Source organism: Cydia pomonella, chromosome 16 (assembly GCF_033807575.1).
Source record: "Cydia pomonella isolate Wapato2018A chromosome 16, ilCydPomo1, whole genome shotgun sequence".
Taxonomy (NCBI): domain Eukaryota; kingdom Metazoa; phylum Arthropoda; class Insecta; order Lepidoptera; family Tortricidae; genus Cydia; species Cydia pomonella.
In genome coordinates this window covers 12,067,280-12,542,783 of record NC_084718.1, presented here as the reverse complement: position 1 = coordinate 12,542,783, position 475,504 = coordinate 12,067,280, and the positions used below count along the sequence as shown (strand labels likewise).

Here is a 475,504-nt window from a genome sequence, read left to right as displayed (position 1 = left end):
TACTATACGATACGGATATAGATACTAAAAACATTTATGAATTATGACACAGTAAGAAATATTAGAGCTAATCAGACAAATGCTCCTACCTGGTACCACCATTTTCATATGTTGACACAACTACCATGAGCGGTCGTCACATACAGGGGAATTCGGCAATGCCAGTATGAATATGGATTCATAGTAAAATTGCCGAATACCTACAACAGTGCCCTAACACCAACATTCCACTAAACAACCGAACAAATCCTTTCACTCCGCGACATTTTGTATTAACTGCCGAACTGATTCTCGGAACTGGCCCAAGGTACTAGTGTAGGTACTTAGATATTGTTTGTGTAGGATTACAGGAAATATCAATAGGTAATTTTATGCACTATCGATTTACTTAGCTTGCTTGCTGTTCTAAGATAAATACGAGTAGGTATTGCTAGTTAATTGCTCCTTTACACAGCTTTCACGCATTACGTACAATCAACAAATCTATAAATTCTTTAGGTTAATATAGGAAATTAAAGGACTAAAAGACCATATCACGATAAATCCAAGTAACACGCCAAAATGATATCTCACCTAATACTATGATAATTTCAAAATTAGACAAAGAAGAGAATTAGTTATGTCTTCAGTTGGCGTTTAAAAGGACCTATATGTAACACTTTCATATATTATATTATGTGGAGGCATATCTCTTCTAATTAGTTACTTTTGATGCTACATCACAAAACGTGTACCCTGAATAAACAGGTGGTCTAACTTTGTATGAGGAAAATAGAATAATTACTTACATTTTACTGCCACAATGCTCCTTTTTATTATATTAACTATGATGAAATAGTAATATAAGTATGTGTTTAATTAACTAATTTACTAATGATTTAGTGGTCTTATTTTATCTTTTTTTTAATGAAATTTCTACTTTATCTTATGATTTTCGGGGGCCCTTGCTATGGGTCGAAGTGTGGATACACATAGGGATCTTTTGTGTAGTTGCCCCCTTAGGAAAGATCCGCCAGCTACTCAAGAGCTTTTTTTACCATCTCCATGTGCCGGATGACGGAGCTCATGAGATAGCCTTTTGAATTCCTTTGGTTCCAGATAGCCTGCTCTAAAGTCCTCCAGTCTTTGTCTGGCGAAGGCTGATTTAGTGGTCGCTATGTTTTTGCCATTTGCAGTAATCCCATACAAATCCAAAAATTAAAATACAAACCAAAAAAGAAAAATTGACTATGATATTTTTCACTTATACTAGTTATACCTATGTATTTTGGACTACTTCAGTGTATAGGTAAGGATAATTTGAAGTTAAAATCATGGCTTTGTTTCGAAAGTGATTATTTCTTATTCAATAAAGAACGGCTTACAATTAAATAAAACACCTATATTAATGGTAGTATACTTTAAAAATCACCAGAAAATACACAGTGATAAATCGAAACACTTTAAAAGCGAATACAAATGTAATGTCAACACAAAGTAATATTTATTGTGTACTTTGCTTCTTAAGGGCAAATACCTCTCATACTGAATCACTTCACACTCACCATTGTGGATACCTATTCAATAAAATGAATCAGTATTTTAAGAAAATATAATAAAAATACAGAAGAGCTAATATTTTTTGCAAACTTTGGTTTCTAAGAATTTGTAACTGTTAGAGTTGTATTGCAGTTAAAACATTTTTTAAGTACCAGCTTAACTATTTCTATAGTAACTAGTTCATCAAATACTTTTATAATAGTGACAGCTAAAATATGATATATATTGCTATATGTCCCCACGAAATATTACTCGCCATTCACTGTTAAATAAGTTTTTGCTTCGTAATACGTGAATAAAAAACGTTGGAAAAGTATTTCTTTTTAATGGATACCTATTGCGATATAAATACATATATTTGTTGCACCACAGAAATATGCGATCTCTTCTGCTAAAATGAGTAACTTGAAAACTGATCGGCATACTCTCTGTGATGAACTCGCGTTATTTATTGAAACACTTGGATAAACTGAACACAAAAATATATATAAAGAATTACAATTAATAGGTCATCGCTGTTACGACGATATTTTCAGACTGCCATGGTTACATACATTTCAAATTATTCTATTTTACTGTGACATGGTTCTAAAACCAAATAGAAAATAATACATGAAAAGTAAACCATAAATAAAACCTTTTTGTAATGCGGAGCAGAATACGTCACACTCCCAAACGGGAAGAACCGGAAGGTTAAGCTACTCTAGTCCAGAATATAGTCAAACAGATGTTGTGGCAACCTTCTGGCTCGTGTCGATCGTACCTCACTACTATCATTTGTCTCTGTTTGTGTTTGTCTAGTACAGTCAGTATCAACTAGCCTAAAAGACGAGTCAAGTCGGTCATGAGAGTTTAACTCAAGAGGAAAAATGCGTTGTACAGGTCTCACCTTTGTTCCGGCTGCAGTTCTAACTCGAACCACTCTACTCATGCCATCAGCACCAGGGTAAACCTCTTCAACTATGGCCAGTGGCCATGTCACACGCTTATCTTCAGTCTCCACCAAGACGACGTCTCCAGGCTGAAGTTGTACAGGTCCATTCCGCTCACGCTTTTGTACGAGTGAACTTATGTACTCGTCCCTGAAACGTTTACGCAAATGTTCACGCAAATCTTGGCAATATCGTTGCCTGACGTTAAGGGCTACTCTGTCAACTTCATCAAAGTCGGTTGAACGATTTGACATCAACGGCTGAATAAACATTGAGGGGGTCAACGGTTGCAGATCCCTCTGACCACCTACGTATGTGAGTGGCCTGCTGTTTATTACCGCTTCACAGTCACAGAGCACCGTTTGCAGTTCCATAAGCGAGATAGATGCCTTTCCTAAGACTCGACGAAGGATTTGTTTTAGAAATCCTATCAATCTTTCGTAGAACCCTCCCCACCAAGGAGCAGCCGGAGGCAAAAAATTCCACTTGATCCGCGTTATTGAGGAAAATCGTTGAATTTCGTCCCAATCTAGGGAACCAAACGCATTGTCCAGGCCGCGAAAATTTGTAGCGTTATCGCTAAATAACGTTTCTACCCGTCCACGTCGTGCTACAAATCTTCTTAGTGCCATTAAAAACTCACCTGTTGACAGCGACTCCACCACTTCTAGGTGCACAGCACGGTAGGTAGCACAGGTAAATAGAACGATCCACGCCTTTGCACCAGAGCGTAAAGTCAAAGGTCCAGCTAGATCGGCGCCCGAATGTTGAAATGCCGTGCTCGCTTCCATTCGTTCCTTTGGTAAAACTCCAGTGGGTGCTTGGCATCGTTTTGCTTTAAATCTTTTGCATCTTATACAGCGATGTATAACGTTACGGACTAATTTCCTGACACCGATAATCCAAAAGTTTTGACGTAGATTATTGAGTAACGTTTGTGCTCCAGTGTGCTTAAGCTCGATGTGCCTATACTCAACTAGACGCCGAACTATCGGATCAGAACCAGGAAGGATCACGGGGAACTTGAAATTGTAATTTTCATTACCAAGTGACAGTTTCGTGTTTAGACGTAAAATGCCATTTTTATCCGCAAAGGTTTGTATGTTTTGATTATTTATTAAAGAGTTTACGCACTTATTTTGTATTAACCTTATTAGTGTATTCTCAGCGTATTCGAACTCTTCGTAAGTTAGTTCCTTCGATGTCGATTTTTTCTTGAATCGTAACATCCAGCACAACATTCTAACCAACTTGATGTAGCTTGAGAAGTAGGTTAATCTGTCTAGGAAAGATTCTTCTTCAACGTGCATGGCAACAGTACCAGTTTTCTTACGTTCGAGATCAGCAACTTCTGACGAGTCGAGTACGAAATTTGCAACCGACCAATGCTCCTCATCCAGCCGTAACCACTCTGGGCCCTCCCACCATCGACTTTCGATGAGTCCTTTTGGGTTTATGCCTCTTGAAGGAAGATCGGCAGGGTTCAGATGGCCAGGGACGTGTCTCCAAGTGGAAGTGGGGCTCAGGTTCCTTATCTCCTTCACTCGGTTGGAAACAAATACGCTCCAAGGTCCTTCACACTTTATCCATGTTATGACAACACTTGAATCTGACCAGTAGTACACAGCACAATTGGGCAAAGCCAAAGATTCAACAGCTGTCACGGATAGTCTACACGCTAATGTTGCAGCAATCAGCTCTTGTCTCGGAGTAGTAATTTTATGAACTGGTGTCACTCTTGAGCGTGCTAGGACAAGGCTTAAATTAACGTTGTCACCCTGTTTTGACCGCAGAAATATACAAGCTGAATAAGCATCCTTACTTGCGTCGGAAAATACATGCAAGGACGTTTCGCACTCCTGTATAGACACGCTTGTAAGTCGTCTAGGAATAACGCAGTCATTGATGGCGTAAGCTTGTTCTAGCCATTTTCTAAATTCCTTGGCCAAATCTTCAGGTAGTTCTTGATCCCAGGTCAGTTTTTTACACCACGTTGCCTGCAAGATCTTCTTAGGGATTATGGTCGTGGGGCAGGTAAAACCAATAGGATCGAAAACCCTTTGCGCTACTGAAAGTAACGTTCGTTTCGTTAATTTCTGTTCAATATTATTAAAGTTGACATTACATTGTAGGGTGTCATTTTTTACGTTCCAGATTACACCTAGTATTGACGTGTTTCCGACGTTCTTATCTACCAAAATGGGACTTGAGATCCAACCTCTAAGGTCAAATTTGCCTTCTAGCATTACCTTTTTTGATTCGCTTATGAATTTGTTGAGCTCTTCCTCTGATTCCAAACTTGTGACGCAGTTATCCACATAAAACGATTTCTTCAATTTTGCCGCTGTTTCTTTTAGTGGTTCCGAACAATTATCAAGGTGATGATTAATGGTGGCTACGAGATGAAACGGACTCGATGTCACTCCAAATACGACGCGTCTATGACGGTATGTGATCATCGTTCTATCGTCTTCGTCAATCTTGGACCACCATAGGAAACGAAGATAATCCCGATCCTCCGGTGCAACTGAAATTTGAAGGAAAGCCTTAGTTATATCAGCTGTCACTCCAATCTTGTTTTTCCTGAAATCGACTAATAAGTTAGGAATTTTTTCGAGCAGGTTTACGCCTTTTTCTAAACAGGAGTTTAAGGAAATCCCATGCCTGTCCTTGGCTGAGCAATCAAAAACTGGACGTAGCTTGGTTGTCAAACTGGAGGTCTTGATCACACCATGATGTCCCATGTAATGGCCTTGGACAGATTGGTCAGGTGCTTCCTCAATGATGTTTAACTGTAACCACTCGCGAAATACCTTGTCGTAATCTTCGAGCTTACCGAGCTGCTTAAGGCGAGCCATGGTGCTATCTAACCTCTTTTTGGCAAGATCGTAATTAGTTTTTGGTCGCGGAACGTCACGCCAGGGTAAACTTACCTCATAACGACCTTCTTCATTGACCTTGATGTTTTCTTCGAAGGATCTGAGGACTTCTTCATCGCGCGCTGTCTTAGTTGCTTGTACCGCGGGATCGTTGATACCTATCGCCTCCAAAGACCACAAATCTGTAAGATCAATCTTTGTTAAACAATGGAAAGTCGTCGTCGAGTTTGTCATGGAACTGTAAAGCCCCGTTATAGGACCTTGAACGGTCCACCCAAATTTCGTCTTTATCGCAGTCAAGTTATTATCTAATTGTATTACGTCGCCTGTAAGTAGTAACCCAGAATAGTCAGCACCTATCAATAAACTTACTTCGTCAGGAGAGTCGGTCATGGAGTCGTTCAAAATAATATTTTTTCGACGCAGTTGCTCTAGTATTACAGAAGATCTTATTTTAGGTAAAAAATTACAAATATTTGTTTGTTCTACAACAGATAAATTCATAGAAAAGTCGTTTTCGACGTTCTTGACGCATATGTCAAACACTCCGTAGTCTTCCTTTTTCGTCTCGAACCCGCCGAACAAACAATGACTTATTACCTCTTTTCTGATAGATTTTAGGCCGAGCTTCTGTACTAGGTCTTTCTTTATGTGGGACCGTTGTGCACCATTGTCAATAAATGCTCTAATACTGACCTCTTTCTTGTCGTGTACAAGTTTCACCATCACGGTTTGCAATAAAGTTGTACTTGCAGACTTTTGTACACACGACATGTTATTGAATGTCTCCGACTGTTTATTGCTGCTGCCTTGATCCGCTGGAATGTCGACGCACATGATTGTAAAATGACGCTTTTTGCAATATAGACATTTTGGGAAAGACTTGCATTTTTTTGCAATGTGGTTGCCTTTCAAGCAAATTAAACAGGCTTTTTTGCCTTTGATAAATTCGATACGATCACTCACTGTCATTTTGGCCGCTTTGTAGCACTCGACGGCTGAGTGGTTGTCCTTGCTACACCATATGCATGCTGATGTAAATGTCTCACCTTGTCTGCGGGAAGCTTCTTTATTACTCTTGGCTTCTGTCAACTGTACAAAACAAGCGGTGGGTGGCTTTTGCTCTGCTAGGGTAATATCTTCCATTTTACTTCTGGCTAGCTTAATCCGTTCTTCAGATTCCACCTCTTGTCTCAGGAACTGCATCAGGTTGGCTAGGTCCCTGGTTTCAGATTGACTGCGGTGCCAAGCACGAAGTATGCTTTCTGGCAGTGCCGACTCTATCATAGGAAACAGCATTGAAGCGTACTTGTCTTTTGTCACGCCGAGTGTTTCCAATGCTTGCAGGTGTGTTTGCAGGTTATCGTACAAATTCGACAAGTTTTTAGGCTCTCCTCTTTGTTGCATCAATGTTAACAAACCTCTTACGTAAGTTTCAATGAGTAAGTCGTCTCCAGCAAATCTAGCCTTTAGAGCTTCCACTGCCTTACTGTAGTTCTCTGCGCAAGGTGGGTAACTCTCGACAAGCTGTCGTGCGCTGCTATTTGGGGTCATTGATTGTAAAAGATATTGGTACTTATCAGTTGCGTCCATTACTTTATCTTCGTGAATTTTCTTAAATTGACCCCAAAATGAGAGCCAGGATTTGATATTCCCGTCGAACTTAACCAACTCCAACTTGGGCAGCTTAAGGCTTCGCTGGATGCTGGATTGTGCTGAATGTAGCGACGACGCACTACTGATGCAAGGAAGTGGTTTTGAAAATGCGGCTTTTACTTGATGCCAACGTATTTTATATTGCATCGCCTTTTCTTGGTCTGAATGAAATTGTTCCTCGTCAAATTCTTCACTTTCGACCCATAAGTCTCGCAATGTGGCTTCAGCTTCAAACAAACTCGAAGCCGCTTCGGACAGGAGGTCGAAAATCTGCGGTGCTGCCGAATCTTTATTCTCCACCGCCTTCGCCGTCTTGTCCGCGAGAGTTGTAAATTCTCTTCTGAACTGTGTTCGTTTGCGTTTCCACGATTCCATCTTTATTTTTTATTTATGCACGGTCGCCAGATGTGTTGAACTCGCGTTATTTATTGAAACACTTGGATAAACTGAACACAAATATATATATAAAGAATAACAATTAATAGGTCATCGCTGTTACGACGATATTTTCAGACTGCCATGGTTACATACATTTCAAATTATTCTATTTTACTGTGACATGGTTCTAAAACCAAATAGAAAATAATACATGAAAAGTAAACCATAAATAAAACCTTTTTGTAATGCGGAGCAGAATACGTCACACTCTCTCTCTTAGTCACTCTTGATAGTTTAGAAGTAAATTGATCGTGGGACGACCACAATGGTTGTCGCAATGAGTCTAACTACTTTAACCATTGTTCTTATACCACTAAGCGACAACGCGAGGAGTTGCTTAAATGCCACCCATACACATCTTGACACATACGATAGTAGAGTTCGTCTAAATGTGATATCAGACGATTCAGACGGTTCATTCGAATGAATGTTCACTCGAGTGAATGTTTAATTTTTCTTTCATTCCATATTCACATGGGATAGCTGGAAATGAACATTCACTTTTTCATATGGTGGCGAATGAAGTCGTATGTCTGGAATTAAGTTCCTTTAGTTTATAATAATATAACAGCTAAAAGATACAGTGAATGTAACGACATCGGTAGGTATAACCCTGCAACGCCTAAGATAATTCGGATATATTGTTTAACCAACGAAAATATGAGAATAAAAAAATAATAACTACTTACTTTTTCGCTTGTGAAATCAAAGTATACGACCTCTCTGAGTTCAGGCTAATCAATAATCGGGGTACGCCAGGGTGGACTTACTTCTCCGGGCCTCTTTTAACCTTTACGTCAATGACTTGATGGGTAGGCTGAGAGGCACTGGAGTCGGTTGTCACGTGGGTGACGCCTGTTTTAACAGTCTCAGCTATACGCTGACGATATGGTGCTTCTCAGCCCCTCCATCAAGGGTCTGAGAAAGCTGGTTTCAGTCTGTGAAAAAAAGTCAATTCTATTTAGTGTGATATGGGTGTACTAACTAATAATGTGCGTGATGCCTGAAAATAAAACTGTTTTTTTAATAATCATGTTTTGTTATTTCGGAGTGCAAGTGAATGATGAAGAATGAAAATAACCAACAATGTTGGATAGGTATACCAATGAATTCATTGTTCATTAGGGTTCCGTACCCAAAGGGTATAACGGGACCCTATTACTATGACTCCGCTGTCCCTCCGTCTGTATGTCTGTCAGTCTGTCACCAGGCTGTATCTCAAAATTGAAATTTTCATAGATGATTTGTGTTGCTGCTATAAGAACAAATACTAAAAAGTACGGAACCCTCGGTGGGCGAGTCCGACTCGCACTTGTCCGGTTTTTTGCTACTTTGTGTTCAAGCGTGTCACTTTGAGTGAAAGATGTAAAACGAACCACGAAAATGAACCGTCTCGTCTGATCTCACCTTAGCTAACTGTGTATGTACACTCTTAGAAGTGTAAAAAAGTGTGAAAGTTCTATAGACGTTACGTTTTCGTAGGAATTTGAGTGGTACCTTAGCAATAAAATCTACGTATGTAATCGCATAAGTTAGACGCGTTGATCTGGTTTGTATTTCATCTATAATTCACCAACATGACAATTTTTACTTGCTTAGTACACTCGTACTTCATAGTACGAGTGTACTAAGTAAGTAAAAATTAGGGTATTGGACCACATAATAAGTACCTAATAGGTAGTATTTCATACATAACAGCTATTACGCTCCACCCCGCCCCGAATTGAGTTTCTCCGCCGGCCGCCCTGCGGCAGCAGATTCACTATAGAACTTTAGATTGACAGAATCCCAGTTCGAGTCACTTCGAGATGACGGACTTCAAAATGTCCCTATAGGTATTGTACTATTTATGAAATTTATAGAGCCATGTGCTTGTTAATTTCATGTATAACACGTTGCTGTGTGTCTATAAACACTAAATTGTGTCCACATTGTGACTCGACTATAAGTAAAAAGTTACCGTTGCGTACCCACATTCCGTATACCTAATAAATGTCACGTGATGTTATACCACATAATGTTATTCAGTTCCAAACAAATTAATTACCATCGTAAATCCCAAACCTGCCAATGAACTTGTTCATTTATTCGCAAAGGAAACAAAACTGCCTACTTTTTTGGTCAAAGGTTACCAAAATGATTCCACCTGTTGGTGATACGATGTACCTCAATTCTCTTATCCCAAGAGTTTATGCACAGCTGACGATCAAACAGCTGCTTCATACAAATGTACTTCATGATTTTGAACTGATCATCTCATCGTTTTTTTATTTTGAATAATGTTATGATGTTAAATGAATAATCTATCTAGTCTAGTGCTAGTGTTATCAATTATTAATAAACTACATACGGCTATTTTGACCTGAAATAAATTAATTGAATTGAAAATGCTACCTTTTTGGGTCGACTTTTCCATTATCTAATCTGAGTGTCCCAAATAATAATATAGTACAAACTTGTAGATCAGGTTCTTACTCTCTTATGTTACTATTAGATATTAATTAATTTATTTGTTACAATCTTAATTTTGTTCCTTTTTTTTTCAAATATATTCTGTTTATTATATAAATATCTGTTACTGGTCATCATAAGCACAATTTTATATTTCGTCCGAAAATGCAGAGGTGATTTCGTGTTTAATGTCATCGTAATTACCTCATTTGCACCTGCTGTTCTGGTTCAGGAAGAATTAACTCTACTTTGCACTTATTAGATCTATACCTATCTAGCAGTATCTACTAACTGAGCATATGGTTACTTCATCGGCTCTCGACTATACTTAAAGGTAGCGGTATCCCCTTCGAGGGTTTTGGAAGGGGTATTTCGTAAGGCTCTGCTTACCAAAGCCGTTGATAACTAAAACCCTTCCATTTGGCCTTTTAAGCTCTTCATAATAAAAATAGTACACGTACACGTTACAATTGATTTGCAAAAATAGTACACGTAGTCGCACAAATTTTCGGAACCCATAAGTTGTAGTGCAAAAATCATAAAAAAAATCTGGTGTAACGAATGGTGCCTATTTAACATGATGTAGCTGCCCACTGCCCGTGTGTCTGCGCATGCGCCAGCTAACTGCGATTTCGTAAGCCGTCTCGTAGAAAGGTCGCGAGCTGATGGCAGCCGTGAACTTTTACGATCCACCACATTATGTATGCACTTGTAACGTCGGTGGCGCCTTAAGAGGAATTCCTAGTTGTGATTTTTCCATACAAACGCTCTCGACTATTTCCTCCCTGGATTTTTAACCTAGAGCAATGATTTTTTCAAATAAGATCAATATCATCAATATCTGTGCCGCTATGTTTTGCTTTTTTGGATTATTTTATTTTGAAGAAAATTACAGCGCCTCGAAAATCGCAAAAACGGCTCAATTGAATTGGCTGTAAAAAAAGGCACAGTATACAAATATGACAACAAATATCCAAAAAATCAAAACATAGCAGCATAGATTATTTCTTCCTCTTGCAATTTCCAAAATTTCATAATGATTGGATGCGTTTTGGAGGAGGAAACAGTCGAGAGCGAAACCTCGATTATTGAGTTTTTTGCGTGTGAATTTCGGTCCGAGCTGCAGTTGTCCTTATCGCACGAATTGGAGGCGGAGACAGTTTCTAAATATACGTACACAGAAGGAATAGTGATGGGCATAACATTCTTATTAGGGATTGCAGAACCGGTACTGTTTTAAAGAACGGGGATTTCCCGGTACTTTCGGAACTGGTCTAATTATTTTAAATAAAACGACAGCATTTTGCGATTTGACCACCTTTCGTATTATAAGTTAATAATCACATTTTCTTTTACTACGTATAATCACAATAAACAAGTCATTTTTTTTAGAAATATAGTATTTTACATTGCTCACACTTGTGCGTCACAAGTAAAAGATAACTACATTGATGTTTGCCACTAGATATAGTAGTAGTAGTGGTTAGTAGTATTTGCTATCGCAAATAAAATGAAATTACATTGACAAGGGGATTTATATACATATAAGTATCGCAGTCGTATTACATTACGGCTAGCCGATATCAAAATAAGAGCCATTTTGAAATGCGGCGGTTCAACGATTAAGGTATGTTGGGTAAATACCGGATGCGGGTGAAGAACGTAGGACATTTATTTCTCCCTAATTTGGCTTTATTTTTTAATGTTGGCAACATTGTGTAAGACGCCATTTCATTGCGCCTCGACTGCCAGTGTTCCCGCGTCGCTCAGGGAGTCGGGCTTGTGCTATGCGCAATCACAGAGAGCAAGGTAAATTTCGCGAATTCTTTCTTCTATCCGATCTTCGACCTGTAATTTATTTTGCGTATTGTGATGAAACTGTGTTTGTTTTTGTAATTGTGTTAATAGACCTAGCACTGCTGTAGACCGCTATCCGATCTTGACCCTTCCAGGTAAAGATCGGAAGAAACAATCCGATCTTTACCTATTTTAAAAACAGCAGTGATTGTCAAACTTTAAATTTTCTTCAATTTACCTACTGACCTACTTAATTATCACATTTATTGTTTTCTTGATCACACTTTCGTACCATTATTTTTATCCAGTACCACTACCAGCGCGACGGTAAATCAAAAGGAAGAAATTTTGGCAGTCTATTTTGTATGTTTGTATATTGTATGTGTATGTACACCTACTTACTGACAATGTAATTTTTTTAATTTCCGCAACCCAAAGGTTGCCTGGAAGAGATCGCTTTTTAGCGATAAGACCGTATGTTGTTTACCTGTGCTTATGTTTCTGTTTTCTTTTATTGAGGTGTGCAATAAAGAGTATTTATATTGTATAGGGATGATGAATTGTATAGCAAAATCGAGTAAAATAGATAGCAAATGAGCAATTTTTCGCAATAAAGTACCTACACATACGGATGCAGATGTAGATGTGCACGCATACATACATAGCTAGTTTTGGATACAAAATAGAGATAGGGCTTCGAAATTAGTTTCCTTAAAATGCTTCAAGAGGGCTCTCTTTTCCTATATATTTACTTTACTCTTTACATACGATCCTTACATTTTATAAAAAAAAGATTGTATATCAACTATATATATAAATTGCAAAATTATACCAACAAAATCGCAATTTTACTTATTTACCATACTTCAAGATGGGCTCTCAGTGAGCTCAACGAGGGGGGGGAGGGGGTTAGGGTCGGCACCGCGCATGTAACTCCTCTGGAGTTGCAGGCGTACATAGGCTACGGATACTGCTTACCATCAGGCGGGCCGTATGCTTGTTTGCCACCGACGTAGTATTAAAAAAAAACCTTGACCTTTTTAAAGAACTACTTAATCTTTTTGATTTCTAAGTTTGATTCTCTATTTTTTGGCGATTAAAAATGACTGGGCACGATTATTTTTTATTTTGATTTTTGTCCCTCCTACTTAAGTACTTAATATCTTCCAGTACATTCCTTTCAATAAACAATACATTTACACTTTCACTAAACCTGTACAGTTCACGAGATCTTAAATTGTCAAAACTTCGAAACCTATCTATTATTTTAGTGGTTTTTCTTACTTTATTACTTCGGGTAAACCTTACAATAAGAGGTTTCTTAGCACATTGTTTACTTATCAAATTGCCTTATGACATAGGTATCAAAGTTTGAGAGCCACAATTTTACCAATTTTTGTATCAGGGTTAACCTTTAAGATCGGATACAAATATACGAAAAAAAAAACTTTCGTTGATAACTTTTAAGATTGTAATTATTGGTGGCTGTAATGTAATTTATATACCTTGCACCATACATTGGAGAAGGGTAGACACCGGACCTATTTCTTCGTGATACCTTATTCACTTTCCATTAGAAGCAACTTTTTTTCACCCTTAGATGTTCTCCCTTGATGGTAAAACACTCGTTACTCTAAAAAAAGTATGTCTTATCTTTACACAGGTACAAAACTGAAACCGTTCTATATTGAAGATAACCAAATTCAGGCCGAATCTACGGTTATTATTTAACGATTCGCTCCGTACTTCAAGAATCTGTCACGTGCTGAGATCTCGAAAAAACATTTCTCACGAGTTCTCTCAATTGGTCCCAAAATTGTCCGGCATTACCCCAACATACTTTACCCAGATTGTCATTGCGATACGTTCTTCAATAAGGCGGCCCAAGTTTAGCCCCATCGTACTACAAGTTAAATAGATTGTAGTTTAACCATATATTTATACCTACTTACAAAAACGGACAGGTACAGTCAAGTGTAAAAATATGGGTGTACACATCTTATTCAAAAATATGTTCCATAGCATCTTATTCCAGTGTAATAAGAGCGTAGTACCATATTTATGAGACGATTCTTTCGATACATATTTTTGCACTTGACTGTACGACGACGACCGAAGCAGGGACATCATTCTTTTTTGCAGTTTTTACCTATATGGTAATTAATAGATACAGTAATATAAAAATGAAAAACAATGTTATGTGATAACAACAAAAACAACTTGCGTTGGGCAGCGCAGGATAAATTCCGTCCGGCTCGCGGGCGATGTCGACGGAACGGCGCGCAATGAGCGAGCACTCGAGTCTCGCGTCTGTGTGCGCGCACTGACACTTAGATAGCTCCGGCTCCCGCCCACCGCAGCGCGACAGAAACATAGCTTCAAAAATTCGAGATTTGAAAAGTTGCTCAGCTAGGAATTGCTCTTAATTAACCACACAGGACAATATAACTGGTGTTAAGTTGTATGCATGGTTAGTTGTTTTATGCGTATAGTTGTGTTAAGGTGCCGTTCCCGTTTTGTTAAATCACAATACGTTTGCCAAAAATTTAATTAGCAATCTTGTGGTCTTTGTCTAGGGACTTCAGTGATTCGAATTCTGAGTTTCTGACGTTAGCTCGATAAAAAAAATGATCATAGGTTTAAAATTTACTTTAAAAAATTATAATAAATAAATTAAAAAAATAGCAATAATTATGCTTGAGGGAACTCGGCGATTACCATTTTATTATTAAATAGTGTAGTTTTTAATTTTTTTTATGTTGCGCAAGTATTTCCTTGACAAACTTTCTTCCTCATCAACTTAATGATTCACACTTGGTATAATTATGTATGTATCAATATATGTATGTTTATTTGTATTAGTATATGTGTAAGTTTATCAATATATATTTTATATTCATATATAGTCTTGGTTACAAATTTATTTACTTTAAAAGACACTGCACCTACTTAATCTTTCTGGTTTAACCCATTGGTTGACTGGTAGAGAATGCCTTAAAGCATTAAGTCCGCCATTTGTACCTTCATGTATTGTGCAATAAAAATAAAATAAATAAATAAAACACATAAAATTAAAATTACATAACATGATCTCCGCGATCCCGAGCACCCATCGATCTCGCTCAAGCTTACTCTCAGTGGCAGTGAGAGAAGAAGACGAACTGGGCCATAAGCGTTTACCGTAGCCTATGGACGCTTGCGGCTCAGGTGTATCTCTGTATAAGCTTGTACTTAAAGAAAACCATAGTGAAGTATCTTGTCTTAATAAATCTGAAAATAAATAATAAATATTTAATTATGTAAACAAAGGAGCCTGTAGACCTAGTCAGCGACGGTGGGATAATTTGGACTCTATTTGACAGGCTGGCCTGGTATAGCACTAAATAGAGAACGGAAAAAGAGCAGTGGGACACAGTAGGCTCTGAATATTAATAATAAAATAAAATTAACAAAGGTCCGCCATTTGTACTTTCATGTATTGTGCAATAATGTTTAAATAAATAAATTTGTATTCAGCCGTTTTTTTAGAAACCAATGACTGTTTATAAATCTACAATTGAGCAATTATAACTACAAGACCATGAATTTAAATTACATCGTTATAATTATATCACACTACGGTTGACAATGGTTATAAAAAACGCAACGATACAATACTATAAGTTACCAGTCATACTTACCACAGCCTATGTAACAGCTCGGTCACTGTGCCATCAAAATATTGAAAACAACTTCTGGGCTATCGGGTGACATGACATAAAAAAGTTTCTCAGATTTTCGAAATTTAAGTAGTCGTCTTTTCCGTCACCACCATACAAATATCATGGTTTAAACCCCGGCTCGTACCAATTGGGTATTCTGAACTTATGTACGAAAACATAAGACTTCTAGAGACTTAAAACTATATGTGAAATTTTTAAGACTATTTAGCTTAGGACAGAGGTTCTCAAACGGTGCGCCGCGGCGTCCTGGGGTACCGTAGACAGCAGAAAGGGGCGCTGTGAGGCAATCCTCCTCACAATTTTACCTATCTATTTCGAATAGCCTACCTAAGGTAGCTAGGCTAGGGTGCCGCAGCCGAAATTTTAAACTTGCAAGTGCACTGTGGACTGAAAAATATTGGAAACCCCTGGCCGACTTGTTTAAGGAGGCATATGGTACTATCAGGTCGTATAAACTTATGATGGGGATGATATGAAATCGATCAAACACCTTCTTAACTGAAGTGACGCCTCTGTGACGTATCACTATGATACGCCTTACTAAACTTAACAAAACGTCATATAACTTACGTTCCAAGAACATTTTAAAGGGCGTTTTGGTTCTTAAGATATAATAGACGCCACAAACACAAAGCAAGTAACCTACTTCTAAACGAGAACTGATCGGCCACGCCCGGCAGCTGTTGCTTATCGATAACAATTTGACAACACTAGAGACAAGGCAGTGATAAAGACTGGTATTTTTAACCCTCTTTAACCTTATAACTGCCGTAGTCTGATATATAAAACATACAATATCCAGCTAATTTCGCCGGGGTTATCAAACTTATTTTGTCTTATTTATCAAACCAAGACAAAACTTCGTGAAAATTTGTACTGGCGGCGACACGAGCACGCTCGATAATTTTTTTTAAGCGGTTAAAAGGTAAATACTATTTTAGTTATAAGTTGTTTATACTTTATATTTATTCCTGAGTCATGGGTGTTTTCTATGTATTTAAGTATTTATATACATATACACTATATATATATATATATATATATATATATATATATATATATATATATCGTTGTCTTGAGTACCCACAACACAAGCCTTTCTGAGCTTATTGTGGGGCTTAGTCAATTTGTGTACAAGTGCCCTGTTTATTATATTTATTTATTTTATTTTATTTTATTTTATTTTGATAGGTACAATAACACAATGCAGGCAACAACATTTTAAAATATTCCATATATAAGTATCTTATACACTACCCACACCACGATTACAATTGTACACAACACAACCACGGAACAATTATTAAGCTAAATACAATTTTTCACTATAAAATCTTGTTATTAAAGGCAGTAAAGAATATAGTAAAATATAACAAACTATTAGTACGATAAGATATTTACTTACAATTTTGGGACAGCAAAACATTTTTGAACTTAGGTAAAGACACGTTCAAAATATCTAAATCAATATCTAAATTATTATATACACGACACATTCTAAAGACAGGCGCATTATTGGATACATTGTTATTAGAAACCATAGGCAAGGCAAACAATTCTAGATTCCGTGTTCTCTTATTGTTGGCTCTAAGTGAAACATAATCCATGAGGTTACTGTCGAGACCACCATGCACAATTTTATGAAGTGTAACCATATCAACGACATCGCGTCGGGACGATAGTGATTGTAAATTATATGCTAAAAGTCTATCTGAATACTCAGGAAGCGTTCGGCGTGTTTTAGTTTTAGTGGAAAGATATCGTAAAAACTTTGCCTGTATTGATTCCAATCTATCAGAGTGTGTCTTATAAATTGGTTGCCAAACCGACGAGCAGTATTCGAGCGTAGTTCGAACTAATGAGGAGTATAGAACAATTAGGCTATTTGGCCCTTTGAAAGGTTTAGCAGTTCGCTTGATAAAACCAAGCATGCGATTACATTTTGACACCATATGCTCATAGTGACAACGGAACGACAGTTCACTATCCAATAATACTCCTAGATCTCTAATGGAAGAAACCCTAACTAATCGTTTGCCATTAATATTATACTCGTGATTAATCCAGTTGGTTTTTTTTGTGAACGTAATTGACTGACATTTATCGATATTGAAAGACATGAGGTTAGTGCTGCACCAATCAGATATCAACTCAATATCTTCCTGGAGCATAAGGCAATCATTTTCCGTATTAATGACTTTATAGATTTTTATATCATCTGCATATGCGAGGCATTGTGATTTAATCCTATTTAAAAGATCATTCACGAAAAAAACAAACAAATAATTAAATTAATGTATCGTTTTTATAATAAATAATTATTAAAATAATGTCTCCTTTGTTTGTGTTCTTATCTGTAATTTTGTGTTTACGAGAAATAGACTATACCAATACATTTTAACTATCAGAGGCGTTATAAGTTTTGGCAGCCCAACAATAAGGTGTGCTTCCAAGCGGTTATGGGTTTGAGACATAACATCACTCAAACCAATGAGTTTCTTACAATACAACTTATCAACGAAACATACTTAACCTGTTACGGAAAGTGTCCTGTTAATGTGTCCCAGTCCTTGAAACTTACAATAGTTGTCACATTTCCAATTCAATTCAATTCTAATTCCTGGTAACAGTGGTGCCAAACTGGTACTGTGGAATTAGGCTGTCAAACTCTTTGAAGTTTACTTTTACAGCTGCTCTTCAGTAAAAAGAAAATATCGTGTGGAATCCGGATTAATCCTAACAAGGCCTAATTTCCCTTGCTTTTTTAAGATATAATTCGAGAAAGCGTTAAGACGGAAAACAGGAAGCTCCAATGGTTATGGTAGTTACGTTCCACGTCATTGATGTTGTTGTCGTTGTTGATGACTTTCATATTATCAGGGTACCCCCTTCCGGGGCTTACCCTTATTTTCAACTCGCCGCCTCTCAGTGCTGCATGGATGTTTACAGTATACGGGTCTGGGATCTCGTAAAGTGGTGCCATTTACCTACTACTATGATGTTTCATGCGACTTTATGCAGGTTGTCAGTCTTTATTATTTAGATATCCGTATCCTAACTGGTCTATCTACAGTTTAAAGTCAAGTCAATAAACGCTGCAAGTGTTTTCCAGTTTGGACGACTTTACTTGAAATCGTTTAAGCCAAGCTTGACGCCGGTTTATGTTATGCTAAATCAGTCTTAGCAAAAAGAGAAAAGGAAGAACAAGAATCTCTTATAATATGTTTTTCTAAATATCTGTACTGTTAATTAAAATTTCGGCGAAAAGGAACATCATGAGGAAAATATAAGAATAAGGATCTACGTCTTGGCAGACATTTAAAATGCATGGGAAAGAAATTTCCTGTTCTGCCAATTTTGGTGCAACACACAAAAAAAGAGTCGGTCACTAATAAGCCTACCTGTCATCGGACAGGACTTCAATTATAACTCAATTTCGTCCCGAGCAAGCCTCTAATTAGTTAAAGAGCTTTCGGCTTTCCACAATGGCCGTCGGCCTCGGCGGAGCAGGAAGCTGGGAAATGATCAATCAGCCCCGCGGCCTTGCTCGGCTTCGTACGTCCGCACTTCCGGTTGCAGAACACGTGATAATTTAGATGTGATATGTGACTGTTCTCATTTTTAGAGTTCCGTAGAAAAAATGGCAAAAACGGATTGTGCTTAATCATTTCCGTCTGCCCGTCCGTCAGTCTGTCCGTATGTCCCATTTAAGCTAAAAAAACTTTAAGCTATATTTTAAAAATATTTTCTTTTCCTATAAATGTAACTAAAAGTGAAAAAAATATCGGTAATAATCAACATGTGATATACGTCAAAAAGGATATGATTAAGAAATAGTACATTACGATACAAGTGCGAAATATAGGAAATTCGAAACTAGTGGCGATAAATTTGACATGACAGATGACACGAGTTGCGAATTACCTATTCGCACATGTATCGTACAACGTTTTACAGTACATATGGCCCTTTAAATGTTCGACACAGTAACGTAATATGCTACTTCGTAATATGTTACTTAGGTACCTTATCATGGAGTGGAAAATCGTTCTGACATAAAGTAGGAAAATATTCCGTTACAGACGACTTGGTATAGACGCGGCATCGGCATGCGACATTTTTTGATTGGCATGTTGTACCTCAACAGGGACTTTTTCGGTTGGTCGTCAAATCTGAAAGATATAAAATTTTAGTATGTATGTTATTAGGTTATGTTAGGAGAAGCCATATGTGAAGTGATTCCGATTTTTGGTTGCGAGTGTACATTTCAACTTATGTATTATGTTACAATATGTATTATATTATTAGTCTATATGGTGTCCTACTGCTTGGAAAAGCCGTTGAGATATACGACCAGATACTCCAGATCGTCCCGCCATCCCCGCCTAGGCCTGCCTCGCCCGTCTTGCGGCGCCCACACCGTAGCTAACAGTAACATTGAATAAACAAGTAAGTGACGAAGTACCAACTCACGAATCTATCCGCGCTCAACATCTACGCTTCGGACATTTGTGATGAAATGTCGCACGTGTCTGTCGTCCATTAGTCAAAGGTGTCGAGGTTCGGCGCTGCCAGAACCACTTCGCTGATAGTAGGTAGATGTAGGTATACATACGTTACTGGTTTTGTATGCTTATGTGGCACGCCCTTTAATGAGATCAAGATAATTTTATCAATGGGCAAGGCAAACTGTCATTCTTATTTTAATTGCTATCGAAATTTCGTTGGCGTTGTTTTTTATGGAATTCTCAAATGGGGCTTTTTCGGCTTTCCCTATAGGTATCAATAAATTCCTGGACATTTAAATGTAGCTCAATTTTCAGTACTTTTTACATGTTCACAAAATGGTAAATACTTATCAAAATGCCAAATGCATAGGTAACCTAATCCTAATACTACTTTTCCACACAAAATCGTTTTATTTAAAATAAAGGTAAAGATGCTAAAAGTTTACTTAACTACCTAGGTAAAAAAATTGTTAAGATTTAGTAGATTGTGCAAATTTATCAGCTTCGTAATTCACTTCGCAGCATGTGGATAAACTATATAGATGAAGTTCCATCGCGCCTTTTTATTCGTAGTGCCATCTTTGGGGGTTCATGTGAACTAGCAAGGTACTAAAAGCAAATGCGGGCTGGCTCGGTCGGTAGCTTACTTATACATCAGGCTGTCGCAAACATTAGCGGATAGAGGGCGGTAGTTGTACCAAATAAGGTCTAAATACACGGAACAGCTGTCAAAATAGAGTTATTTGAAAAAACTCAAAAACGGCTTAACCGAACAGCGGCGGTATCATGGTTGCATTTTTATCACTTGTCATGTCATGCGCATGCGTCACTTTATACACTTACATACTTATTAGAACGTGAAAGGCATGATGACAGATGATAAATAACCTACCATCTCAGCCCAACAGGTTCGCTATAATTCAAATTCTTGACGAAGCTTTACTTTCACGATTTTTTTCGAAAATATTATGTTTATCAAAAAATGGTTATTCAAGACTTATTCGTTATGAAATAATTAGTGAATGCAATCCCGACTCGGGATTGCAAATTCGAGATCCCGCGGGATTAGAAATATCAATCCCGCGGGATCCCGGAATTTTCGGGATCCCGAGTAGATTTAAAAAAAAGTAAAATTCGAATGAATTAAAACGATAATAACGGCATGTTTGTGATGGTGACGTTAATTAAAATAACGTATTAATAGACAGAAAACAAAAACCTTTATTCTTTAATATTATTAACCAAATCATCATCAGTTTTCCTTGGAAATTAACAAAGGTAATCAAATCATGTAACTGTAATAAGAATCAAAACAACAAGGAATTAGAGAGTATTACAAGTGATTTTGAAAGTGACTTCTTAAAAAGCAAAGCGTATTAAGAGTGTTATCTGCTAAACGGCATCTTACATCCGTTGCAATGTACTCAGCTGCTGAGAATGCCCTCTCCGACTCAACACTGGTTGGCAACAGCGTGTCGAAGCAATTATATGAAAAAAGCAAAAATCTCCCCCTTGTTCCTCCACACTCAAATAAATCCATTTCCTTTTTTATGACAGACTCTAATCTGTCTAAGCTCGTGGATACACGTGTAAAGGGACTTTTAGATGCTCGCAAATTTTGTTCTAATTCCTCTTTAAGTGACATATTACTTTGTACAGCAGTAGCACGTAAATTCAAATCTTCTGCAATCATTGAAAGAGGCAAGTCATCTTCGTTTAATACTGCCGTATTAATCTCTGCTTAGTTCGGTTCTTTACGATATAATACGTGTGTTACATCGCTGACGACTGCCGCCCAATCCCGTCAATCCCAAACGGGATCCCGTCATATTATGCGTCGGGATTGATCCCGAAAAATTACACGGGATCTCGCGAGATCGGGATCCCGCGGGATCGGGATTGCATTCCCTAGAAATAATCCAACGACACGCCACATTATAGGGTTGAAACGAAAAAAAAAATCAGGTGCACTTTTCGTAGCTTTAGGCACTTTAGGCTGAGAGCTATATGGGGGAGCCACCTTAAAAACACTTTTTCCAGTATTATTGTGCGACTTTGTCGGTGTAACTAATTTATATAAGCATGTCAAATTTCAGCTTTCTAGCACAAATATCACGGAGCAAAGTCGAGGACGGACGGACAGACAGACAGACAGACAGACAGACGGACATGGCGGTAACTATAAGGGTTACTAGTTGACTACGGAGCCTTAAAAAACTGTTGGATGCAGGGACTATTCATGAAAACTTCGGTCATTTCATGTTTTCTGTAAATTTTGATGTGAATTTTGTATGTAGGTATGCAATTTAATAAGCTTTCATATAATATTTAGTATAAAAATCTAATTTCTCCAGGATAAAATACATTCGACGACCGGTCTGGCCTAGTGGGTACTGACCCTGCCTATGAAGCCGATGGTCCGGGTTCAAATCCTGGTAAGGGCATTTCGGTAAGGGTTATTCGTGTGATGAGCATGGATATTCCTGAGTCATGGGTGTTTTCTATGTATTTATAAATATTTATATATTATATATATCGTTGTCTAAGTACCCTCAACATAAGCCTTATTGAGCTTACTGTGGGATTTAGTCAATTTGTGTAATAATGTCCTATAATATTTATATTTATTATATTTATATATATATATATCTTATACCTTTAAACGAGCAATTCTTGTATATATATTTATTTCCGGGATCTCGGAAACGGCTCTAACGATTTTGCTGAAATTTGGTATATGGGGGTTTTTGGGGGTAAACAATCGATCTAGATTAGTCTTATGTTTGGGAAAACGCGTGTTTTCGAGTTTTCATGCGTTTTTCTTTCGACGCAGAATATGGTCGCTAATTTCGTGTTGCCGGCCACTGTCCGTGTGGTCCAGCGGGTTAAGACGCGGACTGCTAAACGAGTGTTACGGGTTCGAATCTCGCCCGGTGACTAACTTTTGTTTTTTTTTTATATGTTGAAGTTTATATAAAAAAAATTAATTTTTATTGTTTTAGACAAGTTTAATTTAGTAAAAAAATGTAGTTAAGATTATCACCTATACACCACCATATTACAATAAATAGTTATAACCGAGCAAAGCTCGGTCGCCCAGGTACTATATATACACCGTGTTTTTTTTGATTTGCGTTAATTTCGAGGGTGCATTCCTGAGCTTAAATTAAGTAACTTTCTCAAAGATACCGATATTCTAACTAACTCCATTTCGGAGATAATCAATCATAAATTTTTATATTATAAGGCCCTTACGAGCGTGTACACTTGCTTTAGGACCTGTTTACTTATTAGTTAGTGTTTAGTGCGAGTTCATACATTTGCTACTAAACGTACGTACTATCTCGGACGATCGATGTTAGAAATGACATTGATATGTCACAGTTTTCAATTGTTTGGTTGAGTTAAATGTATTGCCCGTGTTACAACAACGCTATATGCAACATTTAGTTACTTTTTATAAAAATAAAAAAAGTAAAAAAAAAACAAAAAAAAAAATTTTTTTTGAAAATTAACTATGCCATTTAGTTTCCTTAAACGTACTTACCCAAACCCCGGAGTTAACGCAATTCAATAAAAACACGGTGTATATGTATATATATATATAAAATTGGTCTGGACATGTAAAACGGGATCTCTGATTAATATTCATATTCAGGATTGTCCTTGGCAGATTTTTTAAAATACAATAAATAAACATAAGGACATTATTACACAAATTGACTAAGTCCCGTAGTAAGCTCAACTAAGGCTTGTGCTGTAGATACTTAGACAACGATATGTATAATATCGTTACTTAAACAAATATAGAAAACAGCCATGGCTCAGGAACAAATATTATGAATTTTTAAATTAAACTTTTCCATCTAATGATTTAAAACATGTTGGCATGTTATCTACATAGTTTTCATTGTTTGTTTTCCGTTAATTCGATCGAATAACAATGAGAGGAGGCTAAAATGGAAATACATGTAAAACAAAGCAATCCACTTTGCTAACGAAAATGCGCAAATCAGAGACAAGTAAAAAATAAAGACACATACAGCATGAGCATGTGATACTAAAGCTGGTATCTTAGAGTGACATTGGTCTTAGTTACATACATTTAAGGTTATTTGGAATTAGCATCCGCTTAACACAGGTGAACACAGGGGGAATCAAATGTACTTATAGTTTACTTAATACCCCCAAGAAAATCATAGGTGAATTGAATTAAGTGTAGGTTTGTAAGTATATTTTTCTTATTTTAAGTATGCATCTTTCCATTGCTTGCTGGCATGCTGCTAATTTGGTGTTTATTTTTGTGTTATACGTCCCGGTTTGACATCCATAGGTGAGAAAAGGTAGAACACAGGTATCTAAGACAACTTTTTTTTAGGGACCAAAACTCTTTCCAACTCATATTTATACAGCGGGCGACCTCTTGTTCCTCATTTTTGTCATCGAACGATATGTGTTTTCCGAGATATAAATAGAATTTCACATATTCAAATATTGCGTGACTGTTTGTTATTACTTTCGTTTTGTTCTCGTTCATTTTGAGACCTACTTTTTCACTTTCTGTGTTCAAATCATTTATCATTTTTTCTAACGCGTTCCTTGTTTCGATAAATAGAACAATGTCGCGCGATCTGAGGTGAGTAAGACGATCTCTGTTGACTCTAATCCCTTCTGATTGCCAATTGAGATTATCAAAAATGAGTTGTAACACAATTATGAATAGCTTGGGTGGGGGTCTCCTTGCCTCACTCCTCTGCAGGTATATCAGGACCTCATTTCTCTAATTTGACTTGGCTTATGCTACCCTTGTAGATATTTTTTTTTTGTTTTCAATGAATAGGAATAGGTTAACGTTCTTCAGCTGGCAAGCTGGCAGCTGGTGAGTTAAGGTCCCATGTTCTTCTCTCACTCTCCCTGAGTGTAAGCGTGAGCGCTGAGACAGCGGATATCATGTTTTTGAATTATTTTTTTTTGAAAATTTTAAATAAGAAAAAAGTAATTGCTTTCCTCAAAAATAAAAATGCGTGTTTTTAGAAGCAATTTTCATATTTTTAGCTTTTGTGCATAAATTGTTAAAAAGTGCGAATCAAATCCATGTCCCTAGAGAAAATCCTCAAGATTGCTATTAACATTTTTGGCAACCGTATTGTTATCTCAAAAAGTTGTACGCTTTTTCTCAAAATCTCTCCGTCTCCGTAAATTGGTGAGTTGCCGAATAATGGTAAATAAATACATATTACTAATTAGGTACCTGTGTCGTAGCTGTCTCATGTTTGTGACTAAAGAAGTAGGAGCGTGCAATCGCTCTATGAATAATATGTCGCCTTCTTCTTAACAATGACGTAGAACGCAGCATTATTATGGGGGTTGAAAGTCTTTATATTTACTTGTCAATGGTGATCATTAATGTTATTTACCTGAATAATATTTAAGCGGCTGTCTATGTAGGGATAATCAACTTCATTTCCATTCTCCATATCATGTTATTAGTTTCTTCTGTCAATGTCACGTTCAACCAATGTCTCCAGAGGCAATGAATTTTCATGAGGTATTTTATTGTACTGTTATTTGGCTCATTCGTATCCCTGTAATAGGTAGTCTTCTTACCGATGCGTCTGTGTCAATAAAATATTACAATATTTATGCAATTTATGGCTTGACCAAGAAGTATTTTCAAATACATTTAGGTTCAATTTACGTATAATACCTACTGTTGTTTGTTGTTGACTTACCAAATACAAAGCAGGTACGAAAAGCATAATATATAATCTTGAAATACACGAAATCAGCGAAATTATTCCCATAAATGCATCACAATCGACAAGTTTCGAGACAGTCGCCAAATAGGTATCTACTTAATAACTCAAAAAACGTCCCGACTCCACTGTAAATAACCGAAACTACTCCGTCTCATAAATCGACGAATTTGGTCCGAAATATTAGACAACTTACTTACGGATCAATGGCGATGAGAAAACCTATCGTATTGTGCGATGCTAGCATGGTGAAGGAAAGTAAAATTGTGCTGTTGTTCGTACACCTAATTTAAGTTCGCCATGGGCCTAATCTAATTAGAGATTCTGAAATATGCTCAAAAAAATCGTAACCGGGGAAACATCGGTTTCAGGTGCTTAGCGAACAACGCAGGACATGGATTTTGATGCTCAAAATTAATCAGAAAAACAGTACTGTAAACTCAGGTGACTTCAGCCCACATCACTCAACCTTGGTCCAAATCCAAACTGAAGTTCGAATGTCAAGTATGTACTATAGGCACATATTTCTTTTAAACTTAAGCTTAGAAATTTTTTGCGGGATAAACAAAAGTGTAGTACTTAGGCAACCGTGCCCATACACTCACACACATACGCACACACAAAGACACAACAAGTATATATATTAATTAAGATATGGGTTTATATAATTATATAAATTAAGAACCTTAAGTTAAGACTTATAATTCCACTCTTCTGATTTTTTATTTTTATTTTTCTTTTGTGTTTGTTCTTTATGTTCATCAAAAGATTAGTAAGTATTCGAATTCTATGTTTTTGTTACAAATGCTGTGTATATTTATTGTGTTATATTTTCCTAGATATTGGTAGCATCTAGTTTTTTTAGTTCTAGTTTTAGTTTTACCAGGCTTCACTGAAAACCAGCGTCCCCTAGTGTGCCGTAAGACTAACATCAAGCTTAGTGAAGACCTTTTAGCGCAATTTTCTATGTACAATTAAATATTAATCTAAATCTCTAATCACTAAATCTTTTGTAACTTTTTGTGCTAATAAATATTTCTTATTCTTATGATATGGATCATATAGACAAAAAATTAAATAGTTCTTTATTTATACGAGTCAAGCTTTAGTTTGACCGTTCCCTTTGCTCTTTAGGTAGTTATATAGATGATTTAGGTACCTAAGTATGAAGATTAGTAAGTAGATTACAAATAAATGCTGAGCAATGTCATAGTCAATTATATTTATTACGTCTTTAGTGTTCTTTTCTTATTAAGTAGAATCAAGTCCGGTTATTTGGTAATCACCTACTTTCGAACACGAAAATACAGGACATTGTATGTTTATGCCCGTGTTTACGCCAAGCTCGGTGCTGTTAAGCTTCTTTATCTGTTTGCTACAATGTCGGAATAACATCAAAAACGAATATAATACGGGTAACGGGACATTTTGAGAAAGTTGTATTAAGTAAAGCTGTTAGACGTTGTGTAAGTTTAAATTTCTAGCTACATTATGCTGAAACTTCAAATTGATTTGTAAATTTTATTCAAGTGGACAGAAATAGTTATACAACAAATGTATAAAGTAACCCATTTTATCCGAGGCAATTAATCAGTCCAAGAGCGTAAGCGAGGATATTAGCTTCCAATTTTTTTATGAAATTATTTTGTCCGCCTAACTCTTATTCTTATAAAAAAATAAAACAAATGAAGCGGCATAGCTATGGTACAGTCAAGTGTAAAAATATGGGTGTACACATCTTACTCAAAAATATGTCCCATAGCATCTTATTCCAGTGTAATAAGAGCGTAGTAGGTACCATGTCAATGAGACGATTCTCTCTATACATATTTTTGCAGCTGACTGTACGGTCATCCAATTTGATTCCTAGGCCACTATAGAACTAATGTCATTATGACTTCTACGACAGTGCTTATTGAGTGATGCATGTCATGTATAGAGTAGTTAAAGTGACAAGGTTCTATAGTGGCCTAGGATTCAAATTGGTTGACTGTACATCACAGCACACATTAAATTGTGTTAAAAATACTTTGTACTACTATATACTTAATTAACAATATCCAGAGCGGAAAATGAGGACTAAGTTTGTATGGAGAATCGGTAGATCACATAGCTCTTAACGCGAATCAAGTAAATCTTATAAATAAAATATCCATATTGAGCTTCAAGGCTCAAGGTGTCAACGCGCACTCGAAAGCTACGTAGGTACATTATTATATTATACATATTGAATAAATTTATGTAATTTTATTAATAATATAGATCATTATACCGATTGTCAATTAATTTTAAGTAACAGTGATACGGTAGCAATTGGACATTCTTAAATATTTCGATTGGAACCATTACGAGAACATCCCTAGACTTATGAAAACATTGATAAAACTACTAACCTACACCGTTTAAATACGCAAATAGGCCCTATTTAGCAAAACCATACCAATAAAATCCGGAAAGGTGACATCAAATCTTTACGACACAGTAAATGCCTTAAAGGGTGTCCGACGCCGTGTTAAAAAACAAGGTCAAACAGGGGTGGTTTTAATAAACAACACTATCGACCTAGTTAGATAGACGCGGCGCCAGCTCCTCTATTTCTGCGATCGTTTTGATAGCCCTAGCCTTGGGGCTCCTGTGTTGGCAGGACGCTTTGTTTTAGTTGGATATTCTAAACCGCTGTACCAATGTCAAAATGAGATTGCAGGAAAGAATGTGAAAGCTAAAAGTTGCGCACGAGCTAGGCGTGGTTCACGTTTGTATGGGAAAATTTCAAACTCTAGCTAGAAGAAATGGCGCCCCTTATTGTTTTTACACTTGTACGTTGATTAAATACGCCGAATTTTGTAACGTTATCTCAACTACAAGGGGGTGCTTAAGCACTTTGAAAAATTTCAAAGTTGTATGAAATCCAAAATAAGAGAATTTTTATTAAGTAAAAAAAAGAATGTAACTTGTAAAAATTATACAAAATAGAAATAAAAATGTTTTTCTACTTTAAAACTGTACTGCATGTATGTATATCGTTGACTAGTACCCATAGTACAAGCTTTGCTTGAAAGATCGATCTGTGTCAGATTGTCCCCAAATATTTATTTATTTAGTTTTAATATGATTACGTCCGTTTGTGGTTATGACAGATAATATTACCTACTTAATTAAAAGTCACATTCAGTTGTTAATTAATGATTACGACGTATTAAACTTGTAATGTGTTTTCATGAATAGTAAAATGTTGGTTCATTTCAAGGTCAATCATTACTGACTGAACTATGTTTTTCGTTAGTAAATACTGGATATCATAACCACATATTTATATATAGAACTAGTACTATGATAATAGTTTATTGAGCCAGTTTCGTTAATTGAGAGAGCTTTCAGCTGAACTGCCTGTGTCTTGTATGTTTTACTTTTTCATTTTCGGATTAGTTCTACAAGACATAGTCAGATAGTCACAAATGATAAAAAGAATGAGATAAACTTATGTATATAAAATAGCTACCTACTTATTGTTAAGCTGAACATACACACTAGTGCCTTCCTTAGTGTATGCCTTCGCAGTTTTATGTACTGCATAAGTAAAACGGAGCGCGTATGCCATTCGACTATGCAGTTTCCAGTTGAACTGTACAGGCAAAACTTCGCAAGCATACCCTAATGTGTATGCCCAGCTTTAGTTTTAAACCTGTCTGCAATAAAAAACATGCAATGACATATCGCTGGCCCAATATTACAGGGTTCTATGGTTCACTTTCATCGAACTGAAATTTGAACATTGTCAAGGTGATATTGAGTCGAATTTTATTTTAACTATCTTGAAAATATAACATAGAACCGTGTAATATTGGGCCAGCGATATATGCAATTGAACTAAACGTGTCCACCTATTTACCTGTCATAGTTACACGTTGACTCACAAAATATAAGGAAACTAGAGCTAGGACATTGTTTTTCAACAATATTATCTAAGCAACTCTATCCTTAACCTTACCTCGAAATTTCACGAGGTTTTTTCCTTGTTTGTAGAGTATACTAATTCAATTACCACTGTCCTTAAGTTTTTCCTACAATAGATCGTGTCATTTACGAAGAGGCGTGCCTTAACACTTAATATCATGTTATTAAAGGTTAGATTTGTCAAATCGGCGCGTCATCGTGGATGATTCGAACTATAAGAAAGATCCAACAAAGTTTACTCAGTAAAATAGAAACCGTCTCATATCATGGATGACTCCTACACCTATTGTTTTAAATTTACTAGTGATGTACGTAGGTACCTAAACCTACAAGACAAATAATTTTATTTACATAATTAGTTTTAAAAAAGTGGTTTGTCTTACTTACATACCTTTTTAGTTTGTTCTTGTAAAGTATGGCAGCAGATATAGTTAAACGGATGAAGAGTCAAATTGATCTGGAGACCGTCCTACTCTATATTGCATAAACCATAAAATTGTGCAACTTTGGGTTAATCTAATTAATTATTATAACTAAGTACCTACTAAATATTTTGCTTTGTGTTTTTTAAGGAGTCACAATTCAGGCTGGTTGATTGGCATCTTGTCTACGCACCCAGGGTGTTAGTCACGTAAGGTGAAGATGGCAGTTCGAATCAGGCCTCTACCTCTTGAGAGCTTGCTGACTTTTTCGTTAATATGACATCTATTTCGGTTTATAATTGTGCACTTTTCAACTTCTGCTGCTGACTACACATCAGGGTATGGCTGTACCTACTACCTACCTACTTAATTCGTAGTAGTAGTACTGAACTCTTTATTGTACAAAAATACATATTAAAAGTAACACACAATTAGTAAGAAGTACAAAGGCGAATTTATCCCTTTGAGGGATCTCTTCCAGTTAACCTTTGAGTAGATGAAAGGAGAGAGTGAAAAGAGGGTGACAAATGCAGTAAAATCTACAAGGTGCCAGAAAGACAAAGGATATAAATACATACATAATTTATAGGATAAACATGTATTATACAAAAAGGAATGGGGAAAATAATAAAAAATGGAAAGAACTAGAAAAATATAAAGCAACTACTTATACAATTAATGGATTAGGGGGTGGTTAATATATAAAATAAACATGATATACATAGTTAAATGTTATTCACCTTACAAGTTAAATACAATGAAGCGGTTGAGGAAAACTTAGTAAACCTTAACAAGTATTCGTATTTAGCTTATTTAATTAATCAACCAGTATTTTTCATCATTAGGTACACTTGTACGGTGACGGGTCAAACCGCAGGATCTCGAACGTAACTTGTAATACAAACCAATGATTCAACGGTAAGTGACACATTCATTGTTCTCGTTAATGGTTGACTATTGTTCACCTAAGTATTTCACCTACCTCGGGCATTATGGACACGGGTACATCATGCCCTAATGGAGTATAATCGGAAATGAATGAAATTTATGAAACGAGATTCTTATTTTAATTATGTTTTCGAATGTCAATAAAATATTCATATGTAGATTAACATTGTTTTTAGCATTAAAACTAGCCTCATCAACTCATCATTAATTGCTTTCAATTTAATTAACAATTAATTAGTTAAGTAAGCCATAATATTTTCTGTTTTCTATATAAGTAGTTTTTACAGTTTGGGAGAGGACACTGACTTCTGTAACCTGTAACACAGTTTGATCCCTAGCTCAGGTCAGGGACTTCAACACCTATCTGTAGTACTACGTAATTGGTTTTTGCCACAAAAAATATTATATTTCTATTTATTCCCCATCGTTGTGATGTTTTTTTATACCACGTCAGTGGAAATCAAGCATATGTCCCGCCCAACGGTAAGCAGTCACCGTAGCCTATGGACGCCTGCAACTCAAGAGGTGTTATATGCGCGTTGGCGACCCTTTAACAACCTGCATAAAGTCCAGGCCGAGTAGCCAACGTGCAAATCGCTTACGCTCCGTAGCGAACGAAACGCAACTGTCACTGTCGCACTAATATGAAAGGTTGACAGAGAGACAAAGCGATTCGTTGTCGAAGCGATAGCGATTTTCATCTTGGCTACGCCGACTGACTTGTGGATTCAATGCATGTCAAGCTAAGATCGCACTTGTTAATGTTAATTTCGTGGAACAAGAGAAATTGATATGTCTAATTAAATTGAATAACTTCGCTTAAGTTTCACAGGGACCGATAAGGACAAATGATTATTAAAGCCTTGTTAGACTTGACAAGCGTCTTTGAGTAACGAATAACGCCATTTTTAACTGTTTTTTTTTTGCGTGCCATTTGTGGCTAAACATGCTTTGCTACTTAACAATAATGTACCTACCATCTTATGTATACACTGTTTATCGCAATAAAGTATTTCATTAATTAATTAATTCATTAAACTTTAACAGTTATATAGGCAGTCTTGCGCCGTCTGGGCTATCAAAATCGCTGCCAACTTAGCTTGGTCTGACTTTAATAAAAACAACGTGATTGACGGAAACTAATATGCAAACAGCGCACAAACGACAAAGACTGAGACCACACTTGGTGCGTTGAGTTGAGTCGCTTTGTTTCGTCGCAAGCGTCGTCATAGCGTCAACGCTGCGTCGTTTAACATATAATTGCGACGACGACGACGCGAAGTAAACGCAACGCAATGCACCAGTGCAGTGTGGCCTCACTCAAACAGAATGAAGCTATTGCTATATAAAGTATTACTGCAATGTGCTGCCGCCAGAGTACAGCACTGACACATATTGTAAACCATACTTAACTTATTCATATTATGCTCTAAAAAGTTTTTTGAGTAGTGCTATTATATTGATGCATCCAGGCGGTTTGTGTACGGAGAGCCTATCGCGAAATTTCTATTTTTGTGCTTCGCGGTAGACCCTTAGTATGTGTTAGTGGCGCTCTCTACGCAGAGTTTTCCGTAATAATCCCTATTGTAGGTCTATTAAGATTTCACTATCGATATGGTAACATAATTACTAGTCTCTATACTCAATACAATTACAAAAATAAATAGACACAACATGAAACTGCGTAAAAGTCTTCGTGATTCAAGAAAATTAACGGCACAACAACATTGCAGTTTAAATGTGGTTTAAATCATTCAATCAACTAGATTTAAGGAAAAGAAACGTGAACTTAATGCGTTTCGTGCTTCGGAATTCTAATTATTAACTATCACGAAACACGCAGCAGGAGCGGCAAATGTCCTTTAAGCAGTGACAAGTAGATGATAAAGAATTTCTATGAGGTTAAAACCTAAAAACACCCAGATTTTAAATGGTTCCAACTGTCAGTAACCCAAAAAGTCTATAGTTTGTCGTTTAGGTGGATTTGTCATATCTAATGACATGTTTTTTTAAACGATTGCAGCGCCATTTGCAAACCTCCTGAGACCTAGAAGCAGTTGTTTTGTGTTTGAATTTGTAACCCTTTTAGTTACTTTACAGAAGCTCAGAATAGATTGTGGAATATGTGCAAAAATTGGTACGCGGGGTGTTATAGTGGCGTTGCTTTGTAATTATTGCAGAATAGTACTCCACGTATGACTCCAGTTCGGCCACGGGAACATATTCTAAGGCGCTATGACCTTTGCTTTATACTGTAAAGCTTTTTTTAGGTTGTATTAAAGGGATACAATAGATAACATTTAAGACAATGTCTTTACTTCATGAAGAAACTTGTTACCTACCTACATCGTACCTACTTATAGGGACGTCCAGTCTTTATTATTCACTGTTAATGATTGAACTTGTTCCTAATGACAGTTTGATGTTAAGTCACATCAAAATTAAATTGATTACGTGGGTACTTAATTAGACACACTACTTCAAAATAAACATAATTTCTATTTTTTTATGACACATGATGGATTACAGGTAGGTATAATGAACGCAAGGTAACTTATTTTGATAATGAACATGGGACGAAACGCTCATAAATATCTGACATGAAGGTTGACAATAAAATGACAAAGCTAATTACCGTCACTACCGGTGTACCGTTACCATATACAAATACAATTAACTGCATATCTATAGGTACACCTTTTGAACACTATCACCGAGGCATAAGGTACAAATATGTATACATATATATGTTGTCACTGCACGTTACACAACAAAGAAATGCAACGCACGGTTACACATGCAACAATCCCATACAACGCATGACACGTATTTTTTATGTGAAATCATATAGAATATTAAGTACAAGTTCTTCCATCATTATATATCATCGCCAAATGTGCATGACATTGTAAGCATTCACAATTAGAGAAACGAGGATCGTTCCTTCGTCTGTCTAGTATCTAAATGAAATAGCTGATATGTCAATGAACTTTTTACAGACAGACTTTGTAGACTATACCTAGATGGGACTGCGAGATAGTATCTTTAAGGGTAAAGCTCGTGTCATTCACGAAGACGCGTGCCTTAACTAGTATTGTCATGTTATTGGAGGTTTTTTTTTTTATCTTTATTGTAAAAGGGTTTTTTCACAATTGAAAATGTCACCCTTATTGTGACATAGCAAAACAAATCAACTCTTATTAATAATTATCTACGCTTAATACCTAGGTTAACAATCTCATATATCTTCTTCGCCTGTTTTGATTGCGGGTAGGCTAAAATTAAATTAACTTCACCTATGTTATATAAATTACAATTGTATTTTTGCATGAAGTTTATCCTCTCAGCCTCGTTTCGAACACATTCCACCAAGATATGGAACACATCTTCTTTCACTTCACATTCGGTACAGTTTGGTGACTGGTATTGGAGGTTAGATTTGACAATTCTTCGCGTGGACTACACGAAGGTTGTATAAAACGTCTTTCATCATAATTAGGTACTTATTTTAAAATCATATTGTGTATAAGTAGATGTATAAAGTTGGACAGTTCTCCGGAACTACATACTCTGTAAGTACGTGTATCGCTTTCTCACCTTGATTCTCGATAGATCCAATCTATATATCCAAAATGGATCTAGTGAGACATGTTTTTCTTCTTAGATCTAAATTTTTATGTTGACAGTTTTAACTGGATCTATAGGGAAAATACTTAATATCATTAGATCCACGTTCTAAATTAAGTTTGTATTAAGCAGAAAAGTCTGCAAACGATGTCATAATGCTTAGAAATAAGTAAGTTAGTAGTAGTATAGTTAGTTAGGGCGAGGCTACCCAACACAATGAACTTTTCCACTTTTAATTTATTTTTAAGGTTCTCACGTTCTGTTTTGTATCCCTGCAAGAGCAACTATGTGCTAAACTGACGACTTGATTATATTTCTTCTATAAACTTTTTTCGGGAGACCGAGAAAAACATAAGTCCACGGTTTCTATTTCGTAATTATTATTTTATTTTCGTTACAGTGCCTACGAGTACTAACGCAAGTTGACATAAATGGTACTGTATATGTTTATTTATCTAAATAATTACTTATATAAATAACTTTACAATTTCAGAATTAAGCATTTTTGATGCGAACTTCGGGAATTAAGCTGTTTTGTTTTGACCTTGTGATAGATAGAATAGGTACTCTTAAAAAAAATATTACGGCCAAAAATCCAGAGCATTTTAGGCCGACAGGGTTCTATAGAACCTGTGTGTGTATAGTCATATAGTACACAAATCAAACTGGCTGGCTGTGCATGACCGCAATTCGACGACTTCACGGGTCGACGAACACCGTAATTGTATGAAGCTTGGCTGCAGGACCATCTAGATCTACTAGAGCATAACATTCGAAACCTCTTATCTCCATCATTTTATACTTTCAAAATCGGACTTTGATGTTAAGAAATAAGGTTCATATCCTCTGAAAACGTGCAAATCCAATATGGGTTGGGGGAAGTTGTGGTTGAGTCCATAAAGTGCCTATATTAGCGATTGATGAAATTGGAATGCCTATCATGGATAGAGATTTAATTAGTCTAGGCACCCAGTGTCAGAGTTATAATTTAATCCTTCAATCTTTGATTAAAGTCTATTTGCTGTAGAGCCACTAAAAAGAGTGCCAGGACTAAACATTTCAGGTATATGTAACTAGGTACCTACTTTCTTTGTACAAGATACAGGCGTAAATTGTAATAAGTATGCGTTGGGCTATGTGCAAACTGCGTGGTTGGGAAATTAAAAGCGGAACGCGGGAAAGTGGGCAAACAATTTGTCAAATAACTCACAGATCCTATAACCGCCAAACAAACGCCACTATCACGCACACAATAAAGTATTTCATTGGGCTTATTATGTGCGCAATAGTACTTTGAAAAAATACAATAAATCCTTTTAAAATAAATATTCAAGGACGTAACCTACACGGGATTTTTTCTAAATCAACGAGAAGCTCTACATAAAAGGGTCCTTTAAGTTTCCCAATTGTACCGTTGGAATTGGAAATATACGAGGTCATGTTTATATTTTCTTAAAGAAATCCGTTGTACTATTGTAAAACTTTATGCCATATTGAATGGCTTCTTACAACTCGTTCATTTAGGTCAGGTCAGCCACTGTAAGCTGCGAGTAACAAATAAGTTCCTCAAACGGGTACGTTCTTAAGGACAGCGATTTATACAGGGTGGTGTGTAATATGTATAGACCAAATTTTAGAGAAAAAATAAACAATTAAAAATACTAGAGCGGCTGAGACTAAACAAAGAGAAAACACATTAAAAAACTGCTTATATAAAATACTAATATCGTCGTTGAGAATGCCAAATCCGTTATGTGATCGATTTTTGAACAACACATAGTTACCTAGGAACAAAATACATAGGGTATTAATTAATTTGATTGAAATCGCACACATATCGGATTGGTATTCTCAACGACGATATATTTATAGTATGTATGTCTATTTTAATTTTCTTACTTGTGTATGTTTATTTACTATAATTGTGTGTATGAAAGTAGGCTTCATAGCGCTTTATGCAACACCTACTCTTTTTGATTAAATGATTTGTTTCCGCCACCCAAAGGTTGTCTAGATGACATCGCTCTTCAGCGATAGAATCGCTTGTGGTCTACCTCTATCTTTAATCAATTGTTTTCTGTAAGCTGTATCTTTTACTGAGGTGTGCTAATAAAGAGTACTCTATCAATCTAAGGAACAATGGAGTTGTTTTAACTTATTTTTTATATCTTAATAAAATACACTAGCTTATTTGTCTATTACTATAGGATGGTATATATAATAATAATTCAGCCTATATACGTCCCACTGCTGGGCACAGGCCTCCTCTCATGTGCGAGAGGGCTCGGGCTATAGGATGGTATGTACTACTTTTAATACACGTCCCTACATCTGGAATTTTCCGAAGCGCTATAATTGACGAGTAGGTCTGTAGCGTTCGAGCAATTAACTGACGGAGCGACGACCCAGTTCACTTCCGACGACGTGTTTCCACACTATTTTGATGAACACCCATACCACTTACTACGTATCTTTTTGATCGTTTTCAGGCGTAATGTTGCCATCTTTATTGTTAATCTAACTGTCGACAAAAGGGAGGATATTGTTTTATTTTGTGTAAATTTGTATAAATTGTTTTTTCTGAAATAGGTATGCTGTATGTATTGTATCCGAGCTCTACACATTGTATTTAAGTAACAAAAATAGTGTTAAATAGGGATCCGCTTAAGGGTATATATTAGGTATCCAGTTCTGATTCAGAAAAATTAAAATAAAAAATATTTTTGACGCGAAAAAATTTTGGCCTTAGTATGGAGGGCTGGCTGACTTAGACGACCTATACCATAGAAAAAAAAAAGTATTTTCGTGGCAAAAATATTTTTCTTTTACTTTTTTCTAATCAGGAAATGATACCAAATATGCCCGTTTAAGGGCCTACTATTTTTCTTACACCTTGTATACGTCGACTGCACATAAATACGTACTCGTAGATCAGCAGACCAAAGATGGGCACTTTCTAACTAGGATGGTGCAAGAGTGACACATGAATCGATACGATATACGTAACTGACACTAATCTAATGTCATCTTACACGTCAAAACGGGGATCCGTTTGCACTGAAGGGCATATACAAGTAATGATTTTCAAATGCATTTACACTACAAAGTAATGATTGTTAAATGTATGAGTACAATATGTACATTGTACTCATACAGATAAAATATTTCCCTACCTTTTCAGTTAGTCGGTTAATAGAGTGTATCGGAAACGTGCACTCTATTGTCAACTATAGGTACAAGTATACACAGAACTGGCTTTTCAGTCAGATTGATGGTAAATGCATTATGGCCCTTAATTAGAGAAGTGCTAACATGCTATGCTATTTTTACCCTACTATCTATCGTGGCACGTGTAGGTACTTTGGTAAATGTATATTCATGCATGTTGTGGGTAAGCATATAATAAATGAGGATTAGTCTTGATCTGAAACTGGTGTTTGATTGTCGCTTCCCAAGTACTTTAACATGGCGCAGCCGAATTGAACCTTTTGTAGAAATATAAATGTGTACATTAGTTAACGCGGGTGTTGAAAACTCGGGAATTGTAGTGATTACTGTGATTTTGTAGACATTTAAATTACAAGATCGAAAAGTGCTGGTGCCGTAATGGAAGCTGTGTTGCCGCCGCCATTGCCATTTAGTTTTACAAATAATTTAGAGAATGTCACATCGGGGAACCTCTCCAAGGAATGGGAAAAATGGAGAAAATCATTCCAAGTTTATTATGAGGCGTGTGAATTATCTAAAAAAAGTTCTCAGGTGCAGATGAGTATATTGTTGCATGTGATTGGTGAGCAGTGTCGCGAGGTACATGCCCAATTTGAAGGTACATTTGCTAGTGTTAAGGATTTATTGGACAAGTTCGAATCTTTTTTCTCACCGAAAAAAAATATTACGATCGAAAGGCACAAATTCTTTACTCGGTGCCAAAAACAAAGCGAATCAATTGAGCAGTACGCATTCGAGCTGAAAAAACTAGCAAGCGCTTGCGAGTTTAAAGAGCTAATAGATGATTTGATAAGGGATCGCCTCATATGTGGAATACAGGAGAACGCGCTGAGGGAGCGTTTATTGCGAGAACCGGACTTAACTCTAAAAAAGTCCTTGGAAATATGTAATATTGCACAAATATCGAAGTTGCAGGCGGGGGCAATCAAGAAAGAGTCCTGTGAACATGAAGCTTATACTTATAATATTACTGCGAGTAATAGTCAAGCCCGGGTTATGCTAGAGAATGAGGGTAGCCCGTACGGTCAGGTGAATTGGATATCAAGACGTGGAGGGTATCGAGCGCGAGGCGCGCCGAGGGGCAGAGGCCGCGGCTGGTCGCAACCGGCCCCGCGCCCCGCGCCGCCGCGCCGCAGCGCCACTCCTGCGCAAACAACTGCTTCATCGCGAGAAATAAGACACCAACATCAACAAATGGGACCCTATGGTGGAATTAGATCTGAAGTGCAGTGTCTAAAGTGCGGGCTAGCTCACGGTGTGTACATGAAGTGTCCGGCTTTAGGGAAAATGTGTTTGAGTTGCAATAACTATGATCATTTCTCACGCATGTGCACGGTGTATAACGTAGAAGCTGTGGAGCCCTCAGTGGAGCCTATCGATCAGGTAATCTATTGTCTTAGTAATTCGCGTAGTCATTGGTCTATAGATTTAACTTTTGGAGCAGAGGTTACTATTAAATTTAAACTGGATACCGGGGCCGATGCCAATGTTTTGCCGGTAAGATATTTAAGCCAGGTTGGTTTAGCAGAACAAGATTTAACTAAGACGAGTACAAAGTATAAGAGTTACTCAGATAACGACATCATCGTACTAGGCGCGTGTCATTTGAAAGTACAGTACAAAAATAATTATTACATACTGGAGTTCGTGATAGCGGATGTACCGTCAGCACCGGTGTTAGGCCGCGACTCGTGTTGTGAACTTAAGGTAGTTAAGTTAATAAAGAACATTAGCGTCACACGGGAATCACAGGATTATGATTATATATTTCGCGAGTACAACGACGTTTTTGAGGGATTAGGATGTATGCCGGGTGAGTACAAGATAGAAATTGATAGTAGTGTTAGACCCGTAGTTCACGCTCCGAGAAAGATGCCGGTAGCCTTAAAGGATAATATCAAGGAAAAATTAGATAACATGGTAGATGAAGGCATAATTGCAAAAGTGGAAGGCCCTACCGACTGGGTCAACAGTATGACCGTAGCGCGAAAATCTAACGGTGACTTACGTCTTTGTCTAGACCCACGTGACTTAAATCAGGCCATTAAAAGGGAACATTTCAAGCTGCCGACCTTGGATGAAATTACTGTAAATTTATTGGGATCAAAATATTATAGTACGTTGGACGCAAAACAGGGATTTTGGCAGTTACGTTTGCACAAAGAAAGTACGGATCTTTGCACGTTCAACACATGTTTCGGTAGGTATAAGTTTTTAAGGTTACCGTTCGGAATTACGTCCGCTTCAGAGGTTTTTCATAAGCGAATGTTTGAAAACTTTGATGACATTCCCGGAGTATGCCTATTTATAGATGATTTACTTATCCACGGCCGTACTAAAGAAGAGCACGACGACCGGCTGAAAAAGGTGTTCAACAGGTGCCGGGAAATCAATTTAAAGTTAAATAAAAATAAATGCAAATTCGGTTTAACAGAAATCAAATATTTAGGTCATAGAATTAGTGCGAAAGGTATATATCCAGATAGCTCACATACCTCTGCCATAAAAAATATGCCACGACCAGAAAACATAAAAGATTTAGAGAGATTTTTGGGTATGATTAATTACGTAGGCAATTTCATACCAAACTTATCGGATAGGAATTTTGTATTGAGGGAGTTGTTACGTAAGGATACCGAATGGCATTGGACAGAACACCACCAAAAAGCGTTCGAAGACTTAAAAGATTGTTTGACAAAAGCTCCCGTTTTACAGTTTTATGATCTCAATAAACCCGTAGTGATTTCAGTAGATTCGTCTAAGAATGGATTAGGATCTTGTCTTATGCAAAATGACTTACCGGTTTGTTACGCTTCGCGATCGCTTACCAAAGCTGAGCAAGCTTACGCTCAGATTGAGAAGGAGCTTTTGGCCGTGGTTTACGCGTGTGAGAAATTTTATACCTATATATACGGTAGGGGTGACATAGTAATAGAAACCGATCACAAGCCCTTGGTTAGCATAATTTGCAAGCCCATAGCAACCGCTCCAGCTAGATTACAGCGAATGTTGCTTCGTTTACAGCCGTACACGTTCAAGTTAGTTTATAAACCGGGGAAATATTTGTATATGGCAGATACATTGTCACGCGCTGTAGAACCGACGTGCGGTCCAGTTGATGTGCCGCGAGATCAGCTGGATTTGCAAGCACAAGTTTGTACCATCGCGGTGAGTAACCCGTTACTGGACACGCATTTTGTAAAAATACAAGTTGCTACGCAAAATGACGTGGAAATACAAACAGTACTGAAGTATGTCAAGGATGGGTGGCCAACACACAAACATGAGGTTGACACTCAAGCTAGGTCTTATTGGGGTTATCGCGACGAACTTTCGTTAGCATATGGCATGTTATGGAGAGGCGATAGAATTGTTATTCCAGTTGCAATGCGTAACGAAATGTTAAAGCGCGTGCACACAGGGCACTTAGGCATAGATAAATGTAAATTGCGTATTAGGGAGAGTATGTTCTGGCCAAATATAAATGCACATGTAGAGGACCATATTAGTAACTGTCAGGCATGTTTGACATTTAAAAATCAAAATAGAAAGGAAACCTTAATCCCACATCCAGTGCCTGAAAGAGCGTGGTCCAAACTAGGTGTTGATATATTCCATTTTCAGCAAAACCAATACTTGATAGTAGTAGATTATTTTAGTAAATACGTTGAAGTTGCAAAATTAAATTCTCTAACCTCTGATCACGTTATTAAGGAATTAAAAATAATTTTCAGTCGACATGGTATTCCTAACACGGTGATCTCTGATAACGGACCTGAATTTAGATCCAATAGTTTTGAGATATTCTCGGCAGAGTGGAGTTTCCAACATATAACCTCATCGCCACACTTTGCACAGTCTAATGGTCAAGTTGAAAGGACGGTTCAAACGATCAAAAACTTGCTAAAGAAAACTCACTATGAAAAAACTGAATTTAGACTAGCTTTACTAGAGTATTTGAATACCCCTATTAGTAACAAGCTAGCTTCTCCTTCTGAGCTTCTCAACAGCCGTAAACTAAGAGGTATTGTACCATGTCCTCCAAAACTGCTTTTGCCTAAAATTCAGAGAAATGTAAAAAAAGAGTTGGAAATACGTCAAGAAACACAAAAACATCAATATGATAAGAATGCTCGCGACATGTCTGAATTACACCCAGGCCAAAATGTAAAAGTAAGAATAGACAAACGTTGGGTGAGTGGTACCGTAATATCATTGCGCGGTATACGCTCGTATTTGATAAAAATATGTGGTGGTGGCACTTTGATTCGGAATAGACGACATCTCATTAAAGATTCTGATCAGCGCCCGGCAGCGCAAAACACTTCTGTGTGCTCCCTGCCTTACGATGATATCGGTACCTGCAGTGATAACGCGGTGACGTCACCGAGCGGCGCGGCCAGCGCGCCGCGCGCCACCGACATCGACACCGGGTTCGATTCTCGTGACACGGTCGCTCGCCCCGGTCCATCCAGTTTACTATCTGCTCCCACCAATAATAATAGTAATAACTATGTTACTCGCTCCGGCAGGGAGGTGATCGCTCCTGATCGGTGGGGTTCCTGGGGCTGGTAAACTGTTTGGAATGGTAATGTATTTTAAGATGTATGTTGTGTACCTATAATAAGTTCTACAATGATCAATGTTATCTAATATCTATAATAATGTACCTATTGCCTGTACATGCACTTCAAGGCCTAAGTTGTTGTTTATTATTACTAAATTAAAATGAGTTTCGTTGTAAGTTCTTACACTAATTTCAATCAATTATATCATTATAATGTAATTAAATTAATATTGTTATAAACGTTACATAATTATTACTTTTAGTATCTGAATTAAGTACATTGTCTCACGAATCAATGTTTTATCTGGAATAAAATATGGTTTGTCATTTGAACACTGCTACGTAACTATGCATAGATATAAGAAAATCATTTAGCATGTTGATGTGTTGTGTCATGTGTTATAGCAATTTCATGTTTTAAAATTGTACACCAAACAAGTTTTGTTGTAGTCTTTTTAAATTTACCTATAACAGTCAGCATTTATTTCTTAAACCTTTCACCTAGTTTTTTTTTCTCTCGTTTGAGAATACAAATAACCAAAAGTAAAGTAAACATTACTAGGTATTATGTACCTCTTGTTTATGTCAGTTTTACCTCATACACTTTTTTTTGTATTTTTTTTTAAAGAGGAGATTGTAGGTACTTTGGTAAATGTATATTCATGCATGTTGTGGGTAAGCATATAATAAATGAGGATTAGTCTTGATCTGAAACTGGTGTTTGATTGTCGCTTCCCAAGTACTTTAACAGCACGTTGTACTAGGTACTTATTTTCATAAAACACACTACATGTTTAATGGGTCCCTGTGAGTGCTACACATTTCTACACATTTTATCAAAAGTGAAAAGCATTGATATATATTACTTCGTAAAGATGGGCTATCGAAAGCGTGCTGTCCAATGAAACTAGTTGCGATTGCGACCAATCGCGCACATGATGCGAACTCATCAACCAATTGCATTGTAGCATTCCACCGAGGCACACCAAACGAAAATGTTCGGTCGGAATTATATGACCGGCCTACCTTTACTTTTGAAATATTTGGTGAAAACTAATTTATTACTTAAATTATAAGCCCCAATGTCAAAGTTACCCTGCATCAAGTAAGGAAATATTCTGTATTTATTTCGCAAGCAAGTTTTATTCACAGTGCATGCAAGTAACTTAAAACTAATTAGAAGATCATTAAATACGGGTGGTGGGCGTTGATATTGACTCAGGAGTCTAATAGGTGGAAAAAAAAGAGTGAAGTTAAGGAATATTCGTTTGGTAAGGCTGAAGCGCCCACCCGCGCCTTGGATTACAAATGGGGTTCGTATGGCTATGACTAGGCGAGATAGGGCATTCCGAAAATCGGGATCGCTCTGAAGAGAACTGGCGCTTGTTCAAGATTGCAAGAAATCGGTGTAATCAGATGGTGAGAGCAGCGAAGCGCAAACATATTTTCAATAACATTGTTCCATCATCGCCTAAGGAAACTTGGAAATTTTTAAACTTAATCGGTCATGGCTAACAACATAGTCATGGCATGTACTTTTCATCTTTTTCTTTAAATGACCTGAACTCTCACTTTTCTAAATCGACCACATTAGATCCTGTCACTAAATCTCACAGTCTCTCTCTCATATCCATCCTGCCCTGCCCCTCTAATACAAGTTTCTCTTTTACATTGGTAACAGATGATGAGCATTTTGGAATATATTCTCCCAATTATAACCCATGTTATAAACTTCTCACTGTCAACTAGGGTTTTTCCGTCCTTGTGGCGTAAAGCACATATTATTCCTTTGCCAAAAGTTTCTAACCCCAGTACACTAAAAGATTTTCGCCCCATCTCTATTCTCCCTTTTTTGTCTAAAGTCTTGGAAGCTATTGTACACAAACAACTATCTGCTCATATCTACTCCAACCATGTCCTCACTCCATTTCAATCAGGTTTTCGTCCAGGCCACAGCACTACCACGGCATTGCTTAAGATCGTTGAAGATGTGAGGTTAGCTATGGAGTCAACGCAGCTGACGGTTTTGGTCTTGATTGAATTTTCAAACGCATTTAATGCAGTTAATCACGACCTCTTGTTGGCTGTATTGAATCACTTAAATATCCCGTCATCAACGGCTGAATGGTTTGCCTCATATCTTCAAGATCGACGTCAGATGGTTCGCGTTGACAGTTATGCATTTTTCGACTGGTGTGACCTCACGTCTGGTGTTCCGCAGGGAGGCATACTATCTCCACTTCTTTTTTCCATTTTTATTAATTTGATTGCGTCTCACATTGCATGCTCTTACCATCTTTACGCCGATGACTTGCAATTGTACACCCATAGTAGTATTAACGATCTGGGTTTTGCTATAGCGAAAATCAACGAGGACTTGAATCGCATCTCTGCTTGGTCCCGTTGTTTCGGCATTTCAGTGAATCCGTCCAAATGCCAGGCTATTGTTCTAGGAAGTCCCCGCTTACTCTCCATGGCCGACCTTGCTCACTTGCCTCCTGTTGTGTACGAGGATACTCCTGTACCACTGGCATCGCAGGTGAGGAACCTGGGGTTGATTCTTGACAGCGGCCTGACGTGGGACCCGCAGGTGTCGGACGTATGTCGCCGGGTCAATAACACACTTAGAGCCTTATACCGGCTTAAGCACTTCCTTCCGATTGGTACTAAGGTTCTCCTTGTTCAGGCTCTTGTATTACCTATGTTACACGAATATCACACAAGTTTCTCTGAACAAACTAGATCGGCTTCTTAATAATAGCATCAGATTTATTTTCGGACTCAGTAAATATGACCACATATCTGCATATCGCCGTCGGCTTGACTGGCTCCCTGTTCGTGAACGTAGATCGTTGCGAATTTTGTGCACACTATACTCTGTTTTATTCGATCCAACAGCACCCGACTATCTCAGATCCAAATTTCATTTTATAACTGCCCGAACAGGTTGCACCCTTCGCGAGTCCCGTAGTCTCAAGCTTACTGTTCCTTGCCATCGTTCTGGTTTTGTCTCTAACTCCTTCACCGTTCAGGCGATCCGGCTTTGGAATGATCTCCCACTCAACATCAGACAGGCTCAAACCAAGCTCTCGTTTAAGCGCATGTTACGCAAGCACTTTTTCGACAAGCTCTCTGGTTAATTGTCCATCGTAGTCATAGTATTTTTTGCACTGGGTACATAATTAATATAAAATAAATAAATAAATATTATAGGACATTATTACACAAATTAACTATGTCCCACAGTAAGCTCAATAAGGCTTGTGTTGAGGGTACTTAGACAACGATATATATAATATATAAATATTTATAAATACTTAAATACATAGAAAACACCCATGACTCAGGAACAAATATCCATGCTCATCACACGAATAAATGCCCTTACCAGGATTAGAACCCGGGACCATCGGCTTCGTAGGCAGGGTCACTACCCACTAGGCCAAACTGGTCGTCAGATATGTATGTATGTATATTTAATTATAGTATATTTATGTAAGTTTATTACCGTTAGTATATATTATTTATTTTTTTACTATGGTTAAATGCAACAGACTTTGCACCAATAAGTAAAATGTAATAACATGGAAATGAAACAAAAAAAACAACGGGCTGCACTCCGGGAGTGCCGGCAGAAGTGAAAACTTGAATATTAACGTTGTGCAATTTTGATATTTTGTTATGGTTAGGGAATAATTTTGCACGAATTGCTTTAATTATCAGTATAAAAGTACTATCATTTATGTGGTAAAATACAATACTCCCTCTCTTACGCCGCGCCGGCGGTCTACTGGCTTCAATGACATTTTAACAGTTTTTCGATCAGGTCACGTGTCCGTCTTACGAATTTTCAATCTGACGAATCTGTCGGTCACGTCGTCACGTGACCTGTCGCGAGCTTAACATTTTTTCCCCATCACAAAAAGTGCACAGCGCCGCTAAAGAAGTTTTTCATTTAAGTGGTAAAACACAATATTCATTTTTTGCGCTATCGTACACAAACATGACTATTTATACCTATTACTTACATTAAAAATGTAACACATCAGAACTATTACAATTATTTAATTGTAACAGTTTTTTGATCAGATATCCGTCTTACGAATTTTCAATCTGACGAATCTGTCGGTCACGTAACGTGTCGTCGCGAGTTCAACATTTTTTCCCCATCACAAAAAGTGCACAGCGCCGCTAAAGAGGTTTTCATTTCAAAAACTATAATTAGATAACAACTAGACCATTGTTCCAGATAACTACTGGTTTCATAGTAAACAAGAAATACTTATAGTTTTGCCATGACCGTCTGTTTACTTAATCATCACCTAATTATTTTGTCAACTGTTGATCACGTACCTACATAAAAAGAATCAATAAACTCGTTGACAGTTTGAACGTAAAATTGTAAACATGTAAGTACGGTCGAGGAAATTAATTCTTTAGCAGTTTACGGTTCACTTTACATTGGACAGCTCTAAGCATAAGTAAGTACAACAAATTTACTTGAACCGCAAATTGCTAAAGAATCAATTTCCTCGACCGTACACACGTACACGATACCTATCGTCAGAAACATAAGTAACTAACTACTCCTCACCAGGCGGGGTGTTAAAAATGACTTAAACATCCATTCTGTAACCAAGTTGAAAATCGTTGATAGATAACGCCAAGGGAATCTAAAATAATTTATATATATAATCACTTTGTTGTCCGTCTGTCCGTCCGGCTGTCTGTCTGTCAAGCTCAAGACCCTTTATCTCGGGAACGCGTGGAGGTATCGAGTTGAAATTAAAACCATATACTCAGGTCTACAGTTCTTTGAAGTTGTACCAAACAACTGTCTATGTTAATGTACAGTCAACTGCAAAAATATGTATCGAGAGAATCGTCTCATAAATATGGTACTACGCTCTTATTACACTGGAATAAGATGCTATGGACATATTTTTGTGTAACATGTGTACACCTATATATTTACACTTGACTGTACAAAAAAGATACGTCCATTTATGCCGCAAAAAACGTATATTTCGATATTCTCAAGGGAATCAAAATTTATAGGGTACTTCCCTTTGATCTAGAAGTATGATATTTTGCAAGTAATATCGTCTTATACTACAAATACAAGGAAAAGTCTGAAAACTATAAATGTATAAGAAATAATAATAAAATATTGTTAATTTTGTAACCCTCGGTGGGCGAGGCCGACTCGCGCTTGTTCGGTTTTTACTTAATGTTTGGCGTTTGTCGATGTCTGATTGTCATCTTGGCTAGACCCCCTGACACTTCTTGTCTTTTTGTAAAGCCTCTTTTCGCCGCGATAGCAAATGGCTTATTCCTATTGTATTCAATAGATAGTTTTCTCAGTCGCTGTATCTCTCATACTCTGTTGCTCTGCTTTCCTTTAATGGAAAATGTAAGATGTGTTCTAGGTCAAACGTGAACAATTTAAATTAAATGAATTATTATAAACTGAAATAGATGTCATATATTAAAGAAAAAGTGACGAAGCCCTCCAGTGGCGAAACCGGATTCGAATCGGCATCTTTTGCTAACCGTGTAACGCCATGAACCCCTAGGCCACCCTGTCACGGCGAAACTGGTCCCAATGTCTCGACTAAGTATGTATATGCCATCTTAGTAGATGTAGTAGATGTAGTGTAGGGACGCCCGGCCGGAAGCAGGCGGGCTGTCGATCGCGTTTTGCGTTCATTCAGCCCAATTCCCTGAAGTTGGAGCTGCAGGCGTCTCTATTTATTTTCATTACCTTGAGATGTCTGTTGAGAGTATTGTGACCAGTAATGATACCTGTCAATATTCTCAGACTGCTCTTATCTAGTTTCAGAAGATACCTGGTTCTTTTGTGATCAATGCCCTTGACCATCATCTTAGACTGTCTGCAGCTAGTCTCTTCTTCCCATTCTCTCTGTGCTTCCATTTCTTTTACCTTTTCTATGACTCCCTTCGTGACATCCGCTGACATAGGCAGAGCCGGTTCCGGACCCATGTACTCCGTCTCCGCCCCTATCCTCGCCAGCTCGTCTGCTCTCTCGTTTCCTGTTACTCCCTGGTGCCCCGGCACCCATGCTACCGTGACACTTCTTTGCTTGCCTATCGAGTTTAGCTCCTCTCTACATTCTCTCACGAGAGCGGAGGTGACTGATATTTTCTTCAGTGCCTTCAGTGCTGCCTGGCTGTCGGTATATATTACAACAGCACCCTCTTGCTTCACACTCTCTTTGATTATACGTGCACAGTGCGCTATTGCACATACCTCAGCTTAGAACACGCTAGCATATCTACCCAGTGATATTGATACTGTTTCTCCCAGTTTAGGGATCACAATGCCCGCTCCTGCTAGTTTCGTTGAGCTTCTTCTCGAGCCATCCGTGAAGCAGATTGTGTATATGCCATCTTAGTAAGACTACGTATCGTAAAATGGGGTGACTAGGGACAAAACTGACATTCAAACCGCGATAAAACTTTATTTTTACCTGTGGCAAACTGATTTTTATACATAATAAATGTTTCGCTCGTTTGAATTTTAGTTTTTTTGATGATTCTGTGTAGTTCCATTTCATAGCTTTAAAGATAAATACGAAAGAAAATGCCAGCTCATCCCGTAGTAAGGGATGAAATAGCTTGATTTGTTATTACAATATAAAATACGTAGTAGTAGCCTGTAAAAATCAACTCACCCGTCTGTCATCCCTCCTCACCCAATCAATAACAATCATAATCCAACTGCCTTCGTAATCCCTACTCATCCAATTTTACGATTGGCGTCTTTGATCAACTCTATTTTTTAATATTTGTTAAAAACATGATTAAATTATATGTATTATATTGATTGGTTTCCAAAATTGCGTTTAAATGAATTATTCCTTGCGTTATTTACTGCAGTACTCATCCCATATCTTATTCTTGGTCTCCTTCCAAAGCTGGCCATGAAAAGGATTGTGCGCTGTAAGATTTTATAGGCTAATAAAATAAAGGTCACGAGCAGACAAATCCATTGTAAAAGGATAAATATATGTTCTGTACCTACCTAATCTTATACTAAGACATGAAATTACAGCGTATTTAAATATGTCGATAGGTATCTGAACGTCATTAGACTTTACATATTAGATTCTATTGTAATTAATACAACTTTGGCATTTTACATATGTGTATCTTTATCACGCACTAGCTAGTGTAGCTACCCGCGTTTTCGTCTCCGTGGAATAATGATAAAAACTATCCTATGTCCTTACCCCGGCCTCAGAACTATCGCTATACCTATAAAATTTCATCACAACGGTTCAGCTGTTTAAGCAGACAACAGAGCTACTTTTGCATTTGTAATATTTATAATATAAGGAATTAAGGGTCTTTATTTCGCAACAATAATTGGATTCGAATTTAATTTATAGGTTTTCTACATATTTGGTAGGGCGAACAGTGCGTATTCTCTTTCTTCCTATTCTCTCAATACATTTGAAAATAGCACCACAGATGTTATTATTGAAGATCTATTATATGGAGCTCGAAGCTAAAGCCGGCTTGCCGCGAGACCGGTTTGTATTACGCAACGACGTTTCAAAACATGGAAAACGCCGAGCCCACGGCATTTTTAACCGCTACCAAACGGTTAACACATAGAAACCAGTATTGAGAGTAAAGTTATCGACGTACGCGCACACTTTAACTCTGCTTCCTGGGCGAAGATAGTAATTTTGCCACAACTTTTTTGGTTACCACATGACTCCAAAATACTACATTTACTATTTATAAACAAGCACAAGTTCTTTCATATTTGCTGTTTTCGTACTAGTGAATAAATATGGGCGAAATAAAAATATATTTACTGGGCATCTGAGGTGGCCTTTTTGCCTACAGCTTATATAAGCTGCTGTAATTAACTTAGGAGTATGTAAAACACGTGGCTTTTTCTTTAAAAATTACGTTATAGTTACCAATTCCTTATACGTAGATGTTGATTGCCGGTAGGATATATGGGATGGACCTCCATTATAGGATTCAGCTCCAGGAACAGAAGCAGAACCACCGCTACGCATCTGATATCAAATGAAGCGTCGCGTCGTAGTTACGGGTACTTTCCTAACTATTAAGGTTTTCCTTTGGACTCTGAATATTAGTTTGAAATGAAGATACGAACTGAATATCATGCCGGTTTATTGACTTGAACGGTGAATATGGATATCAACTGGAAAATTGTAGGAAAATGATTACGAATATTGCGAAATTGTTTTGCTCTCAAAACTAACATCATTGCAAAATAATATCATAGAGAACAAAATGACTACCAGATACAGATAAATCAAAATCCCGCCCGAAACCTTTCATCAAAGTACTTTCCTTTTCACGTCTAAGTATCACAAAAATGAAACTACATTTGCCTGGCTGCCAACAAATCGGCGGCCAGTTAGTTCTGTTTCCAATAGGGGCAAGCAGTCTACAAGTTCATGAATGTCCTGAGATTCCCGAAGTTGGGGCATCCTACACGTAAATGTGTCAGCCGGCGACACGCAGGCGGAGAACGGCGGACGGTCTCAGTCTTGCCGAACGTTCGCGAGAGTTCAAACGTACACAGTAAAACCCGTGCTCACAGTCTCGAAAATGGCAAGAAGTGGTGTCACCGCGTTGAGTCTGGTCTGCATGTTGGCCCTTCTGGAATTCGGTATGTTGTATTTAATTCTCTTTTCGAATTCTTGTTTTACTCGTTTTGAATCGGAGCGCCAGTTTTTAAAGCTAACGGATTTTGTGTTGGTATGAAAGATAGGTACGAGAACTATAGTACCGCCTATTTTTTTTTTCAATATTTTTTTTTAAATACCTGTAGAATTTTGACTAGATATTAGATAGAGAGATAGAATACTCTTTATTGGCAAACCTCAGTTAAAGATTCAGCTTAAAGAAAAACAATTTATTAAAGATAAAGGCAGACAACAGGCAGTGTCATCGCTAAAGAGCGATCTCTTCCGGACAACCTTTGGGAAACAAAGCATTTAATAAAAAAGATTCTCATTTCATTGTTATAAGTAATCTTTTGAATAAAGAAATAGAAAAGTAAATATACTGATATATGTTTTAATATGAAAACAATATAATATATGTAAGATGTTTTACACCTTGACTGTTCAGTGTACACCCATTGCCATATTCATTATATTCAAGTGACTTAAGATTTTTCGTCTCTGTATTCGCCGCGCGTACATTTGCTTACATTTTACGCTGGTCGCGAAAGTGACAAAATTAGTGGCACTAGAGATAAGCCAGGCCACTAAACACACTTAACTTTTGCTAACTTTGGGAGCAGCAAAATTATTTAAGCTCCATTGATGTTCACGAATAAATCCAAGAGGAAGTGGAAACTTTATACATAATTTTTGGTATAAACTTGATTTATAAATTACTTGCATAAATTAATTTCTTGGTTTTATTCTACTATAAGAGAAAGGTACCTAGTTAAAACGAACAAATATCAGTTTTTAAGAATTCTGAGCCAAGGTCAATCAATTTAGGGCTGACAACGCTTATTAAGTTAAACACCGCCCCGGCGGAGTTGCAGGTTTCTAATTGTCTATAGGCTATGGTGACCATTTACCATCAGGCGGGTCGTATGCTTGTTTGCCACCGGCGTGGTATTAGAAATAAAAGTCATATACAATTTACACAATTATTAGACAATGTATGTAGAAAAACTAAAATAAAAATGTAATGTAGGCAAAAAATACTACACATATAAATTACATTAAAATTCAAGGAAGTAATTGTGTCCTAATAATTATTACTCGTATAACCTTTGTACGCTTTGTATTTGTAAATCAATGTTAATGAAAATTTAATTGTTGTTGTATTACTAAGTATATATTCATTGAAAACTTTAGAAGCTGCATATTAAACATATATACAGTATTTATATTTGGGCGTCTTTTAAATACTTAGTGATCTTTTATAGCCATAGCCCTTCTATTAACATATTTAGCCTTTGGTAGGTATATACCAACTGTGGTGCATGGCAGAAAACAATCCCTAATCAGAATTCGTGCGTCGTATAATTTTAAAAGTATAACTCCTTCCGGTGGCAGCACTATTGCATTTTTATCGCCTGTCGCTGTAGCCTGTCACTTTCGCACTTATATACTTGTTAGAACGTGACAGGCATGGTGACAGCCGATAAAAATGCCGCCGCTGATATACTTCTCGGCCTCCACGATAACGCGCAGATTTGTCAAATCTAACCTTTAATAACATAACAATTGGAGTCAAGCCGCGCGTCGCTGTGAATGCCACAATCTATATACAGTAAAACCCGTTGAACAACGACGATTTCTCACATAGTGCGCCATTTCATACCGGTCCCTGCAACTGGTTTTCATATACATTTTTAACCCATTACAAAGCATTTCATCTACATACCGGCAAACCTATGTTATCGGCTACAACGTAGCGCTATGACCGTAGCTCAGCGGTGATGTGTTAGCGGTTTTTTTTTTGGATTTGTATAAACTACATACATGCCAAATCTAATGTGTTTTCTTTAATATGGGACCATACATTTAAAATTGGTGCTAGGAGCTAAAACTACACGAGTATATATAAAAAAATCTGTACCACTTCCACACAATTTGCGTCGTTATACAATAGAACATAAATAACACTATCACCTTTCTATTATTATCCGAGAACTACTTTGTTATCTGGGCCAATCCCATCTGCATCAGAATGGACGGAATAATGGAGGAAACTTTACCGCGTCCGAGATGGGATGCCATCTTATTTGTACAAGTGCTTTGAGAAAATATGAAGATTACTCCATAAACTTATTATTTCATCATCATACCGGGTAGTTTTATTATTTTAAGCGCAGTCTTAAAGTTTTTATTTGTTTTGTACACGTAGCTACCTACAAACCTACCCGAAAAACATCCATCTCCCATTTCAGGTTTTTCCAAGCAAAAAAGGCGCGAAGCATACACAACGATATAAAAAAAAACTACGAACTGTATCGCGGAGATATTTTGCAGGCAATAGATTTACTTCGAAAGACGCATCCATATTTCAAAATAATATTGATTTAATAGTGACCACAGTACGTAATGAATATTGACAAACTAGACAACTTTGTCTGCTTTATTTGAAAAAAAAACACAACCTTCTCAAAAACACAATATGCAAACCTGTCTTTTTTCTTGCCTACTACGTTCACTGTGTTCATTCGTATGATTTTATAAGCTGAAATAATGGTTATATCATTTAACTCGCAGTTTGGCAATTTTGATGTTGAGATAACTTTACATCTCAAGTTTATGACAACATTGCCAACGCCGATTTCTTATGGAAATACAACTCGTAAGACGACGAAACAAGGATCACTTCAGTAAAAAGGGTAATCTAGCTATTCCATTGAAAATTATAGGGTTAGCTACTAGCTAGGCGTTTTTGTGTTTTTTTTTTCGTATAAATCGCATCAGCATTTACAAAAGTGTTAGGGTAGTCACTTTTGAGAAAATGTGTTACAATAGTTTTAAAGTCAAAATTTAAGTCGTACGTTTCATACGTAAAGGCCTAAAACACCTTAACAAAGAATAACATACTGTATTTATTTATAAAAAGCTTCTTTGGTTTACCAACATTACCTTCTTTTACTTACGCAGTTGAGTAAATATCCGAAAGTGACAACCCTGTTTTCGTCGGTTGATATTAGCCGGTTTTGGTGGTCAGCAACGTTGTCATTGTCATATGTCTGGATGTACATTGCTAGGTAACATTGCCCACCGTCCCAATTTTAAACATGTAGAACCTTTTCGAAATCTGCGCTTCATGTTTTGTTACAGAAACCTGGAAATATTCATGAAAGTGTTCTCCATATTTTTTAAAGTTGCTTAATTTTTTCAATAATTTTGTTTAAATATGTATTTTCGGGCAAAGATATCGGGGAGAGGCAAAGTTGGCTAGTTTGATGGTATCGAAACAATATAATATTTTTATAATCTCCAAGGCGTTCAGTCATGCGTTATAGCATAAAGTAACCATGTTTACTACTTACTTGTATAGACGGTACAAGTAGGTAGTAAACATGATAATTACCTCAAAAAGCCATATATCACCATAACGCGTATAGAGATACGACTTTCAGTTTAGCTTGCAGTGTAAAGTCCAGGACATAACTATTTAAGAGCACTATGTATTTTTCTCATAAATGTTGAATTTCATAAGTAACTAGGTACACTTTAATATTGTCTTCGGTTACCGCGATAGTTTCGGAGTTAGAAACGGATTATATCGCGTATAATGAATTTAAGAAATAAGCACACATAATAAAAATAATGAATCAAAAAATTTTTGTTTGTGGGTAGTTCTGCACATTGTAGTTTTGATAGAGGTAAAATTTTTTTTCAGTCACCCCTTGACCACGAACGCTGTAAAGGGTGCGTTCGAAACGTCGGAATGTATTTAAATTCATTGTACGCGATATAATCCGCTGCGAATGAAGCGCTGTGGTGGCTTCACGGTAAGAGCGTGCGACTTTCAATCCGGAGGTCGCGGGTTTCTAACCCCGGTTCGTACCAATGAGTTTTTAGGAACTAATGTACGAAATATCATTTGATATTTACCAGTCGCTTTTCGGTGAAGGGAAACATCCTGAGGAAACCGGACTAATCTGAATAACTTCTAGTTTACCCTCTGGGTTGGAAGATCAGATGGCAGTCGCTTTCGTAAAAACTAGTGCCTACGCCAATTCTGGGGATTAGTTGTCAAGCGGACCCCAGGCTCCCATGAGCCGTGGCAAAAATGCCGGGATAACGCGAGGAACAAGAAGATACGCGATATAATCACATAGTTTTATTTCACTTTTCCACACAATAATAACACAAACAAGGCCAATAAATAGTTCACACACATTAAATTCTGCATTAGTTTATTCATGGACATGACAACGGCGCCATCTTGTTAAACAGGCCATTTCGAACGTATGAACTATGTAAACGAATGCTGTAGAGGTTCAAAACGTCGATATGTATTTTAAATTCAATTCACGTAATAAAATCAGTTTACATATCTTTGTTAAGTGTAAAGTTAAACTTAATACGTTAACGGAGAGTTAACTAGGTATTCAATATTCCTTATATTTATAGACTTTGTTAAATCGTCTTTAAGCACTGACATGAATGTTTAGGACATTACTTACATATCAGACTTGGTCTGACTCAAGAATAATACCACTTTAGCGTAAACTGACGGGTCTAGTTAAAAAAAAAAATGTTTCCCGGTAATTCAAAATTCAAAATTTAAAATTCAAAATTCAAAAATTTATTCTTCAAGTAGGCCTCAAGGGCTCTTTTACAAGTCAATACAACATTTATAGTAACATCATATAGTGACATGAAAAATACATAACAACATTTATAAATACAACAGCCAATACCTGGGTAAACATTACATTATAATAATCTTAAAATAAATAATTAATACAATACAATAGAGATGTATAGTCTCTATGGTTAAAAACACATTAAATCTGGAGATGTAAAAGGTCCCCAATGTCAGAGTACTAATACTAATAAAATTTGGAGGTGTAAAATCTCTCCAAGTGTCAAAATAAAATTTATACTAAATAAATAAACCGCGTCTGGACTGTTAAACTAGCAGTCTCATAAACTAATGCTACATTCTGTACATAACTAGTATGTACCAAGTCAAGTATATTATACAATATGACAGAGACGTATAGTCTCCACGGTTAATACATTAAGTTTGGAGATGTATAAGGTCCCCACGGTCTGAGAAAAATAATAATACACAATAATAAGATTTGGAGGTGTAAAGGTTCTCCAAATGTCAAAGAATAAAAAAAATAAAAAATTGTATTACTTAGAATCATGTTCGTACAAATTGCTAGAATCTGGAAGACATCCAGACTTTTTACGACTCTGCGCAATAGACCGCGATGTGGACGCTCTAATATCCGAACGCGGTTATTCCCATCATCGAGTAGCGTGTCGCCTCACAAAAACCATTCTTAAGTTAAGGCTTCTACATATTATAAAACTTAGGTTCCGATTTTCTTTAGATTATCGTTGGTACACAATATTTCTAGAATAAGATTTGCAAATAAAAATAATAATTTATTTCTAAACATTCAACAAAATATTGTAATTGGTTGAAAACCACGGAGAACGAAAAGTCCAATTCATGTCGGTCACGTTTGCTCAACAACAACTCTTCCAAAATGTCGGCTCGTGTCGATCCTTTGTCTCATTCTATCTATGGCTCTATCTCACTCTGTTGGGCCGCGGCCGTTTGCAGAGGCAGAGGCCTTTAAATCTCGATAGTATGCGTAAACTGATATCACAATTATTATTGGCACGCTTGAGACTCTTGCTTGATAGGCGATGGTAGTAACATAGTAGCTTCTCGAAGTAAAGTAGAACTAACTATGTATGAGCTTCAATAGTTATTTGTACAACAAGAGAGCAAAGTTTGATATTTCTTCGAGTGCTTGTTTTGAGTCCCGTGCAAGCGAAAGATTAAGAGTAGGGGACTCAAAAGCGCACGAGATGTAAATAACTTTGATCTCGTGTAGTACACAAAATTTTTCACGTCAGTCAGCCATCAAAAAATACAACCTGAAAAAATATAATGCACACGGACGGATCACTATTTCACTCATGTTTTCTGAAGGTATTCTAACAATTAACTTGAATTACCGCAATAAAACAAAACGAAAGAAATTTCAATAAAATAATACGAAAATAATGAATTAACGAACATCAATTGACAGTTCAATCGACAATTTTTTTTTTGTAAAAAAAAACTTTGTAGGATCCGGTCCGAATTGCGGATACTACTATTTGTCAACTATAGTAGAGATCGTTAAAAGTAGTTAAGTAGAATTATTTACTACGTAACAATTGCGTAAATTTGTATAAGTTCATTGTTTTGATTGTATAATAAATTACGTAAAATATGGTGTTTTTATTAAATTTTAAACTTTTATTTCATTAATTAATTATTACGAATGAAGACTCGTAGGGTGTTTTGGAACGATGCGGTCTGACTTATTTCGGGGGTCTATTATAAACCGTCAATATACCGTTGAATTACGTATGCACTTTTTTTGTCTCTTTCTTTTTGCTAATGACGTGAAAGGGATAAAGACAATAGAATCCAAATATTTCGAACTTGTATTAGGCCCCGCACGTTGAAATTACATTCGAATCTAAAGGTCACTTGAATGTTATTTTGTCTCACTCGGTGAGCAAAATGCGATTTTGCTCACTGTTTTTAAGCAGCAAATTACCCTTTTTCGAGCTGCTGACGTGAAAACATTATTGTTGTCTTTTGTTATGATTTTTAATGAAACTGTGTTTCGCCATTATTATTTTGCGTGAAGAAATTAACTGTCATGATACCTATAATGTAGGTACAGTCACGTCTGAAAATATCGATACGAAGAAAGTGCCAAAAATATGTATACACTACCTTAAAATATGGGCAATAAAGTCGTGAATACATATTTTTGGCACTTTTTCGTATCGATATTTTCAGACGTGACCGTACAGGTTTTTGCAAACGAATAAACAAACATATTCTTGAATACACAATGAAATATATGCGCAATTGCGCATGCATGACTTTACTTTGGGAATCGCATAACTATTACATATCATTATCACTGGAAAATGACGTTTGTTCCATGGTAGGTATTTTGTGGAAAATTGTACAGTTTTTCTACTCTTAACTAACTACTTAGATCATTAGATCAAAACGATTGAAATGATTCGTATATTTATTCGATTACGATTCAAAACAATTTTAATTATAGGAGTAAATGCTTTTTTCCGAAATAGACTAGAATTTATCCGTGGATTTGTTACTGCAGAAAGTAAAAACCAATTATTGACAACGAATAAATAATGAGCATTTCTCCTTCCTGCGTTTTTTGTTCCAGCGCTCGTAGGCGCTGCTGTTTGCCGTAAAGCCTTTCAAATAACGCTTGCAATATAATTAAAGCTTTAATTTTTTGTGATCAACATATAATACGGTACTTACAATCGCTATCGGCCTATAAACGTAAGATTAAATTAATGTAGCATATCATAGGAACGTCAAATAAAGCTACGCCGGCTCTAACCATACACCTCTGCCCCGAGAAGATTTAAATCCCCCCTCAATTGGAGGAGGGTATCTCTATAGGGGACCGGTAAGAAACTCGGCGGGACACATACAAACACTTTTTAACTTACACGGCGCGGCGGGACACTTACAAATACTTTTAACTCCTTCGTAGAAAACATATCAAATTCTGACAAAAGGAAAAGAAAATAAAATTAATTAAAGAAATGAGAAAATTGATTGTTTTTAAGATTTTTGCTAATATTTATGAAGTAGGTAAATGACGATGTTATTATTCAATTTATAAATTAATTTAAACAGATACCTAACAGAGATATCAAGGCCTGCAAAAACTCTGATTGTTAAGGTCAGTTTCTATCTCATTCACATTCCATCCGAGTAAACAATCCAGCGATAATGACTGGAGCATATAATAACATATAGTCAGCAACAATTAGTAGCAGATAATCAACGCGCCAAAAGTTTCCGCCGCTCTGGAATACTTTTCCAAATGGATATATCTCTACAGTTGACATTCAAAAATATCTATAATAGTCTAAAGGGGCCCACTGATTACCAGTTCGCCGGACAATATCGGCCTGTCAGTTATTCGCGATTGTCAGCTTTTGCGAATAATTGACAGGCCAATATCGTCCGGCGAACTGGTTATCAGTGTTTTACATATAGAGATATATTTCTTTTTGTTAAGTTACTAGAATACTTAGTATTTACTTTTGAAGCCTAGTCGGACCCGTACTTTTAATACAAATACAAATTATTTATTGTTTGAATGTGAGTGGTTATAAATGGTGGTAGGGTTAGTATTTTGTTACATCACAATCAGCCAGAATTTGGCATACAATACTTGGACTCTCAATGTGCTTGCAATACTGACTGTGCATATTATTTGTTTACTTTTTATATTCACACAATGATGTAAATATGATCGCAAATACGAAGTTATCGATGACATCACTTACTGACTAAGAATGGGCAGGTATCGTAATAAAACGAAGATTAGAACTATGTCACCTTACTTAGTGCACTGTTCAACGGTTTTACACCTACATGCATTGCAAATTGGTGCAACTAACTTTAAATGGATATTTAGATAGATAATTTGATAAAGCAGGAGTCCAATTGCTAAAACTTATAACGGAAAGCGTGCTATTAACATTAGGTGTATACTTGCAGGTGTACATAGGCTACGGAGACTGCTTACCATCCGGCAGGCCGTATGCTTGTTTGCCACCGACGTAGTATAAAAAAAAACTTAGGTTAAATATTATCGATTTAAAGATTTAGTAATTATCGATTATCTTTAGTAAGCAAATATTCATTACATCATATTTCAAAATTTTAGTTACCAATAGAAGCAGCCGACACAGTCAAAAGTTATTTTCTGATTTTATTGTTCGACTCATTAACAGTTATTTTACTGCCATGAAAATAACCAACGGAAGTTATTTTACGACATATAACAATCTACCTATAAAAATTTATTTATTTTTTCATTAGATTGACGAATATATTATGATAACTAAGAACATGTTATATATGTTCTTAGTTATCATAATTCAATTTCAACTTCTTCAACTTCAATATTTATTCAGAAAATAGGCCACAAGGGTACTTTTACACTTCAACATGGAATTTAAATACAAGCGAAAACAAGCACATCAACAATTATTAAATAACAATACTACATAACATACATAACAAACCTACTCGTATCTACTCTATCCACGAGGTTTAATAAGGACCTATGCAAACTATGAACCATAAAACAGATCAAACCCAGAAAGTGTTTTATGGCTCCTCTATACGATGGACCATCATACTGATGATGATGATGTCGGATGTCTTTTTGGCGTGGCTCGGTTTTGCGTCCGCATTTCAAAGGTAGTGGGCCAGCGATGGTGCATACGCATCTACACGTGGCCCATTTCATAGTGCATGCTCTCAACCATCGCATGGCCATCTCGCTGGTCCGGCACTGGGCCATCGTGTAGTGGAGCCGTAACCATCGAATGGCCATCTCGCTGGTCCAGCGCTGGGCCATCGTGTAGAGGAGCCATTAGTGAGTTGGTAATTTTACTATCGAGTATCGTCATCACTATTGGCGAGCGACGTAGCATAAACTGGATTATATCCTATATGTTTACGTCTCAATAGCAATGAAATATTTTTAGTGTGTATGTCATATATAAGATTCGCACGTAAATAAAAATATGACGTCATTTTTTTTCTTACCATTTTCCATACATTTTATGCTCATATATTATACAGTAACTTACTAAATGTCGTAGGTAAAACGTTTTCTGCCTTTGCCCTAAGCCCTGATATGATGCTAAAGTACTAGGTACCTACATAATGTCACGGGACCTACAGTACCTATCAAACGTCGTCATGCACATGATGCACATGATCATGATGACCTTGTTTTGTTGTTATCCTTGGAAAAACATGTTTATTGTTTAGCATTATTTCACTAAACCTAATGTTATCTAGATAAGGTTAGGTATGTGATATAAATACTTATATACGTAGCGTAGCGTACCTGCACGTAGTGGCGAATGAATTTGATGCTTTAATTAATAGTTTTCCGTTGATTATAGGAAATTTCCTTCAACTATTATTATTGCCTTCTGTTACCTATTAGTCATTCATGTTGTAAGATGATTTGATGTCAGTCAAGGTTCTCACGAGGAATGATATCATCATGGAGAAAAAAATCTTAGAGGTGGGAAATAAACATGTATATTACTTACTAGCTTCTAGTAGGCAATGAAATGGGGTTTACAACTGTCAAAGGTGTGTATAGATGGCGTCAGCATATTAGGTTTTACCTGAACATAGTTTGGTTCTATGAATATAGTTTGGCTTAATCCAGGCATCCAGGACATAAAATTCCCGAATATAAAACAAAATTTGAAAATTTTCTTATGATTGACAGGTGAAACCTATGTTGGAACTTCTTCGACCGGCCAATACCATTCAATGAAAATAACAAAAACAGCGCTATCAGACCAGCAAATTTTAGCAGTGAATCCATGGATTCATAAAATATCCAAAAAAATGACATCTAATGTTTTAAAGTTTACAGCTGTAGTCAGTCAAACAAGTTTGTCAGTAGAAAAATACGCGAAATTAAAATTTTCTATGGGACGATAACCCTACCCGCATTTTTTTTTAATTTGTCGCTTTTTTTTACTGACGGAAATGGCTTGACAGACTATATTCTACATTTTATAGACCACATCCGTTCATCAGGTAACAAAAAATCTCCGGCCGCTACGCGCCTATGTACGCTTATTCTTTGGCTTAGTGACAGACGTCAAACGCCAAAAATGGCGGATACAATTTGTAGTCGTTAGCCTGTCTAGTACGTAGTACATTTATGTCAGTGTATGGAATTTAGTATTCAAGTCGAGATCAGGTCAAGACTGGACATGTACACTGACAGGAAAGCTGCTTAATTCCTGACGCTGTTGAGAACTGCGTTGAGTTACAACAATTATATGGTATCTGTTATGAGATGAAGATTCGACGCCCTTCGATATTTTTCAAGCTTTTATTCACACGTTCGTATAGGTACTGTAACTATTTATTTTTTTTCAAATTTTGCAAACCACTTTTCAACCACTTCCTGATATCCAATTGACCTGAAAGTTTGCATATATATGTACGGCGCGTGATAATGCAATATTATGGTACCATTGAGCTGATCTGACGATGGAAACACGAGGTGGCCACCAACTCTGTTTTGAAACAACTCAACCTAATTGGTTTTGGGGTTTTTAGAATTGTTTCGATGAGTATTGGTTGCCCGTGGTAAGAAAAGTATAGTCAGCAACAAAAGTGAAATTTTACCAAAGACTTATTCTAACCAGAGTTACGATGAAGTCATTTTGATGATTGAGTCGTTCATTTATTTTCTTTTCTTTTCTTTTATGTGCCAAGCGGAAAAGTTGAGATCTCTCTAGAAAAGAGAAAACATTAATATTTGTTGCAGACTTGAGCTCTTTATTAGACGCGGAATACGATCAATCGATTGAGTGTACATCTATTGTTTTTATACATTTTACTAAACAGTAATGGCGACCATTAAGTAAGGTTATGACGCATTCGTTAGGTGTGTTAACCGGTTGAGATTTTTTTAATACGTCATGATTGTGATGACGTGATGATGTCATGTGAGATGTGTGATGGTAGTAAATAAGTAATATTAAAATTGATACTATAATGATGTCTCTTAGTGACAGAAGAGGTAGATTGAGTAAAGACGAACGTGGAGGACCTGTGCGAAATTGCCTTTTCATACAAGTATTATTGAAATTATTAAGATATTAATATTATTGAAAATGCACAGCTATGCCCCTAACTATGTTTTTTTCGATTTTTTCAATAGTATAATAGAATTAAGAACAATCTAGGGGCCTTGCAGACATTTTTCTCTTTTACTCTCACAAAGACGTAATTAGAGTGACAGATAAAAATGCCCGCAATTGACGAACTTCGATTTTCGCGGTTATAGCCCTGTTTAACGGTCCTAATTTTTACTATAAAAAAAAAGCAGACGTAGGTGCATAGCTATATGTTTAATATACATCAAATTATGTAAAAATATTTTCCATAATGTCAATATCCACAGAGGAAAATGGAGACTACATTTGTATGCAGAAGCGGCCGTGTGGCCTTTCCTCTTAACTTGAGGAGGACCTTCTGTTCTATCCACAGAAGTATACTTGAGGCAATCATATAATTGCAGCCAAACAAAAGACTTATTGTGTGATACAATATTTACGTAAGGCTTTTGGAAGAAGGCCAAAAAATGATGTAAAAAACAAAAGATTGTAATGGCTGTCATTATGAGTTAAGCCAAATGCAGTGAGAGGGTATTAAGCAGGACATTACCAGAAGATTTTACTCAAAAGCAAAACATTAAGGTTAGGAATACAAATTACTTGTAACTATATTTCTTCTAGTTCCACGAGTATTCCTTGTGTTTATCATTAATTGAGAGATTTACTAGACTATGAACAATAAAATTTGTACGCGATATTGTAAAAACAAACATTTAAAATGTTCGTTTTGTTACACAATTTACATAGATAAGTATCATTACTTTGTAAGTTGATGTTAGGTATTGACATAGACGAAATGATCAATGACAGACGTTTTTTTTCTTATTGGAAATACATATTTTTGAAATACCTATATACCAGTGAGTAACCTCTAAGAACATCGGTGAATTCTGTGTATTAAAAGATATTAGTGGCATAATTGCAAAATAATTATTGATAATCATTTATTCCAAGTGTCAAGAGACGTCAAGTTAGTATTTCGCACTAACCCTAAATGTTACATGTCTCTTTTGCATACTCTGGAACCAGATTTAAAAACCAAAAGTATTCGTGTTCGATAAAGCAAGTGAATGAGACAGGTTAAAGGAGTAAACGATGAGAATCTATTAAATTTTTTTTTTTATGGACAGGCTTGCGAAGTTTCTTATCGAGGTAACGACCTCCGAAGTTGATCCAAAGTTGGTCCCATTTGATTTAATGTTGTTTTTATGTTTCAAGTGGAAATCAGTACCGAGATGAATGTAACAAACAAGTATAAGCATTATTATGCGTATGTAAAATTCTTCGACTTAGTATTAAAAATTTCATCGCTTTTATCGCTGGCTGTACTTTTCTTTCAATACGAGTAAGCAACTAGTACTTGTGGAGATATTTCTAACAAATCCAAACACAATTAGGTTACGTTGTTTTATCACAGAGTTCCCATGGCCACTTCTGTCTCTATCATCAGATCAGCTCGATGGTACCATAATATTGGATTGTCACCCAACTTACATATTATGTGTGTAAAGTTTCAGCTCAATTGAATAATGGGAAGTCGAGTCGGTCTAATTTAGATTTCACCTGTACAAACATATTTACATACTCGTACATACGTATGTACCCAAGTAGCTACTTACATTGCAAGTTAAATAAAAAAAACTTGTAAAAATCGACTGATCATTTAAAGGGTAATTAATACATTACCTTTTCATTCATCATTCATCAATTTGTATATTTATATATAACTTAACTACGCTTAAGTATTTCTGCAAAATACTTTAAAAATATTTTCATTTAATGTACCGAATATAAGATTATATTAGTAAGAAGATTAAAGCAATGTCCGCAGCTAGTGTTGCAATGTCAAGTTGAGCAATATAGAGGCAAGGTCTACCTTGCGTTTATCAGGACCGCCAAGGTACCTTTAAGGTAAACTAAGGCTTATGTCATCCACAGTCGCGGCCGAGATCTGCGAGAGGCCTGCAAAGGGAACCAAGTTAAAGTACTACGTGCCACACAAACACGAGGCGTGGATACTGTTAGCTTTTGTTCGTGTCCGTAACTGACGTACACAATAGTAAGCCGTGTTGATGTTGTGTTCAAGTTTGTTCTATGATAACGGTTAAAGCTACATACAATTGGTGCAACTGCAACTTTTCGTTTCAAGCGTAACAATTTTGAGGGGTTATTCAGACTGCTTACCTATTTATGCATGTAGACTGGTAAATAAAATTTAGTTAATTTACTTAAAAATAGTTAATAAATATTCAACTTATAGTCTGATTATGTTAGTAAAATATTATAGTTAAGTCGCTCTTGAAATAGAATAGAAACTTTCGAAGTGCATAGGTATAAAGTAGGTGGATGACTATTCAAGTGTTCTATTCATTCGCCTTTGAATACAGATATCGATACATTAACAAATTATTATAATTCATCACGTATCGAACGCACCTCTGTAAACGAAAGAGTTAGGTCGCAATCAATTGTGGCCTGGCTACCATATCCAGTAGGTGCCCTCTAATGAAACTAAACCATATCTGAACAACCATAAGAACGATGCTCATGTTAGGCGATAGAGTACAGCGCAAAGGTCAGATACATACGACAACATTAGTAACCATCATATTACTAATGTTGTCGTAAGCAGACCATAAATAGGTAAGTATGACATCATTATACCATCACCATGAACCATGAGGCCGAGCGGGCCATGGCATACAGTTGTAGGTTAGTAAATAAAGTTAAGTTACATTAATCAGTAATCACTTGACACCAATCACGATATCAATTGTTTATAAATACTATAGTACAATTTAATACAGATCGACCTACTCCCACACTGAGCTCAATCAATAAGGCCTAATATGTTGTGGCTAGTAGATGGCGAAATAAATAGAATAAATATAAATAGAAAACACCCATAACTGACGAGCATAGGATATGAATGCCCTTACCAGGATTCGAATTCGGTACTACCAGTTTGAGATGCAGGGTCAACTGACTAAGCTAGGAGGACGTAATTTTTATAAAGTATTTATAAAAGCAAACGTGGCATTGTAGGACAAAGATGCAGTTATTTTGCAATTGTATGCTAAACCCACGCAGATGCGTCCAATATAGCATCGAGCTAAATTTTACCATCATGTTCCCGAAATTGAATTTACCGCGCGTACGCATTGACTGTAACATTGTAAAGAGTATCTACTCGTACGAGTCTATTGTCTCAAGTCTTGCTAATTAGATATACCTATTATGATTTTTGAATATTAATAATGTAACTTACACACATAAAAACACAAATAAGGTAAGTACTGGAAAAATGTAATCATTTTATACATATCAATTTTGTAGGCATAAGTAATTCATTTATAGAATTCCAGACAATGCAAATATTTTCATTTGGTATCATTTTTCTAACAATTGAAAAATTCCTGATTATTATTCTAATAGCTTTATTTTTATACCATTCTTAGTAGGTACACATTACATACTATGGATGTTTTTAAATGAACCGGTTACTTCGACGCTAGAATAAATAACAGGTCACGTTTGAGGAGGTTATAAATCTGTGCTCACTATTAGCCGTTTGTACCAATGAGACTCTGTAGGTATGACTTCATGTGACTAGAGTAGGTAATCTCTAGCAGTTAGTGTTCTCAGACTACTCAGTGCACCAACGCACACTTGATCGCAGTTAGTTCACAGAATAGTCATGGATGAGCCGATTTTATTTTGATGTCGATTTTTTTTTATCTGATTGCTATAAAATATGTTGCATATATAGTTCTATTAGTTCCCTATTAAATACAATACAAGCGTATTTTACCGTATATCCTAAAAAACCTTCCACTGAGTTATGAAAAAGTGTGGTTATTTCGTAAATCATTTCGTATTTATCCCGCCCAAAATGGGGAGCTCATTAAACCAAATTTAATACAAATCTACAGAAAAAAACCGGCCAAGAGCATGTCGGGCCATGCTCAGAGTAGGGTTCCGTAGTTACTCTTTCGTCACAATAAGCTAAACTGGAGCTTAAAGTATGGTAGATTGTTAACCAAGGGATGAACTGTGGGTGTACGTCTTTTTACTATTAAGGGGAAACTTTTTGCGATAACTCAAAAACAGCTAAACTGATAATATCCGCTATAGTTTTCATTTAATGTCTTTCTTAAGCTCTACTTCCAAGATTTTTTTCATATTTTTTGGACTATGGTTCAAAAGTTAGAGGGAGGGACACATTTTTTTTTCTTTCGGAGCAATTATCTCCGAATATATGCACTTTATCAAGAAATGTTTGTTGAAGACCCCTATTAGTTTTGAAAGACTTTTCCAACGTTATCCGACACTGTAGGGTTGAAGCAAAAAAAAATTCACCCCCACTTTACGTGTAGGGGTATTAAATTTTTAGATTTTATTGTACGACTTTGTCGGCTTTATTGATTTATATATGCATGCCAAATTTCAACTTTCTAGCACTAACGACCACGGAGCAAAGAGTCGGACAGACAGACAGACAGACGGACATGGCGAAACTATAAGGGTTCCTAGTTGACTACGGAAAATTGACAAAATAAAAATCGATCCAGATAACAATCACAAATGCCAATTAGGCTAGCGATGATGAATACGAAAATATACGATAAAATTCTTAAGTAATTAATAGGCTTAGTCATTGGCGCTCTATTGATGTGAAACCCTTTAATCAGCCTTCCATGTTTTCGAAACTTCTCGGATAAGCCACCATTTTTCTTATAAACTTAGATAGCTTTAACTCAAGTTCGTGTCGATGTTTGCCCAGGAGCCCGGAACCACAAAAACATTGCTATAAATTTGACTTGTGACTGCCAATAACATTGTTTGCTTGACTCGGCTGTTCTGAGCGCCGAGTGTGAGGAATAAGTGGCTATTTTATTGTCAGCCTTAAGCAAAATTACGAGTAGTAACTAAATGAAAGAAAAAAAAGTTTTTTCGGTTTGAATGGTATGTTACGTCGGTGTTAAACTGTGTTTCTGGTATCTTAATGGTTTTAGTAATAAACATGTCCAATTTAAATGCCTATCCATAAAACAGGTTAGAATTGGATTTTATTACCTACTATTCGAAGATTAAAATTCAAGAGTCTAATTTGATGGGGATCAAAAGCCTGCGTTTATTATATTTTTTGACTAATATTGAATGTTTACTCCTAGCGGCCTAAATATGTTATATTTTTCATCTCCGCATTTAGTTTCACTTGATGATCAATTGGTTTTGTTTGATTTTGGATAAATATTGAAATTTACTGTTCAAATTTCTAGATACTTGTTTTTGTGGCTCTGGGAGGCAGCAAAACTACTAGAGAAAGTTGAAAAGTGTATTGTCATCGCCTCGCAAAGATCTACATTGTGATACAAGTAGAAGGTACAGTTTGTGGAGGTAATCAACTGACCCACATTTGCGGAGTTCATATTTCTTTATAAGCAGCGTTTGCGCAGGCACTAGGTAGCATTGGGGCTTATCGCCATTTTCTTGATACTAGGGTAATAGCTTTAACTGTAACATAAGGTTGCAAGGTAATAAATGATTTCCGTTTTAGATAGAGGTACGTATAATGCTATACGATGCGATGCTGTTATTAAGGTAAAACGTTAAGTGTTTTTTAGATGATATGATATTTATTGGTAAAAAGTACATGTAATGTCTTAACTAAGTAGTATATCTATTTTTAATACATCATGTTTTAGAGTTAGTTGCTTGTTTGTCTAACTAACCAGTAGATAGTAAAAATAGGTCATAGATTTTGCTTAATCAGGCACTTCTAAAAGCTTTTTAAGGAGTATGTAGAACGCAGCGACTAGTTTCTATGCTAAATTACTACTTTGACAGGTGAAGAAGAAGCTAGGGAACCTAGAGCTGAACATATACCGACTAATGTAATTACAGATGTGAAACCTACTTTCAACGACATAACAAACACGTATTCAAGCAGCACTATTTTTCGTAACATCAGTTATTTTTAACACATTTACGCTACATAATGGTCAAGTTCAAAAATTATCAAACAACTGTAATTCTTATTCACCAGCCATAAGTGTCATGATGAATACAGTCATTAGATGACACGCTGTGCTTATACAGGACATTGCGTAAGTCGACCTGGCGGGACCGAGCAATGACCACTAATCAGGCAATCAGTGGGATAAGTTTGACCCCCCGAACTAGTGACGCATTGCGAGGTAGCGATTATCCCTATTACTGTTGGTCAACTATGTTTGTAGACAGTTACATACAGATCACTTATACAGCAATGCATACTTATAATTGTTACAGCACAAAGTTTTGTATCTACGAACTGATTATGATGTCCTCCCAGACGTATCCGTCGACGGCGACATCCTGTTTATTTATTTATTGATATAGTTTTTAAAGATTCTTTATTAACTATTACGCGCATGGGCGCGAGCGTGACTTGCAAATCCAGATTTGGTTTTGAAAGTTCGGTTGCACGGAGCACAGTTGAGCTCTCCAGATGAGTTGTATGTATAGTTGTAGGAGGGCTTGGGCCGAGTTTTTCGAAGGTCAACAGCCGAAGTTGCCAAGCGGTTATGGTGTTGAAAATAATTTGACCGCAATTTTATTATTAAATGAATAACTGCGTAAGGACTCGTAGCCCATCTAACTAAATATTTTATAATTTAAAAAAAAAACCTCGAGAAAACAAATAACAGTCATATAATTATGACTGTTATTAGTTTTTTTGACAACTCTAGCCAGGATAAAAAATTCAAAACGATAATGGGCCAGAATAGCCTCATCAATCCATCCTACAGACAATTCTGTCACCTGTAATGGATTAAAGAATGAATTATTTGTGAACCTACTATAAACTCGTAACCCATATTTCTTTTAGTAAGCAGGCAGCACAAAAACATATTCGAACACATTACGCAACGTATTCATGAAAAAGTGAAAAAACATTACAATTAGTTCGTCCCTTTAATCCCTTTGATATCAGAAAAGACGCTCTAGCGCTTATGGAATAGTGGGCACAAGAGACAGAGCTAAAATAGCGAGGAGTCATCCAGTTAAATGGAGCAGTTATTTATACACTGAAATTTTGACGACCGGTCTGGCCTAGTGGGTAGTGACCCTGCCTACGAAGCCGATGGTCCCGGGTTCAAATCCTGGTAAGGGCATTTATTCGTGTGATGAGCATGGATATTTGTTCCTGAGTCATGGGTGTTTTCTATGTATTTAAGTATTTATAAATATCTATATATTATATATATCGTTGTCTAAGTACCCTCAACACAGGCCTTATTGAGCTTACTGTGGGACTTAGTCAATTTGTGTAATAATGTCCTATAATATTTATTTATTTATTTATTATTTAAATGCAGTTGACGTGTGGAGCAGGCTGGGTTGCGGGTGTATGAATCGATTATTGAAATTCACTGTTCCTAAAAACATTTGGGGTTGGCTTTCCTAGAAGGAATGCTATTTTTAACTGAGGTATGTGATTGTTCGTGCAAAATTTGAGCGTACATGTACATTGTACGTGTACAATTTAGAACAGTGGTTCTTAACTGGTGGTCCTCTTACTCTGGTGGTCCATGGAAGCATCGCGCCGCGAATTTATAAACAACTCTATACGTCAGAATTAACTTCCAAACAGTTGGTGGTTCTTGGCAAGAGATACATTTTGTAGAGATGGTGCCATTTAACTGAAAGTTCAAGAACCACACTGACAGTTAATAAAATCAGGCGTTACTTTGCGGAAATTCATATTAGTCAAAACTAAAAATATTACTTTGCTTATCCGCGAAAAGATAACGTGCTAGTCAATCAGTGCACACTGCACTTTGTTCGCACTGATTGATTAGCACGTTATCTTTTCGCGGATAAGCAAAGTAATATTTTTTGTTTCAAATTTTAATTATCACACTGATCTAAAACACATTTGTCACTGTTATGGCTCCCAAAGCTTATCGATTACACGAGGAGAAGTGATCTTTTATTTGATAACCTGATCTTTTAACTTGAACCTGACGAGTTATGTTTATAGTTTTATTTATGTTACTTCGTCACGATGCACGGTGTTATCGTGAAGAAAACCTATACATATAATGAACTATGTAAGTAACAATTGTGGCAAGAGTGGAGGGGACAATAATATGACCCGGTTAACCACTTTAATTGGTGGAGCCTGGAATTTCATTTCACACAGGTCCAGGGCTCAGTATTAGTTGACTTACGAGTCTCCGGAAAGCTCGGCCGAATTTCAGCTTTCCATACAAACGGAGATTCGTTCTCATTTTAAAACTACGTGTTGGATTGTAATGAAACTTTGATAGCCTGTCAATTGTATTTAGTTTATATACTGCTTTTTTAAACAAACGAAATAGAGCAAAAAAAGTTTTGTATAAAAAACTTAAATTAGCTGTATTTTTTTAACTGTGGTATCTGAAGCTACACAAACTAATTACAGGACTATATACCTTATTCGTTTTAAAATGAGAGCGTAACTACGTTTGTATGGAGAACCGAGCTTGATGGGGACCCTTAAGTATGATGACAATGCAATATTATTATGTCATAGTCTTATTCCCGTTAAACGGAACTCATTTCGGCTTCTGAAAGGTGGAGCGGGCACCATATACCGTCGAACAAAAAACTGCATTAGCATATTTTAAATCCTGATTTCGTTGTTGAGTGTGCAAGGAAAAGTAATTACCGTTTATGTTATTGCGCTAAACATCTAACAGGATTTTTTATATATTTTCAGGGTCCTGCTTGAAGTGTTACCAATGTGTCTCGGAGAACACCAGGGACTGTGCGGCAGCTACGCCCCCGAAAAATTTGATTGTGGTAAGTTAATAATACTATTATACAAAATTGTTTTTTTCTTTTATTAAAAAATATTTACATTACAAGCGGCCCACCGATTACCATTTCGCCGGACGATATCGGCCTGTCAATTATTCGCGATAGTCAGCTTTTGCGCTTTTGTCCCATTTTCAAAGACAGATTTTACCATGTCATGCGTTTTCGGCAAACGGAGCAACAACTTTTCTGAGCATTCAGTCTTACTGAAATAAAAGTGTGGTTTTTAGTTCAGTCAAGGTTATAAAAATGAGGAGTGTCTTTTCAAAGGGCTTGTTTCTATATGCAAGCCATACAAAAATAAGCCCTTTTGAAAAGATACTCCTCAAATGTGGAACATAATATACATTTAATAACCCTAATCTATTGAGATATAGCTAGTGTAAAATTCCATACAATGTATATCTTTATCTATTACCAAGACAATTGTGGAATTTTCATATCCAATCACGGCATATACTGCGTGTATAAATAGAGTGTGGCTGCTCCACTCTCTGGTACGCTTTTAGATGGCCTGCATACCCGTTTAATTAATGCTTTTTACATAATAATAATAATAATCTCTAAGGACTCTCAGCTCTGGCTTGCCTTCATTGGCCGTCCAGAGAGGAGTCGTTAGAGCTAAATGCTCCAGGGGTGGAAGTGAAAACTTGCATAAGACGCGAGTTGGCACAGTGGCTGTTATCAGCCACTGGGTAGAAAGCGGCGTACACCTCTCGACACCTCTGAGCCGCTCACACCGGTGTTGCTCCTGGTCGTCTTCACGACGGCATTTTCAGGGGCCCATCTAGTGGGCGGCGAGTCACCGCCTGCCTCGATAACTAGTGAAAACATTGTTATGGCAGGTGTCCGGACGTCTTTGCAATAACCCAGTCTCATTGTCCTCCCAAACTTCAATCCATAGACCGTTATACTGTTCACTTTACTACAATAGTCCCAATGCCTGCTGCGACCGGTTCATGGGTGTCTATTGTTGCGCCCGTGAACGGGTTCCAGCAGGCGTTCTACATGACATTAAATGAAATGAAATGGAAATGAAAATGAAATGAAATGAAATGAAATGAATGAAATGAAAATGAAATGAAATGAAATGAAAATCATTTATTTCGAGCTAAAAACTCATATAGTGTTAGTACATACAACAATTATTATTTATCTACCTATATATCTAAGTTAGTACAATATAAACAAAACAATAAATACCTAAAACTACTTAACATAATCTATGTCGATGATGCGTTGGTCCGTTGGGTTCATGCAGTTGGTTCCAACGCCTCATCAGTGGGCAGTCCACTCTGACGACAAATACGTTTAGGAGACTGTTAGTGCTACCCTGCAACCTATGCAATAGGGATGCCGCTCTTTTACGCATAATAGCGTAAAAGTCATCCGTACGGGCATCGGCGAACATCCCTGATGCACTGCAGTACCGAGGCAGACCCATCAGTATCCTAAACGCATTATTATATTGCACACGCAGCGCATTGTACGATCGCTGCGAGAAGCTGGTCCACAGGCTGCAAGCATAAAAAGACTGACAATAAGCTTTAAAAAGTGTAACCTTTACGTCATTGCTACACTTTGCAAACCTGCGCACCAGCATATTGCATCTGACCGTCAACGCCCTGCGCTCTCGTTCCAAATCAGGATCGTCATTAAGGCTTTCGGTGAGCCATTGACCCAGGTACTTAAACCGCTCTACTCTCCTCAGGGCGGTACCATTTAACTCAACCCTAGGAACTTCCTCTAGTTTCTTGTTGCCGGCCCTGAAGATGAGTAGTTCACTTTTTGTAGTGTTATACCTGAGCCCATGTCTCTCCGCATAATGCTCACATATTTTTAGGAGCTTCCTGAGCGCTCTGATTGAGGGAGCCAGCAGCACCATATCATCATCATTAAAGCTCTCCAAGAGGCCTCTACGTGTTAGATCTATATCCCCGCGCAAGCCTATCAAAAGACCGGGCTTTATAGGCTCGTGAAATCCAAGGAGATACAATAATAATAATAAAATTCTTTATTGCACACTACATAAAAAACAGATACAGACATATACTAGCATGTACATACATATATTACTATCAACTGAAACATAATCGTAAAACGTGATTGTAAAGTAGGTATTCTTTATTTGTGTAATTGGAATCACTTCAGTCTTGTAAATTGGTTAACTGCGTTTTTCTGCGGGCCACTTAATTTACAATGTGTAATTTTTACCTAAACCCGATTAAAGGCATTTTTTTGTTTCTTTAAGCACAATGTGCTAAATAAATTATTTTAGATGCCTAAATAGGATACAATTATTCTATGCTTAGTTAGGTCATAGATAAGTTCTGTCACAAAGGTTTTGACTAATGAAATGTAATACAAAACTTTAAATAAAAAAAGTTTGCCATGATTTGAAGGCTTGTCTAAGACTAATAGGTGTAATTAGTTATAAATTTAGATCGCGTCTTTATTTACTAGATACTTGTTTAATTCGGGATTGTTATTAGACGCTGGATTGTGAAAATTTTTACTTTACAAAAGGGAATAAAAATCAGTCAAATCAAAATTCAATCAAAATTGTACCTATTGTATTAATGTGAAAAAGTAGGTATAGTTTCTATTTTTCTCCGTGAGCTTCTACGGATTATCGTCTTATCTATTGTTTAAAAACCGTAAAGGCGCGTGCCACTATGAAAAAATGGTCAAGCCGCATAGGTAGCGTTTATTGAATTACTACTCTATTGAGCACGGAATAAGATTCATTATGAACTAATACAGAATTCTAACAGAATAGCTGTCTGATCTCTATTGGTGCGTCTAAGGTAGGCGACTAAACGCCCTCAAACCAGCTTAACTTGTGACACTGCGATCCGAAACAAAGATACGTATTCGAAGACCTCGCTTGCACTGGTAATGCGAGCACACGGCTAGCTAGCGCCAAGGAAGCAATGTTATGTTTCTCGAGGAGCAGGTAAAAAACAGGGCCGGATTTTCACACAAATATATTTGGGTGGTTTTACGAAATAACGCTAACTCTTCAGACTTCTAACAAACTGACACTGTTTGTATGGTTTGCTTGAAAGAGTTAGCGTGATTTGACTCTAAACGATATGCATATTTTGTTTTATATTTATTTATTTTATGCATACACTATTATGTATATGTTACTTATTTTTTTGTTGACTCATAATATAAATTTGTATAAATGTTTTACTAAATGTGTACTCTATTGTAAATAATATCTTTATTTTAGTGTACATAATTATAACATATAGGTCTATTTTAACATTAGTAGTACGGGATTCTTAAATGGATATACATATTTATTACTATTTTACCATTGTTTTATTGTTTATTTAAAATTAGCCAGTTTAAAGTTTAAAATTAGCAAACAACTGTTAGTGTGTGTGTGTGTGTGTGTGTGTGTGTGTGTGTGTTTGTGTGTTAGTTGATTATAAAAATGAGTATATCTCGTTATTATTGTAATTACACAACTCATTCTGTTAGATGTGTACCTACTATTTAAATAGTGTTATGTTTTATCTCTTTAAATTAAAGAACGTAAAACCACCCAAATATATTTGTGTGAAAATCCGGCCCTGTTTTTTACCTGCTCTTCGAGAAACATAACATTGCTTCCTTGGCGCTAGCTAGCCGTGCGCTCGCATTACCAGTGCAAGCGAGGTCTTCGAATACGTATCTTTGTTTCGGATCGCAGTGTCACAAGTTAAGCTGGCTTGAGAGCGTTTAGTCGCCTACCTTAGACGCACCAATAGAGATCAGACAGCTATTCTGTTAGAATTCTGTATTAGTTCATAATGAATCTTATTCCGTGCTCAATAGAGTAGTAATTCAATAAACGCTACCTATGCGGCTTGACCATTTTTTCATAGTGGCACGCGCCTTTGCGGTTTTTAAACAATAGATAAGACGATAATCCGTAGAAGCTCACGGAGAAAAATAGAAACTATACACTTGTTTATTTGTATGAATCAACTTTATTATTTTATCACCAGCATTTAGTACTCCAACAAAACTGTTCTTCGACTAACACCCTTCAAACTTAGGGTACTTTTCAGTGACACGCTAATTTTTAACTGCCATCCAACGAGTAAGTTTGGTAAACCACGTACAGTTGCAATTTTGGCAGTACCAGTATACATGAATTATAAATGTATTTTAAGAAAGATAAAAGATCCAGCTGTTGGTTTATGTAAGATTCAACTATGTAAAAAGTAAAAATAAATAAATAAGGATCAAAATCACCTTGAATAGGTCGCGTATTTTTTAAATGTTTTTTCTTTACAAAAATCCGGATATTACAAAGAATTATGCAAAACTGAGACAGAAACTTATGTTACATTATGTTGAAGGTATTTCAGCATTAAATAAGCTTTCAACCTATATAAATGGATAATGGCTGTTTTATCAGTCAAAACCTTTTTGACAGAACTTATGACCTGACTAAGTATAGGTAGGATGGTGAAATTAGTGAGGTCTTAATGTTATCTACAATTTTACATAGTTGTCTGTAAGAAGTTGTCATTAAAGTTGTGGATGTGTCTCGAGTCAACCATTATTTTCATTACAGGACTGCGCCACGCAAGACTCTGTGAACTTCAACAGGCTGTACTTGGGCGGTATCCTGCCCCGTGACATTGACGATGGCGTACTTGGAGCATCGCGCTTCTGCCACAAGATCGTCATGAGTAAGTATTTGAGGCATACGTGTGTATATATTGTCGAAGTTGTTTAAGATACGTATACTATCCTAATACTCAATACCAATATCCACTTTACAGACATGTAGATCATATAAAAATGGCGTTCTTCTAAAACGCCGCATATTCAAAGGCAGCTTCACTGACTAAGTTGTTTTTTTGGAAATTTGCCTCTCTTCTATCGAAGAAATTATAACCATCATGTTCAATAGCAAAGAGGCAGAATCACAGACCAGTCTTTTCCCTATTACAGAGAACGGCGCCGTCGCCAGGACGTGCCTCGTCGGAGATGCTCACAACCTCAACCTCAGCTGCACCCTCATAGAGGGCGCCGCCCGCATCTTCACCGACCCCGCCAAGCAGATCCAGCACTGCAGCGCGTGCGACAAGGACGAGTGCAACTCCGCCGGCGCCATCGCCGTCTCACTCCCACTCGCCTTCCTTGGCCTTGTGCTCTCGTACTTTGTTTCCCAGCAATAATAAACAAAATAGCAAACAATGATAGCTTCAGGTCCTAGCTAGCACCCTACGCTCACGCGCTCTTGCTATTGTATTTGAGGGTGTACAATTTCTGTGTGTCAGACTTAAAAAAAATATTTAACACATTCACTGCCAACGTTTTCGTAGCGCTACGCTCGTATCCGATCCCAGCGTTTTTCCGCTTTGTAAACGAAAGCGACTACGAACAGAGCGCCCACCCAGCGAGTTCCCGGCACTCAATGTGTTAAAGGATTCCATTTTTATCTAGATACCTATTATAAGAAAATGTTACAGTGAGATGAAAATTTTAAAAGTCGAATGAACAATTTATACGTAGAGAGATTTATAAAGTTATGTTAATCTCATCATTGAAACCTAAACCAGTGTCTTATAAAAAGGTAAGTAATAATATTTATGTGTTGTTCGCTTCACATTTATTTTATATTTAATTAGTTATTTACACAACACAGTAAGAGCTTAAGATATGAAGTCTGATACTACAGTAAAACAACGTTTACGAGACAAGACTTAAAGTGAAAACATACGGCCTTTAGTAAAGGACTGTTCAATATCATTGTTGTTTATTTTGCAATGTTATACGTAGTTGTAACATCATTTGTAGTGATAGGATATAAATAAGCATTCATAAGAAACACTTATGTAAAGCATAGGTAAGCTATAGGGAAAATATATAAATATATTACTTATGTAAAATCGTTACCGAAAGATATCGATTGTTTGCTTAGTGTCTATGTACCTGGTACCTGTAAAAACCTCCTGAATCTCATACACATTACCACACCCACAATAAACACGTGTATTATATAAATATTTTAAAATTTAATGTAAAGTTTTATCTATTCAATTTTAAAATAATATTGATTAGAATCCAAACCCAATTTTGTATCAGTATTTATTTCAAGTTCGAACATGTAATTACACATTTTTGAAGCATTTCTTATGTTTTAGGCATGGCCGTCCTTGTAAGTTTATTTTAATAAAAGTTAAGAATTAATTGTGCTTTTTATTTATTAATGAGGTACATTAAGTATAGCACTTATGGTTTTGCAACTTTTCGATAATAGTTACGAAAAATTCAGTTATATCACAGTCATTCTGGCCCGATTCGAACTTTTAGATACGTCAAATATTATATATATACGATATGATATGGATCGGATACGTTAGTGTCAAAAGTGATGTTTCTTCCAACAAAAACGTCACTTTTGACACTGACATATCCGATCCATAACGTATATAGACCTAATATTTGACGTATTTTAAAGTTCGAATCAAGCCGTGTATCTTGTATTACGGAAGAGCCATCTATACTTATCCTACAAATCCTGCAATAGAAGTGGACTTAACGTATCATTCTGTTAGTTTATTTTATAGGAATTACTTAAGATACCATGAAGTGTTCCGTGTAAAGTGTTCAATGTAAAGTTATCATGAAACTGCTTGTAAATGTCCAAGACTGTTTTGGGTCGTAATTTAACTTACGAATTTGTAAAATGTTGTGCACTTGGAAGTTGTGGTCAAGACTGCTACTGGTGACCGCTTCACCGCTAGATAGCGCAGCGCACACGGACGCTCGTTGTGGCAGCCCTTAGTCCCTTCTGCCAGTAGCCGTCTTTCAGGTGTACGAAAGCTTAATAATAAAGTAAAGGAGCCTGACGCCTGGATCCATTAATAAAGAGAGTATAGCAAACTAACAGCTGTTTCGTTGCTCTTGCATTCATGGACCATTTTCCGGGGCTAGAGTCTGTCTAATCTATCTTTGCACCGACTTTAACAGGATAAAGTGAAAGAGTGTCATTGCCAACGTCATATTTTCATAGAAACTTGACATTGCCACACTTTGACATTGTGAATGATATACAGTTAGCTTGATCCGACTCTAGCTCCCCTATTTTAAGAGCGCTGAAAAGTCATGAGCAATTCACTAGTCGAGTAATTTCGTTATACCTTAAAATTAAATAATAACCCATTCCAAGGTTTTATCAACTGGGTATAAAATTAAAATTAAACTAGCCATAAAATAAAACTACTTAAAAATGAAACTAATATTAAATAAAACTAAAAGATATACTAATTAACTAATTAGTTATAAAAAGAATACCCCTTCTAAAGCCTCCGCCTGCGGCAAAGATCCCATAACGCTGGCCGCGTTACCTCTCTGTATTGCCAGGGATATACGCTGTATGTATATTGCTAGTTTAGTTTTAATTTTATACCTAGTTGGTAAAACCCTGTAATTAAAATTTGAAATATTTCTATATTCAAAGACAAAATTAAAGGATTGTTTACCTAAAAATTCCAAGGTTTAAGTAATAACTTCTTAATTTTGCCGAAATATCTGAGAAATCACGACAGTTAATTCCCTGAATGTAATGAGTAATCAAGAGTGAAAATACGCCATTGCATCATTGTTTAGTAGGGAAAGTGGAACCACTTGACATCGGTTGTCGATAATCTTTCAAGAGGTTTCATACAATGAAGAGATAATTCACCTATATTTATAAATGAATATACATGGTGAATAGTTTAACAGATTTTTTGATTGAGGGTAAAAAACAAAAAAAAAAAAAAACATTGTCTCGAGCAAGACTCTGATTCGCGAACATTTTGAACACCGGTCCAGACGCGCTAACCAATTAACTTACCAAAACTGGCTAGATAATCAAATTATATTGAAAAAAAAAACAGTAGGTAACGAGATGCTACCCAATAAAAAAATGTTGCACTGTGTAGAGCCATCTGCCATCTGTTAATCGTTAGCGCCTGCAAAAGAAAAATACCGCATTAAAGAACTGTCACTTTGCTATACACTTATGTAAAATAGAGCATGACATGCCGTCCTCTGTTTTGTCTAAGATAATCAAAAAGACGAACTCGTTCATATGTCCCAACATAAATCACTCACGACACTCACGACCTCGTTGCTGCTTTCGAAATGAAGGTACATTCGAGAAAAATGCTCCCGATACCTAGGAAACACTTTCTGCCAAACTGGAAGAACTGGGGAATTTAAAGGGTCATATCATTTGTTGGTGAACTTCGTCCAGTAGATATCTAAGGCTGTCTAAAATCAGTTCTTAAAAAGGTCACCATACTTTTTCATGTAACAATTCATAAATGAACGTAGGTTTCGTATTCTCCCCACCATTCTTAATATGTATTACGAGAATCTGCTTTGGAAAGGGATTGATGAAAAACCCCGCTTGTTCAAGTGTTTTCTGCGTGAAGGGTTATTTTTCCGTAGGTCTTTTTGTTTAGAATTTAATAAGCTTTATTGTTGCCTTAGAGCATATTTTCATAGAAAGCGAAGATCCCGAGTAAAAGACGATTTTTTATACACCGCACTTTATAAGACGGCGACGGTTCTTCGAGGTCCCCAAACGGCAGCTGGTCTAAAAATATAAATCTGTTTTAGAAGGTCCTGACTTAGATCAACACCTAACTGGCCTATAACATAATTATATAGGTATCAAATTTCAGGACTGTTCTAGAGATTTCGATCTTTGTACTATTTCGATTGTGCTATTAGCTATACGACGATGTAAAAGAAATAAAAAGCGGCCAAGTGCGAGTCGGACTCGCGCATGAAGGGTTCCGTACCATTTATGACGTATTAAAAAAAATCTTTTTACTAGATCTCGTTCAACATTTTACCACTTTGGAGACACATTTTACCACTTTGGAAGTGTCTCTCGCGCAAACTATTCAGTTTAGAAAAAAATTATATTAGAAACCTCAATATCATTTTTGAAGACCTATCCGTAGATACCCCACGCGTATGGGTTTGATGAAAAGAAATATATTTTTATTTTATGACTTATTAAAAAAACTACTTACTAGATCTCGTTCAAACCAAATTTCTGTGGAAGTTTGCATGGTAATGTATATCATATATTTTTTTTTGATTTTTCATTCTGTTATTTTGGAAGTTACAGGGGGGCGGGGGGGACACACATTTTTTCACTTTGGAAGTGTCTCTCGCGCAAACTGTTCAGTTTAGAAAAAAATGATATTAGGAACCTAAATATCATTTTTGAAGACCTATCTATAGATAACCCACACGTATGGGTTTGATGAAAAATTTTTTTTTTTTAAATTTTATGACGTATTAAAAAAACTGCTTACTAGATCTCGTTCAAACCAATTTTTGGTGGAAGTTTGCATGCTAATGTATATCATATATTTTTTTTAGATTTTTCATTCTGTTATTTTAGAAGTTACAGGCGGGGGGACACAATTTTATTTCACTTTGAAAGTGTCTCTCGCGCAAACTATTCAGTTTAGAAAAAAATGATATTAGAAACCTAAATATAATTTTTGAAGACCTATCCATAGATACCCCACACGTATGGGTTTGATGAAAAAAAATTTTTTTTTAATTTTATGACGTATTAAAAAAAAACTACTTCTAAGTATGGGGAACCCCCAAAATTTATTGTTTTTTTTTATTTTTGTGTAAAAATCCTAATGCGGTTCATAGAATACATCTACTTACTAAGTTTGAACAGTATAGCCCTTATAGTTTCGAAAAAAAGTGGCGGTGACATAATCGGACAGACAGACGGACATGACGAATCTATAAGGGTTCCGTTTTTTGCCATTTGGCTACGGAACCCTAAAAAAGCGTTATTATATTCTTTTACAAACAAGAAACAACAACCTCGGACTATAATAATAAGGATAAGAAAGTGGGAAATCCACGCAATCTTCGGGGACTACAATATTATGAAACATCATTAAAAACCTTCATTTATTGAAATCGATTATCATTTTTCAGATTTTTTAATGCTTGAAGGATTATGTTCTGCAACGTTAACAGATTTTACAAGATAAATAAAATTAAATCATTCTGTATCTATTATTTTCCGTATATAATTATACAGCTGTGCAGTTAACAAACATTCTGATTCGATCCTGATAAAGGAAACAAGCACACCGCAAGCCACCATGTTTAAGACAGCAGTATTTCTTTCGGTTATATTCGCCATTATATTTAAAGGTAAATAGAATTTAAGTTAATAATTTTATAAACATGAGTATTCATTATGAACTAATATTATGTAGTATATTGTGAAATAATAAAACTCTTTATGTTTTCTTTTACATATTCTTGCAATAACGAGCAAGTTTATTTTATTTAAAAAAAAAGTGTATTAGAAATTAATTCACTTTTTTACTTTTAAGATTAATTTGTTCATATTTTAACCTAGGGTTAATTATTGTATCCGTTATGTTATGTTTAGTATTTCTCATATTTGCATTGATTATTTTAAGTATTACTTTGCATTTTGCAGCAGAAATACATTGCAAGGGAAAATAAAAATCGTAATTAGTATTCTTACTACGTAATAAAAAAAATCTTCTTTTTATATTAGTTACTATGGTGCGAGTGTGAATTCGTTACTTTTTCAGGAAATAGTTTACAATGTTACGTTTGCTACGATTGTGAAAAGTTGAGTGATGATTACCTAACATCCTGCGAATCGATGATTTCTACTACTACCACTACTGCGCAACCTACATCTACTAGAACCTCTACTAGTACCTCAACGAATACCACGCCTTCCTCTACCACTACTAGGTAATCTACAACTATACATATATATAAGTTAAGTGTATTGCCGCATTTCAAAATGATATGTAGGTATACCTAGAATTTTGAACAAAAGATATTGTGACTAGTTTCAAACAATTAAATGGTACATAAATAAAATCTTCATCAAATCAAACTTCACAATATCCCGCAATTCAAAACTATATTTTTTTTCTCCTCTTACGTTCTATTGGCATCTGTTTCGTCATTCGTTATTAAATGCTGCTGAAAACGAAGATCTCAACTTATATTAACAGCATGCTAACTGGCGGTTCCTTAGGACCGTATTTTAGACTGTATCTATTATAAATTATTATGACCGATAATAAGTAATTGTATTTTTCGTAGTACCGAATCAACTAGTTCAAGTTCTGCTACTACTAATACTACGGAACCAACTACTTCAACTACTTCTAATTCTACTACTTCTACTACTACTACTACTACCGAATCTATAAATTCTACTACTACGACGACTACCAGAACACCTAGTACGACTACAACGACAACGACGAATACAACTGAAGCTCCTCAATCGCAAGTCTTCGATTTTGGACAGAAACTAGAAAGAGCAAATACTACGTGGGAGTGTGTCAAGGGAACTATTCCAGGTGGGTCATTTTAAAATCTAATTAACGAGAACTTTTATAGCGAACCTTTAATATGAAGAGACATAGGAAATAGTTAAAATACCTCTTCCTTACGTTGTCCCAGCATTTTTGCCACGGCTCATGGGAGGCTGGGGTCCGATTCGCAAGTGATTTCTAGAATTGGCGTAGGAACTAGTTTTTACGAACGCGACTACCATCTGACCTTCCAACCCAGAGGGTAAACAAGGCCTTATTTAGATTAGCCCTAAACTAAGCAAAGCTTGTATTATAGGTACTAGGCGACGACATACGAACTTACATAAATAAACACATAATTACATAGATACATAGGTAACATCCATAACTCGAGAACTAGTTCGTGATAAACACACAAATAAATGCCCTGACCGGGACCTCCTACTTCATAGGCAGGGTCAGAGCAGGTTCATGTGTAACAAATTATCATTACCTAATCATGACGATGATTTTCCACAGTGAACGGCTCCGACGTAATAGTCCGCGGCTGCGCAGCGGGCCGCACCAACGAAACATGCGACATGTTCGGGCTGAGCTCCTGCTCCTTCTGCTCATCGGACAAATGCAACTCGGCTGGTTCTATACAAGCCTCAGCTGCTGTTTTAGCTGTAGTGTTCTTCGCATATATAGTTAAGGACTTTTAAGGTCGCATACGAAACGTGATGACACGCTGACTCTCGAAGCTGAATGGGACATTCGGATTGCGACTGCAGCAACATTGCAGCTGCAGGAAATGGACCATGGTACTGTCCATATCTTTGATAAATTGAGTGACGGATTGAACGTATACATATACGTACATCGAGTTGTAAAATTGTATGGACACATAATGAATGGAATAAAATGGCCATGCACTTGGCCATTACCGCTAGGTGTACAAAGCGACAGCAATGAGGAGAAACGACAGCAACACAATTTATCAAGAAATGGACGGCGACATCGTGTGCGTCAACACTGCAGTAGTAAAGATGTAAGAGTAATAGTAACGTTGCTGCGGCCGCAATCAGAATATCACCTTGACACAAACTTACAAATAATAATTCTAATTTTTATATTAACTTTTGAAAGTATTCGCTGGTTATCTCGATCGCATTCGTATATTGATGAGAGAGATCCGTATCGAGTTATTAACATATCAACAGCAGATTTTGAATTCGAATTTTGTATGCCGCTCTTATCGACTTTATTTATTTTATTTATACTTTATTGCACATAGAATATTAGGTACATTAGTACTTAATATTACCGACCACCATTAGGTGGACTTAATGCCTTAAGGCACTTCGACCGACTGAGGGCGCGCGGCACCTAGATATTGATATTATGGGATGTTTTAAATGTGTTCTAAACGCGAAAGTTTTAAATGTTATACTGTTATAGATACTATCGCTAAGAAATTAAAAACTTACCACATATATTGCGTTTTTTCCACCATTTTCTTCTTTAGGCCATATCAACAAAATAATAAATAAGCTCTAATAGGCTATTGTTAATTGTGATGTATTATGTGATTCATCCGTTCAAAAACCCTTTGACGCTGGTCATCTCGTAATAAAATTGTCCATTATATATACAATATAATCTGAGCAGTTAACATATATATCTACTGGACGATAATTACTCTCCATTAGTCGGACCAAATAGTCCAACGGATAACGTCAACATGGAGAAATCCTTGTGTTTGATTATTTTTTTGTGTAGTGCTTTATTGGAAGGTCAGTAAGTATTAAAATTACATAAAAATGTGTTATAGTCTTTTTTAATCCATGTTCAAGTACGAAATACGTATACCTACACGGGGACCCACATAACTCGACCTACATGAATATATAGTGATATTATACAGGAGTAAATAATGTTAAAAAATTTTGCTCAGTCCCTTCTTTGTAACTGGTTTGTTAAGTAGATTATGTGACTACATTTTTGCTAAGTAAATAATATATCCTAATATAAAAAAATTGGTCACCTACCTGATTATATACATTTTTAAATTCCAACTTGGAATCGGCATCATCGGTTAAAGTTGGTCTGGTTATTCGGACCCTTTCTGTATTTCAAATGAGTGGCAATATTTTATCAATAATCAGGAAGAAGATCTGTTCTCGCATGCGGTTATAACGTTTTGTGATATAATGGTATCCACACTAGTGAAAACTCGTTTACTTACGCTAATATGTACATACGTACCAGGTAAGTAAGAAGAGTGCGACACTGACAAAAAATAGGCTGTCGCTGAATGCAGTCTTTACTCTTTAATATATCTAAGCCAGGGGTCACGAAATGGTGTTATACTCAAGTAGAAACGGACAGCGATGGTCAATTTATTTTAAAAACTGGACCCTTGAAGAAAGTAATCGGTTCCCCTGATCTAAATTATCACTCCGGAAATACATTTCGTGTATACTGTATCAAAAACTTATTTTTTCAGTGCTATGTTTAGAATGCTACATCTGTGATAACTGCCCGAAAGCCAAACTAAATGAGATACAAACCTGTGGGCCTACTACAATATCTGAGCCATCGACTACGACAACGGAATCTCCAGCCACCATAACAGTGACGACAAAACTTTCAACCACTTCTACATCAACCACACTTAAACTTACAACGGAAGCTATATCGGAATTTACGACTGTCCCCTCAACAATTTCTACAGAAGCTTTAACTACATCAACGACAGAAGTTGCTACTACGACAGAAGCAAGACCAACTTCCACAGAATCCACAACTCCAACAGTCGCATCCTCAACAGCTGCGTTGGAAACTACAAAAACTCCAATGATAAGCCCCGCAGATGATATAACCTCTTCTACAGATACAACAATAACTATTCCTGGTTTTCCAAGCACCGCCTCACAATTTCAACAAATCACAACACCCACAGAGGCTGCAATGACGTCGGCATTACTGACTACAGCAACCATAGCAGACGCTACTACAAGTTCTATAACGACATCTATGGCACATACAGCACTTAATGGAACGGTATCCGAACCCGTAATCAGTACCATAACAACAAAGGAGGATCCTAGTCCAACAGACAGCACAGTTTCATTTATATCTACGTTACCTACAACAACAGCAGTGCCTCTTGCAACTTTTCCTGGAACCGAATCTATATTACAGACGTTTTCGTCATTACCTCCGTTAACCGAACAGAACATGGAATCTACAATACAAAATATTCCAACGTTGTCATTGGCACAACCCATCGCGACATTCACGTCAGAATCTGCATCAAAGATTCCTAATATATCCATCGGAATTTATCCTGAGTCTACAGTTAATAATATAAGACCTGACAAAGAAACAAACGCGACATACAGTATTAGGAGAATGAGGTCCTCATCTGAAGCTTGTGCGTGCAAAAACGTAAGTAATATTTTTTGTTATTCCGGTACTACACACATTTCATATTGGAATTTATTTCTATTGATTACATTTATTACGTAGGTTTATGTTAAATATTAACTTCGCATCAAAGGGTAAAAAAGTTTATGATATGATTAATACCATTCAGTAAAATAACCGACTTCGCTTAGTAATTTATAATGGCATCATTCAACAGTCTTCATCAGCAGCCACAAAAGGCAAATTTGGCTTCACCAAATGGCGCTTTCCGAGAACAATAGTAACGAATTACTATAAAAATATCCAAATTACATATGCCTTTACATATTTTCAGAAGTTCCCTCCATTTTTCTAGGATCCTATCATATTTTGACCTGGCCATGGGAACGATGAACGCATTTAAAAAATTATTAAGTCGTTTCAAGCCGTTTTAAACAAATCATAACTACATAGAACATTCAAAACAGTTCAATCGATTAATTGTAACTATTCTTAAATGATACTGCAATAATTTGTCTAGCCAACCGTCTAGTTCCAGCACAAAAAATATGTTATTAACATATAAATGTTGTCTACGTGAATCAGATAAGTAATCGATAATATTAGAATTTGTGACGATAGAGTTCGCCGTACTTGATATCTGAAGAACGTCATCGCTATACTCATCAATAACGACTAAACTCATTTATTTTGTATTAAAACCAACTCCATAAACGAACAGAAACTTACCTAACTTAACCTCAAACATTCCCATTCCATTTAGTAACAGACGATAAGAAAAACCTAATATGTAGTGTAAACATTTTATTACGAATGTCAAGGGCACTACCGAGCACTTACTTCCATTAAAGAAAGTTCTAGTTACATCAAGTGACAAAAAATAAGCTTTATGTTATATCATACACATTCTATAAATAAAATTTAATCATATTCTCACACAATTATGCTTGAAACAAACCTTATCCTTCATCAATCTACATCTAAAGAATTCTAATCACCACCACCACCTACTTATTTGCAGGGAGAAAAATGTGACTGTTTGGGCCATCAAAGATCCAAAAGATACACTTTGAGAGGACTGGGGCTGTCGAAGGAAGCCGTCAAGTACGTTTGCTACGTGGATAAATATAAAAGTAAGTACATTGTTTAGGAATTTATTAGGAAACATATATTAGGTACATGTACAGTATCAATAAACTGTAAGACAGTTTTTTGGCGGACGAACGGCGTACTTCTGTATTGTATCTATGATAAGCCCTACCCTCAGATCATAGAATTAAGTATGTGAATAAAACACACAGTTGTTTGGAAAATTCTATTGAATTTTTAACTACTCTTGAGCGCATTCGAAACATCAGAGACCAATATTCGGCTTTCAAAAAATTATCACTGTTATTTTGCCATTTCAGTAAATGAAACGGAAATCGTGAAAAGAGGTTGTGCCGTCAAGGAAGCAGACGAAAAAACTTTGTGCACGAATTTGGGTTTCGGAGGTGACTGTAAGATATGCGATACCCATCAGTGCAACGGTGTTGCCATCATGCGAGTTTCTATATTGTTAATATTTAGTCTATGCTTCATTTGATACGTTTTTCTTTTCATCATGTGCTGCTGTTACAATAAATGCTATTTATTTATTTCATTTGAACAAAATGGAAGCATCCGTTCGTTTATTTTAAAGAAAAGTATTTTTGATAGGCTCATATTATGTAATAGATAAAATTTACTAAAGGGGCATTTTCCAAACGAGATACTTTAAACTTCGTAAAAAGGCATAAGTATTTCAATACCTACAAGAAAAATAATTTCAGCGATTTGGAAAATTCTTCTACCCTTAGGTTGAGAAGGATTATTCAATTCAATACGTTACCTATTTCAGACACATAAAATAAATAAAAACGAACTATAATTATATCGAGAACATTTTTTTACAGTTAGGGATTTTCAAACTTCTTAGGTTGCAACTGACAAATTTCATGTGTTATAAAATAAGTATTAACAAATTATGAACCGCTATCCACGCGTACCAAGTCGCGCGAGCAACTGCTAGTAGTATCTAATTATATTCTCCTCTAGTCCGTACTCCGTAGCATACTTGATGATTAAGAACAAAAGTCGGTTAAGTACCTAGAGCACAGATTATATAATTAGAGTGTCGCCGTCTTATAGTAAGAAAAACCCTAGAACAGTAACTCCTAAATCTTTTGCTGGAATATTTATTACTTAAGTATAACGATACACAGGAAAATGTGGCAATGTACTTAGTGTATTATTTAAATAGCCTTTGCATACCTTTACGAAATTACGGAAATAAGAATTGCAATCGTAAGGACGTTTTTTAATCTGTCTATTGATCCGTGTCAGTAAAAAACTTGGAAATACACCGACGGCTAAAATAACCCGACACATTTTGAATGTGTATTCTTGGCCGCATTTAGAGACAAATATGTCATACAAAGTTTTCTGAAATCGGTCTTGTTTTATAGAGATAATGTAAATTTTTGCCAAAATTTGTTGCTGTATTTATAACTCAGTGAAAAACGCGATTTTGGATGCGACGCTGCCACTATTTGACTTGGTTTAGAAATACCTAAAATAACTTTGCACATGAATAGAACAAAGCGAGGGAGTGCCATTATAAATAAACGTCATATTTTCATAGAGATTTCCCATTAATGGTGACATTACCACACTTTGTTGCACATACAGAATTAGCTTGGGCCGACTCTACTCGTATACTATGCCATATGTATTCTGATAACTGAATTATTAACAGTCAACTTTTGACAACCATATTTACTACATAATATATATAGACATCTACTTCAGCGGTCTATTTCGAGGCATGAATATCTATTATTTTACATTTGACACCTCTTCTACTATTATTACTCTTTCGTGTCAGATAACCGTTTATGTTAGCGCCGGAATTTGATTCCGACATTTGACTTGCTTATATGAGTAGAAAGTAGAAATATTCATTTTGTTCCTGGCCACGTAGCCGACGTGCAAATCAGGCTGACGCAACTAGGAACAAAAAAGTTTTGTATGGAGTTTGTTTCCCAAATCATTGCCAACGAAGAAAAACAAAACGTCAGTGCTATTTATTCCGTCAAGTTTACATCGAGTCAACTGTCAGCCTAATTGTTTTGTTTGTTATGCTTCAATGTTTTGTTTGGGTATTTCGTGTAATTTATTTTTTATTTAGTAAAAAAATCGAAAATAGTGAACCGTGATCAGAGTAAAGAGCGAGTTTGTTACAATGCCAGCGAGAAAACGGTTTAATAAGTGTGATTTATGTGGCAAGCGAGCGAGCGAAAATCACGAAAAAAGAGATTTTATGGCGAAATTTCCCTTGGATGAAGACCGGTAAGTATGTATTGCTTTAGATACTTTCTACCTTATTTTGGGTCAGCAGGCTATAAACACATCGAAAATTAGATATTTTATATTCTTTTTCATTGTGAACAAGGGATGTACTATAACTATCGATAACTGTAGTTTTATTTGTATATCAGTGTAAATAATTAAATTAAATATGTGAAATTTCCTGAGGACTTGCATGCAATATGACCATAATTAATTCGTAGAAGATTAATAATGCATAAATTATCTATAATTTATGCATTAATGGTCATTAGTTAACATATTTTTTTATCTAGTCATTATTTAATATATTAACCTAAAATGTAAGAAAATTAATCTCTGTTTTTATGATAAATAAAGAAATATTATAGGACATTATTACACAAATTGACTTAGTACTAAAGTATGCATGGCATGTGTTGTGGGTACTTAGACAACGATATATATATATATATATATATACCTAATATATAAGTATTTATAAATACATAGAAAACACCCATGTCTCAGGAACAAATATTCATGCTCATCACACAAATAAATGCCCGTTCCAGGATTTGAACCTGGGACCATCGGCTTCATAGGCAGGGTCACTGCCAACTAGGCCGGACCGGTTCTCATGATTAACAGACATATAAATACATAAAAAGTTAGAGCATTGATAAAGGGTTGTTGATAACTGGATGCCGAAAAACATGATTTATAGATGCATTTTAGCGCTAAATAATCAGTTGATCATCTCATTAGAAAACACTTGGAATATAAACTGTAGATAAAGTCATGTTTGTCCAAGGCTTTATGTTTTCAGATGCAGGCAGTGGGTCAAATTTCTTGGGAACGAAGACCTGATACATCTTCCCATAGAAAAGTTACATTTATTGAAACATGTATGTGCAGATCATTTTGAAAATAGAGCTTTTAATAAATAAAAAATCGAATTAAAAACTGTATTAAAATAATTCGGGTCCACATTAAGCCCGACCAGATATTAGTCCACTCAAAGAAGTATCCACTATATAACATACAACATGTGGACTCGATGCTAACCTGATGTCGAGTACAAAATTGGTAGACAGGAGCCTATGTTTCAACCCTCCCCATTTTATCGATATCGATAAGAATCGCAAGCGTGTAGCGTACTACACTATTTAAGTCGGTTACGTTGGTACTATGGTTCCTTGACAGTTCTTTGTCGTACATTTCGGTAATGATTTGCGAAACAAACTGATTCCACTCGCTAGTATGGAAGTCCTGTCTCTTAAAACGTAGTGATTATATGCTCTTTGGTGCAAATTGCTTACGCTCCGTAGCGATCGAAACGCAACTGTCACTGTCGCACTAACATGGAAGAGTGATAGGGAGACACAAAGCGTTTCATTGTCAAAGCGATAGCGATTGTCACCTTGGCTAGACCCGAGACCGGCTGGTCTTAAATTATTTTACAATATTCACATAAATATGTATTATCGTGTAGTGCTCATTTTATTTTATTTTATTTAAAAGGCACACAAAACAGACAACCATTTTTTTACAATATATAGAATGGTAGGTCTTATGTAAGAATGCCATCCAAAATAAGCATGCAATTTTATTACAACGAGCAATAACTATCCTAAAATTATAAAAAAATATCCAAACTACACTAATATACAGAATAACAGATCATTTTAACATGTCAAATTGCTTTATAGTATTGTAAAGTATTATTGTGAAGTATTATTGTAAAGTATGATGGTCAATACAAGCCGCTTACATGTGACACTTAATTGATGTGTGTAGGTATACAAAATATTAATCACGTATATTTTTAATGTTGCGAGGTAGCGACAGATATTCAAACATAAATCACTTACTTATTGAAATATTGGCAAAAAATTTAGTTTAGTATTTGTGTAACAGATCATTATATAAATAAATTACATAGTCACGCTAATCGTCCCGCTTTAATGATTTTCAATACTGAAAAACTTACATCACGGTTAACAAATATTGTATCATTGATTAAGAGGAAACTACTTCTTTTTTAACATCATAGTCGAAGAAACAACAAAGTCAAGGGCAAAAAACCCCGAAACAGAGGGGCAGTCAGGCGAAACAGTGCATCTTTTGCTATCGCAGAAATTGTTCGGCTTCGTAAGTAGTGACACGTCTAGACTTAAGTAATCTTTGCACTCTCGATATCAAAAATTGTCAGAGATAACACAAGTATGAGTTTATAATAGGTGTTTCCCGTCCATTTTTAATAGCCTCATCCGTACCTTCTTGCGCATTGCACTGAAGTGACGCCTGAAAATGGAAGGCGCGAATATTTTAATTTGTGGTTTTCTTCTAGTGTTTTTGGCAAATGGAAATTGTAAGTACCACTATTAAATACTCCAGTAGGTATATTTTTTCCCAATAATTGAGTACAATTAATAAATAAACTATATATTTTATATCTACTTAATTATTGATTTTGACATTGATCATAATTTATGACAAGTTTGTGAAAATTTATAATTTATATAATATCATGATAGTCAGGGCCCGTACATTTCATGCCTTTAATGCAATACAGGGAGTTTTTAATAACACTACAAATTTAGATATCTAACCTATTGATGTATAGGAACATAAATACTTGTTACGTAAAATACACGGTAAAAAAAACTTAATGTACAGATGTGTCAGACCATGACAAGTCTGCAACGATTTTAATAGCACACGCAGTGCAAGAGTTGTTTTAAACGTTAAACTTCACAAATAACACTTGCCTGCGTGTGCTATCAAAATCGTTGCAGACTTGTCTTGGTTTGACTCTAACAATCTATCACTTAGTTGCGTGACAAAAAGATGAAAGTCGGTTAGACGTTTCTATACTGACTGTCAAGTATCTAGTATATCGGTTAGCTAAAGAGTTTGAAAAATGATTAATTAATACGAAAAGACTAATTGTAATCATAATCTTTGTAGGGTGGCGTCATATTTCGATAAACGGCATGACTAACCGGGCCCTGATGATGGTCAAACGAATGACTGTGTAATTGAAATCAATATACTTAGATATATTTTTAAAATAATTACGATCAAGTATCCAATTTTTTTACGTGAAAAATGTTTATTTTTAACATTATACAATATTTTCCAGCCGGCGCCCTACAATGCTTCGTCTGCCAAAATTGTAAAGAGGTAACACCGGACCATATCCAAACATGTGAACCACCAAATCCAACCACCGTGATGCCTACAACAATTACGGAACCTCAGACTACAACTGAAGCTAAAACCACAACTACATCTACAGAACCCACTAATACAACGACGACAACCGAACAAACAACTACAACTACAGAACTGACTACTACAACTACGACAACCGAAGCAACAACTACAACCACTGTGGCTACGAATACTACTACGGAACCAACGACAACTACTACGGAACCAACGACAACTACTACTGAAGCTACAACTAATACCACAACCACCGAAGCAACAATTACGACGACTGAACCTACGACTACAACCACAACTACAGAGACCACGACTACAAATACTACTACTGAAGCTACAACCATAACCACTGAAGCCACAACTACAACTACAGACCCAACTACTACGACAACGACAACAGAAGCAACCACCACAACTACAGAACCTACAAATACAACTACCGAAGCTACTACTACAACAGCCGAACCTACGACTACAACTACAACCACAGAGGCCACGACTACAAATACTACTACTGAAGCTACAACCACGACCACTGAAGCCACAACTACAACTACAGAACCAACTACAACGACTACGACCACAGAAGCAACCACCACAACTACAGAACCTACAAATACAACTACCGAAGCTACTACTACAACAGCCGAAGCTACGACTACGACAACAGAAGCTACTACTACAACTACAACCACAGAAGCCACGACTACAAATACAACTACTGAAGCTACAACCACGACCACAGAAGCCACAACTACAACTACAGAACCAACTACTACGACTACGACCACAGAAGCAACCACCACAACTACAGAACCTACAAATACAACTACCGAAGCTACTACTACAACAGCCGAAGCTACAACTACGACAACAGAAGCTACGACTGTAACAACTGAACCTACAACTGTGACAACCGAAGCTACTAATACAACAACTGAGGCCACAAGCACAACAATAGAGCTTACTACTAGCACAAGCACAGAAGCAACTACGACTACGACAACTGAACCTACAACTACTACAACTGAGGCTACAGCTACTACAACTGAACTCACCACTGAAGCTACCACGACTACCACACAGGTAATATTAAAACGTAATAACATTTTTTATATATATACTAACTAAAGTACCTATAACCATTGGTAGTCCTTGGTCGCCGTATATTAAAAGGCGTTTAAATAAATATTTCACGAAATGCCATTTTAGAATTGATCACTTCATGGTATAGTTAGGTTTCCGATCATTTCATGAAAATATTTCCATATCATGAAATGATTAATTCTCAAATAGATAGCTAACTATGTAGTGAAATAGATAGCACCCACCAGAAAGTATGGTTCCTAGCGGTGACAGATTGACCCTTGATATCTCGTAAGAACGTGTAGTACTTTTTATTTTTATTAGCGTACAATTACGTACATTTTTTTGACGTGAGTTTGAATTCCATACGATATCATTCACCGCTGGAAAGTATGACACAAACGATTATCTTAAAGTTATTTTAGTTATTTATTAGTAGATTATCATTATCTTTTTATCGATTATCAATATATTCCATCGATTTTTTTATATCTTTATAACTTCCAGGTAAAAATACTTCGTTGTCTACTATCTGGTAATTATCGTAAACGTGTAGGTAATGTTATATTTTTGACATAGCCTGTGGTGGATTATCACGGATATAGATTGCACGAAGTTTATTCCCAAATAGTGTTATTCATATTTATGATTATCGTAAATATTTAGTATTGATAGTGCCAAACACATGAGTTGTACTATTTGGTAGGTAATATGACGTCAGCTTTAATTAGTTATACCTATTACGAGTAGATGATGTGTATTATATGTAAATAGGTAAATGTCTTTTCACGTCAGCGGCTCGAACAAGAGTAATATGCTGCGTAAAAACAGTGAACAAAATCGCATGTTGCTCACCGAGTGAGACAAAATAATATTCGAATGTCATTTCAACGTGTGGAGCCTAGTACAAATTCGAAATATTTGAATTCTATTGTCTTTGTCCCTTTCACGTCATTAGCAAAAGAAAGAGACAAAAATTTTAAAAAGATTAATAATAGACCCCCGAAATAAGTCAGACCGCAATGTTCCAAAACGCCCTTCGAGTTTTCATTCGTAATAAATTAATAATTAATTAATGAAATAAAAGTTTAAAATTAAATAAAAACACCATATTTTACGTATTTTATTATACAATCAAAACAATTAACTTATAAAAATTTACGCAATTGTTACGCCAAGTAAATAATTTTACTTTGAACGATCACTTCTATTGTTGACATAAGTGGTATCCGCAATTAGAACCGTATCTTACAAAGTTTTTTTTTACAAAAAAGTGTTGTCGATTGAACTGTCAATTGATGTTCGTTATAATTTTCGTATTATTTTATTGAAATTTCTTTCGTTTTTTTTTTTATTGCGGTAAATAAACTTAATTGTTAGAATACCTTCAGAAAACATGAGTGAAATAGTGATGAAGACGTATTACATTTTTTCAGGTTGTATTTTTACCTTCAGATCAAAGTTATTTACATCTCGTGCACCTTTGAGTCCCTTACTACGCTCAAGATTGTAAATTAGACTCGCTACGCTCGTGAATCTATTATAGAATCTTTCGCTTGCACAAGACTCAAAAAAGCACTCGATGAAATATCAAACTCAGCTCTCTTGTTGTACAAATAACTATTCTTCACCGTAGGTCAAACTTACTTATACCTCTATATTATAAACTAGTGGCTCTGTGAGCTGTATACCTCGCTTCATAAGCTTAAAAACCTTAAAAATAAACAAAATTTATTTCTTTGAGTCTTTATCACAGCGATCTCACAATGGTTTTAAGTCCGCGCTTAAGTCCTTAATGCCAATTTAAAATAGTAGCTATTTTAAATCTGCTCACAAAATTTCACGAGAATCTGTTGAGAAATGCGAACTATAGAGGAAAACATTCGGACATACGAAAGCATTTTTGCCCAAGCTGCAACGGAGACCTTCGCTGACGCTCGGTCAATAATAATAATTTGAAAAAATTACATTATAGCAACTAATTTTTAAGCTATGATTGAATTTATGTCTTTATTTTAAATTTCATATTAAGTGTTAAAATGTATTTTTATATAATGCATGTTAGTTATAAGATGTAATATTTTGAAAAGATTTATGCCGCCGAGATTCCTGCCGGTCCCATATTGGGATACCCTCCTATTATTTTGGACCCGGGTATATCCTTAAACTACGTCCACAAGAGAGATATGGGCATTGTGAATGTCATCTCGCATTGTGTGGTAGGGCACAGCACAGCGGATGTCATTCCAGATCTAGAGCAGAGCCCAACTGGGGAAGTACCTCCACCTTACAGAAAATCGCAGCCAAAGAACACTAGACCCTACTCATAGTGTTGCGTTCCTGCCGGTGAGTAAGGTTGCCAGAGCTCAACGAGGGTGGGAGGGGGTTAGGGTCGGCAACGCGCATGTAACTCCTCTGGAGTTGCAGGCGTACATAGGCTACGGATACTGCTTATTACCATCAGGCAGGCCGTATGCTTGTTTGCCACCGACGTAGTATAAAAAAAAAAAATATTTAGGAGGGATTTAAATCTTCTCGGGTCAGAGATATAGGGTTAGAGCCCGCGCGCGGTGTAGCTTTATTTGACGTTCATAAGCGCATTGTAATATGCCTACTTGAAATATAAACTATTCACCACTGATAATTAAAATGACAATAATTATTACGTAGGTAGATATATATAATAATATGTTCAATGTTTCAGCAGGCTTCTGACCTCGCTGGCAGCTTAAGTGCAAAGAACCGATTCTACAGGAGTATCAAGCAAAATAGAGACGGCGACTTGCAAGTTCGATGCGTTGTCACCAGTTACAGGGAAGGTAAGAGAAAAAACTCAACTTGTAACACTAAGATAGAAAGCCTGACAAGGCTATCCGTCTCTGTCGTCATATTTTTCTGTTATTGGCCCTATGGTTGACTGGTAGAGAATGCCATGAGGCATAAAGTCCGGTATATTTTTGGAAAAAGTCTGTTGTCAGTTTACTCTATTTAATTATGAATGCCTACCACTTTTACTTGTAGACGTTTAAATCCATTATTTTTCTTTTTATTTGTTACTTCTTCAAAATATTATCATAGTACTTTAATGTACTTAATTACCTAAGATATCGTTTCACTTATTTACAGAAAATGGTGAAGAAAACGTAGTCCGGGGCTGTTCGTACGAGTCCGAAAACGCAACAGCCCGTTGCCACGAAGCCATCGGGCGAGATGATGTGGACCTCGTCCGCTGTTCCGTTTGCGACGGCGATCTATGCAACTCCGCAGCTGGAGCGGCCCTCGCTTTTGTACCTTTTATCTTAGGTTTATTGATTAATTTATAAATACAGTATGTAAAATAGTCATACTACTATACTTCTATAGTTACTGGTGCGAATGTGATAAAGTGTGTATGTATTTATTGGTACAAATGATACCTCTAACAATCATATATTTATTAAGCTACACGACGTTAAGGACGAAATCATATAGATACTTCAGTTTCATTTACTTTGTCCATAGTTATGCAATGAGAGTAATTTCATTCGTTCTGACCAAGCTGCAGACAAGATTTTCACAATGTACCGCGATCTGTAAAATTGCATGGACACAATATTATGAATTAATATTTATTTAGTCGTATAACATGTTTATTTACAATAATAGTATACATAATGGATATATACAGAGGATTACTATAACTAGCTTAAATCTAAAATAGGCCCTTGAGGCATTGTAATATGGTAATTAATACATTAAGTATACATACATTATACATCTCTAAGTAATAATAATAATTCACTTACTTTTACTTTAAACAATAATACTTTAAGTAGTTTGCATTAATATTTTCAATGAATTGTATTTTATACTTAATTGTTGATGTGCTTCTTTTTGCTTGTATGTAAATTCCATGTTGACGTGTAAAAGTGCCCTTGTGGCCTATTTGCTGAATAAATGTTGAAGTACCATTTAAGTAATAAATAATACAGTAGGTAAATGTCATGATGGTATAAAATATAGGTAGTTAATTTGATAAGCTAAGTTATTAAGCATACTTATCGTTATATCGTGGTGATTCCATGAAATCGGTGATATATTATAACTGTATTTATTGTATACGTATAAGTCACGCGATTTTTATGAGTTTAAATGCTTGATAAGCTACAGCTAGCTACATAAATTACATCAAGCACTTTTGCAACTCACTGTATCTACATATGTTAATAGTTTCGTTTTTGAATGTGTTTTAGATTACATATAAAATAATATAGGTACTAGGTACATGTGAGTTGTAAATACGAAAACATTATTTGCAGTCTATTAAATAAGTGTAATTCATAAAATATCTAAATAATAAATCTTTTTTTAACAAAAAGATAACGTTTGCCTCTTTTTCACGACATCATATTGCTTTCAAATAACAATGTTCAAGTATTTATCTTTTACAATGTGTTAAGTTGTGCAAAAAGATCACCGCCCTTTCAGGGCAGGCAGATACACTTGCACAGCACTCAAATGATATCGTAAATACTCGAAGGAAATGTATTTTTGTATGAGTGACAACACAATTATCAGATAATGGTGCACTAATTGAGTAACCAGATCGTAGTAAGTACCTACTTCAGTCCATTAAAGATACGTGCAATAGAAGTAGGTACCTACATACATGTTTCTAGTCATGTAGCTCAATGAAAAGAAACAAAAAAGTAGGGGAGGGTCGGCTATATGGTACCGCAGGTTAAATCGTAACATATTTACCATTAAAGTTTATTTACACGTGAAGCATCACAGAATGCTTATTGAAAACGAATGGAAGAGAGAAAAAATGTGATTTTCGTCGGTTTTATGTACCTACTCTTTTTGTGTGGGTGTGTAACTGTGTAATAATATAACTTATGATCTATCGCAGGAAGGTACTATGGGTTATTGGCATAGGTACGATTTAACAAACTCGTCGGCTACATCGTACCGATGACGCTCCCTTCATATACCCATTTCACCTCATTGCATTGGATTAAGGTAAAGAATACATATTTATGCCCCCGACTCGTCGACTGTACAGCAAGTATTATTCAAATTAACTGCCTTCATAAATAAAATCACGACGTTTAAGTAAAAACTGGTATGATGTATCTTACTCTCCGTTTTTTTCATAAAAAAACATACAGTTAGGCACATTAAATACGCACAGTTAAGTAAAATGCAATAAAAAGAAGCCTACATTGTAGGAATAATTAACCTATTTACTTTGACCTTTATTGATATTGATATAGGTACTAGGTATATAGTAAGGTAGGTACTTATTTACTTATGAATTCCACCTAATACCCATCCACAATCCGAAATTTACTCAATGGCATTATTTTATAAACTATATCCTTCTAAAATATTCGATTAGCTTTGTATCTCCTGCAAGTATTAAACCGCTGGCCGCGACCCAGTTTTCAATGGGAGTAGAAAGAAAACTAAATGCATCAAAAACCAACGAAGGAATGACTCCCGAGATTACAATATCTAAATAAATAAATAATCTCTCAAGAAGAGAAAATGTAGGCCATTCCTTCTTGTAATATTACATTTTATACGCAGCCATTCCAAAGTATTTGCAGGCCGTTATTTATTATCAGATTTATGAAATACTTACCTGTAAAATGGATAAGGCCGAGCTAGGTAAACAAAGCCTATAAAGGCTATAAATTACTCTAATAGAATGATATTGCACTCACGGATTTTATTCCGAAAATAAATCATTTAACTACTTACAACTAGACTTGGTACCTTACAGTTCGTATATTGCAAAATTTGCAAATAAATTCAAGAAAATGCCCGTGTATACTCGGCCATTCTGACTAACAGCCGTACCACGGTTGATTTGTCCAAATTATTGTTTACAAGCAAAGCGTGCCGTTGCACCCCAGTGCCGGCTTTAGGGGCTCTCAAGCACGGAGAATCTGATAACCAGGCCTATATAGCTCTGTATGGAATCACCATAGCCCCACATCGGGGAGAAACGGAGCAACATGGCCAGACTAGCATTGTTCAGCGTCCTTGCCGTCACATTGGCTGTATTACTGTGTGGCGTTACGGGTAAGAATATATAAATATGAAAATAAGCGGAACGAATATGTTCTTGATTCAATTTTATATTGCATTTATAAACATATAAAAATCTCAACTTCCCAGTCGAATAGCGAAGAAGCTAGTGTCCGAGACTAAAAAAGACATCGTAAAATATTTAAGTTTATATGGTTTATTGCAGTTATTTTTCCGGATACGACAATTTTGCACCGTTATATTGTAAATATGTCAAAAAAGTACAAGATTCATACATCATACATGTTAATTTGCCAGGTAGTCGGGATTCTACTCGATTCTGCTGATATTTCGCACGCCTCCGGACTAGATTTATATCCCAATAATAAGTCTTCGAAGGGTGAGCAAAATCCTAGAAACCTACAACTTCTACATTTTGAGAATTTATCCAGATATCGGCGACCTTGGAACCAATTAAATGGACCGATCAATTAAAAGTTCCAATCTTCTATGTTTTGCTCGGCAGCTGTAAGAAACGCTATGGACAAGGTAGCGAAATCATACACTCCAAAGGTGGACTACTTCAGTGATGTTCAATTATGTGGGAACAACCAGATAAAGAGATACATATATCACGTACATACTTCTTGCAACGAGGTACCTAACACAAATCACTTTTTTGCAGCGGATTCTTCCGACGTGGACGAAGACCGCTATGCTTCCGAAGATGATCCTTCCGAACGCGCCGCCTCCGCCTCCGCTCACGCTTCAGCCCAAGGAATAGGACAAAGTCTAGGGGGAGGGAACATATACCATCGCTATCCACCAAGGCCCGTAGTAAACCCGCTCCCTCAGAAGATGGTGCGATGCGTCACGTGCTCGGGCTGCCCACAGGCTAAGAATGTGACCACTTCGAAATTGTGTCCGTATTCGCAAGACCCGTTGAAGAATGGGAAATGCGTTGTGTTTTCTGAGAAGTACTACCGTAAGTCTCTCCATTCATTTAAAGTAGCTTACTCCATATGCATGCGTTGAACAAAAGGCTCGAGGGATTCGTATTTTCTTTGAAATTGGTCGGACACACTGCTGTATGTCTGAATCTTGATCGGTAAAATCTTAAACTATCGACTAGATCTTAAAGTATTTTAAATGAGACTATCTAGTTGCAAAGGTATTAATAAAAAAATACTAACAAATAGCTAAGCATGTTCAAATTCACACCGAGTTCATAATACCTTTGTTCTGTACTTGATGAAGAAGATACCTAAATTACATACTTATCGCGTTTGATTCACTTTGTGGGAAATTCCACTGTCATTTTTATTTCTTTGTGGAGGATTAAATGATGGGTATTCACCTATTGAAGTGGTAACACGATGAGTCACAGAATGTCCACTCATTTACGTCTAGGTATAATTAGTACTTAAGTTTGACTTAAAAACACAATGAATATTACGGCAATCAGAATGAAATGTACCGCCCAACAAGTAGATAAGCGACTCATTATGAAAAGAAGATTACATATTAATCTCTAGTACTACTATTATAAAATTGATACAGGACTGCATCATAATACTCGTAAACTCCATAGACTTCAAAAGTGTGCTCTTGTTCCTTCACATATAGTCGCCATCAGATATACGAGTATATACTTATATCAAAAGAGAAGTAAATCCCTAAAAAGTGTTAAAGTCCATACATATCGCCGCTTGCCTCATCCTGTTGTATATGGCGCTAATTTTTCTGTATGTATTGTATACGACATTTTATGCATGTAACTATCACTACCTACTCCCCGTTGCTATGTATAACTTCAAAATAAGAAATTGTACAGTACAATGCAAAACTAAAGTAAAACAAAAAACGTCATAGAAACTCAAATACAGTACAGCGCCATATTTGTTACCCTCTCGAAGTGCTACTAAAATAATTTATTTGTAGATATGAAGGAGCCATTCGTCGTGCGTGGCTGCATGGCTGAGCGGGGCTCCTGCTCCGAAATAAGAGCCGCCGTGGAGCCCCAGAAGGAGCTGGTTAACCTGCTAAGTTGTCGCGAGTGTGACGGCGACCTATGCAACGGAGCAGGACACTTCACCCCGAACCTGGTGACGGCGCTCGTGGCTATGTTTGTAACACCTCTGCTCATGAAATATACCCTCTCTTAGGACAATAAAGATATGAGACTAATGCACTGACATGCTTGATTTTACGACCGGCTAATAAAAAAAAAAAACAAAAGAAACTTCTATTGAAAATAACTTGGTGACATTAAAAATGTTAAGGAAGGATGTCAGTTCGTACGCGGCATAAAATGATGAATAGGGAAAAGTTGTTGTTTCTAAATATCAAGGCTCCCGTGGCTGCCTTATCCTTCCCTCGAAGAACAAATATCATCGTCTTAGTGACTACACGATTTATTTTTTATTTTCAGTCATACCGAAATTAGTTTCCTGAAATTACGTTACAAAAACCGCAATTTACTTAGATTGTAAAACTACCATGTTCTTACCGTATAAATATGACAATTCGTAACAATAAATACCTACTATGCCAAATGACATTAATTATTTACTGCATGACTGGAAGATGAATTAGAGAACTATAAAATTAAGGATAAAATAAAGCTAATTAACACGTGTGTGTTTTCTTTAAAGTAATTTCCCCATCCGAGGTACAGTACACACACAATTTTCAATATATTAGACATATGACGAAACCAAGCCGAATAGTGCTTTCAAGCTTAAGGCGACATCTACATTTTTTAACCCGAACTACAAGGTAACGTGTTTGTGATATAACCTCCGATGTACGTTAAACCGATAAAGAGGATCGACTTCATTCATAAAGCTTGAAACAAATAGATGTCACTCTTGTCAGAATTTTCGAAGCATTACTTGTACAAGTAATAAATAATGTTTTATTTTTACGATTCGTAATAAGCACCTAACGGACCTAACATAGTTTGTATTGGTGTCCTTTGTCCCAGCAGTTAAATTTTTAGTTTTTTTAATGTTTTTTAACAACACTGGGAATAAAATCGATTACCTACTTACATACCTATTTATAGTCTGATGTGAGTTCTGCATAATAAATGCTCTGTAGGGGATTCCGAAATCCACAGCGATAGCCAGGAATGTCCGCGGGTAACACATTTACGTGAGCACCATAAATTGACAGTTGATTTGATGTTAAATATAGAACTCGAGTCACAAGAATCAAAGCGGACTTACTTATAAAACGTCACAAATAACAAAGTTATATATCCTAATTTTAGTATAAATTTCGTTCAAAAATTTATGTATAATTAAGGTGAGTTAAAGTGGGTTGGGGGATGCAGGATTTCCCCAGACATGTCAGGATTTTTGGTCCTTTATCAGGATTGCAGGGAGACTTGGCGGGTATCAGGGTTAATTTTTAGAAATGAGGTTTCAAAAGAACCTTGGCACTCGCAAACGTGTTAAAGGACCTAATGAGTAAATCCTGACATGTCAGGGGAAATGCTGACGTTGCGTCAACCCTAATAATTATACACCAATTTTAGAACGATATACTTAGGTAAGTAAATAGGTATGGAGTGGGCAGAGGAACAAATTACGGTCTAGGAAATGTCAGGATTTTTATTGTGTTATCCAGACTTCCAGATATTCCAAAAATTTTTATACGGTAAGCCAATGTATATTTGGACATTTATTTATAAAATCAACCAATGTTCTTGTATTATCTCAGTTAACTTTTTTTACCATATTCAATTGGTTATGGAAAAAAAAGGATTTTAAGGAATGATTGTTCGGGGGCAAAAATTAAGATGTTTCTTAAATTGATGATGTTGCAAATAGGTACCTATCATAAGGTTTAATAGCCTCCTAGCCTAGTCGGTAGAGGTCCCGGGCATTTATTTGTATGTTGATCACATATATTTTTTCCTCAGTTATGGATGTTTTCTTTGTATTTTAGTATTTATCTATATCTATACCTATATCTATATCTATATCTATATCTACACGGTGTAACAAGAGGAACCCGAAAGATTTTGACCACGCACTTCTGGTGTCAAAAAAACTAAACTGTTAAATAAATTTCGTGAATTTTTTTTTCTCCTAATTTTTGTATCTGCTTGAAAAGTTATTGTTATGGTAAAACTCGCACTGAAAATGAATGTTTACGATTCTTTTGGTATAACCTAGTTTTTATAAAGGTCGCTTGTTAGATTTTGACATGTCTCAATAAGGACATTTAGACTACCCCCCTAAATGGCATCATCTTCATCAAAAAGGCGTTTTCCACTAAGTTACAATAAGAAGATGTTTTTTTTGAATTGGCATTAACTCTAATACTAGGCGAAATCCATAAAAGTTTATATGACATTTTAGTATATCAGGAATACAATGTTAAAATCTTTCAGTTTCCTCATGTTACACCGTGTATATATATCGTCATCTAGTATCCACAACACAAGCCTTATCTAATGAGCTTACTGTGGGGCTAGGTCGATTTGTGTAAGATTTATTTATTATTATTTATTTAATCTTTATTGCACAAAAGAAAACCTTATAGTACAAAAGGCGGACTTAATGCCATGAGGCATTCTCTACCAGTCAACCTTTATCCCGTCCCGTCCAGATTGTCCCGTAACATTTATTTATTATTTATTTGACGGCTTAGAGCCATAGCGAGGGTCCTCAGTTGCTAAAGATATGACATGTGGGCGTGTAAGACGACTTCAGCAGTATTAAGTAAACAATGGAACACTTTTAATATGCGGTATATTTATCAAAACAAATAACACCTTAATCACTTTAAATAATTAACAATGACAATAATTAACTACAAATATTCAAAGTAAATCACTAGAGGCACAACGATCCATCGGAGGTTCGCAACAGAATGCCGGCGCGGGCGCAGTGGGCTGGTTTTTATGCCTTCCCACTGCTTGTCGCCGCACCGCTCCGAAGTTCCGTTAGGTGGCGCCATCTGGTCTGAAGCGCACCTTGGCCTCAATCTAGTCAACAGATCAACTTATTTTATTTTGCCGACACGGCCTTCCTGACTTTCGCACGTCCTCGGGCGCTTAACCTGTGAACATTTACCATAAAATACACTTTAATCTTAATCATAATTAAATTTAACATCGTTCGTAACATGACTTCGACTACAAGTCATCTCATCACACTTCAGTGTTTGTCCATTTGTCCTGCACTTGTTACAGCTCTGCGCCTCTATCTGGGGGCCGACACTCATATAGAGTGAGGCAAGCCAGAAGATTGCAGCCAGTCAACAAATATGCAGCTCACCTTCACACAAAACTCTTTAGCCTCACATTCGGCTAGTCCCAGGGACTACCGGAATGTCTTTCATCTCATTATGCACTTCAGCAACCACTACCATCTCTCTATTCTCATTAGTGTCGCTTTCACTTGCCGACACGGTCTCATCCTTCGCATAATAGATCTCATCACACATAGCCTCTGCCACTTCAGTCAGCTCAGCTCGCCCTTTACGTACCTCTCGCAAGTTTTCATGGGGTGTTTTTAGGTACCATTTCAGCAACAGTTCAATAACAAACAAAAAAATCTGCCCCTGTACCAACCTTTTTTTTTTTTTATCTGAATCAGTTAACGAAAGAATATTATTAGCCGCAATGTGCCTGTCTTCCTCCAAATTATTCCTATTATTATCGTTACCATCTAGATCATGTATATTTTTAGGAATAAAACGTAACAAATAAAAATAAATGTAGGTTCGTCTACCTCTAAAAAAAACTGGTTAGCTCATAATACCAAACACGAGTTCGATTGGCGTAAAACCAGCATATTATTCAGCATCATGATCATCATCATCATCATTTTTAACACTGAATTTTATCAAGTTCATCCCTCCAGACACCATCAGTATTATTTTTCACTATTATTTTTAAAAGATTTAAGAGTTTACAATTTTCTTTTTACGTGTCCATTTTCTCGATTAGCTTCTGTGCAAATTTATGTGATTCTCGAGGTAAAGAGTTTTGGGGGCCAAACAAAATTACATCGTATTCCAGTGTGAACGGTATTGACAGAGTCTAAATGTAATGTGTAATGTAACAAAACGTATTTGGTAAATACATGTGGAATTATTATGAAAACGAACTTTTCTTTGATTTTTACCGCTAAGTTTACCAACCACTAATATCGATATGCACGGTGTGCCAGGGAATATACACTTTTGTGCGCCAGAATTTCCTTTATAAGCTTTACATATTAGACAAGAGTCCATTTTTACAGTAGCAATCATAAAGCTTATATCCAATATCTTACTGTAACCAAAATGTTTGAGTTTTACGTGAATATGACTAATGAGTGACCAAACCAAGAAGCGGGGCCACACAGGAAACTAGGTACGCTATGCGTTTATTGTAGTGGATTTTCAGATACCTAACATGACAAGACTTATGGTTTGAGGAATATCACCGTTATTCCATTTCTTAGAAATAATGTCAACCATTGCACGTTAACAACACAACGCAGTTGCTCGTTACATATTACACCCTCACCAACGCCCTTTAAAAGAACTGTATAGTGAAATGTTGCTCCATTGATTTGCTACGCAACGCTTAATTTAACCATTGAACATTCAGAACTACCTATAATAAAAAATAAAATGACAACTTTTACCTGCTATATTTATCTCACCAGTTACCGCTTGCTTGAAACGCAGATAAACTTCCCTAATCGTCAAATCCTTTCCCTTTGCGACTTGGCAGGTTGATGACAGGTGTCCGGGTTTGCCGCTGGTAAAACAGGTAACAGGGCGGGTTTTTTTTATCAGGCGAGAGGAGGGCTGCTTTAGAATCTGTAAACTAGTAGTTTGATACAGATGACAGAATGACATGTGCCGCTAAAAGTGCGGGAATCAAAATACCGTAGACGTTTATTATCGGCGTGTTGTCCAAAACCATCATGATTCCCTTTTAGAAGGGATACACCAATCAAAACTCGACAGAAAAGAGATTTTACAGTTATAACGTGAGAATTTAGTTCGCGTCGTATATACGGGCCAGTATTTGATAGAACAGAAATGGCAAAGCCAGTAATACATTCGCAGGTAAACCAAGATTAGGTATCTTTTCAATTAATTGCCATAGTAATACAGCAGCAACAGTTGCAGTTTTTTTTTTGTTATTTATTTGCAATTTAATGATCCTATAACTGTAAAATACTATAACTATAAAATGATACTATCAAAGTAGTCCTGCATTTAAGAATTGGCTTAGAAAATTTGGATAATAGCAATTCCTTTATACTGTCCCACGTGATGCAGTCACTTTTAATTTTTGTTAAGCAAGAAGCTGCACGACCACGCGATGCATGTTTTAAAGCTAATAATAAATCGGTACCTTCAAGCTTCCTTTGTTTTACTATAACCCCATTTGTACCGTACTTCCGTGTCAGCGTCAGCATCTTACGGGTCAAAAGGCCCAGGCGCCAAAATAGGTGTCACTTGAGATTGTAAAACCACTCGCCATATTACGCAATACTCGCATAAAAATATCAGCATCGTTATTGCATTTGCGGATGGTTTGTCTTCAATACTACCACATTTGCCTTTGTCGTCATTGGGTCCGTTTGTCACTTCTGATGACGGCTTAGAGCCATAGCGAGGGTCCTCAGTTGCTAAAGATATGACATGTGGGCGTGTAAGACGACTTCAGCAGTATTAAGTAAACAATGGAACACTTTTAATATGCGGTATATTTATCAAAACAAATAACACCTTAATCACTTTAAATAATTAACAATGACAATAATTAACTACAAATATTCAAAGTAAATCACTAGAGGCACAACGATCCATCGGAGGTTCGCAACAGAATGCCGGCGCGGGCGCAGTGGGCTGGTTTTTATGCCTTCCCACTGCTTGTCGCCGCACCGCTCCGAAGTTCCGTTAGGTGGCGCCATCTGGTCTGAAGCGCACCTTGGCCTCAATCTAGTCAACAGATCAACTTATTTTATTTTGCCGACATATTTATTTATTATACATAAAGCGGGTCAAAAGGCACCAATGAGGGTAAGGGAAAGGATATATGCAATAACTATCTAAAAATAATTTCAAAAGCGTACCCCGGACTTGAATGATTAAATATAGGTAGAATAACTAAATATTTATATACAAAATAAAGTGTAATGCACAATCAACCGTACATACATATGTACATCAATAAAACTTGCCTTATAAGATACATTAAATTTTGATTGTTAAGTAAAATATTCTGCTGGATCCATTCGCGGTCTTTCGTAACCGAGAAGCCGCGATAGAGTTCACAGAGTAGATGCCGTACAGTATTTGCCATAACTAAGACACTCTTTTCGTTAATACCCGTTATGTTCAATCCTCTGAGAGAAAAAACAATCATTTGCATTACAATGCTAAATAATAAATTTGCGATAACCCTGTCTCATTGTCCAACCAAACTTCACTTTTTCTACAATAGTCCCAATGCCTGCTGCGAACCGGTTCATCCGGTCTATTGTTGCGCCTGTGAACGGGTTCCAGCAGGCGTTCTACGTGATATTAAATATCTCCAAGGGGCCTCTATGTGTTGGATATATAGCCCCCACGCAAGCCTATCAAAAGCCTATCAAAAATGCCCATGAAATCCAAGAAGATAATAATAAAATATTCATAGTAAAAGGTATAATATTAAAATGTTTCAACGACTACACTTACAGCAAAGCATATATGCTAATTGTAAGTATACGTACATGTCGTTCCACCGCATAACTGCGTCCTTGTTTGCCATTGTATATTGTCACATAGGTATCTAACTGAAAAATTGTGGCGTTCACTGACATTATATCATTTAGGTGACTTTATGACAGATTTATCTATCAAGATCTACAAGAACAGGTTTCGACATTTAGGTTAGGCTATTCAATCCTTATACAGGGCATTGTCTCACGCGGACTCATAGTAAAGCATTGTGTATTATTTATTTATTTAAATTGTATTATATCCATACATATATATATAATAATAATTTATGTACCTAATTTGGGATATCACGTAGATATTTAATGGCGAATGTTTTCAGTGATAACGCAACTTGCTTTTGATTGTATGTTTGCTTTTAGCTTGTCTGATTGGTAAAGACATTCCACAGACAAATTGCTGGCTGGGCTAAAATTACATCGCTTCATGTGAAACAGTAGTATGACCGGTCTGTAAGCATTTTTTATTCTTACGGCCCTGCGACGCGGTCGCAGACCCAATACGCATGTACTGTATTCGCGCCAAACGCTGTTCTGCCGTTCACTCTTCATTCACTCGCTCGCGACCGAATAAGCTCGTCGCTCGTTCAGTGTTTCGAATTTTGAAATCGTGATTGTGTTTTGTTTATTTTAATAAAATAACTCGTGGAAATGGCGAATCTGGCGCTTTTGGTTCCCGTGCTGCTGGTAGCTTTATTCATTAAAGAAGGTATGTTTACTATAACTGTACTATGAGTAATTCAAAAGTTACGATTGCGTAAACTTTGTTTACGTTGAGGTCACTGTTTACATTTTTGTTTTACCATTTTTTGTTAACGCGCATAAAATTAAAAGTCCATAATTATGCCCCGTTCTTAATTTAAATAAAATAAAACAGCATTTAGGAGAACGGTAAGTTTTCCCGCGTTCTAGTTTTGCTATTACGTATTACTCACGTATACACGGGTCTACTCGATAAACGAAGCAAACTTAAAAATGTGTTCGTTATCTTTAGATAACAATTGCACTGAGTTATAGGTAGGTATAGTTAAAGCCTAAGGGGCAGGGCAGGAACAAGTTAAACCTGTTTGAGGTTGCAACACTGCTAAGTTCGCTAACGTCGTAATGAAAGTGAATCCAATGGCATTTGCTCAAATGCTCACGTGTACGTTGCGTAGGTTGTTAAGGTTGTGTTTACTACATAAGCATATTTAAGAATGGAAGGCATGTTAATTGCAAACAAATTAATTTGAATATTACGGTAAGAATCTTAAGACTACAAACTGTCTTTGCAAAAAACTTTGTGTTGAATAACTTAATAAAATATCAAATCTGTAAATTCTAAATATACTTAGATTAAAAATAATAATATGTATAAACGATAAATATATTCCGAACCGCAGTAATTGTGCTTACCATTTTGATAATAGTAACAATGATTTCAATTTAATTTTGAATTACACATGTGGAGACGAAAATTTAGGTAGAGACAAGTAAGTAAGTGCAATAATATCTCATTATCATTAAATGGATGTAGATTTATTTCCTTTAAAGTAGCAGACTACTTAAGTAGAGGCCGGGGGGGAGAGAATGAAAATTTGCAAAAAATGTATGCCCCTCCCTCTCCTCTTGACCGTATAAAGTGCCCCCCTTAACCCATCAGCTGGCGACACCTTTGCAGACTTCTTAGGATCAAATGTAGATCATTAAGATACAGAATATACTAAATGGTAATAAAAACGACTAATTATGTCTTACGGCCCGATTCGAAGAATGAGATACGATAACTTCTGGTTTAGATAAGTTCTCATTTAGATATCCTTTGTATGTCGTATAATTGACAGAAGCAGCTCGATTCGGGCAACCAATGTCAGTTTGACATTAGAAATATCATAGATAGATCTTATTGGGATCACAGCGGAATCGAAATAAACGTCAATGTTGATATGACGTTTAGTTATCGATCTTTTAAAGATCTTAAACGTGTCTTAATCATTATTCGAATCGGGCCGTTACTACAAATAAAGTCTATACTTACACAAATCCCACAGTAAGCTCAATGAGGTTTTGTTGTGGGTACTAGTCGACTATATAGTATATAATAGATATAGAACATTTTTTACATTACATCGGTGGCAAACAAGCATACTGCCCGCCTGATGGTAAGCAGTATCCGTAGCCTATGACAATTCCAGAGGTGTTACATGCGCGTTGCCGAGCCTAACACTCTGCACCCTCGTTGAGCACTGGCAACCTTACTCACCGGCAGGAACACAACACTAAGAGTATGGTCTAGTGTTATTTGGCTGCGGTTTTCTGTAAAGTGTAGGTACTGCCCCAGTTGGGCTCTGCTCTGGATCTGGAATATACATCCTCTGTGCCCTACCACATAAAGCGAGATGACGTTCACAGTGCCTATACCTCTCATTTGGACGTAGTTTAAAGATATACCCGGGTCCAACAAAACGTCCCGGAAAACATCTATAACTCCGTTAAAGAAAACAAGTGAAGTGTTTATACCGATAAACAAAACAAATGTAGGTAGTTTATACACTTAATATCGACACGCAAATTAATTAATGAACCATAATTAATTTGCGTGTTGCGTGCATGATTTAGATAACTTTTTCCTCTACTGTTCAGATACTCATCTTTTCTTGAAAAAATTATCCGTTAGTTTTCAATTACACCTTAACTGGAAAAAATATAGCCCGGGTATCTTCTATTAGAGACTAAGTGGTTACTTTAGACTCAGAATTAAATTTTTATTTACATATTGATAATATATGTAATATAACATTATGTACAGTCAGCATCAAAAGTAGCGGATCGATTAACGCTTCATAAGTATCTACCATTCTGTAACAGCTTAACAAAAAGTGATGTCTTTAATATAGAACAACAAAGACTGTAAAAGGTATACTTTTGAACGCGAATTATAGAAATTTATCTATATTTGGAAAAGTTATCCGGAATATCAGATACTTTTCACGCGTTGTTTCATCCGCTACTTTTGATGCTGACTGTACTTAATAATGAACCTCCAGGTCTATGATTCTTAAGTAGGTTAAGAACACATTACACTTCAAATCCATTTGTATATGTGACTGTTTGTGTTCTTAATAAAAAAAAATACATATGTTAAAAGATCAAATATAAAAATAAACCTATAGGTAGATAATTAACGAATATATATGTAAACCTGTTAAATAAACTGCCTAATTACGGATAATACGCAGCCATATTAATTTAACCGTTTTAAACACGTAATTTATATAATTACATAATACGCATATCTCTGAAGAACAACACGTCGAATCAGATTGGTTTATTTTAAATGACTTAATTGAACTAAGGATTGTACAAACCAATTAATTGGACAATTTACGTTGAAATTGTCTACGGCTATTATCCGCGGCATCGTGAATAAGGTAAACCTTGGCTACGACTATTGTGTCGTAGGTACAGTCAGCATCAAAAGTAGCGGATCAAACAAGGTTTCAAAAGTATCTGCCACTCTGTAACAGCTTAACAAAATGTGGTGGTTATATATGTAGAACAATTAAGACGGTAAAAAATATACTTCTCTATGTAAATTTTAAAGATTTATCTATATTTGGAAAAGTTATCCGGAATATCAGATACTTTTAGCGCGTTGTTTCATCCGCTGCTATTGATGCTGACTGTACAATAAGTACCCAGATTCAGTAGATTGTGTACCTATAACAATGTCCACGTCTCGCGTAGCTCTCTTGATCAGTCAGTCAGTTTATATGTATATTATAATAGCGTCACTTCGCGTTTATGCATTTAATAATGCACATATGTACTATTGTATCATATAGAATACAAGAATGCTTTTAAATGTATAGTTTAGTATTTATACTTAGTACATGTATGTAGCTAACTCTCGGGAGATATAACTCTAAAAGATACGGACTGACGGTTTCAGTTTTGACACAAGTAAAGTTATATGGGATGAATGTAGTTTCAAAGAAACGGACGCCTAGATATAATTTTTATTATTTTATTTTATGTTTCAACTGAATTCATTTTACCTTATTAGCTAGATCTTGTACTACTTTATCGTACAGTTCATCATTATTGTCGGTAAACATCGACATATCTTGTTTCCATAAAGCAGAGAAATTGTTTATTATTACTTGGGAGGTAGTTTAGATAATAATGCCACTTAGGTACTTAGCGTGTTGTTACTATTCTTATTTTGAGAATTCATGGATGGATTCTTATTTTGATGACCAGGCTGGCCTAGTGGGTTGTCCTGGGTTCGAATCCCGGTAAGGGCAGTTATTCGTGTGATGAGCACGGATATTTGTTCCCGAGTCATGGGTGTTTCCTGTGTATTATAAGTATTTTTATATTATATTTATTGTTGTTTGAGTGCCCACAACACAAGCCTTCTTGAGCTTATTGTGGGGCTTAGTCAATTTGTGTAAAAATGTCCATTATTTATTTATGGGTAAGTTGAAAAAAAGTAAACGATCCAATTAAAATAAAATATTCTCACGTTTTTCTAGACCTATATAGGTAGGTAATATATATAACCTTCTTTGATAGAAAAAAATGTAATTACATATATGAACTCAAAAACTCTGAGAAGTAAAATAAAGAATGAATACCTGTCCATAACTATACCTACATGTAGTCCATATGCGTACTCGTTTAAAATATCAATACGAAAAGGAAATAGCGTACGTACAACAATATAAAGTACCTATTTCTTTACCTACAATAATTGACAACCGAGTAGGAAGGGTCGAAAGACAAATGAGCAAAAGGAGTCTGGGTGGGACAGTCTCCATCATCATTACGAGTAAGGAGCGAGCTCTATCAAATAAAAATATCCGGCCAAGTGCGCGATGCGCGACCCCTCGTTAAAATGGCCTTGCCAATGTGCGAACAATTTATAATAAAAGCATAATAAAGTAACACTCCAGACAATCAGTTCAAGCAGCGTTTCCAGTGGGTTCCCTTAAGCTTCTAATCGAACGAACACAGACTGCAGAATTGCAGATTTAACATTTATATGCAATACTTACACAAAAAGTAGTGCAGCGACATACACTGTTTATCTCGCTTTCAAACGTTTAAGGCTTCTACAAACGTAGCAACAAATGGCATGCGATTTTAGATAATCCTGCAATGTATCGCAAATCGCATGTAATTATCGCTGACGATGACGTTTGCAGAGGCCATTATCAAAATACTGTAATTTGAATAATTGCTTACACTACTCTAACTTTTTGCGAGGTGTTTTTATCGTAATCATTTTGACCGTAGTGTATTTTGATTTAATGCCTCTTTATTTACAATTACAACTTATGAGACAAAAACTTAATAGTATTTTTTGTTACAAATACTGAACAAACTTCCAATTAAAGTAACGAGAAAATTACCCACGATAGTGATGATTCATTCATACCACATGAAGTAAAAGCTTAGTAGTTTAGTAGCGTATTACTTACTCATAGTGCTAGTACAGTGGTACTGGGTACTGGTACTATATGACCAGTTAACAAAATGAATGCAAAATACATAATTATATTGAAAGAATAGTCACGGCGATGACTGGTATCAAAGCAAACGTCATTTGAAATCAAATGGCGCTTGGACGTTCTTTAATGCATAGATAGTTTTGGTTGTTATTGGACCGCGTCGAAGATTTCACCATAACCAGTTAGCTAATTATATAACAGCCCGTGATTCCAGCAGCACACAGAGAATGACAACCGGCGTAGCGCTACCGGTAGAATATTAATAGGACTATATCGGATTTAAACTGAGGTGATGTGAGATAAGTAGGGAAATGTGTTTGTCATGTTAAGACATATTGACGACTGCCAAATTTGTAGCGAGTTGGCAAATAGTCTTATGATATGATACTCTTTCAGCAAGGTGTTAAATATTAGACCTCTATATACATTAGTCGTGAATGAACCTTTTAGCTTTTACTTTGGCTTTTGCGTCCACAACCTAACAAGTTGCATAAAGTATATAATCCTCGCGAATGATATACTTTATACATATTATATGGGTGTTCGCAGGTCAGCTTGTACAGAACCAGTTTGAACAACTCTTTGCATCCATACTCAACCAAACTAAATAATTAAATAACAGCTAGACGAATATGGACCGAACTCTTCAAATATTTAATGAAAATTTAAAAAATATTACTTGCAAATTCAACTCAAAGTAACTTTAACTGAAAATAGGTAGGTATGCAAGTTTCAGTAAACTAGGTTAATGACCCTTCTGAAACCTAAATTATATTTCAATATAAATAATTAAGTTACCATCTGCTGATTAATCGTTCGGACCATATCCACGTTAGTGTTTAAGTTTTTTTTCTAATTATAAAACCTTTCTTAAAAAATCTGACTAACCAATTATTTATTTTGTTTAGTCAGATGCGTAGAAATGCATCAGTGACCTTCACGTATATAAAACCGCACCCTTTAGCTAGCATTCCATATTCGCCAACTATACATATTTACTTACATCATGACACATCTTTAATGTGGTATCGCTACAAATGTACAAATATAGTTGGGCAACTTTCACCACGCTATCGTGACGCTATTCGGCACACTTTAGCCCTTTCCCATTGTAGCGACGTTGCCCGAAGGGCTTTCTACCGTGTCCGCCTATTACCATTAAACAGTGACAATGACGAACAGTTTTATTGTACTCTCCGAACGCATTAATTCGTGGGTGCACCCAGATTTTAAGATTATGGTTACACAATTTTCTACCTAATGAATCCCGGTTTCCATAATTTCAATTGATTCAAATAGGTAATACACAGATAAAAAAGATATCTTAATTCAAAACACAAAACTCTCTTGCGCACGGTTGCTTAAATAAAATAATAAATTGCTTAGTCCAATAAATATGTCTTGAGTTAAAAACAACATAATTTTTAAAAGGAGAATAAAAATTATTTAGTTTTATCTTTACACATTTTTAAAGCGAATGGTAGTGATTTGAGTTAAGATATTAATTATTCGCCGCAAGAAAAAAAAGTCTTAGAAAGAGATATAGCACGCTCTTAAAAAACGGTTTTATCTTGAGTAACTCTACCTCAAACCAAAAATATTACCAAATTCCAAAGAAGAACCACGAAATTTTTCCTTTGAGACTTTTAAGTTTTTAGGCAAGAGCGATTAATTCTTGGTTTGATGTTTTCAATTTACAGTCAAGTACTAAAGCTTTTTTAAAAAAAGAAGCACCAAAACTTTGGTTTGAGACTTTTAAGTTTTTATACAAGAGCCATTAATTCTTGGTTTGATGTTTTCAACCTACAGTCAAGAGCCAAAGCTATTTCAAAGAAGAAGCACCAAAATTTTCCTTTGAGACTTTAAGTTTTTAGACAAGAGCGATAAATTCTTGGTTTGATGTTTTCAACCTACAGTCAAGAGCCAAAGCTATTTCAAAGAAGAAGCACCAAAATGTTGCTTTGAGACTTAAGTTTTTACGCAAGAGCGATTAATTCTTGGTTTGATGTTGTCAATATACAGTCAAGAGCCAAAGCTATTTAAAAGAAAAAGCACCAATACTTTGGTTTGAGACTTTTACATAAAATAGTATCAATAAATTTGATGAAGGGGACAAGAGCGCTGGTGGCCTAGCGGTAAGAGCGTATGACTTGCAATCCGGAGGTCGCGGGTTCAAACCCCGGCTCGTACATTATGAGTTTTTCGGAACTTCTGTACGAACATTTGATATTCACCAGTCGCTTTTCGGTGAAGAAGAAAAACATCGTGAGGTAACCGGGCTAATCCCAATAAGGCCTCTAGTTTAACTAGTGCCTACGCCAATTCTCGGGATTAGTTTCCAAGCGGACCCGAGGCTCCCATGAGCCGTGGCAAAATGCCGGGACAACGCGAGGAAGAAGAAGAAGATAAAGAGGATTATTGAAAACTACAAAGATTTCAACGAATGACGAAAACCATGCTGGTTTAAGAAAACTCATTCTTTATTCAAGACATACTAAACTTGGCGCTAAGAGATTTCAGCTCTAATAAATAATAAATAATATCATATTTCACATTGAGTAACGCACTCTTGAACCAATACTTTTTCTTGTTTTTATGGAGAAATATAATTCTCAATTCAATTATGAGTATCTAACCCCAAGAAACAAAGTTTCTTGGCACAAGTTCTTTAAGTATTGCACTAAGACAGTTAGGTTCAATTTAAAAAATACAATACTTAAAACAAAACGTAAACGCTCTTGGTGAGAATAATGAGCTTTTAAAAAAAAAACTTTTTATAGCTCGGATAGAGAATTAAATTTTTTAGCTTAAATAATAAACTTTGAAATATTTTATATCTTGACGCAAGAATTTTATTGTTTCCTTATATAGGAAACACAAAATGTCTTGACACAAGAGTATTTACTTGGCTGGAGAACTATTTTTTTTCTGTGTAGATACTCTAGCTTGTCAGTATATTCCCAGGCCTCTTTTCGTTATTGGTCTTTGCCCATATTAATAAAACGAAGATCGTATTACGTTTTACGACGCACGTTGTGCACTTATTAGAATCATTGCATTATTACCAACTCGCAAGTATTTGTAGAGCATCATCCGTAAGTTAATCAGAAATGTGTCCTTACGATTTTCAGCCGCCTTGTTTATATTACCACGTTATCGTATACGTAATCCGGTGGTTAAAAAGTGTAATAAATCATGCGTGTATATCATAAACCCACCCACGGGCCGTAAAATCATAGCTAAACCTACAGGACCGATGTGAATTTTGACTAGGAAATCATGGTTATTTGTAGGTATATCAATAAACTTTGTGTCGCCTGACCCGATTAGAGCTATGTTGCTATTCTGGCGCAGTTCATCTTAGCGGCAAGACACGTGTCGTTGATCTAATTTGACTGCAGCCCTACAAACATTCTTATGAGGTAACAGTTTGTATTCAGAAACATTCCTACACCGCTGTGGCAGCTTTAGGTAATTTCTCTTAGATACTTCTTTAGGTTTTCGGGATCGGCTTACAAGAAACACCTGATTTCGCAAATGCTAATATCCCATCTTCTTTGCTCTACCAAATAAGACTCAGCTGAAAGATTAAATTAGCATGTATATAAATTTTAATTTGGAACAGGATTAAATTTGAAAAAAAATAGGTACCGTAAAACAAAAACATTATGGCGAAGTTCAACATGAAACACCATTAAAGTATAAGCATGATAAGAAAAATATTTTTATTATAAGCCGTAACTTTTTGAAAGATTTAAAGTTGTGATAAATTAGAGATGTCGTCGTTCTATACAGTGGTAATAAGAGTAAAATGTGTTGTCCAGTAAAAATACTGAGTTAATAAACTCATTGATCCTTCGAGCTAGATACTGCGCACTAACGTTTTGTTATTGTGCGTGACTGCAATGTCACCTTTGCGGCGCTCCCTATTAGTGCAGACAAATACCATGGTTAAAAATCATATTAAATATCAAAAGCAATTTTCGTGTAAGAAGTAAAAAAATATCTAAAAACAACAAACAAGAAACGCCTATGTACAGTAAATTAAATACATAATCCGCCCTGAATGTCCTGACTACCAATTATCAGAAACAAAACAAGATACACCAGCGAATACAATTTCATTTAACACTTCATTTAGCGCGTTTCGGAATAAAGCTAGATCTTTAAATAGAAGCCGCAGATCTATTTAGCTGCTGCTCTTGCTAATGACCTTATTATGTTGTGTCTTCAACTATCCATTATCACTACAAGTACTACAACAATGAGTATGTTTATGTATTGGTATATAAACCACTCATCAGAATAGTGTAGCCGTTCGTTCTATTTGTTCCGTTCGTTCGTTGTAAACTTTAATTTACGGACCATTAACAGAGACAAACATAAATAAAGATTACCGCTTGCTCGGTTGTACCTTGACGATTTTTAACGGTGTTAATATTAATTAATGACAAGGATCATGTAGTCTGTGAGCATTAACGTTAACGCCCACAGTTGAGGTAGTAGAAATGTATCGAAACTTAAATGTTCTTGTACAAATGCCACTTGTACATACATTGCTTACCTACTAGTCTTATGACCTAATATTTGAACAGTAAAACGTTTTGCACATATGTAAACAGAAGTCGCGTTTAAGATAAGATAAGAATATTCTAGGTTAAGTACATTTACCTAAGTAACTTAAGTAAGGCTCATTTGTTTCCGGTGATGACTGATATGTCAGTCGATAGTTGAATTCGAATGGGTGAAGCAACTTCTTCGCAACAACACTGGCATAAGAATAGGGGGATGCCCCATAACTTTAACCTAATTAGGTGTTAATTCAGAACGAATATATAAGCCAAAACTGTATTATATAAATTAGCGAGCTAGAAGGGAAAATAACCTACTTGTAGAGCTAAGTATTAGAACAAATAAAAATTCTCCACCTTCAGGTCTAGGTCGTTTATCAACCTACATTTCTTTCTAGAAGTATTTAATTGCGCCGAGTCTATAAAGGAGATTATTTATCACTGATCGACTGATACGACCGACATCGAGCGACCCGCATAATTTGAATGAAATTCAATAAAACGCACGACCCATGGAGAGGCGTTAAAAGCTATTGTGACCTGAATGAACGAATGAATGGTGGCAAATCACATCATTCATTTATATTAATAAACGATAGCCAAGATTATTCCCTTTTTATGGGGAAAAAGTGAATGTATACAAGGGCGTTAATTTATGTGAAAGATACGATAGGACCGCTGCTACGCTTTCGAATGTACCGACATTCGTACCGACATACTGTTAAGATCATCAGTAAATTACAAACGAGGCTTTTTAAAATAGGTACTTGTAATTAGATTTTTTCTGAAATATTGTTATATGAGAGTTTGGAAACCGTTGACTTTCGCGCAGATACAAAGGTATAAATAGAGACATTCAAATACATGTATAAGAAATGATATATATAGATATTAGACACCCAAATAACCATTTCTGGTCTGTTCTAATAAGTGCAAGTGAATCATAGACGGGCTGTGACCTCTTGACATATAATTATGATCCCACAGGATCATGCCTCATCCATTACTGGTACTTAAATAAACCAGATGGCTTACTTGTACCCTTATGGTTTCATTATAGTCATGAACCTTGGCACGAATCGATGGCGGATTAAGACACTTGGTAAAAAATACATAGTACCTACGAAAGTACTGTCAGTAGAAATTCAAAATTTGTAAGGGAATTTTGCATATTAGCAACCTGTTCTGCTGACAAAGCTGGCATGCCAGAGTATATGGAAGTGTAGTCTGTCAAGCCAATTTCGTCAGTAGAAAAACGCGGCAAATTTAAAAAATGTAGGCGCGAAGGGTTATCCTCCCATAGAAAGTGTGAAATTCGCACTTACTAACTACAAATGCATACGTATAACACAACACTGCCTTTATTATTTTGGTAGGTATAGTATAGATTTTATACATAATTTCCAGAGTTTTGAACAAAGTCTGCTGCTATTGAATTCATGCATGCTGCATGAAATTTGTTACATTCTATCTTTAAACTTACCATCGTTGAAGATAAACTAAACGAGATAGTGATTTGAATCGAAGAGACGTTGTATCGAGGGTCGTCACCGGAAAGGGACAAATTGCTCCTTTGAACAGTAATTTCATTAATGTTAAAAAGGCCCCCGGTCCCCCGTCGTTTTGAAATTATCATTATTTTAGGGCTGTCAATGATTCTATTTTTATTATGTTTGGGGGCGATGAGAAATTAATTCTGCCTGTCTACCGTCAAATATGGGTATTTTCAAAACAGGTATAAGGGTCGCTTTGTGATATTTATGATATGTCGACTTTGAAATACAATTTCCAAAAACTTTATTTCATTATTTGCCTAGGTAAAGGAATAATCGCACATTAATTAACATTCAAGAAGACTGTAATTGTGTTCTAGGTTTAGTTTATCCTTATCACACATCTCATACTTAGTACAAAAAATATAAATGATAGGTATCTAAAGTGAAGTAGTTAGGTACGTAACTACGTAAATACTGTTCTGCCCTATGGCAATAGTATTCGCACTCGTACTACAAAGCAGGTAGTACCAATTGTTCTCATTGTAGTAAATAATGAGTGCGCGTGATTAATGGTGCGATACAGCACAAGTCTATATTTATTTTATAGACGTGACTAGAAAAGAAAATATTGTGGCGAATTGGCACCCCTATTTTGAATTAGGTCAGAAAATGTTAATTAATATGTGGTAATAAAAATGTAGGTCATCTTCACATTATACACGGACTGTAATGACAGTAGTAAATAATGAATAGAATCAGGCGTTACTTTGCGGAAACACATACTAATTAAAACAAAAAATTACGTGCTACTAGCACTGATTGACTAGCACGTTATTTTTTCGCGGATTAGCAAAATAATATTTTTTTGTTATAATTAATACAGTAGCGGCAAAAAATCTATCATATTGGTATTTTTGCAGGCATTCATTCGAAAATTCGTGAAATTAGACTTTTTATGATATAAACAATGATTATATCATCATCACGACCATATATGTATATATATGTACATACTTACGTCCCACTGCACGTGGCAATAGGCAGCCACGTTAGCACTATGCGGATTTGGGACATCACACAAACCAATTAATGTATGTTATAAATATTGAATTTCTTATTTGAAAACACTCAAAACTCAAAAGCGAATTTTACCAATAATAAAACCTAGATGGATCGATGTTTCGCCCTCGTTAGCCTCAGGTTTAAAAATTAAATCGAATTATTACTTTAATACCCACCGGGCTATCGCGAAAACTCAGGCAAACTAATTATTTTAAAAATGTACCCTAGGTTGATCGAATTGTTGAATTCATACTTCACTATCTTGTAACTTTCATCGAAATCGCTAAAGCCGTTTTTGAGGAATTATAAAAAAATCTGATAAAACATGATAAATTATTTGCTACTACTGTAATTACTTGGATAAGTATCTTGTCTGTTGGAAGTTTGTATTTTGTCTAAATATTGACAACCACAATAAATAAGCATGACTAAACCCTTTGGCTCAATCTCACAATAGAGCAGGCGTTACCCAGAAGAAATGGCTATTTTCCAACTACATTCAGAATAACAGTCTACCAAGCCTTGAAACAGATACAATTAAATTAATACACGGGCGAATGGTTCGTTACGTAGTTCTGGATTTCTACAACAAACTTTCGTTCTCATAATGTAAATGCTATTTTTATTCTTACGGCATACCATGTAAGTAACACTAACGTTCGGAAAACGTACCTAAAACTATTCAACTATAGTCCACAAGCTCCCAACCATGATACAAAATAACTCAAATATCTTCGTTTCGATAGAAGGTGATGCTTTCAAATTTTTTTTTTTTGGAATCGGTTCACATGATAAAGAATTATCCCTGATAAACCATTAGATCGCACAAATTAGTTAGGGGAGTTGCCCATGTAGGTACTTCTGGGTGCGCAGCCAACATGCCAATCGTTTACGCTCCGTAGCGAACAAAACGCAATTGTCACTGACATTGGAGAGACACAAAGCGTTTCGTTATCGTAGCGCAAAAGGTTGTCAAACTAGAAACTGTAAAAACAAGTAGCAATTAAAATCATTGTAGTATGTGTATATGTAAAATCATTGTATAGGTGACATAGCTCAGGTAAGAAAGAACATCATACTTTTCTTATTTAAGGCATGTTAATTATAAGATGTAATGTTTTGAAAAGATGTGTCCCGCCGAGTTTCTTGCCGGTCCATATTGGGATACCCTCCTCCAATTGAGGGGGGATTTAAATCTTCTCGGGTCAGAGGTGTTGGGTTAGAGCCGGTGTAGCTTTATTTGATGTTCATAAGCGCATTGTAATATGCCTACTCGAATAATAAACTATCTTTATCTTTATCACCTTGGCTAGGCACCCTGGTCAAAAGTCATTCGTGTTTAACATGCCATGAGATAATTGAAAGTTTGTACGGCACCCACAGTGCGCGAGTTAAATGAACTCGCACATGGCTGGGTTCTTTTTGGAATGATCTAATTTCCCCTTCAATACATATATATGTTATTAATCCACGGCTTATTTTTTAATACAATAATAAATAAATAATGTAAGCAATAAAATACATATCAACGCTCTAAAAATTCATCCGTGTCGGCCATGGACACTTCATATGCAGTTTCACCTTAAAAGTTAAAAAAGCCTTACGACGTTAAGTCAGTCATTTTATAGTACCTTGTAGGTATTTAGCTACCTTCCTACCTAGGTAAATAAACAAAACAAATCAAAGGTCAAAAGGTACCTTTATATACTACAGTATTGTATGTCTATGACTACGGTTTTCAAATTCAACGGTAACCTTGGACGAGCATTACGCTAATAGTGATGAAATCCCTTTGCACTGGGATGCTTCTGTTTACGTTGACATGTCAATGTCGACCTATATTTACGAAGTTCGTTACGGCATCAATAAGAGGCATTGGTGGGATTATGCGATGAACATCTGAATTCGATATTTCAAATTTGGCCGTTAAAATTATGAAACATCCAGCTGGTAGGTATTGTGAAATGTGTCTCTATTTAGAATGTGACGCTGTTTTAGTCCTTGCTAAACTAAACGATGATGAGCTCATGATAAATGAATTTGCCTAGAAAACTTTAGGTTACGGGCTCTTAGCAGTTAACCTCCTCGGCATTTTGGGCGTTGGATCTTCTTTTATATCAAATTTAACTTAATACTTAATTGAGTTAAAAATACCTACCTAAAATTATTATGTAATAGTTGCGATTCACTGGAATATCGAGGCAAACCACATTGTTTTAACGATACCAATTCTACATAACGTAATCAGTTTATTTTTTACATTACATTAGTCCACCTAATTACCGTAATAAAAATAATGATTAAATCAATAATGCAATTCATAATATTATCTAAAATGGTACTACTTAGTTAAGAGAAAATATGGACACTCGATTATAAGAGGCGCACAAACTCGGTACGTTCGTAAAAGATAAACGATTATTCGATCATAGATTGCACCTGTGTTGCATCTGCAACGCACAAAAAAAACCGCGGTGGCGATTCTGCGGTTATTTCTCATACCTGTAACATCTGGAGGGGGCGATTTTGAATTTAGGACGCTCGATTTCGTATATGCTATTTTTGAAATATAATATTGACCACTCGTTTTCAATTCTATTAATAGAATTTAAATGCCTAGTAAAGAAGACAGTATTAAAGGGAGAACAAGAAACTGAGCGATCGATTTAAAAAATCGCCCTCCCTTGAGGTGATGGAGGTTTATCAAAATCCTACAACGTTACCAAATAATTAGAATAATACTGCAGGAGCGAACCACTTAGACTGCAATCATTTGTTAAATAAAAGCTTGGTTTAGGAAACAATTCACACTCGTATTAGTTCATGTTATCTGCTTTGATGGAACTATGTAAAAGTAGGTAATTTTTTTCTACAATTACTTTTTTGAACAAGAAAAAGAACAAGAAACCGAGCAATCGATTTAAAAAATTGCCCTCCCTTGAGGAGATCGAGGTTTATCAAAATCCTACAACGTTACCAAATAATTAGAATAATACTGCAGGAGCGAACCACTTAGACTGCAATCATTTGTTAAATAAAAGCTTGGTTTAGGAAACAATTCATACTCGTATGAACATGAACTATCATGTTATCTGCTTTGATTCAACTATGTAAAAGTAGGTAATTTTTTTCTACAATTTAGTCCTCCATTCATTTTTCAATATATATTTTTTATACTCTTTGTAGTGCTTTCTTATTTTCATGAAGTGCTTTGGATACACGCACTCCAATTTTATTGCGGATGATTTAGCTCCTTATCCCTCGGATTATTTACCCTCTGGGTTGGAAGGTCAGATGGCAGTCGCTTTCGTAAAAACTAGTGCTTACGCCAAATCTCGGGATTAGTTGTCAAGCTGACCCCAGGCTCCCATGAGCCGTGGCAAAATGCCGGGACAATGCGAGGAAGAAGCAGGAGATTTAGCCCCTTATGAAGCCATTTATAGACTCACAATTATTTTTTCCCTGCATAATATATAGGTCATTGTCCTTCATATCAAGACGCACTTTGCAGGAGTGGTGATCCGGTGACCTCATTTCAGCAGGTCGACGGGGCAACCGAATAAATGCGCTAGAACCTTCCAACTATTTACTGCGTGTGTCCAAATATTGGGTAACGTTAAATTTAATGATGTTGGTTTAGGGCCATAGGAAAATATTACGGGTACAAGTTTGTGCAGCTTAGCATCTTAACAACGCTTAACATGTCGACATTTATCATAAACCTACCGAAAGTTAAATAGGGTTTATAAAATACTAGCAAACTGACCCGGCTTCGGGTTACCAAATTACCTACACTCCTAAACCTACCTCAAGAACTCTATTGATAGGTGAAAGACCGCATGGAATTTCGTTCAGTAGTTTTTACATTTATCGCGAACATACAGGTATACAGACACGACGGAGACTTTGTTTTATAAGGTGTAGTGATCACTCGCATAACTGCGATGCCATTAGCTAATATGTATGTATCTATGTTAAAAGCTATTAACCAGGGTGCTTAGGCAACGTACCAATCGTTTACGCAGCGAACGAAACCCAACTGTCACTGTCGCAGTCGCACTAATCTATATAGAGGAGTGATAGAGAGAAATGACTACGCTACGCTACGGAGCGTTAACGATTATCACGTTGGCTAAGCACCCAGGTCGGTGCATGGGTCAGATGATACATTGTAGGATGTATGTATGTGTGTATGTATGTATGTATGCTTATATATGCTTCTTATGTGCATACAAACTTCATAACGTAGGTACATTCGGAAAACATTTCCCTTCCTTAATTTTTAGTCGACTATAAGTAAGTCTTTTTATCTATTTAGCTTTCGTTTGTTTTTTCTATTTTTATTATTAAGTAAGCAATGAAGATGAAATCTTATGACCTGAATAACAGTATATTAGCAGTGATTGCATTGGAAATAAGAGATGCATTTGTCCATGTTGGTTAGACACGAGACACGAAAGGTCTTGTCAAATCGGTCAATGCTACCAACTCTACTTGCGTGCAACCTTTTATTGCATTCTATTAGTATTTCTAGTCAATGGCGTACCTATTATTTTGTATTATTTAAAAGAGTAATTTTAGCTAATAATTATCAGTAATAATCTTTTAAGTCTGGTATTTGTAATTATATATTTTTTAATTAAAAGTAAAAGTCCTCTTTTCATTACCTTCTTCTTCTTGTAGGGGCTATGTAAGGCTATTCACTGCGACCATCCCTGATCTATTGTGATCGCCACCTACTACAACTCTCGATCCAAGCCTGGAACTTTAAACAGCCGCAGGATCTTTTTGATCTCGAGAGACCTTAACTCTTCCGGACGTAATATGTGTCTGCCCAGTGACCCAGGGTTGAGTCACGGGTGTGCATTAGACAAGGGCACTCTGCCAGGATGTGTAAAGGCGTCTCCTCTGCCTCTATACAGAATCTGCACCGCCCCATGTCACGTTTTCCCATAGTGTGCATGTGCTTATTTAGGCCGCAATGGCCGCAATGACAAGGCTAAGGCGTTCGAGATCATTACCTTACATTTATACGAAACGGTATTGAGACAATAATACTTTTATTTGCAAGACAGTTTGAAAAGCTAGGTACAACTTACATACCTATACTTGTTTTCATCAAAAAAAAAATGTATGAAGTATAGTGTAATCACCACGGGTACATTTTTGCTTGTGAACACATGCCTACATATAATATGTAGTTTAACTAGTTAAAGAAACGAGGTTACCAATGTTGCACCTGTTTTCAGCGACCAATGAACGTTCTAACTAAACGATCCCTTTGAGATAACGGTAGGTATGACGCATGTATGCTATTAAGCGCACCACAGTAAGTCATGCATATCTTATACGTCGCAATTAAATAACAGTTAATGACATACCTTATGGTAATTAATTAAGGGCTATTTTCCCTTGGCTAATCATATTACAGTTTAAATATGCCTTGCGTAATAGCACAAGACGAGCACTGGTTCCTTCTCACTTAAGATTTAATGAGCTATGAAGAATACAAGAGACATTAAAAGGGTGGATACGGTATTGTTCAATTGTGCTTATGGAGTAATAGTTTCTAACCAAGCCACGGCGAACTTATAGGACTCTTCACTATGTTATAGGAAGCCGCCATTAAAGATAAGCGTGCTGTAGTGCTGAAAATACGCCAAGGCAACGTTTAGAAAGAGTAGGCTGCAACACAACATATGCTGCGTATACGCAACGTCATCTTTTGGTTTAGTCGGCTCTTTACCTACTTTTCTAATTTAGGTTCGACCGAACTAATTTGAGGCAAATTACAAAATCACGGTTAATTAATTTAATAACCATGCAGACGGAGCATATTTAGAATCAATAAGTTAGGTTTCAAATCGGTACCAAGTACTATTAGGTACCTATTTCTTGCAAAATACATAACATGATAGATATAGCTGACATGTTACTACCTAATGTGGCTTCATGCAAAATAGAGCTTCGATTTGTGAATTTAAAACGGATTTATGCTGGCGAATCACGAAAACAAAGTTTTGAGTTCGTGATACCATTGGAAGATAAAATGTTTCATGTTTGTACTTTAAATTCATAAAAAAACTTCATCACTTCTGTGTAGTTTTTGTAGACAATTCATTGATATGATAAATTTGCATGCTTGAGCGGTTTCACGTCGGATTCAATGTCGTTTCATTGTCGTTTCCGAGTTGCCGTGACGGATGGCAAAAACCTTAGCACGGATGCAAGGGCCTTGCGGTACTTTAATACTATAAGTTTTTCATTGTGGTATCGAAGGTCGACACCATTCCTGTCTTGCAATGAAGAGTGATTTGTAACACTCATTCGAACGGTTACGATAGATGTAAATATTAAATACGTCATACAACTTTGCATGCATGGATATGTTAGAGTATTAAAACTAAGAAGGTCTAACTAGACTGATTATAATTGGGCTAAGGCTTCGCTGCAAAGTGTCCCTTCTAGGACGGAAGGTAGGATCCTGTTCCTGACGCTCTCATGATGCGACTGGGAAAACAGATGAGAAATATAGCAGTAGGGAAAGTAATTATATATTTAGATGCTAAATATTTCTTGTTTCAACAGCTCACAAACCAAAGATAGCGTCTCGGAATCAAGTTCCATAAAACATAAATTCATTATTCTTTATTCAAACCGAGCATTGATAAAAACAGTCTGAATGGAATATTTTCCCATTGTTACGGTAATGGGGGGCTGACAATTATTACCGTTTCAACTACAAGCGTTTGTTGACTGCTTGTTCATCTTGAAATTGCTCCATTATGTTTTGTTATGGCAAGATTATAGATCAGTGATAATTTTATTGTAAAAATGTAACTAACGATTTATTTAGATGGCTATCGGGGAAATAACATATGTATCGAACTCATCGTCATTTACTGACTATGCAAAAATCTACTTACATTATACACTAACTTCTTACGGAAACTGCAGAGACGTAAAATTGCTTTAAAGAAACCATCAGATTTTTTTTCGAGAGCCAAATTAGGTATATGTAGCGAGTTAACGACATAGATATGTAGTGATATAATATATACATTTAAACTTATTACTAATAATAAACTTAAGACTAAAGAATTTTGTTATATTTATTTCAAAGGATATTAAGTTAGTGCGAGATTTACTGAAAACCCAATCTTAAACCAACCTTTTCCGACTTCTAGGAGAATCCGTGCGCTGCTGGACATGCTCGTCGGACCTCCACAACAACTACTGCTCAGACCCCTTCATGGCCGGCCGGATCGACAATCCTTACGGCGTGCAGCTGTCCAATTGTGACGCCAACACCGGCGCCACCTACCCTTACCTCACCTCGTCCAAGTCAGCGTGCAAGAAACAGAGGAAATATGGTGAGTTTCATAAATAGTTGCTTAGATCTGTTCATAACCAGCCGGATCGACAATTCATACGGCGTGCAGCTGTCTCACTGTGACGCTAACACTAGGGCTACTTATTCATACCTCTTCCAATGAAATGACATGACATCCAGTTGACCAGGAAGTGTGTCCTTTTATGGTGTATTCGCCTAACCTCCAAACTTAGCTCTACTTGCCAATACCCCGACTTTCCCACGTGCTGACTTTTTTTTCCGGAACAAACGGTGGGGCGATTACATACCCTCGCCACGGCGAAAGTTTCTATGACTTACCTGTTTCACACTTAGTATATATCTACCTGCAACAAGCAAAATTATTTAAAACAGTATCAGTATCTAACACAACTACTTGCCGTTTTATTCAGTAACCTAATTTTATATAGAAGTCAGATCAGGAACACCGAATTATACATATTGGGTATATGTAATATAGTACGAGTATATATGTCACCGTAAAATTTTAAACTCTCGTCAGTTTACTGTTTCACTAATTAAATTATAAACTAACGTTAGAAAGATTACAAACGAACCTGACGTACCTGCGTTGATTGTAAACTAACGGGCGCACAATCGTACCGTACGGCGTCATAAGTATATACTCACAGCTTTTCAAACGCTTCTTTCACATTCCCGTCCATATTGTCCAACAATATTTTGTTTAAGTACATCCCTTTGATTATTCATTACGAGTATATTATACTTAACTAAGTACTTACAATAAGAACTCACTGCCACTGAGATTTGTAATTACTCGTCGTAATCATCCATAATTATAAATCACAATAGCTACGAAGGTTTAAATACCCAAGCAAATAGAAAAGTTACCTAGACTACAAACTGATTAACCACACTATTTATCATACTAAGAGGGAAAAACTTGTATTTTTTTAGGGTTCCGTACCAAAAAGATACAAAAGGTGCCTTATGGTGCGACTCTGTCCGTCCTTCGCGTCCGTAACGTCTGTCACATTGCTAAATATCTTGAGAACTATTAAAGCTATGGATTTTAAATGTGGAATAGGTAGTCATAAACAACGCTAACCCACATTGAAAGTGTTTTATTTTTACTATTGAAAATTACCATTATAAAGAGGAGGCATAATTTCAAAGTCTTAGAGACCAGGTCAAGTGGGGTATCATTTGAAATGAAAGAGCTTAAATTGTACATTCCAAATTCCAACCCCGTTTCTTTACAGTGAAGAAAAAATATGAAGGAAAAAGAAAAAAAAAACCTTTACATTTAATTTTCCTTTTCGGGTGGTTATTATTCTTGAAATTTCTATGAGATAACACCACAGATTAAAAATAGTTACTAATTACACTAAATACACCTTTCAAATAAAACAAAAAATTTGTTGAAATCGGTTCACATAATGATAAAGAATTATCCCTGAAAAGCCAACACCTACATACAGGTCGCGCAAATTAGTTCGCTGATTTGGCGATATATAGTGAGAGTCAGAATGGCGGGTGTACCTAAATAAAATTAAATGAAAACCATACCATATTTTTGTACCTAATTTGTACTATTTAGTACCTCCTTTAAAAAAAATTGTACCTCACGGTACGTAAAGTTATGATCAAAAAACAGGTCACCCGCCATCCTGAGTCAGAATGGCGGGTGTACTTTATTACGCTATGTTCCCGTGGTTATTGATAAATTCTATAAAAGCCAAATTTTTGTACCTTTTTTGTACCTTCATATTCAATTATAATATGAGTCATTTTATTTGTGCTTTCCAAGTTTTACTCATTTTATATTTTGCTTGCTATTACATTTTTGCAGGCGTTATAATTTTTCAAGTTATCGATTTAATTTTTAAGAAAAAACGCTAAGGTACAATTATTTTAAACTTAACAAAAATTTACAAAAATTTTTAAACGAGGTACTAAATAGTACAAATTAGGTACAAAAATATGGTATGCTTTTCATTTGATTTTATTTAGGTACACCCGCCATTCTGACTCTCACGATATATAAATTAATATTTGTACGGAACCCTCGGTGCGCGAGTTAAACGAACTCGCACATGAGCGGTTTTTTTAACTAGCGATTTCCTGTTGTGCAACTACCATGCTCTTACAAATAACTTTAAAAATGTCTGTATTAAAATTCATTCTAACACCCGTAACAATTAGAACCTTCAGCGGCGGAACTTTCATAAGAGCTCGATTCCCACCGGCTTACCTACATAGAGATTATACTGAGCAGTGAGCATATTATATGTACTACAAGTCTCGAAGACAAAGCAAGTCAATTAGCCGGTTTGGCCTATAATGATATGTTTGACACGCCGCCGGCCATTGATAACCTGTCTGTCACCTAAACCCTGAATAAAAGCACTCTTGATAATGTCAAAGTGCGTGACTTACCTTTCATGCTAAAATTATACACCATTTGAAATTTGAGAAATAACTTATACGTGGATAGTTTCTCACAGCTTTCAACAGTCCCTTTGACCTATTTACGTTTTTTAATTGGTTTGACCTCGACCTACAAGAGGTTACGTTTACCTAATACGTAACTGATAAAGTTTAGTGCCTTATCAAGGCCTCACTCTGACTCACCTTTTAACACTGCTTCTTGATAATAATACTTATCTAACGTTCTCAATGAATCTCATGGTACCAACAGTACGTGCAAACTAATGAATCAATTCTGGTTAAGCGGTAAATAAACAAATGACTCTAAGGGCACTATAAGTTGATTGATGGTCTGTTGACGGTTTAATTAAGTGATGGCTCATCATAGCAATATTTACGCGACTAGGTTGATATTTCACAAGCTTTTATTTAACTTTTTATACTCTTTGTACGGATCAAATCGTGTAAGTTAAATTTGACCCACTTCCCGGTTTCGGATGAAGCTGATTTGCATACATAAGTATGTACTTAAGTCGGGCGACAATGCAATAATATGGTACTATTCATCTGATCTGATGATGGAGACATGGGGTCGCCATAGGAATGTCTGTGACAAAACAACGCAACCTAATTGGGTTTTTACAATTGTCTCGATGAGTATTAGTTGCCTATGGAAAGAATTCTTTTAAAAGTACCTAGTCACCGATAAAAGCTTGTACCAACATTGAAGTTTTTGCCAAATACTTATTATTTATGCGTACATTTTTACCATTTCTTGATTCATTGGATTAGGTTTATAATATATTAGGTACATTACTACCTATAAAAAACTAACGAATGTAGAGATTAGAAACCACTAAGTCAGTAAAAAGTTTCGCAACACCGTCTATTGCAACGCCACTCAAATTAAATATGCTATTTCAATTGCAGTGCCAATACGCCACGCCAAGACATTTCTATACCTACGTTATTGGTTGATTTACGAAGTTTATATCAAATTATTGACGTACAATTCAAATGTCGAGTCAGCTGTTATGAATCAACCTATATATGTGTGTGTGTGCAGGTGTCCATGGGCGGCGGTAATCGCTTACCATCAGGTGATCCATCTGCTCGTTTGCCTCCTCTATCATAAAATATATATATAATATCGTCAATACTTTTGTAGTTTACTATCAAATCATATTTATTTCCTAGAATACAGTCAAGTGGATGTTGTCAAAACCTACATTTCTAAGAACATGCAGCGTAGGTCCATTCATCCAGCTAAATAAAAATAGTTTGAACAATATTTCCCTATAACTAACTATAACAAGATTTTATGATTAAGTAGATTTATCATTAGGTAATATTAATTTATGAAGATCTACCATAAGCCTTCATTACAAATTCCCCTCGTCTTACGTCCGCCTTATAGGGCTACTTAATTTACATTGTGCTTACCACAGTTTCTCAATGTCAACCTCACCTACCATTACACAACGTGGCCAGGAGTACTTATACATCATTCTATTGTGTTCTCTAATCGACGCTAATTATGTGATATACATACGTATGTATAAAGAAACCGTGCAAGTGCTATATTTCGCGCTTCCTACTCTTTGGGAAAACTTAGATGTGACAAGGTGAACATCTTGTCACGGTGTGTGGTATAATGATTCATAAGCACTCAAGTACCTCTGTTGCGTGTTTAATGTGTTTGTGTGTTTTACGTGTGTCCTTACATACTTGCCCTTCAAAGGAGCTTATGGTAGTGTTGTGGTATGCGTCTTTTAATGTTGATATAATTTGTTTATACCTTACAACAAAACACAGCCTATGTTGTGTCATACATGATACTTGACATGTTTTTAGGGTTCCGTAGCCAAAGGGTAAAAACGGTACCCTATTACTAAGCCTCAACTGTCCGTCTGTCTGTCTGTCACCAGGCTGTATCTCATGAACCGTGATAGCTAAACAGTTGAAATTTCCACAGCTGATGTATTTCTGTTGCCGCTACACCAAAAAATAAGTAGGTACTAATACCAGAATAAAAAAATAATAAATGGGGCTCCACACAACAAACATTTTTTTTTCCGTTTTTTGCGTAATGAGTAACCCTTCGTGCGCGATACGGACTCGCAGTTGGTCGGTTTTTTAGGGTTCCGTACCCAAAGGATAAAACGGGACCCTATTACTGAGACTCCGCTGTCCGTCCGTCTGTCACCAGGCTGTATCTCATAAACCGTGATAGCTAGACAGTTGAAATTTTCACAGATGATGTATTTCTGTTGCCGCTATAACAATAAATACTAAAATGTACGGAACCCTCCGTGGGCGAGTCCAACTCGCACTTGTCCGGTTTTATTTTATTTTATCTATATCCCAAATTACTGTTGCGTGGTAGGAGGCATAAATATTGTCGGCAACGATTTAAACAAATAAGTTGATGGTAGTTTCGTTCAATCACTCACAAACTACCTAAGTAAGTATAGTGTTTTTCATTAACTCATGTCATGTAGTCTGTTCCTGTTCATATTCTCATAAACAAGAGTAATAGCAAGTCACGTCCGCAATAAAAAAGTCCTTCTTTTTTCAACGGTGAACCTACCACTACATAGCTATTTACATAATAGGTCTACCAACAAACAATGCACCCACGTGCATTGTTGCGATATTATATTTGCGCAAGGTCAAAAGTAAGTAGGTAAGTGCCGTTATTTCTGGTTGTGATAAAATACAATGACTTGACTACATCTTTAAATTTAGATCTAGGTGTATAAGCTAGTTTTGCTTCGAATTTATTATGACATACCTTAGACACCTACATAGAAAAGCAATAAAGAGTGCGTAGGTAGAAGAACTTCTACAAAAAACTATCATATTTTCTCACTGAACCTGCGGTAGATAGGTACAGTCAAGTGTAAAAATATGGGTGTACACATCTTACTCAAAAATATGTTCCATAGCATCTTATTCCAGTGTAATAAGAGCGTAGTACCATATTTATGAGACGATTCTCTCGATACATATTTTTGCAGCTGACTGTACATAATATAAACTTTCATTTGTTGACATAAACCGAAGGTAGCAATGGGGATTTTTTTAAAGATAGCTTTTCCTCGCACACCGCTTTTCTCCGAGATTATTCATCTTGGTTCAATGTTCAATGTAGCAACCATATCCGTAGTTTCTAGTGAGCCTAGCTAGTTGCTCGACTAGATTATCTCTGGTAGTTTGTGTGTTGTATATCTGGTGCTTATCTAAGAGGGAAAGTAAAGAGAAATAAATAAGTTTTCTACACGTAGGATGGTGCATGAAATGAATATTTCAAAGTTCTTACCTGTTTCGGGTAGAAGGTACCTATGCCTCTGTATCCACTATTTTAATTAATACCTACCTAAATATGTATACTTAAAGGATTAAAATTTAGGTATTTTCAGCAAAATCTAGAACCTATTTGTTTTGCTTCACGATGTTCTACCTATCAGTTGCCCTATACGAGAATAAGTTCATATTATCTTAGGTTGACCGCACATTGGTTATTAAGTAGGTAGGTATTGTAATCGCAAAATTTAAATAGCTTGTTTCTCGATAATTTGTTAACTTGTTGACATATACCACGAAGATACAGAATGATATCTGTTTCTTAATTAGTTAACTCAAAACATCTCAACATAAGTACCTACCTTCACCAATAACCTATGTATATATTTATTACGTATATAGGACGTACAAGATAAAAATTGGTATTGACTAGATAGGTCTCTTGACAATCGAAAGACAGGGGTGATAATGCAACTTAAGTACAGAGCGGTGAGCGGCCATGGTAGAGCTCCCTGAGGCCGAATAAATGCTTTGACAAGCAGCTATCGGACGTCAGTAGGCCGGTACTTATAAAATTGACTTACTCTCTTGGCTCAGCGATTCAAATAGAGATCAGCCTCCACCTCTATCACGTCGCTCCAGCGATATCTAGGGCATCTACCTATTTCACAAATCTCTAACATAAACTATCTCTTTTCCAGTAAACGGCGAGCTGGTGATCTCTCGTGGCTGCACATGGAAGCGGGCCGACGACTACTCCACGACCTGCCCGAGCACGTCCAACGGGCCCAACGAAGTCACCTCCTTCTGCGAGACGTGCGACTACGACGGTTGCAACGGCGCCGGCGCCCTTGCGAAGACTGCTGCGCTATTGTTGGCGCCGCTTGCGCTTCTTTTGTTTAAGTAAACGAATTGTAGCTTTTAAGGTGCCTTTTGAACGCCAGTGATATCAAGATTTTAAGCCTAATATATGAAACATAAAATGATCACAAAACTTAGGCCAGTAAGAATTATTTCTTTAAGCCGCATGAGCTACTGCAACTATAAAGAATGTATGTCTCTATGAATATTAAAAAACTATTATCTACCGATGTTGGAACAGACGGGAAGAACCGTCGTTAAACACCCTAGTGGCCTAGTTGTTGTACCACGGCTGTTAAGTTTACAAACACCTTTTGGTGTATAACATAGTTAATATAATGTGGCGTTCAAAAGGTTAATCATAGCCTGAACAGACTGGTGTGCGCGATCAGCAAAAACGAAATAATGCACACAAAAAAGTGGATAGGAAACGAAACACTTAATAAATGCAGTCTTCGCTTGTCAGTCTTTTCGGGACCTGATTCTCGCGGTTTTGTTTTAGCATTTGTGATATGGTATTCCGGTGATTTGATACATAGGTGCATATGAATATACATGTATACTAAGGCAGCTATGGTGGACTTGCCTTATGAAAAAAGATTACATAGGTATGATTGTGAAATTCGTCATGTGTTGCATGCTTTAACGTAGTCAACGTCGACTATCAAAACATCGGAAAACTTCGCTAACTATGACAAAATAATTATTTATTACATAGCAGTACCGCCAGTAAATAAAGGGTCACAGATTACCTTATTACTGTAAGTAAAAATAATGACATCCTCTTTCTTAGCTCGCTACACTTCCATTAAAAGTACCAAATTAGTTACCCACCGTAATATAAGTTACTTCATTATTACATAATAACACAAAGCTGTTTTTATTCGCTGACTTATTGTTCGACAAAGATTTGTTATTCGAAATGTTTATAAACTTTTATTCGAACAAGCCTTTGCTGTGCCTTACTTGACTGTTTTTTTGTAGCTAATTCCAGCATTTTAATGTATTTTTACATACCTACCAGTGTACCTAAGTACGTGGGTTAGGCCTTATTCGTACTTGAACTTTTACGTTATATTTGTAGATAGCTTGAGTAGTGAATAAAGGTATATTGTAAGAAGCACGATTAAATATATCTAAGAATAAATCAGTTCATTACATTTTACAACAGCAAAATTAATATGAAAAACTTTAATAAGTAATAAATAAATGTTAGTTAAATGTATGAGTTGTAAATATTGTGTTGAGTTTAATAATAATAACAAAGGGTGTTTTCCATTTAAATAACGTAACGGTATAATGATGATTACCTACGTCTTTTGCGGGCGTACTTTTTGATTATGACAGTTTTAAAATTATTTTTTGTAAATCTATGTTTATTTGTTTAAATTAACTACCTGGACAATTTTTACTGATTTAAGAAAGGTGCTAACTTAAATAAAGTTTAACCTAGCCTAATACGATGTTTTATTTAAAATAATATAGGCTTCATTATTTTTGTTGGTGGTGTTCCGAGGAGCAGGTTCTGGTACAGTCAGCTACATAGAAAAGGTAACCCCCCCCCCCCCCCACCCCACCCCTCTAAGGTGCTAAGCTAATAGTATTTCTGACTGTGCCAATACAAAAAAGATACAAGACTAAATTTCGTAAAAAAGTTTATTTCTATACTAAAATATAACTCTAGTCTATTATATAAAAAAAAGCAATGGACGGAGTGCAGTCTTATTGCCACAGATTTTCTGCTTATACATTTTTTCACAAAACACTAATATTATAATCAATATTAAATTACAAATATATATAAAAGGTAAAATAAATCATAATTAGAAGTTCATATTCTGAACACATACATATTATTATATAGTAAAACATATTTAGCTTATTCTAAAGTTTGTACAGAAATATGAGATTCACAACAAGTCTAGTCTAGAAGGCACCACACATACATTTATATGCTTAGGCATAAATTGTAGATGGATTATAAATATTCTTAATATTTTGCTTTTTTTCTTAAGTCTTTTTTTTTACATGGTGCTAATCACAAGCAATCAGAGGTTTGTTAAGCTATAGTTTCTGTATATTTTATTTTAGTCTATCAAAATGTCAGTACATAAAAATGTTGTTTATCATGATCATATCAATAATAGTCTTAGTTGTACTGATAATAGAAGACTGTGATGAGGAATCAGTTTAGAAAAATAACAAGATTTCACTTATTGGATAATTCTAGTCTTTTTCTTGGAATATTTATGTTCTCTACTTTGCTAATTCTAACCGTAAAAAATTGGCAAAATCAAGTATCAATATTTCTAATTGTCTGAATGTTAAGTCATAATTTGATATGGTCACTAGGGGGTCAAGTGAAATATCAATAGAATTTCTGATAAATCCAAATCCAAGTTTAGGACATTACTCAGGAAGTGATGTTTTTGTAGATTGTGTGTCAAGATTAATGTCAAACTGGTATTTTCTAAGAAAATAACTTGAATAAGCAGCTGATACCAACCAGCAACAGCAGCGTTAGAGGAGTTGGTGTGATCATGTATGAGGCATTACAACCATCTTTACTATTACATGTGCAGTACTCTAAGAATATGTTGTAAGTGCCAGTTCTCATCAGGCAGAATCTCTCATCCCCTTGGATGCCGACTTCACCAAGATAAGCACAGTCTCTGAAGTAACGCCATTCTCCATTCACTGAAATAACACAATAGTATATTTAATTTAAACATGTTTATTGTAGGCTGTCGCGCTAGAGAAGAGGCCTGTGCCCAGCAGTGGGGCATATGTAGGCTGAATTATTATTAATAATTATTATTATAAATAATTGACAGATAAGTGTAACTACCGGCCCATTTCTCTTGCGACGATTATTGCAAAAGTGTTTGACGCTATGCTTAATACACAGTTAGGCAAATACTTAAAGCTGCACAATAACCAGTTTAGGTTTCGGCCTCACCTGTCCACGGAAAGTGCCATACTGTGTCTTAAGCATACCGTCAGATATTATACCGATCACGCGACCCCGGTATTCGCATGCTTTCTTGACCTCTCTAAGGCTTTTGATCTGGTGTCCTACGAAGTGCTATGGAAAAAGCTCGAGTCAATTAACCTACCGCTAGAACTAATAAATATCCTTAAGTACTGGTATGGACATCAGGTCAACGCGGTCAGGTGGGCGGGAGCAATGTCTGATCAGTATGGGTTGGAATGCGGGGTGAGACAGGGTGGTCTGACTTCTCCCGCACTCTTCAACCTTTACATGAACGACCTGATTGAGGCGCTCAGCAGGCGGCATGTCGGATGTCAGGTTGAAGGAGTTTGCGTTAATAATTTAAGTTACGCAGACGACATGGTGCTGTTGAGCGCATCAGTCTGTGGTCTTAGAAGATTATTAAAAATATGTGAGGGGTACGCGGTGAGTCACGGCTTGAGGTACAATGTGACGAAGAGCCAATACATGGTCTTTGAGGCCCGCAATAGCAAGCTATCGAACGTACCACCTGTTAGCCTTAACGGAGCACTCTTAGACAGAGTACAGAGTTTTAAGTACTTAGGGCATATTGTTACTGCGGACCTCAAGGATGATGCCGACATGGAGCGGGAGCGGAGGGCGTTATGCGTGAGAGCGAATATGTTGGCTCGCAGGTTTGCTCGTTGTAGTAGGGACGTGAAGATAACGCTTTTCAAGGCGTACTGCACGTCGCTGTACACGTGCGGACTGTGGGCAAACTACACGCAGAGATCGTACAACGCGCTCCGCGTTCAGTACAATAGCGCGTTCAGGGCAGTGGTGGGGCTGCCCCGCTACTGCAGTGCCTCGGGCATGTTTGCGGGGGCCCGCACGGCCTGTTTTCACGCCTCCATGCGCATGCGCGCCGCCGCGCTGGTGCGGCGCGTGCGTGCCAGCTCTAACACTGTCCTGGCGATGATTGCAGACCGTCTCGACTGTCCCTACATCACCCACTGTTGTAATAGGCATGTGAGGACAGGCGTCGGCTATCTAGCATAATTATTATAATTTGTAAATTTATTGTATACTTTAGTGTAGTTATTCTTTAGTGTCTATTTCTATTATAATGTGTGTGTTTGTTTGAATATTGTACAAATATGAGCCAAATAGCTTGAAATAAATAAATTTTAATTTAATTTTTTTAATTACTATTTTTTACTGCGGGCCACATTATAGAGGTCTCTAGCAAACTAACTCTGGGTTGTCTAATGGATGTGTTTGACACCTTGTCTCTGTAAGCTATAGTTTTTCTCACTTGATGGTCTCATCGGAAGATCAGCACTGGAAGCCATGGAAGAGATGAGGCCATTTTGTGGCACTTTATACTTTCTTTGTTTTTGTTATATTATGTAATATAATGTGTCTTGTTTGTATTTACAAATAAAAATTATTCTATTCTATTTTATCCTATACAGGTTTCACTCCGGCCTTGCTGTATTCCTGTTTCACCTAATTTACTTCTTTATGTCACAGTCCAACTAAACGAGAATCCAGTGAAACCAGAATCCAGATAATCAGGAAATAGTAAATTCGCACCTTATTTTTCAAAATTTGTAGATGTTTTTGGTGGAGTACAGAACACAAACATAGCCACATTCATAAGCTGGTAAAATTATAATAATACCCGTAGTAAAACGAATCTAAATAATAAAGTGAATAAGTGCCTAGTCAAACTTTGTTCTGCCGATTCAACTCACCTTTTTGTCTAATTTTGCGGCACATTGTCGGCCTTACACCCGGCAAATGAGGCAGTCCTTTTTCTTGCACGCAATCCGTTATGGGTACCGTACTGTTGTCGAAGGGGTCAGCACACTTGGGATCATTGTTAGATCTACAATTCCAACATTTAATTGCAGACGCTGAAACCAAAATTAAACCATAACAACCTAAAGATAATAATGGGTGTGGTGCAGCTAACTAAATGTCAATTAATCTCTTCAAATATTACCGTATGGCGCCAAGGCGAAGATGAGTGTCAGACAGAACATAATCTTACAAAACTCAGTCATTTTCTCCTATATCTATAATGAATTCATACAAGAATTTACAAAATATAAATTTTAGGCGAACGTTTGAAGTTCACTTTTTGTCTTCAGTTTGACAGGTGTTAACATTACCACAGATAAGGAAAACACGCTCTGTTCAATTTTAGTGTTGTACTGTGCACTGTGCATTGTGATGTACACCAACTCTTTGATACACACTCATTATCATTAAACATATCATGTCAATCTAGACGGGACTATTTTCCTCACAATCTGATTAAATTGACAATTTAATCAGAACGTGTGGACGTAACATTAAATTGATTCGCCGATCCCTCTTGATTCGATTTCTATTTGATTGTAACATTATGATCGAACAAAAGGAGGTGCCGACGCAAGAACATGGTAGTCGCCAAGGGGGGTGGGGGGGGGGGGTGCTAGTACTAGTGTAAGACAAAGACAGTATGATCTCTCTGTATATGCTTGAAATGAGACAGCCCTGGGCCAAACTCTTGGTGCGAATGATCAGACTCCCTAAAATTATGGATTTAATAAAATTTTGGATTTTGCGCCTTTAATAATAAATAACTTTATTTCTTTGGATGGCAACATTTAGAATGGGATTTTAGAGAAATTAAATCTTAGCTTGTATTTCTTGTGGCATATAATCACTACGCTCTACACTGGCTACCCTGGCTGCAAACCAACTGTAAACGGTAAACTACAAATTCTTGTCACAACACTACGTATTGGGTGTGTTCATTCATTTCATTCATTCATTTCTGTTTCAAAACTGTTGAAGTGTCCTGTGTTCAGTTTGTGACTTTATTTTGTGAAATACTTTAATTATTTACATGCTTTGTTAAAGATTATATTTTAAATATGACAACTTTATACAGTGTATTGATTTTCATTTGTACTCTGCCAGCAGGTAAACACAGTTTTCATTCATAAATTTCCTGTCAGCTGTAAAGACATTTTAATTGAACAACTATTTTAGTTTTCAGCGTACGATGTTATCAATGTGCATCGTCCCAGAACTTGCAAGAAGATACTTGCGGCGCTTATAAGTCGTTCGACAAAGATAGTCACATAGCAGTTGACTGCTACAGCGAAGAAACGAATATACAGGGAGCATTTTGCATGAAACTGACTCAGCAGGGACCTAAAGGGTTTATTTGTAAGTAGTTTGTGTAAGCTATAGGTTTTATACTCTTATACCAGTCTTAATACATATAGTCCATGAGTTCTAAACATGTGTACAAGTTAACAAATAGCTAAGTTATGTAGTTAATGGGTCATATACATTTTATAGTATGGTTAACTCGTTCACGTATTTCCTGTAGACATCGCAAAGTTAAGACAATTAAAAGCTAATATATACACTGCACCCTTACAAACGGGATACATTTGTTCCGTACTTGAAACTCAAATGAGAAAAATGTGATATAAATTTGTGATACGTAAAATGTGGGTTGGGACTTTTTTCTATAATTTGTTTTGCCTAATCTCTTTTGTATGTACTTTCTAGGGGATGGAAGATGGCGTCAAGTAATTCGCCGCTGTGCCTCTATAGCAGATACTGGAGTGACCACAGTGTGCAACTGGGGAGTGTACGAGAATGGTGTCTACTGGGAAGAGTGCTACTGTGCTTCGGATGAATGTAATAGTTCCTCATTTGTTACCTCCTCTGTTGCACTGACTTTGGGTACTGTAGTTTTAGCATACCTGCACAAACTTGTTTTGTGATGTAGTTAAGTTATAGTTTCAAAGTTAACAGACTGGCTGAAAGGGCATTCATGCAGAATGCTTATTGATGGTTGGATACATTCTTATGCATACAAATATCTATAAACTGTTTTCAAATGCTGAAATTGTCATGCTATTGGCCATTTTGTGTACCTTACTATTTTGGTGAATGTTAAGTTCAAAAATGTTATATAATGGCCTAATTTAATTTTCTTAAGCAATAGAATGTTGCCACAATTGAATTCCATTTAGTGTTTAGCCCAAAGGTGTATTAAAAATGTTTTCAAGTTAACAGAGAAAGAAAAACACAGAAAACATAAATAATAACATGTCTTAAGAGTTGGATCAAGATAAGTTGGCAAAAATTTTGATAGCCCAGTCAGAGTAAGTGTTATTTTAAACTCAAACATCAATGAATTTATGATGTTATTTAAAGGGCTCCCGGCGGTTTTTATTGATTTTTGACTATTTTTGAGTTGTTACTCCTACATTTGCACTAAATATATAATTATAAGATAAATGGCTATTGGTTCTTCAATCTTTTGTCTCCTGTCTGGTCTGGCAGATTTTGAAAGAAATTAACACTTTTTATATATTTTTTAAACATTGTCTAAAAAAGCACTTTTTTCATTACTAGATTGCTGTGAAGGATTTTACATGTACGAAATCTACACATTTGGGTTCATCTTTGATGTCTCTAAAAACTGGTCAGAGATTTTAATTTTAAACTAATTAACACAAAAGTTTTTTGCCCTAAAATTTGAAGTAAATATGGTATACTATATTGCTTACAGCCGTTGCTTCTAATATGATAAGCTACAAAAAACATTAGAAAATTAAGGGATTTAGATCAAAGGTCATGGGAACACCAATGACCCCCTTAACACTTGCACTGGCTGGGCTATCAAAGTCGCTGCCAACTTATCTTGATCTGACTCTAATGTTGTACAATAATGCCTGATATCTACAAGCCTTTTAGTGTATGTAAATTTTTGCATTACCAATATGAAAATTATACATATTTAACTTTGAAACTATTATTTTATGCACGTTTACTGGTCATGTAAAACAAGTGTAATCACAAAAGCAATACCATTTTTATATATGGTGTAGAACTTGTACCTATACATATTTCAATAGAGTTAGTAAACACCAAGAGCCTTACCCCCTTATTCATAAACGTCTACTAAAGTTGACAAGCCGCCAATAATCATTTGTCCCAGTCCATCATACCAATACGTCGGAAAGGGACAAACGATTATTAGCGGCTTGTCAACTTTAGTAGACGTTTATGATTAAGGGGGTTGTATTGTAATTTTGTTCCGTCCATTTATATTTTTAGTTTTTAAGCAGTCACTTATACATATATGTTTGCTATTACATTTTTATAGCTTTGATTAATATCTTATTATGGTATTAATTATTCTTTTTCAAAGAGTAAATTTTGCACACTTTCATTTAATGCAAGTTTAAATGTAAGGGACTTCTGTTGCTACAATTTTAATATCTTGGGTAGAACCTGTCCCAATGTATTTTTTAAAAATAGAGTAAGAAATGACAAAAGCTTTGTAAATTTGTGTGATGTAATTTTGTTCCGTCCATTTTATATTACTTTTTATGACTGTCTTCGATAATATTCTTGTTAAGTTATAAATATTTTCTCATTTCAAACTGTAAATTTTGCACAGACTTGATAAAAGACAGTGTAGAATAAAATTAGTAAAAATATGTAATAACAAAATGCCTTAATAGATTAAGTATAATGTAGTATGTTGTGCCTTAGCTTACTTATACATTTTAACTATAGAGTAAGTTTTATTATCTGTTCTGTGACTTGTGAATCTCATTAATATTGTTTGCTTATGAAATTATTTTATACTTTTCAAGATTATAAGATTTCAAAAACATTCCCAAACCTGTGATTAAGAAGCAACTTATTTTTATCAAATGTATTGTCAATTAAATTAATAATTATGAATTATTATCGAACTATCCATTTTCAAGTATGAATAAAGATGACTTTAAACAGTATCCTGTTATAAATTCCAACAATAAACCCCTTATTCTGACTTGAACATTCCGTATAACTATAAGCATGCTAATTTATCGAACAAGCATTTGCGTTGTTAACGCTCACGCCAAATAGTACGCATAATCACGCTAAATGCTGGTCAATGTAATTGATTTGGTTCCCAAACGATGGTAAAACAGTATATAGCTTTGTTATCTATTACCAATTGATTAATAATGACTGGTTGGTAATGGCTCGTTTGCCTCCTATAGGAATCATAAAAATGTAGATAGTCAGACCAAGGTAGTGGTATTTTAAACGTCAAGCATCTATGAAATTATGACGCTTACTTAACCCTTGCACAGTCTGTGCTATCAAAATCGGCGCCAACTTAGCTTGGTCTGACTAGCAGTAGGTAGTTAGGTACCATCTCTCGCGATATCAGAGGGCCTACCGAGACATCGAAATTTCCTTATCTGCCTCTCTATCACTCTTGCATATTCATATATTCTTGTAGGTACAGTCTGCAGACGGCCAATCGTTACACGCCTTTGTTATCATACAAATAAAGATAAAGATGTGTTAAGTACTATTTATAGATCGTGTCATTCACGAAGACGCGTGCCTTGACTCTTAATGTCATGTTATTTAAGGTTACATTTGACAAATCTGCGCGTCATCGTGGATGTCACGAACTATATTTGGATTAAGTAAGTATTTGTCCACTGGCCCTAACTGATACTGATGATTATACGTATTCGCTCTTGCATGACTGGATGGCGCCGCTCTAGTAGATGTGGGTCATATTGCTTATTTGGCAGTCGGTAGCTGCCAAATAGTAGGTACGAAGACATCTTCGCGACTCCGTACGAAAGTTCATATTTTCACGTTGTTTGTATTTCCCCCACCATCAACTTTGCGCATGTCCAATAGGACCATTGTTGTTGTATTTCCAATTCAGAACCCCATTTAAAGTAGGTATAATAGGTAAAGTTATTTACTTACCACTAACATTTTTCTACTGGTAGATACACCTATACCCGATGGCCTAAAAGTGTAAGTATAAACATGTTTGCTCACAGCAAAGCTGATAAATATCCAGATAACGCTTCCTAATCTATAGGATCGTCTTCAAAACACAGGCTACTGTCTAATCCTATGAGGGTCGGTAACCTGCATAATAGGTATTGACCTAACCTAATTAAGTTGAATTGAAATTAGGTAGGTAGGTAGGTAAACATTATCAAACGTGTAGATTTTCCATAAATATCTTCATATATTGTACATAGATAGTATAGATACCTACATCTATCTCAAAACTTTTCAAATATCGTTGAAAATATTTATACTCATTATGCTTATTTTATTGATTGATTTTATATTTCAAAATGGGCGGTCAAAAATCCTCAAAAACATCCCACGCAATAAATTGCCGCACCGTATTTTTATAAGTAGCTGGAGAGCTGGTAGAATTAGACCAAGCTAAGTTGGCAGCGATTTTGATAGCACAGCACAGGCTGCAAATGACAACACTGCAAGTAGTAACACTTGAGATGATAAAGATGTCCGATGCCCAAGGTTATGTTGAAAATTTTGAACGAAAGTCCGCAGCTTTCGCGGCTGGACCACTTCATCACAGAAACAATTAATCGCCAACGCCAACAGAAAAATTTCAACCTAAAAAGAAATAAAAAAATAAATTACCTACTTATAGTGTATATTTTTCAGTTTTCCAGAATTTGTGCACTTATTAAAGCCGTAAAGTTGAGTAACTCCGATTTACGACTACGACGCGTAACTTTGTACGTGGGGGCTACTTGCCTTTATTGCAGCTCGGGTTCATAAAGTTTATGTTCTCTAAATGCATTATTGGACAGTTACACCTTCATTCTCGATAGATCCAGTCCATAGATCCAAAATGGATCTAGTGAGAAATATAACTTAAGTTAGTAATTGAAACTTCTTCGTCAAAACATTTAGGTACCTAATACGTACATACAGGCCATATAGCTGAAAAATCCTATCTTGGTACTTGTACACGTTACGAGTTAGAGGTAACCTAACTAACTAACTAACCTAACCTAACCTAACTTAGAGGTAGGTAACTTGCCTAGCTTAATTCGTGAATAACATGGTTATCGGTGTTGAGGTGTCAATGAAACGTTGAGGACATTAAATGTACTTGTAACTACAGTATAATCTCCAATTTTATGATTATTGGCTACCACGACTAAACAATGTCTTTTTTGTTTACACAAAACTTATCATATACACCGTGTTTTTTTTTACTTCCGTTAATTTCAAGGGTGCATTGATGAGCTCAAATCAAGTAAGTTTCTCAAAGACACCGATATTGTAATGAACTCCATTTCGGAGATAATCAATAATCTATTTTTATCTTATAAGGCCATTAAAAGCGTAGGTATATACTTGCCTTAGGATCTGTTTACATATTGATTAGTGTTTAGTACGAGTGCTACCTAGTTAGGTACTAAACGTACCTAAGTACCTACTATCTCGGACGATTAATGTTCGAAATGACATTGATATTTCACAGTTTTCAATTGTTTTGTTACTTATATTAAATGTAATGCTCGTTGTACAACAAAGTTACAACAACATGCAACATTTGGGTCTCTATTGTTTCCCATAAAGTTTAACTCATAATGTATTGTTTGTCCGCATTTTCGTTAACCATAATTTGGTTTTTCTCAGAAACGCGTAACATTTCTGGATTGTCATAAAACAAACCAAACCTAACCTAACCTATCTATAGGATAACCTGAGGAAATTCCTGAGAAGTTTCAGAGTTATGACTAATGATAATATGACTATCATTACATTATGACTTTCGATAATTATGCGAAAGAAAGGGATCCGGCAACATTTAATTACTTTTTAGAAAATAAAAAATATACAATATATTTATATTTTTAAAAATAACTATGCCATTTAGTTTCCTTACTTACTTAGTAAACGTACTTACCCATACGCCGGAGTTAACGGAATTCAATAAAAACACGGTGTAGATAAAAGATATTTCCAATATTTGTTATCCAAAATGCCAACATGCCTTAATTGCCCGTACCCTATATAAAAGTACCTAATAATAAAGTTAAAAAATACGTCTCTGCAATAAAGGCGAGCTAATAAGTTTAGTGTAGCGCATAGTTGCGCATTCAAAGAAGGAACATTCCCACCGCGAGAAAAGAGCTTGAATATGATAAACGAAGTCGTGCACTTCAAGCTAAACCGCCTCAACGGAAGGGCACTAAAAGCATCTCAGAATTGTCATTTTCATATACCTACTGATGTAATGAATTGTCGTTGTTCATTGAGCTTTCGCTAGCGAGCGCCCGTTACCGACTAACTTCGGAGCGCACCGCCGCTCGGCGAGTGAACCTAGGAATCCGTTAATCCTACTCTGACTCACGACTGAGTCACCACGAGTGAGCAAGCCGGCAGTATGTCCCGGGTCCTCTCAGACGCTCAACGTTTTTCGTTCCCAGGCTCCAGTTTCCCGTAGGCTTCAGGCTTTTCTCTTTCAGTTTTCAGGGAACAGCGGAGGAGACCGCGCGTCGCCTGCCGCGCTACCGGCAGAACCGTTTCATGCAAAATGATTAAATAACCGAGCGGCACAGAGAGCCAATCAAACAGTCGAGTGATGCAATTAAATATCGGGACCTTTTAAGTGATAAAGTGTTATGTTGACAAATCGAATACATAAGCGAACGATTAGTGGTGCTAAGAGAGGACAGTAAATCACATCGCGACAGGAGCTGCGACGGATTTCGGCGTAAGTATATTTTTATTATTTTCTTGTCATTATCGATTGGTGTTTTTGTTTTGAAGAGGGCCGCTGGTTAAAGGTTACGACCTTTGGCCTGGGAGCCTGGAGCGTGGCGTTATCTAACCGACTCGCCAGGGACGCACCAATAGCAGGTAAGTACGTCGAGGAATTTAAATGAAATGCCACATTCTATTTTAATATCTCAATCATTTCAGAACCTAATAAAATTTTAAATGACTGTCCAACTTTAAATTAAGTTAAACATATTTTATGAAATTGTATTGTTAACGTCTGGTTAGACGACGAAATGAAAATCAGGGTTGTCAAACACAAAAAACTGTTCCAAAGCTTATTTTGGATTTACACTGAAAAATAGGTATAATCTGAGATTTTAACTATAAAATTCCCGAGAGACTCGGACACTAATATTAAATATATATTTACACCAAGCGAGTCACTCACGCTCACGGGTCAAACGTCGGGAAAATATATTGAAAACGACGTGAGTGACCCGTTATCAGGATACATATTAGCCGCATGAGCCGAGGCAAAAAGCCGGGACAAGGCGACTTCTTCGCTATGATGATGATGACAATTTATCGTTTTTAGGGTTCCATAGTCAACTAAGAACCCTTATAATTACGCCATGCCCGTCTGTCTGTCTGGCTGTCTGTCCGTCTGTCCGTCCGCAGCTTTGCTGCGTGATGGTTAGCTGAGCTAGAAAGCTAAAATTTGATACGAATATATAATAAGTTACGCCGGCAAAGTCGTAAAATAAAAACTAGATAACTGTTTTATTTTAGAGTGGGTCCCCCTACTCGAAAAGTGGGGATGTTTTTTTTTTCGGTTCAACCCTATAGTGTAGGGTATTGTTGGATATGTCATTCCAAACGAATATGGGTTTTCACGAACCGTTTTTTTGATAAACGTAAGATTTTTGGAAATAATCGCTACGAAAGAAGAATAATTATCCCCGCCCTCCAACTTTTGAACCATGGGTCCAAAAAATATGACAAAATCGCGAAAGTAAAGCTTAGTACGAGTAAAGACTTTCAAGGAAAACTATAGCGAACCTTTTCGGTTCAGCCGTTTTTGAGTTGGCCCACACTGAGTGGCCCGTCATGCTCTTGGCCGTTTTTTTAAATAAGTGACAACTTACTGAACCGTTGACAGGTAGATAGACTTTATTCAATGGAATTTTTGTATAGTAACAGTAACTTAAGTAAAATAAGAACTTACTATTAAGAAACGAATTATTCCTTGCAGTTGTCTGTTGTTAGTAATAATATATTATTCACAAAAATCTCAAATCTTGTATGTATTCACAAGATACCTAAACATGTTAATGGGAATAGTTATTGGTTTAACAAGGGGACAAAGTTATTGTCTAGTGCTAATATTGATATCCAAACAAGCGAAATATTCCAAAATTGTTCTCTACGCTCGCCTGTAGTTCGAAAAGTGGAATCTTGAGCGTTGCGTTGTTTTAAACAAACTTTACTCCCGAGTGAAACACAATTTCTCACCACGCTTACGCGAGGAAAATACTAACTGTGAAATCTTACAAATATAATTCAAATATACGTTTTTAAAGATTTATCATTCAAAATCATCACTTAAAAGTCAATTTTATCAGCCCATATGAGCACAAAACTCAAAATTTGCATCAGATTACTTTCCCACATGTGGATAAAATACTAATAAAGTCAGCTAGTAGCGCGGTCTTCCTAGGGTTGGAAAGGGGGCCAATCAAAACTTAACTGAATTATTGATCAACCTTCGTTCGATTTTATTACATTATTGGGTTTACAGTTGTGTTCAAGGCACGGAGTTTTATGAAAACGACATATCTTATTAAGCATCTTACCTATAATTACTTTGTGTGCAATGAACAAAATCGTGAATTAATTACAACAAAAACTCACTGAGAAATAATAGCTGTAGTAAAATGAACAAATTAATTGATTCAAATGACTTTTTTAAGTTTTTTATAAATATGACGTTATTATAGCTAAATCGATGTTTCATTTCTGAAAACCTATATATAGTATATTTTATCGAAATGGTTAGAGTCGTTTTTTAGTACTGGTTTACAAATCTACAGGACTATGGAATATATTAAAACGGGTCACTCACGTAGGTATGTTAAGTCGATGTATTTAATAAGCCTGTGTTTCACGGAAGTTTTGTTATTAAAACTACAGGATTTCTAAGAACTGGTGCGAAATTTGTATTGTGCTCGCCTCGTACTCTTGTGAATTAATCTTTAACTAATAAAAAGTATATAATAGCGGTTTAACTGCATTTCTTGTGCTAAATGCCACGAGAATCCTAACCCTAATTATATACCTAAGTTTACTCGTTTTTAGCAATTTTGTTAATTAATTTTCTTTCTGTAGGTAAGTATTGTAAATAATTACTTACTTATACCACTATAGATACCGTGAATTACGGTATCTGTAGGTAGCCACAGAAAAACAATATTTGTTTATGTTTTTGATCATTAACAAGGACCTCAATTTAAACTTTGATTAATCTGATTTAATTTAAGGTACAATCAAATTACAAAATATTTTAGGTCGGTAGTTGTTAAGTATCTAAATATGTAAAGCAGATAAAGTTGGCCTAGTAATAAGTAGTTATCCACAACTATTATATGAATACAATTTATGATATCAGAAGGGTCGAGTCGACGATATATAAATATAAACGCGTCTACCCTACGCCCGTGACGTCGTTGGCGTTGTAAACTTTTAACACATTATCACCTCCTTATGTGTATAAGCCCATTAACAGGTCTCGAACTGTTTATTACAAATTGAACCGTAAACCGCAACGGACGGTTACAGTTTACGCTTCAATTTGTAATGGTCAATTCCATTAACGTTTCGGCCAACACTGAATCTAGCATGTGCACTTACGACGCATTCTAGGCGAACTTTAAAATTGCAGGACGAGACTGAGAACTATAGGTAACAGACGGCGATCGGAGATCAGTAATAATCACAGTGATACAAGGATTAGAAGCCGGTATTGGTAACTAAATACCTAATCCTAATACTTAGATCTGCGAAAGGTAGGTACAAAACTCGTTCAAATCAATATATATTCGACGTGATTCTAAAGATATGACCACAATAATGTACACCGGTTAGAAATCTAGAAAAGTGGACGGTACGAGTAATATACTAAAATAAAATTCGATACACTCCTGAGCTTGCTGCAAGTAGATTAAACCACAGAGTTCGTAGATAGGCAGAGTCAGGGTCGCTAGATAATGCTGTGATTTCTTAACACGCCGTTTTCCTCATGTTTACACACACATTCTAGACAAACAATAGGGCTGAGTGGTGAATGGGTAAATAAGTACGAGTATGTGTGCGTGCGATATGGGCTTGTCATAAAGTCATAGTTTTGTCTTAGCAACCCTACTGCTATCCCAGGGTGCGTAGACAAGATGACAATCGTTGCTAACTGCCTCCTTTAGTGTCCACGGAGTCTGCCCTGTGTGTCTGCGCCGGTTGGTGTCTGTAAATAAATGTAAGTATAAGGTATATGATGAATGAGGAAAAGACAATCATCATTAAGCATCATTAGTCACAACTAATGATCTTTCTGACAGTAATATTACATTTTACCTTCCTTTATTTTCGTTTTTCAATATTTTCTTACTCGTTGCTCCCGAGGCGCAGAATACAAAGACGTAATTTTGTTCTTCCTGAAAAAGAGACGCTGAAGTGTAATTGGGTTATTTAGAAATGTTTTAATGTTAGCCATCAAGGCGCGTCGTTGGCAGGCGTATCCTCGAGTAGAACATTAAGAAATATGCGTACTTATTATTGGACACAGACAATAAACCATAAATCACTTTTAAACAGTTTCTTATTTGGATGGTGTATTCCCATTTGTGATCTCCCCCTCGTGATCACCGCCATACAAGAGGCGGGCAGAGATGGAAATGATTTGTATGTAGCGCCTATTCCCATCTGTGCCCGGCGGGGAAATGTACTTACATACCAACCAACCAAGGTGTTTGTAAATTTTGCGGTAAAGCGAGGACGGATTACATCGTTTGGATGATCAAAATCTTTTCACCACACCAGCTCGTAAAAGCTCTCTTGATGGTTTAAAACTGATTAGAAAGTTGCATTTTATCCACAAGAGACAAAGATATTTGATGCAAATTTTGAGTTGTTTCCTTTGGTTAGCTGGTAGAATTGACTTTTAAATGATGATATTTTTTTAATAACGTTCATTTGGATTGATTATGTTTGTCGTTTTACAGTTAGTATTTTCTACGCGTTGGTAACATTTTGTCATTATTGCAGACGGTGGCAATATTTGTTTAACCCTCGTACTTTGAAGCCCGCAACGCTCAAGGTTCAACTTTTCGAACCACGAGCGTAGCGACTTAGCGAGTTAAATTTATCGTAGCCATATTGTGATCCAAAAAACGCTTCGCCATTTTAAAAACTGTTTTCTGAAACTACTGCGCTTTAAAAAAACACCGTTTATTGTAAATGTGCAAGGGCCATTGTGTGTCTCGTGTCTTTTATAACAAGACATCTCGGGACTCGTATATAAAGACACTTGCAATAAAATGTACCATTTCCTATCCTTAATCTAAATTTGAGCTGAGTTTCTTGAACTTCTAACATTTGCTCATGAAATGTCGTCGAACACTTTCTTCGTAAACAGAGGACCTGTGTTCGAGACTTCGCCCGTCATTGTTTCCTCTCTAGAGTTGTTTTCAAAATATCATTACTGGCTTAAACTTTTGATTGGGTTCAGCGGAGCATGTTTTTGTCTTCTGTATCTCATTGTCGTCCATCAACTCTTCATTCATATCCTCTCTGTTCTTATCGTCGCTCGAATAGTCTCCAACTTTTCTTTGGTCTACCTCACTTCTTCCAATCCATTCATTTTATTCCGTCTAACAGTTTTCTTGTAGAAATCAAGTCCCTCGTCTATGCTCTTTCTCTATTTAGTTTAGCCGTAAAAAGGTAAAAGACCGACCCAATTACGTATCCCTACATTACAATGTATTCCGTCCTATATTGTTAGTATATCACTGGCACTACACATATTTACGTAGTTTATCAATCTAGGATGCAATAGTGCGCACAAAAGCAATTACGGGCAGTGCATCGAGTGCATGCTGACAAATAACACAAGTTCAAATCAATTTGCAAGATTGAACGAATGAATCACCTAGCTGTAGGTACAATACATAATACATACATAGTTAGAAAGGTCATGCGCTTGGCTCTTATATCAATATCTTAGACAAGTATTAAATAATCCAGCCTCAGATCTACCTATTCTAAACATCAAGTTCTAGATTAATAATTTAAAGAAGGCTAACATCTTTCGAGTTTTAAGCAGTAACACCTATACAGGTGTTTGGCACATGATCCATCAAAAATTTTTGGGGTGTAGGTGGTGTAATTTCCTTCCTTTCCGTCTTTGTTATCTTGGTCCTAGGAGCCTCTGTTCTGGAGATACGATTTTTTTAATGTTTTTTTCCGAAATTACCAAAAATCTGATACTTATTCGAAGCCCTTAACTTCTTTTTGTGTATGGTTTTAAATGCATAATTTGGTTTCATTGTCTGACGTTATGTCTGTCGACTTCCAAGTACTAGGTTTTTGTCAATTTTTGGTGATTTACCTTCTATTGTGTAGTGTCGTAAGGTTGCTTAGCTACGTGGCCTTTATGCAGTATTTATATTTTACAAGTTAATAAGAAAGTTATGTTTAGTGGTCACGATGAAAATAAAACTTATATGTTAAACGCTAAAAACTGGACCAATAAAAGTGCTTATTTTTCTATAACTATGTATAAGCCTAAACGTGACCGACTCTCCGCAATCAATCCGCAATTCGATGTGCAGCCGCTCGTTCATTTTAATTTCGATTCACATAGACGATTTCATTTCCTGTAGAGGTTATAAGGTGGATGTTGCTGTTGTTATGCTTTGGGGTGCTACTACGTTTTAATTAATATTTCGCAGTGAGCTATTTTGATAGAGCTTGTTCACATAGATCTTATACTCGTATCAAGCATTTTTAATAAATGTGTTATTAAATTTTACCTGCCTTTATTTGCTTTTGATAATTTTCTTTTCATCATTAGGTTCTATGAGGACGAACTCGTGACCAGTACCCCTAGTGTAAATTTATTCGATAACGAAACGTGACAAACGCGTTTGCGTTAAATCTCATTTTGTATGGGATTTTGAGTCTCCAAAACGCCCCGCTTGGCGCGCTGATATTTCCTAAAGATACGATATGGATTGGATATGTTTGACGTATCTTAAAGTGCGAATCGGGCCGTTTGTCAGTACTTGTTTTTGTTTTCAGTGCTCGGAATAAAGTTTGAATTCATATTACAAGTTTAGTTCTTCGTAGAACTTGATGTCATAAAGCAATTCTGAGACAATACAATATTGTAGTTTTGACGAGACAAATTTTCTTTGCATCAACTAACTGTTCCGTTACGTTTTACACTTCAATTAGCTTAATTGGGAGTTGTCTTCTGGCAGTGCAGAAGGATGATTGGTAAGAGGTGGGGACTCAACCCGAAAATTACCCTCTGGCTCTATAAGACGATAATCCGCCCCTTACTCTGTTACGGTGCTCTGGTTTGGTGGCCAAGAACAAACCTAGGCAACGTACGAGACAAACTACAAAGACTTCAAAGGCTCGCATGCGCGGCCACCACTGGCTGCACGAGGTCTACCCCGACTGCAGCCATGGAGGTCATGCTAAACCTTCCACCGCTGCACCTACACATACAGCAAGAGGCCAGTCTCTCAGCGGTAAGGTTGCGAACCCTCAAGATATGGTCTAACATCACAGGAGCTCTTCACACAAAATGCCTGGAAAAGGTGTATGACGAATTTCCAGTGCTTAGGTCAGGCACGGACCGGATTCATAAACAAGCTATCTTCGATAAAAGGTACAAAATACAGTTATATGAGGACGACAATCATGAAGGACTCAATCCCCGGGAGCTGAGAATCTTCACTGATGGGTCCAAAACAGACAGCGGATCGGGCTCTGGAACCTTCTCAGAAGACCTGAACATGTCAATCACCACTCCGCTAGGAGCCCATAACTCGGTATTCCAAGCTGAGTGCATGGGCATCATAAACGCGGCGGCTGCCATCACTGCAAGGAAGGTAGTAGGATCCTCCATCCGCATACTCTCCGACAGTAGAGCAGTCTTAATGGCTCTAAATAGCCATATAGTTACATCCAAACTTATACACGAATGCCACGAACGACTAATGGAGGTAAGTCATAATAACAAGATCACCCTACAATGGATCAAGGGACACAGTGGATCCCGAGGTAACGATGCTGCGGACGAGCTCGCCAGGCAAGGATCGTATGCGGGGGCGATTGGTCCGGAACCGATTCTTCCGATACCATTTAGCAAGGTACGCTCAATGCTGCTGGCACGTACAGGGAAACTACACACAGAACACTGGCTGAACCAGACTGGATGCAGACAGGCAAAAGAAGCCATGCCTGGCATCAACGGAAAACTCACAAGGGCGCTCCTGCAAGTAGGGAAGGTCCGACTGAGTATGGTAACCAGTGTCATAACAGGTCATGGACTATTTAACAAACATCTTTTCACAACAGGTGTCACAGACAGTCCCCTGTGCCGAGGTCGCATGGAGACAGAAGAAACAGCCTCTCACGTGGTGCTGGAATGCAGCGGAGTGACTCCATACAGGGCTAAACATCTCGGATCTCCGAGAGACCTCCCCGAGGTCCTACTCAACATCAAAGGTTTGATAGGATTCCTCGAGGAGCTGGGCTGGCAGGACTAGCCCACCCCCAACATATCACGCAAAATAGGCGCAAGTCGTCGAGTTGCGGAAAAATCGCCCGAATACAATACAATACAATACAATAGCTTAATTGGCAATATTGAGTTGAAAATTGTATTGTTAATCGTTACTTAAGAATATATAATGAAAGATTTAATACATTACTACATTTGAAAATTATGCTACAGCGCTGCTCAATTCGATAGAAATTATTTTTCTCAAACTTGTAATGAAATTTTGACATGACTTACTTCAAATTAGTTCCGGAAATACCACATATCAGGTGCGATGAGTGAAGATGATATGTAAAGGAATTTCATACAGCCTTACACACCTAGGCCTGTAAGGCAACCTTCTTTTGTTTTTAAACGTCAAATTATGGCACGTCTTGGCATTCAACCTTAAAAAAACCTATAAGCAAAATTCTACCATTATGCTTTACTTCCTTTTTTTTGTCTTTTTTCTTTTTTGTGTTTGTTAAATATTATTTCCCATCCCGCTCATCCCATCAAAATGAGATTAACGCAAACGCGTACGTCACGTCACGCTATCGAATAAATTTACACTGGGGGTACAGGTACCTAGTCGTCATAGTTCATATTTCGACTTCATGATATCCAGAAGCAATTTTACCTATGACCGATCGCTAATACTTTATATGCAAATGATCGGGTCACGGGTACCTACCGTAAAAAATCACACGTGTTTACTTGGGAGTTTTATAAATATTCAAAACGAATGTCACTGGGGGTGATAAATATTTACTTTGTACAACATAACGCGGTAAATTGGGAATGCGCAACCTTTGATTACCTACATGAAAACGGAGATTTTTGGATGCTCTATTCATGGGGTTTGATTGGCTTCCCGGTGTGCAGATTGGTCACTTATTATTAGTAAGGGCCACCCCACACTAGGTTTTTTTTATCGTCGGCGTCTAGTCAGCGCTATGGAAAATGGCGTCGCTGCGCAGTTGCGCCAACGTTGCGTCAAGCAGCAGCCATAGAGTTGTCGAGACGCCGACGCTCGGGAGACACTAGTAAACTGACTTATAGTTATAACTCTAAGCATAGTGATCATTATAAAACGATGATGACAATCTCTCTGTATAACAGTAAAATCAAGTAACATATAATTACTAAAATTATCTACTTTTCTACATTTTAACTACAACATAAGAGATTTTGGATAAGAATGGATCGAAATAGCTCATTAACTTATTTTTCTAAATTTGCAAAAAAAGTTGACGGTTATTGGAGGTTTAAGTAGAAGCACATTACTTAGCTAGTATATAAGGTACTAAAGAAAATAATATATCTCAGGTGTCCAAATTCAGTTTGAACAGAGTCAGCATAAAAAATTTCGAATTCGATGTTATTAAACCTACATCGAATCAATTAGATTCATTAGAGTTCGGTCTGTTTTGCTAATTTGAAATACCTGAAAAACACAAACAGAACATAAATAAACAGAGCTACCTTTCGTAATTCCAGCCTTTCCTACAACTGAGGTAATACACGCTCTTCTGCACATTGTTTCAAAGGCAGGTAGGTAGACTTAACCAACCTACTAATTAAATGATAGACGCTCCACCGATCATCCGAGCTTCATGCAAAATTTAGACCGCGACACGTCAAAAGAAAATAAATGTATTATAATCTAATAACATTTGTTAAATTACATTAAGCAGCCTGGGACGACCAAAATGGATTAAACACGTAATTAAAAAACATGAAAAATAAAATAGGCAAATAGCAGGCTGTTTTTGAAAACATCGAAATGCCACATTATTGAAAAATGTCTTTCTATAAATCGACTGATTGAAGGTAACGTTTGGATGTCAACTGTAGCTGTATCTGACAATTTCCTTGATAAGATGAGTGACGTTCGCCGCCGCATTACTGCCGTGATTATGATGTTCATTCCGTGAAAATTACTCAGGTTACTCATTTACCAACGTAATCGACAGATACATCAGTAATGCAGCTGCAACTGTAATGACAAGAAATATCTAATAAAAATATAGGATTGATTAAGTACAAATATAATTATAATGGACAGAGATCATAGATAATTATAATAGAGCATAATAACTCTTAGGTTTGGGTTGGCCTTCTAGATTAGTTTATAATGTACCTTCCTAGGTATTTCCTACTTGGAATGGCGTTAAAAATGTTCGTACGTTCTTGCATATATTATAATTATGGGTAGTCAATATTTTGTAAGCGTGAGGAATAGTCACCTACCTACCACTGAAATGGTCTAGGTTCTGTAAAGTACGTAAACCTTTACAAATTTGTAACAGGTCTTTCTTGCACAAATATTCATATATTTATTGCGTCATCATAGAAAAATCACACGCAAATTCTTTACTTTTTTTCTGCGCTCCAGGAAAACTTACATCGTGCTTACTTTTAATAGCATTGCACCGAAGTCTTGCATAATCGCGCCTTTCAACGTAACGCGATTCAGGTCGCCGGTGCATTTGCCCGAGGGCCCGGGCGCCATAGCTCCTTTGCTGAACGGGCTTTTCCCCCGCTGTTTATAGTCAGGTACTTTGCTTCAAAAAACACCTTCTTTAAAAGATTACTTTGGGAAGTTTGACATATTTTCGTTAAATAACAGAACGGACTACTAGTATATATGTTACGGGTACCTAATGTAAATTTAAACAACATTATAATCTGTATTCGGCGATTACCCGTACACATCTAGGTCTACCCAACACTGGCTGGGTAATGTTAGGTGTTGCATCATCAATTCTGACATTACTCTCCCAATGTTTGGTAAACATAGATCTGTACGGGTAACGCCGATTACAGATTTAAGTTTATTTAATTTTCGGGCTTTTCCCATAAGGCTTGATGGGTAATACTAGGTATACTCAGGTAAACTTGAGTTTAATTAACCTTCTAACATTACCCGTAACATTTATCTTATACCTTTAAACGAGCAATTCTTGTATACAGGGTGTATAAACAGCTTACTCAATTTCCCGGTAGATGGCACTTTTTGTTTTTACAACTAACGAACGCTTGTCTACCGTGGATTTAATAAGGTAATTATTTTGTTTTGTATTTTGTGTGATTTGTGTGGAGTTTAAGTACAGCCAAATAAACAAACTACTGTTTATAATTAAACGAGTTGTTTAATTTTGAGCTTTCCCTTTCGAGACCAGAGTACCGAATATACATGGTCCCTCGAATCGGATAAGTCCGTGGCTTTTTGCAAGTTCAGTGCACTTCGTCCCGTGCTTAGCAGAGGTTCGCTTCTGAAAAGGCGGGGTAGAGTTCCAGCTAGTTGGGATTACTAGCGCCATCTAGCGACGAGTAGCCGAAGCTAAAAACGGAAGCGGATACGAGTTGCAGCAGTTTAGAGAGGTCAAGTGGCGCCATCTAGTACCAGCAACTGGAAAAGGAGATCAGCGGAGTGTGACGTCAGTGTCAAATGTTGAGTGAGTGTGTCAAGTGTGAACCGTGAGTACTTTTAAAGTTATTTTCAACCTTGTGGACAATAATTTACTTTGTGATATCGATTTATTTTGCTATGGAATTTTGAACCTTGTTTTCAAGAAGCTATTTACTTTGAAGAAATTGAATACTTAAATGGACATAGAATTTCTTTAGACATAATTTGTATAGAATATTAACTTAGAATAATTTAGTAGATTAGTAACTTAGAATAATTCGCAAAATCCTGTTGGAACGGGAAATCCATGCCCAATTTTACTCGGTGTATCAAAATTCAAAGACTTGTAAAATTTTCAAAAATATTATTACTTATTTTTATTTTATTAGTATTTTTAATATACATACTTTAGGTTGTCATTCAATTCAACTCTGTTTTGTCAAAAGATTCACATCAATTTGCTAACAACATGGATACATTGCTCAATTATCAAAATGACTTATCCAGTCGTATTTTCAAGGCGCGTGTTAATTTTAAAAAATCTCCTAAGTCTCGTATAACTGAGCATTATATAGAGAGTAGGCTAGAAACACTAGAACAGTTTTGGTCGGAATTCAGACAAGGTCACAAAGAGTTAATGCGTACCTACGATTTAGCACTTTTAAAAACAAAAACTTATATTGTTGAGGACATTTACGACCAAACAGAAGATGAATATACGGATTATCGATGTGAACTTAAAGATGGTTTAGCTGAATTTGTAAGCTTTCATTCATGTCAATCAAAGGCCAACAACGAGGATAGTGTACCTGCTAGGATAAATCCAATAAAGCTTCCAAAATTAAGCATTTCTAAATTTTCGGGCAAGTACGAAGAGTGGATGACATTTAAAGATTTATTTGTGTCTATGATTCATAACAATACTGCATTAGATAGCGTACAAAAATTACAATACCTAAAGAGTTATCTCACGGGAGAGGCAGAACAGTTGCTACGCAATATTCCGGTTTCTGATTCAAATTATGCTCGGTGTTGGAGTCAATTAGAGCAGCGGTATGATAATAAAAAATATCTCTCGCACTGCATTTTGAAACGTCTACTAAGTCAAAGAAACGCAACTTCTGAATCTCCTGCCTTTTTAAAGGATCTTTTAGACACGTCAACAGACTGTTTAAGTGCACTGTCTAACTTAGGCATTGATGTGTCCACATGGGACATCATAGTGATACATTTGTTGACGCTAAAATTAGATCAAGAATCACGCAAGCAATGGGAGCTTAATGTAGCAACCAACTCAGCTTCGGATGCTCTGCCTACCTTTGAGCAATTCAAAGATTTTTTGACGAGCCGATACAGGGCCTTAGAATTCATCGAGCCGAGAAACGTTAATAAGACTCCCAATGCTTACGTAAAACCTGGCAATAGTAATTCAAACAAGCCAAATGCACTTCACGTTGCCAACGCATCGGCTTTAGCTTGTGAATTTTGTTCTGAAACACACAAACTATGTTTTTGTAAAAAATTTGCAAACGAAGATTTTGACAAAAGGCATGAATTTGTAACCAACAATCGACTGTGCTATAACTGTTTAGGTAGTAACCATGCTGTGAGGTTTTGTCAAAAGGCCACTAGTTGTAGAGTTTGTGGAAGGAAGCATCATTCTCTACTTCACCAAAAGGATTTCTCATCTTCAACTGTCAATCCAAAGAAAGTAGTTCAGGCAGTGGAAGATGTCTCGAAAGAAGCCACACATATCGCGACAGAGAACACACAAAATGAGACCACACCGATAGTCAACTGTTTTGCGACAGAGATAGTGAAAGATGAAGTATTATTAGCCACAGCCCTTGTAAAGGCTGAGTCCAGAACAGGCGAGTATCAGGTGATTCGTGCATTCATAGACCAAGGTGCACAGTCTTCATTTGTCACTGAAGCTGTGGTGCAAGCCTTAGGGTTAAAGAAAGTTCCCATCAAAAGTTCGATTACGGGGTTAGGTGGCGAACCGACTTCTGCTGTGCCTAAATACACAGTAGACTTAAAAATTCAATCGCTAGCTGACCCAACATTTAATATTGTAGTAAAGACATATGTTTTAAACAAAATCACCAATTACCTTCCCGGTAAACAAGTAACATTTCCAGAATGGTTGAAACGGAAACAGCTTACGTTGGCCGATCCGACTTATAATATACCCAGTAAAATCGATGTACTGTTGGGAGGCGAAGTCTACTGCAAGATAATTGCAGATGGAATACTCAAAGGTCCAAAAGGGTCTCCTCTATTACAGTGCACTACTCTCGGGTGGATTTTATCTGGCACAGACGGTTCAACGAGTGGAACTGAAAATGTGACAGTTTTACATACACAGGTGAATGAAGATGATATGTTGAAAAAATTCTGGGAAATGGAGGCAGAACCGAAAGTTCACTCGAAACTGTTTACACCAGAAGAACAAAGGTGCGAAGATTTCTTTGCATCTACTACAGTGAGAGACGAAGACGGCAGGTATGTCGTGAAATTGCCGTTTCGCGACGATCATACCTGCAAGGGCAATTCAAGGGAGATTGCAGTTAAAAGACTACACAGTTTGGAGAGGAAATTTGAAAAAGATAAAACACTTAAAACAAGATATACGGAAGTAATCAAGGAGTATGAGCAACTAGGCCACATGATACCTGTGACTGAACCTGACCACAAACTGAAAGATGCTATATACTTGCCTCATCATGCTGTCATTCGTGAAAATCGAACCACAACTAAGGTTAGAGTTGTATTTGACGCATCCTGCAAAGACTATAAAGGGATTTCGCTGAACGACTTACTTATGATAGGGCCTACCTTGCAGCCAGATTTGCGTCACCTAGTTATGTGTTGGAGACAGTATCCCGTGTGTTTAGTTGCGGACATTGTCAAAATGTACCGCATGGTGCGGGTGGATGAAGATGATGCCGACTTCCAACGCATAGTATGGCGAGATGACTCTAGAAACAAGATCAAAGATTACAAGTTACTGACAGTAACATTTGGCACCGCCTCAGCTCCATATTTAGCGGTGAAAGCATTGAATCAAGTAGCTTATGATCATATGGACAAATATCCCATGGCTGCACCTAGAGTTCACAAAGAGTTTTACATGGATGATTTGATGACTGGTAGTGAAACAATAGAAGAAGGGTTACATCTATATAAGGAAATGAAAGGACTATTGAACGAAGGAGGATTTTTGTTACAGAAGTGGGCTAGTAATAAACTGGAATTGTTAGATCTGATAAATAAAAGAGAAAACGAACATATTGCAAACGAAGAAGAAAAGAACAACCTGGAATTAAAAACAGACAATGTAACAAAAATTTTAGGACTTACCTGAAATAGAAATGAAGATGTATTTCAGTATTCAGTTAATCTGCCCCCGCTTTCACCACCTGCAACAAAAAGAAAAATCATATCCGATGTTTCTCGTCTATTTGACCCGTTAGGGTGGTTAGCTCCATGTGTCATAGTAGCAAAGATTTTTATACAGCGATTGTGGATAGCAGGAATCGGATGGGACGAGGAACCACCAACTGATATATTAAAAGATTGGATAACCTACCGTGAACAATTAACTTACCTTGAAGACTTCCGGATCCCAAGATGGCTTAACATGAATGTTAATGACACATTAGTGGAGTTACATGGCTTTAGTGATGCCGCTACTGCTGCATACGCAGCTGTTGTATATCTTCGGGTAGTAAAAGCTTCAGGTGAAATTCAGGTTGCTTTGATAGCGGCTAAAACCAGAGTATCTCCTGTCAAACAGGTCAGTATACCAAGACTGGAACTCTGCGGCGCAGTACTCGTAGCTAAACTGCTGAAGGAAGTTGCTATGGTTATGAACATACCCAAACATAATGTAAGAGCGTGGACAGATTCTACGGTAGTTCTTGCTTGGCTGAACAAACATCCAAGTAATTGGAAAACTTTTGTAGCCAATAGAGTATCGGAAATACTTACTACTATGGACTCATCTCAATGGTCACATGTTTCAACAAAAAACAATCCCGCAGATTGCGCGTCTCGTGGGATCCGACCAGCAGAGCTAAATGAGCATAACTTGTGGAAATTCGGTCCTAAGTTTTTATGCAATGAGGTCATCAATTATTCGAAACCCAAAAACAACGAAACGAATCTGGAAAAATCTGCGAAGGTTCATTTAGGAGTTGTAGAAGAACCTATTTGGGCTAAATATTCATCGTTGAATAAGCTTATTCGTATTGTCGCATATTGTAGACGTTTTATTATTAAGCGCAATTTATGCGGAAACCGAGAACACACTAAACATCTCCAGAAATGGGAATTAGACGAAGCTTTCACAAACTGTGTGAAATTGTGTCAAAACGAAGAATTTAAAAATGATATAGCAGAGATCAATAAAAATGGTTATATATCTTCGAAGACTTCCAAAATTCGTTCTTTGTCACCCTTTCTCGAAAACGGTGTTTTACGAGTTGGTAGTCGATTAGAGAATACGTTAGATTCCGAAGAAACAAAGCATCCGATGATCTTACCATACGATTCACATCTGACAAAATTGATTGTTGCGGACGCACATGTACGCACCCTTCATGGAGAGCAAAGAATCATGTTGAACTATTTGAGGTCAGCTTATTGGATAATAAGGGTAAAAGATTTGGTGAAACAACACATTCGTAAATGTGTTCGTTGCATTCGTTATAAAGCCAAAATGCAAACACAGATGATGGGAAACTTACCTACAGCAAGAGTCACTCCAGACAGGGCATTTATTCGCAGTGGTGTTGATTACGCAGGACCCATCAATCTGAGGACATCAAAAGGCCGAGGGCATCGTTCGTATAAAGGATACATCTGTTTATTTATATGTATGGTCACGAAGGCTATACATCTAGAAGTCGTAAGTGAGTTGACATCGCGTGGATTTCTGGAAGCTTTCAAGCGTTTTATATCCAGACGCGGTAGGTGTTTAGAAATTCATAGTGACAACGGGACAAATTTTGTCGGAGCCGCGAAAGAATTAAAAGAATTATTTAATGCTGAGAAATCGACTATGATTCAGGAAATAGCAGAAAGTTTAGCTTCAGACGGTACTACGTGGCATTTTATACCGCCTAAAAGTCCAAACTTTGGCGGATTATGGGAAGCTGGAATTAAGTCCACTAAATACCATATTAAAAGAGTTATTGGTGATTCGACACTCACATACGAAGAAATGTCAACGCTGCTTAGCCAAATTGAAGCCTGCTTAAATTCACGTCCTATTTCAGTTATGAATAGTGACCCAAATGAGCCTATTCCTTTGACACCTGGTCACTTTTTAATAGGAGAGCCTTTAGTTACAGTACCGGAAAGGAATTTTGAAGGTTCAAACACTGTCAGTTTAAAGCGATGGCAATTGACGCAGCATATGTTGCAAAACTTTTGGCGCCGGTGGTCCAACGAATATTTGACCCATTATTTACATCGTTATAAGTGGTCACATCAGGTTCCCGAACCTGCAATTGGAAATATCCTTTTGGTGAAAGAAGACGATCTTCCCCCTTCTAAGTGGCTTTTTGGTAGAATTATACAAAAACACCCCGGCACAGATTCATTAACAAGAGTTGTAACTATAAAATGTAAAAATACATTAATGAAACGGCCGACTTCAAAGGTCATTATATTGCCAGTGACTGAATAAACAATTGTTTTATTACTAAGTATGTGCTTGATTATATTTAAAGAGTTTTATGTTGTATTGAGAAGATTAAGATTTTATGTTATGTTTTAATTTAATTGTATTTAGGAAAACCGCACCCACGTAATTTGTTTTGTATTCAGTTCAAATTTGTTCTCATTGTTACTCAAAGGTGGGCGGTCATGATGAAGGACATGTTGTCCTTGGTAGGCGGTATGTATAAACAGCTTACTCAATTTCCCGGTAGATGGCACTTTTTGTTTTTACAACTAACGAACGCTTGTCTACCGTGGATTTAATAAGGTAATTATTTTGTTTTGTATTTTGTGTGATTTGTGTGGAGTTTAAGTACAGCCAAATAAACAAACTACTGTTTATAATTAAACGAGTTGTTTAATTTTGAGCTTTCCCTTTCGAGACCAGAGTACCGAATATACAAGATTATGGGACATCAAGGGAAAGTACCTTAAATATAAGACATAGGATATTTTGCTAAAAGGAGACTTTATTTTATTTTCAAAACTGAGTAATACTGCATTCAAAGATTTAAAAAAAAAAGTTACTTTGTCTGGAAATCGAACCGACTCAAATGTGAAAAAAAAACATCCTGGATTTTTATGATGCCAATCGAAAGAATGCATAAAAAATAAGTCATCTCAGAAATATGATATCGCAAAACAAACGAATACAGTAAAATTTTTGATTAAAATTTCGAGTTTCGGTTTAATTCCCAGAAAAAGTAAGCAATTTTCATTTTTTTTTAGAAATTCTTTGAATGCATTATAAAATAAAATAAAGTCTTCTTTCAGCAAAATATCCTATCTACGATATTTAAGGTACTTTCCCTTGATGTCCCATAGTCTTGGGACACCCTGTATATATATATATTTCCGGGATCTCGGAAACGGCTCTAACGATTTCGCTGAAATTTGGTATATGGGGGTTTTTGGGGGTATACAATCGATCTAGATTAGTCTTATGTTTGGGAAAACGCGGGTTTTCGAGTTTTCATGCGTTTTTCTTTCGACGCAGAATATGGTCGCTAATTTCGTGTTGCCAGCCACGGTCCGTTTGGTCCAGCGGGTTAAGACGCAGACTGCTAAAAGAGTGTTACGGGTTCGAATCTCGCCCGGTGACTAACTTTTGTTTTTTTTTTTATATGTTCAATTTTATATATAATTTTTTAATTTTTATTGTTTTAGACAAGTTTAATTTAGTAAAAAAATTACCTATGTAATAAGAGAAATTAACAATAGATGGCGTTACTCTGTGACAAGTGCTGTAAGGTTAAAATCTATTGTAAATAATAATAATTGTCAGTTCACATTTTACTTTTTAAGTTTATGTAGATTATCACCTATACACCACCAAATTACAATAAATAGTTATAACCGAGCAAAGCTCGGTCGCCCAGGTACTGATATACCTATACTCGTAGTGCATTGCATTGCTAAAATGAAACAAGGCAACTGAAACTAAAATAATACGATCGAATCATAGATTCGTATAACTGTTTTAAGTGGGGATATAATGAATATCAAAATATTCTATACCTTAGTACAGGGGTTCCCAAAGTGTGCGCCGCGGCGCCCTGGTGAGGCGTAAAGAGGGGCGCCGTGAGTTCTATCATTATCCGAAACCACAAATATTCGCGGGTACCTATTTGAGCGCTCGCATCGGTAAATACGAGTAATATAGCGTCGTGTCACTCTTTTTCGACCGTGATTTTAAATTTACAAGGGCGCCGTTGCAAAATACTACACTTGTAACTGCGCCGCAGGTTGAAAAAGATTGGGAACCCCTGCCTTAGTACTTAACATGCTCAATGTGGCATTGCCGCGGGGTAGGCTCGATGAATCTTCTAAGTGCGCTTTTAGATTTAATTTTATTTTTTTATTAGCGTGTCCTTAAAGATGCGTTTATATGGGCACCTAGTACCTATTTACTAGGATTGGTCACTAAATTATCTCTCCCTAGGTACCGCATCTGCAGCCCAGCCCACGCGTCTAGGCTCTGATCGCTTACATTCTAGCGGCGTCTACTAACCAGTGAAACCTTGATCTCAAATAACACATAGTTGTTACACATATCGAAATCAAGTTATACTGGAGGCTTACATTATTTTGTGAATCAGGTAGGACGAGCTAGCAATATGATATTAGATACACATATCCAAGCAGCCCCTCAAACACAACGAAGTCCGCAAACTTATTGCCCATGAATCTAGGCATATTGATTTAGGACGAGATCAATAGGGATTGAAGGGTTTTATACACGTTAATAATGTGCGTGATACAAGTTTTTATTATACGCTTTGTTTAGGTTATATTTTATTCCTCTTAAATTTTTTACGAACGAGAGTAAAGTGTAAGGTATACTTTTAAACAAAAAAAATCGAATGCATTAGAAATCATACAAAATTGTCACCATTTGGAAATCAATCTGCATAAGTAACTTACGAACATTAGCCACAGGCTTCCAAGTAGAGGGCACTGATCAATTTCCCTTTGCTGGCCCTTTTTAGGGTTTCGTAGTCACCTAGAAACCCTTATAGTTTCTCCATGTCAGGCGGTCCATCCGCCCGCGGTTTTGCTCCGTGATTGGTAGCGCTAGAAAGCTGCAATTTGGCATGGATATATAAATTATGCAAGGCAACAAATTTATTAGAGTACCACGCAAACAAAAAAAAAAAAAAATTGTTTTGCTTTGACCCAATAGTGTGGGGTATCGTTGGATATGCCTTTCAAAACGAATACGCGTATTTAAAAAACATTTTTGATAAATTTTTAATAAAGCCAATTCCATACTTTCGTACACAAAACGATTATTAATATAATTGGCATCATAACAATAAATTATTATTTCACAATTTCTTTCTTCCAAATTTTACAGAGGATTAAGATACCAAGTCAATACAAAGGCCTTTGTTAAGCAAAGCGTTTTTAAAGTAGACGTTAAAAGCCAGGGGAGGATACGGGGCAAGAAATAATAATTAATAAAATATTGAACGGAAGCCTAATTTGGCTCTCAGATTCCGATGGGTGGTCTCGAATATACGCCGTAATATGAGCAGCCGGCAATTTCACATCTCTCTGAGATTTTATGTAATACTTTGGTTTTTCACCGACATATAATCTGTGTAAATCCTAGGTTGAACAAATCATTTATAGAATTAAAAACAAGCCAAAGATCATCAGGTAAAAATTTCACGTGGGCTCAAAAAAAAATATACGTAAGTACCTACTTACCTATCTATTTAAGTTCCTCTTTGTGACACGACTCTAGAAGTTCCGTATCTTCCTCCTCATCCTTAAATACCATAAAAGTATGTTCAGTGTGATTTCATGCTTCTATATCCACCCGATGCTCCCAAGAAGTCGGAAATTTCAGACGATAGTCCTGATTGCTTTTGCCGTTAAACTGTAGCTAAAGCAATTACGAGCGGAATTGGAATTACATTTGGATTAAGAAATATTGGTTTGCTTAGCGACAGAGATTGTTTATCCAACGCGATAAGTTTTGTAGACTCACGTGGAGTTTCCCGTGACTCAAGTAGAAATGTTTCGTAGGAAACATTTAAGCGGAAAGTTGTTCCCCTCGGATCTGATTTGCCTGTGGCAACTGAAGACGTACAAGTTATATTCTAAATTCAAAGTAACATTTCTCTCTTTTATACGTTCCATATTGTTTTTAAATCTTGTCGTAGTGTAGTACTACATCATCTTGTTTTTCGCATTTCAGTGGCAGATTTTTAGGGTTCCGTACCCAAAGCGTCAAACGGGACCCTATTACTGAGACTCCGCTGCCGTCCGTCAGTCCGTCCGTCCGTCCGTCTGTCACCAGGCTGTATCTCATGAACTGTGACAGTTAGACAGTTGAAATTTCTACAGATTATGTGCCGCTATAACAACAAATACTAAAAACAGAATAAAATAAATATTTCTTTCCAATCTCGAGGTGCTCATGTAATCACCGAAGTTAAGCAACGTCGGGCGGGGTCAGTACTTGGATGGGTGACCGTTTTTATAGATAATGGTACGGAACTAACGGAACCCTTCCTGTGCAAGTGCGACTCGCACTTGGCCGATTTTTTATGTTAATTTCTTAATTATATCATAAAATAACATTGTGTAATCTAAGTATTCTTCTTACGAAAGTTGAAGATATTTTATGACGTACTCATTTTAACCATGATGTAAGGTAACCTACTCTCAGTAATGAGACTTAGCAAAATCTGATTTACCTCTACCATCAGAACCCCTAGTATACATTTATTCGATAGCGTGACGTGACGTACCCGTTTGCGTTAAGACTTATTTTGTATGGGATTTAGCAACAGCGCGCCAAGCGAGACGTTTTGGAAATTCAAAATCCCATACAAAATTAGACTTAACGCAAACGCGTAACTACGGCACGTCACAATATCGAATAAATTTACACTAGGCGTACAGTTGTCAAGGAGTAAGGGTTCTAAATTAAAACTATTTTCCTATTACTTTTACTTACATATTTTCCCCATATCGTATTTGAAATCACCTTTTGTCTTAAGCTACATCATCTTGCGGATCCATGAATATTTAAGCACCTACGTGCTTAGATCTTTTATGCTCGGTTGCAAGACGAATTCGCCCATAAACTGCGGTATGCAATTTCAGGAGCTCCGTTTACTAACAAACAAAATAGAGTGTCATCTAGCGTATTCTTGTTTACGGTAACAAAAGCTGTGTATTCTGGAGCGCAATACTACTTACATCGTTCATTTTCACAGACGCGCCAGTGGTAAACGAGAAAAGCAATTACGAGTGAAGCACATCCGAAGACAAATATTACAGAAGTAAATGCTCCCTAAGTCGAGCACGGTTTGATTTCGGCACTCGTAAATTTCAGAAGCTATTTCAATATTAGAATAGTTTTAATTGTAGCTCGTTGAATTATTTACGAAAGAAGAAGAGCGAAATCGCACAAAAAACTAGTGTTTTTTGTGCGATTCACACTTCTTTGGTTATAAACTACTTTTTTCGTTTAAAATTAAATACTGCCAGTTTTATTCGATAATTTTCGCCGTGAATACCTGAATAAACTTGAAAAATGTTTCTCATCTACTCTCATATGCGGCATCGTTTATTACTTTCCTAGCTCTCCCTGCTTTGAGGTAACTTTGGAGTGAAATTCCCACTAAATTAGGTACGTGATTCACTTAAACGTGTTCACAGGATTAATAAGGCCTGAGGTTTGCATGAATAAGCTCTCAGGTTTGAATTCGGGTAATATTGAGGTCTAGAATTAGAATGAAGTATACGTTTTAATCACATAGGTGTTAGATTTAATAACTTTCAAGCTTCTTTAGTAGAAGTATTTTATCGTTTCTGTAAGTACATATATTATTTTAAAAACATTACGCATTGCGAAAACCTACGAACCTTTAATTCCTGAAATTAGAGTCAAATTAGAATTACATTTGCACGTATCAATAGTGAGATAGGTATAAATATAACAGCATAATAAAGTGTTCATACGTACAATCCATAAAACTAGCAAACTATATAAATAGGTAAGCAAGCAAATAAATCTCCCAGTTACTTAGCCACTCCAATAGCTATTCTTCCAATCGCCGTCCGAAGTTGTTGCTGAAGTGACCGATATTCAATTATTCGGGAAGTGCCAAACTATTCTCTTACAGGCATCAGTGTCACTTAGGTAATAAGATAGAAAACTAAGTAGGTACAGTACAAAGACCGCCATCACCGTGTCACTTGACAAAGAGCCTCCCAAGAGATTCAATAGCCCATTCTGTAGACACGAAAGTTATTATGTTGATAAGTCTTTTGTGAAGTATATTTCATGTGCATATGATGTATGCTGGGACCATTGTGGTGTTCGGGGACTGTTTCATATACAAATACTGACGCGTGGCCTAGACTTACTCTGTTTTAAACAAGGAAACATAGTATTGGCGAAATTAGGTGAGAATGGATTGTACCTACTCGATGTAAGTTTCTGTGATATTTGTAAAATGGTACATACCTATTAATTATAAGCAGGCCTACAGAATGAAATCAATTATAAGTTGATCAAATGGAGGAATTTCCAATGGGGAGAAGAGAAGCGGGTCGGTAAATTTAAGGAGCGAGTACCTAAACAGAATTTTAAAAGCAATAACGCGAAATGGCCGCTAATTTTGGCAAGGAGGTTCGCATGATTACTGAAAAATTATTTACTAAGGAAAGAAGGGATCGCCTCTTCAAATCCCTTAGAGGCAGACACAGCCTTAGCTTTAGATTAGAGCGAAGTTATTAATATTTTATTGTTTGAAACAAAATAATTTGTTGGGTTTCATGTTTTACTTGCCTCCTTGGGTTATTTTAACGCTTGCCAAGGTATCTTAGTTACTGTTATATTGCTACAGTAGAAAGTGCTTCTAGTTTAGAATACATTTGCAATTTTTTTTAATTAACCCGCTTTCGAAGTTACCCCTATACACCTGACATGCAAAATCCTGAAAAATGTTCGCGCTAGGTAATATCGCAAAGCCTTTTTGCGGTAACCTTTGTAGATGTGTGCTCGTGCACAAAGAAAAATGTAAGCTTCTTACGTTTTACGCTTTCGCGTTAGGCATTTGGACTACTCTTAGGTCCTCATAGACCTTTAAACTAGGTACGATATAATAGTATAGATTTATTTGACATATTTTATTTCTCTATTTCCAACATAGTAAACGGTCTAGGGACACTGCGATATTGAAGTGAGTGAGTACAGTGCGATATGCAGCACCCTGTACAAAAAATAAGAAAAGGTTATAATTTTTAGGTACCGTACATAATAAGTTATATTTTTTGTTTCTGTTAAAACAAACTGTTGTAATAAAACAAAGTTCGAGCAATCCATACCGTACCATTCAGTCAGATCACATACAGTTAAGCAATGGGAGTTACTCGTATCTTACTGTCGATCAAAGGTAGGTCAGTTATTCCACCAAGCGAGCGTATTGTATCCACATATTGGTATGGACACAGGGCTGATTGGCCGGTTCAATGCCGACAGAAATCATGTACCGATGGAACGTGAATTTACCTACCTTTTGGTGAATTGACGTTTCTGAATTGACAGCTGGTGCATTCGAATGCTGTGTTTGACAACCGAAAGGCTTTAGCTGTTCACTGCTCTGTTAACGTGCTCCATAACGAAATATTTTCGGAATATTGGTTGCCCAAACTCAAAATGTAACTTACAATGATTAATGCGACAGATGGAGTCATAAATAATCTTTTCTCCAATATACTCTGCAATATTCATCTTATTGTAGCAAAAATAGTACGGGAAGTTCTTCATTATGGTCAAACCAAAGACTGAAGTAAGTATATATTTTTTACATTTTAAGGAAACTAATTTCGATGCGCTATCTCTATTTTGTATCCGAAACTAGCTATGTATGTGTGCGTGCACATCTACATATGCATCTGTATGTGTAGGTACATTTGTACTACTTACATAATATTATGTCTACTTGGGCGGTTTACAAGTAAATTTTTTGTTTGGTTTCTTGTAACCTTCGTAATTTTCTTGTTTCGAGATATCAAACGAAATACTGACTTGTAAGCCGCCCAAGTAGAACTAATATTGTGTAGAAAAATTTGAAAAGAATGGAATCCAAAAAAAATACTCACTTTATAGTAAAGAAAGTATATGTTTATTGCTTTCAATTCGATATATAAGATAGTAATAGACTAGGTGTTGTAAGTGCTTGCAGCTTCTGATTCTGTTTGGAATTGTTCTTCTTTTTACCTCTGTTCATCTTTGTGTACATTGCTGTATTAGCTTCGTCTTCTGTGACTTGTGTCTCAGTATGGCTTAGAACTCTTTCATGTGCACATAACTGACTAGCCTAGTTCTCAACTGAGCGTTTCTTCTTTGATCTTTACATCCAGTAGTGACAAGGGACTTGAATTCAAGATAATCCGGAGGTGAAGTAAGAACTGGTAAAGTGCACATTAGGAGCATTCCTGGAAATTTCGTCTCGCTCTCTAGCTCCGTAAACAATTCGCTCCAGATATTCTTTAAAATAAACACATGAGTAATGATGTCGTGGTTCGAGTCCTTCTTGTACTAATGAATTTCAGGCATAGGACGCATGTCTTGTCTACGCACGTACCTCCATAGATGCACTCTATCTCGTCTAACTTAGCGGAATCAAATTGCACAAATCTTGGAGATGTCATCGGTTATGTTTTCATCGCTGTATGAGCGCTAATGAGGATGGTTTTTTTTCTTACCTTCGAAAATATCGAAACCTCCCAGCATAGCCTTGAACACTGTTCAAATTTTAAACCTCCAGGTTTTTTAACATTGGAACTATTGGGATTCTAATTTCCCTATTTGAATTTGACTCGTGTTTAATGCTTGCTCCGATTTTACTCTGCTCTGCACTTTAAATAAAAGTGAATATATTCGGAGATAATCGCTCCGAAAGAAAAATAAATGTGTCCCCCCCCCTCTAACTTTTGAACCATAGGTCCAAAAAATATGAAAAAAATCGTGGAAGTAGAGCTTAAGAAATACATTAAATGAAAACTATAGCGGACATGATCAGTTTAGCTGTTTTTGAGTTATCGTAAAAAGTTTCCCCTTCATAGTAAAAAGACTTACTTTAATTAGGTACTGATTATGCAAATTTGCCTATTGGTTTAACTCGAGTGAAAGGTACCGTTTCATCCCTTGGTTAACAATTTACTATACTTTAAGCTCCAGTTTAGCTTATTGTGACGGAAGAGTAACTACGGAACCCTACACTGAGCGTGGCCCGACATGCTCTTGGCCGGTTTTTATAATATATAATATAATAATAAACAAGCCGACAAATTGCCTGATTGTAAGCGATTACCGTCGCCCATAGACACCCGTAACACCAGTGGAGTTGTAGGTGTGTTTCCGGCCTTTGAGATGGGAGTACGCTCTTTTCTTGAAGTTTTGAAGGTCGTAGTGGTCCGGAAATACCGCAAGCGATAGTTCAATCTACAGTTTCATCCCGATTCAAACTTTAATAGAACGGCCCGATTCGAAGAATGAGATACGATAACAATAAGTTCTCATTTAGATATCGTTTGCATGTCGTATAATTGACAGAAGCAGCTCGATTCGAGCAACCAATGTCACTTTGACGTTAGAAATATCATTGATAGATCCTATTGCGATCACAGTGGAATCGAAATAAACGTCAATTTTGACATGTCGTTTAGTTGTCGATCTTTTAAAGATCTTTCCAAGATCTTAAGCGTGTCTTAATTATTCTTCGAATCGGGCCGTAAGTAAATAATTTCGTAAAGATGCGATATGGTTTTTTTTGTCACTGCAATATCTAATCCTGAATGAGGACTACGTTTGTATGGAGAAGCGGCCGTCCCCTTTCCTCTTAATGTTGCTGTCCTACTAATTCCACAATTTTATGATATATGTAGTTTTATATTACTTACTTTTGACTTCACTCTTGATCTAATGATCACTTAAACGGAAAAAAGTCACCACCATTTGCCGTTTAGTTGATGAAGCAAAATAAAACTATGTGACAACGACTTAAAGTTGGGGAATCAGTAGGACTAGGTACAATAGTAATATAGAATCAGACCAACCTAAATTGGCAGTGATTTTGATAGCCCAGCCTGTGCAAGTGTTAAGTAAACGTCATAATTTCATAGATGTTTCACGTTTAGAATAACACTTGCACTGTCTGAGCTATCAAAGTCGCTGCCAACTTATCTTGGTTTGACTGTACTGGATTGTACAGAAATGGATTGGTTTATTAGAAAACACAATTCCATGGTTTGACTCTACTGGATTGTACAGAAATAGATTGGTTTATAACAAAAATCAATTCCACAAATATTTAATGATGGCACCACTGCACCGACGATGCCGTCTTAAGGAAAATGCATTAGTATTGTAAATCGTAAATAAATATAAGTGGCACAAATAGAAACATAGCGTGTGACCGTCGCATTGAATGGATGAGTAATTGTTTCGATTAACTAATTAATGTATCCTTGTCGTACGTGGCCAGCCTTGTATTTAATTAAATTGTTTTACAAAGACAACTACCCAATCTACTCTATCGGTAAATATCAACCACATTTCCAATGAATAATCGTTAAATTTTATAAAAAAAAATTATACATATAATCAAACAATTGTGTACGACTTGGCACTTGGCAAAACAAGAGGTACATGCATAACTTTTTTTTGATGTTGGGCCACAATGATAAATAACCCGACAAGCGCGAGTCGGACTCGCCCGCCGAAGGTTACGTACAAAATGATTTTATTTTATTTTTTTTACGTTTTACAAATTTTGAGATGTTTCTCTGTACTTGTAGTGTAAGACGATATTACGTGTCAAATTTTATAACTTCTAGGTCAACGGGAAGTACCCTATAAATTTCGATTCCCTTTAGAGTGCCAAAATATACGTGTTTCTACTCGTGGACTGTAATGGTTGAATTAAGATTTCGTATACCTATTTATTTATTATTATTTATATTTATTTAATTACTTTTCATGTATGGTCTCCCAACTCAACTATAATATTCATTTTGATACATTATAGTCAACTATAAATTGACCAATCACATGCCACCGGGTAACGGGTTTGTACCTATGTAATTGGCAGAGGACGAAACAAAACGGTAGCTCAATAGTACAATACTACAGAGGATGGGAAGTAACGGGTTGCCGGTCGAGTGTAGCGAGGCCGTATAGTTATGAGGCCGGCAATTTTTCACGCCGAGGTATGTATAGTGCTTTTCTCAAAATGATGATCATGATAATGATTGTTTTATATCTAGTGATAGGTTATTCAGTGCATGGGGTATTTAAGGGGATCGAAAATTTGATTATGTTTGCACGGCTTAGGATAATATACAGTCCTTAAAAATTTTTTTTTTTTACTTACCAGGTAAAATTATTTAGTTATGCAGAAGTCTTTTATTATAAAATAAAAAAACACAAAAAATTGTTGACTCGTAAAAAAATATTGTATAAAATAGTGATATGTGTCGTTTTCAAGTAAAACTCCCGCTTAGTCACTTGCTATAAGAATGCTTTGAGGGGTTATTCGTATTAAGATACAAGCTAATCTCGTCCTTATGGAAAGCGCCAAAGTAATACCTTTAACTAGACTTCGGCACATATCAACAAGCTTTTCAATCTCGTACCTACTAAGGCCACTCAGCAAACTTCGTGGCCGTAACATCGCGATCGTACTTATAAAATACTATTTTTTACGTTAACCTAGAAGTTTGAGTTTTTTACAGCTTCAAGGGTCTGTAGACTTGAGACTATGGTTTTAATTTCAACTCGATACCTCCACGCGTTCCCTAGATAAAGGGTCTTTAACAGAAAGACAGACGGACAACAAAGTGATCCTATAAGGATTCCGTTTTTTTCCTTTTGAGGTACGGAACTCTAAAATATTTGGTAGCTCCTCGAATTTATGTGCTGTGAAACACAAAATATATAAAGCTCTACGCGTCTTCTCTATTGTCTCCCTTCGCTTCGCCTCCATAGAGGAGGAGGGAAAACACAATTTAGGAACTCCTCATTAAAAACCTTCATTTAATTAAACTTTTCAACATACTTTACTGGCTGAAATGAAATTACGTCGTACGTGATAATTTCCAGATATTTGTTATATTTTATTTTGTCAGTAAGTACATTCAAGTATTCATTCAGCAAATCAGCATCAAAAGTAGAGCATCAGACAACGCACCAAAAGTATCTACAATTTTCTGACAGCAAAAAGAACAATTACTATTATTAATTATTATTATTTAGAACAATTTTATTTTATTGTAATACATACTTTTGAATGCGAACTGTAAAGATTTATCTCTATTTGGAAAAGAATTCCAGGGTGACAATAATTTTGACGTGTTGTGTCATCCGCTACTTTCGATTGTGACTGTACCTCTCTCTAAAATTACTACGAAACCGTAGCGCGATCTACTCCTCAGAAAACTAAATCGTCACTTCGGGCCACCCGCCACCCCACACCAGCGTCTCTCGAGGGTCGGCGTCTAGTCAACTCTTGGCTGCTGCTCGACGCATCGTTGGCGCAAATGTGCAGTGACGTAATTTTCCATACCGCTGACTAGACTCCGACGCTCAAAAGACGCTAGTGTGGGATGGCACTTACACTTTAGAAGACATTGCTTCTACAAATAAATGCTATTACACTGGGTGCAGTGGGTGGGAGACGGTGGTCTCCCAGCAAACACTCAGTGTACCCGAGGAAAAAAGGAGACCACGATCAATATTTGTTTGTTACATCAACACAGACCGTGTAAATAAACTACTTTTACCACGGAAATTGAATGTCTTCCGTAAGAAAATGGAAAATTCTCCGTCAAATCTGCAGAGAGGAAGAGAAAATTAAATTACTACGAGTAGTTGGAATATAAACTAAACAAAAAAGAGGATAAACTTTTTGCTTCGTAGTTAATAAAATTCTCATATTAAATATAATTAAATTTGTTTTGCGATAAGATAAATACCTTTGTTCTTTATTACTTTCTATGAAACGAGAAGTTGTTTAAAAGTTAATCTACTTGCAATATTAAAACTTGTACCAGGACATCGTTTAATAGTATCCAGCTATGTACTCGTTTTATAAAAGAGTAGTAAAAGTTTAATAAAATAATTTATGCGTATCAACTTTTACATATTGTGTAACGTGTGATATAAGTGCTAAGACCCACTGTATGTATAGGTATGTTCTGGTTGCCTCCATTGAATTCCTGCCTATAAAATATGTGTATTGTATTACATATGAATGTATACATATGCCACGCATAAACTAGATAAACGGAGTGTTCAACAAAACTCTTGTTGTGTTATCCTTGTTATGTATCTGAACACTATTACATATGCATTAGTACCCAAGCACTTAAGCTATTACCAACTTGATACCTAATGAAGTAAAGCCCTGCATCAAGTGTAGTTTTTATTGAGCTTTTTCTATTACCTAGTAGACATGGCGCCAGCAGCGGCGGCAAGGATCGTTTGATCATCAATGCTGACATCCCTAGTTAAAAAAATGACGTTTTTTTATGATTTTTATGGTTAAAGTTAATTTTTGCAAAGAACGAAGTTCAATTTGCGAGATTTCATGGCAATAATGGAAATTTGTGTGGGTGGGATTTAAATACCTATCGACTTCATGCTGATAAATTTCATGAAAAACAATCCAAAGTATGCCGTCTGACATTCATTACAAACTAAAGCTAAATTTATTTGTATTGTATAAGTAGTGAATTTGCCTTAGAGTACTCAAGAATGAAATTATGTCGTTTTCTTGCTGATGAATTGTACCAAAGTTGATAAATTTTCTGTAGGTATTCTAAGTTAAATGAGAGTTTAATTAAATTATTAGAAAACAACGTGAAATATTAATTTGTTCCCGTAAGACCTTTTTGTGGCTTCACACGCCTGATATTAATTAACTTAATTGTAAGGCATCTATCTAAATGATGATATTAATACTGTTAATATGCAACCCGCCTCACTGGCCTGTACCCCGCCTCACTGACTTCAGTACCTTTTTTTTTTTTTTTTTTTTTTCTAGGGGGGAAAATGCATTCCGCATACCACCTGGGTGCGGGGGGTGACCCGAGTGGTTATGTGGGACTCCCGTCTAGGCTAATGAGGCCCACGGTATACCCACTAAAAACCCCCCATATGCCACCTCGCCGCCTTATTGGTGGGGTTACAGGAACGCTTGCGTACTCATCCGCGACCCCACCGGCGGCAGCCGCCCGCGAGCGGCTCCTTCGTGAATGCCCGAAGGCCCTTCACGCTAGGCGCGCCAGATGGTTCGACGCGCCTTCCTCCTCGGCCTCCGTCCTGCAGTGTAGCGGACCCCCCCGAGCCCGCCACAAGGAGGCCACGGGCGCCAGAAAACTCCCCAGCGCCCGGCGGCAGATGAGGTCCATGGTTCTGCCGCAAACCACAACTCGGCTGCAGAGGACAGGGAGAACGGCACACCGTAACACCGACACTCCTCTTCCTCTGCAGCCCCACCAACGCCGCTACAGCGGAACGGCCTCGCCAAGGTCGCAGGGAGAGTGGCGCATCGTGATACCATCACGCCTCTTCCCCTGCGATCCCACCTCGGCCGTCGAGGATAGGGAGAACGGCTCACCGCAATACCGACACTCCTCTTCCTCGACGGTCCACCTCCAACGCGTCACAAGCGGGCATACCAAGCCCACTTGGAGCGTCCTCCTCGGGCCAGCCCGCACCTCAAACAGGCCGGCCCTGGTTGCCTCTTCGCTTCACCGTGGGTGACCAAGCCACGGCTACTAAGCCCCTCCACCACGACAAGGTGGGCAACCCGCGGGGGGTGACTTCAGTACCTGACCTAACCTATGGATGCTTGCAACTAAAGAGACACGACTGACATGACGCACGGTACTGACCTTCTTGGAAATATTAGTAGGTATAACATTAAATAGAAATAAATGTTTATGAGTTTCTAGTTGACTACGGCTACGGAACGCTAAAAACCACAACGTGTCGTACATTTCAGACATTGATATTTATTTTTAGGCTGGTGATCTTACCCACCAGATATTTTCATAAGTCGGAAATAAGTATATTATGAAATGATAAAACTTAAAATATTGGAGCGAGCGGGAGTATTGATCTATAAAATTGATGTGGTTTTTTGTAATACAGAAGATTTAATTTATTAAATACATGACGTCATTCGAATCCAATTATTGTTCGTGTGTTCTAAATTATTGTCGTATAAGGCGGAAGTTCATTGTACTGGAGGAAAAAACTGAACAACAGACGTTAGTCAAATTCGAACAAAATAAATCTCATACATTTGATGAGTACGAGTACAAAGTTGAATTTGGCTGGCTTCTACTGATATAGGATTTCTTTCTTCCCATAAATTTTGCACAGGCAAGACCGCAATATAAATAGAATTATCAAACACTCCGAACGTATTGCTTAGCCTATTTCATAGTTACGAGAATGTTCAATTAAAAACCAGCCAAGAGCATGTTAAAAGACCTACCCAATGACACCACACACTATAGAGTTGAAGCGAAAAACGAAAAACATCCCAGCTTTTCGTGTAGGGGAGCCACCCTAAAAAAACTTTTATCTAGTTTTTATTTTACGACTTGTCGGCGTAACTGATTGATATATCCATGCCAAATTTCAACTTTCTAGCACTAACGATCACGGAGCACAACCGCGGACGGACAGACGGCCAGACAGACGGACATGGCGAAACTATAGGGGTTCCTAGTTGACTACGGAACTATAGGGATTGCAACCGGACTGATTTTCAATCCGGCCGGATCCGACTGGATTTTGGCCATAATATCATACTATTTCCAATCAAAGCTTAGGTACTCGTACATCTAAACCCAGGAAAAGGCGACTTACGTGATGAGGTAAGATGTAGATGCAAAACCCATAACGCGTTCTGTATTTAGGAGCACATTTGTTTTCCCGGATCCGGTAGCTCATAAAGAGTGCCGGATCAGGCCAGATTACCGGATCCGCCGGACTGGATTGAAAACCCTATACGGAACCCTAAAAATTGCCGCTCCTACAAAACATGTAAGATACGCACCTATACGATACGATACGGCTAGTTTTTGTCCAAATAGCTCAACCCAACTATTCCAAAGCGGTGAATGTATGTAAGTCGTATTTCTGCAAGGCGGGACAGTCTTTATTATCAAAGTTTGTGCCTTGTTTATGGGTGACGGCGAACGGGAAAATAGGTGCCTAAGTTCCATTTTTCTCTAGTTCGCTTTCTGGTTTATGGTTACATATCTAATTTGTTTTGAGATTGGGTTGTTTTTTATGCTGCTTTTTTAATGTTCGGAATGTTAAAATTAGTTAACTGATTAATAATCAATTAACCACTTTTTAAATATCCATTTTTATAAAATATACTATCGGAATTTAAATTAAAGTGATGTGAGTTAAAAATAACAATTTATTTAGCTTGGGGGCAAGATACACAGTAAGAGACACACTTACAAATTAATGCGTTTTCTATATTCACTTACCTGTGTTTTAATTTATTACATACTATATTTAACTAAACTTTATATAGATACCTCTAGTGTATGTCTTAGGTAGAATAATATAGGAAAAATATTTATTGACAATAACAATATACATAATAAATAAATAAATAAATAAATAAATATTATAGGACATTATTACACAAATTGACTAAGTTCCCCACAGTAAGCTCAATAAGGCTTGTGTTGAGGGTACTTAGACAACGATATATATAATATATAAATATTTATAAATACTTAAATACATAGAAAACATCTATGACTCAGGAACAAATATCCATTGCTCATCACACGAATAAATGCCCTTACCAGGATTTACAAAATCAAAAATAAACAGATATAAGAAATGGATATATACAGATGATTACTATAACTAGCATATAACTAAAATAGGCCCTAATAATAATATTAGTAAGAAACTGGGTTTCATACGATATTGAAAGTATTGCTATAAAATATTGGAAGAGCCATCAGAATTGCGTCATAAAATAAATCAAAATACTACCGTTCGAACCGCTTGAGGCGTATTCTGATTGTAATAAACGGTTATACATATGATCTGTCACTTTTGACACTGACAGATCATTCCAACTATAAAACTCCCGTGAGACTCAAACATATTTAAATTATTTTTAGACGTACTCACGTATTACTATACTAAGGGCCTATTTCACAATGTCCAAGTAAATCCTACAAATCTTAGCACTGTATCTACCAGTTAAACTTATCTGAAGATTGTGAAACCCCAACGATGACTTTATTGTGAAACAGACCCTTTAGTCAAATAAAAACATTCGAGTCGAGTAATACGTGAGTAACCCGTGTAAAAATAATTTAAATATGTACTGACAGATCATATCTATGTCGTGACCAGGTTTGATTTTTCTCAAGGGTTAGCTGGAAGAGATACCTTTTAGGGATAAATTCGCCTTTGTACAGGTACTTACATATTTTACTTTGTGTTATCTATTTCGTGTAAGTAAACTTGTTTATTGTGAAATAAAGTGACATAAATACATACATTATACTTCGTGAAACGCCATTTTTAACCGACTTCAAAAAAGGAGGAGGTTCTCAATTCGTCGGAATATTTTTTTTTTTTTTTTTTTTATGTATGTTCACCGATTACTCAAAGACGCCTGGACCGATTTGCAAAATTCTTTTTTTGTTTGATAGGGTATACTTCCCAGGTGGTCCCATAGTCATCAGGTCAGGATCTGATGATGGTATCCTTGAGAAACTAGTGGTATTCTTAAAATTTTATAGGCAATTTTAACGTTTTTCATATACTTCGTAAAGCTATTTAGGTATTTGCGCCTGGTAGTCATCATCTCGTTGCAGAGCTGATGATGGAAGATACAATTCCTTAACGGTAAAGAGATAGGGGGTAGATAGCTTCCGTTGTTGCAACAGTACGTTTACTTTAATGATGATGAATACACGGGAAACCTTGTCAATACTAGCAAACCGCTTTCTTGGCCTAATGAATAGGTACCTGTCTACCTTTAGTCAGTAATGAGATTTCTCAACCGTTGCATTTCTGCTAATGCCCGTTCATCGTGGGGTTTAGTTAACAGTTTAGTGGGTTCTAAATCAGATAGAGCTATTCCTTCCAGTTTTTACTCTGCTACATATACTTGTCCCATAGCAAAATTCTGTTTTCCTAAATCTATAACAGCTTTATCGAGGGTTATACCCTGTAGTTTATGTACTGTTACAGCCCAGCATAAAATAATAGGTAACATTCAACTTCTTCAACTTCAACATTTATTCAGCAATTAGGCCACAAGGGCACTTTTACACGTCAACATGGAATTTACATACAAGCAAAAACAAGCACATTAACAATAAGGGTTACCCTCATGTGGCAGAACAATATTGGTCGGAAACACACTTGGCATAACATGTTTCGCAGAAACACTTTCGGTCGAATGGTAATTTTGCATAAAGGTATAGTTGGAATTATTAATACCACGCATACGACACATTTTGCAGAACATTGTTTCGTAGAACATTACTTTGGTCGACTTTGGTTTAGCATCAAAATTCAAAATTCAAAAATTTATTCTGCAAGTAGGCCTCAAGGGCTCTTTTACAAGTCAATACAACATTTATAGTAACATCATAAATAGTGACATGAAAAATACATAACAACATTTATAAATACAACAGCCAATACCTGGGTAAACATTACATTATAATAATCTTAAAATAAATAATTAATACAATACAATAGAGATGTATAGTCTCTATGGTTAAAAACACATTAAATCTGGAGATGTAAAAGGTCCCCAATGTCAGAGTACTAATACTAATAAAATTTGGAGGAGTAAAGTCTCTACAAGTGTCAAAATAAATAAATAATCATTTTAGATACCATAATAATCCTATAGCGTACTATTACATTGCATAATTATTTTCTGCTAAGTAGGCATAATAGGATTGTTAGGTATCTTGCGTCCCCAACACAACCGACTGGCTATCAAAAAGGAAATACAGTCCCAGTGTCACCGTTAGGTACGACGACGAGCGTAGCGAGGAGGAGTGTTAGGTATATTGCGTCCCCAACACACCCGACTCGCTATCAAAAAAGAAATGCAGCCCCAGAGTCACCGTTAGGTGCGCGTCGACGAGCGAAGCGAGGAGGAGTGTTAGGTATCTTGCGCCCTCAACACACCCGACTCGCTATCAAAAAATAAATACAGTCCCAGAGTCACCGTTAGGTACGACAACGAGCGAAGCGAGGAGGAGTGTTAGGTATCTTGCGTTCCCAACACACCCGACTCGCTATCAAAAAGAAATAGGAAGAAATAGTAATAACATGTAGCTGTGAGACACAACATTTTGTGCTTGTATGTCAGATAAAAGACGCAATAGCTACACAAAATTACTAGCTTAAATTAACTTAAATGTACTATGAGATGTAAAGGTCTCTAAGTGTCAGAATTATTAAAAATATAGGTATACACAATCAAATTAAACACAAAATAAAAGTAAAAATTTAGAGATGTATAAGGTCTCCAAGTGTCTAAAATTAAAACTAAGTTAAACAATATAAGTCAGGAATATCTGAAACGGTCATTTTGTTCCAGTTTGCCTGAGCAGGAATTTTTCGTTTTTTAATATGATTTGAACAACGAGTACAGGTCACGATATTACCTAAAGCGATTAAAACAGCAGGAAGTAAATTGTCTAGATTTGTAGTTACTAGTCTCGTACGCTGCTGAGGATATATCATTTTATTGCAAATGGTGCACACCACATCATGATGGCTATATATATATATATATATATATATATATATATATATATATATATATATTTACATCACTAAAAAGCAAAAAATAAATAATTTTTAATTAAAAAAAAACCGCCTTCAAAAAATATCCAATAAAGAAAATAGTAACTATATACACAGTAAGATAAAACACTAAAAAGTTAGAAATAATAAAGTTTTTTCTGTATTATAAATCCAAAGTTCGTTAAAGAACCCCTTTACAAAATATATTATTTACTTACAAATCAATAATAATAAACAATATTTGGAGTAGGTGCCAGCAACGATATAATGGGATTAAGATTTTGTAAACATATCTACATTATCTACTAATTTCTAAGTTATTGAATTGAAAACGACATTTAAGTTGTATCACTAGTTATTTTTATATCGTTGCTGGCACCGACTCCAAATATTGTTTATTATTATTGATTTGTAAGTAAATAATATATTTTGTAAAGGGGTTCTTTAACGAACTTTGGATTTATAATACAGAAAAAACTTTATTATTTCTAACTTTTTAGTGTTTTATCTTACTGTGTATATAGTTACTATTTTCTTTATTGGATATTTTTTGAAGGCGGTTTTTTTTAATTAAAAATTATTTATAAAATTGATCACTTCATGATAGGTTAAACAGTTTCATGATGTGGCCAACTGATAATTTCATGAAATGATTGTTATATCATGAAATAATCAATTTTAAGATCTGGGCAAGACATCCGGTACAAATCCAGATCAAATTCATAACCTGTTATCACAATCAGAATACGCCTCCTGAACGTGGTTTGATGGCTACCGAGATGTGCCGTACCGTGCCTAATCGTGAAATCCTTTCTCATATCTAAAGAAGACCTTTTTTTCTTCAAAGAAGTTTTTGTGAGTTGATTATTATCTTACCTATTAAGTGACTTCGGCATCAATATACACCGTGTTTTTATTGAATTGCGTTAACTCCGGGGTTTCGGTAAGTACGTTTAAGGAAACTAAATGGCATAGTTAATTTTCAAAAAAAAATATTTTTTTTGTTTTTTTTTTACTATTTTTATTTTTATAAAAAGTAACTAAATGTTGCATATAGCGTTGTTGTAACACGGGCATTACATTTAACTCAACCAAACAATTGAAAACTGTGACATATCAATGTCATTTCTAACATCGATCGTCCGAGATAGTACGTACGTTTAGTAGCAAATGAATGAACTCGCACTAAACACTAACTAATAAGTAAACAGGTCCTAAAGCAAGTGTACACGCTCGTAAGGGCCTTATAATATAAAAATTTATGATTGATTATCTCCGAAATGGAGTTAGAATATCGGTATCTTTGAGAAAGTTACTTAATTTAAGCTCAGGAATGCACCCTCGAAATTAACGCAAATCAAAAAAAACACGGTGTATATCAATGTCTAGGTTTACGCAACGCAAAGAGAAGTTTACCGTTAATGCGATACGAAAAATAAATTTTGAAAACCGGTTAGTGGTACATAAAATTGTAGAAATTTATTGAGGGCACCACTGAGCTTCAACAGGAAACACATGATGCAAACATTCATACATCCATCTCCTTCTGCCATATAAGTGGGTCCTTTATGTTTGTTATTTGACGTTTGGCGTTGACATATACACGGTTTTCTTTTTAAAATCCGCATTTTGTTTTTGAAGGGTGCATTCCTGAGGTCAAATAAGTAAAATTCTCAAAGAAACCGGAATTCTAATTAACTCCATTTTGGAGATAAGGCCCCTAATAGCTTGTTGTGTTGCCTTAGGGCCTGTACCCCTAGTGTAACTAAATTCGATTTCCAAACGTGACGTACGCGTTTGCGTTTAGTCTCATTTTGTATTGGATTTCGAAAGAGCGCGCCAAGCGGGACGTTTTGGAAACTCAAAATCCTATACAAAATGAGACTTAACTCAAACGCGTTCGTCACGTTATGATGTCGATCAAAGTTACACTAGGGGTACTGTTTACATATTGATTAGTAGGTACGAGTATTTAGTATGAGTGTATACATTTGCTACTGAACGCAAGTACTATCTCGGACGATATTCGAAAGGTCATAGTGTTCGATTGTTTGGTGGATTTAAATATAATGTCCAACAAGCTATGTATTAATTACTTTTTTCTACTCGTGGACTGTAATGGTTGAATTAAGATTTCGTATACCAAACTGTAATTGGGTACTTTTCATGTATGGGCTCCCAACTCAACTATAATATTCATTTTGAAACGGTTTAGTCAACGATAATGAAATGGACCAATCACAGCTCGCCGCAGTCAAGAGGACGAAAGAAAACGATAGCTCAAATTATTATTTTTATTTTAGGGTGTATAGTAGAAACAATTGATTCATAAGTCATAAACGCACATGTGACACCCTTAATATAGCAACATCCATAGACTACGAAAAGTGCTTACCATTGCTTGTTAGTCTCCATCGGCTACGGTGGCCAAAATCGAATAAACTGTCTAAAAAATGAGTTTAGCAAGGAGCAAGTACCAGGGCTTCATGAGTTACGGGAAGGTGTCGTTGACCAGCCCGCCGGGTCCCGGCGGCCGGGGCGCGTACGAGTATGAAGGTATCGCGGCTGCTCGCGTATCTTAAATAGCTGTATACTTTTGGTCCGTTGATGGTAGTGTTGGAGCGTACGCGGAGATGACTGTAATGTAGCCGCTGGTTGTGTTAACTCGCAACACCATTATACGCTCGGAGACGCCATGAGGCTTTTCGATTGTTTTAAGCAAATCATTACGAACGGCGAAGCCAACGCCATGCTCACGAACAGCATCAGCCCCCTTACCCCTCCAGAAGAACGTGTATTGCGCCTCTCGCAGTGAGCCTTCATCAGGTAGCCTGGTTTCTTGTAGGGCTACTATTGATATGTTAAGCCTCTCTAATTCCAAGCTCATTACAGCCGTCTTACGCAGGTCACATGCGTTGCTGTTACTTGAGCCTCCCATGGTGTTCGGGAGGCCTGTCCTCATAGTACGGACATTCCATGTCGCAATACGCATGGATAAGCGGATTGTGTTATTATTTCTTTTTGACTGATTTTCAGCAGGTGAAGTACGTTACGACTCCGGTCGTCCAGCTGAAGGCTAGTGCTCCCTACACCCAAAAGGAACAGACCAGTACCGAGGCGGATCAGTACCTAACTGACCGGGGGCTGCCCGGCTTTAGCGGGCGCTAACTGATCAGTGGGCCTACGAAGGACCCTCCCACTGTCAGGAGTGACCCCTAGCGTCCTAACTTACGCCTATCTGTTTGGACTTATCACTGGTGACTGCCACTCCCCGTGTTGTTTTCCACGCGGCAAAGCCAACGTGGGTGAAGTGACCTCTCCACAGACACTGCATCGCCTGGGACACAAACGAAGCTACATAACATGTGTATATTTAGGTACATACACAATAGCGTTCGCGGTACTGACTAGATCCGTATTTTTAATAAAGAGTATACCTATATATTTTAGGAAGTGTATGAGAGTTTTAATAAAATTAACTTCCTTGGGTAAAAGGACTCAACGCATATTTCCTCTACAAACATAAAATATGTATATCTTTCCGGGCCTTGCCCTTATAGGAAGTAATATTGCTAAGTGCCGTATTTTATTATGCTATGGAGTGTTACATTAAGTCGTAAGCTCTTAATGTATACAAATTGTACTAAATTGTATCGTAAAAGACAAAAAGCTTGTTACAGGTTTAATGAAACCTACATTTCGTTTTATTTCTTATTTTACTCTTTTAAATTTAATTTTAAAAAGCATTTAGCTAAGGTAGCGTGGTCTAAAATGCCCTTTGGTGCCACATGTGAGGTCAAGAGAACTTAAATACTTACATAAATACCACTTCTAAATAAAGATGTATACATACGTATTCTGATTTTAATTACGGGTTGTGAATTAGATCTGGATTATTTATGAATCGGATCTGTCAGTTTCAGAAGTGACATTACTTCAACCAAAAAGTCACTTTTGACACTGACAGATCAGATCCATAGCTAATCCAGAACTAATTCATAACCTATTATAAAAATCAGAATACGCAGGCGTAGACTTACAAACTAAAATAAACTTGTTGCAAAACGTGTCAAAATCTTCAAATTGCTGCGACAGTTATGATATTCCTACGTACAAATGTAATTCAGATAAAAAGTGAGGCGCAAGTACAAAACTTATTCTTACAAACATGACTGTATACATTGTACTACATAACACTTATCCTATGTATTTTTGTGCCCATAAACAGCAACATAAGCGACACTGCAATGCGAATGCACGTCACATCTTGTAAGTACTTACTATCTGTACTACCTATGATTATCATAACTGTATGTAACTTATGCACTCCTGGTAGCAGAGTCACCTTAAATCTATATTATAAGCTACAATTTCCACAAAATGTAAATGTTATAATAGTATTGTTCTTCTATAACTTATGTATCCCTGGTACCCGATATGTAGCCCATCGTAACCTCTACGTACCGACTCAAAATGTAATAATTATACTATCTCATATCGCATGTACTCCTGGTAACAACGCCACTTACAAATATCCACTATTTTCGTTACTTGTAATCATCAAAACTGTGTACAACCTATGTACTCCTGGTAGCAGAATGACTTTAAATCTATATTATAAGCCACAGTTTCCCCTAACTTTAAATATTTTGACCTTGTATAACTTATGTCTTCCTGGTATCCGAAACGCATCTTTTTATACGCTAAACTATGTACTGAGTCAATATGTAATAGTGACACTATCTCATATCGCATGTAGTCCTGGTCACAGCGCCACTTACAAATATGTTACACAATCTTATAATACACATCAACACACCATACAACCTATATGTTTTTCTACGTTACGATGGATAAGCATTGTCCCAACACTCGAGCCCACTCTAAACCATAAGCAATCTATATCAACTAATAAACATAATCCTAATAATATAACGTATAAAACTAGTAAACTCACACTTACCCACCACACTAAACATACAACACAATCGAAAAACATACAACTGCGATATAAGTACCCTACTATCACTTTCGCCTTACCTTTGGCCTTACACTCATTTTTTGCTATACACAGTCCTAGAGACCTATACCTAAAATATGTATCACTCTTACAAATTAAACGATTTAGGATACCCAATTCAGTTTCTACTAATACTACATAATGGACAGCACTTTATCGGCAATTCACGAAATAGATGATCTCTCGGTGGCACAAACTATGACATGTAAGTGTGAAGACTTAACTAAATATATTAAGTTCTCACTGACGGATCTCACTATCATTTCCCAAAACATTAGGAGTATTTATTGTAATTTAGATAACCTCATTACGACTCTGGCGCAGTTAGACTTCAATATTGACCTTATTATTCTTAGTGAATGCAGACTACACCCTGACAAACCTGTACCATCAATAGAAAACTATTTACAATTCTCCACTACTAATCATCTTAATCAAAATGACGGGGTGGTCATTTATGTGAGAAATACACATAACATTCAAGTCAGAGAAATAAAACTAACACACGCGTCTTGCCTTGAAGTAACAATTTCGGATATGAAAATTTTGGGTATCTATCGGTCACCTTCAATATATAATGCTGATGAATTCATAAATAGTTTAAATTCGCATCTTGAAACTATAATGACCTGCAAAAACCTAATAATAACTGGGGACATAAACATTAACCTCATTCATAAATCTACCGAGCAATGCTACGAGCGCACAAATCGACTCAATTATTTAAACATGTTAGCGATGCATGGTGCTTTACCAGGACATCTTCTGCCAACCAGAGACAAAACATGTCTCGACCATATAATCATAAAAAGTGGTAAAAATAATTTAAATTTAAATGCCCTTGTCGTTGTATTACAAACAACCATCACAGACCATGCGATGGTTCTGCTAAAATTGAATAGGGCTAATCCCTTTAAAACAAATCTCAAGACTATAACTACAACCAATTTTGATAAAGCACTAAGTTCCCTTTCTGAATGCAACTTGGCTGAGCTATATAATATTTATGACCCTAATAAACTCGCTAATTTTATAATACATAATATTCAGTCATGTCTCACATCTAACACTATAACTACCCTTGTGCCCAGAAGCAGCCGCATTATTAAGCCCTGGATTACCCTCGGTATCCTCCGCTGTATTAGAAATAGAAACGACATGCAGAGGAAGCTTCGCTCAGACCCCGATAATATTACACTCAAAATAACCTATAAAAGATACCGCAATTTTCTTAATAACCTAATTAAAAAGCTAAAACGTAAATTTGATAAAGACAAGTTAATGAAAGCAAGTAAAAATTCAAAAACACTTTGGAGAGCTGTAAATGAAATAACACATAGAAAACCTGCCAGGAGTAGCAATAATGATCTATTAGAGAGTGAAGCAACTCCTCTGCTTGCCGTTAATGCTGTAAATCATTATTTCTCAGAAATTGGAAAATCTCTTGCCGAAAAAATTATAAATAGTTCTCAATTATCTCCTCATTCCTCTCCAATCTCATCTACTTACACAACCTCTTCTTTTGTACTCTATGACACAGACCCAAACGAAGTCTTTATTATCTGTTGGAACGAAACGCAAGGCTTCAGCGGGGACTGCGGGAGACGGGGGCGACCTCTGTCTATGATATTCACTTTTAGTTAACGCTGTGTCACTGCAATTTTGAACTTGAAACAAGCAATTGATCTTTCCTATTTTTATATGTACTCGTGTGGCAGAATACAGTACATTTCTATTTTTAAACATTTTTTTTTATTCTGCCTGGTCCTTCTACAATCCTCAACATGGTCTTCGATGCCAGATAATTATTTGAATCAGCGAGCTACGAGATATTAAGGACAAAGGACCTCCACAACGGCTGAGACAAAGGAGAAACGCATCGTGTGAAATATTTCCTGCGCATCCAACATACCGGATTTCCAGTGAGGAGTGCAGCTTGAAACATCCCGAGGCGGCTATATCTTCACCCATCAGCTACAAAGTGGTCAACTGTTCTACCGTTATCCCGGAAAACTATATTCCGACGTCGTCTATAAGGAGTGAACAGGTTAAGAGAGCTAAAAGTGAGTCCGTTCCTTAATATCTTTCTATCATTTACATAAGAGTCATTAATAGCTATTTTTCAATAATATTCCTCTATTTGACACAACTTAAATATAAACTTAGCCTAAAAAACCCTATATTACGTCTTAAAACAATAACCAAAACCTATTTAATAATCTACAATACAAATAAATCAGACTTTAAAACACAAATTCTTCAATTACATAATTGCACAATAAGTGCATCGGCCGAGCGCGGACAAACGTTTTTTTGCCATATCTATCGGGACGCGCGGCCGCCATACGTAGGTACTTATCGCCATAACTTGCCCGGATTGCTTATAGTAAACAACATCGGAGTAATTAACATTAAATTCATAAGAAAGTGGTTTAGTTTACGTTCTTGGTTCATTGTGCTGGTGTTTTGGTGGAACAGAGCGTTGATAGTGCTAAGAAGGTAAATACTAAGTGCAATCTAAGATGAATGAAGCATTAATTAAAGAGTTAGTTAAAAAGAGGGGTCATATTAAGTCGCGTTTAACTAAATTTTCAGGTTATATACGCGAGTTAGCCGAAAAAGTATTGTGTGCGGCTCAGGTGACGGAACTTCAACTTCGGATTGCTAAATTGGAATGTGTTTACAACACGTATGATGAGATTCAAACCAAGTTGGAGTGTATGGCGGAGGATGACGAGGCCCAATTGAACGAGAGGTCGGATTTCGAGGATTTGTACTACTCGTCAGTCGCGGCGGCTAGGGAATTGGTAACCATGCATACTAAGGTCGCGCCTAGCGATGGGGGTTCCGAGTACAATACACGGCGTCATCCACATATAAAATGTAAGTTACCCACCATTTCTTTACCGAAATTTGGAGGCTCGTATGATACATGGCTTGAGTTTCGCGACACATTTGATAGTTTGATTAATAATGACGACTCAATCGATGATGTAAACAAGTTTCATTATTTGCGGGCTTCACTAGAAGGCAGTGCCGCGGTAATTGTACAATCCTTGGCATTATCTAGTAGTAACTATAAAATAGCTTGGCAATTATTATGCGATAGGTATAACAATAAGCGGTTATTGGTGAATAATCATATTAAGGCCATATTCAATGTAAGCCCAATTACCAAGGAGTCACCGACAGCTATTCGGGATCTTATAGACACGATATGTAAAAATATACGTGCGTTAGCGACCCTTGATGAACCAACCACCCATTGGGATACATTATTAGTGTATATAATTTGTCAAAAACTTGACAATGTTACAAGACGAGAGTGGGAGGAGTTTGTGCCTAGTTGCGACACAATTACTTTCGATGCTATCATACATTTCCTCAGCGATCGTGCGGATCTATTGGAAACCATGGCAATGGATGGCCCCGGACGTCGCGCGTCCTGGCCGCTCGCCGCCGGCGCCGGCGCTGATTCCGCGGCGCACGCGCGCTCCGCCGTGCGACGGGTAAAGGAAAAATGTTTCGTAGGACTAGATGAACGTGAAACCAATATTGTGAGTAGCCCACTATTTTCATATGAATGTCCATTATGTAAGCGAGGTCATTGGTTATTTGAGTGCCCCGACTTTCTCGCGTTATCTAATAACGAACGTGCAGATAAGATTCAAGGGATGAAAGTATGTTTGAATTGCTTAAAACCCGGGCACATAGCGAAGTATTGTAGGCGTGGTCCGTGCAAGTCGTGTTCATTACGTCATAACTCGCTTATACACGTGGATAGGATGCCGTCAAAGGCTCCAGTAGCAATGCCTGTTATAGAAGTGACTCCTAGCAGTCCGAGCGAGCATGACGAGCCCGCACCTGGCCCCAGCTGTAGTGCTAACAGCGGCTTCTTGTTGCCGGCCCATCCTGCTTTACAAGGTCAAGTCATACTGTCTACTGCCCTAGTAGAAGTATACGATCGTGACGGTAAACCGCATATGGCACGCGCATTTTTGGACAATGGGGCTTCACCTAATTTTATTAGAGCCGATTTTTGTAAAAAGCTAAACTTACCTATTAGGGAGGTGAATGCGTCTTTGACCGGTATTAAAAATATGAAGTCGACTGTACATAAATTATGCGACGCAAAGTTCTCATCTTTGTTTGACAAAAGTTTTAGTATGAAAAGGTCATTTTACGTACTTCCACAAGTTACATGCGACTTACCTATGCAAGAGGTAAATGTATCAATGCTAGACATACCTGAACATTTAGTTTTGGCTGATCCTAAGTTCCACTCGCCGGCAGCTATCGATCTTCTTCTTGGCGCCGAGGTCTTTTGGGAATTATTAGGTAATGATAGAATTAAATTGGGACGAAACAAGCCCACAGTTTATGAAACCAAGCTAGGTTGGGTAGTATCTGGTCGTAATGCGCATAATCCTAACTCTAAAAACATTTGTTGTAATTTTGTTCAAATGAATAATCAAGATGACGAATTGACGCGTTTTTGGAAGTTAGACGAAGCGACAATAAAACCCGCGACTGCTTATTATACCAACGATGAACGGGCTTGCGAGGAACACTTTATTAAAAATACCTCTCGGTTACCAGACGGTAGGTTCATGGTTAGGTATCCTTTAAAGCAGCCTGCATCTTCATTGGGCGATTCTTATGAGCGGGCAAAACAATGTTTCCTGTCGTTAGAGCGCAGACTAGAGCGACAGGCACAATTGAAGTCTATGTATAAAGACTTTATGAAAGAATACGAGACTTTGGGAGACATGTCCAAGGTTACTTCCAATGAGATAGTAGGAAACTTTTTGCCCTTTCACGGCGTGTTGCGGCTATCTAGTCTCACGACAAAATTGCGGGTTGTGTTCAACGCTAGCGCACGCACGTCAACCGGAGTGACGCTGAACGACATTCAGTATGTAGGACCTACTATTCAGGACGATCTCACAGCTATCTTGTTACGGTTTAGACAATACCGCTTTGTGTACACGGCTGACGTAGAAAAAATGTATAGGAGGATAGTCGTGCACCCTGATGATAGGCATTTGCAACAAATCATTTGGCGCAAGGATCCATCTGAACCTCTGTGCACATACCAATTAAATACGGTAACTTATGGTACGGCCAGCGCTCCTTTCTTAGCTGTTAGATGTCTTAAACAGCTATCACTGGACTGCTCGGACCCTCGACTCACTGAAATCATTGCCCATGACTTTTACATGGATGACTTTTTGTCCGGGTCTGATACTGAGCAAGAGGCTGCAAGCATTATCGCTCGGGTCAGTGCAGTACTTAAAAGTGCCGGTATGCATTTACGCAAGTGGCGCTCAAATGAGCCGAGGCTCATAAATGAACATAACGACGAATCTAGGAACCTTAATCTTGGCAACTTGGACGAAAGTAAGACGCTAGGGCTAGGTTGGAAAAGTGGAGCCGATGTCTTGTACTTTACTATCGACTTAGGACCTAACCCTGAAAAACTAACCAAGCGGTTTATCCTCTCCACAGTAGCAAAAATATTTGACCCTCTAGGTCTTCTGTCACCAGTTGTCATACAGGGTAAAATTCTGCTTCAGCTTTTATGGCTTTCAAGAGTTTCTTGGGATGATGAAGTTCCTCAAGAAATTTCTGAAAAGTGGAATAATATAACAATGTCTTTACCTGAATTAAACCACTTAAGCATTCCTCGCAGTGTCGTAGGAATCCACGTGTCGCGAGTGGAATTCCATATTTTTACGGATGCGTCTCAATCTGCGTACGGAGCTTGCTTGTACGTACGTACGATCACTAGCACAGGAGTAGTTACGCGGTTACTCATGGCAAAAAGTAGAGTAGCTCCAATTCGGCCGGTGACTATTCCCCGTATGGAATTATGTGGAGCTTTGATTGGAGCGCAGCTTTACCAAAAAGCTCTCATATCACTTCGCATGAAAGCAGACAGTTGTACATTTTGGACCGATTCAATGATCGTTTTAGGTTGGCTTAGAATGCTACCAAACCAACTCAAAGTATTTGTACGAAATCGCGTAGCTGATATACTCGAAATCACTGGCGGTTGGCCTTGGCGACACGTACCTACTAAGGACAACCCAGCTGATCTGGTCTCACGCGGACTTGATGCGGGTTCAATTGCTACTGCTGATATTTGGTGGAATGGACCAAAGTTCCTCCGTAATGACGAAGAGGACTGGCCCAAAAATCATCACGCGAGCAAGGATAGTGACGACATTAAAGCTGAGGTAATCACTGCTAATGTAGCGAGCGAAGCTACACTATCCCTGCTATCAGATTTGAAACTTACGAAGTTTTCCAATTTTACTAAACTCAAACGAGTCACGGCTTACGTTTTACGGTTTATTAATAACGCAAGACCGGGTAGTGTTAGATATTCAGGATTTCTTAGCACAAATGAACTTCATGCGGCTATGAATACTTTAGTAAAATTAGCGCAGATAGAATCATTTTACTCATATGAGGATGTAAAAAATAAAGCCTTACTCAAAGCTAAAGACCCGCTTACAAAACTGAATCCTTTTGTGGATTCTGAAGGACTTATGCGTGTAGGCGGAAGACTTAGAAACGGGCCTTTTAACTTTGATAAAAAGCACCCAGCTATCTTGCCGAAAGGGCATTTTATAACGGTGACATATTTTAATTCCGTTCACATCATTTTGTTACACGCGGGACCTCAAGCCATGCTAGCGTATGTAAAGACTACCTATTGGCCAATCGGTGGTCGTACCCAAGCTAGGTCAACGTATCACAAATGCGTCCTGTGCACTCGTATGCGCGGTGCAACTATAGCGCCACTTATGGGCAACTTACCCTCACCGCGAGTAACGCCAGGCTTTCCTTTCGAGGTTGTTGGGGTAGATTATGCCGGTCCTATACTGGCTGCGTCTCGAAAGGGTCGTGGTAGTCAAACCATAAAAGTATACATCGTGATCTTTGTGTGTTTTAAAACGAAATGTGTACACCTTGAGCTATGTAGTGACTTGTCTGCAGAAGGTTACATGGCGTCATTGAAGCGATTCGTTAGTCGCCGCGGCTTACCTTCTGACATATACTCCGACAATGGAACACAGTTCGTCGGGGCATATAATGATTTAAAGAGATTCCTTACCAGTCATGCGAAGACGTTATCTGAGTCTGCAGCCAATGACGGCATTCGATTTCACTTTATTCCACCATATTCACCACACTTTGGCGGTTTGTGGGAAGCCGGGGTGAAATCCACTAAACACCATTTAGTTAGAGTCTTAGGTAACTGTCACTTAACTTTTGAAGAGATTTATTGTGCATTGTGTCAAATAGAGGCCATTTTAAATTCAAGGCCTCTTACTCCTTTAACTAGCGATCCTTCTGATCTGCTACCACTTACTCCAGGCCATTTTTTGATCGGACGACCACTCACAGCTCTTCCGACTCCCTGTCTAACAGAGATTCCTCCTTTGAGACTAACACGGTACCAGAGGATAGAACAATTGAGGCAACACTACTGGGTTCGCTGGTATAAAGAATGTCTCTGAACTTCAGGAGCGAACCAAATGGAGGCAAGCCAAGGGTCAACTTGCAGCCGGTACTATGGTCGTCATCAAAGAAGACAATCTGCCTCCAATGAAATGGAAGCTCGGCAGAATCGTTAGCGTCATCGCTGGATCTGATGGCATCAATCGCGTAGCCGACATCCGGACGTCGTCTGGGATCATCCGTCGTGCGTTCAGCAAAATATGTCCACTACCAGTCGAAAAGTAAATCTACAGTTGAAAGACCAACCTTTCAACGCGGGCGGGCATGTTGGAACGAAACGCAAGGCTTCAGCGGGGACTGCGGGAGACGGGGGCGACCTCTGTCTATGATATTCACTTTTAGTTAACGCTGTGTCACTGCAATTTTGAACTTGAAACAAGCAATTGATCTTTCCTATTTTTATATGTACTCGTGTGGCAGAATACAGTACATTTCTATTTTTAAACATTTTTTTTTATTCTGCCTGGTCCTTCTACAATCCTCAACTCAACTCAACTTGCTAATCTAAAATCATCTAGTGCTCCTGGCTGGGATAGCATCCCCACTATGTTCTTAAAACAAGCTAGTGCTATTGTGGTTCCTTTACTTACCCACTTGGCCAATTCCTGCTTCAAGTCTGGAATCTTTCCAGACTCTTTGAAGCAGGCCATAGTCACACCGGTTTATAAAAGTGGAGACAGAAGCGGTGTCTCGAATTATCGTCCTATTTCCGTCCTACCGGCCATATCAAAAGTAATAGAAAAACTAATAAACGACCGTCTGATAAATTACCTAAACAAATTTAATATATTATCTAAAAATCAGTATGGCTTTCGACGTGGCCTCTCGCCTGAGGATGCTGTTGCCGCACTGTCATCTGAAATAGTTAAAGTTGTAGACAAAAACAAAAAATGCGTAACTGTTTTTCTGGATCTTATGAAAGCCTTTGACACCGTTTCTGTCCCTGTTCTTATAAAATCTCTAGAAAAGATTGGCGTAAGAGGAATTCCGCTTCAGCTGCTAGGTAGTTATCTTCAGAACCGTATTCAAAAAGTTAAAATTGGAGACTACATTAGTGATGAATCGGTACTTGGATATGGTGTTCCACAGGGAAGCGTCTTGGGTCCCACCCTGTTCCTAGTGTATATCAACCAGCTCTGTAATCTACACATTGATAATGCATCTATCTTCTCTTATGCTGATGATACAGCAGTTGTGTTCTCGGGAAATACCTGGGAAGAGGCTCGACAAACAGCAGAATTAGGACTTTCCAAGATCGCCCATTGGCTGCAAAACAACCTGCTTACCCTAAACACTAGTAAAACGAACTTCATGTGTTTTACAAAATACAATAGGACCCAACCCGACACAACATTTATGATAAAAATACATACCTGTAACAGTGCAATCAGCCCTAACTGTGCCTGCCCCTTTATACAAAAAGTAGAGTACACAAAATACCTTGGTATTATGATTGACCAAAGGCTAACATGGCATGTTCACACAGATGTCATCATGACCAGAACACGTAAACTAATATGGTTGTTTAAAAACCTAAGACACGCTGCCACAAAAACTGTCTTAAATCAAATTTATGTTGCTCTGGCTCAATCAGTTCTCACATATTGTATACCGATCTGGGGTGGGGCCACAAAAACTAAATTCCTTGAACTCGAAAGGGCCCAGAGGGCACTGTTAAAGGTCATGTACTCAAAGCCGTTCACTTTTCCTACAACTGACCTTTATAAAATGTGTGACTTACTGACAGTAAGAAAACTTTACGTGTTAAATGTCATACTAAAGAAACATAAAAATACCATGTACAAAAATGACCCTATCACTTCACGTAGAAAACCTAATGTAATTCCCGTAGTTATCACCAACACAGCATATGCAAAAAGACAGTTTACTGCTCAATCTACAAGATTATATAATATGGTAAATAAAAATATTGACATCTACCCTGTGAGGCTCAAAGAGTGTAAGACAATGCTAATCAATTGGCTTAAAGATAAAAGCTATCTCGAAATTGAAGATCTCTTAACATAAGTGAGATACCATACATTAATCATAAAATCAAACTCTGTGTAATATGATAAATCCTGTTGCTTTTTATTATATACACTATTTGCTATCATAGATAATATTATTTACAGACATTTCAGATACTCTCCCATACACACGGACACGCGCGCGTACTCACAGACACACACACACACATACACCCCCCCTACTCCCCTCTTAAGTGAACTGGAAACCTGGCATCTTTACCCTGTAAATTTATTAATTTTCTTTTCTATTTTCTACTCAACTCATCATGTAGTAATATAGCATTTTCTGTTTTTTAAGTTAATCTGTATCGCCTTTGTTAGTTAAGATACTTTACTGCGGAAGAGCGGTGTCTCTTATCACAAGTATCTCTGAATACTTAAAAAGAGACATCTACCCTGCTATTGTAAAAATCATGTATGCTAACGAATAAATAAAATTTTATTTATTTATTTATTTAAATAAACAGGAGGCGTATTTTGATTGTAATAAAAGGTTATGTGACGTGGATCTGATCTGTCAGTGTCAAAAGTGATATTTCTTCAACCAGGAGCATCATTTTTGTCATTGACATATAATATCCATAACAAATACAGATCAAATTTATAACCGGTTATTACAATCAGAATACGAGGCGTATTATATATAAAAGATCCGACCCCGTGGACATTGAATCCCGAGACAACAAACAGACAAGTTGACGTTATCAACTTATCACGTCTGCGAAATAATTGCCGGGATGATTTAAACGTTTCCAAGTTTACCCGCGGAGTGTACGCGAATTTTGATACCATAACGAAGCTCAGAGAGTAGTCACAAGAAATATACAGGTACATTAAACAATAATTATAACTTACGCTTAGCTGTAGATAAGGTATCCGACCATACGTTGTTGTCTGTTAAATAATCGTGTACTCTATAATATGGTTTGTGTATTCTTTATAAAAGTATCTTTTATAATAGTTTTGAACTTATTTTCTGCCATATTCACAATATGGTCAGGTATCTTACTGTAGTAACGTGTAGGTACAGAGCCCCAAAAATGATTTTCGTACTTTTCATAGCCGAGTCCTTATATTTAATAAATTATTCTTATTCCTAGCGGCCTCCATACGTTCAAAGTTACATTTGCTCTCATTTTGAAACTTTGAAATACCTAACGTGAAACTTGGCATGAACCTTTAAAAGGTATTAGTTTTCTTCGCTAAAGATATTGTATAGTCGCACGCAGCTAAGATCTTGTGAGGCTTAGGTAAGTAGAGATTTACGGGATTATACCTAGTTCAGCTCTAAAAATCTTTACTAAACGCCAAGTACGGCCAACGCTGCATGCGATAAACATCGGAAATAAAATGAGTGTTTCATATATTTAGGCTCATTAGATATCGATGCTTTCTACAAAAAGATTTTTTTTTGCAATTATTATTATTATGAGCCCATACTGTCCCACTGCTGGGCAAAGGCCTCCCTCTTATTCTTCCACGTGTTCCTATCCTCAGCAGTCTCCCACCAGTCTTTTGCAATTAAGAAAGAAAAAGTTATCTTCTTTAAGACAGATGGGCTCGCATGACTTGCGTTCTCGCACGTGACTTTAAGTAGCTTCAAGTAGTCGCGCTCGAGAAGACAAGTCATGGTAGCCGGTCAGAAATGATTTTTCGTAATAGGTACATACCAGCTTTAATTGTACAAATGTGGCTCTCATCTTAAATTTTCTATTTACTTTCAGCAGTAAAGCTAGAGCTACCCTAAGTGAACGAGCTAATGCCCGCATTTTTAGTGGAATTTGCCAAGCAAAACCAACGTCGAGAATGATAAGTTAAAGTTAGATTCAATTAAGTTTTCCAGCATTTAATCAACTTGATAAAATCAGCATTAAAATCGTCTCTATGCGGGTTGGCATGGCGGCTACCAAGATAACAAACCTTTAAATTTGGATCCACTTTAGTGTCGTATTTCGTGTATTGTGGGACAGTTTTTAAGGTCCAATGAATCTAATTGCGGTCTAAAAGGATTTTGCAGAAAATGTATGGAGGTCCGGGGAAGAAAAGGTTATTTTTAAGGGCTGTGATGTCCAGTTTGTCCATGTAAATTGACGATTCTGTATAATAGGGTTATTCTACTTCGTGGTTTATACGTGGTTTAAAAATTTCTATCAAGGTAGGGTTTTCAGAACAAAATGATATTACTAACCTAATTTAAATGTTTCGCGTGCGGCTGTTAAAATGAACAAAAATATTCTGAGTATAATCTTATTTTCAATAAAATACTAGCGAGTGCATTATAACTATCTCACATTTGTACTATTTGTAGCTACATATTTCTACTGCTAAGTGCGCCTGTTCAATTCATATAATGCCCGAAAATAATGAACTCCATTTCAGGTCAGGTGATTTGTTGTTTAAACGAGTACATAAGTACATAAATTATGTTATAAACCTGCTATTTTATGAAACTTTATTGAATAGTTTTATAATTTGTAACTACACTAGTCTAATATTGAATGCAAATTTATAGTAGATTGTTAACCAAGGGTGGAAAGTGAACCATATCACCCTAGATATTTTGGCGCTCGAACGAAGTGAGAGCAGAGAGAATTACTTATACCCAAGTAAAACACTTTCAACATTAAAAGTCATGTGCATTACAGAAGATGTTAGTTGAATGTAGTCAGTACATGACACCCGGGTAGAGCGCATAATATTAGTACTTATGAGGTACATAATTACTTACTTATATACTATGGTACTTATAAATTCATGCATATCTAATTTAAAACCCTTACAATATGATAAGAAGCTAATAATTTAATGTCATATTCGCTTACCAACGCTATTTCTAATATTATACAAACACATATCTAGGTTAATTCATCAATGTCAAAGTTAATACTAATGGGTATGCTTTATGTCGATCCGAAACTTAAACAACGATTTAAAGCCACATTTTTCTAAAATTATTTACATTATTAAATAACATCTTTTCACTTCGACTATGAGGAAAGTTAAACACAAGAAATGTAGGTTTTGTGTTATTTTTTTCCGATCAAAATGTAAATGGCGCCGTTACATAAAAAATATCTAAAACCATAAACAATCTGATCTTAAATTGGGATGTCTGAAACGGCCTTAATTTATACGCGCCTTAAAAAAAGTGAAACTAAATGAATTAATGTATATTGATTTATATAAACAGGACATAAAATTCACGGAATGATCTGACTATATTTTTTCATCATCGCCCGTATTTCGGGCATGCAAATAAGCCAATTTTATACGATGTAAATGGAGTTGACTGTTCATTTCGGCTTATACTTACTGAGGCTATACTGAAGTCAGCGCGTCCGATTTCCCAGCAGGCTCGTGTGAAAACCAGATTAATTTCGCTTCGCTAGCAGTTACAGGTTTAATACAAAATGACATCGGGGCGTAGAGCATTGACCTATACTGTCACAAGAACTATATTTATTGGGGGGTGGGGGTTGGGGGGGTCAGTGATTCTGGCCGCACGCTGTAAAGCTGGTTGTTTTAGGGAATTACCTTGCTAGCTGTAGATCTCTCTTTTCTACGAGAGTGAGTGAACCAATACCTCGGACGAACCAGTGTAACGTGAACTCGGGATCCATAACTACCACACGTAATTGAAGGGCCCTTTTGCATGATTGGTATTTAACCCTGGATTCGCTCGTGCTACGTAAGCTATTCAAATGATTTCCCTGGATCGGATTGGCAGTCGATTAGCCACGCTTGGCCAACGCATGCCGATTGGGGATTTACTTCGAATTCACCGTTGTAGCTACGTACAACTAACGCAACTTTATCAAATGCCAATCATGCGCAAGTCTGCTACGAGCGTACTCTCTGCAATGTAGGTACATAAAAAATCAGAATCCTAAAATTTATTCTGTAAGGCTCTTTCAAAAGTCAATACATGTAACATGTATAAATACAGGGTAAAGATATTAGACATGATAATCTTAAAGCCTGTTTTACTATACTATGTCTAAGTATAATCCTGAAGCTACTTGCCACTTATCTGACGAATAAAGTCATCGTTGGCGTTTCACAATCTTCAAATAAACTTAACTGGTAGATAAAGTGCTATGTTTATTTGTTACTTAGCTTGCAGTAATTTATTTGTTAATTCTATGGACAGCTATCCAATTACTATCGGTCATGGACGTTGTTATACAGGCCCTTAAATAAATAATTACTACGTACTCTACGTAGTCAAGATACAAGGTTCAATTTGAAGTGTGCATTGGAAATGTCGCCATGTCTTGTAATTTCAATTTACAGTATATATTGTGCTCCTTTACCGCTCTGGTGCGGTAACTACGTAGCACTATACGTGCGTATGGCGAAAATTTAAAGGACGTAAAACGTTGTACAATACACGTGCGAAAACGATCCTACTTTTCCCATTTTACCATTACGGTTAAATTCGGAGCGCGGCTAAACGTGCGACTGCCTGCCTGCAGTCGGAAATTAAATGAAACCGTAAGTGTGGCGCGAAATGGAAATTAGCTCTGAAGTGTTGAGTGTCAGGGGACCAGCCAAGAGAGCACATTTCTCTTCCCTCTTCCACTGAATCAGAGAAATGCTTATGGTTAGTATTTAATCTATGACCTCTTATTTTTCTCCCAAAAGTTAAATTTATGATAAGGATGTCCATATCCAGGGTTAAGCTTTTTTTATTAATAAAAAGGTAACAGATACATAGACTGATTTACTTTCGTTTTTTAATAGGTACGAGTAAAATTATGAAAATGGTTTAATATGAGAACTTAAAATATTAGCGCGCATAGCACGTGACTACCGTGATGTGCTACATAAAGTTACATTGCCACGGGCTACGTTAATGCGCTACGCCGTAGCGCAGTTACGCGGCAAACGTTTTAAATTACTTATTATAAATAAGCTTTTAATCATCTCACTAGATTTTGCTAGACTTAAACAAAACTGTCACTGGATTTTGTGTCACTAATGAAAAACAATTATTTATATAATAGTAACATAATAGATGGTTGCTAGTTCACGATCCGCGTAGGTTTGATTTTAATTAGCGCACTGATTCTACACAGCGAACAAATGTGGAGCAAATATCGCAACTCGGGACGCGATGAATGGGCATCGTTATCAATCTAGTCGACGGCTGACGTTAGGGATCCGCAGCTAAAATTAAACCATTTGTATTTGTGCTGTGATTGATATAAAGCGCCTATAGTGTCCATTATTACGTGGCAATGTTAGTAGTTATTTGTCTTTCCGATTCAAATATTTTATTTGTTGAGGATGTATTCGAATTGCTTCAAAATGTGTTACCTACATCATCAATTGTTTTTTCATCACATTTCGCTTAATATTTAGTTTTTTCCTCACAAGTGTGATGTAAACCATTGTGTGTGCCACAGGCGATACAAAAATTACGTACTTATGTCCATTTAGATTAACACTTGTTCGTAAATTCTTGTTTACCGCCCTTAATACACAATGTACTATTGTGTGTCGTTTGGCTTACTCAAAGAGATAATTTCATAAATAGTACTAATATTTGCAGTACTGTGTTACGCTGTTACATATGTATACACTGATATTAAAGTTGGTATGGTTGGTAATAAGGTAGATAGCCATTGGCGACATCTCAACTTTTTAGGATTCCGTAGCCAAATGGCAAAAAACGGAACCCTTATAGATTCGTCATGTTCGTCTGTCTGTCCGATTATGTCACAGCCACTTTTTTCCGAAACTATAAGAGCTATACTGTTCAAACTTGGTAAGTAGATGTATTCTATGAACCGCATTAAGATGTTTACAGAAAAATAGAAAAAAAACAATAAATTTTGGGGGTTCCCCATACTTATTTTCTAAACTGAATAGTTTGCTCGAGAGACACTTCCAAAGTGCAAAAATGTGTGTCCCCCCCCCCCGTAATTTCTAAAATAACAGAATGAAAAATCTAAAAAAAATATATGATATACATTACCATGCAAACTTCCACCGAAAATTGGTTTGAACGAGATCTAGTAAGTAGTTTTTTTTTAATACGTCATAAAATTAAGAAAAAATTTTTTTTTTCACCAGACCCATACGTGTGGGGTATCTAGGGATAGGTCTTCAAAAATGATATTTAGGTTTCTAATATCATTTTTTTCTAAACTGAATAGTTTGCGCGAGAGACACTTCCAAAGTGAAAAAAAGTGTCCCCCCCCCCCCTGTAACTTCTAAAATAACAGAATGAAAAATCTAAAAAAAATATTTGATATACATTACCATGCAAACTTCCACCGAAAATTGGTTTGAACCAGATCTAGTAAGTAGTTTTTTTAATACGTCATAAATGGTACGGAACCCTTCATGGGCGAGTCCAACTCGCACTTGGCCGCTTTTTATTTAAATTTATAGACTGTTAGAAGCACATTTAAAGATACTACGCTAAAACGCCAGATAGTTTCGTAAATATTAAACACAAGTAACTTGCTCCCGGCGAGTAAATGATAGAATATTCTGAATAGCAAATCATATTATTCTATATTAGTAATTCGTTTAATTGTACGCTCCGTTAGTAAAACGAAGTTTTGCAACATTGGTCGGGCTATACTCGGACCACGCTAAGTTTTCATGCTAAGTGATACATCTAATAAATATGGCGCTCCTATGGGAATTGGGATAAATAATGCATTGCCAACTCGGACCAAACTTACCATGCCCATTCTCTCTTTCTCTCATCCTAGCGGGTTTCGACCACAGCGACTGCATTAGGTATATTCCTTAGGTGCGGGAACTAAGCTCGTGCGCCGCTCGTGTGCCCTCATGTAACTAAAAAAAAAAAAAAAAAAAAATTAAAATTTAATCTGTTTATTTCATACCAAAAAAACATGCATTTTTCTAACTTAACTACTAATCTTAAATTAAAAAGATTTTTTGAGTTAAGGAGTCTAGGCGTGTAGAATTAATTATACAGTACACTTCATCTTTGTATAAATTTAACTTTTAAACTGCAGTAGCCAATCTTCGTCTGCAGTACTCGTCCACGTCCCCACCGAGGGCATCATAAGACTCCGTATATAGTCGCCAAAAGAAGAGCTGTGAACAAAAAGACACAGACAAAAGGTCTCGTGAGAAAAATAATCACTTACCGTGGGCGAGTAATGAGGGGTCCTTAGCTAATGACTCGTTTAGGGACCGGTGGGCTTGGCACGTGGAGTTACACGTGTTGCGTGGGTATTGCGAGAATGTTTTTTTTTTCAACGCACCAACTTGTAAGGCTTCATTTATAGGTCGAACTATTTGCTTAAAATATACGTTACAGTGGAAAGTACTTTGTTAAAGTGTTTGAACTACCGCAGCCTAGTTCTCGACTACCGGATGACACGATAGATAAACGCATGTTATAGGGACCGTGCGCGTTGGAGGGTCGGCCATCTTGTGGCCAGAATCGGAAACATAAACAAGTACATTGACACTTCACGCCAAAGAAAATGCTGCCATCTACCGTTCTTTCTCGTACGATTTCTTGTGCAAAGTAGGTTCTGCCATCTTGTGGGCTACATTGGAAGCATAAACTTTATATATACACCTCATCACGTCAAAAATCTGACGTCTCCTGTGCTGCCCCTTACAGTTTACGCACGCTCTCTATGCATATATCTTCTTCTATCCCTTCTCATTCCTTACTTTTTGGACCCTCATTGCGAACGTGGTTCCCACATTTTAATTTTCATATATATATATTATTATTATCAATTTCTTTTTGTTGGATTTTAATGAAAAACACAGCAGTAAACATACAACATACAACAGTATGAAAGCCAGCATACTCATCTTAACAGCAATTCTGACGTCTTGTTTGTATTCTGTATCCTATTATGTCCAGCTTTACGCGCGAGCGACCTTTGACATGATATTAATTATGGATACCGAAATTACTTACACATTGATTCGGTAGATTACCGCTGAATGGGGTAGCTATAAATGAACTGTTGGCGCTTTGAGCGGTTGAGCGGTTAATCTTGTCGACCGCTTAAAGGGTACAATAGGGGTAAGCGGTAGGTTATATTATAGTTGTAGCTAATATTAACTTTTCTGATTGATGACGACCAGTTTGGCCTAGTGGGTAGTGACCCCGCCTACGAAGCCGATGGTCCCGGGTTCAAATCCTGGTAAGGGCATTTATTCGTGTGATGAGCATGGATATGGATATTTGTTCCTGAGTCATGGGTGTTTTCTATGTATTTAAGTATTTATAAATATTTATATATTATATATATCATTGTCTAAGTACCCTCAACACAAGCCTTATTGAGCTTACTGTGGGACTTAGTCAATTTGTGTAATAATGTCCTATAATATTTATTTGTTTATTATATTTTATTTATACATCGCAAGAAATGTTGGGTGTACGAAATATCAAATGATATTTCGAAGCGTGCGACTTGCAATCCGGAGGTCGCGGGTTCAAACCCCGGCTCGTACCAATGAGTTTTTCGGAACTTATGTACGAAATATCATTTGATATTTACCAGTCACTTTTCGGTGAACAAAACCGGACTAATTCCAACAAGGCCTAGTGTACTCTCTGGTTTGGAGGGTCAGATGGCAGTCGCTTTCGTAAAAACTAGTGCCTACGCCAAATCTTGGCATTAGTTGCCAAGCGGACCCCAGGCTCCCATGAGCCGTGACACAATGCCGGGACAACGCGAGGAAGAAGAAGGAGTAGATATTAATTAAAATAAGCACATGATGCTGCCATGCCGCTAACGAAAAGCAAATGTGGAATTTACGTCGATTGACTGTTATGTCCCAAGCCCAAGAGTAAGTAATTAAACTATTGATTAACGTAATGGTCTTAATTAAATTAACAGTTTCAAAATTGAACTTGATAGATAATGCAAAATCTCACTACAATGTTCACTCCAAGGCAATATGTATTGACGTGACGACAATATTGACGGTCTTTTCCGACGAAATTTTCCAATATTCTCGGGAACGGCAAAACGACACAACACCAGGAACCACTTTCAAATTTCACAGCTTGATCTTTATTTGATCTGATATTTTTCCGTATTACGCACTTTCTATACCTACGAGCGAGACGCGCTACGAATAATGTTAAAATCAGATTAAAATGGAGATCATAATTGTAAAATTCGCATCTCCTCTCTAGAAAATAATATCTATATAATATAGGTACTTTTGCTTAAGTACATTACTATACTATACTATATTTTTACTGAGGTGTGCCAATAAAGAGTATTCTATCTATCTACATTAATTGATACTAATAAAAAAATCTTATGTAAGTATAATTTAGCTTTAACAATAATATATTCTGTTAAAATAAGAACCGCACCATCTCGATACTTCTCTGAGATTCCCACGTTACAGTTTTTTTTATTTATTACGAAAAGGTAAGCATTTGACCACAATCTCACCTGATGGAAAGTGCCGATGCAGTCTAGGATGGAACATGCTTACCTAAAAGATGTTTATTCACTCTCGATTTAAAAAGGTCCAAGGTATAGTGGACTGGGAATAGATTTGCAGGAAGTGAATTCCACTCCTTAGCCGTTCGCATGATAAAGCTGGATGCGTAGCGTTTAGTGCGAATCAGTGGTAAAGCTACCTTTCTACGGTGTTCTAGGCTCTGCAGTCTAGCCTCTACCAATCTCGCATCCCCAATAAGCTTCCTAGCGCGTTTGTCTATAGAATCTAGGGTGGCTAGCTGATACTTGGCGGATCCATCCCAAAGGTGACTGCAATACTCCATACACGACCGGACTTGAGCTATGTAAAGCTGAAGAAGCTGTCCCGGTGTGAAGTACTGCTTGACCTTAGAAAGGACGCCTAATCGTCTAGCTGCAGATTTAGCCAGAGATTCAATATACGCCCCGAAGCTCAGGTTAGATGAGATACTTGTGCGAAGTAGCTGAAGATGGTTGGATATCGGTACGGATACATCCCGGAAAGTCGGAGTCAGGTCGAAAGGACTCCGTTACATCAATGGGGATCAATGTATTACATCTCTTGTAATGACAAAATCTTGAAATAAATAAATTCTTTATTCTTATTATTTCGATATTAACAATTGTTATGAAAATAAATTTGGTGTTTACTATAAGTCCTAAGTATAAGTACAACGCCATTTCGCGAAACAGTAAACTATCTGCTAGTAACTTATCTGCTTTGCCTAAAGGTTGACTGGTAGAGAATGCCTTACGGCATTAAGTTCGCCTATTGTACAATGTGTTTTCTTATGTGCAATAAAGATTAAATAAATAAATAAACACCTTGCTAGGTGTGGCTAATGTGTTTCAATTGATGAAAATGAATATAAGAATGTGATGTCTTGCGATCATGAAAAGAAACCATATGAAAAAAACATTGACTTTTATTTTTAAATACATAGGTAGTATTCATCTTCTGTAGTTACTTAGATGTCTACTACTCAATTAAAATTATTGTGTCCTTTCTAAGTACCTAGTTTTATTAAACTTGTATGAGGGTTCCGTACTAATAAGGTACAAAAGGAATCCTTATGGTGCGACTCTGTTCGTCCGTCTGTCACAACGCCAATTATCTATCTCGAGAACTACTTAAGCGATAGAGATTTTTGTTATAGGTACATACTCCGGTTAGTTACATATTAATAAAGTTTTTTCAATAACGTTCCCGACGATCCACGTCACGGTTCGCAAATATTTGACTTTATTTCGGTACAAACTTTGCAGACCTGTTTGTTCCTAAGTTTTCTAATGACTTCTATTTGATACCAATTATGAGACCAACGTTAATAAGAATATTAAACGAGATGAAAAGTTAGCAGATACCTAAATTACTGCGTAATTTCGCATGTTCCACTTATATCACGTTAGATATAAAATAACATCTCCTCTGCTAAAGTATGATATGTATTTTTCAAAATAACAGTTGCGCTTTTATTTACAACGAGACACAACTAGGTAGAAACATAATAAAACACTTAAATTAAAAACTTATAAATAAAAAAATTGTCCCAAGTCGAGATCGCTAGGTAGGGTACCTAGAAGGCTGGCTGCATTGCCCCTCTGGATAACAAACAAATTTTAATGTTTTTCAAATGAACACAGATTTGATTTTTAAATTTCGATCGCTCGATTTCGTTTTCTCCCTTTAATACTACTAAGCATTTAAATTCTACAAATACGAGTAGAATTGAAAACAGTGATCAATACCACAAGATTCCCAATTTCTACCGCGGGTATTTCAAAAATAGCATTTCACAGTTTTCCACAGCTTTACGAGTGACGAAATCGAGCGTTCGAAGTTCAAAAATCAGCCCCCAGAGTGACAAATAAGAAAATTAACTGTAACGGCATTTTAATTATGTTTTTTATAAGTTCCATAGATGAAGCGAATCAAACAACACGTTAAAATTAAAACGGTAAAGGCTGTGCACGGCATACCTAAGGAATAAACATAAACGATTTACCTATTAACATAAATACAATATACCATACGGTCGAAACCATTACTCGTTTACATCATTGGGATAATCTTTTATTTTTATGCCTAGGGTAACGTAATCGCCGCCCCTTAGCGGTCTATAACGGTAAAAGCCATTGTACCGTGAAGCTACGTGGCGCGTTATGCCAGTGACGTGAGTGGAGGCTGTTTAGGTTGTAATTACTCGTGTTTTAGACTTGTATGTATAAGAACACTGGTATGGAACTATTATTAAATAGGGTGCTTAAGAGGCAAACCTAAGTTTAATAAGCAGGTCCTTACAAATTTACTTGAACATACCTTTAAGAAATTTAAATTTTGAAAAACAGTAGTTAGGTATTTGTGCTTGTTAGTTTGTTAGGGGTAATTGTTTTGCTTAGGTGCATGATTTTGTAACTGAGCGCTTCACTCACCGACTAACTGGTTACAGTTTCGCAATAACCAATTTTTTTGTGCATGTACCGTTTGTAAAAAATAAATATTAAAACATTAATATAAATATAGTTTGCCATAATTATTCGGAACGGATACGGGACAGTGGGGTATTAATGGCTGTTGTCAAACAATGTGGTTAAACAGAGATGATTGTGACCATTTATATACGTATTTTACGGTGGTATTGATTTACGGGACAAAAACGGGACGGGTAAAAATACGGGAAGCGACATTTAAATACGGTGACAGTCCCGTATATACGGGACATATGGCAACCTTAAATATACCTAGAAGAATTAATCGCAATGTACCTAGATTTAATCGTAATCGTAATACTAGAAAATAGTAAAATGAAACACTTATCGACCAAAGGATTGTGTGATTCTCACGTACAAATGAGCAAACACATACGTACAGTTCAAATGAGCTGACTGGTTTTAAATGCCATTCATTTGATAATGTGATCAGAGTTTACGAACAAGCATACACTCTAACACATCTCCGGCCATCGCGCATTGTGTTATTTGTATACCATTTACTTCGTATCTAGTGGAATTTTAAGCGTAGCGAGACATTGTATCATGAACGCAACTGTTGCTATCAAATATTCTGTTTTTAGGGTTCCGTACCCAAAGGGTAAAACGAGACCTATTACTAGACTCCTGTCCGTCCGTCGGTCACCAGGCTGTATCTCATGAACCGTGATAGAGCGCAGTTGCAATTTCCACAGATGATGTATTTCTGTTGCCGCTATACTTAAAAACAAATACTAAAAAAGTACGGAACCCTCGGTGGGCAAGTCCGACTCGCATTTGTCTAGTTTTTTAATCCGTCCACAACGTGAGAAAAAATATAAACTGACATGAAAGATCCGAATTGAAATCAAAAATTCGTAGAACAGGCTACGTTACTACGCCGTAGCGCTCAGCCGTAACGCCGGCTCATAGGAGATGAGAGTGGTTCGTTACGTAACGTAAGTCTCTGCGATTCAGTCGATAAAGTGCGCTTTATTCGAATCAGTCCAAAATGGGGAGCAATACGTAAATTAATTGTTCCTAAATCTTTTTTTCATTTATTTATTTCATTGCAACAACGAAAACCAATCGTATACAAGGAAAACTTATTGCTCGGAGGCATTCTATACCAGTCAACCTTCGGGTAAACAGTTATTTTTGTTTTTTTTTTTATCGCTAGGTAGTTATATTGTTTTAGGTTATCGCATTAATTACTCATATATTATATGAACAAATTTCACCGGATTTTATCCCGTATAATGAATTTAAAATACATCCCAACGTTTCGAACCCTCAGTGTTAGTGGTCACCGGGTCGACCTTCTTGTAAATTTTACTTTATTTAACCCCTTCAAATGATCCTTGATGCCATAACCGAATAATGCAGCTGTGCGCTACGCAACGTAGCACTAAATATTCAAATATATAAATACCTAAGTAAAGTCAAATTCAAATATTCGTTTGAATGGATCGCACTGATATCGAAATCAAATGTTATTGAACATTTCAGTAAGCAGGCAACGTCACAAGAATAAGAAAAATTACCTAACCGTAGACGATTTGCCAAGAAAATAGAAGCAAAAAAACGGTAAATTGAAGCACAATGTGTAAAACGATAGCTATATCTTAACTCGTCACAATATTATAAGCTACTGTATATTTCATTCTTGCAAGATAAGACAGTGAGTTGAGAAATAAAATAGGCTGTAATGGGATATTCTATTTGTGCCGCAAAGCTTCTTTGTGTAAGAGTATATGCTGTTTATGCCCATAGGATAATATTTCTGAGAAGTCTCAAGCGTAAACATAGTTATTTACCGAGCGATGATTTTATTATTATGAACGTGGTTTTTATGATTATTATGTTTGCATTGAATAACATTTCTCTGAAATCTTAAATATTTAAGTAAGCATTATATTTACATCGACGACGGTCCAAATACACAGAAAAAACTATTAGCCGAACTCATTGATTAAAAAACGAAAACCGCTAGACTCCGAAGGCTCGGGCACGTATGGATTGTATGGAAGGGTGAAAATCGTGCAGTCTAGAGGGCGTACTTTGGAGTTCCAAATGGCCGAAGACCGTCTGGACGCCCTAGGTACCGCTGGAGAGACGAAGTGCAAAAAAACCTTTTCTGCCCTCCGAGCAGAAAGCGTCAACTTTGCTCCCGCTGCGCTAAACGAAGTTGCCGCTTTCCGCCTCCATCGAGCAGAAAAATAGTATGCGCACCACGGGAGAAAAAGTAGGACATTACATCCCGCGTGTTTGCCACCCTCGCCTTCGCCTCGGGTAACAATTTTACACGCGGCAATGTCCTACTTTTCTTCCCTTGGGGTACAAATAACTATAGCGAACGCAGCGCCGTCGACTGGACAGAAACGGCTTTAGACAGAGAAGCATGGCGGCGTGGCTTTGGTATCGGAGGCCAAGATCCACTTCGGGTCGCTGCGACAGCAGTAAGTAAGTAATGAGTAATAACTTGTTATAAAGGAATATGTTTATTATGAACAATATCTTACAATTAATTTTGTAACTGATAACACATAGTTCTCAAGTCCCTTATTTTGTGTAATTGTATGAAGAGTAATTAAATATTTTTCTCAAACTTGCTATGAAATGATGTCATGTCTTACGTCAAATTAATACTACATATCAGGTGCGATGAGTGAAAATGATATGTAAAGGAATTTCATACTGCCTTACACACCTAGGACTGTAAAGCAACCTTCTTTTGTTTTTTACGTCAAAAGCCGTATATATCTACTTGGCCTGCAGCCCTACGTTTCCCGGCCTCTATAGTAATGTACTATTACAGTACATATGGTGAGACTTTTCCGCACTAGTGCGTAATTAGCACCTTATGTAACAATGACGAAAATTTAAAGGGACATAAAAATGTCTTCCAGTGTAATGAGAACAAATAAAAAACTTATCGTTTCTGCTAGTTAAATGTGAAATCGGTTTGCGACAGTTTCACTCCATTACGTGACGTTTTCTTGTAAAAAAACATATGAAAAACTCAATTTTCTCGCTAGAACCCAACGTAATCTCAGAGCATTGCGAATGTAGATAATTGTGTAATAAAGGAGACCATTCTCTCTCTGAATTCTTAAGAGACGGGAATAATGGAAAACGAAATGTCGGCAAAATACAAATGCTTATCTGCATGGTATATTAACACTTTCATTGCCCGCGGTCCTATTTGCCTTACGAATACGGCTGCTGATGCTACCGAAATTACGAAAGCGAAAAAAGTTCGAGATATTTTTTTAAACACGCCACTCGCAGTGTTTGAAAGGCGATTCGCACATTTTTCTCACATTAAGATAACCTAATACTTCTTGTGAATTCGTCGAACGTCCTACAAAGAAAGTTGAAATTAATAGCTGTCGATCGTCCGTGAATCTGTTTTCTATTTGAGCACTAAGTGTACCTAGTCAGTGCACACTGTTTACAAAAAATATTTGTATATACTTGCAAATCATCTGTCCCCGTTTCCTTCGAATATCTTTGAAATCCCGTTATAAAATAGCCTCATAAATAGGACCTACTCGTATTCGAGGAACATCCGGACGGATGGGACCCCTACATATGAGCCAAGTTTGTGGCGGCAGAATGAGTTCCGGTTACGATGGCAACAGCGTGCTGTCACCGCTGGGACACAAGATACAAATGTAAAGTGATGTCCAATAGAAATTGCAAATATTATAAACAAACCAATTTACTTTCATTACTCCGTAATCTCACAATACAACCATGACCTTATCAATAGTCAATATACTTAAATATTTTATTACTTAATACAATTTTTTAGTTAAAATATATGTTGATTACACTGGTCTGCAACGAAATCCTCCTTTAAAAAAATATGCTATAAGTATCAAGATTTTAATGCTCTGAATCTATTCCCGTTAGCCGATTTTTTCTATCACGTCTAGATTTTTGATATGTTTTTTTTTTTTATTTTTTTTTCATCAACTGCAATTAAAAGACCAGTTTGCAACTAACTGTTGTAAAGTCACAGCGAATACTGCGCACTTTCTTTCTTTCTCTTACAACTCGCTAAAAATTATTTTGTATGTACACTGTTCTTATTTTGACAAAAAAAAATGAAATAAACAAAAATCATAGCACAAAATCTAGACGTGATAGAAAAAATCGGCCAACGGGAGTAGATTCAGAGCATTACAATATTGATATTTATAGCATAATAAAAGGAGGATTTCGTTGCAGACCAGTGTTATTGACATTTTAGTGAAAACAACCTTCGTAAGAATTTTAGGTTATGTGGCAAATGCTAACTGTTAGCAATATAATGTCATATTTAAAAATCTATCGAGCACACATTACAGTGATTTTCATTAAGATTAACTGCTTTATACAATATCAACAAATGTTTTATAAACAATAAAATACAAGACAGTAAAATTAACTGTTTGAACATTTCTAAGTATTGGAAAAACTATAAAAATAAACGAACAGTCACTACATTTTAGCTACTCAAAACAGTAAAATTTACTGTTTTGTTCGATAGGCTCATAGAACTGTTTAAAGCATTAAACGTTAATGCAATTTCAATTGTTTTAAATGGATTTTTTTCTCAGTGTCGTTTACATTATTATTTATAATATCTAGATCTTCACTTTATATTACTCCGGTATTAAGAAGCCAATTCCAACTTACTATTACACACAACACACAACAACTTACACACAACTTACTTATTTTTAGGGCCCGATTCGAACTTTAAGATACGTCAAAATTTTCCTAAAGATACAATATGTCAGTGTCAAAAGTGACGTTTTGTATAAGATTTTTTTTTCGTTTGATAAACATGCAACTCGCTCTATCTAACACATTACATAGTACCTATGGCGTAAAAACATACAGCTGTGTGCAATATAATCGCTTATAAATCTGGAAAACCCAATGAAAAATATACAATTAATATCAATTTAGTATCTTGCCCACCAATTTCAATCTAAGCTCCCAGAAAAAAAAAACTTGCAGTGTACTATTTCTCCTTCATTTGGAATTAATTGCTGGATTTTGACCGACTCCTTGATTTGTTTGCTTGCTTGAGGCTCGTGTCATACAGCCCAATGGGACGAGCGCTGACATCAAACCGATATAAAAATGATATTAGAATTATATCAGTTAGCTCTCATTCATAAACTCATTAGTTATCTTTCGTAAAATATTTCCTTTATGTGATTTATGTCCTGTTCATTGGTGCTGATGTAGTTTCCTTAACACTTTTCATCGTCCTGTAAATAGCAGTGTAAAATTAAGCGCGCTGCAGCAGCAGTTTCAACGACGTGATAATTTGACGCTTCGGACGAGTACCCCGGGAACGCGATTTACTATCCAAAAGTCATTCCAAATGCGTAGCACAAACGAGTCGAAAGCTCATGTGAACTGACACTAATATCCACATACCTCCACATCTCCCTCTCCTTCTCTTCCTCTCTCTCTCTCTCTCTCTCTCTCTCTCGCTCTCTCTCTCTCTTTGTTTTTCTCTTGACGTTACAATTTTAAGGGACGTCGTCGCTCCTTATTTTATCATTAGATTCCAAATGTATATCGCAATTATTTTTTTCGGTCATAACTCCTATCATAATAAAAAAATTAAAAAATTGGTTATCTGTAAAGTTTGTTGACGGACGATAATTTTGCGTGATAACGTTATAAGAAATCATTGATGAAAAATTGCATACTTTTACTTATGCTTTGAATTGAATTATCTGAATTATCATTATTTTGTATAATACAAAATTAATTGAGTTAATTGAAAAATATTTTTTTTTCGATAAATTAACATTTATTTAGTTTTTTACTTAAATTATACAAGTAACAATGTACTATTAACAATTTATGTACAACTTATATACATGTGTGATATTTAAGATCCTCCAATGTGTGTTATTCTGTCTTAACCTTTTTAACTTTTGAACCTTTTAAATGTTTTATCCTTTTTAACCTTTTGTACTTTTTGAAACTTTTTAATTTTTTCACTGCTTGATACTTGTTATTGATCTTTGTACTTTTTACATGTATTTTATATATACTCGTAGATAGGATTTTCTCACGTTACCATGGAGATCTGTCCACAACGTAGCCGTAACGTTACCATGGAGATCTGTCCACAACGTGACACTTTTTCGTGCATGCTACCGGTATTCATCGATTTATAAGACGTTATCACGTCAAAAGTCATTAAGAAGAAGAAACGGACACAGACAACAAATTGTGTAAAACTACTTTACATAATATCAATATCCAGAGGATAGTAGGGACTACGTTTTTATGGAAAAGCAGTCGTCCAGTTTCCTCTTAAAAGTCTTTCTCTAGTTCGCCTAAAAATCGACTCATTCGCTCTCGCGCAATCATGACGAATACACTATCGTTTTAAAAAGGCTTATATCAGCCCTTCCATTTCTCTAAATGTACACTTATTAATGAGTGCCTAAGGTCCAATATCAAACCGCTTGCTGAAAGCAATAAACACATCTGAAAAGCCACTTCTCAATTTTAAACCTACGGTTTTCTTTTATTATTAGGAGTGCGAGCGCCAACTGCAAAACGAGAAATCCCGCACTTTTATAAACCAATACTGACATGTCACGCGCAACTCCGTTAACTTAAGTTACACGAGTTACGGATTAAAATCGTTAAATATAAGATGCTAACAAATTAGATACCAATATTTTTACAGCTGATAGTACTCGGCTCGTGGAGTATGTTTAAGTATATGTATGATGTTTTTGGAGGAAATTGTAAAACGAATTTACTACCAGTTTGCTACGTAAAAACAACCATTTAATGATATCATTAAATGAGGCCTCATTAAACAGATTCTGGAACCTCTTTTACCTATCTCTTAACTGGCTACTTCACGTTGATAAATCAAATAACATTGGGCGATTATGACATTTAAGACTAAATAATTGTTGTCGTGACAGAAAGTGCTAAACACATGTTAGACATCTTGTTAGTTAAATGCACACGTTGATTATTATTAAATAGATTAATAATATGAGAAGTTTTCATGATTATTATTTAAATTTAATTGTTTTAACGTAAAGTACCATCTCTTAACTCAAATAAAATGAAAACTATTGAATAATGCAAAAAACAAATTAAAGCCCCTATTCTGTGACCATATATGTGCCATATATCCTACATTTACAATAAATAAAATACGTTGAACTAGTGCCTGCCTAGAAAAAAACTAGTGCCTACGCCAAATCTTGGGATTAGTTGTCAAAGCGGACCCCAGGCTCCCTTGAGCCGTGGCAATATGCCGGGACAACGCTAGGAAGAAAGAAAAAAAAAAAAAGAAAATACGTTGAACTGTTAACGATATCAGCATTTGAATAATCAAAAATTTAAACTTAATTATTCTGGAAACTTATAATTATTTTAAAGTTACATAAGTTGCGCACGCAGAATATTGGAAATAAGTTATTGGAGTTGATAATACAAATTTAATTTCATTTCTGGTTTTGAATATTATTAAGTGGGAATGGTCATTCTAATGTTTAAAGGGTTTTGTCCCAAAAAGTTTCAAATTTTGAAGTAAATTAACATATTAGCCACGTTTAACTAAAAGTAGGACAAACTTTGGCAAATGTGACCTAAACACACGAAGCAACAAGTAACCGAATGTAAACTAAAACTCTCACCTACCTACCATTAATTGAAATTGAATTTAAGATGAGGTGATGGGTATATCACGAACCTAACACACTACCGCTACATCATACATTGCTTATTGTCATTAGCGTCTTGAACTGTGTCTTTATTTTAAATTTGAATGTTATAATATTTATTCAGCCTTTCATAATTTCAATATTATTATGACATGTGGGCAATATTATTATGAGCTGCAGAAGTCGCAATAAACTTCAAAAACGTAAAAATCAAATTAAGTCTTTTAACCTTTACCACTGATGACCCAACGTAAGCTATCAGACACACAGACAGAAAACCCGTGACGAATCGCCCATAGAGCATATTGAAAAATTACCATCTTCATAACGGTATCTGCGAGATATGCCACGGCTCACTAAGGGAACACGGGTCATGGCGTCCACTCAGAAATATTATCCCGTATTGAGAATTTAATATTCAAAATAATAATATATTTAATTTATTTTCAGGCAACTAAGGTCCATAGTTCTGCCGTCACAAGAGTCTTCGGCTGCGTTACCTCCGGCTTAGGATTCGGCATATCACGGAACCACTGAAATACCCTTCGTCCGCAGAAGTGTGTGCTCATGATAGTATTCAGCAGCACGCACACAATTAGCTGAAGTTCACGTATTGATATTATTAAACTTGTAATTCTGTACTATTCTCTAAATACGCCCCCAAGTCTGAAACGGGAACACGTCTCTCTTTTCTGGCCCTTAAGCGCCACTTAAGCCACCGGTAAATTAATAAGCGCGCCCGTTATCCCTCACGCTCGGGATCACATGCACGATTATTCCGGTAACGGCCCTGTAATTACATAGAAAGGAAATATTAGCCGGGGAAGGATGATTGGAGAAATTAATAATCATTTTTCGAGCAACCTTTTTCGTCTACACTTTTATCGAGTAAGACATTTTGTGTGGTCCGTTTTGTATTACTTAAACATAATAAATAAAGTAACGTCAGGTAAATTTAACTAAATTTATCTCGATATTTAGAGTAGGTATTTGATAAATTTAACTATGTACTAACTTAGGTACTACACTGAAAGAAATGTTTTCATAACTGTAACAAAATTTTGGTTACTGTTTACACAAAAATTGGGACTTGCGAACTATGTGTTATATGTTACAAAACCGTGTTTGGCTATCAGTGTTCAGGTACTGGGTATACACTACAAAATAAGTTTGTAAATTTATGCAAAGTTTATTTTCTTATAACCGTAGTTTAGTTATTTAGTAAAGTTACAAAACCAGTTCGGCTATCTATTTTTTTCAGTGTAATCTACTAATATTTGACTAAACTAGCAAAACCTACTCAAAGTATTGAATATCCAGAAGAGATACATGGAGTCTGATGTGGCGAAGCAACTTCTCTCTTGAGCCACCAAAATACAATAAATAGTACATACGTATGCACGTAAAATGAGGAAAAACGGAAAAGAACGCAATCCGATCTCTTTTTTGTGTTGACTTGCGGGTGAAATGTCCCGAGAACCCCAAAAGGCAAACGTAGATACTAACCTCCGTAAGTTTGAGTCTATTTGTGCAAGACGCGGTGTTAAATCAAGATATCCCTGAGGCTTACGTAAATACTCGTTACTCGGATTTGTCCGTTCATGTTCATTAGCGCGAGCGAGACGCACGATAAGTAAATGATATCAATTAGATATCAGTTTGGCAGAGGCGGCGCTAGGTGTAGGCGACGTGTGCGACCGCCTACGGCCTCGTGATCCGAGGGGCGGCCTCGCGCCTCAAATAAATACGAGTACGTAAACTCGGACGCAAAGTACAAATTTATTCGTTATTTCGCCACCATAGGGCCTCGCTAAATATACCTTGCCCACACCAAATCTTGGTCTTGCCTCGCTACTGCATTTTGATGTCAGTATTACGGTCGAAATTGGCCTGTGGTGTAACCCTTATTATGGGAATTAGTCAAATTTCCTTATAATATTTTCCTTCACCGAAAAACGAAATTATATTTCGGGTACGAAATATAAATATGAAATTATATTTCGTACCCGAGGTTAGACGCCGCTAGTTCGCAAACGATCTCGAATGAACATTAATGAACGAGAATAAAAAAATCCTAAAGATTATTTCAATCAGATTCGCTTTTAAATAAAAGTAATTAAAATCAGTTGCATTTTCAATCGATCGGCCAAGGCTCAAGAGCCCTTCGCTCTCCAGTGACGTTGGAAAGGCCATTAGTTCTAATGGCGGGCGCGTCATGACCTCTTGAAAGGACGCACGTCTATGTATGGTAGTGATCGGGCTATGTTTGTTTAGTATTAAGCTAGGGTTCTCAATACGAGATTTTTTTTAAATAAAATATAGATATTTGATTTGTTTATATAGGGTAAAGGCACCAGTAGTCAGCCTTGTAACGCATTTTTAAAGTTTGTACTCTCGACGTTTCTACAGGATTAGTCGGATAAATAAACGCATGACATGGTTAGATCAAGTGTTTATTATAGTTTTGAAATAAAGTATGTCAAAAAATAACAATCCTCTTTATAATATCTATAATTAAGATTAAACAAAAAATGGCACTTTTCTCCAGTAAGCAGCCTTTGTGTACCCAGTACTCAGCCTTTATAAACTATTAATAACAATGAAATAAAAAAACACTATTATTTGTATTAAAGTTAACGATATTATAATATTTATCATTCCTAGCTAGAGTATAAGTACAATTCTCATGCCACGAAATTTGTAGGCCATAGGTACTTAAAATTATTCTTGCAAACTAATAAACACTGTATTTATCTTCTTATTTTTTATTAATGAATCTGTTTATTGAATATAATTCATTATTTTTAAAATCGTTTTAAATGCTGGTGAAACCCGTGCAGGGGTCCGTTAGATATTGGAATATTTCTCAACAAAAGTATGTATACACTTTTAACCTTATTTAAATGAGTTAAAGTTCATAATATTTGGCAGCGACGTACCAAGGAAGATAATGGCTGAGTACTGGATCCGTGAAACCCAGTGGTCAGCCGCATTAAAACGTTATTTCAAATGCGGCTGACTACTGGGTTTTACTTTAAATTGACTGAGACATGCCTAACTAAATTTGAAAATGTAAATGTAACGGTCCTAACGGTCGCATTGGATCGAAAAAAAAAAACTAATAACCCGAAAGTCAGCCGCGGGAGGCTGGGCACTGGATTTTTTGTAAAAAAGTGGTATCCAGTGGTCAACCTCCTCAATTTATAAGTTAAATATTGATATTTCTGTTTAAATATAACGCAATTTAATAGATAAACTAACCAATAAACCCATCATTAACAAAAAACAATAACTTTTTATATTAAAACATATTTTTTCTCACGCGTTAAAAGAACACCTCGTGCAGTAAAAAATATGGCGGACATGACACTCCAGCTCTCGTCAACAAACATCACCTTTATGAACGAGTATATTTCCTCTCCCCGATACCTCACCGCACCTGCCGCGTTACGTATTAACGAAAGAGGAATCAGAGCTCCTATTTGACTACACGCGATTTGTTTAATCGAATATACCAGATATTTATGACCAATAAACGACTTAAAAGGCTGACTACTGGTCCCTGGCTGGCCACTGGTGCTGTTACCCTATGGCGCCTGCCGCGAATGTTGAAGACGCTGGTTCGAGCCCGGATGTTCATAAGGACACAAATTAAAATAAATATGTAGTTGTGTTAATTTAATTAATTATTTTATTTTATTTTATTTTACACTTTACATCTACATACACATACATTTACACTTAAATCAGTAATCTCCATGTTAATATTATCTAGTTAGTAATAATAGTATGTACGTATGTATTATATTTATAATTTTACACTATATTACTAACTATTGGTATCTTGTTCCATTTAAGTTAAATTACTAAGTCCAAGTTCTAAGTTATTTCTACACCATAAATCTAGTTTGATGTTCAAACCCCCCTGAATCGTTTCAAACAACAGCCGATTGGAATAAATTATTAGGGTGTCATTATAATCCACCCCCACTTGTTCTTTTGACAGTTATTCCCAAATCAAATTCATATGAGTATCTATTTCCTAAATTAATGTGTTATTGGACTAATTGGTTTGGTTTAAATTTAAACACATACAAAACAAAAACTGGCCCTAAACTAGCAAATATTTGGTCTGTTAGGATTCACTCAATACATAATTCAATGCATATTACTATGTAAATAGTAGCCACCTCTATATTTCGTATACCGAGATAAATCAATGTTATAACTCGCCGTGTATATCCAATGCTTGCGCACGCGTGGAAGCTCTTATGCTGGTTCGATTGGGCAACAAAACACCCGCGCTTATAAAACAAAAATAAAACCTAGAATGACAACCTCCGTGTTGTGACTGCCTCAGGGTCACTTACTTGAATAAGCAACGCTTATTATTTTAAGTCTAGTTCAATTTTCGTTTCCTTATTTTCATAATGGACATTCTATGATGGTGGTTTGAATTAAATTTCTTCGCCTCGGAAAAATACTGAAAGAAAAATAAACCTTCTGAACTTAAAAATAATAAGAATTGATATAGCCGTGAAATCAAGAACCACCCTATTGTGACTGTAAGTAGGTGGAAAATACAGAGTGAAAATTTATAAAGTGCACAACTTTGTACGAATACTTATATACTCGTATCGTATATGTTGATCGGTGTCTTACTTAATTATGCAGCCTAAATATTTATTCATAAGATATCTGTTAGCTCCTTGCAATAATTAGTTGAATAGATACGTGGATTTTATACAGAGCTGGATCGACATTTTCTTCTATTTATTAACTAAAAGAGAAATAAAAGTGTACCTTTTTTTCCTTTATGTACATTGGGCAATAAAATATTACAATCTCTGCATGAAATATAAAAATATCCTCGCGAGTTTGAGACATAATAATAACATTTCAGGACACAAACACTGATATAACATAAAATCATTCTTGCGCATATATGCGTGAGAACCTTTCCGATGCCTGTTTTGTTTACGTATCGCAACAAATAAGGGTTAGAAATATAACGTTCATGTTTCGTATCAGAGGCTATGATCAAACATTTTGTAACTACCCTTCATACATTTTGCTTTGTGATTCGAAATTGTGACAGTTTTTTATTGTTCAAGAGTACTCAAATCTGATTTGTCAGTGAGTTGTTGGAATATTTATTAGGTTAAATAGTAAAGGAACCCATGTTCATACTAGTCTAGTGTACTGCCATTTATACTTTGCCTGTACAAGTCGAATATGTTTTAGGTTAGGTTAGTTATTACAAAAAATGCTTTTTAATATTTTAAGTATAAATGCGAGTGGTACACAAAAACACACAATGCATACTTATACAATATTTTTAGTCAAATGTTTTGTGTTTTATAACAATAAATAAAACAGACCGGATTCATCACAGTGCCACAAAGTTTGCTAGTACATATTGCTTCCTGTCGATACTGCCGTTTGTTAAAACGAATGATTTCTTCTATAATCAACTTTTTTAAAATCCCAAGATTTTCCGGCATTTAGCGACAATCATGACTGACGGCTGTCTGGCCGTGTCCGGAATTTCGCGAAATTAGCAATTATTCGCGTGATGAACATTTCTCGTCAGGAAACATTTGTTATCTCTTAAAATAGCAACGTAATCAGTCACATTAAGACAACCTTCAAAATCTCTGATTACATATCTTACAAATCAGTCATAAAACACTGTGAACAAAGAAACAAAGACTATTGAACAAAGAGTGCTAATACTTACGTTTACAAAAGCTCGCTTTACAGTATGAAATAGTTATTTGTTTTACAAGGGGGCTAAGTTGTTGTCTAATCCCTGGTAGTTTCAAAAAGTGAAATCTTGAGGCAGAGGTTTCAAGCTCACAACCTCATACAACCCCAAGGAAACCACTCAAAATTTGCATCAAATTACTTAGCCACTCTTGTGGGTGTTCAAGTTTATGGGTGGGTGTTGAAGAATAAATAGAGCCTTTACGAGCTGATATAGTGAAAAATGATTTTACCTTTTATCTGCCCGCAACCGACATCTGATCCGAAACTGATAAAAGGACGCAATTCCTCATTCATATAAATATTTAAGAATGATAACCTTTGTAGGTCGCCAACCCTTTGTTGAGGTAGTTTAGCGATCATTTATGTCCGTGGACATCATCTTCATATTTTTGCATCATGTAGGTATATGGAGGATTATTGCATTGGCAATACCACTTGAGGATACGAACTATTGCATCCGATACCTATATAGTGTTTGAGCTAGAAACAAATTAAAACAGGAAAGGGCAAGGCGTGAATATTTTAATATTGTTTTTTCTCTTATCCTGCCAATGAATCCATCTCCATTGACCCCTAAAATACACCCTTTTCAAAGGGTCCACCAAAATAAGCCTAAGCGGTGAGCACGACAAATACTCGCACTTGCACTAGACGTCACTTAAAATGGCAAAATAAGCCGGCAGAAGCCTTAAAAAATAAATCTTTGAAAAGGTTCTTGCTCTAATCAATAAAGCCAAGAATAGATACAACTTAACTTTGTTGTCATTCAACATTTATTTATAGCCACGTCCTAATACTTCGTCACTGTCTCCCGATAGCACTCAAAGAAATATCTTACGAAGTTTCAAAACTCATCAAAGTAGGTACACCAGCTGCTGTCCCCGTATTAAATGTTGTTCGACCTCAAAACTCTACACGCTAACTTAATCGACATCTGCGGTCGAAGGAACGGGGAAGATGGCGCAATTATAATGGATATCTAATATTATTTGTATACCTACATTGAGATTGAATTACTTATCAACATTACAGCATATTCCGCTGTTTACGTATCCTTTTCCACGAGTTGAAAATTCGAATGTTTGCACGTTTATTTCAGTACATACACGTGCCAAGCAAGAATGCTGTCGAGAAATTTTATGTTGTTTGATTGAATATTTCGTATTTAAAAACGAGGTTACACATTTTTTGAAATATAAAGCTTTCACGGCCTGACGTATAATTCAATTTATTGAACTTTGTATTTATGCGATAAATTAAAATGGCAAGATCTTCTTATTCTTGGTAGCATTAGGATCAAGGTAATATAAATAAATGCCCTGTTGCCAATTTCCTCAGATAAAGGACAGTATGTAAAAGAGTCTCCTTATCTAAAATCGTCTTCAGAATATTTAAAAGAGGCATTTGTCTCTTTCCTCCAGTGATAATTTATTAGTCCCGATAAATCCAATAGGTACATAACACGAGGGCGTGCTCAATTTATTTCAAACTATCTTCCTCAGCGCCTCTTCCGGTAAGTCAGCGTTTTCCACTAGGCGTATCTGTTGATGAATATATATAGAATTTAAATTCAAAAATCACTGCCTCATGAATTTAAATCAGTGCTCTTTTATACCTGCCTACTGACCATGTCTGTTTATTAAAACAAAACTGTAATACGAGTGGATAGAGGATATTTTCCTACGCTGGAAAACGATGATCGGCCGTGATCAATATTTATTGCCCTAGCCTTACATGTCATGTCTACCGTGTTTGAACGGCCTCGCGTATTAAAGTTTTGTTTACTGGAAAATATATGCGTATTGGTTTCATTTAATGGATATGCTAAATCAATATTTGAGGGTTGGCTAGATGCATCCGAATCCCGGATGTGGTAATATAAGTCTACTAAGTAACCCGGTGGCCACGAACAAAACCAAATTCGTCGCAAGTAAAGTATAAATTCCTTTTAGCAGTTAACAACCATGACAATGAAGAGCATAACTTAATACTAATTAAACATAAGCACAAAACCAGTGCAGTAACCGCGCCAAAAATTTGTAGTTACCCGGGTTAGTAGGTACCTACTTTGGCGACAGAACTCTAAGGAAAAGACTTCCGTATTTCCTGAATAGTCTACCCGAGAACATTCGGCATTGACCAAATAAGAAAAAAATTAAAAGCGTCTTAAAACTGTTCCTACTGCAAACACTTAAGCGACAATTGCACCTGTGCAAGTGCCACTTAAGTGTATATGCATTGTAGAGACTCTTACTTGCACAGGCAAACTGTAAATCCAGTTTGCCTGTGTAGATTTTTAATGCATTGTTAATAATAAATAATAAAACTAAAAAGGTGTTCAGTGTTCATTTGTTCACCATTCATGAACCCGTCAGGTGAGTCTTGAACATATGTAGGTATAAGCTTACCGTTTTCGCACATGATTTCTGCCGGCTTGCTGTATTATATATAGCGACTTTTAATAAAAACAATTTAAGAATTAAATAATTTTTGAAACTAAGCCAAATATATGTGTTTGTGTAAAAATATAATATAGGTTGATAATATCAATGTCAATTACCATTCTGGCAACGTTTTGACCAAATGGCAATTCCTAATTGTAATAATTTTACTAACATTTATATTATTGCTCCTTAATCTGTCCTTAAATCAGTGTATTTTTTACCATCATGATTTTCCTCACTTTATTCAACTACCTCCTAGCATAACGACCTATTTGAAGCGAATAGTGATTTTACGACGCTGACGTAAGATAGATACGGAGAAATATCAATCCTGTTGTACTCCAAGTGGAAATTCCTGAAATGAAATTCACGGCTCATGTAACTTCACGCTTATCCAAGAGGCGTATTCAGATTTCAAATATGAGGCGTATTCAGATTTCAAATATGACTAAGTTGATATTAATCACGTGATCTTTCGTAGGCCAGTATTAGCAAGAGCGAGACACACCTAGACAGATATCATATAGTATCCAATTTTTTTGTCTGAATAAGTGAGTATCTTATTTGCCAAAGGCTATAATAACCTTTAGCAGAGGAAATTAGTTATGTATGTATATGGAAATGGATAGGATAAACTAACAGTCGTTAGACTGTACCCGATGTATTATACATGTTAATCTATAATACATGGTGTAGTCAAACGAGAGAAATATGCCAACCTGGAACCAGCGTACGATTTTGTTCCGGTTGCGGTCGAAACGACTGGGCCGTGGTGTTCGGAGGCTGAAAAATTAGTTAGGGACTTGGGGCGGCGTCTACGTGATAGGGGGTGCGATCCCCGTTCAGGCTCCTACTTAGTCCAACAAATATCGCTTGTTACATCCAACGCGGCAATACCGCAAGTATCTTTGGCACTTTTGGACAGGGTGGGAGTCGGAATGGGGTTGATATTATAAGTAGGGAAGTATATTCATTAATTGCTTCTTTTTAGAGTTAGTTTTAGTGTCTTTGTTTGCTTTTTTTTTTGTCTTTTATGTGCATGCGTCTTTGTATTAGATTTTAAGTTTTGACTTAGTTGTTCAATTGTAATTTTAATTTTATAGAATAAAAATATGTTTGATATGACTTTTCATTTGTGTAGTATCTAACATCATTTACTTTAGTTGTCGTATTTTGCCACACATAATAGCCTTGGAAAGCGATGTATCTACATCGTACATTTAGAATTGACTTGCAGGTAGGTATGGTTACAGTCACAGATTTTAATTGTTGATCAATTTAGGGTTCAAGCTAATTTAGTTGTCAATGCTAACGATATGAACCGGATATGAGGTGGACCGTGTTGACACAAGATCAATGTAAAATATTAAGCCCAGGAGTGAAGATTTATTCAGACATGATATGTAAGTAGATCTTGGTCTACAGATGATTAAACGTACTCCCTAATCGTCCAAGCCACCCTAAATTGTAAAACAGGGTAGGAAGGCGATTTATCACTCGAAACAAATTTCTCACGAAATATTAAACAGATGTCGCTGCGCGGGCGAGGCGAATCGTGCCGGCAATTTACAAGAAAACTTGGGTCAGCTTTATGAACTAAGTATGAAAATTGTTATGCATTATTCAGCTTGGAATGATAAAGCCTTTTGCGTTAGCGCCGCGTTCCGGTGTTGCCAGGCGAGCGGAAGAGAATTATCGTATTTGAGTTTCAACATTATCGTACCGATGAAAAAAAAATTGTGCGCCTATCAAAAAGGCTTCTTCTTCGAAAAAGAAGAAAAAGAAGAAGATCAAAAAGGCACTACCCCTAAAATTTCTTGCAAAATAAGCTTACATGGTCAAGAAAACGGAATTTTCGTCTAAATTGCGCAAAAATCAGTTTTATATTTGTGCGTTTTTGTGATAGATCCAAACGGTTTACATGAACTTTCGACATTTTTGACTTCACCCTAGAAGCAGCAGCCGATAACCCTAAAAGATGCTAATTGTAGCCTGGCAACACCGCCGCGTTCTGTGGTTCGAAATTAGACGCGTAGGAAAGCCTCCCACAGAGTATATTCATTTTGCACAGAATTATCTTCCGTAAAATATACCTACTTTCCTCCAAACTTCAAATATTTATATATATGCCGATTTAAAGGAACAATAAAATGAGATTGTGGTATAGTTTAAATGTACATATATTTAATAATTGTTTGAGCACACTTACCCAGTGGTAAGAAAAGTAGGCACATTTTACCGAACTCTTATATTTTAGATAAATATAAATTAATTTGCGAAATAAATATTACTGGATGTATTTATATTTAGTGCCAAACTACTGGAAAGTCTGACATGACATGCTCGCAATTAGTAGATTTAAAAGTAGGTAATTTAAAGTAATAGGTATTCAAAGACGGGATAATTTGATTGCCTATGCCAAATTTATTTTATTACCTTTATTTACCGACGTTTCGACACAGGTTTTACTGGTTATGGTCGCGCCTAACTGATGTTCTAGCAAAATGTCAAAACAGAGATTTGTGTAACAGCCCGACGAAAAGTCTATGAAAAAGTTTGGGTTTGACATCAGATTTTCAAACCTACACACATGTTAATTATTGTCAATGGTCCGACACGCAACACTTCCAATATCTCCCGACACATCTGAAGGTAAATCCCTTGGCTTTAACTTCAGGATCTAGTGTCCCCAAGTCCCTTGGTGATAAGTTACAATCCATCCTCCCTATTAAAATTTCTAGGGTGTTTCTTGATTTCATAAGTAATTTGATACGTGTTCAAAACGCGAAAGTTTAAATGTTATAAATAAGATTGTATTTCAAGGATTAATAAAGCTTTGAAAGAAATCGCAATATCGGGCCAAGGTTTTCATCCTGAAACGATTATATAAACGGAGCCTTGAGTACTATATATCGGTTAGTGGTTTATTTCTACTGCTCTCCAAACCTAATCCCTAATATTTTCCGCAAACCAAACAAATTCACATTCACGTGGTCGAAGGTAAAGCGAGAGATAGTGATATGACCCCGGTCCTCAGTTTGGTTTGCGGTTACTATAGAGACGAACACAAAAGTTCCCGAGACACGTAATAGGCTCACCCTTAAGGCTTTAGTCAAAAAGGAATGAGCACAAAAGGGCAACGATCAAAGTGCATCCGTAAAGGGCGCGAGATAAGATAAAAAGCAATAACTTGCAAACTATTGTAAAGGTCGGAACTCGACGTCGGTATAACAAGTGGTCCACCACAGTCTTTAAAATAAATATATATTTTTGAGGGTCTACAGTATGAGGTTCTTCAAAAAAGGAGTGTACAGATTTTTAAAGGGTCGGCAACGCGCATGTAACACCCCTGGAGTTGCAGGCGTCCATAGGCTACGGTGACTGCTTACCATCAGGCGGCCCGTATGCTAGTTTGCCACCATCGTGGTATTTAAAAAAAAACTAAAGAAGGTTCATTCTTGAAATAAATTGTTTCTTAGGTACAAAACATATATTCACCTATCATGGGACTGATACTATCATTGTTATTGTTTAACGGCTACCTAGCCTAGTCGGAGGTGGCCCTCTTACGAAGCAGGTCCCGGGTTCAAATCCTTGTAAGGGCATTTATTCATGTGTTCACCCTGAATCAGAGTTTTCTATGTATTTACGAGTAAGTAGGTATATTTATCTATTTATATCTATCTTTGTAATATATCGTCATTTAGTACCCACAATACAAGCTTTATTAAGCTTACTGTAGGACTTTGTGTAACATTATCCCTACATACTTATTTATTTATTGGGACGCGTCAGTGGCGGCACTTCTATTATAAAATATTAATGTTCCATTCATTTTTTTCAGTTGACAGATGTCAAATAACGTGAAAGTTTTACTCCACGAAAGCTAACATTTCATATAGCTAACATCAGATCTCAACGAAGGGGGGTGGGTTTAGGGTCGGCAACGCGCATGTAACTCTTCTGGAGTTGCAGGCGTACAGAGGCTACGGAGACTGCTTACCATCAGGCGGGCCGTATGCTTGTTTGCCACCGACATAGTAAAAAATAATAATACATAAACGACCTACCTACTTATCCTGTCCAGACCTTATTTTTATTTGTACTATACACACAAAATCCCCTCCACAAAAGAAAAAAAAAATCTTTAAAAAAAGACCCACACTTTTTTTTAAATTAGTGGCAGTGGTAGAATTCTTGTCACGCGTCGTTCTTGGTTTGGATCTTGTAAATTTTAAGTGGCTTTATGAAGATCTTTAATGATAGATGCGTTTTTATTTGGATAAGGAAACTTCTCGATATCTGCAGGAACTCGGTATTTACATTTTTTTAATAAAATAAAAACCGGCTACAACATGTACCTAATAATTTCTTAAAAATAACCCACACAAATTTAAGCCGTACAAAATATACTATTATTTCCAATCGCATGACATGATACAATTAAAGAAATAAAGTCTCCATATGTTCTACATATAACGCCACTACGCCAAATACATATAGCGCTTACGTAAATTATGCTATAGTTGATACTTTTAAACGTGAACTGTAGAGATTTATCACTATTTAGAAAAGTATTCCAGCCCGCGTAGCCAACATAGAGAACGAAACGCAACTGTAACTGCAGCACTAAGTAATATGGAAAAGTGATAGAGAGAGATGACTACGCTACGCTTCGGAGCGTTAATGATTGGCATGCTGACTACGAACCCAGGGTGACAAATACTTTTGGTGCGTTGTTTCATTTTCTACTATTAATACTGACTGTACCTACAGTCCTACACATGTACATTTTTGGAGTCCATTTCGCTGATTAGCAATTCAAACTAGCATTAATAGTTCGAAATGCTTCTAAAACTATATTCATGCACGCTAATGGATATTGATTCCATCCAGTCCAATGTCTCCATTGTCTGAGCTCAGAGAGACCGCAGACGAGGTACTCCGTAACTATTTGTATAATGAAATGTGCTTTTTATTTGTGCTCTCCATTGTAGGTACGTACCTACAGGTGAATTTTACATTATGAAATTCTTTTTTTACAACTTTTTGTAACTTTCGCTGCGACAGTAATTATTTGAAGTAACTCTATGTTTGTTTATTTTTATACCCTTTAAATTTTTAAATCAACTTAAGGAAGAGATTTTAGGTAAATGAAGTAAATTAAATATATGAGCTCTGTCATTTCTTCGAGAAACATTTATTATTTTGCAAAAGATTTACGTCTTTTCTAAGATTTTGAGAAAGAGTATCAACGAATATTATGAAATAAATGTAAATGAACACTGCTGGCAATGAACGGTTCTGTTCTGTACTATTTAAAATCTTAATAATACTTTTGGCAGAATAACATTGTGAAAGGTATTTCAAACTTGTACTTATAGCATTGTATATCTAAGAATATTATTTCTAAATTAAATCCTTCACTAAACTAGCTAGAGAGATACAACATAAAGCAGAGAACACAGAAGTCGACAAGCCTAATGGTGTTGGAAACTGTCGTATAATTTCCATTCATGCCTACTATTAAGTCGCTCCAAACGTGCTTAGTTTAGCAACTTAGCCAATTTAAATTAATGCGTTAAATCTAAATTGGGAATTAGGAACATGTCTTCAGATCCCTTGGGTGTTCTAAATAGTGCAAACAAGATAGCTACTGTTTGGGGCATGCTGCCGTCTTTCGGTATAGGACCACGGGGCAGTGACATATAATATACTTTTTCTACTCCTCGACTGTAATGGTTGAATTGAGATTTCGTATACCAAACTATAATAGCGCACTTTTCATGAAGGGCTCCTAACTCAATTACAATATAAATTTCGAGAAGCTGTAGTCAACTATAAAAAAAAATGACCAATCAGGTGCCGCTACGCTTCCATAGAAAAGACGGGCGCGGGGCGGGTGCCGCGCGTTGATGTCTACAATGTTGTCTTCTTTTTTCGTGAATTAGGGTAAAGGCACCTATTACCGTGGTAGTTAAGGAACTTTTCAAAAGAGATCCAAAAATTAAGGGTATCAATGCTGTCTAACAGCCAGGAATATTTTTTTTTCATCAGAGCATTTAATGAACTTTCCATTTCACACGTTTTTGGATTCATTTTGGGTTATTATATGTATTAAAATGTTTTTTGAACCGAAAATATATTTGTGTGAAAATCCGGCCCTGTTTTTTACCTGCTCCTCGAGAAACATAACATTGCTTCCTTGGCGCTAGCTAGCCGTGCGCTCGCATTACCAGTGCAAGCGAGGTCTTCGAATACGTATCTTTGTTTCGGATCGCAGTGTCACAAGTTAAGCTGGTTTGAGAGCGTTTAGTCGCCTACCTTAGACGCACCAATAGAGATCAGACAGCTATTCTGTTAGAATTCTGTATTAGTTCATAATGAATCTTATTCCGTGCTCAATAGAGTAGTAATTCAATAAACGCTACCTATGCGGCTTGACCATTTTTTCATAGTGGCACCGCGCCTTTGCGGTTTTTAAACAATAGATAAGACGATAATCCGTAGAAGCTCACGGAGAAAAATAGAAACTTATACTTGGTAAGTTAACTATTTAATAGTATTTGATTGTGCCAAAGTGTAATTATAATCTTTTCGAATATATCTCTTATTTTTAAACATACTCCTATAGTTTTATTTTTTATTTTTGTGTCACTATTAAACTTAATGACACAAAAATAATATACAGAACCCACGTCGTTATTATTGTTTTAACCCTCGGTATTAGGTTTCAAATTTTGAGTTTGGTTTCTATTAACGAGTGCAGAAAAATCATGCCAATTGTACCCTCGGTAATGAAAGCTCAATTCGCGATAATAGAATCACAGCCTGTCCCTTGCCACGGTAATAGAAGATTTGGTCATTTTCGGTTCAAAAAACATTTTAATACATATAATAACCCAAAATGAATCCAAAAACGTGTGAAATGGAAAGTTCATTAAATGCTCTGATGAAAAAAAAATATTCCTGGCTGTTAGACAGCATTGATACCCTTAATTTTTGGATCTCTTTTGAAAAGTTCCTTAACTAACACGGTAATAGGTGCCTTTACCCTAATTCACGAAAAGAGAAGACAACATTGTAGACATCAACGCGCGGCACCCGCCCCGCGCCCGTCTTTTCTATGGAAGCGTAGTGGTACCTGATTGGTCATTTTTTTTTATAGTTGACTACAGCTTCTCGAAATTTATATTGTAATTGAGTTAGGAGCCCTTCATGAAAAGTGCGCTATTATAGTTTGGTATACGAAATCTCAATTCAACCATTACAGTCGAGGAGTAGAAAAAGTATATTATATGTCACTGCCCCGTGGTCCTATACCGAAAGACGGCAGCATGCCCCAAACAGTAGCTATCTTGTTTGCACTATTTAGAACACCCAAGGGATCTGAAGACATGTTCCTAATTCCCAATTTAGATTTAACGCATTAATTTAAATTGGCTAAGTTGCTAAACTAAGCACGTTTGGAGCGACTTAATAGTAGGCATGAGTGGAAATTATACGACAGTTTCCAACACCATTAGGCTTGTCGACTTCTGTGTTCTCTGCTTTATGTTGTATCTCTCTAGCTAGTTTAGTGAAGGATTTAATTTAGAAATAATATTCTTAGATATACAATGCTATAAGTACAAGTTTGAAATACCTTTCACAATGTTATTCTGGCAAAAGTATTATTAAGATTTTAAATAGTACAGAACAGAACCGTTCATTGCCAGCAGTGTTCATTTACATTTATTTCATAATATTCGTTGATACTCTTTCTCAAAATCTTAGAAAAGACGTAAATCTTTTGCAAAATAATAAATGTTTCTCGAAGAAATGACAGAGCTCATATATTTAATTTACTTCATTTACCTAAAATCTCTTCCTTAAGTTGATTTAAAAATTTAAAGGGTATAAAAATAAACAAACATAGAGTTACTTCAAATAATTACTGTCGCAGCGAAAGTTACAAAAAGTTGTAAAAAAAGAATTTCATAATGTAAAATTCACCTGTAGGTACGTACCTACAATGGAGAGCACAAATAAAAAGCACATTTCATTATCTGGCAAGTAAATTTTAGGTTTTAACTCAAGAAATTATAAAATTGATAATTTGTACCAAAACTAAAGAGTAAATAACAAAACTACCACTTTTTCTATTACCGTGGCATACCACGGAATTACTTACCACAGAAGTAATTGGCGCCTATCACCGCTGTATTTTATTTTCATATTTAAACGTATTTCCCGGTCAAAAACTAAGTTAAAAGTAATTCAAAATCGTGTAGAAAACAATACACAACCTCTTAAAAGACATTGCACTAGTTTATTTGCCATAACTATTACGTAAAACACTAAGTAAGATTGGAGTGCACTTACCTGTGGTGTCACGCGTCTGTATGGAACAACCGGTTCTTGCGCCGCCGTCGCACAAACTGACGAATCGCGAGTTTTTTGTTACACTAACACAAATGCACACTAATGGGCACGATAGACCAATGAATGAGCTTGTTTTGTGTATGCTTTATTTCTTAGGGAATAGATCGGTTTGCTTGCAAAATGCGTATTTGTAAACACCGCGGTGTTAGACGTCGATTTTGATACCCGCGTTAATAGCCGCCGTTACCCTATTTAGATTTTATACTACAAAAATTATTATTTAGAGAGTAATGTATAAAATAGTGATATACAGCAACGGCAACTTAGAAAGCTTGGTTGCCTAAACACGGTACTCAACTGAAAAGCTGTCTATTATATCACGATTGTATAAAATACTAATAGGATATACAAAACGTGGCGTTCCATAAAAAGGTGATAACTCGTTATCATGTTTCGACGAAAAAAGTAATATTCGTTCAGTGTGTGACACATATCCCCAAAAAAATTGGTAGGTATTTAATTTGATTGCATCCTGTGAAGGTGATGTAAATTTTTAGCAGTTTTATTGTTCCCATTCAATTCCTGAATTTCAAACGGAAAGTTTTTATGAAACTCGAACATATTTTTCGTCACGGAATTTCATTGCATGATATTTATTTTGTGTATTGCATAGTAGTTCTAGAACACTCTTTATGATATTTGCATTCACACAGACATAGTTATTGGTATTTTATATACTGGTGTCGCTTTAGTAATTATTAATTATGTTAGATAAAAAAATATTTATGGTTTGGTTAGGGTTAAAAACGCAATATTTAAGAAGTTTAGTTAATAAATAAGTCCCAAAAATTTGACCCACCCGGAGCGAATCACATCAACACATTTTCTTATTATTTATTTCAGAAGATCCTAGTGAATAGTACGCAACCCCGACCATACACCTATACCCCTCATAGATATATTTTGCTGAAAAAACTACTTATAGATTACGACGTAGCGCTACAAGCGTAATTTAACAGTGAATAAGTATAATAAAATAGAGATAAACAAAGAAAATTTTAAATTGAAATAGATGTCATAACTAAAAAAATAAACCAAGCCGTGGCCGAGTGAGAGTGGCGAGGGCGTAATCCCCGTACGGGATTCGTATAAGACAAGCGCGCAGCAATCCGCAAGCACAAATCAAATTATTTTTATACACTAAATATTTTGGTGGAGTTGCAAGCACGTATTGCTCGCCCTTTGGAGTTGGTCAAAGGCGCCTTGCCTTTCAAAAATTACACGTATGCTAGCCTTTCAAAAGATGGTGCTACAATTAGGAAACAAATCAAATTATTTTTATAAAATATTTTGGTGGAGGTGCAAGGACGTATTGCTCGCCCTTTGGAGTTGGTCAAAGGCGTTTAGCTTTTCAAAGATTGCATTATGTATAGGCACTCGAGACTTTTGGGTCAGGTACCGCTGGAAGATGCCAGTTCGATTCCGGCTTCGGCTACTAGAGGAATTAGTATTTTTTCTTATTGGTCTATATGACATCTATTTAAGTTTATAATGTATATAAAGAAATGCTTAGTGTTAAACGTTTTCATAAATATGGGAAGGTGGGACATACGATTAGGGAGAAGAGTGATTGCACCCGGTACAGCTCGCGGAGGTCCGCTACAATATTTTATTTAGAAATGTAGTTTGATTATTAATTTAGACATAATTACGTTATTTTTATGATTGTGTATACCATTAATTTTACTTCAAATATTTAAATAAAAAACATTTTTGCTTTCTTAAAAAATATGAAACAAAATATTTAAAAAAAAAAAAATTAGATTAGTACTCTTATCCTCATTATAAGCAAGAACTGTAAAGTTTTCATTTACTGATGTAATTTCAAGATTCATAATTAAATTAAACGCTTCTCCTCTTTGTTTTCAGATCCAGCCCGGCATGATTTGAACAGACAAGGTAAGTAATCAATGTAATCATTAAATTTATTTCGAAAATATCATCCTTTCGTTAGAGCTATTTAACCATAAAGAGGTAGGTAACTTTATGTACTCGTAATACTTTTCAGTAGTTGACAGAAACAAAACCACATTTACATGATAACTTAAATGTTAATCTTATGTGTCATAACACGAAACACCACTGTTTCAACACTTAAAATAAATTTTTATTTTATAATAGTCATTACTAAAAATGGTTATCTGCTTTGTAAATGGTGCTAATCTACATTATAAAGCATATTTTTTTCATTTTTTCTCTCAGTGCACCCATCAACAGTTATTAATGCTTACAAATTGGTACAAATTGCTGAAATACATTAAAGTATCCGATAAATCCAAGGCTTACTTGTAAGCCAAGTTATTAGTTTTGAGGTAAAACCGTGAAACTTCACGATTAATTACGAGCCCTTCCAATTATCGAGGGTGAGGGCCCCCTAGGTGACCGGTATCACGTGCCTGTCTAACAAACCTCAAGTTACTATACAGGGCGGAAGAAATAAACTACACAATAATTAAAGTATTTAAATTTTACTCAAAAGAAACATGTTTGCGTTAGTATGAAATATCCTGATGCTGGGCAACGACATTCCTTTTATTTCCAATGCGTTCTGAGTTTATTTTTACTGCCTTAAAAAACAGTTTATCCCCTCCCCAACCGACCAACTTGTTATCGCCTATGTTAACGGCACAAATCATGGAACATTTAAGAGTATTTTTGATATTTCACCGACACCAGCAAAATTTCTACCGCTTTACGCTTTTAAAGTTGAATGTCCAATTCGTCCTTTATGTTTTCTATGTATTTAATGAAAGCTACTGCAATTGGTTTCAATATTATTAACCAATTAAAACTGTGGTTTTTCTGCTCCAGTCATAGGATGTACGGCGCCATTCGTTTTGAAAATAACAAATATCAATGAAAAATTACACTTAAGCAGCTATTTGGCTCTTGTTTATGGTAAAATATTGCCAGCGATTAAAAACTGATGGTAAATACTTGTTTTACAGGATTTGTTTATACCATCCCATTACTGGTGCCTGTTCCATTATAGGGGGGGTGTTTACTGTATCTTTCCCTAAACATCATATAGCTAATAAACAAAATATGTATAAATATAGTTAAATAATTACCTATTATAGAAAAATCTTACACAAACCGACCTAACCACACAGAAAACTCAATGAAGTTTGTACATTGTAATATGTACCAAGTACTTATAGATATACATACAGGATCAAATATCCATGAAAAACACACAAATAAATGCCCTTACCAGGATTTAATGTGAACAAACGTATTTACAAGGTTTAAAATTAAATTATCCCGGTTTGAAATAACCCCATTAATTTTGAATAGTTGCGCTACATGCAGATTTCTGCCGCCCAGTATAAAACTCCCTGTGCGAAGTTCGAAGAGGAAAGTGAGCGAATTTCGCCCTGCAGCTGTTATTTATTACTCGAGCTCATACAAAAGAAGTTTTCAAAAGTACTCTTGGCGAAAAACTCAGCTGTTACGAAACAAACCGGGCATGGAAACAGTTCACAGACGGGATACAGTACAATGTCCCAAGACTGACCAGTAGATGGTTGCGTTTTCATCGTCTGTTGCGTTATACTCCACCCTTGAAGTTATACTTGTTACTCAGACCACTGACATTCGTGTAAATATGATTTTAAATTGTGCGAAAGTTTACACTCGCATGAATGGCTATCAGATATGTGAAGTCTCTTTTTATTAAAAGAGTTAACATGATACACTTCTATTAAGCACTCAGATCTAATTCGGGGCAGTGATATGCGTACTAAGATTCGTGCGAAAGTTTGCATGAGAATGCCGATCAGATACTAGTTCGCGAATGCGAAACACGAGTGGGCGAACAAATTCATAAATGAATTATTTTGATATTTAACATGAATTTTGCCAGTTGAGTTACAGTGGACTGCAACATTGCATAGACACATAATAATTGGAATTTATTCATAAACTGGTATTGCGTCTGGGTGTACCTATTGCATGCCTAATTAGAGGTTTATTCACGTCCCTTGATGTTCATACAAAAACCGACACAACACGATGTCTTTAAATGTCCTACATATACATATATATGAAGCATTCGGCATCAACCGAAAACCAAGGCCAAAGCAAAGCCAGGCGCGGATACAAGGGGGGGGGGGGCATAGGGGCAATGCCCCCCCCCTAAAACCCTGGCTCTCACATTACTAAATTGATTTACCATTGAAATTGATTACCATTTTGAGATTTTCTCAAAATGGCCCCCCCCCTAAGCCAAATCTTGTATCCGCGCCTGAGCAAAGCAAGGTTGTATGAATGCAGTAGGTACCAGTACTGAATGCTAAAAGAAACGCTGTGAAAGCATTTACAATTCCAGTATTCGAGTCTGTATACTACGAGTCCGCCTACGACGTCGCATGTTCAATGTTGCAGCCCGTAAAGAAGTTCCTTCCAAATTAAACTAACATTTTTCAGAAATGGACACTTTTTACGAAAAATAATATTCAACTTGGAACGAGTATGTGTGAGTTTTCTTTCATATGGAAATAGTCGTTACAAAACTTCACGTTCGTAGAAATTGTTAGTATAAATTTTCTACGAAAGTCTCAACTACCTGTTTCTATGCCAAATCACTTCTAAAATTAATTAACTTTGAAGTATTATGTAATTAGTTTTTAGGATATATTATTGTACATTTAAGCTGTTACATTTTAACCTTATTATTGATATACAATATTTTAATATTTCTCTAACAATTGTAATTAAATAAATACATTGAATACATTCTTGGAAAATATATTTATTTAATTTATTGTATACATGTACAGTACAGTAATGTATCAAGATACATGGTGTTAACTAAAATTTCTTACGAATAGTACCTATATACCCTATGCTATGTTATAAGTATATTGGATAAATAATACACAAGTTATGCTGAACGCCATTAAATATAAAGTTTAAAGTTTACTTTGACAAAGCACTTGACATTTTCATTGGACCTTACCGTCCGTTTAAAAAACTCGATAAGAATTCAACGCAAAATGTGACCTCGGAAGCAAATCTCCCTGAGTAAGTAAATTCACTTTGAATCTGCTCTGAGGCTGCTGGCAATCTCATTTGCTCTTTGTTCCGGAATTCGCGAACACCTTTTGTAACTAGAAGCTTGTTGCTGGCAAAGGAGACTTTGATTACGTGCTGGACTCTTAGCAAATTAGGTGGGTACGTTTCGTTTTCATACTTGGAAGACTGCTTTCAAGCGAGACATTATTAGGTAGCGAGACACCAGGCTAGGCATAACTTATATATAAGCAACTTAACTCGTTTATCCCTCGTCACATTCGTATAATAATTTTATTATTCTGTTTTGTAAAATCAAAGTTATCAAACCCTCCAATGGCTTGGCCGGAATCGAACCGGCCAGTCTTCGCAACTGTCACTGTCACACTAATATGAAAGAGTGATAGAGAGAGATGACTACGTTATGACTGCTGCATGTTGTCTAAGCACCCAGGGCGTTAGCCGCGTAAGCTGTCAACTTCAGTGTCGGCCACTGGAGGGCTACATCACATTTTCTTTAGTATACCTTCGACATCTATTTAAATTTACAATTTATATTAAAGTAGTTGCTACTTATAAACACAAATCAAAATATTTAATAAATACAATTTGGTTTGCTCCCTAATTACTCAACATTTGGTTTGGAATTATCTTAAATTCCAGACACGGAATACAAGAGGAAACCTTGACGGAAAATATTTGTTTCCCATATTGCTCTTCAGGCGGAGTAAAAGCTTCAAATATATTTCTTGATAAAGTTGAAATCGAATCATATTTGCAAATGAATCTAATTTGCCACGCGTTTGCGAAGTAAGCGTGGAGCAGATATTTGGCAAAAAATTCAGAGACCAAGTTTGATTTCTAGTCCGTGTTAATGAGTTTTCCAATTTAGGTCAACTCATTATGTTAAGCGAAGTTAATATTCGCAGAGCGTAATAGCAAAATACGTAAGGCAAATTATCAAACGTTTCAAAACCATTTTAGTTTACACTGTTTACTTGTGTTTTTGTAATATAGTTTTGGCCGAAAACAAGGCATTCCTGTTCCTGACTTAGTTACGTCTAATAAAACGTTTTGAAAAGGGTTTCAGACGTTTGGCAGATAGCTCGTTTTGTTAGCTTTTATCCTCGTCAGTGATTGAAACAGAAAACGTGCTAGTGTCACGTAGAACGATAAAAATAAATTTCCCATCCCTCGAAGACAAACATTAGAGAAAAGATAGACGGTATTCTATAGGCGCGACAGGCAAAGGAAATGAGGTTATCCCAACCTCCCGTCCGGTCGCCTGGAAACAGCTAGCTAAATAAAACCAACGAGACTGCCAGCATTTATTATGGATTATGTGGTCCGGTAGGAGTTATGACAATGCAAGGCGCGTATTCTGATTCAACAGGTCATGAATTAGATCTGGATTTGTTATAGATATATATGGTCAGTGTTAAAAGTGACATTTCTTGAAGCGGAAACGTGACTTAATATTAACAGATGACATTCATAACAAATTGAGGTCCAATGTATAACCTGTTATTACAATCAGAATACACATCTAGGATATTGTTGGGTTTTAAATGATGTTTACTGCGCGCGGAATCAGTGTAAGCTAAGGGATTAAGAGCTGCGGGTAAAAGTTTTGTAGAACTAGCAATAGCAACTATTTTTCCCATCTAATTTTTTTTTCTATTTAAACATAGGCTATTAGAATTTCTTAGGATTATTGGTAACTATGGGAACTGTAAACTTGGAGGTTCAATAAGCTTTACTTTCACACGTGAAAAAGGGCATTTAAAACCTAGTTTAGCCTAGCCGTGCAATAAAAAAGGTTATACTATACCTACTGAAAGTGTTTATGACGATATATTTCTTTGCTTCTTTAGAGATCGTGTCATTCACGAAGATGCGTGCCTTGAATCGTGTTGACATGTTATTAAAGGTTAGATTTGACAAATCTGCGCGTCATCCTAGATGACACGAAATATAGGCATCAGCGTGTGTAAGTTTTTTTTTAAATTTCAATTCAATTCAATTATTTATTTAATTCGAATCCATAATAGATCCATAATTGTTAGTAGTTACAACAAATCTTAAAATTAATTAATAAATAATAATAATAAATCTAATAATATATCTACAATAAAAGAAATATAAAAAAATAAATATAACTAGGCAATCTAGATGCACCACTTCTCAGCATCTGTGGCTGCCACATGCAGTCCATTCTAGTGCATGAGCATTGGTGCATCTATCTTACCTGCCAACGTTTTCAGGATGCTATTGGTACTGCCACACAGTCTCTGCATAAGTGACGCCGATCTGTTGCGTATAATTGCAAAAAAGTCATCCGTGTGCGCCTCCGCGAACATTCCCGACGCACTACAGTGACGTGGCAGCCCCATCAGCATCCTGAAAACGTTGTTATATTGTATTCGTAGAGCATTGTACGCTCGCTGAGTATAGCTAGCCCACAGGCTGCAGGTGTAAAACAATTGGCAGAAAGCTTTAAAAAGCGTCTTTTTCACGTCTTTGTTACACCTGGCAAACCTGCGCGCCAGCATATTTCCGCGGACGGCCAACGCTCTACGCTTCCTCTCTATGTCGAGGTCATCTTTTAGGTCCTCGGTGACCCAGTGACCAAGGTATTTGAAAGTTTTAGTGACCCTGAGTGGTTCCCCGCCCAAGGTCACAGGAGGTACTGTTTTGTAGAATTTTCTTCCTGCTTTGAAAACAAGTACCTCACTCTTTTTCCCATTGTACCTTAGCCCATGTCTCACCGAGTACCTGTCACAAATATCCAGCAACTTTTGATGTGCACTCATGGATGGGCTCAACAACACCATATCATCAGCATAACTGATGTCATTTATGGATAGGTTAAACAACCTAGGAGAGGACAGACCGCCCTGCCTTACTCCACATTCCAGACGGTATTCATCCGAGTGAACGCCCGCCCACCTGACCGAGTTAATCTGGTTCCCGTACCAAAACTTCAGGATCTCAATCAAGTCCTCGGGGTCACTGGTCTCATTGGTCAGCTTTTGCCAAAGTATATCATACGAGACCAGATCGAAGGTTTTCGATAAGTCCAAGAAGCAGGCGCTCACTGGTGTATCCCTACTAGTATAGTACTGGACAGTGCTTTTCAGTCACATAATAGCCGACGCTGTGGAAAGTCCGGGCCTAAACCCAAACTGTGCGTCATTCAGTTTAATATGTTTAGCTAAGTGTCTGTCAAACAATCTGTCCAGCACTTTTGCCACAACGGTTGCCAATGATATTGGCCTTTAATTTTTCACATCCGACACATCACCTGTTTTATTTTTAATGACTGGTACCACAATTGTTCTCATCAGGTCTGATGGTAGATAGGAATGATTAATACATAAGTTAAATAATATTGTTAGTACTCGTGGCAGATGAATGCCAGCATTTTGCAAGTGCTCAATGCGGAGCCCATCATGACCCGGCGACTTACCCCTCTTCATACTTAATTTAGTAGTAATTATTTATTTTAAGATTATAAATATTATTATAATGTAATGTTTACCCAGGTATTAGCTATTGTATTTATAAATGTTGTTATGTATTTTTCATGTCACTATATGATGTTACTATAATGTTTTATAGGTAAAAACTTAAGTAAGTCACCTGTTGTATGTAGTTGTGACGTGTTCGAATAGACATTTGTTTTGTTTGTGTGTGTCTTTTAAACATGTATTATCTATTCGAACACGTCACAACTACATAGTATACAACAGGTGACTTACTTAAGTTTTTTACCTATTGATATGTAAAAGAGATTTTTTTTTTAATTTTGATTTTTTAAATTCAGGTATAGATAATTATTTTGCTGTCTGAGATACATTTAATAAATACATTATTTTTCACCTCAGCTGTTCGAACAAGCCTACTTTCGTCACTCCAGGGAGTGAGACAGGTGACTTACTTAAGTTTTTTACCTATTGATATGTAAAAGAGATTTTTTTTTTAATTTTGATTTTTTAAATTCAGGTATAGATAATTATTTTGCTGTCTGAGATACATTTAATAAATACATTATTTTTCACCTCAGCTGTTCGAACAAGCCTACTTTCGTCACTCCAGGGAGTGAGACAAAGTAGCTTTTTAATTTAGTGAAGGCCAGAATTAAAAACTTTACTTAGTGTTGAATTTTTTTAACGTTTAATATGTTCTCACTACTGCGGTGAAAAGTTGTAGGTATGTGTCACCCGAGAGCAAAGTTATTTTACATCTCGTGTTTTTGAGTCCCTCGCTACGCTCAAGATTCTTACTTAGAATCACTCGCTTTGCTCGTAATTCAATTATAGGATCTATCGCTTACTCGGGTCTCAAAAACAACACTCGCAAGAAAAACTAACTTTCCTCTCTTGTTGCACAAATAACTATTTATGAAGAAAATAACAATGTCCCGTGTAAAACGTAGGTAAATAATGTAGCCTTCATTGCGAATTTTTCGCACACCTACCCAGCTTTAGTGCTTCAAAATGCTTGACTATTCCACATACAAGAGACAAACCCACATACAATTAATATGAGTTGTAAGAATGTGAGGACAGAATGAACTGGAATATTTTCATTTGACGGTATCATAGACTAGTTAGTAATACAGGCCTTCAACCTTCATAAAAGTCACGTTCAACATTAACACGCATTACTCAGCGCAGTGAGACATGCAATCCTTTTAATGATAACACATTGGACAATTTAATCGATCTAACGTGTTTCCATTGAAATTAGTTAACTTAGTTTTTTTTTTTTTTTTATACAAAATCCTTAATGTACAATACTTTCTTTAAAGCTTCGCCAAAATGCATGACAGGTTGTAGGCGAAAAGTTACACTCTTTCTATTTATTTTTTACCTTTCATACTAAACTTAATTTATGTTACGTTATTAACACTAAACTATCCTAGAAAAAACTCCATTTGTGAGGCAATAACTAAACGAGATACATATTTCTCTTTAATTAATTACATTCTATTGAATACATTTGTTTATGTGACCACGGCGATAATTAGTATCACTCTATGTTATTTTGTCAATTTGTGAGAAAGAAACTAGCGGCCCGATTCAAAATTTAATGATTTAGATATATCAATGTGAAAACTGTCTTTTTTTTTAAATAAAAAGGTCACTTTTGGGACTGACATATCCAATCCATATCGTATCTTTAGGTAGTTTTTGACTTATCGTAAAGTTCAAATCGGGCCGTAAGTGCCAGTTGCACCAACCACAGTTAGCGGACTGATCAACATCACTGAGCAGAAAACTATGAAACTTTCCATACAATAAAAGTTAGCGAACACTTTTACGGAGACGTTTAGCAAAAACAGATGGTTTGTGCCATTTAGCCTAAGTTTGTCAAAGGGTTTGCTAATAAACGGAGTGAGTCTTTATTATTTACTTGTCTTAGACGCTATGGAAAGAATGCTTCCGGTCCTTAGCTTGGTTATTATACTAGACCTTCACAAAGCTACGAAGGCTACTGGGATGCGGAATTAATATGCAACGCAGCGTGCGTTAATATTATTACTGGGGAAATGCGCTCCTAGCCCGGCGTTTTACTGGGTAATTTAAAAAACTAGGATGGCTCCTTGCATACAGATAAAGCTATTAATCAGGTGTAGGTACAGCTTCTAAAATAAATTTACATGGTGAGTATTTTCATGCAAGCAAACATTTTCACGATAGTTTATTAAAAGTGACACGAAGCACTCGTTAAAAAGGTTCTATGGCATGGCATACAATCGAAGTTACGCTCTTATTTAAAAAGAGCTTAGATACGTACAGTAGGGCCTCAATAATCCGTACACATGCTGCCGAGTGACCCGTTTCTTTGAGGGACAAAGCATTAGCTTGGTTAATAAATAGAATCTGGCAAACTAAATTAGATGACTTCTTCGGATTATTTCGAATTTCGTGTTAAGTTACTTTGTTAATAAGTTTCTTCGGTTTTGTACTTTTAGAGTCTAATTAAATAGAGGCACTTAATATATTTTGAACACACTTGCTCAAAACGACGTTTTTATTCCACCGATTTTTGACTCATAATCCTAGATATTAGAATAGAATAGAATAGAATAGAAGAAATTTATTCAGAAAACGCTTAAGTTTATTAAACACGCATGCTTTTTCCATATATTATCCGTCTGAGTTAAGAAGGTAACTGATTGCTAATAATATGCATGGAAACGGAGCCTTCTCAATTTGGTCGAGTAATACATTTTTTTAACCAACTATTAGGTTTCAAATGTTAGTTCAAAGAGGTTTTATCACACCAAACATAATTTATAGATTAAATTATCTCATAAATTACATTAATGAATAAACATAACATTTTATCGATTTGATCTCCGTCCGTCGAATAGAAATACGAAAAATTTTTTTTTTTTTTAATTTTAGTTGGCTCTTTGTCGATTTCGTTCGTACCTTTGCCTTGCACGCGCATTGGAATCGTGCGTAAAAAAATAAAGCGCCAGCCATTTTCCGTATTTGTCATAAAATTGGTATAGTTTTGCATGTTACACCCCACCGGGGTCCATGTGAAACTTTATAAAATGTGTATCATCTATGTACATATCATGGTTGGCAATAAGGATTTACTTACTACTTACTTACTTACATGTTTTTAGTTCATATACTTATTGACGAAAATGTCATTTTCAAGCATTGAAAATGTAGAACACATAAAATTGACTGCCTGTAATACTAATTGAGGCAAGAGCCGAGAACGATAGCCTTTTACCATCAAAAACGGGTAAAAAACAATTGGCGGCATAAGAAACTTTTATTCAATGGAAAATCAGCGAAAACGCCCAGACTTTCTTGGAAAACGTGTTGGTAGCTTACTTAAATGAACTGGCGAATGAGTGTCTACAAGCCCAGCTTTGGTGCAATTATTCGATGTTAAAACTGTAAGCCACCATTTTGAAAATTGTACTTTTACTGTTTTGACGAAAAAAAATCTAATTTATAAGTTTCTTTTTTTCCTCGCTCCTCCTTAAGTGTGTTGAAAAACGTCGTATGAAACTCATCTGCATTGGTCTGCGTTTACAGCTCGCGCGCACAATATCGCCTCGTGTATAATGACCAACTTAGTACACTTTTCAAAATATGATTATGTTTTAATGTCAAACCTTCTATAAATCCGAACGCTCCGTTAGTCAGAACAGGGGTTGTTATTTAGGGTTCCGTACCCAAAGGGTAAAACGGGACCCTATTACTAGTCCGTCTATCACCAGGATTATCTCAAGAACCGTGATAGTTAAGAAGGTAACTGATTGCAAAAAAAAAATGCATTGAAATGGAGCCTTCTTAATTTGGTCGAGTAATACATTTTTTTCTAATCAACTATTAGGTTTCAAATGTTAGTTCAAAGAGGTTTTATCACATGAAAAATAATTTATAGATTAAATTATCTCGTAAATTACATTAATGAATAAACATAACATTTTATCGATTTGATCTCCATCCGTCGAAAAGAAATACGAAAATATTAGTTTTTTAATTTTTTTTTAATTGGCTGTTTGTCGAATTCGTGAGCGCCTTTGCCTTGCGCGCGCATTGGAATCGTGCGTAAAAAAAAAATAACGCGCCAGCCATTTTCCGTATTTGTCATAAAATTGGAATAGTTTTGCATGTTTTTAGTTTATATATTGACGAACATGTCATTTTCAAGCATTGAAAATGAAGAACACATAAAATTAACGCTGGCAGTAATACTAATAGAGGCAAGAGTCGGGAACGATAGCTTTTTACCATCAAAATCGGGTGAAAAAGAATTGGCGGCATATGAAACTTTTATTCAATGGAAAATCAGCAAAAACGCCCAGTCTTTCTTGGAAAACGTGTTGGTAGCTTATTCCAATGAACTGGCGAATAAGTGCCTACAAGCCCAGCACGCTTTGGTGCAATTATTATTCGATGTAAAAACTGTAAGCTACCATTTTGATAATTGTAGGTACCTTTACTGTTTTGACAAAAAAATCTGATTTATTAGTTTTGTTTTTTCCTCGCAAGTGTGTTGAAAAACGTCGTGTGAAACGCGTTTGCATTGGTCATTACCCACATCGGCTTTCTTATTGCGCGCTCGCTTACAGCTCGCGCGCACAATATCGCCTCGTGTGTAATGACCAACTTAGCACACTTGTATCATAATGTACTATTTTAGCATAGAAAGTCCATTTGTAATGTATTTAATTGTTATACGTTTAACTTTAGTTTTCTCTGGCTGCCCTGAAACCTAAAACCCAGCGTTGTTACACTGTGTCACAACTCAAGCTCAGTGGCATGTTTTTTGTGTCTATTATGTCATGTAAAATTTTAAACAGTTTTACTCAAAATAAATATTTGATATCATTCATATTAAGGGTTACATATTTTATTGTAATTTCATAATTAAAAAGCAAGTCAATCAAACAAAATGTGAAAATTCAGACAAAACGCGATTTTAATCAAATCAATTTTATTGCACAAAAGAAATACTTAAGTAACTTAAGCAGAAAATAAAATAGACGGTGAATTTGAATATAACTCATGGTAACTGCAGTACTCATATATTTTAAATTTCAGTATTATCGTACGGACAGCGTCCGACACGACCTTACAATAGCGCATAATGCCACGATACGACATCGTATCGTATAATTGTGTTTCAGTCCTAAAGGTTCCGACTGTTAGCTTGTTCCAATTCGCGGGCATGTAATCGAATGCTTTTTCAATTACACGCAGCGAGGTTGCCATGCATTTCAATTATTTTTTTACACCGGCCAGCCTAGTGAAGCACGGTTTAGGTGAGAAATTCAGATCGAATGGCACTGGTCGTCTAAAGCTGGAGGCGTATTCTGATTCTAAAAACAGGTTATGAGTTTGATCTGTTGTTTAAATATGTGATCAGTCAGTGTCAAAAATAACATTTCTTCAATCAGAAACGTTCAGATTCATATACTGTTATTACAATAAATTATGCATACTTTTTCTATTATTTATGCATGTCTTGTGTTGTTGTGTCTTATGCTGCAACTTAAAGAGTTACATTTTTAAACACGACAATATTTTGTGGATGTTGGCTCAGATAAAGATAGTTTGTTATTCAAGTAGGCATATTACAATGCGCTTATGAACGTCAAATAAAGCTACACCGGCTCTAACCCTACACCTCTGACCCGAGAAGATTTTAATCCCCCCTTAATTGGATAAGGGTATCCCAATTTGGGATCGGCAAGAAACTCGGCGGGACACAATTTTTCTAGTATTTTTCTTTATAGAATTTTTGATTTAAAAATTGCTATTAACTTAATTATCTACCGATAAAAATATTTATTACAATATGTATTTTGTATTAAATAATTAATACCTAACATTAAACTACTAACTATAATCAAATAACAAATGAAGATAAACACAATTCGATTGGTACCTAACGTATGAATTCAATATTGTCTTGTTTGGGGAATATTCGCATATTCGATGAAATATTCCCCGTCGGATTCTGCATCACTACACAATCACAAAGAGTCCATTCATCGCCGTGTTTGTTTTGTTCCACCTGAATTTATTTTTATAATCTATTAACGGTTTAAAAAAATGGAATTGTAAATGTTTCATTTTACGCGATGATTAATGGGCGTAATTCTAATAATACTTGTCGGGGTATCGGGGAGCCGAACAGGCGTGCCTGACATATTGATGTCGTGTGGGCGTGCACGTGCAGGTTTCCACGAAAGAATAAATCTCACGATACAATCAAATCACTGTATTCCTTGTTTTAATTAACTAACACCAAAAATATTCGATGATTACAGAAATAAATCACGATTAAGAGTCAATGGCCAAAACGTAAGCGACCATCTCGTGCGGGGCGCTGTCAACGAATGACGACCCGCGCCGCCATGGCACTTACAACTCCATTCGGAACTACCCTTCTTAGAATCTATCAACTTGTCAATGTCAATATCAATCACAATAACCCGTTTAAATAATTTTACAATTCAAAACTAATCGAATCAAATAAAGCGCGCGCTGAAATAAGTATAAACTTATTTTATTAAACGGGGAAAATACTTTATATTCTAGATTTTCAATTATATCTTTAATTAAGAAATCTCGAGTAACTGAGCGAGTAAACTTTTTAACCGACAGTTTTAAGTGTCTCTTACGTTACTCATAATGTCTCTGGAGTTACCAAGTAATCGGGCTTCTAAAATATATGTACTTAGGTCATCATCATCATCATCAATATTCACCCCATAAATTATTATAGGTGACTAAATAAACACCCTGTTTTGTGAGTTATTCACCATTAAATAGCCGCGTTTTTGCATAATTCTAAGTATTCGGAAAAAGTCATAAAAATACGTCAAAAATACGCTACTTGTTTAAGATTATTTTGATCACTATTTATTTACTTTTCTCTTTAACATGATTGAATCTGCAAAAGCGGTTTTTTTTTATACATATTTAATGTGAATTGGACTGACAATATTACTGCTGTACATGTTTTACCAAATCTACTTGTTGTGCGGGACTCAAATCTAAACGTGTGTGTATAAAGTAAAAACTTCTCCGAGAACTAAATGCTAGCACAGACTTGTCGGACAACTGAAGTAGTTTCATACAAATAAATAATTGTAAGTATTTTATTAATGTAACACTGATTTATACTCACTTTAGTAAAGTATAATTTTTCACAATATTCGCGTCTAACGAAAATCCACATCTCACGCACGACTTTAATTTCATTTTGCACGCACCAATCGGCTTGAGCGATCTTCAAAACCGTAACCAATTGTTATATCAGAATCGGCTCCCGGTAGTCAACGTAAGCTTAGCTTAGTGTCGTTAAACGCAGGTGCTTTGAAGATACAAAACCTAAGGCTGAGTTATGTAAAAGGCTTCAACCGTAAAAATGCATGTAAGATGAGTTTTAGAGAGATAAGGCTAAGTATGGGGTTTTTCACAAAAGGAGTGTACAGGTTTTTAATGGGTCGACAACGTGCATATAACACCTCTGGAGTTGCAGGCGTCCATAGACTACGGTGATTGCTTACCATCAGGTGGGCCGTAAGTTTGTTTGCCACCGACGTTTAACAAAACGGAAAGTAGAAATTCACGTCACAGGTACGTCTGAAAAACAAGAGTGACTACCTAATAAGGGTGCGTAGCTAAGTGAGTGATAGAGAGAGATGACTACGCTGTGCTACGGAGCAGTTTTGGGCGAATATCAATTAACTGTAACGGTTACAGTTTACGGTTATTGGTTAATTTTCAATATTTTCAATTCTAATTAACGTTCGGCCAACACTGCTACGGAGCGTCAACGATTGGCACAATGGCTAAGCACCCAGTTCCCATAATCAGTTTCAATAAATTGGTTTAGTATTCTAAAATGCTTTTAATGCCATTGCCTGTAACTGTGTCCCGAGCAAGCAAAAGCGATGTGTGATAAAGCCCAACTAGATGACATGGAGAATTCGAGAAGTACTGTTTATTTTCTGAAATTACACATTTTAAGAATAAAATTACTATCACATCAAAATCAGTGTCCTATAAAACGGTTCGAACAACACAATTACGTATGTTTTATGGGAACCAATGTATGAGTTAGCCGCGTACAGGGCCAAAGAAATGACATAAAGCCAAACGTAAACTTGGTGTGTTTTTTTATGTGATACGTCGTAACCGTAACTTATGGATATAGCGGAAGACTGTATAAACGTAACATAGAACCAATGCTATCTGCTCAACTGAGATCGAACGAATATTCTTAAAGTTTAATTCTAATAATCAGGGCGCCGCCAAGATAACAATTGTTTGCAGAAAACGCTATAATTTACATACATTATTTACGTTTATCTAAGCGTTTCGTTTCGTTTTCTGCAAACGATTGTCATATTAGCTAGGTCCTCATGTAGTTCTATTGATAGAACTAGGTGGAGTTCTTATTGTCAGAGTACGTCACTTAATATCTAGCAGCGATTAGTGTGGGTAGATTATATTTCTAAGAGGTTCCTTACCCTAGACACTTTATTTGTAGACTATTTTATAATGTTCATTTTTTTAAGTACTTACTTATTTTATCATCTATCTACATAAACAATATTTTACGTAATGCATATTGATTTATATCTATCTTCTCAGTCGGTCCATAGGGTCTGTCACAAAGTATAAACTAATGTAAACGTAACGTAACTAAACCAAAAATGGCGCCTATTTTGCGGCTATGTTGTATTTTAATAAGCACTTAAAGATAAGTAGTGACAGTCTCAATTTATCAGGAAATTGTGAACGGAATATTGATTCTACAGGAATCTATTGTCTCTGCAAACTAGTTGAGAAATTCGATCTAGGGAGAAAATAGGATCTAATGTCGAATCCACTAGAAACGCCAATATGTAAATACCTAATCCAAATTATAATTATCTCCCTAAATTACTTTGGGAAGTACTTCCGTGCTTACTCGATTCCTTTATGAGGTTTCGTTACCCACAAGTAAAATTTTATTATAACTTGAAAAGAAGTTGAAAGGTATCGAGAACATATATATTTTTCTGAATACGGCACTTGAAACTGAATTGAAAGAAGAATAATGTTACGTGTGGCTGTAATGTTACGTGGTAACAAATAAAAACGGTTTCAGACTAGTGTTTTATACGCGCGTATATATAGATATATATATATATATGCTTGTTTTTGGAAGCGCGTGTAGGCGCGCACAGGCAAAAACGACCATATACGCGCAGAAAAAAACGCATCTGAAGTCGCCCTTACTGATAAATGGTCGCTACATATTTTTTATGTCAAATTCAAACCACCAATATAAAAATGCTCGTGGGCAACAGCTCGTATATTACCCGTACTTATTATACATATTGATTTAGAAGTGGTACTCATCAGTCCGCTGCAGATCAATGAAAAATCATTCGATAGAGATATCAAAGAAATGAGATCCGTCTGTTCCTTATGGCGTTGCGTAGATCTGCCTTCAATCGGCGTCAGAATAATTTTAATACATATAATACTTAGTAAGTTATTAATTAGAATAGAAGTTTGCTTGTATTTAACAAGAACACTTTATTTAATTATTCGTATCCGTATACTCACAGCACAGTCGCAAGGCTTCTTTTCATCAGTCTGAAACCCTAAAAAGTCGTGGCTATTAAAACTTCTAGTATAATTTAAGTTTCATTCTAACGTGGATAGAATTTCAATAAATCATGAAACCACGGACGTAAATAGAGCGGCAGCTCTGCCATTTCCAATAAACGCCCTTTGGCATCCAGTAAAAGGTCCATTGTTTGCAGAAGCGTTGTTAGCGCCGGCCCAACCCACTGGAGGTATATCCTGAAACGTTAACTCAAAGATCTTGACTCACTTAATATTTACCCAATTAGGACCTATGGTTTTATATTATAGGTAATGTTTCCATAATTATTTTTTCAGCAACGAGAAATCTCTTATCCCGGCAGTAAGACACGTTTCGAATCTATGTTTTTTACCTTAGAATTATAAATCCTAGGAGGTGAGAGTTTTAGGAATCGTAGTTAAGTCGTTTATCTACTATACTGTCACAGTATTCATACATTCCTCACATATCGTTTGAAGTCATTATAATACGAGTATTATAATGACTTCAAACTCAACATATTGATTTAAATTATGTTTTCACGTCAGCAGCTGGAACAAGGGTAATTTGCTGTTTAAAAACAGTGAGCAAAATCGCATTTTGCTCACTTAGTGAGACAAAATAACATTCAAGTGACCTTTATGCTCGTGAATCTATTATAGAATCTTTCGCTTGCACGGGACTCAAAATAAGCACTCGAAGAAATGTCAAGCTTTGCTCTCTTGTTGTACAAATAACTATTAAACGAATAATATTAATATACACTTACAATATAATATTATGAATACACACTTCAAAATAGCAGGGAATATTTCCAAAAATGTCAATATATATAATTATATTGGTAAGTATATTCATAATAGTTTCATCATATTCCGCGCCCTGCTTGAAATAGTTTTGATGCTTTGTAATTGAAGGCGCAATAATTACATTGTGGTTCAATGGATTTACGGATATCTGATTTCCAGATTTATGTCAATTTCAGGCCATAATAGAGCTCAACGATATTAACGTTCAGGGTGCGTAGCCAACATGCCAGTTGTTGACGCTCCATAGCGAACGAAACGTAACTGGGTCATTCTATTTTTTAGTGCAGGTTTTGCGATATCGAATAATCTTGAAATTTTAATATTCGTAATGCGTTTTAACTTACGCTAACTACTAAAACATGATAAGCACAGAATGGGCCTCACTATTTGACATTTGACAATAATTATTTTTTTAGAACTTATAGCCTGAATTATGCAAACACAACTATGTTACCGTCCCTGCTCTTTTACTTATAATAACAATTTGACTTATGATGACAACTTGGTTCATATAAAAAATATGGATAAAGTATTTTTTACTTTGGCTCCAAGGTATCGTTAGTGCGGCATTAAAATGTGCTTTCTACTGATATACAATTTTAAAAATGCATAATTTACAAATATAAAAATCAAATACTTACTTCTGGGGATAAAAAAACCTGCAGTAAAAAGAAGAATGATGCAACTGTCACTTTCGCACTAATATGGAAGGGTGATAGAGAGCACACTAAGCGTTTCATTGTAGTAGCGCAAGCAACTGCCACCTTTGCTAGGCACCTAGTACATTAATTCACTCAATACTGCGATTGACATCTCCTGTCAAGCTGAAATTATGTCGATGTAAAAAATAATTATCAATAATTGATTAAATTTATTGTAATATATTCAATTTCAATATTTGAATGGAATGCGGTATGTTAAACTTTACCTAAAACCTATACATTGTTAAATTCGAGGAGCAAACAATCAATGTTTACAATTTACGGCTCCAAAAGCATCTTAGAGTACTAAATAAAATTGTCGCCATATAAAACTTTTTTTTACTGTCCAAAACTTCTGGTATTTTTTCAAAACTTTTTGTATGCATTATTTTAAAACGAACGCACAGGAGCCCGCGTTGAGCAACTAAAGCTAACAAGCTATATAAGCGAGCGTTAGCACGCAAAAGTCACGCGATGTTCTCCAGCATAATTTTAATAAATACGCCAATGACGCAGAGATAACTATTTAAATAGTAGATTCTTAACAAAGGGAAGGGAAGGCACTCATTTCTGTTGAGGCAGGTAGGAGCTCGAACTGAGTGAGAGCGCCAATAGTCCGAGGCGGAAATGGTGCCTTTCACCCGAGTTATTACTCTACTTTTCATTTCGAATACGAGAAAAGTAATATACATGTGTTAAAAAAAAGCGGCCAAGTGCGAGTCGGACTCGCCCATGAAGGGTTCCATTTACGACGTATTAAAAAAACTACTTACTAGATCTGGTTCAAACCAATTTTCGTTGGAAGTTTGCATGGTAATGTATATCATATATTTTTTTAGATTTTTCATTCCGTTATTTTAGAAATTACAGGGGGGGGGGACACACTTTTTTTCACTTTGGAAGTGTCTCTCGCGCAAACTATTCAGTTTAGAAAAAAATGATATTAGAAACCTAAATATCATTTTTAAAGACCTATCCATAGATACCCCACACGTATGGGTCTGATGAAAAAATTTTTTTTTTTTTAATTTTATGACGTATTAAAAAAAGACTACTTACTAGATCTGGTTCAAACCAATTTTCGGTGGAAGTTTGCATGGCAATGTATGTATATCATATATTTTTTTTAGATTTTTCATTCTGTTATTTTAGAAGTTACGAGGGGGGGGACACACATTTTTCCACTTTGGAAGTGTCTCTCGCGCAAACTATTCAGTTTAGAATAAAATGATATTAGAAACCTCAATATCATTTTTAAAGACCTATCCATAGATACCCCACACGTATGGGTTTGATGAAAAAAGATTTTTTGAGTTTCAGTATGAGGTATGAGGAAGTATGAGGAACCCCCAAAATTTATTGTTTTTTTTTCTATTTTTGTGTAAACATCTTAAAGCGGTTCATAGAATACATCTACTTACCAAGTTTGAACAGTATAGCTCTTATAGTTTCGGAAAAAAGTGGCTGTGACATAATCGGACAGACAGACGGACATGACGAATCTATAAGGGTTCCGTTTTTTGCCATTTGGCTACGGAACCCTAAAAATGACTAATAAGTATAAACTTTGAAAGTATTTCTTGAGCATACTTTCAATTAACAATTTAGAATACTTTAAGTATCGTTATTTATGGAATAGGGAGTTAAATATCAGAATGAAAATTGTACAACAAATCCATTTAAAACCTAATATTAATTGCTTATAATTGCAAATACAAATTGGACCAATAAATTGGGCAGGAGGAATACCACCCTTAGGTAGGTCTGTGTACCCTAAAAACGTACTACGAAATTTTATTTTTCCACTTTGATTGCGCGCCGTAGGTACTTAAAAGATTTACTTTTGTTTACTTTGACGGCACTTTATATTATAAGTGCCTAATTTAATCAAGAAAATTGTTATTTTCCTTAAATAAACTTCTGAAGCACGTCTCATTTCGTTGACCTTTCTTAAAACACATCTCAAGAAGAATGAAAACAAACGAAGAAGAGGAATGAAGAATGCTTCAGAATCCCATTATTCCCATATAAAATTACCGTTGATAAGTTATAAGAATTCCTTTGAGAGTTTTGCTAGCAATCTTCAAGAAATGAAGAAGAAGACTTGCGTGATCTGAGTCATTTCTTAATAAGAGAGGTTAGAGTTACAGGAGTTAACGGTCAGTAGGTGGGTCATACTGCACAAAAAATCGATATAGGCATCAGTGTTGGCCTAACGTTAATTGCAATTGAAAATTGGACCGTAAACCGTAACGGATTGTTGCAGTCCGGTTTTGGCCGACACTGATAGACAGATAAATTAAATAAGTATAAAATGCTCACTCCATAGATCAGTTTCCTACTTAATAAATAGTTCTTAGTTATATAGGAGGTATGGCAAAACAAAATGTATTTTTAATACGTTTTAAACTACCTTAATTAAACTTTAGTTTTATTTGAAATAAGTTTTCGCAAAACTCGCTTAAAACTTATTATAAATGAGTATAAGTATTAATTTCTCAATGATATAGGTAAACAATTTAATAACTATGAGGCAGTCTCACGCGTAATTCATTTAACCATGTGCGTTTCAGACGAACCTCCATGGCGCGTTGTAAAACTCCACATCAACTCCTTACGAATTGTTGTTATCGATAGGAAACGAAACGCTAGTGCTATCTGTTAACATTTTAGCGATTGATGTAATAAACAGTTCACTGCAGCGACGACACAATCGTACGTTCATCAAATATAATGTTGGTACAAAATATTAGCTTGACTACAGTGGGTAATGAAAGCACTCTTATCAGTGAATCTCAGTCTATCTGTGGCTGGAAAGTGCAGAAACAATGCATTTAGTGATACAGCAGTGGTTTGGACGTATCTGGAGCGCTAGAACTGTGGTATCATTGCAAGCTTCCTGAACGCTTGCGAGATGATCGCTAGCGTGAACCAGTTAAACAACGTTTATAGACTCCGTATAGTTGTTACAGGTCCAGAGGTTGTTTCATACTGGTTTATCTAAGAATTCGACTCGCTGGCGCTCGCGCACTGAGAATACCTACACAACCTGAACTTTGTTGGAACGATGCCCGGTGCAAACTTAGGTACGCGATGCCTATACTCCAGTGCAAACGTTTAATGTGCTGAGTTGCCACGATTTGTTAGCTGCCTTGGCCTCTAGTGCGATTTATGTCCTTTCATAATTGCACTTTCGTAGTTAAGTAAGCCGAGGTGAGTTTAAAGTTAGTTCCGCAGTTTATTTGTGTTTGTCCTGCAGAGTTTTCTCAAGAAAGATCTGTTTAAACAAAAGAATGATATAAAAGGATAGTTGTTTATTATTAAAATGCAAAATATGTACTTCGTGCGGTATGTTAGTAGGCGTAGACGTAGGCGATGTGGTCCGTAAATCCTATATTTCGACCTAGGGCTGTAACGTATTCTTTTATAACACTTGCTTGACATGCGTGGCGATGCGGTCTGTAAATTCTACATTTCGACCTAGAGCTGTAATTTTTATTCCTCACAATGTGTGCCAGGAATTATGAGTTCGTAAATTCTTATTTACTGCCCTTAATACACAATGTACAGTTTGTGAATAAGCGTGCCTGACAACTAACTTAATTGTGTCTCCAAAGTCTGTTCGATTATATAATCCCGGCGCTTTAGGAATCCATAACTAAGACTTATTTTTTTATATTACATATATTTAACAGTGTATAAATGCAATAAAAAAGAGCGACTGGGGGCTTTGATTGAGTTCCCAGGTTTAGTTCGATTATACGAACAATTTCCGCCCTAGGGGATAAAAGTTGCGCAATCCAATCGCTGCGTTATTTGCACTATTTTTATGAAGCTCGGCATTATCTGTCGACAATGTATAAGTCTGTGAAACAAAGATATTAAGTTTTTTTTTTATCAAGAAATCTTGCTTTAGACTCAAGTCTGATGATCCGACTCTAATAAAACAAATTCTGAGAAACAGAACTAAGTTTGTATTAATGTTTACAATGAAACATTGACAACAAAAGCAAATGTTGGACCAATTTTATGAAAATTATTGGTCCCGCCCTTTGTTTTACTAATCGGTACTATACGTACAAAAATAGGTACGAGTACCTACTTATAAACGATGACGTGAACAGAAAGACAGCCAGCCCGGGTCATTCTTGATTTGTTGAACTAATTGACAACATCACAAAATTATGCATTTAATGAAGGTAATTCGTAAGTTTTCAAGCCAAAAGGCACCACATCATCGGTTTTCTAGACTGTGTTACAGCCAATATGGTATTGGAATCAACTCGTAGTATACTTAGATTTACCTACTTAGAGAAAATAGATTATATAGCTACCTAACTTAGTGATATTAATGAGGCACTAAAAATAAGATAGAAGCGTACAGGCGTACTTATACAAATACTGTAATTTAATTTTTACTGTTCCAGGCGGGTTGCGCGGATGGTGTGCGGAGATGGGCGGCCCGCGGCGCATGTCGAGCGCGCTGCTGCTGCCGTTCCTACTCGCGCTGCCCGCGGACACCGCCAATACCACCGGCTACCGGGTAACTACTAGCACGTAGTCACTACCTCACCTCATGAAAATAATTGTTATTTATCTCGTAATTGGAGGAAATGTTTAATGGATTAGACATACAATAACTCAGCATATTTCGAAATATCTTATGAAACTCACTGATGCAAAGCTACATATAAATCAATATAACATACAAAATGCCTTACGCAGCGGCTTACGGTGGCCCAACGGCATTCGGAGATCGCCCACGTAGGACACTTCCACAGGTATCAAAGGATTGAATTCACCCGCGCCGCTTTGCGTTCGCGAGTTATTCGCTCACGTAAGACACTGCCTTATACATAGAAGTAAAGATTGCCAACAATATATATTGCATTGCTTATTGATATCTATCAATCAACTGAACACGGATCACTTCCATCAGCCATATGATCCGCCAACCAAAATCATTTCCCGCGAAAATCCCTAGAGGTATCCCAAAGATTAGGAAAGCTTGAAATCCTATTTCTTAGAGCATACCCAAGAGGGATTACTGTGGCCTTTACTTATGTAACCCTTCGATTTTAAGAAGGCTTATGTCACAAAGCTGGGTTATATCGAAAAAATCGGTGTATTCAATTACCTATATATCTAAGGTCTGGGTTAAACCGTTTAGCATTTCACGACCGGTCTGGCCTAGTGGGTAGTACCCTGCCTATGAAGCCGATGGTCCTGGGTTAGAATCACTGTAAGGGCATTTATTTGTGTGATGAGCACATATATTTGTTTCTGATATGTATACCACATATGAAGCTATACATGGCGGATACGATATTCAACTCTATTCGCAATTACTTATTAAAGTTCAAATTTCAACAAATATTTATTATTACATGCTGTAAGGGGTTACGTATTTGTATATTATATAAACCTGAGTGCCCACAACACAAGCCTTCTTGAACTTGTGGGGCTTAGTGAATTTATGTAAGAATGTCCTATAATATTTATTTATTATTATTTTATTACCTATACCTACTCTGAGATGACGAGAATTTGGTATTCCGTAAAACCGCCGAACTATAATCCAAAAACTCCCAACTAGCCAAGGTGACAATCGCTTGTGCTACGACGACGAAACGCTTTATATTTATTATATTACCTACTCTTCCATATTAGTGTGACAGTGACAGTTGCGACGGAGCGTAAACGATTGGCATGATGGCTAACCCAGGTGTGAATACCCAGGCCAAACATTTTCACAAAAAGAATAATAAACATAGGTAGGACCAAAAATAAGATTGGTAATTTACGTGTTGAACTCGTGACAGTCCATAGTTCATGTCCAGACAGCCCAGTTGTACTGGACTATACTATAATTAGGTGGATTTACGGTACTTTAGGACCATGGGACTCCGCCACCGCTGTATAGATAAATACCGAATAGCTAAGCCCAATAATTAATTTTGTGGGTAACACTGCCATTGACAGCATTGTGGCTTACCGTGGCGTCATACTGAGTTAGGGTTGTCATCCATCTGGGTTTCCTCGGATTTGTCCTAGTTTAGAGGGCATCCGGGGAGCGTCTGGAGGGGGGGGGGGCTTCATTTGTAGTCCGGGTTTAAAAATTTACAGTCTTAGCCAGCCCGCGACCCACGCACAACCTGTTTAAAAAAACCTTGACATGTCCGGGTTCTGGACTCTAAAATCCGGGGTTTTCACGCGACTTGTCCTGGTTTCCAAATTTTAGAGATGGCAACCCTATACTGAGTGGACAGCAGAGACTTGTCATACGCTTCGCTTGACAGACAGATGAAGTGTGCGAAAGGGAAGCCATCACGTATATGAACAAGCCACGAGTGTGAAAGAGGCAGACTACATATGAGAAAACGTAACCATTTTTTGAATTCGAAGGCGGCCGAGGCGGCCAAAATCATATTGCCGTATTTTTTTACGTTAAAAATATACGAGAATCAAAATCAAAAATAAATATTAAGTAATTTAGTGAAGATGGTGTCATGTTGTGTGCCGGATTGTTGTGTTTCAGGGCCAAAAAACCCAGGGAAATACTCATTTCACAGGTAATTATGATAACCGTAGCGAAATTTTCGTAACGATATTTTATCAAATTAACAGCATAAAAAGTGTAAAAAGCCAATTTATACAGTTCATTATAAGTTTTTCTTCAATTGTGTGTTAATATTTCATGATATTAGTCAATAATTTAGAATATTTTGTGTAAAAACTTAAAATGTTACTTTACGCTAGGGCTTGAGAAAATGTTCATATGACTGTATCGATAACTTGTCGGTATATTAGTAGGTATGGAATTAGTTGTTCACAAGACATCATTAAGATATTAACCTTTATAACCGACTTAAAATAATAACGATTGTTATAATACCTTTTTTGAAGGTGCACATGTTCAGTGATAAATTTAAACTTCACTTTCCAACACATTACTTACATTTTATACTTACCCGCATACGACAGAAACCTGCTTTATCAACGCGAGTCACCTGCTTTACCGACAGCGCCGCGTTCCATAATGCTTGATCGGAATACGTTAGTAATTTAGTCAAGTAAAAACGAAAAAACGTAAAAAGAGCGTACCTGGGTCGCCTAGCAGGAGGACGTCCTGTCGGACGCCCTAGGTATCGCTGGAGCGACATGGTGGAGGCGGATCTGCGCGAGCTTCGAGTCGACAATTGGCGAGAGGTCGCACAGGACCGAGAAAAGTGGCGCTGTCTTGTGTCGGAGGCCAAGTCTCATTTTGGGTCGCTGAGCCAACGGAGTAAGTAGTAAGTAAGTAAACGTCCCAGAACACCAAACCAGGTGAGAAAAATAAAAAATCGCAATGAGTGGCGATACGATTTTAAGTCGACACGAGTTTCGAATTAACTATTCGCAAATGTATTACAATACATATGGCCCTTAAAATGTTCGATATGGTTACGTAATGTGCTAATTATCGCACTAGTGCGGTAAAGTAGCTCCATATGTACTGTAAAATAAGTAACAATATATATTTGACCATTGTGACACATGTGTACCTATATATTTGACCATTTTGATGCTGACTGTAACGACTGTAACTGTAGCCTCGGTTATCACTATCAGTATTGTTATTTACTATGCGTCCGCTGTAAAAGAAAATTAAAGGTACTAAAGGCGCTAATAAGGTCTAATAGTAGTAATAATACTCATACCTATTACATTTTTTATAAAAACAAACACATTTGAAAAAGTAGTCGATAAAGCAGTTAAACATCGATAGATTATTAATATGTTGTAACATGACATCACTATTTTTGTTCGCACATAGACAATTTACGCACACACTTGCATTTCATTTTTGGTCACACTTTTGAAGTTTGACAGTCGTTCTATACTATCCTATTTCTATGGTGGACAGTATCATCTAAATCCATTTTCAGTGCTTTGTAAAATAACCCCCACCAAATGCGACTACCTAACAGATGCTGTTTTATTTTATTTTGTTGCTATTTAACAATGCAAATTATAACCTATCTGAGCAATAAATATTTCATACCTACCTGTGAGTTCCTGTAATTGGCTTCCAGTTGTAATCCTGTTGTCTATTGCGAGTGTTGGTTCTCCCTAACATAAATAAATAAATAAAATAAAATAGAAACAAGATAAGAAACGGAAGATAAAACACAAGGTCCAAGAATTGAAATTCCTCTTGATAATAGCCGGGTTTAATCATTATTCTTATTTTTATTAACCTTACCTGCAAAATAACACCTTTTCTTTGTCCGCTAAAGCTCAATGAGTGTTGAGGAAAAGAATTGTCTGCCTTTCATGTTTTATTTCGTCCAGGGCTTAAAAGGCCGAGTTTATGGCTAGCGGAAATTACAAATTTGCACGGCTGTAAGTGTAACACAGAATAAATAAACAGTGATAAGAATGGGCAACGGGAAAACTAATTGTTTTTAGTTTTTCAGTTGCCCAGTTTTGTGATTAAGGTGGATATGAGCGAAAAAATAAATAACTATGCACATTCCGTCGAGCATAATTCACGCTGCTGCAAGTTAGGTGCCCAATGTGCTCTGTGTCCCACTGGTCCATGGATTCCTCGACGATCGGGGAATTGGGATACTGGCAACTTTACAAGAAAAGAAGACACGAGGGCGTAGCCAGCCAGTGAACTAGAGGGGGCAAGTCAATATTGTCGGAGGCCTGACGGAGGCAGACGCCGCAGAGGGGCATAAGTATCTACATTATGTGATGACTTAGGGCTAGTACAGACGGGGTTATCAAATTAGCGTCGAAAATTGTCAATTTTGTGTCTGCTCCTGCTGATTTGATCGGTCACAATCTTACAATCTAATGAAGTCGGATCGGCAAGCCAATAGATAAAAGTAATTTAATCAGATAGTGCGAAGAATTGTCCCGTCTGATCTTTCACTTTTATTTGTTATTTATTTAAACATTATTGCGTAACAAAAACAAGTTCAAATGACGGACTTAATACCTTAAGACATTCTCTACCGCTCTCGAATTGGAATTACTAGTCATTTACGTAAGTGCCGCAATGTTATGGGCGCTGTTTAAACCATCATTTAATTGATGTAAAGGCCAATGATGATGATTGCGTACAACAACGTAAAAACAAGTTCAAATGACGGACTTAATACCTTAAGACATTCTCTACCAGTCAACCCATGTCGTGTATAGTTTAAAATTTTATAAAATAATGCATTTAATTCGTATTGGTGTTGATGTTTTTATAAATACCTCTTAATCTGTAGGATAAAAAAAAGATTTGAAAATAATTACCTATACGGCCTTCCAGATGGGAAGGCATGACCATATGTTCACACTTTACTCAGACGGGCTGTCGGTAATATCGCGAGCATCGATAATTTCGTCTATTTTTCTCTTTGTTGCCTATGCACATTCCATTCTAGCGATGAACTGAACAGACTAGAAATTTTGTTTGACAACAGTTGTTTGTTTCGTTAGTTTAGTTTGTTCATCACACGTGATATAACAAAACCACAGTAACCACACGGCTGACGTCAATCATGTTTGTGAGCTCGTTAACCACATGATATGATGGGGTAGTTCAAGTAAATCTGATATTAATAGGCGGCATAGTACAATCTAGGTGGTAGTTACTTATTACCGCCGATATTATCGAAACCTCGACCTCTTCACACGATCTACGGCGGTGGCAAGTTGATAATCTTAATGAAACTTAAAACTAGATGAGATCAGTTGTTATTACATGACTTTTTTTTTATTTTGGCCAATTTTTAGGGTTCCGTAGCCAAATGGCAAAAAACGGAACCCTTATAGATTCGTCATGTCCGTCTGTCTGTCCGATTCTGTCACAGCCACTTTTTTCCGAAACTATAAAAGCTATACTGTTCAAACTTGGTAAGTAGATGTATTCTATGAACCGCATTATGATGTTCACACAAAAATAGAAAAAAAACAATAAATTTTGGGGGTTCCCCATACTTAGAACTGAAACTCAAAAAATCTTTTTTCATCAAACTCATACGTGTGGGGTATCTATGGATAGGTCTTTAAAAATGATATTGAGGTTTCTAATATCATTTTTTTCTAAACTGAATAGTTTGCGCGAGAGACACTTCCAAAGTGGTAAAAAGTGTGTCCCCCCCCCCGTAACTTCTAAAATAACAGAATGAAAAATCTAAAAAAAATATATGATATACATTACCATGCAAACTTTCACCGAAAATTGGTTCGAACGAGATCTAGTAAGTAGTTTTTTTTTAATACGTCATAAAAATTTTAAAAAAAAATTTTTTTCATCAAACCCATACGTGTGGGGTATCTATGGATAGGTCTTCAAAAATGATATTTAGGTTTCTAATATAATTTTTTTCTAAACTGAATAGTTTGCGCGAGAGACACTTCCAAAGTGAAAAAATGTGTGTCCCCCCCCCCTGTAACTTCTAAAATAACAGAATGAAAAATCTAAAAAAAATATATGATATACATTGCCATGCAAACTTCCACCGAAAATTGGTTCGAACGAGATCTAGTAAGTAGTTTTTTTTTAATACGTCATAAAAATTTAAAAAAAAAATTTTTTTCATTAAACCCATACGTGTGGGGTATCTATGGATAGGTCTTCAAAAATGATATTTAGGTTTCTAATATAATTTTTTTCTAAACTGAATAGTTTGCGCGAGAGACACTTCCAAAGTGAAAAAATGTGTGTCCCCCCCCCTGTAACTTCTAAAATAACAGAATGAAAAATCTAAAAAAAATATATGATATACATTACCATGCAAACTTCCACCGAAAATTGGTTTGAACGAGATCTAGTGAATAGTTTTTTTTTAATACGTCAATAAATTAAAAAAAAAATTTTTTCATCAAACCCATACGTGTGGGGTATCTATGGATAGGTCTTCAAAAATGATATTTAGGTTCCTAACATCATTTTTTTCTAAACTGAATAGTTTGCGCGAGAGACAGTTCCAAAGTGGTAAAATGTGTGTCCAAAGTGGTAAAACGTTGAACAAGATCTAGCAAGTAGTTTTTTTTTTAATACGTCGTAAATGGTACGGAACCCTTCATGCGCGAGTCCGACTCGCACTTGGCCGCTTTTTAATGTACTGGCTGAATGCCTGATTATAAATAAATATACTTATGTTGATTTAGAAATAATTTTACTCCAAGTTCCCACGCTGATCAAAACATGTCTTCTTAGAGTTCTTAGGATATATTCTGTAGGTTACAGGGCTGCCCAAAACCAGTTTTTGACGATATTCAATTAATAATTTAAATAAATAAGTTAAGTAAATTTCTATTTGCGTTTTTCGCGGTAGGCCCTCCGAGTTCCATAAAGTACCGTGTTTCTAGGATAATATAGTTTAAATTATATTATATGTCGCAATAGGTATATGGAATTCGAATATTGCATGAAACAATGTTAAAGCTTTGATTATAATTAACACTAGAACCTCTGTTATATTATATGATATCTGAAGTGTAATCATAAATAGACTAACATTTATAAGTAAAGTAACTAATTATTAAGTCATTTATCCGATAATTTTCTCACTTCAAACACGCAAAACATTTTCGTTTAAAAAATCGCCCATACAAAACCCCAAACGGGGCTCTGGGCTAATAACTACGAAAATCGTAGTTATTAAGTTCGCAAGTGGCGGGCATGTTTCTCTGTCACTCTTAACGCCTTCATTGAAGTAAAAGAGAAAGATTTGCAATTTCTAAATTTCGCTTTTCTCGGTACTCGCGGTAGGCCCCCTGACTGTTATTACCCACGCCTAACATAGTGCTGTTTTAAATGGTTCAATAACCGTAAAAGTATCTGTAGCAATATATGTCGGTTCCATGCAGCGTGCCATAATATCATTACAACGCCTATAAATTCATCTGGTCAGTCGGCAGACTGTCTCCATTAGTAATTGGGACAATGGCAAATTGCTAATAATGGACATTGATTTGATGAGCTGGGAACTAGATTCAATGATTACCACTATTTGCACCATTGCACCCCCTCCTGTCATATTGTTTGAGTAAACCCGCAGGCGCAGAATGCATTTCATGCAGACAACACTCATTTGCACAAACAAAACCGCAACATGCAAATTTGCGGCATTAATTTTAGCAACTGTACCTACTATTTTCGTTTGGAAATGATATGAAATAATAATAGGGTTGTTTCCATCTACAAATCTTGGGGCAGAATTGTATCTCAATGAATTTTTATGGATTATAAGAACATGTTAAACTACCTTTAGGGGACCTCTAATGAGCATATTTTTGTAAATATTGAATATAAATATGTCTTTTAACACACGTCACGTGACCCAAGTCGAAACGACATTGAAGATCCTGATGACGTCACAACTCTCGGTTTGACACTGGGCTATAAACGCGAAAATCGAAGTTCGTAGATTGCGGGCATTTTTCTCTGTCACTCTAATTACGTCTTAGTAAGAGTAAAAGAGAAAGATCCCCGCAATATGCTATTTTCGGTTTTCGAAGTAGGCCCCCCGTTGTCTGTCCGCCGCCTACTCAAGCCGTAGCCATTTTGGTGGTGGGTAATTAAATTAATGAAGCTTCGATATCTTCACTAAAAATTAACATCATAGAAATGCTAATGGATAATGAATACTTTATAATATAATAAAATAAGTCTATTATTGCAGAAGACATATTTTATTAGTTGGTTAAAAACCCACATGCACGCATACACAACTTGCCCACCACCTAAATGGTTACGGCTTGAATGTCAAATTTTGTACAGTCGAGTTCATAAATATGTATACAACTACAAAGTACACACTACCTAGTATTTTACGAGTAACTAATTTTTACTACTATACCATGCCCATCAAATTCTAATTGTTTAATAATATTAAACGTGTATAATATTAGTATAGAATTTACTAAATAAGTAATTAGGTACATAAGGTTAGGTACTTAAATGTATCAGCAACGGATATAAATTTTCTTTGTCTACCTATACAAAAAAAAATGAACAACTAGCAAATTTTTAAAACATAAATGACTAAACATACTTATCTAAATCTAACAAAACCATTTATAAAAAAACAAATACGCTAGATAATTTGTTTTGAGGATCAATTGTCTATATAGGACACATTGCATTAAAGCAATAAAATAGTAAGAAATGATAGTCAGTCTGATTTGTACTCTACTAACGAAACGGTCCTAACAAAATGGCTAGCAATCGGGACGTCATTATTGCTGAAAAGCCGTCTTGAAGTATAGAAACAAGGAAATTAAGATTTTATGTATATTGTATAGTTGCTTTACAATCTTTTTTTATAAAATGTTAGGAATCGAATGGTACCATTCATATTTTAATTTTTGGATGTTAAAAACTTAAATTTAGAAACTTGGAAGTCTAGTAGTTTTTTATTAGGTGTAATTTATTGTGATAAATTGTTTATTTTCTATCTATTTAACTAGATTTTGTTATAAAATTGAACATGTGTCATCATCCTAATTACGTAGGCTAAGATATTTGAAGTAACTTTTACTATTACAAGATGACTAAAGGATTTGCCACACTGGATGCGTTCTGCGGGCTGCGGTCAGGTCAAATTGAACAGCCCGTATTATGTACGAACAACATTTTTGGTCTCTATATAGTTTGTATGAAATGCGATGTGACCGTGCGAGCACGCGGAGGAAGGAACGGAAGGACGCGTACGGGTAGGTAGACGGGCAGCGGCCGGCGGGCAGGCGGGCGGCGGGTGGCGGTCACTGTCAGTTAAAATAATTAAAACAGTTTCAGAAATTATTGCAACACCGCTTAGTTTTATTATTAACATGTGTATCGAACATGGAATATTTCCGGACAAATTAAAAACGACCATCGTTCGACCTATGTATAAAAAAGGAGACAAACAAGATATAAATAATTACAGACCAGTGGCATTGATTCCTATTTTCTCCAAGATAATAGAAAAAGTAATCTATCTCAATTTAAGTAGCTTTTTTGAAACACATAACCTTTTTGCTGACGAGCAAAAAGGTTTCCGCAAAAATAAATCCATAAATATGGCCATTTATGATCTACTCAATACAATTACGACACAGTTAGATAAAAAAGTGCCTGTTACAGCATTGTATATGGATTTAACAAAAGCTTTTGATTTTGTAGATCATAAAATCTTATTATCAAAACTATATAATTATAGTATCCGCGGAAATACCTACAATCTACTACAATCCTACTTGATGAATCGAGAGCAAGTCACACAGATAACTCGAATTTGTGTTAAGTCTAAGAAAGAAGTCTCGTTTTCTTCAGACTTAAAACAAATAAATTCTGGCGTCCCCCAAGGAAGTGTCTTAGGCCCGCTCCTCTTTTTAATCTACATTAATGATCTGCCAGAAGCAATCACAGATAAGATAGTTCTATTTGCAGATGATAGTACAGTGATTTTTACTAGCGAAAACCCATCATCATTTAAACCACACGTCAACAAAACAATAGAACTAATAATTGATTGGCTACAGAAAAATAATCTATCTATCAATTTAAATGAAACCAAAATAATGACCTTTAAACAGCGAAAAGAACTTATTTCTGATTTAAAAATTACATACAAAGACCAAGACATTGAGGAGACGGATGCAACAACTTTTTTAGGGCTAAGTTTAGATCGTACTTTAAGTTGGAACAACCATATAGATAACGTTTGTAAAAAGTTAAACAAATATTCATTTGCCTTGCATAATTTACGAAAAGTAGTAATAATCTCTTATAACGCTCACGTTACATCAACTTTGAGGTACAGGGTTATATTTTGGGGTAATGGTACTGATAGAGAATTAGTATTTAGAGCTCAAAAAAAGTGCTTACGATCAGTATGTGGTATACAAAACACAGAATCATGTAAACCCTACTTCATTAAGTTAAATATTCTCACCCTTCCCTGTCTTTATATATACGAAGTCGCATTATACATTAAGTATAACCCTAACCAGTTCTCCTACTTCAATAGTTATCGCCAACAATATAAAATAAACTCTAGGTCATGTAAAACAGCATTACTAGCAAAAAGCTTTTTTGGAATGGCACCAAGAATTTACAATAAACTGCCAAAAGAGATTTTAAAAATTAATGATTTAAAGAAATTTAAAAAAATGTTGTATGATTTCTTAATAACTAAAGCGTACTACTCAATACAAGATTTTTTGTCAGACTCAGGAAATTTTATTACCCTTTAATATGTAGTGTTATATTGTATGTCTATGATGTAGTGTATACTTCATTATTCACCATAGATTTAGTTTGTAAATGCGTGCTACATGTCCTCTGTAGCTATTTGTATGCCATGTGGCGAAGCATAGTGATACTTTATTATAAATTTAAGACCTACTGTTGTACATACCTATGTTTAACAAATAAATAATTTGTAATTTGTAATCAGTTTGACGTTCCCAATGTTCCCATATGACTTACATCTACTTCTAACTAAAAATAGCATGATTGACACAATACAGCAATTTCCAAAAAAAGTGTACCGAACCGTTTGTTATAATTTATAATGAGTAGGGCTTATTCCACCTAATTTGCATAATGCCTACTTCACTATTTTCACAAAAGTTCAAAAATATATAGGTATAACAAGATAAGCTGACGAGAACAAATTTTGTTCGCCATTTTCGGCGTTTGACGTCTCTAAAGAATAATCGTAGATAGCCATAGGCGAAACTGTTGTGACAACTGCTCATATTCTGCCTACACACACATTTTTTTTATGACCTACAATATTTTATGACTTGAATATATAGGTCATACTGTTTGCCCTGCCCGCATCGTCCGGTTCGCTGAGCGGTTTCCCTGCCCGGACCGCTGACCGACTGCCCTGACCGACCGCAGCCCGCAGAACGCATCCAGTGTGGCAAATCCTTGAAACGTACTGGACTAATTGACATATATTTATGGGCGGGCCTTACGGGCAATAGGAATGGGGCCAGTACAGCGGTGTCACGTACACGAATTCGAGCCAATCGTGCAGTCTAACGCCACAATACGGCATCACGCGCGCGATTGGTCGCAACTAGTTGCGTTAGACGGCACGATTGGCTCGAATTCGTGAGTGATACCACTGAATTAGCACAATTCTTAATGCCCGTAAGGCCCGTCGTCCTTAGATATATGTAAATGACTGGACTCTGGGCTATAACCGCGAAAATCGAAGTTCGTCAATTGCGGGCATTTTTCTCTGTCACTCTAATTACGCCTTAGTGATAGAAAAAGAGAAAGTTCCCCACAATTTGCAAATTTCGGTTTTCGCGGTAGGCCCCCTGGACTTTACTTATGAATAAAAAAACTATAAAGCAACCTACTTGGTAATTTCGACATCTCTTACGAATAATTTGTAAAGATATTTATATGAGGGGTTCATTAATTTTAACCATTTTTTAAAACGTTCTTTGCAGGAGGAACTAGAATCATCACTGGTTTTAGTCCACGCAGTCGCCACCGGAGCCACGGGGAAGCTGTGTGTCTCGTACCGCAACGGTCAGCTGCGGGCGCCCATGCACGTCACGCGGTGGGACTCTGCCAGGGCCCGGGCGGATCTGGCGGCCAGCCTCTTGCACCAACTGGGATTGGACTCTGCTGGTCAGTGAACTCATTTAATTGAACTCATAGCTGGTTCTAGTACAGCCTATCACCACCGGAGCCATAGAGCAGCTGTGTCTTGTACCGCAACGGCCAGCTGCGAGCGCCCATGCACGTCACACAGTGGGACGTGATGATGCGGTGATTGTTACATCGCCAGAAGCTAATAAGCAGCCGCCAGCTTCCTAATTGGATCATTCGATTCCACGTCGTTCCCTCTAGTCTTTCAGCTCCCAGTATAATCATAAAAACTCTGTAATTCTTAAGTATATTTGTTAAAATTTTCATCATAATATAATAATGTTATGAAAAATATTGTGTCTTAAGCAGACACTTTTTCTTAGTTGAATATTTATGAAATATATCGAATATTAAAAAAATAAAAGTTTAACTTTGCATTTCAGACGTACTTGAAGCGGTATCAAAATCACTAGTAATGGGTAATCAGAATTCTGAAAGAGCAGTGGGAGCAAGAGCAATACCATTGCGGGCTGATACCAAAGTGAAGAATGCCACGGGGTGGCAACGATATGGCACAGCTGAGCCAGTTCCAGTATTTTATCCGCCACTAGAGCAAGTGCCTGTAACTGATTATCCTTGGTAAGAAAATAATAATATATATTCAACTATTCATTTACTTGTATGTGGATTTAAAAACTTTTTGCTTGTTTATTCCCGCGACGCTCTGCAGAGTGCGCGACAGCCGCCACAGTCTCCTGACCGTCGGCTGAATGTCGTGGCTGGCAGGTGGGACAGTGGTCTGATAAGGTCCTGGCCCTATCTGCATTTAAGTTTAGGTTCTAAGATAGTTATTTAAGTTAACCTTGTTGTACCAAAAAGTTTTCTGAAATAAATGCATTTTTTTTTCAAATGTAACTGTATTTACAGGTATGAATCGCGGCATAAAACATCACAACAATCTTTCAAATTCATGCCTTCGCCAATACCAGATGCAGCTATGAAAGGCTGGTGGTCCTTTCCATATTTCAGCTGTGATGCCGAGAGGTGGTTACTATCATACACGGTTCCAGTACATTCGGCTAGGGAGTAAGTACAATTACATATATTTTATGCTATATATTTGTGTGAAAGAAGTAATTAAATTATATATTGCTTACAGGCAGGAAGGAGTTGTGTCACTCGACATAGACATATCTAATTTGGAAATAAATCAATGTGAGATGCCAACCAACGATAATCAAATATATTCCTTTCATGGCACTCATAAATGTCACAACGAAACCACCTTTGTAAGTCTTTCGCGAATGTTACCTACATGTAGCTTGACATCAAAATAATTGATTTGCCTTTTGTACTTTTTTTATGGTTGTAGTGCGAGTACAAGCCAAATCGAGAGGTTGGAGTGAGGCATGCTGGTTGGGCTCGAGGATCGTACGCTTGCCGTTGTCGAGATGGGTATTATTCAACGCATCATCCTAATGGATTCAATGGCTCACTTGTCGAAGGTAATTATTTTTTAGGTTTTGGTTTCTTTACTTTTGGAGCCATGTCGAGGATAAACTCATGTAGGTACTTACCTCTTTACCAAAGGCGTGATAGCGACACAGCATCGTCTAGTTTTCTTGAACAGCAGGACATTTTATGGTGCTCCCACATTGGTGTTATATAAATATAACGTTCTGAAACATTCGTTGTATAACATTTTGTCAAAAATTGTAACAAAAGTTACGCATGGTTATGTAACTTAATAGGTATAACTTTTAATGTTATACAACAAATTGCAACACCGTGACAAAATTAAATGATAACTTTTGTTGTAAAATGTTTTATAACGTTATGAAACATATCCAATTTTATAAGTGCTCCCACGCTGAACGATGGCGAAAATTTGTAGCAAATTGTTGTAAGTATAACATGGTAATCATTTATAACTTTTGTTAATTGGTGATTACGTTATAATACAATTGTTATATCTACAACATCTATTTTGTTGTACAACACATTATACATATTTAATTTACCAGTGTGTGAGCATTTTAAACATCTAAAAGGTTGTAAGTAATAAATATTAGTGTTAGTGGATGTTATCGTGTTTTAAATCTTTTTAGGTATAAATAACACAAATGTGGGAGTACCATTTGCGCAAAGGCTGCCGACATTATTGAACAATTTTTTTTACGGTATTACATTATTTTTATGAATTCTATAAGTATGACCCAAGTTCATCAGAATTCAGTGAACAGTGAAATTGGTTTTGACTGTCGCCTGTTTATTAAAATTAGAATAACAAAAACGTATAATAATCTAGATTTGAACCGATAAACCGTAACTTCATTAGAACGTCACGTGACATCGCTATTCTACCTCTACTTCTTTTTTCAACTGTCAAAAGTTCAAAACAAGTCACAAACAAAACAAATGGCGCCAGCAAGAGTTCATAGATATATATACAGCCGGAGTTTTTCTTATTTTTCTGTTTGACATAAAAGATTTTCAGATACTAATAAGACAAGTATACACATATTCCGAAGTTAAGCAGATGTTGCAAGTACTTTGAGTACAATTTTTTTAATTATTATGTTGTCAATAGAGGAGGACAAACCGTGTATTTAACAGAGATTTTGAGACAAGTTATTATGTAGAGACGATTTCTAATAGAATTACAATTTTTTGCTTTAATTCCAGTTGCTTATCAAGAATACAAGGAAAATAGCGGCTTGGAAAACTGGAGTGAACCCTACCAATGTCTGCAATGTCAGCCGGGCTGCGAAACATGTCGGGGACCAGAGCCCTGCCTCGCTACTTACAACTGGCCATTTCGGTAAGTTTTTATTTCATCTTGATTCAACTTAACAATTGGTTTTTATACATATCATTTTCTACCTTATACTAGGAGCCCTAAAGTTTATTTTTCTGGCATAAAAGTTTTTATTTTTCTGTTGTTAGTGCACCGTCAGTGAACTCTTTCAAAAATAGACTAGATACACATTTTAGAACATTAAAAAGTGCTAAATAAACACAAGTGCTGCGATATACACGCATCAGCTCCAAGAGCTGCTAGTGTATCAAATAAAATAATAAATAATAATAAATAAATAAATAAAAGGGTAAAACAGAGGCATTGCTTACACATTCATAGTCATATCCTTATTTTTAAAAAAATTGCTAGGGATCACAACAACACCTAATTCCAATTATTGTGGCCACTTAGTAGGTTACCAATTAGTAGTTTCTTCAGGGGCCTGTTTTTATTTAAATATAATTATCATCATGGTCCATATCTACTTGAGTTTATTAAATAAGTAAAAGGTTATGTACAGCACAAAATAGTTTGGTGGTCAGGATGCATTTGGTGACCCATGCCTTAGACCATAGGCAGACACTTATGTATCTTTCTTTTACTGAGAAAAAGAGAGTAGAAGGATGTTTATATTTTTCCCTCTACTCAATGATGACTCTAGTAATTTTTTTAGGCAGTTGAAATATGATTTATGGCCACCACTCAAAAATTGCACAAAGTCCCTGACAATGGCTACCCTTTTGCAGCATGACAGCACCAGGGACTGTCACACTATTCTAGGGCTCCTACTTTACAGCTTCAACATATGAGGTTTATATAAATTTTCTTAACACTTGGTGTAACAGTTGAAATTTAAAAAGTGGTCTCCATACAAATTTCAGGATATCCCTCCTGGTAATATCGGTGAGCTGTGCATTCATGACAGTGTTGCTGACAATCTACACAAGACACCACCGGCGTGTGAAGGTGTTCCGTGTTGCAAGCCCGGTGTTCCTTTCCATCACACTACTTGGCTGCGCTTGCATGTATATGGAGGTAACGTATTGGTACTTTAATTAATTTAGTAGAGGGATAAATAAACTGGAATTCTTAAACAATGACCTAAGCTTTCTTCAAAGTGGCAAGTTGTGGCAGAGTTACTCGTCAACAAAGCTTTTAAGTACCTCCCTTAAGGTATCCCCCATAGGTAGGAGGTAAACACTTTAATGTTCATAAACAAAACAGTTAAACAAGTATAAAGGGGAACTTTAGAACAGGGATCTTTATGACCCAGAAGTCACATTCCACCTTAGATATGTGTGCATGCCAAATCTTAGCTGATGGCTGCAATTAGCTAGCTACCTTTCCAGCTATCTCTCCAGAATGGTAGCAAGACCTTTCTGGCTCCTAGTAGAAAGGCCTGCTTTGAGAAATATCTGCACCTACACTGCTCTGAAAATTACTACTACTAATGGTATTAATGAATTAAGTTTTGTTATTTCAGATGGCAGCTATATTCCCAGTTCTGGACCGCTACTCTTGCATTGCTACAAAATGGACTCGTCACTTGGGATTCTGCATCACATACACAGCCCTGCTTATGAAAACTTGGAGGTAAATATATTACTTATCTTATTTGTCGATAAACTGTCATAGTTTATCGTAATATCACTAAAATAACTTATTGGGTAACAGACAGGAGAGTCGAAAATTATTGCAAATGGCAGTTTTATGAGGGTTGACAATGATGAGTCTATTATCAAATTATTTCATTGTAACGGCTAATCTGAATACAATATTACTTGGAAAATAATGTATTTGCTATGTAAATACCTACACTTGTGGTTCTCTACAGTTGCTACTTACTGAGACCATACATTTTTATTATACAATATTTTGAAATGCCTATATTGTATTTTAAAGACCCTTCAACAAATACCTAGTGGACAATAAATAGTGAAAGTATTTTATAAACAATAATATTTGTAATTTTGCAGAGTATCCCTGACATATCGCGTGAAATCCGCCCACAAACTGAAGCTGACAGACAAACAACTACTGCAATGGATGGCACCCATTCTTCTAATCATGCTGGTGTATCTCGGCACCTGGACTCTGTCTTCTCCGCCTGATGCTGAAGACGTAAGTAGTATCAAATTAAAATTTTGGGTCCGGCTGGATCCGTAAGGTCTGTGGGATGTTTTATCTCTAATAAATTATGGGACACTGGGATGATTGAGCTATTATACCGGGTGAAATTGTTATATTTGACCATACGCTGAGGGGTGGATATGTAGGTCATACTGAATAACTTCTACTATGGGGCCAACCCCGAAATCGCGAAAAAAATCTGGCGTCTCATACATTTTGGACAATCACATGTTAAAGCTTGTGGAACAGCTGATTTTTTTTCGTTATTTTGGGGTTGTTCGGTACGACCCACATATTCACCCCTCAGTGTATGGTCAAACAAAACAATTTCACCTGTGTTTAAGGACACTGGATTGCACGGTTGTTATGTCCACGTTCTGAAAATAATAGAGCTTTATGCCACTGTTAAATGAAAAAAGCAATGTGTGGACGTGAATATAGTATTTCCATCATCTCTCTTCTATCAAAAGTGTGTCAAGTATTGTTGTACCTAAATGTACTCTACTTTTGCATTAATATTTTTTCAGATCACAGACAACAAGGGCTTGAGATTTAAGCAATGCACTTACAACTGGTGGGATCACAGTTTGGCTATTGGTATGTATTTATTTTCTTCAAATGATATATTTTTAATAATTGACTGTCAAACCGAGGTATTTTACAATATAAAGCACCTTGACATAAAACTTACTTACACAGTGTGTATTAGAATATAAGCACTGCTGCTAAAATCCTAACTCTTGGTTTTTGCAACGACGCTTACACCGCACAATTGAGACTGAACCGTATTCTTTTATTGAACTATAGTTCAATTCATTCATTAATAATTTCTCCATGCAAGCCAAATAGCTTGCAATATTTATTTATTTTTTAATTTCGCAGCTCACTGTACTGCAAAATTAATTAATTTTGTACTGTACACTGTAGGTACCTACAATCATTGACACAATATACCTACCGTATATAATCAGTTCAATGACTTCAGTCAAGTTGTTATTGGTTCCAGGCGAGATCCTGTTCCTGCTGTGGGGGGTCCGCGTGTGCTACCGAGTGCGCCACGCCGAGAGCCTGTACAACGAGGCGCGGCTCATCTCCATCGCCATCTACAACATCTTCACCGTCAACTCGCTCATGATAGCATTCCAGTAAGTCAGGTTTTTCTCCTCAGTCAAAAATGGAATAGGACGAGTTCAATATAGAGCTAGCCGCCTCGCGAGGAATTTGCCGCGCGAAGCAAACGGCCCGTCACGGAGGTTTGTAGCGGATGCCTTAGCCTCGCAAGTCAGATGAAATCAAGATGGCGATACTACTCAGCTACTGATAATGGCGCCGCAGATACTGCCCATAATATTTATTTTACTCTCTGCCGTGGCTTGTGTAACTTTTATTTACTCGTGAGACTACTAGTGTGGACCCGCCTATTAAAATGCGTTGGGCGTGTTTCTCGGCTAACTGACCAAATATTGCTTTAGTTTCATACTAATCATTTTAAAGTTCCATTACTGTCACGTACATGAACGTATTGATATAATTTTATTTTACTTTTCAGTTTACTAATCCTGCCTCGGGCCGGGCCGGATATAAAATATCTGCTCGGCTTCATCAGGACGCAGTTGTCCACTTCTACTACAGTTCTACTAGTATTTTTACCCAAGGTATGTCTTCCCTGATTCGTATTGTATTCACTGCAAAATGTTTGTTACTTAATATTATGATCAGGAAGAATAATAATGTTTTATTCGTGACATTTACAAATGTACCGTAGGGTACATTCCCATTTGTCCCTCCGTGCACATATGGGAATACGACACAACTAACGACGATAGTGATAAGAATGCGTTGGATGAACAAAGAAGCGAGAAAGGAAGAATAGCACGCCTTGGTGCAGGCAAAAGCTAGTTGCGATAACGCGAAACTAGAAGCTCTGAATAGACTCGGTATAGATGAAATCAGGCGTGATATGATTCTTCTGACACTTCCACGTATATTAATGCTAACTAATTACTGCTTTAATAAATCAGTCTATCCTATCCGGAGTATTTCCTGACGCCTAAGTTACATGTCCGTCTTTCGTCATCGGCGCCAAAAAGATGATGACCCCTGCAAACATGCTACTATAAACAAGAACATGAAAGATGCAAATATCACATCTGAGACAACTCGGGACAGAGGATCCTGGCGAAGAAAGACTAGGAGAGACTACCCCAAAAGATGGGATAAGGCTATAGGCGGAGAGAGAGAGCACAGATGGGAATAAGTGCATTCATATGAATTATTCCCATCTGTCACCACCCCGCCTGTCACGTATGACGGTGGTCACGTGGGGTGGGGACAAACGGAGATAAACCTTGCGTGGTATATTCCCCTTTGCCTCCACTGGGCACAGGGCCTAATCGGTGGAGTCACGAATACGATAAATAATACATTATAAACATCTAAGAAAGCGAAGATAATAAAGAATCACACAGAAATATCCTATCAAGGCTTGCTGCAGCTATAGTTTGTTTTTTTACCATTAGAAAAAAGGTAAACAATATTTTTATTGAAAATGATTGAAAAACGTTTTTTTTTTAATTTAGTTTATATAGTACTTATGAAACACAAGAATGCATATGATTTATAATTGTTACATATTTGCTGTGACTTGTTTGTCAACGTGATTTACCTTTTTTCTAATGCTATAAAAACGAACTATAGCGTTAGCGGCAAATTATGAAAGTAATTGCAAGCAAAGTATCGCTTGGTTAACCTGAATGGTATGATCGTCGTATGGAATGTTTTTGATATTTAACAAATTCAACACATATCAGTGAAAGAATAAGGATCAAAGTCAAATGGCGTTCTAAAAGTATTAATGTTATGTGTCGAAAGATGGCAGTAAATTTACGTCGGTACAAAGTTTTCTTTGACAATACTTCTTTATTTCAAATTCTTTTTGTTAATGGTTCGAGTCACTGATGGCATTGCATGCGGCAGCATGACAGGGCGTAAGTCTAAAGGTGACAGTCCATTTCTGACCGCAGCTGCACTACTGCTCCGACATTACTGCAGCGGCCTGAACGCGTCGGTGTTATTGTCAATTTCCATAGTAAAATCAATGACAATACCGACTGCACGTAATATGGTAATTTTAACGTATTTCCGACCGCAGCTGCACTACTGCTCCGACATTACTGCAGCGGCCTGAATGCGTCAGTGTTATTGTCAAATTCCATAGTAAAATGATGACAAGACCGACTGCACGTAGCATGGTGATTTTTAGTGTTTGGTGTACATACGACCGCAACTGCAAACCGCACGTCAAATCTTTACAGAAATGTCTTTGGTCACAGATATTAGTAGCTCTAAGCAAAGAGGATATAACCACTACAATATAAGGAGTTTATTACACCCGCGGATAAACAACCCCGATAGTTTCTGTGTTTCGCGGTAGTTCCTCTGTATCTTGGCGTTGCTCTTATTGTTTTTTTTAATGTTTCCTGATAAATTCATTAAATAAACAGTTCTTTCCTTTTTTCGTAGTTTTCCGAGAATAGCTATAAGCTCGAAAGGGCAAGAACGATAGAGAGGCAAATATACGATTTTCAAATTAAGATTTTCATGGTAGGCAATAAGTAGATAGTAGCTATGTATGTATGTATATATAAATTATTTACAAACTAATAATAGTGAAAAAACTGGAAAACTAGTTCGCCTTTGTATTAATGATGAGTGTTTTTTTCCTGTTTTGTGTTCATTTTTGTACAATAAAAAGTTTTACTACTACTACTACTACTAAATTACAGGACGCACTTATGTGTTAGAATAAGATCGATGTAGGTATGCTAACCATTATCGTACAATCATGTACACATAGCATAAAAATGTGACAACATAATATTTCTATGATGATTCTAATACTGAACGGAGTGGTCGTATGCAATTTCCTCTCTCTTTCCTCTTTCTCTCTTTTTCCAAATTTTGACTGAGAAAATGTTTCGAATGAAATAGCTTACTCTGTATCCTCTGTATTTGTGTTAGGATATTACGAAACCACAGTAAATTACATTTTTTTAGTGGCAACAATGGTCGCGCACTGTGCGGCTTAAGAGGAATTTCCTCCCGCGGGCGCTCCGGCTTTAGTATGAGCTCCCTGCCGAGGTTTTTCTGAAGGTCTACAGTATGGGTTCTTGAAAAAAGAAGTGTACAGGTTTTTAAAGGGTCGGCAACGCGCATTTATCACTTCTGGAGTTGGAGGCGTGCTTAGGAGTTTCAGTGATGCTTATATTTAACAGGATTAATTACTGAATTCTCGCTGACAGTACCGTGGCACAGTGAATTTGGCGTGATAATATGTGAAAGTGTCGTAATATCATATTATATACACCGTGGGTTGGTAAAATCCGACAGATCTTAACCACGCATTCCTGAGGATCAAAAAAAGTTTAGTAAAATTCGGAAATAAAATGTTCTGTTTTTTCTTTTAGCCATTTTCTGCACACAGCACGTTATTTCTTTCTACATCTTGGCGAAAAAAAAAAACATTACAACGAAGAAGTAAAGTTTTCTTAATTCATCTATAGATCAAAATTGCGAGTGTTCTTTTTAGTTGAGTAATGTTTGTCAGAAGGTATGACTAAACCAAGTCACAAAAGGCGTTTTTCACAAAGTTATTGCAGAAACAAATTTTCGCAAGAATTGCCATTATCTCTGAAAGAAGACCGATTACAGAAAATTTGTATGATATTTTAGCCTCTAAATGCGATTAAGAATACAACTTTAAATCTATCAGGTTTTACCAGCCCACGGTGTATAATATCGTGACACTTTCTCACTTTGTCATTTCAAAGCCATTTCTGAGATAAAAGAAGCAATAATTCAGTTGTATTACCTAGAAATACAAAAGGCAAAGTTGTTGTTTAACACCTCATGGTAGCATATGGATACTCAAACGTAAGAAAAATTACAAAATTGAACCACAAGAGAAGCGACAGCGGTTTTAAAATAAAATTGTATTGACAGTTGCGGGGACTTCAAGACATGAGAGTTAAACAAACTTTGCTACAGAGCGCAACACGAATTTATTTTATCACACCATCACGAGGAAAATATTTATTATTTCAATTAATTTATTAAATATTCTTTCTATCAGCCCCTTGGCTAACGTAAATAGCTTTCTTCATAAAGGATTTCTTGTCTCGCCCATCAAGTTTTATATGGTCTAGTCATAAACTGTATCTGCCACGACCACGAGTGCCGTCGCCCATGGACACCTGCAACACAAGAGCGATTATAAGATTTAAATTTGTGCTTTAGTTTGAAATAGGAAACTGGACAATATTAAGTGTAAATTGCGTAATTATAGCTCTTACAAATCAATTTATTCGTTTATTCTTTACTTTTAGGTAACTAATGAAAGATTGGTTTAATATGAAAACTCAGAAAGATAAATCTGTAATATTTTGCTAACACTGAACGACTGCATTGGAGAATTTATTTTGTCGCATCGCCATCTCCGAAGCCCACGAATCCCTTTGCAAAAATAAAGTAAACCCGGGATAAAAGAGCCTACCTAGCTTTTTGAGGGGAGGTTTATCGCAGACTTCTACATCCAGGCGGTACTAGGCCACCAAAAACGTGCAGACACCACCGGCTGGATTTGGCTGGATCACGTGATGTAAGTGGATCAAGTGCGCATACCGTATCCATCACGAGCAACATGAGTCCCGCTCTCGTCGGGTTGCTGTGTGCGGTGGTCACGCATTTAGTCAAGAGGATGGGGAAGATAATTTCAAAATGTTAACTTACCTTAAGTGAAGAAATATTTCTCCTCTGCATTCATTTAATTTAAGTAATTTGGTTGTATTTCTTCAATTTGAAGTTAAATTGTTATTCATTTAATCGGCAAACAAACGATCACCAACAATATCTGGTTTTTTAATAATATTGCGTAGACTTTTGACTGTGACTTTTGTAGAAAGGCAAACTGTTTTTCGTTTTCGTGTACCATGTAGCATTATCGTCACTTACTTCTTCTCGTAAAAAATACAAATAAGTAAATTAGTAATTTTATTTATACGTCTGACTTTGACAATCAACTGACGAACGCTGCCGCGACTGCACGCCGCAAACAGCAGCAGTCGGCCGCTGCAGTAATGTCGCACCAGTAACGTCGCAACGGTAGTGCAGCTGCAGTTGGAAATGGACTGTCACCTTAAACGTGGCAGCGACTGTCTCATGATCAGTTACATGTAAGTTGAGTTCAATCTGTAATCTCCTCATAAGTCCGAGACCCGGGGGCCCCGGTAAGGCCTCCGTTACCTTGTAATCAAGTCAAAATTATTTTTTATTCAAATAGGCCTAGCAACAAGCACTTTTAAATCGTCAAATTTTACAAATATCATCTTAATCTAAATATCAGAGCAATTTATTGATGCAGTTATTATTGTTCTAAAAAAAACATTGAACTATTATAGATATGGTAAACTTAATAATAAGAATTTCACAACAAGATCGTCAAACATCAAAATTGTATAAAAATACTAGTCTAGAACCTTTCTAGAATAAAATCTAAATGTCAAAAAATACGGTATATATATACATTGAATTATCAATTTCATCATTAATAACATAACAATAAATAATTCATTCTTTACAATCACACTTAATCCCACGGTGTTTCATCATTCATGTAGTCTTGTGTGCTATAATAGGCTTTAGAGATAAGCTTACGTTTTACATAATTTTTAAATTTACTAACAGACAATTCAGTTATAATATTAGGAAGTTTATTGTAAAATCTTACACAATTACCCATGAATGATTTCTTAATTTTATGGAGCCTAGTGAAGGGCACTGCGAGCTTATGCTTATTTCTAGTATTAATATTATGTATTTCACAGTTTTTCTTAAAACTGGCAATGTTTTTATGTACATACAGAATATTCTCATAAATATATTGACAGTGCACTGTCATTATGTTAATGTCCTTAAACTTATCTCTAAGTGTGTCTCTATGGTACATATTATATATTGCACGAATAGCCCTCTTCTGCAGAACAAAAATGGTATTTATCTCTGAAGCACTACCCCATAGTAAAATACCATATGACATAATGCTATGAAAGTAACTAAAGTAAACTAATCGAGCTGTTTTCACGTCTGTTAACTGACGGATCTTGCTCACTGCAAAAGCTGCAGAACTCAGTCTATTCGAGAGATTAGCAATATGGGGACCCCATTGTAGTTTAGAATCTAAAGTTATACCAAGAAAAACTGTGCTATCTACTAGTTCCAATTGCTCATCATTGACAATGACACCTGTTTGCTCATTCCTTATGTGACTTGTAACAAACTTAATGCACTTAGTCTTTTTCTCATTTAACAATAAATTATTAACATTAAACCAATTTACTACTTTAGAAATAGCATTGTTTACATCACTGCAAGCTTGTTGCTGTCGTTTGACTTTGAAAATAAGTGAGGTATCGTCTGCAAACAATACTATGTCATGGTGGGTCTTTACAAGGTAAGGCAGGTCATTAATGTAGATAAGGAACAGGAACGGCCCCAATATTGATCCCTGCGGTACACCCATAGAGACCAATGACCCCGGTGATCGCTGTCGGTGTAATGGGCGGGATCGTATGGAATTTGGGTCTTTCGCGGGGTCCATTGTCAGGTCCGCCGGGCCGTAGTTTGGGAAACCTTGGTCTGCGGCCGGTCCTGTTCTCTACTGTACGCTGTAGCTGTCTCCAGGTGCTGCGCGTGGTGCGCGGCACGGGCGACACGTGGGACCGCGGCGCGCGCGCGCGCGGCGTGCCCGCCTCCACGTCGCTCAACGGCATCGGCCTCGTGCCCGACGAGCCGCCCGACCTCTACCGCGAGAACGACGAGCTCAAGGTACTCTCCTTACTGTATACACACGGAGCCGAGCCCGAGGGGTGCCCGCCTCCACGTCGCTCAACGGCATCGGCCTCGTGCCCGACGAGCCGCCCGACCTCTACCGCGAGAACGACGAGCTCAAGGTACTCTCCTTACTGTATACACACGGAGCCGAGCCCGAGGGGTGCCCGCCTCCACGTCGCTCAACGGCATCGGCCTCGTGCCCGACGAGCCGCCCGACCTCTACCGCGAGAACGACGAGCTCAAGGTACTCTCCTTACTGTATACACACGGAGCCGAGCCCGAGGGGTGCCCGCCTCCACGTCGCTCAACGGCATCGGCCTCGTGCCCGACGAGCCGCCCGACCTCTACCGCGAGAACGACGAGCTCAAGGTACTCTCCTTACTGTATACACACGGAGCCGAGCCCGAGGGGTGCCCGCCTCCATGTCGCTCAACGGCATCGGCCTCGTGCCCGACGAGCCGCCCGACCTCTACCGCGAGAACGACGAGCTCAAGGTACTCTCCTTACTGTATACACACGGAGCCGAGCCCGAGGGGTGCCCGCCTCCACGTCGCTCAACGGCATCGGCCTCGTGCCCGACGAGCCGCCCGACCTCTACCGCGAGAACGACGAGCTCAAGGTACTCTCCTTACTGTATACACACGGAGCCGAGCCCGAGGGGTGCCCGCCTCCACGTCGCTCAACGGCATCGGCCTCGTGCCCGACGAGCCGCCCGACCTCTACCGCGAGAACGACGAGCTCAAGGTACTCTCCTTACTGTATACACACGGAGCCGAGCCCGAGGGGTGCCCGCCTCCACGTCGCTCAACGGCATCGGCCTCGTGCCCGACGAGCCGCCCGACCTCTACCGCGAGAACGACGAGCTCAAGGTACTCTCCTTACTGTATACACACGGAGCCGAGCCCGAGGGGTGCCCGCCTCCACGTCGCTCAACGGCATCGGCCTCGTGCCCGACGAGCCGCCCGACCTCTACCGCGAGAACGACGAGCTCAAGGTACTCTCCTTACTGTATACACACGGAGCCGAGCCCGAGGGGTGCCCGCCTCCACGTCGCTCAACGGCATCGGCCTCGTGCCCGACGAGCCGCCCGACCTCTACCGCGAGAACGACGAGCTCAAGGTACTCTCCTTACTGTATACACACGGAGCCGAGCCCGAGGGGTGCCCGCCTCCACGTCGCTCAACGGCATCGGCCTCGTGCCCGACGAGCCGCCCGACCTCTACCGCGAGAACGACGAGCTCAAGGTACTCTCCTTACTGTATACACACGGAGCCGAGCCCGAGGGGTGCCCGCCTCCACGTCGCTCAACGGCATCGGCCTCGTGCCCGACGAGCCGCCCGACCTCTACCGCGAGAACGACGAGCTCAAGGTACTCTCCTTACTGTATACACACGGAGCCGAGCCCGAGGGGTGCCCGCCTCCACGTCGCTCAACGGCATCGGCCTCGTGCCCGACGAGCCGCCCGACCTCTACCGCGAGAACGACGAGCTCAAGGTACTCTCCTTACTGTATACACACGGAGCCGAGCCCGAGGGGTGCCCGCCTCCACGTCGCTCAACGGCATCGGCCTCGTGCCCGACGAGCCGCCCGACCTCTACCGCGAGAACGACGAGCTCAAGGTACTCTCCTTACTGTATACACACGGAGCCGAGCCCGAGGGGTGCCCGCCTCCACGTCGCTCAACGGCATCGGCCTCGTGCCCGACGAGCCGCCCGACCTCTACCGCGAGAACGACGAGCTCAAGGTACTCTCCTTACTGTATACACACGGAGCCGAGCCCGAGGGGTGCCCGCCTCCATGTCGCTCAACGGCATCGGCCTCGTGCCCGACGAGCCGCCCGACCTCTACCGCGAGAACGACGAGCTCAAGGTACTCTCCTTACTGTATACACACGGAGCCGAGCCCGAGGGGTGCCCGCCTCCACGTCGCTCAACGGCATCGGCCTCGTGCCCGACGAGCCGCCCGACCTCTACCGCGAGAACGACGAGCTCAAGGTACTCTCCTTACTGTATACACACGGAGCCGAGCCCGAGGGGTGCCCGCCTCCACGTCGCTCAACGGCATCGGCCTCGTGCCCGACGAGCCGCCCGACCTCTACCGCGAGAACGACGAGCTCGAGGTACTCTCCTTACTGTATACACACGGAGCCGAGCCCGAGGGGTGCCCGCCTCCACGTCGCTCAACGGCATCGGCCTCGTGCCCGACGAGCCGCCCGACCTCTACCGCGAGAACGACGAGCTCAAGGTACTCTCCTTACTGTATACACACGGAGCCGAGCCCGAGGGGTGCCCGCCTCCACGTCGCTCAACGGCATCGGCCTCGTGCCCGACGAGCCGCCCGACCTCTACCGCGAGAACAACGAGCTCAAGGTACTCTCCTTACTGTATACACACGGAGCCGAGCCCGAGGGGTGCCCGCCTCCACGTCGCTCAACGGCATCGGCCTCGTGCCCGACGAGCCGCCCGACCTCTACCGCGAGAACGACGAGCTCAAGGTACTCTCCTTACTGTATACACACGGAGCCGAGCCCGAGGGGTGCCCGCCTCCACGTCGCTCAACGGCATCGGCCTCGTGCCCGACGAGCCGCCCGACCTCTACCGCGAGAACGACGAGCTCAAGGTACTCTCCTTACTGTATACACACGGAGCCGAGCCCGAGGGGTGCCCGCCTCCACGTCGCTCAACGGCATCGGCCTCGTGCCCGACGAGCCGCCCGACCTCTACCGCGAGAACGACGAGCTCAAGGTACTCTCCTTACTGTATACACACGGAGCCGAGCCCGAGGGGTGCCCGCCTCCACGTCGCTCAACGGCATCGGCCTCGTGCCCGACGAGCCGCCCGACCTCTACCGCGAGAACGACGAGCTCAAGGTACTCTCCTTACTGTATACACACGGAGCCGAGCCCGAGGGGTGCCCGCCTCCACGTCGCTCAACGGCATCGGCCTCGTGCCCGACGAGCCGCCCGACCTCTACCGCGAGAACGACGAGCTCAAGGTACTCTCCTTACTGTATACACACGGAGCCGAGCCCGAGGGGTGCCCGCCTCCACGTCGCTCAACGGCATCGGCCTCGTGCCCGACGAGCCGCCCGACCTCTACCGCGAGAACGACGAGCTCAAGGTACTCTCCTTACTGTATACACACGGAGCCGAGCCCGAGGGGTGCCCGCCTCCACGTCGCTCAACGGCATCGGCCTCGTGCCCGACGAGCCGCCCGACCTCTACCGCGAGAACGACGAGCTCAAGGTACTCTCCTTACTGTATACACACGGAGCCGAGCCCGAGGGGTGCCCGCCTCCACGTCGCTCAACGGCATCGGCCTCGTGCCCGACGAGCCGCCCGACCTCTACCGCGAGAACGACGAGCTCAAGGTACTCTCCTTACTGTATACACACGGAGCCGAGCCCGAGGGGTGCCCGCCTCCACGTCGCTCAACGGCATCGGCCTCGTGCCCGACGAGCCGCCCGACCTCTACCGCGAGAACGACGAGCTCAAGGTACTCTCCTTACTGTATACACACGGAGCCGAGCCCGAGGGGTGCCCGCCTCCACGTCGCTCAACGGCATCGGCCTCGTGCCCGACGAGCCGCCCGACCTCTACCGCGAGAACGACGAGCTCAAGGTACTCTCCTTACTGTATACACACGGAGCCGAGCCCGAGGGGTGCCCGCCTCCACGTCGCTCAACGGCATCGGCCTCGTGCCCGACGAGCCGCCCGACCTCTACCGCGAGAACGACGAGCTCAAGGTACTCTCCTTACTGTATACACACGGAGCCGAGCCCGAGGGGTGCCCGCCTCCACGTCGCTCAACGGCATCGGCCTCGTGCCCGACGAGCCGCCCGACCTCTACCGCGAGAACGACGAGCTCAAGGTACTCTCCTTACTGTATACACACGGAGCCGAGCCCGAGGGGTGCCCGCCTCCACGTCGCTCAACGGCATCGGCCTCGTGCCCGACGAGCCGCCCGACCTCTACCGCGAGAACGACGAGCTCAAGGTACTCTCCTTACTGTATACACACGGAGCCGAGCCCGAGGGGTGCCCGCCTCCACGTCGCTCAACGGCATCGGCCTCGTGCCCGACGAGCCGCCCGACCTCTACCGCGAGAACGACGAGCTCAAGGTACTCTCCTTACTGTATACACACGGAGCCGGGCCCGAGGGGTGCCCGCCTCCACGTCGCTCAACGGCATCGGCCTCGTGCCCGACGAGCCGCCCGACCTCTACCGCGAGAACGACGAGCTCAAGGTACTCTCCTTACTGTATACACACGGAGCCGAGCCCGAGGGGTGCCCGCCTCCACGTCGCTCAACGGCATCGGCCTCGTGCCCGACGAGCCGCCCGACCTCTACCGCGAGAATGACGAACTTAAGGTACGCATATCGACTGGCTACAATAATAGCATACCTTCATTCTACATTCAATCAATAGGTATTATTATTTTTTCTATTGCATTTCAGCTTCGTAAGGCTCCTAACCCTGACAATCTTCAAAAGAATCGTGTCGAGGGAAAAAACGTTGACGACTTACTTCTATTGCTGTTCCTTTAACTTATACTTTGAACTGGGAACCCCTCCTGTCGAAAAACTCGATCAGTATGCAAGTTAAACTTTTTCAAAGTAACTGGTAACAGTGGTAACAGAGCTTCAAACATCCAAAAGGTAAAGTCATTCCGATCGTTACTCATAAAACCGATATACCTATTTCAGGAGGAGGTTCAGAAGCTAGCGGCGCAGATCGAGTTCATGAAGATCGTGCAGATGGAGATGCACAACCGGCACCTGCGGCCGCGGCCCGGCGGCTACTTCAGCGCCTCCAGCCCGCACGTCACCGCCACCGCCGTTAACATCTCGCAGGTATGGTTGCGATATGAAAACATGGAACATCGTGACTAAAGTCCAGACAACACCCTACAACTACTACTTTGTCAGTACAAAGTATAGTATTGACGAGTGTTTTTTTCTTCCTGTTTTGTTTTCATTTTTGTATAATGAAGTGTTTTAATACTGCTACTAAAATCCTAACGTTTTCCGGACGGTCATTTTTCCAAAAAACACACACCCTTAATCTTTCCATTGCTGACTAAACCACTGTTTCATAACAATCCACTGCTGTTTATTTGTTTGCAAACTTTCCGTCATCACCCGCATCTATTGAAACGCACCACATCGGGTCGGGTCGACACAACGAACCATCTTGCACGGCAGATGTCGCGCGAAGCGGCTCAGTCTTTGTAGAAGTGCCTCGCTCGAGGCATCAAGACTGCGCTTGTTTTTTCTCCAGCGACCGCTTCGGGCGGCATTTCCCCTTGAGGCGGCTCGTTACGTGCACGAAGCTTAGTATTGAGATGAAAGTGAGGTTGGTTGTTGGCCCGACAGGACAGCACGGAGTGGCCGGGGCCGGTGTGACGGGTGGCGCTGAGCGCCGGCGGCTGGGCGTGGCCGCGCGGCGCGCCGGCCGGCCGCCGCGTCGTCACGGCCGAGGACGCCCGGCGGCCACATTACGTCTGAACCGAGCGTTCAGGACGTCGCTTCTTATATTATTACTTTGCGCCGATTGACGATTACGGGGCCCGGTAGCTACCTCCGGCCGAGATCGAACCTTATACCGACAAACTAAGGTTTAAGGCACACTGTCAACTTATGCTAAATTTGTGTACAGTCGACATCACTGATACCAAAATATTGTCTTTCGAATGAAATACGACAACAAACTGTAAATATATCTCTGGTGTCGACTGTACGGCGGCAGTGGCTACTGTTGGGAACCCAATGATACTGGTTAGGGTTGTTTTGTGTACAATCCCGAGCAAAGCGATTGTAATAAAAAATGACGACACACAAAAGTAGTCTGAGCCGTGAAAATTTGCCTTAGTAATGTATAAATGATGCCTGCATTCAACTAGATTCCATGTTTAGGAAGGATTTAGAATGGCTTTGCGCTCATTCCTGTATTGCGTTTAACGCATTCTCTTTTTTCACTTCGTCTTTCTTCAATTACGTAGGTATCGTCAGAAATGGTGACGGAAGTCATTCTAAACCTGCACTAAAGGCCCGTTAACACAATAATCAGTGTTAAGTGCGAGTTGATACATTTGCATTTAGTTTAAACGCAACTGGCATTTATTACTACAAATGTATGAACTCGCACTTAACACAAAACAAAGTGTAAACAGGCCCTAATGGCAGTTTCACAAACTATTATAAACAAATCAAAGCCGTAACTATTTGATATACAACCCTAGCTCAGTTAAAAAACTCAAGTCAAAATACTTGAGACTACTATGCTTATTCCTAGCATACTTTGCTATATTATATTGATTTTGCATCCACATTTAACATCTAAATATATCATATGACCTATAAGTTTTGTGGGACATTCATATCCAGCCAAAATCAGTAAATATTAATGTGTTCTCGACTAAGACTCGCTTATATAAAAGCTCACATCTTAGGTAGCATCAGGTATAATGTTATGTATGTGCTAGAAATAGATACGTAATAAATGGTCTTAAAGTAAATCTGCGCTAAGCTCTATAGATTTTTGTTCCGAGGTATAGTTAGTTTAAAAAAATATATTTATTTTAATCGCTAGAGTAAAGTAGAATGAGTTAGAAATTCTACTGATTATTTTGAATGTTATTTAGGTAAACTTTAGACATTTCATCATGTCATTATCTCTTGTATGCTAGTCGTTAATTTTAATATATCTAATAAACAGAGATCGGACAAATTAGCGTCATTGATCGCAATAATGTGGACATGGCTCCAGAATTGATTGAATAATTAATCGTTTCATTATTTTAATTCATTTCTCACCTAAGATTTAATTTTGTTTCCTAGTCAATAAATAACACAAAGATTACTTATAATGTAGATTTACAGTGCATATGGTGCTACTTTACCGCACTAGTGCGATAATTAGCACATTACGTAACTATGTCAAAAAATTAAAAGGCCAAATGTACTGTAAAACGTAATACGCAATTCGTGTCGATTTAAAACACTCCCTTCGGACGTCTTCTTTTTCTTGTTTACTTTTTCGCACTTTTATCGTAATGTACTGTTATTAAAGAATATAATCTATATTTTTTCAAAATTTTCTGTATTCTGACCCAAAAACCGATTTAACATAAACAAATAAATTGTAAAGATAGGGAGCACATTTGGGGGTATTCTATTAAAACTACGTGGGTAACCCACTGTTCTTCGAAAATCGTTATACAAGTAGAATTTGGAGTTTATTTTCTGTTCTAAGTATTGTGCGATAGTCTCAAAATCTGGATTTCTTTAATGCTAGACTTTAATTTTGCCTTGCAAACCGTTTTCTATTTCTCCTTGTATATTCTCCAGATTATTTGCACCATTAACATTAGTGGATTGCGAGCGGAGGTTTTAGCACTTAAAGTATGTTTTTTTGATATTTAAAAAATAGACTGAGCAGTACAGAACACAATATACAATAATCAGTCTTTTTTTTAATTTACATTATAAGGAAATTTTTCCGAAAAGAAATTAATTAAATGATTAGTTATGTAATCCATTTTGGAGTCATGTCCACATCATTGCGAGCAATGACGCTAATTTGGCCGATATCTGCAAATCAATTTGAATATAAGTTAAATTTATTACTCCAGTATTCTACATTTTTATCAAAAACGTGCGTAGGTATACAAATTATTGAAATCTGGTTCATGCTAGAACAGACAATAAAAATACTGTTGTAGTCGTCGAAATAGGGACTCTAAATTCTTTGATTTTATTAGATATTCGAGATTATTGCGTTACCTGAAGTTACCTTCAACAGCATTAATTTTGCTTTACTATATTCCTATATTTTTTATCATAGCTATAATCATATTTAGTTAAGGTATCATAAACGAACTGTAAATATGAATCAGAAAGAAGCATAAATTCTAAAGTGTTGTAAATAAATTCATTAATATTAGTGTTGACGTAGTTATGGTTATTATTTATTTTCTTTGACTGTCTGTGATAAATTATAAATTAATAATTAGTTTATTCATGAATGTTGTAGAGGACATACAGAGAGGTAGCCAGTCATAATCAGCATTAGTGAATATTCAACTTTTTATGTGAGATGTATGTTGTAGGTATACTCTTTTTTCATAAGCAAACTGTTATTTTTTAACTTCAGATACTGTGCTTTCAATGTTGTGACTAGTTTTGAGTAAAATACAAGATTGTCAGTTGGGTGTTACTGTGGTCATAAATAAGTATAATAATTCAAGGATATTTTTGTATAGATTTGCTCCTTTAACTATTGTTATTCTTAACTAAACAGAAAATGTGGGTGTAAGTTACTTTTCAGTATTTAATTATTATTCACAAACAGTTCTCTACCTAGTCTGTATGTTGTGTATCCAATTATTTTCCCATAGAAGTTACAGAGCTATTCCCACTAGTTACCACCAAGTTGTTACCAGTGGTAACTACTGGGATGTGTTTCCCACCTCTTACGAATGGTTTCTACTGGGATATAAAAAATCCCACTACCAAACAAAATGTTGGAGGTAACTACTAAGAAAAATATTCACAGAAGTTACCACCAAACCGAGTTGATAGTATGATAGTGAGATTTTTCCCAGTATTTACCACTGGTAATAACTTGGTGGGAATAACCCAAGTTACATAACATGTGCGTAGATATGTCCTGTACCTAAATATAGAGATATTAACTGTTAGTGTTCTGTGTCCTACTAAGGTGGCATAGCCATTCGTGTTTAGTGATGATAGTGGGACTGCAGAGATACTGTTTCGCTGGCCATAGCACAAATTTGGTATAAATATAACTATGAAACATCTGTTTTGATTGTGTACCCAATTTATCTCAATACTTAATAAGTGTATGTAGTTGTTTGTCTATTAAATATGAATTCATCTGCAAAATAATTTATTCTGAGATTAATATATTGTCTGTTGTTGAGGCTATTGCCTAATTCGGTCAAAGTATTTATCCTGTGTAATTTTTACGACTTTGGAATCTCTTACATTTTATTAGTATTAATTTACTGTGCCAAAGATAAGATTTAGAAATAAATTCAATATTATTTTTTCATTAGATGTTATATCAATGTTTTCTAATTATTAACGCATCATGGAGTGTTAATATAAACTAGAATTGATGTAATAAATATTGTTATTCTCTGAAACTAGTGCATAGGAAAAATATGTAAGAAATTTGTTTTTACATTAAAATAAAGAAAATAACTGTTTGCAATGATTTGTTTATTTATCACCTATATAATATTTTCAGTACACAATGTAATACCAGTTACAACATCACTTCATGGTTGGTGTCTATGGACAGAACATTCATTGCTTTTTGGTGCGGCCACACACTCGACGAGTGGTATGGGAAGTATGCAGAGCAGTATGGCAGACAAAGATGATTAACATGGCCATACTATGTCTCTGCGTCCTTCTCTTGCTACTTCCCATACCACTCGCCCAGTGTGTGGCCGCGCAGTACATCTTAACTGGGTTTCTAAATATTACTTGCATAGGTCATGCAACTTACAACTTGCAACCAATCTTTCATTTACAAAAGTTAGTTTCTCAAAGCAATAATAGTTATTTTCACCACACCAACTGGTAAAGGCCCTCTTGATTGGTCAAAAACTAATGAGTTTGCATTTTATCCACATGTGGGGCAAATTAATCAGATGCAAATTTTGAGTTGTTTCCTTAGGTTTGCTTTTAAATGATAATTTTTTAAATTAAGTTCATTTGGTTTTGTTTTTTTTTTGGTATTGCATTTTCTTCGCATTAGTGTAGTGAAGTTATGTGTTTCGCTTGGAGGGAAAGTTTGTTTAACCCTTGTGCCTTAAAACCCTCGCAACTCTCAAGATTGCTTGCTTGGGTGTCAATATTAGCACAAGCTATTAAACAACAACTGTACCCCCTAGTAAAACAAATAGCTATTGTTTACACATGTGGATAAAATACAACGTTATCAGTTTTTGAACAATCAAAAGAGCTTTTACCAGCTGGTGGTGAAAAAAATTTTTTATACACTACATTAGTAACAAAATAAGACTACAAACAGAAACATGCTTGACTGACCATTTGTATATTATTTTATGTCATTGCAGTAGTGAATAAAAAAATAATATTATACCACATTATTACACAAATTGACTAAGTCCCACAGTAAGCTCAATAAGGCTTGTGTTGAGGGTACTCGGACAACAATATATATAATATATAAATATTTATAAATACTTAAATACATAGAAAACACCCATGACTCAGGAACAAATATCCATGCTCATCACACGAATAAATGCCCTTACCAGGATTTGAACCCGGGACCATCAGCTTCGTAAGCAGGGTGATTACCCACTAGGCCAGACCGGTAGTCTAAATCTCAATAAATAAGACATAAATCTGTGTAACTTCATACTGGTCACGACACGAGCATGCTTGATGAAAAATTCTAAGTGGTTAAAGGGTTGATAACAAAAATAGACAACTGGTAAGTTTCATTATCAACCCCAAAAGAGAAATCATAGAATATGCTGTTGTCATTACTTGAGAAATGTGGCTTCAAAAACCTGGAGTCTGTGGTAAGCCTAGTGCCCCATACTCTTGTCCCTAAAGTGAGTAAATGAGTATGTTTAAGCCCATTTAAACATTGATAGCAAAAGTGTATTATGATTAAATATGGCAATAACCACCAAAAATACACCTACAAAAACATATATTATAAGTAGGTATATTACAAAAATATACCTACTTATAATGAATGTGTTAGCATGAAACTACACAACACTATTTGCAACTGACCATAGTTTTGTAGAAAACAACCAAAGTGACTTACATCATAATTCAGTGAATTTGGTCACTTATTGCAATGATAAGAAAATTGAGGTGGTTATTTTCTGCATAACTAAGGTCCTAGTCTCTTGTAAGGTATGAGTACCTTGATCATCAACATTTCATAAAAAATACTATTTACAAATTCACCCGAATAACCATCAAAAGAATATGAATAATATTGTACAAAAATCACCTAAGAATGGTACTACTAAATATAATACATATTATGTACAATAAATTATTAATTTCAAGATGATTCATCTAAAAACCCATCATCCTTCAATGCACTCTGTGCACACAATATTTGTGCACTACTTTGAATTGTTTTTAAATCACTTTTATCCAAGGTCTTATTTATCATATCCTGGATTTCCATGTTCTGTTTAGCAGTTTCATACACCTTTTCCAAAGCAGATATGTCATTCTCCTCCGCAGTGAGTAAAGCATCCATCAAAGCTGCTCGCTCTACTCTGTTCCTCAAAGCCGTAACATCTTGTTTTAATTTATCGTATTCAGTATCTGTAATTTCTTCTTCGTGAACCTCATCAGCAGGTAGCAGCACATTTGAAGGCACAGACAATATTCTCTCGATTTCACTGTCCACCACTTCCAAGGAAGGCTCTGCTCGTTCACAGTATAGCCGTAATATTTTTTTACACAAACTACGTATTGCTTCTTTGTCACTTTCATTTAGGTCAAGGGAATTTAGAAGATACGTTTCCATATCACACACACCAGTCCTAATCTTTTCTTCAACCATTTGTCGAAGAGCTATTTTGACGCGCTGCGCTCCGAAGCCAAAGTGCTGGGTTTCGTATTCTTCGTCGGTTCCTCCTTTCCACCGATTCATTCGAATCATTTTGAATGTGTATAATTATTTCAACGTTTAAAAGGAAGCGTAGGAATCGGAACAATAACACCACAAACAAACCAACCAAGCCCAAACGGTAAACTTTCAAACACATATTGACGTTTGGCATGATGTCAGCGTTGCTAATGTTGCTATGTGTTACAAAATAAAGCCATGCCTTCAATAACTGCAAATACGAATTAAAACATTTCTGTGATATTTATTTAATTCCAATACATGACCATAGATAAAACACAAAAATAATAACAAAATCAAATTAAAATTATATTTTTTTTTATTGAAAATACTTAATACTAAGTATGTAATGTATTAGTATTTTTTTTCCACTTCACTTTGTATTGAGAGAAAAATACCACGTACAAAGCTGTACAAAAAAAACGCCACATGGCATACAAACTCTGTAGCTATTTGTATGCCATGTGGCGTAGCATAGTGATACCTTATTATAAATTTAAGACCTACTGTTGTACATACCTATGTTTAACAAATAAATAATTTGGAATTTGGAATTTGGAAATACTCACCCATACAGAAAGAGAAAATGTTTTTCCGCTTCAATGTATATTATAGATGATCTTTTAGTATGTTCTTGACACAATAAAAAACTAGGTTTATAGGTTTCCTTTTTTCAAAAATGTTCAATGTTTGATATTTTTGCATATGAACTATTTTTTTACATTTCAAAAATTGTTAACGTTGTGCTGATATTTGGTGAAATGGAAAAAAAATACTCTTGCTCGGACCCGACGTCAGGCCTGCTATCAGGCCTGATAAAGTGTGGATGTAATTGGCACTAAATCATTTTCTCCCAGAATGGAAAATTTAATTAGAAAAGTACCGTTATTTCGTAGGATCGTAAAGCTATTCTTTCCTCTTAAATGGTTGGATTATTGTTTCTAAAACGCCAACTACATCCACACGTCCTATATCAGGGCCCCTACCGGGAAAATCGAAGTTCGTCAAATGCGGGCATTTTTCTCTCTCACTCTAATTACGTCTTAATAAGAGTAAAAGAGAAAGATCCCCGCAATTTGCGAATTTCGGTTTTCGCGGTAGGCCCCCAGGCCCGAAATCAGTCCCAATTTCGGGCCTGATAATCGCTTTCCGTTTTACGGAATATCAGCACATCTTTAATAATAGATATTTGTCATGTAAAATCTTTTCTCTAATAGGGTTGTTTCCATCTACAAATCTTAGGGCAGAATTGTATCCCAATAAATTCATTTGGATTATAAGAACATGTTAAATTACTTTTAGGGGACCTGTAATGACCATATTTATGTAAATATAGAATTTAAAATATCTTTTGGCACACGTCACGTGACCAAACTCGAAACGTCTTTGAAGATTCTGATGACGTCACAACTCTCGGATTGACACTGTTGATAGTTAGGCGATAAACAACAAATGACAAATGTCAGTTGACAGTTCGTATCTTCTACGTTTGAATGTAGTTATGTGTCAAACCGTAAACTGTGACGTCACACAATTTTCAAAGAGCTTTTTGGGCGCGAAAGCGTCTCTCAAAATATATTTAGTTAATTTAACATATTTAAAGCCGTTTTTAGTATAAAAGTTTAATTTTAGGGCAACTTTTAGTTAATATAGAACGCAATACAAGCGTTTTTCAAAAATTGGAAACAACCCTATTGCCAAAAATGTTCAATGTTTGATATTTTTGTACATGACGTCGGGCCTGGGGGCCTGCCGCGAAAACCAATATTTGCTTATGCGGGGATCGTTCTCTTTTAATCTCGTAAGACGTAATTAGAGTGACAGAGAAAATTGCCCGCAATTGACGAACTTCGATTTTCGCGGTTATAGCCCAGGCCTGATAAAGTGTGGATGTAATTGGCCCTTAACCCAACTCGATTTAAAATGTATCATATACCCACAAACTACCATTTTTAATACAGTTGCTCAAAAAGTGCTACTTTACGTAGCTGTTTAGCGTGCGGAAAGTTGGATTTCGCGAACTAGTGCTTTTTACTTTTCCACTTGTTCCAATTCATGACTACTTATTGATGAGTGTTAATGTTAGTTTCCTTTAAAAGTCGTAATCAACATAAAAACCTACTGTTAATGTAAAAATAATAAATATAAGCATATTTCATATTTTATTACTTACCACTTCATCATTGTAACACGTTTATTTTATAATATTGAAAAACCGTTCTTAATAAGTTGTCTGAATGGAACGGGATACCTATCAAATATACGCCTGTCAAAGAAGAGGCGTTTTTCTTACTGCAAGAATGTTTTAAATTTCCAAAGGCAACATTTGATATTCTTTTCATATAATTTAAATTTACGATACACAAATAATCGTAAGTAACGATACTTAGGTCAATAATAGTATAATATTTTATATTTACCATTGTTTCTGTTTTATAGAACATGCATAAAAAAGTACTTGTGGTTTTTTTATTTTTTCGCAACTGTATTAAAAAACGTCGTTCGATACACGTGCGAAAATGTCATTCCTCACTCGTCCCGAGTCTTCCCACTCGCCTACGGCTCGTCGGCTCGTGGCAAGATATCTCGGTATTCGTGAAGTAATGACATACTTTCCGCACTAGCATCGTAATGTACTAATTCCTCCCCATCCATTAGGGTAAAAGGAAGATAACACTGGCAGCCCCAAATAAAAAATATAATATTGCGGATGCTAGTTATTTCAGCCGACTTTGGTATCGACGCATAGAGGCAATGATATAGAGATGAAATGGGGGAGGGGCCGGTGACCGAACGAGATGCAGTTATGGAACTTACTTTATTGTTTGTCCTTGTCACAGTCTCACATTTCATATTCACTTTTTTTAAAGCCTGACAACAGTTTATTTAACCCTGAGATAGTGTCGCTGCTGCAAACCAAAGAGCATATAATCACTACGTTTTACTGCAAACAGCCTACGTATGGCAATAATGTGCGTACGTCATGTATAGTCGGGTTAGTGGGCATTGGCTTCATGTTGATACTCGTATAATGTGAAAAAATTGCTTACAGAGAATTCAGTTCTTTCAATTTACCTATTCGTTATAATCTGATTCTAAATATCCAATATTTATATATTCTTCGTTTTCTGACTCTGACGAAGTCTGGTATTCATTAGATGTTGTATCGCTTTCAGGACCACCAGCCTCGATTATAAAATGTTCAGTCTCCAACTCGATTATAGGACCATTATTCCTGTAATCGTCTTAAATTTTTTTAACATGGTCATAGCAATAGGGTATTTCCCAATTTTTTTGAAACGCTTGTATTACGTTCTATATTAACTAAAAGTTGCCCTAAAATTCAACTTTTATACTAAAAACGGCTTTAAATATGTTAAATTAACAAAATATATTTTGACAGCTGCTTTCGCGCCCAAAACGCTCTTTGAAAATTGTGTGACGTCACAGTTTACGGTTTGACACATAACTACATACACACGTTGTATGTCTATGCACGTAGAAGATACGAACTGTCAACTGACATTTGTCATTTGTTGTTTATCGCCTAACTGTCAACAGTGTCAATCCGAGAGTTGTGATGTCATCAGAATCTTCAATGACGTTTCGAGTTTGGTCACGTGACGTGTGCCAAAAGATATTTTAAATTCAATATTTACAAAAATATGGTCATTACAGGTCCCCTAAGAGTAGTTTAACCAGTGGCGTAGCGTGCCTTGGCGGGGCCCCGTATAAAAATTTGTTTGGGGGCCCTTAGGAAGGGTAAAGATTTCTCACAAAAACGTACGTTCCCCCGGGCCACGGGGGCCCCGTGGCCCGGGGGCCCCGTATAATTGATACGGCAGATACGGCGGTAGCTACGCCCCTGAGTTTAACATATTCTTATAATCCAAAAGAATTTATTGGGATACAATTCTGCCCTAAGATTTGTAGATGGAAACAACCCTATTGCTCCAATTTTCTTGAGTTACTTCCTATACGATAATAATTTATTAAAAAAATTAATCAGTAATGAAATACTGAATCTGAATTCAAAATATTTTACATAACTTAACTAAATTCTTAACATAAAAAATAAGTTTTATACCTGAAAACTATCATCAACAAGCTTTAGAAAAGCCTTATTATCGATAGACGCAATTTTAGCTTTTACAATGCCCCAAATCACCACCGGGTAGGCGCTCTTCATCTACTTTTCTTCTCTTCTACATGACCGATCATTATCAATACCTCCAGACTATCTTCGTGTCCGAAGTATCAAGTATGCGCTGGGTGCAAATAGTGGAGAATTGTGTTCGAATTTTCAGCTGGAACCTAACCTTATGATTCGTTTGTGCGGCGGGCTTTGAGCGTAGTAAGAGACTCAAATATACTTTGACATGACTTTGCAAATTTTGTATCACCTATTTATATTACTTATTCTATGCTTTTGTAAATATTGGACTCCAGTGGGGCCCCCATATTGCTACTCTTTCGAATAGACTGAGTTCTGCAGCTTTTGCAGTAAGCAAAATCCGTCAGTTAACTGATGTCAAAACAGCTCGATTAGTATATTTTAGTTACTTCCATAGCATTATGTCATATGGTATTTTACTGTGGGGTGGTGCTTCAGAGATAAATACCATTTTTGTTCTGCAGAAGAGGGCTATTCGAGCAATATATAAAAGACTCACTGAGAGATAAATTTAAGGAAATTGACATCATGACAGTGCACTGTCAATACATTTATGAGAATATTCTGTATGTGCATAAAAATATTGCCGATTTTAAGAAAAATTGTGACATTCATAATATTAATACTAGAAATAAACATAAGCTCGCCGTGCCCTTCAATCGGCTCCATAAAATTAAAAAATCATTCATGGGTAATTGTGTGAGATTTTATAATAAACTTCCAAACCATATTACTGAGTTACCAATTAATACATTTAAGAATCATGTAAAGCGTAAACTTATTTCTAAAGCTTATTATACCACACAAGACTACATGAATGATAAAACAACGTGGGATTAATTGTGATTCGAAATGATTAATTATTTATTATATTTGAATAATGATGATGAAATGGATATTCCAATGCATGTATTTCCTTTGTTGTTTTTATTATATTTGTTTGACATTTAGAATTTATTCTAGAAACAATCTAGACTAGTATTTTTTATAATTTTTTTTTGTATGACTGTATTTTGTGAAAGTTTTAGTATTAAATTTGATCTATGAATTATATTCATTAGTATTATATATGGAATAATATTTACAACATCAATAAATTGCTCTGATAATTAGATTAAGATAATTATATGTAATACTGTCTTACTATTCATAAGTGCTTGTTGCTAGGCCTACATGAATAAAGTATATTTGAATTGAATTGAATAGTGCCTGTTTTTTTGCAATATTTGCACGCCTGCATGCAGACTGAATGCACGGATTTCTTTTATTTTGTAACACCTTCACATAACTGTTTTCTATTCAAATAAATTCTTTGAATCTTTAAATTTTTTAATCAAAAACTCTCGAGATGTAAATAACTTTGATCTCTGTAGTACACAAGACTTTTCAGCTCAGCATTGAGAACATATTTGGAAGGTAAATATACAACTGAGTTTTTATACTGACTTGATTTCTTGATAACGCTATGGTAATAATACTGGTAAAACGTAAAATCTATTAAACATATAATTATCATATTTAAACATAAAACTCGTAAAATATATTTAATGGCGACGTCGGAAAAAAACTTATAAATATTTTATTCCTGAATTTAGGAACTCCTCTTTTTTTACAAAACATGTATCCATTATTACTTAGAATACCTTATTACCTACGTTTGCAGATAGCATATGTTAATTCTTACGGAACCGGTCATGGGACTATTTTCTCGACACCTGTAAAATTTCTACCACTTTATGCGTTAAAAGTTAAATGTCCTATTTGTTCTTTATGTTTTCAATGTATTTAATAAAAGATACAGCATATGGTTTTAATATTATTACCAAATAAAACCATGTTTTTTGCTCCAGTCGTTGTATGTATCGCGCCATTAATTTTAAAATAAAGAAAAATCAATGAAACTTGAAACTAATGCAGCTCTATGGGTCTTTGTTTATAGTAAAATGTTACCTGTGTTTAAAAACTGATGATAAATACCTACTTATTTTACAGGATTTGTCTATAGCAGGGGTTCCCAAAGTGTGCGCCGCGGCGCCCTGGTGCGCCGTAGAAAGTAAAGAGGGGCGCCGTGAGTTCTATCATTATCCGAAACTACAAATATTCGCGGGTACCTATTTGAGCGCTCGCATCGGTAAATAATATAGCGTCGTGTCACTCTTTTTCGACCGTGATTTTAAATTTACAAGGGCGCCGTTGCAAACTACTAAACTTGGAACTGCGCCGCATGTTGAAAAAGATTGGGAACCCCTGGTCTATAGAGTCTGCCCGGAATGAGAAGAGCTTCTCTTTCCGCACAGACTCTACCATCCCGTTACCGGTGCCTTCTCCATTATAGGGGTGTTTACTATGTATATAGATTATAGGTATTCACTTAAAAGTGTATCCATCCACTAGCTTATTGGCCCAATTTGCGGTCCGATTGAAATGCATTTATATCAAAATATGGAGTCGAATGGAATCTCGGAAACATCTCATCTCCATCGCCCTAGATCTGAAGGGTCGATCACTCGTTTTATAAATAGATAAAGTCTGTATTAAACGACCGTGTACCTACCTACTGAATTAATTGTCTCGCGGATGGGGATGAGTTCAATTGAGTCCTTTCTTTTTATTTGCCTTTAAGCTGAACGAAATTGGATACTTACTTAACATTGTAACACCTGAGCACACTTAGGTAAAAGTCGATTCGTAAGAGTTAGAGCGGGATTTATAGATACTAGATTGGCAGGCAGATTATAAAGTGCGTTTTTTTGCATTAGAAAGAAGGTAAGCGATTTTGAGGTGTCTTTTTATAAAAACAAAAAAAGACTTGAAAAATAAGTCACGGCAAATATGTTACCATTATAATACAGGCATCGCAGTTATTATCGCACGGTGCGACTAATAGCGAGCCATGGAGTCGTCATTAGCAACAAAATTCAACTCATATTTTATACTTATACTTATTCATCAATTTAATTAGTGATTTTAATTTTACAAGGACAATAATGTTTGTAAACGATCCTTTAATTTTGTCTTTCAGGACATAAATATAACAAATAAGAATAATTACCATTTTTTTGTATTGATTAATATATATTCATATTCATATTACTTTTATACCTCTTTTAATATAGGTACATGTTGTTTTTTTTATCAAATTTCTTAATATAATCAATACAAACAATGGTAATTATTATTATTTGTAATATTGATATATTCAAAGACAAAAATAAAGGGTAGTAATAGTTCTTGATTATAAAATTAATATCACTTATTAAATAGATGAATGAGTATGAGTATGAATATGAGTTGAATTTTATTGCTAATGTCGACTCCATAGCTCGCTATTAGTCTTACCGTGCCATAAAAACTTCGATGAATTGTATATATCATATAATACGACCATTTACATTCTTTTGCTTTCATAAAAAGCGTTTTTGAATAAAAAGACATGTCAAGATTGTTTCCTTTTATTCTAATGCTAAAAAAAAGGAACTACGTAACGAATCGTTCTGCAGGACTCGTTCCTGTCTGGACAAATGATCACTAATTAAAATATTTCGCACTTCGAGTAAGTTTCAGGTTTCAAAGTCTTCAGACTTATCTTTGGATCCATCCAAATCTATCAACATTTGAAGAGTTCCCTATATTCCTCTTGGAAACTATCATCAGAACTGGACTTTTGACAAAAATGTTCCTTGAAAACCTAATTTGCTTAACAAACTTAACGAACGTGCAATACGCCTTGTTCCGTCCTGGTCTTCAGCAGCAGCAGTTCCATTTCATCAAATGGCACTTTTTTAGGGTTCCGTAGCCAAATGGCATAAAACGCAACCCTTATAGTTTCGCCATGTCCGTCTGTCTGTCTGTCTGTCCGAGGCTTTGCTCCGTGGTCGTTAGTGCTAGAAAGCTGAAATTTGGCATGGATATATAAATCAATAAAGCCGACAAAGTCGTACAATAAAATCTAAAAATGTAATTTTTTTTAGGGTACCTCCCCTACACGTAAAGTGGGGGTGAATTTTTTTTTTCGTTTCAACCCTAGAGTGTGGGGTATCGTTGGAAAGGTCTTTCAAAACTAATAGGGGTTTTCAAGAAACATTTTTTGATAAAGTGAATATATTCGGAGATAATCGCTCCGAAAGAAAAAAAAATGTGTCCCCCCCCCTCTAACTTTTGAACCATAGGTCCAAAAAATATGAAAAAAATCGTGGAAGTAGAGCTTAAGAAAGACATTAAATGAAAACTATAGCAGATATGATCAGTTTAGCTGTTTTTGAGTTATCGCAAAAAGTTTTCCCTTCATAGTAAAATTGTTTAACTCGCGTGAAAGGTACCGTTTCATCCCTTGGTTAACAATTTACTATACTTTAAGCTCCAGTTTAGCTTATTGTGACGGTAAGTACGGAAGAGTAACTACGGAACCCTACACTGAGCGTGGCCCGACACGACATACTCTTGGCCGGTTGTTTTATTTATACAAACGCTTGTTTTGTTGATGATATTTAATTAGTGAACGAACCATGATTCAAGTACCTAACTTAATCGGATTCTTATTGGAAAGTAGAGTACTCTTGACCGTCAACGCCTGACCTACACCGCTACGCCTCACTACACTACGGGTAGTATTTACTTAGTATTTTAATCAAGTAGTGTCAACGTCAGGCAATCGTCATTAAAAACTGAATCAGTGTATTAATTAATATGATAAACTGTGACCACTTGATTATGTAAATTACTGGGTTGGTGGGTATAAGTCGCCTACCTCTATATGTTTTAGTAGTGAATTATGTAGGTATAGAAGATATAGAGACCGAGAGGATAAGAACATTAAGAACGGTCGATGTGGCTTGTAGGATGTACAGCGAACTGCAAGTGCTCCACTTGGTATGAATAGGATTCTTGGTAAGAATATAGGTAGGAATACTGGTCGCATATTGAGATACCCTCCTCCAATTCTAGGTATAGGGAGAGCCGGCATAGCTTTATTTGACGTTCATAAACGCATTGTAATATAGGTATGGCTACTTGATCTTTATCTTTAATAGAATTCATTCATAAAGCGGTTTTGCAATTTTGCAGCCCGGTGCACCTATCTACCTATGTCAAGTAAGAAGTTAGTCTCTGAACTCCGGCTACAATGGGGATGGATGACAATGACAGGAAAAATTACTGTCACGATAAAGGAAGTGGGTTAAAGTGTGACGTAGTTTAAGTGGAGCGAACTGTGTAAAAACAGCAAGTACCTACTCGGCGTGCGATCTCGCGATTAGCAAATTTTTTACAACATGGCCACTAGTGTTGTGATGCCACTGATGCCTTCAGAATCCCACGAGCTAAGTATCTGCTCCGTTCCCATTCCCTATGCTATGTTACATTTCGCTTAGCTATTTATTTCAGGCTACTGTATTTAATTTTATTGCTTATTAAGAGCTAACGAGTCAAACACTAGGCTGAACTAGTATACATTGTCACCTAAACTGGGTTCCCAGTGCGCTAAATTTGCATGGTTTCGGCAAGCTATTGGAATCACCCGAACCCGTTGTCTTGCACCGCGACCCGCGACCGCGCGTCGCGTTCAGTTCAGTAGCAACGTGGATTTCGCACAGTTCGAACGCACGCGACCGACGCGAGCCCGTAACTTCTCTTGTTATCATCGTCAAAATCTACTTCTAAACTAAACTTATTGAATTAAGCTTCATTCAAATAGTAATTCTGATTGTTCTGGTCAGAACAATGCTATAAGTTTCACCGTTTAAGTTGAGATTCGTTTGCCCACGCGTTTCGAGTGTTTACAAAGTTTGTTTGATTTGGTGGCAAGTTAAAAAGAACGTATTTAACAGTGCTAGTAGTGTGTGTTTGTGCCCGTGAACTTGTGGATTCTGTGCTGGATTGACAAAAATAGGTAAATCTCCTGCTGCCAGCTAGGTGAGGCCACTATGTTATTACAAAATTTATACTCATTTAGATAACTGCGCATGATAAGCGAAAATATTTGGATACGCTACATGTGGTTGAACTCGAAAACGTGACGTTTTATTTGGAGGATAAAAACACAGATTTATAATTGAAATTGCGACTTCGTTTCGTTTATTTGATTTTACCAAGGTAATCATTTCGATGTATTTTTTTATGTCGTCATGTAACTAAATAATGTATGCGTGGAGTGGAAGTGCTCACGAATTGTTTTAAGTAGGCAATAAGGCCGGCTCGGGAACGTTTCCACTTTCCTCATACCACTAAATTGGGAACATTCCCGGAACAGCACACTTGTTAGTTCATTTTAAAAAAGGTCTGACTAGGTATTGTAGGTAGTAAGGTAGGTAGAGGTAGCTTTAGTATAATAGGTCTTCCATTCTGTACGCTACGTTATTAGGTCAATTAATTGAAACCCGTTAATTTAAATTAACGGCACAAGTTGAATGAAAACCGGATGAATGTGAAATATTCTGCTTGCACTGTGTCTCCAGGATATAAATCAATATCCTGCGGTAGATACCTACCTACATACCTAGATAACTTATCTATCGGTTCAGTGTCTCTGTCTGGGTAGGTGAACCATGAGCCATCAGTTAGGTTAGGGGAAGGAAGTACCTTGCTATAGCCTGTAGGTAGGCAAGGAAGGCATGAAGGCAGGTAAGGTAATAATAAAATAATATCTGATATACGAGTAGGCAAGAATTCTTATGTTTTTTTTTTTTTTTTTTTTTTTTTTTTTTTTTTTTTTTTTTTTTTTTTTTTTTTTTTTTTTTTTTTTTTTTTTTTTTTTTTTTTTTTTTTTTTAGCACACTTGAAAGTTTATTCTAAGACGAAATGTATTTGTGTAATAATTGTAAAATAGAATAACTACATATTATGTAGGTATATTGTAATACCTACTTATGCCAACCTACCTATACTTAGCCTATTTTTGTACCTAACCGTTGCCGGTACAGGCGATGAGCCGATGACTACAATTCTGTGGCCCTAGTGAAAAAGGGTACAAGTCTCTGGCAGTTTAGGTGTATAAGGGCATAAGTGTTACGTGGAACTTACACCCCTTTACACCTGCGCTGCCAGAGACTTGTACCCTTTTTCACTAGGGCCACAGAATTTCACCTGGATGACCAGGGGACTAGCCAAAATGACAATCGTTTGCGCGACGACACCGAAACGCTATCTCAGCTAGGTATGTGTCTCTCTTAGACCGCGAGCCAGGAACAGATTTCCATGATCAATCGCCTTCTGGGCGGAAACTTGGATAGTGGTTAACGGCTATGTATGATGAACCCTCGTGGACGTCAGCAGTCGCTCCGTTGGTGTAAACACGTAAGTAAAGAAAAATTGTCATCGACTCCCGTTTGATACTTACAGAAAATCGTCAGCCGGTGATATCGCGGTGGTAAGAAAAGAACGTCAGCTGGTCGCTTATTTTTTAAGCGCTTTACCTTTTTATGATAGCAATAACAAATCATGAAACTTTGCATGTAGCACGCTATAAGCGGATTACGCAATTTACACTTTACGCATATTTTTTGGACATAAAGTGGTAAGGCGCGTATTTTTTACATGTTCATTTTACAGCTGACGGTCTTTCCACCGCGATACAACCGGCTGACGGTTTTTTTTAAAATTTAAAACCGCATTTAAACTATCATCTGATGAAGTATCAGCCGGGAGGCGATGACTGACGAATATGGTCCTGGCCCACTGTCTACATATCTATCACTCTTCCATGTGGTAGTGCGATAGACACAGATAGCGTTTCATTTATCTGTACATCGACAAACTCCAAACGAAAAGTGAACATTTTATAACTTTATATATTACTTAAAGGTAGGTTACCTGTCGCGTCGAATGATAGACTTTATGGCAGTACATATATAAAGTATATGATGTATATGAGTAGCTGTCAAGTAAAATGTTTGTAGACATTTATTGGAAGTTAGCACATTAATTTATTTAGAAATGTAACATTTTAAGTGATTTAAGAATAAAAATACAGTGAAAACATATATTCTTCAATTCTTTTTTTAAATTAAGCCCAGCCCTATTAATATCAACAATTCACGAAACACATGGCAGCGATTTTGACAGCCCAGACAGTGCAAGTGTTATTTTAAGCGAAATTTCTATGAAATTATGACGTTAAGATATGAAGTAAATTAACACTTCCACAGGCTGGGCTATCAAAATCGCTGCCAAGTTAGCTTGGTCTGACTCTAGACTCTTTATACACCATGGGAAACAGTGGCGTAGCTAGGCGTGGACGAATGGGGCCCTCGCCCACGGCCCCGCAAAAACAACCTTTTTTGGAAATACACATTGAAAAGGGGCTCGCAATGGCGTCGCAGACGTGGCTTCGCCCACGACTAGATTAGTTCACGTTACGCCACTGATGCATGGGAAATAACAACGCTGATCCCGTCCAATGGCAGAAATGGGAACTTACGTGGGCTTCAAATCTTTTTTTTTAAGAGCTTTGTCACTTTTGTGACAATATCGCTCTGAGGGCTTCAAATCTTGTTAGGTGCCTAGTGCCTACCTAATTTTAGGTGATTATGTAAGAACTCCCTTGTAGGTAGGTACGAGGTACATATAGGATCTATACTTACCTATAGCTACAGGAAAGTCGTAAACATGATGGGTTGTGGTTCAGTGCCAAGGTTCAAGTTATTTACCTAATGTATCTACTGATAGTGATGTTGTAAAGTATAAGTACCTACTTATCTAAACGGCTGGCACATGAACCATGAAAGCTTTATAATTGAACAAGCGAGGGAAAGTCTCCGTTTCAGCTGCTTGGGCAAAATTCCTTTCAGCTGTACTTTTCTACTATGTTAAATTTTTCTACGGACTCTCGTGTTAGTTTGTGAGCAGGTTTGATTCTTTTAACTTAAGAGGGAAGAATAGCTTTTTTTATCTAACAAAATAACAGTAATTTTCCTATGAAATTCCACTTCGGGAGAAAACGGTTTCCACTAACTAAATCTTAACAAATCACTTTGATTTTGATGTCGATCGCTTCAGCATAATATATTCTAGGTTTCGCTTTTTTGGATATTTTGCAAATTTTGAAAAATTAAAACCTATATGTAAACCTATTTTTTGATTGTGCCAATAACATACTAAAATATCATGGAGAATGGGAAAATATTTAGAAGTGGAAAAACGTTTTCTCATTTTGTATGGACGACGTGGTATACGTCCCTCTTAAGTTCGAACTGTGCTAGGCTGCTAGGTCTACGGCCTACGGCTCACAAAGCCACTTTAAGTTTAAGAATACCTTGCACTTTAATGAATGCGTTATTTTTATTTTTATTGAACAGTTTGCGTCAATACTGCGAGGGGAACGTCCTAAAAGCTATTGAATTATTTATGTACCTATGCATAAAAACAGCACAGGACTTATATTATAGGATTCAGGGAATAATTGAATAAGTAGGTAGGTATAGGTAGCTTCTTTTTCTATCACAGGATAATAATTGTGAGATTATAACTTTTTCCTACTCCTCTACTGTTATCTGTCATTTATGCATTCATTAACACGAATATAAGAACATACATAAAAGATTTCAAGAAAAGTCTATATTGTCTATTCCTCATAAAAGCTCTTGTGCTTTTATAAGCTATAATGTTACTGCGATTAATGGCTACCAACCTAATAAAACCAAAACGAATACAGTTTTAAACTAAGTGCATTGATGCCAACTTACAAAATATTCATTTGGTTGCATAGTAAAAATAATTACGTCATAAGTCAGAAACACGCATGTGACACCCGTAATATAGCAACACCCATAGACTACGAAGACCGCTTAGCGTTGCTTGTTAGTCTCCGTAGGCTACGGTGGCCAAAATTGAGAAAAAACTGTCCAAAAAATTAATTTAGCAAGTAGCAAGTACCAGGGCCTCATGAGTTACGAGGAGGTGTCGCCGACCGGCCGGCCGCGGCCCGGGGCGGGCCGGGCGCGTAAAAAGGTATGCTCGCGCGTCTTGGCTATATACTTTTGCTGTAATTTGTTTACCTAAATTAAGATTTATTTTTGTTGACTCGTAGGAAAAATATTGTATGCAACGTTGTATAAGTAGGTCAAAAAATTCTCGTGGCGTATTCCTTTACAATGTTCGCCTACGCCTTCGGCTCCGGCTCACATTGTAACTCACGCCACTCGCCTTTTTTGACCCTTCTTATACAACTGATGCATAAAATACTATAAAATTTGATTAATTTGTAAGAAAATTATCAAATTATTAGCTTCAATTGAGCATTAGAATATACTAGGAACACTCAGTAAAAATATCTACGACTAACGCAATTAATATATCTTGACATTCCTGACAGAGTAAGAAACACGTTACAATAATGGTGTAGCCACATTGTGGTTAATCTTACTTATCTCTCAAACATCAACAATATCAATATTATCAACATAACGTATAGTTTACTTACATACTATCCATAGTATAAAGTGCCAACCCTTTCACTCATGCCTTTTTTATTCCATAGGAAAACGAAATAGATTTTAACGGCCCCGGAGCCTGGTCCCAGGTAGGGTTTGTAATCCGGATCGGAAATATATAAATTTACCCGGATCTCATACATTTGAGCACCGACATATTACAATGCATTTCAGATCCGTCGTGAAAACCCTAGTCCCGGGTTAAAATCCTCGTAAGGGCATTTATTCGTGTGTTTATCACGGATATTTGTCCCTGAGTTATGGATGTTTCGTATGTATTTAAGTATTTATATAAATGTATCTATATATAATATATTTAATTTATATATATCGTCGTATTACACACAACAAATGCCTTATTGAACTAACTGTGGGATTAGGTTTGTGTAAGATTTTCCTATAACATCTATTTATTTATGCTGCAAAAATGCAACGTAATTAACGTAATGTAGTATTTAGCGTGAGCATTTTGCAATATCGGAATTGCTCTGAGTTCATAGCACAGACGAAGCAGGACATTTGGAAACGGGTTTCAAAAAACCTGTTTATAGTGTTCTTTTCTCTCATTCGAAGATAACTTACTACGCATATTTGGCTCACGTGGGTAGGTCGCGTGAGTTTAACAACTTTTAGCATACTTACTGAAACTAGGATCTATCTGGAACATAAGTCACTTTTCTTTAATGTAGATCTCCGGCTTTAGTTTTATATATTTTTTCGATAACGGAATTAAAATATTTTATGTAAGTTACCTAGACCTACTGCCCTAAGACGATGGTGCTTAACCTTTTTAACATTGTTATCGTTGTGTCTAATAATGGACTTTATTAGCTAACGGAAAATAAGGGACAATATCCTCAATTCAACTGATTTCAAGCAAAGTATAACAATTTACAAGAAAATATGTACAAAACCATTTTAATATCAAACTCGGTTACTTTCGTAGAATAACCTAGTCGATTTGACCCTAACAAGATTAAAATTACTCCCATATTCAGACTAGATATCTACAAACTACCAGATGCTTTATGAATATCTAGGTAGATAAATAGAGGTGGTCTGGGAGACCCACGTCCAGGTAGGAGACTTGAACAAAAAAAAAATCAAAATATCTATTTAGGCATTTTTTTGGCATGCATGTGTCTAATTTTAATAAAATGTATCTCTTCCTACTATGTATAAGCAATATAGAGACAATATTAGACAAACCGCTAATCACGTTCCCGACGTTTATTCTGCGGCGCTATTTCGATCGGCATCGCTCCATTTTTAACATTCGACAAATAGAATCGGTTGACGATGACGATTACGGCATGTGCCGCTGCCGTGGTCCGTTTTGGGTCATCGTTCCTATCGCTTGCCTAGTTGGTACAGTCAGCTATACCATTAGCTTAGCACCTTTGCAGGGGATGGGGGATCTCTGCAGCTGACAGTCCACGGATTGGCATATTTTGAAAATAATTCTAAGTGTTCATTTTTGGGTTTTGAAAAGAGTGCTCTTATACTGGTCAGTCAATCCATACGCTCGGTAGGCAAACCGCCGCTCGGCCAGATGCTGCTCTTTTAACTTACAGCTGCGAGTCAAAAGAGCAGCATCTGGCCGAGCGGCGGTTTGCCTACCGAGCGTATGGATTGACTGACCAGTATAAGAGCACTCTTCAATTATGCATATTGCATATCTAGCTACGCCATTGGTCTCACAAAGAGGTTGACGAAGATCGTGTGAAGTGGAGAAGAAAAAGTCGAAAATCGGACCCTGTTCCGAAGCTACTTGCGAACGCACCCGGGAGGACTATTCATTCAAATTGCTTGTTAGAAAACGGTTATGGATATATCAACCATTTTATAACAAGAAATTACTCTCCGAGTTAACTTACTCGTACAGGATAAGGGTTAAGGTGACAGAGAGTTACGGATCCCGAAGATGTTGGTAAATGTATTCCCATTAGGCAGAGGCAGATGGGAATGAAAATAATAGTACTCTCATTTTTCGCCGCTTGTGTTACGTACTAATATTATATGTGTTTTTATTCATAACGTTGATTCTTTTTAGTTCGAGGTTGGGATAAAATATTCTTTCCAATTTAGCATGCTCAGGATGTGTAAGAAAAGTCGTCATAGTGAATTAAAATCATGGGTTTTGGGTTATTATTAAAAGTTTATGTTATTTTTCATAATTTATGCTTCTTGCTTATAAACTTATTGGAATAACTCAACAATACGTTGTATTTTATTTAAATACCTTTTATAATAGATAAGAATAAGAAAATTCCCTTTTGTCCCCAGTAGGCACAAATGGAAAGGAATCATTCCCCTCTGGTCTCGCCCTATGTATCCGTAACGGGTACAGGACGAATTCGAAATACACTACCTAGATTTAATTACTGTAGATATTTAATTTATTATCAACAAAGACCGTACATCGATAGACAAATGACTGTTTCTTGGAGGTCTTTTTTGTGGCATTCTTGGAGAATAATCAAGGCTTTTGTAAATCCTTGACTCGGGGCTGAATTCGTACTTAAACATTTGATGTTTGTCGTAAACTTCTCGATCTTTTGTCAATCGTCTTTAAGGTATAATTATATTCTGTGTTTATTTGCTTTGCAAGAATTGCAAGGTAACTATTATAAGCAAGTTAACGCTCGATAAAACATTGAATAAAAATTCCATTTTGTGAGGTAATGAAGAGGTAGGTGGGTAGTGTATAATTTTATTGTTTTTTATTCTTATATTTTGTCGTTAAAAAGAATTTGGCCTAAATAAACCACTTTATATTTTTCAGATGTTCTGTAGGTGTATTAAACGTATCAAAAGTGTATTTTGCGTATTGCTCGACATGTTTCATTCCATAACGAGTACCTTCATCGGGAGTAGGTGTTGGCGCATCGACGCAGACTGCGGGCTTCAGCTCTCCGCCACCGATTGCTGGGAATCATGTCGAGAAATTTACGCTTTAAAATACGCGAGTAACCCATTTTAATATATTTAATATGATGTCTGTGTCGCACATAAGTTTTGTCACTTCATAAGTTTAATAGAATTGTGTTTGAATCTGATCTCGATTTGACATTACACATGACATATTACATTTGACGTTATAGTTAAGAAAAGGATTTATAAAAGAAAATGTTACATACAACAGTTTTTTTCCGTACCCAAAGGGTAAAACAGGACCCTATTACTAAGACTCCGCTGTCCGTCTGTCTATGTCTCTGTCTGTCTGTCTGTCATCAGGCTGTATCTCATGAACCGTGATAGTTAGACAGTTGAATTTTTCACAGATGATGTTGTTTCTGTTGGCGCTATAACAGATACTAAAAAACAAAATAAAATAAATAAATTAAGGGGCCGTTTTTATAGATAACGGTACGGAACCCTTCGTGCTCGAGTCCGGCTCGCACTTGGCCGGTTTTTGATATTATAGGAATATGACCTGAGCATAATTTCAAGAGCTTTTTCGATATTAGGATACGGAAAAAAATTGTTCCTAAAATGTCCTACATTTTTAGTTTGTCGCTGTATTACGGTCATAAAAGGTTGTATTGAAAATGTTACCAAATGAATCCAAAATTGGGGACATTTTATTCTTCTTAAGAAAGGAAAGAAAATTATCTAAAACAAATATTGAGGGTAAGTACAATTTTAAATATCTTAGTCATGTTCACAATTTGATTGGACATAAGAAATGTCACATTACGCAAAAAGCATCTCCCTTGTCCAACACAGAAGTACGCTACGTACGAGCGAGCACGGGGAATAACTTCAAATTAATATTAAATCAAGATCAGTCAGATTGGTTGGATAAATCGATTGATAAGCGATAAGACAACAGCTTATTTTGTCTGATTACAAAAATTACGATTTACAATCACTCGCGTGACTCTTTGATAAGACTATCTGATTAGTGATTACCTACTTTCTTACTTACTGTAGTTTAGTTTAGATGACTGATTTGCCCACTGACAAAATACCTATTGTCACTGTTTATCATTTTATGGCAGGGTCAAAAACAATGTAACGATAGAAATCTTTATAAAATAACTTTATTCTCAATATCACCCTTTTCGATTTAAGCACCTCTTCAACTAATGTATAATGGTACATCTACATGATATACTTATACCGAATATGCATGCTTATTTTTCTTCAACCTTAATCGTCACTTTTGACACTGCCAGTACCAGTTCATATCTATAACAAAGCCTGGTCAAATTCATAACCTTTTATTACAATGAGAATACGTCTTATGGATACAATTAAGTTTATACAATATACATACACAAATAACTTGAGATTCTTACCCCGGTTCTCTTGGGGAATCGGGGGTCGGCTCGGCAACTTAACCCAAGAATCGACGGAGACACTTAGTTTTGCGAAATCGTCCTTCCAACCCAAAGGGGTAATTAATTCTTATTGGGATTATTCCGGTTCACGATCCTTCACTGAAAAGTAATTTGAATATGAGTAAGAAAAAAGATGTTTCAGAAAAAAAAAACGAACATGTAACTCTGCAATCTCTATAGTGTTATAATTATCTTATCTCGAAATGTGTTTAGATAACTAATTTGATTAAACTAATGGCTAATGGCCTACCCATTAGGTGCGTTTTACTTGTAATGTGGAACAGACAGTTTGAGTATTGTAAGTCGAGTTGTTTGCTGTTTTTATCCTAACGACGTTATCTTAATGGAGGCTTAACGGATTTAATTGAATCAGGAAATGCTTGATAAAATGATTTTATGATTTGCACACAAATAGGCTGTTTTATATAATTATGTCGCAGTGGTGTGAGTAATATGATAGAGAGGTCTTTAACATGTCAAGCTAGATATTAAAACATACACCCTAAACAAATATATATATATATTAGAAACATGTTGACGACCGGTTTGGCCTAGTGTAGTGACCCTGCCTACGAAGCTGATGGTCCCGAGTTCAAATCCTGGTAAGGGCATTTGTTCGTGTGATGAGCATGGATATTTGTTCCTGAGTCATGGGTTTTCTATGTACTTAAGTATTTATTAATATTTATATATTATATATATCGTTGTCTAAGTACCCTCAACATAAGCCTTATTGAGCTTACTGTGGGACTTAGTCAATTTGTGTAATAATGTCCTATAATATTTATTTTATTTATTTATTTATGTGTCAATTAGGTCATGCATAAATATTTAATCGTTGGATAGCATATTAGCCTATGATTTCAACTTTTTATGGCAGAAAATGTATTAAAAAGACTTCGATTCTTGATAAGTTTTAAGCATCACTTATAAATGCTCAATTAGGATCAAGTGATAGTAAAGTTAAGATAAGTATCATATAAACGATTACAAGTTTACGCATCTGCCTTAAATACACCTTGAGGTGAGATATACATCCTGATAAGTTGATTTACTACAATACGATGCCTCTTTATTGCACACAAATAACAACAGCTGATAGAAATGAACCAGTACTACCAGTTTTATTTGAATGAAGTCCAGTCGCCAAGTCAAGGTCTCAAGGTCTCTTGCGAGTCTATCCTCGTGCGAATTTTTGTTTATATGGATTGGCATGCCTTTCAGGGCGAATTGTGGCTTGTAGATAGGTTAAAAAAAGTTTTCTTTTGTCAAAAAACTTCTTTTTTGTTCCTTACTGTACTTTTCATTCAACAGGCTACTAATACTCATCGAGACAATTCTAACAAACCCAAATGCAATTAGGTTTCGTTGTTTTATCACAGAGTTTCTATGGTCACCTTCCATATCCATCATCAAATAAGCTTGTAAAAAAACTTTATAGTTTTGTATTTCATCATTATCACGTGCAACTAAAAAACAAATATTTTTTTTTTACTAAATATTTTGATTTGTGTTTTTAAAGAAGTCACACTATTATATGTATTAAATATTCACTGAAATACTGATGTTATACAGATGTCATTTACTGGATAAAAAGCACTTTTCCTTTGGTATATGACATTGACATCTATTTCAGTTTAAGTCACGTAGTTAACTCGTATGTTTATGGTAATATAAAGGTCAAAGACAGTACAAGCGGCAAGTACCAACATGCAAAAGACATAAACACCGGCGTCTGTGGCTAGTGGGCCGAAGGTAATAACCACTCGGCCGCAATGGGTGTCATATAACCGTAGGGTTACCAGAGGGATATATTTTATCAATTAATTATCGTATCGTATCGTAGGGCCTACCGCGAAAAACAAAATTTCGTTATCTGTCTCTCTATCGCTCGAATATGCAAGAGCAAAGTGCATAAATTTAGTTTTTTTTCACGTCAGGGCCTCAGATATGATCGATACGTCCAATGTTCCTGACTAAATCCCCGATTTTTCATTTGAGACACAGACAGGAACTAATACTACTAATATTCTTTTAAGTTATGTTTGTTTGTACTGTCGGCCACACACTTGACTGAATATTTTATTTCCTATAGTATTTATTACAAAATAAAGATATCTAATACTGATACGGTTTTAAAATAGGCATGTGGATGAAAAGCGAATTCTGTGAACACCCGGTACTTACACCGGGCACTGACTAAAATAACCGCCTTTAACATTACATCTCAAAGCTTTTTTGCAGTAGAAGAACTGCGTTGCGAGACTTGCTTCTTTATACATGTTTTTGTTGGGATTAACCTGAATAACCTTATTCTTGACAAATCTTGCGGATCATTTTTTTAAATACTGATTTGGTTTAAATTGGTCTAAGTTTGTTGCAGATGCACTTGGAATGGAATTAAAGCATACTGCATGTGCATACTCATGGTATACCGAAACATGGTAATTTTAAGTTTCTCCAACTTCAATAACGCAAGGCAGCTTCAGAATTGAAGCTTGTCGTAGGCCTTAAATTATAAGATGCCCAAGACACGATGCTGTTTATTTTAAATACTTACTTGGATGGTTTGTAAATTAATGAAAATAATCTTTTTTTTTTCTGCAGGTATCTTTTCTGGCATATTCCTTAAAAGGGAAAAAATTCTGACACATCGAGAAAATTCGTTCAGTCTGATAACCCTACCTTGAGTCCAGCTTAATATCCCCTGAACGAGCGACAACGCCTAGCTTCGAGATAATAAAATCTCCTTTGTTACTTAAGACACCGCCCAATGTTATTACCTACGGCATAAAAATAACCGTTTATGGTGGAATATGATATTCAGTTAAGTTTGATCAGTTTATTCCTACTCATATATGGGAGTTCTTTTAAGTTGTTCATTTCTCCATTTCAATCGAATATAGAATTTTTTCAAAAGAACATTTAAGTAATCCTTCCGGTTTTTCGCATTTCACATAGCTGCCTTCGCTATTATTCAATTCAGATAGTAAAAAAACTATAATAATTTAATAAACTTCGTTATACATTCAAATCCGTCAATGTCTAAAACTCTTCGTTTCATTCATATCCAAAACCATGTATATTAAATTAAAAATTATGAAGTTGAAAGTTCGGTAAAATAAATCACCATCCATATGAATTCAGTCAATCAACAGATGGACAATTAGTCTGACTTTATTAATTTTTCGGGGAGGTCCATTACCTTCCATGTTTGGCACTCATTACCATCCTTCTATATTTTATTAGCTTATCCATAATGGACACAACCATAGGGGACAATATCTTTTTCTTATTGGTTATATTTTCTGTGCTTTAATTTACAACTTTAGTTGCATAGCCTTTGCTCACACAAAAATAAGGCATTAATTTCTTCAAATTTGCAATATTTGCACAACTCACGAGAACGACGCATGATAAAAAAGTAGAAATGCAAATCGGGATGATCGCAAGTTGTTTTAATTTATCTACCTTCCTATATTAACGACGCTTCGATACGAATCCCATTAGCCTTGGTCGAAGGTAAGTGAATAAATTCGCGATTGACCCGTTTTACATACAATCATTATATGTTTAAATTTAAAATGTAAAAGATTAAATGTTCAATTGCAATAAGCTGAAGACGCCTCGCCTATGGTACACTTGGTCACTAATTTCTTTAAGTATATGACATCGTTTGTTAGTTTATAATTGTAATTGATCATAATCTTTTCTTGAATATAATAGAAAAGGACCTACTTATATTTTTGTGTTGTAAATAATGTTTCTGTCTGTCTGTCTTGTTATTTGTAATTGTTGGAAGTCATAAAATATGAGCAAGAGAAGTTGAAATTGAATCTATTTTAATTTTTGTGTTCAGTCAGAGTTAAAATATACTTAATAATACGTAGATAACAGAAATACTTACAACAGCATGTTTCTGCCATTATTCAACGCAATTTCGTAAGGTTAAATTGGGACGAAAATAAATCTGATTCGGACGCGCGTGAACGACTTTCGTGCATGACTGTACCGTAACCGAAAAAGGGAAACGTTTAACTTTAGAAACGTTTTTCTTGTTGCTTGGAGGAGATAAAAGATTCGTGGAAGTAGTGTAAAAAATGGAAAATCGGCATGTTTGTTATCATTGGCCCGAGCGTCGCGCTCACGACATGTTGCAAATGCGAGCAAGAAAAATTACATTATATTAATATCGAAAAGTAAGTTCGAATTGGCCTCACAGTCTTATGAAATATTATGTGACATCACGACTACTAGCGACGATTGGATTAATGGTCCGATATAAATCATTAACAAAAAAACACCTATTTTAAATATTATAATGTTACCGCAACTAATTCATGTCGTTTTTAAAGTTCCTATTAAAGTTAAAATATTTTTTAATCCTCGTACCTACTCAATGACATGCCAGGTTTATGGTTATGACAATGTTTTATTATCATTATATCCCTCAGTGTGTCTAGTGACTAATCTCATTCGCCTTTTGCACGTCAACGACGACGGAATACTTCAATCGCCTCAGTGCGTGTAGAGGCTTACACTAGAGTTTGGGTTTTCAGGTCTTGCTCCAAATGCATAGAACACCGCCTGGTGGTAATTTGAGTCCAAAGGTTATAAAACGAAATAAACTCCTTTTGGCTTAGCCTGTTAGGCCGATTCGAGTTTTAGTTCATTCATTCAATCTTTTCAAATTATGGCTTCAGTCCAATGGGAATATTTCGTCAGTATCAAAGCATTAGGAGCTTTACATTTGTACGGTTAGTAGAAGATAGTGTACGATGATTTTATCAGCTCTTGTAAAGCGATATCTGGACTTTACAAGTAGCACGTGGACTTCCGGCCGTTGACTCAAAAATGGTGGTTAAACGCGTTTCAAGATTAATTCTCCATTAACTGCACACTACCACATTAGTTTACTGTATAATAAGCTATCGATATTACACTTTAACATTTAAATAAAATATGAATTAGCAAAAAAAACAAAGGAATTAATCACAAGGCATGGTATCAAGAAATGCTACTTTTGACACTGAGAGATCAGTGTCATATCGGAAACAGATGGAATAACTAAAACTCGAATTGACCTGTCAGTTTATTGTATAGTGGCGTCACTGGCGTCTATAAAGGCTTTATATCTGCTTCATAAAAGTTCACGCTGATCCAGTTCATAATAAAGATTGTGATATTGCAACCGTACCTAGGTTACCTGTTGCCTAGGTGGTTCTTGTGTTAACAGCTAAGAATATCACGGAATTATTAGACCGCGTATAACATGTGCGCCATCGCCATTCAATACTATGGCGTTTTCTTTGCTTTTCGATTCGCTATTTCTAACTGTAGCCTTACCACTAGTTTGACACTGACCTGACAAAGCGTGTGCGTAACTTACTTTCTATGCATGTCGCTCGTAGTAGCATATTAGTGCGAGCGAAATGTATAAAAAGTAAGCTACGCAGACGTTAGCGAATATGTCAGTGTCAAACTCGTGGTAGTGGCGAAGTCTTTAAATGCAATATAAATTATGATTGTGTACAAAGTCTTGTTAGTGTAAATTTTTGTTATTTCGAATGAAAATCTTTAAAATATAGTGAGCCAGTTAACCTGTCCAGTACCGTATATATGACGTCTATGTGGACCGTAGTAGGAAAGGGAAAGCTGGATGAAGTTATAACAATGTCGTTATTCATTTGCTGTCTCCTTCATTGTTATTTATATCAAAATCATTATAAAGAGCCCACCGAGCACCGAGCAGGTTGGGCATATTTGAAATAAATCCAAGATTTCAACATCCCAAAATATAAGTTGGCGTTGCCAGCACAATACCGGAGGCGGCTTGTTCGTGACACCTTCATTTGAAAAGCGACATGTCTCTGAGAATCTGTCTGGAACAGTGAGGATTTCTTGCGTGAAACATTTTTTAACAAAAGCGGTGACAGAACAGTTTTGAATGATTCACGGTTAGTTTCACTAGACTTGTTCTTGAGCCCCCGATATTTCGACGCAGTTACATGTATCTTGTTCACGGGTAACTGGAGATAGAAACAATATAAAAGGTAATCATGGTCCATATCCCGGTCGATTTAAGTCTAGCCGGGACCGAAGATTTAGTTTAGCGATAAATAGCGCGAATTCTAGGTATTCTGTTCAAAACTAACGAGCATCACATCATTTACAGTTACAGAACGTGAAGATGTAATATATACGGTTTTTGGGGTTCCGTACTCAAAGGGTAAACGGGACCCTATTACTAAGGCCCTCAGCACACGGCGCGTAAGCGTAAGAGACGCGTAAGCGTAATACGCGCTTAGAACGAATAGCATTACCACCACTACGAGCACGTACAACTTCAAACAAGTCCGCACACGAAGCGTCGTCGTAGCGTAGCGTATGAGATTTCTGTCGTCATTACGACAGGCGTAGCGTATACACGTGTAAAAAAAAACTTCTGACATAATCAAACAATAAAAAAATCTTCATCTGACGAGAAAGTAAGATCGTAGATACAACATACATCCGAAGACATCTGACGCCAGCGACTACATGATATCAACTAATAAGATTTCACTTATAAAACGATTACGCTTACGCGACGCTTAAGCGACGCCTACGCGACACCTATGTGACGCTTACGCGACTTTTGGTGCCCAGAACTCTACGCGTCTAGTACTCGTATTTTTTTTTACTATACGCTTACGCTTACGCTCCATGTGCTGAGGGCCTAAGACTCCGCTGTCCGTCTGTCTGTCTGTCACCAGGCTGTCTGTCTATTTGTCTCATGAACCGTGATAGATGTATTTCTGTTGCCGCTATAAAAATAGATGTGATTTTTTGTCGTTTTTGAGTAATGTGGTACGAAACCCTTCGTGCGCACTTGACCGGTTTTTATTTTTCCACCAATGTTTTTTCAGCGAATAGTTTCTACAGTCACATTGTTATTTTGACATTTAGCCTATTTAATTGATACATTTCTCCATTCCTCCTTGCATCAAATAAGGGTCAGCTGTTATTTTTCATGTGTTAATAGCGACAAAATGCTATTGAAAAATGTATTTAGGTATTTATTTATTTAAGTCTCTGAACTCGAAAGACCACCGATACGATAATTGTCAAATACTTGAAATACCATGAAGTTTTCTGGTCCATTTTTTTTGATTATGACATATTTCCTTACTATTATATTAGACTTACGTTAAAAGGCAAAAGTCCCTACAATTTGGTCTACATAGACACTAGGTCGCTGTACGGTCCCGGGCTCCGTACATTATGCGGTAGTTTTGGTTGTCAAAAGTGACGTTTGACAATTAATTCACTACAAAACGTTTAATATGGCACGGTATTACGCCCATATATATCGGCTGTCACGGAGCACGATTTTTTCTCGGAATTCATACCTCTTCTACAATTAATAACTCTTCGCTTATATCATAACGCGGTAGTTATTATCAATAAATAGTTTGTTTTACTTATCTAACTCAGGTATCAGTTTACTCCAGCTTATTAAAAATATTATTACAGTAGTTAGTTTCCGAGATTGTGTGCGAAAACGAAACTACGTATGTGAATGTGACTGCATTGACATTCCTTGTTAATGAGTAAATTTCTCATATACCAACTGTGAATGAATCCAGTTAATCGAACAAAAAATACCGGCATGCCATAAACATTGTGAAAAAACTGAGTCGAATTAGCCTCGCATATTTAGGTATACGTACATCCATAATCCATATGCATGGGTTTGGCAAGTACTCTGACGAATGACATCAGCTTTGTAATCCAGTGCGATATCTAAAGAACCGTGTCGTGGATGAGTGTGAACAGCTCTCGTGTTTCAAAACACGTTTTTTCCAATGTTTGTTATAATTGTCACTTTAAGATGTCCGAGTGTAACTATATACCTAACAGCCCTCCATACAATTCGGCTACATCTTAAAAGACTTCAGATCAATACAATTAATTACCCTAATTGAAGGGTACACGGAAAGACTTTAGGTACCTTGTGCATTCAGTAATATTTTGAGCTATCGCGTTAAAAGGGTTAGCAGCAAGCTCGGCTAAATTTCACCTTCCCACAAACGGAGTTCCGCTCCCATTTATAAACTACGCGTTGGATTGTAATGAAACTGCATATACAATGACTGTTCTTCCTCGCGTTGTCCCGGCATTGCCAAGACCCTAGATTTGGCGTAGGCACTAGTTTTTACCGAAGCGACTGCCATCTGACCTTCCAACCCGGAGGGTAAAACTAGGCCTTGTTGGGATTAGTCCGGTTTCCTCATGATGTTTTCCTTTACCGAAAAGCGACTGGTAAATATCAAATGATATTTCGTACATAAGTTCCGAAAAACTCATTGGTACGAGCCGGGGTTTGAACCCGCGACCTCCGGATTGCAAGTCGCATGTTCTTACCGCAAGGTCTCCTACGCCTCACATGCACATACAAATGACATGAGGTAATATTTCGTTTGTTTTTTAGCTCCAGCTTATAAAACAAACGAAATAGAGCAAAAACAAGTTTTGTATTGAAAACTTAAATTCGCTGTATGTCTTAAATATGGTATCTGAAGCTACATAAACTAATTACAGGCATAGATATACCTTATCCTATTGTAAGTACAAAGTTTTAGAGCAATCTAGCTAGTCGTTTTAAAATGAGAGCGTAACTACGTTTGCATAGAGAACCGCAAGCATGCTGCGGACTGTTACTACTAAAACTAATAGTTATGTGCTTAATTGTAAGTCATGTTCTTTTTCATGTTGGTGAGAAATAAAGAATATTTGAATTGTATGGAGAATCGGCCTTACTGCGGATTCTTAAGAAAAGATCGATGTAATTGAATAAGAAAATTGCAATTTTTAAATGATACATAAACTAATATTGATCTATATTAAAAGTTCATTGCACGTTTTACATTTTGATATCTTTCTTGAGTCTCAATTATCGTGTTATAGCGCGTAGTGTTTTTCCACCCGTGCGTTTCTTTAAACGGCGGGCGTCATAATACCTACTCGTGACAAATAGTAAACTAACTTTACGTAACTTTCATGAAACAGTTGGAAGCAATTGTCTAAAGAACTACATATTTTCTAGTCTCTCTATCTAGTGAGAAACTCACCCACGGCACGTGGTTGCTATTCCTAGACTATTTTGGCCCCAGCAAGCAATGTGGGAAGCGTATTCAAGAAAGACACGGAGGCCGATTCTGTTTTAACGATTTGATATGGGTTTCATTTTGATTCGATACGGTCTTGTCATCACGCATCTCGCACTCACATACACTAGTAGTTAGTCCGAGCAAGATACCTAATGAGACGATTTCAGATTGCACTTCACGAGTGTTAAATTGTTAATCAGCGTGATACGCTAATGGTCCAAGAGGCCAATACAAACTTACATAGATGTCAAAATTATATCTAAATGATGTCAATCGCGCGTGCGTCTCGCTTGCACCAATACATGAACGGATAAGTACGAGCGAAATGCACGTGCAACTGATATCATTTAGAAATCTTATTGATGTCACAATATAAGTTTGAATTGGCCTCTAAGACAAGACTCCAGGTTATATCAAAACAAGATGAATACCGACTCAAATTGATGTAACGCAATCGGTCTCAAGCTTTATTTACCACTAATGTTAAACAATCCCACGTGTGTGTGTACATAATCGAGAAACTCAACCGTATAGCATGACTAGCACTATTTGCGTTGTTGCTCTAACGATCGGCAGTTTTATACGACAGATACGACAAAGGATCTCGTTACGCAAAAGAATCGCTTACAATTATATATGTAGAACATATATAGATTACCCATAATAGACTTAAATCTACCGGGATATAAACCGTGATTACCTTTTATATTGTTTTTTATTTTATTTTAATTTATTTAGAACACAAACAGTCACATATACATATTGTTTTTGAGCTCCCGATAATTCAACGCACCCCCGTTACCCGTGAACAAGATGCATGTAACTGCGTCTAGTGAAACTGGCCGTGAATCATTCAAAACTGTCATAATAGACTTTACAAAATAAAACGTTTCAACACATATCAGCGCTCTTAAGCCGGCAACCAAACCCACTATCAGTTTTAACTGACGGTGAAAATTGAAGATACATATTTCGCCGGCTAATTACTGGTAAAGTACCCGCCATTCACACAATTTCTGTTGCCGTGTCGCTCTAGTTCTAGCTACGCCATTTTTAGCCGCCGCGCGCCGCGTGCGTCCAATCCGCGACCACAAACAAAATTTGTGCACGTTCTCTAGAACCAAGATTTTTTATGTAGATAACTCGTAATTTTCATACGTGCAGACCATAAAGGTCAGGCCACGACTTCGCGTGTGGCGTAAGTGCGGATGCACCTGACATAAGCGAATTTAGTATGGGAACGCTAATTCGTGGTAACTGCGAAACCTGCTATTCCATCTTGTAAGTTAGTGATCTGTATAGAACCTTTTCTAGTGCTATTTATAAAATGAATGTTTCAATAGACCGTCGACCTCGATATCTGCAATATTACTTATCTCGTTATTGAAGGAATACATTACAATTTGATTAGTCTTTATCTAGTTAGAGTGGTTGTGTGACGAAAAAAATAAATAAATTAAATTTGTAATCATGGGCCCGATTCGAACTTTAAGGTACGACAAAATTTTCCTAAAGTTATGATATGAATTGGATATGCCAGTGCCAAAAGTGATATTTTTGTTTGATGAAACGTCACTTTAAAGCTCGAATCCGACCTTATATTAGCCACGCACGAGCTCCGCTCTAGCGGAAGGATCCGGATGGTGTGCGCCGCGCGTGTCTTGCTATCCAACTTTTGCAAGGGAATGATAAAATGTTTCATGAGGCACAATTCGAGCAATGCTAATAAAATATCACACCGATGCGATACTGATCTGTCAGTGTTAAAAGTGACATTTCTTCAAACAAAAACAGCTTGTTTTATGAAATAAAAAAATATATAAAAAAAGACGAGTGCTATTCCATGTCATTCTAGCTGTAGATAATAAGTAGGTAATTTACATGAGCATTATCATACAAAAAGCTACACATTTTTGGGGATAAAAAACAAGACAACGAAAAGAATTTAGACCCACTACACTTTAAAAGCAATGCAAACGAAACCACTTTGTAAGGAAGTTTTTTATAGAGTGATCCGTTTACATTGATATAAATCGAAATAAGATGAACATCCTAACCTAACCTAACCTAACCCAGTCTAGTAGAATAGAGGGGCAGAGCAGTCTTTGTCACACGTCTTGGAAATAAATAAAACTTCTGCCTAATTTCGTACCTACATTACAGCCCTAGGTCGAAATCATAGATATAAGAAGTAAGGAGATTTATAACGAAGCATAATTTCAACGAGTCTCGCTGTCTCCAACTGTCCCCCACCACATCATTGAAGGCGTGGCCAGACAACCAACTCACGCGCTGTGATTGGCCAAACCGCGCGGTGTACGAGCCTAGAGCGGCGGCACTAGAGTGAGGACAATTCGATAGAGCTATCGATATTTTACATGTTCTGAACATGACCTTAGAGTTTTGACATTTTTGTTTCAAGTAATAATTGCCATAGACTTAATTTATATTCCTTTAAATTTTTTACCTTATTTACGAGCTAAGAATTTTAAGGTACGTGTAAGGTATATTAGTTGATCCATAAGTTCTCTCACAAAGGTTTTTAACTTTTTACTGATAAAATGTAATACAAAGTTTTTCTTTAAAAAAAAAAAAAACATGTACCATGATGCGAAAGCTTGTTTATGCTTAACTAATCAAATTGGTTTAAATTTTAGTCATTATTTGATGTAATGTTTGTTTAAATTGTTTACTTTGGGATTGTCGTTAGACGCGAGCGCTTCATTAAAAAAATAGTTTCAGTTTATTATAGCATATTTCGATACCAATTGAAAGCAATTCCAGCATGTTACATAGAGTTATGAAGAACTGCGAAAGCAAGTTATAGTAAATTATATTGTAAGTATAATGCACCATTAAATAAGCTTTTAAATCATATGTACGAATAACAAGGAAAGAGTAATCATAATTATCAGTAAAAATCTTTCAGATAGAACTTTTGGATCGACTAAGTATACAATATACTATTATTTTAAACATATTTATATTCTATCGTTATATAAATGAGGCGAAGTGTAACTGAAAACATTTTTATTGAAAATGTTTCTCGCTCGTAAACCAGTTAGGGCCCTCTACCTGTAGCATCTATTCATTTTTCTTTAATACTGGGATTTTTCGGGAAACTGAAAAAAATTGCAATCATGAACATATTTGATTATACCTAGTGCAGTTATTCGAATCGTTGCTAAGAACCTGAATAAAATATACTTATAGGTATAAACTATAATAAATAAATAAATAAATAAATATTATAGGACATTATTACACAAATTGACAAGTCCCACAGTAAGCTCAATAAGGCTTGTGTTGAGGGTACTTAGGCAACGATATATATAATATATAAATATTTATAAATACTTAAATACATAGAAAACACCCATGACTCAGGAACAAATATCCATGCTCATCACACGAATATATGCCCTTACCAGGATTTGAACCCGGGACCATCAGCTTCGTAGGCAGGGTCACTACCCACTAGGCCAAACTAGTCGTCGAGTTAATAATGTTAATAATGTTATAAATAAATTGTACTTAATTAAATCAGTTTTTTTTTGGCTTACCTATTCGATTTTTTATCCAAATTAATAAGTATTAAATTAAACATTAGGTGCATATAAAATAATTGTAAAATTTTACTTGAAAAATAATTACTTTCATACACACTATATCCAAACATTTTTATCGATAACGCTCAGAGATCAATTATATGCACGAGCACCACTCTACTTCGCGGCGTCAATGAAGGGAGCGGTTGGCGGTCGTACCAAGAAACAATAATGCCCCTGTGAATATCGTTAGCGGTTTAATGCATTGCGCCGTTGCTAAGGACACTACAAATAGTTTTCCATGCCAAAGAGTCAATGTAGGATGCATAGACAAATTGCCACGCGTTTGTATGACAACATGGTCTGACTCAGAAAAAATATATGTCACTGGATTTATTTGTTAAATGTGTGGTTTTATTGACCAATACATGAAAAAAAATGTACTCACATGTGGTATGTAACTCCATGATCCTTATAGTTTTTGGATGCACTCCTATTTCGACACAAAATAACGCTATAATTATATATTATGTATATATATGTACATTATGTATATATATATATTTATTTATTTATGTAATGTATGTATGTGTTTTTATGTATTTAAGTAGTTTATAATTAATTTATGTGTATTAGGACTAATTCTTTCAATAACAATTTCATTTAGTTTTAAACGCACCGCTTACAATCTTTTCTGCTTTGCCCTAAGGTTGACTGGTAGAGAATGCCTCATGGCATTAAGTTCGCCTTTTGTACATTAAGTTTGTCTTTTGTGCAATAAAGTTTTAAATAAATAAATAAATAATTCGGCCTTTTAATAAAATTGACGCGCACATTGTTCAATGACAGCTAATTTGCTACTGTCTTACGGCGGGCCGGTATGGCCACGATGTGGCCATGTCGCGGCGACACGCGCCACGCCTCCGTCAGCCATCTAGTACTTTCTATGATCTGAGGTCGAAATTTAGGATTTACGGAGCGCATCGCCTAGCAAGTTCATAGTCCCTTTATACAGTAAATAGCAATGAAAACGGGTCACTTTGTATGTTTTTTGCAATTTCATGACTTGCAGAGAAATATATACTTGTTGTAGAGCGGAAATATAACTTCATGATGACTCGTTTGCGGCAAGGTAGACAGTATGACTTCATGGACAAGATAAAAATTCGAAAGATCATCGTGTGCGTGGGTTATTTTTTTTAAAGTTGAAAAACCATTTTTTCTACTCGGACTGTCTCTTTCGATCATAATAAGAGAAAAAAGTGTCTCAAAAACTGCCATACACTTTTCGGCCTTGCCATTTCATTACCGTCATATAATATAAAAAATGGCGACGGAAAGACGGATTGGAAATAAAAACCTTGGGCCAGTTTTTTCTTGTATTAGGATAGAAGGAGCTCTTGATTCTGAGGAGAAATATCATTAAAATATTCAAATTGAAAAAAATTACTCTTACTTAATTGTGTTTTGATTCTAAATAATGTTAAAGAAATAGTCTTAAAAAGCTATTTTTACAAAGTGTTCATCTACATCGTAGTAAATAGAGGAAAATTGGAAAAAACTAGACAGGCCAAATAAGAGCCACCCCACACTAGCGTCTCCCGAGCGTCAGCATCTAGTCAAGTCCATGGCTGCTGCTTGACGTAACTGCGCAGCGACGCCATTTTCCATAGCGCTTACTAGACGCCTATATACGCTCAAAAGACGCTAGTGTGGGCCTGTGGGGTGGCCCTATTTCAGTGATACGTTTACGTACTATCAGATTGAACAAATGGCTATTGCATAATACGTGTAATACCTCTACATAAACCGATTCTAGTCGATCGCATCGCATTGCATATGGATACGGACTTATCTCAGCTATAATCGCAACCGATTAAAACAGGAACACATTTGGTTACCATTTTAGATCTTCTGTCTTAAGGATCAGAGTTGAAATTGGAATACGCATATTGACCGATTTAGTGCATTTTCAATTAATAGTGATGTCACGTTGGAATACATCGAGTTACGAAGCACACGTGCTCGTGCATTTGACAGGTGGTTTCGATCGACTGGTTTTCAAAAGGCCGTATTGGAATGCATGAATGCTTTATTGCTTTGTATTGTACGTACCTATTTAGGCATAACACGTACTTAGTCCTATCAGTTCAACAGTTAATAGTCATAGGAAGGTGGCCTAAGATGGTGCATGGAGGCCTAAAACTGAATTGGAACTGTTTAAAATTAACGCCGTGTTCTCTGGCATCCCGACAGCCCACATTTGCGTTTTGGCATTTATTATTTTGAGGATATAGTATTTACTTTTTAGATATACTGTGCAATAAAATCTGCAAATGATGTCTCGTCGTAATTTTGAACACCTTGCCGCTTAGCTACTTATGGTGTTGACTGTACTACTCGTTTATAAATCTGGTATCAGAATAGAGACTGGCCGGATTCCGGCAAAAATATAAGAAAGAATACAGATGTATACACATGTATACACATGTAACTATACATATACTTATACAAAGTTTAGCTTCGTTTTAACCTTGTCTCACACCCACTGTTCATTAGTTTGTCTAACTTTTAGACTCGCAATCAGCATGAATAAAATATAGGGCGAAACCCTTGTAGTAGCCGAAAACTTGGAAACTAATTAATCTAGCAACAACCTTCATTGGTTTTTATTATACTTAGATGCTGACTATTCAATTAATAATGGCAGCCAATTTCTCGCGTTATCTCCTGGGAAATCATTCAATTTACCTGCGAAAATCATCTAATACGGTTCCATTTACGTTGCTATAGTAAGTACCGTGTTTTCAGTTGCTCTTGTTACTAATGTCTCAGTTTTATTTTAATTGCCTAGTTATTTTTAATGTTTTGAACAAGAAGTGAAACGCTACTTTTAGTTGCAAATACTTAGTGGCGGAATCATAATTATGGACATAACATAAATTATTGGCCAGGCACGTAGATTAAATTGTAAATAGCACATCCAGTGCAATCCGTTGAATAAATACGATAATTTGTAATGGCAGGCATACACAATACAATTAAACCGTGCCTGGCCCGAGTGACCGGTAGACCGATGAAAAAAGCAGTACTTTAGTAGTACTGGCACTGTTTCTTTTAAGTTCATGGGTAACACAATACCAGTCCATTAAGTCTCCTTTCCCGAGAGTATTCATCTACACGTTCCAGGTGTTTATTTCAACGTAGTACATCGTATATGCACTTAGTGCACTTAACTGATACATTCTACTGATGATATAGCTCACTTTTATCGTGTTATCTACTCTCACTCATTATACCTGTACTTGAAATGACCTAGGGCTTACTGAAACCCGTCGTGTAACTTGTGTGTACACAGCACAGTTGATTTTCAGACAACATGACAGATTGCCACACATCTTCACGCTGATTAACCACCATACACACCACTTTGTGTGATTTTCTTTTATTAATCTGCCAGTTTTTTTCTTGCTCGGAGTCATCGGCAACTTAAAACGAGAGACAAAAATATCTCAATTTAGTGCGTCACGCATATAAAAATAATAAACATGTTTTGTATGTAACGGCATAATTAAAGCATTGTTCTAATTTGTAGAGGACGTTGTGGGAGCGAATTTTGAATTAAACTCTAGAATCGTGGATTTAGTTTAATCTTATATTTCATTCTTCTTCCTCGCGTTGTCCCGGCATTTTGCCACGGCTCATGGGAACTAATCCCGAGAATTGGCGTAGGCACTAGTTTTTACGAAAGCGACTGCCATCTGACCTTCCAACCCAGAGGGCAAACTAGGCCTTATTGGGATTAGTCCGGTTTCCTCACGATGTTTTCCTTCACCGAAAAGCGACTGGTATATCAAATGATATTTCGTACATAAGTTCCGAAAAACTCATTGATACGAGCCGGGGTTTGAACTTGAACCCGCGAATCCGGATTGCAAGTCGCACGCTCTTACCGCTAGGCCACTAGCGCTTCTAATCTTATATTTCATTATTATTCATAAATGTATTTAATAATTTTGGTGATTTATTTTTATTGCTTGTAAAACAACTTAACGAATCAATGTTTGAGTTAAAAATGTAAAAGAGGAACCTAAATTAATTCAGTTTCTACACAGAAAAATTCTACGTCATTTTAGAAATCTTATTATTATGGCCTTCATTACAACTCGCCGAAAGAAGCAAAAAATTGGGAGTTATGGAGTGCACCTCAGGGTATCCTAATGCTGAATATATAGCTTACATGCGTAATAGTCATAACGAAGTCCCTGAGCAACCAATCAAATTGACGTCTAGACAATTTAGGTCCATGAAGGATGCTGAAAACAAACATGTCAGCACTCCCCACACTAACCAAATATTTTGATAACGTGATCTGCTATGTTTGCGTAGTAGTTGCGTCGGATTCATTCGATTCAAGAGTAAATCTAATTGAATGATCTTTTTAAATAAACGGTAGAAAATTTGGTCTTTCAAAATTTATTTTTTGTAGGATTTACTTGATTCATATTCCACGCAAACATTGCTTTCTTCCGTGACATAATATCGTACGGAATTTAAACTCGCATCAAAAATATGTACGAGAAATGTACGAAATTGTACACTTATACAAAATTATACATACTACACGTACATACGAGAAAACATTGATCAATCTGTGATTGCTAGGAAGCATTTTTCTGGTGGGCACTATCCAGCAGATGTAGCAATCAAGTTTTCAACTTTCTTGTGAATCTGAAAATATGTACGATAAGTGTACATTGCGTACATTTCTCGTACATTTTTCTTAGAGTTTGAAATCCTTATACCATGTCATGTCTAGAAAGGATGACACTTTTTTCCCCTTTGTTTCATGATTAGATTGGGTTTGTGATAAAAATAATCAGTTACTGAATTCTAAAGCCAGTTTCATTTTGACTTGACCTAGGAAATGAGTTTGTAATAGTATTGCATGAATCATAGTCAGCCTGAACTCACTGAACACGAAACGTACCCGTTATCCTTCCTTTCCCTAAAGTTAGAAAGCGAAATTGCCTTTACGTACTTTTCGACTGTAGTAAAATTATGTTGAATGTTCCCTTATTATTTATTATGCAAGAATGATAAATTATGACCGCGGCCGGAAAAACGTCCCACTTTGTCGCTTGCCATAAGGACAAGATTTGTTTATATCTTTATACGAATAACCTGACAAGGCGTCCTTATGGCAAACGACAAAGTGGGACATTTTGCCGGCCGCGGTCCTAGTAATTTTGGTTAAAAATGTAATTTTTAGCAAATAAATTTATTTTTGAACGAGTTAGGGCTGGTACAGACGGACTGCAACTTGTATGGGAAATGTACGCCGACGTATCGGCTCCTCAAGGATGACTCACGTTAGAACGTTACGGGTCCGGGCCGGGGCGTCCGTCACTTCGTTTTCTATGACGAGTCATCCGTGATCACGTGACGCTTTGTTTAGACCGGACCCGGACCGCTCTAACGTGAGTCATCCTTTATTCAAATCTGTATCAATGCAGTATTCGTTTTTTCCATTGAATTACCTCAATCTAGTATGTCACATCCTTATTAGAAAAAACACTGAAAGAAATACTATTAGAAGTATTAGAACAAATTAAATTATAATTGTTAATATTTATTTAGTTTACTGAAAGAAATATTTGCATAAAAATATTAAAAATAATACAATATTTGATTACTACTTACTTACAGATAAATTGGGACTTGCGAACTACATACATAATATGTATTATACCACCCAAGGTCGGTTTGTAACAACATGTTAATATTGATCAAAATGTATTTCTTTATTACTTACTTATTCAGTTATTTTTTAAATTATTTAATGAGTTGGGCTAGGATTTTTTTTTCAGTGTAGGCTAACAGAGGGCCGAAGTTAGCAAATTGTGGGCATCTTTCTCTGTCTCTCTTATTACGCTATAATTTGAGTAAAAGAGAAAGATGCTCGCAATTTGCAAACTTCGGTGTTCGCGGTAGGCCCTCAGTATTTGTCAGCGTTGATATTTTCACACTGTAAACATAGATTACCTAAGTTCATTATCTTAAATATTTTTTGTTTTCATATTAATACATCAAGATCTTAGTAACGGCAGTTCAAGTCTTGAACCTGAAGCAGCGTGGCGATAGCTTATCATTGTTTTGTACACACGCGATAACCTTGCCACGTTCTGGCTGGCTTTTATCGTCGACGTTTCCTGAGAATAAATCTTCTGCTCTTCAATGGAATCCTTGAACGAGTCGAGGTTACAATAAATTAACACATACAGGTGACGGGGTTTAGGCAATGTGTTTGACTATGTATGTTCTTTCTCTTAGAAACATTCTTTGGATCTTATCCAGTTTAACCTTTTCGCCGCCACGAAGTAATAAAGGGTCATCAACGCCACGTCATAAATTGCACGTATACAAACCTGACCAAACTTGATATGAAGTCTTGACGCAACGTTGACGCGACTGCGCAGCAACGCCATTGTCCATAGCGTTGCTGTGACTAGACGCCGACGCTCAAAAGATGCTTGTGTGGGGTAGCTCTAAAAGAAAAACGTTCATATATATTCCCTTGGACCCTAAACCATATTAGTTTTTCTTTAAATATGTAATGTTTTGGGTGAAGGTTTCTACAACTACATTACTAATTTTAAGTTTATTTTATCAGCTTGTGTAGTCTTATGTAGGTTACCTAATAAATATATGTTTTATGTAATAGCATGAAACATTTTTATACCAACAAACAGCAAATACACTTAGTAGGTACGTCATTAATTTAACCAAGATACATATATACGATTTCATGTATATGTATATACCAACTCAATGTACTGTACAGTCGACGTCAAAGATATGTTTACATTTTTCGCCTTATTGCAAAGGAGTAAAGTAACATACCTAATATTACCTATTCTTAATTGCGTCATATGTCATATACCTATTCATTCATATTTTGCAGTTTAAATAATCATAAATATCATAATAATTACCTTCCATTAAACTTCGGTTCTAAAATGGCTTTAAAACGTGCCCTTACATATAATATAACACAATATTGTTTTTATCGTGCATTGTAAAATGGTAAATTATTTATAGTGCATAAATGAGGTTTTGTATATTTTAAACTTTTATAACAGAAGAAAACATGTATTGTGGAATACATAAAACGCTATAATATATCAGTTCTTATAACACCTTATTAAAATTAGACTATACAGGAGGCGTATTCTGATTGTAACAACAGGTTATGAATTTGATCTGGATTTGTTGTGAATATTATGATGTGTCAGTATCCAAAGTGACGTATCTGGTGAAAGAAATGTCACTTTTGACACTGACAGATAGGTACATAATTCCATCCCGTATACCTACGACACTATAGTAGGTATTTAAAAAGATGTAGCATGGGTACTAAACATATGTATAACGAGAATAAAACATACAGCCAACAAAGACCACATTGTTGCCACGTATTGCATATCAAAGCATCTTACATAAGTATGAAATCACCATTTATCAAATAATCACATGGTTTATCCATATAAGACGTTCACAGTCATGGAAAAAACAACGTGGACTTTGTTCGAAAATGGCGCTTGTGCCAATTAGGGCGGTATGCCATGCGCCATAATTGCTTTAAATTCTCGATATAATCTCTGGAATTAACGACTATCGCCAGTATATACAGATATCAGTGGTATCCCTACGAGTATGAAGTAATCTTAATTAAAGCGAATAGGATCAGGTCACTACTAATCGAAGCGTTCATCAAAATATGCAAATATTTTGTTAATAATGTACGTACATGATTAACAACATTTAACAAAACACCATGCGCGTCAGAGTGTAGACGTACGTCAGAGATCAGACACGCCCCCAGTAAATACGGCAAAATTATAGTTTGTTAACCCTTTGAAACTTATCATACATTTAATTTAGATAGAATATACCAATATTTTGTCATCGCCATAACAAAACAGGAATTGATACCACGAGGAAAGCCTCAAAATATTAAAAGGAATTTATGTCGGTGATCGTTCGCTAAAGAGAGCTTCACGTCCGGATCAATGAAAGTATGCTGATCAAATTTGAATATTTTTATAATAACTCTGTCACTTGGTAAGATCGCCTAGCGGGCGGGCAGGGGCGGGCGAGGAGAGGCAGACGTTTTGATGCGTACATTTTATTAAAAACGTGGTTATTAAAATGTTTATAAACGGTTGTCACTTTATAGTGACACACACACGTGCTACTAATATCCAGACATAGAAGAAGTTTTTGTGGCAAACACGAGGGTTTGAGAAAAGTAAACATCGATAAACATGTAACTTATTTACAGTTTTATTTCAACCTATATAAAGTATAAAATATAATACTATGATATAATTATATTATTATATTATATTATAAAAAGACATTCTGATAAAAAAATATAACTAGAAATAAGCCCTATGTCCCGTTCCGACTGTCACCTGATCCAATTCCAAATGTGCCAAAAATGCTAGCGGCATTGCCGCGTTGCACAGCTAGCGATATTTGCTGAACCAGGAAAGAGCCGGCACGGGGGTCGCTGCCCCTATCTCTCAAACGTCGCCCCAAAGTACTAATAAGTTTTTTGGCCTCCACACACCAAGGCCCCGCAGTTTCTATTGCGACCGGAACAAAGTCGTACGCTGGTACCAAGTTTGCGTATTTATTATATTTTAATTTCGCAGCACTCTCGGCGGCCGCGCCTGCTAATTTGCTAGTATGGGTGATGTGGGAGGGGGCAAAGGTGCTAACGCAAGTGGCGTCCCAAATCAGGCTGCGGCCTTTTGCCCAAGGTACCAGCGTAAGGCCGTCCGGTCGCTTACCGTCTGTGCGGCTTAAGCCCTGCGGCTCCAGGATACATGGTATATTGGCCGAGACCATGGCACGACGGATCAGCTCGTTGATGGCGTTATGTCTTGGTATTCGCCCCGCACATCGCAAGCAGCTTAAGCCGTGGTGCCCATTAGCCTCGACCATCGTCCCGCAGATGCAGCGATGGGTTTCGCATACCTTGCATCCTAGTCTTAAGGCCACTCCGACTCTTAATGTGTCATCGTCTAAAAAGGTACCCAATTGCGGAGAAGGCAGTGCGTGCAGCCAGGCCCCCGACTCGGGTTGCCTAACGGCTTTTAGTCTGGCCACATCTTCTACTTGTGGAGCGCTGTTCAATAGGCTGAAATAAGTGCGCTCACACAAGGTGTTGTCCCAAGGTCTTTGCAGATCGGGGTTGTCCGGGCGTACGGCTCCAGAACAGCGGGTCGTCCACTCAGCTAAGGCCTCCTCTACGAATGGAAGACAGATTTTGCCACCATTAAAAGATAATATTTTAGTGACAAGTCCTGTCGACGCATGAGAGGAAGCAAGGAATGCTACAACTCCAACATCGTTCATGCTACGGATTCCTAAACCCCCATAATTCCTAAACATGTTATCAATAAGTCAGAAAGATGTAACTTCTACTTGCTGTAAATTACCAAAAAAATTCAAGAATGCAAATCAATTACAAATCGGTACATAATTTCCTTATTACAATTATTTAGTACTTAAAAATATAAACGTAAACTGTAGTGTAACAATGCCATAAGAATAGAAAACTACAAACTTATCAAAGAAGATACCGGACGTGTTGTGCATTTCATGTTAAAAATATCTATAACGTTAAGGTAACATCGATAACAGACATGACGATATTTGAATTTGTCAATCACTTTATTTTGCCACAAAAACTTCTGTCTGCTAATATCGGTTATAGGCATATCGTCTAACACACAATGTACCTACATATCAACAACCTGAGTTGAAATTTACAACCTGCCAGCTACATTAATTATTCTGTATCTGTTACGATAACTGTAATTTTATTACGTCCTGTTGCGTAGTTTGATTTGTTGTTTATTATTACGACACAGTTATCTGTTATGAATGACATGGGCTAATTGTTTGAAAATAAATGGATTGTATGGAAAATATGATTCCTTAATTTCAAGCGTATTACAAACTTTATTTTCTTTTAAAATTGCTACTCTCTCTAATAAATTGGAAATGTATATTTGAATTATCAACTATAGTAAAATCTACAAAATTTCATTAAAAACCATTCATTATGATGTCATAGAATAGTCACAATTCGTTTTGACCCTTTATAAGAGTTGTTGATTTGACTGGTTAGTACCTAAAGGCTGGCTACTACTAAATATTACCTAAGATCAATGCGGCCAAATCCGTCATAGGGACAATTCCGTACACAAACTTTTTTTAAATATAATAGTAAACAATTGATCATTTCATCGATAAAGCAGCGATTGCTTTTAGTTTCAGCAATCAAAATCAAAGACAGATGGGTTTTTTTTCCTATACATGATTACCTATAGACATATTTACCTCTCTTGCTGTGTGCAAATTTATAGGTACGTTTCACCCTTACAGATTTGCTAAATACCAGTACCTACATTTAACGATCAAACCCTTTATTTAGTTCCATTAGCTGGCAGGCACGGATGTGAAGTGTCACGTGACAACGACACCGTAACAATACGTGACGTGAAGTTCAACAGGTCATTCACGTGTTTACGTGCAATTGTTTATGCGTTTACAAAACTATTACAAGTCAAACATTTAAGATATTTCCAACACAGCAGAACAGTAACAAGAAATGGCTTTTAGTTTCAGCAATTAAAATCAAAAACAGATGGGCTTTTTTCCTATACTTGATTACCTATAGACATTTACCTCTCTTGCTGTGTGCAAATTTATAGGTACATTTTACCCTTACAGATTTGCTAAATACCAGTACCTACATTTAACGATCAAACCCTTTAATTAGTTCCATACGCCGGCAGGCACGGCTATATGTGAAGTGTCACGTGACAACGACACCATAACAATACGTGACGTGAACTTCAACAGGTCATTCACGTGTTTACGTGCAATTGTTTATGTGTTTACAAAACTACTACAAGTCAAACATTTAAGATATTTCCAACACAGCAAAATAGGCTCCGTCATCACTCAGGCGCGTTTTGAGACCGGAGCGTGAGCGTCCATGATTAGGTAATATAGAAGATTAGAAGTATGCCTTTTATTATATTATTCAAAATAACGGTAATATCAACATAGAATAAACCGTGTTTCTATCGAGTTCCGTTAACTTCGTTCGTTACTCATAGTGTTGTGTTCCTGCCGGTGAGTAAGGTCGCCAGAGCTCAACGAGGGGGGGTTGCAGGCGCACATAGGCTACGGAGACTGCTTACCATCAGGCGGGTCGTATGCTTGTTTGCCACGGACGTAGTATTAAAAAAGCTTTAAATTTTTTTAAATATATTGTTGTTATTTATTTATTATTTATTAATCAGGCAGGCAGTTGAAACAACTGATGGTTGCCTGTATCTGAGTGATCTTCACTTAAAATGTATTCTTTGCGCTGGTATTTGTCTAGTCTGTCTTATTTTTTATAATAAGTAATTAAATGTTGCATATTGCGTTGTTGTAATACGGGCAATATTTTTAACTCAACCAAACAATTGAAAACTGTGACTGTGACATAGCAATGTCATTTCGAACTTTCGAACATCGATCGTCTGAGATAGAACTTATGTTTAGTATAGCAAATGTATTAACTCGTACTAAACTATGATAATACTATTACGTATTCTGTGACTAAACACTAATCAATATGTAAAGAGGCCCTAAGGCCTTATAAGATAAAAATAAATTGTTGACTGTCTCCGAAATGGTGTTAATTAAAATACCGGTGTTTTTGAGAAAGTAATTTAATGCTCGGGAATGCTGAAATGGAAGCTGAGCTCTAATATTAAGGTTTGCCAAATAGGTATTTTAACTTACAATTCAATCGTTAGATCTCTGAATAAAATAAAATTCTAACAAATTACTAGGTATATACGAAATAGTACGGTCGCCAAATCTCAAAAGCCCTCTAGAAACACGATTTAATTGACTCGGCTCGGCCTTACCCACAACCGGTATCAATGTGTTCGGACAGTTCTCCTGATCACCGTACATGCGGTAGTAAAGCGGAAAAATGGTGGAGGGGATAGTAATGACGTCACAAAGATGGCGGCCGGACCTATTCTTTTTGGCGGTGTATCTCGAAAAACACTTAACCGATTTTAATCATCGAGGTGTCAAATAATAGCTTATATTATGGAGATTATTTCCTTTTCTACAAACATTTACGTGAAACCTATAGGAAAAAAAATAATCACAAAAAACAGTTTTTTTATAAAATTATTATTTTTTATTTTTTAAAAATCTCCGTAAATATTAGCATTTCGCAAATTTTGTTTAATATAAAACATATTGCTACATTATCAAGGAATATAATGAGCCTTAAAACATACAGATCGAGTAATAAACAATGAAGCTACACTCATTTATTTGCGCATGGGTAACGATAACTGGCTTTTACCGGTCGAAACTGTGGTGACTGTTACGATACGTATTGAATGGAATTTATAGAGTATCGGTTTTAATTACTGAAATTATAATTAAAATTATAAAAACCAGACACAATAATGTTACCTTACTTCGACGTTTAGTCTCTTTTTTCGTCTTAATCATAGGTAGGTACATATTTCTTTTTACTTAAAAATTTTATACAGGGTGAACTTTTAACCACCAGTCATACTCTGCGCAGCGACTTTATAGGTCATACTGAACAACTTTTACTATTAGTAGTCCCCAAGCCGCTCCGAGGCCAGATTTAATTGACTCAGCTCGGCCTTACCCAAAACCGGTATCAATGTGTTCGGGCGTTTCTCCTGATCACCGTACATGCGGTAGTAAAGCGGAAAAATGGTGGGAGGGGATAGTAATGACGTCACAAAGATGGCGTCCGGACCTATTCTTTTTGGCGGTGTATCTCGAAAACCACTTAACCGATTGTATTCATCGAGGTGTCAACTAATAGCTTATATTATGGAGATTATTTCCTTTTTACAAACATTTACGTGAAACCTATAGGAAAGTAATAATCACAAAAAACATTTTTTTTTATACATTTGGTTGGTAGGTTTGTCTTATGTTTTAAAGCAGTAAAATCTTTCAAGTCGAAACACAGTATAAATATACATTATGTTGTCTAATCTAAAAGTATGATGTTCATTGTTTAAGACTGATTAGTGATTACTGAATTAAATAACATGCTATTTGTTATTTTTGTTTTATTTTTTAAATCAGGTATTAATTTATTCACTATGTATCACTATACAGGCAAAATGTGTATCATAGTTGGTCTGTAAGTACTTACTACTTGTGTCGAATATAGGTATAAGATGAAACTTTAACCACCAGCCATAATCTGCGCAGTGACTTTACAGGTCATACTGAACAACTTTTATTATGGGACCAATGCCGAATCACGCAAGAAAATTTGGATCTGGAATGACACCCACTGGCTGTGCCCTACCACACAAAGCGAGATGACATTCACAATGCCCATACCTCTCTTTTGGACGTAGTTTAAGGACGTACCCGGGTCCATGACGCATGCTCGCCACACCGCTGCTTAAAATAAGCTGACGCACCGTAAATTGAACTGCGTAAAAATCGCAAAAAATATTACACGGAGATCTTATGGCAGACACCGTACCGGTGACGTAAAAGACGCAACTGTTTTGCGAACAAAAAAGATTCGCGTGAAGCACGTCACTGCGATTCCGTACCGTCACCGTTTTTTAAACAGCGGTGTGGGGAGCATGCGTCAAAAACGGTACGCATACGACGCGTCACTGCGATTCCGTATCGTGACCGTTTTTTAAGCTGCGGTCTGGTCGCACCTTGTATTGTATTGTATTGTATTGTATTCGGGCGATTTTTCCGCAACTCGACGACTTGCGCCTATTTTGCGTGATATGTTGGGGGTGGGCTAGTCCTGCCAGCCCAGCTCCTCGAGGAATCCTATCAAACCTTTGATGTTGAGTAGGACCTCGGGGAGGTCTCTCGGAGATCCGAGATGTTTAGCCCTGTATGGAGTCACTCCGCTGCATTCCAGCACCACGTGAGAGGCTGTTTCTTCTGTCTCCATGCAACCTCGGCACAGGGGACTGTCTGTGACACCTGTTGTGAAAAGATGTTTGTTAAATAGTCCATGACCTGTTATGACACTGGTTACCATACTCAGTCGGACCTTCCCTAGTTTCAGGAGCGCCCTTGTGAGTTTTCCGTTGATGCCAGGCATGGCTTCTTTTGCCTGTCTGCATCCAGTCTGGTTCAGCCAGTGTTCTGTGTGTAGTTTCCCTGTACGTGCCAGCAGCATTGAGCGTACCTTGCTAAATGGTATCGGAAGAATCGGTTCCGGACCAATCGCCCCCGCATTCGATCCTTGCCTGGCAAGCTCGTCCGCAGCATCGTTACCTCGGGATCCACTGTGTCCCTTGATCCATTGTAGGGTGATCTTGTTATTATGACATACCTCCATTAGTCGTTCGTGGCATTCGTGTATAAGTTTGGATGTAACTATATGGCTATTTAGAGCCATTAAGACTGCTCTACTGTCGGAGAGTATGCGGATGGAGGATCCTACTACCTTCCTTGCAGTGATGGCAGCCGCCGCGTTTATGATGCCCATGCACTCAGCTTGGAATACCGAGTTATGGGCTCCTAGCGGAGTGGTGATCGACATGTTCAGGTCTTCTGAGAAGGTTCCAGAGCCCGATCCGCTGTCTGTTTTGGACCCATCAGTGAAGATTCTCAGCTCCCGGGGATTGAGTCCTTCATGATTGTCGTCCTCATATAACTGTATTTTGTACCTTTTATCGAAGATAGCTTGTTTGTGAATCTGGTCCGTGCCTGACCTAAGCACTGGAAATTCGTCATACACCTTTTCCAGGCATTTTGTGTGAAGAGCTCCTGTGATGTTAGACCATATCTTGAGGGTTCGCAACCTTACCGCTGAGAGACTGGCCTCTTGCTGTATGTGTAGGTGCAGCGGTGGAAGGTTTAGCATGACCTCCATGGCTGCAGTCGGGGTAGACCTCGTGCAGCCAGTGGTGGCCGCGCATGCGAGCCTTTGAAGTCTTTGTAGTTTGTCTCGTACGTTGCCTAGGTTTGTTCTTGGCCACCAAACCAGAGCACCGTAACAGAGTAAGGGGCGGATTATCGTCTTATAGAGCCAGAGGGTAATTTTCGGGTTGAGTCCCCACCTCTTACCAATCATCCTTCTGCACTGCCAGAAGACAACTCCCGCCTTGTCTATCCGTTTGTTGATGTGGTTGTTCCAATTGAGTTTATTGTCGAGAGTTAGTCCTAAGTACTTAACTTCATCGGACAGCTGTAGCTCAGTTTGGAAAAGTGTTGGTCTGGTAAAGTTGGTCGCACCTTTATATGGGACAGTCAAAATTTTTTTCGCGATTTCGGAATTGGTCCCATAGTAAAAGTTGTTAAGTATGACCTATAAAGTCGCTGCGCAGAGTATGACTGGTGGTTAAAAGTTCACCCTGTATAAAATTTTTAAGTAAAAAGAAATATGTACCTACCTATGATTAAGACGAAAAAGAGACTAAACGTCGAAGTAAGGTAACATTATTGTGTCTGGTTTTTATAATTTTAATTATAATTTCAGTAATTAAAACCGATACTCTATAAATTCCATTCAATACGTATCGTAACAGTCACCACAGTTTCGACCGGTAAAAGCCAGTTATCGTTACCCATGCGCAAATAAATGAGTGTAGCTTCATTGTTTATTACTCGATCTGTATGTTTTAAGGCTCATTATATTCCTTGATAATGAAGCAATATGTTTTATATTAAACAAAATTTGCGAAATGATAATATTTGCGGAGATTTTTACAAAATAAAAAATAATAATTTTATAAAAAAACTGTTTTTTGTGATTATTTTTTTTCCTATAGGTTTCACGTAAATGTTTGTAGAAAAGGAAATAATCTCCATAATATAAGCTATTATTTGACACCTCGATGATTAAAATCGGTTAAGTGGTTTTCGAGATACACCGCCAAAAAGAATAGGTCCGGCCGCCATCTTTGTGACGTCATTACTATCCCCTCCACCATTTTTCCGCTTTACTACCGCATGTACTGTGATCAGGAGAACTGTCCGAACACATTGATACCGGTTGTGGGTAAGGCCGAGCTGAGTCAATTAAATCTGGCCTCGGAGCGGCTTGGCGACCGTACTAAAATTACTTAAAACATTAAACTTTTGACAACCGGTCTGGCCTAGTGGGTAGTAACTTTTTTAGATACTAATGATGCTATATTCTTGGCTATATCCATTCGCAAGTAATTTCAAAGTCATGCTATGCACGCTACTGATGTCATTTTAACATGTTTGTAAAATATTTTTAAATTGAATATTTTAAATATTAATGAAGTATTACCGAATAAGTTAAGTTTAATCTATTTTTGACGATATGAAATATTTGTTTGTTTAACGGAATATCTAAATCAATACGATGATTAAGATTTAAGATGTGCCTGCATTGCGTAATGCCGCACTGATATTTTAAGTTCAGAGGCTAGTCATGTTACACACTTTGTATTTGATAAGATTATATACGTTGTCAATTTGGCGTAAAACCAGTCTTAAGCCGATTCTAATTCCTAAATCAACATATAATTATTAGCTCCAAATGGGAACCCAATATATGTAACTTTGTAATTATAATAGAACTAAAAGTACTCTCAGTCTTTAGCCTCGTCAATCTGTCTTTATTATTCTGGAACACTTGCAAAGTTTTATTACGACGTACAGAACTGTAATTTCGCTTTACAAGCCTCGCAGTAGGCAATTATTTATATGCCAAATTCTTATCTAATTGGGCTCGAGTACGCCAACGTGATTAAAATATGGCTCTTAAAAATCTTGTTTGAGTTTGTCACATTTAATTAGTTTTAGTAACACTATACCGGTCTTACCTGGTTTTTCATAAAACCCTCCTCCACAGCATAGATTTGTAGTCGGTTCTTTTTAGAGTCGGTTTCCTACAGTTTTGTCATATGGGATGGGACCGACCTTCCTAGGAAACTATGGTCTCTTAAACCGCTTAAGAACACGGACGATCCGACATAAGTGGGGTAGGAGAGACTCCGCGCTATGCGACTGCGGCATCGAGGACCAAACCATGGAGCACATCATCCAGCGGTGCCCACTCCGCGCATACTCGGGTAGCCCGGATGATCTACTAGACTGGACGCCCGATGCTGTGCAATGGTTGCAAAACTTGGATATTGCCTTATAAATAATACTGTATATGTATTTGCCTATGTGACTATATCGCCATACGATTAAATAAATAAATAGTTTTGTCATTTGCATCTTCGGTTCGTAACTTCCTAATATAATCATATCCATTTTATCTAAATATTTAAAGGAATATTTTACTGCAATTAGGACATTAGGAATATATTCGTATAGAGTTTGTGTAATACAAACGTGTGTTAATATCGACATATTTTGCATTCATGCCGTGACGTAAATACCATATTCAAATCGAGGCATCCATTCTCTATTGTTTAAACGACGCAAAATTGTTGAGGAATTTCTAAATAATAAGCTGTATTGTGTATTAAGGGCGGTAAAAAAGGATTTACGAAAAGTGTTAATTTTAAGCCCGAAGCCGAAGGCGAGGGCTTAATTAACACGAGTTCGCAATTATTTTAGGTACCGTCCGAAACACACCCAATGTTTTTCATCAAACTTGTTTCATCGAAATATATCTTAAATACGGTGACGGAAGCATTCAGCCACGATTGAAAACTGTGGAAAAATATTTTAAACGGCTATAAAATTAATCAAAATAAATATTTATAAACATACACACACAAAAAAAAGATAAAGGTCAGTATTTTAAAAGTAAAACTTGAATAAAACATGGCCTATATGTCCATAGGTGAGGTGAAATTAAAAATATATATTACGTCCGTAGGCATAATATAGCTCAGTATACTGGCATACAATAACAGCGTTCACGAAGAAGTGTGTTGAAAATAAAGTTACACCTCATCATCATCATTATGTATTTGGCGGGCTCTTGTCGTCGTCTTGTTGTGGAATAGATTAGAATATAATACATATTTTATATTGTATAACTGTGCACATACAGGGGGCATACGGTTTGGTCTAATTTCGAAGTTTAGCCTTCTCTTTGACCGCCTGATACGATACGACACGGTGTTTAATTTTTCTTTAACTTGGTCAATGTAAGTTCTTAAAAAAACGATTTAAGGGAAATAACTGAACTAGAAAAAATTCGCGCATGTTGCGCAAGCATCTGTTTGACAAGGTTCAAAGGTCGTCCTCATGATGTTTCAAAATGGGTATATATTTATGTATGTATGTATCTATGTATACATATTTATGTATCATATTATTTATGTATGTATAATTTTATATAATTTTGTGATATTTTTTTTGTCATTTTACTCTGTATTCTCACCCTGCACCAACTAAGATCTTTCGGTTTGGCTCATGGTTGACTAGTAGAGAATGCCTTCTGGCATTAAGTCCGCCAATTGTACTCTTCATGTATTGTGCAATAAAGTCTAAATAAAATAATAAATAAATAAACTGCTATATATAATCATATTACCACAGGGATGTAAAAAAAAAATTATTTCTTTCAATGTAATTTTTATGAAAGAGCATTTATGTACCTGTATTTGCATTACTTATTTCTTCTTAGGTATATATTTTTTACCCAACCTTAGTGTGTGAAGTACTCAGGTTTTTGCAATGTACGAAGTCAAGGATATTCCCTTTGAATATAAGGAATGTTATTTATTTAATCTTTATTGCACAAAAGAAAACCTTATAGTACAAAAGGCGGACTTAATGCCATGAGGCATTCTCTACCAGTCAACCTTTACGCAAAGCAGAGAGATTTTATATTCTTCTTAGTTCGACTGTCGTACCACGAGGAATTGTAAAACTCCTTGTAGCTATTCCTTATAGTAATGATAATTCCTTGTCGTCCGATCTGTAGTACAAGACTGTCGGACCACGCGGCCGTAGGGAAAAAATAATTAGGCACACCATTTTGTGTTTCACACAATACCTAATCATTAACAAAAAAAGTGGGTTTCATTAGAAGTTCTACTTTATCAGACGGACTAGTTACCAAAACTATCCAGATCACTATAGGTATGTCTATACTATTTGAAGAGTTCCCTCAATGATAATGGGATCAACTCTGAAGTGTTATAACACTTTTACAATCGAACAAAAAAAAAAAACAAATTGGCCCAGCCGTCTTTAAGAAATCGGTTAGGAAAACACATACATAATGTGTTTTCCTATAAGGATATCATATTTTAAACATATTTGATATTTGTAACACATTTTTTCCTGATCAGTTTTACCAGACACAAAATCTACTAAAACTTTCGGAACTTAAAGATTGGATTTATTTCGTAGCGGAGCGTAGTGATAGGGATCGATGTGAACCCTTCGTGCGTATCGTACGGAACTCTAAACACGATTGATGTGTTTGGGTTATAGAGTCCGGTACGGAACCTAATCGATCTTGCGTTGTTTATTCCACGTGGTATACAGTTTTATCTTCCCTAGGGTTGTCAAATCTTTGGCCTTAAATAGTAAACATGTGAAGCAATTATACCTCGTTTTTTAGCATTAAAAAACGGTAAAAAATCTTGGTATGTCTTTTTATTGAAAAATGCTTTTAAAAAATTCGCCTACGACTCATAAAAGATATCTCGAGACTCGTAAATAATGACGTAGTTTCCACACTATTTCAAAAGCGATTTGCAAAAATATATATATCGTCGTCTAGTACCCACCCCTATAGTCTTATTGAGCTTACTGTGGTACTGTCGATCTGTGTGAAATTAGATTTATTACTTATTTATTATTTAATTGGCAACCCTACTACCTATCATCAATCACGCATTAAGAATGTTGATTAGGGACAACATTTGAAACACTTTCAGAATGTGAAAGTGTTTATGTTTTTGTGCCGATTCTTCGACTGCGAGTACCGCGACCTACTTACAACTATATTGAAAGGAAAAGTGATTTGCATAGAAATGCCGCCTTTTGTATTAGCTTGCTTTTAGCCTTTGCTGCGCATATGTGGTTATGTCTTGCTGTTTCCATTCTTATTCTCAATGCTGATAATACCCACGACAGTGCCGGTGCCTTTTTTAGGGTTCCGTAGTCAACGAGGAACCCTTATTTAAACCTAAATTACTATTTATAAAATGTATATGCTTCAATGTTAAATTTTTGCCTTAGTGAAATACTACATTACTACTGGCGTTGTCTACATACAGCATTTCACTGTGGGCACCTTACAGGAAAATTAGTTCCATTCCAAAACGTATACTTCTATATAAAGACACCCACAAATTGGAACCCGGCCTCGTGTCGCGACTGCAGGCGACAACTGCAAATGTTAACGTCACGGCGTCATCTCGCTGTGTTATAATTTCGAATCTGACTGCAGAACGGTAGCGACATATGCAGTTGGTTCCGAGTCTAGCCAAGGTGACAATCGGTATTGCTTCGGCAACGAAACGCTTTGTGTCTCTCTATCACTCTTCCATATTAGTGCGACAGTGACAGTTGCGTTTCGATCGCTACGGAGCGTAAGCGATTTGCACGTTGGCTACGCGGCCTGGCCGGCGGATCTGCGGTCGGGCGACACGACACACGACGCTTGGCGACGCGCCGTGTCGCCGCGACGTGTCGATGTCGTCTGAAGTCGAGACTCGTCGTCGGATTTCAACTTGTACCTTTATAGTAAATACATTATGACACAAGTGTGAATAGTAGGAAATTCGCAAAGAGTGGCGAGTTACGCTTTACCTATTCGCACGTGTGTCGTACAGTCAGCTGCAGAGAAAAGGTACCCCCCGGTGCTTAGAAGCTTAAGTGCTTAGAAGTTTTTATGTAAAGGTGCTAAGCGAATAGTATTGCTGACTGTACAACGTTTTACAGTACATAATAGTTATGGCCCTTTAAATTTTCGATATAGGTACGGCACGTAAAGTCCTAAACTCCTAATTACCGCACTAGTACGGAAAGTAACACCATATGTACTGTAATATAAGTAACGCATTTAGTATAATTAATACCTAAACGAATGTAAACAGTAATGTATTACTGACCTACTGACTGAACAACTGAGACTGATCTGACAATGCATTACGTACGCCAACAGGTCAGTACTTATAAATAGAAACACCAGGAAAAGGTGTTTCAAAGTCTACGTAACATTGCACTGAAGACTTAATGTATATTAGTATCCAAATACGAGACCAATATATTATGAAATTATTGTAACGAAACATTCGTAGTCTCAAGGTTAGGAGATTTCGAAAGGCTCCTTATTTATTTATTTATTTTAAACTTTATTGCACATAAAAAACACTACAACAGGCAGACTAAATGCCAATAGGCATTCTCTATCAGTCAACCATAAGGCAAAACAGAAAAACTTCAAGGTGGCTGCAGTGAGAATTAAAATTAAAAAAACCGTAACTCCTTAACATCCTTAACTCGTTAATAGGAAACCGAAGTCAAAGTTGTAAAAATCGGCCGCCTTCTTGTATTCCTTCATTTTTGCTGTAATCATGATGAAAATTGGTATTTGAGGATCCGAAAGGTACTTTAATATGAATTCCTAGTCAAGATTGTAAAAAAATGGCTGCTATCTAGAATTTCTTTATTTTTGGTACGATCATGTTAACAATTGATATCTGAGGATTTGAAAGATTCTTAAATATGACCAAGAAGCCAAAATTTAAAAAAAAAGGCTGCCACCTGTCATGATGAAAATGTATGTCTAAAGGATCCGAATATGAATTCGTAATCAAATTGTAAGAAACGGCCATCATCTTGAATTTCTTTATTTTTGGTATAATATCGCTAAAAATCGATGTACTTGATGAGAATCTGAATGGTCGTTTTACCATAAATCAGTAGTCAAAATTGTAAAAAAATGGCAGCAATCTTTAATTTCCAGAGTTTTTTATTCAATTGCGATGAAAATTAAAGGCCAGGCCACACCGGTTGCGTGTGCGTAGACGTGGACGTGCACGTGCGCGTTCCGTTGCGTTGTAAACTAAGAATTCTCATAAGATATGACACACCGATTGCGTGACGTGTGCGTGACGTGCGCGTGCGCGTGACCTGCACGCATTGCAGCTCCGACGAGACAAACCGGCTGCGTGCTGCGTACACGCGTGCACGCAGCGGAGCGGCAACGTCGCTTCGTTGCGTGCAGTGATGACGTTGTGTTTAACGGCGTTCCCTATGAGAGGGCGAACCGAGCGGGTTCGGACACGCACAGCTCGGTGCTGCATGGTGCTGTGCGTGTACACGCGCAGCTCTCTTGTATTTATTTACAACTCGGGCGGTGCGCGTGCTGGTTTTTAATATGGATTCAGTGATAAAAGATGATGTAATTGAACTCGTTCGTCGATACGAATGTATTTAGAACATAAAGCACAAAGATTACAAAAAATACGTATCTATTTATTATAAAAATGTAGGTACTGTGGTAGCAAATCGATTTTAGGTACTATTGGAATACAAGTTCTCTCAATTATCTCGATTCAAGTATGAGACATTTTTTTCTTGCAATAGCGGCATTAAATAGGTGACCTTGCATTACTATGAAGCAAAGGCCAAAATGTTTTGACTCCTTGCTTCTTTATTTTCGGGCAAGTTTTGACTCGAAGTCAGTTCATTTGATATCACTCGTATCATGTCGCCGTGTGTAATTTTGACAAAATTGTTCAAGCAGCATGCAGCTTTTGTAAGGTGAGTATAATAATATGAAAATAGTATCGCAGGAGTATTTTGTGTTAAAGCAAGAGGAGAGCTTCCTCTTTGTCCGGTAAACTGCTGTCGAACATTGGTAGTTGTTTAGAAACTAGGAAATAAAACGCAAATTTATATAGGCGGATGTACACGCAGCATGCACGCACGACAGAGCTGCAGCGTGCGCCTGCGTGGCGTGTGCAGCACTCTGCAGCACTTGCGTTGCGTGACGTGCGCGTAACCCGGTGTGACAGGGGTGCTGTGCACGTCTACGCTTACGTCGACGCACACGTGCTGCGCACGCAAGCGGTGTGGCTCGGCCTTAAATAGTTCTATCTACTCTAGCTAATATAGTTATTGGTGAACCGCGAGTTCTCAGTACTACTCGTAAATTACTAGCATTAAATATATTTATCTGGAATAGCTACCAATAATTAGGCTCAACATAACTTTTGGCAAATGCTTTATCATTCGATACCGCGCTTGGCACAAGGTAACATACTTGCCCCTATGAGTAACGTTTGTGCTATGACTTGGCATCTCGGAGCACAACTCTTTCAATGTGTGCGAAACAAACCAGCTATAAAATGTTATCTCTTCATTGACTGTAGTAAAGTAAATAAATATGTTTTGTCATATGATAACATGGCTTCCTTGTTATCGGTAGTTACATGCATTGTCATAAGAGCAATTAGTCCCCTTATATTGATATTGTGATTGGCAGCTAGGATTCCAATATTATTACTCAGTAGACTAAGGCGCCACTATTAATGAATACTGGTCAATTATGCAAATGAAAACATAACTCCTACATTTTTTAACAAATATGACGCTACATAAGAGCGAATCGACTCTGCATTTTCCTTGTTCGTTCATTTATGCCTTAGCACATTCATAGTTACAGAACGTTCTGATTTCATGAATTAATTTATTAAACTACTGTTTATAACTAAATACAACCTAATCCGAGACTTGATTGAAATTTGATATAATTTTTTCGAACTTAAAGTTTTACGATTGAAAATCGTTGCTTTTTGCTTAAACTTTTTTACAAGAACGTGATTTTTTTTCCACATAATATTAAAAATTTATGGAAACCAGTTATATTAACACTTGGTACGGAACGTTAAGTCTCTAAATAATTATTATTGAGTACAGTGCAGGCGCATTGCCAAAATTCATCGGTCACAGCGGCGGCCCGGCACATGTTCGGAATTTTAAACATCTTCCTATATCTACTTAGTCTAGACTCATGTGTATAAGTAGTACTCAGTGCCGAGGAGAATTCGCTGCTTACAAATACGGCACCTACATAACAATGGGTATAGATGAAACTATTTGTATTGGTGGCAGAACTACGCTTTTTTTAAAGTAAATTTCAAAACACAAATATGATGTGTATCTATAAAAATAAAAAATAAATAAAAATTATTTATTTTCAGATTCCTCCGATCCATAGATTGTTAGTTACAAGACACTTTTAAAACTACATTAGTAAACTATCTTATATTACAGGTTTCATACAAATACCTATTTCTTAGGTCGTATGATATGGAGTTCGGTATAACGGCGGAGAATATCCGAATCCCACCTCTCTGCTATCATTCTCAGGATGCTGTTTGCGCATATGCTATAAACATACGAATTATAGTAATTGCCACAAAGAAATAAAAAAATTACTTAAGTATTCTTCTAATGTTATGTACGAGTACGTACCTACTTGAAATGTTGAGAAGCCCTTAGAATCTCGAGGAATTCGTTTTCACGTCTCTTTCTCCGAGAACGCAATTGAATGTATATGTAAAGGAATTCATGAATGCGAAAGATAATGTTAACATTTTGTATACTTTACAATAAAACTTTGAAATATTGAATCGACTTATTTTACAATGTGTAGTATTAACGTATTCATAATTATATTCAAGGGAAAATATACAGGTAAATGTAAACTATCAAGTAAATGCCTGCATTAAAGTGAATTAGCAAGGATGATGGGTTATCCAGGCCACCTCGCCTTAGTGAGACGAGTGAGCGAGGCACGAAGAATTTAATATATGTGCATACAGCAAAATTGTCGAGACGTCTGCCTAACATGCCCGCATGGGACAGCTGAAAAACAGTAAACCTATTAAGTAGCTTTAACGCTACTATTTGAATTATCTGAGCGTTATTTGGCATCGGTTTGGCAGGTGTACAATTTTAAGCCCAAGTAATAAGTACCATCAGGCTACAGTCACCTTTATACTGTATTATAATATAAACATTGACGTATATCTAAGGACGGGCCTTACAGGAAATAAGAATGGGGCTAGTACATCGGTGTCACGCACACTAATTCGAGCCAATCGTGCAGTCGCCACAGCAGCAGCAGCCACAACGCGATTGGTCGATGAGTTCGCGTCACGCGCGCGATTGGTCGCAACTAGTTGCGTTAGATTGCACGATTGGCTCGAATTCGTGAGTGACACCACTGAACTAGCACATTTCTTAGTGCCCGTAAGGCCCGTCCTTAGACATATGTCAATGATTATAAAGTAGTTGTGTGTGATATGTTAGAGTAGCGTTCTTAAGCGACAACTGAAAAGCTCTTTTGCCTAAACACAAATTATAAAATACGCTGATATAATCAGTCTTGGGCTCATTCTTGTTACTATTTACTCTTCTACTTAAATCCTGTTTTAATTTATGTTTTTCTTCAATTACAGGTAAGCACACTGGCATCAGCTGCAAAAGATAATAACTGCATAGCCAGAGCACATGCATCGTGTGGTAGCTACCTACTTGAACTCGCAATCTTTTGCCATCACCAATTCAGATATCGGCAAGGTTTCACTTTTTTTTTTAATTTACAATAATAATATTGGATATATACAGATGATGACTATAACTAGCTTATATCTAAAATAGGCCCTTGAGGAATTGTACTAAGGATGCTGGCGGCATTTCCTCGTTGTATCGCAATACTGATACGTTGTGCGAGGAAGCCGCCAGCTCTTCGGTCACCAGTTACATCTACCAGACGTTTCGCGATTTTTCCAAAAAAACTTGTGCGCGCTGGGACTCCATGGACCTAGAGTTTTCACGCCAAATGGTACAAAATGGTACTCTCTACCGAGGCTGTTATATTTATTACGCTTCAAAATTTCGGCGCTTTCCGCCGCTGCGCCCGTATTTACATTAATCCGTTGGAGGTGGGACGGTGCCAGTGGGTCTACGCAGGTAGCATCCCACACTAACATCCGTTCCAAGCTCCAAGGAACTAAGGACACCCCATCGGGCCTCTTGCCATCATCCCTGATAATGCCAGTCGGCTCAAGAAGAGCAGGCACATTGATGGTAGCCAGAGATCGACGGATTATGTCATTACTTTAAATTAAAAGAAAAGGGAAATACGTTGCCGATTTCTGTTTATAACACAGTATCGTACTGTTAACTAGCTTGGTACAATGACGTTGCAAGCAATTAAACTTATGCACATCCATTCCATAGATGCAACTTTAGTTTAGTGTCGTGTGCAATTATGTTTTTGTCGGCTTCTCCACGAGTTGGCGACTAAAGTGGCTAGACTATTTACAAGCTATTTACAAACTATTTACGTACCTATACACGGCGTTTCACGGGGAACCCAAAAGACGTTAATATTGTATTCCTGATCATATTTAAAGACTAAAATATCCCTAAAACTTTTCTGGAATTCTCTTATAGTTTCAGAGTTAATACCAATAAAAAAAGATATTGTTACTTTGTGCTAGCTAAACGTCTTTTTGATGGCGATTTTATACACAAATACATTTTAAAATATCTAAAAAATATTTTTTTTTTGGCGATATTCACCTAAACTCATTACATTTTTGTCTTCTATGGCCTCAGAAATGCGTCGTGAAAATCTTGCAGGTGCCTCGTGATCCATGTATTATAATCTTTGTTTGTGGGAAGCTATAGCTTAGGGGTCACCAATTGACGGACCGCGGTCTGGTCTGGATCCGGACCGCCAACCTATATTATTTGTTTAATTATTTATTAAATTCAAGTAGAAACGATGGTCATATTACTCATATTATTTTAAAATCTTATTAAAATCGGACCCCTGAAAAAACCAATTGGTGACCCCTGAGCCAATATATTTTATGATTACTGTTGTACCTAACACGTGCACATTTCTTTTCACATAACTTTTAATTCTTAATAAAATGTCATAAGAAAGGCATACTTAAATTAGTGAGGTAAATAGTTTCGTTACTTTGGTCGTCATTTGTTATCATTTTTTGTGTCAACTCCGCATTTCAAATTAAGTTTGATGGATGGCCCATACATTCTAGGCATCGTAACTTTTGACACATATGAGATCTAAGCATGATATTCGCAAGCAGGTAGAATTGATAGATTTTTTCTGCGGATTTTTTTTTGCTTGTAAGTGTAAGTGTACCTACTTACTACATACCCGGTTTAATATTATTTTCGGTGTCTTGTTTTTTGTCCCCAAAAAATGTGACGGAGTGGTGCTTTTTGTATGGGGTGAAATTTATTTTTTTTATTTTTCAGGTAGAAAAACATGAAATAGCACTCAACTTTATTTATTTATTTGATAAAAGACAAAATAGGAGCGTTAACGAGTGGTCAGAAACAAGACTAGGAAATAAAATATTGGCCCCACCAACATAATTATTACCTCCCAATTGTCTCCACATCTTTTGTGACAGTATAAATAAATAAATATTATAGGACATTATTACACAAATTGACTAAGTCCCACAGTAAGCTCAATAAGGCTTGTGTGGAGGGTACTTAGACAACGATATATATAATTTATAAATACTTAAATACATTGAAAACACCCATGACTCAGGAACAAATATCCATGCTCATCACACGAATAAATGCCTATTACTTTTGCATAATTAGACTTAATGGTTAGAACCATTAAAAATCAAAGGCCAATAATGTAAGCAAATGATGAAACTCGAATAAGAGCGAAACCACAATTATAAATATTCCGATGACATCACTTTTAAGTCTTAAATGACTTATAGCATATTAAAATACAAAAGTATATTGTATATTGTTATTGTCAATAAATGCTAGATTTGTTGTTAAAAAAAAAAATTAAAATGGATGAACGGGGGTATGTCCTTAAACTACGTCCAAAAGAGAGGTATGGGCATTGTGAATGTCATCTCGCCTTGTGTGGTAGGGCACAGCACAGCGGAATTATTCGATGTGTATCCCAAACTCATGTGAAACACTTTAAAACTTTTACCTTGATCCAGTGTTAGATTGTCTGTCGCGGTCACGGAGCTTCAGTTTGTCGCTCCCGAAAATGGTATACCCAATAGTTATTAGGACATCGAGGCTCTGTTCGAATTACGAAGCGTGTAGTAAAGGGCCGTGAACGTCAGGCGTCCCACGTTGTCCACGCGTAAGGACGGATGGTTGCTTTATTGCGAACGCCCGGCTGCCTGCGACAAATACTTCATCATTCTTCCCTTTTCCTTCTTTTTATTGGAATGGAATAGGCTCACTTTGCTGTGGTTTATGAAAACATTTTTTTTCAATGACAATGCAACATACGCTCTGCTATACATGTTTGATATGGAGGCTCTGTCCGAATTACGGGACGTATTGTAAAGAGCCGTGTACGTCAGGCGAGGCCTCCCACGCTGCGATGTCCATGCGTCAGGACGGATGGTTGCTTTATTGCGAACGTCCCGGCTGCCTGCGACAAATACTTCATAATCCTTTATTTTCATTAACCTGCCCCAGTAAAGTAATTGATGTTTTTTTTTATATTACGTCTGTGGCAAACAAGCATTCGGCCCGCCTAATGGTAAGCAGTCTCTGTAGCCTATCAACCCTTGGAACTCCAGAGGTGTTACATGCACGTTGCCGACCCTAAAACTCTGCACCCTTGTTGAGCTCTAACAACCTTACTCACCGGCAGGAACACAACACAACAAAGAAAGTCGCTTCAAAACAAAAATAAAAAAGATGTTGTGTCCCTTTCGGTGGGAATGCAATCGAATCGGTTTGTTGTGGTTTTGTCCTTTGTTGTGAAGACTCTGTCAAAGGACAAAATGTATGTATGTAAGTAATAACGTAGGCTAAGATCAACTAACACTAATTAGACCATTTCTTGTCTTTACCGAATAAAAAAATTAAATAATAATAATACCTGCCTAACTTGTATTGAACGGTATATGTATGACAGTGTATGCTATTTTTGTATAACATCCTACAAGTCTCAAAACAACAGTTAATAGTCAGAAAGGAATATATGTACATTAATTGATGAGCTTTTGAGGTTGTTAGTGTTCGCAACGACGTGAAAATAGAAGTTAAAATAATAAATAAACACGTTTAAAATTAAAATCAAGTGTAATTTTAAAATATGATAAATATCGGCTCGAAAAAAAAAACAGATGACGAAAACTTGATACGAATATCAGTAATCCCGTATGTGGATATACCGCGTTCAAAAATATTTGCACAAATAATAACTTTATTTCCATCTATTCACAAAATATTTTCTCTCAACGGCGAACTAATGCCTATTATAACTTGACCCCCATCATGGTCACAATTACGTGGTCATAATTCCGGTTGAATATTGGTCGCTCTGAGTAGTTGTTTTGAATAGTCGTATTCAGGCAAACGTGATTGGGTACCACGCCAGCAGATTTCGAGTTTCCGTTCAATTTGAAATTTACTTAGGACGCGGAGATTACACGGCGGACGTTTGCGGAGTAGACCACAGCAATTCGTATGTGGCGAGAATTATGGGCACAACATACTTGTTTACTTTTCCAGTGTTTAACATTGGGTATTATCGTCAAACTTTGATAGCCTTTCTTCCATTAGTTCCATTATTAGGTATTGGATATAAAAAAATATTGTTTTTTTTTTCGGTAATGTTTGGAATGTTTGGTAATGTTATGGACGTTTAAGTAACATGTATTCTTTAAATTGTTTTTAAGCTGTTTAAATTGCTTTGTATTGTAGTTTTACGTTTTTTTTTGCAGATTAGTTTGGATAGCTAGTAAATCAAGCAAAAAACTTTAAACTACAATAAAAATCATTTTATGAAAATTATCTAAGCTTTGAAAGTTGTGTTCTAACTTTTCTTGTTTTACTTGTGTGTTTAATATTTACTACTTTTGTTTAATGTAAACTTACATCTCATTTTATTTGATCAATGATCATTGATCATTCATCATAATTATATAATTATCATGAATTTTCTGCATAATCTTTTCGTTACATTTGTTCTTACTTCGTATACTAACCGTTAGTGCAAATGTTACCAAAAAAAAAACTCGATGGAGACGACTAGAATTAGATAATTTATTTAGTTACAGACATTCGACACAGCTATCAACTGTCATCGTGTAAAGAATCCCAGATATACTTACTGTCATAAATAAAACTTCAGGGGAACATTTTTTTTTACATATGTAAATGGTAATAATAACACCAAGGTTGTGCTGTTGCCTACCTAAACGGTCTTTAGAGTTTAAGAAAGTATTACATAAGCCTTATTACGAAACATGAACAAGTCTCAACAATGAGACACAAGTTCGACGTAACTACACGGCACGTGTAAGGAAGCACAGAAGGGTCTGTCGTAAACAAAACGTCGGGCCACAGATTCCTAATCCATGGAAAACTCCACTGAGCCTTCACGGTTAGCTGACCAAAACTATAGACAAGTTAAATAATACAGACAGACCAAGACTTACAATGGACACGTTTTACCTGCGGAGGCAAACGGCTGGTTTAACGTAAAAGAGATGGCTTATTCCTCGCTCTGTACTTAAAAGGCATAACCTGCGATACAAAAAAAGTTATGGTTTCATTTAATACGCCATGCTGGTATAACATGGAACTTGGAATGGACATTCTTGTGAGTCTTAAAAATTATGATTCAGCGCGGAAATCATGTGCAGATCCTCAGCATGATGCCACTGGGGTTGGGACCCATTTAGAATTAGGAGATACCTATACTGTTATGTATAATTGTATATCGATCTTTCCTTAACTTAATAAATATCTAAGATAAAGTTATTATAATGAAGAAAATTTTTTTTTTTAGATCTGTAATCCAATTATATTTATCATTAAATAATGTATATACAAACTAAATTTAAGTAACAAGAATTCTAACTACTTATAAAATAAACTAATATAACTAAACCTAACTCAAAAAGTAAAATAACTAAAATCTACCCTCCAATCCTTGGCCTTTTGGCAGAGTGCCCATCACGCAGGCAGCATTCCCGCGCTGTATCGCAAAAGTTATCTGCGCGAGGGTCTCCTGTTGCCTCCCTTAATCGCATCCCAAGCTCCTTGTGGAGCCCAAGAAGAAAATGATATTGTTTAACACTTTGAAATCCATGATTGCAATGCATGATTTGTATGTGTAGGTTAATATTAAACGGTAACCTTGCGCGTCTGTGGCCGTCTTTGGCGACCCCAAAGCGTTAATAACATTTTATAAGAGTTATAAGTACAGTCAGCTGCGGGATTAGTTGATCCCCCAGCATACAAATGTCTATGCATGGGGGTCCGTTATTTCTCCAGCTGACTGCACATTTCTTAAGAGTAACAATACATTTTTCTTATTCACTAGTCGCTGCCAAAAGTGACCTACATCCCGTCAGGTCTAACAGTTGGGCAAATAAAGATGGTACAATGTGCGTGTTAATATGTTTGTCCCTTTGTTGTTTGTGGAAAAATCCCGGTTTAATCACCATATTGCGTTTTGATTTTGATTCTTTATTTGATTTGATGCTTCTTTTACAAGCTTTAATTTAACTTGCTCTGTTAGTACTTATGTATGTATGTTAGTTAGTGTTGGCCAAATCATGGAAACTTTTGACCCACTTCCGATTTCCGATTGAGCTGAGATTTTGTATACATATGTAGCCGCCGTGCAGGTCAGGATCTCGACTCGACGACTCAAGTAAAACTTCGATTCTTAGTGAAGTGTTATGATTTTCCAATGTACCTATTGGTTACAATAAGGGTTTAATTGCCAAAACGGTTAAATGTAGAAAGTGGTTGGATGTAGTTACTCGTAGTATGGAAGATGATGAGTGAGTGAGTGTGATGTGTGATGATGATGATGGTGAGTGATTTTGAAATATTTGATCAAAGGTGGGTTAAATTTAGGTGCTTCTAATTGGCCGCGATACAGAATATGTGGAGCGCTCCTATTGGTGTTTTTGAAAAACCTCCGAATACTAGCCGAGCCCGACGGCTGCTTTTAGCTACTGCATTGGGAGTATTTTTATATAATAATAGGTTGCATTCGCAACACATACGTAAATCAGATGACAATGCATTATAATGATGACATGGAGCTGATCTGATGAGGGTGACAGGAGGTGGCCAAAGGAATTGTGTTTGAGGTTGTTAGAATTCTCTTAGTGAATATTAGTTGCTTGTGGAAAGAAAAGTCAGCGATAAAAGCTTGTACCAAAAATGAAATAAATGTGTCTGTGCTGCGCCATATGTTTTGCGTCCACTGAATTGCCAAACGTCAACTTTTGACAATCAGAGTTACCGCAAAATGTATGGAGCTGTACAACGCCATCTCGTTTACCTGTCAAATTCGAAACACTAAATTGTCTTATAATCGATTGTTTATATATGAACGAAATGAAATTATCTTTAAAAATATACCTTATCAATTAGTTTAAACGGTTCGAATGTTTACATAAAATCAATCAAAAGGTACTATTTCACACAACTACGTAGTTGTATCCGTATAAGTTATAGAAATGTGTTAAATAGAACTAGAACCCTCTTGAACCATGCGTCGACCTGTTAGCATTTAAATGTCAAAAGCGTCCAGTAAGACCACAACTCTGAATACAAAACACCCTTGCCTACATTAATTTCAATTCACGATTCAGGAGTAGGAAATCTCCTTTTTAGGGTTCCGTAGCCAAATGGCATAAAACGGAACCCTTATAGTTTCGCCATGTCCGTCTGTCTGTCTGTCTGTCTGTCTGTCTGTCTGTCCGAGGCTTTGCTCCGTGGTCGTTAGTGCTAGAAAGCTGAAATTTGGCATGGATATATAAATCAATAAAGCCGACAAAGTCGTACAATAAAATCTAAAAATTTAATTTTTTTTAGGGTACCTCCCCTACACGTAAAGTGGGGGTGAAATTTTTTTTTCGCTCCAACCCTAGAGTGTGGGGTATCGTTGGAAAGGTCTTTCAAAACTAATAGGGGTTTTCAAGAAACATTTTTTGATAAAGTGAATATATTCGGAGATTATCGCTCCGAAAGAAAAAAAAAATGTGTCCCCCCCCCTCTAACTTTTGAACCATAGCTCCAAAAAATATGAAAAAAATCGTGAAAGTAGAGCTTAAGAAACACATTAAACGAAAACTATAGCGGACATGATCAGTTTAGTTGTTTTTGAGTTATCGCAAAAAGTTTTCCCTTCACAGTAAAAAGACTTATTTTAATTAGGTACTGATTATGCAAATTTGCCTATTTGTTTAACTCAGGTGAAAGGTACCGTTTCATCCCTTGGTTAACAATTTACTATACTTTAAGCTCCAGTTTAGCTTATTGTGACGGAAGAGTAACTACGGAACCCTACACTGAGCGTGGCCCGACATGCTCTTGGCCGGTTATTAATATTAATTAGACCTCAGATTTTTCAAAACGGACATCGTTTTTATGTAAAATATTAATGGAATAATTATGTACTCGCTATCGCTTAGACAAACTGAGGGCTTTGCCGATTCTAAAAAGCGTCAATGAATAATTGATGACCCTAATGGGAATTTGCAGTTATTTCACTGCTTTGGCATAATTTATGGAACATTTTACTTTATTTTGTATCCACGTTTTTACCTTGTGATATATTTAAGACTACTAAACTATTTAAACTATACGAAACGTTACGATAATTAACATTTACGATACTTGTGGTAAGTATCGTAAATGTTAATTATTTTTTCAGCACACCAGTTCGTAAAGGCTGTCTTTATTCTTCAAAAACTGATGATGAAATTGCATTTTATTCTCAAGAGTTCCAATATTAGCACGAGAGGAAAAACATAAATTTTGTTTTTGTAAATTAATTAACTATTAAACAATGAAATATTTCGAATGTTATCTATCGAGAGACATACTTATCTAACATTATAAAATTTACATAGGCTCTCAGAAACAAGTCTCGTAAAAATATATAATGCACCTACAGTAATAGTACTTTATGTCCGTCTTCAGCGTTCTCCATAACGATGAATAACTGCCTAATGTAGGAGTACAAGTATAAAATAATAAAAGTTTTTGGCTAATATTTCATATTGGTACAAGATTATATCGCTGAGTGTACTTTTCTTATACCACAAGCAACTAATACTCATCGAGACAATTCTAAAAACCCCAAACACCATCAGGTTGCGCTGTTTCGGTTTCGTCATAGAGTTCCTACGGCCACCTCCAGTCTCCATCATCAGATCAGCTCGATGGTACCATAATATTGCATTGTCATTGACTTATATATGTATGCAAATTTTCAGCTCAATCGGAAATCGGGAAGTGGGTCAAATTTAGCTTCCAAGATTTGACCCACTAACACTAACTTACATAGTACTCGTAACAGGGCAAGTTTAATAAACGCTGTGCTAATAATTGTGAATGTCAAGCCATTTGCTTGATATCAACAATTATTTTGAGCACAACTTATTACATAACTATACAGACGGTTTAAGGCTGTTACTGTCACTCTTTAGTTTAAAATATCATCTCAAATTTCTCTTACTGTTAATGGACTAGAAAACATCCCTTCGCTTCAAATTTTCTTTAACCGAGATGCTGACTAAAAAGCTTTACATCATTCGTCGGGGCCACTTTCTGTTATCTCAAAATGCCTTACTCTTTCAGCAGTGAGATAACATCGACAATTTGATCGAATTTATAGAGATAAGTGAAAACCGACGTAGGACCGATAGAGGTGTTTCCGTATTTATAGACGCCAAATCGAATTGAGCAGATGATGCTTCATACATAGTACAATCTTAGCAGGCTCATGTCGGGGCGTCGTTTTATCTACATTTGTATCGCTCTTATGATATAGGCATATTACTTATCTGACACTCAAGACCAGGTGTGGCATCATTCACATCACTTTTCTGTACTTGTTAGAACGTGACAGGCATAGTGACAGGCGATAAAAATGCGACCGTACTACCGCCACAGGTAGTGAAAATATCGAAATTTAAATATAGTTTAGTCGGAAGTACCGTATAAAGTTAAACAAAGTAATAAGTAAATTCTCTTCTTTATTTTAACAGGATTTTTGAAACTTTCTTCTCATAAACCTAGCGGTTGTTTAGATTATGCTTTGTGTTGTCGTTTCCAAAAAGCATCGATAAATAAACTCCCTGTCACCTGACTACTAATATGAAATAAATTTTGCTCCTAGAATTCCCTTGACAGCTTTTGACAATTCGCCATCGACAAACGTGGTAATTGCCATATCAGCCAAACTACGTTCACTGCTCTCCTTAAGATATCAACAACGACCGATCTTCGATCAGATTCGGTCGATCAGACTCTTTATCATATAATATATATTTGCGGAACTCATAAAATTCTCGTGCAAAACTTCTTTAACGACTTATCTCTGCTTAGTCGGTAACTATAACATCAGGGTACTTAACCTATGTCCGCTAATGGTGATCGTAAAAATCTTTATTCATGTCACTGTATATCAAATCAACGACCCGGAGGAACTAAGAGCTTTAGAGTAAAAAGCCTCTCAACGTCACTCGATCCTTTGAAACACGACATCATTGTCCTTAAATTATTATGGCATTCTTGTCATCGGGCTTTCCAATCCCTTAATGCGCTAACGCTGTTTTTCGTCAGGTAACGGAAATAATTTCCAGAACAATACGAAAATAAATTAAGAGTGTGGAAGTATAAGAGGATGTAGGTGCTGTCAAGTTCATAGATAATGTAGGTACACATTTTTTCACCTCATCGTAAAAGTTTGATGACTGTTAAATTTTAATTTCTCGTTCTGACTATGGAAGGTAGAGGCAAGAAACAGAATCTCCTTAGGCAGAACTGTTGCAAAAGTGTCCAGCTGTCAGCTATAAATAATAGTTCCACATCTCTCCAGAGTAGTCGCGTTATTGACGGAGTGAAATGCGCTGTCTATGATTAGATTTTTTTCTCAAGTATTCTAGGTATTGTAGCGCCACCTATTTATTGTTTTTTGTCGGACACTTTTTGGTATATGGAGATTGTGTTCCTTGCCTCTACCTTCCGTAGTTCTGACAATGTCGTCAGCTGCCAAAAGTGACATATCTAGACGAGAAACGTTACTGTTTAGAAATGCCGATTCTCGTTCTGTCCATAACAGATCAAACCCATAACAGTTTCAGAACAAGAAATAAAAATCAGAATCGGGCTCCCTTCCTGAACCGGAGGCTAGAAGTTCTAGTTAGAGTCTTGGCACGTACAAGTCGTACAACACGTTTTGTACAAGAACATTTTGGAACACTGTATTCACTAAAATTTTATTATATTGTACGTTTACAAATTGTTTTATTGCAATTATATGGATTTTTATAATACACAAATAAATAGCCCCAAACTAAGCAAAGCTTGGACCATAAATACATACTTACATACTTAGAAAATACCCATGACTCAGGAACAAATATCTGTATTCGGCACACAAATAAATGCCATTTCAAACCCCGGATCATCAGCTTCGGCGGCTGTGTATTTGTGGCTTAAAGTGGGAAAAAGGGCGGGAGGTCGTTTAGTTGAGAAAATTAAAAATAACACTCAACGGATACTTGTGAGAATCCAATACTCGGGTGTCGGTATCTCAGTATAAAGTCAAGGTTGAACATACCGCCATTGGTGGCTTGGGGGCGTTTTAACGGATTACTTCAGTGGCTTTCGGGAAAGGGGAGCCCTGGATTTGCGGCTAAACCGTATTAAAGCCCCCAGAAGTGCGGTGAATTGCCAAGTAGCCGCAAATCTTAGTGACGGAAACTTAATACCTGGTGAAAGCGGTGAACATTATTATGAGATGTCGTCCCATCTTTAGGCACAAAAAATACGCCTAAAATCTGAAATGTAATCTTTATCCTAACATCCCAAGTAGGTAATATATAAAATAAATATATAATGGTCTTGACTCATTTTGGTGATTACTTCATACAGCTACATGTACTAATTTTATCGAAGTTAGATAGATGTGAGAGAACAACGTGTTCACAAATTGGCATATGAACACGACTCAATTTGCCTGCCAACCAACTATATACGTGAACGTGACCTTAGAATGTGCGAATATTATGAAGCATTCGGTGTAATACAAATATCTTTAAGAGCATAGCCAATTATATTCTTTATTATTTATTTGAAACTTTATTACACGTCTTAAAAGGTACTCAATCAATATAGGTATCTGGTATTGCATCGTATTGATTCCACGTCTATAGACAGTGCCACAAAGGAAGGGTCAAACTGGATCCGTCCTCTTACTCGCCCCGATCTTCTACGAGTAAATATTCGTATCATATCCTAGTATGCAAATACTGGGTATTATGTATAATGCGATTTTTTTTGGTAGCGGAAAGTTTCTGGCAGGGAGTGAAATAAAAAAAAATAGGATAAGTATTATGACATGTGGTAATTTTTGGTGTATAGGGTTGTTTGAGTTTCGTACCCGAAGGATGAAAATCGGAGCCCTATTTTTGAGAAAACGACTGCGATTTCCCGTAGGAAGTAAACTGTAGGAATCGATGGATAAAGTAAAATTGAAAATTTGGAAATTATCACGCAATAATCAGCAATTTAGCTATATTGTTGTGTTAGTCTTATTTATTTTATTAAATTAATTCCAAAAAACTTCCCCAACATTTTACATTAATTAGTTCAGTCAGCATCAAAAGTAGCGGATCAAATAACGCTTCATAAGTACCTACCATTCTGTAACAGCTTAACAAAAAGTGATGTCTTTAATATAGAACAACAAAGACTGTAAAAGATATACTTTGGAACGCGAATTCTAGAAATTTATCTATATTTGGAAAAGTTATCCCGAATATCAGATACTTTTGGCGCGTTGCTTCATCCGCTACTTTTGATGCTGACTGTACCTACGATATTACTCTGTAAACGAAATAATATTCTAATTTTAATGAGAAGTTATTACGATTCCGGCGTTGCTATAAGCAAGGTGAAAAAGTATTCACTATTCATTATTTTTTATTATACAATACGTCATGTAGTAACGTGCGAACCTTAGCGTTTCGTCTTGGCAACATTTTACATGTAAATGATTTTAATGGGATATTAAATCCCTGATAATATTAACTGATACAATCATAAAAAAACAGCATCAAAATTAAATGATAAATGGGGAAAAGCGTATTCACAAATTATTTAGTGGCTGAAAGTTAAAGTTCAAATTTCCGTAATAAGAGCTGTCTCCATAAGAGTCAGAGGCACAAGACGACACATTAAAGCTTTTGATTTGAGTGCGAAGATGGTGCAGGAATTACTGAAAGTCCCCCAAGACCCTTCTCTTCTACTACCTCTTCATATCACTACTGAAGGCAGCAGCTTTTTTTATATACTATTTACCGTCTCCATGTGTATGTATATTGTATCTTACTTTAATAAATATCCTCGATTTCAAAAAAACTGATACAACCATAACAGTAGACTAACTGAAGTAGTTATAGTTAAACCAATTCGATTTCATCTCTATTTCTATACTGATTAGCCAATCAAATACACACCCAAACAAAATCAGTAGAACAAACAATCACGTTACCATGGACATAATTAATTTGTAGATTCGATTTGGATCGCTATTACGCCCTCATGAACGTCCTTTTTGATATGGAATCTTGTGCTTTATTTTACAACAGATAAGGTGTATATTTCGAATAACATGACGCTAGGTATCAAATAAATAGTCGATATGCTAAACGCTGTTTGCTGTCAACCGAACGCGGGACAAGCAAACTAAAACGTGATGATCAAATAGCGTTTTGGAATTAGCACTACAACTCCAAATTTCGCTGGCCCAATATTACAGGGTTCTATGTTACATTTTCAAGATAGTTGAAATTCGACTCAATATCACTATGACAATGTTTAAATTTCAGTTCGATAAAGGTGAAACATAGAACCTTGTTATATTGAGCCAGCGATTTGTTACAATTTTTTGAAGTGCGTATTGGACCTACTGTTCGTTTTTTTTATCGAGCGAATGTTAAAAAATCAAGTTTCGTATCGATTAAGTTACTCGAGAAAACCTCAAGATTGCTAATAAATTTTTTGTCAACCGTGTTGTCATCTAAAAAAGCGCTACGAATATTCATAAATTCTGCTGGCTATATTTACTGCGTCTTGAATTGAGAATGCTCGGTTAGGTTCGTAGTCTTTTTCAATAAACTTTAAGATCAATCACACGGATGACGGCCATACCGAAATAATAATTATATTATGCGACCGCTCTGGCCTAGTGAGTTGTGTAGTGACCCTATGAAGCCCATGGTCCCGGGTTCGAATCCCGGTAAGGGCATTTATTTGTGTGTTCCTGTGTCATGGGTATTTTCTATGTATTTAAGTATTTGTATAATATATATACCTATCGTTGTCTGAGTACCCAAAACACAAGCCTTCTTGAGCTTACTGTGGAGCTTAGTCAATTTGTGTAATAATGTCCTTTCTTTTTCCTCGCGTTGTCCCGGCATTGTGCCACGGCTCATGGGAGCCTGGGGTCCGCTTGACAACTAATCCCAAGATTTGGCGTAGACACTAGCTTTTACGGAAGCGACTGCCATCTGACCTTCCAACCCAGAGGGTAAACTAGGCCTTGTTGGTATTAGTCCGGTTTCCTCACGATGTTTTCCTTCACCGAAAAGCGACTGGTAAATATCAAATGATATTTCGTACATAAGTTCCGAAAAACTCATTGGTACGAGTCGGGGTTTGAACCCGCGACCTCCGGATTGCAAGTCGCACGCTCTTACCGCTAGGCCACCAGCGTTTCTTGTGTAATAATGTCCAATGATATTTATTTATGTATTATTATTTATTAAAAATTTATGTTATTAAAGCGCTAATAATATAAATGTGAATTTATCGCAAAAGGCCTTGTACAATGTACAATTGTTGTGCATTAAATAAGTAGAACTAACATAAACAAAGCGAACATTAAGTAAATTCAACGTCGGTAAATATTTCTGGCGAATATCGCCCTGCGGTTAGTTGGAATACCTGGAAGTTGTTTTTATTTTTGTTTTTGATTCATTTTATTTTAATACTATTTTCATAATACTGTCAGACGCACTGTTTTAAATTATTTATTGTATAACAGATAAAGGCAGTTAGAGTCAAACCAAACTAAGTTGCCAGCGATTTTGATAGCCCCGCCTGTGTAAGTGTTAAGTAAACGTCATAATTTCATAGAAGTTTGACGTTTAAAATAACACTTGAGCAGTCTGTGCCATTAAAATCGCTGCCAACTTAGCTGGTCTGACTCTAAACAATTTTGTATTTCTACGTAAGGTAAACGTATGTATGTACAGTCAGCATCATTCACACATTACCATTCTGTAACAGCTTAACCAAAACTGATGTCTTTAATATAGAACAAACAAGACTGTAAAAGATATACTTTTGAACGCGAATATTAGAAATTTATATATTTTAGGAAAAGTTATCCGGAATATCAGATAATTTTGGTGAACAACGTACAACGTAAATGTAAACGTAAACTTATGTAGCTTTATTTGACGTTCATTTGATAAGCGCCTTGTAAACTTGCAATATATGCCTACTGGGAAAATATACTATCTTTATTTTATCTTATCTTTACATAATATGCATCATTTCTCTGCATGACTTAAAAAGAAAAGATTAAGACATAGCATAGGTAAGTAACTAATAGGTATAAAAATGAAACAGTGTATAATAGTGCCACAGAATATTATTATTTTATTCAAATTATGTTTTTATCATAATATAAATCATTTGAATTTTGAATTAAGCTTTACTCAGAATCGATAATCTCATCATCGAAAGGATCCGGACCGCTGAATTACGGTCATTATGGAAATTATACCCGGTAGTTGCTATATACAAGATTATGGATTCATATGTGACGTTCCACGGGTGAAGGTAGCTTATGGCAGTTGGCGCTTAGGCTATTATTAACGACGATCCAACAATAATGCCATAGTGTCCCAGTACCCGTGGAAGTTAACGTCACATATTGTTCCAATAAGGGATACATGGTTCACGAAGCCGCCGGGATACAATCGAATTTACGCACTTATTTTAAAATCACATGACATTTGGAATCACTGAAAATGATCTATCGAGCACACATTACAGTGATTTTCACCAAGATTAACTGCTTTATACAATAACAAAACAAGTTTGAATAACAGTACAATACGAACCAGTAACGTTAACAATTTAAACATTTCTAAGTATTGAAAAAACGATAAAAATAAACGAACAGTCAGTTCATTAACTAATTATTAATTAATGTAAAGAGTATACCGTCTTTTCGGAACAGTAAAATTTACTGTTTTGTTTCGATAGGCCATATTATGGCACTGTTCAAAACATTAAATACAATGTCAATTGTTTTAAATGTTTTTTTTTCTCAGTGAAATATCGTGAAAGTTGACATGAATATTCAAGTAAAAATTCTTTAGATCGTTAAATCTTTTAACATTTCCAGCACTATGAATTAGCAAATTTTATAAAATTCAATCCACAACTATTCAAATTGATATCTCAACAACGTAAGCTTCCCGTACGTGTTCAATATCTGTTGACGTTTAAAATAACACTTGAGCAGTCTGTGCCATTAAAATCGCTGCCAACTTAGCTGGTCTGACTCTAAACAATTTTGTATTTCTACGTAAGGTAAACGTATGTATGTACAGTCAGCATCATTCACACATTACCATTCTGTAACAGCTTAACCAAAACTGATGTCTTTAATATAGAACAAACAAGACTGTAAAAGATATACTTTTGAACGCGAATATTAGAAATTTATATATTTTAGGAAAAGTTATCCGGAATATCAGATAATTTTGGTGAACAACGTACAACGTAAATGTAAACGTAAACTTATGTAGCTTTATTTGACGTTCATTTGATAAGCGCCTTGTAAACTTGCAATATATGCCTACTGGGAAAATATACTATCTTTATTTTATCTTATCTTTACATAATATGCATCATTTCTCTGCATGACTTAAAAAGAAAAGATTAAGACATAGCATAGGTAAGTAACTAATAGGTATAAAAATGAAACAGTGTATAATAGTGCCACAGAATATTATTATTTTATTCAAATTATGTTTTTATCATAATATAAATCATTTGAATTTTGAATTAAGCTTTACTCAGAATCGATAATCTCATCATCGAAAGGATCCGGACCGCTGAATTACGGTCATTATGGAAATTATACCCGGTAGTTGCTATATACAAGATTATGGATTCATATGTGACGTTCCACGGGTGAAGGTAGCTTATGGCAGTTGGCGCTTAGGCTATTATTAACGACGATCCAACAATAATGCCATAGTGTCCCAGTACCCGTGGAAGTTAACGTCACATATTGTTCCAATAAGGGATACATGGTTCACGAAGCCGCCGGGATACAATCGAATTTACGCACTTATTTTAAAATCACATGACATTTGGAATCACTGAAAATGATCTATCGAGCACACATTACAGTGATTTTCACCAAGATTAACTGCTTTATACAATAACAAAACAAGTTTGAATAACAGTACAATACGAACCAGTAACGTTAACAATTTAAACATTTCTAAGTATTGAAAAAACGATAAAAATAAACGAACAGTCAGTTCATTAACTAATTATTAATTAATGTAAAGAGTATACCGTCTTTTCGGAACAGTAAAATTTACTGTTTTGTTTCGATAGGCCATATTATGGCACTGTTCAAAACATTAAATACAATGTCAATTGTTTTAAATGTTTTTTTTTCTCAGTGAAATATCGTGAAAGTTGACATGAATATTCAAGTAAAAATTCTTTAGATCGTTAAATCTTTTAACATTTCCAGCACTATGAATTAGCAAATTTTATAAAATTCAATCCACAACTATTCAAATTGATATCTCAACAACGTAAGCTTCCCGTACGTGTTCAATATCTGCAATAGTCAACACAACACAGCTCTCTTGGGTAAGAGTATACTGGGTATGGCTCCTAAAATGTTCAATAATATCCCAAACTATATAAAGTGCTTGCAACGTGACCAGTTTAAAATACAACTAAAATCATACTTAATAAACAAATGCCATTTCTCAGTAAGTGATTTTTTGAAGATACCTGAAAGAATTATAACTTGTTCATTTTACTAGTTTAACTGCACTGCTAGCAATGTAAGTACTTAGTAATTATATTTTAGATTTGTGAAATGTTGATATTTTATTCTATTCTAAATGTCTTATTGCTGTAATATAACTGATAATCCATGTTTAGGTAATTGATTTGTAATTATATTATTAATAACATATGTGACCATAATTTTTAAGTTTTAATATGTGTACGCCAATAGGCAAAACACAGAGCTCTATTTATTACTTTATATATAAGACGTTAACTGTAACACCTGTGTTCCACAAATAAAATTTACTTTACTTTACTTTACTTATGGTTGTTAGATTTGTAGCTGGCCCTCAACGGCTTATCTTTTGTCCATTGTTAACTAAAACGGCGCGTGCCACCCACTACCTGCAAAAAAAGGGTCGTATAATTCTAATTGGCACCTGAGGGCGGGCTAGTCTAACGCTCAAAAAAACACTATAAAACAACTATAACATACTATTAATGGGATACTCAAAATTTCGTCTCTACGAGTATACCAAGCTCGTCGTTTATAACTTATAAGCGATGCATGTTATGAACGGTTTTGACTGTATGTCTGTGTAACTATATAGCTCAGTACCCCTAGTGTAAATATTTTCGACAGCGAAACGTGACGTACGCGTTTGCGTTAAGTGTCATTTTGTATGAGATTTTTGACTTTCCAAAACGTCCTGCTTGGCGCGCTGTTCAAAAACCCATACAAAATGAGACTTAACGCAAACGCGTACGTCACGTTTCGCTATCGACTAAATTTACACTAGGGGTACAGTACCCGTACCATGAGTCACTGACAGTGTCAAAACTGACATATACGCTATCGAGAACGTAATTTACTTTGTATACTTATATGCGAATACGAGCGAGATGCATAGAAAGTAAGTTACGTTCTCGATAGCGTTTATGTTAGTACCGAACTGGTGGTAGCCACACAGGCCTCTCTACATCTTCATGAGCGGTTGATTTGGGATGACAGAGGCGATGATGAGTGTGTGCAAAATACCGCCCATTATGTACGATTACATTGTAATTGTGAATGATGGTGTTTTCTCGCTACGCTATAATAATGACAATTTGGCGAGAGGACATTTTACAACGACGAAGCGTTAACTGATGAAGTTTTGTTTATTTCATATATATTTTAGCCCTTTTGATGTTTTGTTGTGTTAGGTACCAATTTTAGATAAGATATTGAACATAATAAATCTAATCTACCTATCTCCATTTTCATACAGTTTTTCAACTGACGATATACTTGCACGAGTAATAATAATAATTCAGCCTATATACGTCCCACTGCTGGGCACAGGCCTCCTCTCGGAAGGGCTTGGGCAATAGTCCCCACGCTAGCCCAATACGGATTGGGGACTTCACATACACCTTTGAATTTCTTCGCAGATGTATGCAGGTTTCCTCATGATGTTTCCCTTCATCGAAAAGCTAGTGGTAAATATCAAATGATATTTCGTACATAAGTTCCGAAAAACTCATTGGTACGAGCCAGGATTTGAACCCGCCACCTCCGGATTGAAAGTCGGACGTCATATCCACTCGGCCACCACCGCTTAATACTTGCACGAGTATCACTCACTATATATAGTCACGGACGGGGAGTGACGTCACGGACGGTAACACAGACTGTCACGCTCGCGGTAATTCCTCTGTTTATAAATAGTATTCTTGAGATTTATCTGCATCCGCAGTTGTCGGTGTGTGCATATGTGCTCCCTTAAGCTGTGTGAGTGTGCGCAACCTGCGCGCGCCTGTGATAGTGAAATTGATAGTGATTAATTTCTGTGCATCACTAAGTGACTTTTTGTGTGTGGTGGGTAGGTGCCAATTATGAAAATTCAATCGTTTGATCACTAACTTTTATATATAGGTATATATTCCTTAAGTATATACAATTTAGAACTGTAGCATATACTTGCAAACACTTAACAACACCACCTTAGTCCGAACATTATCTTTTTGCTATAAATTATATAGACGCTTTAGTTAATATTAGCGCCATCTAGCGGCACCCGTAGGAACTTTTAAAGCGTCTTACGATCATAATCAATAGTGAGCGAAATGGTTGTCTGTGCGGCGGCTTGTGGTAGACCCCTTGGGGCGACAGGTGTCGCTAAATGCGGCTGCGGATTGACTTACCACAAGGCTTGCGTGGGCATGGGTCAGAATGCGCGCGTCCTGAGTACTTGGGCGTGCCCCGCGTGCAAAGCGACGACCCCTCGGCGTGACAACTCCGACAATACGCCGGTGAAGTCGAGTGAAGCCGGCGAGGACGATGCGCCGCTGGAGCAACAGCATGACGTCGCTGAGCAGCTGCGTTTGCTTCGCGCGGACTTCGGATCTGTGCGCGACGAAGTGTCGGGCCTGCGCCAAGAGGTGGCGCACTTAAACAATCTCCTCAGTGGTCTCACTGGCCGCCTAGATGTCCTAGAGGCGAAGGTCAGGCGCTTAGAGGAGCGGCCCGTGGACCCCGCCAGCAGCGAGCTGGACGGTGGATTGCAGACAGGAGCAGCGGAGCAGTTGCAGCAGACGGTGGCGCGCCTTCAGCTGGAGCTGAATGACCGCGACCAGGACGTATTGCTCTCCGACCTAGACATTGGCCACGTTCCCGAGGCTAAAGGAGAAAACGTTGTCCACACGGTCACAGTCCTCGCAGCCAAGTTGGGTGTCACCTTGGAGCAGCGCGACGTGGTGTTCGCCGAGCGAGTCGGGGCGGTGGCCCGGGCCGAGGAAGGGGCCGAAAGTGGGGCCGGAGGCCGGCCGCGTCGCATCGTCGTCAGGCTGGGGCGGCGACAGCTGCGAGACGAATTGCTGCAGGCCGCCCGGGTGCGGCGAAATTTCACCTTCTCTGATGACAACCTGCCGGGCCCCCCGCGTCGCATCTTCGTCAACGAGCGTCTCACACGCACGAACCGCCTGTTGTTCCACAAAGTCCGAGAGCTGTGTGGGCAACAGCAGTGGAGGTTCTCGTGGACAAGGAGAGGCCGAATCTATGCCCGTCAAGGAGAGGGAAAGCCAGCTTTCTCCATTCGCTCTGACGCAGACCTGCATCGTGTTTTTGGAGTCAGCTCCGTCTGAGGTCTGGGCGGGCATATGTAGCATATCTTTTTTTGTTATTACACTATGGCACGTTAATGTCTGTTTGTTTAATTCAGCTAATGTTGGTAACTATATAATTAATTTGTGTCTGTATATTTTATTTGGTATTGTTTCTGAACGCAACCATGTATACGACCGAATGATTTTATTACTGTATCCATTCGCCGACTCACTCACTCTCTTCTTTCTCAACAACTCCACGGTTAACATCGCTCTGCAATTAATATCCGTTTTTTAGTGAAAATACACAGTTTTCATCGATAAAAAGTGACTTTTAATTATCCACCAACATAAATGGTGCCGAAACAAGTGTAGTTCGAGTAAAAGTTGCAATATTTCAAGAAACTTGACGCCGCGTGTGAAGTGCCGTTCGGACTTAAAATCTCTCATCGTGCGGATATATCACCGAAATATTAACGCCAAGTCGCGCCTCACAGCAAACAAGAAAGTTTTTAGTGATATTTCAAAGCCGCCACATCAAATTGAGCAAAATTTTATTTTCACCGACCAAGCCCATTCTCGGAATTTGGTGAATTCAAGGACAAACCGAAAAGGGGCAGAATGAACAATTTTGGAGCGAAGATCAGACCATTCACTCAAACATCGTGAAACGTCATTCGAATCTGACATCCGCCGTCAATGTCATAATTGACACTTCATTCTCTACTCCCTTGTTTACAATTGAACATCAAAATGAAAAATAATACCAAATCCAACGAAATAAAGAAAATAAAGGCACAGATCGCGTGGTGTAAAGGATATACAACCAAAATAGAAAAACTTTTAGACGAACCGGACAAGCCTTTAGACTTTGAAACAGCACAAATTAGATTGGAACAAACAGAAGCCAATCTCAAAAAATACAACGACTTAGCGCTGGAGCTAGCCATCTTGACTGAAAAGGATTCATCTGAAGATTTTGAAGAAGAGGATGAACACGAGGAGCGAACAATAATCGTCATCTCGAGATTACGGAAACTAACCTCAACAGTATCGAAAACAACTACGTCTTCGTCATCGTCGGAAACAACAGTGGATACCACGGGCGTGACTAGTTACCATGGTGGAGTGCGGTTACCGGAAATCGACATTCCTGCGTACGACGGGAAGGATTACACTAAATACGTCGCATTCATCGAGCTCTTCGACGCGATAATAGACTCCAGTGACAAGTTGAAACCAGTGCAAAAACTTTTCTATTTGAAAAAATACCTAAAAGGTGAAGCTTTAGCCTTAATAGAAGGACTTCCCTTAACCAGTGAATCATATGGTAAAGCCAGAGAACTAATTAAATTGCGTTATGATAACAAATTTTTAGTAATAACAAATCACATTCAAGCTATAATAGATAGCACACCCATTGCAAAAGGTACTGCCAGCAACCTGAGGGAACTTGTTGCCAATACTCGTCAGCATCTAGGTGCTCTTAAAGCCTTAGGTCAGCCAATAGAACAATGGGACTTAATTGTACTAACTATTATCTTAAAAAAGGTGGATCAGTTTTCGTGCAGAGCCTATCATCAGGAACGGGACAGTGACAAGATGCCAAATCTTGAAGATTTCTTGTCATTTGTGGAGAGGAGAGCCAGCAGCTTTGAAGAAAGCCAACAAAGTGAAGGTAAGTCGCATACATATCAAACTAAAAGTGCTAAAGTGTGTAATGTGGCCAATGTATCAGTACCTTCATGCTTATGTTGCCAAGCAACAACACATAAATTGTTTTGTTGCCCAATTTTTGCAGCACAATCCCCCAATGAAAGACGGGAGCTTGCTACCAAACACAAATTATGTAACATATGTTTAGGTATGCACAAAAATAAATGTAAATTTCATTTCAAATGCTCCACATGTCAAAGTAAAGCTCACAACACATTGTTACATGTTGAATCTGAGCCAAAAGTTACCAGTTGCCATGTAAACTCAACAAATGCTGATGTTACTGATCTATTGCCCACCATTAAGGTCAAAGTCTTAGGGCCAGATGGAAAGTCATATATTACAGCAAGAGGTTTGATTGATTGTGGCAGCCAAGTTTCTTTCATGACAAATAAGCTTGCCAAAGCCTTGAATTTGCAGCCAATAAATAAAAATCTCAACATTTCAGCCCTACAGTGTCAATCTAATCTTACATCAAAGGCTGTAAATGCCAAATTTGAGTCGCTGCATTCAGATTACAGCTTGCAAGTAACATGTTCACTTGTGGACAAAATCACAACACAATTGCCAGGAAACCAAATAGATACAAGTAAATTCACAATACCAAATTCTGTTGTACTAGCAGACAATGATTGGTCAATTCCAGGTGATATTTCATTCTTGTTTTCTGCCAGCATATTTTGCAAAATATTATTGCCCAGCAAAACCAAAATCTCAAATACTGAACTTTATCTCATCGGTACAGAATTTGGTACAGTAATATCTGGAGACACTCCATGTCATAATGGAGCAACAACCTGCCATCATGTTTCATTGCATGTGGCCACCCATGAGGCCAATGATAATATTGAGCACCTCCTAACAAAGTTTTGGGAAACAGAAGTTGTTCCTGAAATGAAATCGGAGGTTACAGTAAAGCAGAACTCCTGTGAGGCCGAGGTTCAACGCTCGGTACAATTAATTGATAACAAGTTTCAGGTGTCTCTTCCACTTGCTCAGCCCATGGATCAACTTAATCTTAGCAATACCTTTCCAATTGCTTTCAAAACCCTTAATTGTATAGAAAAACGATTCAAAAAGGACCAAAAATTGCACGAAAGGTACAAAGAATTTATAAATAAATATATAGAGCTTGGTCATGCTAAGATGCTGCCGCTAACAAACTCAAATAAGCAACAATTGTATTTCATGCAACATTTACCTGTCATTAGAGAGGACAGGAAAACAAATAAGGTTAGAGTAGTTTTCAATGGAAATACTAAGGCAGGCAAAGAGTACAACAGTCTTAATGATGTGTTACTAAATGGCCCTAAAGTTCAAAAAGACCTGTTTGATATATTGATATCATTCAGAGTTCACAAGTATGTCATGATGGCTGACATCCAAAATATGTACAGAGCTATAAGAATAGACCCCAAGTTTCATCACTTGCAAAATATCTTATGGCACAATAACAACAATGAGTTAATTATCATTCAATTACAGACTGTGACCTATGGACAAAAAAGTTCGAGTTTCCTGGCAACAAGATGCTTAGAGGAGCTGGCAGCAAGGTATGAGACGGAGCTTCCTAAAGCAGCAGAGGTGATCCGCACTGCCATGTATGTGGATGATGCCCTCTTCGGAGCAGACTCCATTAAGGATGCATTGGAGGTAAGAGACCAATTTACCAACTTGCTGTCTCATGCAGATTTCCATCTGCACAAGTGGGCAGCCAATGATCCCAAACTGCTGACTGGTATCTCTCCCGAATCTTGCTATGCTGATGATCACCAGCTCTCCATGAAAACTGATCTCAAAGCCTTAGGCATGGTATTCAATCCCAATCAAGATGTTTTCAAAATTAATTATCCCAACAAAGAAATACAACATTGGGACAAGCGCTCAATCCTTAGCTTCATTGGATCCTTTTTTGATCCTTTAGGGCTGGCAGGGCCTATAGTTGTCAGGGCCAAGCAATTTCTACAAGATCTTTGGAGGCAAAACTTGGACTGGACCTCTCCAATACCAGAGGAATTCTTAAGTAAATGGATTAAATTTCACAAAAAAATATTGGAGATGCCAACTATACAAATACAAAGGCATGTAATGCCTACCAAGGATCAAGTAAAAATCATAGGGTTTTGTGATGCCTCATCCAAATCTTATGGAGCATGTATATATGTAAGAACCTTTCAAAATGGAAAGGCTACAATGAACCTGCTATGCAGCAAATCAAAAATAGCCCCGATGAAAAATGAACTTACAATTCCAAAATTAGAATTAAATGCTGCAGTGTTGCTAGCAAAATTATTTGATAAGGTAAAACAAATTTTGGCAAATGTAAAAATAACTGCAAAATATTTACTATCCGACTCAAAGGTTACTTTGTGCTGGATCAAGTCAAATAAAGAATCACTACCTGTTTATGTAAAAAACAGAATACAGATAATAAATAATGTAACCAGTGATTGCATTTGGAGCCATATTGATGGAGCAACCAACCCGGCTGATGTCTTATCTAGAGGTTGTAGTGCACTCATCCTCGCCAAAAATGACTTGTGGTGGCATGGTCCCCATGACTTTCTGGACCCTAACTACCATCCCCAGCCATTCACAGTCACCAACAGCTCAGAAAATACTAATGATACTTTCAGCAGCCACCTAGCCTGTTTGATTGCTACACCAAATGAGCCAGAATTACTTAAAAAATACTCATCATGGATAAAGTTGCAAAGAGTACATGCTTGGATTTTAAGATTCTATAATAATTGTAAAAATTCAAATAATAAAAATAATGGTAATCTCTCTGTAAGTGAAATCCAACAATCTAAATACAAAATTGTATCACTCTTGCAACATGAGTATTTTAAAGAAGAAATACACTGTATAAATAATAAATTACCAATTAAAAGTAATTTAAAAAGCTTAGTTCCATTTTTGGATGCAAACAATGTATTAAGAGTAACAGGAAGATTGCATAATGCAAATATCCCATATGCACAAAAGCATCCAATGATTTTGCCCAAAAAATGTTTTGTGACTAGTTTAATAATCCAATATGAGCACAAGTCCTTATTACATGGTGGTTTAAAAGATACAATTAGCAGCCTAGCTCAGACATACTGGATTATTAACTGCAATAAAGAAGTCTCTAAAATAATTGGAAAATGTATCACTTGCTATAGATTTAAAGCTCAAGCTGCCTCACAGCTAATGGGGTCTTTGCCCTTCGATAGAGTAAATGAGGCCAAAGTATTTGATGTTATTGGTATAGATTATTGTGGGCCTTTTAGCATCAAACAGTCTTCACTGCGAAGAAGCATTATCACAAAAGGTTATGTCTGTGTATTTGTGTGCTTTGCCACTAAAGCTATCCACTTAGAACTAGTCTCGGACATGACCACCCCAGCCTTCATTGCTGCATTAAAAAGGTTTACAGCCAGGCGTGGTTATCCATCCAAAATCTTTTGTGACAACGCTAAAACGTTTATTGGAGCTGACAATTCTCTTAAAGAGCTTTCAAATTTAAGCTCTAAAGAGCATCAAGATTATGTCACAGATTATGCAGTTTCAAAAAATATAGACTTTAAATATATTCCTAGCTATTCACCTACATTTGGAGGCCTCTGGGAGGCAGCCGTGAAAAGCTCAAAAAAGCATTTTAAGCGGGTCATAGGTAACAGCTTATTTACTTATGAAGAATTTAATAGTATCATAGTGATGACAGAAGGGATCCTTAACTCAAGACCCATAACGCAAATGTCTAGAGATCCTACAGACTTTACATACCTGACCCCAGGTCACTTCTTAATTCAAAGACAAATAAATAGCATTCCTGAGCCTGACATAACATCCATACCTCAAAATAGGTTGCGATTATGGCGCCGTTGCGCACAAATACATCAAAATTTCTGGAAGGCTTGGCACAAACAATATTTAAGTCTATTGAATAACCGGCCTAAATGGCACAAAATTCAACCTAATGTTGTACTAGATAACCTAGTGCTTCTTAGAGATATCAGATGCAGTCCGTTGCAGTGGCCAGTAGGCAGAATCATCAAGATTCATTATGGCGCTGACAAAAAAGCAAGGGTGGTAGACTTAAAGCTGCCTAATGGTAATATTACTAGGAGGGCCATAAACAAAATTAGTGTTTTGCCCATTGAAATGTAAATCTATGAATGTAGATGATAGCTTAGTAATAATAATATATGTATGATACATATATGTCTTTCAAACTTAAATGTATGTGTTTATTGTAAGAAACTTACTAATCTGCATATAAAAGAAAATATATATATCTTGTAATGTTTACAAAAATATTCTAAAAAGTTCAATTTTGTTAGTCAAAAGTAGTTATGCTTAAACCTTTAACAAATGTTATTTTGTTATGAATATCTCATAATAGTAATAATTGATCTCTATGTAAAACTTGATCTCAAAAACTTATTTAAGGTAAATGTAACAATAACCAGCCTGGTAAATGCTACTGTAACTAACACTTTATTATTGTTTAAAAGCATTTTTTCACTTAGTTTATTTGTAAATCTGCATCAGCATTATTCCACTTAAATTTAAAAAGAAAAAAACTGTACAAAATGGTCAAACCCTCCCCCGGGATTATGTTTCTGAACGCAACCATGTATACGACCGAATGATTTTATTACTGTATCCATTCGCCGACTCACTCACTCTCTTCTTTCTCAACAACTCCACGGTTAACATCGCTCTGCAATTAATATCCGTTTTTTAGTGAAAATACACAGTTTTCATCGATAAAAAGTGACTTTTAATTATCCACCAACAGGTATCTTTATGTTTATAATCTGCAGGCTATGGTATCTATTCCAAACTGGTTCTGTGTCTACTATCCGTTTTGTCAAAGTAACATCATCTGTTAGGTGGATTGAGGTATATAATTATAATTATTATAAAACACTCAGGATAGGTTTGTACAATGCAGGTTCTCTTGGCACAAATCATGATAATTTCATAGCGGCTACTACTCGGCAGGATGTTGATGTACTGGCGATCAACGAATCGTGGTTAAGGGCGGGTGAAGAGGGGCGGGCGCCTGCACTTCCAGGATATAGTTTTCGGCATATTCCCAGACCGCAGGGCGACCGGTCGCGCGGTGGAGGCGTGGGCTTTTATATTAAGCGGAATCTCAATGCTCGGACCTGGCCTCATCCCGTTGACCCGCTGCATGAATTGGTTGAGCAGATGTGGATTACTTTTGCTCTCAACGGAAAGAAGCTGGTAATCGGAACGGCATACCGTCCACCTTGGATGGATGTGCAACTATTTTTTGATGCCTTAACTGACTCAGTTAGTGCAATTCGTAGCTACGATAATCTTATTATACTTGGCGACTTCAATGTTAACTTACTGAATAGCACCGACACAAAAACCACTCAGTTCAATAACTTTATATCGAGTACTGGATTATCTCAATTAGTGTCTCAGCCTACGCATTTCACTGACACCAGCCAGACGCTGATCGATGTTGTCTGTTCTGACTTGCAGGTCACTAGCACTACCATGGAACATGTGGGTTCCTTGCATGGTCATTGTCTTGTTGTTTGTAATTTTAATATTAAGCGCGAGAAACTAAAACCTTACCACGTTACCTACAGGCCTTTTAATAATATCTGCGACGAAGATTTAGATGTGGACTTGCGGTGCGTGAAGTGGGACTCAATATCAAATCTTGGAAATGTAAATGATATGACTGATGCTTTTAATAAACAAGTACTTAGTATATTTAATGTACATGCCCCTGTAAAGACATCCTTGGTTAAAGCACAATCCTACCCTTGGATTACTGACACCATCAAACTCATGATGAGGCTGCGTGACAGTGCTGCGGCAGACTTTCACAAGAATCGAAGTGATGTTAAAAAGAAATACTACAAAGACCTCAAATCTGTTGTAAATAAAGCTCTGCATTTCGAAAAAGTTGCATATTTCAAACAAAATATAAATAATAAAATAAAAGAACCTAAAACTTTATGGAAAAACTTGAAATCAACAGTCTTACCTAAAAAGAATAAAGAGTTGCCTACTTTTTTCAATAATCCCGATATCTTGAATAAACATTTTCTAGAGCTGCCGGGAACTACAGGTGTCTCTATATCACAGCTAACTTATTTTGAGTTCCACAAGTACAATGACTCTGTTTTCCGCTTAGAGACTATCAATTCTAGCCAAATTATCAAAATAATTAAATGTTTAAAATCGAATGCCGAGGGTTTTGACGGGATAAATTTAAAAATGCTTATTTTAACTCTCCCATACACAATTGACATCATTACAAGCCTAATAAATACCTCTATTCTTACATCCACCTTTCCAGATATCTGGAAGTTAGCATTAGTAAACCCCTTGCCTAAAGTATCAAACCCATCCATGCTTAAAGACCTTAGACCTATAAGCATACTCCCCTGCCTATCTAAAATAATGGAAAAAGTTGTGTGCTCACAGTTAACCACCTATTTAGAAAACAACAATATTTTGCCAGATGTCCAATCAGGCTTCCGTAAAGGACGTAGTACAATGACTGCATTACTTGATGTCACTGATAACATTCTGGATGCTCAAGACAAGGGAATGTGCACACTTTTAGTACTCCTCGATTTCTCAAGGGCTTTTGATTGTCTGAATATTAACCTGCTATTATCAAAACTGAGCTACTATGGTTTTGACCACAAAACTGTAATGTGGTTTGCAAGCTATCTTTGTAACCGTTCGCAAATTGTAAAAGTGCATCTCAGTGATGGTTCTTCACTTTTCTCTAAAAGGGCTGAGCTTACTAGAGGAGTTCCTCAAGGATCCGTAATCGGGCCGCTCCTGTTTATATTATATTCCGCAGACATTACATCTCACATCACGCATTGCAAGTACCACATTTACGCAGACGACATACAGGTGTATATATCATGTAAGCCAGCCGATATCAACAGTACCATAGAAAAACTAAATGAAGATCTCACCAGAATTGCTAGATGGGCTACAGAAAACTGCCTACTACTTAACCCCAGCAAAACAAAATATCTTGTGTTTGGCAGCAATCAGCAACTGGCCGGTGTCAGTAGTTCTGTGAGTGTTATGCTGATGAACGAACCAGTCGAGAGGGTGTATGAGGCCCGTAACTTAGGTCTCCTAATGGACTGTGGACTGCGATATGAGAAACATACCGCTGAGGCTATTAGGAGTTGCTTTTATAAACTTAAGGTGCTATATAAAATCCGTCCATATTTAAGTGAAAACCTGCGCATACAATTAGTTGAATCACTCGTCCTGTCAAAATTGAATTATGTTGATGTTGTGTTTGGGCCAAGACTTCTTGCCAAAACTAAACGACTCATACAGCGTGTTCAAAATGCCTGTGCTCGCTTCTGTTTTGATATTCCGTTGAGAGCTCACGTGACTCCGTATCTGAATAGCCATAAGATCCTTAAAATGCAACACCGCCGTAAACTTCACTTAGCTTGTTTGCTCTTTGGCGTACTGAACTATAAAACTCCTGCATATCTTTTCAAGAAGCTATCTTGCATTAAGCTCCGCGAGCGCCGTGATTGTGGAATTCATCTGTTGACGCCGCGTCATGCCTCAGCCGCTTTCCGAGGAAGTTTTAAGTATTCTGCATCCCGCTGTTGGAACAATGTTCCGCCGCCAGTGAGAAACCTGCAAAGTATTCATAGTTTTAAGACAAAGCTTAAACAGTACTTGCTCAATCACCAGCTTAACCAGGAAACCTGCAGATTGGAAACAAGTTGCCTGTAGTCAAGACTATTATTACTTACCACAATGTTTTTGCTCCTTCCGAAATGGAATCGACCCCATTCCCCACACACCATCCTTATAATAGTTATTTTATTTAAGCTGATTATGCTACTATTAGTTTTTCTTTTGTTTACGTATTTTAGTCAACTTTGTTTTATGGTTTTCATGATCTAAAACGGACTGAGATTATGAGTTTCATCTTATTGTTATGTTTGTCAAATCTGTCACTGGATTTAATTCGTGTAGCTACCGCTGACCTGGCGCTAGTTGCGCACGCTTAATGCCGCACCACGATACGATCCGACCGGACCGGTACAGACTGGACGTTCGTTTCGTCCGTGCAATTTTATTTAGTGTTAAGTATGTTCGTCATGTTTATTTTATGTTTCTTTCCTTTTTTCTGTTACCTTCCGTGACTATTTCGCACTCGATGGTCTCATCGGAAGATCAGCGCTGGAAGTCGCCAGCAACATGCTGAGATGAGGCCATTTCGTGACACTTTACTCTCACTATGTTCTCTTTTATGTCTGTCTATTACTGTTGGTGTGTTTATGAATAAACAAATTCTATGAATTCTATTCTATGAGTATCCTGTCGAATTTAAGAAATAAGTACTCAATATATACCGGCAAAAATATTTAATCTCTTCTTGTTACTCAGCGTGTAATTAAATTATTGAGGTTGGGAACTTCCGAATGAACAACAAGATACGCCCAGCCTAATGAGATTACATTCCTTTCGCCCAGTTCAATTAAACTTCTCCCGGAGTTTTTGTCGTAGTTTAAATTAGCGCACCGCGGTGGGTCCATAACGAGGACTATTGCAGGCATGAGACTAAGTTTCACGACATTAGCACTTTTCCGGTTGCAGTCTAAAAGATGACTCACGGTGCGAAAAAGATACACGAACATAAATTCCATGCCAACGAAATGAGGATGTTGAGATGGGCCGCGGGTGTAACTAGACTTGATAAAGAACACATCTTTCAAAACAGCGCTCATCACTGAGAAACTCACCGAACAGAGGCTGAGTTGGTATAGACATATTATGAGACGCGACGCGCCGATGATCATGTCGTGAAAAACGCGCTGGCCCTCCAGGTGACCAAAAGAGGACCAGGGCGCCGGCCTGCTACCTGGTGGTCCACCGTGTCAAAGGATCGAGCCTAATTAAATCCACAGACAACCCAGGACAGACGATCCTGGCGCATGAGAACGAGGAGAGGCGACCCCAAATAGTGGGATAAAGGCAAGGGAAAAGAAGAAGAATCTAAAAGATACCTCATCACGTTAAAACGATCTAGCTCTGGGCCGAGGTGTCCGACACATCATGTTCTATGACGGGTGATCACGATCCAGACCATCAGAAACCATCAGGTTTCTATAGAAAAGGAAGTGTCGGACGCCTCGGCTCGGACTCGGACCGGTCTAGCGTGAGTCATCCTGGCAGCTGTTCGGCTAAGTCTAACTGTATGTAGAGTGGCTATGAGCATTAGTAGCATTCAAACGCTTGAAAAAAAATATTTTATATAAACTGTAAAATGACCATGATGAGGATCTTGATTATTACGGCATTATTAATAATTACCATACATGAACTTTGATTTTATGTCGGTAAACATAACTTTGTCATCACACCAAACGACGCCATTGAAATTTAGTATGTACGTACATTTGATGTAATGGGAACATAACGTACATGAGTCCACACTGACCTTTCCCAGTGGACGTTCAAGGGCGGTACGACGAAGGATGTAAGTTTAAGTGCAAATTGCTGGATGAGATTCCCGAGGATTTTAGAATGTAGCAGAGAGCCTGAATGCAAGAAGCCAACCATAATATATATATATAAGTACTGATTAGGTCTGAGGGAGAAGGTTAAAAGTTCAACGCGTTGACTTCGTGGTGGTGGAAAAAAAAACTGCCGAATTTCATGATATACAATTTCAAGCTGACGACAGAGAACAGGAAAGAGAAATCATACAGATAATCAATCTGTCAATTTTAGAAACAGGTCACTTCTGTGGAAGATACAATAAAAGTTTAAGGACCTGAGTAGGTACATATATATCACGTTCTTCTTTTTTGAGTCTGAAGTACTGAAAAAAAAAAACCGGCCAAGTGCGAGTCCGACTCGCGCACGAAGGGTTCCGTAGCATTATTTATAAAAACAGCAAAAAAATCACGTTTGTTGTATGGGAGCCTCCTTAAATGTTTATTTTATTGTTTTTTACTATTTTTTGTTATAACGGCAACAGAAATACATCATCTGTGAAAATTTCAACTGTCTATCACGGTTTATGAGATACAGCCTGGTGACAGACGGACGGACGGATGGACAGCGGAATCTTAGTAATAGGGTCCCGTTTTACCCTTTACGGTTACGTTTACGGAACCCTAAAAATGTATCACGCCTATACAAGGATGCAGCGTAAAAAATTGCTTTTGATTCTCTTGCCTTTGCGATGTACTGTATTTGCCGATTTGTCGACTTTAATAATGAAATAGGTATAGGTAGTCGAAACTTTAACATCTAAATTACTACTGAGCCAAAGAGATGGTTAATATCTAGCGCGACTGGTGTCTGGACATACAGTTGTACAGTCAAAATCAATAGTAACGGATGAAACAACGCGCCAAAAGTATCTGATATTCCGGATGACGTTGCCAAATGTAGCTAAATATATAAAACTTACGTTCAATAGTATATATTTTACCGTCTTAATTGTTCTACATAAAGTACCATCACATTATGTTAAACTGTTACAGAATGGTAGATAATATTGACTGTCCTATCTAGTGAGCAATGGGAATATGGTACACGGCCTTAATTAAATGTAGCGGGATTCGCCACACCGATTTTACTTCCGAGTCATTTCCGAGTTTAGGTGCAAGCATTTAGCAAATGTACTGCTTCATTCGAAATAGGGTCTTTATTTTTCATTTGGCAAGGTCGTTTTAGAGTGATAGCTACAAAGTTACCGAGGTTAAGGCCATAGAGAAATAAATAAGCTTAGAGTGTTCACTCGATACATAGACAAACAGAGCTTTGCGAAAACTTATTTGTAATAAGATTTACGCTTAATAAGTATTAACTTTTAAGGGAGTTATAAACTTATTATTAATACTCATAAAACAGGAATGGAGTGATGTATGGAGTGAGCACTCTTAATAATAATAAAATAATAAAAGAGCTTTATTTCTTCCACACATACTTTAAACAAAATAAATATAGAAATTAAAATAAAATAATTTAACTTAAAATTTGACTTAAAAAATATGTGGGCCCCTTTCGGGTAAAAGCCTCCCCCAAGCTATTCCACTTCTCTCTATCTTGGGCTGTCTCTAGCACTCTTAAGCCTACTTAAATATTTGTCTATGTTTAAGGCATAACAATATAAAGCTGTTCAAAAGACTTTGATATTTTTAGATCAATAAAAAGATACAGAATAATTTAATTTGAAGGTTCATTGTTATGAAGGAGGGAACATTATTAAGTTTATCGCTGAATGCTTTATTATTGTCAGTAGGAAAACAACCATTTTTAATTTGAATTCCTTGGAGGTCCCTTTGATAATAACGGAGAAACAGACACCCCAAACATTTTTATTAAGCGTAAACTGGAATATTTAAACAATACCACTTGTAATATCAAAGAAAATCAGTTCATCCAGTTTCTTCATTTCTTATAGAAAACATTCTTGAAAGCTGACAATATAGTATTTTATTCTTGAATTTGGTGTGCCATTGCCATGATCATGTATTTGACATATTATATGAACATAGCAATGACACACATGTACCTAATGTTATGCGTTGTAACGTTAAATATAAATTTTTGTTCCTTTTTTATCTGTATATGTATTTTTGCCACGAATAAACTATTGTAATGCAACGTAAAAGAAACCACCGCGCGGAGTAATAATATTAGTCATACGTGCTATTTGATGCGCCCGGTATCGTAGGCACCCGCCTTACCCCGCGCGCGCGCAGCCCGCACGGTCGCCCGCGTCTGGCCTTTATAAGGCACAGCGTGGCCCCGGCTCGCTCAGTTTGTCTCGCGCAGCGATCCGATCACATTGACATGGGACGGAGTAGCTGACTTGACGAGCAAAGCATCGCGACCGCCCGGTATTGCTTCCGTAGCACGGTACAGTGCCGGTCAGCCGCGACGTACTTATCTAACTGCTAGGACGTACACTTTGTACTTAGGAGTAGTTGCGCTAATCGATACTTCCGTAGCACGGGATATCTTTTTGGCATTGCACTACGTTTCGTATGCATGTTAGGTTAAGTAAATCGTAAGTTGTAACATTTAGTTAGTCTCTTTTGTTATGTTGTGCCTTTAAATAGTTTCATACGCTAAGTTCTAGTTTGCCGCTTATTTGTTAAAGTTAAAATCTTAACATAAACTCTGTTGAGTTGTTTTGCATATGTTTGATTTTCTAAACGCTTAGCATTATTTTAGTTTCGCTTGCTCTGCACTATTATTTTTCATTGTAAACTTTTAGTTTTCTTAAACGCTAGCCTTGTCTAATGTTAATGTTTGCACAATAATAATTTACGCTTGTTGCTTACTGTTTAGGTTTGTTATTTCTTACTTTTAGTACTAGCTTGCCGTACTGTTTTGACAACATTTACTGTGATACATTCATTTCATTTCTTTTAGTTTTGTAATTTCTTAGTTTTAGCTAACGCTTGTCATACTGTTCCTGTAATATTTACTGTGGTGCGATTTTCTTGACAATAAACGTCTCGAACTCTGCCGTGGTGGTTTCTATATTCGAACCTGCATTATAATCTGGCGCCCAGTCGTGGAGGCCAAACGGTATAACTTGAGACCTAGAACTGTTAAGAAATTCATCAAGACGAAGGTCATCAAACTAGAGATGTCGAAAGAAAATTCTCCGAAGGAGCCTTCCCAGCTAATGAGTTTAACGACGGAACAGTTCAGGGAACTTCTACAAGCGGTTGGTAGTAGTAAAAAGAAAACATTACTTAGCAAATGTCCCGCAAGATTCAATGGCAATCGAAGTCCTACAGCAGTGGAAGCATTCATATCAGGCGTTTCAACCTTTAAGCAAGTTGAAGAGTTGGAAGACAGCGCTATTCTGGAGGGGCTACCCTTGATATTACAAGACGATGCTGCAGTTTGGTGGCAAGGTGTTAAGCATGAAATAGATACTTGGGAGGAATTCGAAATTCGTTTACGACACGCTTACGCACCAAAGAAACCTACCTATGCAATCCTACAGGATATTATCGAGATTAAGCAAGACAAGAATACACCAACAGAGATTTTCATACAAAAGAAGCGAGCACTTATTGCACAATTACCACCACCTCGGTTTACAGAACAATTTGAGATAGATATGATTTTTGGACAATTACGTTTTGAGATCAGGGATAAAATTAACAGAGACACAGTTACTAGTTTTAAAGAGTTATCTGAAAAGGCCAGACATGTCGAACGCAGTTTAAGCGAAAGAGCGGCGAAGATGGAAAAACCTGTATCCAGTCACAGCACCAAATTGAAATCACGCTGTAATTACTGAATACCAGGTCACACGGCTGATGTTTGCAGGAAGTTGTTACGAAGAAACGAAGTGAACGAACAAGCTACTGATAAATCACAAGCGGTCCCAAAGGCTAGTCAGTCAGCAACATCGTCAGTCACTCCTCTGGATCCTGCAAAGCCAAAATTCAAGTGTTATGGTTGTGGTGAGCCAGGCGTTGTCCGCAGCCGGTGTCCGAAGTGCAATATTGAGAAAGTCAAGTTAGAAGAAATTTGCTCAATTAACTTATCTGGAACACACCGAAGGCCTACAGTTCCCATCAAGATCGATAACATAGAATCAATTGGCCATGTTGACACATGTGCAAAATCCAGTGTCTGTTCATACCAATTGTACCGAAGACTTTCAGACGAGGGATACAAGTTTAAACAAGAAAGGAGATATATAACCCTCGCAGATGGTGTACCGAAGATGCAAGACGTCCACACTATCACCGTACCTATCTGTGTGTATGGTAAAACTGTACCTATACTACTTGTCGTGCTACCAGGACCCAGCAATACGAAAACTTACTTAGGAGTGGACTATATAACCGACTCTCTGATGGTCGTCAATATTCCTCAGCTCACATGTCGATTTTTAGATGAGCCTTCCAAAGTTTTCGATTTGATCCAGGAAGACATAGGAGAAACGCTTATTAGTCAAATAGTATCTGATGTTGCTTTGCCAGAACTACTCTCTCCAACTTTGTCGATTCCAGAGAAATGCATGACTCCAAAACAATCTACATCAATGACTGAAATGAGTCTTGAGCGTCCATATGGACCTTCCTTCAGTATTGGGTTAACCGTGTTCCCAAAGATGGCCGTTAAGCGACAGCTTGAGCCGCAACTAGCTGATGAAGCCCCTTCTACCTCTGCACAAAGCATGAGTACTAGCCAGCTACCACCTGAAGAGATTCGTAAGAGTTATGGACCTCTAATACCGATTGAACTGCGCACTCCACCTAAACGTCAACGTAATGTTCTGCTCGATGGTTACTCTCCTATTATAGATGCCCTAAAGCAGGATGCGATGAGAGCTTTTCAGGAAGATGACATAAAGTTATCACCTGTTTCCAGGAATCTTTTTGGACCTCCGAGCACAGATATTGCTTCTATTGACATAGCTGAACGAGTTCTCAGCTCTGAGGAAGATAAGCAGTTGAACGAATTGATAAGTCAACATGAAGACATTTTTATTCCAAATGGAAAACCAACTACACAGACAGAGCATGTGATCGACACTAGAAGTCATCGACCCATCTCTGTGCCACCGTATCGTTTACCGCCTGCAAAATCTGAAATACTGAAAGCAGAAGTCAGTAAAATGCTTGAAGAGGGGATAATCAAACCATGCCAGTCACCATGGTCCGCACCTGTTGTAATGGTTCCTAAGAAGGATGGAGGAACAAGAGTTTGCGTCGATTATAGACAACTGAACGCTATTACAACACCTGACGTGTATCCCTTACCTCGCATTGATGATCTATTGCACAATGCTAAACGAACGCCTTTCATGTCTACTATAGACCTGCGTGCTGGCTATTGGCAAATCAAAGTCAAAGATGAAGATCAAGCCAAAACTAGCTTCGTCACGCCATTTGGCATGTATATGTTTCTCCGCATGCCATTCGGACTCCGAAACGCACCAGCCACATTCCAGAGACTCATGGATGGTTTCCGCATATCTTTGAGTCATATAAAACTCCTGGTTTATCTCGACGATCTCATTATTATGTCTACATCGTTTGAGCAACATTTAAAAGATCTTCAAGATGTATTCGCTCGTTTGAAGGAGTATAACCTAACAGCGAATAGAGAGAAGTGTAACTTTTGCGTCGCAAAGATTAAGTATCTTGGCCATTACATCACAGCGGATGGACTGGAACTCGATCCAGACAAGATCAGTTCAATTTTGAAGATGCCCGCGCCTTCTAATCTTAAACATTTACTGTCATTTATACAAACGTGCTCATGGTACCGAAGATTCGTGCCAAACTTTGCTAAAGTTGCTGAGCCTCTCACACGCTTAACAAAGAAGAACACAGAGTGGAATTGGAAGAGCGAACAGCAGACTGCGTTTGTGACCTTGCGAAAACTCCTAGTTTCAGCTCCAGTTTTAGCACAGGCTGATGATTCTAAGCCTTATGTAATAAAATCAGATGCTAGTAGCTATGCCATCGGTGCAGTTTTAGTGCAGGGGGAGGGGGATCAAGAACATCCCGTCGAATACGCTAGTCGGTTGTTAAATCAGGCAGAGCGAAACTACTCGACTACTGAACGAGAAGCTTTGAGCGTCGTGTGGGCAGTTAATAAATTTCGAGGCTATATAGAAGGTACATCGATTACGATCATGACTGATCACCAAGCTTTAAGATGGCTTATGACGTTAAAATCACCAACAGGTAGATTAGCCAGATGGGCTCTACAATTGCAGCCATTCGACTTGACCATAAAATATATACCCGGTCGCACAAATGTTGTTGCCGATATGTTGTCACGCCCTAACTGTGATTTAGACAACAAGGAAAGTTGTGGAATCTGTAGCGTTATAGTAGATGCACCTACAAAAAGCCCAAGAGAGATAAGAGAGAAACAGTTGAAAGATGAAAACATGAAGAAGATTATCACAGCTTTAGAAGTAAGCTCAGTAGAAGATGCAAGATACTGGAGTCAAAAGGGATATATCATGAACAACGGCATATTGTACAGATATAACCCTGACAGTGATGCTGAGAACAGTCAGCTTGTTGTTCCAGTAGACGAGCAAAAAGATGTTATCTCTGTTTACCATGATGAGCCTACAGCAGGACACTACGGAGCAGAGAAAACCTTTAATCGTATCAGTATGAGATACTTTTGGAGAGGCATGAGAAAGGACATCGAGAATTACGTCCGAAACTGTATACCATGCCAACGATTCAAGCCTTCCAACATGAAGCCAGCTGGACTACTTCAAACGACAGCTATGAACAAAAGATTTGAAGTCATTGCCTTCGATTTATTTGGCCCGTTACCGACATCATCAGATGGAAAGTCGTGGATTTTAATCATCGAAGACTTGTGTACTCGGTGGGTTGAAGTATTCGCACTAGAGAGTGCCACTGCTGAAATTTGCGCAATGACACTTATCAACGAGATTTTCTTGCGATATGGAATGCCAAGAAGGATGATCAGTGACAATGGTACACAATTTGTCAGCGCTGTTATGCAGCAAGTAACGTATGTTCTCAAGATCAAACATGCGTTTACACCCGTGTATCATCCAGAGACCAATCCCGTTGAACGGAAAAATAGAGATCTCAAGACGCAACTAGCCATACTCGTAGGTGACAATCATCGTGTCTGGTCTGATCAGCTACCAAGTATTCGGTTCGCAATGAACACAGCGACAGGTTCGACCACTGGCCATTCACCTGCTTATCTGACATTTGGCCGCGAATTGAGAACCCCTGATGACAATGAGCATGATCTAAGGGAGATAATTCTGTCAGAAAATTTTATCCCGGAAATAACGCCGAAGTTATTGACTCTAGCGGAAACGCTGAAAAGAGTAAGAGAAGTTCAGGAAATGAAGGAGGAGAAGAGGAAAGAATATGTCGACAAGAGTAGAAGAATTTGTCCAAATTATAAGCCTGGAGATCGAGTGATGGTAGAAAGCCACGCCGTTAGTAAAACCGCTCAAGGATTTAGTGCAAAGCTCGCGCCTCGGAGAGATGGTCCCTACACAATCCTCAGCAGTCATGGACCAAGTTCCTTCCATATTGCCGATCCTAGACATCCGAACTGTAGTATTGGATTGTATCACACCTCAGCATTGCGCCCATACCAATGCGATAAAGATAGCCCAATGCCATCGCCTGCTATACCAATCCGCAAGAGAGGTCGTCCTCCAAAGAAACCTGTAGCCAAGGAAACATCCCAACGCACTTCGCGCCCGCGTGGTCGTCAACCTCGTCAACGTGATAATCTGGCTTCCTCGCCGAGACGTCTTCGGAGCCAGAGGGGGAGATTGTAATGCAACGTAAAAGAAACCACCGCGCGGAGTAATAATATTAGTCATACGTGCTATTTGATGCGCCCGGTATCGTAGGCACCCGCCTTACCCCGCGCGCGCGCAGCCCGCACGGTCGCCCGCGTCTGGCCTTTATAAGGCACAGCGCGGCCCCGGCTCGCTCAGTTTGTCTCGCGCAGCGATCCGATCACATTGACATGGGACGGAGTAGCTGACTTGACGAGCAAAGCATCGCGACCGCCCGGTATTGCTTCCGTAGCACGGTACAGTGCCGGTCAGCCGCGACGTACTTATCTAACTGCTAGGACGTACACTTTGTACTTAGGAGTAGTTGCGCTAATCGATACTTCCGTAACACGGGATATCTTTTTGGCATTGCACTACGTTTCGTATGCATGTTAGGTTAAGTAAATCGTAAGTTGTAACATTTAGTTAGTCTCTTTTGTTATGTTGTGCCTTTAAATAGTTTCATACGCTAAGTTCTAGTTTGCCGCTTATTTGTTAAAGTTAAAATCTTAACATAAACTCTGTTGAGTTGTTTTGCATATGTTTGATTTTCTAAACGCTTAGCATTATTTTAGTTTCGCTTGCTCTGCACTATTATTTTTCATTGTAAACTTTTAGTTTTCTTAAACGCTAGCCTTGTCTAATGTTAATGTTTGCACAATAATAATTTACGCTTGTTGCTTACTGTTTAGGTTTGTTATTTCTTACTTTTAGTACTAGCTTGCCGTACTGTTTTGACAACATTTACTGTGATACATTCATTTCATTTCTTTTAGTTTTGTAATTTCTTAGTTTTAGCTAACGCTTGTCATACTGTTCCTGTAATATTTACTGTGGTGCGATTTTCTTGACAATAAACGTCTCGAACTCTGCCGTGGTGGTTTCTATATTCGAACCTGCATTATACTATTTCTATTTCGATAGTGGATTGAAAGCGTTATTGGTCACACGTACTACTTACGAGTATAATATGAGTGTTTCGTTTTTTTGTCTCATCCACTTAATAGCTAAGGTACTTAAAAAAACAAAGCAATTGTTAAGGCGGGATTCCACCAGTGTGCGCTGAGCGGCATAACCATTTACCATAATATGTTTGGGCACTGTTGCCGTACACTGGTAGAATCCCGCCTTTAGGTTTACCCAAATCACGAACACGAGTACTGAATCTTGAGTATTATACCTATTTCTGTCTGTTTCACGTTTCTCAATATCGATCGTACCTATCAACGTTGGAATACAGCATTCGCACAATTTACGCATTTCAAAGCTCCAGTGAACGTGCAGATCCATTGTATCCAAATATATTCAGCGATATACGCCTTCAAAGTTTCAAACCTACCTTTGTAATGGCGTTGTCACAGATAAGACAACACGTAAAGAAAGGACGCTTAGCACAAGGATTTTCGTACATTGAAGTAAAATAAAATTTCTGTCCCGCTCAATGACACTGTGCGAGCGGGACATCAATATAAATATGCGCGTGCGATGGAGATAGGAACAGGCGGGTCAATGCACGAAATTCGCGTCCTATCTTTACCAGTTATCTACGAAATAAATCATGATCCTGGAAGCCGATTGGAACACACATTTTGACATGATATCCTTTAGTTACCATTCGTACTTCCATTTCGATCGTACTTGCCCGTGCATGTATTGGGGCATGCGAGACGCACGAGCGAATGATAATGCTACTACATATCATTAATGTTAAAATATAAGTTTGAATTGATCTCCTGGATTATTAGAAACTCGCAGTCGCTCGCCAATAAATTAAGACGACCGGTCTGGCCTCGTGGGTAGTGACCCTGCTTATGAAGCCGATGGTCCCGGGTTCAAATCCTGGTAAGGGCATTTATTCGTGTGATGAGCATGGATATTTGTTCCTGAGTCATGGGTGTTTTCTATGTATTTAAGTATTTATAAAATATTTATATATTATATATATCGTTGTCTAAGTACCCTCAACACAAGCCTTATTGAGCTTACTGTGGGACTTAGTCAATTTGTGTAATAATGTCCTATAATAAAAAAATAAATAAAAATAAATAAATAAATAAAAAGCCTTACTGATTACACTCGTACTCGTACAGTGACTAATAATGGATTGTATTTTTATTAATAAGTGTTAACGTCAGATAATAATCTTATAACTTTAAGGTACTTTTCCTTCCCTTCCCTTTGTCAGATCGTATCTTTGTTCGAAACTCTTACCAATATGGAAATATTTGATTTGGTTGCGAAGATCGCCTAGAACTACGGTGTGCAAATTTGGAGAACCCTCATCTCCATCCGACATCATTACGACGTGGCAATCGCCCCGTGATTATCTTCAGTGGACACATAACATAAAGTTAAGATCTAATGGGGCTGTCATCGGCCCGTAATGCTGACACGCTGTAAAATTGAAGGCGGCGGATTGATTAGTCGATGGGTCTGGGTTTTATTAAAATTTCAAGGGCACTTTATGTGCGTTTTACCGTTTTATTGTTTGTTATGTTGCAGTTTTTGTCCAGACCGGCTTTCGAGAAACAGGGGACCTATTTATTGGACATGGCTACCACATGTTAAATTCAATTTACTTATAATTAATTTAACAAACAAATAAGTTTTATTGCCAAAATTTAAAGTTTTGATACAAGCTTTTATCGCTGTCTGTACTTTTCTTTCAACAGGCAACTAGTACTCATGGAGATAATTCTAACAAACTCAAACTTACACAAGGTTGCGTTATTTTATCACAGAGATCCTATGGATACCTTCTGTCTCCATCATCAGATCAGCTCGATGGTACCACAATATTGCATTGTCATTCAATTTACATACGAATGCAAATTTTCAGCTTCATCGGAAACCGAGAAATGGGTCAAATTGAATTTGCAAGTTTGACCCGTACAAACATACATTGCATAAAATCTTGTAAAAAAAGAGGATATTTTGGCCGCATCGCAACACTCAGGCAAGTTAAATAGACCCCCGTGCCATGCAACGCTACAGTTGTCATATGATCGCTATCATACCGAGGCAAGATCTAGAGACTGGAATCCCCAAGGAAAAACAAAACTTTGCCGTCCAAAGCAGACCTGGCGACGGACTTATTATTGCAGAGGCGAAGGCTATTGCTAAAATTTGGTGCAAAAGCACGAAGCTCAAGACTGATCCAGATGGCGGCGCGATGTGGACGCCCTCTGCCCCATCTACGGATATAGGACATTAAGTAAGTATCACTTCAGTTGAGCGACGAGAACAATGGAATTTTTAACCGACTTAAAAAACGGAGGAGATTTATGGATGTTCACTATACTCAGAGTTTCAGAGTATCTTAGATCGATTTCGAAAATTATTTACTAACATATCTACGCGACTACAAATGTGAAGTAACAAACAGCCGCTTTTTGAAGTGTGCTATTAAGGATGACTTACGTCTGGTACGGGCCGAGGCGTCCGACACTTCAGTTTCCTATAGAAATCACGTGATCACCGATCATAGAGAACGAAATATCGGAAGCCTCGACTTGAACCAGACCGTTCTAACATAACTAACATGAGTCATGCTTTATTGTCATTCCATAGAGTGGTTCTGTACAGCTGAATATGTATCTTTGCATTAGTTTGAAACATTTTTTGCTTACGTAAGTACAAAGATAAAGTATCGATTATCATACAGGAAGGAAAACGTTTTTACTACAGTCATTAGTTACTATATGTCGTTGCCAATCTACATAATATTCACGACATAAAAACTACGACGCAAGTCTACACAAAGGCATTTAGTTAGACCATTGTCGATAATGTTACAGCCCATTATTGCAACGGAATAAGGTCTGAACAGGCATTTCTGCGTGTCTTTACTCATACAATTTTACACCAAGTCGTAATTTATGGCACAACGTCAAAGTTTGTGTATCACGTGCTTAGGTTTGTTGACTGAAACCTACTATTATTTGCATAGATGAGTCAAGAGGCTTCAATAACGTTGGTACTATGTAGTTTGATATTTGTAACAAAATCAGGGCGTCGCATCGCATTGGTATTTCACTCACTTTTTCGGGATGCCCTGTGTCTTAAAAAGAGAATTTGGTTGTATAGCTCCAATAAGCCTTTTATACAGCATATCCTCTGTATGAAGTATTACGTATTATTTATTTTGGGACTAATATTGGAATCCCATTTTGGGTCTCTGAATAGGCTTCCAAAAGTCGCAACATACCTACTGCCTGCTATAGCTGTTCCACTTGTTTGTTGATTATGATCACTTTATGAAAGAAACCCGATCTATAATTTATTCAGTTTAGTTCAGACAAAGCGCTCGTATTTTCCTTTCTATAGTGATTTTAACTACAAAGTATTTTCACTAAGAATATACTAAAAGATAAACATTTGCTTCAGCCAGTCTAAAAATAACCTTTTTATACTGTAAGGACAGACAGTTACAAATTTCATTACCTTTCAAACAGAGTCTAATTACCTGGTCTACTGCTTGTTCTAATTAGCTAATGCGGTCACTGGTTGATATGTACAACATATAATATTAAACTTACATGGCTTTATGAATAAAAAAGCTATTTTGTTTTGCGTAACCAAAGCTAAGAATAGACCATCAGATACATTTTATTCTATATTTTTTCTTAGGCGTAAGCTTTTGATATAATTTTGGCCATAGGGTGACTTACTTTTGATTCTCATAACCCCTCTGGCCTGAGTTTTGCACACACTTTTAGGGACTTACCCGCATCATTCTTCATTGCCTTTCCTCAAATATAGTTGTTTTGAGTTTAGTGTTGACGCCTGTGGCGTCTCAAATACCCACCGCGATTGTCTTTGCGCTTGTTTAGAGTTCATCTTTTTAAAGGTGTTAAACGAATTTGACACACTATAAAAACATTGTCTTGATTACCTTTCTTCCAGACTACAATGAAACTGCCCTTGGACGTCTATTGACTATAAAATATGTGTAAGGTAACGTAACAGCTCTGTCAGCAATGAAACTTATGTTTGTACCCTTATCAGTGCACTGTCGCTTGCCTGTAATTGGAACTCGGCCAGGAATCTGTTTCTCAATGAAAATATAGGGAAAAATACTCTGCTGTTAACAGCTTTCCAATAGGCAATTTTATTATAGGACATTTAAATTGTTCCAAGAAAGGAAACAGTTTGATGAAAATGCCTGAAAAACGATTCTGCTGGGTGAACTATAGTTTAAGTTTTTATCACTAACACTAGGTTTATATAAGCTAATGTGATGAATATGTCAACAGTTTTCACAATTATTACATTGGATAGCATTAACTGATATATGGTGCCTAATGGTGCCCTGGTCAATTGGTCATAGCCAGAATATAAGCTAGAACACTATCTTGCCCATTGTGACTAACCGTGTGATGCTAAACAATGTTAGGCAATTCACAGTTGGTTCACGTTTTCTCGTGAGTTATGCTTGAAACGACACTTCGTTCGTTTACCACATCTTACAGCTGTCACGGAAAACGTGCAGAAATTGAGCACAAAAGTTATTAGCCATTATTCATAAGTAGCAGAGAAAAGATAATCTAATCAAGTTAACCAACCTAACGCCAACTAGCACTAAGCGCAATAACTTTGTATATTCAAAAAGAGCTTATTGCGTGGTTAAATATGTACGTAAGTATACCTACACATAAAGAATTCCGCTTGGATCTAGTGAAAATTGTAGGAGTGTCAAGAACGGTACCGCAATAATCTCTTTGCGAAATCTTGCAGAAAGTAAGTGTAAGCTCCAAATTTTATATTAAAGGAAAAAATGGAAAAAGTTACGCATCCGGCAGGATTTGAACCCGCAACCTCCGCAATCCGTGCGTTTTGCTCTTAACCAATTGAGCTACGGAAGCCTACCGAACCTCGCAAATATTTCCATTCCTTCCCTTATGTATACACGCCTTTGGGGTAGCGCAAAGCGACATCTACCGAAAGATGATTACATCTTTTTAACGGCACCGGAGTCTCAAGTTGTATTGAGAATTCACCAGTAACAATGTGCTAACCCAAACTAAAGTAAGTGTTTAAGAAGCAGATACGTCTGCGAGCGTTCTCCAAATTTTATATTAAAGGAAAAAAATTAAAAAGTTACGCATCCGGCAGGGTTTGAACCCGCAACATCCGCAATCCGTGCGCCACCCCAAATAGCACAATCGGAATAGAACAAACCTCGAAATGTGTTGGACTTGTCTTGTCATCACTTACTATCAGGTGTGATTGTGGTTAAACGCCTGCCTATCCTCCATAAGAAAAAAAAGGACAGTCCTGAAAGGTATGTATGAAAATTAAAGGCCCCTTATTCATGTCCATGCAATGCGGCTCTACTGATTTTCCTTTAATAAAACAAGTGTAGACAGGTCGTGAAGGGCATGAGAAATCTACCGATATGTCATTTTTTTAAATCCGGCCAGTATCCTTAGCTACAGGGTGTACTGAATCATCAGTACTTAAACCCATAACCCTACTTTCTGGTGAAGTCGCAGTCAAGTAAAATGTTGATATTGGGTCAGATGATGTACAAATACATACACAAAAGTGGAATTCATATCCCTCAGAGTTTCCTATTAAAAGAATATCCCCTGGAAGTGTATACGCAACCTAGATTCTAAAACTAGTTTCAGCAAGTATTTTCAATAACAAGCTGTATTTTTTTCGCAAAGATATCTGGGACTTCTAAATAAGCTTTAATGTTGTCTTACACCATATCTTCCTAGATAACGTAGATTTTGAGTAAAACGCGAATTTCTCCAGGATGGTACACATCTTCCAAGATGGCTGCGATTCCTCGAGGTCCCTAAATGTCAAATGGTATGGACATGAATAAGGGGCCTTTAATTTACATACATACCAAATTTCAGGACTGTTCAAGAAATTTCGAGGTTTGTTCTATTCCGATTGTGCTAAAAGGCGTGTATACATAAGGGAAGGAATGGGAAGATTTGCGAGGCGTTCTTCCGTAGCTCAATTGGTCAAAAGCAAAACGCACGCATTGCGGAGGTTGCGGGTTCAAGTCCTGCCGGATGCGTAACTTTTTCAATATTTTCCTTTTGGGAAATCGTTCGCAGACATATCTGCTTGTTAAAAAAATTACTTAAGTCTAAGCTCAGTAATTGGTGAACGTCTTTTCATTGATAATAGAGCTTTGAATACATACTAACTAAAAATATACAGTACATGTTACAATACACATGTTAAGTAAAACGCAAAATTGACAGCGGGTGCGTCCGACGCGAATGATAGTATGTCCGCGCAAATGCACCTCGCTCCAGAACTCGGCAAATTGCCCGCCATTCTCCCATTGTCCTATCGACCTGCTGAGCAATGAAACAGTTTTATCTACCTTATTGCAACGCTATTCTGAAGCTTGCAAAACTGGATGCTAAATGCGACGCCATAAAGATCACCTGCGGTTTACAACACAATTATTTCAGTGGTCTCACCTGAGAGGTTTTTTATGGTAGAGGAGGCAAACGAGCAGACGGATCACCTGATGGTAAGCGATTGCCGCTGCCCATGGACACCTGCAACACCAGAGGGGTTGTAAGTGCATTGGCGGAATTTAAGATGGGAGTACGCTCTTTTCTTGAAGGTTTGAGGTGAGAATTATATTACTGCATCTCAATAATAGTATAGAGTCCATGATAGTACTGTTGCGATAATAACGATTAGCAGTTAATGTAAAATAACAATAGACGCCTTTGGATTCTCAGACTTTGGGCACCTCACTTTTGTATTCACTAGGAATATTTTGTGCCCCCCCTTTATAACCCTCGCCCTCTTTAACCTTTGGTGTCGTTAGGCGTTTGTACTGTGAGCTTAAACTTCAAATGTTGCGGTGGAAAATTCATTATAAATTAAATTCTACACACTGGTCTGTGTTGTGGTTTCCGTCGTTTGTACATTGCAAAGCCGCGGTTCACAGTTTCCTGTTTCATTATGTAGAAATATTTAGTTGTGAGCATTAAACTAAGAAACGTAGATTTATGTGGCGCTACAAATGCTCGTACCATCAGAGAAATCTAAATACCTGCGTTTCCTCTAGCGATAAGTACTTAAATACATTGTCCGTTTTTTTGAAATCTACAGGATTAGGTTGCTTTATTTTTAGGGTTCCGTAGTATTTTGTTTTGGATCTTTATAACTGAATGATAATGAGAATGAAAACGACTTTATTAATAATGTTAATATAATATCAATTCGCTAGCTCACTTTAGTTTTACCGTGTTATGAAAACTCCGAAGCCTGATCATAATACAAACGACAAACTGCTAAATTGAATAGACACATTATGAATAAAGTAATGAATTAAGTGCCTATGGAATTTTGCGGCACGAGGATGATACATATATTCGAACCCAAGTACTGATATGATGATTGTGATGGTCCGAAGTAAACAATAGTCTATGACTGCATGATAACGACAGTGTCCATCTCTTTCAATCGCGTAATGTTAAAAAGTGACGCTTATTTTATCACGTGGATACGAATAATTCGCCTGCAGGTCAAGCACGCACTTGGACGACATATTCATTCCACTACTCAACGGTGGTTCCAAATATATAGGAAAATTCCCATCACGCATTTTTCACGCTGTGGGTTTCTTCAATTTCCGCTCAAGGGCCGAGGGCTGAATACGGACTAAGATTGCGAAACTATTTGAAACTGCTTTTCATGGTACCTTTAAGCTTAGGAGATATATTGACTTAGACTTTTATCCAAATTATATTCCAGTTATTTTTTGTTAAAGAGACAGGCTCACTGTAAATGTATTTTGACAGGAAGTTAATATACAATGTAGTGTAGACATAAAAGTTACTCCTCGCAATATTTTCTGAATGAAAAAAATAATAATCGATGAACGACAGTTGAGAAATCTTACCCGGAATGCTATATGATAAAGCTCTCAGCTAACATATGATACTGCAGTTATTCTTAAGTACATTTTGATTGAATTTGTGTTTGGCCGATGAAAAACTATAGTTGACGTCAAATATATGTTTACATTTTCACCTTATTACAACGGGGTAAGTAGCAAAAGTGTAAACCACTTTGAAATCGACTGTACTAAACTGTGATATTATAGTGTTGTCGTTTTCAAAAATGAGGCGTCTTTTTTTCAATTTTCAGCAATTTTTAAGGTAGGTAGGTACTGTCGACATGCCCAATAGTTGACACCCTGTAATCTCTATTGCTAATATTGACATACAGTCAGCTACAGAGAGAGGTTTACAAATGTATGTACTGGAACAGTGACGAACACTCGGAATAACATTTCAAAACTGAATAGTTACTATGAGTTGTAACTAAAACTATGTCTGTAACCATATTTGATATTCTCTCGTTCTCGTTCTCGTTCCTATCCTTTTTATCATACCTATCGGCCCATTCGATTTACCCATGTTTATACAAATTGATAGAACAAACAACGGGGCGTCGACACGAAAACTTTTCCACGTTGTTGCTGGGCGAAAATTCTACAGGTTTTTTGTTATATTGCTCAAAGTTTTTTTTTATTGTTTTATTAACATCACATTTCGTGACGAAGGTAAGGAAACCTTCAATCAAAGTTTCGATAAACGTTAAAATCAAACGTTTAGATTTTATTAGAAAAGTTGCTATAGGTTGAAAGTACCCATTTGTATTGAGAATGTATCGTTTTCACACAGTTCTTTTGAAACGTGATAAATAAAACTTTGTTTATTATAGGTATTCATTTAATCCATTGTAATTGTTTAAAGTAGTTAATTGTATTATAACAGCGTTTAGTAAATATTGTTCAAGGGAGAATCTAAAGGCTCGTAATAAACTGCCTTATTGGCAAGCGTATACACGTAATCTTATGTAATGTCTTACATTAGTACTAGCGGCACCCGTCGAAATAAATACTCCATAAGATTTAACGTAGAAACAACAACAAAATGAGGGCAATACCAGTCTTGCACCTAGCGAATAGCCAGTTGGTTTCTACTTACTACTTTATAGCAACAGCAACATACTCAATTTTCAAACTTAAACTCATAACTCAAAGAATATTTGCACTGCCCCCAGTAGGTTATCAATCTTGCATGCCCCAATTCATCGTACCGAGCACCGTAATTCCAATCGTTTTCCGGCCCAATAGCCTCTACATAAACCAGTACAAAATGCATAAGGTTACGCATATATCAACGGATCTAGAAGTTACGCTGGTGCTTCAGGCTATTTGTCTGTAAGCGGTTGAAAAAGCCTTATTATATTCGTACCGCTTGCTAAGCCTGGGAGAAATGACCGCTAGGTCCAATATAAGAGCGCTTCCTGATACCGTGCCGCACAGTGCGGAACGGTGAAACCGTCCTTTTGACCGGATATTTTTTTTACTATTGGGAAATCATGGACAAATATACCTACCTATATAAAGGATAAACAAAATAATTCTAGGATATTGATTCGTATTGATAGATTTCTGATAGGTGGCGACTTTTAACTTTCTGGGCAGTGGTTTTCAATCTTTTTCATGACGCATGCAACTCTTAGCAAGAAAATGTGTTTGGCGCCCCCTACGCTCTGTTGTTCATGACTTGTATTATTTATTTAAAAAAAATATCTAGGACCCGCGTATGTCCTTAAACTACCTCCAAAAGAGAGGTAGGTAAGAGAAGACCTATTATGGGCACCGTGAATGTCATCTCGCTTTGAGTGGTAGGTAGGGCACAGCACAGCGGATGTCATTCCAGATCTAGAGCAGAGCCCAACTGGGGAAGTACCATCAGCCGTAAAAGTGCATGGCAACTTTATCAATGACTTCATTCATAACTTTACCATGCAATTTCGCAGCAAATAACAACATTAATAGACCCTACTCATAGTGTTGTGTTTCTTCCGGTGAGTAAGGTTGCCAGAGCTTAAAGAGGGTACGGGGTGCTAGGGTCGGCAACGCGCATGTAACACCTCTGGAGTTGCTGGCGTCCATAGGCTACGGTGTGTTTGCCATTAATATAGTATAAAAAACCTTTTTAATAAAGCTTCTCGAACCACCGCGACCCGGTATAAGGTACACGAAGCACCCTTCAGGGGATCGCAACACCGGTTAAAAACAATGCTTTACGGCCATAGCTCGAGACCACGATACGATACCCTGGCGATTGCGCCCGAAAAATAACTCTCCCTCGCTCACGCAACTAATGCAGGTATGCTAACTCACATTGGATTGCGTAGTTAGGTACAGTGGCGTGGCCAGCGTGGGTCGTGTTAGTTAATCCCTAGGTTATTTATAAAGGGACATTTCGTTGAAAGTGGGTTTAAACCCTCGTATTATATCACGGTCAGTGTAATTACACATACATACTTCCACTTTATTACTTCCTCGACCTATAAATTTTACCAAACGTTTAGAAATGCGAATCTATTCATAAAAGAGCATTAGGAAAGGGAAATAAACTGTTACATACGGCCAACGCTTTGGGTATTTTATTTTGACGGGTAATTGTTTGTAACATTTTGTTCATAAAGTGCAAAATGAGGGAACGATTTGTTCGAAATCTAGCAATGAAAATGGGATACACGCATTCATGATATTACTGATACATATAAGGTAAAAAAACTATAACTTGCGCATTATCTGTTATCTCTCTTCGCCACACCTTACTTATTTTTCTGTTACGCAGGTTACCTATTTAAGTGCCAGTTAAGTGCACCTTACATATTTAATAATTATCAATCTTGAATTTAAGTTGCAATCCTCACTGATTGAAAACACGTTACCAAGATCTGCAGAAACGCACCATGTTTTTATTCGTCATTTACGTTTTATAAAATAGCTTTGTGTAATGTATTTACATTTAACCTTTAATTATTTAAACGATTTGCAAATGGAAGCTCATTTTCTCCGCGGAAAAGTTTGGTAGAGAAACATTTTATGGTGCGAATCTATAAATATTTATGTTCATTTTCTCTCCCGTGCAAGAAAAAGTAATAAGGAAAGTTCGGCCTTCGTACTGCAAATGACGTTCAAAATATATATACATTGGAACACGATTTTGATATCGAAATGAAATCAAATGTGAAATTTAAATTTCAAATGCTAGTTTCAATCTTCCGCATTGGCCATTGTATCAATGTAAGTAGCTATAGTTCGTGTCATCCACGATGACGCGCAGATTTGTAAAGTGTAACCTTTAATAACATGGCAATATTACTAGTCAAGCCTCGCGTCTTCATGAATGGCACGATCTCTACCACTGATATGCCAATACCATAGGAATGTGTCCAAAATTGCAAAATTTCCACAATGAAAATTTTCGGAAAATTCTCAAAGTTTTACATGGGAATCGAAATTTTCCATTCTTTGATTCCTGTGAAATAATCCTGAAATCTCCGCAAATTTCATGTCTGAAATAGCTACTGCTCGACCGTCGATTAGAACTCCGACAGTCTAGAAAACTGGAGGAGAATGGCGACGAGGTAAACAATATGTGGTTCACGACTGCCAGGGGTCACAAGTGGGGCGGGACGGAAAAAGTTTGAGAGCTCCAAACTCTAGTTTGATGCTTTCAAACTTTTATGAGAAATGATATGAAAAAAACTGTCACACGTACCGTCCTCGGCACCCTTGCCTTCAGCCGTGGCAGTACTATCTACAAAAGGAAATATTTATCTTCACATTTTGCACAAGCGTGAACACGCTCGCTATTTTACTAGAATAGCTTTGTGTACAGTTAGCAGCAGAATTAGTTACGTTCTCAAGGGGATACAAGGTTGTGCAGACCATTTCAACACTTCACCAGTGACAGAGAAACATAACCCCCGAATATTTATCGTGTGGTCGTTAGGGGATTTACCTTACTTAGTAGCTTACTGTAAGATCGTGTAATCGTATAAACTTTCGTTTTCTGTTTCTTTATTGATATGGTTTAAGGGTAAGTAAGGGTTTTATGGACGACTTTCTAAACTAACTAAAATACTCGTATCGAAAAAATTGAACAAAAACTTATATGTTTTTGATGAAATACTTTTTAAGTCTTCACGATTAAACTTACTTTACGTTTTGACTCAACTGATGTGAACTTGCTTTATGTTAGTTACTTGCTTTAGCTGTATGTTAGGACGGTCACTCACAAAAAAGTCAAAAAAAGTGCCAAAAATATGTATACACGTCTTTATTGCCCACGTATATTAAGGTCTTTATTGTCACGCGTGCAATAGAGTATTTAAGAGCAAGTTCGGCCTGGCCAGCCACATTAGGGCTCATGCTAGACAACGTCCATAGTGTGTTTATTTGGGGTCGCCGTCATCGAAAACGATGAGGAGGATTATATATTATATATATATATATATATATATATTAAGGTAGTGTATACATAATTTTGGCAAATTTTTTGTACCGATATTTTCAGTCGTGACTGTACATATAACATACGAGTATATTTACAGTGCATAATGGTGCTACTTTCCCGCACTAGTGCTTTGTGTGTCTATGTCGGAAGTTTAAATAACCATATGTTCTGTAAAATGTTGTACAATACACGTGCGAGTAGGTACCTACATAATTCGCAACTCGTGTCGATTTAAGTTATCGCCACCCGTTGCGACTTTTTTTCCGCACTTGCATCGTAATTAACTATTCTGTGATACTCTTCTAAACCTTTCGATAGATTTTAGGAGAGCAACAAGAAGCCTATGTAGGTAGGTTGTACATATGTTTAATCAGTTTCTTTCTTACACATAAGAATAAGTCTGATAATCTAGAATTCTATTAAGCGATTTAGCGACAGATTTAATAAAAGTACTGGGGAGTCGAGACTAACTTGATTATTTCGTAACCAAGTTATTCGATTACACCCATAATTGATAGTGGTGTGGGCCTTGTAACTTTGTAAGTACTTTTATAATAAATAATAGAAAAATAAAATAAACTTATCACTCGTAGATTAGGCAGGTACAGTCAGCATCCTATTAGCTTAGCACATTGACATACAAAGTTCTATGTAGCTGACTTTTCTTTGCACCTGACTGTACACTGGGATAAAATTATGACATTTTGCATTAAATAGTACTTATGTAAATATTTTAGGTAACGTGTAATGCGAAGTTTTGTAAGCGGAGATGCCCGGTACATTCCTGTTTTCTATCCGATTATTTGATTTATTTTAACGGAATTCGCTATGAACGGCAAAGCTTTTTAATAGGTACCTATATATATTTATATTTATACCTTTATTTCAGGCAACTAGTGGCCCATAGATAAATACCTTAAGACTAGCATACACATTATAAAAATATATAGTAGCCAGGTATATAGTTATTATAACAAATATATTATAGAGCCTACCTTTATGTTAAAAACGAAACTGGGAATTGAATATCCAACAACTGTTATCGAAAAAAAAAAGAGTTTTTAACAGTTTTTTATTAGAGTTTCAGTACATAATTTTATATCATTAGTATTCAAATAAATCTCCTGTGCGGTCTCCTGTCCTAGTTTTTCCTACAGAAAATAATTGGAAAGCAGTAACGGCAAAGGAAACACGGCCAGACAACTTTTAATGGAAATATTTGCATGAAATTCTATGAATACAATAATGATATTTTCGAGTTTTCTGGTAGGATAACCGTCGTACCTACGGCCGTCTTATTACGCTAAAATATTATTATCATCATAAAGCCTCTCATATCTTGGCATATGATTTGAGTAGGGGGCGTCCATAAATTACGTGAGGCGTTCAAGGGGGGCAGGGGGTTAAGCTTAATCTTACCAAATCTCACTCGGGGGGGAGGGGCGTTTTTAGCAAATATCACGTAATTTTTTTCTTAGTGGAAAAAAGTGTAAATTTGCGTGGAAGTAAAGTTGAATCGGAATAAAAAATTTTTTTTGAAAAAAATAGCAAATTTCACAAAATAGTGTTTGCCGTATCTGCCGGGACCCCGCAGAGCAGCACAGTAGCCCTTCGATTGTTTAACAGTTATCGACCAGCCGTATCGACACGTGTGACAAACGACGCAGCGTAAAGAGCCGAGTAATAGCGATGCTCGTACAAGTTTTGACCTGCTTCGTTTACCCGAGTAAATATTTCACTTAATAACCATTCTAGAGACGTTTTTAATGATTCAGAATGAACTTCCGAAAATATTATAATGCTTACGTTAAAAGACACGTATACAAGACAAAAATATGCTGTCAAGAAGAAATGGTAAAATTATGGAATACAGCAAAACAAAAGTTCCCGATGAAGAGGATTTGGTTAAACTTGTTCAACATGAGGTTAATCAGCTTCTTAGAGAAGCAGAGGAAAGAAAGGCCCGAAATACTCTGGCGTTCCTCTTTAAAGTAGGTTTAATATCTTCATAAATGCTCAAAAAAGCCTCACGTAATTTATGGACGCCCCCTAAGCACCCCAACTCAAATACGACCCACGTTGCCATACTAGCTGTATATAAAAGTGGATAAGTAGTTACTAATTCAGATATTTTATTTACAATAAAAATATACATAATGGATATGTACAGATGATTACTATAACTAGCTTATATGTATCTAAAATAGGCCCTTGAGGCATTGTACCATGCTGACGAGCCGCCAGCTCTTCGGTCACCAGTTACGTCAACCAGACGTTTCGCGATTTCTCCAAAAAACCTGTGCGCGCTGGGACCCCATGGACCTAGAGTTTCAACGCCAAATGGTACAAAATGGTATTCTACCGAGGCTGTTATATTTATTACGTTTCAAAATGTCGGCGCTTTCCGCCGCTGCGCCCGCTTTAATGTAAAAGCGGGCGCAGCGGCGTTGGAGGTGGGACGGTGCCAGTGTGTCTACGCAAGTAGCATCCCATACTAATATCCGTCCCAAGCTCCAAGGAACTAAGGACACCCCATCAGGCCTCTTGCCATCATCCCTGATAATGCCAGGCGGCTCAAGAAGAGCAGGCACATCGATAGTGGCAAGAGATTGACGGATTAAATATGTCATTAAGCGACGCATGTGTAAAAGTAGTTACTTACGTTAGGGCACCGACTGATAAATATATCCATTTTATTAGTATAAAGTATACTTATCACTCAAATTAGTGAATATTCTAAATCCACGTAACCTTCAACTATATGATTGATATTGTCTGACAAAATTATGGAAGTTTTTGTCAGGGAATTTCATAAAACTTTTATGTGGCATATAAATATGTAGGATTTATATTAAAAGTTTGTTCACAATATTCAGAGTACATGTAAAATATTTGTATGCAACGCACAAATTGGTCTGTTATTGCGTCTGTCACGTACTTCGGTTCATGTGACGGATGTTAATTAAATTCCTCATTGTTTGGAAGGAATGGTGATGTCACGGAAATACGCCTCCGTTATTAATATTTCGCTCGCGTTATTTTTTAGCCATTACTTGGGAATAACTTGGTATTTTGTATTTTGACGACGTTAATTTATTGGAACGTAGCGGTCTTCGGTTCCGGTAAAAGCAAGTGTTTTTGTGATGAGCATGAAAATTAGTACCTAATACTCATTGTAGTTAAAATCCTTATATAGCTTCAATAATTTCGAGTACTTGCGCATTACGATTACAGATTTTTATGTGTTTTGTTATTAGGAGGTATCATACTTTAATGCCATGTATTTTTATTTTTACTACGGCATTTGATTTCTGAAGGTATGAAGATGAGTGGGTATATAATATAAGTATGTTTTATAAACTTCTACTTCTGTCTACGGGTTATGAACACTAATATAATTTTATTATGTTTCCTGTTATCGGATATCCTCGTTGAAACTTTGATATTCAAGAACTAATCATTGGAAACTTCACGTTCGCGACCGAAGTCGATGCTTGTCGACTTGGAGGCTAATTCTGTTTCAACAATTTGATAAAGGTTTCATCTTTTCATACGATCTAAACCTTTGGTATGCTTGGGTGCTCCATGGCATCTGCTGATATATATGCTCAATATATATCCAATGATTGCTATATAAATGGCAATTTTTTGACAGGAGCATACAAAAGGTTAAGTCGTGTCACTAGGCATCTCTAGTGCACCAAGTGCGAGCGAGGTGCCTTTAGAGACCTGATTCCTTACGTGTGTTGATTGGTGTGCCCGAAATGCAATCAAAATGCACTTATTTGTGCGCGTCAGATATAGGTACATAATGATATCAGTAACTAGAGACTACTGTGATTTTTAAATCAGAGTTGGCATCCTGGCCAATCTGACAACTAGGAATTGGTCTTGATCAAGTTTAAACTGCCTCGGGAATCTCGGGATGTCTTTTGAAGTTTGGGAGCATTGCGGGTTTCACTAGAATGACATTTCGTTACATTACCCTTTTGGTAGCTAACATAAAATTTGACTTAAGATGTGTATTGTTAGGCATTGATTTACCTCCAAATATTATTCGTAACGATGGAGTCACATTTTTTCCGTAGTTGGGATTCATGAGTAAAAGCCTCTCAACTTACTCTCGATACGAAGTTCTCATAATAAAGGGATTAAGGCACATGTTTGAAAACTTTTCCATATAGGTAATACAAATAGCTTAAAGGCTTATTATACATACTAGTTCTTAAAGAATGTAGGTACTTGTATATATATTCAGTATTACGTATGTTAGGAGATCCAGAAACAGATTTCATAAATATAATATCTTAGTGCTTAATGAGGTTTTACATAACTTGCCCAAAAATATAGCTTTTCGCTCTGTCGAAATATATGTTTTTTTGCGGCATAAACGGCCGTATCTTTTTTACGTTGACTTAGAAGTTTCATTTTTATCATATCTTCAAGGCACTGTAGACTTCAGTATATGGTTTGAATTTCAACTCGATAACTCCACAAGTTCCCGAGGTAAAGGGTCTTGACAGACAGACGGTCGGACGGACAGACAGACGGACAACCAAGTAATCCTGAAGGGTTCCGTTTTTTCCTTTTGATCAAAATTTCTTAATTGTAACAATACTAACACAGGTAAAGAATCATGTCAAAATAGCTTATTACTTTAATCTAATAAAGTATTCGATAAGTTGTACAATTTAAATTCCAGTAGGCGGTAGGCTAATTACTTGAGATTTTGGGAACATTTTCAACTAAGTAAACAGTCTAAACTTTTACTTCTCAAGAGAGTAACCAAATTAAATTAGTTTATTTGCCAACCGTTCAAAGTATACAGAATCTTACAAACCTAGCTAATACCAGCAACATTTTAAGATAAAATAGTACGTCACTACACACGAGCGTCACAAGCATATAGGGGATAGGAAAAGTTGGGAAGTTCAGTGTAGGCGGAAAGCCAATTATTTAGGATGAACATAGCTTGTAGCCTGTACGAAGGTTTAATTAAAATGCCGATAGCCACAGCACGTTGTATTCAACTTACAATTATACTTCGTATCCAAATCCAAGACAACAAATATAATTTACTAGCAGCAGTACACGTTATCGTGCAGTCCAAGTCACACATTTTAGAGATTATAGTATTTAAAAAACAAGTTCGCGCCGTCCCTCTCACTCGCTACGCTGCGTTCCTGCTTCGACATCGCTCCTCCAGTACTCATTACATGTTTTTGTGATAGTCCGAGTCACACGTATTTTCGCCAAAATAGTGTTCCTCTAAATATGTGTACCTAATTGTGTTTCGATTAATGTTTATTGTGCGTTGAATAAGAAGTATAGAATCAAAACATTATTTGAACTGCCGACCGCCGTACCCTCGAACGAAAAATTGATGTTTATTCAGCTCGGCAAGTCTAGTCTCGTTTGCCATACTTACATGGCAGTTAAACTTTCAATTTGAAATTGTAGGTATATTCGTTTAGCGTAATAAACTTGTTACCTAAGAAATCAAGTAAGTAATTTTTATGTTCATACGAAATCACTTACTACAACTACCTTCTTTTTTGAATAAATAAATTACGGAAAAAATAAGTATGGGGCTACAAATAGATTACAATTTGAACTTTAAATAATTGTAATACGTACTATTATAGTATTATTTACTAATATAATATTATTTAGATTTCATTTTATGATTGCATAAAATGCAATGTTCACTCACAATTTTTTTTTTACGAGATGCTTTCGCGTACAGATTTAAATATACAAACCATATCTGAATAAAGTTAATATATACTAGGTAATCGTTTCACGAAAGCGGCTTTTACCATGTCCGATCTACCCTACCATACAATAAAACAGATAACAATGGTAATCCTTGCCGATTGGTAATAAGTGCCTATGAATGATAACAAAACGCATCTTTATGCAAATGTACATACACAGTACCAACAAGTTTAATGAGCGTCTTATGAGGATACCTATAGGTATAAATATACAGGAGTAATGTCAATCAATACACAATCTATAAGACATTGGAAGACTATTTAGTCTGACTGACAGTTTAAAGTGTTTAATGCCATTAATCGACGTATACAAACGGGACGTGCTATGCGTGCTCCGATACCGTGCGTCCCATGCCCCATATGAGGGCCATAGTGAATCTATCGTATGGATCATGACGGATTAGGTAGTAGGCTTTAATCGGACATCGCGGTATCGTCGAGTCTTGGGTCCAATCGATGTGGTCGCCTCCTAAATTTGATCATCAGTTAGTTACCCGCTTTGTTATTATTAGACAGCTTTGATTAACATAATATAATATAATTTAAAATGAAATATATTATGGAAATATATACTTGATTTGTGAAATATTGTGGACTCCGTCTAATAATAATTCTCCTTTCCGTGAGTACTTAGAAGCTTAGGTTTACTGTGCAACAAGATATTCATCAAACAGAAAATCGGTATTAACTGTGTTGATTAAAGTTTTAATGTAATTTTATAATGCACATTAATTAATAGTTCAAAATTAAAACACATATTAAATAAACATTTTCTTATAAATGAGATGTCGACATGGTACTATATTTGCCCCACTTTAATAGTGAAGAGGCTATCATTACTCCACAATCATTGTGTCGAGGGCTCCGCTTTCACAGCGTCGAGGTTATATTTGCCCCACTTTAATAGTGAAGAGGCTATCATTACTCCACAACCATTGTGTCGAGGGCTCCGCTTTCACAGCGTCGAAGCTATATTTGCCCCACTTTAATAGTGATGAGGCTATCATTACTCCACAATCATTGTGTCGAGGGCTCCGCTTTAACAGCGTTGAAGCTATATTTGCCCCACTTTAATAGTGATGAGGCTATCATTACTCCACAATCATTGTGTCGAGGGCTCCGCTTTAACAGCGTCGAAGCTATATTTGCCCCACTTTAATAGTGATGAGGCTATCATTACTCCACAACCATTGTGTCGAGGGCTCCGCTTTAACAGCGTCGAAGCTATATTTGCCCCACTTTAATAGTGAAGAGGCTATCATTTCTCCACAATCATTGTGTTGAGGGCTCCGCTTTAACAGCGTTGAAGCTATATTTGCCCCACTTTAATAGTGATGAGGCTATCATTACTCCACAACCATTGTGTCGAGGGCTCCGCTTTAACAGCGTCGAAGCTATATTTGCCCCACTTTAATAGTGATGAGGCTATCATTACTCCACTATCACTGTGTCGAGGGCTCCGCTTTAACAGCGTTGAAGCTATATTTGCCCCACTTTAATAGTGATGAGGCTATCATTACTCCACAACCATTGTGTCGAGTGCTCCGCTTTCACAGCGTCGAAGCTATATTTGCCCCACTTTAATAGTGAAGAGGCTATCATTACTCCACAGTCATTGTGTCGAGGGCTCCGCTTTCACAGCGTTGAAGCCATATTTGCCCCACTTTAATAGTGAAGAGGCTATCATTACTCCACAATATTGTGTCGAGGGCTCCGCTTTCACAGCGTCGAGGCTATATGTACCCCACTTTAATAGTGAGGAGGCTATCATTACTCCACAATCATTGTGTCGAGGGCTCTGCTGTCGTAGTGTTGAGGCTAAGTTTGCCCCACGTCATAGTGAGGATGCTATCATTACTCCACAATAATTGTGTCAAGGGGTCCGCTGTCGCAGCTGTCGCAGTGACGAAGATATATGCCGCACTTTAAGTTATATGTACTATACAATTCCACAATAATCGTATCGAGGCCTCCATTTCCGCAGCGTCGAGGCTATATGTGCTTCATTTTAAGTGTTGAGGTTATAATGCTTCGGTCATTTGGTTCTTCGGTTGCTTTGCTCCTTTTGGTCGCTTCGCCCTTCGGTCGCTTCGCACTTCGGTCGCTACGCTCTTCGGTCACTTCGCTCTTCGGTCTACAGTCGGTCATTATACATATCTCAAAATGATATCGTCAAAGATATATAACGTTGCTCTACTATAACAGTGTTGATGCCAATGTAATGATTGAAGACTTTAATAGTATTGGAAGTAGCTTTACGCATGTAAATATAAGGGACTAAAGAGCAAAAATATTTAAGGTTGAGCTAAAGTTTACAGGACTTGTAAAAATAATGAAATATAAAGGAGGTTCTTGTTACGCTGAGGTAATTTAATAGGTGTTAATGCGGCCTAAAATACCTTAAACAAAATGTACGCAATGTCATTGCCCTTACAGACAAAGAAATGCTGTATGTAAACAACATATAGGAAAAAATATATCTGTAAACCCTTTAACCCAAATTTATGATTCGTACTCATATCACGCTGTTATATACTCCTAATAACTTCAAACGTCAGCTTTGATATGCTGTCAAGAATATACCATATCAACGAGCCTAATGTAATAAATCCGGTACAATTTACTTACGGATTCTCAGCTCCAAACTTCAGGGGAACATCGCCGCATCAAACAAGAGGTGAACCGCCGTTGATGCACTATCCCGCGACGCGAAATAAGTGCTGTAAATTGTGCAACCATGCAACTAGAGTTATGCTGCCACGTGTTGCAGTCGCTTGCGCTAAGTAGCTAGATTAATAATCGCAATAAAGGGTTGAACTCCTTTAACAATAACATTATTATTGTCTGAAATGTAAATGCTCGGGTTGTCATATTGTCTTGCTGTAAAAGAAAGCTTAAATAGTTTTCATTTTTCGTCGCAATGCACACTGTACAGTTTTATTGTAGGTAACGTTAAAAAATGTTACTCCTTAAAATGAAGTACAAGTTACAAGTCATGCCAGATATTTTGTTCACAAATATATCATAACACATAATCTACCTAAGTTCCTTGCCACTTGTTAGCGTAGTAGCCATCATCGTTCAGATACGCATAAGCAGATGAGATTAGCTATTTAGTTGTAATTAATATCATATTACTATTTCTTGATCTGTGGTAATAACTAAAATTAGTCCATCTATATTTTCAAAGTGATAAGTTTCAAATACTTAATACCTACAGGATACTCTATTAGTAATTGTCCAGACTTAGTTTTAAAGTACTTACATATAGCCTTGATATTTATGGTAGCTTTACAATGAAGAAAATTCTCCTTTATCTACCTCACTCAAAGGCTATTTACCGAGGAAAGTATTGATTGCTGTATTCAAAATTAACTTTAAAGTGTCGTAACATAAAATTAGATTATATTTTAGGGTCAGTAACGCGCATGTAATATACCTCTGCAGTAGCGGGCATTCATAGGCTACGGTGATTGTTTACCATCAGGCAGGCCGTATGCTTGTTTGTCTCCGTTGTAATTACATCCAGAGAATGGTTGGTAAATTCTAAATTATACAAAATGGTTTGTTTATATGGTTACAGACAGAAAATGCCCATCTAAATCTTATTTAGAGCCAACTAAAGCTTGAAAACACATTTACACTTAATGGCGTCCTGGCTTGTAAATGACATAAAAATAGTTGTACCTTGTGAATATTAAGATATATACAACTTTATCAATATACTACAGTGAAATCAAAGAAAGTTTTATACTTTTTTAATATTAACGAAATGAAATACCAAGAGCAATTTCACTCCTTAATTTTATTATGCTATACATACATTTTACATTTATACTATGTGGATACATAAATAATTATTTAAATTGGATATAAATTAATAACTTCTAGGTGGTACGTTGTTCTCTTTAGTCAAAATCAATAATATCAGTATGTTCGTAACATACTGATTTGATATCGATATTTTATTTTATTTTCGCATTCAGGATTTGAATTTAAATACAAAGCTCTGAACATCTGCTAGTAAATTATATTTGTTGTCTTGGATTTGGATACGAAGTATAATTAATAATCAAACGAACTTACCTGTGAAGTTTGATTACAATTATGCGAGTATCCAAATCCAAGACAACAAAGACCCGCCCCCCATCCCCAAAAATGAAAATAAAATAGTCTCTGTTAATAACACAAAAATAACTCTGAAATAATGAGTACTGGAGGAGCGATGTCGAAGCAGGAACGCAGCGTAGCGAGTGAGAGGGACGGCGCGAACTTGTTTTTTAAATACTATAATCTCTAAAATGTGTGACTTGGACTGCACGATAACGTGTACTGCTGCTAGTAAATTATATTTGTTGTCTTGGATTTGGATACTCGCATAATTGTAATCAAACTTCACAGGTAAGTTCGTTTGATTATTAATTATTCCAGCGACTAAGTTGGGACAGTGATTAGGTTTACCTTCCAGGTACTTAACCATACCTTGCTTTAAAGACAAGTTTCTTAACAACGTGTTCCTCATCTTTATTCTTGGTGAGTTGACAGTACGTGTAATTTATTTAGGAACCTGTCGAAAGTAAAATAGTAAATCGTACCTAGTTCTTAATAATATTTTATTTGGGCACGTTAAATTCAATTAGGCAAACAAAATTACTGTCTGATCATACTAGTCTAGTAAATATTAAATTATCCACCGTGTGCCCATATAACCTGACAGATTTCAATCAGGCATTCCTGGGGTCATAAGGAGCAAAAAATGTTATATGACTTGGCGAACAAAAAAAAAACATCGCTACGAATAAGTAAAGTTTTTTCATTTACAAATAAATTATGTGAGTTTTCTTTAAAACTTTTATGTCTGTCGGTACTGTCAGTAGGTATATTTAAACAAGAATATACCTTTCAAATCTATCGGGTTATATGGGCCCACGGTTATATCTAGCTTTTCTGACCTGAGTATCGAGCACCTACAAAAAAGCCGCTTGTAAGAGATCCGCTTTAAATTCTCTTAAATTCTTGGCCGGCGCATTATTCTACAATAATCCCATAATTGTTATTACTGTCAATAATATCGTTGTAATATCTACAGCTGGTAGTCGCATTCATACTCATTTCAAAATAAAGCGATCATCATTAAAATTAAAATAACTTTCATGTTTAATTGGTCCAGCCTTTGTTACTAATGAACAAAAATGGTGGTGCAGAATCTCATTTGCAGCTTTTGTTCGAGATATTGCAGTCGCAAAACTCCGGGTCAATTAAAACACAAAGCAGTTTTTTAACCAAAAAAAACCCTGCTGCTGTTTCATCATTTAGATTCTTGATGAAATCTATTAGAAATGTGTAATCCCTCGCTGTAGACATCAATAAATGATCACTAGTAAGTAACGCTGTAACTACACTGTTCGAAAAAAAGGTATATTCGGCGCATTCGGCGAAACGAATTTTGAAGCGAAATCATCGAATGATTATCTTCGGATCCCTTTGTTTGGCATAATTATTGAAAGTCATAATGTAATGATAGTCATATTATCATTAGTCATAAGTGTCATAACTCTGAAACAGTTTACTTTTCAGGAATTTCCTTAGGTCCCCCTATAGATAGGTTAGGTAAGGTTAGCTTAGTTTTATGGCAATCCTTAAAAGTTAATGCAAATTATGACTAACGAAAAAGCGGACAAACAATACATTATGACTTAAAACTTTATGGGAAACAATAGAGACCCGATTATCTTTTTAGGGTTGTCTTCGCATTTTGTCACGGTTCATGGGAGCCTGATGGGGTAGTAGTCGGAGTAGGCACTAGTTTCTACGATCTAATCCAACCCAGAAGCGAAACTGGGCCGGGCCTTATTAGAATTAGTCTCACGATGTTTTTCATTGAACAGGTTGGTATAATACGTGCGTGGTGATCTGTTATATATAATGGAGTAAGCATTAGGTACCCAGTTATGCAGGTTCATTGGTTGCTTCTAAGCAATACCATGCCTACAGCGTCTCTTTATTAAAGTATAGCATTTCACGAAATTACTCCACAAAGCAAATAAAACTTAAGCCTCTCTCAGACGGAACTCTCGGGATGAGGTTTATTATTGGCGGTACGCACTCCTTTCTCTGATGTCATTTGCATATTTAGATTTACATGAAACGCTCTTAGAAAGGCCTTATTTTGGGTTTTAGAAAATACAAGTTTATTTTGCGCTATGGGTTTTACTAGGTGTTTACGTTTTAGTTTGAATAAATGTATTGCGTACCTATTCTTATCTTCTCGGTAAGCTCAATTCGTTATTTTATGGCTAGGTAATTTATTAAATGTAGGTTTCCCGCGTTATTAAATATCGTTTCCTGAAAAGCTTCATTTCACAGATTACTATGATATCACATTTTTTTTGTGGACTCTGTTTTAGGTTGAAAACAAAACAAAAAGAAAAAAAAACTGAACCCTCTGTGCAACATTTCAGAGTATACTATGACACAGTTCCCTTAAGTGACAAAGTCGACACTAAAAATAGATTTACAACAAGCTTCTATCTACGCCAAAATTAACTCGGTGAAAATCCCAGTCGCCAGTAGGTCGTGACTGTCGTGACGCCTTGTTGCAGACAATATTCTACTTTGTCCCTTGTCCGTCAACTGTCGTTTCTCTTTTATTAATTAAAGTACTTGTAAATAAACAAGTGACTTTCGGGGAGTAACTTTACTTACGAACTTTGTTTTTGTTGAGACAGGTTGCAATTTAATAAACACTACTCGTCGTACGATCGTTTCCTACTTAGGTAAGAAACAAGAAATAACATTTATATTATTGTATCATATATAACGCCTATATAAGATGCATCAGCATATTATTTTTAAAAAAGGCTTGCCATTAATATTACGTAATATTTAAATAGTTCATAGTCCATATAAAAAAAATCAAAAAATCTAAAATATACAAAAAATTTCTTTAATGGAAAAAAAGAAAATGGAATAAAGCGACTTAAAATACAATTATTTACGACCATAATTCATTTCCTAACAATTGCAATTAGCCACATCTGTTTTAATATCCTTCTTATTTCAACTTCAATTATACATTTATTTTATTTGTTTGCTTAGAATATCTGTATTATTGGGATTTTATTGTCAACGTTAAAAAGCAACTTATAAAAATGTACCGATCGTTCCACTCATCTCGCTGCACAAACAGATGAAAATGTATGCGCACTAACTTCTACACGCTTGACATTAAACATTACATAGGTACACAACAAATTTTATTGGACTTTCTTTTCTGGTATGCATTTTCTTCCTCTTAAATCCAGAGTTGAACAAAGCACTCGGCATGACATTTGCAAAGACTAAATAAGTGTGGCGGTGATAGTCCAATTTTTTTTAATACCACCTCGGTGGCAAAGCAGCATACGGCCCGCCAGTCACCGTAGCCAATGGACGCCTGCAACACCATAGATATTACATGCGCGTTGCCGACCCTTTAAAAACCTGTTCACTTCTTTTTTAAAGAGCCCCATACGTGGGGTCTGAATTGCGATTTATATAGCAGCAGTCTTTGCCCCGGAGTAAAGTATCACCTCGCTTTATTGAGCACACCAACTTTTTTTGGATGCCAGCACAGCCTTTCCTTCTAGGTGACTACGGAATTGGACGTCACAGGAAATGTCGAAACCGGGGATCCCAATATGTAGTTCCTGACATGGCAAGGACTGAGCTTTGGAACTGTGGAACCATAAATGGGGTTTTTTTAGCGGTAAAATTTGGTCCATTGGATTATGTAATACCTACCTATCGAACCCCATGTCCGATGTAGTTGAAAAGGTATTAAAACTTTATTAATTAAGTCTGTGTTTATGGGGCGACATATTCGTTAACTCGAAAAGACAAAAAAAGATAGCATCATTACTTAATATCAAATTTCAATTAAAATATGATTTTTATATTGACATTCCCTCACTTTCTTCTATTCAAGTAGGTGCAAAGTTAGCTTACGAGTAAATGGGCTATTTTTAATCAATTTTCTTACCGGCAATAAATTATGTTAGTTTGCTGGGTATTTTCCGCAAATCGACACCATTTTGCGTGAAATAGCTTTACAATGTACAAGTTGCCTATAAGTACGTTCTAAGTCTTCATAAGTTTCAACTGTTGCTATGAAACTAGGAACCGACGCCTAAGAAGTAGTGGCGTGTGGCGTAATTAAGTTAGCGGAAGCACAATATTGTCCGAAGTAGTTTTGCCAAGTGCCATTAAGCTATGTTGCCGCCCAGATCACTAAATGATAGACGGAGCACGTTGTATTGTATGAGAATTCGCACGTCGCTCCGGTGTGCGTATGTGACATCGCTATATATGTACATAGCGCTGACACGCTCATACACCGGAGCGATTTGCATATTCGTAGCAGTGTGGATAACCGCAAGGCGCACGAAGCGTAGCACTCTCATTCTGATAAATAAGAGAGTAAAACTGAACTACCCAGTCTTGTAGGATCCACAAGTACACGTCAAAAAAAAATCATTAAATTTTCAGTAAGAAAATGGGGCTAGATGATAACCCCCAAGGTTCTTTTTTTGAAGATAGTACCTACGTCTCTCAGACAAACGATGATATGGCGGTATTATGTGGTAATTCTTCATCTCTGACGTTCTTGTGAGTGACAGAGATGGAGATAAGAAAATGTAGAAAAATAGAGTATAAGTCAGTGTGGAGCGGAAAACTGATTGGTTCGGCTTGCAGCGTATCTTCTCATTATAAATGAACCTGTGTGTTGAACGCAAGTATCGAGAGGTTACTAATGTTGAGTCTAGGGGTGGTAATCTGTATGTCGCGGTAACCAGCATCAACATTCCGTACTTAACAAGTTGGCTACAGTCATTAGTCCAAGTGACTGTAATAGACAGTTTCAGGCATAATTAAGACAGTAACTCGTGAAGTTCTTGTTCAGTCCCTTTAAAGATATATTTAAAATTTTGTACTTTATTCCATTGTAATAAGACAAATAATGATTACATATTTTTGATCTTTAGTGGAATAAATGTAGAAAATAAGCGTTGGATTAAATTAAAACGAGCCCTGCTTTACAAATTGCGTGTTTAGCCTTATTCACGACTGAAAAATGTGGACGAAACACTTTTATTAGGGTTTCAAATTACTTTTTGTCTAATTACACTATTAGTGTTCTCGTAACACATAAACAACGACATTCACTGTACGAATGGTTATGAAAATAATGTGCTTCTATACGGGTACTATGTTTTTTAGCTGGTGTCTTCACATGTCCTCAACGGGGGTACACCTCGAAGATAGGCTACGTCAACCATCTTCGGGCGCATGAGCGCCAAGCTAATTAACAGTCGAGACGAGTGTAGCAGCAAAAACGTGTTTAAAATGAAACTGAAAAAGTTGCTACTAAATACCTCAACTCAAAACGTGCCTCAACTTAAAAATAAATAAATAAAATATATAAAACGATCCCAAGCTTGGGCAACTAGTTTTTTCAGATAAGAAAAACAATACACACCTACATACATACATATAATACTTAGAATAAGTCATAATCATAAATACTTAGATAAATAAATAGTTCATAAGATAAGATCGGGTACACAAAAACTGTAAGTGAGTGCAACATTCGCCGATAAACGTTATGTTTGGCGAAATATTATGTAAATGTATATTGTACCAACTTTTTTGGATAAATAAAAAAAAAAAAAAAAGTGGTCGCCGTGGTCGTAATCAGCCGGAAATGATAATCCTGAATGAAATGAGGATCCTCATCAAAAGATCCTTGTACATTTTTAGGCAAAACTATTACGAAAAATAATTTAATTTGTTCTAAATAATACTTGTAATAGTAAAACTAAAGCGATTCTTTATCCACATCTTTCCTATTGGAAATCAGAGATTTTTAGATATAATCAATTTCATAGCTATCATACTTATTCACAATTAGCTTCTACCCGCAACTTCGTCTGCATGGAATAATGATGATAATTGATAAAAAGTATCTTTTTTTTAACGTTGGGGAAATGCGTATATCGGAGCGGCTGAGGTGCATATATCTGAACACGTCATGTGTTCAGATATTTTTAAACACCTTGTCCGCTCCGATACATCTGATGACGATTGTACGAGCGCGATGGCTAATTCGACCATAAAACCTCAATACAGAACCTTCAGTCAACACAAAGCAAACTCATTGCCGCCGCGACTCGATAAGTTGTGAAGCAGAATGAATTTCCCATTGGAACTTTTTACCCGTCCGAATACATTTAAGATTCCATTATGAACGACTTAACCCAATTAAATTTAGCGACTGTGGCTGCTACTCGGGCTGGCCGTCTTATTCCACCTATCTGTTGGGTTATTTCACAGAGGTTATATTACACAACAGCACACGCTTACTGTTTCAATACAAAATGATATGACAAAGTCATAAATCCAAGTGTCAAAGTCATTTGAAGTTGTGAAACCAATAGTAGAAGCACGGACTCCTGAAAAAAGCTTCATGACCATCATGACCCCAATATTGGGGTCACCCGGACAGGGAAGGTTCTAAGGTACCTATTCGCGCGATTGAATGATTTTGAAGCTTTGAGTTCTATAGAGTATATATTCACGCTAAATCTTAAGGTATATAAGTTACCGGTGCAGCGACTGCAATTTTTGGCGGCGCAACTACAAGCGCTGTATTTACATATAAATTTGAAATTAATGGTGGCGCTTTCACAAAGCCACTTGCCAAGTTCCCGGAAGCGACAGAGACGATCATCGCAACAATTGGAGCTGTGTACTAAATTTACTATTATTGGGGATGCTGGATCGAGTAACTTATTCCAGCCGAGCGGATCTGTAATGGGGGTGGTACTCACACATTTCCTGCTGCTGCAGCAAAAGCTACGTCTTTTCTTACATCAATCACGACATGGCTAGAATTCAAGCACTACACGATAATCTTGTTTTTCACTAAAAATCACCTAAAAGACCCGTATAGAAAAGAAAAACGTTTCTGTTTATGAACGTAAGCAAATTATTTTCCATACGAATGAATAAGTCATATTATGTCAAAACTAAAAACTTAAAAATACTTGAAACTTACTTTGAGTCACGCCATGTCAGACTGTCATAAATTCATAATACATTTATTAAACATAAAATTCTCTGCTATATTAAATGGATGTTTACATTGATTATTCCCATACTAAAGTAACATTGAATAAAGTGCTTGTTTTCTTTAGCAAATACAATACAACAAAGAGTTGTATCTATGTGAAATATACAGGTAAGAGGAGCTACATTAATTTGAAAGGCAACGAGGGCATTGCGAACAATTTGGAAGTCTCAAGTGGAAATTAAGACTATAAGTAACGTTCGCCTGTTTCTTATAACTTACAAGTTTTAAAGTTGTCTAGCGAAAATAGAATAATTCATCATGAGGATCTTGGAAGTTTTCTGTGTCCTTAAAACGGAGAAACTAGATCGGGAGGGAAAGATAAAGCCAGTCTTGTATGAATCATTATAACGAAGACTATACTTATGTATATCTAACTAATACATGAAACAGTAAAAGTTTATTTAAAGTTCCCTATCAACCAAGCAAATGTCATTATTGCTTGGTTGGTTGGTGCAACGTGCAACCAATCAAATTTTGTTTGAGTAACAAAATTGACACTGGGTCATCAGGTATAAAAGAACGATAGATCGTATACGTAAACATATAATATCAATGACTATGATTATCTGACGCTGCCTTATTTAGTAGGTAAGTTAAGACTAAATATTTTTATAATTCATCGTAGCAGTTGATCCGATCCGCATATAACTACTTGTTCTTAGATTAGGCCCCTAAACTATTTTTATTTTACTTCTAACATCCTTCGAAGCACACAAAAGCTTCATATCGTACCTACACGCGAACAGAAAAAGTAATTACATACAAACGCCAGGCCCTTTTGATGATTGCAACAAACGCTGACCCTTTCACGTGTTCGTGTCCTATTTCATTAATCCATTACGCGCACAAAGTAAACAACTTCATTAAGGAATTTCGGACTTTCATTAATTCGAGTATTTGTTTACATCGTTTTCCAATTAAATTAGGATAAAGATCAATTCCGGTATCGTATTGTAGCGCAATTTATTCCAAGACTTATTACTCAAGTGTTTAAGAAGGAAAAGTAATGTTTTTATGTGTATTTGTTGTTGTATGCGTGAGGTCTTGATTACCTAATATAAGTCAAATTATGGCTTACAGTTACATGTTAACCTACTTTCTCACTATAAAGTAAAAAATTAAAAATCTACCTTAATGTGTAAGTAATACAGTTGAGTTGACACTAGACTGGCATCGGCATTAGACTGAAAACATCCAATATTAGCTCTATCTGAAATACAAGCAATCTTTTTTCATACGTACTTACCTCAGTCCTTTATTAAACCTGCGTAGGATTTATGTGCTTGTTAGACTTCTAAGAAGGAATGAAAAGGAAGGGAATTGTGAATGCAAGGAGCTTACATGTCCATACACGTACAATACATACATAATATACCTATACACCGTGTTTTTATCGAATTCCGTTAACTCCGGGGTTTGGGTAGGTACGTTTAAGGGAACTAAATGGCATGGTTAATTTTCAAAACATCAATCATCCAAGATAGTACTTACGTTAAGTAGCAAATGTACACACTCGTACTAAACACTAATCAATATGTAAACAGGCCCTAAGGAAAGTGTATACGCTCGTAAGGGCCTTATAAGATAAAAATAAATTATTGATTATCTCCGAAATGAAGTTAATTAGAATACCGGTGTCTTTGAGAAAGTTACTTAATTTAAGGTCAGGAATCCACCCTTGAAATTAAATCTAAAAAACACGGTGTATAACGTACAGTCAGCAGCAGGAATACCGGTTTTCTGATAAGAAAATATGAGCGTGTAGATAAGTAGATAATTTTAAACCCCTCACCTGCTTAATTAAAGCAAGAAATATTACTTTGCTAATAGAAAATAAAGTGTTAGCCAATCAGTGCTAACCCGTTATACTTACTTGCGTATTTTTACATGCAATTAATGTTCCCACCCTCCAACCGCTTAAATAAATACGCAAATAAATATAACAACCCACCACCAAAAGTACAAAACTCGACACGTGTCATGCATCCTCAGGAGATGCTGGAGATGTTGACGGTCTGACACCCGACAGCTGAAACTTCAGAGAAATTGCATGTAAAAATACGCAAGTAAGTATAACGGGTTAGCACTGATTGTCTAACACGTTATTTTCTCGCGAATTAGCAAAGTAATATTTCTTGCTTTATTTAGCATGGATTTCCGCAAAGTAACGCCTGATTCTATTAATTACCTCACCCGCTTATCTATTTTTTACTAGCATAATCAGAACACTATGAAAACCGATGAAAACCTATAAAATTTCAATAAATATTTCAATTTCTGTTATAAATATCACGATTGCTCGTTACAAACATCCCAAATATATTTGTTCCGGGTAAAATATATTCAATCAACCGTTTAGTTCCCCATAATACATATAAAAGCCACCGGAAACATTCGATGTGCAGGGTAAATCTCGAGTTCGGTTTCGGTCTGCTCGGCATACTCCGTAGTCCGGATATTGTGTTGGCAATATCTCCGGAATAGCTATTATGACTCGTATTTGTACCTATGACGCTTCATGCTAAAACTGTGGTAGTATAAAACAAGGCAATGATAATGGTATAACAATGGTTATTCCAAGAGGCCAATTCAGACTTGCATTTTTATATCAAAATGATGTTTTGTTATCATTCGCCCGTCACAAGTGTTGAAGTCACAAGATATAGAATTGTGATGTCTAAATGTAGGTTCGTTCGAATTGGCTTCCAGGTGTACACTGAAGTTTAAATTTAAAAAGTTTTAATAAGGTTATACAACATCGGGAAGGAATAGTTTTGATGAATACAGTATGCAGAGTTCGGTCTGCCCAGCGTAAATAGTCCGCATATTCTTATACTGATTACCTCAAATATGACGCTTTCTACAATTGTAGAATAGTGGCAGTATAAAATAAGGCAATTTAAGTTGAAGTTAAATTTATATCTTTCCATGGGGTCCCAGCGCGTACAAGTTTTTTTGCAGAAATCGCGAAACGTCTGGTTGACGTAACTGGTGACCGAGGAGCTGGCCGCTTCTTCGCACAATACATTGTGCTGTGTGCGTGCTGATACATCAGCACAGTATATATACTGTGGTATCAGTATTACGATACAACGAGGAATTGCCGCCAGCATGCTTGGTACAATGTCTCAAGGGCCTATTTTAGATTTAAGATAGTTATAGTAATCCTCTGTATATATCCATTATGTATGTACTACAATAATAATATATTATGCGGTCTGTAAAAAAACTTATATCTATAATAATGAGGTATTCGCTCAAGCTACAGCTCAAAATAGCGAGATATCTTTTGAAACTCCACATTCAAAAATAAAAGTCCATCTCTTTTCCTTTAATATGTCCTAGGTACGACGAAGAAGAATAGATATTACGAGAATGTGTAGCGTAAATATCGCGTCCGGTCACAGCGTAGTCCGGATATTGTTTTAGCAATATCTCCGGCAAGAGATATAACGACCGAATATATAAAGCTTTTTATTCCGGACTTGTGGCAAAGCGAATCATTAGAGATTTGATTGGACACAAAATGTGATTTCTTTCTTTATCACTAATAAGTTTTTCGGTAAACGAAAACGTCATGAGGAAATCTACATACTATATACTTACGTCTGCGAGGACTAACAAGGAGTTGTGTAATAATTTAATAATACGAGTATAAGACAAGTGCACCTCACTATAAATACATTACAGGCTGGTTCTACAATCACTCTACATAGGTAATCAACCTTCAAAATAATGTAAATATCCTCCGAATAGGAGTATTTTAGTAGTTTACGCCGACATGCAGTTTAGGGTGCTGCAGCGAAGTTGACAGCATTGTAAACGTCTTAGATAAGCGATTAAGCGAAACGGCGGGCCGAAGGCCGAAACACGTGTCTCTGTCGTCAGGTAATCTTATTAGCAATGCTATTACTAATAATAAACGGAAGTTATACTTTAAACTCTTTAAAGTAAAATAACTGTAATTAAACATGTTTTTAGGATACGTCGATGACAATATAAAATCGAATTCACGTTGACCATTATTACGAGCATTACACCCGTGCTTACGTTACTACTAGGGTTTGCAATATCTGTCTCATTTTATTAATCGGATAATTCGAATAATAAAATTTGTACTATCCGAATATTCGGATAATTTCTGATAATTATAAATGAAACAAAATATTTATTCCAGGTAATACACTTCGTAAAACTAGCTACAAAATAAGCGTGGAGTTGATAACGGCTGTGATACTAGAGTGCCATAATGCGAGTTAGCATCTTACTTTAAAAAAATGCGTAAATCAACAGAACTATGGGCAAAAAAATAACACCTAGGACTATAGAACTATTAAATAAATGGGGACATTCAGTTTCACAGACAGCTTATAGGATGCTTTGAGATCACATTACTTATCAGGCGGAGACTCATGCAGAGTAAAAATAACACGAATGCAATTTTTAGTTTAGTTGTTGATGATTATTCGTTATAGACAAAGGCCCTGTTTTTTTTATTGATAGTTATTATTGCTTTCATTGCAAGAACCGCGGTACATTTTGATGTATGGGTAAGTTTTACACTTGGACTCTGACTCGAAAAAAAAGAGAACAAGCTCTTAGTGATGAAGACGAAATTCTGGCGGAAGATTCTGAGACCTATCAGAGATGAATATAGAAGTTGGAGGCGTAGGAAAAATAGGTAGCTAGAGAGCTAGTTGCGGCACCCGATATAATTGGCGAAATTATAGCCGCACGTCTTCGCTGGCTCGATCACTTGGACAGGACGGGAGAGAAGAGAGGTGAGGCACTAGATGTACTTCCAAATATAAACCAGTTAATCCATATATAAAGCCTCTTTATTAATTACGCCTTTAAAGATGACATTATGTTAGCTAATCATTTAAAATTGCTTGGGGTAAGTAACGTCTTTGTATTAAAACATAGTTAAAATAGTACATTACGATACAAGTGCGAAAAATAGGAACTCCCTTCGGTCGTGTTTTAATTTATCGCCACTCGTTTCGAATTACCTATTCGCACATGTATCGTACAACGTTTTACAGTACATATGGCCCTTTAAATGTTCGACACAGTAACATAATATGCTACTTCTCGCACTAGTGCTATAAAGTAGCCCCATATGTACTGTAAACGTTATTTATGTGTTATCTAAATTATCCGTTTATTCGGATATTTTGAGTTGTATTAGCCGGATATTATTATTCGCGGATATTCGGATAGTTTGAATATATGGATATTCGGATTGCAAACCCTAGTTACTACGCTTTAATATACCTATTAAGACCAGTAACAATTACAAAATAAACTCGAACTTCTACAATTTTTTGAGGGTTAAAAGAGTAACGTTTCTTAAGCGACATTTGTAGTGGCTCCTTTAAGTATTTCAGTTGTTATTCATCCTCATTGGATCGTTCTTATATTTCGTCCATGTTCTCAATCTAACTTGAGATTAACTTCTATTTAAGATAAATTAACTTTCGTAATTTAACTTCAAAGTGACTTCCGCACATTATTTACGTTACGTTTTATGAGTTTTATCGACCCAAAACAGTCGTCGAGACATTATCAAGAGGAAGTCGGAGGGTTGTTTTAATTTGTAATTTGAAAATGAAACCAGTTCATATGATCTCTGACGTCGCCGTCGTATAGATTGTTACGAATAACTACATAGGTCTAAGTATATCTGCCCGCGTAGCCAACATGCCGATCATCGAATTTTAACTGTCGTGAGATATATTAACATTAAACTAATTTTACGGTTTACACTCACGTGTTTTTAGTCACTCGCCTTGTTTTGGAGAGCCTAGGAGCACGCGCAGCACGGTTTGGTTAACGCTTGACTTGACTTATTGTCTTATGTCCCCTAGATGGGGCAGAGGGCGTCCACAGTGCGCCGCCATCTGGATCGGTCTTGAGCTTCGTGCTTGAGTTCGTTCCAAGTCTTCCCAAGTCTTCGCTTCGTCTTGTGCCTTTGCCTCTGCAAGCGTTTCGTACGTCCGCGTTTCGTTCGCTATACGGAGCGTTAACGATTGGCATGTTGGCTACGCGGGCTGGTTCGTGAGTCGACCCTGCGTAACCTGCGTTCTGTCAGCGATAGGTTATACACCCGTAAATTTGATAATAATAATTAGAGTTTTATTATTTTTAGGTCTTCAGCGGGACCGCTGGAGGCGCGGAAGGTCCGGTTTCAAGAGTGCTGGAGGAGTGAGTACCACTTATTTATTACGTTTTCTTTCCTATTGCGAAACATCTAATAAGAGAACGAAAAGTTGTATGAGAATTGTTAGTTCTAATGTGGTAAGCTCCATGACTCCTGAATCATTCTGTATATTGTAGAAGACAGAGTACAGACTGAGTATCAGTGAATGGCTGTCTTGTATCCTCGAATCTAAAAAGAATATTGAATAATGATTACTATTGGTGTGTTAAGTAAACGACTTGTTGAATTACATACTTAAGGGTGCGGCCAAACATGCGGCAATTCGAGTGCCGAGCCGTTATTTCATACAAAAAATAGTACATTTCGATGCTAGTGCGTAAAGTATGTCATTACTTCATGAGTACCTAGATATCTTGCCACGAGCCGTAGGCGAGTGACAAGATTCGGGACGAGTGAAGAATGACATTTCCGCACGTGTATCGAACTATGTTTTTTAATACGCGACGAATAATTGCGAAAAAATAAGAAAAACAACAAGTACTTTTTTATGCATGTTTTATAAGACAGAAACAATTGTAAATATAAAATATTATACTATTATTACCTAAGTATCGTTATTTACGATTATTTTGTATTGTATATTTAATTGTATAAAAATATATATCGAATGTTGCCTTTGGAAACTTAAAACATGCTTGCAGTAAGAAAAAACGCCTCTTGTTTGACATGCGTTTCGGCAGCTATTGCGTTCCATTCTGACAACTTATTAAGAACGGTTTTTCAATATTAAATAAGTATTAAAAAATAAACGTGTTATAATGATGAAGAGGTAAGTAATAAACAGTAGGTTTTTATGTTGACTATGACTTTTAAAGGAAACTAACATAAACACTCATCAATAAGTAGTCATGAATTGGAACAAGTGGAAAAGTAAAAAGCACTAGTTCGCGAAATCCAACTTTCCGCACGCTAAACAGTAAGTAAGTAAATATTCTTTATTGCACCACAAAGAAGACAAAAAAAAAAAAACAGATTTACAAACAGCTACATAAAGTTGCACTTTTTGAGCAACCGCATTAAAAAAAATTTTTTCTTAGGTATTAGCGGCTCGGCACTCCGCGAGTCCCGCCATGTAATGTCCGGCCGCACCAATAAATTTGAATCTAATGTCAAAAGCAAGAAACCAAGTTTTATACGGATTGATTTGTCGACAAAGTCTATTTTTAAATAGTACTTTACGATACAAGTGCGAAAAATAGGAAATTCAAAATGAGTGGCGATAAATTGCGAATTACCTATTCGCACATGTATATCGTACAACGTTTTACAGTACATATGGCCGTTTAAATGTTCGACACAGTAACGTAATATGCTCATTTTCGCACGAGTGGGGTAAAGTAGCACCATATGTACTGTAAATTTTATTTTTAGTATATTGTTTAAAACATCTATTAATACCAATTTTTATAATAACTTGTGTAGCAATAGTTGTATTTAGCGCATGCAATAACAAACAAGTAAAATAGCATAATTATTTCTATTTCACAGAAGTTTCCATTTGCCATGAAAAGCGCCATCTCGCGGAAAACTCGCGTACTGTTAAGAACTGTTCTTGATTACGGAGCTTGGCTGCATGGTGTTTTGTCGCTCACGTTTCGTATTCCAGTTGTACTTCTCCATGTAGTTTCAGCTCCTTCTAAAAGATGACGCTACTCGTAGGTGTATGGAATAGAAGACAATGAAAAAAATACAGTGAATTTCATTTATTACGACCTTATAGCAACCATTCGGCTATAGCGCCTTTTAATCCAAGTCCCATGAATTTAAAGCATACTTTAATATAAGATTCATGTGGATATAGCGACATCGGGTGTAACGCCGAGTTCGAGTGTAGCGACGGTTTTTAGGGTTCCGTACCCAAAGGGTCAAACGGGACCCTATTACTGAGACTTCGCCGTCCGTCCGTCTGTCACCAGGCTGTATCTCATGAACCGTGATAGACAAGTGTCCTGTCCTAGACAGTTGAAATTTTCACAGATTATTTATTTCTGTTGCCGCTATAACAACAAATACTAAAAACAGAATAAAATAAATATTTAAGGGGGTCCCATACAACAAACATAATTTTTTTACCGTTTTTATAAATAATGGTACGTAACTCTTCGTGCGCGAGTCCGACTCGCACTTGCCCGGTTTTTTAATGACCCATTTCTACTTAACACATTCTTTGAAAACCTATGCAGATATTGCGACCAGACTCGGTCGTCAAAGGACAAAGAGCTTAACTTTCTTATCTTTTGTTTACATCTACATATGGTTAGCAACCTGTGACCTTTTGTTTATAGCTAGATGTTAGCTAGGTAAGAAAACAGCGTGAAGACTCGTTCGAAACGCACTGAAGCATATACTGGAGTTAAATTTATTCATACGTGTCTTTATCTGTTTACCTTTGCCTATGACGACTTCCGGATATAACGATGACGGTGGTCCCTTCATCTTCGTTATATCCGAAATCCATTGTATTTACTTAGAAGTAAATTATTTTGGCTGATTGGCATGTTTTAAGGTGGAATAAAACTGTAAAATTACATGAACATACTTGACAAAAATCAAATGACTAGTCCTAAGCGACATATACCGATTTTTAAAACAATGGTCTCTCGACCAATAAATGTATTTTTTGCCAGGGACAAGCAACTGTTTGGAAGTTTATAAATTCGTTCACCGGTTAGTAACTACTGGTTTAAAGTTTTGTTTTGAATAAAGCAAACTTATCGAATCGAATGTATTGTTTTAGGTGACGGCCTCAAGCTGGCCTCGTCGGGCTCAGGCAGCCCGGCGCCGCCGGTGCAGTGGCGCGTGCGACGAAAGCCAGGTATATATCACACACTATTCTCTATACGTACAGTTGAGTTCATAAATATGTACACATTTCTTCACCTTAATCCATTGCAATAAGATGAAAAAATGTACACATATTTATGAACTCGACTGTACACCTAGGTTAACCGGGAGATTGAATCCATGAGAAAACTTGAGGAAAATGTTTCCACCAAGTGTTGTTGTCTCGTTTAAGAAAAATCTGTCCCAAACATAAGAGCTGTTCGCCGTTTTACGAAATTTGTTCAATTTTTTTTTATACTACGTCGGTGGCAAACAATCATACGGCCCGCCTGATGGTAAGCAGTCTCCTAGGAGTTACATGCGCGTTGCCGACCCTAAAACACCCCCCCCTCGTTGACCTCTGGCAACCTTACTCACTGGCAGGAACACAACACTATGAGTAGGGTCTAGTGTTATTTGGGGGTGTGTAATGTTTTTAATAATAACAATTTGCGAAATTTCATTTTTCATAATTTGAATTGCATAATTTTGATATGCAGAAATTATGATTTGGTATAAAAACAAATACAATAAAAACGAATTGCATAATTTCGAAAGTAATTATAGTTTAGTAGCATCGTAATGTATTTGCATAACAGGCAACCAGTATAATGTTCACTCTGTATACTATTTTATACTCAGAACGTTTTTTATTCATGAAAACCAACAGCATAATATTGAAGGTGTGGTTTCACAATCAAACCACGGCAAATCGTTCATAAACTTTATTTATTTGATTGAGTTTGCTGAAAGTTTAACCACACTGAATTACTAATTAATAAAAAAAACTTAAACATTATATTTGCATGGAACATAATCGATTTCTCTAAGCGTCAAACTGACCTACATCCGTACTTTACGTCTGTCGACATATATCATTTTACCGCAAAGCAGCGGCCAGTGTGAGTTGGAACCTCTGTGGTTCCTAAGGGATTCAGATAAACTTCATATAAACGCCTAGTGAAAATGAACAAGCAAAAATAGAATTTCCGAGACATATGGTTCTGCCCATATGGTCGCAGTTCTACCTAACACTCCTCCTCGCTTCGCTCGTCGTCGTACCTAACGGCGACCAGCTTTGAAGTTGAAAAGGTAGATTGTTGTATAATTTTATAGTTTGATTGACACCAAGTATAGTTTGACGACCGGTTTGGCCTAGTGGGTAGTGACCCTGCCTACGAAGCTGATGGTCCCGGGTTCAAATCCTGGTAAGGGCATGTATTCGTGTGATGAGCATGGATATTTGTTCCTGAGTCATGGGTGTTTTCTATGTATTTATGTATTTATAAATATTTATATATTATATATATCGTTGTCTAAGTACCCTCAACACAAGCCTTATTGAGCTTACTGTGGGACTTAGTCAATTTGTGTAATAATGTCTTATGATATTTATTTATATCATAGAACACTATGTCACCATTCGTCAAAATTTAGTACTATATTTTAATTATTATACGAAATGTATGTTATAACAAGTAAAATTATTCCTAAGGATTGTTATGAAGAATGTTTTTATGATTATAGAGCATTCTGTCATTAAATTAGTATGACTAACAACTTTATATGTTTTGTTTTTATACATAATTTTTATTATGAGTTTCAATAGTAGTTAAATGAAATTATGCTAAAAGTTTGTATTAAAATTGAACGGCACCCGTTATTTGGCTGCGGTTTTCAGTAAGGTGGAGGTACCTACTTCCCCAGTTGGGCTCTGCTCTAGATCTGGAATGACATCCGCTGTGCTGTGCCCTAACACACAAAGCAAGATGACATTCACAATGCCCATACCTCTCTTGTGGGACGTAGTTTAAGGACGTACCCGGGTCCTATAATATAATGCTAGTAAATCGAGTTTAGGTTTCATACTCTTGAATTGTATGCTAAGTCATAGTCGTCAGAGAAGAAATCGGCTTATATTTCTCACGAAAATGGGGGCCTACAGATCTTCTAGAGAAATAAAAAACAATAGTTGAGGGTAAGGGCCACCCCACATTAGCGTCTTTTGAACGTCGGCGTCCAGTCGACGCTATGGCAGCTGCCATAGAGTTGACGAGACGCCGATAGCGTGGGGAGGCTCTTAGGATTCATAGCATGTCAAAAGTTTTCTATACATAGGTACACTGCCAGTTAGTTGTATTTTTTTTAAGATAGTCTATTTTCTCCTTGAACGCAAAGCACAATTTATGAAAACTGAATATCGTTATTGTCAATGTCAAGTCAATAACTCAGTCTAATTCACGTTTACAAAAACGTATTCTAAGAAAATAATGAGCCAGTCACTTTACTAAATACATCCCGTTTAATCTCGTCTTGATTCTCAGAGCTACGGTGTTAAAGGAAAACTATAAATTCCCGGTTTACGATTCCCGTGAAACTGACGCGATAAACAGGTTACTCGTAAATACCTATATTCTATAAACCTCTTACATTCATAAAATATCTAAAGACAAAATCAACTTTGAAATCTACGGCAAAGAGTTGATATTTCTAAATGAAGTGAGCGTTTGATACGCGATTGTTAAAGTGAGGATACGAAATACGACGACGATCGCTCAGTATGTTTCATGATTCATAAAGCATACCTTGATAAAATTAAGCGAATCAACTGCACTTTATCGTCGATCATACTCGGAGGCTGGAGGAGAACTTGACTTGTTACAATATTTTTACCAAAACCCAAAGCTACCCAAAGGAAGGAATAAGAGATCGCTCTTCAGCAATAAGACCGCATGTTGTCTACCTCTATCTTTAATCAATTGTTTTCCTTAAGCTGTATCCTTTACTGAGGTGTGCCAGTAAAGAGTATTATATCTATCTGTCTATCTATTTTTGTTAACTTGCACATCTTGCAATGTTTGGACTTCAGCAAATTCTCTGATTTAAAACATGTTGTATACTACTACGGAAGGTGGAGATAAGGAACGAAATCTCCATATACCAAAAAGTGTCATCAAAAAACTTTAAATAGGTGGCGCTGCAATACCTAGAGTACTTGAACAAAAAAATCAAATCATAGACAGCGCAATTCACTCCGTCAATAACGCCTAGGTTCTTAGCTACTCTAGCGCTACCCTGGAGAGATTTGGAACTATTATTTATAGCTGACAGCTGTACACTTTTGCAACAGTTCTACCATAAGAGATGCCACTCCTCTTAATTCCACACTCCATATATACTACGTTCTAGAATCTGACTTAGCTGAGAAGCACGTTCACTTAAGTGATATTATAGTACTTATAATGAAAGTGACACCGTCGAACGTCGAGCTTGTCTGATGACGTCATGATCGTGGAACAAAGCCATTTAATAAAATATGGTATACACAGATATACACACACGCACGCATGCTGTTTTTTGTTTCTGATGTTCTAGATTATTTTCTAATATTATTATAGATTATTAGTAATATTTCCTAATCTTTACATAGATTGTGTATAACTTTCTTTACAGTATGATTATAAATAACACCCGTCTAGATATAATACATGTATAAAGTATATAGAGACAAATGGAAGGTAACTGGTACTTATAGCACAGGTTCATACCTATTTTAAGTATCAGCAAAAAAACTCTTGGACAATGAATCCTATGTAATACTAATATATTATAAGAAATTATGTATTAGGTGTAAACTTTTGAGATTAATAAACTTATCTTATCTTATCTTATCTTATCTTATAGTAATCCTATTTTTGGTGTCGAGGCTATGTTCAACATGTTCAAAGTCGTCAAAAAAGTTGCTGTTGAAAACCATATTTTTCACTAAAACCACAGATAAGTGAAAAAATACAGAGTGCTTATATCGATTCTACATAATCGACACCCAAAAACTGCAAGTATATCTTTAGGTATTGATATGGTGAGAGAGAGAGCCACAGAATACTATAATGAGGGGAAGATAGCTATTTCAAAAGCTTAGTTATGATTTTTAAAAGGCGAGATTGTACGCGTTTACTGTGAGTACAATCAAACCTTATTCCAACGTAGTAAGGTCTAAATTAATTTTGTATTGGGTAGAAACTGCTGCATTACGACGTTATTCCGAAGCAGTGTAGTAAGGTTCCCAATTTAGGTTTCTCTTTGTTATTAATGTCCAAAATTGTAAAAAGTTTTTTTTTAATTACTTTTTTAAATTAGTTGTCATTTCTTTTGAATTATTTTTCTCACTGCACCCACATTCGAGAATTTCTGTTTTGCCCTATGGTTGACTGGTAGAGAACGCCTTAAGGCATTAAGTCGGCAATTTGTACTTATTTTTATTGTGCAATAAAGTTTAAAATAAATAAATATCTCCGCAAAATGTACGTTTACATTCTGGAAATAGACTGCAAATTGCGTTTGAATGGATCGTATTTAAATCAAGATATTCAATCTCCAGAAGAAATACGTGGGCAAAAATCATGTATCGCAGATATTTAGAACATAGATATTTATATGATGATACTATTTATACTTGTCGCGTAAAAAGTTAATAACGTATAACAGTGTCTGATGGAATTACGCAATATTGTATTTTTAGGATTACATAATGCGAGTGACAGAAAACTATTAACATTTTCAGGGTTCTGTGACGAAAAATTCATAATAATCTCTACTATCCCTACTAATATTACAAATGCGAAAGTAATTCTGTCTGTTACCTCTTCACGCATAAACCGCTGAACCGATTTAGATGAGAAGAGGATGGGCAAATTTGTATGGATACTGGCCCATGAACCGATAAGAATAAGCGACACCAGCAGACAGCGATCCGTCGAAACCATCGGAATGGAAAATTGACACAAAAAAACATAAGACAACGAATAAAAAACTAAAATACCGTGACACAAAATCATCGACAATAGCAAAACCTTAATGATCTGCGACCGACACAGGAACTTAGTATATGTAAAAAAAAAATTATATAGTCAAGTTTCAACTCGCACTACTTTTTGCGGGGATAACTTTTTTCACACAAATATTTGGGACTACCTGCCATAGTAAAAATTATACAACTTATAACCTATCTGACATACCGCTTGCCCTTATTGGTTAATTGGGCCAATTAGCCCACCCTCCTTTGGTATGGAAATCGTTTGAGGCCCGGGAAACTCAGGGAAGGACATAGGGTAGTTTTAAACATATTCTCCTAGACTGAAAACAGGTCGAAGTATACAGGAACAAATATCTAGGGACTCCGTGCATACTAGGAGAGGCAGTTAGCAACCTGAAAACTTTGCTAGGCTTCGTGGAGGAGCTGGGGTGGTTAGAGTAACGCTACCTCGTTTCACGCAAAATAGGCACAATGGTTGTCGATTTGCGGAAAATCCCTAAAAGCACTAACTAACTAACTAGGGTAGTTTTTTTATCAATCATCGTCATTATCATAACGGCCTCCTAGCCTAGTTAGTAGTGACTCGGCCTACGAAGCAGGAGGTCCGTGGTTTAAATCTTGGTAAGGGCATTTATTTGTGTGTTGATCTTAATTTGTTCCTGAGTTATGGATATTTTTATGTATTATATATCGAGTCTTACTGAGCTTATTGATTTGTGTAAGATAGTCCCATAATATTGATTAATTATCATTAAACAGACGCAGACTTAAGAGGCTGTCAATACCTAAAGCGCGCACACTGTCTATTTGTATCGGTGGAAAAGAGATATCACTGTCCTGTTTCAGGGCCTGGGCAAAGGAATAATAAGAGATCTATTGAAATAAAAAATGGGTTATTTGTGTAACCCGTTCGTTAGCGGTTTAGGTACAAATATTCTCAAAATTTTGATTTTAATTGCAGCCATGGGTCTGGGCAGTCAAAAAAATAAAGACATTTTTTGGTGCCGAGGTTTAATGATGATTTTAAGACCAATCTTTGCAATTATTTTCTACCGAACCGATTTCGTTCAATCACGGCCACGCTCTTTGAAATATAATGAATATTAACATATCTAGTTTTTCTTAAAAACTGCTTAAGTAACATCAAGGTAGTAAGTAACCCAAGGACATTGGGTGTTGACAGCCCCTTAAATCTCAATTTTTCGTTGTGCTACGATTCTTAAAATAATTCCATTCACAAGAAAATACCCTTTCCAAAGATCTCGAATGTCTTTTTTTATTGAAATAGTTTTTGTATAGGTCTCAATACGTACCTCAGGATATCTAAAAAGTTCGCTATTGTTACTGCGTTCAATGTTATTTTCAGTATATCGATATTTGCTTAAGTAAATCCATCGTCTTGTTAAATAAAACGTGTTCAATGGTTCAATCTGAACTTTGAATAACATTATACAAGGTGCCCTCGAGGGAACGGAAAAAATTTAACCACGTATTCCTGAGATCATATGAAGGAAAAAGCGGCCAAGTGCGTAAGGCCCTCAGCACACGCACGGTAAGCGCAAGCATCGCCGAGACGTCTCGTAAAAACGTTACGAGTACGAAACGCGTGGAGTTCTGGGCACCAAGCGTCGCGTAAGCGTCGCGTAAGCGTATTCGTGTTATAAGTGAAATCCTATTAGTTGAAATCATGGCGTCACTGGCGCCAGATGTCTTCGGCGGATGTACTTACCAAAAAACCCAAATAAAATTCCCACAACGATACACATAAGTGCGTTATATCGCATGGGTTTTTCTGTCCATTACGGTATGGCATTTGGCGGGCAGACGCAAGTGGAAAATCCTTTGGTGAAAAGAAAGCTCTAAACTGCTACTTCTAGCTACAGACGCGTAGATCGTAGCGACAGCGCTCAATGCGTAGCGCATTTAAAAATGAACACGCTTTACTCAAGTCCACTTGAATGGGGTGTTGCTGTTCCCCAGGAGGCCAAATCAGATTCAGATTTATTGATTACACAACACACGATTGCATTACAAATTACATTCATGTCAATTTATATGAATCTATATTGTGATCGTCAAAAATAAATTCTAATAATGACTAAAAATAACATTATATAATCCAGATAGCAACAATTATTAAATGGAAATTTTAACCTGAAAAGGATCGTCAAGCCAGAATTTATAGGACAGTGATAATAAAATAAATTAAAATCAATAAGAAACAAAAACAATATCAAATATGCAAAAATAAATTTGAATTTGGAACGTACATTGCATTGTCAAAATGATGTCATTTAGTTTTCATTTACGCTATGGAGTGTGGATTTAAGAGGAGTGAAATCTCTTATGGTAGAACTATTGCAAAAGTGTCCAACAGTCAGCTATAAATATTAGTTCCAAATCTCTCCAGAGTAGCGCTAGAGTAGCTAAGAACCTAGGCGTTATTGACGGAGTGAAGTGCGCTGTCTATGATTTGTTTTTTTTTTTTTTTGTCAATTATTCTAGTTATTGTAGCGCCACCTATTTAAGGTTTTTTGGTGACACTTTTTGGTTTCATTCCTTACCTCCCCACCTTCCATAATTTACGCATTCATTTCGGTCATACTTGTCCGTACATGTATTGGAGCGAGCGAAACCTTTGAAGCGTCGAATATAATTAATTGATTAGCAGGAATTAAAGTTCTGCGGTCTTAATATTTTTGTGGATATTTTTTTTTGTTAAGCTATTCTGTGTCTATTTATAGCCGTTATTGTATCTGCGTACGTACGTGCTTACGTAGAACTTAAACTAATTCCGTAATAGTTAAAGTGGATGGACATCAGTTATTAACTACCCCATCTTCTGATAGCATCGTTATTACGTCGTTATCCCCCAAGGTAAAGCGATATAACACTATCTAACGAAAGAACAGCAGTAGATATAGCATTGTCACATATACTTGTACCCTTTTTACATGTTGGAAATTTCCATCGCGTGCTGGCGGCGCATATCGCTGCTTCCAGGAAAACCTATAAACATATACAGCTCATCCTTTGGTAATTAAGTTAAGAATAGAGATAAACATTTGGTACAGACTGATAGTCTCCAACTCTCCATTAATGATCGGTTGTCTGTCACCGTTATAACAATCGCTAAAATTAATCTAAGGAAAGGTTTTTTTTTTCATTTCAAATTGTAGTTGGTGCAACTGGTCCTAAGTGCATTAGCTAATAGACGCTTACGCGATAGAGGTGTCATTACGAGTATGTACACTTCTTTGTTTAAATGAACTCATACTGAGTGTATACTGTAGTCCAGGTTTTCTCGAAGTTTGATACGCAAACCCCCTGAGGTTCGTTAGTAATTGCAATGGATTCACGACAACTGTAGTGTAGTGTGACTGACTCGCTTGAGACTTAAAAACAGTTTTAAAAAAAAAGTTTTGAATATAAATTATTGGGGAATATAAGTGACCAATCCTATTGTAATCTTTAGGGATGTACAGTCAGCATCAAATGTAGCGGATAAAACAACGCGCGAAAAGTATTTGAATAGGATATAACGGATTTTTTCTCTAAATGTAGATTAATCTCAAAAATTCACGCCCAAAAGTATATCTTTTACAGTCTAAATTGTTCTGCTAGAACTATCAAGTCTTGTTAAGCTGTTACAGAACTATTTAATCTACTTAATCTACATATTTTTGAACCGTTGTTTGATCCGCTACTTTTGATGCTGACTGTACTATTGATGGCAAGTATTTATTTTTAACTCGTCTTTGTTGAACAATAACAGTTTATGGGTATTGGATAACGTCAATATGTACGGGTTCACGGAAACGTCGAGCGTCGTATCACAGGTCATATTGCATATTGTGATATGGCTGTATTAGGTCCGGTCTAAGCAAACAACTCTTAAATGCGTTTATTAGCATGACCCATTACAATTGCCAATATGTATGTAAGAAACTCATGAAAAGATGGAATCCATCTTATGGCCTTGACAAAATTTATTTTGAATTCATTATACAATACAATACTTACAATACATGTACAGAAACATAAACAAAGACAATTGGATAGAGGTAAAAACAGGCGTAGGCGGTCTTATCCCTTAAGATTTCTTCCAGACAAGCTATATAATTGTTTTTCTACTCTAACTGACAAAATTTGTTTGCCAGACTAAGTTTGAAAATATCCGGCCTCGAAGTAAAAAAAAGAAAATCTTGTTCCGACCATTCATCTAGGTTGAAATGGGGGCCACATATCAAAAGTCGCAATATCGCTTCAGAAGATGGATGGAACATACATTACCGCCAAAAACACCTTACGTCTGAAGAATCATGAAAAATCTTCGAAATAACCATTATTTACGGCTATACATTTCGGTCAAATCGGAACTGTACAAGTTTCACCACACCTACTTGTGAAATTTTATTATAATGATAATATTTTTAAAATAACTCTATGTAGGTACAGTCGCGCATAAAAATATCACCACGAAAAAGTGCCGAAAATATGTATACTTATTGCCCATATATAAGTTAGTGTATTCATATTTTTGGAACTTTGTCTGTATCGATATTTTCAGACGTGACCGTACGTAGGTTCCCTGTTAAGGGTAGATTTGTCTACGGGTCCCAAAAATTTAGGTAAATCTCATTAGATGAGTACTAACGCGCATTAAGGCCGCGTTTCCACCATAGATGTGCGAGGATGCGTAGCGAGGGATGTGTTTTTACTTTTTATGATCAAGAGCACGCTGAGCAAGAAAAACAAATAATAATAAATATAATAGGGCATTATTGCACCAATTGACTAAAGTCCCACAGTAAGCTCAATAAGACTTGTATGTATGTGTTTATGGATGTCACTTTATTGCACATAAACAGGTTAACATAAAACAGAAAAAACAAAACAAAAAAAAATGTTATGTACAATGGCGAACTTATCCCTAAAAGGGATCTCTTCCAGCTAACCTTTGAGAAAATGCGAAAGGATCAAACACTAACAGGTGAAATACAAATCAAATTTACAGTAGCAATAAGAGAATTTTGGATACACATAAAAGTACTTGTGTTGTGGGTACTTATATATAATAAATAAATATTTGTAAATACTTAAATAGGTACATAGAAAACACCCATGACTTAGGAACTTTAGCATTTATTCGTGCTCACCACACGAATAAATGCTCTCAAATGAAGTGGTTCTTAACAAACACATCCCTCGCTACGCATCCTTGCACATCGCTGGTTGAAACGCAGCTTAAAACGAAGTAACTACTTACAAAAAAAAAATTAGTTTGCATCTTTTGCTTCAATTCCGTATTAAATTGTATGACTCACTGCTCCAGAAGACGTAAATGCTTTGTTAAGGTGCTTGATAAATATATATCTTTAACATGTACTCATGATAAGTCAAAAGTTGCAATACTGCTCTTGGAAATGGATTTCAGGTCTGATGGCGATATCGATTAGAAAATAAACGCTTACAGGAATTACTGCCGGCAAGTTTTCCATAAAAAAAAAAACTCGTTACTTGATTTTTATTTGGTGGTTCTTTTAACTCCGTGGTGCGTATACGTGGAAGAAATATTATAAATAGATTACCTTATTATTTCAAGATAATGAGGATCCATAAGGAAATTATGCTGTTAGCTATTGTTTCTCAAGACACTCAGGGTATAGATTACATTTTCCAAAATATATCTATAACAGAATAATATGCCATAATCCTGCCATTGTTTCTCAAATATGGAACAGTGAATCAGGTTAGCCACCATAATTCATCATCTCCCCTACTTCAAAGTATTTTCAAACCCCAATTTCCCGTGGCACTCGGTTTTTAGGTCGCAGCTTAACAAATTTGTTTGCGAGATGTTTCCAGTAATAAATTTGTTTGTAAGGCCGTACGCTTCTCAGAAATGGTGCAGATAATATTCTTGAACTGGGTTTTCCACTGCGTATGCCGCATTTCATCAAATTAATCAATTGTACACCGTATATGCACCAATTAGTTGGGCCCTCGTGATGATCGGAGATGGGTGAATCACACTTTGAAATACCTAGTCGTAATATAGAATTTTATCTCAACAAACCGCCATTTTTTGGGAATTTGAAACCACTTCTTTATTTTATACATATTTTAAATGTACAAATATAGTACTTTGACCTAGACTGCATTGAATAATGTGACTAACTAAAACATATAGGTTTACTCTACGGTAATTTACATCTTGGGAGTTATTAAATATAACTTGTTTAAATACATTATGTTTTGTCTTTGTAATTATGTTTTTAGAATTCACGCATACTAATATTTTCAATTTTATTATATAAAAAAGAAAGTCCGTAAAGCCTACAACAAGCAATGGTCTTATATACATTGTTTCTAACGTAAACCACACGTAGACGTCTCGAACCGATGAACGACTTATGTATTGAGTTTTTTTATTCTACATTGCGACTTAAACCAAGTCATTAAGGTAAATAATCCTTCGATCATGCATGATGCTTTTGACTAAACATGGTCTAATAAGATGCGTTCGAATTCGAATACAATAATTGCAACGTGCCCCGCATATGTAAAACAGCCTTTGACAAGTTGGATCCAACAATGAATTGAGTTTCTGAGGTAACGAGCTTGGGTATTGAAATTGATAACGGATACGATATATAATGCACGTGAACATACTTGTACAATTCTTGGAGTATCAATTAAAATCCGTGACACTAATGGGTGTACACTGACGTAAATTGATTGCATTGTAATTCAGTGAATTCTCTGTTTTCAAGTGAATTGCGTATACAGCCGCGGAAACATTTCTCAGAAAATTAACGAAATGGTTCTATGAATTAGACCTTTATTAACCTGTCATTCTAACGAATTAAACTTCTTATCTGAGTAAAGTTAACTTCATACCGCAGTTTAGTAGGTCTCTAAATAAGATCAGGAATGCACTGATAAAATCCTCCGGGATTGCCCTGACTACCCTTTGTTTTATTTAAAAACTTAAATCTCCCTAGCTAAACATGATTTTTAGTTCAAACTCAAAGTGTACTAGCACTATCAACTTTTCCTTGAAAGCTGCGTTTTGTTTTTGTTGCCTGTACATCGCAAATAAAACATCCGACGGGCGTGCCAACTTTGCTCAACAAAAATGAACTAAAGTCTCTAGAGGGTTCACGAAGCCAGTGATCTGGCTGCGACTTTACGTGGTATGATTAATAGGATACCTTCTTTCGGTACAAAATCAGAATAGTCAGACTCGCTACTTTTGGTTTTAAATCCTGGGGGTTTTTTTTTTGTAAACTTTAGTAGTGTCCGTTGTAGACACAGGGCCCTCGCTATGGATACGGGCGACCCTGTGCCTGCGGTGACATATGCGAAAGGTTGTTGTGGTTTATGCGATGCCGGGTCCGGCATCACCATCAGACAAGAAGCAATGGTGATGCTCAAGTTGAAGACCCGGCGTTGTTGTTATGGTTGAGCTAATATAGACCCATGGTCCCCGCATTGAGTACGGGCCATGGTTTGTATCGATTCGGTGAATTAAAACGCCGTGATAACAACGGTCTAATCATAACTTTGCCTAATTTCCTCTCTGGATTGACAGGTCAGATGATTTTATGACCGATAGAGTTGCTGAACGGACTGCGGTCTACTTTAGGAATAGGATGCTGCGAAAAAAGCGCTAAGTTTTATTACTGCATAATACTTTAACAAAATAGGAAATCGGAATAAAATAAGTCAAATTACAAACCGTAGGTAAACCTTACATAGTTAGATCATTAAACTAATTAAATATTCGGAGTTAAATTGTCTTTCATGTGATATTTTTTAGTTTAAACAACATACACGTAATTTACAGCCTGTCTGAATAAGAATAAAATGCAAAGGGAAATTGTTGTTTCCAATGTATGTAAATGAAACCTTTCCCCGAAGCTGTGCCCTGACAGTTTAATTTAGACTGGCATCCTCTTTAATTGTTTCCCTTCTGAAATATAGACAACGTAAATTCACAGGGCCAGGGTTCATTTGGAGTCTGCCTCGTTTATTTAGTTGATATAGCTGTTTTATAACTAAGTTAGAATTACTTAAACTAGTTTACGTTTCAATATTTTGAAAATATTCAAAATGATTAATTCCTCGAACTATTTAAGTAGCTCTTGAAAATCTCGGATCAAAAACTCTTTTTTGGCGCGACCAATTAGTAATAATGAATCATGGGACAAACGCTACGAAGATAACGGTGTTGTATTGTATTAAGTTAGTGTTTACAATATTGTATAATGTACCTATATGTATGTTGCCTGTAAGTGCACATTTGCTATTGTGCGCATAAGATGATGGTTCACGCGACCTACATATTTATAAATACCTCCGTACTGCATTAATTCCCCATTGTACATGGACCAACCAGCACTTGGACAGTTTATTTTTGTTTTCTGAACGGTTCGTTTCATACAAGCATGAAACAAACTTTGTTCGGCTAGCTTACTAATGGATCAACAAATTTTTGGCATACTATAAAGTTCCGCGACTGTTTCGTTTGGCATGCCTACGAGTACTTTTTTTCAACTAAAAACATTCGCTAATACAATGCTAACTAAGTAATATAGGTACAATAGCTACATACAAGCCAAAAAAAGTTCGGTTTTGTAATATTGATCGGCGAATTTTTTAATAGTTGCGCAATTACTTAAGTTAGTAAAGTTTGTTAGTTTTCAGCTTATATATATCATATGCATTGCGCCCGTATCCTACCACTCCAGTAGGCAGATATCACGAGCTTTCACTTGCTACGATCATGTCACATCAATACGCTTACAATAAATTCTTCTTATCATACCTATATGCTTATCTGTTTTGGGTGCATACTATTCACTTAGATGGACGAATTATCTAAGCTGAACTTCATTTATTAGAAAAAAACAGGATATATAAGTGAGACAGTGTTCGTAAATAATAAAATAACACCTACTTATTACAACTAGCAGTTCTTGTTATTGTCGTCATTAAATTCTTACGTAAGAGTAAAGAAAATACTGAAACACGGAAGGCGCACTTGAATACTTCTCGTGCTTAGGGCCACTTGCACCATCCAGGGTTAGCCACTGACTCTGAGTTAACCATTAACACAGTTAAATTGTAATGGTAACTCCGGGTTTAACCGGTTAACCCCGATTAGTGGCTAACCCTGGATCGCGCAAGTGGCCCTTATTCTGCTTATTTATACTGTCAGGTACTTTTTTTGTATACTTTATGTCAATTTCGTCAAAGGTAAGTTTTTATTTTTTTAAATAGAAATAGACAAGTGTATTCAAATTTAGACGACCTATTTACTAAGAGCCTACATTTAATGGACGTATGCTATACACGTGCCAAACGCTTCCATAACAACAAATGTTAGCGGTTACGTGATTAATTGCTTAGGAGGCTAGGTTAATAAATTATATCCAACTAGCTTCTGCCCGCGACTTTTGCATATAATGATTTCGGTGATGAAATTATCCTGTCTGCCTTGTCACGCACAACTCATTAACTTAGATTACATGAATTACGGATAACTAGCCTAAATCGTCTTTAAAACCATTAAATATATATCTACTAAAAGAAGTTTTTGAAAATCTTAACTATTTATAGACAAAAAAATAATGCCCAAGTCAAGTAACTTAATTTTTTTGCCAATGGAGTCAACCACAAGCACAACTCCTTTAACCTGAGTTGCATGATATATGCACGACTGGCACAACCAAAACCTTACCAAAATATTACCATTGCTTCTTAAGTTACCGGGGTTACGCATGACTGTTTAGCCGATGAATCATGTATTTTTCAAAACGCATAGAAAATAAGTCATGCGGAACTCCTTAACTCGAATAAAATAAAAACTATTCAATTATACGAATAAAAATGTAAAGCCCTTATTCTGTGACCATATTTCCTACATACCTATACATCATAAATTAAAAATTAATTACGATGAATCGTCAACGAACGTCAAATGCTGTTAATTTGAAATCATTCAAACTTTAAATGTAACTTACTTACTGCTGCTGTGGCGCAGCGACCTGAAGTTGATCTTGGCCTCCGACACCAAAGATCGCCATGCTTCTTTGTCCAAAGCCATTTATGTCGAGTCGACGGCGGTTACTTTAAATGTAATTAATAAATCTCGAAACTCATATTTTAAAGTTACATGGGTTGCGCGTGACACGGCAGCTATGTCCTTCCCAGGGACTCAAACTATCTCCACACCAAATTCCATCTAAATCGGACAGGCAGACAAAGTTACTGTCGCACATACAATGTTAATAGGGATTAGTGGGGATACGGTTTTCTAGTTAATATTAATATTAGTTAGGGCCGGGTTACCAACCACAACCGATGGATTGATTAACGTAACTCACCAGACAACTATGAAAATTTCAATTTTATCAAAAGTCATTACGCTGAAAGACGGTTTGGGGGCATTCGGGAATCGGGACTGGACTTAGTAATAAGGATTGAAAAGCCTTATGGAGGGATAGAGATAATGGTACACCTATCTGTTATGTTTATTTTGGTACTTAATCACTTCTTTTCTATTAGAAACCGAATATAATTACTGGCAATTTTGAACACTTTTTTATAATAAACACCCCTATAATGGAACAGGCACCAGTAATGGGATGGTATAGACAAATCCTGTAAAACAAGTACCTATTGTATTGTATTGTAGTTCGGGCGATTTTCCGCAACTCGACGACTGGCGCCTATTTTGCGTGACAAGGGGGGGTGGAGGGTTGGCTACTCTTGCCAGCCCAACTCCTCGAGGAATCCTATCAAACCTTTGATGTTGAGTAGGACCTCAGGGAGGTCTCTCGGGGATCCGAGATGTTTTGCCCTGTATGGGGCCACTCCGCTGCATTCCAGCACCACGTGAGAGGCTGTTTCTTCTGTCTCCATGCATCCTCGGCATAAGGGACTGTCTGTGACACCTGTTATGAAAAGATGTTTGTTAAATAGTCCATGACCTGTTATGACACTGGTTACCATACTCAGTCGGACCTTCCCTAGTTGAAGGAGCGCCCTTGTGAGCTTTCCGTTGATGCCAGGCATGGCTTCTTTTGCCTGTCTGCATCCAGTCTGATTCAGCCAGTGTTCTGTGTGTAGTTTCCCTGTACGTGCCAGCAGCATTGAGCGTACCTTGCTAAACGGTATCGGAAGAATCGGTTCCGGACCAATCGCCCCCGCAAGCTCGTCCGCAGCATCGTTACCCCGGGATCCACTGTGTCCCTTGATCCATTGTAAAGTGATCTTATTATTATTATGACATACCTCCATTAGTCGTTCGTGGCATTCGTGTATAAGTTTGGATGTAATTATATGGCTATTTAAAGCCATTAAGACTGCTCTACTGTCGGAGAGTATGCGGATGGAGGATCCTACTACCTTCCTTGCAATGATGGCAGCCGCCGCGTTTAAGATGCCCATGCACTCAGCTTGGAATACCAAGTTATGGGCTCCTAGCGGTGTGGTGATTGACATGTTCAGGTCTTCTGAGAAGGTTCCGGAGCCCGACCCGCTGTCTGTTTTGGACCCATCAGTGAAGATTCTCAGCTCCCGGAGATTGAGTCCTTCGTGGTTGTCGTCCTCATATAACTGTATTTTGTACCTTTTGTCAAAGATAGCTTGTTTGTGAATCCGATCCGTGCCCGACCTAAGCACTGGAAATTCGTCATATACCTTTTCCAGGCATGTTGTGTGGAGAGCTCCTATGCTGTTAGACCATATATTAAGGGTTCGCAACCTTACCGCTGAGAGACTGGCCTCTTGCTGTATGTGTAGGTGCAGCGGTGGAAGGTTTAACATGACCTCCATGGCTGCAGTTGGAGTGGACCTCGTGCAGCCAGTGGTGGCCGCGCATGCGAGCCTTTGGAGTCTTTGTAGCTTGTCTCGTACGTTGCCTATTTACCTATTTACCATCAGTTTTTAATCGCCGGTAACATTTTACCATAAAAAAGAGCCAAGGAGCTGCTTAAGTTTATTTTTTTATTATTATTTGTTAATTTAAAAATTAAGGGCGCCATATATCCCATGACTGGAGCAAAAAACCATAGTTTTAATTGGTTAATAATTTGAAATAATTGCAGTAACTTTCATTAAATACATAGAAAACATAAAGGACGAATTGGACATAGAACTTTTAAAGCATAAAGCGGTTGAAATTTTACAGATGTCGGTGAAATATCAAAAATCCTCAAAATGTTGTCTTAAATGTCCCATGATTGGTGCCGTTAACATAGTTAACTTTTAAAGTAATGTTTTCCCTCGCAGTAACTGAAGATGTTTATTGCGGTAGACATTATATCAAACTTGCAACATTTAATGCACATCCGATATTCGTTTGAAATGAATAATACTTATTTCTTCTAAGTTTGTTGAATGACTCTGCTCTGTAATTTTCCAGGAAATCCTTATTTTAATCCGCACTGACTGATGCTGCATCATATGCTAGATATCGAACGTATTACAGTTTCATTGAAATTGACTCTCAAATACTTGTAGTTCCTGCTTATATTCTTTCATTAAAAGTTTCTCAAAAAACAAACTCAGTCTGCCAACCAACTCCAAACTAATTTTCTAACACTTTCCTAATGATACTCCTTAATGGCTGATAATTAGCGCCCAGGAAAACCCCTCTCGAACTATGCGAATTAGGTAACACATTGTTCCAGACAAGTATGCCGACATTCCAACTTCAATTAATAGCAAAACTTGACGCTATTAGCTCGATCAGGTGCGGGGGAGATAACGTGGGTTGATTTAAAAAGTTCTCCGCCTGTGGTTTACAGATAAGCCTATCAAGCGAAAACAAAAGCGAAGTTATATTTAAGTGGCAGTAGATGGGACAAAATAATCGCATTGTTGGGAGGGTTCATAGGCGAATACGTTCTGGACGACAGACAAAGCCTAAAACAACTTAGACTGATGTTTTTTGACAGATCTTCGAAGTGAGCTCATGACCAGCCAACCGACTGGGTTTGGTCAGCAGAAGCTATGGCTCTTAAATTAAATATTGGGCACTCAGGGCAACTATTGGCATCATCGGAAGAAGATGCCGTTTCTTGTCAATTCGTTATATCGTTTTGAAAATATTCCCATTACGAAATTATCACAAATAATAGTTTGTGTTTTAAAACTATCTAATAAATAAGCTATTACAAAATGTTGCCGCAACGAGGAAAATCCATAACGTGACCTAAAGTAACAGAAAGGAAAAGGCGCGGACAGTTCGTTAATAAGCTTATCGCTACGCCGTAGCTTATATTTTCCGCTTTTTAACCCTTTACCAGGCTGACAGTTCAAAAATGACAATCAAATGTCAGTCTTACTCATCGAAAATAGAACACATGTTTGAAGAGCCGCATGTGGGAAATATAATATATCCCTTAGCCTGGTAAAGGGTTAAAGAAACTCCTCTGTAGAGGTATGATTGGCGCTAAATGTTATGGTAATGGCACGAGTATATTAAATTCTTATATTTGTGTTAACTCTGCGCACCTACACGCTACGTGTACGTATGTGTATACTGCACGTGCCGCATAAGTAAGCGTCCTTCATGCCCAATTTTATTACTTATTGAATAGTCTCGATTATGACACACTGCGTCGGAAAAGTGCGATAGCGATAAGGGAATTGCGTAATTGCATTTTGTTACGCAGTTTTATCAACGGTGACGCGGTGTTTGAAATTTTCAATGAAATTAAATATTTCGATACATTTATTTTGCGGTTTGTCTGTAAATATTCACGTGAAGTCAAAGCATTGAAATTAGATTGGATACCTAATTGCACGCGGTCACTCGCTGAAGCGAATGTAAAATCAAACTGGGGCTGAATAAAATCGGAACTTGGTTTTGCCGAATGCAATCTGTCGTTTTTGCATACTTTTCATGAATTAGAATTAGTTTTTTTTAGTTTTGAATTATGCTATCGGATTTATATGCATTGCATATCAATTCAGAATTCAATGAAAGTTGCATTCGAGTCTCATTTTGCCAATTCTATTTTGTCCTACGCCCACCTATCTTATTTGATCCAGCAAGGTTGTCTAAATTTAATGTTTTGGTACTATGAAAGCAATTAGACTATTTTAGTGAACAGAGTTCATAGATATGACAGCCTCATTTAAACGATGGGGCACACTCGTCTGCACTCCTCGGGTTGAGGAGCTGTTCCAAGCATCGCAATGGTAAAATTACCAGCCTTAACGATTTGATAATACCACTTATCAATGGATCTCTCTTAAAAAATGTGCATGCGTACACGTTCTTAATAACGAGGGGCAGAGCTTTATATAGTATTTTTTTTACTCAATACCCATTGTGTAGAGACGAAAAGTTAATCTTGGAGTAGGTAACATCATCTAAAAAATATAAACTAACTTTGAAACACCTGCACGTGCCTAGATGAGGCGAACAACAAAGGTAAGAAAATTCGCACAAATTATTTTTGAATCAAACAATTTCAAGGAGCATTTTATTTTTAGCTGTATTTTATTTATAGTACGAGTATTATTGAATTCACGGCATTATGGACGCATCACCTTTGTTGCCTAATTTTCTTGGAGGAATCGTAACGAACGAGCAATTTATTGTTTCGAGATAGAGGAACAAAAGAAAGTCCGCACTCGACTTGCCTCATTTGTTGCGTATTTCTGAAACGGAACCTTATTGTTACAAAATATAATTTTCACAAATTCAGGATGGCGTGAACGCTTTGCTATCAATTTGAAAGTGAGACCTTGCCAAGTCTTTTAGAGGGACGGTTTAAATTTACCAAAAGTTTTCTTCTTTACCTTGTCTACCTAGTCGTTAAATAACATCGTCGAGACTGTTAACTGAGGGCCCGCAATTTGCAAACTTCGGTGTTCGCGGTGGACCTTTTCGCAACGGCATAAGGCCTACTCTTGGTCGGTGGTTTCTCTTCATATATTTTACTTAACAAGGCGTTACAGTTCCTGCCAAATGTAATCCATCGTGTTGTTATTCAAGAACTTATTGTTAGACTCTCAAATGGGTGATTTTTTTTCGAAATACTACGAATGCTTAAATTATGTAAAAAAAACATAGAAAAATACTGAATTCGGCCCGTAATCTAATTCAAAACTTGTGCCCATTGTTTATTTTTATCATTGATTATATTATTTTGTGCTTCTGTTTTGTATTTCAAAAGAGATTTAGTTAAGTACGAGGTATTACGCGGTCTCAATGAAAAGTAACTTGAAGAATCCTCTTGTTGTTTATTTAAAAAATAATAATTATATATTTTATTTTTTTACAAAAAAATATAACATTTTTAAAATGATATATCTAAACTAACTTATTGAAACGCATAAAATACAAAAAATAATATAAATAAAGTAAAGAACAATATCTAAATACATATATATAAAAAAAAAAATGGGGGCTAGCTCGTCGCACGATGGTAGGGTGCCCAGAAGGCTGGTGGCATTACTGCGCTGTATAGTGGTACCAATTCGCTGGGGAAGGAAAGAACCAGCCCTCTGGGCACCCGTAGCATCAATGAGTCGCTTCGCCAGCTCTCAAAATATACAATGGGCTCAGGGTCCCCAGTGCTCGAGGGTCTCCACCCCAAACGGCTCAAACATGCAACCAGAATCAATGGATGCATATTTGCGCCGTTTGAGGCGCTCGGTTGTTTTGGCGGCCATTCCGGCCTTGATCGAGGTCCCTGGAAGGTGGGACGGTGCAAAGGTATCCACACATGTGGCGTCCTAATATAAAGGCCGTCCCAGCTTCTAAGGAACCAGAGTCATGCCGTCCGGCCGCTTGCCGTCGTCCCTGTCTAAGCCTGTGGGCTCTAGGACGGCTGGTGCCCCGGCACTGGTAAAGGCCCGGCGCAGAAAATGTCATTAATACTGGCATGGCGTGGGATTCGGCCTGCGCTGCTGCTGCAGGACAGAGCATGAAGGCCCCTACCAGTAACATTGGCACCACAGTGATATTTGTGCGGGGCAACACAGAGCGCACCGAGTCGCAGTGCCATCGAGAGTCTAAATGTTTCATTGCTAAGAAGAGTGCCTAGATTTTTGGAGGGTACTACAGCATGTAACCACGCCCCCGACTCCCACTCGGAACAAGCAAGGAAGCGAGCGCGCTCAGCGGGGCTGGTAAACGTTTCGTACAGGTCATCCCGTACCAGCACGCAGAGCGGCTCGTCCCATTGTCTTTGCGAGCGGTCGGTCGTAGGCATAGATTAGTATATATTATTACTGTAATAGATAAATAACTCTCGGCGATTTCACATTCACGTCTCAACTAGTGCTGCCACTAGTGGACGTGCTCGCAACTAATGGAAACTCTATATACAGTAATAAGCACACATAGACACACACACATGTACATACTTGTGTTGTGTTCCTTACCTACAGGTAATAATTTTAATATTGCAACTGATTTATGTAGTAATCTTTGTCGTACTAATAATTTCCGTTTTATATGCACAGAAAACTGCATTAATCAGTTTTTAGAATAAATAATAAAAACTGATGTTGCTTCAAGTACAATATACAGGGTGGACCAAAAGTCTTTTTAAATTTTAAACAGGAATAAAAAATAAACTAATTGTGCTAGGTAAAAACTGTTTATTGCTTATGAAAATACATAAATGAGGATTTTTTTTTTAAATCACATCGTCCATATGTGATCCTTCATTATTTTTACACTGCTGTAACCTGGAGCGAAAATTTTCAATCACGGCCTGACACGTGTTAAGAGAAATGTTTTGCATTTCTTCGCGTATACGCTCCTTCAATTCCTCTAGAGACACTGGTTTGCTATTGAAAACTTTACCTTTGAGGTATCCCCAAAGAAAAAAATCCAACGGGGACAGGTCCGGGCTACGAGGTGGCTAGTTAATGTCACCTCTTTTGGATATCACTTTTTGACCGAAAATTTCGCGAACTGCACTCAATGAGTTATTGGAGGTGTGACATGTTGCTCCGTCTTGCTGAAACCACGATCGTTGATTAAAACCATCGAAATCCTGTAGAGCTGGAGCAAAGAAGTTTCGCAACATGGCAATATACCGCTCTGTATTCACTGTAACAGTGCGTCCTCTTTGATCTTCAAAAAAAATAAGGTCCAATAATGCCTCTTGCTGACAAAGCTGCCCATACAGTGACCTTAGGTGAATGCAGGGGTTTTTGGTGCTTCAATTTCGGAGTAGTGTCACTCCAATACCTGCAATTTTGCCTGTTGACATCCCCATTCAGGTGGAAGTGTGCCTCGTCTGAGAAAAAAATGTTAGTATAGCTGGTAAACCTCTCTAGCATTTCTTTGGCAAACTGCAGCCTAGTAGCGTGATCATGAGGCATTAATGCCTGTACAATTTGAATTTTGTACGGATGAAAACGTAAATCTTTACGAAGAATGCGGCTTAAAGATGTTCTGGGCACGTTTAAGACGCTAGACCGCGTGCGAGTAGAGAGTCTTGGATCTTCACTAACAGACGCTCTTACACGTTCCACGTTTTTAGGATCTCTTGATGTTCGGGGTCGGCCGGATCGTGGTTGAGTTAACGTTGAACCTGTTTTTTCGAACTTCTGTACCCAGTTCTTAATCATCGGAATCGATGGAGCTTCATTTTTACGCCGTATATTGTAATAATTGCAATAATTTCGTTGCGATATTGTCAAAGAATCGTTGTTTCGATAATACTCACGTACGCAGAACGCACGTTGTGCTCCGGTGAAGGACGCCATGGCACTAAATTCCCATTGGCCGCTCTTGCATTCCGTATCCCCGCCGCCCCGCCCCGCCACCGCTCTTCGACGTAGCAACCGATTCAAAAGTTAAAAGACTTGTGGTCCACCCAGTTATATTATTTATAAGTACTGATTTACATACATGTGTTCCAAGTAACTAAGAAATGCAAATACAGTCTGTTTAAACTGTAAAATTATATCTCAACAGTAATAATATAGTAACTATCTATTTCCTGACTTTACGTTTTAAATAATAATCAAAGGCAGCCTTTTCATTTCATCTTCTCGGTCCCGAAATGTATTTTTCCGACCATAATCTCATATGTTTCTGATTATGATCCTGATTAGTTTCGCAGTACCACTGAGTTTAATCCAAATAAGTGGTGATGGTTTGTAAAGCTTCAATAGTTTTGATCCAACTTCTTATTGGTGGAACTACGAATTTATACCCACATTGGTAATTAATATCTTAACATAATGAAACTTAGAAATAATATTAAAATTTCCCGTCAAACCAAACGTCAATCTGTTTTTTATTCGTCAAAGCCACACTCAGCCATCCTTATGCTAAAAGGCGGTATCTCAAAAACTAAAGAACTGGATATGGAACTTAATTGAAAATAAATTATCAATTAAGATACCGCTTTTTGGCTAAGCAGGGCACCACGGCTGAGGAATAGACGTCAAGCACAACCCAGAGATGGCATTATTATCAGAATTACATTACTCATCTTTAGCGATACTATACCATGGTCGTAGGCAGGTCACAGTTGGGGCAGATGACTCTCCAAAGCTCCTCTTGTTTAGTTTGTTTTTGATTCCAACAAATTTTTCTAAAAATAGAGTTTCATGATTGTGACATTGATTTGACAAAGGTTTCAGGCAAATCGTTTGTCTTCAACGTTGTTATTATGCTCAATAGCAAAGGACCATCCATCATATTCAATACCGTTTTCTCGGAAAATGATAATATCGGACTTTTTGTGCCACGTTCATTATTTTCAAGGAAATCCTTTTTGTCTTCAAGTTCAATATCGCGTTATTTTAGGTTTACATGAGCTTAGTAATTGTACGCTTTATTACAAAAGGACAGGCTGCTTCGAAAATAATTTACACACAAGGTACATGATCTTGGTAACTAATTATTACTAAGAAGACAAGCGTATGTAAAGTTCAATGTACAGGATGGGCAAATAAGAGTGATACACTTTGTTTTTATTAAAACACGTTGTTTGCTCGATTAATTGAGAAAAGTGACCCAACCTGTAGAACACCAAGGACGCGCTTACTGTGTTGCTCACACTATATACTTATACGAACGATATGTTGCAACTGATAACAATTGAAGTAAAGTTACAGTAAACAACGCACGACAATCGAAAATGTTAGTAGATTTGCGTTGGGGGTGATGCTTGTCATTGTCACTCAATAAACATTTATTTACTCGCACTTCCAGTTTCATGGCCAAAAAGAAAATGAAAAAGTAAATATCAATTACTAGCTCATGTAAACCCAGCATTATACATGTAGAACACGTTGTTCTTACAGTATATACCGATCTACTCGATCGCAGTCTTCTTGCGTAAAAATTGAGCGCTCAGAGGGGAGGAAAATATTTTACTACTTTCCTGAAATCTCGAGGTTTTACGAAATATAACTTATGTAGCGATACAGTAAGAGACGAAGCTCAATTTCCTTTATATGTTGTACATAAGGCATTGCGGTATGTACGTACGGTGCGACACTATGTACCTACTGCCACATACATCAAAATACAGGGTGCAAATAAAATAGTGGCCATCCGTTTAGGGGTATATTTGATATCATGTTCTGATTAGGAATTTTTTTTTTTTTTTTGGCGGGAGTAATTTTTGGTCTTTTTATCGATGGTTGGCCGATTTGGACGACCTGCCTTCTTTTCGCGTAAAAATCTTTTTCTTCTACTTTTTCCCAATCAGAACACGATAACCAATATCCCCTTAAGCGGAGCCCCACTATTTTTGTTACAGCTTATATATGGATTAATATGGAACCTGAGTAGTTAGACAAAAAAATACTATAATTAGATGGCGGATTAGCGTTCGTATTGTTCACCAGTAGTGTGGTTAATTATAACTTTTAACATTAAAACACAGGCCTTTGCCCAGGAGTGACACATTTTAGGCTCTTAAGAGAAAGGGGGACGGCCGCTTTTCCAAACAAACTTAGTCCCCATTTTCCTCTCTGGATATTGACATTATGGAAACGTATCTACGTTTCTACGTATCTACATTTGTATGAAAAGGCGATATCGCGTGAGTCCTTCGTCATAAATAATAAAAAAAACATATAATAGTCACTCTTAACACTGTAGCTACTCCAAATATCGCCGACTTTATTACATCTCACGGTTTGGGACATAACAAAATATCGTCAATATTAATAAACTTCAAAGGAAAACATTTCAACGGTTGATTGATCTATCGAATAAAGTAAACATGGTCACTTAGCTTATTACGGGAAAGGTCATTCCCGAAATTACCAATTTCTGTAGATATCAATCATTTTCTTTGTATGTTGGATGCAAAACTTAAGTCGCCTGTGACAGGGTATATATCTTTGCCAACATTTTTGGCCGCTACTTTAAATCTCCCGTAGTCTCGAAAAATGTTTTTGTATCGCATTTTAGCTTATGTATTTTGCTTCGACGCCGTTTGACAAAATTTCATGGAGGTCTATTTCGTTTTCGCGTTTATTAAGTGCTTGCGTGACTCATTTCGTTTTAATCGAAAATGCTGCGGAACTTATGGAGAGGAAAAATGTTTGTATGTGGATAACTAACTTGATTAAATAATAGTTTGATATTAAGATAACAAACAATATGTCTGTTTGTTATTTTGATATTTCCCTTGATGAAGCCATTTCTAGCAAATTAAAATAAATAATCATATACAAAAAATAAAATAAACCACGGCCAAAAATGTAGGCCAGAAATAAGTCAAAGGGCCACGTTGTTTGTCCAGACCGTGCCTTTGCATTGCTTGAAAGAACGCGAACGAACGTTTTTGTTAAACCAGGGCAACGTGGCCTAGAGGTCTATAGCTACTATGTAATCGGAGAGCTCATATTGCCTTACGAGTTTCGCCGAAGGTAGGGAAGCGATAGGAATGAGTTCATCAGGTACTATTCCAAGCTGTCGTCTTCGGACACGGCGACGCATCCAACCAAAACAAATCGTAAAATCCTCTAATACTCACGGAAACATGCGACCTGACTCGATCACTTGGTGAATTTATACTAAAATTTACCTTATTTCCTTGGAAAAACAAACACGCGAGAAAAGTAATACAAGTAGCAAATTTAATAGCAATTTAGAAACTAGTTGAGATCTATTGAAAATATTTGTAAGAAAATTATTACGCCACTATTTGTTAGCAACCGTAGAATTTAGAATATTTTTCTTAATAGTGATGTCGTCAATATTGGCCCGGTTATGTGCGTTTGTAATGGGCTTTGTTGACCCGATACAATACGAGTACATCCTCCTTTATTCAACCAACGGCTTGCCGTGTTGACACCTGAAAGAGAAATGCAGATGCCGTCCACACGTGTACCCTCGGGATCTCTGACAAAAACAAGCGATTACATGTTACAATGTCACCGGTAGCATGGATTAACCTGGTTTAGTAGAGACGAGTGTCCGTAATTTGAATTCCCAAGGACAGGTTGCACCAAATCGTACAGTTGTGTGCAATATAATAAGTAGTCAATAGGACATTCTGCATTACTTAACATTGTTTCAAATTTAACTGTAAACTTGACCTAAATAATATTGCAAGTAAACAAATAATATTGTAATGCTGCATAGTCAGTTAAGAAAGATGGGACTTGAACATATATTATATATTTTACAGAAACAACTAGTACCTTTTTTAATGCAAATAAATGATTATGATTATTATGATTAATCATGAAATTCGGCTTTTTTACTAAATCGCGGAAATTCTTATAAAAACGTAAAACGTGTAATTTATTTATTTATTTATTTATTTAAAACTTTATTGCACAAAAGACAAACTTAATGTACAAAAGGCGAACTTAATGCCATGAGGCAATTTAGTATCTTGCCTATTATTTCCAATCAAAGCTTTACATCTACACCCATACCATCCAGAAAAAACTATTCTATAAGATGATCTTCGTCGCAGAGTGTACATGTGGTCCATCATTTAAACTTTCTTTTTGATTTTTGACCAAATACTTGGTTTTGTTTGATTGCCTGAGGCTCTAAATGATAGTGCCGCACATGACAAAAAAGTAGTCGGTCAAAAATCAACAACAAGAAAGTCCGGATGATGGACTACTAGTACACTCTGCGACAAAGATCGTCTTATATGTAGAAAAGTTTAGTTCTTTCTGGATGACATGGGTTTAGATGTTCACAGAATTACATTTATAGTTCACAACTATTTGTACCAACTGGGGACTTCCTAACCTCCACCTTACAGAAAACCGCAGCCAAATAACACTAGACCCTACTCATAGTGTTGTGTTCCTGCCGGTGAGTAAGGTTGCCAGAGCTCAACGAGGGGCGGGAGGGGGTTAGGGTCGGCAACGCGCATGTAACTCCTCTGGAGTTGCAGGCGTACATAGGCTACGGATACTGCTTACCATCAGGGGGGCCGTATGCTTTTTGTCACCGACGTAGTATTAAAAAAAAAATTGTTTCATAGGGTTCTACATTTTCTGCAACTTAGTAAAAAAGCTGGTTTTTATGTTTTTTTTTTATTTACTTCCATTCCAATATTATTTAAGTAACGGTTATAGTTAATTTTGAAACAATGTCAAGTAATGCAGAAGAATTATATAAAAAGATACAATTGATCTAAAGTTATAGTTATCCCCTAATTTACATTTTCCTATGTATTGCTACATTGCACACAACTGTACTTATATATCTCCGTTTCAGTTGGGAAACTTCATAGTTCGTTGCTGAATTCTGTTGATCAATCCTTCAATTGTGGATGGTGCAATACAACTGATGGCACTAATGTTCGGAGATAGGCCTTGTGTTACCTTCTACGGTCGGTACAATGTGTATTATTATACCTAGGTTAATTTAGTTTTCTCAAAAAAATGCTTTTTATTATACGAATACAAATATATAGGTATATTAGGTATACGAATAAGGTGCGAACGAACATTTTCTCCGAATCGTAGGACTTTCGCGCATTAAACCCCTAAAGGGCTAATTAATTTTAGACATTCTTGATTCATTTGTTTGTTTTTTAATTTTATAACAGGCTAGACTCCATACAACTGGCAAAGACGGCACTTCATTAAAACTACATTTAATTAAAACTTAGTATTTTGAATTAATTTCAGTGTTTCCGGTAGCAATGTCAAGCCGCTTTAATTAAGTATTATCTCGAAACCTATGGACAGTCATCAAGGTGCCAAATTTTAACAAAAATACTTTTACCTCTTATTGTACTAGTTCGCCAGGAACAAAAAAATCCTTATAAATTAAATAATCATACATACAAACATTTGGTCCTTCCTAATTCCTTAACCTCATATTCGAATAATAATATATATATATATATATATATATATATATATATATATATATATATATATATATATATATATATATATTTATTTATTTTATTTACATAAAATAATGTCGTCTAATAACCATGACATTGACAAACATCAAAAGTGTAATCCTGGTGGACAATTCACTGGATGGAATATAAGCACCTTAAATCAAAAAGTTTGTGCCTTTGTGAAAGTTGTTACAAAAAAACTATACACAGACACAATGAGCCATAGAGAACCTAACAGTATAAGTGTCTATAAGAGGAAAGGCACCAACTATCCTCATCTGGAGTTTAGGTAAAGTTCAACGCCCCCGATCCGTGCCGGGATCAGATATCGTATCGTTTTCTCTTCCATTTGATTTGTTGCTCTGAATGGATTCCGTGTAATGAATGATGCGTGACGTGTATATATTATAAAAATAGGAACGTTATTGAGGAAAATCTTTGATGTATACATATATTTACACAATACATGCAATATATCTAAAGGAAGAGTAACATTTTTGAGTTATTAATATCATATAACAAGGTGTAACTTAGTACCATTTTATTCGTGCATAGTTATATATTTATAATGAGAATTTTTAAAGGATGGAACGAAAAACCATTATGATGATTATGATGTAGATGTCTTTCAAAGCATGACCGAATAGTTTATTATAAGACCAGATATATTTCTCCTGGTCTTAACTTGCAATAAGGTGAGACTTAGGTGAAAGGCTTGTCTGCAATGAATAATGAAAATACTGTTCATATCCCTATTGTGGTTGGGCTGCCAATCACAGTACCTACTTTCATATAATCATAGCATAGTACAAAATCATAAAGATCAATTTGCGCAAGTTCAATATTTTTGTGCTGTGGTCGAGTCAGATAATAAAGCTAGAATATAAGAAAAAAAGAAACAAATTGAATTCTAAATTTAATATTAATAATCGGTTCGATCTTGCGTTAACTTCAGTCGGTCTCACATCAGTACAGAAAACAAGAATTAGACTCGCTAAAAATACCTATAGTATATTATTTTATACATGCATTAACTTTCGCTTTAAAAGAGCGATAAGTCTAATTTTGGAACGATGACGTTCTGAATGATCCGTGAGCTCGTACGATAATCGTGTTTATGTTGCTACTTTTCATGATCATTAGGAAACTCTTATATTTTTTTCCGTAGGAATATGATTAACGTGGCATGTTTACTTGATTCTTTCTGACATGGAGTGTACAAGCTGGTGTTAGGAGCTTTCCTAGCACTAATATGGCCATTTGCGGTGTTTTTGATTCGATTTTCTATCATATGAACTTTGTGCAATCGTGCAACCAACTGCCCTACATAGGTCCTTAAACTACCGCTAGTTATAAAAACAAAATAAAAATAAAGATTACCATAAACATAGAGAGTGAAAATACCGAACTGTACCTATGAATGTGGCGTTCCACCTTACCTTATGGCCGTTAGCATATACGCCATTGTTCACGACGCTCGAAATACTAACGCGGGGCTACGCGACGTAAGCGCCGACCTTTACCGGTGGAAAATAACAAAAAACCTGTAATTTGAAGGAAAAATGAATGAATATTAATAACATAAGGGAAATTCGCCTTCCGTCTAAGATATTAATACGTTTCTGTAGGTGAACTATTCGTAAATCGAAAAGGTGTTTTCATCAAACGTTCCCATTTACGATGTCGCTCTCAGGAATTCAATTTAGCTTTCGCTAAATCTATTTATGTTTCGACAGACGAGAAAAGAAAAAAAATGGTGTGAAAATTTGATTTCCCCGATTCGTAAATTTGCCGGATGTCAATTGATCCGCGACAGGTACCTATATAACGCGAACTTCTCTCGTCTTAAATTATTTAACATTTTAAGTATGCTTTTAGCAATTTAAATTTTATAGGATGTTATATATGTATGTATACCGAAAAGGATCTCTACATGGGGTGAAATTGAAGTTTTTAGGTTTCATTATGTAACTAGCTACGTAATAGCGAGAACTTAAATGTTAATTGAAGTTCTAATTCTTATTTTAAAATTTTAAGTAGGTACGAAATGTTCCTAGTGTTTAGTTACGTACTTAATTACGTTCTCATGATCTGAAAGTGGGCTATAGATTACCTATGAAGCGATCTGAAAGTGATAAGTTTCTACCGTAGGGCTGAAAAGTCGCATATTCCTCTGTCTCCCAGTCCCATGAACAGCTGGATGGAAACAAATGGGAAATTAATAATGTCTTATTTCCCCGCCTGGAACAATTGGAATTGTTATAATTTTATTCATCCCCGCTTTGGTCTATTTTCATCACTCTGTCAGAAAGTGTATATAATGTGAAAAAATGAAAATGAAAAATATCTTTATTATCTATTTACAGACATAGTAAACATTTGCTGGGGCCTCTCTATTTAGGCTTACAAAGCCTGTGTTGAGACGTCCCGCTCTTCCACAACCGTAATTACTTATAGGTACATTATATTACAAAATTACAGAAAGCCTTTTTTTTTTACGTATTTATATATATTTATTACATATATATTTTTTAATGTTTAGGATAGGAGTGTGTGCGTTTGTGTGTGTGTGTGTGTGTGTGTGTAAGCGTGCGTGCGCTTGGGAATACACAATGTGTAATGACACTAATGAAAATTTTTCGTATAACGTGATCCAAACAATATTGTAAGTAACAAACAATTGTAATACGTCCGTAACGCAAATATTGGGTGGCAAACGGCTTAGCCAGTGACCCTACAGTAGCTACTGTACCTGTATCGGATGGTAAATTACATTGTTCTCAACAAAGTTACTGAGACGTCGGAACTTTGCGAATTGAAAGAAATAGGATTCTAACCCCATTTCGGTTGTCCATGTCAACGAATAGTCCTAACTGTATTTGTAAGTTACCTCTAACTAAATCAATTTCAGATCCGTTTGAGTCCAAAGTAGCCAAAATTTATCAACAAAAATCTTTTCCTTAACCTACATTGCTTCATGTCTCTGATTAATAAATCTTATAATGGGATTGTTTGGTGCCTGTTTTACGGCTAAAGTTAGAACATTGAATAAATTTAGTCTGAAAAAGTTTAGCAAATTGGAAGTTTATTAATATATTTTCTCATAAATTTAAGAGTAAGAAAACAGTAAAAAATATTGTATAAGATTGAAATTAAATAAACTTCAGAGGGTAAAAGAAAGCGGAATCGACACAATTTCTATAGTTTTGTTTAAATTCCTTGGCAAAGAGTCGAACATGAGGCAACTGAGTTAAGAAATGTAGGTCAGCCTGCAACATCCTTGTGAACGTGTGATTTTGCTTTCTGTCTTAAGTTCTACTGCAGTGTAGTGCCAATGAGCCTGCCAAGAAATTTAGATGAGATATGGACTCGGCACGGCACTCAGGTCATCCCCTCACTTGCGTCAGCTAAGTTATTTATTTTAAGGTTGCAGCCAAATCGGCTGATCAGCATTCAGCAACTGTTTTTTTTATTGTTAAAATTTATACACACTGGGAAAATTCTGTCAAGAGGTTTAGAAAGCAACACGTGCTAATATGAATTAAACGCAAAATTAAATGAGGAATACAATTGAGCAGAGAAATATAAATACTTATTATAAACATACGAAAAACAACAACGAAGTAATCCGTTTCAGCTAGAAAATTACAACTACATTGTTTTCCCGCTCACAATTTTTCCAAGATCGCTTAGCAACTAAGTTTCCGAACGTGCATTGGTAAAATCCACGTGGGAGGGATTTGAGACACTTAAACAATTCACAATAAAATACTTTGTAGAAATGGAATACATTCTGAGACGCCGCATTCGCGCGCAACTAAGGTGAACTTTCTCGGAACGTGCGGTTGCAGAAATTCGAGTGGCGAAATATCTAGTTGTAGACGAACTTTGTGAAAGTTTAAGCCCTAAAATGCTAGATTGTGGTCGAATAAGTGATATCTACCGTATCCGTACATTTAGAGAGAAATTAATTTTAACGTTCCTGAACTCATTCAAAATATTCTTACAATTTTTTGTAAGCAATTCAACTAATTTTTAACGTTAATTACAGATCTAGAAGTACAGTCAGCTGCAGAGATAGTTGACCCCCCTGCAAAAAAATTTGTTTACTGTACATTATTCGGTTCAGTGGTTTCAGCGTGAAGAGGTAACCGACAAATAAAGTTCCTTTAGAAATTATGAATTGCTTAAATCATATTTTAACCACACGACGCATTAAGAGGGGCGTGTGTCTGAGTGACATCATAATATCTCTTAGCTATTATTGTTTCCTATAAGCCAAGTTCAAAAGAAGAGAACTTTTGACGAAGTGTTTTATATTACATGAACAATTAGGAGCCACTTTTGACCCACACGTAACTCAAAATATATTAATAATTTCTGTAGAAAAACTAATGATATCCCATCAAATCACAAATGTGAAATGAGAGTCAAGTTCACTATTAAGAATATGCGTCGTTGTTGACTTTGCCGTCAAAAAATTGATATCTATACTTATGGGTGCCAAGTTCTAGTTGACTTGGCATGTAATTAAATTTCAGGATTTGTCTTGGCTAGTTTTTAAGCTCACAAAACTAAATTTTAGAAAAGTAACAGACAAATAAAGCCTGTAGGTACGTAAAAAGTGAACAACAACTTTGGACCCATATAGATCTCAATTCTAATGCCGGCGTGAAATCAAAATTCTAAGTCAACAACGACGCATATTTCACTTTTTTATGGGATTATAACCGTATACTTGGTGTGCTTTGCTAAGTATGTATGGGCTTGTGCACAAATCACGCGAGGTCCGTAAGGGGGGAGGTCACGAAAAAATCAAGACGGATCACGTTGGGGGAGGGGGGTATAAGGAGACCTCACGTGTATTTTTTCATAGTGAACGAGACTAAGAAAAAATATCTACCACATAGTTTTTCTCCGTTTCGTTAAACATAAATCTTCATTTGGCACGTCAAAATAGCGAGTATAAACAAGATTTACTCTATACAATACTATTTAAATTAAAATTAGGTCAAATGAAAAATAATAAAAAAACACGTGAGGTTATGTGGGGGACGGGAGGTTAGCCAAGAACTTCACCAAACATCACTAAGGGGGAGGGTTGGTCAAAAAAGTAGCCGAAAAAACCTCGCGTGATTTGTGCACAAGCCCTATGGTGGAAATAAACGCAAATAATTATTTTCTCCAAGATATTCAGCTCTCATTGGGAGTAGTTGGGGATTTTAATTACGTTTCTCAGATTTCTTAAATGAAAGAATGCTTTTTATGTGTGCGAGGGCTCCTCCTACGCTAAAAAGTTTCTTTTAAAATACGGTGTTAAATATACGAGTATTACCCAACGTAATTTGTCCCGGCACCCGGCACTCGTTTCCTGTTACTTTAACAAATTATGACCGCTTTCTCAAGCTACATTACGTGCATTGACTTGCATGAAATGTCATTGAAATAGAATAGTACGACTAGGGAACAAATCAAATTATGGTGGACTTGTCACTTTTACTTTAGTATATGACTGACATCTATTTCAGTTGAATAAAGTAGAGTAGTGTCGGCGCATGTCATATTACTTCTTCAGGCAATACTGATATAGTAAGCTAGTAAAGTTTAGTAACAAATAAAATTTACAGTACATATGGTGGAACTTTTCCGCACTAGTGCGTAAATTAGCACATTATGTAACTATGTCGAAAATTTAAAGGATCATATGTACTGTAAAACCTTGTACGATACATGTGCGAATATGTAATTCGCAAGTCGATTTAAAACACTCCCTTCGGATCGCGTTTTAATTTACCGCCACTCGTTACGCATTTCCTATTCTTCGCACTTGTATCGTAAATAACTATTGAAGTCTCATCGTACTATAGGATTTTTTTTCGTATATGTATATACCTTGTTGTAAAATGTATAAATTAACTCAAATAAATATAGGTGAATTATTTATTTTCACTTATGGCGTTGACTTCTGAATGGGTAAACGAATTTCAAGATTAATTCTTCATTCACACGCACATTGCCACATTCGTTTACTGCATCATAAGCTACCAATAAAACAAAGATGGCGCACGACAGGAAGCCTAACCTATTTATTTCCTGCTTATATAAACTTGTCATTGACACTGCACGCCAATGCGCCTGCCACCTTATGGCTTACGTTACAGCCTAAACTTAGACACTATGCGTCAATAAACAGGGGGCTCCTTTACAACCTACAAGTTCACGAGTTCACTTCCTTTTCAGTTCACTTTAACTCTTTCGTATTTCCTAAAGAAAGCTGGTGCATAACATCATGCACGTTCATTAATGACCTTTTCTTGCAATCGGCTGAATGTCCAGCAGAGATCCTCATTAATGTTTCATTGAAACAGCAGTTAATTAGCCGACAGTAAAGACGTCCAAGGCCGCGCTGGAGTTTCAAGTTGATATCAAAGTAGCAATATCGATCAGCTGTTTGTTTGCACAGCCAGGTCGGCTACCCACTTTGGCGATGCGATGACATTATTAGCACAGATACAGATATAGACTACTTACGATAGGCTACGCAATTAGAAACCATAGCTTAAACATCACAACGTCGTACCTTCTCAGTCTTTTGTGTATTCCCGTAAATACCTTTACTTCTAATCTCGCACCCTTTTAGAAAATGATTGACCGAGCGAGTGCAAAGCGTCGACGTTTTAACTTGGGCAAAAAAGCTTTCGTATGACCGGCTATTCTACACGAAAGGCTACATTTCACAACAGATTTTCATAAAATGTAAGCTGGTTCAGTAATTATATGATGGATTTTTTTATATCTATTTTGTTTGTGGTTTGCTAGGTCTCCAGCTAACACAGTCACGAAATAGTAATATTATGCCGCGATAATAAATAACAAACTAAACCACAACACTACGTTGTAAACATTCTATTTTATACTCCAACTATCCATGTTTGACTATAAAGCGTTTCGATATTTTCAATTTACTAGAGTACAGGTCGAAAACGTAAACGCAATTGAAACGAGCGGTCGCTCTCTAATACCTTCCAAATTAGAATGGAACCGTCAAAGTTGTATATATGGTCCATTAGCCCATCTAGTGGTTAGGTAAGTGATCGGTGGATACAGGTAAGCCAGAAATACATTCGTGAATGAACGACTCTTCAATCGGAGCGTTGGTGGAAAATTTACACCACTACGTTTGGAAAACGAATGACGTCAAGGGATTTTGACGTCTATTCGGAGTATAAAACAGAGGAGAATTGCATGCAACTGAAGATGATTCGGAGATAATAGTATCGTATCCGTTATTAATAATTTCTAATCCCATATGCTATTTGACTTCAAAGATTATATGTTAGATAACGCATTTATTAATTAGACACCTACTCTTAAAATTAACTCTTTTGCATACGCTCTATGGAAACTGACCAAGATAAGCACGAAAGAAATCGCAATAGAGGCATGTCATGGATACGTTTGTTCTCTGCTCAGGTACGAAATTCTTCTGTGGTGTAACTCGAGCCATGTCGAACGTGTATTAATAGCTCAAAAACAGTGCATAAGAGCTATATGTAATGTAGACATGTTAACATCATGTAAGCCGCTATTAAAGGATTTGAATATATGTAAGTTCAACACAAGGTACCCTGACAGACTTATTATCCCACCTAAAAAATCAAAATTGTATGGAAAGAATGCGCTATGTATGTCAATTAGTATTTATAATCGTTTACATGATAACATCAAAAAATTTCCGTGTAATTTATTTAAATCTAGGTTAAAAAAATGGTTAATAGATAAATGTTTCTATACTGTCAATGAATGATTATTTTGATTATTACGAGAATATTCTTAACTGATAGGTATAATTATGTATTTTTAAGCTCTTTTATTTTGTTGACATTGCGAATCTCTTAATTATTTTAATTAATAATACTATTAATGTGTTGTAAAATTCCTAATGTATTTTAATATTCTTTCCTAATGTATTTTTAATTATATTGTTCTGTTATGACCTCGTAAATATGGAATGAATACGTGTAATTATGTAATTTTGCATTCCAGCTGCTGGTGAAATGTGTGTTTCCCTAATATATTGACCATCTTTTGTACCATGTTTCAAGCAAAATAAATGATTTATGATTATGATTAAGTTGTCTAATAAAATCTGCGATTGAGTATAAGAAAGAGAAAACTGAAATAGTAGGTATATTACGATACAAGTGCGACACTATAGTACGGTTAAGTAGCAACATTATGTACTGTAAAATAGTATACCTTAGTAGTATAGTATACCTTTTTTTTTTTCTAGAGTGAAGTAATTATCACTTTACGTGCCTATGTCGAAAATTTAAAGGACCGTATGTACTGTAAAATGCTGCACGATGCACGTGCGAATAGGTAATTCGCAACTCATATCAATTTAAAACACCTACTTTTCGCGATTATGTCGTAATGTACTATTGAAATGATTACATCTTCTTCCTCGCGTTAATCAATCAATCAATCAATCAATCAATCAAAACATTTATTTGCTAGAATACAGTCAAGTGGATGTTATCAAATACATTTCAAAGAACAGTGTATTCAGCCAGCTAACGGGCATATAAATCTTATATTCATAAATAAAATTATTGTAATGAATACTACATTATACTAGATTTAATAACTATGCGGCATATGGTCAAAATATTTATTTAAAGAGTAAAAAGCATTTTGTACTAAAAAATTGATACTCAAAAATACTAGTGTTGTCCTGGGATTTTTGCTACAGCTCATGTGGAGCCTGGGATCCGCTTAGCAACTAATAGCAAGTAATCCCTAGAATTGGCGTAGGCTCTATTTTTTACGAAAGCGACTGCCAATACTGCCATCTGACCTTCCAACCCAGAGGGTAAACTAGGCCTTATTGGGATTAATCCGGTTTCCTCGCGATGTTTTCCTTTACCGAAAAGCGACTGGTGAATATCAAATGATGTTTCATACATAAGTTCCGAAAAACTCATTAATTGGTACGGGCCGGGGTTTGAATTTGAACCCACGACCTCCGGATTGAAAGTCGCACGCTCTTACCGCTAGGCCACCAGCGCTTAATTATATCTAATCGTATTTAAATGATTATGAAAAATTAAATTTGACATTTTGTGTTTTTTAGCGCATTACGAGTATATTCAAAAAACCGTACCTTATTGTATACATCTATTGTTTCATACTTCTACATAGATTTACATCAATTCTGTCCCTCACTATCACTAACACTACTGGTGTCGGGTATCGTATTTCTAATGACGTAACTCAATATCCATTTATTATGGTAAACCGGTTAACTGTTACACGGATAGCCAAATCACCAAAACATGTATAGGAAATCCAATATCGTAACAAACGTACGTAATCACGTTTCAAATTTCATGGCTGCAAGCATAGACTAAGTAATTATAGGACACCGAGTGATGGGATAGCGTAGGGCTGGTTCTGGTTATGACAGTTACGCTAGATGGCGTTGTATTGCCCCCTGCATTTTGGTATGCAGTAATTGAGTTGTCAAGCGTCAAGGTTTGAAAATACACTGGCGCGATTCAACAAAATATTTAAGATTAAATAAAAATATTTAAAATATCCGACGAATATCGTACCAATATGTCCGCTTAGTAAGTAACAAATAGTGGTATGCAGGGATCGGAAACCGGTATTTTTTGTATGGCAACGAAAACGGTATTTTTTCGTGCTTTGTTAATTACTTTATTTCTAATTAGGCAATCTAATAATACGAAGTCGTTATCTGAAAACACAACTGAGTCCTACATTTAGAGTATAAAATAAACCGAAATATATGGTTATTTCGATGTTTTTGCAAAAAACCGGTTCTGTTAGGGTCCTACTGGACGTAGAAATGAAAATGCGGACTGTATTAAAATAGGCTGGTTTATTCCGCCTTAATTACAAAGAATCCCGGCCAAACAATTATAAAAAAACTATTACGGTATTCGTCCGTTGCCGGTGGAGTATGTGAAGCCGAGTGTGTGCCGCGCGGCGCTTGCGGCTTGCCGCGATGACGTCGCGCTCTGTCCGCCGCCCGCGCGTCTCCTCCCCTGCGTATGTCCAGTACTTAACAGGTACCGATCCCTGGTGGATTGTGTCACAAGGGAGAAAAATGATATTTACGGCGAGGGCATAAAGCGAAAGATGTTAAAAGAGAATCCCGAGGATAGTGAGGGATTCAAGTGTTAACGCCCAAGGTGGAAATTATTTTGCTACCATGTGACACAATACTGCCTTTTACATATGACCTATGAGGAAATCAAAAATCGTTTTCATGTTAATGTTCAATTTCATTCTGCAAAAAAAAAACAAATATAGTGTCCTACAAAGTGCAACTTTTCACTTTGATCCTTCCTAGCAGGAAAGAAAGAGCCTATTTTCGAATAGGTGATGTGAAAACATCACCTATTAAGATGATGATTTAAGATCAGTGTAGGTTTCCGTCGTTACCCATCCAGTTAATCACTTTATAAAAAAAATACAATTACAATACAATTATTCGTTTGGAAAGACCTATCCAACGACATCCCACGCCATATAGCTTAATGAATGATCTAAGTATTCATATATTGAAAAAAGAATATGTTTTTGAACAGCCCAGAGATAGTGAAGTTACTGGCATAAACAAAACATTAGAATCTTAGATATCATACCTACATGATGGGTGATTTAGGAGACGAGAGCAGTGAGAAGAATCAAGCCTGCGCATTTAGTAAGTTATAAGCAACTGTTTCGTACCAGTATTTATTAGAGATTAATGTAATTTTTTTTTGCTGTTATAAAAAGTTTTAAGTTATTAGCGACATTCATGGTCACCCTACAATTAGAATACTTACGTCAAACACCGATACTGTGGGTTTCATCCGTGACAAGTGTCAAATAGAATATCATCGGAGTCTGGTTACTTTAAAAAAACCGTATCACAAGGGTGACATTTTATTTTCTTCATAATCAAATTGCTGTGCAAAGTGTGCTGTAAATTTCTCCTTGCCAAAAAGTTATAAGAAAAAGAGGGAAATTTATGATTATTTTACTTAAATATGATGGTGAACGATCCATTATCATTTACTGAGTGTGTAGGATTACGGCCCGATTCGATGAATAAGATACGATAACGATAAGTTCTCATTTAGATATCGTTTATATGTCGCATCGCATAATTGACAGAAGCAGCTCGAGTCTGGCAACCAATGTCACTGACGTTAGAAATATCGTGATAGATCTTATTGGGATCACAGCGAAATCGAAATAAACGTCAATTTTGACATGTCGTTTAGTTATCCATCTTTTAAAGATCTTAAACGTGTCTTAAGCATTCTTCGAATCGGGCCGTTAGTCTGCTCACGTCTCATGAATCACCCTGTATTCTGTTTAAAAACAGTTCGATCTGACGCTACGCCACTATATTTTATGCTTTTATAAAATGAATTGTGAACAAGAAACCGCATAGAAGTGAATGTTTAATTTACTACAGGTACAATCCAACAAAGCTTTGGCCGGCGGCCACTGAACGGAAATGGTACAGTTGGATACCAACGCTGAAAATAGAATTCGCTTCCATTCTAACAAATGCGGTCTTTTCTGAAATTCATGAAGCTTTAATAACAAGTGATATATTCGAAAACCTGACGCGTTTGTAATTTAATTTTGTACGAACGTTTTTCACAAACAAGTAATAGTTTCATATGTAATCAAATACCATATACCTACACTATATATTATACATAATATCTGTTAGCTTTGCTCGAAAAACGTATAAGAATTCAAATATGCGCGTTTTCCCAGAGATAAAACTTTACTAGATCGATTTTTCGCCCCCGAAAGCCCCCTATATAGCAAATTTCATCGAAATCGTTAGAGCCGTTTCCGAGATCCCCGAAATATATAATATATATATATATTTATACATACATATACAAGAGTTGCTCGTTTAAAGGTATAAGATAAGATAAGTTAGCGCATTGTCATGGGTCCACGCAATTTACTCAAAAATATGTCGCATAGCTCTTAATTCGCCGACATAAGAGCTATGGGATATATTTTTGAGCAACTGTGTGCACCCATGTTTTTACACTTGACTGTACCATACTCGTATTTGTATTAATTTTACTGAAATACTATGACCGACCCGATACGTGACATTATGCAAAATTCATATGCACTACTTGCGACAATCCTAGCTTTACGATTATTGTGATGTTTTAAAATATAAGAAAAATTATTATATTTTGACTCCCATACCCCGATACCCCATTATAAATAAATAAATAAATAAATATTATACGACATTATTACACAAATTGACTAAGCTCCTCAGTAAGCTCAATAAGGCTTGTGTTGAGGGCACTTAGACAACGGTATATATAATATATAAATATTTATAAATACTTAAATACATAGAAAACACCCATGACTCAAGAACAAATATCCATGCTCATCACACGAATAAATGCCCTTACCAGGTTTTGAACCCGGGACCATCAGCTTCGTAGGCAGGGTCACTACCCACTAGGCCAAACCGGTCGTCAAATAAATAATTATATCTTGTTTAATAACAAACTTAAATAAAATTCTTCAAATCAAATTGATAGTTGAAACTAAATACTTAAAACTCTTTTAAAATAGGTACTTACTTTTAAAGTTATCATTAGGTTCTCTTAGCTCCTCGAAGAACAACTTCACTTATACTCATTATTTGCTTTCTTTATTAAAAACCGGCCAAGAGCATGTCGGGCTATGCTCATTGATCAGTGTAGGTTTCCGTCGTTACCCATCCAGTTAATCAGTTTATAAAAAAATACTTCAACAAAATATGTTTATTAAAAATTCCTATTCGTTTGAAAGACCTATCTAACGACATCCCACACCATATAGGTTTGAAGCAAAAAAAAAACCCATCGCCACTTTTCGTGTAGGCAAGGTGTCCTAAATATTTTTCTGCTTTTTTACGACTTTGTTGGATTGATTTATTTATATATCCATGCCGAATTGTACCTTTCTAGCAGTAACAATCACGGAGGAAAGCCTGGGACAGACAGACAGACGGACATGGCGAAACTATAAGGGCTCCAAGTTGACTACGGCACCCTAAAAATAACCTAAAATAATCCCTTTTTAATTTTTCTATAGTTTTTATTTCAGGTAACTTCCAAAGAATACCAGAACTCGATTTATGTGAGTACCCTATTGTTTTTTTTTTCTTTAAGTATGTTTGTGTTTGTGAAACTTAATATGGTAAACCATCATACGGTGTGATCACACGGTATCATTATCTAACAAGTTAGCTGAAAGATGACTTATAAGCAAATGTTTGAGTTGGAAGATGTCTTATAGGCAAATGTTTGTCATAAACTTCGTTTTTAGCATTAGAAAGAACTCCACACAAATAAGCGTGAAGATTTTATCAGGCTCTTTCATTTTTAACAATAATGGAATGATCTAATCTTGCATGGTCAAATTGGACAATATTTATAATTAAGTAGTAAGCTTGTGGTTCCCAAACAGGTACTTGTGCGGTAAAATTTTGAAGTAAATTCAGCAAAGTTCTTTCTAATGCTAAAATAACGAAGAAAGTTACTTTTTATATTTTGTTGTTTTCCCGTTTGCTTGTTTAGTTAACCAAATTTAATTTAAAAAAAAACCTATGATTTAATAACACCGACAAACTTTGACATTTTATTTCACGCATACAATTATCCAAATTGTGCTGCTGCTGGATATTGCTGGGTTTAAATAAATTTAGGATTTGACATCATGGCATAGCGAAGACTTGCTATAAGTACACGCTGTTTGTAATGTTGGTATTCAAGAAGTCCAATGGTGAAGAACGTGTAACAAAGTAGGCGATATAAAATGTCCTTCTGTTCTGGTATGAAATAAAATGTATGAGATATTTAAGCCTGGCCAAACCATGCTACCTTACATTTCATACATTACCAAAAATCATTACTTACATACTTTTATACTGTGGGCCATTCTGGGTCATCAGGATTGGATCATCACGTCTTTGAATAAAATCATCTTTATTCACGAATAAATAATTTGCCACATAGCTTGTTGAGTATTTTATAGTGTATTCATGTGCTACATATTCATATTTTCATTTTGTTGTTGTTTATCTTGTCTATGTTTGATTGTAGTTTTGCCTTTTTACGTGCCTCCATGTGAGGGAAGGTGCATATATTCGAAAAGGTCGACAAAAATATGGCTATGATTTGGGTGAAATATAGCTGGAATGGGATTTACACACTTTTTAAAAAGAAAGTCTATATACTTTACCGCTATTTTTATGGTTTTTAACCACTGATATGTTATGTCTTATCTGGTCATCATCATCATGAACTTAAGAGTTATTCTCTGTCTCGTGGAGTATCTTCCAGCTTTTCCTATCTTGCGCCAACTCTTTGACTTTTTGATACGGCACGATCCCTACTTTTTCACTCGCTTGGTCTAAGTAACTGCGTCTGGGTTTTCCTTTAGCTCGCTTGCGTTCTATCCGCCCCTCCAGTATAATTTTAAGGAAGTGATAGTGTCGTATTAAATGTCCAATCATTTTTCCGCGTCTGTTTTCTATACTTTACAGAATAGCTCTTCTTTCACTCACTCTTCGTAGCACCTCTTCATTCGTTAGCTTGTCTCTCCAACGAATGCCTTCCATTCGTCTCCAGCACCATATTTCAAATGCTTCCATTCTCTTTCTGTCTCTTAGGGTCATTGTCCTCGTTTCACTTCCATACTCCAGATGTACAGTCGCCATCAGATATATCGGAGCGGCCGAGGTGCTCATAAATATCTGATAACGCACTCTAACGCCTTGACAATAGGGACGTGTTCAGATATTTGTGAGCACCTTGGCCGCTCCGATATATTTGATGGCGACTCTACACCTTAATCAGCAGTTTCTTGTTTCTGCATGACAAACGGGATTTCAATAATTATCTCTTCTGGTTGAAAGCTTTTTTTGCCATAGCAATCCTTGCAACGATATCCGGTGTGCACCTAAGGTCCCTGGTAATTAAGCTGC

The 475,504-nt window shown here is 36.9% G+C and overlaps 11 protein-coding genes and 2 long non-coding RNA genes across 14 annotated transcripts; 10 read left to right on the top strand and 3 right to left on the bottom strand.

Annotated features, from left to right (window-relative positions):
* Positions 1 to 50,896: 50,896 nt before the first annotated feature.
* Positions 50,897 to 77,961, top strand: LOC133526462 (uncharacterized). The gene is made up of 4 exons (XM_061863115.1): positions 50,897 to 51,104; positions 71,663 to 71,745; positions 76,337 to 76,454; positions 76,720 to 77,961. The coding sequence occupies exons 1-4, from the start codon at positions 51,044 to 51,046 to the stop codon at positions 76,944 to 76,946; spliced, it is 489 nt and encodes a 162-aa protein (XP_061719099.1). The 5' UTR covers positions 50,897 to 51,043; the 3' UTR covers positions 76,947 to 77,961.
* A 3,867-nt stretch (positions 77,962 to 81,828) lies between these two features.
* On the top strand, positions 81,829 to 97,897 carry LOC133526631 (mucin-2-like). Its single transcript, XM_061863323.1, has 10 exons — positions 81,829 to 81,966; positions 82,380 to 82,548; positions 82,909 to 83,171; positions 83,646 to 83,828; positions 85,615 to 86,558; positions 87,559 to 87,670; positions 87,947 to 88,036; positions 93,031 to 94,202; positions 96,907 to 97,021; positions 97,329 to 97,897. The coding sequence occupies exons 1-10, from the start codon at positions 81,915 to 81,917 to the stop codon at positions 97,523 to 97,525; spliced, it is 3,297 nt and encodes a 1,098-aa protein (XP_061719307.1). The 5' UTR covers positions 81,829 to 81,914; the 3' UTR covers positions 97,526 to 97,897.
* Positions 83,838 to 88,451, top strand: LOC133526460 (uncharacterized). Of its 2 annotated transcripts, none has more exons than XM_061863111.1 (4): positions 83,838 to 84,901; positions 85,615 to 86,558; positions 87,559 to 87,670; positions 87,947 to 88,451. In XM_061863111.1, exons 1-4 carry the CDS (start codon positions 84,850 to 84,852, stop codon positions 88,120 to 88,122), a joined length of 1,284 nt encoding a protein of 427 aa, XP_061719095.1. In that variant the 5' UTR covers positions 83,838 to 84,849; the 3' UTR covers positions 88,123 to 88,451. The 2 variants fall into 2 exon arrangements, with proteins under 2 accessions (XP_061719095.1, XP_061719096.1); XM_061863112.1 differs by having other exon boundaries at positions 83,838 to 84,905.
* Positions 97,898 to 100,159: 2,262 nt separating the features above from the next.
* LOC133526461 (uncharacterized) lies at positions 100,160 to 102,851 on the top strand. The gene is made up of 3 exons (XM_061863113.1): positions 100,160 to 100,271; positions 100,903 to 101,202; positions 102,159 to 102,851. Exons 1-3 carry the CDS (start codon positions 100,205 to 100,207, stop codon positions 102,380 to 102,382), a joined length of 591 nt encoding a protein of 196 aa, XP_061719097.1. The 5' UTR covers positions 100,160 to 100,204; the 3' UTR covers positions 102,383 to 102,851.
* Positions 102,852 to 109,503: 6,652 nt separating this feature from the next.
* On the top strand, positions 109,504 to 136,973 carry LOC133526361 (uncharacterized). The gene is made up of 3 exons (XM_061862956.1): positions 109,504 to 109,670; positions 128,773 to 128,958; positions 135,356 to 136,973. Exons 1-3 carry the CDS (start codon positions 109,613 to 109,615, stop codon positions 135,559 to 135,561), a joined length of 450 nt encoding a protein of 149 aa, XP_061718940.1. The 5' UTR covers positions 109,504 to 109,612; the 3' UTR covers positions 135,562 to 136,973.
* A 180-nt stretch (positions 136,974 to 137,153) lies between these two features.
* On the bottom strand, positions 137,154 to 140,650 carry LOC133526362 (uncharacterized). Its single transcript, XM_061862957.1, has 3 exons — positions 140,477 to 140,650; positions 140,226 to 140,387; positions 137,154 to 138,212 (listed from the first exon to the last, which is right to left on the bottom strand). Exons 1-3 carry the CDS (start codon positions 140,535 to 140,537, stop codon positions 137,986 to 137,988), a joined length of 450 nt encoding a protein of 149 aa, XP_061718941.1. The 5' UTR covers positions 140,538 to 140,650; the 3' UTR covers positions 137,154 to 137,985.
* Positions 140,651 to 140,954: 304 nt separating this feature from the next.
* On the top strand, positions 140,955 to 144,130 carry LOC133526363 (uncharacterized). Its single transcript, XM_061862959.1, has 3 exons — positions 140,955 to 141,444; positions 141,514 to 141,693; positions 142,045 to 144,130. Exons 1-3 carry the CDS (start codon positions 141,396 to 141,398, stop codon positions 142,260 to 142,262), a joined length of 447 nt encoding a protein of 148 aa, XP_061718943.1. The 5' UTR covers positions 140,955 to 141,395; the 3' UTR covers positions 142,263 to 144,130.
* A 3,290-nt stretch (positions 144,131 to 147,420) lies between these two features.
* On the top strand, positions 147,421 to 293,568 carry LOC133526354 (probable G-protein coupled receptor CG31760). Its single transcript, XM_061862944.1, has 18 exons — positions 147,421 to 148,069; positions 237,136 to 237,165; positions 259,354 to 259,469; positions 271,376 to 271,559; positions 271,964 to 272,159; positions 272,448 to 272,606; positions 272,680 to 272,809; positions 272,893 to 273,025; positions 274,206 to 274,341; positions 275,202 to 275,355; positions 275,804 to 275,913; positions 276,297 to 276,441; positions 276,978 to 277,047; positions 277,457 to 277,595; positions 278,000 to 278,105; positions 284,188 to 284,331; positions 289,043 to 289,189; positions 289,712 to 293,568. Exons 3-18 carry the CDS (start codon positions 259,380 to 259,382, stop codon positions 289,739 to 289,741), a joined length of 2,073 nt encoding a protein of 690 aa, XP_061718928.1. The 5' UTR covers positions 147,421 to 148,069; positions 237,136 to 237,165; positions 259,354 to 259,379; the 3' UTR covers positions 289,742 to 293,568.
* LOC133526366 (uncharacterized) lies at positions 151,152 to 154,584 on the bottom strand. Its single transcript, XR_009800720.1, has 2 exons — positions 153,429 to 154,584; positions 151,152 to 151,781 (listed from the first exon to the last, which is right to left on the bottom strand). It is a non-coding gene; the product is annotated as an uncharacterized LOC133526366 (long non-coding RNA).
* Positions 161,719 to 162,681, top strand: LOC133526630 (uncharacterized). Its single transcript, XM_061863322.1, has one exon. The coding sequence runs from the start codon at positions 161,719 to 161,721 to the stop codon at positions 162,679 to 162,681; it is 963 nt and encodes a 320-aa protein (XP_061719306.1).
* Positions 192,841 to 196,956, top strand: LOC133526629 (uncharacterized). Its single transcript, XM_061863321.1, has 4 exons — positions 192,841 to 192,936; positions 193,225 to 193,399; positions 194,120 to 194,827; positions 195,458 to 196,956. The coding sequence occupies exons 1-4, from the start codon at positions 192,841 to 192,843 to the stop codon at positions 196,954 to 196,956; spliced, it is 2,478 nt and encodes an 825-aa protein (XP_061719305.1).
* Positions 293,569 to 295,075: 1,507 nt separating the features above from the next.
* Positions 295,076 to 296,272, bottom strand: LOC133526360 (protein MIS12 homolog). Its single transcript, XM_061862955.1, has one exon. The coding sequence runs from the start codon at positions 296,031 to 296,033 to the stop codon at positions 295,422 to 295,424; it is 612 nt and encodes a 203-aa protein (XP_061718939.1). The 5' UTR covers positions 296,034 to 296,272; the 3' UTR covers positions 295,076 to 295,421.
* Positions 296,273 to 304,882: 8,610 nt separating this feature from the next.
* LOC133526365 (uncharacterized) lies at positions 304,883 to 432,289 on the top strand. The gene is made up of 3 exons (XR_009800719.1): positions 304,883 to 306,084; positions 429,403 to 429,458; positions 432,212 to 432,289. It is a non-coding gene; the product is annotated as an uncharacterized LOC133526365 (long non-coding RNA).
* The last annotated feature ends 43,215 nt before the right edge of the window (positions 432,290 to 475,504 follow it).

Coding starts and splice junctions, on each gene's coding strand:
- LOC133526462 (XM_061863115.1), top strand. CDS start 51,044: ATGGCAAGAAGTGGTGTCACCGCGTTGAGTCTGGTCTGCATGTTGGCC. Junction 71,746..76,336: donor CCCCGAAAAATTTGATTGTG/GTAAGTTAATAA, acceptor TTTTCATTACAG/GACTGCGCCACGCAAGACTC. Junction 76,455..76,719: donor CTGCCACAAGATCGTCATGA/GTAAGTATTTGA, acceptor TCCCTATTACAG/AGAACGGCGCCGTCGCCAGG.
- LOC133526631 (XM_061863323.1), top strand. CDS start 81,915: ATGTTTAAGACAGCAGTATTTCTTTCGGTTATATTCGCCATTATATTT. Junction 83,829..85,614: donor ATATATAGTTAAGGACTTTT/AAGGTCGCATAC, acceptor TTATTTTTTCAG/TGCTATGTTTAGAATGCTAC. Junction 88,037..93,030: donor TTTGGGTTTCGGAGGTGACT/GTAAGATATGCG, acceptor AATATTTTCCAG/CCGGCGCCCTACAATGCTTC.
- LOC133526460 (XM_061863111.1), top strand. CDS start 84,850: ATGGAGAAATCCTTGTGTTTGATTATTTTTTTGTGTAGTGCTTTATTG. Junction 86,559..87,558: donor AAGCTTGTGCGTGCAAAAAC/GTAAGTAATATT, acceptor ACTTATTTGCAG/GGAGAAAAATGTGACTGTTT. Junction 87,671..87,946: donor CTACGTGGATAAATATAAAA/GTAAGTACATTG, acceptor TTGCCATTTCAG/TAAATGAAACGGAAATCGTG.
- LOC133526461 (XM_061863113.1), top strand. CDS start 100,205: ATGGCCAGACTAGCATTGTTCAGCGTCCTTGCCGTCACATTGGCTGTA. Junction 100,272..100,902: donor ATTACTGTGTGGCGTTACGG/GTAAGAATATAT, acceptor ACTTTTTTGCAG/CGGATTCTTCCGACGTGGAC. Junction 101,203..102,158: donor GTTTTCTGAGAAGTACTACC/GTAAGTCTCTCC, acceptor ATTTATTTGTAG/ATATGAAGGAGCCATTCGTC.
- LOC133526361 (XM_061862956.1), top strand. CDS start 109,613: ATGGCGAATCTGGCGCTTTTGGTTCCCGTGCTGCTGGTAGCTTTATTC. Junction 109,671..128,772: donor AGCTTTATTCATTAAAGAAG/GTATGTTTACTA, acceptor TCCGACTTCTAG/GAGAATCCGTGCGCTGCTGG. Junction 128,959..135,355: donor CAAGAAACAGAGGAAATATG/GTGAGTTTCATA, acceptor TCTCTTTTCCAG/TAAACGGCGAGCTGGTGATC.
- LOC133526362 (XM_061862957.1), bottom strand. CDS start 140,537: ATGACTGAGTTTTGTAAGATTATGTTCTGTCTGACACTCATCTTCGCC. Junction 140,388..140,476: donor CTTCGCCTTGGCGCCATACG/GTAATATTTGAA, acceptor TTTTGGTTTCAG/CGTCTGCAATTAAATGTTGG. Junction 138,213..140,225: donor CCGCAAAATTAGACAAAAAG/GTGAGTTGAATC, acceptor GTGTTATTTCAG/TGAATGGAGAATGGCGTTAC.
- LOC133526363 (XM_061862959.1), top strand. CDS start 141,396: ATGACAACTTTATACAGTGTATTGATTTTCATTTGTACTCTGCCAGCA. Junction 141,445..141,513: donor CATTTGTACTCTGCCAGCAG/GTAAACACAGTT, acceptor CAACTATTTTAG/TTTTCAGCGTACGATGTTAT. Junction 141,694..142,044: donor GGGACCTAAAGGGTTTATTT/GTAAGTAGTTTG, acceptor TGTACTTTCTAG/GGGATGGAAGATGGCGTCAA.
- LOC133526630 (XM_061863322.1), top strand. CDS start 161,719: ATGGAGGCAGAACCGAAAGTTCACTCGAAACTGTTTACACCAGAAGAA.
- LOC133526629 (XM_061863321.1), top strand. CDS start 192,841: ATGGCAATGGATGGCCCCGGACGTCGCGCGTCCTGGCCGCTCGCCGCC. Junction 192,937..193,224: donor CGCGCTCCGCCGTGCGACGG/GTAAAGGAAAAA, acceptor ATGCCGTCAAAG/GCTCCAGTAGCAATGCCTGT. Junction 193,400..194,119: donor AGAAGTATACGATCGTGACG/GTAAACCGCATA, acceptor TCCTGTCGTTAG/AGCGCAGACTAGAGCGACAG.
- LOC133526354 (XM_061862944.1), top strand. CDS start 259,380: ATGGGCGGCCCGCGGCGCATGTCGAGCGCGCTGCTGCTGCCGTTCCTA. Junction 272,810..272,892: donor GTCACAACGAAACCACCTTT/GTAAGTCTTTCG, acceptor TTATGGTTGTAG/TGCGAGTACAAGCCAAATCG. Junction 275,356..275,803: donor GCGCTTGCATGTATATGGAG/GTAACGTATTGG, acceptor TTGTTATTTCAG/ATGGCAGCTATATTCCCAGT.
- LOC133526360 (XM_061862955.1), bottom strand. CDS start 296,033: ATGATTCGAATGAATCGGTGGAAAGGAGGAACCGACGAAGAATACGAA.